Source organism: Homo sapiens, chromosome 2, assembly GCF_000001405.40.
Source record: "Homo sapiens chromosome 2, GRCh38.p14 Primary Assembly".
Taxonomy (NCBI): domain Eukaryota; kingdom Metazoa; phylum Chordata; class Mammalia; order Primates; family Hominidae; genus Homo; species Homo sapiens.
This window is the reverse complement of record NC_000002.12, coordinates 224,591,835-225,168,550: the sequence shown is the minus strand read 5'-3', so window position 1 is coordinate 225,168,550 and position 576,716 is coordinate 224,591,835. Positions and strand designations below refer to the sequence as shown.

Here is a 576,716-nt window from a genome sequence, read left to right as displayed (position 1 = left end):
GAAGCAGATCCTGAGACAAGAATTTGAATGCAAGTAGCTAAACTGAGAGGTGATCCCTGGAAATGCTATTAATAAAGTGGGAAAATGAGAGAGCCAGGAGAGGGAAGGCACCTTAAATTCTTGATCAACACTATGCTGAGCAACTGGAACTCAACAGTGCTGGACAACAGTGGTGCTGTCGACAGGGTATATGATCATACAGGGTAAGCCCAACTAAGGGATAAAGCGAGAGTTTCTAGCCACTAACTGTCCATCATTGTTGGTTGAAAGCTGCTTCCAGGAGTGTGGATCCTCCATTCCATTTGCCTTGCCGAGCACTCAGGTTGAGCATGCTCCTGCGTCAGGAAGAAAAATAGAAAAGTTATTCAGCAGAGAGCCAGAAATGATAACAATAAACAGCCTACAGCATATAGAAGAGAATGCCTAGGAAATACGAATGGAGCACCAAGATATGGTGTCTGCTCCAGTGAGACATGGGCAGTCCCTCACAATAAGTGGTAAAAGAGCTGCTTGTATCATAACCTTTAGTTGCCTGAAGTCAAATGCCTGCATAAGGCAAGGCTTTAGAAGTCAAAGTAGCTGTTGCAATGGATGTCACTTCTTATAAGTACACTGGAGAATTTGGAGAAAGAAAATGACAAGTTCAAGGTTTTAATTCCCAGTTCAAGTCACAGAGTAGAGGACCACAGTGGTTCTTTGACTTCTCTAACACATGCTTTTTTGAATCTACATCATGAGGTTTGGGAAAACTAAAATTTGACCCTGTAGGTGGTTGAGTTACAATGCAAACTGAATTCATAGCCTTTGTATGGTTCTTAATGTAAAGTTAAGGGATTGGCGGAAAAAGAGTGGGATGTAATAATTGGAATGAGCATACTTCAATGAATCTAGTAACCTTAGCCTCACCCTAGATTTTTCTGGGCTTCTCTTACCAACAAAAGCAGCTTCTTCTTCCCTCCTCTATGTGAAATTATCAGCCTCCACTTGCTTGAAGACCATATAATTACCATGCCTAGTGATTGCTTTGAAGGTTTATGCTGAACCCATACCACCTCTTATTGTTTCCAGACTCATGAGTATTCTTAAATTCTGGAAGATGCCAAGAGGCCCACCACAAAAATCTGACCTAAAACGATATACCATACATAGCAATTCAATGTCATGATTTTTCCAATTTATATTGATAGATACTTAGAGAATATGCATGAAAATGGATTCTGAAGGTATCAGACCTAGGAGAAGTGACTCTTTTGTTTTTTTTTTTTTTTTTGCTAGACTTAGCTGAATTTATTGTATGTGAACATTGAACAGAGATTATGGATATAGAGTGTTAGTTCAAAGTATTGTGAGTAGCTTTAAAAGTTTGCATGGTTGGTTGACTGAAATCTGATTCAACAGTGCACTAAATAAAAGTGAGATGCTAGAACTTCCTTGGTATGCTACATATCAAGCAATCTGAGCGATTAGGGAAATAAAAAGGCTGGGGCGGATTTCTCATGTCTTAGTGCTTCCCTATCTTTTATGTGTCCCAAGAGGATTCAGAGGGCACTCTCCTCACAAAGCCTTCAATAAATGCATTGGTAGAGAGGTCACTAGCATCCTGAAAGTTTCTATAGTGGCTGTTCCATGCACGCCAGAGATTAGAGTGGGAAATGCCACCATTAAAAAGGACCTCCTGGAATTCAACGGGGATGATGAAATCCCAGAGGGAGAAAAATAAAGTAGTATATTTTGCCTTTATAAGTCTTAGGTGTGCTAAGAAGAGTTAACTCTATAATTTAGTGCTTAAGTTTCAGAATATCAAATGTGCATTGTGGCAGAGCTAGCAGAGAAATGAATATCACCAAAGATCAGGTAGGCATCAGTATTGCCGGGAGTTGCGAAGCCAGAAAACCACTGAAAATACTTGAACCCACAGAGCTTTTTTGGCAATGGTTAATATTTCACAAAGTCACTAAGACTGAAGTTGATGTGAAGTCTACTAGAGAGTTATAGGTTATGCATAAGCAAAGGAATCTAAAGCTCATGGTTTTTGACTTAAATCGTCATAATAAAGAGTCATGCCTTTCACCAAATTCCCAGACCCTATATGGAGCCTCTTGAATGAAAAGGAAGATGAATTCCCTTGGATAATTATTTGCTTTACTGCCTAAAATATGTACTGGCAGTCTTCCTCCTACAGCCAAGAGGCAGAAAATGAAATGATGTGAAAATTCAGATGCCGCCTACTTGGTGAATTTTCCAGGGGTCCATTGGTCTGACACATGCCCAGACATCCCCACAAGGTGAAGAATAAGTTGCTGTACCTTGCAAAATCCACCACTAAGAAAGAGGCACAGTCTTTTGGTTTGTGAAGGGAATATAGAACTCCCTTGAGTATGCTGCTGCTTGAATTTACTCATGAGCAACCTATAAGCTTACAAGTTGTAAGTGGGGCTCATAGCTAGAGACAATTCTTCACCAGATCCATTCTCCGGAAAGCTGCTTTGACATTTGGTTCATACATTCCAGCAGATCCAATCCATGTTTGTGTTTGAAATCACCATGGCGCATAGAAGTGCTGTACAAAGACCCTTGGAGGTTGACATTTTAGACCTCCCTAAGAGAGCATCAACATCGCACTAGAAAATTTCAGAATATCAGAGACACATAAACTCTGGAACATTCAAGATAATTAGAAAGATTTTAAACTAGACCCCAACCTTCCAAACAGGGAGAGTATCACTGAGGGGAAAGAGTTAGGTGAGTCTATTTTTTTCTTCACAATGTTATAGGCCTCTAGATCTCAAATTGCAGTCCTTAGAGATTCAGAAAGGAGACAGGAGTGTACAGTAGTACAATAAAAAGAAAAACCTAAATATGCCATAGGAGACAAGTGTTTAAGTATTTTTTAAAGGGATATTGGTTGCTTCTACTTTTTTAGGTACATAGCAGATAATTTTCAGAGATCATTCCCCAAATCTGACAAAAAGAGTTTCCAATCTGAAATACTGTTTAAGCAAGAATAAAGAAAATGTAACAATATACTCCTAACTTAATAGTATATAATCATGTATATAAAACCATATACATATGCCCAACCAACCCCAACTTTTGTGTTTCTACAGCCCAAACCTTGAAAATCATATTCTCTCCAAAACTGAGAACAGATTCATTAGATTACAAACACAATTTCACAACTCTTGTCAGGGGAAAAGAAAAAGCCCTATTTATTCTAGATGACTCTCTAAAGAACTTAATTGGAATGCCTATGCTACTAGCTTTTCTCTTCTGATTCACCCAGATTTCTCCAATGACTAATGTTTCGATGATAGTTATTCTAAATAATGAGTTTAGTCACCATCTCACAAAGTTCTCATCAAGGAAAACAAGCCCTAATGATACAGTAACTGCATGATAATTGAACTCCAACTCGTGGCAATGCAAAATTGCTACAAGGCTTGGTTTTCATTGTTGTTTCTGTCACTCAAAGTGTAACTGTTCTAGGTTATGGGTGGAAACGGGAAGACAGTGCTGCATGAACAGGCACTGAGGATATAGCTTGCGGGAAAAGCACATGAATCGATACAGGTTCCCGATAGTAGCTGAATAGGAAGTCTCATAAATTAGAGAAAGACAGAAGCCACGGGTCCTGAGAAAGAAGCAGGCCAGAGGCATCCAGGGACCTTCCGCAATCTGCAGACTGTCAAGACTTAAAGAAAAACAGGAAGGCAGGGGCAGAAGGTTGCAGTGTCAAGCAACGGTAAGTAGCCAGTCAGCCAAACTGCTGAGAGCCCAGGGACAAAGCAGGCAAAAGTCAAAATTCTGCACAGCAGCAGCAGCAGCAGCAAGGGCAGAATCTGGTTCAGCGGCAGCCTGTCTCTGTTTCCCTCTCACCCTGGAGAGCCACTCCTGAGTGGACCCCACCTGCAGGCTGCAAGAGATGATAACAGAGAACAGCTGGCAGCATAACAAATGTGAGTGTGGGGAGCGGATACAATTCTCTGGCAAGGAATCATTTCCCTAAAATGCAGAGCTTCCTTGTAACGTTATCCTCAAGGTCCACATTCTTGGTCCATGCTACAAACAAGACCATATTATCATGAATACCTTTGTGCCCGCCTCCAAGAACTCAAAACCTCCTTGGAGGAAATCCAAGATGGGCCCAGTGCTCGTTTCTAGCCCTGCGGATTTCATGTTATGGTGTAGTTCCACCCTATAAATATGGAATTCTCAGTGAAACCATATGCGATCATATGGCAGTGTGTACATGACACAAAAGCTGTGTTTATCTGACACAAACAATGTGGGGAAAATGACGATCCTGTCTGCCACCTGGGTATATGAGTTCCAAGAAAAACGTGTATGTTTGGGATTACGTGAAGAATATCTGAATGATAGACTCCTTTTCACTTCAGTACATAACCTAGATGTAACCTTAAGCTAAGGCATGGAAATTCGTGTTTTGAAAGGAATTATTCTCAAAAGCCTCTAAATAATTAATCTGGCCAGGCGCGGCGGCTCACGCCTATAATCTCAGCACTTTGGGAGGCCAAGGTGGGCAGATCACCTGAGGTCAGGAGTTGGAGACCAGCCTGACCAACATGGAGAAACCCCATCTCTACTAAATATACAAAAAATTAGCCAGGCATGGTGGCACACACCTGTAATCCCAGCTACTCAGGAGGCTGAGGTAAGAGAATCGCTTGAACCTGGGATGCAGAGGTGGTGGTGAGCTGAGATTGTACCATTGCACTCCAGCCTGGGCGACAAGAGCAAAAGTCCATCTCAAATAATAATAATGATAATTAATCTACTATAATTGGGGTGGGAAAAAGCTTAATTCTATAGTGAGAGAAGAAGGGGTTTTAAATGCCTTCACCTGGCCTCAGGTTTCTTCTGCTCATCAACTTCTCATCAAATGGTATTGGTCATAATAGATGAATGCATGCTAAAAACATATCTTGCCTTGAACAGATTCTATTCGATCATCCTTCTAACCCAAGCTAGCTTAAAGAGATTTGGGAGAAGGAAGCGGGAAAGGGTGGTGAAACCTGGACAATCATGGATGTTAGTGAAAATGAAACCATCCCATGATGCCGCATCAAGAGTCTTCAGTCAGAGACAACGCACCTTTTGTGCTCATATAAGTCCAATGCTTTTATGTATTGAAATTGTTCCCACCTGTATACCCTTTAGACTGCAAACTTCATATCGGCACTTGTCACTGTCCCCAAAACAAGAACATTCTCTAAAACATCATTAAACTGATTACATTTGAATAGTCACCATCTTTGTAATGCACAGTCAAAACTATGGCTTTATCCCAATTTGTTTGCAGCTATCAAGACTACTGATGTTATTTCCAGAACAATTGCCAACAATGTTGTCAAGAAAGTATTGTCACCAAGAAAGTATTACAAAGTGTCCAGTCAGGGGCATGCCAACCCAAAAAGAAATTTCCCAGGATTGCCCCTGAGCACAAACCTTATCCTCAATATTGAACTTAATTCATACAGATTTCCATATGACAGCTGCTAAATCCTCACAAGAATGCTGTCATGGCCCAGGGTTTTAGCAAAGTTCTAATCACCTGACTTGAGTCTTCCTCACCTATGAGGTTTACAGTGTAGCTTTATCTATGGCAGGCAACCTTGTGTAACATAAGGGAAGTACTTAGAATATATGACTTTGAGGAGAAAACATCTAGAAAATTATTTTTCCTAAAATAATTCTATTTTCAGGTTGAGTATTTTCTTAAATTATACACAATACAGATAGGATGCTTCTCTGAGATACAGATTAGGTATTTTCCAAATAGCATCAGCAGGGAACCCAGTCAGTGGAAGGAAGGTTTTGCAGCCTTCAGTGGCCTCACATGCTATTTGGAAATCAGTAGAGCACTGATTGCCCGGTGTAGCTGTGGTTGCTATAGGGATGGACTCCTGAGAGTATTCCATCTGCTACAAGAGGGACACTTTGGAAACCCCTCACAGATCTTTAGAAGAAATGAAGCAAAGAAATACTCATCCGGTTGGGAAGGCCAGTTTGACTAAGTAGCTATTTCAATGGATTTCAAGCACATGCATACCACAAATCTTGGGTTGATGTAGAAAAATCTTAAATTTCAAAATTAGTTGAGAAAATAATCCAAATTTCAGTCACTTTAAACATGTGCATGTTATACAAGCACAACATGTTGCAACTCCTTCATGTTTAATTTAGCCAATGCGCTTTTATTTAAGTGTTTAATCCACATTTTCCAGAACAATTAATATTAGCTTATAAACAAAATTAAGGGCTCATTTAACAGCCTTATTTTTGGAAACACAACAAAAGCAGACTTGAATGATAGGTACATATGAAATGTGGGGGTCTCACCTATGCCAAAGTTCACTGTAACTATATTTTTACCATTATCCCTCATTACTAACCAGAAAGATTGAGAGATAAACTGGACATAGGTTAATGTTACTTTGAAACTCATACATCAGTCCAAACTTAAAAAATTAAATGAGATACAATGTGATGCATTTTGAAAAAGAAGAAAATTTTATGTTTCTTAACCAAAAAGAATACAAATCTCCTAAAGGTAAACTAGCCTGTTGGGTAATGATGTTTTGAAAATTAGAAAATATTTGAAGATAGGAGTGGGAGAGTTCACTATAGTGTGATTTTACAGACCTATTAAAATAAGATTTTGCCTACTTATTTGGTGGTGAAAGTTTAACAGCTGCTGACTAATGCAGTTCTCATTCTATATAAATTACATGATGTAGCTAAGGCACCAGAACCTGGTTTGGATAAGCTGGATTCTTGAAGAGTTTCCTAAGGAAAGGGTGTATCTGAGTGAAAAGCAACTTTTTAGAAGTTGTCGCTTGAGCAGTCTAACTATTCAAACGTGTGACTATACAGCACTTAAATGTTGTAGAGTCCTGTTACTCAAAACAGTTCCTCCATATGTCTGCCCTACCAAACCTGTCCCTAGCAAAATGATCCTGTGACTTAGGGATTGAAGAGGCATGTGGGAATGTGTGTCTACAGCCTAACATTTTTGTTAAATCAAAGAAAAGAAGAAATAGAAGAGAGATAAATTTCCATATAAAACTGATAGCCCAATCAGACAGCAGCTCACTAATCCCTGCACTTCCTCAGGGGGACCTGCGTCCTCTCTTTCTACTGCAGCTCACCTTGGGGGTTCCACCTTTGCCATTGCTTGCATGTCCACACCTTCCCCAGCTCCTGACTACCATCGAAGTTAGCCATCATCCTTCTCACTTTCTCATGGTCTTCTCATGTTATCTAATTTCTGCTAAGTTGCTAATGCTTAATAGTGATATGCCTATAGCATTTGTCCCCTATGATATATTTGAAGGTTTGACCAGAAGCCTTACCTTTTACGTGCTAATAACTAACAAATGATATATTCAAGGTATCATGCAGAAGAGATTGAAAGGAACTGTGGACCTAGGCAAGAGGGCAAGAAACATTTTCAGTCCCTCAAATGTTGCCACATGTAAGGTGATCTGTTGCACATCAATGCAGGATTAGATCTTTGCTTTCCTTTCATACAATGTATAATTAACATATTAAATGGTAATTTATAGACTGAGGTCATTTTAGAATCATTTAAGAAATATTTCCTATGCAGATTTAACTAAATATTTTATACTTTCCATTTTATATTTTTCATTCTCTGAAAATTCACAATCCACTTATGACTTAATGGAGTTTAACCTATTTAATGGGTAAGAACATCAGAAAGACAAGGCTTAAGATAAACAGAGACTGGTAAGAGATGGCCAAGTCATTGGTTTGACAGCTTTGCAGACATGGAAGGGAGAGATTAAAGAAAGAGGAAATAGGCTAACTAGGAAGCAAATGAAGAAACAGATTTTGTGAGATTTTATTTTGGACAGTTATATTTGCCCTCTTTAAAAGTTAAAAGAACAACAGCAAAACAACCTTAAAAGAGGCTTGACACACCAAAGCAGATTAAGCAGAAATTCAGCTGTCACCAGTTCCTAGAATCAGAGTTAAAGCTAGGTGACCAGCTGGATATAAAACCTTCCGCAGGGCTGGGTGCAGTGGTTCATGCTGATAATCTCAACACTTTGGGAGGCCCAGGTGGGAGGATCACTTGAGCCTAGGAGTTCATGACAAGCCTGGGCCAACATAGCAAAACCTCATCTCCATATATATGATGTATGTATATATATATATATATATAAATTAACCGGGCTTAGTGGCTTATGCCAGTAGTCCTAGATACTTGGGAAGGTGATGCAGCAAGATCACTTGAGTTCAAGAATTCAATGCTTCAGCGAGCTGAAATTGTACCACTACACTCTAGCCTGGGTGACGGAGATTCTGTCTCTGAAAAAATAAAATAAAATTGTAAAAGTCCAGCACCAGTAAAGTGAGCAAGAAAACAGTAACTAGGGATGAGGTAATCAAATGCCAAATCAGGAAGACTTTCAGGCCAATAGGTGAATTTTTACTTATTTTGTGTGTGTGTGTGGAGGGGTGGGGGGAAAATAGTTTTGAGCAGAGGAAAATCATGAACTGATTTACATTTTAAGGGAAATTTTTAAATTTAGCTAACATTATCTATCAGGTCCCCAAATACATTTATCTAATGAGTTATAGAAAAATGTTAATTAAAATAATTACTTTATTGAAACAGATATGAAATAGTTATGAATGTCACAATTTGCTTGTGTCACAATTTGCTCTTCAGAAAGAGTTCTGAAGAATTTTTTTTTAATCAGGTTGTCAACATAAATTATCAGCCAAACTCAGATCAGTTTAGGGTTTTTGATGTTGCCAGGGCCGAGCAAGGGGGAAGCTATGGATTATCTAGACTAATGCTTCCATTTCACAGAGGAGCAAACTGAGTCCTAGAGATGCTTGTTCGGTAACACGAGAGATAAAGGTAGAACTCAGACAGGCCTGTAAATCTCCTCATTCCTAACACATTTCCCTTTCCCAAGCATTGTCATACTTTGAATACCCCGAACACATAAGTTGGAAAACATAAAGTGGATACAAATTAACTTGAAAGCCAAACTAAATAATATTTTGAAGGAGATCCATCAAGCAGGACCTTAAAGAGTTCCATTAGAAGCCGGATGCGGTGGCTCACGCCTGTAATCCCAGCACTTTGGGAGGCCAAGGCGGGTGGATCACAAGGTCAAGAGTTCGAGACCAGCCTAGCCAACATGGTGAAACCCTGTCACTACTAAAAATACAAAAATTAGCCGGGCATGGTGGCGGACACCTGTAGTCCCAGCTACTCGGGAGGCTGAGGCAGGAGAATTGCTTGAACCTGGGAGGCGGAGGCTGCAGTGAGCTGAGATGGAACCACTGCACTCCAGCTTGGGCGACAGAGCAAGACTCTATCTCAAAAAAAAAAAAAAAAAAAAAGAAAGAAAGAAAAATAAAAAAGAGTTCTATTAGAATCCAGATATTTGTAGAGGATTTTTTATTTGTTTGTTTCAAATAGAATAAATCAATAGAAGCCTGGAAACCAAAACTTTGGCTTCAAAGCCTCTCTTGGCAACTTTGACTTATTAATTAATATCTGCCACCTTTATTTTTGAGCTGTCAATTAGAGAAAACATTCAAGAATCTGTGTGAAAAATAGCCAAAAGTGAAATGCATGAAAGCATTTTCCAAGCGTCATATCAAAACTAAAAGAAAAAAAAATTGAAGAAAAAAGACAATGGAGTATAGTATAGAAATTATTTTATTTATTAAAAAATAATAAAATTTATTTAGACAGCATGATTTTATTTATTTGTATTTAAAAGAAAAATACTGACTACATTGATAGGCAATATTTTAAAACCCTATTAAAGAAATAAATAAGCTAAAAACAGATGTTAACAAATCACCAACTATATCATAATAAATGAGCACAATTTTGTAAGGTTTTTTATAAGGCAAAATGTATATTACAAGTAAAGTATTGGTTGTCACAATAAATGGTCATGTCCTAATCTAAATGCATACTCAGCATTTCAGCACAGGACAGCCTAGAGAGCATCCAATTACAGAGATGAGCCAAAACTTCAAGTTTATGATCAATATTTTATTTGATATTTGTAATTAGATATGATGATTAATTTACTGACTACAAGAATGTTCACAACTGGTCTTACAAATATTTTAAAGCATATAATTTTCTCATAATGTGGATTTAAAGAAAGGTCATCTAGATTTGCAAGATTTCCAAGGTATATTAATCTTATAATGATACATGGAGTATACTTTTTCTGTTAATCTATTTTTTCTGTTGTTAATTATGAAAATGAAAATAGAATTAGAAATGTTTACACAATATTTAGCATGTTTCTAAATGTCAGGGGAAAGTTCATTGTTTGTATAATGATATGGTTTGGCTCTGTGTCCCCACCCAAATCTCATCTTGTAGCTCCCATGATTCCCATAGGTTGTGGGAGAGATCCATGGGAGATAATTGAATCATGGGAGTGGGTCTTCCCCATGCTGTTCTCGTGATAGTGAATAAGTTTCACAAGATCTGATGCTTTTAAAAATGAGAGTTTCCTGCACAAGCTCTCTCTTTGCCTGCCACTATTCACGTAAGATGTGACTTGCTCCTCCTTGCCTTCCACCATGATTGTGAGGCCTCTCCAGCCATGTGGAAATATAAATTCATTAAAACTCTCTCTTTTGTAAATTGCCCAGCCTTGGGTGTGTCTTTATCAGCAGCATGGAAATACGCTAATACATAGGCCAAGGACTTACTCAATTACAGCCTTCTGTTTCAAGGATGAAATGTTCAAGCATTTAAGGTTTTCCAGTAAAGACTGACATAACTAAAATTACATGGCATGAGCATTCAATAACTTTCAGTCTTATTGTTTTTATTAATTATTTTAATATGTATAGCCTACTGATGTGAAGAGAGAAAGGAAATTACTTACAGAGATTATGGCAAAGAAGAATGATATAATGTATTTTCTGTACCATCAGGATTTCAGTGTCGTTTATGGTCTCAACTGATAGTATTTGCATTAGTATTATTACTATTATTACACTGCTAGTATTATATTAAATAAACTTATATAACTCTTTACAGGTCTTTAAGCACTTTTGTGTATTGTATTAGTCAGGATTCTCTAGAGAAACAGAACCAAGAGGCTATACGTGGATCTACTTGAGATTTACTATGGTACTTGGCTCAGTACTATGGAGGCTGAGAATGTTCTACAACATGTTATCTGCAAGCTGGAGAACCAGGAAATCCAATGGTGTAATTTTGTCTAGTCTAAAGGCCTGAGAATGAAGGCAGCCTATGGTGTAAGTTCTGGCCCAAGTTCAAAAGCCTGTGAGCCAGGAGCACCAATGTCCAAAGGCAGGAGAAGATAAATTTCCCAGCTCAAACAGAAAGAGCAAATTTGCCTTTCTCCTTCTTTTTGTGCTATTTGGGTTAAGAAGGATTGGATGATAACAGCTCACATGGATATTGGCAGATCTTCTTTACTCAGTTGACTCATTCACATGCCAATTTCCAGAAAGACTGTCAGAGATACACTCAGAAGTAATGTTTCACCAGCTTTCTGGGCCTCTGGGCGTCCCTTAGGCCAGTCAAGTTGACAAATAAAATTAACCATCGCGTTCATATATAGTCTGTTATTTGATCCTTAAAACAGCACTTTGGAATAGACATTATTATCTTTTCACACATGAGGATACTGAAGTTGGGTGAGTAATTGGTATAATGAGGATTAAAATTGAGGTTCATAAAACTGCCATTTTTCTGATTGTTTAATGGGAGATTTGTGATGGCTGTAATAGATGGGGGAATGCAGATATATAATCCACAGCACTTACATTTAAATAATTCATAATGATAGCTGGATAGAATGCACTGGAAAGCCATTTGACAAATAAAGTATACTCAATTTATCAATTTAAAACTTTGGTTAATAAGTTATAACAAAGTCGTAGGATACAAGATTAATATATAAAAATTACTTTCCTATATGCCAACAATAAACAATTGGAATCTGAAATTTGAAACATAATACCAGGCCAGGCACAGTGGCTCACACCTGTAATCCCAACACTGGGAGGCCAAGGCAGGGGGATCACTTGAGCCCAGGAGTTTGAGACCAGCCTGGGCAACATAGTGAGACCCCATCTCTACAAATAATAATTTTAAAAAACCTAGCCGAGCTTGTTGATGCATACCTGTGGTCCCAGCTACTCAGGAGGCTGAGGTGGGAGGATCACTTGAGCCAGGGCAGTTGAGGCTGCAGTGAGTGGAGATCATATCACTGCATTTCAGCCTGGGTGAGAGAGCGAGATCCTGTCTAAAAAAAAATTATAATAAAACATAATACCATTTACAATGGCACCAAAAAATGAAATATCTAAGTATAAATTTAACCAAAAAATATAGAATTTATTTTAAACTCTAAACCTGACTAAAGAAATCAAAGGAAAGCTAAATAAATGGAGAGCCTGTTTGTGTTCGTGTATTGGATGACTCAATATTAGTAAGATGTCAAATCTTCTGAAATTGATGCATAGATTTAATGCAATTTTAATCAAAATCCCAGTAGACAATTTCATGTATACAAACAAAATGAGCCTAAAGTTTATATAAAAATGGGAAGGTCTAGAATAGCCAAAACAGTACTGAAAAAAAAAAAAAACCTTAGATGAAGGACACTATCTTTTTTACTATAAAGCTACAAAAATCATGAAAGCCTGGTATTAGTGAGAGAATGAATACATATATCAATGGAACAAAATACACAGTCCAGGAACAAACTCACAAATATAGTCAGCTAATCTTTCAGGAGGCAAAATAAATTCAATGGAGAAAACATAGTGTTTTCAATAAATAGTGCTGAAATAATTCAATGTCCATACAAAAAATAAATCCATAACAGATCTTCCATCTTTCACCAAAATTAACTCAAAATGGATCATAAACCTAAATATAAAGTGCAATATTATGAAACTTATAGAAAAAAAAACAAAAGGGAAAATCTCTGTGACCTTAAGTTTGGTCATGAGTTTTTAAATACAATATCAAAAATATAATTCAATGAAGAGAAAAATTGATAAATTAGACTTTATTCAAATAAAAAACTTCTGCTCTGTGAAAGGCCTTGTTAACAGAATGAAGTGTCCAAGTCACAGACTGGCAAAAATATTTGCAAAATCCATTAAATGATAAACAACTTGCATCCAAAATACATAAAGTAGATAAACTCAATAATAAGGAAACGAACAACACAATTAGATAGTGGACAGACATACGGAACAGACACCTCACAGAAAATATGCAGATAGAAAATAACCACATGAAAACATGCTCAAAATCAGATGTCATCAGAGAATAGCAAATCTAAAAACTACGTAACATGCATGCATATTGGGATGGCTAAAATTAAAAAGAAACTGGAAATATAAAATGCTGGCGAGATTGTGGAGCAACAGGAACTCTTCTATGTTGCTAGTGGGAATGCAAAATAGTACAGCCACTTTGACAGTTTTTCAGTGTTTTACGAAGGTAAATATAGTTTTAATATATGAACCAGCAATTAAATTCCTAGGTCTTTATCCAGTTGATATACAAACCTATGTTCACAGAAAAACCTGCACACAAATATTTATAGCAGCTTTATTAATAATCTCCTCAAAGTGGAAGTAACCAAGATGCCTTTCAGTTGCTGAGTGAAAAAACTATGGTACATCTATATCACACTATTATTCATCAATTAATAAAAGGAGGTATCAAGCCATAAATAGACATGGAGAAAACTTAAAGGCATACTGCTAAATGAAATAATTCGATATGAAAAGGCTACATATTATATGATTCCAACTCTATGACATTCCGGAAAACACAAAACTGTAGAGACAGCAAGATGATCAGGTTTTGCCAGGAGTACAAGGAGGCTGGGATAAATAGGTGAAGCACAGAGGACTTTTAGGACGGTAAAATTGTATATTATATACATTGGTATCGCCTGAAGAGTATTTAAGAAAAGAGTAATTAGAGTCTAAAGGAGTGAAGTCTTGGCACTGATCTGGTTCTACTCACTTAACAAATTTATTTCTGTTTATTAATTTATTTAAATTCCTTTGACAAATATTCATTGAGGGACAAATTCTTGATAGGCAGTGTATGAGGGCTGAGCAGTCAATGCTGAACAAGGTAGACCTAGTTTATGTCCTCATGGAGTCTCCAGATTTTCACAACTGTTCTAAGAGAAATATTTCTCTCTTAGATTTTAGGGTATCTGAAGTAGTACAAGAGACAGATTTTGGTGACCAGGAGTGTCCAGACCCCAGTACTCAGCCTGCACTAAGGGTGTATGTATGACATAAAAGACATGTTGTACTCTCACAACCTAGGACCCTAGGAAAGACAAAGAATAAAACCAACTTTAATATGTTGTAATGAGTAATATAACAATGGCCACTTACAAAGTTTTATGGAATTCACAGCAGATAAAATGCTTGAGGTTACTGGGGAAAGGTTGCAGAGAAGGTAAAACTTATGAAATATGCCAAGGGGAGAAGATAAGAAAGAGAATTTCAAGTAGGAAAAGGAGCAAAACTGATGAAATGCATAATGACCCATGCAAACAACCTACAGAAAATGTTTTACACAAAATTCTGTCATGACACATACATTACTGGTACACCTGCCTGAAGAAAAAGGGACTATTGTCCAGGCGCGGTGGCTCACGCCTGTAATCCCAGCACTTTGGGAGGCCGAAACGAGCGGATCACGAGGTCAGGAAATCGAGACAATCCTGGCTAACACGGTGAAACCTCGTCTCTACTAAAAAAAATACAAAAAAATTAGCCAGGCGTGGTGGCGGGTGCCTGTAGTCCCAGCTACTTGGGAGGCTGAGGCAGGAGAATGGCGTGAACCCGGGAGGCGGAGCTTGCAGTGAGCTGAGATCGCGCCACTGCACTCCAGCCTGGGCGACTGAGCGAGACTCCGTCTCAAAAAAAAAAAAGAAAAAGAAAAAGATAAAGGGACTATTTCTGCTGTGTCATTGGCTAATAGATGAACTACTGAAGAGAGAACACACATTGAATCGTGACATATCCACCTGATTGTTATTATACGTACTCTTTGGGGGTGGGGGATTGGGAGGTTACAATTGAACACAGAAAATATTTGAATGTATTCAGATTCTCAAAGCTGCACATACTATGCACCTTTGTACAAAATGAGGGTACATTGGATTTGTATAAATTCAGCAAGATCAATAATAAATAGCATGTTCAGATTACCTTTAAATAAGAGTCTTATAAGAAGGAAATTAATAGGAAAACAGCGAGAAAGTGTGGGACAAAGCAAGGTGTCCGTCAAGAAGATGTAAAGTTTTTTAATGGAAAGGTTACTATAGGTGGAATAAAGATAATTTATACATAATCAAAAGGGAACAAAATATATTTTAAAAACATTTTATGTGTCTTACAATCTAGTTTTAATAAATGAAAGACTATATAGAATATTATATTATTGAAAGATAGCATTTTTCCTCTTAATAAATCATTGTACAAGTGAATTAAAGTCACTTGGCAAGCTGGTAGTTGTGCCCACATTAAAAATCACTATTTTTCACAAAGAATGCAGACGAATTTGACCATAGAAAAAACATCATGACTCTAATCATCATGTAACCTTTCTACCTTTCTTTTTTTTTTTTTTTTTCTGAGAAGGAGTCTTGCTCTGTCGTCCAGGCTGGATGGAGTGCAGCGGCGCAATCTCGGCTCACTGCAAGCTCCGCCTCTCGGGTTCACGCCATTCTCCTGCCTCAGCCTCCCAGATAGCTGGGACTACAGGCGCCCGCCACCACGCCCGGCTAATTTTTGTATTTTCAGTAGAGACGGGGTTTCACTGTGTTAGCTAGGATGGTCTCAATCTCCTGACCTTGTGATCCTCCCACCTCGGCCTCCCAAAGCGCTGGGATTACAAGCGTTAGCCACCATGCGCGGCCACTTTTCTACCTTTCTAAAGCATGTTTTGCTTTGTGAGTCCCTTTCTAATGGCAATGATAGTTCATTTCTGTCCAGGAATTGTTTTCATTTTTTTGTTTGTTTTGCTTTTGTGGTTTTTTTGTTTTTGTTTTTGTTTTTTTTTGTTTGTTTTTTGCTTAACCCAGTTTGAGTTTCATTTCTGTCACTTGCAACTAAAATTATCCTGATTAAAACAAGAGTTTTCCTTGAAAATAGGACTTCAAAATAAATAGTAATATGGCAAGATATTAACAACTACTTATAAAATAATTATAGAAAAAAAATCAGGGCTAATTCTGTATAGCTATATAGGCATTAGGGCCAACATTTATTCTAATGGATAACTAATTATATTTAAATGTTTTGAATATCATCTCTAAATATAAACTTGAAGAAAAAGAAGCCAGAGAAGCAAGGTATATAAATGTGAGAAAGCTTTGTAAAATACAAAATGCTCTAGAAATATTAATTATTGATGATTTATATCAGATAATCCACTGGACTTTGTACTTTTTCTTTCATTGAAAGTTTGATAAGGAAATGCATTTCCAAGAGGGATCAAGTCTCACTTACAAAGTTCAACTTTTCCAATTCATCAACCAGATGAGTGGGTTCTCTGGTCATTGGTGTGAGTCCAAAAAAAAAAAAAAAAGGCTAATTAATGCAAGGCAGAAATAGTGATAGCTTGTAGCCAGAATAGTCTATTGAATTATTCTATGTACTCCTCTTTGAAACACATCCCAATAACTTGTTTATCACTATCTCACTTGTATCAAGGAAATTAACACTTCCCATGAAGTCAGACATTAACCCTATAATTTTTAATAAGCTGTTCATGAGGTCAATCTACTTTCTCTTTCTGGATTAAGTGCTCTACTAGCATATTTATTTCATTTTTATATTTTTAATCTAGAAAATATTACCAAATTTGCCTAATGATTTCTCTCTGTATATAATCTTTATGCATTCATACATGCATGTGTAATCTTTATAGTCTTAAACCGTAAGGTAAAACCACCTCCTATTTTTCCTCAACCTGACATATACACTATCTCATTACCTTGTCTAAAACTTTTATATTCTTCTTTATATTTCATTTATACCTTGTATTTACATATGAACATGTCCTTGTATTTTGCTTTTTGAGAGTCTTTTCATCACACTTAGTTTCTACTTCTATATTTCCATAATTTCTGACATATATTCTGCAATTCAACCTTCAAATTGATACATAGGTTTCAATAACTTATACAGGATAAACATAATGTAAAGCCTTCTTATAACATTGCTTGCTAACATAGTCTTCTCTTTCTAAAGTGCAGAGATCTAATCTGGTTCCCTAAGCTTTTATCCATGAAGACAAATGCCAACTTTAAGGAATTCAATGTACTTTCTTCTACAAACCGTGTACCATTCTAAAGATATTTCTAATATGTACCTGAATCCTTGGGGGTCCCTCTATTCAACTTGGAAGACTGACAATAATACCACCTGAGCCCTGTCTCATTAATGATCAATACTCAGCCGGATTTTCAAGCTTAAAGAAACTGAAAATCAAACCTATAGCCTCCAATATTGTGTCTATGACACCTGACACTAAAGATACCAAATAAATCCCTCATCACACATAAAGGCAAAATCAAATAAAATGAATAGAGGAGTTTTCAAAAAAAGTTTTTAAGTCAGAGCAACATAATGATCTCAAAAGGAGTTCAGATTATTATAAACACATGGAAGAAAGTTCATGGTGGGCTTTTGTATATGAATTTATATTTTGCCTACACATGCAAGCAGTGGAGTCGAGTTCTCTTTCCACTGCAGTTCATGCTGTTTCTCCCTGCAGAGACAGAAAGCAAAAATTGGACCGTGGGTGATTTATGTTTCCAGGCCTTCCAATCGAAGATGCCCCAAGCTACTTTTAAGTCAAACAGCAGAAAAACAAATGAGGTCTCTGATGTTTTGTCTATAGAATATTGAAACAATTCATTGAAAAAATGAAATACTTGCTCACATCAATTGTTCTGTATTGGAAAATATAGACAAGCACTTGCATAGGGACCTCTTTTACAGCACATATGTTTGTTTCCACTACGAAACTAACCTTTTCAAGGAAAAGGCCTATGTCTGATATTTATTTCTAATGTCTATATACCTAGCAGGGAGCCTGGTTTCTAGTAAGTGCTCTATAATTTTCTATTTGATAAATGGATGGATGAATGAATGAATGAATGAACAAGTGGGTAAAATGTTGCTGTCATGAATCTTATTGTTAAACTAAATACTGTTCATATTTTTCTACCTAGTCTCAGTCAATAATTTTTGTAACGTGACAGTCTGCACAGAGATCAACATGCTAATGAGTATGGGTAAACATTTTAAAGAGCTTCAGAATATAAATATCATGATGAAGAAAAAAATTAAACGCATCAAGCAGCAGAGTCTAGGGTATACAGCATATACAGCATATAGCTTTTTTACCTTAGTAATGAAGGAAAAGGGAGAGGAAAGTATAAAAGGCTCATCTTCAAACAAATCAAATATGAGATGCTTGCAAGGATCTATTTAAAAAGGAAATTGTCTTCTGTGACCTTTGCAAAGTCCATGAAAGATAATACACTCAAGTTATCACAAAGATTAAAGGTGTGTTTACTAAGAATTAAGACTAGTGGCAAAGCATAATTTTACTTTCAAACTTCGTTTTGTAAAGAGACCATTTCACTCTGACTTATGAAACATTGAATTATAGGATACTATACCTGTCTTTGACCAACACAGAGGTCACACAATGCAAAGGATAACACCATATAAATATGCCATATTTTAGAGACAAGAGAGTATTTAAAAGACAATCAGCAAATTCTGACCTTTTGAAATACCCATTCATTTTTTAACAGTTTCAAAGTACTGATGTACACTTCTGTTTTTATTCAGATAGAATCTTTTTAGTAATTAGGAGAGAAAAGAGCACTTCCTGCACCTTCCAATACTGACAGGCTTTGTCCTATAATTCTACATGTTAATACACATAGACACAGACAGACAGACAAACACACACACACACACACACACACACAAACTAGCAAGGATTAAAAAGTTTAAATTCTCTGAACTAAAAATTGCTAAACCAAACCTCCTTGAAAGGTAGATTACACTCGTTTTCTCACTTCATATGTCCTCCATAACTCATTCACTGAACAATATTTATTTCGAACCTAATCTATGCCAGGAATTGTTGTATGTGGTGGAAATTCAGCATTAAACATAACAGACAAAAATCCTTAGACATAAGTATTGTACATTCTAGTGCAGAGGAGTTAGACAATAAACATTGTGACTAAGTAAAGCATGTTGTACATCACTTCTTTGAATGAAAAAAAATGAATCATAGTAAGTAGATTGAAGTTCCGAGTGAGAGAGAACTTTTAATGAAATGGTTAGAAGGTGAGCAAAGGCTTGATGAAGGAAGGGATTTAGCCAAAAGGACAGCTGCTAGTAGAATGCTCTAAGCAGAGAGAAGAGCCAGGGTAAAGGCCTTAAAGTGGAATGTGTCTGCTGAGTTTGAGAACAAGAGGACACCAGTATGGCTAGAGGATCTGAGCAAGGGGAAGACTAAAAGGCGATGGGGTCAGAGGGGGAAGAGGGCCCCACAACATGTACAATTTTATAGGCTACTATAAGGACACTGGCTTTACAGGGTTTTGAGCAGAGGAATGATAGGATCTAACTTAAAACAAAATTTTCAACAATTTACATTGTCTGCTTTGTTAATGTTTCAGGTAGCATTTACTGCATTTCAAACCACCTAAATTTAGTGGCTTAAACCAATAAACATTTATTTAGGTCAATATTCTGAGGGTCAGCAACTTGGGCAGAGCTAGACTGAGCTAAATTGTTCCTCCGTTAAGTCTCCTTAGGTCCGTTCATGTGTCTGTGGTCAGCGGCTGGTTAGGTATGTGGTCTTACTTTTGGAGTTTAGATGGTTGTCGGACTGGAAGACGGAGGCTACTGGACCGTGTGTGTTCCATCATCCATTAGGCTAGACTGGAATTCTTCATCTTATTGGGATTCCAAAGGTTTTCAAGAACAGAAACAGGACAAGTCCAAATGCACACATACTTTTCACACCTCTACTCGTATCTTATCATTAATAGTTTATGTCTCATTGGCCAAAGCATGTTCATAGGCTTCACGTCTTGATAGAAGAGAAAGAATATTTGGCCATTTTTGGCAGTCCACTGAAGCTGATCTTAGACTACAGAGGAACAGGAATGAAAGCAGTGCAGGAATATGAGGGTTTTGCAATAATCCAGTGAGAGGTGAAGTCTTAGACAAAGACTGTAGCAGTAGGGCCTATAAGAAGTGTTTTTGTTTCCTAAATATATTTTGAAGTTTGAGCCAAAAAGATATTCTGGCGAATTGGAACTGTGGAATGGGATAAAAAGAGGAGTCAGAGATAAACACAAAATTTTGACCTGAGCAGCTAGATAGATGAAGTTGTTATTAATTGGTAATAGCAAGTTTTAAGGGAAGTTTTGAAGTTGACTTTGTGACCAGTTAAGTTGAAGATGTTCATTAAATAGCATAGGGAAAAGTTGAATTGAAGGGTATAATTTATACCAGCGTTCAGTGGTGAGCTCATCTGCAAATATAAATTTAGAAGTTGTCAAAAAACAGGTGAGACTAGATAAGAACATCAAAGGAATCACTATCCATAAATTAGAGTGAAGACCAAGGACTGAGCCATAGGACACTCTAAAATTAAGAGTTCTGGAAAGAGAAGAGATCAGCAAATGAGACTATAAAGGAGCTGTCAGTGTGATAGAAAGTAAGCCAGAAGTGTCTGTTGGTGTGGAATTTAAGTAAAGTTTTCAAGGATGACAGAGTGTTCAACTGTATGTCCAATGCTTTTGACAGGTCAAATAAAATGGGCACTTATAATTTCCTTTGGAGTTTTCAACATGGGTCAGATGGCCCATGACCTTGAAAGAGCAGTTTCAGCAGAGTGATGGATTCAAGAAAAAATGTTTTGACAAAGGAGCAAAGGCAATAAAATACAGAAAAGATAGTCATTTTAACAGATAGTGCTGAAACTACTGGATAGCTATATGCAAAAACAAACTAACAAAAACAGAATCTAGACACAAACCATATATCCTTCACAAAAATTAACTTAAAATGGATTATAGATCTAACTGTAAAACACGAAACTACAAAACTTCTAGAAGATAACATAGGAGATAATCTAGATGTCCTTAGATTTAGCAGTGACTTTTTAGTCACTGCTCTTACATTTAAGTCTTGGTTCCATTTCATGTTGATTTTGTTTATGGTATGATATAAGGGTTTAATTTCATTCTTCTGCATGTGGATGTCCAGTTTTTTCCCAATACCAGTTATTGAAGAGACTGTCCTGTCCCCACTTTGTGTTATTGGCACCATTGTTGAAAAACAGTTGGCTGTAAATGCATGAATTTATTTTTGGCTCTCTGTTCTATTGGTCTATGTGTCTGTATTTATGCCAGTACCATGCCATTTTGGTTACTGTCACTTTATGGTATATTATAAAGTCAGGTCGTGTGATGCCTCTAGCTTTGTTCTTTTTGCCTAAGATTGCTTTGACTTTTCAGAGTCTTTTGTGGACTCTGAAGTTTTAAGACTATTTGTTCTACTTCTGTGAAGAAAGTTATTAGTATTTTGATAGGGATTGTATTGAATTCACAAATCACTCTGGGTGGGATGGACATTTTAACAATGTTAATTCTTCCAAACCATGAATGTGGGATAGCTTTACACTTATTTACTTATTTAAGTCTTCTTCAACTTTTTTTTAATCACTGTTTCACAGATTTTTAGTGTAGAGATCTTTTTTATCCTTTTTTTTTTTTTTTTTTTGAGATGGAGTTTTGCTCTGTCACCCAGCCTGGACTGCAGTGGCATGATTTCGGCTCACTGCAACTTCCAACTCCCGGGTTCAAGCGATTCTCCTGTCTCAGCCTCCTGAGTAGCTAGGACTACTGGCACATGCCACCACGCCTGGCTAATTTTTGTATTTTTAGTAAAGATGGGGTTTTGCCATGTTGGCCAGGCTGGTCTCGAACTCCTGACCTCAGGTGATCCACCCACCTTAGCGTCTCAAAGTGCTGGGATTACAGGCATGAGCCACCGTGCCTGGCACTTGTTTAATTAAATTTACTCTCACGTATGTATCTTTTTTGTAGCTATCATAAACAAACTGTTTTCGTGATTCCTCCTTCAGATAGTTTGCTATGTATAGAAATGCTACTGATTTTCGTATCCTACAGTTCTACTGAATTTACTTATTACTTTGAATAGGTTTTTTTTGGTAGAGATGTTGGGGTTTTCTATATAAGATCATGTCAGATGCAAACCAGGATAATTTGACTACCTTCTTTCCAATTTGAATACCTTTATTTCTTTCTCTGGCCTAATTGCTCTGGCTAGGACTTCCAGTAATATGTTGTATTGAAGTGGCAAGAATGAACATCCTTGTCTTTTTCTGGATCTTAGAGAAAACGCTTTCCTTTTTTTCTGATATGATCTGTGGGTTTGTCCTACATGGCCCTTATTATGTTAAGATATATCTTTTATATGCCTAATTTGTTGAGAGTTTTCAGTGTGAAATAATGTTTGCTGTTGTCAAATTCTTTTCTACATCTATTGAAATAAACATGTGGTTTTTGTCCTTCATTCTGTTAATGTGATATACCCCATTATTGACTTGCATATATTGAGCCATCCTTCCATCCCTGGGATGAATCCCAGTTGATCGTGATGAATGATCTTCTTAAAGTGCTGTTAAGTTTAGTTTTCTATTATTTTGTTGAGGATATTTGCACCTAGGTTCATCAGGGATCTTGGCCTGTAGATTTTGGGTTTCGTTGTATCCAGTTTTGGCCTCACAAAATGAGTTAGGAAGTATTCATTCCTCTTTAGTTTTTTGGAAGAGTTTGAGAAGAATTTGTGTTAGTACTTCTTTAAAAGTTTGGTAGAATTCAGCTGTAAAGCCATCTGGTTCTGGGCTTTTCTTTTTGATGGGAAAACATTTATTACTAATTCAATTGCTTTATTTGTTATTTTTCTGTTCAGATAAGATATTCTAGTCTTTGTAATTCAACTTAGTAAGTTGTATGTGTCAAGGAAGTTATCCATTTCTTCTAGCTTATTAAATTTGTTGGTTTATAATAGTCTCATAATCTTTTGGATTTATGTGGTATCTGTTGTAATGGCTTGGTTGTCATTTATGATTTTATTTATTTGAATGTTTTTCTTAGTTTAGGTAAAGGTTTGTTCATTTTGTCTTTTCAAAAAATAAGTTCTTAATTTTGTTGATATTTTCTATCATTTTTCTAGTCTCTATTTTATTTATTTCTGCTCTAATCTTTATTATTTCCTTTCTTCTACCAATTTTGGGCTTCAGTTTGTTCTTGTTCATCTAGTTGCTTGAGGTGCAACATACTTTTTTGTTGAATTGTTCTTCTTCTTTAGTATAGACATTTATTGCTATAAACTTCCCTCTTAGAACTGCTTTTGTTGCATTCCATAAGTTTCAGTATGTTGTGTTTTCATGTTTATTTCTCCCAGTATATTTTTTAATTTCACTTTTAACTTATTCATTGACCCATTGGGTTGTTCTAGAGCATGTTACTTAACTTCCATATATTTGTAAATTTTCCAAAGCTTCTCCTGTTATTGATTTCTAGTTTTACACCTTGTAGTCAGAAAAGATATTTGACATGATCTCAATCTTCTTAAATTTGATAAGACCTGTTTGTGAGCTAACATATGATCTGGCCTAGAGAATGTCCCATATCCACTTAAGAAGAATGTGTATTCTGCAGCTGTTGGATGAAATGTTCTATAAATGTCAGTTAAGTCCATTTTGTCTACAGTATAGTTTAAGTCTGATGTTTCTTCATTGATTTTCTGTCTGCATGATCTGTCCATTACTAAAAGTGGGGTATTGAAGTCCCCTACTATTATTGTATTGCAAACAATATCTCCCTTCAGGTCAATTAATATCTGCTTTACATATTTAGGTGTTCCAGTGTCGAGTGCATATATATTTAAAATTGTCATATCCTCTAGCTAGGTTGACCCCTTTATCACTATATAATGACCTTGTCTGCCCTTTTTACAGTTTTTGACTTAAAGTCTATTTTCTTTAATATAAATATAGCTACTCCTGCTTTCTACTGGTTTCTATTTCATGAAAAATCTTTTTTCATCCCTTTACTTTTAGTCTATGTGTGTTCTTACAGGTGAAATGGGTCTCTTTTAGGCAGAATATAGTTGGGCATTGTTGATCTATTCATTCAACCATTCTGTGTCTTTTGATCAGAGAATTTAATCCACTTACTCTGAAAGTAATTATCGATAAGTAAAGATTTACTATGGCAATAGCGTTGCTTGTTTTCTAGTTGTTTTGTAGATCTCTTTTTCCTTTCTTTCTCTCTTGCTAACTTCCTTTGTAATTAAGTGATTTTTCTCTAGTGGTATGTTTTAATTCTCAGATTTTTATTTTTAGTGTGTCTACTATAGGTTTTTGCTTTGTGGTTACCATAAAGATTACAAAAGTTTATTTCACTCCCCCAACATTTTGAATTTTTGATGTTACAATTTACATAGTTTATATTTCATATCTCTTAATACATCATTGTAGTTATTACTATTTTAATAATTTTGCCTTTTAATCTTCAACTGACATAAGTGATTTGTATGCCACCATTACAGTATCAACGTTTTTCCCATTTGCCTGAAGAATATTCACCAGCAGCACTTGCAGCTTCAGCGTTTACCCTGATATAACTTTGCCATGATATATCTAGCTTTTATTATTATTTTTTCATTGCTCTAGTATATTGACTTTGAAAACAAAAGACATCATTTTATTTATAGCATTCTGTTTTTAGTACTGGTATTTCCATTTACAAAATATAGTAATTCTCAATTGCTAAAAATATCAAATCCTAGAAAATGTAGCATCCTACATGTGATGTTAACATCCTTCTTGAACAGTTGTTGGCCAAAGATTCATCTGATGAATCCGATTTTTCTGAAACAATTTTCTGAGACGATTCTGATGATTCAGACATTCTGATGTTAGTTCTGTTTAGAAATAACTCCAAGAACAGTTTTTATATTATATTTTCACACTGAAAATCAGTCAGATTTGCTTCAGCCTCAAAGAGTGTGTTTTATGTAAGATTAAATGATTGCTGGCGATGAGCTGCACTTTTTTTTCTGTACAGGAAAAGCATTAAGTATTCTGAATTTGATTGTGTACTTACTTTTACCGTGGAGTTATATACTTTCAGATGTTTTTGTGTTACTCATTAGTGTTCTCTTCTTTCAGCTTGAAGAACTCCCTATAGCATTTCTTGTAAAACTGTCACAATGATAATAAAATCACTTAGCTTTGTGTATCTGAGAAAGTTTTTTTGTTTGTTTTTGTTTTTGTTTTGTTTTGTTTTGTTTTGTTTTATTTTATTTTAAATTCTGGGTTATATGTGCAGGATGTGCAGGTTTGTTACATAGGTAAATGTGTGCCATGGTGGTTTGCTGCACCTATCAACCCATCACCTAGGTATTAAGTCCAGCATGCATTAGCTATTTGTCCTGATGTGCTCCCTTCTCCTGCCCACCCCCCAACACACACAACCCCACCGACAGGCCCCAGTGTGTGTAGTTCCCCTCCACGTGTCTGTATGTTCTCATTGTTCAGCTTCAACTTATAAATGAAAATATGTAGTGTTTGGTTTTCTTTTTTCTTTCTTTTTTTAAATTTTACTTTAAGTTCCAGGATACATGTGCAGAATGTGCAGGTTTGTTACATAGGTATATACGTGCATGGTGGTTTGCTGTACCTATCAACCTGTCATCTAGGATTTAAGCCCTGCAAGCATGAGGTATCCATCCTAATGCTCTCCCTCTCCTTGGCCCCCACTCCCCGAAAGGCCCCGGTGTGTGTTGTTCCCCACCCTGTCTGTGTCCATGAGTTCTCATTGTTCAACTACCACTTATGAGTGAGAATATGCGGTGTTTGGTTTTCTGTTCCTGTGTTAGTTTGCTGAGGATGATGGCTTCCAGCTTCCTCTATGTCCCTGCAAAGGACATGATCTCATTCTTTTTTTTATGACTGCATAGTATTCCATGGTGTATATGTACCACATTTTCTTTATCCACCTGACAAGGTCTAATATCCAGAATCTACAAGGAACTTAAACAAATTTACAGGAAACAAACAAACAACCCCATCAAAAAGTGGGCAAAGGATATGAACAGACACTTCTCAAATGAAGACATTTATGCAGGCAACAAACATATGAAAAAAACTCATCATCACTGATCATTAGAGAAATGCAAATCAAAGCCACAATGAGATACTATCTCATGCCAGTCAGAATGGCAATTATTAAAAAGTCAAGAAACATTAGATGCTGGTGAGGCTATGGCGAAATAAGAATGCTTTTACATTGTTGGTGGGACTATAAATTAGTTCAACCATCATGGAAGACAGTGCGGTGATTCCTCAAGGATCTAGAACCAGAAATACCACTTTACCTAGCAATTCCATTACTGGGTACATACCCAAGGGAAAATAAGCCATTCTACTATAAAGACACATGCACACACAGGTTTATTGCAGCATTATTTACTGGAATAAATACTGGATACTGGAATAGTATCTGGAATATTCCAGATACTGGAATAGTATCTGAAAAAGTTCTTATCTCTCCTTTCCTAAGGACAGCTTTTTGGGGTAACATGTTCTTGGTTGGCAGTTTTTTCCCCTTCAGCACTTTGACTATAACATCCCATTCTCTCCTGACTATAAGATTTCTGCTGAGAAATACGCCAGGTGTACTGGAACTCCCTTATATTTTATTTGCTTCTTTTTTCTTTCTGCTTTCAGGGTCCTCTCTTTGTCTTTGATTTTTGACAGTTTGATTATAATATTTCTTGCGGTAGTCTTATTTGGATTGAATGTGATTTGGACTAAGTGATAGTTAACCTTCCCGTACCTGGATATTTATATATTTCTTCAGGTTTGGAAAATGTTCTGCTCTTATTTCTTTCAATAAGTTTTCTACCCTTTTATTTTGCTATTATCCTTCTCAAACTCCTTTGACTCAGATATTTCCTCTTTTGATGCTGTTCCATAAATCCTGTAAGCTTTCTTCGTTCTTTGCTTTTTTTTTTCTCTCCTCTGACTGTATATTTTCAAGGTATTTTTCTTTGAGTTTACAGATTCTTTTTTCTTTTTGATTAATTCTTCTGTTGATGTTCTCTACTGCATTTTTCATTTCATTAATTGTATTTATCAGCCCTTGAATTTCTGGGTTTTCTTATTATTACTTCAATCCTAAATTTCTCATCCTAGCCATTTATTATTTTTTCTTGTGTTTAATTGTTTCTCTATATTTTATTGAAGTTTGATGAGCCACCTTAAAATAGTAATTTTGAATTATTTGCCAGGCTGTTCATACATCTGCATTTAATTAGAGTCAATCACTGGCACTTTCTTTTTTCCATTTGGTGATGTCATGTTTCCCTGATTATTTTTGATTCCTATGGACATACTTTCATGTCTGCACACTTGAAGTTGTTGGCACTTATTCCAGTCTTTGCATATTGGCTTTGTCTGGGAACACCCTTCAACAGTTAACCTGTTCAGAGATTCTGGCCATCTGGCATAATCTCTAAGTTCAGGACTGCTGTGGCTGATACAGTGCCAGGCTAGACTCTTGTAGCAATTGAGGCTGACATGGAGCTGGGGTGTGCCCAAAGGCCAAGCTAATTGAAGACCGTCTGCCACTAAGGACATTCCAGAGCCAAAGGTCATTGTAGTTAGCTGGTGGAATGTGGACTGGAGATCAAGTCTACCTCATAGGGCCTATAGTTTTCCACCTAGTGCTGGGGCTGGTCTGGAGGTTCAGTCTACATGTACCAGGCAAGATTCAGGGTCCATATGTGTCTGCTCAGTGCTGGGTTTTACTGCAGTGATCCCAGCACTATGGTCCAAATTAAACTCCCATCCTCACTTTTCTCCTTTCTTCTAATACTACTGTATCTCTCTCCATGCTGTGCTGCCTAGGGTTAGCAAAAGAGTGATAGAGGTAATGTAAAACTGTCATTCCTACTCTCCTCAATCAATGTCTTTTCAAATTATTGTGCTATAACCAGGTACTGTAATCTCTGACCTACTTTCTTTCATTCTTGCAAAAATATTTTTGCATGTGGATAGTTGTTGAAATTGATGTTTCTGCAGGGAACAATCACTGAAGAGTCCTATTCTACTATCTTGCTCTGCCTTCCAATATTATTGCAGTTTTAATTTATATTGTTTTAATGACACTTGATGAGAAACATCTTTCTATATCCTTATTTGTCATTTGTACATAGTCTTTAATAAGGTATCTATTTAAATTTTTTGACCAGTTTATTTACACTATTTTCTTCATATACGTGCTATGTCCCCAATATCATGATTAGATGAGTCCGGAAACAAGGAAAAATGCAGGAATGACCTCATTTACTTTTATTCCCAAACTGGGAAACATTTTTTCCTATATCCACAACTTTGGACTATATGGAAAGGTCCTGGTCCCCAAAGGAGCAGGGGGCACTCTTATCACGGGACACAGCAAGAGCACACTGAACAACAAGCTACTGTAGCCATGCATCACTTCTTTTTCATTGTGTCCCAGGGCTAGTAGGCAAGAAGAAGAGTCATCATCTTGGGAGAGCAATTGACCCTGATCAGCAGAAGGAGACAAAGCTGCTGTTACACAGTAGGGCAGGAAGAAATAAATGTGGAATAGAGGGGTTCCACCTGCTTGCCTGCAAATACTCAATTGCCCAGCTGTGGCTATAAGGACAAGAGCAGCAGCACCAGCCTTAGAAACATATGGTTCCAGGGTCTCGGAATTCTCAGGTAAACCATCAAGATGTGCAACGATGGTGGCTGAGGACAAAGGGAATGTATAGTGAGGAGAGACAAAATGAGTACCACTTGGAGACTTAAGATCAACTGTAGTTGGGGGAAAGGAGTTCTAGTTCATCCCACTAATTTCCTATAAAATGTTCTTCCCACTGGAATTCTGGAGAGCTGCTTCCATTCCATTTCTGAAAGGAAAATTGGATCTGTGCAGATAAGGCCTACACTGGCAACCATGGAGGGACATAGCTAGGATACCCCTTGAATAAACTATAACATTCCGCTACAGGAATGGAGTTAGCTGACAAACACCATTTTCAGAGCCTTCAAAGTTAACCTTAGTTTCAAGTTATTCCCAAGTAGTAACCAGACAATGACTGAGCATAGCCTGTATCCTGGGACCATTTCAGTCAAATGCAGGACCATCCAATAGAAAGCCATGTTGGGAGCAGGCCCCCCAAAATCTGGCCATAAACTGGCCCCAAAACTGGCCATAAACAAAATCTCTGCAGCACTGTAACATGTTCATAATGGCCCTAACGCCCACGCTGGAAGGTTGTAGGTTTATGGGAATGAGGGCAAGGAACACCTGGCCCGCCCAGGGTGGAAAACCGCTTAAATGCATTCTTAAGCCACAGACAATAGCATGAACGATCTGTGCCTTAAGGACATGCTCCTGCTGCAGTTAACTAGCCCAACCTATTCCTTTAATTTGGCCCATCCCTTCATTTCCCATAAGGGATACTTTTAGTTAATTTAATATCTATAGAAACAATGCTAATGACTGGTTTGCTGTTAATAAATATGTGGGCAAATCTCTGTTTGGGGATCTCAGCTCTGAAGGCTGTGAGACCCCTGATTTCCCACTTCACACCTCTATATTTCTGTGTGTGTGTCTTTAATTCCTCTAGCGCCACTGGGTTAGGGTCTCCCCGACTGAGGTGGTCTCGGCAAGGTCATTGTTCCAGGGTTTTCTTTTGTGTGAGCTGAGACTTTGTCAGAACTACTTCACCATCCTTGAGGCTCTCCTACCCAATTCTGCTTCCTCTTTTCTCTTTTCACATATATTAGATTTGCATTGCTTTCTGAAGGTTTTAGCTGTTCAGTTCTACTCCATTCTCCATTATGTTTTATAAATACTATTCTACAACAAACCTCTTGCCTTCTAGATCTGTCTCAGCTTCTGCTTCTACAAGAGACAAACTGAAAAATCAACCCATCAATAGAACACCCAAACATATATAATAATAATTAAAATGAATCATCTTTAATGTTTTGTTAACTTTTAGTCATAAAGATATCTTTACATTAAAAATAATTTCTTGTTGAAGGCCGAAAGAATGAGGGTTGTGATCAACTCAGTATACCACTGAAGACTATATGAGTAACAGCAAACAGTGTCTCATAAATGCAGAATGTTGGCAAACTGACAAACTGCATGTGCCATCCAGAAGGAGTTCTGAGGGCAGTCACGACCCAGACACAAGTGTTTCTTCTGATTAGGAACATCTGAAGCCTGTTAACAATAATGTGATCAATTAGGCAGCTGACCAATCATTACCTCCTTCTCCTTGTTCTTGTTACCCAATAAATAGGAAGAGCTGTAAAAGCTCAGGGGTTGCCTTTGCTCACTAGAAGCAGGGAGCCCTTTTCTTCTTCTCTTCTTCTTCTCTCCTTTTTCTCTTTCTTCTTCTCTCTTCTTCTTCCCTTGGCCCTTTCCTCACAACAGTTGCTTTTTTTTTTTGTTATTTCTACGCTCATCCCTTTGTTAAGTCTCATAATGATGGTCTCAAGTAGTAACAGTAGTAACTATCACAGTGACAGTCTCAAGTAGTAGCAGTACAAGTCTGCCACAATTTCTTTCTGTAAATATCTGTCAAAGTATAAGAATAAACCATAATATATTTAACTATGTTGTAGCTTGATTTATTATTTCTAAATATGTAGGCAACTAGTATATATGTATCCCTGTTGTACTATTGCTCCTTACCCCATAAATACGAGATGTGAATGGGATTAGGAGAGAGAAGGGGTGGCAATATTAACATTACATTACAAACAGAAAGAAAATGTTCGCCAAAGTCCGTTGTCATATTTTATAGATTGGTTTACCTTCTACCAGCCATACTCAATCCATGGAAGTACTCAGACAGTCACATCAGAAATAACCTTCTGTGAGATTTCAGGCAAAGAAAGATCTATACATGATTGAATCAGGGATGCCTATTCCTATTAATGAATCTGAACTTACTGGGAAATCACTTTGTGCCTTATACTACAGCAGGTGTTGTGAGCCTCCATAAAATGTATGAATCAGTACTTATACAAAAAAAAAGCTTAAAATCCGGCTGGAAAAAGAAGCTAAAGAAAAGTCACCCAATTAATGAATGATGAGAGAGAGAGTTGGGACTCCAGTACTGAGTGTCATTATACAAACAAATGTGAAAATTTATCTGTTGAATTAAAGTGACACCTGTGCATAAATCAGCATAATGCACCAATGTGATGATGTGCACACCGTCAGATGTGACACACACCCTCCGTCTCCTTGAGGAATATGGTGGTCAGCCCTGACAAGCTTTGGTAACCATCCAACAATGCCCTCTTTATTTCCAAATCCAATATATGGCCACACCCTTATCCTCAGGAGAAGTAGGATTCAGGCAGCATGCACGAAACCTGCCTTCACCCTGACATTAGTCTTCATATTCATCATCTCAGGAATGAAAATGGATTTGCCTCCAAATGATTCAAGCCCCCTATAGGAAAGGTTACTGGTAATGGCATCTTTTTGCTGACTGCAGTAGAACTATTTCCAGATGTGAGCACTTAGTTATCTCACAGTAAGTGAATTAAATTTGAAATCCCTTTTATTAAAGCAACCAAATAGCTTCAGTGTCCAGTCAGTACCAAGCCCTGTTTCTAGCAGCTCCTTTGCCAATGCCCCCCACCACCACTCTACAGGGAACATGAGCAGAAGACTCTTATCAGGAATCCCTGGCAGCCCTTTTGCCCAAGCTCCACTGGCTCCCTGTACAGCTTATAAACATTTCCCAAATATGCATCCAAATCTGAAATTATGTAACCATCTATTTTGGTTCACAAAATATCCAATGAATATTTCTCTGCTAACAAAGGGGGCACTGAATGATGCAAACTTTAAATGCTGCAAGTATACTATATATCACTGATCTTCTTTTCTTCATCTGTTGAATTCATAGGAGGGACAGAGACCACTGTAGGTGTTTTTTGAAGTGTTGGTTGCATTTTCTTTGAAGAACTCTCTCTTAAGTCCTGCTGCTGTGTATAATCATTCAGAGAAACGGTAAGGAGCAGAAAGGCTTTAGAGTTTTACTACACAAAATAGTTTACTATTTTTTTTAATTTTTAAATTATTATTATACTTAAAGTTTTAGGGTACATGTGCACAATGTGCAGGTTTGTTACATATGTATACATGTGCCATGTTGGTGTGCTGCACCCATTAACTCGTCATTTAACATTAGGTATATCTCCTAATGCTATCTCTCCCCTCTCCCACCACCCCACAACAGGCCCCAGATTGTGATGTTCCCCTTCCTGTGTCCATGTGTTCTCATTGTTCAATTCCCACCTATGAGTGAGAACATGCGGTGTTTGGTTTTTTGTCCTTGCGATAGTTTGCTGAGAATGATGGTTTCCAGTTTCATCCATGTCCCTACAAAGGACATGAACTCATCATTTTTATGGCTGCATAGTATTCCATGGTGTATATGTCCCACATTTTCTTAATCCAGTCTATCGTTGTTGGACATTTGGGTTGATTCCAAGTCTTTGCTATTGTGAATAGTGCCGCAATAAACATACGTGTGCATGTGTCTTTATAGCAGCATGATTTATGATCCTTTGGGTATATACCCAGTAATGGGATGGCTGGGTCAAATGGTATTTCTAGTTCTAGATCCCTGAGGAATCACCACACTGTCTTCCACAATGGTTGAACTAGTTTCCAGTCCCACCAACAGTGTAAAAGTGTTCCTATTTCTCCACATCCTCTCCAGCACCTGTTGTTTCCTGACTTTTTAATGATTGCCATTCTAACTGGTGTGAGATGGTATCTCACTGTGGTTTTGATTTGCATTTCTCTGATGGCCAGTGATGATGAGCATTTTTTCATGTGTTTTTTGGCTGCATAAATGTCTTCTTTTGAGAAGTGTCTGTTCATATCTTTCGACCACTTTTTGATAGGGTTGTTTGTTTTTTTCTTGTAAATTTGTTTGAGTTCATTGTAGATTCTGGATATTAGCCCTTTGTCAGATGAGTAGGTTGCAAAAATTTTCTCCCATTTTGTAGGTTGCCTGTTCACTCTGTATATTCCAATTAGCTGTAAGACTCCACACACTTTTGTGAAGTTCAGTCTTTTTGGCTAAAATCTAAAGCAAGCCAATGTGATATACTATAATGACTGTAGCTCCTGAACTCAGACAGAGGCTAGCTGTACAAATTTCAAACTTTCTAATCCATGTTTACCTATTGTAAATTGGCGCTGTTAACCCTAAACCAGGAGAATTATTGTTAAGTTTAATATATGATCTTAAAATGCCAACACAATGTCTAATATTAAATGGTGTTGCAATTAGAAATAATAATAACTGGTACATATTAAGTGATAGGCATCATGTTAAATGTTTTTCTCATTTCAACACATTTAACCTATTAAGAACTTTAGAATGTAGATACACCTATTATCTTAGGGTTGCCAGATTACATACAGGATGCCTTGTTAAATTTGAATTCAGATAAACTGTGAATTTTTTAGTATAATATATCCCAAATATTGCATGGTATATACTTTTATTTCTTAGAAGACCATTGTTTATCTGAAATGCAAATTTAACTGAGTGTTCTGTTTTTTATTTGCTAAATCTGGCAACCTTTATTATTTCCATTTACGATAACTAGACATGGAGTGCTGAAGAGACTTGCCCAGGGTCACAGAGCTAGCAAGCTGCTAAAAAGAGATTCAACTCCATGAGAGTATCTTCAGAACCAAGGCAATGAAACTTATACAGTATTACTATAATTTCCATTACTATACTATACTATAGTAAAAAAGTCAGGCTGCCCAGATTTTTCTGTACCTTTACTCGGGATGCCAAAAGTACAAGTCTCTGCCTCTTCCCAGTATGGGATTCCTGATATATGGGATTCCCTTCTGGGTAATGACACCAGTGAAAAAAACAGGAGAGATCAGCAAGTCAAAATTTCTGTAGCATATATTATATGTGCCAAATTGACCAAAGCCAATAGGATAAGCAGGAGGCCATTCATATAAGGAAACTCTCCTTGATCTGCTTTTCCAATATTCTACCACAGCCCCACGTTCATGGGGCCAAACACACCCAACACTATTATTGGCTAAGTTACTAAATAGTAGTGCTGATATGGTTTGGCTGTGTTCCCACCCAAATCTTATCTTAAAGTGTAGTTCCCATCATCCCCACGTGTTGTGGGAGAAACCTTATGGGAGGTAATTTAATCCTGGGGGTGATTACCCTTATGCTGTTCTCATGATAATGAGTGAGTTCTCATGAGATCTGATGGTTTTATAAGGGCTTTTCCCCTTCTGCTTGGCACTTATCCTTCCTGCTGCCCTATGAAGAAGGATGTGTTTGCTTCCCCTTCCACCATGATTGTAAGTTTCCTGAGGCTTACCCACCCATGCTGAACTGTGAGTCAATTAAATCTTTTTCCTTTATGAATTACCCAGTCTCAGGTGTGTCTTTATCAGCAGCATGAGAATGGATTAATACAAGTGCTGAGCCCCAAACAATTCTGTATATTTATCAATGAGCATTGAGTGGTCTGGAATATCCTTCTTCAGTTTGAAGAAATGCAGCAAGAGCCAAAAACATTTAGCAACTATTTTTAATTTGTGATACTGGGTTTCATACTAATCCTTGACAATGCTAATAACTATATAATAGATATATCTGGAATTCTTTCTCAGTAGCAAAATTGGGTCAACTGAGAGATGCAGTGTGTATTCTCTTGGTTCAATATTTCTGTTATATCTCAAATAAGCAATCATTGAGGAGGAGAAAAATTTTAAGAACAGTGTGTTGGTAAATGTGATACTTCCTACAACTGTTGAGGCTGTAGTAAATTGCTCCTTAGCCCTTCTTTTTGCATTTAACTTTGTTTGGTACAGCAGCCTGTCAGAGTAGCTCTTCCCACATTGCTACAAGCATCTTGTAGTTATAGACTCTCTCTATAATGAAGAAGGTGAGTCATTAACGTGGGTTGTTTCTTTGACCTTGGAAAAAATATGAAATCACTGGCATAAGGAAACAACATAAAAATTTCATCCACAGGAGGTCTGCTGGTTCTGCCAATTGTGATTAACTACAAACAGGCAGAAAGAGAGTAGAATATGCCAAGAAATATTCAAATCCCATTCTGTGACTTGTTCAGTCACAAAAGAGAAATGACCATTTGTTCTAGCCTCCTATGTTATATTTTCTTTTGCTAGAGGCAAAAACCACAAACTAAAGCCAACACAGATATTTCTGTCTCTCTTCTTTGCTCTTATAGATAATATTCATTAAGCAACTTTATCTAAAGAATTCGATGACATTGAGATAGTCCTTTAACCTCATGAAGAGCTTCATAGGCATTGAGTAGACTTTACTATGTTTGAGAAGCGAATTATGTGCCAAGACACACTGATTATTCATTTCCAGCCATTAGCAAGAAGTCCTTGACTGGGCATCCTAGGGTCTGAGCTCTTTTTCTACTCCTACCTGAGACTTTTTGCTTAATTTTGGACAAATCATTTACAAGAGTTTTTCTGGAGTGTATTTAGGCAGACACAACAGACATATCTTTTCTAATCATATGCATTGTAGGTGGAATCCTGTCCCACAAAAAGATGTCGTGAAGTCTTAACCCCTGATACCTGTGCATGAGAACTTATTTGGAAATAAGATCTTATTTGGAAATAATCAAGTCAAAATGAGGTCACATTGGATTAAAGTGGGCCCTAAATCCAACGACTGGTGTCCTTATTAGGAGAAAGATGCAGAGACACATGAGAAGAAAGACAGCCACGTGAAGACAGAGCCAGGAATTAGAGTTAGTCTACCAGAAGGCCTGAAATGCCAAGAATTGCCAGCAACCACCAGAAGCTAAAAGAGGTAAAGAAGCATTTTTCTTCCAAGGTCTTATGAGAGAGCTTGGCCCCACTGACACCTTGATTTCAAATTTTAGGCATCCAGAACCCTCAGAAAATACATTTAAGTCACCCACTTATGATAATTTCTTACATGAGCCCTAGGAAACTAAAATAATATACATACACATATATTAAATGTAGGTGAAATATAAATTTTTTAAATGTGGAGACGTCATTAAAAAGAAACTGTCTTCTAGTTTTACAATCTAACTGAGAGGCTAGGTTAACATTAGCTAAATTGCCAGCAAATGACTGTAAGGCAAAGCAGTGTGTGCCAGGTTTTATGAGACAAATTAGAGCCATAAACTATGAAATTCAATGTTTAAATAGAATAACTAGGTTAGTATATTGTAAACCCTAAAACTTTCAGTGATTCTTTGACATCTTTGAGCCTCACCAGGCCCTAAGGGCCTAACCGAGGGTTCCCCTGCTCTCGCCAGATACGTTCCTCACCTGCAAGACAGACTCCAGACAGCTAGTCCCCCTGTCCCCCAGACAAGCTCCACTAGATATGTTCCTCACCTGCAGGACAGACTCCAGACAGCTAGTTCCCCTGTCCCCCAGACAAGCTCCACTCTACCTGGGCCTCAACCTAAAAGGTCTCACTTCCCTGCCAGCCTACAAGCAAATCACATCCCCTCATGGGAATGGGGCAGGCAACAGGGGTACCTAATCCTCTTGGCCTTACAAAGTTTCCTCCCATGGCCTCTGGTATCCTTCTCCCTGTGGCTTTAGGTGTGTGTTGCTAATAACCTGCTGCCAATCTCATCTGTCCAGTGCTGGGTGCCCTCTGGCCAGCAATGAATGCCCAGAACCCCCAGGAGGGAAGCTCTCCTTTACCAGTGGGGTGAAGAGAAGAAAACAGTCAGTGAAGATCATTCACTAGGAAAACAAAAACCTCTAGGTTAGCTACCCTACAAGGTAAAAAATAGTAAATGGCAAATCGTGATGAAAATATGGGAAATAAAAGCATAAACGTGTGAGCAAAAGAAAGCATTAACAAGTTGAAAACTGAGGTGCTCAACCCATCATTGACATGAGCTCAAGGACCACCTCTACAACTAGGAGTGATAAGGGTGAAATAGCATTGCTGAGCCCGTTAATACCAACCGGAGATAGAAGGTGAAACAGAGCCCCGAGACCAACAGGATTATTTTCAAGTAAAATTTCCAAAATAAAGATTTAGTACCCAACCTAGCTCTGTCATCCAGAATTTGTGACTATCTTATATAACTGTAAAATATTATATAGTGTACATTTCCATTATGTATATCATATGTAATATAAATTATATATATATATATACATCCCATGTGTTGATTTTACAAGTTGGAAAACATATTATTTTTAAAATATTAATACAGTTACTCATGTATAAGATATATTATATACTAATATAATGCTATATACATGAATATGTATGTGTATGTGCATGTGTGTGTGTGCATGTATGTGTGTATAAGATGTATAGATAAAGATACATACATAGACATATATACCTAATGTACCTAAGCATAGAATCCAATCTGCTTGTGGGGATATTAATGACTGATGACAAATGAATTTCAACAAACATTTTGATGTGACAATACTAAACTCTGTGAAGGGTAAAGTGCAGTCTCCATTTAAGCACATTATCTCTTTAAATTTCCATCTATGACTCTAAGTGTCTAACATCACAGAGGTTACTCCACCTATTTTCACATCATCAAGTGAAGTAAACTTTTTAACACATTGGAAAAGTTATATCACTAGGTTTAAAGGAAGGAGAGACAATCCATAGATATTCAATCTATTTTTATTTCTATCTATTCAGTAAGGCAGCTTGTTTTTTTAAGTGCAATGGACACTCACGGCTAATTTGCACCATCAGCCTGATCAGTTGTAACCATATCTTCATAGAGATTATGGCCTAAACCTCATGGTATGTTCTAACCTTTTTTTATTCCTTATAATATCTCATACATTTTCCAATTGTCCCTACATTTTGGAGGCTACAATATTAATGGCATGCAAGGAGAGCCTTGATATTAATTTTTAATTGGTTTTAAAACCCAAGAAACTTTATATCTCCTTTATTTGCTGACATTTGCATAATGCCTTTCTTTTGTTCCTTTTATTCCCAGATAATTGAGTTAGCACATCTCTGTTAAACAAACAGTCTTTCAGAAAGACCCTTGGACCTAATTATAACCTTTGGTAAAATAAGGCTATGCATAACAAAGTAATGGAAAGTTTCTTTTCCCTTATCTAGAACATACATTTTAGAATTTTAGGTTTTGAAGCTTGGCATTGGAATAAATAAGCTTCATTGCACCCTATTTGGGAATTAAACAGATAAGAGATGAAGTGACAGTTGTCAGGTTGTGTCTGCTAACAAAGTTCACATAATTCTCCTACCTCACAGGGGTCATAGGTAGGAGAATGTTGGGGTGGGATGTGGGTGGATTTCACTGGAAAAACTTGTTCTACCTTTCTAAAATTCAAGTGGATCATACACACACATCCTGAAGTGACTAGCTATCTAAAAACACTCTAGTCCCTAAACCGGCAATGACTCTAATACTATTTTTATTACTTGATTAACCTCATTCTTAAAATTCTAAAGAGTATTTATAGTCAGGTAGCATGATGCCTCCAGCTTGGCACTTTTTGCTTAGGACTGTCTTGGCTATACAGGGTCTTCTTTGATTCCGTATGAAATTTAAAGTAGTTTTTTTTTTTCTAATTCTGTGAAGAATGTCAATGGTAGTTTGGTGGAAATAGCATTGAATCTACAAATTACTTTGGGCAGTATGGCCATTTTCACAATATTAATTATTCCTATCCGTGAGGATGGAATGTTTTTCCATTTGTTTGTGTCCTCTCTTATTTCCTTTAGCAGTGGTTACTAGTTCTCCTTGAAGAGGTCCTTCACATCTCTTGTTAGCTGTATTCCTAGGTATTTTATTCTCTTCATAGCAATTGTAAATGGGAGTTGATTCATGATTTGGCTCCCTGCTTGTCTACTGTTGGTGTAAAGGAATGCTTGTGATTTTTGCACATTGATTTTGTATCCTAAGACTTTGTTGAAGTTGCTTATCAGTTTAAGGAGTATTTGGGCTGAGATGATGGGGTTTTCTAACATAAAATCATGTCATCTGCAAACAGAGACAATTTGACTTCCTCTATTCCTATTTGAATACCCTTTATTTCTTTCTCTTGCCTGATTGCCCTGGCCAGAACTTCCAATACTATGTTGAATAGGAGTGGTGAGAGAACGCATCCTTGTCTTGTACCAGTTTCCAAAGGGAATGCTTCCAGCTTTTGCCCATTCAATATGATATTGGCTGTGGGTTTGTCATAAATAGCTCTTATTATTTTGAGATATGTTCCATCAATACCTAGTTTATTGAGTTTTTAACATGAAGGGATGTTGAATTTTATCAAAGGCCTTTTCTGCATCTATTGAGATAATCATGTGGTTTTTGTCTTTGGTTCTGTTTATATGATGGATTATGTTTATTGATTTGCATATATTGAACCAGCCTTGCATCCCAGGGATGAAACCGACTTGATCATGGTGGATAAGTTTTGGGATGTGCTGCTAGATTCCGTTTGCCAGTATTTTATTGAGGATTTGCTAATCGATATTCATCAGGGATATTGGCCTGAAGTTTCCTTTTTTTGTTGTGTCTCTTCCTGGTTTTGGTATCAGGATGATGCTGGCTTCATAAAATGAGTTAGGGAGGAGTTCCTTCTTTTCAATTGTTTGGAATAGTTTCACAAGGAATGGTACCAGCTCCTCTTTGTACCTCTGGTAGAATTCGGCTGTGAATCCGTCTGGTCCTGAGCTTTTTTTGGTTGGTAGGCTATTAATTACTGCCTCAATTTCAGAACTTGTTATTGGTCTATTCAAGGATTTGACTTCTTCCTGGTTTAGTCTTGGGAAGGTATATATGTCCAGGACTTTATCCAATTCTTCTAGATTTTCTAGTTTATTTGCCTAGAAGTGTTTATAGTATTCTCTGATGATAGTTTGTATTTCTGTGGGGTTAGTGGTGATATCCCCTTCATCATTTTTATTGTGTCTATTTGGTTTTTTTCTCTTTTTTTCTTTATTAGTCTAGCTAGCGGTCTATTTTGTTAATTTTTTCAAAGAAACAATTCCTGGATTCATTGATTTTTTGGAGGGTTTTTTTGTGTCTCCATCTCCTTCAGTTCTGCTCTGATCTTAGTTATTTCTTGTCTTCTGCTAGCTTTTGGATTAGTTTCCCTTGCCTTTCTAGCTCTTTTAATTGTGATGTTCGGGTGTCAATTTGGTATCTTTCTAGCTTTCTGATGTAGGAATTTAGTGCTATAAATTTTCCTCTTAACACTGTTTTAGCTGTGTCCCAGAGATTCTGGTACGCTGTCTCCTTGTTCTCATTGGTTTCAAAAAAACTTCTTGATTTCTGCCTTAATTTCATTATTTACCCAGGAGTCATTCAGGAACGGGTTGTTCAATTTTCATGTAATTGTGTGGTTTTGAGTGAGTTTCTTAATCCTGAATTCTAATTTGATTGCACTGTGGTCTGAGAGACTGTTTGTTATGATTTCAATTATTTCACATTTGCTGAGGAGTGTTTTACTGAGGGAGGCATCACACTACCTGACTTCAAACTATACTACAAGACTACAGTAATCAAAACACCATGGTACTGGTACCAAAACAAATATATAGACCCATGGAACAGAACCAAGACCTCAGAAATAACACCACTCATCTATAGCCATCTGATCTTTGACAAAAACAAGCAATAGGGAAAAGATCTCCTATTCCATAAATGATGCTGGGAAAACTGGCTAGACATATGCAGAAAACTGAAACTGGAACACTGGACCCCTTCCTTACACCTTATACAAAAATTAACTCAAGATGGATTAAAGACTTAAACATAAAACACAAAACCATAAAAACCCTAGAAGAAAACCTAGGCAATATCATTCAGGACATAGGCATGGGCAAAGACTTCAGGATAAAAATGCCAAAAACAATTGCAACAAAAGCCAAAATTGACAAATGGGATCTAATTAAACTAAAGAGCTTCAGCACAGCAAAAGAAATTATCATCAGAGTGAACAGGCAACCTACAACCTACAGTATGGGAGAAAATTTTTGCAATCTACTACCCATCTGACAAAGGTCTAATATCCAGAATCTACAAGGAACTTAAACAAATTTACAAGAAAAAACAAACAACCCCATCAAAAAGTTGGCAAAGAATATGAACGGACACTTCTCAAAAGAAGACATTTACACGACCAACAAACATATGAAAAAAGCTCAACATCACTGATCATTAGAGAAATGTAAATCAAAACCACGATGAGATACCATCTCATGCCAGTCAGAATAGCGATTATTAAAAGGTCAAGAAACAATAGATGCTGGTGAGGTTGTGGAGAAATAGGAACGCTTTTATATTGTTGGTGGGAATATAAATTAGTTCAACCATTGTGGAAAAGAGTATGGCAATTCCTCAATGGTCTAGAACCTGAAATACCATTTGACCCACAAACCCCATTACTGGGTATATACACAAAGGAATATAAATCATTCTACTATAAGGACACATGCACACGTATGTTTATTGCAGACCTATTTATAACAGCAAAGTCATGGAGCCAACCCAAATGCCCATCAACGATACACTGGATAAAGAAAATACGGTATATATACACCATGGAATACTATGCAGCCATTAAAAGGAATGAGATCATGTCCTTTGCAGAGATGGGCATGAAGCTAGAAGCCATCATCCTCAGTAAACTAACACAGGAACAGAAAATCAAACACCACATGTTCTCACTCATAACTAGGAGTTGAACAATGAGAATACATGGACACGGCGGGGGGCGAACATCACACACCAGGACCTGTTGTGGGATGGGGGACAAGACGAGGGAACTTAGAGGACAGGTCAATAAGTGCAGCAAACCACCATGGCACACGTATACCTATGTAACAAACCTACACTTCCTGCACATGTATGCTGGAACTTAGAGTAAAATTAAAAAAAAAAAAAAAAAAAGAGGCTGGGTGTGTTGGCTCACGACTATAATCCCAGAACTTTGGAAGGCTGAGGCAGGCAGATCACCTGAGGTCAGGAGTTCGAGACCAGCCTGGCCAATATGGCGAAACCCCGTCTCTACTAAAAGTACAAAAAATTTAGCTGGGCATGGTGGTGTGTGCCTGTAATCCCAGCTACTTGGGAGGCTGAGGCAGGAGAATCGCTTAAGCCCAGGAGCCAGAGGTTGCAGCGAGCTGAAATCATGCCACTGCACTCCAGCCTGAGCAACAGAGCAGGACTCCATCAAAAAAAAAAAAAAAAAAAAAAAAAAAAAAAGAGTGTTTATATACTTTTGGAATAAATCTAAGTCATCAGTAATCTAAGTGACAATGGTTGACATTGTCAGTTAGGTTTTTCCTCATTTTAGATTATCTTTTCTTTGTATTTTTTTTTGTTGATTTTCTCATTGAACATACCATATCCTTTACCTTCAGCATTTGTACTTTTTATGCAGTTTTGATTATTTTGTTTTGAAACTTTGCTCTTTTCTAGTATAAATTATTTTTACACATTTCTATATAGACCTATTATTCTTATTTTATTCCTCTACTTCTCAAAATATCATTTTCAAAATACTGCCAAATAAAGACGATCTCTTGCTGTTCGACTTTAATATGAGTAAATTTCTGTTTTAATTTTATTTTCATTTGTTTCTCTGCTTCCACTGTGCGCAGTTAATTTTTATAATTTATCGTTTCCTACAGATTCGTTTTATGTTTACAATACCTTAACTCACTGTCTGCTAATTTCATGCTATTTCTTCTCCTTTTTTCTATTAACAAAGATATTGAAACTACCTATTGCTATGCATTCTCCTAATTATCATTACTTTATCAGCATTTAGTCAGCTTCCATTCAAGTTAGTGTATTAATTCACTCTACTTATGAATTAAGAGTATGTAACTGAGAGTACTAAAAAAGCACCACAGAATCTCTACTTAAAACTGATATCAGCTATGGGTTTTGACACACTTAAAAAAAGAAAACTATAAAATTTTATTTATACAGGTGGAGGGAAAAGATATGCAAGATGGACTCTTTGAAAGTATAGTTTTTTTTTTTATCAAAATGTGATTTGTGATTTTTGTGTGCTTTTACAAACTATGTGGTCCAAAAAGAGACAAAGTCCTAACCTATAGGTTAACAGCCACAATATTTAAGATATGGAGTCTTTGCTCACATGAACAGTAGTGACCACACTTTTTCGGGCTTGCCATAATTAAAGACAAACGTGTTTCATACAATTCAAAATATGACTTTTTAAATGAAGCTGCTCTATCTTGTACCACTCACCACAATGATCATCCCATACAATAAATTAATGTGCTACATTACATCAGATTTTGCTTCATGCTCAGTTATAGTTTCTCCTATTTAATTACAAATTAAAGGCAATAATCAAACCTCACTCTAAACCACTGCCTGAGACTAATGAATTTCCCTATCTGTCACAAAGGAAAGCGACTCTAATTTATTTCCCCACCCCCAGGCCAGGTCAAGTGTTTTTCTTGTGCTTTCTCATAACACAGTGTCCTTTGCTTTCATAGCACTTAACATAATTGTAACTATTTTAAAGATCGATATAATTATCAGCTGAAGTCTTTCTTCCCTCCTGCCCATGCTAAGCTCCACAGTGAGCAAGGCCTAGTCTGTTTAATGCATGCCAAGAACATTGATAGTAGTTCAGTAAATATTTGTCAAATGAATGTGGAACGCACGGCAATGTTATATATCCAAACTATTACTAAGAAATTTTTATTACTGAACACTGCCAAAACTGACATTTTTGTGAATTAAACAATAAGCCTAAAACACTTCCCAGTTAACAATGAACACTCAACCTCAAATGCTGGAGAAAAAAGCACCCACCGTGTCTCATATATGAGCAATGTCCTTTGGGAGCCTTCGGGTAAGCGCTTAGAAGGAGATGAAGTGAATGAGAACATTGAAAGGGAGACAAATTTTGGCTTAGGAATCTGTTTTATCTCATCCCAGTGGCTGATACTGATGTTGTATAATTAAAGATATCAATGTTTCAAAGGGAAAGTAGTGTCATACCTTGAAGTAATCACTTTTTGAATGGTGATTTCATTATAGAATACAAGTCTATCTTACAGCTGGTCACTCTACAAAACCGTTCTGAGGGAGAGTTATTATTTCTTTTGTATGGTTTTGCAATGGGCCAAGCGGTATTCTTGATGCTTTTCTCTTGCTTTTATGTTATGTGTGTATGAAATCTCAATATAGATGCTTATATAGTTCACTCTACAAAGCACAGCTGTGAGATTATTGCTTACTATTACATTAAAGACAGAAGCACAATTGAGCGGCCTGGATACAGTGAATAACTAATGAGAGCTATGATTGAAATGCCTTTTTCCCTCTTCCACATTTCCAAATGCAGTTGCAAAAACAAGGCCATTTGCATATGCTATATGAGTGGAGTGTGATCCTAAGAGTTTGTATACATCACACCAAATCTGGGCTTTGCTATTGTTATCTTTGTTAGTCAAATTATAAGTTTATCTACTCTTATTGTTATTGATACTCTATTCTTCTATATAAGGTCTCCATCTTTAACTACAGTACTATTTTAAAAAAATCCTAAAAGGTAGACATCATTTTAAATATACACATACATAAACACTTTACTATTGAGTCAGCTCCTCCATTTACAGAATGTAATTGAGTATCATGTTCATATTGTAAGAAAAAGTAACGAGAAAGGAAGGAAAATAGAAGGAAGGAAGGAAGGGAGGAAGGAAAGGATAGAGGCAAGAAAGAGAGAGAGGAAAAAAACTGAGGAAAAGAAAGAAGGAAAAGAAAGGGAGGACGGGAGGAAATGAAGAAAGAGAAAGGAGGAAAGATGGGAGGAAGGGAGGGATGAGAAAAGAGAGAGAAAGAATAAAGGAATAAAGGAAACAAGGAAGAGAAGGAGGAAGAAAGAAGGAAGATACAAAGGACAGAAGGAAGGAAAGAAGAAGGATGGAAGGGGAGGAAAAAGAAGGAAAGAAGCGAGGGAGGGCAGGAGGGAGGGAGGGAGAGAGGAAGGAAGGAAGGAAGGAAGGAAGGAAGGGAGGGAGGGAGGGAGGGAGGGAGGGAGGGAGGGAGGGAGGGAGGGAGGAAAGGAGGAAAGGAGGAAGGAAGGGGAGGGAGGGAGGGAGAAATATTTTAATGCTCTTTAACATGCTAATTTAAAACTAAAGCCAGCCCTCTGCTGCAACCTGCTGACAGACTGGGGAACTACAAATGAGAAAATATTTAGTATTGGCAATAACAAATTTATTATAAATACTTCGTTTCTGAATCCTGCCGTCTTTATAATTTTATTTAAAATAATCTAATTAGAATATGCCTGAGACAAAGCATCCATGTTGGTTTACAATAAAAAAATTGACTAAATAACTGCAATAAAATGTATAAACGTTAATGCACTTCATTACGTAGGATATAGACGAATATTCCAAGTAAGAAGGTTATAACCTGGCTCCTAGCCAATTCCTCCATCCCCGCTTAGTTAACGGCACTTCAAAGAAGCGCATTTCCACACAGATAAAACCACGATGGGGATGGAGCACAGATGAAAATCGCTCTCTAAGGGAAGGCTGTCCTCCGCTTCCGCTTGACGATCCATATTTGACTGGAAGCTCTGAGACTATACCTATATGTTTAAAATAGCTAAAAGTAATGTAAAAAGGACAAAATGCTTTTAAAAAATGTGTTTTGTTGAGCTGTACATAGAAGCATGGATGAGGCTCTGGGGCAGAGTTTTCTGTGTTCTGGCAACTCTCCCTGGTGAATCCTTTCAGTCAAAACTCAAGAACCTACACACTGACCAGACATTGGTGAAGAAACCGTGGAATGTTAAATGTATGTTTAATAATACACAAAGCTTTTTTAATTGAGGGAGAATGGGTTCTTTCAGAGAAATATATATAATGTTGGTACGGTTTGGATCTGTGTCCCCACAAAATCTCAGGTCAAATCATAATCCCCACTGTTGGAGGCGGGGCCTGGTGGGAGGTGACTGGATCCTGAGGGCGGAGTTCTCATGAATGATTTAGCACCATCCTCTCTTGGTACTGTAGAGTGAGTGAGTCCTCGCGAGATCTGGTTGTTTCAAAGTGTGTATCACCTCTCTCTCTCTCTGGGTCCTTTTCCTGCCGTGTAAGACACCTGCTCCACCATGAGTAAAAGCTCCCTGAGGCCTCCCCAGAAGCAGATGCGGCCGTGCTTCCTGTACAACCTGTGGAACATTGTGCCAGTTAAATCTCTTTTCTTATAAATTACCCAGTCTCAGGCATTTCTTTATAGTAGTGGCAGGACAGACTAATACAAATTATATTATGTAATATTTTATAATACAGTGTTATATGTATTCTTTTAAGAGACTTTATGTTTTTGCTAGTAGGCTGGAGGGTGAGACTTTAGATCTTCTGGAACAGGATAAAAATAAGCATTGAAGAAGAAAAGCAAATCTCAGTTGGAAGGAGCCCCACAAAGATGAGGTGTTAGGCTCCTAGAGAAGAAAGGCTTCCAGGTAGTCCTATCTAGGGCTGTGGGAGCACGTGTTTAACACTGAGTTAAGTTTATTCTCTGAGTTGCAAGGCCCATGTGATATCTTTAATTTTCAATTCAGCTTTAATTTCTACATGTATTTTAAGTCTTGGTTTCCAGAACTTAGAAAACAAATCACTTAGAATAAAAATTTAGAAGAAAATGTTTGACATAATAGTTTGAGCAGTCTCCAAAATTACCCTTTTATTCTCTTAAAATGTAAAGCATGCAAGAACCCTATAAATGAAAGAGGGAGTTGTGAGCTAGAAGTTAGGTGCAATATGGCTCCATGACAAGTGGGGAAAAAGGAAGAGAGTCATCTTTGAGGTATGATAAAACAAAGACTCCTTTAGTGACAAAGGAGGAGTTCTTGGAGAGTTTGGAGACTAAAAATTCAACTGAGACTTTAAAATCCCCCTCTTAAGGAGAATTATAATAATAGTAATACAAATAATAATAATATCATTCAATGACTAAGTAATATGGCCATTTGTATGCAAAGCCTTAAAAATCCTCACCAAAATCCTATGAGATACCCTTATTATACCTATTTTACAGATGAAAAAATTAAGCCTTGGAAAGACAATTCTTATCCCATTACTCCAGCAACATTCCCTGTAGTAATACTTGGGCCATACTAGTTGGTTTCTTCCTACACACAGTGGAGTCATTCGGGACATTAGTATCTCAGGACCTTCAAAAAAAAAAAAAAGAGGGGAATGGGAAGTGTGTCCGTGTGTGTGCATGTGTGTGTGTGTGTGAGAGACAGAGAGAGAGAAATTTCTTCCAGTACTATTTGAAATAAGAAGGTGATCCATAAATGACCATAAAAATATAAACAACTTATGGCATATCAGTTGCAATGTTATACTGACTATAACTAAACTTAAGGAAATTATATAATCAATGGTAAAATAAATTAGAATAAAATGGTAAATAAAATTAACACTATTTTTAGACAACAATTAACAATTAGTGAAATATTGTCATTATATAAACATGGAAAACAAGAGGAGAGGAATGGACTGATGGTTTTTTCTCTTTCTCAAACTGATGTAATATATCATTATGCCTATATAATAAATAAGTATATGCATAGGCATCCGTTCAGATGCAGAAGCAGATGCCAAGACAGGATGAAATGCACAGAAATTTATTGAAAGAATGCCCAGAAAGGATGAAATTGAAGACCAGGGTAGGCAGGCAGAGGAAGGGGAAAGGAAGGAGGGTTGGTGGGAAGAGTCTCAGACTGCTGTGTTATTCTCCAAAAGTTTGAGTCATGCTAATGGAGAGTCTTGGAACCAAAGTCACCCATTAGAGTGCCTTGTGTTTGGCAGGAACAGGGCCGTATTATTGCTGGCATTATGCTTAGTCATTAGCAGGCAAACAGCCCCAGGGATTGTGGCTTCAGCATGAATATTGCAGATTTCACAGCACACCTGGAGCTCTCCCTCAACTGTGCCCCCCAGAAGATGGTCTGGGTCATGCACTTTCCTGGCTACTATGCTGCTGCTTCTAGTGTCATTTATTTTCTTTACATTTTAGATCTATTTCCACCATGATTATGCTCTGCCCCAATTCTTCTGGATTTATGTTTCTTTCTCCCACACTTAAATTATACAGAGTAAAAAACAGGCAATTAGTGTACTGTGTTGGTGATTTTCTATTCCCTCCCTTTTTTATCCTGTGAACTGGACTTATTAAAAATAAAAATATTCTATCTATAGAGATTTGGGAAAAGAACTGCTGAGTCTACTTGGAAAAAAAAAAAAAAAAAAGCAAAAGCAAAACCAGGCAATCAAATGGAAATAACCCCTGTCCAAAGCTTAGGCATCCCATAGGGTAGGGAGGAAACCATCAGTTTCTTATTATTCCCTAGCTCTCATAATGCCAGTTTACAGCAATCCTTTCTTTCACTCTTTTTTAGGTAAGGGGGAAATTTTGAGTTTTGTGTTCCTTGGATTCTGTAATAATCTCCTACCAGTAACAATGATTTCTGGAAAGTGACCTAGAAAGTACATTTCATATCACAAATTATTATTTCCTTAAATCTGATCAGGCTGCTCCTTCACACACACACCATTCCTCTTCTCCTCTCTGAATAGGGAATCATCTTTCACAGAGAGGGGGATCTGGCAAGCTTTTTAATATTAAAAAAACTTAAATACTTTCCATGTGTCTTAAAATACTCACCAGGGGAGGCAAAAATAATCATTCTCTCCTCTTTCTATTGTTATTCACTCAGGAGAAATATTTCCTGCTGAGAATAATCTTAACAGGTGATCAAAAACACGAGTGGTTTCTCTAAGTTGGATTGTACTGAATAGAGAATAGGAGATAGAGGCTCTGCAGTTCCAGACATTAGAAAACCAATCAAGAGAAACTAGCCAGGTTCTACGATCAAGGGAAGGGGCATGGGCCAAATTAGCCATACACCTGCCTGATCTGCAGACTTCTAAGTGTTTATAAACATATCTCAAAATATATAGCATGAGTCATAGGTCAATTTGTTGTTTCTCTCTTTCTTTTTTTACACTTTATTTCTTCTATCCCATTAGAAAACCTTCCCTCTTAATTAGGTAATCAGAACCTGCAAACAAAAGTTTAGTGGTTCACCCAGGCATAGTGGTTCACTACGCATTTTGGGAGGCCGAGGCAGTTGCAGATCACATGAGGCCAGGAGCTTCAGACTAGGCTGGCCAATATGGTGAAACCCCATCTCTACTAAAAAATACAAAAATTAGCTCAGCATGGTGGCATGCACCCGTAATCCTGGCTAATCAGGAGGCTGAGACATGAGAACCATTTGAACTCAGGAGGCAGAGGTTGCAGTAAGCTGAGATTGCGCCACTGCACTCCAGCCTGGGTGACAGGGCAAGACTCTGCCTCAGAAAAAAAAAAAAAAAAAGAAACCTGCAAAACACAAAAGTTTGGTGGCTCTAAAATAGCTTTGAGTATTTGAATTGAATTAAGCCTCTAAAATGAAGAAGGAATTTTTCACTGAAAACTATGTTCTCTTCCCTGTCTGAATAGGTACAGTAAATATACATATATACAGCTATATATATATGTATATATATTTTTATATACATATATTTATATATACATAAATATATATATTTTTATATACATATATTTATATATACAAATATATATATATTTTTATATACATATATTTATATATACATAAATATATATATATATATATGTCGCCCAGGCTGTAGTGCAGTGGTGTGATCTTGGCTCACTGCAAGCTCTGCCTCCCGGGTTCACACCATTCTCCTGCCTCAGCCTCCCAAGTAGCTGGTACTACAGGCGCCCGCTACCAAGCCCGGCTAATTTTTTGTATTTTTTAGTGGAGACGGGGTCTCACCATGTTAGCCAGGATGGTCTCAATCTCCTGACCTCGTGATCCACCCACCTCGGCCTCCCAAAGTGCTGGGATTACAGGCGTGAGCCACCATGCTCAGCCTAAGTAGAGTAACAATATTAAAAACAGCTAACATCATTGATGTGGGGAAATTTCTAAGCACTTCACATGTATAAGCTTATTTAATCTTCACAGAAACACTTTATCATAGGTACTATGATAGACTAAGACTTTACTCTGAACAGCTCCTCACCATACAGTCTGTCCTGTGAGCAGAACATGACCCCAAAGTGGGAGGATGAATGTTTCAATTTGTGAATAGCAGTGATTGGATTATGAGTCCATTTCTGGGTTTAACTTGATTCTGTAAAATATTGCTATTTTCTGTAGATCTGTTTGCAGGCAGTTTACTTATACCTATGTGCCATTGAGTCTTTCTCTAACAAGTGAAAACAAAATCACCCAGCATTAGAAAAGAGTCAAAGCCATTTGTGTTATGATTTCAGCTACTTAGACTTGCTATTTTAAAAAGTGATATGTATTCCCTGCATGCATCCTACACAGTATTCATGCTGTTCAAGATTACAAATTCAGAATGGAGATTTCCCACTTGAAATCACAGAAATGGATTTTACTTGTAATATTAGTGCCATGAAAAATAATTATGCTTCATCCAATGCTATAAATTTCTATCATGCTCCCTCTCCTTAATATGTAGTGAATTTCACTAGGACAAAATATGCTTTTATCACACAGTGCACTGTGACTACATGTCGATCCTGTCCGCAGTTGTCCACTTTCCTCAACCCTAACTCAAGATGAAGTCATATATTACTGACTGCCAAGGGTGCTCTCCAAATAAAGTGTGTGGCTTGGCACTCACAGCTAGTTGAAACTGATGCCAGTGCACTTCTTACAGAATATCAGGACTCACTAAACAATTGTTTTGGGGAAAAAAAATTTCACAGAGCCCTTCTTGCTCATATATGTAGTCTGCATTTGCCAAGGGTAAAAGCATTCTCTTCCAACTGATGATTTGGTGCACCACAAAAGGGAAATACCTGCTGGTATGCACAGGTGACTGTTGTCACCATTCCACTGCACACTGCCCAACAGGGCCATTTTCTCTCTAAGCATATTTGATATTTGTTGTTAACTTTGAAGGCAGTTGTATCAGCTTCCAGGCAATCATGTGACTTGTGCTTGGTTTTGCAAGGAGAAATGAAACCTTAAATGGTGTCACTTGACTTTTTGGCTTCTCTTTCTTAACAAAAATAAGTTAATTAGGTAATTATCATTTTTGGGCTTGATCTGGACAATTTTAATAGATTTGCCAGAGAGGTCACTATGCAGTTTTATGGAACTCATGCCACTGCTTGACCAAGTTCATACCAGAGAGAACAATGGTGATTAGAAGAAATGGAAGGAGTGTGCAAATCCTCCACATTTCAGTAGTTTGCTTTTTCTTTCTCAACTGCTTGTGCAAGGTCTTCACACTTGCATGTTCACTCGTCACAGCAGGCACACATTCACTGGGGTGCTCGTCACTCTGTATATCAGGGGTCCCTAAATCCCTGGCCATGGACTGGCATGGTACAGAAGGGGGTAAGCTGCAGGCCAGTGAACATTACTGCCTGAGCTCTGCCTCCTGTCAGATCAGCAGTGGCATTAGATTCTTGTAGGAGCAAGCAATAAAAGGTGGGTTTCAGAACTAAATGTTGAAAGAGTAGAAGCATTTTTGTTTACGTACTCCTGGAGAATATTTGGAATTAATTAAAGACTGGCCTCTGCAATTAGAAATAAAATAATCCTATACATGTTGGAAGGGAGGAGGCAAATTTCATTATCTGTAGCTGATATCATTGACTAACTAGAGCATTCAGATTAATACTCCAAGGATAAACTTGGCCCGAGCCATGCCTGACCTGAACAAAAGAATCCTCTTCTTTGCTCTTTGAGCGCTCTCTTTTCATCAACTTTTAGGCACTCATAGGAAGGCACTTTGAGAAACATGAAGAAATGGAATGGGTGAACGTTGTTATAGACCTACACAACCAGCTCTGAAGACAACAACTTTTGGGAAAGCTTCAGAGAGGCAAAGACGTTTAAGCAGATATTAATATGTTGGAGATTCTTGTTCTTGTTAGAGCAATGACCAAAGGGATAGCAAAAAAGATCGAATGGGAAAACGAACTAGGGATCTTTCTTGAATGTGAGGTTTTTCTAGTTTGTGTTGTCCCAAAAGTATACTCTAAGACAAAGATCAAGTGTAAGTATTTTATTTGGGAGGCACAGACACACTGTTAGATGAGTGGGGAAGTAAGACAAGGAAAGGAAGTCAGTCACTAATGGTGTGTTATCAAGCCAAATACTATAGTAGGTAGCCAGAGCTGACTCTCATGGGAAACTCTGGAAAACACACATTTCAGAATTATTCTACTGGAGGTATCAGGGATTGGAAGCATTTATACACGAGTCCCAAGTCTCCTTGGTTGAGGATATTGGTTGGAGGCCCGGGGGAATTCATTTCTCAGGATTTGTAGCTACTTCAAGTCCGGGCAGAGTGGCTTTCTATGGAATGAAGCTTTTAGGCTTGGAGAGGCAGACACCAGCTGCTGGGAGTTGACTAAAGCATGCCGAAATGGTTGAAATAATAGAGATAGGAGTACAGGAGTCAATAAGGATTAGTGGTGGATTGAACCAGGAGTGAGGGGACAAGACAATTCAAGGGTTACTCCCTGGCTACGCTTTCAACCACTGGGTTGATTATGCTGAGGTTGGGAGGAACTGTGGATGACCTACAACGTAACAAGGAAATATGATGGAATAACAGGGACGGAACTACACACATGTGAGACAGCCCCTAAGAAACTCATAGAAATATCTTGTTGGTATTGTGAAGGGTGAAGATTTCTCGAGATCATGTGTGGCCTCCAGTTTTCATGATTTGAATATTATCGAAAATATGACCTTATTTCTAGCCACTGAAGAGTGATACCCAAAAATATAATTTATATACTACAAGAGTGTTTGCAGCTTATAATCTCCAGGATTCTTTAAACAGAATAGAATACAGAAGCTAAACATAAACATCTATAAAATAAATGGCACCATTCAAGGTATTTGCAAAACTGTAATCAAGCTATATCACGATGGCCTTCATATTTTGTTAGCTCCTCAGCAATGAAATATTAAATTTGGCTAACCAGATGGCCTAATATAGAATTAAATTAAATGATTAAATTTAACCATTTCAATTGACATTCCATTGGGTTCACCACTCTAGAAGAGAGAATCTTGAGGGAAGTGAGGCTGCTGTTTTATAACTTTTCAAATGAGGCAATAAAGCCCATGGGGTTGTCAACTACATATGAAATATGAACTGCTCATAGGCAGCAGAACACAAAACAAAGCTTCCTTATAATAAAAAGAAAAATCACACCCTTGGCTTCCCAGTCATTATTATTACAGCAATTCAATTCACGTAGAAAAAAAATTTTAAAAGAAATTAACAGAAATTTCTAGCCATATGTTTATCATAACATTGAACCACTGTTTCTACTTATTTTCTCTTTTTCTTCTTTTCAGTATATCAGCTGACAGCTAAAATTGGCCTACAAACCCCCTCCCATTTGACTCCTCTCTGACCCAATTCAAGCTCCCCAGTGAGAGAAGCACAGAAGCAAAGCCAGCATTTGGCATTTGTTTACTTCTTTGTGTCTCAGCACAAATGATGATACCACTAGAAAGAGTCCAGGGAATAATATTTCTTTGTTATGGTGCAGCCCGCACACCTGCAGGGTCAGTGCATGCATTGTTTTGTGGTTTTCTCATATGCCAGACCAGATGAGAAAGCAATTCTTGTTATTGCTTTGTGATTCAGTATACCAACCCATTCTAATCCACACACATACACACACACACACACACACACACACACACACACACACAAATGCCAGTTGGAATGTGTGTGCAACTAAGTGCATACTTCAGAACTCTAGGCAACTATTAATTTTTGTGTTTTACATTTTATAGCAGATGTTAATTAGGAAAATTTTTAACTGAGTCAAAAAATGTTAATTGAATTATCATGGGATTACATCGGTAAGTGCTGATTTCACCATTATGCTATGTAAAGTTGCATCCATGAGTAAATTATTCAGAGAATTTTAATGAATTTTCCACTATTCCACAGGACTTTTTCTCCCTAGTTTCTCCTTGTGTAGTTGACCAAATAGAAAAATTTAAGCTGTAACAAGATTATCTGGAAATCTATTAAAAATTAGATAGAAAAGTTGTTAATTTACTCTTCTCATGGTGCATTATATATTTTGGGCATATACAATCTTAGGTGAGTACAAAATTTATTATCCAAAAAACTGAAATTTATATTCAAGCTCAGTAGACATGAAGCAATTATAGTTAATATTCTAAACACATTATAGTAAATAATTTAAGATCCAGCATTTGTATATTTCTGCAGATGATGACATAGTGTTCCATGAGGCCATCGTGATTGTAACACAGGGTATAGTGTAGGATTCCAGAGGGATTTCACAAGCAGAATTCTCCCAATCTTAGCAGGAGTCAAAAATTAAGTTTGGCTCACCTAACAGACTTGAGTCTTATCCACCCATAGATTCTGAACATTTCCTTTATGGGTTTGACTTCTATACTATAAATTGCTTGCTTCTCAGGGATACTGAGAATTAACAGTTGTCGTATTTTTGGCAGTTTGGGAGAGGCACCATGGTATACAGTCTCCTCAAATCTGGCATTCACTGCCAGCACTTATACTGAGCATTTCGTAAACAATGAAACATCTATTTCATTTGCACCACTGTTGGATAATCTCAGGCCTTAGGGACTTCTGGATCACAGATGTGACAGATATCAGATTTCAACAGCCTTTGAAACAAAAATGTTCCTGTACATGGGTAGAAATTCCAACCATGTATTTCTATAATTTCATACAAACATTTTGAAAACGAAGTCACAATTATTTTATTTTGTTAAGAACATTCAATGCCTGTGACATTGTATTTTACTGGGTGTTACTCTATCTTTTCACCATTCTACAGAAAAAAATCATGAGATACAGTTTAGTGTAGCAGCAGGGCACAGGCTTGGCATCAGACTGAGCAAAATTAGTTCTGGGCTGTCACATGTAAGAGGTTTATTAGGGGGAAAGATGCTCAGACTTTCCAAACTGTTAACAATTTTTCTTTATTAATCTGTTTTCCATGCATAACACTTATAAGAGGATGGTTAAATAATATGAAAGCATGTAGCATACTGAAAGCCTATAGTCCACAAAATGTAACGAGTGACATGAATCCAAAAGGAGAATGTGCATGTGTGCATGCGTGCACGTGTCCATGCTGACAGCTACCATTTCTGCATTCAGAGGAGAGAGAGGATTTCCCAGGGAACAGGCACTGTGGCTATCGAAAGCAGGGCCTGCAGCCGAACCTGGAATGCAGAAGTGAGAACAGAGATGGCTAAACTGCTCTGTAGGATGAAGTTTAAAGAAAAGGGGAAGAGTAACCTTTTGTACTCACGCTGTTTATTTAAAATCATTTGTAAAAATGATTTGGCGTCTTCCTGTGAGTGGGCTGGAGGGTCGGGAGTCCCAGGCACTGAAAGAGGCAAGTAGATGAAACAGAAAAGGAAGGCAGCTCTGAATGAGGGCCTGCCCCAGCGACCAGAAGGAGGCCCTTGGCCAAGTGGGTGGAGACAAAATAAATTAATGGTCTTTCTGTGATGAAGTTCAGCAGTGGATTTCAGAAACAATGGTGTCTGATATCTAATTTTACTGATTTTCCCATTCAATAGTATAATGCCTTGCCCCTTATCACCCTCTGGTAGTCAGTAAAGGCTAATCTTCCACTAGTTTCACAGTGTTCTTACATTAATGTAACCTTAGGGTTTAAAGAGAAGTAGTTATGACCATACGGGGACAGGGAAAGGAGTCCAGAGAAGACTAGATCACCAGGAAGATATAGCAATGAGATGGCCAGATGCTACCAGGGAGAACAAGAGCACCTGGGAATACAACCTTCAGCATGACAGGCCACAAACATGATGTGAAAGCAACCTCTGAAATTTTCCAACAATAGTTGAAAAGAAACTGAATTTCTTATGTTTATATCAGAGCGAGACATCATTTTTACATTAAAAAGAAAGATAATCCCCAATTTCAGGAAAACTTCAGGATATTCTAGTTAAAGAAAGCGTTAGTAAATTTAAATTTCAAAAAAATAGCTTGAGTTAGTTCAAAAGTAAAAAACTAAAATTAAGTTGATTTATAAGCCTCATTGGTGTTTATTTAAATATTATTTTTCAAAGGTTAATGATCTACAGTAGCCTAATTGTCCATCAACAGATGAATGGATACAGAAAATGTGGTACATATGCATAATAGAATATTCAACCATACAAAAGAATAAAATTCTCTCATTTGCAACAACATGGATGGAACTCAAGGACATTAAGTTAAGTAAAATAAGCCAGGCACACAGACAAGTTTTGTATGTTCTCACTGATATGTGGGAGCTAAAAATTAAAACAACTGAACTCATGTAGATACAGATTAGAATGATGGTTACCAGCGGCTGGGAAGGGTACCCAGGAACAGGGGGAAAGTGGGGATGGTTAATGGGTATAAAAATATAGTTAGATAGAATGAATAAGATTTGCTATTTGATAGCACAATGGGGCGACTGTAGTCAACTATAATTTATTGACTATTTAAAAATAACTAAGGGAGTGGAACTGGAGTGTTCTTAACACAAAGAAATGATAAATGCTTGAGGTAATGGATGGTATTATTCTAAATTCCCTATAGTGCTACACATTCACTTCTTTTTTTTTTCTTTTTTCTTTTTATTTATTTATTTATTTTTTTTTGAGATGGAGTCTCGCTTTATCACCCAGGCTGGAGTGCAGTGGCATGATCTCGGCTCACTGCAAACTCTGCCTCCCAGGTTCACGCTGTTCTCCTGCCTCAGCCTCCCAAGTAGCTGGGACTACAGGCGCCAGCCACCACACCCAGCTAATTTTTTGTATTTTTAGTGGAGATGGGGTTTCACCGTGTTAGCCAGGATGGTCTCGATCTCCTGACCTCGTGATCCACCCGCCTCGGCCTCCCAAAGTGCTGAGATTACAGGCATGAGACACCACGCCCAGCCACACATTCACTTCTAACTGGGATACCACTTTAATAAAGGTTTGATGTAAAAGTCTTTTCTCAATATTTAACAAGTTAGCACTGAATTTTTGCTGCAAACACACTTTTCACATTTAAAACTTGAGTCCTGGAATATGTCTTGGGGGTCTGTGGGTCATGGAGTCTGACTCTTTTCATTGAGAGTTCATCAGGGAGTTGTTGAAGCTGATACAGTTTGCAGAGATTCCGCACATGCAATATAACACCACCAGTAGAATGACCACGAATGTGCACGAGAAATGCTAGATAATAACTAATCAAACTTCCAAACTGAACAAGCTTTACATTATTTTTTTTGCATCTTCTACATTTCTTACCATGTAACAATCCACACAGTGGGTAAAATATCCAGCAAGTAAAAGAATAAAAGGTACTCTTCAATTTACTGGATATTTTGTACCTTTTTAGAAAGAAAACAAGGTGAGAAAAAAAAATGCCCCAAGGACACTCTAATACTAGCGTAGTAGAGCCTACCAATTACTCGAAATTCACTCTCTTTTTTATCCAGAAGTCGATGGTGCCATTAAAGACATCTTTCAAAAGATCCTCCACACTAACACTTTTCTCTGAACTAATCTTATTGCATATTAATATAGCAAGGAGAAATTTTCTTAGGAAAAAAACAAACAGTAGTCAGCAATGAAATTAGTTTTTGCACTGAAGTCAAATCATTATTTTGTCCAAAAAAAGTGATATTGTTCTTAATCTTTAATGTTTGTGTTTAAAACATGTTTTAAATTAGCTATTTTATTGAATTAAAATTATTTGAACATCAATTATTCAGATTGAATCATGCGAAGATCTAAAAATAATACATGTAAATCAATAAATACACCTAGAAAGAGACTTGGGCAGGACAAAGAAATTTGTGCTATAACTTTCCAGTGCTGGCCTTATTAGCAGTAACAGTTGCTACTTTCTTGCCTATTCACTTAGGAGATTTTTTTTTGTAATTTTATACATTTAAAGAAAACAGATGGGCGTCATGGAAGTAACTAAGCCTAAACAATTTCAATATTAATATTATTCAAGGATAAATATTTCTCCAAGAAAGTAAAAACGTCTTGGTAATGTGATACCATCAAGGAGGGTACTTCAGTGTTAAAGGTGATTTCTGCATGAAAACTTCAAGGAAATAATAAGGCATGCTACACTCACAAACTCTATTGTCAACAAAGTACTAAGTTTTCCTCCAAAGTTTGGGGCAGAAAGCAAAAGAAAAATAACAGTGTTGCAGTCACCCCTAAAGGTGAAATGCTTGGGTGTGGGGGTGTCACTGACCAAAGGGAATGTTTCTAGAATGTTCTAGAATAGAGGATGCTTCACATCTGACCCAGAGTTCCAGAGGACTACACTATGGAGATAAAAGAAGACCACTATTCAGGGCAGAAGTAAATATTACTGTGGTTTCATTAGCAGTAAAGGTCAGTGCACCAGCCTCCCCCCAATTCCAGCTATAAACTGAGAAGCAGATAAAAATCACACTATCAGGAGAAAAGGAGCCAACTATGTGTAACCTCCTTGATCTCTCAGACACAAGTCTGTATGGACTTTTCCTTGTTTAATGATAGTAAAATGAAAATAGGGCATGTTATGAAAATAGGGATCTGGGGGAAAATGCTGTAAAAAAAAAAAAAAAAGGAACAAAGGCACTGAACAATCCATTAAAAGTTGATCTCCTCCACAGAATACCACAAGAAATTGTCCTTACAAGAAAAAATATCCAAGGGATAGAAAAGAAAACAAGGGATAGGAAAGCACAATTAGATAGATGGAAAGGATAAAGAAATATTTCAAGAATACTAAAAACAAACTATAGGAATGGCAAACTAAATTGAAGCAAAATTGATGCTGTTTTAAATGTAATCAATATTGTAGAGACCAGACAAGCAATTTTCCTAGAACCAAGATGAAAGAGCAGAGGAAAACAATGATATGAGAAAAGAGAAGAGAAAATGTAGAGAAAGACTCAAGAGTCAATAAAAGATGACAGGCAGTAAGTTGAAAGAAAAAAGAGAAAATTTGAAAGGAAAAAATAAACATTTGTAGATGAAAGGGATCTCTGTATCTCATACAAAATTAATGGGAAAAAAATGAAGAAGAAAAGACAGAGAAAAATATGCTTAGTCATTTTACAACATGGAAACATTTCTGAGCTAGTTAATATCCTTTAAGGATAAATTCAAATTCTAAAATCATTCTGGCAACAGTGTTAGTTTGGACTTACCACCATTACCTCCTTCAAAAACAATTCTTATTTATTGTCAAATAATAACATTGTTTATTGTAAAAAACAACAATGTTGTCTTATTCACTGCCAAAAGACAATGAAATGACATTGGTTTAGGCCAGTGGTTCTCAAAAACTTTGGTCTCAGGATCCCTGCTGTAGTCTGAATGTTTATGTCCCCCTAAAATTCATATGTTGAAACCTAATCTCCAATGTGTATTTGGAGATGAGGCCTCTGAGAATTGATTAGGTCACGAGGGCAAAGCCCTAATGAATGGAATTAATGACCTTTTAAAAGAGAACCCAAAGAACGACCTTGCCCCTTCCACCATGTGAGGACACAGCAGGAAGGTGCCATCTATGAACCAGAAAGTGGTTCCAAACCTGACAAAGCCTTGACCTTGGACTTCTTAGACTCCAGAACTGTGAGATGAATTCTGTTGTTTATAGCAACCTAGCTTATGGTATTTTGTTATGGCACCCTAAACAAACCAAGACAATCCCACAAATTCTTTTTTTTTTCTTTTTTTCTTTTTTTTTTTTTTTTTTTTTTGAGACGGAGTCTCGCTCTGTCACCCAGGCTGGAGTGCAGTGGCGTGATCTCAGCTCAGTGCAAGCTCTGCCTCCCAGGTTCACGCCATTCTCCTGACTCAGCCTACCGAGTAGCTGGGACTACAGGCGCCCGCCACCACGCCCGGCTAATTTTTTGTATTTTTAGTAGAGACGAGGTTTCACCGTGAAAGCCAGGATAGTCTCGATCTCCTGACCTCGTGATCCGCCCGCCTCGGCTTCCTGACGTGCTGGGATTATAGGCGTGAGCCACCACGCCAGGCCCCCACAAATTCTTAAAAATGTTTGAGGTTTCCAAAAGCTTTTGTTTATTTGGATTTTTTCTATTAGTATTTACTATACCAGAAATAAAAATGATATATTTTTAAGAATATACCGACTAATTCATTTAAAAATAACAAAATAAACCCATCACATGTTAACATAAATAATCCATTCTTAGAAAATTTTTCCAAAACTTTAATGAGAATCATTTTACATATTTACTAATCTTTTAATGTCTGGTTTATAGAAGACAGCTGGATTCTCATATCTGCTTCTGTATTCAATCTGTTGCCAAATTACACATCACCTAGCCTCTGAAAAATTCCACTGTGTAAGCTGAAGAATGAGAGAGAAAAGGGCAAATATTTTCATAGAATAATTTGAAAATAGTTTTGAATTCATTGACTTTCTAAAAGGGTCTCAAGAACCTCTCATATTCTCACTTTGAGAATTCTGCCTTATGCTAAAGGGTTTTCATTAAATAAATAACAAAACTATGGAGGCAAGGTGAGTCAAGGATTGGTGGATTCACTGGCTTATTGCCATCATCAGGATCTTGCCATCTTTATCACTGTGCCATTCTTGGAGAGTATGTCTTTTCTTACTGGCTGGCTTCCTCATGAACCTAAATCTATCATAGTTTCAGACATCAACACTGGAGACTAGAGGCCAAAGAAAAGTTCCAGTTCATAAATAGTTTTCATAGCTATAAAACAATTCTAAGATGCCCCAGCCAACTTCCCTTATGTTCATTGGCCAAAAATACATGACATGTCATTCTTTGACTTGACCAATCAGCTGGATGAAATCACCATACTTGGGCTACATGCGCACACACACACACACACACACACACACACACACACACACATAGATATAGATCCTTAAATATGCATATGTCCTTTGAATGTGCATTTCTACTTTCAGGTATTTATCCTAATGAAATTATCAAATGTGTAGAAAAATAAATGCATTTTGATATTTTACACGGCATTTTTATATTAGTGGCATAATCTTTAAAATTTTATGGTCCAACCATAAGAAATTGGTTGAATTTTTTTTTGTGCTTTCACCAGTTGAATGCTTTGGAGCCATTAAAAGTGAGGATGTGGAATTACCCTTATTAGCATGGAAAGTTGCTCATAGCATATTGTTTTAAAAAAATGAAATTTACAAAATAGTATGAATCCACTTTTGTAAAACATATTCAAAAATGTGTGTAGACTATATATAGAAACAGTAATAGTGATCATTTATGGGTAGTCATATTCACTTTTCTGAATTATCCAATTCATTTATGAATGCATATGATTTTTTATAAACACATTATTTTATAATATAATTTAGTGAAGCTATTTTCATCTTGAAAAACAATGTAATGCAGAAAATTTTCTAGTTCACTAGCATCAGTTGAATACATTTTAAATACATCTTAAGAATTCCCTTTCTCAACGCAGGAAACACGTTTCAATCTTTAAAACATTATTATGCATACGCAAATGTTAGGTCATTTAATGTGACCAGTTTAATTCCATGTGATTTCATAGCAATACCAGTGGAAATCAAAATCATCAATCACATTTGAAAGTATCTCTAAACCACATTTTCATAAATTAATCTTAGTCCTATAAAAGATAAAACAATGCCCTAAATCTCTCTGTAATTGATTTGAAGGCATAGAAATCCCATTTACTTGAGATCAGAGGGTACCTGGGGACAGATAGTTGTTTGTGGAATTATGATTTCAATATCAAATACAATTTGCTCATTTGATAAGTACCTGCAACACTCTGTTTAAGAACTACTTTAATATATCTGATTAGAAATCAAAATAAATTTTAATCTTCATTTTACTATTGATTGTTCATGTCTAGTATTCCCTAACACTGCCTAGTGTTCACTCATTCATTCCATTAAATTACTGACTACCTAACATGCCCTGAGTATAAGGATGGGCCCTATAGGTGCAGAAATAAACCACAAAGTCCTGCTCAGAGAGATTCAAGAGATGGGACTGGTGAGGTGGCATTTTTAAAATCTGAAATGATAAGGAAGAAACAATGTAAATAGGAATTAATTTGTGGAGGGAGAGGCTGATGTTCAAGGCAATGTATGCCTGAGCAACGTATGCCTGAAAGGGTCTGCTTTCTCTGTAACGCAGGAAGCAGTGTCCTTGGCTGGGACTAGGCAAGGACGTGCCGGAGATGAGGGAGACAAGTGCCTGGAGACTTGAACAGAGGGATGAGGGTATGGAATATGCTTATGAGGAAAGTCAAGGAAGTGAGCCAGAAACTAGAAATCTGATTAGTAAGCTCACTTGAATTATCCATAATTTCAAAGCAACTCTGGGAATAGGTGATTATGACAGAACAGAAAGCATGCAAAATCAAAATAATACTTCTCTATAACAGCAGTCACTGTTTCCTATGTACTAACAAGAAAATGAATATGCATTTCAACTGGGACAGAGATTCACACTACCTACTAATAAAAAATAGAAATAAAAGTAGGAAGGGAAAAGGAGACTAAGAAGTACAGGAATTTGCAGAAACCTGTGGTACCAATCCTGTTCCTGAGAGTTCAATGCCATGAATAGTATCAACAATCATTAACATGCCATTGTAAGACTTTCTATCCTTCTACTTTGTATTTGTGCTCAGATCTTTATATATGTGTCAATAAGTTATGCTAGCACTTAAAAGAAAATCTTAATTTGAGAACAAACTATAATTATGTGATATATCATTAAATAAATTAGAAAGTAGTGGTTAAACTAAAATAAGCAGTGAAGACAGTAGACACAAACACTTGTAATTTTTTTTTTCCAAGACAAAGTCTCACTGTGTCACCCAGGATAGAGTGCAGTAGCGTGATCATGACTCACAGGAGCCTGACTTCCCTGGGCTCAGCCTCCCAAATAGCTGAAATTACAGGCGTGAGCCACCCCACCCAGGTACTTTTTGTATTTTTTATAGAGACAGGGTTTCACCATGTTTCCCAAGCTGGTCTCAAACTCCAGAGCTCAAGCAATCCACCCCACTCAGCCTCCCAAAATGCCAGGATTATAGGCGTGAGCCCCCACACCCAGCCAACACCTATAATTTAATCATACAATAGTCTGATATTTTACCAAGAATATAAATTTTACTTTAATGTATCCTGGTAATTATGAATAAGAATTTAAAATAGTACTGTGGTTCTACAGAAAAAGCTGATAACATTGAAGTTTTATTAAATTGTTTAAAAAGTAAGACATTTTAATCAAAATGCGAAATTTCAATCTTCTAAGCAGTTGTTTGCTTGAATGCAACTAATTCATGAAATAGAAATAGAGATAAATTTGGATTTCAGTGCTATATTTTCATAGAACCCAATATTTCCTACCAATTATTCCTAAGGAAACACCTAGACGTCATTCATTCTAGTGAATAAAGATAAGCAGCCTGAAGTGAAATGTTTTGAAATGTTTATATATCAGCAAGGAATGAACCATTGTGTAACAAAGGAAGTATCCATAATCTTTGGCCAGTGGGCAGGGGAAAGGTGATATTTTGGGGAAAGATCCATTCATTCACATAGTTGCTAAGTACAGTTAACCCATGTTCCAATGCCATGGAGGCTAAGAGTGCCAATCTCTGACACAGTCAAAAAGCATCCTATATAACTTTTGACTCCCTAAAAGCTTAACTATCAATAGCCTACTGTTGACCAGAAGCCATACCAATAACATAAACAGTAGACTAACACATATTTTATATGTTGTATGTATTATATACTGTTTTCTTACAATAAAGTAAGCTACAGAAAATATTATAAGGAAAATCATAAGGAAGAGAAAATACATCACATTTACTATTCATCAAGTGAAAGATCATCACAAACGTCTTCATCCTCATCATCTTCATGTTGAGGAGGCTGAATAGGAAGAGGAGGGGTTGGTCTTGTTGTCTCAAGGGTGATAAAGGCAGAAGAAAATTCACATATAATTGAACCCACACAGTATTATTCCAGGGTCAACTGTATATTTGTAAAATGAGTCATCAGAAACACAGCCTTAACAAAATTCTATTCTAATTTTACTAAGCATGCTAGACATTCCGTATAAAAATGAGCTCCTGCCACCTCAAAGTAGGGTGACCAAACATCCCAGTTCACCAGGGACTTAGTGGGTTTCCATGATGCAAGACTTCCAGGTTTAAAATCAAGACACTCTTGAGCCAACTGGGACCAGTTGGTCACCCTACCTAGAACTGACCGTCTACATCTGAAATGATTAAATCTCCAAAACTTCCAAAAGAAAGTATCATCATACTTGTGCTGAATCACCCAATAAGGCATCTGCAAATGAAAAGAATCCAGAGGTCATAAAAATTTATAAGAAATTATTTGGAGTGCAAAAAGAGCATTGAGATCCAGCATGGAAAAAACCTAGATCTTCTTTGGGCTTTCCCACACTACTTACAATTTAGAATGGATTTTCCTTTGACTTGCAGATGGCTGGATGTTACCATCATAATCAGGCCCTGTTCTTTAAACTCCTAATCAAGATGTAAAATGTGGAGTGAGAGTAAGAACACTTCCAATTATAGATGATGTTATAATTTTGTTTGAAATAATGGAAGATGGTTTCAATAGACCAAAACCATCAAGATGTACAATAAAAATATCTGAGGGCATTTCTTCCTCAAAATATCTTAACACAGCATTGCAATTGTTCTTTCCTCAATTTTTAAATGAATGACAGCATACAAGAAGAACACTTTGAGATAATAATGAACAATAAATGAATAATCAACACTTTTGTCCATATCGATATCTAATATAGTTAAGCCTTTCAAATTGAAGGTGAAGTGGAAGTTCTATTACTATCTGTCAGTATATTGCTATGAAAATTTAAGAAGAAAAATTAAAAAGAGGAAAGCCTTTTTCAATTTTATTCTCTTGGGAAATACATATATTAATTATAACTTAGATGATTAGAACTATTCATGGTCAGAATGCTTAAAGAAGCCCTTCTACAGACTTTTAAAAAATATTTAAGATTTTAAAGTTTCTTTGAAATGCTTTCCCCCAGTTGATAGCCACTAATTGGTAAATGTATAGACACTTTTACTTATCAAAGTCACTGTAAAAATGTTTGAATAAATATGAATTTGAATCTAGCTTGTTTGGGATCACTGTTCGCTCCATTACTTAAAAAATCTATTTATGCACAGATTCTGGATTCACAACAATAGTCTGACCTTTAAAATCCTTCTTTTTTGGATCCTTGTCTGCAGTAAGAACATTTTTCTCTTACTTAAAATTATCAAATATAGTTAAAGGTTAATTAGGTGGCAAAGCCAGATATGACTCAAGAAAATATATCTTGCAAAACTAGTGAGAATTCATTATAATAGCTTGCAAAAAGCCAGTAGTGTCAAAAACCCAAATAATAAACAACCTACTGAGTTGGAAAAAACACAGACGTTACTGTCAAAAAATCTGAATACTAGTCCTGACTCTGTCATAAATTAGTTGTGGTGTTTAAGGGAAAAATTCGAACCCCTCTGGGTTGCATTTTTAATTTCTGTATAATAATAAACTATGGGCAGGGCGCGGTGGCTCACATCTGTAATCCCAGCACTTTGGGAGGCCGAGGTGGGCAGATCACCTAAGGTCAGGAGTTCGAGACCAGCCTGACCAACATGGAGAAACCCAGTCTCTATTAAAACTACAAAATTAACTGGGCATGGTGGTGCATGCCTGTACTCCTAGCTACTCGGGAAGCTGAGCAGGAGAATCGCTTGAACCCGGGAGGCGGAGGTTGCAGTGAGCCGAGATCGTGCCATTGCACTCCAGCTTGGGCAACCAAAGCAAAACTCTGTCTCAAAAAAAAATAAAATAAATAAAATAATAATAAACTATGGGTTAATAAGTAAATTAGTATATTCATTGGTTTTTAATACATACCTTTTTGTATTATACTTTAAATTCTAGGGTACATGTGCACAACGTGCAGGTTTGTTACATATGTATACATGTGCCATGTTGGTGTGCTGCACCCATTAACTCATCATTTACATTAGGTATTTCTCCTAATGCTATCCCTCCCCACTACCCCCACCCCACGTCAGGCCCCGGTGTGTGATGTTCCCTGCCCTGTGTCCAGGTGATCTCATTGTTCAATTCCCACCTATGAGTGAGAACATGCAGTGTTTGGTTTTCTGTCCTTGTGATAGTTTGCTCAGAATGATGGTTTCCAGCTTCATCCATGTCCCTACAAAGGACATGAACTTATCCTTTTTTATGGCTGCATAGTAAACCAACCCAAATGTCCAACAATGATAGACTGGATTAAGAAAATACATACCATTTTTTAACGGAAAACTATAACATAATATATATAACTTCTCAATCTATTTATTCATCCAATTGTAATTGTGTGGAGAATTTCTAGAAAGATTATTACAAGATGTTGACCATAATTGATTCTAAGTAATGGATATTTGTGGGGTTTTTTTTCTTTTTTGTGTTTTTTTCCTTTCTTTTTGAATGTTTTTGTATCACTTGGATGTTCTACATTTGACTATGATTTTTTTCTTTTTCTCTAAAGCAACAAAATTCCTCCCAGTTTAAAAAGAAAAAAGATGTTTCCTCAACTGTAAAAAAAAATTTAATAAATTTTAAAAAAGTAATTCTGGTCAAAATAACACCTATAAGGCATGCAAAAAGTAACGCCAAAAGCTTGAAACGTAAAAGAAGTTACTTGCTTCTCTTCCATACTGGTTTACTCCTCAGTAGTTTACGACCACCACTTTCCTTCTCAGAGGCAACCACTTACAAATCTTCTAACATTATTATATTATTTACCTTCATTGCAGTCTGGTGAGTCATCAATTGTAAGCATCATCCTTAGTCATTTACTTAGCAGAGGAGTATTTTAGCTGATTCATCCCCTTCCTCCTCTTCCATCACCAAATATGTACCAATTTTTGGTTAAAATCCTGCCTGGGTTCACAGAATACAGAAAATTCCAAGAAATGGTCCCTCCCACACTAGCAGCAAGAAAAAGCTGCATAATCCACAGATCCTAAACCTTTCTGGAAGCCTATCTGAGAGCTGACATCTCAAGGCAACTGGATGAACTGAATGCTGAAATGTCCAAGCCCTTCTGGGGAGAGACAGATAGGACACAGGAACTGAGGAACTATCCTTCCTCAGACAGAGCAAGGCAGAAAAAGGGAGAAGCCAATGGAGAAAAGGAGAAAATATGCTCATACCAAGACTCTACTGTTATAAATAAAGTTTTGTTCCCATGGTAGGAAAAGTCAGAAATGCAAAAATATCTATTTCCTGTGGCTCAAATAACACGGAGTCTAATTCAGCAGGAGAAATAAGACAATCGCTCTGTCCTAACATGAGTCTTGTACCAAGTAATAAACAAGAACAGTGTACTGGTGGGAGAAGGCAGGAGTACAGAGAGGGACCCTCTCTATAGTACAGCTGTGTATGATCTGCTAAAAGGACATGGAAACATACTCCGATACTCCAGTGTTCATACTAAGCACAAGGTAGCTGCAGTCCATTACAAGAGGAATTTGAAATATGTGCATACTCAAAGTAGCTATAGTGACAAGAAAACCCAGGCACAGCTAAACAATAGACAAAACTGACAAACATGCTCATTTCCAGGAGTAACTATTATTTACTTCTGTCTGTAGGGTTCTTTTACACAGAATGTTTGGCATTCTCCAAAAATATGACACATACACACACAGCCATTGTCAAACAATAAAGATATAAAGACAACCAGAGAGCGAGATTTTGTATATATCATACTAATAATTTTAAAAACTACAGTAAAAAATGCTAAGGAGTTTAGTGAAAAAAAAAGATGGTGTACATGTATGAACAAATGGGGGAACTTACAAGAGAAACTGTAAGAAAATGACAAATGAAAATGCTAAAATGAAAGATAAGACATTAGAGATAAAAATTGCTTAGTTGGGCTTATCAGTAGACTGGATACAGCACAGGAAAGAATCAGTGAACTTGAAGACAAGAAACACACATACAAAAAGTCAAGAAAATAACAGGATCAAAGAGCTATGGAACAATGGTGCACAGTCTAATGTATGCATTATTGGAGTTCCAAAAGTCAAAGAGATAGAGAATTGAGTAGAAAAAGCATTTTAATGTATAATGACCAATAATGTTCCAAAATTAATGAAAGACAGTAGTCCCAGTTTTAAGAATCTTGGGAAAACCTAAGCAAGTCAAATACAAAATTAACATAACTAGATCCAGCACACTCACTTAAGTAAGAAATAATACTTCTTTTACATGGAATCTTCCAGATTACAGAGGAAGAGGGAACATTTCCTAACTAATTTTGTTAATCCAGGATTACCTCAATTCCAAAACCAGATTAAGAAATTACAAGAAAAGAAAACCACAGACTACTATGCTTCATGAAAATAAATACAAGTGTCCTCAATATTCTAAAAGCATTTAATATAATATGTATTGTCAATACACATTAATAAAATTCAACATCCATTCATGTTCAAAAGTCTCAGCTAAGTACGTATAGAAGTGAACGGCCTTAATCTGATAAATATATCTGCAAAACATTTACAGATAACATCATTTGTAATGGTAAAAGACTGCCATGTTTCCTCTAAGATTAGGAATGAAGTATGGAAGTTCATATTCACCACTCCTATTAAACATCATATTGAAAGTTATCGCACCAAAAATGAGGCAAGAAAGGAAGGAAAGAAAGAGGGAGGAAGGTAAGGAGAGAAAAAGAGAGATCGCCTACAGAAATAGTTGCTTAAACTAATAATTGACTCTAGAGAGGTTTGAGACATACAGACATCTACTGTATTTCTATATAGTAACAGTGAAGAACTGAGAATTGAAACTTTTTTAAAGTTACATTTGCAATGACACCAAAAACACAAAGTGAACTTAACAAAAATTATGCAGGATCTCTATGCTGACAACCACAAATGATGGAGGAAAGAAAAAAAGTCAAGTAATAGAGACTCAATACCATTGTCAGTTTTCCCCAAATTAATTATAGATTCAATGTAAACCCAATCAAAATTGTAAATCTTTTTTTGTAAATTCAGAAGCCTGATTCTAATTCTTTTTCTTGTGCTTTTTTTTTTTTTTAGATGGAGTGAGGTGGCACAGTGTCGGTTCACTGCAACCTCTGCCTCCCAGGTTCAAGCAATTCTCCTGCCTCAGCCTCCCAAGTAGCTGGGATTACAGGCGCGTGCCACCACGCCCGGCTAATTTTTGTTATTTTCACTAGAGACGGGGTTTCACCATGTTGGCCAGGATGGTCTCGGTCTCTTGACCTTGTGATCTGCCTGCCTCAGCCTCCCAAGGTGCTGGGATTACAGGCGTGAACCACCGCATCCAGCCTGATTCTAAATTTTTTATGAAATGGCAAAAAAAAAAAAAAAAAAACTAGAATGGCTAAAACATTTTTTTAAAGAACATCAGAAGACTCATCCTGTCAGACAGTGTGATGATAAAAGGCTAGGCGCAGAGATCCTTGGAGCAGAAGAAGGAATCCAGAAATAGAGTCTACGCATATAGAGCCAATTTATTTTGACAAAGAGGAAATTTAATGGAAGAATTTAATGAAAGAAGCATAGTCTTTCCAACAAGTAGTGTGGGTACAATTGGATATCCATATGCAGAAAATGAACAGGGACTTACATCTCATGCATTATAGAAAAGTAACTCAAAACGGATCATAGATCAAAATGTAAAACTTAAAACATACAAATGTGGAAAATATTTTTAATCATGGATTAGGCAAAGATTGCTTCAATATGATACCAAAAACCATGACTCATAAAGAAAACATTGATAAATTGGACTTTAGCATACTTAACCTCTGCTCTGAGAAAGACAGTTTAGAGAATAAAAAGACAAGCCATAAAACAAGAAAAGACAAATATGTAGTCTATATATATGTCTTATATATAAGACTACATGAAGTAGTCCCAAAATGTAATAAAAACAACCCAATTTTTAAAATGGACAAAAATTCAAATTACTTCACTAAAGAAAACACACAGATGGTAAATAAATGTGACCATGAAAACAGAGTCAACATCATTGATCATCAGGGAAATGCAAATTATAACCACGACGAAATATCACTACATGCTTACTGGAGTGGCAAGAAAGAAAAAAGAAAAACCATCAATAACAAGTCCTGGTGAGGAAAGAGAGCGCCAGCTCTCCTACATAACTGCTGCAAATGCAGATGGTACAGCCACTTTCAAAAATGGTTTGTCAATTTCTTATAAAGTTAAACATATAGCTACCATAAAATTCAATGCTCCTAAAATTTTACCTAAGGAAAGTAAAAACTCGTATTCACAGAAAAGCCTCTTTGGAGAAGTTTACAGTGGGTTTATTTATAATATTTTTCTTTTTACTGTTGCAACAAAAATGACTGCTTGCATCAAACCAAATACTTATATTTCATGCACTCCCTCCACTGGTTTCTATGCTTTCTCTTTATATAACAATTTCCTACACATCTGTAGTTCTCTTTAGGGCTCTTTTCTGTTGCTCTATGCATTGAATCTATTTCTACAGAAAAATTATCTTAATAGGACTTAAAAATAAATCTAGACTTCTAATTAAAAGTCCTTTTACTTTCTCTCCAGAATTCCTTTCCTTTTTGGGATCTTGAAACCTCAACGAGGATTTTTAAATCAATGTAGATCTGTAGAACTGCATATGTAAATATTTATAGCAGTTTTATTCATGATAGCCCCAAATTGGAAACAGCTGGTGAATGGATTAACAAACTGTGATACATATAAACAATTGAATACTATTCTGCAGTAAAATAGAACAAGCTATTTATACATAGCAAATGGAGGTAGCAATACTGCATACCTCATAAGATTACATGAGGATTAATTGAGTTAAATCAAGTAAATTCTTAAAATAGTCCTTGTCACATAATAAGTTCTTAGTATTATCAATTTTTTTCAGTTTAGAAATTGTCTTCTTTGTTTTATTTATTTCTTTAAATATCCAACTAAGTCTTGTCACACACTCCATCCATTCTGTAAAACATTTTCTCTTACTGTCACCTTCTACGATACACACTGACCACAATTATAGAGCTTTTTTCATTTGAGAAGACAAATAAACTTAATTATCTTCAGTTCTCCAACCCTTCATTACATAATTTTTTCATTTTCTGTTGATAATTAGTCTGATTTTTATAATGCTTCTATTTTACTTATTTACTCATATACTGTGAGCATATTTATCAATATCCTAGTTTCGTTGACAAATGAAGTATGTACTTATATTTCTTATTCTCTTTTCAGTTTGGGTGACTTCCAAGGGAGCAAGAGATTGGGCATCTGCATTTATTTACAAATGTTCTTGTTCAACTGTTGCATTAACTGAAAAAAAAGAAAGGGCATTAAAAATCACTCACTGCCGGGTGCGGTGGCCCACGCCTGTAATCCCAGCACTTTGGGAGGCCGATGCAGCTGAATCACAAGGTCAGGAGTTTGAGACCAGCCTGGCCAACATGGTGAAACCCCGTCTCTACTAAAAATACTAAAAAAAAAAAAAGTTGGGCATGGTGACGGGCGCCTGTAATCCCAGCTACTCAGGAGGCTAAGACAGAATTGCTTGAACCCAGGAGGCGGAGGTTGCAGTGAGGCGCAACCGCGCCACTGCACTCCAGCACCGGCGAGAGTGTGAGACTCCACCTCAAAAAAAAAAAAAAATCTTTCACAATTCTACCACTCCTACCACAACTCTTCTACACTTCAGAGTTCTCTTTTACTCTTTATCTGAGTACAGGAGACATTAATACATAGCAATAATGGTAGAGGTATAATTTTACTGTGTTTTTTTATAAGTAAATATTGCATCATAAATATACCCCGATTTTGAAAAGCCACTTAACAGATCAACAGGTTCCTCAATTGCATTTCTCAGACATGAATACACCCTACTCAAATCATTCTGATGATTAGAAAATGGGGTTTCTGACTGTGGCCCCAGGCTCTTTATTATACTATTTTATTACACAAAAAGATACATATATATTTTCAATTCCTTTTCAATCATTATTCTCTATTCTAGTCCCTTTTTTCCTGTCCTGAGATGCCACCCTGTTGTGACATCTCTAGATAGATAAACAGGATAGATAGATAGATAGATAGATAGATAGATAGATAGATAGATAGATAGATTAGATAGATAGATTGATAGATAGATAATAGATAGATACTTATCCAATTTGCTTTTTTCACTCAACAATGTTTTTGCAAGGAATTTTATGTGCAAATTTGTCCTCAGTAAACTATAGCATGTAACTGAGTGGATGAGTAAAAAATTCAGGTAACCACTCACTGTATGTTTATCTCCACCATTATGTTTTGCCAAGAAATCAGTGTATATAAAAACTTAGATTGTGTCCATAGAAGTACTATTTCTGATAGCAAAAGACTGGAAAAATATGAAAGAATAAGCCAAAACAAAACAAAGAAAAAGCCACTACTAAAGGGAAGGAAAGCCGTGTGCAGTGGCTCACGCCTGTAATCCCAACACTTTGGGAGGCTGAGGTGGGTGGATCACTTGAGAACAGGAGTTAGAGACCAGCCTGGCCAACATTGTGAAACTCCGTCTCTACCAAAAATACAAAAATTAGCTGGGTGTGGTGGCACATGCCTGTAATCCCAGCTACTCCCAAGGCTGAAGCACAAGAATCACTTGAACTCAGGGGGCAGAGGCTGCAGTGAGCTGACATAGTGCATGGCACCACTGCACTCTAGCCTGGGCGACAGAATGAGACTCTGTCTAAGCAAAAAAAAAAAGGAGGGTCGAGAAAGGGGTGGAAACATGCATGCTCCTCTGAATACATCTCCTTTCATAATTTGACAGGGTAACAATGTAAACATGTTTCATAATTTTTTTAAAAATTTAAATGTATGACAAATCAAATCAAACTATCTTAATATCAAAATGGTAGCATGAGTACACAAAGAAGAATTGTTTCAATTCTCTTCCTATCCTTCCTTTTCCTCCTACCATTCCCAGCTTCCAGTATCCTCTGTTCTACCTTTCACTTCTATGAGATCAACTATTTTATCTTCCACATATGAATGAGAACATGTGATATTTAACTTTCTGTACTTGGCTTATTTCACTTAACATAATGTCCTCCAGTTCCATTCATGTTGTCTCAAATGACAAGATTTCATTCTTTTTTGTGGCTGAGTAGTATTCCATGGTGTATATATACCACAGTTTTTGTATTCATTCATCTGTTGGACACCTAGTTTGATTCCGTATCTTGGCTATTGTTAATAGTGCTGCAATTACCATGGAGGTGCAGATATCTCTCTGATATAATGATTTTCTTCCTTTGGAAAAGTAGAACAGAAGATACTAGAGGCTGGGAAGTATAGGGGGAAGGGAGGGATAGGGAGAGATTTGCTAAAGGATACAGAATTCTGGTAAGATAGGCTCAATAAGTTCTAGTGTTCTATACCACTGTAGGATGACTGTAGTTAACAATAATATATAGTTTCAAATAGCTGAAAAGAGGATATTGAATGTTCCCAACACAAAGAAATGTCAAACGTTTGAGATGATGGGTAAGCTAATTACTCTGATCTGATCACCACACATTATATGTCTCAAAACATCACTATGTGTCCCATGAATATGTACAATTATTACTTGTAAATTTTTAAAAATAAAGCAACATTTTTTAAAAATAAAAAGAAGAATCGTTTCAAATTAAGCTGATGGACATATTTTGACTATTCACCCTTGTGGGATATATTCTGCGACAGAAGTAATTGCCAACAGATATTTCAATAGCTTTTGTTAGGAGTGATTTGGGTATGGTTATTTTGAAATTATTGTACATATTTTGCGGGATTAAGTAATTGATAAATTGTTTAGGCTGGGTTCCCTAGGAAACAAATTCTAAGGCAAAAAATTTCTGTAAACATTTTATTGGGGAGTGCAATTCTAGGGACTTGAGAATGAGGGAGGAAGGAAGTAAAGACAGACAGGAGGGAGAGCCAACACTATGTGAAAATGTATTGCAAAGCTGGTCCAAGCTTTAGGATACACTGAATTTTTGGTTTTACAGAGCATCTTTAAGAAAGTATCATGAAACTACTGAATCTTTGGATAGTGTGAGAGGAAGGGATAAGCATTTGTTCTTTATGTCTCATTGGCCAAAGTAATTCAGGGGAAGCTAATACTCCCTCACTTACACAGGGATTTGCAAATCCTGCAGGGTGCCTCAGCTGCAACAGGGAAGCCCTGGGACAGGAGGATGGAGAAACAAGCCCAGCAAGAGAGAAAACGTGGCCAGGATATAAACTACAAGTGAAATGAGAGTCAAGCAACCATCCTGTCCAATGATACCCTTGGTCTTGGGGCAGTGAAGGCAACATGATCCTGACTCATGCTGGACCATGGGAAAAGTTAAAGCAGTTCCTGAGGCTGCTCCACACAAAAATAAAGTCAAATGTGCACAGGTATGGTGGTTTATACACTGAATCTAGTACAATTACACTGATGTTGGTAGGCACTAGGGCTATTAGCAAAGAAGAAAAAAGATACTGGTGTAAAATTAAAGGTGTTGAGTGAACTCTTCTTGTTCACAGGTGGTATTGGAACTATCAATGTGCACTTAAGGCTTATTTTTGTTCTTCTAAAATATATGTGTTTCCTCTCTCTGTCGGCTAAAAAATCTGGAAGCAATGACAACCCAGTGACAATGAGCACTCCTTTTGCCCCAGATTTATTCTCTAGATGCCATTTCTGGAAAAGGAATCGGGGTTCTTTGAACTAGCAGTTGATCGCACGTATGGAATAGGAAATGTATAAGATGAGCTTGGTACAATTAATTGGAACAGAAAACATATGCACACCTTTGAAAACTATTGGTGTTATTTCAAAAGGAGATAAAAGCCAACTTGAAGGGGCTTCCTCTGACTAAAGATGGGACAGTTTGTGGATGTAGGAGAAAAATGATTGCAATAAAGTGGAACATATCAAATAACTAAAAATCCATGAATTAATAGTGATACACAGACAATTAAGGAGAAATAAAATCTTCATTGGTCATCTTTGCAGGCTGCCAGCATGCGATTTCATTCTGATGATTGGTGAGAAAGGAGAAAGGGGCAAGTGTTTACTCTGACCTCATTATTGAATTCCATTTCAACAACCAAGCAGTTAACAAAGAAAAGTTTTCCAGTATATAAGAATATCACCTGATAGGCCAGGTGTGGTGGGAGACCAAGGCGGGCAGATCATGAGGTCAGGAGATTGAGACCATCCTGGCTAACATGGTGAAACCCCGTCTCCACTAAAAATACAAAAAATTAGCCAGGCGTGGTGGCGGGCACCTGTAGTCCCAGCTACTCGGGAGGCTGAGGCAGGAGAATGGTGTGAACCCGGGAGGCAGAGCTTGCAGTAAGTTGAGATCGTGCCACTGCACTCCAGCCTGGACAACAGAGTGAGACTCCATCTCAAAAAAAAAAAATTCACCTGATAAATGCTGAAAAAATGATAGATTTAGAAAATCCACCATTTTTTAATCCTTAGTTAAATAATAGATCTAGACAATTACTGATATAATTTTTAGGGAGAAGTTTGAAGGAAATCTTCATAAGTGGAGCCATTTGCCAACACTAATCCTACTAAGAGTATTAACATACTCTCCAAATGTGCCTATTGCTTCCCTTGACATGATGCAACAGAAAGTACACAGAACAACCCAGAAAGTATTTTTCCTCCCCAAAATTTCTCCCGAATCTAATCAAGCTTCTAGATATAACTAACAGTTAAAACAGGATAAATAGCACCAGGAAAATGCAATCAGCCAAATTCATAATCTGGGACAAATAATATGGTTTCTTCAACAAATAAATATCCTCAATAAATAAGAGAGAAGGGAGAATTCTTCTTATAAACTAAAAGACACTTAAGAGACCTCTCAGGTAAATGTAGTATGAAGACCTTGATTAGACCTTAATTCAAATATACAACTATTAAATAATATTTTTGAGACATTTGGAGAAATTTGAGATGGATAATGTACTAGCAGATATTAAAATACTACTTTGTTAGGTGTGATAGTGATAGAAAACTTAGGTACTTTTTAAGGAGATCTCTGTAAATGAAACATAGTGATTTACTCATTATATGATATGACACTTGAAACTTGCCTTACATAACACCAAAACTGAAAAAAAAAAAAAAGTTAGGAAAGATGAAATAAGATTGGCAAAATGCTCTTAATTATTGCAATGGTGGCAACTCATTATTCCATCCTCTCTACTTTTGTGAAGGTTTGAACATTCCTGTAACAAAAGGTCAATGACACAATTTAAAATCAAGCATATGTATTGAGATTATTTTTATAATACAGAGTCTTCAAAGACTTTGAATATCTCTATAATCTGCGCAGTCATTATCTCAACATAGGAGGATGATTCACAATGAGTCCTAACCCTCCCGACCAAGAATGATTCCACAAGAATCTTGCATGAGTCTCCTCAAGAAACCACAAGACAATCCTGATGTCCACTGTCATCCTCATTGAGGTGTACATACAGATTCTGGTGTGTATGGTCCAGTCTTTTTCCAGGTTAGCTAATGCAAACCATCCTCACTGTCTCTTCAACAAAAAAAAAATGAGGCTGACACAGGAAGAACAAAAATCTGTGACCCACAACTGCACTTTTTAGGTTCTACTGTCAGTGGTCTTTTACACGAAGTTGTCGGTAACAGTTGAAAGGAAGAGAAGCTTGTATGGCTATTTCCTTTACATGCAACTGTAGTGTTAAATTTCACTGCCTGAGAAATGCCACTATGAATAGCAATACTGGACAAATAATGCTTTTTTAATTACTTGTTGATTCTATGAAAACATGTACAAGTGCAAAGTGATACTTGCATTTATGAACAGAGGTGAGCAAAGAGCAATATTCTTAAAAATATGTTTACCAAAGGAGTTGTAGTAGACTTCTAGCTTTGAGTCATGGTTTCATCAATCGTCCAGTTTGATGACAATGATGGTTCAGCCATGTAAGGGTTTTACCACGTAATACCACATGCATCTAGCCATTTAGTGGTAATCATCTGTCATCTGGTAATCAGCCGTAAGTGATCCCAGAGGAGAGGGAGATGAAGGTGGAAGAATTGCTTCCACTGAGTTTAAAATGAAATTCAGATAAATTGTTCATTTTGGTTCTCTTCACAGCATACATAAATCTACTATTCTAGCAGTAGTTAAAAATGCATGTATATTCTATATTTCACTAGACTTGAAAGACAAGGGTAAATTTCAATATCTTAAAACCTAGTTTCCAAACATACTCTTGGACAATGAAATCCTCATGTCTTTTGTTTCTCTGTAGTAGAAAAGGTTATAACCAAATCTTGACTAATTTTTCTAATGATGCATCAGTATCAGTTCCAAACATTTAATGCATAGTTTATAAAATAACTTTATACCAAAGCCTCCTTTTGTTGAAGGAGGTTTCATAATTGAGTAATCAGACCTCAAACATTCAAAGATTACGTTTATGTAAGATCTACGTATTTTATTATTGTTCTAACAATAATAGACTGTTTTTATCATTGTCCTAATAGTGAGAGACAAAAATATGAAAAATTCACTGTTTTGAGATGACATAACCCTATTGACCATTGGCAATCTCATAATTGCTGTCTTCGAGGCATTACAAATGAGAAATCAGGTTTGGAGTTACTGGATTTGGAAACTGGAAGAAGTCTTAGCAGGAAGGAGCCAGGCTTCAATAGGGAAAGTAGCATATTTATATTAGCAGTTCAGTAGAAAAAATTTCATATGTGAAACCATTTCTGTAGGTGTATAAAGGGCTGAACAGGAAAACAGAAGAGGGTAAGAAAACCCAGAATATGGCAGCTGCAGATAGCTGCTTTGCCCTTAAGTCCACAGGGACAGGGAAAGAGGATAATGTTGAATCCAGCAGCTGGCTGGTGGGGTTAGAACAACCAAGGTATATCAACAACAGCCCACAGAAGCCACGCTGAGTAGAAATAAAGGGGAGATACATGTTGGTTGCTCTCTCCTGATCTCCAGTTTTCTACCCGAATTCCCCATCTGCCAAATCTAACCAGAAGTTAGTTGGCTAAGAAGCTTGGAAAATGTAATTTTACAAGTCAGCCTCCTGCAATACAGAACAAAGTAAGAGAAGCACAGGAGAATAATATCAGGACAAAGAAGCAAGTAACCAGGAACAGGATGTCTAATACAACTTCGTCATTTATAAATTATTGAATGGAGAGCTGGCACTGTGACCAGCAAAAGGATCCCAATAATCATGGGTTAAATTGCGAACATTCTCTCAGCAAATATTTATTGTGCAGCTCTAATGTGCCACACAGTGTTCTAGGTACTGGGGACAGAGTAGTTACCAATAGAGATGAAGCTCCTGCCTCATAGAACTTATAATCAAATGAATTTTCCAAATTATTTGCATCAGCAAATCATTGCACTGATACAAACCAAAAACAATCTACCACAACTATCCATGAGCTTGTTCCACCAACTCATACTGGCCCTTTTCTTGGTATAAGAGTGAACACTCCAACCACAGTATCTACCTGGGTAAACCTTCTTTCTTCCAAATGCCCCTTCACATTCAGAAAAATATCTCTTGGCTATCACAGCCTTCTATGCGTATCCACTATAGCACTTATCTGAATGTGCTCATATAAATAATTAGGCATTTATTTGTGTAATGCAATCTCCCCCCAAGTATATAAGCTACAAACGGATAGAAACATACTGATATGGTTTGGCTGTGTCCCCACCAAAATCTCATCTTAAATTGTAGCTCCCGTAAATCCCACATGTGGGAGGAATGTGGTGGGAGATACTTGAATCATGGGGGTGGGTCTTTCCAGTGCTGTTCTTATGATGGTGAATAAGTCTTACGAAATCTGATGGTTTTATAAAGGGGTGTTCCCGTGCACATGCTCTCTTGTCTGCCTCCTTGTAAGACGTGTCTTGCTCTTCTTCCTTTGCCTTCTGCCGTGATTTTGAAGCTTTCCCAGCCATGTAGAACCATGAGTCCATTAAATCTTTTTTCCCTTATAAATTATCCAGCCTCGATATGTCTTTATTAGTATCATGAGAACAAACCAACACACATACCTTGTTTCTTTCACTATTGTATATAAAACTTCCACCAAAATATTTGGTAAAGTTAGGTATTCAAAAATAATCATTGACTGGTTGAATTTATATAAGCCAATCTTCTTCTAAACATATATTACCATTGTTACTATCCTTTCTGAAAATGGAGACTAGTATAGACAGCCTATATTAGTTCTCTCTAAAATGATTGAATAGTAGCTTCCTCGTTAATATAATAATGGAGAACGAGAAAAATAGACTTTTCAGAGAAATGTGCGACATAGTCTCAGCCTAATTATCAGCAATAATTATGGACCAAGTATAGAAGCGTTGGTGGGCTATATTAAAAGTTAAACAAAGATCTCAAATAACTTGGATTCAAATCCAGGCTATGGTGTTGGCTACGGGACGTAGAATGGGTTATTATATCTGAGTCTCATCTGTCTGAACTGTAAGTTGGAAACAATAATATCTGTACATACCTGTCAGAGTTACAGTGAGTATTAACTAAAATGTGTAAAACACCTAGTCAACATATAAGATCAATGACTATGGACTTGGACCGTATCTTGCTGGTTTACCAATCCTCAACTATTCCTGACATGATGTTAGTTCCGCAAATAAAGGAAGGAACAAATTAAATTGTAGAGTAAGGAATAGGTAGCTTTTTGGATAACTCAATCTGAACTTACATCCTTGGCATCAACCTCCAGAGGCACTGAAAATCCAGCTTAAAGAAACCTTAAAAATCTACAGTTTTCACTGATAACAGAGAGCTGTAGCAGAGGGATTAAGCAAAGCAATCTCAGCCATTGAAAGAGTAATGCTTCATAGGAAGCTCAAGTTTTCAAAGGGACTAAAAATTCAGTGTTGTTTTTCTGACACCTGAAGGGAAAAACAGTTAACACTTCTTCAGTGAAGCTGACCTGCAGTTGAAAGTTTTTATTTATTTTTATTTTATTTTATTTTATTTTATTTTATTTTATTTTATTTTTATTTTTTTGAGACGGAGTCTTGCTCTGTCGCCCAGGGTGGAGTGCAGTGTTGTGATGTCGGCTCACTGCAGGCTCTGCCTCCCGGGTTCACGCCATTCTCCTGCCTCAGCCTGGCGAGTAGCTGGGACTACAGGCGCCCGCCACCACGCCCGACTAATTTTTTGTATTTTTAATAGAGACGGGGTTTCACCGTGTTAGCCAGGATGGTCTCGATCTCCTGACCTCGTGGTCCACCCGCCTTGGCCTCCCAATGTGCTTGGATTACAGGCGTAAGCCACCGCACCCAGCCGAAAGTTTTTAATAATTATCAGGGATTTTTTTTCCCCAGAGAAAGGAGATAACCAAGGAAGTATCCTAATACATAACTACCTGCTTCCTGTTTAGCAGGCCTTTATGAATGAGAAAACCTGTAAAATGAAATTTCAATTGTATTTAAGAGAAAAAATTTCTCTTTGCAAAATGTAAGAGAAATTCCATGTAGGATTTCTAGGTAGCAGACTGAAAATTGTTTGTATCCCCTCTTACCTGAGACACCACTAAAATAACAGTAACGTTCAAGTTCTAAAATGAAAGAGCTAAGAAACCACTCACACAATGCCTCTCCTGCCAGAAAGAGAAAGGGAGAGAAAGACAGAGAGGATGAAAATCAGAAATGCAAGCTCATTTTCATTGACACTGGAAACATGCGTAACTCCAAACCACAACATACAAGGAAGCACTGACAAAGTCAGCTAAGGGAAAACCAGGATGTGGGAAGATGTCAAAAAAAGACAACTGTGCTGTCGATCTCAGACAAAGCTGACAGCAAAACTACCCAAACTGTCACCAACTATCCTTGGGTGGTGCATACTACAGCTTGGCTCACTTAGCAATCATGCCAACCCTGTCTCCTTTGTCATCCGCTAATGTCGGGGACAGAAAGCAAAGTACTTGAAGAATAAATATAAAACAATAAACAAAAGAGGATAGGAGTACCTGTTAACAAAGTCTGCAAGTCTGAAAGTACATGGAAGTGGCTGGTGGTTGAAGAGAGGAGACTTGCTAGTGGGGCCTGCAGCAGAGGTGTTTGCCGCTCTGCTCTGGGCATGAAGATAAAACTTAACAGAAAGCAGAGGGCGTGAGGAAGGGGTCTAAAACCTGGCTACTCACTGAAGTCTGCCTGCTGAACAGCTTTGCCTGTTCACCCACCTCCACTTCCCCCACACAACAAAGTCAGCCGGGCAGGGAACAGGGCTGGCACTGTTGGGCACCCCAGAGTAGCGTCCTCAGCTCCTATGTCCCTCTCCCACTCTGTCTCCTACAAAGCAAGGTATGGTTGTCAGAAAGCCCCACCTGTACTTACAAAGTTCAAAATCAGCCCACTGAGCATAGATCTAGACACATATACTAAAGCAAGACAGCCCAAACTGGCCACTGAGAAAATCAACCAATTCTTCATTTGTAAATAGAGAAGGACAAGCAATGATGGGCAGCAGATACAGGAGGAGAACCACAAACATGAAAGCAAAAGTCCAAGGGAAGTAAATAAACAATTGAGCCTAAGGGAAATAAATAAATCAGGGAAGACAAGTAGCTACTGAGGTAGCTGAAGTTTGTTTCTTTTAATGCAAAATTATAAATATATATATGGAACCAACACCCTACAGTACAAAAATTCATGTACAACTTTTGACTTTCCAAAAACATAACTACTAATAGCCTACAGTTGACCAGAAGCTTCACCAATAACATAAACTGTCAATTAACACATATGTGGTATGTCATATGTATTATATACCATATTCTTACAATAAAATAAGAGAAAAAACATTATTGAGAAAATCACAAGGAGGAGAAAATATACTTAGTGTTTATTAAGTGGAAGTGGATTATCATAAAGGTATCCTTCATCCTCAACACCTTCAAAGTTGAGAAGCCTAAGAAGGAAGAGGAAGAAGAGGGGTTGGCCTTGCCGTCTGAGGGCTGGCAAAGACAGAAGTAAATCTGTGTGTAAGTGGACCCATGCAGTTCAAACCTATGTTGTTCAAGGGTCAAATATATATGTGTGTATATATATATGTGTGTGTGTGTATATATATATGTGTGTGTGTATATATATGTGTGTATATGTATATGTGTGTGTGTACATATACATATACACACACACATACATACACATATGTATGTGGAAAATATATATAGCAAAATATATATGACATATATTTACATATATATTACTATACTTGATTTATGTACTTAATATATTTCAATATATTTGTGTATTATATAATTATACATGTACATATACTTAACATACAAATATATAAGTATATACTTATAAGTGTATGTATATCTTTATAAATATATATTTTACACATATATACACATATACTTAATTTTTTCATAAAAATTGAGGAACATAGACTCAGTAACCAGGCTGCCTAAGTTTAAATATCAGCTCAACACTTACTAAGTATATTTTAAATAATACAGTGATTTAAAATACTAAGCTCATACGTTGTTTCAAGGATTCCTGAGTTCCTCTGTCTATGCTTGTATGCCTCCACACCTTGAGCTCTACATAAGCTTGTCCTATGTTTATAACACCTATGACACCTTCCAGGACAGAAATAAAAGGGCAAAGGGCATGGAGTAAAAACAAGAGAACAACTAAGCAGCATAAAGGACTGTAGTTAAGGGTCCAGCCTCCAATTAATAAGATTACTCTGCTAGTTGTGAAATGTTTTTAATATCATTCACATATTCCCTGGTAGAAATGACAGAATTTGGAGACAGAAATGGGAGCAAAGTTGAAAGGAAGGGTAAGATATCTTAATTTTATGTGGTGAGGTGCCAAATGCCAATAGAACAAAATATCTAGGCTAAATATTTTATTTTAAAGTTAACACATAACCAATAGAAAGCCTGCAAATAACAAGAATGATTGGAAGTTGAGAGGGAGAAGGAAAGATGGGGTAGTGAGTGGTGAACCTTATCTTTCATACAGAGGAGTCAAGAGACCAAGAACTTATAGGGCAAATAAATTTAGTGTAATGTAAATAACCCACTAAGTGCACTAAAATAGGAGTGGTTAAAAGAGCCTGCCTCTGGCTAGTGGGGCGATGTGGGGAAGGATGGTGTATTAGTCCATTTTCTCACTGCTATAAAGGACTGCATGAGACTGGGTAATTTACTAAAGAAAGAGGTTTAAATGACTCCCAGTTCCACATGGCTGGGGAGGCCTCAGGAAACTTACAATCATGGGGGAAGGGGAAGCAAACACATCCTTCTTCACATGATGGCATGAAGAATTGCCAAACAAAAGGGGGAAAAGCCCCTTATAACACCATCAAATCTCGTGAGAACTCATGTTCTATCACCAGAACAGCAACATAGGGGTAACTGCCCCCATGACTTAATTACCTCCCACCAGGTCCCCCTCACAACTCGTGGGGATTATGGGAAATATAGTTCAAGATGACATCTGAGTGGGGACATAGCCAGACCATATCAGATGGGCTGGGAAATTATGGCTGTCACTATTAGCTCTGTTTTATTATTTCATTGTTTCTCCCTGTGTGTGTATTATTTTATGTGAAGTATTAAAACAAAGAAGCTGACACTTTAAACTTCTGATGACAGAGTACAGATCTTATTTTTCTTTTTCACCATAATTATTTTCTTTCTAATCTTGAGAACACATTTTTAAATGGCTGTTTTCCACTTTGCCTCCCAATGCTATTATTAAAATAATAAGCATTTCTATAGGTAAAGAATAAATCATTCAGGTGTTGAGACACTAAAATGAAGGGACTAAATCATCAGGGGAAAACTGGGGCTCTAATTTAGCTGCTGTGTATGCAAGAATACACAGACTTTAAAACCATATGAATTTTTAGAAATATTTATATTACAAAGTATTTTTATTGATCAGAAAAGTGGCTTTATGTTATTTTTAGTTGGTTTATTCATCTGTATTTAAGTGTAAATGAGAGTTTATAACTGACCAGATACAAATAAGAATATTCATAATCTACAAAATAACATGTTTATGTTGAAATAACACTTAGATGCCCCCTTCTACTTACCCATCAACTTTCTGAAAACTGATCTGTCTACTCTGCCTCCATTTCTTCCCCAGAAAGCCCCTCCTTAAGGGCTCTTCGATCTGAGTTTGGTGCATAAACATCACCCCCAAGGTTTTCAGTAAGCGTTTTCCTCCTTGGTTCCTTGCGCTCCTCAGTCTACCTTCCAGCACAGGACACAAGTGCCCAGCCCCTACCTCTGCATCCTTCTCCTCTTCATGCATCCAGCCCAATTCAGCTCTTTGGACAGAATGGCTCACAGGGCACATCCCCAGCTCTGTCCTATCCTGTGCTTCCAGAGCACTGCTGGCACACTCTACACATTCCCCACACCCTTCCCTGTACTCCCAACTAGACTATACATTCCTCAAAACCACTGATCAAACATTCAACTTTGCCTTCTTCTCAGGGGTGACTAGCACAGTGCTGGGTCAATCAGAGGCCCTTAAGATGTTACCTTTTGTTCTAAACTTTATGTTAGGCTCTCCAGGGACCTTCCAGCCAACCACGTTCTAGACCAGTCAGTATTATAGTCCTGAACAATCCACCAGACAAATGAAATAGCCTCTATTTGTATAAAATTGTTTTCTTCTACTACTTATTTTATTTCACTTCACTTTGTGTTTTTGTAACCTATTTTCAAAAATGTATTTGTGTGTATATATAATGTACATTAATTTTCTTTTTCAAAACATCAGATAAACCAATATGCAAATTCAAGTCCAAAACAACAAAATAGAAATTATTTATAGTATTTCAAACTTTTTTATTTGTAATCAGTGTCCTTATTGGCATTTCAAAAGTATCTGAATCGGTTTGCAAGAAAAGGCATGTATAATAAGGTTATTAAAAATAAAATTGGTTTTGAAAAGCCTTACATTTCAGATGAAATGCCTAATCTGTATTTTTTTGCAAAGGAAAGCTTTGAGTTCTTCCTTCTTTTACTTGGAAATAGTATGTTAAATTACCATGTTAGGAAAACCAGTCTTTTGGTGTTAAAATTATCTATCTATGTATCTCTAACTGGAGTATTGAAAAGTTTCAACTTGGGATTTGTCCATGATATGATTTCATTTTTTTTCCAGTAATTGCTCTCTAATTGTGCTAGATCCATCCTGCGTTTCCCACTGTGTACTTTAATGATACTTTGGTAAGATGCAGTAACTTTCCACTCAGTTTTGCTTATTTTGAAAGTCTCATTTGGGGCAATAAAGAATCAGTACTCTAACAGCTTGTGGGTGGGCCTGGTCAGTGAGTTTCTTGGGAAAGGGAGTGCTGCAAGTTGGAAGGAAGGGATTTATTTGACCCACTTCTCTCCCTTCCTTCTTCTAGGCTCTTGCTAGTCCTCAGTGTTGGGACAATGAGGAAGAAGTGGTGTATAAGGCAGGCCTTCCTCTGCTGCCTGCAGGGAACAATCCTCTTGTTAGTAAATTGATACTCTCCTCTGCCAAGGTCCTTCATGTTGATATCGGCATTGTTACATGTATGGGATTTCCAAGGAGTCCTGCATGGGCCTCTACTCTGCAAAATAGTTCTAGTCCTGGATCGGTCTTCCATCATTACCTCTTAGCCCCACTAAAAGATATCTACCAATGTCCCCTGGGTGGTGGGCTTTCCTTGCCCAGCAAGTGACCTCTTGCATGGGGTCCCAGAATAAAGACAGGTTCGGCTATCAGTTCAGCATCCACTTAACTTATAGTGAACTGATGTATTCCCTTATGGCATGCCAAACAGGGAAGTACGAGCTTGTTCTATTGCACTTCCCCCTAAATTCTACCTTGCCACCTCACTTATCTCTTTCTCTGCTCAGAAAACCCAAAAGAAAATAAAGTCTTCTAGTTAAGTAACTAATCAAGTCTTCTATTTAAGCAACTAGTACCTCCCATAGACCCGGCAGCTGGGCCCATATCCTAGATCCCATGCTTTCAAGAACCCTGCTCTTGCCCTGTTTTGAACCTACCCCTTCCCATCAGAGTAACAGTCTGTGAGATATGCCTACCCGGAGTCCCTGACACAGCCAACCTCTATCTTGAGCCCATACCCCTGAGAGAAGACAGCATCCAGTGTGCCTACACCCAGACCTCAAGGATGGTCAAAGAGGGCTGGGGGTGGGCTGGGAGAGAAGGATGTGGGAACTACGGAAGGGGCCTGAATTTTGTCAGTTCCAGATGGGGCTTCCACTTCAACTCTCAGCCTGGGTCTCCAAATGTTAATGACCAGCCCAAAACAGATTCTCAATTGAAGAATGATGTGTGCTATTACCCATCTTGCAGACATCCAAATCTCTTGGAGTACTATTCCCTTGCCTTAGAGGAGGAGAATCACTCCTTCCCTCTCCCCATGGGAAGTCACCACCACAAACCTCACTCTTCCTAACAGGACTGAAAGCCCTGTCCATTCTCATTCCATTTTTTTATATTGGAATTTGGAAAAGTGTTATGTGTGTAAGAAGGAAGTCAATAATGGAGTCAGTTTTAAATTGGTCCCTTTTAGTAAACCCTACAAATAAGTAGATGACCCGAACCAATTGCTGGTGGCTTACTGTGTCACTCTGAACTTGGAGTGTGGGAGTTCTTTGTGTCTTTTTTACTCAACACTCAGCATTTATGCTGCCTTGAAACAGTAGAAAGAAATCAACATGTTAATACATATGTATTTGTCATTTACCTATCTATATGAGAAGCTAAGAGAAAGAAATAATGTAGACATGAAGGCCAGGTACCAAGAAATATAATTATGTTACTTGGAGGTATTGGGGACAGAGAAAGAGCAAAGGGCAGATTGAAGAGACATCTTTAAAGAAGACTCCATAGGGCTTGTGGATTGTGGACTGTATGCATTAAGGAAAGGAGATTATCAGAGACATTTCTTAGGCAAGAGTCAAAACATGGCAGCTTCTGCCCTGCATCTGGTTCTTGGTCTAATTTGCAAGTTTGTTTGGTCTACCTAATATTTTAAAATACTTTTTAAATGAATTTTACCGACATTTAAAAAAATGATATTTCATATAGCAATCACTTTTTAAATTTTTGGCTTCTCTTTTATAATTGGAAGATCTGACAACCCTGAGCTGACATTCCCACACCCCATCTGTCAACTGGAGCTGAAGAGTGTCTGTCCCTCGATGGAGCAAATGTGTCTCCAGTTTGCCACAGTCCTCTCCCAGCTTATGTGACTCCTTTGCTCCTATCAACACCTGAACTTGCAATCCCTATTCTAATGTTCCTGTCCTAAGGAACACAAAGTTGGTGGCACCATCAGTGGAAATAGAAAAGATGCTGCTGCTTTGGAGAATTCAATTTTGTTCATGTTCAGTCTGAGGTAACAGGAGGACATCACTGACAAAATGCCCTGTGGCAGGAAATGCAAGGTCAAACTTTAGGAAAGTGTCTGCAAGAAGAGTTGCCCAAGCCAAAGACTGCTCATAGGGATTGCTGGCTCTGGTGGAAGCAAACACTTCATTCACTTATCCATTCACTTTAGTCATCTATTTGTTTGTTAACAAATATTTCAACAAATATACACCGGGAGTCTATTAGGTGTCAACACTGGGCTAGATGCTGGGAATTCTGGGGTAAGTAAAGTAGAAATGGCCTGTGCCCCAGAGGATACTATGGTATAGTTGGAGACATACACATTAGTCAAATGATCACATTATAAAATATAAAATGCATTTTGCAGCTGTTATGAAGGAGAGGTCAATGGTGCTCTGAGAAATTAGAGAAGTGAGGGTGTGGGGAGAGCTGGCCAGCCAGAGAAATCAAGGAAGTCTTCCTGAGGAAACAGTATTGGGACCAGGATATGCAAACGGAGTAGGATGCATCCTGGTAAAGACAAGAAGGAAGTGAGTTCCAGGCAGGGCAAACAGTTTGTGCAAGGCAAGTCCCAGACATTAAATGATACCCTGCGGTGGTGAGATGGGGGGAAGGGGGACAAAAGGAATCTAGCCAGGGCTGAGACTGAAGTGGTCCATGGGATCCAGGCTTGTAGGGTGCCGTAGGCTTTGTTAAAGTGTCTGTCTTTATTCCAAGTGCAATGGAAGTTCATTGGTGGTTTTTTAGTGGGCCGAGGGGAAGAAGACACATTATAAACATTATTAGGTTTATGTTTTCAAAATTTTACTCAGTTTGCACAGAAAATTTTACTCAGAGTGTACAGAAAAACTAATGAATGGGGGCAAACAAGAAAGAAAGTTAGAGCTGAAATCCAGGCAGCATGATCCAAAGTGGTGAGGCTCTACAGAAAGAGTTCAATCAGGCCAGGAGCAGTGGCTCACGCCTGTAATCCCAACATTTGGGGAGGCTGAGGCAGGTGGATTGCTTGAGGTCGGGAGTTCGAGACCAGCGTGGCCAACATGGTGAAACGCTGTTTCTACTAAAAATACAAAAATTAACCGGGCAGAGTGGCAGGTGCCTGTAATCCCAGCTACTCAGGAAGCTGAGGCAGGAGAATCCCTTGAACTAGGGAGGCGGAATTTGCAGTGAGCTGAGATTGTGCCACTGCACTCCAGCCTGGGCAACAGAGCAGGACTCTGTATGGAAAAAAAAAACAAAAAGGGCAAGGGGAGGAAGAAAGAAAGAAAAAGTTCAATCGAAGTATAAGAAGTAGCCATGTTAGTGGGATATGATGAGCAAATAATTAAATAGATAAGTCATGGAGAGGAGAGCCAAGCTTATGGAATAACATGAAAGAACAGACTATAGATATGAATGCAAATCAGGGGAGGTGGGTGATTTAAAGTTCAGGACATAATAAATTTCTCCAGAAACAGAACTGAGGTATGCATCTAAGCCGGCGGAAACCCCAAAGTAGGAGACCAACAGAAGGAATGCCTTTGGGAAATTGGAACTTGTCTGTAATACACAAATCATAATACTGGGCAATAGGTCCCACTTCAGCTAGGAATCTTCTTCCATGATTCTTACAGGAAAAAGAACCACATCCAAGATGTGACTATCCCAAAAAGCACAGAGCAACAACCTGTCATACCCGAGAGGCCCTGACAGCATCCACAACATCACCAAAGGTTCTAGGGCCATAAATAAAAAGGAGGTGCAGATACAGAGGCTTTGCAGAGAAGCACGATTATCATTCATAATTACACACTTTACATGCTTCAAACCATCAATGTATTACAGCAAGGAAATTACACGGCTGAATTAAGAATTCCTCCAGAGGAGAATGAAGGTAATGAAGTCTATGTTGAATAGAAACCCAAACCAATTAATTCTCCCAACACTGCTGCACAGATTAGAAATTCTACCAATGCAGTCTGAACCATCAAAATGAAATAACACTATAAATTTCTTTATTGGCACTATAACAAGTCAGTCATAGGACAAACAGGCTAGCTCAACATTTTGTGGCATGTCAGATAATAAATTTTATTTACATTTGCGTTCTGTTAATGAATGAAACAAACCACTGATAACCAGCTCTCCAATGACCACTCTAAAGTTTCATGATTCCTTTTCCCCCAATGTAAGTCAATCATAAAAGAGAAAAAGAATCTCTAAATTTTCGTAAAGGAGAATTTTTGCTTCTCTGCTGAGCTTGGGAGACCTCTCCTGCTTTGGTAGAACTATTTCCTCCCAACTTTTAGTTCACAAGTTTTTTGTGGACTCCACTACTGGGTAACCAGAAAAAAAGCCTATGCCCCAAGGGCCACACTACTCAGTACAATCCCTCCCAGTGATTGGCTCGGGGATGGCAATGTGACCCAGAATAGCCAGAGAAGGAATGAATACTTGGACTTCCATAGGAACTGTAAGAAAAAGACAGTTCAACTGGACTTCTGGTTGAAAGAGTGAGGTTAAGGAAGCTGTGGTCTTCTTGTGACTTCAAGGTCAGAACCCAGCTGCAAAAGGAGCAAGATGGAGAAAGGAGAGCTGAAAGACAGAGAGAAACATGATCCAAAACCAAATATGCTCCTGGATGTTTCAGTTACACAAGGCAATACATTTTCCTTTTTGCTCAATTCAATTTGAATTGACTTTTCTGTCACTTGTATGAGAAAATATCTTAATTGAAACAGTATCCAATACAGGTAAAGATGCCCAGAAGACATGATGCCCGTTTATCTCATTTACATAGTATCTATTATATGCTAGACATAGTCCTTGATCTTGGGGTCTTACAGCCCAGTGAGGGAAAAGGCTCATGCCCTGCAGAATAGACACCAACACAAGCCAATGTGGCGTAAATGCCAAATGAAACATGCCAGCAGTGTGGTGAGCACCAGGGGTACAGGAAAGTACAACCTGAGGAGCTAGTGGCTGTGATACACCGGCACCCTCCCCATCAGAGCTGTGAAGCCTACGAGCCCAACTGACGCCCTTACAATCCACATGATCTTGTGTTTGTTCTATTTGGGCATAAGTAGAACAGCTATTAACTGTATGTGCATTGGTGTATGCAACTGTGTATGCATACAAATCCCACAATATGACAAGTTAGGCTAAATACATCTCAGACTTCTAAAATTAATCCAAAGCAAAATAATAATAATAATAATAATAATAATAATAATAATAAAAGAAAGGAAAGAAAAAACAATATATAGTAAGGCCTTGGGCTTCATTTCTCTACTTCCTTAACTTACACTGAACTTTTAACTATTAAACTTGTGGAAGTGATTTTTTATAACTTTCTCTTCTGAAATAATCATAGATTCAGAGGAAATTGTCAAAAACAAAAAAATACAGAGAGGTCCCAAGTCCTTCTCTCAGCCTCCCAAAATTACAATATCCTGTACAGCTACAGTAGGATGTCAAAATCAGGAAATGGATGTCGGCACAATCCACAGAGCTAATTTCAAGTTTACCAGTATTACTTGTACTAGTGTATAGCATGTGGTCTGACGTGTTTGTGCGTGTGTGTGCATGCGCGTGTAGCTCTATGAAATTTTATCATCTATGTAGATACAAGACACAAAATTGTTTCATCACCACAAAATTCCCTAGTGCTCTATAGCAACACCCATTCTCATCCTTAATTCCTGGCAGCCACTAACCTCTTCTCAATCTGTATAGCTGTTCTCAATCTCCACAATTTTGTCATTTCAAGAGTGTCACACAAATGGAATCATAGAGCATGTGCCCTTTGAGACTGACTTTTTGTTCCCAGCATAACTCCATGAGATCCATCCAAGCTCCCACGTGCAACACTGGCTTATCCCCCACAATGACTGAGCAGTGTGCCATGGTACAGGTGCACCCCAGCCTATTAAAGCATTCACCCAGGGAAGGACACTTGTATTGCTTCCAGTTTGGGATTATTATGAATAAAGCTGCTATAAGAATTCATGTACATGTTCTTTGTGAAAATGAAGTTTTATTTCTTCAAGATAAATGCCCAAGAGGGCAACTGGCAAATGACTTTTAAAAGATTTAATCTTCAGTCACTTCACACATCCCAAAGAAACCTCACTATTCCCTGCCTCTGCATTCTTGGGCTTCCAAAGGCAATGCTGTTGCTGGTATCTTTAATTCCTACCAGATGCAACATCTAAATGTTGGCTGAGCTGAGTGGGAAAGCATATTTTTCTGATTTTGAACTCAGTAGATTCAACATTTTCTGAACCTGCTGCCTGGAAACAAGCAGCTGAGAGTAAAATGATCAGATCTCTTTCTCACACACAGGAGCTTTAGGTGTCAACTAGGCCCACTTTAGTGGCTGGAACCAGCCACCAAGCTGTGATTTCTGCTTCACAGGCTAGTAAATAGTTCATAAAATTGCAGGCAGTAAGGTAGTTATGAAATGTCTCTTATCCAAACCACATTCCAATATTTGAATTCCCAAAATAAAATATGGCAGGTACCTAGAAAACCTCAGTTCTTTCTTTGTCGGAGTGTAACATCTTCTCAAAATCATATTTGTGAGGAAAGGAGGCAAGTCACTGAGATGTGATTCAATTGTTGAATCATCAATGAATTTCCTCTAATGTATAGTGGTATCAAGTCTGTTTCTTGTTCCACTGAGAGACAAAAAGAATGTCATTTGTATCCTAGGAAAAACACATTCAACAGGCCAAAAGAAGAAGAAAAATGCATTTCTTGAAGTGCACACAGAGTTTCCAGTTACTTTATTAAATTAGGCAAAGATTTTCTCTCTCAATCCATGTTTTCCATGCTTGTATCTAAACTTAAACACATACACAGTGGGTCCCTGGATGAGAGCCTGGCAGTGAACTTTGTAGATTCAGACACATCTGCCCAAAGACCCAAATCAAGCCATGTACTACATGGAAAAGGAGAAAATGCTAATTCAGCCATTCATTCCATGAGTAATGATGGAACACTTATGATACACAGGCCCAGTGAAAAATGCATGTGATTCACAGTGGTGCACAGGACACATAAAACCTGTCCCATTGCAGATTAGACAGGGTTCCATGCAGCATATTCAGGTATATGGTAGCAGAAGCACAAAATGCTTTGAGAGCATGAAGAAGGGGCACAAACCTGAGTTGGGCAGTTGAGATGTCTTCCTGGAGGCCATGGAATATAAACTGGCCCCTGAGTAGGAAACAGCCAGGTGAAGTGAGGAAAATAGGACAAGGAGCAGAAACATTTCAGGCAGGGAGTGTAGAACACACTTCTCAAGAGAATGGTTTCCTTGACAACTGAGAGTCATCTGAAGTAGCTGTTGCACTGGGGGTGAGGAGGATTCTGAGCTGAAGGTGGAAAGAAATCAGGAACCAGAGCACAGCTGGTCTGTCAGGTTGAGGAGAGAGTTCCTTCTCCAACCTGAGCACAACTGACAGTCAAGAAAGATCGGTCTTCCTTCCTTCCCTTCTTCCTTCCTTCCTTCCTTTCTTCCTTCCTTCCTTCTTCCTTCCTTCCTTTCCTTTTCTTTCTTTTCTTTTTTCTTTCTTTCTTCCTTTCTTTTTCTTTCTTCCTTCTTCCCTTTTTTTCTTGTCCCTCTTTTTCTTTATTCCTTTTTTCTTTTTCCCTCCTTTTTCCTCTTTCTCTCTTTCCCCATTTTCCTTAAATCTAAATATCTTTAAATGTCAAGTATCTTTTGTGTTTTTATGAAAATAAGATATGCTAACTGAAAAAAATCCAAATGGGATAAAATCTTGTTAGATTATTTAGGTTAAAAAACGGAGTATTAAAGGATGGAAAAAAATAATCCATTGGGCAAATACTTTCAAGGGAAAGCCCCTTGGGACTCTGTACTAGTGCTGAACTCTGCATGAACTTCTGTGCCGCTATATCTACTTCCCTTCCCTGGCCTCTACATCACATCTTCCCATCCACCCTACCCTGGCGTCCACAGCACAGATCCCTCCACCACTCAGAATCAACAGCTCCTTTCGGTGCATTCCCAAAGCACTTCACACATTGCTGTGTTTTTGTCTTTCTGTGTCTGTCTTTACACGTAGGCTGAGCTCCTTAAAGGGAGATTATGTATGTATTAGTTCTGGACCTTCATTTAAGCATTCATTCATTCATTTATTCATTCATTCACTGAATAAATATTTACTGAGAGCCTACTATGTGCCCAGCAATGGTCTAGGTCAAGGGAATGTATCAATGAACAAAGCAGTCAATATTAACTGTCCTCCTGGGGTCTACATTATACCAAGCACACAGTTGGTTGCTAGAAACCTCAATGTGGTATCCTAGCTTCCAAGAAGAAAGCCAAGAGGGAATTGCAGTTGTCTGCCACTACTAAGAGCAGATTTTTTGAAGAAGTTTGTGTCTACAGACCAGTAGTGTGTTCTGTCTAGACAAAGACATTCTAAAAGCTGACTTGGGCTCTCTTGTAAGGAAATAATTCTAATACCTCCCCTTTCCTCTCAGCTCCTCCCTTGGTGGTCATCCACCCTGAAAAAGTGGTCATCCACTCTCCAAGGCACACATCCACTTTGCTGGATCCGGGGCTAAGTTAGAACGTGGTGCTATTGGCACTCGTTTCCCTCAGCTGTAAACCCTCCTCTCCAAAGAACCAACAGCTTAGGCTGCCACATAGGTTTTGAAAGCTGTATGACAGCTCCATCAAACTTTTTTGGGTTCTTTTGAGGAGCTGTTTTGCTAATGAGCAAATCTACCCCTCTGGAGGCCTGGAACAAATGGAACTTCACTGCCCGTGAATTTCAGGACTCCCATTCTGGTCCTCTGTTCAGTGCATGGGGCCAGCTACTGATGTCTCTTTTTAACCATATCATAACTTAATTTCAGAGGCTTCATTGTTGTTCTCTGTCACTTGACCTTGTGAAGGGTGCATGGAATCATCTCGATAAGTTTATCTAACTTTTAGGTTCTCCTGTGAGAGTTTGAGGGCTCATCTCTTCACTCTAGGCTCCTGGATCCTTATGCAGTTTCATCTGACCCCTCCCCAGACATCCATATGGAACTAGGAGGGCTGGCTTTGCTCAGACCTAAAGCAGTGATGCCCACGTTTCTCATCCTTACATAACAAAGGACGGCATCTGAAACATTCCTCTTCCAAATGACTCTCCTTTAAGGTGAATTGCCTTCTGGATCTCCAGACACTGAAGTAGCAAAATATTCGTTTTTTTCCTGTAAAGCTCGCATCACCAGGCATCCTACTACAATTCCCAAATTGCCTTAAGCCAATTGGCTAAATAGATATGATGATAAGAACCACCTGGGGAACTTTCAAGCCAATTCTGGAGGAGACCCTTCCCCTTTAGAATCTAGTTTACTAAGTCTGGATGGGACCAAAGAACCCAGACTTTCTAACAGCTCCCCAGGTGATTCTTATCACCATGCCAGTTTGGGGAACCCTGCCTTAACCAGAAGTTTCTGATGAGGATATTTATCAGAAGCACATGCAAGTTTAAAACATGTAAGAGAAGAGGAATTTTAGAACATGTTTCCCACTTTTTAAATTTTTGAAGTGACAGCACAGTAGAAAGTGCAGGAGATTTATATTTAGAAAAATATAAACCATTATCGCTCCAGTTTCTGCAACTTGCAGGTTGTATGCACCTTGACCAAATGTGAGCATTTCACACATATTTACTGGATCATACTCTTTGCCAATCGCCAGCCTCCATGAGTTCATGGTTCAGAAGGAGAGACAGAAAGTAAGCAACTGTTTCTGCAAAATGTTATAAATGCTGGAATGCAAGTATGTGATGGGTTTTAGGGTACTCACAGGGCAATTTACTCAGATTGTAACCAAGGATGGCTTCCAGGGGAAAAAAACAATAGCTCAGCTGGATCTCTGGAGCCTTCCATTGCGTAAAATGAGAATAAAAGCTTTTACTGCATAGGCTCATTGTGCAGGTTAAATACATTAACCTAACAGATTATTAACACCCAACAAGTGTTAAATGTCCTCCCCCATTTTTGTTGTTAAGGAATCCTAAAAACCATTAATGACAAGAAATACAGAGAGTATGACATAACTTCTCCAAGCATAATGAAGTATAAAACAATTATAAATAATGTACCTTAATCCTTTGTTCTAAATATAAAATGACATCTCCCCAGGTACTGTCTCCACCATTTGGTCTTTATTTAATCTATGTCAGTCTCCATCTCTGTGTTCTGGGTAATGCCTTACCCTACATCTAATACACAGTTGGATGGGATCAAGTACATTTTATTTAAATTAAATTGATGCACGCGCACACATACACACACACACACACACACACAAGGTCTCTATTTTGCAAGTCATTGATAATTATTAATCTAATCAAGAACCCAGTGAGAAGTTCATATTCCTTCCATGTAATTATCCTGAGTTTATAATCCATGGTCAAGGAAATCCGGAGATTTCTCTTGCTGGTATAATCAGTAGCTAATGAAGATATAATGTGAAAGCTTCCTGGTATCCTTTCTTTTAACAGAGATGCCAGGCCATTTTTCGAGTTAATGACTATTAAGAAAAATCACTTAAAGGAATTAAAAATTCCTATTCACCTCTGATAGGCATTCTATATTTCATACTTATAGCACTTAATATAGTAACAGATCATCTTGGAAATTTGCATCATGAAAAACAATAATAGATTTTAAAGTTGGAAAAAATCTCTCTCATCAAAAGAAGAAAAGTCAGTTTCTATCTATAATTAGGTGGTTGACTTGTCATTTTTAAGTACTTGAAGTAGCTGAAGATTTTAGGAAGTTGAGGATTCGGGGGTTTGCCTGGAATTTTGTGTGTTGTTTTTAGCTTCTATGTTGTGGCCATATTTGTAAGCTATTCCACTAGGGGCAAAAGAAACATGTTTTGTGATATTTTAAAGTGAAAATATTGCTGAGTTCATTCTAAAGTAAATTCACCTGGGATAAGTTTGCGCACAGTAGACTTGCAACAAACGCATTGAGTGTTAATGAGTATTGAACATTAGAGCAGATGGGGACCTACAGACTCTAATCTAGAGACTGTTAAGTATGACCGTTAAGGATATATATTTATCCAGGACATACACAAATTTACAGGACATATACATTTGTGTGTGTGTGTGTGTGTATGTGTGTGTGTGTGTGTGTATCCCATAAATTTTTTTAGTTTCTAAATTTAAATTTTGAATATTCTACATTCAAAAATCCAGATTTATAGCTTTTCTTGAAAAAAATGAGTACATTTGGCAACACAGGGCTTACATTCCTGCACCATCACATTTGACTAGGGCCAAGTGGCAGCAATACCCTTTAAAAAGGCATGTGATTCCATTGAACACTTTCTTCCTTCCCACACCTACTTTTCCTTTCTGCCCTGAAGGCAATCTGGGTTTGCAAAAACAGTCCTATTCTTACACCCTCATGTTACAGCTAAAGAAATTTCTCCAGGGAAAACAGAACAAATTAGTTCTAGTCCTGATAATGCTGCATAATAAACAGCCTCAAAAGCTGAACAGCATAAAACAATGAGCATTTGTGTTTCTCACATGTCCGGGGCTCAGCTGGGTTCAACTACTCTAGGCTGGGTTCCTCTGGGGTGGTTTGGCTCCTTGTCACTCATTCTCCTCCCAGCGCCAGCAGATTCTCATGGCAATGACAGAAATGGAAAAGGGCAAGGGGGACACAAAAGCCCTCCTAATGTCTAGGTCCATAACTAGCACATCATCACAACTGACTTTTCAAATGAGCAAAGCAAGTCACATGGCTGAACTAAAGTCAAGGGATGGGGAAATATATGCTGCCCCTTTGCTGGGAGGGACTTCAAAATCATAGTATAGAAGGGTATATGTGTACAGTTAAATAATTAAAGCCAGTAATCCAATCTACCACTAAGGAGGTATGCGATCACACATTGCACAGCTTCCATCAAGTCCAGGTTCACTCATTCACCTTTCATTTCTGCCCCAAAGTTATCTAATTTGGAGACAGCTTGTCTAATCTCACCATATGGACAAGGAAATGTGCCAAGCTAAACAGCATCAAAGCCCTAAAGAGAACCTCCTTCCTAGCCCCGTGTTCTTTCCTTCTCAGTTTGATGAAGTAGTGTTGTCTTACCTGTGTGAAATAAGACAATCCCTCATGGCTTTTGCCAGTGGAATTTCAGGTTTTGAAAGAGCTATATTAAAGCTTGAATAGCAATACAAAAATGGACTGCAAATCACTTATTAGGATGCATTTTCAGTTCTCAAAGCAATCTGTTCCTTAATAATTCTCAGAATTTAATTGCATCATATATAATACTATGGGAATATAGCACTAGAGACCTCGAATAGGGAAGTAAGAATGCTCCACAAATTAGGCAACATTATTTAGTCTAGGTTGGAAAATCTCAGCAGCCTTCCCATTACTTTCAGAATTGTTATTTTCTTTGGTCTCTGCTTCTAAGACTTGACAGTTTTATAAAACACTATACTCAAAAAGCTAATAAATCATTGATTACTAATTAATGGAGAAAGGATAAAAGAAGCTTAGCAAATGAATTTTAACATACTAATTTGGAATATCATGCATACATAACCATTGGGATTCCCTAATTCCTTACAAGGGAAGTTCCAGTCAAATGAATGGGAGCTCTTTTTTTTTTCTCTGGACCAAGAGTCCACACAAAACCCTGTCTCCTGTCTTAGACTGCAGAGCTGGTTAAGCAGCACACTAAAGGCAATCTGAAGGACCTTCCAGCTCTGTTTCCTAAGCCTACAGCCAGCCCCAAATACCCAGTTCCTAATGTCTTTTCAGGGCCCCGCTTTTGTGGTTTTAGCTTTTCAGAGCTACTGTTGTCACACAGGCAAAGTCTACCTCCCACAACACAAAATGAAGAAAGACAAATGTGGAAATTAGAAACTTCAAACATGCCAGCAGTTCAAAAGATCCAAAGTTCCCAAAGCCACCCCAGTCTAAAAATTCACAATATAAACCTTCCCCAACTACACACACACACACACACACACACACACACACACACACACACACAGAGGATTGAAATCCATTCTTTCCTTTGAACTATGATCCCTCCCTAGGCTTATTTTGTTTCTTGCAGAGAAGGAGGCTGTGGAGAAGAGAAGACAAATGGGAGTTTCTATGCCTCTCCTTTGCTTCTTCCAAGTTCAGAGTAAACGGTTTTTCTTTCTCTAAAACTTTTTCTATCTATAATATAAATATTCACTGACATCTTTGCTGGTTCAAGTCTTTCCACTTTAACAAACCAGTTGGGCCATGTTATGCTGCCCCCTTGGACCTTGCATCTTCATCTACTGTGAGCACTTTATGTTTATCATGACCCTTCCCCCAGGAGAGTGAAGTGAATGGGGGATACAGAGTTCATCTGAAAACTGGATAATTAAATTCCGTAAATAGTGTGTACGTCCATGAATCTCAACATATCCAGCAGGGATAGAAAATAGTATTTATAGATAAAGTACTTCGTTATGTAGTATGGATTTAATATCACTCAAAGCACACGACTATGCTAAAAGTTTAGATTTTCCTTTTGTAGCTGGAAGTGGGAGAGGACTTGAAGTTGAGACAGAAGAAGTCACTTTTTCGAAGTCACTTTTTCAAAATCACACAGTTAATAAGTAGCAGAGCTGCTATCGTGATTTGGGGTTGGGTGAGTGTATTAATCCGTTTTCATGCTGCAGATGAAGACATATCTGAGACTGGGCAATTTACAAAAGACAGAGGTTTAATTGGACTTTCAATTCCACATGGCTGGGGAAGCCTCACAGTAATGGTGGAATGCAAGGAGGAGCAAGTCACGTCTTACATGGATGGCAGCAGGCAGAGAGAGAGCTTGTGCAGGCAAACTCTTGTTTTTAAAGCCATCAGATCTCGTGAGACTCATTCACTATCACAAGAACGATACAGGAAAGACCTGCCCCATAATTCAATCATCAGCTCCCATCAGGTTCATCCCACAGCATGTGGGAATTGTGGAAGTTACAATTCAAGATGAGATTTGGGTGGGGACACAGCCAAACCATATCAGTGAGAAAGGTCACTTGGACCATTACAAGTCCCCTTTGTCTTTGATTAAGTACTATAATCATAAATCTTTTTAAGTCCCCCTTTCAATGCATGGAAATATACAGTTGTCTCTTAGTAACCACAGGGGATTTATTCCAGAACCCCCATGAATACCAAAATCCCCAGATGCTCAATTCTTATACTTATAAAAAAGTATAATATTTGCACATAACTTATACACATCCTCCCTTATATTTTAAATCATCTCTAGATTACTTATACAGTCCCCCAAAGTCTTAACTCATTTCAGCATTAACTTCAAAGTCCAAATCCAAAGTGTCATCTGACACAAGACAGGTGTCTTCTACCTATACGCCTGAAAAACCTGTACAATGGGGGTACAGGCTTTGGGTAAGTATTCCCATTCCAAATGGGAGAAATTAGACAAAACAAAGGGGCCACAGGCCCTAAGCAAGTCCAAAACCTGACTGGGCAGTCATTAAATCTTAAAGCTCCAAAATCTCCTTTGACTCTATGTCTCACATCCAGGGAATGCTGATGCAAGGGATGGGATCCCATGGCTTTGTGCAGCTTCACCCCTGTGGCTCTGCACGGTTCAGCTCCTTCAGCTGCTTTCATGGGCTGGCACTGAATGCCTGTGACTTTTCAAGGTGTACAGTGCAAGCTGTTGTTGGATCTACCATTCTTGGGTCTAGAGGACAGTGACCCTCTTCTCACAGCTCCACTGTGCAGTGACCCAGTCGGAACTCTGCATGGGGGCTGAATCCCACATTTCCCTTCCTCACTGCCCTAACAGAGGTTCTCCATAAGGGCTCTGCCCCTGCAGCAGACTTCTGCCTGGACATCCAGGCATTTCCATACATCCTCTGAAATCTAGGCAGGGGCTTCCAAAGGTCAACTCTTGTCTTCTGCACAGCTGCAGAACCAGCATCATGTGGAAGCCACTAAGGCTTGGGGCTTGCATACTCTGAAGCAATGGCATAAGCTGTACCTTGACCCATTTTAGCCACAGCTAGAGCTGCTGGGATACAGAGCCCCAAACCCAAAACCTGCACAGAGCAGGAAGGCCCTGGACCTGGCCAATGAAGCTATCTTTTCTTCTTAGGCCTCTGGGCCAGTGATGGAAGGGCTTGTCTGTCGTGAAGGTCTCTGACATGCCCTGGAGACATTTTCCCCATTGTCTTGGCTATTAACATTTGGCTCCTTGTTACTTATGCAAATTTCTGCAGCAAGCTGAAATTCCTCCCCGGAAAATGGGTTTCTCTTTTCTACCACATGGTCAGGCTGCAAATTCTCCAAACATTTATGCTCTGTTTCCCTTTTAAACATAAGTTCCAATTTCAAACCTTCTCTTTGTGAAAGCATATAATTGAATGCTTTCAGAATAAGCCAGGTGACCTCTTGAATGCTTTGCTGCTTAGAAATTTCTTCTGCCAGATACCCAAAATCATCTCTCTCAAGTTGATAGTTCCACAGATCTCCAGGACAGGGTCAAAATGCCACCAGTCTTTTTGCTAAAGCATAGCAAGAGTGACCTTTGCTCCAGTTCCCAATAAGTTCCTCATCTCCATCTGAGACCACCTCAACCTGGACTTCATTGTCCATATCACTATCAACATTCGGATCAAAGCCATTCAACAAGTCTCTAGGAAGTTTCAAAGTTTCCCACATCTTCCTGTCTTCTTCTAAGCCCTCCTAACTGTTTCAAGTTCTACCTGTTACCCAGTTCCAAAGTCACTTCCACATTTTCAGGTTATCTTTATAGCAGTGCCCCATGCCCCATACCAATTCTCTGTATTAGTCCATTTCGCACTACTATAAAGATAATACCTGAGACTGGGTAATTTATAAACAAAAGAGGTTTATTGACTCACAATTCCCCATGGCTGGGGAGACCTCAGGAAACTTACAATCATGGTGGAAGGTGAAGGGGAAGCAAGGCACATGTTACATAGCTGCAGGATTTGGGGGGAGAGCGTCAGACCCTTATTAAAGAACCAGATCTCATGATAACCCACTATCAGAAGAAGAGCAAGGGAGAAATCTAACCCCATGATACAATCACCTCCCACCAGGTCCCTCCTTCAACATGTGGGGATTACAATTTGAGATGAGATTTGGGTGGGGACACCAAGCCAAGCCATATAAGCATGCTAGAGCTAAATTCATACTAGTTTGTGAGAGACGATTGTATGCATCTATTGTCAAATTTGTTTTCAGTGTCCTCTCGGTACCTTAAATTTGAACATAAGAGGAAAATGATACATGGAAGATGATATATGGAAGGCAAAGGACAGAATCAGAAAGAGAAAGAGACTAGACTATTAACATATTTGAGTCATTAAGTTAAATCAAACCTGAAACCTGCTCTATATCTGGAACTTCATCTAGTTACTGAAACAATGACAAAAAATTCTACTTCATTATTTGAGTTGGATTTCCTGTCTTAAACTAAATACATCTCAACTGATAAATATCTTTTTGGGGAAAACATTAAAGATCTACTCAGCTTTTTTGATAAGTTCCAGACCATTATCTACCGTGTGTAACTTGTCCTACTAATTGGCTATTCCAGGATAATAATTTTATTCTAGTTCACAGCATTTACTGGAAACATTAGTTATACTTACAAAATTATAGAATGAAAGCTGTCCCCCAAAAAGACATAGTTATTTAGTATTGGAAAGTAATATAGCATTGATGTGCCATGGACACTTCAACATTTTTTTTTTTTCGTTCTTGATGCAACTATTTTAATACTCTCAAACAAAAGGATAAATAAGGTGCACTACTTCACAAAAGTACTGAATCTTCCCTGGTGAGGAGAAATACAGAGCTTGGCCTTGTCACAGCTTTATGGTAGGAGCCTATGAAAACTGTATATGTCAATTCCATTTTATAAATGACAACATGATTAGTGATTTTCACTGTGATTCATCTGCCGAGAAAAAGTGAACAGGCTTTTAAATTTCTTCCAAGTAAAGTCAAGCGGAAGAATTTCTTCCTAGGAAGTTCAATAAAACAAAATTAAATTCTGGAAAAAAATTAAAAATACATTATCTAATGAAAAATAAATAAAACCTAAGCATTTGGGCTACTCTCAAAGCTATACACATAATGCATGAAAGTAAAAGGATATATTGTGACAGGCTGAAAAATGCCCTCCCTCTCTGATATGGTTTGACTCTGTGTCCCCACCTAAATCTCATGTAGAATAGTAATCCCTAATGTTGGGGAAGAGACCTGGTAGGAGGTAACTGAATCATAAGAGAGGACTTGTGATATTCTTATGATAGTGAGTGGGTTCTCATGAGAGCTGGTTGTTTGAAAGTGTGTAGCACTTCCCACTTCACTCTCTCTCTCCTTCTCCACCATGTGAGGATGATGCTTGCTTCCCCTTTGCCTTCCACCATGATTGTAAGTTCCCTGAGGCCTCCCCAGCCATGCCTCCTGTACAGCCTGTGGATCTATGGGTCAATTAAACCTCTTTTCTTTATAAACTACCCAATCTCAGGTAGTTCTTTATAGCAATGTGAGAATGAACTAATACACTCTCTCAAAAGGTATCTCTGCCTTCGTCCCTGGAACTTGTGGATGCTGCCTTATTATCATGGGCTATTTGGGTTGCCCCTAAGTGACATCACGGGTGTTCTTTCAAGTATAGGCAGAGGGAGATTTCAGACAGAGAGGAGGAGAAAGTGATGTGAAGATGGAGCAGAAAAAGATTTGAAGATGCTACACTGCCAATCATGAACATGGATGAAGAGGCATGAAAAAAGACAAGCAAAACATGCAGCTCTAGACACTGGTAAGGGCCCTGCCAACACCTCAGTTTCAGCCCAGTGAAACTGACTGTGGACATCTGACTTTCCAAACTGAAAGAGAATAAATGGGTCTTGTCTTTATCTAGAACTAGAAACCACACTAAGTCTGTGGTACAACATCCACAGGAAATTAATACACATATAAAAACAAAAGTTTCAAATAACCTTTTTATGAAAGCATTCTTTCACCACAACTTACAGCACGTTACTCTTCAGGACCCCATCAAACGACTTGTACCTTACCAAAAAGAGGTCACTAACCCCATGATTGGACAAAGACACAAATCACTCATTCACAACAAATTTGGACTTGGTAATTTTTCTTGTTTCAAAATTAGAATATTAGTGAGTAATCTATTATAGAGGAGAATGTTTGGGATCTGTTGTTCTAAATGCCTGAAAATATTTCTTCATATAATTGCAATATCTGCTGCAACTGAATTTTGGGCACTAATGGGTCAGAAGCAACGGTTTCTCCAAAGCTATCATTCTGTGTATTCATCCCTGACCTGTGGTATTTGACAGTTAAATATAAAAACTATCAATTTTAGAGTGTTTTTAATTTTTACTTTTAAAGCACATTGTTAAATGTCTAAATCATACCATAAGTTACTTGTTTAATTTTCAAAGTCTGTGGTATAGTTATAATTCTTAAATGACTGAATCCTGAACATTAGGAGTGGAATTTTTCCATGTCTATTTTCGCAATTGAATGACAGCTTGTTTATATTCTACAAAGGTAGTGGAAAACTCTGATTTCTGACTCCCAAGAAACAAAATAAAAGATACAAGCCACTACCAATTCCATAGCGGACCAGTTTAAGTCCCACTCTGATACACTCTCCTAACACTTCATAATTCTCTGTGACAACATTTGCCAAAATTGTAAGTAATAATCAACTGTGTAACTCCTTCTACAGTGTCTTCCCCCCTCAACTAGAATGAGTCCCAGAAGAAGAGTGTATGGTATGTGGTTATCTTACTTACCTTCTATTTCCAGTGCCTAACATTGCCTGTCTCATAATAAATATATGTTATGTGAATGGATTCAATAAATATTTCATATCGTTTCTGCTTATTGAGTTCACTACATTATGTATCTATCAATATTATATCTTAATTATTACATAAATGATACTGAGAAATCTGTATTGTATGTTATATGCCCCATTTGAGAATATGCAAATCTTAATAATGCATTATTTAAAACACTTTATTTTTATTCCTTGAGAATTACAGGAGGAATAAAGTCAGAAATATTGAGACCAGGTATTAAAGACATTATCAACAAAGCATTATATGACAGAGATTACAGCATCAGCATGTAGCACTGTGAATATTAAGTTAACAATAAAAGTACCAGATGCTGGTTTTTTGTTCAAAGGACTTACAACCTTATTTAATCATAATAAATGAGAATGGTATGGCATTTTCTTCATATATATTAATAGAAGAATTTATTTTATCTGCCTTTAAGATACATAAAGTAAGCTCCCAAAGTAATATATTTTCAAATTGTTATAGTCAAACTCTGAAAATAACAATACGTATTCTATCAATACTCCATAGAGTAGATGATACATAAGGATACTGTGGGAGAAACAAAGAGGAATTACATTCCTGCTACAAAGACTTAAATTACTCAAGCTGATACGAGACTTAATATAAGGTTAACACAATGAGGGAGTTGTTCAGCCAATCAGCCCTAGCGGCACTGCCCACCCCAATTCAATAAGCAGTGTTTGTTGGAATGGTCAGTGAAGGCATCAAAGGAAAAGATGGCTTCATCTGCAATTTGAATGATGGCTGGAAATGACATAAGCATAGAGGAAATTCCAAGCCAGAGAGATGACATGAACCGAACTGCAGAAATAAGAAAAGATATCAAGCATATTGAAGATAATGAACGGACCTATCGGATCATATCTTAGTTAGGCTGTCCAGCAGGACCTATTGAGATAATAACTTCTACCCTGCTCTAGATGCTAACAGCATTTTTCTTTTTTTGCCTTTCCTTCATTGCCGGCCTTGAAGAAGAAACCCACTCATGCTACTGAGGGATGAGGCTGGAATTGCTCCACAACAAGGAAAAAAAGATACAATTGCACAAGCTCCTTTAAAAAGCCAAATTCTACAAGAGAAGTAAAACTTATGAGTTTTTAGTTGGTTTTCAATTGGTAATCAATTTGGTGACAACTGACATCATTATAATGTTGACATTTCTAATCAATAAGTGTTGTATATTTCTCTATGCATTTAGATCTCATTAAAAGTTTTGTATTTTTCCCCTTAGCTGACTCACTAAAATTTTCGATTTACTCATCACTTTTTATGCTATTTAAAATGGCATCTTTTAAACTTTTTCTTTCTGTTTCTATTTCTGCATATTATTATTGATTGACTTGTTATTTTATTACTGATTTTTATATAAGTATACAGCAAACTTGCTAATCTCTCATTAACTTTAGTATTTGGTAATTTAGTAATTAGTACATTCTTTTGACTCTTGTAACTAACTACTCAACCATATTCTCTGTGAATCACAATTTCTAGTCTTCTCTTGTAAGACCTATAGACACATTTGGTTTGGTTTGTTTTTTGCCATATTTTGCCACGTAGAATGCCAAGAAAAATACTGAATGAAACTTAGTAGTGACTGTGTAAAAATTTCTTTCTTTCTCCCAATATAATCCTGATTCACCATTAGGTTATATTTTTAATAGTTGTTTTGTTGGTAACTAGTTTGTTCAAATATAGACTCCCTTTTTTAGATACAGGAACTTCCATTTTTTTTGTTTGCAAGATATTTTATATCATGAAATCTATAATTTTATCAAATGTCTTTTTCAGCATCATTGAGTTGGTCATATGATTTTTTTCTCCTTTATCCTGTCACAAAAATCTATTCATTTTAACCCATCTATGCCTGAGTTTGCAATTTTTTGAATTTTTGCAATCAGACCTTGGCAATGACCTTGAGCAGTAGAGTATAAATAACTCCCAAATGCTTAACGTTCCAATAATGGAACACTAGGCATAAATGGGTCTAAACTGCTATATCAACTATGTGTTCATAACATAAAGACATCTTTGACTCAGGCTCTGTTTGCTAATATTTTGTAAATATTTTTAACCTATGTTCACAAGTTAGATTGAACTGTAATTTGTATTCGTTCATATTATCATTTTGGTGTATGCTCTCAAGGTTGTGCTAGCCTGATAAAATGAGCTGGAGTTTGTAGCTCCTTTTTGAATTCTTTAGAAGCTCATGTATAATTTTGCAATTACTTCTTCATTGAGTGTTAAATAGAACTGCCCAGAAAAGTCACTGGGCCTGAAATATTTTTTCAATAATGGATTTAGTCAATTTACCTGAGTGATTAGAGAACCCTTGTGATATTCTATTGCATATTAAGTCAGTTTTAAATCTAAATTTTTCCAGGAATTTTCCCATGTCATGTAAATTTTCTAGCTTTTGCCACAAGTTTGTTTCCTAATTTTTAAATTTATGCTGGTCATTAATGATTTTCTATTTATTATATCCTCTAATAATCTACTGTAGGATTTTATTATAACCCTGCTGTTGGTTATGTGTGCCTTCTCTTCTATTGTCTTGATCAGTCTCCCTAGGGGTTTACCATTTTTTTCTTGAAAAAGCCATTTTGCCTTTGTTAAGTCTCTCCATTGTATGTTTGTATCCTATTTCATTAATTTGTGCTGTCATTTTTATTATTGTCTACTTTCTACTTTCTTTGGGTTTATTTTGCTACTATTTTCTAATTTCTTATAAAGGGTATGTAGCTTGCTAATTGTTAGGGTTTTTAATTAATATAAGAATATAAGGATATAAATTTCCTTCAAAGTGCTGATTTAGACATGTCATGTGATTTTATATAAAGTATATATATTATAGATCAGCTCAACCTATTATCTAATTTCCATTATGATTTTTAATATATTTAAAAGTATATTTCTAAATTTCAAAACATATGGTAACTTTAAATTTATATCTTTGCCATTGATTTGTAGTATTTTTGTACGTGAAAAGGGAATAAATTTTACAGAATTACAATTTTCGGTATTATCTGTGTATTCCTTTTTCCCCAAGTACCTGTTAATTTTAATATATGTTCCATATTTTTTAAAAAGAATGCATAAAGTGAAATGAAAATATGACATCAAAATATGTGGGATGCAGTGAAACCAATGCTTAAGAGCAATTTATATTTAACAAATATATTAGAAAAGATTTTAAATTAATAATCTAAATTTCCACCTTAGAAAACTGCAAAAAAAAAAAAGAACAAATGAAGTCCAAATAAACTAGGAGAAAAGAAATTTTAAAAACAATTTAATTAAATAAATTAAATAAATTGAATTGAAAATAAAAAATTAACAGAGAAAATCAACAAAACCAAACCTGGTTCTTTGAAAAGATTGATAAAACCAGTAAGTCAGCCGAGGTGGGCAGATCACAAGGTCAGGAGTTGGAGACCAGCCTGGCCAATATGGTGAAACCCCATCTCTACTAAAAATACAATAGCCGGACGTGGTGGCGGGTGCCTGTAGTCCCAGCTACTTGGGAGGCTGAGGCAGAAGAATCGCTTGAACTCAGTAGGTGGAGGTTGCAGTGAGCTGAGATCACACCACTGCACTCCAGCCTGGGTGACAGAGCAAGACTCCCTCTCAATAAAATAAAAACAAAAACAAACAAATAAGATAATAACAAAACCTGTAAATCTTTAGCCAGGCTAACTAAGAAGAAAAGAGAAGATACAAATTACCAATATCGAAATGAAAAAGGAGATATCACTACAGGTCCCACGGACATCAAAAAGTAATAAAGCAATACTATTAACTCTAGGACCACAAATTTGACAATTGAGATGAAATGGACCAACTTCTTAAAAGACATAATCTACCAAAATTTATACCAGAAGAAATATGCAGTCTGAATAGGCTTATATTTTATATTATATATCTATATTAAAGAATTTCAATCAATAATTAATAACCTTCCAAAACTGAAAGTGCCAGGCCTAACTGTGCTTACTGGTGAATCCTGTCAAACATTTAAGAAATTGTACTGATTCTACGCAATTTTTTTTTTTGGAAGATAGAAGCAAAGAACACATCCTAACTCATTCTATGAGGCTAGCATTATCGTAATATCAAAACCAAACAAAGACATTACAAGAAAAGAATACTGCAGACCAATATCTCTCATGAACATAGGTGTAAAGCTTCTCAACAAAATATTAGCAAATCTAATCCAAATGTAAAAAAGAATTATATACCATGACCAAGTGGGATTTATTCCAGGGATTTTATCATCCCAAGGCTGGTTAAACATTTGAAGATCAATTAATGTAATCATAACTTCAGCAGGTTAAAGAGCAAAATCCACATGATCATATCAACAGATGCAGAGAAAGCATTTGAAAAAATCCAACACAGATTCATGATAAAAACTCTCAGCAAAAAAGGAATAGAGGAGAACTTCCTTGACTTGTTAGAATATCTACAAAAAAGTACAACTAGCATACTAGTGAGAAACTAGAAGCTATCCCTTTAAAATCAGGGTCAAGGCAAGGATGTCTCCTTTCACCATTCCTTTTTAACCTTGTACTGTAAGTCCTAACCAACGCAGTAAGACAAGAAGAGTAAATAAAAGGTATACAGATTGGGAAGGAAGAAATAGAATGTCTTTTTTCACAAATGACATAATCATCTATGTAGAAAATCCAAAAGAATTGATAAAAACAATCTCCTGGAAGCAATAAGTAATTATAGCAAGGTTACAGGATATTAGGTTAATTTACAGAAGCCAATCATTTTCCTATATACCAACAAGGAACAATTAGAATTTCACATTAAAAACATACTATCATTTACATTAGCACTCACAAAAATGAGATATTTAGATTTATATCTGGCAAAGTATGAATAAAATTTGTACAAGAAAAGCTACCAAATCCTGATGAAATAACTCAGATAATTAAATAAGTGAAGACATATTTTACATTCATGGATAGGAAGAGTCAATATTGGCGAGATGTCAGTTCTTCTCAATTTAATCTATAGATTCATCTCAACCCTAATGAAAGCCCCAACAAGTTACTTAATGAATATTGACAAACTAATTCTAAAGTTTATATGGGAAAGCAAAAGAAATAATCATAATAGCCAATGCAATATTGAAAGAGGGAAACAAAGTCAGAGGACTGATGCTACCTAACTTTAAGACTTACTATAAAGATGCAATAATGAAGACTGTATTGCATTGGTGAACAAATAAACAAATAATTCAACAGAACAAAAGAGACAGCCCAGAAATAGACCCACACAATATAGTCAACTGATTTTTGACAAAGGGGCAAAGGCAATTCAATGGAAAAAAGATAGCCTTTTAAAGAAATGGTGCTGAAACAGCTGAATATCCACATGCAAACAAAAATAAAATTCTAAACACAGGTGTTATACCTTTCACAAAAATTAAATCAAAATGTGTCATAGACCTAATTGCCAAGTGCAAACTATAAAACTTCTAGAAGATAACATCGGAGAAAATCTAGACGACTTTGAATTTGATGATAAGTTTTTAGATAAAATACCAAAAACATAATTCATGAAAGAAACAATTGATAAGTTGAACTTCTATCTCATTCCAACATGTGCTGCTATAACAGAATACCTGAAATTGAGTAATTTATAAAGAACAGAGATTTATTTCTTACAGTTCAGGAGGCTGGGGAGTCCAGGGTAGAAGGGACTGCATCTGGCAAAGCCCTTCTTGCTGCATTATCCCGTAGAGGAAGGTAGAAGGGCAAGACAGCATGCACAAGAGAGAAGAGGCCTAACTCATTATTTTATTGGTAACCCACTCTCAAGATTACTAACCCACTCCCACAACAACGGTATTAATCACCTCTTGAAAGTTCCATCTCTCATTTGGGATTGATTTTCCAACACATGGACTCTGGGGAACACAATCAAATCATAGCAACTTTTTAAAATTTTTAAAAAATTCTTCTATGAAAGACACTATCAAGAAAATGAGAATGAAAAGACAAGTTACATTCTAGGAGAAAAAATTGCAAAAGGCTATCTGATAAAGGTCTGTTATCCAAAATACACGAATAACTCATAAAGATCAACCATAAGTAAATGAACAACCTGATTTTAAAATGGGCAAAATATTTAACAAGAACAACACCAAATACTGGAAGAATGTGAAGTAAAAGGAATTCTCATTTATTGCTGTTGGGAATGTAAAATGGTTCAGCCACTTTGGAAGACAGTTTGGCAATTTCTTACAAAACTAAACATGTTTTACCATACATCCAGCAATCATGCTCCTTGATATTTACTGGATGTATTGCTGGATGAATGGTAGGAGTATACTCAATTTTGTAAGAAATTGTCAAACTATCTTCAATTGTTATTTACCAAATAAATTGAAAACTTACATACGAACAAAATCCTGCATGCAGATGTGTATGATAGCAGGTTTATTCTTAATTGCCAAAACTTGAACTAAGATGTCTTTGGTGAATGTAGGTAAATATATAAATTAAGCTGTGGTACATCTATACAATGCAATAATATTTTGTATTTGGCTCTAAAAAGAAATGAGCTATCAAGCCTAAACAGATATAAAAGAAGCTTAAATGTATTTCACTAAGTGAAAGAAGCCCGTCCTTAAGGGTGACCTTGCCTAGACTGGTTTCCTGACTGCCTAGCAGAGCTAGTGAGTCACTGTATGTGTTTGTAGATTGTATCATACTCTTTTATTTATCTCCTTGAAGGTAGAACTTATTTATACTAGAATGGATTAATTCAAGTACTATATACTAAACAAATTTTGCTGCATAAACAGATGATAAAATGCACTGTGCAGAATTACAATGGGAGAATGAGAGCTTTGGACAGACTCCCTCCTACCTAAATCCATTCTCTTGTTCATGTTGATCTCAGATTTTTCTATTTTTCACTTGTATTTATCCTGCTTAGAAGCAGGTTAACTTGTGTCTAACTTGGGTATCCAATCACTGGTCCTGCTTCCCTAGATTCACATCTGGCCCTTGTGGTAACTATGGTACATACATACCACTCCTCCTACCAGGAGATGGAGTCTTGGTCTGCGCTTGCCTCATAACTTGCTTTGACCAAAAGAATGTAGTGAATTACTTCTAGATCTAGACCTTCAGAGGCATGGAAGCTTCACCTTCTTGAAAACCAGCTACCATCTAAGGAATCTCAGATCAAACTACTGAGTGACAAAAGGCCATGTGGAAAGAGAGGCCATAAGGAAATGTACCAAGGCACCTCTGCAGACATGTGAGAGTGGCTTAGGTGTTCCAGCCTCAAAGAGCTCCTAGCTGAATGTAGTCACATGAGTGATCCCAGAAAACCATGGGAGTCAGAACTGCCCAGCTGATTCCAACCAAACCCAGAATCACCTTTGTTTTGCTTCACAGAGTTTTGGAGTGGTTTTTTATGTAATGATAGATATCTGAAATAGTAGTATAGCATTAGGTATTTGAAGCCAAGCAATTTAATACAAGAATGTATTTTTATAAAATCATTGGAATGGCAAGATGAACCCCCGCTCAGGGGCCCCTACTGGACTACTGAGTCCACCTCATAATAACTGTGTTTCAGATGTCAGGAAGTGTCTGTGGCTGCTACCACAGTCACTGCCTCAACTGCCTCTTAAACCTGATGGCTGGTGACAGCACACTGAATTTTTGAGTTTGGACTTCAAAACTGCCTCTAAACATTCACATCCCTTCCTGCCTTGCTTCCCAGCTGGAGGGTGGCTAGCACTTCAGTGTGCCTTCCAAATCCACACAAGTGCTTCTATTTGGCAGACCTGACACCATACTCAGAATCCTAGATTCAGGAGAGCTTGAGAAATGTAGGGTTTTAGCTTTCCAACCTCACTACCCTAGGTCAGAAGGGCAGTGGGATGGATGATGAGGGAAACCTAGTATCCATTATCACTGTCATCAGACCCTAAATTTATTCAGTATAACACATAGAAATGACTTGAGATTTGGAGCCTGACAAATACAATTTCTCATCTTGGTTCTCCTGCTTACTAGATATGACCTTGGTCAAACCACTTAGTATAAACCTCATTTCCTCACCTGTAAAAATAGAAATACTCATAGCTAATTTGGAGGGTTCTTCAAGAACTCAACTCACCTTTTATAAAGACATTTTGGTAAAATGTCTAGTACATGGTAGGTATTCAATGATTAATAGCAGTTATTATTAATGGAAGAGAGGACAAGTGGACAAAAAACTAAAATACACAGACAGTATCTTATTATGTAGGAGAGCATCTAACAGATGTACACTGCTGAGTCTCCTGGTAAAAAACTGCTTGGGCTATACTTGCATGTGAATGGATCTAGGAGAAAACACCTCCTAAGGGAGATGGTTTCAGATCTGAATCTTGAAATATGAGAAGTGCCAGGGGAAAAAAATGAGACAAAAGGAAATATCAGATATTGGTGTCCCTCCCTGGTCCCATTCATGACCTTGTAGGTAGGATGATGACTCCAGCAGTTCTGTGCTGTATTTCTAGAACACTGCTATTAGCCTTTAACTTTCCTCCCCTTCATGTTTCTGGCTTCATGGTATACTGGGTTAAGCCCTAAACTAGTACATCTTGGTAGCATTTCTACCTTTGCCACAAAACAGCTTTGTCACTAACTAGTTGATCTAAGATATAGCACTTAGCTTTCGAGTTTTTACTTCCTTTCCTATAAAATGGAACAATAAAAACAAAGCAAAGCAACAACAACAACAAAATGGCTTAATTTCTCTGCCACTTCCGGCTTTTTTTTTTTTTTTTTTTTTTTGAGACGGAGTCTCACTGTGTGGGCCAGGCTGGAGTGGAGTGCAGTGGCGCCATCTCGGCTCACTGCAACCTCTGCATCCTTGGTTCAAGTGATTCTCCTGCATCAGCTTCCCAAGTAGCTGGGATTAGAGGCGCCTGTTACCATACCCGGCTAATTTTTTTTGTATTTTTAGTAGAGATAAATGGGATTTCACCATATTGGCCAGGCTGATCTCAAACTCCTGACCTCCAGTGATTCCCCCACTTCAGCCTCCCAAAGTGCTGGGAGTACAGGCATGAGCCACCGGGCTGGGCCCACTTCCAGCTTTGACAATCTCTGAAATGCTTTGATTCACTCATAGGCAAGCATAGCCCCAGCAGTTTTCAAAATCAGACTTAGCATCATACATCAGGCACTCTACCCCAGCCCAAAATGTGAATTCAACAAGAGAATATACATCCAACAACTGAATTAAAGCCAATTAAGTAGATTCACACACTAACTACTAGGTTTGACTTTCACAGGTAAATGTCATCCAACTGATCAAAATTGGTTGGATAAATATTGAAGCAAAGGCCAGGCACAGTCGCTCACGCCTATAATCCCAACACTTTGGGAGGCTAAGGCAGGTGGATCACCTGAGGTCAGGAGTTCGAGACCAGCCTGGCTGATATGATGAAACCCCATCACTATGAAAAATACAAAAATTAGCAGGCGTGGTAGCAGGTGCCTGTAATCCCAGCTACTAGGGAGGCTGAGGGAGGAAAATAGCTTGAACCCAGAAGGCAGAGGTTGCAGTGAGCCAAGATTGTCCCATTGCACTCAAGCCTGGGTGACAAGAGTGAAACTCCATTTAAAAAAAAAAATATATATATATATACACACACACACACACACACACACATATAGAAGAAAACAAAAGCAGAAAAGGGTAGTGCCAACCTGATGTCTGTATGGAATACATATACGTGTGTGTGTGTGTGTGTGTGTGTGTCTGTGTGTATTTTTTTCTTTTTTTTTCTGAGACGAGTCTTGCTCGGTAACCCAGGCTGGAGTACAATGGCGTGATCTCGGCTCACTTCAGCCTCCTCCCCCTGAGTTCAAGTGATTCTCCTGCCTCAGCCCCTTGAGTAGCTGGAACTAAAGGTGTGTGCCACCACCGGACTAATTTTTGTATTTTTAGTAGAGACGACGTTTCATCATATTGGCCAGGATGGTCTCGAATATTTTATTGAGCCTTGGGACTCATACTCAGGTGCTTTTAAGTAGCTCCAGTCTAAGCATTTCTGTAACAGCAAACAGGCTGTGTGGTAGTGTTAGGAAGGCCTCTTGTTAATGTCAGCTTGGAGCTTTGTGCACATGATGACACTAATAGCACCTTTTTAAAAACTACAAAAAGTACTTTGACTTTATTATGAATTTTTAGACTAGTTGCATGATAATGACTCTCTCATTGCTTTTAAGATTTCAATAAAAATAGCTATTTTACTTCTTTTTGTCCCTCTAGCAAATCAACAAATAAGGAGAAAGGGGACAATATTCATGATTAGCTCAGAACAGAAACACATTTTCAAGCCTACACATGAGAAACTGCTAAAAGATAAAGCTACAAAAAACCCTAATCTAGTTGTATTAATAAATTCTAATGATCATGGGGGGAAGAACAAAAACCCACTGGCTTTTATTTGAATAGACATCCCCAAGACCAGTCAATCTGCCATTTTTGCTTTGGGCTTCAGAAATGCTGCACAGTTTGCATTGCTTTCCTTCCTCTGCCTTACACCCTTTCAAAAACTGAGCTCTGGGCAATGCTGTGATATTTCTATTTCACTTCTTTTTACCACAGCAAGAGCAAAGGCAAGCAGAGTCCATGCACAGGAAATGGGTTAGTGCAAATACAAGTATACACAAAAACCACATGACTGGAAGGGAGCTGTGACAACTGAAAGATATTTTTTAAGAGAAACATTTCCTGGAAAAAAAAATGGTTTCTTTAAATCAATTATACATGTACATAAACAAACCCAAAATATGTTTTCTCCAACTGTCTTCAGCTCACTTGATCAGGGTATGAAATTAATGTTTTGAAAAACTTCAGAAGCCTTATAAACTTTGTAGCATTCATCTAAAACTTTGGAAGTGTTAATGTATTTCTTTCTGAGACTATTAGGAAAAATGCTTCCTCTATCTCTTTTAAAAGATAAACAATCACATTTGATAAGTATACATTTGGTATAACGTTCTCTGAATATGTAAGGAAAACAGCAAAATAATGCTATGACTTCTAATTATTGAGCAACGTGCAATATTAAAAACAACAAATCATATATGCATATATATTTGATGAAATACTTGTATCCAAAAAATACAAATTAAATTTAAAAAACCAGTAAGAAAAAGACTGACAATACAATTTAAAATGGGCACAGAATTTGAGATTGAGATTTTCTGTTTTTTTTTTTTCACTTTAAGTTCTAGGGTACATGTGCACAACATGAAGGTTTGTTACATATGTATACATGTGCCATGTTGGTATGCTGCACCTGTTAACTCATCCTTTACATTAGGTATATCCCCTAATGCTATCCCTCCCCCATCTCCCCACCCCCCAGCAGGCCCCAGTGTGTGATGTTCTGTACCCTGTGTCCATGTGTTCTCATTGTTCAATTCCCACCCATGAGTGAGAACATGTGGTGTTTGGCTTTCTGTCCTTGCGATAGTTTGCTCAGAATGATGGTTTCCAGCTTCATCCATGTCCCTATAAAGGACATGAACTCATCCTTTTTTATGGCTGCATAGTATTCCATGGTGTATATGTGCCACATTTTCTTAATCCAGTCTATCATTGATGGACATTTGGGTTGGTTCCAAGTCTTTGCTATTTGGAATAGTGCCACAATAAACATACGTGTGCATGTGTCTTTATAGCAGCATGATTTATTCTGTTTTCTTTTAATTTGGCTTTTTGTATTAGACTTTCTTTTTTACTAATTTGCTCATTTTTTATATTTTTCTTGTCCGTTAGTAAGAGATCTTTATATAATAGAGATATTGGCTTTTCTTGTTTATTTGTATTACAAACATGTACTAAATTATGTCATTTATATACTGGCATTTTATTAATATTGCCATAATGAAGATTTAAGATTTTATGTATTTAAATAGTACTATATTTTCTTCTATAGCATCTGATATTCCTCTCTTGGTTAAGAAAATAGCTTATTAATGAAAAAAATAAACAGTACAAAGTCAAACTAATAAAACAACTACAAGTTCCTTGAGGAGACTACTACAGTAGATAATCCCTCTTGAGAACCCAATTAAGGAAAAAAGGAGGAAGTAAAAATATTCGAGATTAAGAATGAGAAAAGCGATTAGCCACTAATTGAGGAAGGATTTTAAAATCTAAAAACTTTCTGCACAGCAAAGGAAACAATCAACAGAGTGAAAACACAACCTACAGATTGGGAGAAAATGTTCTCAAACCAACAGAGGGCTAAATCCAGAATATACAAGGCATTCAAACATTTCTACAACAAAAAACAAATAATCTGACTTAAAACATGGGCAAATGATCTGAACAGACATTTCTCAAAAGAAGACATACGTATGGTCAAAAAATATATGAAAGAATACTTAACTCCACTAATTATCAGGGAAATGCAAATCAAAACCACGATGAGGTATCATCTCACTCCAATTAGTATGGTTATTATCAAAAAGACAAAAAAATAACAAATGCTGGCAAGGATGTGGAGAAAAGTGAACTCTTATACATTGTTGTTTAAGAATGTAAAGTAATAAAGCCCTGTGAAGAAGAGTATAAAAGCTCCTCAAAAACTACAAATAGAACTACCGTATGATCCAGCAATCCTACTACTAGGCATTTATCCAAAGGAAAGGAAATCATTATATGAAAAGCATTTGTACCCCCATGTTTATTGCAACACTGTTCACAATAGCCAAGATACGGAATCAACCCAGGTGTCTGACAACAGATGAATGGATAAAGAAAAAGTGCTATATATACACCATAGAATACTATTCGGCCATACAAAGAATAAAATCCTGTCATTCAAGGTAACATGGATGGAACTAGAAGATATTATGTTAACTGAAATAAGCCAGGAACAGAAAATTAAACCACTCATGTTCTCACTCATATGTGGTAGCTTAAAAGAGTTGATCTCATTAGAACAAAAAATGCTAGAGGCTAGGAAGGGTAGGGAGAAGGAGAGAAAGGGAGTCATTTGTTAAAGGATAGAAAATTACAGCTAGATAAAAGGAATAAGTTCTAGTGTTTCATAACACTGTAGAATGACTATAGTTAACAATAATGTTACTATACAGTTTCAAATAGCTAGAAAGAGAATATTGATTATTCTTAACACAAAGAAATGGCAAATGTTTGAGACAATGAATATGCTAATCACCCTGATCTGATCACAGTGCATTGTATAATTGTTATGTGCAAATTTAAAAAAAATAATTTTTTTAAAGTATGTATTTTAAAAGGCTTCAGATAAAAAGCAACAAATTAGGCTTGGCACGGTGGCTCACGCCTGTAATCCTAGCACTTTGGGAGGCTGAGGTGGGCAGATCACGAGGTCAGGAGTTTGAGACAAGCCTGGCCAATATGGCAAAACCGTGTCTCTACTAAAAATACAAAAATTAGCTGGGCATGATGGCGCGCACCTGTAATCTCAGCTACTCAGGAGGCTGAGGCAGGAGAATCGCTTGAACCTGGGAGGCGGAGGTTGCAGTGAGCCGAGTTCGCGTCAGTGCACTCCAGCCTGGGCAACAGAGCGAGACTCTATCTCAAAAAAACAACAACAACAAAAAATTAAATGTTAGCAAAAGATAACAAAACTTGGAATAACTGGCTTGGTCTCTTCGAAAAGTCAAAGTCATTATCAAAAATGGGAGGAGAATGGTTTCAAATTAAAGTCTTAAGAGACATGACAACCAAAGCAATGCATCTTCAAGATTAAATTTGAGATTGATCAAATCAGCTGAGAAAAAGTTATTTGGGGGACAATTGGAGAAATTCAAATATGACCTGGATGACAAAAAAAATGAAGGAATTGTTGTTGAATTCAATGTGTTAAATAATATTGCAGTTATGTAGGAGAATATTCTTACTTTTTGGAGATAAATGCTGAGCTATGTAGAGATGAAAGGTCATGATTTCTCCAATTTAAAATAGTTTAATATACCTGGAGGATTTATGAGTATTCATTGTGTTCTTTGTAATACTTTTTAGCCATGTTTAAAATATTTATAATAAAATTTTAAAGAATACATAACAGAAGGGAACACATATCATTCAGTGTTACATGCAATTCTAAGGCAAACATTTCTAAAATCTAGAAAAATGGGATGATATTATTAGTAAAATATAAATTATTAAGAAATAAAAGATGTGAAAAATCTTGAATAGACCAATTACCATACAAGGGATTTGAAAATGATTATAGATCTCCTATTAAAAAATGTACCAAAACCAGATGGTTCCACAGCTGGATTGTATCCAACCATTGGAGAACGAATAAGCCCAATGTTATTTAAATTGCTGTAGACCATGGAAAGAGGCAGAAAGCTCTCCAATTTAATTAAGGAAGCCAGAAAAATCTCCCTGGCAAAATGTCACATTAGTTCCAAAAATAAAAAAGGTAGACCAATGTCACTCATATGTGTAGATGCAAAATTCTCAATGAAATATTAGACAACAGATTTATTTTTATGTTGCTCTCTTTAAGAAACAAAAGAAATAATTATGATAGAACTTTTTTACATATCAAGTTCTATTTCTGTGAGACTAGTAGATATCAGGAGTAATCACCACACTGGAAAAATGGAGGAGAACATTAAAATGTCTGGAAAAATAAAGTAAGTACAAGGGTTTAATTATGCACGTAAGAAATAAAAATGTTCCCATCTAATATTTACTAATCTTTTCCTTCTTCATATGGAGCCAAAATCTGCCTCTGAGTAACTTTTACAGATGGAGGAAAAAAAGATCCTGGGACATTAATTCCCTTAGGCTAGACTACAAATAAAAGCCAAAGTAGGATAGAGAACCTAGAGACTGGTTGCCAGTTAAAAATAGTCATTCTTTTCTTTCAATCATGTACCTCTGTTTGCACTATGCCCCAAGGATTCTGGTGGACTAATAGTGATAGAATGCCACACTGCATGCGTATTGGCACGATATACAGCCTGGCAGTGTTTCAGATTCAAATCATATTACTTTAAGTGTAATTTTCTCCCAAGAAGTGATCTGTCTTCTAAACACAGTAAGAAATACATATCAGATTTAATACCTTTTTCCATAGACAACATGGAGGCACTCAGCTTTTTCAGATGGCTTCAGCTCCAGCAAGAACTCAAGAACTAATAGACCCCATTAATATCATACCTTTCAAACCATATTTTTCTTGTAGCTCTTTAATATTCTCTTGGTAAGGTTAGGAAAAATGTATCTTATGAAATAGTATTCAGCCAAAACACCACTGGATGTACATTCAATTGCTTATTTTTTTCTTAGTGTTAGGAATCAAGATGTGCTGTGGCAAAGTATTTTTCCAACAATTTGGTTTACAATTCTGATACTTTACTTATTGCTGAATATGACAAGCATTATACTTTCAATAAACAAAATTATTTTAATTTACCCACCCAATTACACTACTACATTATCAAGGCAAGTCACCTGCCTCTGTGGACCTCCATTTCTATTGTAAAAATAAGACAAATATACTTTTCCCTTAATAAAGGAAGGTTTCCTCAAAATTGACAAATGGGATCTAATTAAAGAGTTTCTGCACAACAAAAGAAACTATCATCAGAGTGAATAGGCAACCTACAGAATGGGAGAAAATTTTTGCAATCTATCCATCTGACAAAGGTCTAATATCCAGAATCTACAAGGAATTTAAACAAATTTACAAGAAAAAAAGAAACAACCCCATCAGAAAGTCGGTGACGGATATGAACAGACACTTCTCAAAACAAAACATTTATGTGGCCAACAAACATATGAAAAAAAGCTCATTCATCACTGGTCATTAGAGAAATGCAAATCAAAACCACAATGAGATACCATCTCACTCCAGTTAGAATAGCGATCGTTAAAATGTCAGGAAACAACAGATGCTGGAGAGGATGTGGAGAAATAGGAATGCTTTTACACTGTTGGGAGTGTAAATTAGTTCAACCATTGTGGAAGACAGTGTGGTGATTCCTCAAGGATCTAGAACAAGAAATTCCATTTGACCCAGCAATCCCATTGCTGGGTATATACCCAAAGGATTATAAATCATTCTACTGTAAAGACACATGCACACATATGTTTACTGCAGCACTATTTACAATAGCAAAGAACTAGAACCAACCCAAATGCCCATCAGTGATAGACTGGATAAAGAAAATGTGGCACATATACACCATGGAATACTGTGCCCCCATAAAAAAGAATGAGTTCATGTCATTTGCAGGGACATGGATGAAGCCGGAAACCATCATTCTCAGCAAACTAACACAGAAACAGAAAACCAAACACCACATATTCTCACTCATAAGTGGAAGTTGAACAATGAGAACACATGGACACAGGGAGAGGAAAATCACACAGAAAACCTGGAAGACAGGTTGATGGGTGCAGCAAACCAACATGGCACATGTATACCTATGTAACAAACCTGCACGTTCTGCACATGTATCCCAGAATTTAAAGTATAATAAATAATAATAATAATTAATAAAATAAAATAAAGGAAGGCTTCCTATAATATCAGAAAACCATTTTAACTTGGGCATTTGTATTCCTATTTCTGTATCTTTCTTTTTTATTAATTAGCAAAATTTCCCTCCTAATTTCCATGCTATCAAATTCTCTCCCAGCTTTCCCTTATGTACGGTGGGGGCAATATCACATGTCCCATGTGCATTTTAGAATGAATGATTGAGAATCAAATGAAATAATGAGTGTGCTTTGTAAATGGTGCAACACTAGACAAACTTGATATAGTTAAGCACTGGGACATGGTGATGCCCAGGCTGACACCCAGGGTACACTGGGCTTGGTATCACTTAGGAAGGGTGGCTCAATGCCATGGAATGGATGCAAGGAGTATTTGCCCCACCTCCTACAATCTCTGGGTATCAAGATCTAATTTAGTCATTTAGTGTGCAAATTTAGTTATTCGTCCAAGAGTCACACTCCTAGACTAATAACTAAATTTACACACTCTTATGTCTGTAGGTATTTTGGAAAATATAGTACAGTTTTCACATTTATACTTATTACTGCTATGAAAAAATTTCTGAAGTCTTTCCTTGCTGATAAGACATGGACACAGTCATGTAGAAGGATGACAGGAGAGGGCTATTGACAGTTGTGGTTTCTTAATTCTATAAAGCTTTGAATTGTACCAGGTCAAGTAATCAGTGCTTACTACATCTTATGAAAGTAAGTGATGCTTTAGTATGAATAAGAAGAGTATCAAATTTTAAAGAAGGAAGAAGGGAAGGAAGGGAGGAAGCAGTGAGGGAAGGAAAGAAAAGGACAAAGAGAGAAAGGAAGAAAGAAGAAGAGAGAAAAGGAGGTAAGTAAAGAGGGGAAGAGAAAGAGAAGGCTAGAAAATTCCATGTTATTGAGACCAATTTTTTCAATCTTATTTAAAAAGTCATAAAAATATGAAGTATAAAATGTTAACATGGGTCCATAGACGCTCCATCTCCAAAATCTTACTCTCACCCCCTACCCACTCACCCATGAGCACCAGTAATGTTTTTTAAGTCAGTTCCTCTGTATGAAATTGAGCTTTTTGGAGACAGAAACATTTTGCTCAGCTCTGTGCCCTCCTAGCATAGTGTGAGATCCTGTCCATAGTTGATATTCCATAAGTGTCTGTTGAGTGGGGTTATTTCTTCCTCAGTGAATGGCTTGTCTCGTGACAACTCAAATGAATTGGCAAATTCAAACACTGATAAAACTTGATTGCAGCCTCTGCATTCTATGTATTAGTACAATCTTGATTTGAGAACATTTAGCAAAATTTGCAACCACTGGTTTCTAAAATGTCTGTTCCATGCATTTGGGGAGCTCTTTTAATGATCCATCTACAATTTTAGACAGCGAGACATGGGATAGATGGGCTGAACAACCCCATTTTATAATATATTAAAATTCAAGTGAAATAATATATGTGAAACTATTATCCAAACTGTAGCACATTATGTTATAGTTACATATTGTTACACAATAGTGGGTTAATACTATAAGGATTACATTGTTATTGTTATTCTTGTTCATGAAATTCCATAGTCATTGATTTGGGTTAAGACATTGTCTCCAGAATGCTCATTAAATCCCCAGCCTTGGCTCCAAGATAATACCCATCCATCCTTCTTCTCGCAAAGGTTCATATGAGAATCAAATATATGAAAAGACATGGAAGTTTGTTTAATTCCTGAGTTATCTGCAAGTGTAGGAATAATAACAGGGTTCATATGAGAATCAAATATATGAAAAGACATGGAAGCTTGTTTAATTCCTGAGTTATCTGCAAGTGTAGGGATAATAACAGTTATTGAAGTCCATGTGCTAGTCACTTTTGAAGAAATTTACACTAATTTAAGTAACTCTCTCAGCAGCCCAGCCACACAACTACTATCTTGATTGCGTAGGTAAGAAACTGAGGCTTACGGAGTTGGGATTTGAACAAAGGTAATTGGACTTCAGAGCATGTATTTTAACCACTATTCTACAATATTACAAGCCCTTGAAGATTCTCTTATTAACTAGCTGTTCCAAGAAACTTAACATACTTCATGATATGTGCACAGATTTGCGTTTACCAAGCATCTGAGCCGAGTTTCTCCAGGGATCTGAGAGATGGGTGGCCAGCAGAGTCAAGGTCCCAAATCAGCAGACCTGAAGTTACATTTCTGTAGCAAAAAATAAGTGTATTTATGCTACAAGGGCAGGGGCAAGGGTCGACACTCAGCTCTCTCTCCTTGGTGCCCGAAGGAAGCTTAACTAAAACCTACATGATCATAAGGGCGGAGGAGAGTCTCTGAAGTATCATTATTGACATGCCCTGGGTGTGAGAGGTATGCTATCAACACTTAAACCTGCCTTCCTACTCGGTGTGACCCACGGAATTAACATCATACAGGGTATGGATTGGGCAAACAGGCATTTGTTCGTTAAACCCTCTCACACCAGTGCTCTGGGTGACCTCCTGAAGCTGGAAAAAGTACAATTAGGTGTATTAATTGTACGATTAACAAATTGTAAGTGACTTTCTGTTACTCGATATTGTTGGAGATTGGGTTGTGTGTGCTACTCAGTGTTTTGGATCAGCGAGTTGCCTTGTGCAGGGCACATTCTGATGTATTATCGATTACTATAGCCTTCCCTTTCAGCACACCTTTCTCTTCTCCTCTCTGACTTTCTCTGTGTCAGGCACACCCAGCTCTCTGACTGCACTAGCCCATCTGAGCCCTTTGTAAAGTCATCCATAAGCTGATATTTATTGAGTGCCTACGTGTGCCAGGCAGTGTTTTGAAACCAGAGACAAAGATTAGGTACCTCTTCTTGGGAAGCTCAAGTTAATTCAAATGTGCTTAATCGGTTCTCTCAGGGGAATATGCATTCAGAGACATCAAGTCTGGGTACACCTGGGAAAGGGTACGGTTGGAGGGAGCTGTTCCTACAGAGATCTTCATGTACCAACACAGAGGCAACCACCTACTTTGCTTACCCTGAAAGGTGGTGTTGCTCCCACACTGAGTACCAATATGAAAGCATACAATACAGGTACAGTTATTTGTTATGCAGGCTGTCTTGGAACTAGATGATGTTTCAAATGGCACTTCCCAAATCTGCCAGAGCCTCTTACCCTCTTACGCCTGTTATGATTTCTAGAATGTGCTGAAATGATCCCCAAACAGCATCTCTGGCTAATTGAATCCTGGCTAACAAAGAGCTGACTAAAGTGCATTTATCAATTGCTTAAGAATTCTTTATACCCAAATGTGACCTTGTGTTATAACTATCTATCATTGGCTTTAGAAAGTGGCAGGGTCATGGATCCATAAAAAGCTGTTAAGAAAAAACCAGACCACTTGGAAAGGCTGTCCCAGATCTCTCCAGACCAGTATCCAGGGGCCAGAACTTCTCTGCCCCCCATCCAGTCCAACACTGAATTGCAGAACCACCCTGGGTATGACCCAGGAAGAGACTTCTTAGAAGGCTTTCATCAGATACCTATCTAGAGGCAAAGTGCAGGCTAGATGGGTATGGGCAAGAGAAGAGCAGAGACAGCATAACTGTGAAATCCACCCCCGACCTGACCACCCTACATAGTAACCCTGCCAGTTGGTTCTTGCCTACTCATCCTAATGCCACCCAAAGTCTCTTACCCCCAGAACGCTGATTTATTGGTTTTGAGTTCGTGTTAGTAGCTTAAACTGTCTCCTTGATTTCTCTGTATTTGTTTATTTGTTCGCTTGGTTACTTGCTGTCTCCCACCCCTACCCCGAAAAAACCTATCAGCTCTACACAGCCTTAAAGTGTAGTTGCTAAGTTCCTCTCCGTATCCTCAGTTTCCAGAACAGTGTGAGCTGGCATATAGTAGGCGCTTAATAAATACTCATTGAAGGAGTGAATGAATGGGGAAGCTTATTCCAAGGCCCTGAACATGGACTTCTGGCAAGGGAGCCTTCCAAACGCTGGCTTGGGCGATGCTGCTGGGATCCCAGCCACCAGATCTTTAATAAGCCTCTGACCCCTTCCCGAGGGTGGAAGGGCGAACCGAGCTTGGCCCCCACCCACTAGCCGGACCCAGAAAATAGAAGTCTAAACGGCAAATGCATCCAGGGCTCCAACTCTCCCAGCAACCTCCAAATGAGGCTGACGGCCTTGGACAGGCGACGGCCTTGGACAGGCCCCGCCCGGAGCCCCTCGGCGGCCGCCCCCCGCCCTCCCCCGCAGCCTGCAGTTCCCCCGGGCGGCGTGGACAGCCCCGGCCGGCCAGCTGAGCCCGTGTGGGCGGCGCGGGCAGGAGCCGCCCCACACGCGTCCCGCGACGCCCGCTCCAGATGCGCCGCTGCAGGGCCCGGCCGCCAGCCGAGTTGGCCGCGCGCGCCCGGGGGAGCGCAGAGTTTGGAAAGTCTTCGAGAAGCTTCAGAGGAGGGAAGGGGGTGGGAAGAGTGGGGGTGCAAGAGAGAAAAACCCGCCTCTTGCGAGTTGAGCGAGGAAGAGGGGGGGGAAGGCTCCGAGTTCCGCTTCCTGAACGGCGGGTGGATAGAGAAGGTTGGCGCGGGGAAGACCGGCGGGAGGCGCGCCCCGGGCCCGCGGCGCGATTGGCGTGACCGGCGATGGCCGGTGAGCGGACCCGCAGGTTCACCCGGAGCCTGTTGAGACCTGGGCAGGCGGCCGAGCTCCGGCACAGCGCCGCGTCCGCCGCCGCGGTGGCAGTCAGCAGCCGGCAGCAGCAGCGGGTGAGTGCGGCGCGTCCTCCGCGCCTTCCCGCGCGCCCCAGGCGCCCGGGGGGAACGGAGCCCAGCTTCCCCAAAAGCTCGGCGGGCCCAGGTCCCCGCAGCTCACGGGTCCTCTCCTCCGCACTCCCTCCCCCGCCGCCTCTGCGGGCTCCCCCGGCGCCACCTCAGCGAGGCAGCGCCACCGACGCGTAAGGACCGGGGGCGCGTTTGTGCACGCGGGACGCTCAGAGGAGCAGCTGCGTGGGTAGCAGAAGCGCAGCGTGGGAGAGGATGTGCAGGGGCTTTAATGGGGCGCGAGGGGGCCGGAATGCACCGCCAGTCACACTGGTGCTAAGTGATACGAGTGCCAGAGACCCCGGGTGGGGTGGGGGGATCTACAGAACAGAACCCCTGAGTCCGGAGGTCTGCGCGTCCCTCTCACCCTCCAGTAAACAGACCAGTGCGCTGAGAGAGAGGGATGCAGTCCGTGGTCCTCGCCCTGGTTAGAGCTGGGGCCCCCCGACGTTAACTATCGCAGAAATAGATGTACTTGGAACAGCCCTCCCACCGCAGGGTAAAAACCCACAAACCACTTAATACTCCTCCAGAAAGGGCTGAGGAACACAGGCTGGAGGAGACGTGGGTCATTAGGTCTCCAGCGGTTTCTGATATTTTTCTAAGATGTTTCGCGGGGTTCTCCCACCAGCAATGCTTTACTGGTTACTTCCTTATTGAAACGGCTTCTAAGTGCTGGGTGATTTCCGCGGGAAGTCCCTGGGGCAGCAGCCAGCATCTGATGCTAGGATCCTATCCATACCAACCCAGATGTTCCTGCGTTGCAGTAGGTCCACACTGCCGGGGAGAGGTGGCAAGAGACAAATCAACTCTAGTGGAAACGGGAAGCGAGTGGGAACAACAGCCTCACAGCAAGACCGGGGCTCAGCAGCCGCGCTCTTGGCCTGCGTTTGGTGGACCGGAATCCGGGTTGTGTGTTTCATTTTCTTTTTTGCCAGAAAATATCATTAGGAACTAAACGGCTCTTTTTAAGAGTGTGAAAGTGTTACTCTTGCCAGTCACCAATGAGGAGGGCGCCAAAAGCTTCCCAGAGCCAGTTCCCACAGCCAGGACTATTCTCTAAAGCCAGAGGTCGGAAAGTTGAACAGAACGGAAGCAAATTGCCTGGCAGAGGGAAGAGGCATCGGGTGCCCAGGGGGTGTAGAGCGGGCGGGGGTGATTGGAGTGTGAAACGAATTGGTGGCCAGGGTGCCTTCTCTTGCACTTACACTAGCTGCAGTCCGCAGTTACCCAGAGGTGGTTCAACTGTTAGCTCACTCTGTGCCAGGGACAGCATGTGGTACTGCTATCAGCGTGCACATTTTCAGGACACCAAAGACAAACTGTTCAAAAGAACATTAGAAGAAAAGATTCAATTCGAGTAAAAGTAGAGATAAGAAAATCTCCACACAGTAGTAGAAAGTACTTTTTACTTTTGAATGATCATTCAGAATTGTGGTTTTGTCATTTTCTGCCATTCCCTTGACAAAAACTTTATTTTGCAATTGACTCATTGGACTGAATCTCACTGAGGATCTGATGGAAACACACAGCGTTCAATTGGAATAAACAGCTTAAACTGTTGTGTGTTTTTTTAAATGTAGATCCTCCTAGAATTTTTGTGGCACTAGAATTTCTATAAAGATTATGTATCCCAGATACCCTTCTACACCACACACACACACACACACACACACACACACACGCACTGCTTTCTCCAAAATTATGTCAGATTTGAAATCCTAGGGTATCTTGTCAAAATGAATAAGCTCGCTGTCTTTAAAAAGAGGTGGGGGAGGGGAGATTCAGTGGCAAAGGTGGTCCTGACTCCCCTTGCTTCGCTTCAGCACCTTGGCCAACACTCCTAAACTAGCTTTTGCCAAGACATTTCATGGGATCTTACACATCTAGGCAGGCAGTTTTGGCTGCTATTTTGGCAGCAAGAACGCATGTGCTTTGCATACTATCCCATCAGTTAACTCTTGAAGGGAAACAGGAAGGTGATGAGTTCTCTGAGCTGGCACCTGAACTCGGTGGGATTCTGTGGGTGTAGAGCATCCCTTCTGAACCTAAAACCGTGTCATTGGACTATGTGGTAGAGACTAATCTTAGCGTACATTGATGCAATCCCTTAAGACTCTTCATATCTGTTGCTTCAAGTTCTCAAAACATGGTTGTCAAGGGAGAAAAATGATAGGATGTTGGGGAAAATATTATGGATATCCGACTTCAGTACAGACTCATAGAACCGCGGGTGTGTATTGGAGCAAGCCATCCTCTATTGCAAGGTATTTGAAAGAGACTAGAAACTCCTGCTGAGAAAAAGTATCTTACTGCTAGATTTGTATATTCCCCTTTCTGAAATCCCTGTCTTGGGGACACAAATCCTCCAGGACATTGCCAAAAGATTGCCATAGGGTTTGAATTCTGCTCTCTCCAATAAGTTTAGGTAAGGTTGTCAGGTTAACAAGATAGTTTTCTTCCCTGAGAATGGGGTGTGTATACAGAGAGAGAGAGAGAGAGAGAGAGAGAAGACAGGAAGCCTTCAAAATGTGTTTGAATATGGAGAGGAGAGATCAAGGAGATGCTGAGTGAGGGTAATGACTGGGAAAGCCAAATTTTAAGGCAGTTGTTGAGGACAATACAGGTGTATGCCAAAGCAAATTTGATGTCAGTTTTTACCCAAAGCACTGTATGTAGTAGGCTTATGTACTTGCAGACTCCTAGACACGAACCACCTTATTCTTCACCCCTCCCAAGAACAGTAATGAACAAAAACATACATTTCAAAAGGAGAAATATTTGCTCCTTCATTATCCTAAAATTCCCCATAGAAAATAAATGAAAGACAACTCATTCGAAGATCAATTCAAAGGATCATGTCAAGTTCTCATAATTTCCTGAAATCTCATTCCTGATTGTTTCATAAAGCAAGCTTCTCTAGGGTAGAATTTCAGCCCGAAAATGATTAGAAACATTTGTCTCATATCAGAACTGGAGTGTTTTATTACATTGGTTGAATATACATACCATGTTGGCTTCAAAGTTGTAATGCCACTAATTAGAAATTCCTTTTTGATAAGAAGCTCATCTTTTAAAATGAATGAAGTGTATCTGTACCCTAGCATGAATTAGTTCATTTAGATAGCTTTCTATAATTCATTAAGATATACATTTAGGATTTGTGCACTTTTCTGCATATATATTGTATTTGAGAGCATTTCAAAAGAAAAGACTTTTTAAAAAAAGTATAGGTAAACTTTTTGCAAACACCCCATCAGATCTGTCACTTTGAGAGAAATGGAGTTTTATTTATGGAATGTTTTAGGTGGGTTAGTGCAATGGAAGGCTTCAGATAACCAGAAGGATGAGATCTACATAGAGTCAGATGATGGAAAGGAAGCATTTACTAGAGATCAAATAATCATTTGGTCAGTTTTAGCCCAAAGCCGTTCATCTATTTCCTAGACTGGAGCTTACCACTTTAGTTACATGCACTTTTAATGCCTTTATATTTACTCTATTATTAGACAAAAACTCCTTTGCAACTCCTTTTTAATTGTATCTAATTTTGTTATTAACTCATTTTAAAGAGAAAGCATCCTGCCGGAAGTGATTATACTTAACCAGGAGGTTTTCTCCCTTCCTACCCACCCAGAAAGTGTAAGGGGTAAAGAGGGGAAAGTATTTATTTCAGTAAATTCCATTTCCCTTCTTTGATGTTTCCTAACTCTTCAGACCTCCAATAATACCACTTTTGATATTTTAGAGAGCTTTGAGTAAGAAGCGGAACCTTTGACCAACCAAAGAGCTTTGATTGAGAAGTAATGAATATGTAAACATGTTTACGTGAGCGTGAGGAATTCCTAGAAGGAAGAATTTTCTCCCCTCTGAACTTGGTGGCATTCAAGAGTTGAGAGTAGGAGGGATTTTTTTTTTTTTAATTGAGTGGGGGATACTGGAATTTCCCAAAAGTCATATGCTAGATGCAGAAAGTGATAGCAAATGAAAGTGAAGCACTTGTTTTGCTGTCGCTATCCAGATTTAAAAGCAATATGCAATATAAGGGCCTGGTTGTTTAGCATTCACAGCACAGTCTTTTTATTTTGTTTGTGTTTTTTGCTTTGTTTTGTTGTTTGTTGTTCTGGACAGAGTCCTTTATGACAAGGGTGTTTATGGTTTAGCAGAAATCACACGGTTATGTTTTCATATGAGGAAAGTCCCTTGACCTCTTTGCCTGGAGAAGAAGTCAACACAAACTTAGTTTACAAGATCAAGTTTGAATGTTACTTGTGTGTCTGCCAATGTTTTTTATTTCTCAAGGGCATTGGAGAAATAACTTTGAAAATGAATAGTAACCACAAGTAGGTTCTAGAAAACTTCTAGAAGGATCAAAGGCTGAAAGAATGAGTCAACATGTATAGGTTTTGGCTTTTTCTCCACAACCAGATTCTCTAAGGCCTAGCATAGAAAAAGAAAGCAATAATGAATGCATTAAGGTAAATAATTTGTTAAGAATGTACGATGTGCCTGGCACAGTGTCAAGCATTCTATTTAATTCTCAGAGCAATCATTTGAGGAAGTTATTATTGTTGCAAAATACAGAGGAGGCCAGTGAGACTCATAGGGTTAAACATGTTTCCCTAAGTTAAGTAACTGATATGGGACATCCTCTGCATTTTGAATAGAAAACTGGAGGGGTTACCTTCCAGTTTTTTAGCTGCTTCTAAAAGCATCTTCAAATCGGTGGATATGAGTAGCTGACGTTGATTGGTGTTGCCTTTTGATCTATCCAAGATGCAGTTCTACCTAAGGATTAGGAAAACTGTTCTTCCCACTAGTGCTTCAGAGTACCTGTGAGAATTCACTCCAGTGTTCCCCTGAGGATAGTTGCAATAGCAGAGGCTGCTCCAGGTACCCTTAATTATAATAGATCTTCCCAAGGCAACTGGAATTTCAATAGTTAAGTCTTTAAAATATGAACTCACTCAGCCATCCCCATCCCACCTGTATTGCAAAGTCTTAAGAAAATTGTGAAAGAGCATGAGGTTAATCCTCCTGCAGTCTACTTCAAAACTGTCTGCTTCTCCATTCTCAATTGCTTACCCCACTCTCACATGTGCCTGAAATTCCTCAATGCATTGTGTGTCTGGGAGTATGTATTACCATTTAACTGAGTTGTGTTGGGATTCTTTTTTCACATTCTATCTTATTTGAAGGAGGGATCCTAAGTATCTTACAAAGATGCATGTGAGATGACAACAACAAAATATAGTAAGGGCAGTGAAAAGTAATATTAGCCAGAAAAAAAAAAACAGTATTAGGAAAGTTAGATGTAATCAGATGTAAGTCATTGGGACCAGTAAATAAAATACATCACTATTAAGTCCTATAGCTTTGTTAAAAATGCTTCTTGGTGACCAAGTCAAAGAGGAAAACACCATCAGCCATGAGATTTAAGAAGTCCATTAGATAAATGAAAACTTGCTCTAGACATATTCAGCATTAACTTATACTGAAACTTAAGAGACAAGATATTTTTTTCCTGGGGTTTTTACAAATAGTAGCATGGTGTGATAGAGTCTCGTCATTGAGAGTGTTGTCCAAGGACCAGCAACATTAGATCACATGGGAGCTAGCTAGAAATACAGAATCCAAGGGCTCACACCAGATAATGCATTTTAATAAGATCCCCTAGTGATTTGCACTAGGACACTAAAATTTGAGAAACATGAAAATAACCTACATCTTTAGCCACACTTTTGCAGTATCTTTTTAGATAAAGTCAATTGATGAGGGTCCAATACAATGTGGTTTATTCTGCAACTATTTGAAAGTTTTACTTAAAGCAGACATGAGGTTTAGACCACTTAGAAACGAAAATGGGATTTAGTTCATTGTTAAATGGCTTTAGGGAAATCTCTTACTTATTTGTGTTATATTCTCTCCTCCATCTACCATCTAGCCCCTTAATTGTAGTGTGAACTTAATTTTCCAGGTTAAGAAAAAATTCCATAACAGACTTAAATAATTGCTATCTAAATCAGCACAAGTTCTCACTCTAGGTTGTACGGTGAGACTTCATACCCTAAACATGTGTTTCAGAGTGAGGCGAATGTTGCTCCTCCTACAGAGAATTTTTAAATACAATTACTTCAACTAATGAAAGATGTGTTATGAACTAAACGTTTGTGTCCTTCCAAGATTAATATGTCGATGCCTTAACCCCCTATATGATGCGGTTAGGAGGTGAGGCCTTTGGGAGGTAATTAGGGGTAGATTCGGTCATGAGAGTGGACCTCTTATGATAAGATTAGTGGCTTTAAAAGAAGAAGAAGAGAGAGAGAGATCACCCTCTCTCTGTCATGTGAGGACACAACAAGAAGGCGGCCAACTACGAGCCAGAAAGAGAGCTTTCACCAGGAACCCAACCATGTTAGCACCATGATCTCAGACTTCAGCCTCCAGAACTGAGAAAAATAAATGTCTGTTGTTAAAGACACCCAGACTATGTTATGTTATTATGGCAGCCCGCACTGACTAATACAACACACAATTAACACTGATTCTTTGGTTATTATGGCAGCCCGCACTGACTAATACAACACACAATTAACACTGATTCAGTGTTATATATATATATATATATATATATATATATATATATATATATATAATATATATCATATCATATAAGATCTATATTGATATGATATTGAGTGAAACCCTTAGGGATTTAAAAAAAATGGTGATATCAGAAAATCCAACTGCTAGAATTAGAAAATCATGAAGATGTTTTTCTCTCTCACAGTCATTGACTCCTAGAAAAAGTGATACCTCTTGAATTCATGCTTGAATGCGGTAAGAATGGGCTTCCATAGAGTTAAAGATCTTGACTTCCCCATATGCTATAATGTGGTTCATGACCTCTTTGATGGGCTGTCCTTCACCATCATCCTGAGATACTCTTTCCTTGACTATCCATGTTGGAGTTCCATTATGCACTTGTAACAGTTTGGCCACATGGGATTCTAATGAATGGGAGTTGGTATTGGAAATGTCAGAGCCTGTGAGTCTGGAGAGCAGAATTTCAAACCTGGCTCTGTGACCCTTGATGAAGTCCCTTCTCTCTTTGAAGACTCAGTTTCCTGAACTGTGAAATTAGGGGATTAGGTGATTGGGCTCTTGAATTTCCCACTTCTTTGTCCCAGAGTTCTCACAACTTCTCCTTCTCATCCCTCAGATTCTCAGATGTCACCTTCTCAGGAAGGTCATCCTGGATTACCAAGTGGAGGGTGAGAGTTCATACCCTAAAGATGTGTTTCAGGGTGAGGTGAATGTTACTCCTCCTACCAGAGAATCTCCCACCAGGCTCCCCACCCTCAACACTCTCAATCTCATTACTAGGCTTAGTTGTCTTCATAGCTCTTACTACTATCTAAAGTGATCTTTTTATTGATTTCATTTCTTGTTTGTCTTCCAACCCTCTTGCCTTGTAATATAAGTGCTATTGAAAAGCGAGAACTTGTCTGTTTCACTACTTTTATAGTATATTTGCTATTGGGAAATAAGAGGGGTGGAGTCCCTCTTCTTAGTGCACATTAGTTGCTTAAGGAAAGTCAGAAGGGTGGGCCGAATGTACATTACTGAAAGGTTATAGTGGAATTATAACTTTTAAATGTCCAGGTTGTTAGCATCTGATAATGACAGCCCTTGTGTCATCCTCTTCATAGTCTACTTGTAAATCTTGGCAAGCATTGGAAATGCAATCCTGCAGAAAGGTATTGGGCATGTCCTGTGTGCCAAGTACTATACTTGTGCAATCTCTTCTAATCCTCATAGCAACCATATGGCAAAATGTTGGTATTCTCATTTTATAGATGAGGAAAGAGATGCTTAGAGATCAGGAACTTTCTTCAGATCAAATGACTCCTCAATAGTGAATCCAGAGTCACAATCACATAGTCTGACTCCACAGCCTGTTCCTCCTGACTACTCTATAACTGCCTCCCAGCTCCACCAGGCAGGAAGGACCTCATTACACATGCAGCTTGCATCCATCAGCGAAAGCAGTGAGAGAAAAGAAACCCTCAGAGTACTAGTTATAGGAAGAGTTTCTAAAAAAGAGTTTCTTGACAAAAGAAGAGCTGTGGCTACTTTTGCTCTGCTTCAGTCTTTCATTTATGACATCTCAGCAACCTGGGATATTGGGAGTGACACCAACTTTGGACACTGTTGCTCAGACATTTCCCAAAGACAGGACTGGCACAGAGTGAGTTAAGCTTTGCAAACAAAGGCTCCTTCAACTGTGAAAGGGGCATTATTTGATTCCTCTCCTTCTATAGAAATACATTTCTGGCAAGATAAGCATGAGGTTGGGGGGCGTGGTTGGGTTGCAACATTACATCTGTTACATTGTCTCTTGTAGTCTTGATTTTGGTGTTCTTGTTTACAAATAAGAAGGTTGATGGTTCTTTATTTTTCTCCCCGCCATTGAAGTGAGACTTGTTTGCTTCTTATCTTTCACAGCAGTGTTAGCAGGCTGGAAATAAATGCTTGTGTTTGCTGGACTCAAAATGTTGACCTACATTTAATGAGGTAGAAATAATAAAATTTAATGAATGTGACTGAATTAGTGGCAATACAGAAAAACACTTGCCTTTGAAAACGTTAATATTTTGCAGTTGGATTGAAGCGAAAATGTCTGCCTCAGAGATTAGAAGAATTAACAGTCGCAGCTGGGCACAGTGGCTCACACCTGTAATCCCAGCACTTTGGGAGACCGAGATGGGAGGATCACCTGAGGTCAGGAGTTCGAGACCAGCCTGACCAATATGGCGAAACCCCATCTCTACTAAAATTACAAAAATTAGCCGGGCGTGGTGGCATGCACCTGTAGTCCCAGCTGCTCGGGAGGCTGAGGCAGGAGAATTGCTTGAACCTGGGAGGCGGAGGTCGCAGTGAGCTGAGATCATGCCACTGCACTCCAGCCTGGATGACAGAGTGAGACTCTGTCAAAAAAAAAAATAATAGTACCAAATCATTAAAAGTTTCTTTATTTTGGGCAACTTAAATGTGAAAATACTGTATTTCTAATTCAATTTCAGCATACCTCCTCTGAGACATGTAGAATTTGGGAAGCTAGGCAGCTCTTTAATGTAAATTAAATACCAAAATGGCAGAGTTTAACAACAGGATCTGAAAATCTGAAAAGGGGTCTATTTGAAAAGATGACACCATTTAGGATTAACACAATGAGATTTTTCTTCATATAATTATCTTAGTAATTACCAATTTAAATGACTAATTGAGGCTGTCAAAATGACCAGTGACTCTTTGGCCTTTCAAATTAAACATTCTATAAAAAGAACCCAGACATGAACATTTGACTTGGCAAACAAGCAAACAAAAAACTTAACAAAATTTACTGTTCAATGAAATATGATAATTAAATTATTCTCAAATACTCATTGTTTGATTAGCTCTTAAATGTCCCTTTGTCACAGCTCTTTAGAATGACAAATGGAAATTGATTGTAGCTGAGTAATCTTCACAAAAATGAAAGTGATGTTAGAACTCAACTTTTTTGAAGATACTGCAAATGTGGAGAACTAATATTTAAAGACATTTATTTTTTGTTTTTTATGTTGTTTAAAAATTGGACACATTCAAAGGAAGTTTTATTCTGAAGTGAAAAAAATGTATTTTAAGTTTTCTTTGAAGCATATCTTTATGGTGGGCTATAAATTTGTCCTACATGAGAAACTACTAGTAATAAAGTTTGTTGGCATACCAACATGCAGAGATAAGATGCCTTCAGAACCTTTCTGAGTGCTAACAGGGAAAGTTCATTCATTAACTTCCATTTTTGAAGTCAGAAGCCATTATATGGCTTCTGTCCAATCAATTTGAAAAATGTATCTTTTTATCATTAGGAAGCAGTGGTTTCCAGGCAGTATAACCTTGGCCAAGTCTTTAAGCTTCTTTGAGTTTCAGTGTTCTTGTCTTTAAAACAAGAGAGTTGGACACCAAGACCTTCAAGAATGCTTTAGTCCTAAAAATCTGGGGAGATCTTATCCTTTTAAAGGGGTTTTCATAGAGAATTAAAATAAAACTTATTTTCATCTTAATAAGATGATTATTGATTAAGATATCTGATTTTAGCACCTGGAAGACTTGATCCCAATGATCTATGACCACATTTGTATTTCACCTGTGAAGATGGTAGCATAAAACGTGGTTATTTAAGAATGCAATGAAGGGAATGGCTGTTCACACATCCTGAGGACAGGGCTAGTGGAATGGAGACTGGCAAAAGACAGCCAGTGGTGGCAAAGGCTGGGCAAGTCAGGTTCTTCTGACCTTATCGAGCCTCAGAGGCAAGCATACAATCCCATTTCCTTCTTTCTTATCCTGAAGAGAAGGGTAAGCCCCATCTGCTTTAAGAAAGCATGCTTTCCAGTTCCCATGCTGAATGTTTGTAGTTGCAGTCTCTGGCTTAAGGTCTGTGCCAGGCCGTGTCAGCACCCACATGAGCAGAACATACATGAGCAGAAGTTTGAACTGTGCTACCAGATCCTATCCCCCTTGCCTTTGAAAAAGCAGCAGGAACCTCTCGTTTTCTAGTTCTGTGTCTGTCCCTGGCTTTTGTCTCTGCTTCTATCACCTCCTTCTCCCTGCTCACACCTGGGAAAGGTAATATGATCTGTCCTGGACCCAGTGTGATTTCAGAGGGTCTCAAGACTACAGATTCGTCCTTCGGCCCTGTGCCCACATTGTCCTCCTAGCAACTGATACCAAGGTATAGGCCATTTTATTCCACAGTTCGTCATCAACCTTAAATGCACAAGGCGGCATGGTGAGGACTTTATTTCACTCCACAGTGTAAGTCCATTTCTGAACAGATGTATCTTGGGAAGATCCCTGACCCATTAGGATAATACAGTATGGAAATGGGAGGCTGATGTGCTAGAGATAACCTTTCACCACTTCCCTGGCAGCCAGTCTGATCTCTGGTAGAGCTATCCACAGTCCAAATGATATTTGTCTCTGTTGCCAGTCCTGGAGGAGGAGGAAGAGGTGTGGTTTTGCCCTTACACTTCTGATACTCTGAGAGACCTTCAAGACCAAGACTGTGGTTATAGTCTCCATATTTCCAGGGCAGCAAGATGTTTGGCACATAGTAGGTGCTTACTAAATGCTTGCCAAATGGAAAAGAGAATGTCATACTTAGAGATGACAGGAGTATAGATTAGGCATGCAAAAGGAAATCCAAGGGCCTGGTTTGCAGTAAAGAAATTCTGAGGCACGTTCCAGAGGACAGATGTTGGCGACAAAGCACCAGCATATAATATTTGTACAATATTATACAAATTGTACAAATTGTATAATATTTACAACTTTATACAATACATTGTATAAAATTTTTATTGTTAAATATTTACAACACAAATATTATAGCAAATTGAATTGAAGTAAACTGAGCAGAATTTAATTCAAGATTCCCACAAAGGCTATTCAAAGATTAAAAAGAAACAAAACAAAATCTTGATTGGCATGCATTTATATTCTTAAATAAGATTCAGCTAAGCAGGTGTGATCACCAATCCAACACCAGCCCCTGTCCTCGTGGGCGCCTGGGTAGCACACGCAGGCCTCACTGCCTAGCCAGAGATGTTAGTGCCATTCTCACTGATGCTGTTAGCAGTCACAAGGTGGAGGCCACCCCGAGCAGGGTGCAGAAAAATGATTGATTAAAGTCCAAGGAGTGTGAGCCACAGGGTTTTGAAAGCAGTCTGTTTCCAGTCACATGATGGAGAGCGGTTTATGTTTTTTTAAAAAACCCTTACTAAATCACCAGAGTTGTGTGATTTTATCAGTTTATGTGAATGCTATTTTCGCCCTTAAAAATTCTCCTTTCGTTGAGGTTAGGATGTTAGAGAGTTTTCATGACACGGCTTTAGAGCATTGTAATGACTCTGCTCTGTTTTTTAAAGTTCTGGCATTCATGTAATGGTTTCCTTTCCTTTTACAGCTGTATTTTCTTTTTCTTTCTTTTTTTTTTTTTTTTTTAAAGACAGAGTCTCACTCTGTTGCCCAGGCTGGAGTGCAGTGGTGTGATCTCGGCTCACTGCAACTTCTGCCTCCTGGGCTCCAGTGATTCTTCTGCCTCAGCCTCCCAAGTAGCTGGGACTACAGGTGTGTGCCACCACACCTGGTTAATTTTTTTGTATTTTTAATATTGATGGGGTTTCGCCATGTTGACCAGGCTGGTCTCAAACTCCCGACCTCAAGTGATCCACCCGCCTCAGCCTCCCAAAGTGCTGGGATTACAGGTGTGAGCCACCTCTCCTGGCCTTACATCTGTATTTTCTAAGCTTTTGTGAGTTTTATTACAATAATAGTTCAAAATATAGAAAATAATGAAGAAAAAACTAGTAATCACCCACATTCCTACCACCTGCTGGTAACAACTTTTGCTATATTTATTTGAAGCATTTGTCTCTTCACAAAAACATGCTTTGACACACTTTTGAGCTAATGTTGAATATTTACATTTTTAATTTGTCTGAAGTGATTTAAGGTATATTCTGTCCTAAAAATTCTTTCTGCTGGCATTTCTGTATACCAACTCCACATGAAATATATATTGTTAATTAAAAAAGAAAAACTGTGCTACATTTCTTGAGATTGTACAGTCATAAACATTTAGACCTGAAAGAAAATCTAGTCTAAAATAGATAAAGAGGCCGGGCATGGTGGCTCATGCCTGTAATCCCAGCACTATGGGAGGCCGAGGCAGGTGGATTACTTGAGGCCAGGAGTTTGAGACCAGCCTGGCCAACATGACAAAACCCTGTCTCTACTAAAAATACAAAAGTTAGCCAACTGTGGTGGTACACACCTGAAACTCCAGCTACTCAGGAAGCTGAGGGAGGAAAATCATTTGAACCTGGGAGGCAGAGTTTGCAGTGAGCCGAGATTGTGCCACTGCACCCCAGCCTGGGCAACAGGGCAAGATTCCATCTCAAAATAAATAAATAAATAAATAAAATAAAATAGAAGGAAACTGAGTCACAAGGAGGTTTAAATGGATGTGGTCAGGGTCACAGAGCAATGCCACGGGAGGACTCAAACCCAGGGTATTTTCTCCTTCAGCCCAGTGCACCATCTGTAATACACGTAATTTCATATCATAAGATGGAAATCTAGAATATATTTCCATGGGGCTGTCCAGTAAAAGTGAATGAGCCTTAAACCCAATAGAGCACTACCTTTAAAGATGTTTAAATAGTACACATTCGCTTAACCTGGGCACACACGCCTGGTTTACTTCTTGAATATGTGATGTCTGTGACACCTGTTGTTTGCTGAGACTCTGTCCAGGTGTTTCAAAAATGTGACCTATGCTTGGCAGCCAGTTGAAAATGTGTTCCTCTAGTTCATGAGCACAGGGAAAGGCCCACTTGTGCCCCTGGGCCTGAGCTGTTTTCGTAAGCTGACATTATGCCAAAAGTCTAGTGATCAGAATTACTGCATGTGCTGTCTCAGTGCCCTCAATGATCAGAATTTGACTGGGTCTGGGCTGCTGTGACTTTGCAGAGATACAAAGGATCTTAATAGATTTCTGTTGCTGCAATAACAGACTATATAAACTTAGCGCTTAAACAGCATCTGTGTATTATCCTACCGTAGTGTAGGTGAGAAGTCTGGTGAGGGTCTCACCAGGCTAAAATCAAGGTATCAGCAAGGCTGTGACCCTTTGTGGAGCTCTAGAGGAAAATTTGTCTCATGCTTACTTGGGCTGTTGGCAGAATTCAGTTCCTTGAGACTGTAGGGCCGAGGTCCCCATTTTCTTGCTGGATACAAACTGAGGTCTATTGCCAGCTTCTAGAGGCCCCCACATTGCTTAAACCTGGCCTCCTTCCTTCATCTTCAAAGCCAGTGGTGATGGCTCAAGTTCTTCACATGTTGCGCCCCTCGGACCCACGCTTCTGCTTTCCTCTCCCACTGAAGGACTGGTGATTGGATTGGGCCACCTAGATAATCCAGGACAATCTCCCATCTGCAGGTCTTCCATCTTAATCATATTTGCAAAGTCCCCTTTTCCATGGAAATGAGTATATTTATAGGTTCTGTGGATTAGGGTGTGGACATCTTTGTGGGGCCTATTATAAAAATGCTCAGAAAGTGCATTAAAAGATTAAAAGGACTAACTCTTCCCGAGGCACTGCTTTCTGATCCTAAAACAAAGCGGAAGGAACTATCTTTTATAGAATACCAGAGACAGTTCTTAAATCTAACCCTCTGCTTATGTGGCTTTGATTAAGTTAATAGACCTTAGCTTTTATCCTTGTAAAATTAGTAGACACAAAATTCTTATGAGGATTGTGTTAGTCTGTTCTCCCACTGCTATAAAGAAATACCTGAGACTGGGTACTTTGTAAAGAAAAGAGGTTTAATTGGCTCACATACAGTTCCACAGGCTATACAGGAAGCATGGTGGCATCTGCTTCTGGGGAGACCTTGGGGAGCTTTTAATCATGGAGGAAGGCAAAGGGGAAGTGGGGCGTCTTACATGGCAGGAGCAGGAGAAGGAGAGAGAGGGAGGGGGCACTACACACTTTTAAACAACCATATCCCTGTGAGACTCACTATCATGACCACAGTACCAGGGCGGATGGTGTTAAACCATGAGAAACCGATCCCATGATGCAATCACTTCCCACGAGGCCCCACCTCCAACACTGGGGGTTACAATTTGATATGAGAATTGGGTGGGGACATAGATCCAAACCATCTCAAGGATCAAGTGATAACATGCTTCAGAGTTTTGAAGCTACATCCGTGTTCATTATTACAGTGGTCATCGGGCCAAGGAGAGTGCTGTCCAGTTGCCTCTGTGCTCCTGTGCCTGGGCGTGAACATCTCAGAATGATCTCACTGTGATTCAGTAGACCCTAGACTGTCACGAAAGGTGACTAGTGGGGCCTGGTCTGGGTGTGCAGGCGAGGTCTGTGTAGGGCTTTGTCTCTGACCAGGCCTCATCATTTTGTTTAGGTGAGAATACATTTCATCCATGACGGATCTCAGACCTACAAGGCTCTGTACTTCTTTCTCCATATATTCCCTAGTACTGTGTACTGAGGAGCCTGTGGGAAGAACCACGTGCTCTATGTACGGGGCCTGACAAGCTGACTATAAGTTGTGTATGGGGACTCAATCATCACTACTCTGAAAGATAGTCTGAACCATTTAACACAGGCATTTGATTCAAAAAGACATCTTTGATTCATCAATAAACAGAGATTCACTATATATCTGGTCACAGAAGAGTGGATCAAGTATTATTCAATATATTTTCAATCCATGGAACAATTTGAGGAAAAATGGGCTTTTAATGTTAGGATGTACAAGGGATCTAATCTTAGACCCCCTTCTCTCTGCCTTCCCCACAAAACCCCCCCTAGGTGATTTCACCCTTTCACACATCTCTGAGCTCTGCCCATTGATATCTCTGTCCTGAAGTTCCTCAATTACTTCAAACTCAACAGGATCCAGATCTAACACAGTTTCTTGCTTCATAAATCTGCTTTTCTTATTTCCTGAGTTGTATACCTCAGTGGATCCAGGAAATCTCAAACTAAAACCATGCTCAATTATTTCCACCCCTGGCCACTCCACATCAGTTCATGCTCCAAGTACTGGCAAGGCTACCTCCTAAATATTTCAGACAGCTCCCTGACCTTAGTGATTTATGTAAGTCACTCAGTATTTCTTCCCCAGACAGTGTTTTGCAATGTCCTTGTGGTTTCCTTCCAGCCTTCTCACTAGTTGTCTTCCTGTCTCTCCCCAGGCAACTATCCACCCTCCATTCTGCCTGCATCTTGTGAACACACAGCTTTGATCATGATATAGCCCTGCCAGAATGCTGCTAATGTTCTTGATTATTGCCCTCAGAGGATTACATCTCACTTGGTTTCAGCCTACCTTTCTGGCATCTAGCTTCACTTTCTAGTATTCTCTTTCCTCCAACCTTTGCCACACTTCAGCCACTCAAGCTTCTGGGCATTACCCAAGGATGCCACTCAGGCCCGTGCCACCAGCTACCCAGAGGACACTTCCTTTTTTCTCTTCTTGTTCGGCTCCTGCTTGCCTTTCAAGACCCAACTAATTTGCCCCTCTTCTGTTACCCTCTTCTGAGTCCACAGGCAGACTTAGTCTCTTCCTCTTCTGTATTTCCATAACACTTCTTGAATACCTTAATTAATTTTTATTGTAATTATTTAGTTATTATCTCATTGCTTCCAGACAGAGAGTTTTATAATAGCTTCATAAATGATTCTTGGTTAGATGGATGGATAGATGTATATGCATATGTATGGTTTTTAAAAAATGTTCTAACCATAACTTGTCAATTTTGAAAGGGTAATGCATTGCAAATATTGTAGTAAAAGGGGAGCAGTATGGCATTATCCTCCTTTTTTTTTAACTGAAGGGCTTTGAATATTACCTAGCCTTGGAAACAAGAGCCCAGGCATTTCGGTCCAATGCTTCTGAGAAAATGTAACAGGTTCAGGGACTTTTTAAAACTAACCATTTTAATTATTGCCTTTCATGAAATGTGATTGTGAGGAAAATTGCATTCTAGGCCCATGATTTCTTTATTTTTTAAAATGCACAACCTATCATTTCTCATTGGAATTTTTAGCTGTTGAACATTTCTACCATTTCTAAATATTTTTTTCTAGTTGTGGTGAGTCATATTAGATTGTGCATTAGATTTTTTCTGAATTATCCAGTTTGCTGAGGGAAATATGGAGACATATTAAAATGTCCCATTGCTAGCATGGAACACCTTGGATCTAGGAGTTTCGAACTCCAGTGTCCTCTTACTGCCTGGGTCAAAGGCCCAGGGACCACCTTCAAGTACCCCTTATGCAACATCTTCCTTTAAGCCACAGCCCTTTAATTTGGTCTTTCTCCTGCCTACAGGACTCCTTCACGATTCTTACTCAGAATTCTTCTCACTCGATATCTCCTCAAGAATCCTTCCCTGATCTCCACCAAAGCCCAGAGAGCTTGCATTGCACTGGGCACCTGCTTAATGTGGCAAATACTTGTTTTCTACTTTTTCTATAAATGAGTTCCTAGAACGTTTATTTACTCCTTAAAGAATACAAATAAAATTAATTTTATGAAATACACATGACCAATACCTTTGCAGACCTCCGTCAGCTTCTCCCTTTCCCAAGTTCATCCCTTCCCTGTGGTAACCATGAATCAAAATGTTTTTTTGATTTTTTTTTCTTTTTCTTTTTTTTCTTTTTGAAACAGAGTTTCATTGGTTGCTCACAGTGGAGCACAGTAGCGTGATCTCAGCTCATGCAACCTCCACCTCCCTGGTTAAAGCAATTCTTGTGCCTCAGCCTCCTGAGTAGCTGGGATTACAGGCATGTGCCACTATGCCCGGCTAAATTTTTTTTTTTTTGTATTTTTAGTAGAAATGGGGTTTTGCCATGTTGGCCAGGCTGGTCTCAAACTCCTGGCATCCGCCCACCTCGGCCTCCCAAAGTGCTGGGATTATAGGCATGAGCCACCATGCCTGGCCATGAATCAAAATGTGCTCAATGTTTGCCTGATTTTCTTTTCTTATTTTGAAAAGCATTCATATTTGTAAAACAATTGTAAAATACAGTACAAAGAATATCATATACCCTTCCTTCAGATCCCCCAAATGTTAACATTTTGCCATACTTAAAATTTAAAAATTATTCATTCTCTCTCTACACATACAAAGAATACTATTTCTTTTTAAACATCTGTGAATAAATTTTAGACATGATGCCCCTTTACTTCAAAATATATTTCCTAAAAGAAATTCTCTTACACAACTATAATATAATGACCAAGATCAAGAAATCAGTATTGATAAGATTATGTAATCCATAAATGTTACTAAGATTTTGACAATTAACCCACTATTGTTTTTTTCTGGTCCAGAATCCAAGGATTCCATTTCATTTAGATGTGCTATCTCTTAAGTTTTCTTTAATCAAGAATAGATTATCTGTCTTTCTTGACCTCGAAATGTTGAAAAATACAGGTCAGTTGCTTTGTAGAGTGGACCTCAGTTTACATCCTCATGGTTGGATTTAAGCTGTCGTATTTTTGGTGGGAATGTCACAGAAGAAATAGGGTGTCCTTAGTACATCGGATCAGGAGGGACATGTCAGTTTGTCCCGTTATTGGTCACTTAGTTAAGAAAGTGTCTGCAGATTGCTCCTCTGTAAAGTTACTAGGTTCCCTTCTGTAACTAGTGATTAACTTGTGGGAGATCTTCTGAGATTCCCCCGCTGCTTTTTATACCTTTGCTATTAATGTTAGCATCTAGTGATGATACTTTCTTGAAACAGTTATTACTGTGGATGGGCATTTAGGTTGTTTTCATATCATTTAGTTTTTGGTTTTTGCTGTTATCAATGATGCTTCTGAGAACAGCCTTTTCCCCATCTCTTGGTGTGCAGGTGCATGGACTTTTCTAGGGGAGCCCTGCTTCAACTTTAGAAATACTGCCAGCTTGTTGTGCAGAGACTATACCACTTTCCACTCTCATAAGCAGTATGAAAGATTTTCCTTTCTACCACATCCTTGACAGTAAACTTGTCAGACTTTTTGATTTTTGCCAGTTTGGTGGTATTATTGGTATTAAATCACTTTTCAAATTTGCATTTCCCTATAAGCAAAGAAAGTAGAGCATCGTTTTATATGTTTATTGGCCACTTTTTTTCCCCATCTGACAATTTTGTGTATACTTGGGAGATTTGCATTCATATTGCAAATGTGTCAAAAATGAATGAGAGAGTTATTAGAAGTTGTTTTGGGCTGGGCGCAGTGGCTCACACCTGTAATCCCAGCAATTTGGGAGGCCAAGATGGGCAGATCACCTGAAGTCAGGAGTTCAAGACCAGCCTGGCCAACATGGAGAAACCCCGTCTCCACTAAAAACACAAAAATCAGCCAGGCGTGGTGGTGGGCGCCTGTAATTCCAGCTACTCGGGAGGCTGAGGCAGGAGAATCGCTTGAACCTGGGAGGCAGAGGTTGCGGTGAGCCAAGATAGTGCCATTGCACTCCAGCCTGGACAACAAGAGCGAAACTCCGTCTCAAAAAAAAAAAAGTTGTCTTGTAGGAGGAAATTTGTTTAATTTATTTAAGTTGCATTTTAAAGTTTCATGAGCATCTCCTCCAAACTATGTTGGTAATTAGGAACAGTATCTTTCCATCATCAAATTTATGGGCTTCATTACTTACTACATAAATGTCCCATACAAAGTTCTCATAATGAGATTCACAACAATAAACACAAACAGATGTCTGCATTTAAGAAAATTCCATGTATACCAACTTTTACCCAAATCTAGGGACAAAAGAGCTATTTAGGCCACACAGTTTCCTGGCCCCAGGCATTTGTTGTGCATATGTTGTTTTGTTTAAATCAAACTGAGTTATACAGTGCATTCTATTTGACTTGTATTGAACACCCTGCCTGAAAGACAGATAGTAATTTCACAGTATCAGAATTTTTCCAGGGACAAATTCTGGTGGTAGTAGATAGTGTTTATGTTAGAAGGTTTTTGTTCTTGTTGACTTTAAGTTTAGATTAACAGTTAAGTTCTACATGTGTGTGAAAATGTGTGGTTAGGAGAGTGATGGAGAAGGAAGATTTGTTTTTACTGTCACAGAGTTGCTACGGGTAAGGTTTGTGACTTGGAGCCAGTTGTGGAGCCCGATTGTATTGATTTTGGCTGGCAAAACTAAACCTTCAGGGAATAGGTGAAAGGGCACCTGCGGAAGTGGAACAGGCAGCTCAGTTTGATCCAATAAGGGAAACTGGCACACAGTGGTTGAGTAACTTGCTCAAGATCACACAATTTTAAATGGTAGATGTAAGACAAGATTACACAATTTTAAATGGTAGGTCTAAGACAAGATTACACAGTTTTAAACGGTAGATCTAGGATTCCAGCTCCAGAGCCCACACTCTTACCTGCTATATTGTAAGCTACTGTGTGTTTGTGTGTGTATGTATGCATGAATATTAGAATATTGTGCATTTTAGGGCACAATGGGGAAAACACATAATTAAGAAAATTGAATATAATGTTATTGAATACAGAATCCAACTTGACTTATGTTCTTTTGCCACCTACTAAATAGAAAAGCAATTTCTCCAGAAGTCCATTATAAATAACTTATTGAAGTGAAAATATTTATCACCTTACAGAACAACTTAAATTCTTTAATGTATGGGTCCCATCTTAGTTATATGGTGAAATTTAAACTGCCAAGTGCCTCCCCAAAAAACTGTGCTGGCTTAATTACACTGATATGATGATTTACCTCTAGGCATTTTCTTAACAATACTGAAGAATGCCAACACTCAAATTGTTATGTCTTGGAGAAGAGACAGAGGAGAAATTAAAGGAGCAAACAGAACAACAACAACAAAAACCTGCGACTCTTCTAGCTTTTGTCCCAACTGCATTAGGATATCAAAGTACAAATCCAAAAGGGCTAAAAACCACTAATATGTGTGATCGTTACAGGAACCTGCTGCAAGTACTCAATGTACAAGGTTCCCCACAAAATAAAACAAAGCTCCAGCCTTGGAGGGGACAGGGTTTTCATGGACAAATCCTTGAATTTCTCTTTTTCCCACATTTCTCTCACTTCCTTAATGACATATTTTTAGCAAATAAAAATTAGGTTAAAATAAACACTAAGGGCAGTTTTGAAGGGGGACATAATCATAAATGGGCCTCCTGGGTGGGTAGAACCATAGACTGGGCTGTGGAGGCAGAGGTGACTGCTAAGCTTCAGTGAAAATGACAGAGTTGTCAACTGATTATTTTCCCACTGTTTAACCAACCGTCTGTTACCTGCCAGGTTCTCTGATGGACACCCAATATACTGGGTTCTGTTTGTTTTTTGTTTGTTTGTTATGTAATTGAACCGATTATTTACTGAAATGTCCTTGGGACATGGGCTCAATTTATTATATAATGCACATGGAAATGTGGTTTTGGATAAGGGAAACACACTGGTAAGTGACATACTGTTAAACAGGGCAGCGATGGTCCCTCTCACATTGGTTGTTCTGCAGGAGGCAAAGCTCTCCAGCTCCTCCTGCCTTTAGCAAACTCCCTTGATTGTTGTCAACTGGCCCCCAAAGTGTAGCTCCTGAAACCAAATGCTGATTTGTTATATCTTTGCAGATGTTCTCAAAACCAATGTATATAAACAATATCCTATGTCACATATGCACTCTATCACATTTATGAATTTTCTTTCACACAAATGCAAGAAGTAAGAGAGGGCATGTGTGTGTGTGTGTGAAACCCAACATCCTTGGGAATCTAAACCAGTTCCATTTTTCTTACTAAGAGGACATGCTCTAGTGTGTGTAGAAATTGGATTTCTGAAGGTGAAGATTGTTCTAACTGGTGGCAAGTGTTGTTTCATTCTTCTTGTGTTGAGTTGCTTGCAACGCATTTTTAGAAAATTGCATCATCTCATGATTGCCATTAAATTGACAAACTGTCCCTTAGAATCTTAAAATAGCTACCTCTATTCAGAGGGAAGAAATTTTTTAGAATACGTCATAGCAATCAATGTCACTTTTGTTCTCACAAATAATAATGTATGATTTTTTTAGAGAACAATCATAATACACAAAATATAGGGAAGAGTTGCTCTTCAAATATATGTTGCTAGGTTAAGTTTGGCAGAAAACAGACTCTTTGCTTCATGGTTAGCTCATTATTCCTCTACTGCTTCACCAGTGTGTTCACCACATTTTATGCTAGTCTTTGCTGTGACTCATCTATTCTGCTCTATAGACTATATTGACAGCAGATGAACATTAATATGTGTATTATTCTCCACAAAATGTCAAGGACATACAGTTATAATAGGTACGATGCCCTTTAGAAAATGTTATCTATATAACATTTATATATATATATACTTTAATATCAATTTCAAGACTATTCACTTATGAACCATTACTAATGTGAGTGTTCTAGATGGGAAAGAAAACTAACATTAAACTCTTGGCAGTTTCAAGTTATGAAAACTCATAGAGGAAAGTGTTCTGTCTACAAAGACAAATAGGTATATGTTGGGATGTATCTCTGACTCCAAGCTAGATTCATCAGGAATTAACACTCAGGAACAACATATAGATCACAAATATGTTTGCAATTTACACCCATGTATTAAGGGGTTCAGCTTGTTGGTTCAGCTTTGTCAATTGGTCACATAGCTTGACAGAAAGCATGGGAATTTGCCTTACTTCTACTTAAATTTTGGCGTCTGATTTTTAACTTAAGAATCATGAAATCAGTAGACCATGCTTTGTATAATGAGAACCGAACATTAAAAACTCCCAATCTTTTTGTTCACCCTCACATTCCAGTCTGATACCAAAGCCAGAGTGAAGGGCAGTGTTTGCAAAGGAGCTTCCAGTGAAGACGGAATAAACCCTCTGCTTCAGAATGAAAGATTTGCCATCAGAGAAATGAGGAGCAGACCACTGCATTTTAGAGAAAATAGTAGGCATTGAGCAGCGGGAACCAGATGGAAGCCAGGAAGGAGTAGATGCCAGGAGCACCAGAAATGGGTAGAAAGAAGAAAACCAGGCAGGAGCATAGGACACCAAAGTAGGGTTGGCTTGAGGATTTGTATCTTAGCCAGGAAAAAAAAAAAAAAAAGATTAAACCACACTCTCTTGAGCTTTGAAGTTGCCAATCCTCAAATTCACAGTTGTCTACTTTTTAGTTAACCATGAGAGTCTGTTTCAGATCTTGGAAACCCAGACCATGTATTTAGTTGGGGAGTGTGGTATTTCTCCATATCTGTTCAGGAAACGAACACATCATGTGGTCAGGGTGACAGCCTTTACTCATTCAAGATCCCACACAGGATAGCGGGGGTCCTGAAGATGTGGGGGGCTACGCACAGAGAACCTGAGGACCAAATGCTAGATGATTGGTCTCCACTGCGACCCAACCCATGAGGCTGTTTTCTGCCTTACACAATTGCTGAAGAGTTTGTAACAATTCAAAAATAAAGGTTTAGAAAATGTTCAGCCATTCAAAAAGATTGTTGCTAGTTGGTAACAGGGCTATATAGTTCTAGGCCTTTCCAAGATGTCATGTAAAAAAAATCTATATATGTATACATACACATATTATATATACACATATATACATATATACACATATATAACTATATACACATATATAACGATATACATATGTATATACACATATATAATGATATACATATGTATATACACATATATAACGATATACATATGTATATACACATACATATATGCATATATATCTGTATATATATTTACATGACATCTTAGGTGTATATATGTACATATACACATATGTGTATGTGTATATATATATATTTACATGAAATCTTGGAAAGGCCTAGGAACCTCTCCACCTTATATATTATATATATATAATATTACATATATATTATATATATATAATATTACATATATATTATATATATAATATTACATATATATTATATATATATAATATTACATATATATTATATATATATAATATTACATATATATTATATATATATAATATTACATATATATTATATATATATAATATTACATATATATTATATATATATGTTTACATGGTATCTTATAAAGGCCTAGAACCTCTCCACCTTTATCTGCAACTTGTTGCCTTCTGTGAAATCAACTGAATGTTCTGTCCTAGGAAGAGAGCAATAGTTAGGATGCGATGCACGTTACGCATATCACTCGGCCCCTATTTCAGTCCTGCAAGGAATGGCAGCTCATTCCATACCTACCCCTGGGTTAGCGTTTCTCCCTTCAAACTGTTAAGAAATAGAAAGGAACCATTTAGTCCCATAGTTGGTACAATACACAGAGTAGAATACAGGAGACTACAGACATGGTTGATAATAAAGCTTATTTTTAAAAAAGTTTCTTGATGTACTGTACTATAAAAATGTATGAATACTGCATTCGCAAAGTGAGTCGTCACATTGGTATAATATTCCTTAATGCCCTTTTTGTTATTGAAAATTCAGTCAAGCAGGAGTTGTGGGACACCTAGGGGGCCGTTCTGCCATTACTGTGAATTCATGTTTTTCCAGGAGAGTTACTGATTTGGAGAGGCAGGGAATGGGGGCTGGCAACCAGACAGTGGCCTCTGTTTCTCTGTTGGCAGGGATAATGAAGAACAGATGAAATTATAAATAGAATTATAGCCCAGACCAGGATTACTTGGATAACTCAGTCAACACAAGGTTTTGTTTGATTGAATTTTCTAGATGATTTCATCAATGATTAACCTAACTACGTTAGTGGAGATCTAAAAGGACAGCCAGCTTAAACATATTCAGCAAGGCCAGCATTTCCTTTTTGCTTTTTTTTTTTTTTTGGAACAGTAGGCATATCTTCAGTTATTGGCTTCTTTGGCTAGACAGTTCTATCCACATTTTTTTTTTGACAAAGCAGAAAAAATTACTAAGGGATTCAGTTAAAAAATCTACAAGAAAATGGGCAAGCTGGAGAAGGATGTATGTTGAAAAATTATCTTAGATGCTTTACCCAAATGGCATACCAGGTCAAACTGCTGAATCAACCAATCAATCAGTCAGTCTCTCTTGGTCTCTTTCAGGCTTGCTCTTGCTCTCTCTCTCTCTCTCTCTCTCTCAATCTCTGTCTGTCTCTTTCTCTCTTTGCCTTTCTCTAGTGTGTCAATTTTATTTCTATTTCTCTCCTTATAATGTGTAATTCTTTACATGAACAGTGGGATGTGCTCCTGCCTCTAAGCTGTCTTCAAAAATAAAAATTGGTGGGTTAATTCCATCCCTAGTTGATCTTTGGACTTACGCTGGTAATACATAACTTTGACCTGAAGCTGTACGAGATGACCTTCTTCACTCTTGCTATTTCCTAAAAATAAAAGTACTGAATAATAGATCAAATTAGATCAGATTAGGAAATCCTCTCAAAAGTTTTTTTTTTTTTTTGGTTTAATTTTATTCAGTTTCATCTTGAGTTTACAACACTTAAAAATATAAGAGGCTTGAGTTTACAACACTTAAAAATATAAGAGGCGGCCGGGCGCAGTGGCTCATGCCTGTAATCCCAGCACTTTGGGAGGCCAAAGCGGGTGGATCACCTGAGGTCAGGAGTTTGAGACCAGCCTGGCCAACATGGCGAAACCCCGTACCTACTAAAAATACAAAATACAAAATAAAAATTCAAAAATTAGCCAGGCATGGTGGTGCCCACCTATAGTCACAGCTACTCGGGAGGCCAAGGCAAGAGAATCGCTTGAACACGGGAGGCGGAGGTTGCAGTGAGCCGAAATTTCACCACTGCACTCCAGCCTGAGTGACAGAGTGAGACCCTGTCTCAAAAAAAAAATTATGTCTATATATATACACATATATCTATGTGCACATAGATATATGTATCTATGTATCTATGTGCACATAGATATATGTATCTATGTGCACATAGATATATGTATCTATGTGCACATAGATATATGTATCTATGTGCACATAGATATATGTATCTATGTGCATATAGATATATGTATCTATGTGCATATAGATATATACATATATATGTATACACATATATAAGAGGAATTGCTATTTGAGAAAGAATGTGCACATAGATAATATCACCTCCAGATTTTTAATAAGATACTTGCCTTCTTACTCATATAAGAACATCATAATATTTCCTTTTTGTCAAAAACTTTTAAACAAATACCAATTACAATACATTATTAAAAGTGACACTTGTTTTGAACATAAAATCTAAATTTTCTATATGATATAAAAGGTCAGATAAAAACAGAAACTTTTGACATCTAAGCCAACTGTTTTATTTGTCATTTCTCTTTACATATGTGATATGAATAAGGTCATTGTAAGACATTTACAAAGCAAATGAAATGCTAGTGACAAACCTGCTCACCAGACCTGTTAAAGCTACCTGACTCTAGATGAAGTGGCCATAATAGAGCAGCACATTAACAGAAATAGGAAATAGTACATAAACAATTTGTGAAGAATTTTAGCACATGCTATCCCATTTAGGCCTAGCAAAAACTCTGTGATGGGGGAAACTGAAGCTTAGAGAGTTTGAATGAAATTTCCAGCTAAAATGGTCTTATTTTAGCTGATTTTTTTAAAGGTAGTAACATTTTATTTTATTTAGTTGACATTTTGACATTCCCCCTCTAACTTTAATACCCTTACCAAATGTAAAGGTAAATACAATCTTTAAAAAGAAATTAGAAAGAAATACAATGCCTATAATCAGGACACACATCTCATGTACTAGAAATGAAACGGCAACACAAAGCCATAAGGAGCACTGAAGAAAGAAATAGCGCGTCTAGAAGCAGACTGGGGTATTGATTGCAATGGAGCTCCACTGCTCTTGAAAAGGCCTGAAAAAAGTTCTGCCCCATTCCCAAGAGCCTCGTTTCTAAAACACAGCCTCTCAGCCATGGCCGAGCTGCCTGCTGGCCTGGGTTTCAGGTATTTCCTATCAGTATGTGATGGGCCCGCCTGGTTGGTGGAGAGTGGGGAGGCACAGACTCCAACTCCAGATTAGTCTACAGTCTAAAACCCCAGAACATATGAGGAAAACATATGCTAAGGAAAGTACCCAGTCAGATCAACGTTCCAAAGATGAACTTGGTCCTGATTACATGGAAATAATAAAGCAATCTGGAAAAGGCTTCTTTAAAAGCATGGTAAAATCCTGCCATCTTAGAACGTAGTGCTCTCATAAAAGTTCAGTCACCTAAACTGCAAAGTTGCTTTATTCTAAGAGTAATGAAATTTATTTTGACTATCTTCCAGCTTCTGTGGAAAGAATACAAGGAAAAGTGTTTTTTATGTTTATACTTTCATGTATTGGCTATATTAGTAAGTTAAAAAAAAACAGACTGCTATTACAAACTTTGTAACATGCACTAAATTCACAAAATCTTAAATGACCATAAAGTGGTCACTTCCAAACTGCACCCCCATCCTCCTGTTCCCAGGAGCGAAAAGAATTTTATTCAGCCTTCAGATGAGAACAGGCAGATGATAGAGGTCAGTCACCAATTACATTATAACCACATTCAAATATTTGGGACCTCCCATAACATAGTTTATTTTAGATTTTTCAAGAGGTAAAGAATGAATTAGTGTCCATAAAAATATTAACAAAAAAGAACACAGAGATATTTTTAACGACCAATTAGAAATCATGCAAATGAAAATTAGATCCCCTGAAATTAAGGAATAACCTTCACACTGGACCTGGTTTATGAGAGAACTAATGTATTAAAAATGGTACTGAATTCACACAGAACAAAGTTCAGAGAAATTAGGAGATTAAAAGTAAGAAAAAGAAAAATATATAAATTTAGCCATATTAAAACTAAGCGGAGAAATAAATATTGAGCTTCTAAACTTGCAGAAGAGAAAAGCAAAGAATTTAAAACATATTATTCCAATCAAACACATATGGGGAAAAAAAAGACACAAATAAAAGGCATGATTAGTAGACATTTCAAACTAAAATTTTAGAGATTAATCTAATTATATCAATAATTAATCACAATAAATGTAAGATGACTAATCTCATCCAATACAAAGCAGTGGGTATTCTTATACTGATATTATCATATCTTAGTATATTATAGCACCTTTTATTTTAAATTCTCTATTTTTATAAGGAAATTTCCTTCTACTTCATTAGAACTTTTCAGCAACTAAGCTTTCTCTCAACACAGAAACACCCAAAATCCTATTTCAAAAATTTTTCATTGTCTCCAAAGGATATATAAAAAACCTTTTAGTTTACCATGGTACCCAGTAACTCTAGAAAACAGATGATATCATCAAAAATTCCCAGAGGCAAAATGTGGCTTTAAAAATCCACATTGATTTGGGGACTTTTGATTCAGCTAAAGGCATTTTGTTTCTGATGAGTTTTTAACCTGTATTTCTTAAAAAAAAAAACAAAAAAAAAAAAACAATATATTCAGACTTCTGGGGATTTTTTGAATACATTTTTGAATTTCTAAATCATGGCTGTGGTCTAAGTAGCAGTTTACTAAAGGACACAGGAAAGAGATAGAATAAAAATATGAAAGGCTCTTAAATGCTTGGAAAGCCCTATATTTCTTGAGTTACTTATCTACTTTTTGTCACTTACTATTGCCTCCTTCTCTCTCTGTCACTCACACACACACACACGCACACCCCAGAGCCCATGATGGATTTTCTGTGTCAATTCTATGACACTGCCAATAGCCTTGCAGAGCTGGTGGTTGAACTGAAGAGAACCAAAAGGAATTGTAAATACCTGTTTCAAAAACTGGCAGTAAGCACTGCACATGTAGGATGCCTTCACTCAAGCCTGTTCTTAAGTAAAGTCAAGTGCAGATAGAGTACATTGCCCCACACTGAGCACAGGAAGCCCTGAGAGGTTATTATCTAGGGAATGCGAGAATCTAGGTTGGTTGGTTGATTAACATGCCTCAGCTCTCCACTTCACTTTGGTTGGAGTGATCTGACCTACATCATTTCATTCACTTCAGAATCATGAACTTTCTGCTCATGATCTTAGCAGTTAAGAGAAACACCAGTTAATAAATGGGATTTAACTAAACTTGTGGAGCCATTTCTGAGACATAGTACTTTCGGATACTGTGAACCTTGACGTACATTTCACAGCTGCACACTTAACTATACAAGCACCAGTGGATGTACTTTTGAGTGATCAGGGACCTTTATAGTCAGGAGATTTTGATGATGCTTGTCATCCAATAGGTAAGTGATTACTTTCCTATAGGGTACTGAAAATTTTATATACTAACTGGCAGTAAAAGGGAATGTGGTTTGATTTTAACAAAGAAATGATTTGTGCAATCTCCCTGATGTGAACTAACTCAAAGGACTAATCAGGACTCACTGATTAATCTGACTCAAGATTAATCTGCAGACTAAAGTTCCAGGAAATATGAGGAAAATGAATACTAAGAAAAGTACCCAGTTAAATTAATGTTCAAAAGAGGAATTTGGTCCTGATTACAGGGAAATAACAAAGCACTCTGGAAAAGACTTCTTTAAAAGTATAGTAACACCCTGCCATCATAGCGAAGTGGTAATCTAATAGAAGCTCAATTATTTAATACATAAGCTAAAACTAAATGTTTTAATATGGAACTAAGGCTTATGAATATTAGCCTCTGTGGCATTAAACAACTAATAGGACCTTCCTGGGCTTTAATTTTCTTTTTTGTACAAATGGGAATAAAAATCATACCTATTTTATAGTTTTTGTAAAGATTAGTTTGTTTAAACAGCAAGTAATGTTTAGGATTGTATCTATTATACAACATAATTGTTAACCATTATTATTATTATGAGTTATGTGCATCAAATGAGATAAATGCTTTGCAACTTGTAAATGCCTTGCTAACTCTAGGGAGCTATATGTTAATAATCTCTTTTGGACTATCTGATGGAGAAGCCAATTTCTATTGGCACTACAATTTTTTAAAAGCTGGTTATAAAACTGAAAAAGCAAGCACTATACAAGTATATTAAAGAATTTGGGAATTGTCTTCATCCTATTTTGAAAGTAAAGTAGAGGCGGATGGAATTTAGTACAAAATTATTACTGAAATAAAATGAACTTGGAAGCATGCTCTGGATGATTGATGTATTGTCCCTAATTGACATGCATGCCTGCAAATGCTTTTTAAACCTCCTTATTTAACAAAGAGGTAATTCAGGGTACGTTCAGCTTTTGGTTCGTGTGAAAGGAGCATATGCGATTACTGTTCATTTCAGTCTGGTCCAGAGCAGAGGTTAAAACCTCTGAGCAAAGAGCCGTTAAGCTACCAACTCAGTGGAACTGATGGCAAGTCTAAGTGTCTGGGCCTCAAGTTTCCCTTAGCATAGCCAGAGGAAATATTTTCACCCTGCTTATGGATTTCAAATTCTGAATGAGTGGGGCCTCATTCTGAGAAATCTGGAGACATGATATGCATAATACTGAATTATTATTGATAATAATAATATTGGGCAAAGCCATTTTCAAGTCCTACTCTCTGCTGAATGAATTTAGAAGGCTTATTTTTCTTCTTCCCGACAGTACATGTGAGCTCGTTTTTAATTCAGTTGCGTATGTGCATTGAGCTTGCCCTGATGATGTTCTCGTTGGGGCATGTCCCACAGAGCAGCTCAGGTCGTTTTGACTCTGGGTACTTCGGCTTACGCTGTAGCTAAGGGCAGCTAGACCGTTCTTGCAGAGCCTAACATTTTGGGTGCCATTTTATAATGCCTGTGGCAATTTGCATATTGACGTGGCCTCCCTGCTGGAAGCCAGATGTCCCTGCAAGCCCCAACGTCTTCCTTTCATTCAACTGCACCCAACTCTGGACTTGACTTGGTTGATTTTCTTTGCTAAAGTTCAGAGTCTTTACTGTTTAAAAATCAGGATTAAATAGATGCATTTCAGTTTCGAAGGTATTATTTGCAGTAAAACTGCCAACATAAACATTTTATAAGAAAGCCATGTATGTCCTGAAGTCATAACTGCAGGCCTCTCTTTACCTTCACATTGGCTGGTGGCATTGATGTCAATATTCAACACTCTAAGAGTTAATTTAATTTGAATTTCATTTCTTCTTTAAAGTAACTTGATCTTGCAACCTCTTTTCTCTCTGGCTATGGAAAGAGTCACTTTAGGAAGCTGAAACTTCCAGCATGAATACTTCTAGCAGGTTTATTTGTGTGGCAAATATGTGCTTCTATCTCATTTTTTCTTTGTACCTGTGACTTATCTACCTACCTGAAAAGCCGTAAGTCCTTTCTGGCAACTACTGCGACATTGCCTCTTTTTCCTTTTTGTAATCATCTTCATTGGCGTGAAATCTTCTTTGAACTGATCATTTGGCAACACTTGCTTGCTGTGAAAGAACTTTGACTATATACATATGCTATGATAGATATCATATCAATATTTTCCATCACTACTTTTGCTTTGTCAGAAAACTCATGACTTGTTGTGAGTCAGAATGTGTCACAGCCAAGCTGTCTTCCAAACCTTGAAATATTTTACTATATTTTCCCTTCGAAGTATTTGACTCATCAGCTGAGAAGATATCAGGCCTTTTACCTACGTTTGGTTTGATTTAGAACCATGAAGATGATGGGATCAGTATGTCCTTGCTGTGCCGTTTAGCTTCTTAGCTGACCCATTTGATAGAGGCTGAATGCTTCCTTGGAAAAGTTTTGCAGGATTTATCTTGTTTCTCATTCTGCATTAGTTGATGTCTGTCTTTGAAAAAAAATTTTGATTTGCTTTTCTGTATTTCTTTTTCAACTTTTAATCTATATTCCCAACTCTAATTCATTCTGTAATAATGTTAACCCCCAAAATTGTATGAACTGTCTTATTTGAATCAAAAGATGAAGTGCCTGAACTGATCTTACGTTCCCTTTCCCAGTGTCCCTTCCCTTTCTCAAAGTCTGCTCTTCTAAAAGAAACTGATGTCAGCTAGGGTACCAGTGACTGATACCTTGGAGGCATTTTATCTAAGATACACACAAAGCAAATGCCTCTAAGGTATCAGTTTACCAGGCCAGGAGACAGAATTTTATATTTTCCTCTAGGTTGTCTAGGGGACAATATAAGATTCTGTCCCCTGGCCTGGCAAATTAATTGCATTCACCTCCCCAGTTCTTCATACTTCTCTCTATCCAGGCCCTTTGGGGGTGCCCTCCCACACTGAGTTTAGGCTTCTTGTTAAAATTTGCTTTGGCCCATGAGACACTAATAAACTAAACACAGCAAGGCTTAAAAGGTTCTTGACTGCCTCTTCTTCCTCTCTTGATCCTCTGCCATTGCCATAGGAAAATGCCTGGCTTGGTTGCTGGCAGATGAGATTTAAGGAAAAGAGCTGAATCTACCTGGTTATTCTAGCCAAGGCCCCACACACCCTCAGAACTGCCTAGTGGACCTGCAGCTGACTGCAGATGCATGAGTAAAGCCCCAGCCAATGCCAGAAGAACTGCCCAGACAACCTTTAGGCTCCTTAGCCACATGAAAAAATGGCTGCATTTTTTTCTATGCCCCTGAGTGTTTGGGGCAGTTTGTTACTCAGTTAACGGTTAACCAGTACAACTCTTAAAGAAATCTAATCCCTCAACTATGCAGGAGGGCAACACAAAGACTCTTGTTAGTCTCTCTGATCACATCCACATCAGCCTGCATGACTTGACCATATCATTAAATAAAGAGTAGGACTCCAGCGTACTATTGAGTCAAAATGAACATCTATAAACAAGTCTTTCCAGTGGCCAGTTTCAGTTCATTGCTTTGGAGAGTTTTCTCTTTGTAAGCAAACTCTGAATACAGTTTTCATGTTTTTGTTGTTGTTTTCTTTTTTCTTTCTTTTTTTTTTTTTGCCTTAGGGCTTGCCTTTGTCATTGTTCCCTTCAACTGCATTTCTGCATTTCTTCTCTGCAGACGACATTCTGCTAACCTTGCCAAGAGCCACCCAGGTGAAATGAGATTTGTAGGGAGACACTCAGGGAGATTAACAGATCTTTTTGCATGAAGAATAATTGCAAAAGTAATCTCTTATTTGATTGAAGCTAATAAGTGGACATAGTGGATATTATGGTCTTCTTTTTTGAAGTCTTACTAATTTAGAAATTCGGCTGAGTATTTTAATGTTCAGAGAGCTTCCCTTCTTAAGGTTTTACTGTTATAGAACTTAATATCACCTATTTTTTAATATTTTGATTCAGTGATTGATTTTCTTGGTAGGTAGAATATTACATCTTAGCGAAAAATTAAATACTCTTCTGTAGTTGGAAACTTTTTGTGAAGACATAAAATTTTAACCACTTAAACCTAATCTGTGACCCCCTTACTTAGGCGTCGACCCTGGTTTTTCAAGCATCTCTCCCTAGAGGGCGGTATAGCCTCACTTCATGATGTGGTCTTTCCAATGTTGGCTGCTGGCCCCATATCACCTGAGGCTGAAGTCCTTTAGATTACAAGATTGGAATATTTTTAGTAAATCTATCACCAGTAGAGCCTTCATCTTAACATGATAAATGTACAACTCACTGGACGTATTTGGCTTGAGATTTATGGCAAATCAGACACAGCTTATGAGAGGTGGAAACGGTGCTTGTTTAACATAACTGTGGCTGTTTGTTCAGGTCAATCCTAGTCTATCTTTGTGTCGACACATAGTAACCTGTGGGATATTATGGGCAGATAGTGGAGCATTGGATAGAGTACTAAGGACGATTCAGTGGACCTGTGCTCTCATTTTGGATATGTCATTACAGGTAGTACTTGCCCCACTTGGACTTTGGTTTCCTTATTTGTAAGATGAGACAGCCAGTCTCAATATTTTTTTCACAATCCCAGCAACTCTGTGATTTATGGTCTTTGGTACATAACAGTAGTTCTGTACAGTTTGGTAGAGGAAGTGATACCAGTGCTCCCAACTGCCAATTCAAAGGAAATGTAGGTAGTTACCCAGTGATATTTTGGTTAGCCTACAGAAGATATTTTAAATTCTGAGGAAAAGAAAATGCCAGCTGATCACTGAAACCCATAAATGCTAAATAAATAGTTTTTGTGTATCTTCTTAAAACATGAATATTCTTACAAAGTCAGCATAAAGTGTTGATATAAGACTGCCTCAGAAGAAAAAGTGTCCACTACTCACAATCTAGCACCATGCATAACAAAGAGTCTTCACTCAAGAAATGTTTGTGAATTCTCGGCAGGGCACAGTGACCCATGCCTGTAGTCCTAGCTACTCTGGAGGTTGAGGAGAGAGGATCAGTTGAGCCCAGGAATTTGAGTCCACCCTGGGCAACATAGCAAGACCTCATCTCTAAAGAAATAAAAAGTTTATGAATGAATGACAAGAAGACTAATCCCATGTTTGGTACAGCTTTTACTTCTAAAATACTCTTCAATATACTGAGTCAGGATTGATGCTCATGAACTTCCAGCCATGGCTTTAACTCTACTCCTTTGGGTGACATTTGAGCATATTGGATCTGCTATGCGTGGAAAGTCACTTTACTTTTATTTGCCCCCACTCCATTGAAAAAAAAAAATTAGATGATAGCAGCATTTCTTAAAGAACAGAATGCATATCCCTGATCATGCTCACAATTAGGCGTAATTCTTTTTTACATGACCATTTTTAAGTTTTCAAAAACAATTGTCAAGCCTGTTGTAGTCTTATCTTTCCAAAGCTAACCATCATTCTTCCGGACTTTTTTGTGGATGTTTTTTAATGTCTTCATTGCTCTCCTTGCAATCGGTCCTGCTTGTCTGTATCCTTCCTAATCTGTCTCCAAGAATTAAACACAATATTTCAAGTTTCATCACTGCCATGAAAACCAGGATCACCACCTTTTTTATTCTAAATACTATGTTTTCTTCTAATACAACTTAATATTAGATTCCTCATCAGGTTGGTTTATATTGATGCCCAAGTCTTTTTCACAAATGCACTGTTAAATCATGTCTTTCTTTTATATCCTTTTAACTTTTATGTAAATCAGGATCTTCTTTTAATCCTCCTTAAAGTACAACTTCTTAGACTTAACTTGCATGTGGGAATATTATGGGTTCTAGTTATGTCAACCTACTAAGTCTGCTTTAAACTTCAGTTTATTTACAACAATGTTGGCCTCATGGACTATTTACAGGTTTTATTTATGCATGCATCTAATTTAACAAAGTCAAGAGAGAGTTGTAATGCTTACTGCTAGAAACCACCTTCTGGGAGGTACAAAAACATCTCAGAGTTCTTATTATATACCTTCATAAAACTCATACAATCTTCTCATCTCAGGCCAGGGAAAAGGAAATAAGATTATCATGACTTAATTTGGTCTTAGTGATCTGCACTAGTACCTGCTAACCACCTTTTTCTTTCGTAAGAGCTGACAAATCATCCTGTTAATGTCCACTCTAGAAATTTACTAGAAGTAAACAGAAAGCAAGATGATGGATTGCAGAATCTATCTCACGTTCCTTTCATACATTTTGTGACACATTTATGCATTCTCAAACCTTCTAGCCTGTCTTCACACATCCTGAGAGCTCTTGACTGCAGTTAGGTGAGTTGGCTCAGCACACCTCAGTGTAATCTAATGGCTTGAAGTTCAAGTCCTCAGGACTGCTAGTACTGTCTTAAAACTGGGGATTTTATTTCCCCCTTTTCAAGGTTCACTTTACCCTTTGTATGCACAGGTCATTGACTTTGAGAGGACAGAAACAACATGAGAGATTAACTCTGATATCCATCAATGTTTCTCAACTCTAATCTGCATGTTTATTCCTTCCTTGCTCCTTTTATTTCTCCAAACATAGATTGAAACCATCAATACAAATAAGAGATGTACTCAAATAACTCATGTTAGACAGTGTGTGATAGGTGTAGTAGGAGGACTAGAACGGCTTAGAAGACAGAGACATTACCTTCATCACAGGACCTCAGCAAGTGTGCTCTTTGAACTGGTCTTTGAAAAATGAAGGATTTTGATTGGAAGCATTGAGAGGAACTCTAAGTGCAAAAAGTGGCAGGGGCTAAAACATAAATGGGAGGTATGTCGACATTTAAGAAATGGAGCAGAACTTATTAGGTTTACCTAGCAGATAAGAGCCTGATTAAAAGGGGCCTTTGTACGTTCCTCCTCATTTGGATCATTTGATGAACTTGAGGGAGATTTTGAAGCTTTTCAGCTAAAGCTGTGATATAAGTAAATGTGTAAGCTTAATCTAAAAAAGACAAGAATTGCAGTTAGGAAACCACTAGGGGATTTTATACTAACCCATGCCACTCAAACTAAGATGGCCATAAATGGAAGGTATGGAAACAGTCCATAAAGTAAAGGTGGGGAGAAGAATGAAGATGGTTTTCGTATTGGTCAAATATTTAAAATATATTTATAATGTGTTTGCTCTGCCTAGAAAATTACCTCACCTATCCATACTCACCCCTCCAAAAAATATTAATACCCATCTTCACTCTTTCCACTCTATTTCATGAGGCACCTAATAAAAACCTCCAAGATGTTTTTGTACACCCTAGAGGGTGGTCTTTGGCAGTGAGCATCAGCTCTCTCTTGACTTTGTTAAATTAGACACATGGATAATCTCTAAATTATTTTGGGTGGTTTCATACACAGCTTTAAATAACATTGGATCATATTGTGTGGAAGATTTTGTTTCAGTTATCTTTCAAACTTCAGATTACACTGAGGATAAAGTCTCAATTTAACATTAGTTTGTCCATAACGCTTGCCTAATATTTGCAATTCTTCCCCTTCACACAAAGACCGAGTGGGCTTGGGCTTAGAAACTTTGGTAGACAACAACATTGAACTAAAACTGAATGGCAACATTTATTTAATTTTGTCCTTGTATTATACCATTACTTTCAGTTATTCTGTTTTTTACAAGTGATACTGTTGTCCTGTTTACGTCAAAGAATACAGTTTTAGTTTAAAATGAAATTTTATGGAAAAAAGGTAGTCATTGATTAAAAGGATTTTGTTAAGTATATACTAACAGGTAATACTATGATTTGGCAAAAATCAAGATGGTGGGACATGAATAACTGACATTCAGTTAACACTGCTCTAGTATAAAATCCAATTAGAATTACAAAAACTGTACATATTTTGAAGATGGCTTTTCTCCTCTTCTGAATTCACCAATGATTGAAATCATGTCCTTACATTGCTGAGAGGTGGTTTGATGGCCCATGGAGAATAGAAAGTTGTTTGCCATTATCCATGTATATGGGATAACAGTGGTAATCTGCTGTACTTGAAGCATAAAATCACCATTTTGACTCCTAGAGATTTGTAGGGTTTTTGTGGCAGCTGTACTACTCTGATGGAAGTACAAATTCTATCTATCTCATGACAAAAAGGTTTTTTTCCAAAGAGAACATGAGGTCTCATTTCTCAGTTAACTTTCAAATTGCCTCTAATATATCTAATGACCTCTTTTCTAAAATTAGTTTCATGAAGGGGTTGATTGATTTTAGGCTCTTTATAGATTTAATTTAATGTTCATTCTCCATTGTATTATTGCCCAGCATGAGTCAAGACAATCATACTTATGATTAGAGAAATAAAGCAAGGCCTTTGGGGGCCAAGTATAGAACTACCTTATCCCTGAGCTGGGAGGCTGAGCCACACGTGGACTGAATTGCTGATGGACAAACTCTAATGGCTTTTTTAATGCAAAAAATGCATTCTGGAAGCAGGAAGCTGCTGGGAGAGCCTGCTCTGAAATTGCATCAGCACACTCTTCACATCCTTGGTTCTGTCTTAGGAAAACAAATGCTCTCTGAATTATTAAGCCGACATGTGGCTTCATGCCTAGAGCACAGGTGCTTGAGTCAGAAGGATGTCAATTCAAACACAGCTCCCCCATTTCTTAAGGCTAGCTCTGTGGCTCTGGGAAGTTATTTAACCTCTCTGAGCTTCCAGTTTCTCAACTTCAAAATAAGGATGCACTAGTTTCCTAGGGCCACCATAACAAATGAGCATAACTTAAGTGGCTTATGACAACAATAGATATTTATTCTTACAGGCCAGAAGTCCAAAATCAAGTCAGCAGGGCCACACTCCCTCTAAAAGTTCTAGGGGCAAATCCTGCCTTGCCTCCTCCAGTTTCTGGTGGCTCCAAGAATGCCTTGGCCTGTGGCCACACAACTCCAGTCTCTGCCTTCGTCTTCATATGTCTTTCCCACCTTTTCTTCCTTTTCTCTCTGTGTCTTTTCCTCTGCTATCTCATAAGAACACTTTTCATTGGATTTACGGCCAGCTTAAATAATCCAAGAGGATTTCATCTTGAAAGGCTTAACTCATCTGCAAAGAGCCTTTTTCCAAATAAGGTCACATTCATGAGTTCCAGTGATTGGGATATGGGCATATCTTTGGGGGAGCCACTTTGCAACCCACTGCAAGGAATGATCATGATACTTACATCACAGACAAAACGAAACGAGAAAATGCTGAGCACATACGACACAGTCAAGAAATGTTATCATCATTTTATGATAACTATCTCCTTAGTTTGTCATTATCATGTTTATTAACATTTTGATAGACCTAACTACATTTAACATAACAGTGAGCTCTATTATGATTGGACCTGTAGAGCAGATGTAAAACTCCAATTGCCACTGAACAAGTCACACAGAGAAAAGATGGCCTCTTTCCCCAAAGCAGCTTGGGAGTCACTGGCCTTATTTTATCAGTGTAAATGCACATTATGGACTTTAAAGAGACAATATTTCTTGTGGTTTAAGAGATAGGATGGCCATTAGGGATCAGGGATGCTAATGAAACATCAACAATGTTACCTTGTAAAATTTTGAACAAATACTACTATTAGATAAAACTTTTAATTTGAAACTAAAAGAAGTGAAGCGTATGTCTGTGTTTTAGATTTGCCTTTTTTGAACAAAAGGTTCATTCAGTCAAACATGAAGTCAACACACTCAGGAAAGTGTCAGGATTTCCAGATTGTGGGTCTTTCTTCTGATTCGAGTTGCATCAGCCACGGTTCTAAGGAGAATTCTACTCCCAAGATCAGCATTCTAGTGGAATCATAAAAGGTCCCACACCACCATCAGTGAACTTAGGATCTCCATGGGGATGTTTACCCAAAACTCAAACTGAAAAATGTAACCTTCCAGCCAGGCACGGTGGCTTACACCTGTAATCCCAGCACTTTGAGAAGCCGAGGCAGATGCATACTTGAGTCCAGGAGTTCAAGACCAGCCTGGGCAACATGGTGAAATCCTGCCTCTACTAAAAATACAAACATTAGCCAGGTGTGGTGGTACACACATAGTCCCAGCTACTCGGGAGGCTGAGGTGGGAGCATCACTTGAGCTCAGGAAGTCGAAGCTGCAGTGAGCTGAGATCATGCCACTGCACTCCAGCCTGGTGATAAAGTGAGACCCTGTCTCTAAAATAGAATAAAATAAAAATAAAAATGTAACCTTCAAATTCCTTCCCATTCTCAAATAGAGATGGAATTTGTCACTCTCAGAATTTACCCTGGTCATTTCTCGGTTCTTGCTGTCTGCCCCAAGACAGACCACACTGATGTGGTTCATACCAGTTCTGCAGTGTTGAGCGACCAACAACATTCTGTGGGTGACGAGATGCCACCTGCTGGCTTTTTTCTTTCTGCATATGTGGATGTTTACACCTGCCCGATCATGCAAGACAGACCACACTGATGTGGTTCATACCAATTCTGCAGTGTTGAGCATCCAACAACATTCCAGACTGTTTCTGGAAGCTGTGGGTGACGAGATGCCAGCTGCTGGCTTTTTTCTTTCTGCATATGTGGATGTTTACACCTGCCTGCCCATGCAACTAGCTCCTCGTGGCATGGCGTGGCCATTGTCTCACTATGATGAGGAGTCACTGAGACATTTTCTGTCTCCAAATATTCTCATCAGTTAACAGTTAAAGAGAGCTGAAGAGCTGACTAAATCTCAACTACTGAGGCCAAAGAAATGTATGACTTATCTATCAATAAAGGACCCTAAGAGGTGGAATCAGGCTTACATCTATGTAAACTCACTGAGAAAGCCGTGTTGTCATTGCTGTTCTTGGTCTGTGCCTGCTTTTATTCAGCATGCCACTTGGTAATGGAAACTTGAAGAAATGATACTACAAATAAGTGATATTGAGGATGACAGTCTGTTCATTTTTAAAGGGCAAAATGGCAAAAAGGATGCATTTGTCCTTTCAGACCTCTTCTCACAATGGACAGCAGGGGGCAGTGCTAATATAGGGAGAGTTTAGCATCAGGTAAACAAGTGGTATCGGCCTTCAAAAGTCAGATGCCTTCGTGAGCCACATAGCCTTTCACATTTGAAATACTCTAACTCACTTTTCCTCCCAAGTGTCATTTATTCATCCTTCACGGCCCAGGTCAAATAGCTTAGACTCTGAGAAGCCATATGGAATCCCCCTGACTGAATTACGCTCCCTCTCTCTTGGCTATGGGTTGCTTATGTGTGTCGCCTTACCATCTCCCCCCAGATTCACATGTTGAAATCCTAACTCCTTAGACGGTGGTATTAGGAGGTGGGGCCTTATGGAAGATGGTTAGGTCATGAGGGCAGAGCCCTCAGGAGTGGGATTAGTGCCCTTACGAAACAGGCTCAAGGGAGCTCATTTGCTCCTCCTACCATGTGAGGACAAACCAAGGAGATGCCATCTGTGAACCAGGAGGCAGGCCCTCACAGACACCACACCTGCCGACGCCTCGATCATGGACTTCCTGCCTCCAGAACTGTGTGAAATTAATTTTTGTTGTTTATAAACCACCCAGGTTATGGTATTTATTATAGCAGCCTGCATGGACTAAGACACTGCCCTTCCACAGTATTGCAAATAAAACTCTATTATAGAAAGTCTGTTGTATACTGGCCAGGCACAGTGGCTCATACCTGTAATCCCAGCACTTTGGGAGGCTGAGGCGGGTGGATCACAAGGTCAGGAGATCAAGACCATCCTGGCTAACATGGTAAAACCCCATCTCTACTAAATACACAAAAATTAGCCAGGCATGGTGGCGGGCACCTGTAGTCCCAGCTACTTGGGAGGCTGAGGCAGGAGAATGGCGTAAACCCGGGAGGCGGAGCTTGCAGTGAGCTGAGATCAAGCCACTGCACTCCAGCCTGGGTGGCAGAGCGAGACTCCGTCTCAAAAAAAAAAAAAAAAAAGGTCTGTTGTATATTGTTGTGTAGCTCTTTTCATTCATGACTTACCAAAGTCCCGAGCACCTACCTGCTAGTTCATCTATGTACTTACTGATAAATGCATATACCCTGAATGTGGCCAGACTACTGCTACTATTTCTACTATTAGTAGCTAACCAGTCACTTTAAAGTACTGATAAAATATCACTGCCCATAATAATGTTTGGCATCCCACTGTTGACACAAAACAGCACTAAGCCACTTCATAGTTTAACTCCAATTAACACATCATTAGCCAGATTAACACAATAGCTTCTAGTGATTAATTTTTTTTCTTTTTGAGATGGAGTCTCACTCTTGCCTAGGCTACAGTGCAGTGGCACGATCTCGGCTCACTGCAACCTCTGCGTCCTCAGTTCAAGCGATCCTCCTGCCTCAGCCTCCCGAGTAGCTGGGATTACAGGCGTAAGCCACCATGCTCAGCTAATTTTTGTATTTTTAGTACAGACGAGGTTTCACCAGGCCAGACTGGTCTCGAACTCCTGACTCCAAGTGATTCTCCTGTCTCAGGCTCCCAAAGTGCTGGGATTACAGGCATGAGCCACCCGGCCTGATTTTCTTTCTAGTAGTAGCCTATGACCTGTTTCGGGCAACCTTTCTCTGAGGGAAAGACACAGAAGCATGGCTGGCTCGTAGAGTCACTACTGTCAATCCCTTTTTCCCGCCCTACTGTTGGCGTAGACACCTTGGAGACATTGTGAACGTGTTGAAATTCTCCAGGCCTTCTCACAGGATTGGCACCAATTGCTTTCAATGAATTACGAACAGGAAATGCTCAAAACAATACAATTGTTTCTTCCTTTGCTAGAGAACTCAACTTTCACTCTTCCGCATGTGGAAAGCACAATTCCACGAATGACTGTAATAAATAGAATATGTGTTTATAGATACTAGGAGATCCCCAGCGGTTCTTTCCTTCTAGTTTTAGAATCTGGCCACATAGATCATTATAAACTGCAGCAATAAGACTGAAGTCAGTTTTCCATCATGTGTAAAACCAGTAATTGCATGTGTGTGTGTGTGTGTGTCTGTGTGTGTGTGTGTGTGTCTGTGTGTGTGTGTGACTTGAGTGATCCCAATGCTGCTTTATAAATGATAGAACATAGCCTTTGTGGCTTCGGAAGACTCATCATGAATCTTCCCTGGGCCAGCTATATTTTTGCATAGAAAGTGTATGAAATTGAAATTCACATCTCTTCCCTTTGGATATACTGTAATTTTCAAACTGAAGGTCATTTGCCAATTCAGCAGTTCCTGCTTCAGTGCCTTGTGACATCAGGCAGGATGCTGTCTGAAGAATGATCAGAGAGATCCTGTTGCACCACACATAATAAAGCTTTCAATCCATAGCTGAGCTTTTCCAAGCTCTTGGCATGCAATAAAATACATATTTACTGTTGCATACTGTCAGACTGCAACTCTCAGGTTGGAGACCTTGGAACCGCCGCTTCTTTGGGCTTAATTTTTCTTATCTGCAATTATGGGCATTCAACCAGACAACACTCATTTTAGACTAAAGAATCTACCAAAAAAAAAAAAAACACCATTATAGTGTTTATGGATATTTTCCCAAGAGGGAATCATATTATTTTTGAGATTTGCACCAAAATATAAGCTCCCAGAGGATAGGACTCTTTGTGTCTCTGTATTCACTGTTTTATCCCAAGGGCCTGGGATATTGTCTAGCACAGACTAGCAGTCAGTAAATTTTCATTAAATAGAGAAAATAAGGAAAGAGGGGAGAGAGGGAGGGAGGCAGGAAGGGAGGGAGGCAGGAAGGGAGGGAGGCAGGAAGGGAGGGAGGGAAGAAAGCTAGCATATTAATATCTTATTAAGTTGAGCTTCACTCGCTGGAATAACAGTGCTGAAGCAACTCTGAAGAAGATGTTTGCAAAAAGTTTAAACTATGAATGAGGTAGGGCATGATGGCCAAGTCAGGAGGATCTTTAAAGCCAGGAATGCAGCGTGGGCAACATAGCGAGACCCTTATTGAAAAAAAAAAAGAGAGAGAGACAGAGAAAGAGAGAGAGAAAGACAAAGAAAAACAATACTATAAATGATATCTTTTAGACAAAGTCTTACTCTGTCACCCAGGCTGAAGTGCAGTGGTGCCATCTCAGCTCACTGCAACCTCTGCCCCCTAGGTTCAAGAGATTCTCCTGCCTCAGCCTCCTGAGTAGCTGGGACTACAGGTGTATACCATCACACCCAGCTAACTTTTGTATTTTTAGTAGAGCCGAGGTTTCACCATATTGGCCAGGCTGGTCTCAAACTCCTGACCTCAAGTGATCCACCTGCTTGGGCCTCTCAAAGTGCTGGGATTACAGATGTGAGCCACCACACCCGGCTATAAATGAAATTTTAAGAGCAACACTTTCATAAGAGAAAACACTTCTAAGAATTTCAGCCATCCTTTTCCCATATAAAAATCACATGCAGAGAGCTGACTTGTGACTCTTTGATGGAGGCAGTTGGGTATAGTAAATGCTTGTTGTCAATCCCCCTGGGTTAAGAGTGAATGGGAAAAGAAGAAGGGAAGAAAGGGGGTGCTTAGATTATGTTTTCCAGGTGTTTGCCAGTGAGGGAAGGTGAAAGAATGCTTTAGCCAAAGAAATCTTAGGGTTGAAGAAAGTTGTATATGTGTGTGTTGTGGGGGAGTTATTTTATATATAGCAGAAGCTTTTATGCTGCTAAAGGGAAGGAACCAGGAGAGGGGAGAGGAATGATTGATGGAGCAAGACCCTGGAAGAGATGAGAGTACAGAGATTGTTTCCAGAGAAGGGAAACCTTCCCTTGCATCTGACACCAAGGAGAATGTAAGGGGGATGTAAGCAAATATTTAAAAAGAGCAAGAAGAATACAAATAATACCAAGGTGTTGAGCCAAGAAAACCCCGATGCTCCTGAATCATTTTGGTAATGTTCGTTTGCTCCTTGTTCATTTTTATGCAGCTGCTAATCCTGACTCACAGAGAAGCAGCAACAGAGGCAAAATATTAAGAAAATGTATTAAAAACTTACATTTGGCATATTTCTAATAGAGAATCCAAAATAGATTGCCACTTTCCAATTCATATTTATCTCACTCTTAGAATCCCAGGGCACCATGAGATTGAAAGTAATGAGAACTATAACCAGGAGGGTAGCACTAGAAATCGAAATACGGGCATGTGTTCCTGAGTCACTGAGAGCTCTGAGGGTACAGAACATCACAGCTTTTGGAACCTACATGAGGGAAAACAGACAAGAGCCAGCTGGAGCGACACATCTTTGTTTGCCAGAATGTTGTTTATATCTCCATGCCTACACGCCCACACCCTGCTTGGTCTTCTGGTAGCCCCCTGGGCTCTTTAAGGCTCTCTTCGAGCCACCAGTCTTCCCTCTGCGAGTCTGCCTTCAGGTCTAAAATCTTCTCTGTGGCTTTGAACCATATTGCGTGTTTGGTAGCGGCTCTCTTTCTGAATTCTATCCTGGTGCTTTCAAGCCTGTTAGTACATAGCCCTGGACTTCAATTTTGTGCTCACCATTCCTGCCTCACACACTGGGTGCTGCATGTACTCCTACATGGGCTGCTGTCTAACTCCTCTCCTCCCGCCCTCCATCAGCAGGTACATTTGAGCCGAGCTTGTTGCAGGTTGCACACGGATGGCAGTGAAGAGGAGGGCAGCAAAGATCACCCCAGTGTCTCAGGGAAAATGGTGCTGCTGTTAAAAAGAATAGGACAGCCGGGCGCGGTGGCTCTCGCCTGTAATCCCAGCACTTTGAGAGGCTGAGGTGGGCGGATCACCTGTGGTCAAGAGTTCGAGACCAGCCTGGCTAACATGGTGAAACCCCATCTCTACTAAAAATACAAAAATCAGCCGGGCATGGTGGCAGGCACCTGTAAGTCCAGCTACTCGGGAGGCTGAGGCAGGAGAATCACATGAACCCGGGAGGCAGAGGATGCAGTGAGCAAAGATTATGCCATTGCACTCCAGCCTGAGCAACAGAGTGAGACTCCGAAAGAAAGGAAGAAGGAAGGAAGGAAGGAAGGAAGGGAGGGAGGGAAGGGAGGGAGGGAGGGACAAACCCCAACCCCAAAGGCAGTGTTGAATTTGGTGGGAAGCAGATTATGAAGACAGAAACATGGAAATAAGCATATGGGGGTTACAGTAGATTTTGAAGTTAGAGGTGAGAATTTGGAGATGCCAAATGTAGGGCAAACAAAGATCTTGTGAAGTTACATGAATACTGAGGTAGAACTGTCTTGTCCTTTCCTTCTCCTGCCTCTAATCAGAAGTCAGTGTGGCTAGTGGAGCTTCTGATCCAATTGCTATTCCTCACTCCAGCTTCTCTGCAAGGCAGCAGCCAGACTCTAATCCTCTAATCTGGTCTGCCTGCTGCACCCCTATACATGCTAGATATTTGTCTCAATACCACCCCTGATGTCTGGGGCCTGCATCTCCTTTCACCCTGAAATTTAATCTGCCAACCTGCCTGCAGAGTCAAGTTCGAAAGCTGCTCAGTGCTTCTTCACTATGGGACCTCTTCACTATTAAGCCCTGGTCATATTGCTGATGCTTATTGACATTATTATGCCAAACACCTGGCTAAGTGATTTCACATGGATTTTCTTATTTGATTTTCGCAGTAGCCATAAGGGTTAGAAACCATTAACAAGGTAGCCGTGCATTCCATTCTGTCTGTGAATAGTCCCTATGTTTGCATAATTATTAATAGCACCCTCTCACTTTCAAAGGGTTCTAGTTTGGATGGTCAATTATATGGGCATCCTAACTGTCATTACACTTACTCTCCTTAGTTTACAGATGAAATGCAGAGAAGTTAAGTCTCTTCTCCATTGTTACACAGCTGATAAATGGCTGAGCCAGGACTTGAACACAAGTGGTCTAACCCATTGTGATTGAATTCATGTCTACAAGTCCCCTTGAAGTTTGGATGGATACCTGGCCTTTTAGGATTTGTTTCTTCTACTAATTCAGTTGTCATATTTTGTGTCATACCAGGCAGCTTATCCTCTTGCACCCCCAGCCGACTCCTAGTGATCACCAGGCCCCACTGTGCCTGATTAGAAACAGCAGATATAGGGTGACCTTTTATCACACAGTGTGATGAAGAGGAGAGAAACGAAGTACTTGCTTGAGTGGGTAGGAGACTTGAATGAGACTTTTATTGCATAAGCAATGGTTAGGCCAAGTAATGGCCTAGCCATTTATTTTGGATAACTTACTAGTTGACTCAAATTACCCCATAGTCAGTTCCAAGGAAGTTAATAACATCTATCATGTAACTAGCTAAAATGCTAAGAACAAAAATTCCATGTAGAAGTTTACCTAAAAAACCTGGGCTTTTGCAAAAATTGGAGTTTGGATATCCATAGTATCATTTTTACATTAAAACAAGTTCTTGGCCAAGAGTGTGAGCAATACACATTAAAAATTCTTCAAGCTGATATAATACCTTTTTCTCAAAGAAAACCAAAAAGTTAAAAATGCAGCTATCACTTTCCACATCCTGAAAACAAGGGAATGTACCGAGATTTGCACAATTAACCATGCTTTTTTAAAAGCATTCTCTCCAGCAATTGATGACTTACATTCTTGGCTCATTTGGACTGGGTGGCTCTCCATGGTTCTGTCTTGTGAGGAGGGAGTGGAAGCAAGTCCCTGTGGACACCTATGCTACGCAACATCCTTTCAATGCTAGAATAGTAAAAGTTACATTAAAATATCCAAATTTTTCAAGACCCAGAAACAACTACAAGAGGCCCTCCTGTGTATTATTGGCGTGAGATAGATAATAGGTGTTCAATAAGTGCTTGTTGAATTATATGTGTTGACATTAGATGATTTACTAAAGATGCTTCTTATACATATAATTTGTGTGTGGCAGTGGGTGTCTACAGTGAGACTGTCTTCAAGGCGGACTCCAACAACCTCTACCTCTTGATACTCATGCCCTGTGTAGTTCCTTCCCGCTCTGAATGGGACTAAACTATAGACCAACAGGATATTGCAGAAATAATAGTGTGTAACTTAGACTGGTCATAAACTTCAAACTCCAGTAACTTAGATTGTTCAGTGTGGCTTCCTCCTTATCGTCTTGGATTTCTGGCTCTAGAAGAAGCCAGCTGCCATGTCATGAGGACACCCAAGCAACCCTGTGGAGAAACCCACCTGCTGAGGAAGTCAGGTTTGTCACCTTCCCCTCCTGACTTGCCAGCCGTGTGTGTGAACCGTGGGAGGGCACCTGCAGCCTTCAGATGACCATGGGCCCAGTCAACATCTTGTGTGCAACCTCAGGAAACACTTGAGCCAGAACTACACATCTATGCCACTCCTGAATTCCTGACGCACAGAAACTGTGAGATAACAAAAGTTTATTTTTGTTTAAAGCCATTAAGTTTTGGAATACCGTGTTCTTCAACAATAGATAACAAACACAGATTTATTTTATGCATTGTGTGTGTAAGTGTGTGTGTGTAAAAATTTGCTTTGAACTAGAAAAAGAGCTACATAAAGTGAGTAGAAGAATAACATATTATATACCCTGAAACAGACCAGTCAGAGGAAGATCTTGTCTGTCGACACTGGATGTGTACCAGTGACCTCTTTCCAAGGAGCTCCCAACATATGTTAGCAATGATGATTAAGTGTCAGACCATACTAAGATAGAAGCTGCTAGAAAGAAGCAATCTTTGTTGTGACAATGTTTTAGTGAGTACTGCATCTCACATATTCAATGCCTGTGAGAGAAAGCAGAAGTAGAGACTTTCTGGTGGACAGTGTCTCCCACTTTTTGGAGAGGGTAATAGTAGCTGCCACTTGTTGACCTTGTAGTACTACTTCCTGGCACCATGCTAAACCTTTTATACATATTATCTCACTTAATTCTCACAGCAGTCTTCTGAGGGAAGTGTGAAGGTTGAGAGGAGTTAAGTAACTTGCTGAAGATTACCAAGCTAGTAAGAGACAGAACTGACTTTCAAATCCAGGCTGACTTTTTCTAGAATCTTCCTTAACCAGTACATATACTACCTCTGATGTCATATTAAACTTGATTTTGAAGCTTTATATCACCATTAGCTTCTATAGAGGTGGCCACAGCATAAGTTGATAGGCTACTCTTTTAAAAAATCTTATATATTAAATGAATTACAAAGCGATATAATATGTCACCATTTTTATTCATAGACATGTAGTGATAGGCTGTGTTTTAGAACCCAAAGCATGTTCATGGGATATGCCCTCTCTTCATCTCTATATTGGGTGGGGACAAGACCTTTATCAAGACTGCCTAAGATAATTTGTATTCCCTTCAGAAATGTAATAGGATCCTATCCTAACCACACATATTCTTAAAGACCCAAGAGTACATGCAGCTGACCAGGTTTAAGGGTTTTTCAAGGTAGAAACACTACCAGCATGGAGGCTTGGCTCCTACCCCCACATAACCCAGCAATCCTGGAGCCAATCTCCATTTGAACTGCAGCTTTGCCCTCTGTCAGCTTGGCCACATTGGGTAGGGGACAGAGTGGGCTTGGGGATGGAGGGAGGGGGATGCCTTCTACAGTCAGAATTCAGTTACGCTTGAAAATAAAACAGGATAACAATACTTTGCCTAAAAGATGAACATGAATATCCTGCATCCTGTCTTGCATTCTTCTCATCTGAAATGCTGGGAGCCCAGTGATTTCTCCCACTTTAGGAGGTTCTCTGTTCTCCCATGACTGCTAATGCCACCCTGCAATGGAAGGCACAGTTGACTCACTTCGTGAGCTGCTGTGGACTGTGGATGCTCCCAAGTTGAGCCCATAACCAGTAGAGCTTCTCTTTTCACTGGGTTTTCCCAATATATCAGGTGCTGTGTCAAGTGCTCCATTTGGATTATCTCATTTACTCCTCCTTATCCTATAAGAATCTGATACAGTACATGACTACCATTCCCATTTCTCCACTGCAGAAACAAAGAACAGAAGATCATTTGCCAAAAAGCCACAAATCCAGGAAATGGTAAATTCAGGTCTGTTGGACAGCAAAAAAAAAAAAAAAACTTCCAAAGAAAGACCATCTGAGTCTTCTTAGTATTCCTTCCATCAACCTGCACCACAGGGCAATGCCATCTACATATTAGAGCTAACTGGGGTGACTGTTCTGGGCTTGGTAGGACCTCCTTCCACTGCCTGATTTTCAGTTCTTTCCTCTTACACCTCATTTTTCAGTGCTCCTACCTCTTTTGTGACACTGTTGGTGATGTTTACTACAACCTTCAAAAGAAATATTTATAGGGGAATGTGGTATATCCCAGCAACAACTCCTATCTTCACCTCTACCTTAAAGTCCAGCCACTGGTCATTGGTGTTCTATCTGAATCTTTTTGTTAGATAAAGCTATAGAATCCTAGACCTAGAAGAACTCATGGCATCTATTCTAACCCTCTAATTTTATGGACAAGCAAACTTAGATCCAGAGAAAGAGATGACAAGACTTGTCTGCAGTCCTAATTAGTGTTAGAGCCCAAAGCCAATTCCCTGCTTTCCCCACCTCTTCACACAAGAAGGAAGGCTGCACATGTCCTCTTGGGAACTGCAGTTGTCAGTAGCACAAACTGGAGATAATAGGAACAAAAACTTTAAGAATCCACATCTTGCATTTGAGGTTGTAAAGAGAGGCTAAACATTATCTTATCAAGTTAATCTTCTGAATATTGCCACTTCTCCTATTCCTGCTGGACTTAAACTTTGGTTGTCCCTGTTTCCTTTCAAAACCCTGGAGCTGGGTGCTTTGCACCAACCCTAAAATGATACTTTGGGCGACTCCCCTGAGTCCTGGCAAATAATGTAAAATTGAGCTCAGGCTATCTTTTTATCTTTAAAATTGATTTGGAAAGAACATTGTAAATGACTTTAAAGACTGCCATTTTCATGTTTGGAAAGCAATTCGTGATTATTGTAAACTAGATTTAACTTGGAATGTTTAAGACGTGGGTGGTTAATTCCTGCCACAATTCAAAGGGAGAAAAATGAACACAGAAAATAAAATAGAACAAGTACAGAGAGTACAGTTAATAGTTCATTTATCCCGTGTCATCCAAAAATATTTTTCACATAGCTAACTCTTGAAGACAACATAATTTGCCCAATTTGATCACTTAACTTTTAAAAATTAAAAGCAGTTGCTGTTGGAGGTTTTATCTAGAATGTGTCACAGATTTCTCTCTCCTGAACCCAAGGCCACTTGGACATAATTTGGTTTTTCTTGATGCATTAGCGTCCTTGTTGTGAATATATTCCAGTAACAACTCCTCCTGTATTCACCCCCACCATAAAGTCCAAACATCAGTGATTGATGCATCAGTCATTTCCCTAATGCATCAGTTTCACCCATTGTACTGGGGTAGAACACTGTAATTTATATCCACCTTTCTAGTGTTTACCGCCCCGAACGGGGATTAGTCCCAGATACTGTGTATATTGATTTTTTTTATGTTTTCCATTTTCTCAGATTGTCTGTCATCTGTCCCTTCCTTTGGTGGGTGGCCCATACCTTTAAGTTAGCCTGACTCAGCCATGCACCCTGGACTCATGGGCTGGTGAAGAGAAGTCAAGGAAACTTTCTGTCCCACCTCTCCCTTGTCCTTGCCACTTCATTCCAGTGCCAAGGCTCTCTCTTCTGTTTGAGTTACTGTTTCCGCATGACTTTATTGTTTTTGAGCCTTGACTTGCAGGACTGTTATCTACCCACTTTGGTACTAACTTGGAATAACAATGATAATAACACAAATAGTTGTAATAATGATAATGGTGAAAGAATGATACCACCTACTATTTATGCCAGTGTTTTGTACTATGTGCCTTTGTTACAACAGTTATGTAGAAGGGTTCTTCTTACTCTTATTAGCCAATGGAGAAAATAAGTCTCAGAGAATTAATGTTCCAAGACAACAAAACTAGGATTCAAACACAGGTGGGTCTCTTCAATTCCAAAACTCATGCTCATTGCTCTGAATCACTTTCTAGGCTGCGTTATTTCACCCTCATTCCTTCCCTATGTATGCAGCCTCAGCTCCATCAGATGGCTGAGTCTTTGGTGGGCTGGCTTTATAGCTGGACCCACCACAACCCCTTGAAGAAGCTTTCAGCCCACCTGCCTTCACCGGGGACATCCTTCCAGTAGAAATTGGCTGGACCAGGGCAGGTCAGAATGATATTGCTTCTGGTCAAAAGTCACTGTGAGCTTAGTTCAGCAAGCTCTTTAGAATCCTGCATAAGGTAACGGTGTTAACCATGAGGATATAAAGACCTCTTCACTAAGCCACTCCCATTAGCTTCATAGAGGGAATCACGTGACATCCTTTTCTGGTTCTGGAGAAGTTGTTTCTGTCCCTTTTCAGGAATTGACTGTGATCAGAATAGTTGATGTTGCAAAAGTAGTGACCTTAGGGTAAGTGAGGTATTATTATATTATTTCAAATTTGTTTACTCATGAAAAACAACAGGGAAGGGGATTTAGAACTTGTGTCACATTACCATGGGAGCTAACTTCAAAGCACAGAGGAGACATATGCAACACCCATTCCCCCATCACTCAGGGAAGACTATGTGTCTCCGGGAAAAGAAGAGTAAGGAGATTTAAAAACAACAACAACAACAACAACTACAACAAAAACTACTTACTGGGGAAGTGGGGAGAAAACAAGCAGTGTTTAAAAGTCCTTAGATTTTCTCTTTTCCAGTAATAATTAGAATTTGTTGAATTCTTACCATGTGTTTGGTACTGGACCCAGCACTTTACGTGAATATTAGATGCTCATTAATATTCATTCATTGAACAGATGAGGAAACTGAGGCTTAAAATTTTTGCTGAAAGTCACAAAGTTAATAAACAGCTCAACAGGGATTTACATTTTGGCAAACTGCTTCCTGATGCCTAAGTGCCGCACTATACTACACTTTATTAAAAATAAGAAAGGTTTAGTATGAGCTGAGAAGAGTTCAATCAAACATAGATGCCTGAGAAAGGTAAGTTATTAATGGAACATTTAAATTATCCGTGCACTCTGCAGGAAGCTGACTTAGAGAGCAATGAAAGATAATTTTCCGATGCATCCAAATGTACCAACGAAAGAATTATCTGCTTTTGAGCTGCATCAATGCCAAAGGTAGAAAAATGAAAATAAAGGAAAGCTTGGCAGCAGCACCTGATTTTTAAAGCAAAAGAACAGTGTGCTTTTTTCCAAAGTGATTAATTGTACAACTCAATAAATGTCAGCACACGGGAAAGATGCCTGCAAAGAGGAGGCCACTATAATTAAGTGAAAATGAAGACAGAGAAACCGAAGGAAAAGGTCTCTAGAAATCACAGTTGTCGGGGGATAAAAAGAGATCAGGGGTTACTATCACAATAAACTTAAGTCCCAAGTCCCTGAGTAGAGGTAGCAGTAGGAGGGGCAGAGATGCAACTTGATAAAGGGTAACTAACTGGGTCCTAGGAAGAATGACTTCACTGGGTTGTGTTTTCCACTTTTCAGCTGAGAAGGCACTGATTAACTCCCTCCTAGCCATTTAATTGAGTTCAGACCTGGCGGGGGGCTTACCCATCTGGAAACAGACACGGAAGAAGATTCTCACTAATCTTGCCCTGGAAAATGACCAAATCCCATGACCTGGTTTTACTGACTGGGGGCAAAATCCCCTGCCACTTTCAATCTAAGGTGTTCTCCTCCTTTGGGTCACTTTTGTTTAGGAACAATTGCTGAGCCTCTGGAAAATTTACAAAAAAAGTCCAACATGATTAAGAGCTTGATGATGAAGATGATAATGATGACAATGATGCTGTGATTTTTATTATCTGTTGATTCATTCATTCCACTAATCATTTCTGAGCTGTCATGGAAAGGCAGTGCTACAGCTTAAATCAGCAGATGGAGGTTTCCTACCCTATGCCTTGGTCCCCATGTTTCTTCCCATCACATGACTCCACAGAGAATACTTGTGGTAGAGAAGGAAGATGAAACAAAGATTGCGAGGCAGTTGAGCTCCCACCAACTTGATGGTCACCCCTAGGTCCTCACACTAGCCCAGGAAGGAAAGTGGCTGGTTCCCTCTGCAGCAGCGACATGTTTGAGCTGTCAGCCAACTCTCCAGGATCAGCCTCCAATGAATTCAAGAGTGAGTGGCAGCTCTTCCAGCGTGGGCAACCAAGTCCACACTCACAGAGTGTCCTGGGGTAATGGCCTCATTTTCCTCTTTCTAATTGGACCCAAAGTAGCCTCTTTTCTGGGGGCATTTTGGTGTTCACCAACATTTTATGTCATGTAGGGGGAAGCAAGTAATGATAAAGGGAGCCCATTACGTTTCTGTATTCTAAATATATGCTTTGACAGCCAATTTAGGCAGTTAAGTCACTGCTGCCAGTGAACACTTCACACAGTAAACACAGCACCTTAAAAAAATTCGTTTATCAAATTCATTAAAGACTGGTTTCAATTCCTACCAAAATGCAATTTAAATCATCACCTTAAAACAATCTGCTCAATTGTTAGCTGGTTTCTGAAACTGTCATCCAAGAAAAAGTCACAGACTTTCCTGTGAGGGACAGACCAGCTCTCAAAGGGAATTTTCCAGGGTTGCCTCACTACCGCCTGCCACATGCCAGTTCTAATTCTGATTCTGCCACTTACTAGCTGTGATTCTCTGAGGGAATCACTTAATTTCTCTGTGCCTCAGTTTCCTCAACAGTAAAACAGGGATGATCACAGCACTGCCTCATAGAGGGAGGTGTACATGTATCCCGATGCATAAATATTCATTAGCACTGTGCCTGGCACATGGCGAGTGCTATAAGGGCTTGCTTTCTTAGGGGTATCATCATCATGATTATTATTCATTGAGCATGTACTCCAAGGTGGGTGCTGGATATATAGCAAACAAGGTAAGCACAATCCTGTGTCTTACAGAGAGGGAAGACAATTTAAAATCTAAATCAATCAGGATGTAATTACAGGGGTGTGTTAGAAAGGAAACCTACAGGGTACCGTGATAAGGACTGAGGTTCAGGGCTGTGAAGCAATGCCCGTTAGGGGAGGCTTTTCCAGGGCAGTATCACCTTTAAGCTGATCCTGGAAGCTGAGAGGGAAGAGACCAAGCCTCTGTTATCACCCTAGCAGAGGCAGCATCACGCTTGTTCACTGAATAATTATGGGCCAGGCTCTATGTTGGTCTTTGCAGTTAATCTCTTCCCACCAATATCCTGAAAGTGTAAAGGATGATCTCCATTTTACCGCAGATACTATTGAGGCTTAGAGAGGTTAGGTGACTCGTATGAGTCAGGCTGACTCTGAAGCTCGCTGTGAGCTTTTCTACTGTGCTCTGCTGGCCACCTCTTCCACCAGGCTGTCATTTGGACAAGCATCAAATTAGACTTGAACCAGGATGCTCAGTCCATATTGACTGTAGGTTCTGTCAGTCTCACTGTAAATTAACCCAAACTAAGAGAGGTCTACTTAGTTTGGGGAGCTAGAATACTCTGCCTTCTGGCCCTGGGATCAGGGAGAGAAGGAACATTTGAATCCTCTCCTTCACTTGGTCAGACTGACCTGTGGACAAGCTGTTAGGTTGACTGGTGCACCAACTGCAGTCTTCATTTCCAGATATGTAAGCCAGTCTGGCAGGCCAACTAGATATACACCCCATCCCCACTGGCCAAAGCCAAAATAGTGAGGGGTTCCACTGAGGTGCTGACACCTATGCTAGGTATTCTGGAAGTATTTGCCCTTCTTGGGGTATTTGGTGACAGGTGCTCTAGTGTTTTATCTGTGCTGAGAACAGGGTCCAAGGGCAGTTATCCAGTTACTTTCTCACATTCAGCCCCTACTTTCTAGAGCTTGGAGCCCCTTTTGGGCCCTGTTGTGAGCAATGGCTGCCATCTGCTGTATCCTCTTGCTGTGCCTGTAAATTGTTCCTAAATACTTCATTTTTAGTTATTAATCAATGTGATCAAATTCACTTTTCATTCTTCAGAGATGCTCAAAAATTCTCTTTGCTGAAAAAGTTTCCCACCTTTTCTCATTTTGTTGTAATCAATATATTGCCTTTATACTGCTTTGTTGTCATTTCACTTGGATTTGGGGAAAGAGATAGCTAAAAAAATGTACTCCACGCACCACCTTGAGCTAGAAGTCAGGGCCTCCAGACTCCAAATGCGGAAACCATGTTCTGCTGGCCAGAGGGCAGGCAGGTGCAGCAAAAAGATACTTCAAAGGTGACTCCTGAACATTTGTGTTTTGGAAGCAGGGAGGAAGGCGGGGGTTAATTCAACCTGGGGGAATTAAGAGCCTTTCTCCGAGGAGGTGATGATTCCCTTGAGGCTTCACTGTTAGAATATGGTTTTCCCAGGCAAGGTCCTTGTATTGGCCTGCTAGGGTACTAGGGCTGCTCTAGCAAAACACCACAGACTAGGTGGTTTAAACAATAGAAACTCATCTTCTCACAGCTTTAGAGGCTGGAAGTTGAAGATCAAGGTGCTCTTAGGGTTGTTTTCTGGTGAAGACTCTCTTCCTATCTTGCAAATAGCACCTTCTCACTGTGGCTTCATATGGCCTTTCCCTTGTGCACACATGAAGACAGAGAGAGAGAGAGAGAGAGCTGGTGTTTATTCCTCTTCTTATAAGGACATTAGTTCTAGAGGATGAAGGCCCCACCCTTATGACCTCATGAAACCTTATTACTTTCTTAGAAGCTCTATCTCAAAACAGAGTCACATTGGCGCTCAGGGTTCCAACATATGAATTTTGGGGGGACATAATTCTACCCTTAAACTCTTAGCCTTTCCATAAATTTATCTTTATAAATAAGTTCTGATCATGACCTTATTAGGATCCTGAAATGGACCCACCAGAAACTCACAGTGTGTGAAGCAATGAAACCAAGCTGCATAGCATCAGGGATATCCAAAAAGCCCTTGAGGCTGATTTTGTTAGGCTTCATTTCTCAATTTTTTATTTCTCAAATATTTTATCTAAGCTCATCTTTGTTTTTACAAGACAAGCATCTGTTAGCAGCAGTAGTTTTCCGTGTACTTGATGCCTTATAGAGGATAGCAGAAAACCTCTCCCCATCCAAGGTCAGCATTATGTGTCAGAAGACTCAGATGCACCAGGTCTTTTGGGGAGGAGAAGAATGTGGGCTTCACCTCCATCATGCCAAAGCACAGTCCAATTTGACACGGTCAAAACAGACGTAGGTATTTTGCAATAGATTAGATATATAGATTTAGACACACGGCTCTTACATAATTTAACAAAGCTGGGAAGGTCCAACACTTTCAATGGACATTATTTATTTAAATTAAATGTGTATTTCCTTGCCCATTGTAAAAAGGTCTTTGGACATATTATCCCAGTGGTGGATATATCAACATGTACAGCCAAATCATTCTTAGGCCAAAAGATTTTAGAAAAGTGCTCTGAAAACTAAATTCATTAGTCAAGATTTGTTGAAGAAGGATGGGCAGTCTACAGCTGGGTAGGTGGACCCCTGAGGCAGAGTCCAGTATCCTCCTAGGATTCAGTACGATTTTGGTGGTTTTTGTTAGTCCCTTCATTCGTTTTTCTCTTTTTTTTTTTCCTCCTTAACCTCCTTTTACTCTCTTGAAATGCCTTACTTTTTCTTCCTACATGTCTTTCTCCCTGGTCAATAAGATGTTAAAAACATCTCCCTCCATCCTTCCTTCCATTTCCTATGAGCATTAAGGCTACTACAGTCTACACAACACGGCTATCTCTGCTTTGAAACAAGAACATTTTTTATTGTACACAAATTTAAGATTTCATAAGTGCTGAATAAATTTTTATATATGAAATAACATACAATAATATGATATAATATAATATATAATTAATGACCCAGGATGAAATCTAGCTTCCAACACTTCTTTGGAAAATTTAGCCTTACGAATTGTTAGTGACATTATTTCCTAATCTAAGACAATTACTTTAAAAATCTTGTTTCTAGCATTTTAGGTTTAATAAATACCTTATTGAATCATAAGATAAGACCCTACTAGGGGAAGAAGGCAGACAAGAGAGTGAACAAGAATCTCCAAAGGTCATTTATTAGTAAGGCCGTGCACATTTGATGTTTGGAGGCCAAATTAATGATTCATCTTATTAATAGTTCAAATAAAAATAGCAGACACCTGCTGAAGAGTTTATACCTAATCTTAAAATATTTCCTGCTTATCAAAAATTAGCCAGGTGTGGTGGTGCACACCTATAGTCCTAGCCACTCAGGAGGCTGAGGCACGAGAATCACTTGAACCTGGGAGGCCGAGGTTGCAGTGAGCCAAGATCCTGCCACTGTACTCCAGCCTGGGCGATAGAGCGAAACTCAACCTCAAAAAAAAAAAAAAAAAAAGTTTCCTGTGTGTCATATGACAGAAACATGGCCTCTGGGTAGGTTTCTGTGTCTCCCACAACCCAACCCAATCTCTAGCTTAATTTGCTATGTAAAACATAGAGCTCAGAACCCAAACCCTTTCTTGCAACTTTCCTACATGTTTGGAATCTTTCATGAGAAAATGTTGGAGAACATACTCAACTCTTCTTTCCTGCGTTTCATCTTTTTTATTTCTTGTCCACTGGATAATGGTTGTGTGTATTGAATTCCAAAGAAACTAATCCTTGGACATTCCTTTAGCTTGATAACAGAGGCTAACAGAGAGAGGAGACAGAATGAGAGAGAGAATATTCAGAGCCTGTCAGCAGCCCGTCAATAATAGGGGTGAATTCCTCAGAGGCAGAGGGGATCGATAAAGGCGGGACTGTAATAGCTAGAAAGCATCTCATTTGTCTCCCTAAAGACTTTGGCATCTGCCAAAACATCTGATTCCAAAAGCCACCGCAGAGGTCAGCCAGATTTAGAGAGAGATGGTTAGAGAGGAGTTTAGGATGTGAAGTGCATCGTGCCTGCCAAGCCCATGGTGGATAGCGGAGGGATCTGTCTTCTCTCTCCAGTTTCTAACTGGGGCTGGTTTACTATTTAAGCGTTTCCAGCTAGCAGCTTGCTGCCTGCAAACTACGCAGCCATGAGCAGATGATCACAACCTACGGAAGTGATTGGAGAGAGATATGTCCTGGGGGATGGGAGTAAGTGGGTGGGGGTGGGCACTGCCATACAGGGAGCCCAGAGGAACTGTCCTATTTGAAAAGACACATTCACAAACAGAGGAGCCCACTCTGCCCTTTGTCTCAAGTGGACACCATTAGATATAGATATTCAATACACACAAGCCAGACAGGCTAAGTCGTAGCCTCTCTTCAGTAAATGCCCTAGTTGTTTAGAGTAAAAATGGTTTAGATTAGCACCCGGGCAGTCTGACAAATGTCCAGAGGGAGTTAGGGGACTTGCCAGCATCATTAGCATTTTTTTTCTTCTTTTTCCAGCAGCACTAAAATATGTTTGCTCAAAACAGAGGGAGATGAAAAACTACTGGCAGCCAGTACTTCTTAAAAGAAAAAGAAGCATGTTTTACTTCTCTGGGGTGAACATACCAATTAAAACGATGCTGTGTTGTGACAGATTACTGAGCAATTAATGCCTGTTTGAGCATCATGCTAGATGCTTCCGCGAAAGCAACCTCACTGAGGCTGGGGCGGCCACACGTTACAGCAAAACAATCCTTCCTCAAACTTCCTGCAGCACCCTTCACGCCGAGGAGCCCAGAAACCACAGAAAACATTTTTTTTTCTTTGAATCTCCAAGAGTTACACTGGAAGAATTAGCTTGGCAGAAAGATCTCAAGATTGAATTCTATTGGGGATTTCATACTTTCCTCATTTGTAAGCAAAATCTATTTTCCATGAGATATTTTTAGCGCAAGCAGCTCCAGCTGCCCTATTCCCTTTCACTATACCATTAGATGTTGAGGCCATTCCAGAAAGGACACGTGATTTCTAAGCATCTCTCTTTGGTTCTTTCCTAAGTGACTAGTCTCGCAGGAGTCAGGGAATACCAGACTCTTAACTACCAAAGACCTCAAAGTCCTTCCCAGAGCCTTGAATTCTTATTGATAGGATGTTAAAATGCTTTACAGCTGCTTTTTCTAAGAGGTCAGCTTGGCGGAGCTTGCTCAGTGACCTCAGTAATAGAGATATTTTCAGCCCTGCAAGCCGCGTATGTAAATATAAAATTGTATTAGGCTGCAGAACTGCATGTGTGGGAACAGAACAACCATACTATTGAGAGGAAATCACAGGGGAACACTGGTGTCTCTCACTCAGGGCTGGTTAATGCGTGCATACTTTGGTTAAATCATCTTGATCTAGTGAACTCTATGTTTCAGATAAGCCAGTTTCATTTCTGGAACTTATGAGCTATGAAAAGTAAAACCTCAATCACTTAGTGAGATGTCCAGCAAAATTTCCTTCAGGAAGTGTTTACGTTTATAAAAAAAAAAATCATTTTCACTCCTTACATGATACCTCAGGAAAAATTGTGAGTGTAAAGTCAGGTTTTCAGTTGTGTGATTTGAAAAAGTAATTTATTTGTGTGTCTGAATGGGAAAGACATATTTATTCAGACCTCTGAAAGGAGAATCGAAGAGCTTCATTGTAATGAACAGGAAACATGCTCTCGATGTGAATTGAGAAATACTTTCTGAGCGCAGTGCTCTAATATTCCTGAGTGTGTTCAGTTTCCGTGGATCAAATCTTTCCCATCTCTGCATCCAAGCTATTTGGCCATGATCAGATGATCAGAGCTCAAGGAAGTGATTGGAGAGTGAGCCGGCTGCAGCTGCAGTGTAGGCTGTTTTCAGGGACAAGGAGCCACTGTTTTGCAAACATAGCATCAACATAGAAGTTATTTTGTAGGCTCCAGGATGCAGCGATGGGCTGCACTGCCAGCATTGTTCTGCTTCAAGCTTTTCGTTCTGTGGTCCAGAGGAGCTGTCCACACATTTGTAGACGACGCCAAGAGGAACCATCCCACGAAATTTTGCCTCTGGAAAGTGACGATGAAATGAATAGACCCAGAACCCTCATCATAATGGTATGGTATCCGTGGTAAAGCAGCCTCAGTGGATTGAACTGTTATTATAGAGAGGTTACAATTTAGGGGTTTTGGTGTTTAGCGTTAGATAAAGGCATGTGTGACCTAGAGTTTACTACTCTGAAGTACTGTTTGGGGAAAATCTTTCGGAACTATTTCTATCATTCAAAGAGCATATTTTCTTCTTCTTGTATCTGTCATGAAACTGTACAGCTTCTCGGTCTACCAGAAATTCTCTTCTGCCTCATGGTTTGCATGTTGTTATTACCTTTTGTGCAGAAAATAAGAGAAAAATTTGGAGTTTGGTTTAAGTGAGTGGATTTTATTTTATAACTATAATTTGAAAGAAGAGCCCAAAATGGGCGTTTTTTAAAAATCACATGTAACCATTGAAGTTGTATAGATGCTGATAGTTGGATCTTTAACTTCAGGATATTTGGGGCTTTTCTTTCTGACTCTGCAAAGGAAATGCCTTTCCAGAATGCCTAACTTAGGCACAATATTAGAATAAAGAATTAAGAATTTTGTAGAATGCATAGTGTTTTCATTAGAAAGCTTTTTCTTGCCACTTGTCAAATTACATTTTTGTCTGTGCTTTAATTGTAATAAACAATGTTTTCCTTTTTTGTGCATCTGTTTGATCAGCAAGAATAAATTTGAGGGTAGAGTTCTTTCTTTCTTTAAGTTTAAAAAGAGATCTGCTTAGTCACTAAAATTAGAATAGATGGTATGGTAAAGTTTCCAAAATTGAGGAGACATTGAAGTCTAGGTGGCTTCAGCATAATCGACTTTTTTCTCTTAGATTTCAATGTTGAGATATCAAGGATGTAGTAAATAATGAATGAAAAATACCTGTTACTCTAAAAGTTCTTAAATGAAAGTCATTTGGCTTGGGCTATGCCTCTGAGTGACAGAATACTAAACTATAACATTACTTGCCTACTTCTTCAACAAATCAATATTTTATTTTCAAAAAGCAATATTATTCTTGAACTAGGGGGCTGTGATTATTTCTAAAAGGAAACAGTAAATAGGAATAATTTCATGTTTATTATTCCCATAAGTTTTCACAAATTAAATTTTAAAGGATTTGAAATAGGTTCAAATGTCAAAGAAATCTTTGTTTTCCAAGTTTAACTCTTGTTAATAACATTAACACACTCTTTAACTATGTGTAGTGCTCATGCTATACCAGTAAGTCTTATTTTTCTAATTTTGTTAGTCTATAAAATTTCACAGCTAGAAATTTGCAAAAAAAAACCTTATACCTCAAAATAACTGAGAAATTTTTAAAAACTATTCACCTAGTCATATTTTTCCAAGGATCCTTTTGATTTATATAATACCTTTATTGATATTAAATAAGGTGATAAGAATATACTAATGAGGAAAATAAAGGCTCAGAAAGGTTGAATATCTTAACATTACACAGCTGCTAAATACCAGTTCCCCGAATCACACTTAGAGCAATGATTCCAAAAGCCAGTGTATTTTCCAGTCTGTTCACACTTCTAAGGAAATAATGATAACCGATAAACTGAATTTATGTAAGAAGTCTGATGGAAATCTTGGACTACTCTGAGTAAAATGTGCTCATACAAAGTCATTGTGCATCTTGAAAATTTCTTCTGGGCCACTCCAAAATTCACACACTCGCTAATGGTTTATTGCCAGCCCACTATGGTCCAAGCACTGGTTCAGGCACTTGGAATCCGCCAATGAACAAACCCATCAAAAGTCCCTACCCCAAGTTGCAAAGTTTGAAGGTGATAGAACATTTTGCCAGTGTTGTTGTTATGGAAATGCTATACTACAATTGTGACACTTAGTCTACAAACTTTAGCCAATGAAAATATTTTCTGTTTTCCAAGATGGTGGTTTGAAAATTTATTGTATTTCAAAATCACCTAGGAGTTTTCATTCATGCAAATCCTTGAGCTCTTGACCCCAAAGACTCTGTTTGAGAAGGTGTGGAGTGGAGCTCAGGAACCTGCTCTTGTAGCAAGCACTCCCAGTTGATTCTGACGAAGGAGTACTTTGGATGACACTTTGAGAAACATGGCTCTGGAAGATGGTAATCTAAACTGTCCACCCCTTCTCCTCCTCCAGTGTGATGTTCTTATATTGGCTAATCGTCTTCTTACTCTGGCTCTAAACTTCTGAGCAAACTTTGATTTTTCTTTTTTATTCACTTTCCCACTGCCCATTAGTCACCAAGTATTGTATATTGATTTTTTTTTTTTATAAGATCACAGACTCTGGAGCCAGAACACCTAGGTTGGAATCCTGACTTCATCACTTATCAGCTGTGTGACCTTGGGCATGCTGTTTAACATCTCTGTGTCTCTTTTCCTCTCCTATAAAATGAGGATAGAAATTTTATCAAATTAGAGCAGTTGTATGGGTTTGATAAAGTAAGTGTTAAGTGCTTAGAAAAGTGCCGGGATGTAACGGTAAGACGTTCAATAGGGATGTGATCAGGGACATCCTAACTGAAAAGTGGCATTTGAGGAAAGACCCTAAGGAGTCAAGGGAATGACCCATGCCACTTTCAGCAGGGAAATGCCTTATGCAGAAGGACCCGCCAAGGCGAAAGGCCCTAATGTGGGAAGAAGCCTGGAGTGTTAGAAGAACAGAAAGGAGGCCAGTGTGTCCAGATGAGCCAAGGAGTGGGTCGTAGAAGGCAAGGTCAGGGAGGCAATGGGGTCAGATCATGTCAGGCACACAGCTATCAGGAAGACCTAGGCTTTTTCCAAGTGAGAAAGGAAGCCACTGGAAGAAGCAGGCCCAGAGGTTAAGAGCCTGGGCCATGGAGCCAGAATGTCAGGGTTTGAGTTGTATCTCTGCCACTCACTAGCTGTGTGATCTTGATGAATGACTTGTCCTCCTTGTGTCTTTGTGTCTTCATTGATAAAATGTAAAAAGTAACAGTACCTACCGGTGTAAGGTTATTGTGAGAATTCAGTATGTTAATAGGTGCAAATTGCTTAAAACACTGACTGGTAACTAGTGAGTGTTATATTAACTATAACCCCACTAACTGGGAGGTCCTGAAGCAGGGAAGTAACAGGATCTCTGGCCATAGAGGGTCAAGGGTCAAAGCAGGGAGACCATTAATTAGGAAGCGGTTGCAATGATCCCAAAGACCTGGATGGTAGTTGTTGAGGCTGTGAAAAGTAGTCAGATTCTGGATAGATTTCAAAAGTAGAACCAATAGAGTTTGCCTATGGATTGAATATAAAGTGTGGGAAAGGAAAAGGTGTCAGAGTTGACTGTGCTTGTTATGGCCTGAATATCCAGAAGAACCAAGTTGCCATTCAGATAAAGAACACAGAAGTGGAAAGTTTGGAGACAGAATCTAAGCTCACCCTAAGGATGCTGAGTTTGAAATCCCTGTTAGGTCTATAGATGGAGATGTCAAGTAGGAAGTTGCATATATGTCTGGAGTTTCAAGGAACTATATAAAGAGGAGTAAAGCCTAGCCCAATGTAAACATCAATAACCGATTGATAAATGATCTTTCTCTCTTCTAATCTCCTATAATATTTATAGTGTATAAATCCATTTGAAAGTTAATCACGCATTACCTTCTAACACATCTCTGCCTATTTACTTGAATGTATAATTGTTTATTTACTTGCTGATCACATATTTTTCTTATCTCACTGGTAGACAGGAAATTCCATCTACCAGAGCAATCGCTTCCTAATTAATGTTCTCCTTGCTTTGACCTTGACCCTCAAAGGCAGAAAGTAAGCCTACTTTTTTTTTTCCGAGACGGAGTCTTGCTCTATTGCCCAGGCTGGAGTGTGTTGGTGCAATCTCAGCTCACTGCAACCTCCGCTTCCAGGGTTCAAGCGATTCTTCTGCCTCAGCCTCCCAAGTAGCTGGGATTACAGGCACGTGCCACCACATCTGCTAATTTTTTGTATTTTTAATAGAGACGAGGTATCACCATGTGGGCCAGGCTGGTCTCGAACTCCTGACCTCGTGTTCCACTCGCCTCAGCCTCCCAAAGTGCTGGTATTACAGGCATGAGCCACCACACCTAGCCTCTAAGCTTCCTTCTTGCTCCATTAGTACCCAGCCCAAAGCCTTTTACATCGAAGCTAAATAGGGATCTGTTGATTATTTGATATTTTTAAGCAGTTGTCACTAATATGCAAAATTCAGTTGATAAAGATGCCCACTTAACTCTTAATTGAAATGTCCAAGAGTGAGTTAAGGATGAAGAAAGTTGCCAGGATAAATACAAGGCTTTGAATATTGATACCCTTCAGAAGGCTTTGGCATTCAAAACTTCATAATGGAAGTTGTATCAGAGTCTCATTCCTGTGGTCTAGGTTCTGAATCTTTGTGCAGAGATAAGATTTGGGCTGGCATAATTGTAGTCTAGCCTATATAGTCCAAAGTGGAGAGAAATTGCTAAATATCAAAATTAACTAATGTAGATTCTTATTTAAAAGAAACACATGAATCCTGACATCTGAGACCATTACAATGGCCTGTTACGATGCAGTCAAGTTTAACGGGGAAAAAATGAAGAAATTCCTTTAAAGCTTTAATTTTATCTCTCACTCAAAAAAACTTTTTGGTGGGAGAATTAACAGAAACTTTCATAATTTTTTTTTACTTCCTTTATAGCATATTTTCTTAAAGTTCTCAGACACTAATTCAATTTATGTAGATTTACTATTTTCTGGTTAATGTCTATTATTTCCTATGTCATTTACTCATCACCAACCCCAGAAGTTAGCTTCATTTTAAGTCTTTTTCTTTCCCCTTCCCCCGAAAGAGAATGTTTTTCTGTTCACACTTTGGAGTTTAGAGGTGGCACAAGAGGAGAAAGAAAAGCAAGTGTTGGTCAGGCTACTAGTCTCACTTTGGTTATATGACCAATACCCACACACCAGATTCACAGGTCTCAACTCAAAAGTGAAAAAAAACTTTAAAATCCATGAACATTCTGGGGTTTCTCTGAAATAGTAGAAACCATAACATTTAAATTTAGGACTGCCAAAGATCTAGCATATACAGCAAGCCAAATATGGCTTTGTCTTGAATTTTCGTCTAAGGCAGGAAATTAACAATAGCCTAAATTTGCGGTGAGTTGGGAAGGTGAAATCTCTTCTGTGAGTCAAGGATGTGTGCACTTATATGGCAAACATTTCTGAGTAAGGGAATTGCAGTTACTGCTCCAAGACCTCCCTGACAAGTCCTCTCTGTTGGTGCTTCAGAATTTGCTCGGTCCAGCACTCTGATTAACTATACAGTTTGTGGGTCAAAATCTGCCTGCAGCCATACAGTGCTTGAGCTAAGAATGATTTTCACAGTTTTAAATGTTACAAAACAAAACCAAAAACAAAAGAAGGAGGAAGAGGGTGGCATAGGGCAAAAGATACAGAGACCATATATGGCCCACCAAGCCTAAAGTATTCTGACCATTTACAGAAAATGCTTACTGACCCCTGTCTGGTGAATGACGTGGCCTCAACCACAAAGGAACCTTTTTTTTTTTTTTTTTAATTAACTTTGACCTCTACAGCGTATTTTCTGTTATCCCCGACAAGATACCAGGGAACTTGGTTTTTTCCCTGGGTACCTGTTGTTCACCTGAGGGTCTGAGAACTACTATGATTGAGAAACTCTAGATTTCAAGTCAGAGTCTCAAGTCTGTCACTTAATATTAATAAAAGCCCAGATAACCTAGACATGCTGACTCATTTCTCCTAGTTGGCTAAATGGGGACTATTATCTGTCCTGTCTGTTGGAAGCACCAGAATATTGACTTTTTAAATTATTATTATTTTACTTTAAGTTCTGGGATGCATGTGCAGAACGTGCAGGTTTGTTACACAGGTATACATGTGCCATGGTGGTTTGCTGCACCTATCAACCCATCATCTAGGTTTTAAGCCCTGCATGCATTAAGTGTTTTTCCTAATGCTCTCCCTCCCCTTTCCCCCCACCCCTCAACAGGCCCTGGTGTGTGATGTTCCCCTCCCTGTGTCCATGTGTTCTCATTGTTCAACTCCCACTTATGAGTGAGAACATGTGGTGTTTGGTTTTCTGTTCCTGTGACTTTCGTAGAATCACATTGTAAACTAATTCACATTATAAAGCGATGGAGTCTTGCAGGTCGGCAGGCTCACATGGCTTATAAGAAATCCACAGTATGCTGGTCAGAATTCATTGTATCCCCTGGGTAACTCACTCAGCAATATAGGGAGGTGATTTACATTAGGATTTCACTGTATTTGTTCCACACCCAAAAAAAGGTGGTACAGTGAACAAGAGAGGCCAGTGAGGGTGTTATCAAGCTTCTACTTGATTTGCTTTTTGACCTTCAGCAAATCCCCACATTCGGGTCCCCCACTTGTAGAAGACAATAATTCTTCTTTCCTGCTCAAGTACTTTGAGAACCTCATATAAGGAAGCAAGTTAAATGAAGGAAATGAATTATTTATGAAAACAGTAATTCCATATCTTTGGAACATACATTTGTTTAATTTGTGTCCTATGAATACAATCAGGACCAGAGAGGGACATACTATGGAAACTATGGAAACTACTCCAAAGGAAATAAATTGACTCTCTTCTTATCCCTATAGTAAATATTCTAACCTAACAAAGTTTTATTATCAAAGAATGTTAACATGTTTTGCCCAGTTTCATCTTTTTCAGTATATGTATGAAGAAGAAACAATTTCCAGAATCTCTAAATCCTGAGCTAATGTTTCTATTTCATTTCAGTGAGGTTGAATCTTGAATATATGAATATTATCAGATTCCCCTGGGAAAGAAAGCCTGTGTCATGGAGTATGAGTTTAAACAGTCTACCATAAATGGGTATAACATGGAGCTTTAAAGCACATAGAATCTTTGGAGGTATTTTCCCTTGTGAACTAATTTTGAGTTGCATCCCAAAGCCACAGAAAATGGACAAATGAATTGAATGGCTTCTCTCTGGGTATGAGAATTAATTGAATGTAATGAGAGCCTTAGTAATTAGCAACATAAATCTTCGAGGTAAAGGCTTACTAAACTCCAATTACGCCCTGTATCATCTTGTTCAGATAATCTTGCATCTTTTTAATTCTCCAAATTGTACCAAATTTAGAAATGATTAGAAGCAAAGAAAAAATACACAGTGTCTAAAAAGAAAAATCAAAACAGCTTAAAATCTAAAACCAACACAGTGATAAAGAAAATCGGAAAACCAAGTATCGGTGTGGTGATTGGGGGAGGTGATACATAGAAACTTATACCAAAAACAAAGCAAATTCAACTATATGTAGATAGAGCTATAGATAAATACATATCACACACACACGTATATATACTCATATATACGTGTGTGTATATGTTATATATAATATATATATATTATATATATAATATATATGATATATATAGAGAGAACATTATACCTTTAGTGGATGTACGTGTTTTGGGGGAAATCATACTGTGGAGATGAAAAACATCATATTACCAAGTAAAAACATGTAGTTTTATGGCTAGAAAAAGTATAGACTCCAACAAATTACTGCTAATAAAACGTCTGTTAATTTTTAAAACATAATCAAATATAGAAAAAAACTGGTATGCTTGTTTGGGGTTTTGTTTCTTTGCCTTCTAGAAGAGTAGTTTTTAGGATTTTCTCTAAACGCCAGGCTTCAATATAATAAAACTTTGTGAAAACTGAGTAATACAGTTGAGGATATAATGTGTCTTTTGGCAAACCAGATATAAATACAGTATTTTTGTCAGCCTTCAATAAGTTTCTTGTGGATAGCTGTTTTATTCTCAGATTTTATTTTCATGGAACTGATTTACTCTGATAGGGGCTAAAGCTTAGGGTTTTTGAAATTCATTTTTCCAAATCTATTTCATTCTGCTGGAACGTATTTTAGTTTTTAAGACCATGCCCAATACATTCAATTTGCATGCAGTGAGTTTGTCATGGTTAGATTGTCTAAACATCAGAAACTCAATAAACAACTGAGACAATTGCACCTTGCATTTGGTAGGCACAGATGACAATAGACTGCTGCTGCCCTGCACTTACAGTTTGGTGGCAGACACAGAGCTCAAACAAATGGAAAATTGTAATCATGATAAGTACTTCCCTGAGAATTGCATTCTACCTTACCTTAAAACTGCATCCTTTGGACATCGCACCTCCTCAAATCAGTCAGGGAAGGCCTCCCCTAAGGCAGTGGCAATGCAGCTGAGACCTGGAGAATAAATAGATGCTAAGAAGAAACAGAAAAACCTCTGTACCCAGAAACCACATGAGAAAATGCCACATGCCAGCCCTGATTTACATTGCATTGCCATGGGTGAGGAACCAGGGTGTGTGGGTCTGAGTCACTTGCCAAAGCACTTGCTGGCAGTGTGATCTCTGGGTCAGCTATTTAAATTCTGTATACCTTGGCTTCCCTGTCTGTAAAATGAGAGTCGTGAGGGTGCCTATCTGCCTTAGTTTCCTATTTCTGCTGTAATAAATGACCACGAACTTAGTTTTAAACAACACACATATTGTCTTACAGTTAAAACACGTGTATTACATTTCTGGAGATCAGAAATCTGAAACGGATCTCACTGGGCTAAAATTGGCAGAGCTGCATTCCTTTCTCGGGGTGCTAGGGGAGAATCTGTTTCCTTGCCTTTTCCAAGTTCTAGAGGCTGCCCACATTCCTTGGTTTGTGGTCCTGGTTCATCTTCAAAGCCAGAAGCATAGTGTCTTCCAGCGACTCTCCGACTCTGATCTCTGACTCTCCCACCTTCCTCTTTCACTCGTAAGGACCCCTGTGATTACATTGGCCCCACCTGGCTGATCCACGCTCCTCTCCCATCTCTAGGTTAGCTGATTCCCATCTACAGCCTGGATTACCCTCTGCTGTGTAAATGACATAGGCACAGGTTCTGGGGATTAGGACATGTACGTTGTTAAGGGGCTGTTGTTCTGCCTACCATACTATCTATCAGGGTTGTTTAAGGATTCACTGAGTGAATTCAAGTAAAGGGCCTGTAAGAGTGCCTGGCACTTGCTAAGAATTCACTAAGTTTTAGCTATTATTATTGTGTATATTGTCTTATTGAAACAAAGAAAAATTTACAAACTTAATTTACTTTAAAGAATTGTTATAGAAAAAAGAATCTGTTAAGCAGAAACTTACTTTGTGCTTCATAAAATGTGTAAAAATGGAAATTCAAAGTTAGCTTATTTATGAGAGCACTGAAATACTTATTGAATAGATTATTCACACAAATAGATTATTCAAAGAACATAAGTTTATTTGAGTTCTCTTCTGTGTTATCCACTAATTGCCAGTTTTCCGAAATTTAACTTTCAGTTTCTTCTGTTTTCCTTTCATCATTTATTAAAGGAATGTTGCAGCCTTTAATACAACTGAAATTAACCATTTAATTTCAACTTTGTCATTCTCAAATTGTGCCAAATTTAAAAATTATAAGGAACAAAAGCTTGAATGTTTAGGATTTAAAACCACCACAATCATAAAGAAAAGTCGAAAATCAGGTGAGAGAGAATGCATTTTAAGTTCAGTAGGTACAACTGAACTTACTAATTTAGAGATGGAGAATAGATTGTATCTCATTTGTAATTTTAAAGTTATCTCAGTGTTTTTAATTGTGAGTAGATTTTTTATTACAGATTTGTAATCATTAAGAAACTTAAGAATGCAAAATTACAGCATCTTGATTCTTCTACCAATAGGTACTCAATCAAAGGTTTGATGAATGAATGAATGCAAGCCATATCTTATGGGTCATAAAGGTAGAAAGTAGGAATCTGTTAGGTGGAAAGAATATGGATTCATTTGGTAGATTATCTGCATCCTTAATATTGGTCACTGGGTAATCAAGGGCCTTCTTTGCTTTCATACACTTTATGAGAACTGAGTAACCCACAGATTACCTTAAAATTCTGCTTTATGAATAATTGGAGGAAGTGAACATGGAAATAATGTCCAAAAATAATAGTTCTTTGCTGAGCACTTCCAATTCTGATAGTCACTTTGCTACAAACTTTGCACAGTATTCTTTATTTGTTGCCACAGTCCCTCTGAAGGATATTGTGATTTTTGTTCCAATATAGTTAAGGAAGAAATTAAAGCACACGGAGTAGCTCTGACCAATTGAAATATAACATAAGCCACATATGTAATTTTGAATTTTCTAGGGGCCATATTTGAAAAAGAAAAAAAGCATATTAAGTTAGTTTTAATAATATATTTTCTTTAAACCTATATATCCAAACTATTATTATGTTGGCATGTAATCAATATAAAAATTATTACAATACTTCATAGTTTTTTTCACGCCAAATCTTCAAAATGTGGTGTACATTTATACATATAACACATTTCAATTTGGATGCTAAATCTTTAATCACAAATATTTGTTCAGTATTCAGATTTCATAAAATTTATAGTTGAAAGAGTAAATTCATATTCCAAAGTTTCTCCAAAACTAGTTAAATGTTTTCCAGTTACTAGATAAAATAATCAATTCTTAAAGTTAAATCAAAGTTAAATAAAATTAAGTAAAATTAAAGATTTAGTTTCTTTGTCACACTAACCACCTTTCAAGGACTTCATAGCCACTTATGGCTAGTGGTGGCTGCATTGAACTATGAGGTGTAGCTATTACTGCATTTGTCCAAAGTCACCCATCCGGTGTGGCCCTAGGCAAATGTGTACCTGCCACCTTCCCTGCAAGCCCAGCCACACCCACCTCTTTCACTTCACACCCTGCTACAGTGCAACCGCGCCCATTCCTCCCATTCCACCCACCTCCTCTCCTCTCTTCACCTGCAATCTGGCCATGCCCACTTCTTTCACTCCACCCACCTCCCCTCCCCTCTTGCAACCCAACCACACCCTCTTCCCACTGCACCTTCCTGCCCTCCGTGTCTCTGTTGACTCAGGTCTGGGATCTCTTGCAGTGGCATTTTTCTGTTCAATATCCAATAATACAGTGGCATTATTCTGCTCAAATGGTACTTCTCTTTAAAAGTCAGGGTTTTTAATATAGATTATATAGAATAAAATGTTAGAAATTTGATATTATAGAATCCAGCTGCCTCACTGGAAGATGAAATCCAGGCCCAAACAGGTAAATTGACTTATCTGTAGCTTCTACAAAGTTGCTGGCAGAGCAAGGGTATTTGTTCAGGTCTCAAAATGATGAGACCCACATTCTTTTTAACTACATGGTATTTCCTCCTCTTAATCCAGAAATAATGAGCTATAGTTCCAAGGTATGTGCAGAATTTTAAGTGAAACTACATAGATGCTAGCTACAAAATACAAAGTAATGTCAATAGCATAGCAAATCCTATCCAGTTTCTGGTTATCTTAGAGGAATAAATCCATTTGGAGATGAAAGCCAATTCTGTCATAGGGATTCTTGCTCCAAACTAGTTTTTTGACTTTTCTTTAAGGATTAAATACAGAGATAATGAGTTCAAGTTAATCTGTAGAGTAAAGCTATGAGCAGAACAGATGCTGTGGAGATACAGAATGCAACTGTGGGGGCTCATGGGTCCCACGGCAGAGACAACAAAGAGAAAAAAAGGGAAAATCACTTTGTTGTAATCTCTTCGGATTGAAGGGTTTATAGAATTCTATTTTGGGAACAGACATCTATCTCTGTCATGTTGCAGAAGTCTGAATCCGGAAATGTCGTGCTAGAACAGAAACAGAATCATATAATGACAAAATCTGGGTATTGATATCAGGCTTGTTGTGCCTTTTGAGAACTGTAGGACTTCGGATAATTCCCTGAGTTCCCTGAGCCTCAGTGTCCTTATTTGCAGCATGGTGGGGATTCCTCACAAAGCTGTTGGTGATGATCTAAATGAAAACTGAGTAAAAACACTGATCACAGTGCCTGGATCACTGAGGGACTGCACCTCTTTTTAATCTGTAAAATGAGGAAAATACCTGCTGCCCACCTGCATCATAGAAATTTAAGTAATTACTTCTACAAGTAGAAACATACTGTTTATTAGATTGGATTAATTCTGGGGAGACGTTTTGACACACATGACTACCCTTCAGTTCTCCACTAATAAGGAAACTAGAATATTAAATAGAACACTCATCAGGTGAACAGAGTTGCTCAAAAAGACGACTCAGTGAAAAAGCCAGTGAACCCAATGATATTCCCCAAATGAAAGCCACTGGGGGAAATGAGTGAGCCAAAAGGCAGAGAAAGGGATCAAGGACAAGGAGAGATGTAGACAAGGAAGAGGCTCCTCGAGCAGGGAAAGAAATTAAGCATGAAACTAAAGTGGCCTGTGGTTGTTAAAGGGGACTGTTTAAAGGTTTGCTTTAAAACCGGCCTGCTTTTCTGTCACTCTAAAGGTGACACTTCAGTCTGTGTCATCCTCCACTCTGGTTTTTATTTCCTTAAAGATGTTGGTTCTTTCATAGTGGCCATCCTATTTTGTCTCATTTTTGCCCATGCTGTTGAAAAGAATGCTGATGGGTTTCAAGTTAAAGATTACATGCATCTATTTCTTCCTTTTAGCTCTGAAAATTGAGTGAAGCATAGCAAATCTGTGATTAATAGAACTGGGGTAGTATCACATCTTCAGGGGCTGGCATGATGGGCATCGGAGGCTTTTGTTTTGACCTCCAGGCAAATGAACCAGTGAACAGCCCTGGAGGACTCATTTGCAAAGAAGTGGGGAATAAAAAGTCTCATCACAAATTCGTCTTCTTTTTGCACAACTATAACAAAAAGAAATGATGAACCATATATGTGTTCATCACAAAACCGTAAGGACCTTTGGAATCACCCAAGTTCACCTACAGAAGCTTTTCAGATCTGTTCTTAGAAGATGTTCGCTACAGATGTGGTTAAGGTCATTAAAGAACACCAAGACGTTAGATGACTTTCTTAAGGGTGGAGATTGAAAGGAGAAACGTTAGGATTGTGGAGTGATATCATCACTGAGTGAGTTAAAAAGTAACCAGAGAAATCTGGTACCCCCATTTGAGAGGACTGCTGCTGCTTCACACAAGTGCACATTTTTAACACTTCCTTGGCAAAAGCCAGGAGCCTAATTTCAAACTGAGACCGCCAAAAAGTAGAAAAAAAATCACAGCTGAACAGCTTTGCCCTGGGGTTCCGCAGAAGACACTGTGCCTCTCTGCAGCCCTCCTTATTTCCTGGATTTGGCAAGCCCTACATTGAGTTCACCTTCCCAATCTTCTGCCTCTGTTTGGTTGAAGTGTAGGGGGTAGTTCTAAGTGTGTGTCTGTCTGTGGCTCTGTTTGAGTTACAGTCAGTTAAAGAGACGTTCACACCTTGTGTTGCCTTTAAACATTCAGCCCTATTCATATCCATAGATGCACTATAAATGTTTGCATGTGCACATACCATGTAGCTATGTAGCTGGATAAAGACTCGTTTATGATGTTACATCCATTAACCTGGTAACCAGATTTTTAAATTGACCTTGTATGTATGGAAAAATAATCTAGTATCTTAGTCAGTTAGGACTGAATCTGTCATTTTAGAATCTTGGGAAGGTAAAAGCAGTAAGGATTTGAAATTATTGTTATAGAATTCATAAATTTTAGCAGCTGTCTCATTTGATCGCTCACCTTCTAGCAGTAAATATCAAATTATCACCATTTTACACAGAATTCCAAATCCCAAATACTCAATACCAAGTGGATTAAAAGCAGCTATGTGCCAAAGGGCAGTCATTGAAGTGGGAAATTAGGGAGAGGGGCTGGGGAGGTTGCAGGAGATGAGAACTGTTGTGTGGGGTTGAGCTTCCTCAGGCCCCACACCTGCCCTGCCTGGGATTGTCTTTTTCCTTGATTCATATTTCCTGTGGTTTTATGAATCAAAAGTTTAAACTATTCTTAGTTCCGGGAGGTCATTTTCTGGCGCTCTTTTTAAAATACCACATGGGAATTATTTCGGTCAGCAAAAATACTGAACATACCATTTTCTGTTAGCTCTCTCCTTGCCATGTTTGTTTCACACATACTTGATTTCTCAGCAAGTGCTCCCTTTTACGATCATAATCATGGCTTAAATTTAACATTGTTTTTTTCTCCAAATGGTTATCTTACTCTATGTTCAAAAGTTTAGATTTAGAGGACTCAGTTCAAAATTCAGCTCGTGATTTCCATTTAGATGTTTTCCCAAAATACATAATGAATAAGTATCAGAAAACTGCAGTTGCAGAAGTATAAAAAATCAAGACAGAGTAAAGCCTCTCCATTTTTTCTTTTTATATATTTTTAAATTGTAAAAGAAGTATATACTATGAGAAAAATATAAATACTGCATACCAGTATAAAATAAAAATTGAAAACATTTGAGGTCATTTTTTTAAAACTTCTTCCCTATAGTCCCACACTCCTCTCAGATCCCTACAGAAAACCATTATTAACAACTACATATATGTGGTTTTTTTTTTTTACAATATGGATTTCCATGACTCTTAACATCTGACTCATTAAGAGAAGGTCTTTCTAATTAGAAAATTAAACATGATCATGGTGTAGTACACACAACACAGAGCCAGTTTGAGGCTTAATTTCCTGGTGCGATTTGGTAAGGAGGCCTATTGTACTGGCTATTATAACGTACTTCAGTCATAGTCACCAAGTAAAGTGGCAACTTCAGAAACCTGATTATAAAATCATACTTTGGGGTTGACCTACCCAATGCCAAGACATTGGGCAAAAACCTGAAATTTTACTTATTATGGAGATCATTAAGACATCTGAGGGTAAACATTTTAACACCAGATAAGACTAGAGGATAGGCCGGCTGGGCGCGGTGGCTCACGCCTGTAATCCCAGCACTTTGGGAGGCCGAGGTGGGCAGATCACAAGGTCAGGAGATAAAGACCATCCTGACTAACACGGTGAAACCCCGTCTCTACTGAAAATACAGAAAAATTAGCCGGACATGGTGGTGGGCCCCTGTAGTCCCAACTACTCGGGAGGCTGAGGCAGAAGAATGGCGTGAACCCGGGAGGTGGAGCTTGCAGTGAGCCGAGATCTCGCCACTGCACTCCAGCCTGGGCGACAGAGCGAGACTCCGTCTCAAAAAAAAAAAAAAAGACTAGAGGATAGGGTGAACTTTATCCATTTGGTCCTGATATTCCATGAACAATGGACAGTGTCGTTTCATGTACTCTTGTTTTAGCAGCTACAATGTTTTAAACTGAAGGGGTTTGCAAACATGTGTAATTCCCGCCTCCTTTATCCCTGATACCATGAAATGTGAGCCTCTACTTTTTTTTTTTTCATCTGAGTACCTGCTTCTAGATGAGCTATTTAACTTTATTACCATGAGCTCGCTGGTATGAAAGGTTTATTCATATTTGTTCACAGCCTCAATAAAATATAATTGGCCATAAAGCCAGCAAGTGTTGAGGTCTAGGTCCAAAGAAACTTAATATGTAGCCCATTACTCTCTTTGTCACACTTAGTATTTTTCAGCATCTTAAAATGAGAGTTATTCCCCTCTTTCTCAGGGATGCTGTGTGATAACAACTGAGGTTTAAAGGCTGTGTGATCAGTTTTATGATTCGCATATTGACAGTAGTAGTCTTACTGACTTCCAGAAGGAGGAAATAAAGACTTGAGATTTCTAGAAAATAGCGATAAAGCAAACATCTCCCTTTTGTTGACCTGAAAATTATATTCTGGGATTTACGCATGCATAAAAGAAGAAAGTCAGTCTTATATAAATCTTAACAGGCCATGAAGCATTTGGTGATGGTTATTTTGTATATTCAAAACAGCCTGTGTTGTATCATGCTAATGCAAAGAGGCCATTATTTTCAAATAAGGTTATCTCTCTATAGGGAGGATAAGACGACAATCAAGGGCCACGGGGGGTGGGGGGTGGGGCACCATCCAATTGTGCTTTCCTAGTTGCCGATATAATTTTTAAGTATCAAGAATATGCAGGCCCTTCAGAAAAGTCTTTCAAATCAAATTGGAGGGAATGAGAGGGCTAAGAGTGGATGGTGTATAGGCTGCACACTCTGTAATGTTTGCCAAATATCTGAAGGCGTCAGAGAGTCTGTTGTGCCCGCTTGCATGTTTATAGGAGAACGTTAATCAATTAGTTCCATTCTGCTATAGATAGTAAGTAATTACATTCACTGGAAGCCACAGCAATGTGATTAATAATACATTCCAATTTCCCAAAGTAGCATTTCTCCCAGAACTTAAACATGGCTCTTTGAAAAGTACATTTTTGTATATAAGAGACGTGGTTGAATTGAAATTTATTCCCCCAAAAATAATACTGTGAGAAGAAAAATACAGAGTTTTATATAATGCCTTCCGACTCTTCCTACATAAATGGGTAAAATTTAAGTTACTTTTTTTAAACAATTTTCAAATAAATTCTCAAGAAAGAGTATTTTAGGCTTAACCAGTATTTTATGCTATATGGAAGTTTTAGGGAAGCCAGTTAATTTCTTAATAATTATGGAGCACCTGCTATTTTCAAGTTCTGACACTAAGCTCTCTAAACGATAGAAAGGTAATTAAGCTACTATCTGTGTATTTAAGAAGATATCACAACAATAAGGCATTTGGCCTGTATTAAGTGAATACAATCTAAAGGGAAATAAGATAATTTCCACAAGAAAAGCAGAAAGAAAAGTGCCATGAGGTTTCAATAGAGGGATAAAGAAGACAAGAATCCACCCAAGAAGGATTGTATCATAGCCTATATACAGAATCATACTCAGAGATAAAGGCAGAAAAGTTAACTGCAGACCGTCTTGTGTAGGAACATTGACCTTGAAAGGGTGCCCAAGAATGCCTACTTGTTGGGCATTCAGTCAGAAAACGGGTACTTTTCCTACCTGCCAGGCTCTGCTCCCTCTCTGACACAACATGAAATCTGGGCACTTTTAGGATTATCACCAAACCTCCTTGAACTTTGCACACACTATGAAGTTAAAGCATTTCCCATCGAATAAGCTATTTGTTCAATACATCAAAAAGGCTGAATGATTATGTTTTTGGAAAAATGTGCCTCATGAGATACACAATGTAATTATTTTCTAAAATCAACCCTATTCATTGCTGATATTTTTGCAAACAATGGAAAAGTTGATTAATGAGAGTTCTTGACTTCTACCAAAAGAATTTCTTTTTTATTTGATATAGTGGTATTGACATAAACCATCAAAGAGAAGTATGTTTGCTGCGGACATCCATACTAGAAATAACTTGGTAGTTTAGTGGACAACACATTGTCCTATGTCTCTACCCGTAGCCATTGTGAATCATTCTCTCAGAAGAATGTCTTGTATCCTTGAAGTATGTGTTCTTATAGCCGGGCTGTTCTCCCCTTTTGAGGTTCAGTGGCCGAAGGGAGAAGAGAAAGAAAAAGAAGGAAAGGAGATCTGCATTTTTGAGGGCATGTTACCAAAAGGTGAAATTTAACATTAATTTGGTAATATTCAACACCAGTCATCACCTTTTCTTAGAAATATTCAAAGGCCACGCCAGGCATGGTGCCTTACACCTGTAGTCTCAGCATTTTGGAAGGCCAAGGTGGGCCGATGGGTTGAGCCCAGGAGTTCGAGGCTGCAGTGAGCTATAATGATGCCACTGAACTCCAGACTGGGTGATGGGGCGAGACCGTGTCTCTATTTAAAAAAAGAAAAAAGAAAGAAACGAAAAAAAAAAGAAGAAAGAAAGAACACATACTTAAAGGCCAGGACTTAAAGCTGTAGAAAAATCATTATTTTATTCCTGGGTCCATGGTTCCTGTGCCTCTTTAAGCCCTCAATAAGGAATTACTGATGAGTCAGGTCATATCTCTTTCAAAGAGGTTTGTTATTTTAAGATCAAGCTATATTAAAGAATCGTTTGCATTTAGAAAATGAACAACACATTAAAGTTTAACCAATCATCAAGTATCCCTTATTATTACAGCAGCTTATTATTTGTAGTTGTTCTAATTCACTTTGAATTCTATGACATATTTTTATTACATCCACTTAAATACAGTCATCTAAATTTCACCAAGGAAAACACATAAGACATCTCACCTGTGCTAACACCCTCCGCATCCTGTATTTTATTTCTCCTTTCAAACATAAAGTTTTAAATAGGTATTTCGAAAATATAACATGTAAGAAATGACTCTATTGTAAAAAAAAAAAAAAAAAAAGAATTTTAGACCAAATTGTGAAAACATGTGATTGTAGTTTAGCTTTCTTGTTCCAATAGTCAGTTGGACTGTACATCAAATTCTTCCCTTTGCAAGAAGAAGTCATGTAAAATGTAGATAATGAAGAAATAGATGAAGAACATCAATGAGAATGTGACATTGCATCCACCTTTTCTTAAATTGTGAAAGACAAGTAATTGAAAATTTTAACTTCGAGTAACTAACTTTCATGTTACAGTCCTTATATTTCTTTCATTCTTAATATAAAATTACTACTTGAAAACTGTTTACTTCCCCTTTAAAATAAATCTCTGTCACTTCTTAGAAGTTTTGCTTAGCATCACGTTCTCGTCATTTACATGAAGAGGTTTGAGCCATACCATTAATTGCCACACTGATTTCTCACATGAGCTGACTCTGCCTCAAAATGGTTTTTATTCTTTTAAATTAAAGAAGAAATTTGGTGCAATGTAATGATTACTATGGCTTAATCAATACAAGAAATATTCTCTTGTCCTGTACATTTAAGGAGAGGGCATTCTAGTTAGACAGAACAGAAACACAATTTTATTACTACCTTCAAAATTTTGGCACATGATTCACATTTGAGAAATCTTCACGAGTAAACTATTGATCTATTGCAGACCTGTATTAACTGCGAATATATCAGCAGTAGAAATCCTTAGGATTATTGTCTAATGTAGAGGCATCAGGCAAGGCTTAGATCAGAGTCTCAGTCACAATATTCTTCCCAAAAGACATGGTCTTAAACGTGAAACCCTTAAGGGTTCCAGACTCCATGCCAGCAGGCCACGAAGGGAATAAATGAAACAGGCTAGACAATGGCTCAAATCGGATTGGTGGGTAGCATAGCAAACTAGGGCAGGCATGGCCCATCCAGAGGGTTCAGCCACCACTCAGCTTGGACAACAGTTTCCAGGTCAAAAGGTGGGATCAGTATGGTCAGATCTCGAATTTTTCAAAAAAAACTAGTAACCAGGGTTTATATACAAAAATCTCCCAATTGTTAAATGCTGGCAACAAATTCATATACCTTAAAACATTTTTTGGCAGAAAAAAAATACAACTGTGGGACTAACTTGAATCCTAGGCTGCCTAATTGTTATTCTCTTTTAAATTTTCATTAGGGTTTCACTTTAATTCAGTATTCCAACTTCAAGGTACCAGTGAGAACTATAATGTCTGCAATCCATTATAATATACTTGGCTGATATGAGTGGAAAATGATTTTGCTGTTAATGTAAATGTAGGATTAAGGATTATATTTTTGACTTTGAGAAACATGCATTCTGGCTCCTAATTCAGAAAGATTTCCACAGGTATAATTGAATAGTCACAAGTCAGACTATCTTTTCTTGACTGTAAAACAGTACAAGCGGAATGTGGTAATAAATATCTGACACTTAATTTTCAGCAACATAATGCAAGTAGGAGATGTGAGTACTAATGCATCAAAAGCAACAAATCCTTTTAGAAATCTGTTTACAAAGCAGATCAGAGATATCATCGGTTATTGAAAAAAGTGGGTAGAGAGTGGACTCTCATGTTCCATATTTTCCCTTTAACTGAGTCATAAATTATCTTCCATGCTGACTACAGTGCTTATTTAGTGCTTACTATACAACCATGAAAATTTGTTCATGCCTCACTCTATTGTGCTGAGATTTCACAGAAACCCCGTGAACCCAATGCTACATACCTAATTATGTGTCAATTTTTGTCCAATCTCAGAAAATAACTGGAAGTATTTATTTAAGTTATGCATTCCCCTAACTGATAGGCACAAGTATCTTGGTCAAACTGCTATGAAAAAATGATTCCTGGTAGAGATGTGTGATTTGGCTGGGGTTCATTTCAGGGAAGGAACAGACCAAAATTGGGACAGATGCAGAGGTCTTGCCCTGAAGCCTGTCAGCCAGCCACCATGCTGTCAATTCTTTGTTTTAGCACCAGTGCAACCTGGCATCTGCCCTAGTTCAGATTTTCATGGCTCCTCAATAAACTCCTGCAATTCCTGTACCCCCTGGAGAAGATGTCACTGACATCTTCTTATGCTAAAAAATTTGAAATTCTATCTCACTAGTTTTCTCACTGAGACTCAGTTGCACAGATCATTTCCTAAATTGTGTGACACAGAATAAGATGTACCCTGTAAGAAAATGCTGCTATGTGGCCAGGCGTGGTGGCTCACACTTGTAATCCCAGCACTTTGGGAGGCCGAGGCAGGCAGATCACAAGGTGGAGACATCAAGACAATCCTGGCCAACATGGTGAAACCTTGTCTCTACTAAAAATACAAAAATTAGCTGGGCATGGTGGTGGGTGTCTGTAGTCCCAGCTACTCAGGAGGCTGAGGCAGGAGAATCGCTTGAACCCAGGAGGCGGAGGTTGCAGTGAGCCGAGATCGCACCACTGCACTCCAGCCTGGCAACAGAGCGAGGCTCCGTCTCAAAAAAAAAAATGAAGAAAGAAGGAAGGAAGGAAAGAAAGAGAAAGAAAGAAAGAAAAAGAAAGAAAGAAAGAAAGAAAGAAAGAAAGAAAGAAAGAAAGAAAGAAAGAAAGAGAAAGAAAGAAAGAAAATGCTGCTATGCAAAAATAAGCATGGGAAATATCACATACTACAGACTGGAGAGAGAGTTGTGTTGCACAATGGGAATTGGAGCTCTGAGGAATTCTGCAGTGAGAAGGTCAGTTTAGCTTTGTTCAACGCAGCATTTCTCAAGTTTAGTTGCCATTGTAAATCTCTTCTCTGTCATCCTGGCTAACATGTTGTGAAGCTCTAGAATACAGTTGGGGAAACACTGATATTGACAAGAGAGGATGCTACTCAAGGCTTCCGAGTTGGGAATAACTTGATCAGACCTGGCTTTCACAAGGAAGGTTGCTGCAACGAGGAGGATTACAAGAAAATATACAATCATTAGAATTTGGTGATGGGGGCCGGGCGCGGTGGCTCACGCCTGTAATCCCAGCACTTTGGGAGGCCGAGACAGGCGGATCACGAGGTCAGGAGATCGAGACCATCCTGGCTAACACGGTGAAACCCCGTCTCTACTAAAAATACAAAAATTAGCCGGGCGCGGTGGCGCGCGCCTGTAGTCCCAGCTACACGGGAGGCTGAGACAGGAGAATGGCGTGAACCCGGGAGGCGGAGCTTGCAGTGAGTCGAGATAGCGCCACTGCACTCCAGCCTGGGCGACAGAGCGAAACTCCATCTCAAAAAAAAAAAAAAAAAAAAAAAAAAAGAATTTGGTGATGCGTTCATTGTGCACATAAGGGATAAGGGAAGTTGAAAATGAGTACCAAGTTTCCAGTTTTATCACTTAGGTGGATGATTATGTTAGTAAAATCATGATAAAGTTGCATGGAAGGGTATTTAGAAGGAAAGGGAATGAGCATATAGTTGGTTTGCTTTTTGGCCCTTGAAAGGACATATGGAAGAAATGATAATGAAATTTTCATTTGTTAGACTTTTAGTACTTTCTGATGCAAATCTCTCATCACAGCACCTGCCAAACCAACTCCTCTAAGCTCTGTAAAGACAAATAAGTTATTTTATTCTTCTGGTTATCCTGAATACTTAGCACAATGTCTGTACCCATTTACAGTGTAAATAAACATATGGTTGCAAATAGTTATATGGTTACAAAAAGAAAATGACCTTAGCTAGGTCAAGGAAAATAAAGAGTGCAGGTAGGGGAATCCCCTCAGACTGGAGGAAGAGCTAAGCAAGAGGCCTCAGTAAGCACGGCGGGAGCAGGAGCCCAGGAACAATAGGAATAACAATAATAATTATAATAATGATAATAAATGTGCAGCATTCAAGACACTGTCTTTGGTATAAATCATGGCTGTTTTCTGCCTTTATATATCATTCCTCTCAAGGTTCAAGTTCAGAGAAGGAACAATCTGATTGGTGGAGGTGGGTCAGGTCACCTTGTTTGATGTGCTCTGGAAGGTGAGGGGATAGAGGAGGTGTTCCCCATAGGAAAATCAAGGTACAATTTCCACAACAAGGAGGACTGTATATGTCACACCCATATTGACTCTGCCTTTTTCTCCAGCAGATGAAAAGCTCAGGCTTTTATACAAAGACTCAGTCTTGGCAATGACTACTGAAGTCAACCCAAAGAGCAGAGGGGGACAAAACTGAACATCAGGCCTGTTGGAAAGGAAGGGTTTCCCAGTGTCGGCTTCCGTTTTGCAGCTGTATTCAAGGCGAAAGTAATGAGATGTTAAAAATACATAACTGAATATTCAGATTTTAGCAAGATATTATCAATAAATTAAGTGGGTGTGAAAACAGCCCCAAAATTATTTCCAGTGCTTTATTTACAAATCATGTCAAGGGCAATGTCATCTAGTGAGAAGGCACAGCTGTTTCCTTCTGAAGTAGAATCCAGCTGAGAGCAGGGAATGAGAGACAGTAGCATCTTTTTGGGTGCATCATCTGGACTAAATGTGGAGAAAGAGGAGCTCTGATTGAAAAATCATTTTTCTTGCCTAAGTGGTACTTGAGGTAAAAAAAAAAAAAAAAAGAAAATAATAAAGGCTTATTTTTTGGGGTCCGGTTGTAGGTTTACCTGGAAATGGCTGATACAAGTTGTTTTATTTAAAAACACACAAACATAGAAGTTTAGAGTTTTTTTAAAAAAAGCTTCAGAACAAGAAGTCCAGAAAGATTACTGTTTTTGCCTGAGGTCACTCAACCTATCAGCGATAGATGTTGAATACAGGCTTCCTGATGCCATCCAATGCTCTCCTCACTGTGAATGCAGTGAGATGCACTCTGCCTAAAAGAAAAAAAGAAATGGCTTATCATGGCAGTCTCCACTCTGTAGTTATGGGCAGTGAGAAAGAAGAAGTCAACACAAATTCAGAACTGGTTCCTGAAAATATGTTCCCTAATGCCAACCAAAGCAAGAAGGATGCCAATTTTAAATGCTGCCAAAGATCTTTTGATGCAGTCTAGGTAGCGGATCTCCTTCCCAATCTATGATACCCTTGCAAAAGAGAACAAAGTCAGATTAAATGTCTCTTTGTCAGTGTACTTTAATACCTTTCCGTGGCCTTGGAAATTTATTCAAAGGAAAAAGAGGAAGACGGGGAGAAAACAAAGTGCAATACTCTTTTCTGCTGTTCACAACATCAAATTGGTAATTATAATGTTGGTATTTGCCACATGCCAGTAGGAGATCCCGCACCGTTGAAACATAAAGAGGATACTGTTTATTGCTCTGGGAATTTACAGTCCCGCTTAGGCAGAAAAGTAACCATGAAAAGTTCTTTTTTTTTTTTAAACATATGATATTGGTTAAAACTTGGCTTTCTTAACTTCCTTGGAATTTGAGTCTTCTTTGTGGGATAAAGGGAGATGACAGAAATAGGATAATTGGAACCTTTTGTAGTTGTGCACAGAGGGGATTTAAAAATGAAATAGCCAGTGTTGCAAGACACAATGAGCACAAAGAGGTCAGTTGTGGAAGGAGTGAGTGTGCAGGGGAAGAGAGGCTGTTTAACCTAATTATCCTTATCCAAACCAAGGGGTCTTCTGGCTACTCCCTTCCTTTCTGAAGCATCCTATTCCTTTCACTGCCACTTTCGAGGTGCCCTTTTTGTGCCCGGAGCTGGTGCCCTTTTTGTGCCCGGAGCTCCTCCTCCTAATGCTCAATGCATGAGCAGCTAGGATCATCCTGCACTCATAAACCATACACTGTAGCAGCGCAGCTCAAGATGACCTCAACACAATTACTTTATAATCCAACTTACAACTGACATCCACTGAGCATTTTATTATATTCCACACATGGCGCTAAGCACTTCACCAATATTCTATTAATAAGCCTCACAACATCTAATAAAGTAGATACTGTGGTTATCTTTATTTTGCAGATAAGGAGACTCATTTCCAGAGAGGTTAGGGAAGTCACCCAGAGGTACCTGGCAAGTAAGTGTGAAGGCCAGCACAGTGGTCTTACCCACAGTGGCCAACACCACAGTCCCAATGACATGCTTTCATGCTTGAAACGTGTATCCTCATCCCCAATTCCTTGGGCCTTTGCCTAGGTGACCAGTTTGCCTCTTCTGAGATAATATTCTAAGTTATTGAAGATTATAATGGGTTTGTAGCTTTTCCAGGCAAGTGAAGCTGCATTTTAATAGAGACGTCCCAGAACAGAAACAGAAACCTAGGCTTATGCACTAATTTGAATAGTGGTGTTTTGAGACATGTAGAGAAGTGAAAGAGGGCACTGATTTGAAGGACAGTAGGTCTGAGGTTCTTCCAAGCAAGTCAGCTCGGCTTTCAAGAGGTACTAACTCTGGTCCAAAGAGAAATCTCCACCATCTGCCAGGAGATCCCTGGCTCTGGAAGCCATCATCAAGGAAATACTGGATTTGGTGGCTCACACCTGTAATCTCAGCTACCAGGAAGCTGAGGTGAGAGGATCTCTTGAAACCAGGAGTTCTAGACTAGATTGGGCAACATAGCAAGACCCCACCTCAAAAAAAATTAAAATGAAAAAAGGTGTGATGATACACATTTGTAATCCCAGCTACTCAGCAGGCTGAGGCAAGAGAGTCATTTGAGCCCAAGAGTTCAAGGTTGCAGTGAGCTATGATCACACCGCTGCACTTTAGCCTGGGTGGCAGAGTGAGACCCCATCTCCGAAAAACAAAGCCGGGGGGGGGCGGAAAGTAAAAACTAAATACTAGATTTAGACCTAGGGTTGGGGAGAGATTTTTCCCTGCCCTCCCCCAAGAAGTTTTGGCAACTTCTGAGGACCTCAGTGGCTGTCACAGATGGGCACAGCAGAGGGCGGGGAGTTTGCTACTGGTATCCATGGGTAGAGGCCAGCCAGGGATGCTACAAAACATCCTGCAATACAAGGGACACCCCCACACACAAACAACAAATGATCAGATCCAAGATGTCAATAGTGCTGAGTTTAAGAAACCCTGATTTAGACAATACCTGAGGGACATGACAAGCATGACCAGGTTTACAAATTCCAAGCACAGCCGTGGCCAGTGAAGAGGCTGGCTTTATTCCAGGGTTTTCTCCTCCATTTCCTAAACATGCGGTGTGATCCAGCTGGTTAGTTAATTCCACCTGACTGAGTATACATTAGGAAAAGAGAATATTTGATTTTATAAATGAGATCTCCGTGCAGTATAAAAATAGTTTGTGTTGGGAGGTAGTGCCACAGAGGGCACTATTATATGATTTTCTGCCTAAGAAAACTATTAGGTGAACCAGCTTCTGAGGCATTGTTTCTCAAAGTGTGGTCTGTGTAGTGTCTTTAACAGGCATCACTTCGATGCTCTTTTTTTTTTTTTTTTTTTTTTTTTCTGAGGTAGCGTCTCGCCCTGTTGCCCAGGCTGGAGCGCAGTGGTGCAATCTCGGCTCACTGCAACCTCCACCTCCGAGGTTCAAGTGATTCTCCTGCCTCAGGCTCCTGAGTACCTGGGATTACAGGTGCATGCCACCATGCCCAGCTCATTTTTGTATTTTTAGTAGAGACAGAGTTTCACCATGTTGGCCAATCTGGTCTCGAACTCCTGACTTCAAATGATCCACCCACCTTTGGCCTCCCAAAGTTCTGGGATTACAGGCATGAGCCACCGTGCCCGCCAATGGATGGTCTTTATAAAGCCAGATTACTAAACCCCCCAAATGAGAGCTACTGAGCTCCTGGTTAGGGTCAAGGAATCCACATTTTAAACAACTTATCCATGTGATTCTTACAAACACTGGAGAGTCTCTTCTCTTGGGGTTATAGTAGTAACTTTCAAAGTCCTACTATTGTCCAGGTCCCAAATCAAGTCTCAGTGCTTGTATGAAGAAATCCTGCTTCACCTTGGCCAACACAATGTTCTCCTTTGTTTTCAGATGCTGCAACCCATATTCTTCATTTGTCACTTCGTTTCTGCCTTTTGTGTTTTATGTGTACCATCATCTCCCCACATGGACTGTGTATAGTCTGTTCTAATTCTCTCTTATCATTGATTCCTGGCACTGGACAGACACGAACAATGTTTGACAGAGAGTCATTCTCATAAACTAGATTAAATACATATGGGTGCCCTTATGAGAGGTATCCAATTCTTGTTTCTCTGCTATTTCAGTTCTTCTTGTTTACCTAGTGAGGTGCAGAACACATACCCAGAGGTTAATTTGCCCTTTAATTGGGGACCTTAACTACTGGACTTCAAAATGTCAAGAATTTACTGCAGTGTGCACAACTAAATAAAGGAAATTCAACAATTAGTTATCTGCAAAACACAAAGTTCTTGATTGCAAACCCAAGACCCTACCATTATTCTCCAATTTCCACAATGCAAGGCATTAAACACTTAAATCAAAGTATTGTATTAGCTTTATCTCCTGGTGGAGGCCTTAAAAGACACAAATGCATTACGGTGCCATTAAATAAGTGGTTTGTGGAGTCGACTGGGTTACAGGGATTGTACCTAGGCTAACAATCTGATCCACTAGCAATAAATTGTTGGTCTAGATATCTGGTTGCCTTCACACTCAGCAATTGGCATTTACATGACAATTAGTTTCCTTCTCAAAATTGCTTAGGTAATAATGCTTTATTGCCTTCCATTTATAAAGACAAATCCTTCTGCAGTAAAAAGACAGCCACAAGAATAAAGCATATGTAATGGTGGTATTCCATAAATTGACCAATTTTTCCATTAGAGCTTTACAGATTTGAAAGACCTTAGTCTCCCCACAAAACTTACATACAATGTGCTTTTCAGGGTAATTATTAAACAGTGAGTGACATTCATATTGAAAGCAAGGTAATGAGTAGTTTGAATGGCTACAGGAGGGCAATTTTAGGTGCTTGTTTTATTTTAAAGGAAATAACATTGGTCTGTAGTTAATTTTGCCAGTAGTGGGAAGCTGGAGTAGGCTCCAAGCCAGCAAGCAGACAGGATACCTCTGTCTCTAGGGAAAATGCAATTGGAAAACAGTCCCTATAAGATAAAAAGATAACTGCATTGATTCAGATCTCCTCAGCCTCATCTTCTTGGAGGCTGTATTTGTGTGTCTTCACCTGATCATTTGTGGAAGAAATCTGCTTCAGCTCGGAATGCTTTTCATTTTCTTTAAAAGGTAGAGGAAAAATAGTATAATGAAAAATATATTGCTTTGGAGTTGATTACTTTTTAATAGGAAAAGAACACTGTATTCTAGGTGAGAATTAGCTGCATGCCTTTGTAAAGAGCAGTATCAATCCAGGCATATATATTTGTATGAAACATGTTTAGAAATGCTATGAGCTAGCTGTGGTATTTTTGTTGTTGTCATTGTCATTATTGTTATGCCCTGGCTTCTGAGGATGGAGGCAAGGGCATGTGAGTTAGAGTTTTGTCTCCATAAGAATAAATGTTTGTCCCTTAGAGATTTCCCATTTTCAACAGCAGAGCAGGCTGAAGCTGGAAATATTAAAATACACATGACTTCTCGAAGACAGTTGGATGCCTTTAGCAAAAAAAAATCAAAAACTTCAAAAAGGGTGATTAACTAAATGCCCAACAGGAAATTCAGAAAATAATAAACCCTAAAATCAATGTATTTTATTTTCTAAATATCACACTAAGATACTTATTGGTAAGATATATACATATCTCTGGACTATAATTTTTTTCTGGAAATGGATATCTCTGACCAGTGATGAAGTCCACTATTGAAAAAGTATAACTCCTTCACTGTTTGCTGTTAGATTCTAAGATGGGCTCTGTAAACTCTGTAAGAAATGAATTTCTTACCTACCCAAACCCCTCTCCCATCAAATTCTGATTTGATGAGAATTCTCTAAATGAGAATTTTCACCTTCTAACCTATTGAAATTCAGTACTGTGAACAAATATTACAACTTTATACCTGTCTGAAAGGCTATAATTGGAGTACTATGTTATTTTAATGCAATCAAGATAATTTTATGCCTATATACCTGTACAGACATACACAGCAAATGCACAACATCTACCCCACACACACAATAAGCATGCATCACACACACACACACACTCTGCACACACAGACTCCCACATGCACCACACACCCACAAACTGCAGTCTCTGTTATTGTTGGCTCATCTACATTCTCACTCATGTGCACAGCACCCTTTATTTTCCAAGAAATTTCTAAATACTGTATACGATTAGATTGGCACAAAGGTAGTTGTGGGTTTTGCCATCATTTTTAGTAGCGCCATTTTAAAAAACCACTATTTTAAAAATAATCGCAAAAACCGCAGTTACCTTTGCCCCAACCTATATTTCACAGACATTGTCCACTTTGAAAACTGTACGTTTAGAAATACGAGGTTTTGTCGTGTTCATTTAAACTCCCCCAGACAAGTCTACTCTCATTGGTAACTTGGAGCTGCTCAGTTGGGTTGACCTTTCTAGCAGGAAGCAGTGAGCCTGAGTACCACTAACTTTAAGAGCTCTTCTGCAGGGCTGAGGCTCAGGAGAGACCACAGTGAAGGAGGAAGTAGATACTTGCTGCTTTACTTCCTTTAAGCAGGGTGTACACTGGTTGAGCTGAGCCTGCAGATGCACCATGGACCAGTCTTGTTTTTCCTATGACAGAAAGGCTGTGCAGCAAACTAACCTGCAGGCAAATGGGGAAATCTACTGGAAATGGAAGAGAAAAAAATAAAATGAATTATCCAAGCATTCTGCGATAATGAAGAAGTAATCAATGGCAAATGCCAAAAAGCTCAACAGGTTAAAAAACTTGGAATAAAGATAAAATGTAATAAGGAAGTAATAACTGAAGTGGGAAGAAATGAATAGGAGGTGCCTTACCAATTGCTCAATTTAGGACTTGTGAATCCTGTCATCATGTACATGTGTCTAAATCTTAAGCACTATGTTTCTGTTACTCTAAATTCCTAATGGTACTTTTGGGGCCATTTTAATGGAATGGATTCAAATGCATTGTCAATGAAAGCCAGGTTTCTGCCCCCCGGTTGCTTAGATTCAGTGATGATGCCATTTCCGGATTGGATAGCCTATCTAACTGAAAATAGTTAGAATTGAGCATGTTAAAACATAACATAGGCCGGGCGCGGTGGCTCACGCCTGTAATCCCAGCACTTTGGGAGGCCGAGGCGGGCAGATCACGAGGTCAGGAGATCGAGACCATCCCGGCTAAAACGGTGAAACCCCGTCTCTACTAAAAATACAAAAAATTAGCCGGGCGTAGTGGCGGGCGCCTGTAGTCCCAGCTACTTGGGAGGCTGAGGCAGGAGAATGGCGTGAACCCGGGAGGCGGAGCTTGCAGTGAGCCGAGATCCCGCCACTGCACTCCAGCCTGGGCGACAGAGCAAGACTCCGTCTCAAAAAAAAAAAAAAAAAATAACATAATTGAGCATTTAAAAAGGACTTTCACATAGTATATTGACTTTGTTTGCTGCCTTTCCTCCACCATTATTTTTCTTCCTTTCTTCCAACTTTGTTGAGCTCTCCTGTGCCATTCGACTTCTCACCTTTATTTCGACTTCTCACCTGTATTTCACTGCCAGTATTTTCCAGTAAATGATCTAGAAGCCAATTTTCCATTTCCTCCCACTCATTTCTTAGTCCCATTGCAACCTGGATCTCAGTGGTCAGTGGAAACCACAACCAAAGGCCAAGTGTCTTTCTCATCTACACCTTCTTCTCAGTACATCCTTGATGTTAAAATTAAAACACACGCATACAAAATTCGAGAATAAGACGTAGTAGACTGTATTTTAAAGACGTCCCCTCCAGACTGCCTGATTATTCAAACATGAATTTTCGTACAGCTGTGAAGGGACTTTGCAGTCATAAATTAAGGTTGATCATCAGGTGGCCTTAAAGTAGAGAAATGATTCCAGATTGTCCTGGCCTGATCACATGAGGCCCTGAAAGCCAAGGCTTTTTTCCCTGGCTACAGCAGAGAGATACAGAAGAAGAGATATGTTAGGAAGATGAGGCAAAAGGAGAAGTTAGATTCAAAGTGTGAGTGATTCAGCTGGCTATTTCTGGTTTAGAAAGGGTCCTTGAGTCAGGGGATGTGGGTGGCCTCTGAAAGCTAAGAATAACCCCTGGCTGACAGACAGCAAAGAAATGGCCACCTCAGTCCTACAACTGTAAGGAATAAATTTTGCCAACAACCTTGCATGTGCCTGAAGACAGCTTCTCCCCTGGAGCCTCCAGAAAGAGATACCACCCTGTTGACACTTAGGTTTAAGTCTTGTGGTTCTCCAAGCAGAGAGTCAGCTGAGCCGCACTGAATGCAGATTTCTGACCCATGAAAACAGATCATAAATGGAGGTTGATGTAAGCCACTAAATGTGTGGCAGTTTGTTACAGTGGCAATAGAAAACTAATACAGATTGCCAGAACTTTTTCTTAGGTTTCTGACATTTTAGCATTCAAATTCCCATGTCTCTAAATCATGGTTAAGTGTCCCATCTTACTTAATTTCCAAACATCTAGCCTCTTCTCTACTGAAAATGGCAAACTTACTTTCTGACTGGACACCATGGGACCAGACTTTGAATTCTTATATAAGAATATGTGAGACTGTGCGTTTTGTATGTACATATATGCATGCATATATATGTATATACATAAATACATACTTACATAAGAAATGACAAATACCCATTATGTTCAATAATAATAGTTTATGTATATACACAGATAGGAATCTTAGCCATTATACATACACATATATATATTTTGTTCACAACTCCAGGGACTCACATATATTGTTTCACAGCAACCCTATAAGCTATAAACTAATTGCTCTATTCTTACATATAAAAGTTAGGCAGAGATAAGTCAAATACCTTGCTGGACGTTATCTAATAGACAGCTGAAGATTTAAGCACAAGTATGTCTAGATCCAAAACTGCAAGGTCCTTAGTTTTCAGCCTGTCTATCTCTCACACTGAATCTTTTTAGACATTGCCAGGCCCTACATCCATCTCTGTTCAGATGCCATGCAGCACCTTCCTTAACCTCACCTGTCCAGGACATTGAGGCTCTGTAATGGCTCCGTAATTTCCCCTTTTATCTCTATGCCTTCTCAGTATTTCCTGAATTGCCCTCCATCTACCATATGTAAAGGAACTTCAAGACTGTGTTCTTAATTCTGTTAATCTGTTCTCCAAAAATTCAGTTTACTTTTAGACTTTTAAATTTAGTTATTTTCATGACTTTCTGCTCCACGTCTCCAGTCCTAACTTTTTCTTAAGTTCTAGGCACACATATAACAGCTGGACTTTCCCTTTTGACAATCTTCTGGATGCAACATTCAACATGTCTAAATCAGCATTGCACATTAAATAAAGGGGGGAAACCCTCCCTTCTTACCACCCTTTTTCCCTCACTCATATTACCCATCTCCTTCATGGCCAGTCAGAAACCTGGCATCTTTGAACTTCCCTTCTGGCTAAGACGGTGGGCTCAGTAGCTGGACCCCCTGGACTTACATCCCAGCTCTGCTACTGACTTTGGGCCAATTGCTTAATTTCTCCAGAACCCAAATATTCCTCTGTAAAACTGGAGTGGTGATAACAATGATAACAATACTTACCTCACAGGGTTGTTGGATGATTTAAATAGGTTCCATAAAAAATTTAGACCAGCATCCAGCACATAGTACTTGCTCAGTAAATTTCAGCTCTCATTTTTTATTTAATTGCTAGATCTTTATAATTTCCCTGAAATGTATGGTTATGTTTCTGTTGCCTAATTTTCTGTATTCCACCACCCTATGTTAATATCTAGATTAATGCAAACCATCTCTGGGTCAAATTATCTGCAATCCAGCCTGCATGTAGCTACCGAATGAATCTTTCTAAAGCACTATTGTAATTATAATTCAAAAATCCTTTAGTGGTTCCTCATGATTTCAGGATACAGTGGAAACTTTTCCTTATCTTGGCATTCAAAGCCTTCCATGAACTAGCTCCTGACTTCTACCTTCAATTGATTCTATCTCTCCTCTCCTATTTAACCCTGGGCAGTAGACAGGCAGATTTCTAATTTTTTCTTAAATATTCTGCTTTGGCCTGCCTTTTTGCCTTTGTTGTAACTAATAGTTATGCATACTATGTACCAGGCAAGGCAATGTGTTGATATTTTTAAGATGTCATTTTATTTATCCTCACCACAAACCTATAAGGTAGTGACTATGCTATCCCTATTTTACAGATGAGAAAACTGAGGCCTGGAAAGGGTGAGTGATTGGCCAAAGGACACACAGTTAAGAAGTGATGGATCCAGGATTTGAATCCCAGATGATTCTGTAATTTTAACCATTCTACCTTGATGCCTCCCCTCTGCTACATTTCCTTTCCAGCAGGATGCTTTCCTCTGCATTCATCTCTTTGATTCCCACCTATTATTCAAAGCCTACCTTAGAGATATCTTTTCTATAAAGCTTCCCCAGACTCCTTCAAACTCTAATGAACTCCTCTGTAGGATACAAGCTTCTTAAAACTAGGAAAGGTGTTTTATTTTTCTCACAAAGTTCAGTGATGTCTTGAATACAGTACTTAATAAATTCTGATGATTTATTGGTCTTGGATTTCTTTTCTAATGAACTTGGAGGCATCTCCTTGTAACTAAGCCAACAAATCTCTGATTGCTCCTTATTACTGGTTCTTGCCCATTGTCCTAGCTAGGACTTTTGATTAACAATATGTTTCTAAAACTAAAGCAGAAAAGAAATGTGTTGGAATGGTGTGGAGTGTCTCATAGAATGGTTGAGAAACAGGCTTGGTCTAGAAACGAGGAGAAGAAAGCCTGTAGAGGGCCCAGCGGTGCCATCCCATGGAACACTCCATGCCATGCTTCTGGATTTTCCCCTCCTTTGCATCAACACAGACTCTGTCTATCTGACATCCCCATATGCTGCCGGGTGATGCCTCTTTTTGCCAATATTTCAGGAAGCTATGATTAGCAGCTGAGGAAATGGAGAAATGAGTCATTCTCATATTGCAGAAGTTGAAAAGTGGGAGGAACTCTAGGATAAAGAACTGTGGTGCCTAAAGAGGAATAGAGGACAAAATAGATGCAAATATTAGACAGACAGAAAGTCGCTTAACAGTTTCTCAAGATTATTCAATGCTTTGTTATAAGACAGTATGCTGATCTTCTAAAACTGTGATTCAGAAATTTAAGGCACCATTGTTGGATGGATCCACAGATGGTTTTCAGAAGTTTGTGACTCTTGACCATGCATGCACATTTTCTGAGTGCTTATATTTTTCTGATGAGTGGGTTCATAGCTTTTATCAGATTTTAAAATGAGCTCATGATCTAAAAAGGATTATAAAATACTATTTTTAGCCATCAACATATACACATAATCTAACCCCAGGAAATCAGGTGATCCAGAGTCAGACTCTCATCACACCATATAAGGAAAAAATAATAAATCTGAAGATTCTGCATGTACTATAACATACCTGTTCATCTGTCAGATGTCAAAGCGTTACTTTGAGGGTGAAATCTGTTTAGCACTAAAGACATATGGTGGAATTTCTAAATATCAAATGACCAGGGATCAATGGACTTCTGCTCAGTGGAATCCTTAGTTTGCCTAACTAAGCCAATTACAAAGTAATGATATAATTTATCTCCCCAGCTGTCATTTTATAGCATCATGCTATTTTTCTGATTGGTTTCAAAAGAAGGTCTTCTCAGTCTGCATGCTAAGACAGGAATAATCAGAATCCCTTTTTCCCTGTCTGGCACAAATCACTGCATGACAAAGTAGAGACAGGTGAATGGCTCAGGCCTGGGGTACATGTGTGCCTATCAACTAAATCTAATTATTACTGGGGAAAAGAGAACAGCCTAGTCCTGTGGCCTCCAAATATTTCTGCTTCACCTAGTAGAAAAAAACTGAACATACTCCTATATTGTATATCTGTTTATCAATTATATGGCTTTTATCAATAGCTAATATTTCAAAGCACAATATATATATGAGACAAGGTTCATTGTTAAGCATAATAAATGTAAATCCCTAATTTATTCTTTATTAAACATATATTTAACTAATATATACTGAAAGCCTTTTGAGTGCCGCGTGTTCTAATCACTGAGGACCCAGTGAATGAAATGAAATTGCATGCTCATGGAACATACAGCCTGGTAGAGGAAGAGACCCTGAGTAAAACAAATAAATAAACCGTACAGTTGTGTTACGTGTCAGTGACTGTGATGGAGAAAATCAAAACAGGAAAGAGCATCTGGGTGGGTTTGAGGGGAGAACTGCACTTTTAAATTAAATAGCCCCAGAGAAAGGGCTTGAAGATCTAAAGATGAGGGAACTAACTCTGTAGCTCTTTGTAACTATTTGACATACAGATTCAAGGAGTCCATGTCTGTGTGCATTCTATTAAATAATAGTCAAGCATAATTTCTTTATTTAGATAGCCAATATACAAAAAATTCTAATATCTTCTTCTTGTTCTCTAAACAATCACTTTGGGAACTCCCCTCGGAAGATCACTTATTTAGTCTACACTTAACAAGAGCAATTGCTTTAAACACAATTCTCAGACCTCAGCCATATTATTACAGTTGACTTTTGGAGTCTAACCAGAATTATAAAGTTTGGGTGGCTGTTTTGACAGCCGTGGAGCCCTGTTGTCAATTAACTGTTCAATTCAATCTTGATTTGGTTGCACGGGTGGTTTTACATCATATGGTTTATTTAGCTGTGAACAATTCTCTTAAACGTCCAAAGTCATTTTGTGTTGCTTTATTGCAGGTGAAGAGGGAGGATATATGCACAAAAGCAGTATCTGAACAGCTGGTAGTTAGTTACTCACAGGAAGTGGTAACTTGACAGCTTTCCTTTCCTTTCTGTTGAGTTACATTCATGTAGCATGAGCATTTCCCTTTTTACCAAGAAGAAAGATTTGTTCAGCCTGGTGACGCTTCAGAAGAGAAGAGTTTAACGACATTGATATTTTGAAATATTTTGTGACTCAAATTATAGCAATACGATGAGTTTTCGAGGGAAGGTTTTTAAACGGGAGCCCAGTGAATTTTGGAAGAAGAGACGAACTGTGAGGAGAGTAAACCAAGAAGAAATCCACAGATTTAGTTCTGTAGGTATCCAAATGTCAATGTTTTGCTTTCCATCTTTCCTTCAATCCTTTCTTTCAAAAATGATTAGCTCTACAGTGGTATTCTAGCAGAGGCTGCTGGGTGAAGTCTTATATGGAACAGAAGATTCCATTTGGGTCCTAAATATTCTCTTTTACTTCCATCATTATTTTTGAAGTCACGCTGTTCTCAAACCGCATGTAACTCTTGTAAAATATATTAATAGAGAATTTAATCATTAAAACATTACTATAATATTTGGAATTTAAGGTGATCTTAGTATTATGGTACAAATTAAAATTTCTGAAGAAGTTATTCTCTTTATTAAAGAAAAGCCTCTAATTGCCTAAGGACTCAGTTGATGACATGTATATGGTTGTATTTTTAAAAAATTGTCATTGCTCTATTTTATCATATGCCACTAATTATTTATTTTAAAATTCTTAGAAAGAGCAATCCAAAATATGAAAGAAAAAGTAAATAAGCATTTGATTAATAGAGCCAAGGAGGACTTTAAAAAGTGATACTTTTAAAGGTTTTAAAGGTTAAAAAGATTTGGTTTTGTTTTGCTGTTAAAAATATTTCTGCCTTATTGTTTGCAAACAAAATGAGAGCTTGAAAACCTGTACTTATTACAGAACTTTACAGATCTATAAACTGTAGAATGTATAGAACTTTACAGTTCTATAAACTACTGACAGTTGAATATCAGAGCTGATTGTTAGAGCACTTCAGTGACTTTCATGTAAAGTGAAGGGCCCACTTTGTATGTTAAATGGTTGCGGCAATATTCCTGGGTAGCTTATTTTAGAAGAATGTTCATTTCACATGGTGGATCTGGCTTTGCTTGCCTTTTTCGGAGCAGGGTTTCTCAACCTCAGCGCTATTGTCATTTGGGGTCTGAGAATTCTTTTCTGTGGGGGGCTATCCTGTACCGTGTAGGATGGTTAGCAAATTCCTGGCTTCTATCCATTTAATGCCAGTGGCAATCCCTCCCCAGTTGTGATGACCAAGAACATCTCCAAACATTGCTAAACGTCTCCGGGAGGGTGATCACTGATCACCCATATGAAAACCACAGTTCTAGGGGTGAAAGATCTTTTTGTTCATAGAAACATCTTTAATATAGAAACAGAGATGGCTTTTCAAAAATATTATATATATATATATGCACACACATGCATATATATAGGCTCTTTATAAATATGAATAAGTACGTTGCCTCTCAATGAATAGAGGCCCTCTTTATACTAACAATTAGTTGACGGTAACTTGATATGAATAGAGTTTATTAGAGGTCTGCTCAGAGGGTTGGTACTGTGTTGTTGTTTGTTCAGTTTCTATCTCAGGAGTGTGTGTCTGCCATTGGTGAATACATGCAGTTGAGCCCCTACCCTTGTTCACATTAAATGTAGCTCTAATCTTTCCACTGGGTATTTCATAACTGGAATATGCAGAGTCCTGGACCTGACCTCTTTCTCCCCATTGGTCAGAAATAAGAGCCTGGACCTAACCACTTCCTCCCCACTGGTCAGATATATCTTCCCTACTGACTCCAAAAGAGCCTTGTCAGCCTGTTAAGGAGAATAACTGTTTCAAAATATTGCCTGGTTTGAGATTATTTTTAACTTGAGTCTTGTCCCCAAAACATAATTTCCCTGCTGTATTTATCTCAATGGAATTTAGAAGTAGCATGGATTATGTCACCCTGAGAGTTATTTCTTGTGTCCACTAAAAGAGAAAATGCACAGAAGAACGTGTCTATCTTACCGAGACCACTCATACAGTGTTGGCAAGAGGACAGTCCCCAGAGTCTCACCATATAATGAAGCTAATCACTCTATGAATTATCTTAATTGAATTTGAATGTATTGCTACTGAGTACTATGGGAAGAGCGGCCAGTAAGGACGCGGTATTTTCCCACAGCATTCAGTTAGCAATGCATTCAAATTTAATTAAGATCATTCATACAGTGATTAGCTTTCTTCGACGACAGAAGGCACTGGGGATGTCCGTGCTACAGTTGCCTGCTTTTGGTCTGCCTAAGATAGGCATATCTACTTTCACAGGTTGTCTCTTGTATTGAGTACAGGATTGTTTGATCCATCCTTAAGTATTATCCTGAGATGTGCTTTTCATTTTGGAATCCAAGAAAGTGCAACGAGTAATTAGAGCACTAGGATTTGAAACAGATATCCTGAGGAAGTCGTTCTCCCTGCCGCTCTCACCTGCCATCTATATGACCTTGGGCAAGTTACTTAAATCACTCTGAACCTCAGTTTCCTCTTCTGTAAAATGCTTATAATAATACCTATCCTGCGTTAAGATTGCTTATTAGAATTCAGTTTGGTACTGTGCATTCTGAACAGTTACAAGTGTTGTGTTGTGTAACTTGAACAGTTACAAGTTACAAGTGTTGCCAAAGTTACAAGTGTTGTGTAGTGTTATTAAAACTAAGTAAAATATTTCCATTTCCAAGGACAAGGGAAAAGGGACACTGAAATTGTCTTTCTAGTGCCTTCAGCAGTCGAAGTCACTGGACTACAGGTCACGCTTTTCTCCTGGGAATCTTTTTTTGGTAACAGAACCACCTAGGAGACAGACTTCTGAACTGCATTAAGCTGAGTGCTTGGGGTCCCAGATCTTTCTATGTGTCAATACAGTTTATTTCAGAAATACCATGGTTTTTTTTCTACCCAGTCTAAGCAGAGTTTAGCTGAAACCCACTCACAGCCTCATTGTACCGTGCCCAGCACATTCATCTAAGCTTTCTAAAATCTAAACCGGCCGGGCATGATGGCTTATGCCTGTAATCCCAGCACTTTGGGAGGCCAAGGCAAGTGGATCACAAGGTCAGGAGATGGAGACCATCCTGACTAACACGGTGAAACCCCATCTCGACTAAAAATACAAAAAATTAGCCGGCCGTGGTGGCACGTGCCTGTAGTCCCAGCTACTCGGGAGGCTAAGGCAGAAGAATCACTTGAACCCAGGAAGCAGAGGTTGCAGTGAGCCGAGATCGTGCCACTGCACCCCAGCCTGGGAAACAGAGCAAGACTCTGACTCAAAAAAAAAAAAAAAAAAAAGAAAAGAAAAAAAAATCTTAAACCAACATCCCTAGACTGGCTTCAGAGCCTATTCATTTGAATAGTGATGAGGGAAGGAGCAATTCAGTTGACAAAATGCCCAACAAATAAAGATGAGACCTAAAGTTAAAGAAGAAAGCAATAACTTCTTTTAAATTTTTGGATATACTCATAAATTGTAGTGAAAGAAGAAAAAAGTGATCGTTGCAGATACTTATCATATCTGTTTTTGTGATGATTATGTAGATCTTGAACTCAAGTCATTTCTGAATCGAAAGAAAATTTAGAAATGGTTTAATTTTACAGTAATCTCAAATACCTATCCAGAGCTCTGTGACTTCCTAAGAATTATGCAACCCAGATTTTATACCCTCTTGACCCAGATGGACTAGTCTGTATATTCTGGGTTTTTTTCAAATGCTATTTGAAGCTGTATATTTTATGTAGAATTTTTAGTTGTTTTGAAAGTTTCCCTTATTAATCTAATTTTCAAGTGTATTGTCTGAGAAATGCCACTTATCACAAACAACATACAATTGAGAGACTGAAGTTGTGTTATGAAAAAAGCTTAAGGAAAAGTGAAATTGTCATGTTAGATCATCAAGTAGAACTTCTTCCCTTAATTTTTGAAATGTGTGTGGTGGTCTGCAGTTGATGGTTTTCTTTTTAACTGCCTTTCTATTTTTATTTTATTCTTTTTTTAACTAAAATTCTTCAGTATGATCTCTAGTGCAAAGGAAGTCAATAAAGAGATCATTTCCTTCCTAAATTATGTGTCCTAATTTAGAAAGATTAAAAACAGACTTAAGTTGAATTACTATATCAATCATCTGCACAGTCATAAAAATATATGAACATATTTAAATAAATGTGATTTGTTGTTTTTAAGTTGTTACTGGTTTATGGGTCATTAATCTGCAGGATTTCAAAATATTTGGAAAACTGGATACCCATGAAAATTCATCCTCTTATCTTTAAAGTACCTATTAGCACTTTAATAGGAAAATAAAAATGAAAACTATAAGTAGAGGATATAATCTGAATAGCTTTAACATATCTCTAATATACATTATTTTATATTGTGTTGTACTATTATTGTTCAAGTCAGTTTTTTCTTCTTGAATCTTCCATGCTAATGTGAGAAGCCTCCCTTACTGGTGATCTGTGCTTCGTTAGGTGCTATCTCTTTGTTTTGTACAACCATTCATAGGGCGTTGCTTATTTAGGCTGTTGTGAAACGAGCCAGTTAGCTGAAAGAAGCAATGGATGGGGTTCCAGGAGCCAGGATTTTGGTTCTAGGAACAATGAAACAAGGCTGAATCAGGGTTGAAACACAAAGGAAAGCAGGAATGAATGTTGGAAATGGACAGGTTGAAGAATGCAAAGAAGCAGGAGTAACCGGGGGATGTGAATTCAATCCAAGAAATGGAGATGTGAGATTTGAAACTTGGTCTGCCTAAGAATCCAGGTGAACACAGATCAGAGGACCTGGGTGTGAGCTGCAACACTGAACAGTTAGCTCATGTGTCAGGGAGCTGCAGAGAAGCTGCTTCCAAAATGGAAATGGGAGGGGTACCTGTAATTTAACTAAGAATGGTCTTCCTTTCCCTAGCAGCTGACTGCGAAGGGAGGGAGAAGAGTTAAACCAGAAGTGAGCCAAGCTTCTGAGCATGGGCTGGACCATTTGCTAGAGAAGAAGAGTAGCAACAGGGACAGGAAGGAGGGTCATGATCCCAGCAACCCTTTATTTCCTGGAAGGTGGCCGTGGTACAAAACTTTTTGATTGTAAAGATTCCCTCAATTGGTGGCAATTGTCATTGTGGATGTTGACATACACACTAATAACATTCATTATATGGTTCCTTAAATCTACCTTTTCATTTTCTTTCCCTCCTATAAACTTTTTTTTTTTTTTTTTGAGATGGAGGCTCAGTCTGTTGCCCAGGCTGGATTACAGTGATGAGATCTCAGCTCACTGCAACCTCTGCCTCCCGGGTTCAAGAGATTCTCCTGCCTCGGTCTCTCGAGTAGCTGGGATTGCAGGCGCATGCCACCACGCCTGGCTAATTTTTGTATTTTTAGTAGAGACGGGGTTTCACCATGTTGGCCAGGCTGGTCTCGCACTCCTGACCTCAGGTGATCCACCCACCTTGGCCTTCCAACGTTCTGGGATTACAGACGTGAGCTACCACACCCGGCCTGAGCCACCAGGCCCGGCCTGGTCCTCTTTCGCTACCACTTTGTTCCCCTGAGGTGCCTGGTGACCTTATTATACCAGCCCCAGCCTTCTCTTGCCGTTTGCTGCAGAAACTCAAAAGTGGAGCAGAAATAGTATGCCAAATCACAGCTCTATTCCAGAATCCTCCCAACAGGGAGTGAAGAAAAAGCATTTCTGTTTTCTGTTCTCTGTTTTGCAAGGCTATGTTCTTTGCTGGTAGAGTGGAGTGGAGTGGACTATAGGCTTCAAACTGAGCTGGGTTAGAATGTCAATTCTCCCATCAACTTGCAGCCAAGTTGTTGAAGTCTTCAAAATCCAAGCTTACTCATCTAAAAAAAAAAAAAAAGAGCAGTAATGTTCTTTTCCAGGGTTGATGTTGGTATTCAGTGAGAGAAGATATTAAATACTGATTATGGTCTTTGCCATTATGTATGATAGTGGTAGTAGAAAAATAATAACCATTATTGGCATTTACAGGGTAATTTATTTTAAAATGGTAGTGCATATTGTTACCATTATTATCAATTATTTGGTGTGACTGTTATTTCTACAAGAAAACACATATGAATTAGTTTTACTATAATAAATAAATACAGTAAATGTGACTTGTAAGATGAAAATGGGGGGAGGAAGAAAGGTGAAACCCCTATAATATACAACAGATGAGACATACCTAAATCATTGCTAGCTTAGGTGTGTCTGATCTGTTGTATATTGCAGGGGTTTGCCGGAACTTCCCACACAACCAGGCACCTCCTACAGAGAGCAAAATTATAGTATGTGACTATCGTCACTGAAGGTAAACGGGGTCTTAAACTCATTTTTTGGCTTCCAGATATTCTGCTGTCATAGGAGAGTGATGGGTTGAATGGGTAAGGCTTAATGGAAAATTAGAGATCAGGGCTGCACTGAATGTATTTCCCTGGAGAACCAGGAAGGTTCTTAAGCCCCCATTTTCAGGATGCTTGATACCTGGTGTACTTTTCACAGAATGAGACAATCTTGGGTTGCACTGGTAATTCAGGAGTTTACCAAACCTAAATTCCCACACCTCAAAGACAGAAGTCATTAGCTAAAAGAGGTCCTCCTTTAAGACCATTCAAATCCAAATAAACATAAAAATTGAGGAAATAGTAGTCCCTTATTCTAGGCACTATTCCTTGTATTATATCTCATTAGATTCCTATAGTTGCAAGCATTGGAAACCTACTCCAATGAACAAACACAGTCCAGAGAAGGGGACAGAAGGAAGAGTGGAGAGATGGGCTCAGAAAAGAACGAGGAATGGACTTAGAGAAGCTCAGAACAGTGGGAAATGGGTGGTTTTGATGATTCAAACTAATGGAAAGTCTTGTGGGAGTGTAGCCCCAGAAATGAAACAATTCCAATCCTTTCATCAACATTTGCATCCTTCCACTCAAGATTCAGAGTTCGGCAGGAAAGCGTTGAATGGGTCTTGCTGGGGTCACACACCCATGATGCCAGAAAATCAGGACGCTTTCATTAGTCAAATCCACCAAGGCTGCTTCTTATGGGAATGTGGAAAGAAGTAAGTCCCCAAAAGGAAATTAAAATGCTAGTACTAAAAGAAAGTAGGATGAGTGCCACATAGGCCAAAAGACAACAAATATCCACTATGCATATTCAACTTCAAGTAGCCACAGGTAGGAAAGGAAATAAAAGAATGGTCTGTCATTATGGGAAGACATATTGAAATTATAAAATGCCTATTGTTGACAAAACTATTTACATTTGTATGTGTGACATGTATGTGCGTGTACAACACTTGACCTGTGAGTGAATGTTTTTGTGATTATTAAAAATAATAAGATAGTATCTGAGGTTAAGCTGGTGACAGCTCTCATCACAGGCTTCATATAAATTAATCTAAAATTCTCCAGTTTACTCTAAGGCATTAATTTCCCTTGTGTCAGGCAGCCTTGTAATTGGGTTGTGATGTATTTTTAATGATATTTATTATCATTCAAGTGTTTCTAGAAAACTAAATGAGACATGTAATTTAGTTTGATTTAGATCTTCTTGGATATTTTCTACTTCTTTACAAATACAGAGAAGCAGCCACTTTTAAATTTTATTTTTATTTGCTATACAAAAATGTGTGAATTTTAACATGCTCATAAGAGATATACATGGTCAGATTTCTTTAAAAAGAAAATAAGACTTCAAAGATCCAAATTTAGTTTGAAAGTGCACCTTACATCACAAATCCTATAAAGCTCCTTTGTGTCCTTGCTTTCCCTAAAGAAATTAAGGGTTAACAAAATAGAAAATTCTGATTTTTCTAACGATAATGTGTGTGTTGAATGTAACAATACAGTCATCCCTTATATCTGCAAAACATTTTATGCTTTACCGACTTTCACCTGCTTTATGTCACTGAAATGGACTAAGACATTCAAAGAGTTACTGCTGATTGATTTCTTGTGAGATCTGTGTCCGTCTTTGTTACCAAGGGAGCCATTTCCAAATTCAGCTTAATCTGAGTTTGCCCAGCTGCACAGTTGTTAACTTTGATTTGGCTGGTGTTTTTCCATTCTCATGAAACTGTGTGGTTCAAGACAGACAGAAGGTTAAAGGGTTAGTGTAAGATGGCTTATTCTTTACTTAATCACTTCCTTTTTGGTAGGAAAAAGTAGCCTTGTTTTCAGAAGCTCAAACATTTGAGAGGTTCTCCAGGGGAACTCCCTCTGATGAAAGGCTAAATTAAATCTGTTACATGACCCAGGCTGACAGCTGCGGCCGTGCATCCAGCTGTATGGACTTTCTCCGATCTTCTCATTTGTTTTAAACACAAGTGGCGTGGAAGTTGGCTTCATTCCAATTACATTAAGGTCAAAGGGTCCTGGATTAAGTCAAGGTCTAAAGAATCCATGTGTCATTTAGATCTTCTATTTCTTCTAAGAAATCTAATCAGTTATCTTGATATAACACTGAAATTGGTTAACAGCTGTGTTGCTTCTCATTTGTTTTGGGGATTTCAAGATTGGAATTTTTGGAGGGTCTCTCAAAAGACCCCATGAATCGTCACTGTGAGTGATTTGCTTGTCCGTGTGTCAAGATGTGAAGAGAATTGAAAAAGAATTAGCATGTGGTGTTCTAATAGAGCCTACTCTATTGGTACCAAACTAAATACCTATTTTTTGTTAGTTTTTCTGTGTCATTAACTAGGATGAATAGTTTTGAAAACTAAAGAAGCCACTCAGATACAGGATTAATTCTGTTATGAATATTGAAAATAGAATAAAGGTTCAGATATATGGGAACAACAGTGCTGGCTGAGGAAGAGGGAGTTCCAAATGGCATCACAGGATCTACCGCATGTCACAGAAAGAACATACAACTTCTCAAAGGAAGTGGGGAACGCTCTTTTCATAATGTTTCTTGAAAAGACTAGGTTTTCTGAAAAAGAGAACCAAGAATAACTACTTCAGGTAGACAAAACTAGAGCAACCCCAATGGTGAATAACCAAGACATGGCTCCCTAATTACATTCAAAATGTAGATACCAGATATGCGGTCCTCAGTCACGAGGGATTTGCCACAGAGATGTTCTCTCTTCCTCTTTCCATCAGTCCTTTTCCTGATTAGCTCCCCAGTGCCGACAAGCTCACTTTGTATCTGTGTAGGTCAGAGCTGCAGAAAGATATTCAAAGTATCTGCAACATTGATTGTTCTTTAGATTTTTCTATTTGCAAAGCTAATGAGTTTAATATTAAACCAATCCTAAATTTAATCCTTCTCTTTTGATCTGCAAGTATAAATACATGAAAATATTTTCTAGGCCATTTCTCAAGGAAAACAAAGGTAGAATTTCAAAGTCACTTTCATTTGCTGATATGCTAATTAGGTAGATCGCTTTCCTTTTTCCTATGGGGGATAGAGTAGACTGACTTCACTCAGGAGATTCTGGAAGGAGAAGCTGTCCTTTTTTTATTTGAGTACTCTTCATTATGACTACCATTTTTGCCTCCAGTAGAATCATTAATTTTCAGAGTGTTATTTTAATAAAATTTAAATCATAAATATGAAAGCATATAGGACAGTTCCTGGTACATGAAGAATTCATTGTAGTTGGTTTGATTAGCTGATTGGCACATGTTTCTTGGGTAAAACATGTAGGGTAATTTTCAATCATCTTCAAATAAAAACAAATCTACATTTGTCTGATATTCAGTGGTTCACTTACCACTTTTCATACTTTATCTACTTGATCTTTGCAGCAACACTGCCCTTTTCCCATTTATCCCAATATCAGCTGTTGCAAATGACTTGTCAAAGTTACGTAGCTGGTAGGTAAGAAATCCTGAACTTCCAACTAGAGATTCTGATTTCTAATCCTTTGTGACAATGACCAATACACATGAGTATTTAAGTAAGTTACCAGATGTTGATGGTTCCCTACAGAGGTGAAAAATATTTTAGTTATTAAATTGCTAATTGCCCATCTCCTTTTTGCTGACATTAGCTTCTAGAACCACATATATAATCTGTAATTATTTTCCCTGGTCTCCTTTCCCCAGGGTTTTGTGTATCTTTTCTTAATTACTTGAAACTGTTAATGGTTGAACTTCTATGTGAAGTCTCACTGTGATTTTTCTAGGCTGCCTCTCTGGTGGATTTTCAGAGGGTAAACAATTTTAAAATCAAATAACTCCCCAGTGTTTCCATGAACATATGATAGTTTTGAGAAACCAAGTTCATTTTCTCACCACGAGGAAAGCAATACATGTTCATTGTAGAAATTTGGAGAATGCAGAAAAATCAAAATGGCAAAATCCTAAATATCATAACTGATAATATTAGGACCCATATCTCTAATGTTTTCTCTTTAAATTTATTAAATCTTGTGTGATTATTCTGTTGTATTATATTTATTACTACTTTATTGAACAATAAATACATAAACAATTTTGCTTTTTATTACAAACTTTAAAAAATTTAGTTTTAATGGATATGTGTTGTTTCTTAGGATGAATGTACCATAATTTCCTAATTATTTCTTACCCATGATGATTTACTGTTTCTCATTTTTAGCTAGTTGGTGCCCTTACTATCCCTTAGACATATGGGTATTCTGGGCTCAAACTCTAATGTCATAATAGCTATGAATCTAGAACCACTGTCAAGGTGACCTTAACCTCTTTCCTTCTGAGGTAGCGAGTGCCCTTTCTTTATCTTTCCTTTTGTACCAGTGCTTGCCATCTTGATCATGAACTCCAGCCACTTCGTGTTTTCCAAAAAGAAAAGCCAATTATATGCAAAATATTGTGAGTTCACTAACTTTGCTGAAGAATTGAAGTGTTTAGTAAATTTATGGCATGCACTGCACCATTATTTATGGCATGTACTAATAGTCATTCACGGATTTATGCCAACCCTTATCCTAGTTTCAATGTCCTTCCCAAAGCACATCACAGCATTAAGCCTATCTCCACCATACACAGTTCTCTGAAAGAGATACACTGTTTGGAACAGCAGCTCTGGAGTCTTCACTCATTGGGTATAATCTCCACTAGCCTACCTTTCTCCCTTATACCTTTGGATTAGGGTGACTATATTTTCTCCATCTTGTTACAAAGATAATATTGCAAAGACATCCTCGTATAAATCTTGGATTATATGTGTGCTTGTTTCTTTAAGATAGAATCCCGGAAAAGGAATTCTTGGATCTGGATGAAATAATATAAATTTATTTATTTAACAAATAGTTATTGAGTGCCTACTATTTGCTCTTTGTAGACATTAAATTTATAATACTGATGCTTTAAATCCCTGACTAGTGAACATTAAAAACCCATAGGCTTTATCTATTAACACTTGGATAATGAGGATTTTACGTGTGGGCTCTTCCAGGGGTTTAAAAAGTATTATCTCATTTAATCCTGTGAGGCAGCACTAACTAAACCATTTTACAGATGGAGAAATTAATGCATGGGGATTTTAATTACCACGGCTGAAGTTCCACAGCTCATATGTGGCAATGCCAAAACTGGAATCCCAGGAATTCTGGCACTAGAGTATATGTTAAACTCTCTGTTGCATCGTAACATAGAAAACCTATACTCACACTCTACTTTATACTTTGGATTTTTCCAAAATAAGGCTGGGTAGTCTAGCTTATGTTTCAGTTAGATTGTACTTCCATTCTGGAGGAATATGAAGGTTGGTAATTCAGCCATGTAATTTTTAGTGTTACATACTTCAAATGCTTATTTTCTTCAATGTCATTTCTTCATCCATTTGATCTTGAATTATAGTGATGAAAATAATTCAGATATTTGTAATGGAATACTTTGTTCTTGCTTGTTTCAAACCAATTGAGATGCCCTGGGTAGCCCAGACTATTACAAAGATGACAGTTTTACCACCCTGGGGCTTAGATAATCGTCTTGGCATTCAGTAGTGAAATCAGGTAGATGGGAAGCAAGCATTTGTTTTTGTGACAGGAGCCCATTCTTCTGCTGTGAAGTTGATTTGGAGGAGAGCTGTGGATTTGGGGAACTAGATCAAAGAAATCTCTTAATTCTCTGTAAGAAGAATAGGGCCTCTCACCACTGTGGTGCAACACCAACCCTAATGCATAATAACAGGTACTGGTGGGTGCCTTTTCCCATGCAGAGTGACTTTAGAACAGCTAATGAAATTCATTACTCATTTGAGAGAAAGAGAGAAAGAATAAAAAGCACTATAAAAATCCAAGCCAATTCAGAGTAATCTTGGCACATACCTTATCCCCGTTGGTGCATTTCCAAAAGAAACAAGCACATTAAATTCAAGAGGGACAACCCAACCCTTGTTAAAGCTGTAAATCAATGCTGCTCAGTCCCCAGTTTCACTCAATGTCTCTGCAAGGAGCAGTAGTGAGAAATTAACTGATCCCACCATCCTTGTATACATCTGTCTCTTTACATTTGAAGGGAGCAGGCAGCTCCCTTGCTGCGGACAGAACTACTGGTTATGTAGTCCGGATTCTCGCCATCACAGATGTGTAAAGCATCTGTGACAACTTTGGCCTAATCCCAGGCTCTAGACACTATGGAATATATCATTGCTATTTCTTTTTAAACTTTATGTCCACAAAATTATGATGCATTGGATATCTTGAATGTTACACAATGATCAACAAATTCACTGGAAAGATTGAATTTCACCAATCTATTCCTCCAGAGGCCAAAACTTAGTAAATTACATGAAGTAGATCTGCTGGATTTTGCAGTTCCATGTCAAAATAACCCCAGTGCAATATTCTAAACAGGAAAGGCCTAATAAATATCATTCATTAATTGATGTCATAGCCTGAAATGAATACCTAAAATTATGCCTTTAGATGCTTGCAGGCCATATGTTTTATTTGGGTATATCGAACCAAGGTTGCTGCAGCCACAGCACAGAGTACTAACCACTATACGATCACGGCGAACTACCAGGGACCATTATTTGGGTATATCAAGGCAAGTTAGGATTTAGTTTCTCTGTGGTTTTATTAATAACTTGTGACTTGGGAGCTCTGATTTGCCTATTGTACTAATTTAGGTGGGATTGATTTTAGGTAACATTGGGGTACCAGAAAAAGATCTTCTTTGAAAGATCTTCTTGTCTCCAACTCCTTAAATAATGCTGGATTTGGGGACTAATGGGTGATAAAATTTAAAAGATAGTGAGAACCCGATTATAGAAGTCCTCTCAAAACATCCATATGTCATTTGCCTTTAAACCTATAAATTACAATATACACTAAAACCACACTCTCATATCTCTACTCATTTTGGTGTGAGGAGGGAGAAGATAAAAGTGTTATTAGCCACATCATGGACTATTGCTGTAAATACCAAAGGGCATCATATACTTAAGCTGAAGAACTCTTAGAGACATAAACAATGAACCAAATCTAAGGCAGACGTAAGAGCTTCCTGAAAGGGTTTTACTGTACATTTTGTTTCGTTTGCTACATTTGATACCTACACACTCAATAGGGAGGAAAAACAGGTTTCAGAATAAGCCAACTGTTTCAGACTTGAAGGCCTGTGGGGGCAGTTGGTAATATAAAAGTAATATGCTGCAGGGTAAGATAAAGACTACTGAGGCCTACAGCTGAATTGGAGAGAAATACCATGACTTAAAGACATTCAAAGCCAATTAAAAAGAAAATAAATGTGGGTGGCAAACCAAACATCTGGAACGTGCATTTGCCTTTTGAGCTGTCAATCTAAATCTTTGGAATTAACCTTTGCCTGGGAAATAAGGAATTAGAACTTAAAATAAGTCTAAATAGAATAATATCAAAAGGCAATGATTCCAGAAAGTCTTTTTTTCCACTCCCCAAGTCATGCCATAGCATCTCTGAATTTTCTTCCTCAAAATACTCAATGTCTCACAGCTCTTTCATTAAATATGTTCGTCAACTGAATTTCTTTTCTCCAAACATTGTGTGGGGTATTTCTTTTTTACTAAACTAGCCATCTTTCTGGAAGGACCTTCTAGACAGAATATTCACCTGGCATTACCCTTAGTTTCCTTAAGCATTTGTGAAGTGAGCTGGGTTTTTTTTTCTAATGTAGAAAGTATATGATGACCCTTGCCTTTGGCCCACTATGTTCACATTTGTTTTATTTTTTATATTTGGAAAATTATCAAAATATATATTGACTGCTACTTTGAAAAGCCCATTAGCATTTATTAAAATGTCAATGAAAGTTCCTAGGGCCTTATCAGAAGAGATCTTCCAAAGAAAGCCTTAGGAGTCAAAGCTAACTCTGTGTACTTTGCAGAATGAGGAAGGGTGGCATGTGTGAGTGTGGGGAAGGAAGAGTTTGGTGGGGAAGTATCTGTTGATGTCACTTACGTGAAAAAGAAAAATAATAATTTTTTTCACTTATGGGATCACTTTAGCGTTCAAATTTTGTAGGAACCACTCAAGCTTCTAGGAGCCCCAAAATAACCCAGAGGACCACCGCTTTTCACTTAGGTTGCATAAATGCTTCATCAAAAGGGTTAGAGGATGCAGATTGTGTTTTTGGTTTTCTGTTTTGGATTTTGTTGTGTTTTGCGGCGAGGGAGGGTCCACTTTTCTCACCTTATGAGTTCTGTACAATTGGAACAAACACATCAACCCTATAATGAAACTGTCACATTTCTCCCTCTATTTTATTTTTATTTTTGGCACTATGAGGGGCTTCTTTGAGGGGAGCACATTCCCTCTTGGCTTCAGGAATCTAATGCAATGTGATTATCGGGCTATTTTTTCACTTATCCATTTTCATCACACTGCATCCATAATAGTCCTGTCGTTCAGTTCTATTAGAAAATGACCTAGCTTGTCTCTGTAGAGACAAAGAGGCTCAGAGCCAAGCAATTAATCCTGACACAGGATCCATGTGTTCGTGACAACCAAGAGTGCCTGTGATACTTTCATTGCTAACAAGGTGCCAACATTTTTAAATAGACCCAACAGAACTCATGAGGAAGTATCTAATTCAGAAGAAATGATGATAATCATCATAATACCGTAGCAAGTAAGCAGAAGGTCTTTCTTCATGTTGACAAAGATAAAATTTACATAAACATCTATTCTGTGGATGTGATAGGGCTGGGTATCATGAGCCTTGGGGACTCAATAAGAACAGCTTGAATTTCTGAGGGAGATATCAGGTATTTTAGGATTTTCTCATATTATTTCAAATCTGGAAATAATAGGTGTGTGGCTTTGCCCTAAATTCCTGGAGTCTCTGTGACTGCATTGGAAGGATTGTGCAGTGTTAAAGCCTCAATGATAACTAAGAGATGAAATCCAACCAGGCATAGAAAAGGGAGATGGTGTATGTCAGTGATTAATACCATATTTTCTTTTTCTACAGCAAGAAAAGCCTAGGCTTCTCGAGCCTTTGGATTATGAGACTGTCATTGAAGAACTTGAAAAGACCTACCGGAATGATCCTCTTCAAGATCTCTTGTTCTTCCCCAGTGATGACTTTTCAGTAAGTCTTCTCTTCTCAAGCCATTTAGATTCAGGAGGGCCCTACACATTGGGTCATTGTCTTTCCCTGTAGATTCAGAGAGTCCAGGCCTCCCTGTGGCCACCCTACATCTCAGTCTCTGCAGCAGGAGTTCACATCCTATAATAGAAAGTACCCCAGGGCCCCCTCAAGTTGAAAGATTGGAGGCTGAGTGAGTCAGTGGCCACTGGGGACTGGGAGGAGGCCCAGGACACTGCCCGGTTCCAGCTGGCACTCGTGTGCCTGCCAATGTCTGGGTTTCTAACCACTGCCTTACCTGGACTCACAGAGCACTTCCTCCCTCAGCCATTTCTAACTGAAAGCTTCCAAGCAACTGAAACCAACCAATGGCAAAGACAGGACTCCATTAGCACAAAAGATGCAGTTCTTAAAAATCACCCTTAATCTTGGTTTGTCTTTCATAAGGAGATACTGACACCTGGGGGCAAAGAAAGGTAGGCTAGAACATCTTCATGGAGAGATTGGCGGTCTCAGATAGTCCCCTTTAGGACAATGCACACTACCACACAGACAGCCTCTGAGGATAGTAGAGATAATGAATGAAAAGGAAATTCGCTTTGGAGACAAACACAAAGTTGTGGATGGTGAGCACCCACATGTTCCAAACATAAAATACTGTTACCTTGTGGTCTTAAATGTTTTTAAATTGTGATCTAATATCTAACTGTCAAACAGAGATCTCAATGGGCAGCTATTAAACTTTCCTGTCTCTTCCTAAAAGAAAGGTGGTCTCAGACATCACAAACTTCAACATCTTAAGGCAAATAAAAAGGCAGCTGAAGGGTATCCCTGTGAAACAGCCATTGTCCATGCAAACCTCTATCAGGGAGCATGGGTCTCAGTGCCCACACATTCCTCAAGCAGCCTCAAACTTCCATTTTCTCTCTTACTTTGAGGGCAGGTCTGGCTTCTGGCTTTTAAAGAGTTTTTTTTTTTTTCACCTTCCTCCATGGATTCATGAAAAAGAAGGTATATGGAAGTTAATGATTTTCTGTTTCAAGTGTGAAGAATCATGGAAAAAAGGAGACAGATTTGTAAACAGAAAGAAAGAAACTCTTCCAATGTTTTTCAAAATTTTAAACGGCTTCCACTTGAGTGCTGGCACATTTTGAGAGAGACTTATCTCGTGCAGAGATCTCATTTCCGTGGTTGGACTAGGCCACTGGAAGTTGAACTGCAAGCATAAAGTTAAACCGCATTTTTTTAAATTCCACATCCTCATTTTCATTTTTCAGACTGAAGATTAACCTGATGAACAGTCTTTTTCTTTCTTTCTTTCTTCTTTCTTTCTTTTTTTTTTTTTTTTTTTACCGAGTGTCACTCTGTCACCCAGGCTGAAGTGCAGTGCCATATTCTTGGCTCACTGCAACCTCCTCCACCTCCTGGGTTCAGGTGATTCTCCTGCCTCAGCCTCCCAAGTAGCTGGGATTACAGGTGCATGCCACCACACCCGGCTAATTTTTGTAATTTTAGTAGAGATGGGGTTTTGCCATGTTGGCCATGCTGGTCTTGAACTCATGACCTCAAGTGATCCACCCATCTCGGCCTCACAGAGTGCTGGGATTACAGGGGTGAGCCACCACGTCCAGCCTTGAACAGCCTCTTTATGTCAAACACCACCAAAAATCATGAATCCAGGAGCATCTTTTCTCCTAGTTATGTCCTTCAAAAATATGTCAAATGCTACTTCAAGGCCTCCCAGCTCAAAAAGAGAGTGGAGGATGCAGGTAGATGGGCTGTAAAGTTTTGGCATCTTCCCATGCTCATTTAAATTGAGGAGTGTCTCTGATTACTCCTTGATCTTTATCATTCTTGGCAGCGTAACAGACAATACAAGAATAACTCTTTGTTTTTCCAGTGTGAACATTCCAATAAATACACTGAACTATTTTATTCCATGGCTGCTTAAAACCCTTCTGTGGCTCCCCCACTGCCTTCAAAATGAAGTGCAATCACCTCGGCATGACCCAATGCCTGCTTCGAGATGTGGTCCTTGCCCATTTCTCAAAGCCATAGCCTACCCTCTCCCACCCCATCCCGGCCCATCATACACCGTCACCCTCATTCCCAACTGGGGTAAAAGATCAGCACAGTTCCAAACATACTATTCTATAACACACCCCAAACCATTTCCTTCCTTTATTCATTCAGCAAATACATGATGTATAATACTGAATACTGGGCATTATTTGATGAATGGAGACAGGAGTGATTAGACAGAAATCACCTGGGGTTCTAAGGGAGCTTACCTTTTGGTGGGTTTACTTATTAAAGATTTACTTATTCCAAACAAAAAGGTAAACCAATTAATTTACCAGATAATTCAGATAAAGACCAATTCTATGAGGAAAATAAAACTAGGCAGAATCTGATGATAGAATCTGAGTAGGGTAAGAGCTGTGTTGGTCTAGGTGACCAGGGACAAGCCTCTCTAAGAAGGCGACATTTAAGCTGAGTTCTGAGTTCTCAAGAAGGATCAGCCATGCTGGGGAAAGCATGTTTCAGGCTAAAGGGGTAGCTGGTGCAAAGGCCCTGAAGAGCTCCAAGATTGGAGATTGGTATGGCTGGACAGGATAAGGCGTTTGCATCTTATTCTAACTATAGGCAAGGGCAAGTCACAGGAGTGTTTCAAGAAGGAAAACAAATGACTGAGTGTGGATTCCTAAATATTAAAAGTTCATCTGGGCTCTGTGTGGAAAACACAAAACAAGGCCTAGACAAAGTGGGGAGTGTGATCCAAAGAATCATTTCCAATTAATCTCTGCCCAAGAGATTTTCAATGCTACCTAATCCTTACTATCAGCAAATGTCACATCCTCCAAATGGCTAAATTTTAATTTGCATTAAGCAACTGACAAACAAAAGGATAGTGTTAGATATTATCTCTACATAAAATTGCCTATTTTTGAATAATAGTGGAGATTGTTCCTCATTTTAACTGCTCTACAGAGTACAGCTTGGCAAACTGTCGCCCATGGGTGACCTGCTGCCTATTTTTTATGTCCCATGAGCTAAGAATGGTTTTTATGGTTGTTAAAATAGCTTAGGGAAAAAAAGATGATATTTCAAAACACATTAAAATTATCTGAAATTCAAATTCTGATACCCATAAAGAAAGTTTTATTGAACACGGACACCATTCCTTGACCTCTTGTCAGTGGCTGCTTTCATGATGTAAAGGCAGGGTTGCAACAGAGTTGCAGTAGAAGCAACAGAGACATTCAGCCGGAAAAGATTTATTCTTTGACGCTTTACAGAAAAAGTTGGCTGACATAGAGTACAACTGCATGCATTTTTGGTTTTTATCCTCACACTCTTTGTGGAATATAGGCGTGTCTGTAAATCTCTGATGTTACCTGCTTCACCCACAGCCTATGTCACATTTTAGGGACGTGGCGCACCAACAGGAAGTGTCCATGCAGTCAGCAAGCATGTCATTTCATCAGCTCTCCCTTCAGCAGTGGGTGAGGCTCCTCTGGGGTGTGTGGAGTCAATCTCCACGGAGTCAATGTGAAGTGGTCATAGAATGACCACCCCAATCCCAAGGCATTGAGGGATGGAAGGAGAGGGGCCGCTCCAAGCTTCCCACCCCCACCTCTAAATGTCTTTCATCCAGTTTCTGCCCTGCAGATTGGAGAATCCAGCTCACTTGTATGTTTCCACGTTACCAAGCACCCACACTTGCAGCACACATGATTCATTACTCGGTTTGTTTAATCAATATTTATTCAGCACCCACGAGCTGCTGAATATAGAACAGCACTTCCTAGACTAGTGAGACTGACAAGAAAAGCAAAAGCCCTGTGTTTAAGGAGCTCATGCCCTTTTATGGATGAAAAAGCAAGTTGATTTAGAATGCTTATGGTTAAGAAATACCGAGAATCAGAGACTTCGTCTGGTATCTGGTACACGAGAAAGATTACTTTTCACCAAGGCAGTATTCTTATATTGTGACTGTATATATTAAAAGTTTTTCTCTATTCACTCTGCTGTCCCAAGCCACAAATACCCTCATTTGCCTGGACCATACCTCCCCTCCAAGAAGTGGTTTTGTAACTGGTCCTCCTGCTTTCTTCTTTGCTCCGCTTTGATTCGTTCACACACAGTACTCAATGGAAGCTGTTAGGAACACAAATTAGATAACGCCATGCCTCTGGTTAAAACTTCTCAGTGGCTTCCCATTGCCTTAAGAGTCAAATCCAGCTCCTCCCATAACCCCTGTCATCTGGTTCCCCATGTTCTCTGAGCTCTCATCTAGCCTACTTTCCTCAGTCACTGCACAGACATCAAGCATTCTTTCTGTTCCCCCAACTTGCCAAGCTCATCCTCTCGGTAGGGCCTTTACACTCTCTGTATAGCTGGTTCCTATTTTTCAGTCACAACTCAGTTTAAATGTCACCTCTACAAAGAAGCATCCCTGACTTCCAAGCTACATTGCCCTCACACCCAGTTACTTTATAACATGACCCCACCTGCTTCTCTTGATAACACTTATCACCACTGGGAAATATCTTGGTTTGCTTTTTCACTCCTCTGTCACTTGTTTCTCACTGTTAGACAGTAGCCTCTAGCAGGACAGAGACTTCTTCTGTCTTGATTGTTGAAAGATTTTCAGCAGCTAAAGCAGAACTTGGCACAAAGCAGATGGAAAATAAATATTTATTTCATGAATTATCTTTCAGAAACATCTAGATTGCTATTTTATAACATAATGTTGATCCCTTGAGTACCTTGAGGAACCAAAAGGCTTTTCTGAAACAAAATTCTTGAGAACAAAGAGGATGAAGTAATTGGCTTTGCTTGATGGTAAGGAAAATACTTCCTGCTTTGGCACAACTCAACTCAACATATCACCTTAAAAAACAGCACTAAGAACACGTTTCCCTTTTTAAAGAGGCCCATTCCTTCTAACATAGTGCCTGGCTCATAGCTGATATCAGCAAAGCTTAGTTTCCTCCTTTTAACACTTTTTTTTAAAGAGATGGAGTCTCGCTCTGTTATCCAGGCTGGAGTGTAGTGGGAAGTCACTGCAGCCTCAAACTTGGCCTCTCAAAGTGCTGGGATTACAGGCGTGAGCCACTGCACCCAGCCCTCTAACACTTTAGTGTACTTCTTCACTTACTCATTCACTTCCTTTCTGTTACTAGACAAGGGACAAATCAGTTCATATCTGTACTTCAAGTACCCAACACAATGTCTGATTCATAGGCATTCAATAGATTATCAAACATTGAATTAAAATAGTTTTCTTCCAGGTTGAGGGCCTGACACAGAAGCACTTTCCTTTATTTTGGCACACCAGGTAGAAGCTAGTCCTCCTTGTATGTGGGTTCTGGGACTAAGCAGTATGAACTCCTGCACTACATGTGTCCTAATGATTCACTAAAATAAGCAGTATTGATGTATTTATTAAGCCATTCATTGCAAAAACTTGTACTGCTTCAATAATTGTATTTGCTACTTTTTTTCATCTTTCTTTTTCAAGCTGGTAGTAATAGAAACTTTAAAACAAAACAAAAAATAAAGAACTTAGTCACCAAAGTGTGTGACTCAGTAAAGTGGCAAAGAAAGTAAGAAAAGAAAGCAAGGGCTAAGAAAAATGGTTTCAAGGACACATTGAATCATATTGTCAAATGATTCAGTTTAAGAAAAGACTGATGCAAAATAGCAGAAAAAAAGTTGAGAAAGTCAGAAATGAGTTTCTTCCTGAGCAAAAGATGTAGAAAGCCTGAGATGGGATCATTTCTGGGAAGTACAAAACCATAAATAAGAAAGTTCTGATGTCTGAAAGCTGGTAAGACTGTACACTGTGTAGGAAGACCACCTATCAACTATACTTCAATTTTGTCCACACCAGTAAAACTCTATTTCAATTTACCTTCATGGACCACCTTTGGTGATCTAAGCTGTTTATATCCAGGACACCAATACGAATAAGAAGCAGACCTTACACTTGAACAGTTAGACTTTCAACACCGGGCAGTGCAATTTTCAAAGTCAAAAGTCTATGTCACATGACTACAGTCACCTAAGAGTCTCATTATCTTCTCAAATTCCATCTTCATATTAGTAGGTCAGAATTGTGTCCCAGGGTACTCAAAGGCATTCTGCACTTTTCACTGGCTATTAAAACTCAGAATAGTGGATATCATAATATACCAATGGCTTGTTCTTTTCATAGTATGTCTTTAGCAATGAAAAGCAAATGGTATATGGGGACTTCTAGACTCAACCACAAGGGTCATTCTAGGAAAGGAAGCAGAAAGATTTGAATATGTTTTAAACTGCAAATCAGTAAGGTCATGAGTTTTCTTTCTTTTTTTTTTTCTGAGACAAAGGTTAACATTTTATAAGAATCTCAACCTCTTTTAAATCTGTGGCTTTTGAGCCTGAAAAGCAGGCTTTTAAACGGCTCCTGGTGTTCATGTAAGAACATTGTAATTTCAATTTGAAAACTGAGTAATAGTCTTTGTCGAATTAGATTCTTTCTATGTTATAATATTCCTCTCATTTACAAGCTAATGAAGTTAAGATTTGGAAAGGCTGTTGTTCAAGGAAATAGAGCAACTGGAAGGACAAACACCTAACATAAGCACCTTGACTTTTACTATTAGTTTCTGTCTAAACAGCATGCTTTTGGCCGACGCTTCTTAGAAAAAAAAGGCACACAAGTTGGGGGAAATATTAACTTCCTGAATCCCACAGTGAGTGATGCCATTAGAAAATAAGTACTGTAGTGAAACAGTTCTGGTTGTTTATTTCATTTCAGTAAGAATGTGTGTGGAGACCCTGGTCTGTGTTTGATTGTGCTAAGAATGTATGTCCACACCAGACTTGGACACAAATGTTCATAGAAGCATTATTCATAATAGCCCCAAAATGAGAATAACCCAAATAATCTATCAACTGATGAATGGGTAAACAGAATGTGGTATATCCATAAAATGGAATGTCATTATTATTCAGCCATAAAAAGGAATGAAATGTTGATACATGCTGCAATTTAGATCAACCTTGAATATATTGTATTAAGTGAAAGAAGCCAGTCCCAAAAGACCATATAGTCCACGTATAGGAAATGTTCAAAATAGGCAAATCCATAGAGAGAGAAAGGAGATTAGTGGTTGCCATGGGCTGGGGAGATGGGAAAATGAGAAGAGAATGCTAGTGGATATGGGGTTTCTTTTGGGCATGATGAAAATGTTCTGTAATTAAATCGTGGTAATGGTTGCACAACTCTGTGAATATACCAAAAACCACTCAATTCTATACTTTTAAAGGATAAATTTTATGACAGATCAGTTATATCTCAATTAGATGGTTTTTTTAAAAAGCCATTCTATGTGTTAGGATAGAGGTGGTGCACGTGATCACAGGAAGGATACAAAGGAATCATGAAAGCATATATGTAGATACGAGCACTTTATTCTTTAAAAGGAATGAATGGAACATAGCAAAGGAGTAATAAGGAACATGGCAAAACTTATTTTACAGTTGTTATATTTTACCCCCAAAGCAGATGTAATGTGGCTTGCTTATAAACAATAAAACACACAGGTAAAATGACCGGCTGAATTCATCAGCAGCATAACCTTTCGGCCTAAAATATTCTATGGGTAAGCTGCAGACTTCATGTGTGCTACAGAGAGTAAATAACAGCATTCAGGGAAGAAAAATGTGTGTTGGATGAATTAGAAAGCTTTTGAAAAGGAGCTGGCACCTATACAAAACCTGAGATTTCTAAAGAATGAGGAAAGAAAAAGACTTTTGGAGAGGCAGAGGAGCATGGGCAAAGGCCCTGTGCAGGAATGAGGCTGGCCCTGAAGGAGAAATGCGGGCAGCCAGGTGGGATGGAGCCGGTGAGAGCTGGCAGTGCTGGGCCGCTCTTCAGTCCATTTCTCTTCCCTAGACCATGTCTGCAGGCCTCGCAGCAGGCAACCCTCTTCACTGGGCTTTCTTGGATGGTAAACTCAGACCACAGACCTCAGAGTCTTTGCCAGGGGGAGGTCCTGGTGCAGTAGGTGTCTTTATATTGTTGGAGCACCTCGTTTCTATTAATGCTCACATCTTCCCATATGTAGAATGTTTGGTCCTCACCTCTTTAGAGGAGATGAGACATGTTTTGGAGCCTGGAAAATAAGTCACAAAAAAGAAGTGAAATGACTGGCTCAGTAGTTTGTCAATCCAAGAGTAAAACACCTTGAAGTTCTTCTTATAGGATTCTATCACTACTATATACCTAAATACTACAACACTGTGTCTTCATGCTTAACTTGGCTGGAATGACTGCTATCAAGTAATAGACAACTGTTCATTATTTGTATATTTGCCATACAGTTCAACCCCAGCAAAACAAGAAGGGCCTTCCCTTTAAAGCACAAGTCAGGTACTAAAGTAATATTCTCATATATTTAAACAATAAGTAAAATAAAATCACAACAATACTCTTCTGAATGTGGTAAAAGATGTTTTTCAAGAAACTAATGTAATCTAAGGACATTCTCTAATAGAATAAAAGACAATATCGATGTCTGAGAAATTTAGGTTAAAATCACTTTTAAACACATGCTGAGGGTCATTAATCACAAAGTTTTAGTTAATAGTTCTTATTGTGAGGCTTATAACTCCCCAAGCTTAGACTGATTGATTACTTTAAACACCATCATTTTGTCCTCCTTTTTGAACAGGGGGAAGCTACAATACTGTCAGAGGAAGCTTTTCTCAGCCCCAAGATAGGATAAGCAGCCCTTTTTTAGACTTTTACAGTGACCTTTGGCCAATTGAGAGATAGTCCTGATGTGCTTGGAAGGAAGTCTTCTGTAGCCAGTATAGCCAGCAGATTGGTGGCTGTAACGAAACCTCCAAGACCATCCACTGCAGGCTACAAGAAACCAGAAAGTGACAGGGCTGCAAGGGAGGATGTCTGAATCTCATGGACCTGAAACTATAAACACAGGCCTGCATGCATCATTTCAGGACAGTTTTTATTTCCAAATGCCTGATCTCTGGACAATAGATAGGCTCCTTATGAAATCCTACCACCAAAGGAGAAGCTCAGCTGAGTTCCACTGCAGTTTCAGATCCCTTTTATGCTATTGAGCTATACTAATTGTTGACCAGAGTTTTATAAAAGAGAACAGGAAATCTCTTGTGGTCAAGACAATTTGTAGTGGTCTGAAAGCATCTGATTCTCAGAAAAGAAAAAATTCTTTGTAACCATATTAAAACCCTTACCAAATATGATTGTTTACAGTTTTCTTTGTATTCGATCAATTCATTTTTGCTTCAGTGGAGACACATTAAAGAGATCTAAAATGAGAAGAAGTGCCACAGTTTTTAAAGTGGAAACTTGTGGAGTCCTTGCACTTTTTTTTTTTTTTTTTTTTTTTTGAGATGGAGTTTTGCTCTTGCTGCCCGGGCTGGAGTACAGTGGCGCCATCTCGACTCACCGCAACCTCCGCCACCCGGGTTCAAGCGATTCTCCTGCCTCAGCCTCTCGAGTAGCTGGGATTGCAGGCATGTGCCACCATGCCCAGCTAATTTTTATTTTATTTTATTTTATTTTTATTTTTAGTAGAGACGGGGTTTCTTCGTGTTGGTCAGGCTGGTCTCACACTCCCAACCTCAGGTGATCCACCCGCCTCAGCCTCCCAAAGCGCTGGGATTATAGGCATGAGCCACAGCGCCTGGCTGTCCTTGCACTTTTTCAGACAAATGCTCCAGCATTATAATAAAATACAACTAAGATCAATAGCACGTTATGGGCATACATCATACATGTATTCTCTTTCCTATACCTTGTGTAACCTGCACAGGATATTAGATATGCAATAACTGCACATATTGTAAAATAATGTTTTAGATTTATCACATGGTTCCAAGAGCATAATTCAGCCTGTTGTCTTATTTAGTAAAAAGTCAACATCATTTTATAACAAGAGACCACCAGGCATTGTACACGTGATTAAGCAATTTTTGTAACTCGGCCTGAATTAATTCGCAGTCTCATAAATTGGATGTGAACATTACCTTATGTATTTGGGGGCCTATCTAACTATAGGACATTACTAATCTAGTAGCCATGTGATTACTGTTATGGGGAACCCAAGCCTACATTCCAGAAACTTACCAATAAAACAAGCAAACAAACAAAAAACTTCTTAAATTAGCTAAGTGTTCACGTTAGTATTATTATTTATTGAAATGGAGTTTTGCTGTTGTTGCCCAGCAACATTGCTGGAGTGCAATGGCATGATCTTGGTTCATTGCAACCTCCCCCTCCCAGGTTCGAGTGATTCTCCTGCCTCAGCCTCCTGAGTAGCTGGGATTACAGGTGCCCGCCACCATGCCCGGCTATTTTTTGTGTATATACATTATATATATATATATATATATATTTTTTTTTTTTTTTTTTTTTAATAGAGACGGTGTTTTCCCATGTTGGCCAGGCTGGTCTCAAACTCTTGACCTCAATTGGTCTGCCCACCTCAGCCTCCCAAAGGGCTGGGATTACAGGCATGAGCCACCGTGCCCAGCCCACTTTATTTTATTATGTCACAGAGCAGTGATCGTAGTGGGACAGTAAGTTTACTACATAGATGGAACAGGGAGTGGTTGTGTCACATGCAAAATATGATGGAGCCAATTTGGATCTTATTATTTATGTTTTACTTAATTATAAGCTTAATTCTGGGCCATGTTACTCTACTCTCCATCAGACTTAAAGTATTTTTTTAAAAAGTCAAGAAAGCAATGGAGACTCTAGTGGAAAATGGAAAAGAGGAATAGCTTGCATTTTTGTATAAAAATTTTATTAATAATGGCCATAATATAGAATTTTTTTTTAATTAGAAAGAAAAATGTCTAATGTTCCCAGTAGATTATAATATGTAATATTCCCTGGAAACCAAGCAACACCATATATCTGTAAATTATCCATCCGAATAGGAAACAAAGGCATCCCAGATCATTTAAATTCAGCAGTAATCCCCAAAGCTCAATTTAGGCATGGTTCTTAATATTCTACTCCAAAACTTCAATATAGTTTATTTACTATTTATCTTCTAACAGAGTGAATAGCATAAAATAAGCAACTTGAAGAAGGGAACTCTAAAGGAATTAAAAATGTAAAATGTAGGCCAGGCACAGTGGCTCATGCCTGTAATCCCAGCACTTTGAGAAGCCGAGACAGGCAGATCACTTGAGTCCAGGAGCTGGAGACCATCCTGGACAACATGGTGAGACCCTGTCTCTACAAAAAAAAAAAAAAAAAAGTGAAAATTAGCCAGGCATAGTGGTGCGCACCTGTAGTCTCAACTACTGGGGAGGCTGATCACTGGAGCCCCGGAGGTCGAGGCTGCTGTGAGCTGTGATTGTACCACTGCACTGCAACCTGGCCAACAGAATGAGACCCTGTCTCAACAACAACAGCAACAAAAAGTAAAATGTAAATAATAAGATCCAAATTGGCTCTATCTTACTTTGCATGCAAAGCAACGGCTCCCTGTTCCATCCGTGGCACTATGCTTGCTCCCTGCACCTATGCCTGGTTTGAATTGGTAGCCACAGCCTCTTCTGAGTATACAGCTGCAGTTAAATCCTGGAGCAAGTGCAGTGGCCCAGGGAGCTCAGTCCACAGCTGTGCTTTAGGGCGAGCATTCATTTTCATCATTGATGTCTCTAGATCCTAGTTTTCTCATTATTTTTCATCCTCTGATCTTATTAAATCTACATGGCATTCTTCCTCTTTCACAGGATACAAACCCCGTGCTTCCCGACATGCATGTGCACATGCACACACACTCACACCAACACATCACACCCATTCACACGTGGACAGACACACGCACACTCTACACACACACAACACTCACCACACACATTCACACCACACATACACACTGACACATCACATTCATTCACACATGTACACACATACACATGCAGACACACTCCACACACATTCACATACCAGACACACCACACACATTCACACCACACGTACACACTCACACCACACATACACACCATCCACACTCACACTGACACATCACACCCATTCACATGTGTACAGACCTACACATGCAGACACACTCTACACACATTCATATACCACACACACCACATACATTCACACCACCTATACAGACACACATCACACATACTCATACCACACATACACCACACACTCACACTGACACATCACACCCATTCACATGTGTACAGACATACACATGCAGACAAACCTACACACATTCACATACCACACACCCACATACATTCACACCACACATACACACCACACACCCTCATACCACACATACACATCACACACATACAAACCCACCACACACCACACATACACACACCACACATATACGTGCCACACATACACATAAACTCACCACACATACATACACACACTCCCCACACACACACACCACACATACACCACACAGACCACACATACACTCACCACACACACCCTGTGCGTATATACATCACACATACACATACACTTACCACAAACACACACACCACACATACACACACACACCACACACATTCACACCACACATACACACCACACATACCACACACACCATACACACATTCACACCACACATACATATACACACACTCACACACGCCACACACACACCACACATGCCCACATTCACACCACACATACACTCACACCACACATACACTACCACACTCACATTACACATACACATGCACTCAAATGCGACACACTCATGTATACACACTAACACACATACTCATTGCACATACACACTACACTCAATTGCACATGCTCACAGACCCAAACCACACTCATACTCACACCATATACACACCACACACACACCACAAGTACATACATACACACACCCCACATACACACGCACCACACACACTCATACCACATACACATACACACTCACCACACACACTCACACATATACACATTCGTCACACACTCTAACACTACACATACACGCACACCACACACACACACACCGCACCACAAACTCACCACACATGCTCACATAACACATACACACACCATACGAACACACGCACTCAAATGCAACACACTCTCATGCACACACACTCCACACACTCATTGCACAGACACACCCACCCAATTGCACATGCTCACACACACACACCCCACACACACTCATATATGCTCCCACACACTCTCATCCTCTTATGGAATACACATGTACACACAGTCAATAAATTCAACAAAGAATCATTTAGGTATCCAACTAGCACTGAGGTTATAAGTGAACAAAATAAAATGTCCTGCACTTACATCAGGAGTGAAGAAAGGAGAGATTTGGAGAAAATAAGAGTCCAGGATTGGAAGAGAAGGAATGATGGGAAGGACGCCGCCCTTGGTGGCAGAGCTGCCAGCAAGGTCTGTGAACTCGGAAGACAAAACTCCCTTGACCCCTCCCTACCCATCTTCTCCAATACTGAGGATGGGTTTGGAGATTCTTATCTGTTCCAACAGCTAATCTAGAGCAGTTTAAATGAATAGCTGTGATTTGGGGGATGTGCAATATACGAGATCTCAGCTGTTGGTACCATGGATGTCACAGACTCATCACCTGAGAATCCCTGTAACTACTGAGGTGCACAGACTAAAGGAAGCAGATGGCTGGAAGTGGAAACTTGCTGTTTTAGGGCATTTCATTCTCCTGTGCTTCATGGACTGAAGACATATAAGAGGCAATAATCTATGAAATTCTGTTTGTGATGTTTTGTTTTAAGAAGTACTTTATATATTAATTAACATATATTCATTTAAAAGAATATTGTTTATTTAGCATGGAAGTTGAAAAAGTTTTCTTATTTCAGCAAAAATAAAGACACCAAAAACACAACCTATTTTTTTCAAGGTTCAGATTTACTAAACACTCCTTCTTCCTTCCCACCCCTAACTACAACTACATGTGCACACACAGGCACACGCACACACGCACAGTTAGCTTCTAAAAGGGACTGTGTTTATCCTTTGATATTTGAGATTATTTACGATATTATTAAAATAATGCTGACTTTGTAAGTTTTCTTCTTCATTTCAAATTTATTTTAGCCTTAGCAGCAATAATAAAAAAGATTCCACTTTGGGAGGCCGAGGCGGGTGGATTACCTGAGGTCAGGAGTTCAGGACCAGCCTGGCCAACATGGTGAAACCCTGTCTCTACTAAAAAATACAAAAATTAGCTGGGGGTGGTGGTGGGCACCTGTAATCCCAGCTACTAGGGAGGCTGCAACAGGAGAATCGCTTGAACCTGGGAGGCGGAGGTTGCAGTGAGCCAAGATCACGCCATTGCACTCCAGCCTGGGCGACAGAGCAAGACTCCGTCTCAAAAAAAAAAAAAAAAAAAAAAGATTCCAATAGAAATCAGCTAAATTGAAAACATATAGATGCCTAAATTTTTGTTTTCTGCAAAGGGGGAACAGCTTAAAACTATGAGCTACACTAATAAAACAGTAACTGTTGTAAAAATACTAGTACTGGTAATCAAATAAATGTCCACATCTTCTCTCCTAGAGATTAAATTGGGAAGAACTACAGAAGTGTCTCTGTCTTCTGTTAACTTTAAATACTAAGATCTAAAAGACTTCCCTTTTGTGTGTTCAGTGTGCTGGTCTGCTCGACACTTCTAAGCCGGAGGACTCAATTTCTTTTCATTGTTCGTTTCAGGCAGCCACAGTTTCCTGGGATATCCGCACGTTGTACTCAACAGTACCTGAAGATGCAGAGCACAAGGCAGAAAATTTACTGGTTAAGGAGGTAAATGTGATGCTTCCAATGCTTTATTTTAAGGCTTTTGCTTTTTCCCAGGGGATTCTCAATGCAATTTACTATTATTATCTTCCTGTCATTTTCAATAGATAATTCCAAATATTCTAACTAGTGGATGTCTTTTTTTTTTTTTTTTTTTTTTGAGGGAGGGTGTCACTCTGTCACCCAGGCTGGAGTGTGGTGGCACCACCTCTGCTCACAGCAGCCTCCGCCTCCCAGGTTCAAGCAATTCTTGTGCCTCAGCTTCCCAAGTAGCTGGGATTACAGGCACACGCCATCACACCTGGCTAATTTTTGTATTTTTAGTAGAGACAGGGTTTCGCCATGTTGGCCAGGCTGCTCTCGAACTCTTGACCTCAAGTGATCCACCCACCTCAGCTTCCTGAAGTGCTGGGATTACAGGCATGAGCCACCGCGTCCGGCCATGCCAGGCTAATTTTTGTATTTTTAGTAGAGATGGGGTTTCACCATATTGGCTAGGCTGGTTTCAAACTCCTGACCTTAAGTGATCTGCCCACCTTGGCCTCCCAAAGTGCTGGGATTACAGGCATGAGCCACTGTGCCCAGCCAAATGGCCAGATCTCATGTGAACTCAGAGCTAGGGCTCATGTATCACCAAGGGGATGGCACAAGCCTTTCATGAGGGATCCACCCCCATGATCCAAACGCTTCCCACCAGGCCACACCTTCAACATTGGAGATTACATTTCATCATGAGATTTGGGTGGGAACGCATAGCCAAACTACATCAGGGACTGATAGAACATCTCTGGGTATAGCATTGACTTGCATTTTATTGGTGTATAAGAGGCCTACAAAACAGCTTCTTTCTCTTCTAACCAGACTCCAGGCAGCTTTAGAGCAGGAATTGAGCCAGTGCATAGCAGCTACTTAGCAGATGTTTACTGAATAAATAAATGATGCTTATCCTTTCCTTATAGAAAATATGGTGACAAAATTTAGCCCAGCACAGGTCAAACTGAAAGTAGTGGAATCTAAGTTCAGTCTTGAATCCTGAGAAAGTGGTGTGTCCCAACTAGGAATTCATTAAAGCTGCATACGATAGCAATATCTTTTCTCGGCTCTTAACATATTTATGTTACATAAGCTAGCCTTATTAATGTACATATTAATACAAATATGACTGTACATATTTTCTGTTGTACTGTTCAGTTCAGATCATTGTTTTATCGGTCTTTTTTTTCCCAATTCCATTATTTTGAATGTATTTCCCAAAGTTCACATTGCATTACAATACCTTTTAAGGAGATAGAAAAAAGAAAAAATGCAGACTCAGATAACATCAGGATATCTGAGAATACTGTTTTCACATTTACTGATAAAAATAGTGTGTGATATCAGTATGATAATATTTTGTTTAGAGTTGCCTTAGAGAAAGTCTTAGCATACAGTAGGGTGTCACTATTCTTTAAAAAAGTTGGCAAATAATTTTTTATACCAGACAATCAGACTTATTCAAACCAGGTCTGCAATAAATATGTGTTAACTTAGGCAGGATTTGACATTTTTATAACATTGACTTCCTAATGGGGAAGTTTAACCAGGTCTTGTGCATTCTTCAGAAATACATTGCATTTTCTTCATAAAGATCTTTAACTTTGTTGTAAAATTTATTCTAAGGTCCTTATAACTTTGTCACAAATCTGAGTGGAATTTTAAAACTCCATTTCTTTTTCTTACTGTTAATTACTTAATGAATTAATTCTTACTGTTAATTACTGATATTTTTCAAAAGCTGTTGATTTCCTAATATGAATAACTAGCTTGCTAAACTCTTATCCTAATAGTTCGTATTTAATTTCTTAGGTGTGTAGGCGTAAACAAGTAAAATTTTCTTCTTTTCTAATAAGTATATTGTTTCTTTGATTTTTATCTTATTCTATTATTTTATATCCCTAAAACAATATTGAATAATAATGCTAATACCAGGCAATATGTCTTTTTCTTGAATTTAGGGGGAGACCTTAGTATTCTTTCATCCTTTATGAAAGATGGTGTTTTATGTTCGTTTCTGGCGTTTCTTTATTGTGTTTTAAAAGGTGTCTCTCTATGAAATTTTAGAGTGTTTATAAAGACTGGCTGCCCTGTTATCACATGCATATGCGTCCTATTAATACAACAGCTTTTCTGTTTTAGTTAGCACTGTAATAAAATCAATGGGCTTTTGTCCTGTGGATCCCTACTTGTATTTCTGGTATAAACTTTCTACTTCAAGTTGTATTATTACCTTAATACCGAGTTGCCTTCTAATTGTTTTTACTTTATTTCAAATTTTGGAGTTTATATTATGAGTGAAATTTGGCTCTTGTTTTCTTTTTTCCTTTCCTTAGAGAGATGCTAGCTTTAAAAAATAAATTGGGGCACTCTACATCTTTTTCTGTGTTCTGGAATGAACAAATAAACCAGTGAAACAAAAAATACCTAAAACAAATTTAAGTGCATAGTATTATTTAAGAAATAGTAAAGATGGCACTTCAAAGTCTCTGGGGAAGAGTGGCCAATTCAACAAATACTACTCAACTATCCATTTTGGAAGAAAATAAAGTTGTGTCCATATCTCATATTACATACAAAAATAAATTCCAGATGAAAAAAAGAATCTAAGTTTTAAAAACAAAGGTTATAGGCCGGGTGAGGTGGCTCATGCCTGTAATCCCAGCACTTTGGGAGGCCAAGGCAGGCGGATCACGAGGTCAGGAGATCGAGACCATCTGGCTAACATGGTGAAACCCCGTCTCTACTAAAAATACAAAAAAAAACCAAAAAATTAGCCAGACGTGGTGGCGGGTGCCTGTAGTCCCAACTACTCAGCAGGGGGAGGCCAGAGAATGGTGTGAACCTGGGAGGCGGAGCTTGCAGTGATCTGAGATTGTGCCACTGCACTCCAGCCTGGGCAACAGAGGGAGACTCTGTCTCAAATAAATAAATAAATAAATAAATAAACAGACAAACAAACAAAATAAAAACAAAGGTTATAAAAATGTAGGAAAACATTTTTAAGTGGGAAGTTAGGGAAAACTGACAGATTTAACCAAATAAAAAATTAAAATTTGTATATGACAAATGTACAGTACCATACACAGAGTCAAAATAAAATATTTAATCAGAGAAATCATTTGTAACTCATTATGTCTTTTGCTGAACACACACACTCACACACACTCACATATAAATACATACATTCCTAGTATTCAAAATCCTACAAATTAATTTTTAAAAAGACAAATAACCGGAGAAAATATGAGCAAAAGATATGGCCAGGCTGCTTAAAAGAAGAAATGCAGTAGGCTAAGAGACATACAAGGTTGCTCAGCCTCACTAGTAGTCATGGAAATAGAAATTAAAAGAATAATTTTAGGGAAGAAAAAATTTAAGATAAATACCATTTAGCAATAATAACAATATAGTGAAAGAAACACGATCACATGATGTTTGAAATACTCACATCTGTAACTTTTGAAATGTAATTCATAAGACATATATGCTGCATTGGAAATTTTGAATTATCAATTAATAAGGGTGAGGCTAAAATTTTTTCACATTTATATTTTGTAATAATATAAAACAAATAAAAAATTATATCTATTTAAATAGCTTAGTTTTGATGCCCATGATTTTTTTTTCTTTCTTTTTTGGAGATGGAGTCTTTCCTCTGTCACCCAGGCTGGAGAGCACTGGCACGATCTCTGCTCACTGCAACCCCCACCTCCTGGGCTCAAGCGATTTTCCTGCTTTAGCCTCCCAAGTAGTTGGGATTGCAGGCGCCCACCACCATGCCTGGCTAACTTTTGTATTTTTAGTAGAGATGGGGTTTCACCATGTTGGCCACACTGGTCTCAAACTCCTGACCTCAAGTGATCCACCCACCTCAGCCTCCCAAAGTGCTGGGATTACAGGCGTGAGCCACCATGCCCGGCCTGATGCCCATAATATATTGTTAGGAGAAAAAAGCAAGTCACAGAATTGTAGTATGATATCACGAAAGATATAAAACCTATACATATATACACAAATATGTTTATATAAGGCTAGGAAAAGTATAAAAGAATGCACACATCAAACTCATAACATTGGCTACCTCACAAGTTTGGGACTCTAGTGGGAGGGGAGAGATTGATTTTCAACTTATATAATTCTCTTCTGTTGTGCTATTACACATAAATTTTGTAATTTAAAAGCTATTTTGGAAAAAATTAGTTAGAATATATTTTTAGTAGAGATGGGGGCAGCTGGGCATGGTGGCTCACTCCTGTAATCCCAGCACCTTGGGAAGCCGAGGCGGGTGGATCACCTGAGCTCAGGAGTTTGAGACCAGCCTGACCAACATGGTGAAACCCTGTCTCTACTAAAAATACAAAATTACCCGGGAGTAGTGGCACATGCGTGTAATCCCAGCTATTTGGGATGCTGAGGCAGGAGAATCACTTGAACCTAGAAGGCGGAGGTTGCAGTGATCTGAGATCGCGTCATTCCAGCCTGGGCAACAAGAGCAAAACTCCACTCAAAAAAAAAAAAAAATGTATTTTTAAATGCTGCCAGAATTGGAAGCAACTGAAGCCTGTTGCCTAAACTTGTCTGCAAAAGTTAAAAATCCAACATAATTCTTCAAGTCATTAGATAAATACCTAAAAGACTACTTCAGATTCTTTATTATTATTATTATTGTTTTAGTTTGCTGATGAAAATGGCATGTGGAGCACTCAAAATCTCATGCGTGTCTTGCTTTAGGATTCCATCTGTTGGGCTTGTCTTTCTGTCATAGAAGTCAATTACATTCAGCAAACATAGTCCATTATCAGTTGTTTTTAATCCAACTACAACGGATTTATAAATGTTTCTATCGTTTTAGGAACTTTTCATTTCATGGTCCTTTTGCTCTCTTTGGGGGTGTATACGGCATTTGTATATTTCCAGCTTTCAGCAGTTTCCAATTGCTCTCACATGAACAAATGTTCCTAGCTTGTGGCTCTGAGTCTCTAGAACCCAAGGCTTTCAGAGCCTTGGATTTGGCTGCCAGCCTCCTTCAGCTCCTGCCTATTAACACTGCCTCATTTTATTGCCAGGCATGCTTTCAAGATAGGGGCCAGTTAGCCTGAACTCTAAATTCTGGGACCATTCAGAACCTTCACCCCCAATCTCTAGATCCAACCAAGTTTCAAGTGTAGCTACTTTTCCAGGGGAAAGATAGCATGAAAAGCAGATAAGTGGATCCATACAACACAAGAGACTTCAAAGGACTATTCTAGGGTTCCCAGAGGCCTTCAGTTTTGCTTGTGCTTCAAGAGCTTCTACCTCACAACTTCAAATGTCCAGATAGATCTTTTCATCTATCCGTAGTTCTCTGAGAATGTCACCTTCAGCTGAGGACAAGTTGACAACAAAATTTGCCTTTATTTTATTATTGCTCCTTGGGGGAAATTTCTCACCTTCACTTTTGTTCCCACCTTAATTCCCTTTCAACTGCTTGTAGACTTCTTTTCTCTCTTGTACCTCAGCGTCTTACTTCTCTAAGAACTGCTCCAAGGAGAAACCAAGTAGAGTGCCTTTCGCCCTAGATCCCAAATATATGCTAAACTTTTATGTTGCAAAGCTCAGGACAGAACATTCAACTCTCTTGGGCAACATGAATGAATCTTCTTATCATATTTTTTCTCAACTGTATGGATCTAAAATAGAAAAAAAAAAGGGAGAGAGAAAGGAGGAAGACTGGGACAAAACTACCTTATTCCCTGCTAATTTTTCTGTGTCACTAGTACTGAAAACCCTGCAAAAACTCCCATAGTAGTCCTTGATTTTAAGGATAAAGATAAAGTGAAACCTGTGCTTCATAGGATGGGAAGAAGATAAGCCCTGCTTACAAATATCCCGTGATGATAATGGAACATGAATAGTCAGGCCTGGAGACAGCAGATAAGAAGAAAGAGGTCACCAAAGAGCTGAGCTAAGACTGGGAAATGGTCCCAGAGAATTACACTGCAAAAAGTCTTGACCCCAATTGCTAATAGCAGCTAACCTTTATTGACTGCTTACTTTGTGCCAGATACACTTCTAAGCCCTTTACTTGTAGCAATTACAAACATATGTTTGTTATTATCATCATTATCACCTTTTAATAACAAGGAAACTATGTCATAGAAATATTAAGAAACTTGCCCAGCCAGCATTAGACAACCAGGAATAGACAGATCCAACATCTGGACACATGCCACCAGCTCCGTCCCTGGGCTCCTAACTGCGATGCTAACTGCCAATAGGGTGTTTTGCTATAAAATTGCTATGTTCCTCTGGAAAGAAAACTTCTCTGAGTCTTCACCCTCACAGCCCCACTGTGGTTTCTGCTCAGGTGACTCTGATGCATACAGTCAGTGGGCCACACTTTCAGGAACATTGGCTGGATTTTTGAAACTAGATTATGCTAGCACTGAAATGAATTCATTGACGTTTGTAGAGCTTTGTAGAAACACTTGCTTGACCTACCACAAGTGTATTAAGCAACGTTATTGGTCCACCCTGTGCTACATTGCCCTGCGGCTCACTGTGGGGTGGCAAGGGCAAATACCATGGTTGCTAGGCAACAGATTGGCAAGAATCTAGTTTCAACACATCCAGCTCAGTAAAAAATTTGAGTTTTCTCTCACTGCTCTCTACTTTGACAATTCTCAGCTTCTCATGAAAGGCATTAGGCATTCTTTTCTTTTTTTTAATCTTCAATGACATCATATTTTAATGGAAGTTCACTAAAATGAACAGCTTCTTCCTTTTCTGTTTTATCTGTTATTAATTCTCCTCCCTATCTCTTAAATGTAAAATTAAACATTCCCCACACAAAAGCATAGGCTTATTTCACATCCATTAAAACACTGCATGTTAACATCAAGCTCTAGTTGAGTACACAGTTGCTTATACATTGTGTGTATGTGAAAACTTTTGAGAACTCTGTGAAATAGGTATTACTACCTCATTTTGCAGCCTAGAAAACAGGCTCTGAGTGAATAATGAACTCGCCCAAGTTCACACAGAGCCAGAATTAAGGCTTTGCTATCTTTGACATAATATTCCATGTTCTTACACATTTTATTGTCTCTGATCCTTTGATAAGTTCCTTTATACCACATGCTCACTAGCCTGACTGGATGAGGGTACTTCCACTCCTCACAAGGGAACGTATCCTTCATTTTGGCAAACTATTAACTTTTCTGCCTTAGTTTTTCCATCTTTAAATAGGGATATGAAAAATCCTAATGCTGTGATTCTGAAAATAAATATAGCAATAGTATGAAAACACTTGGAAAACAACTACTGGAGAGCATTGTCTTTATCTGAATCTGCTTAAGTGGCTTAAAATGAACATCCATAACCATAAAAAATATCTAAACACTTCCGTGATAAAACAAGCACCACTCCCACAAGGGGTTTGAGGAGGAGAGGGGGGCAATTAAAGTGATCTAGAAATAGGATGCAAACTTCCTAAGCAAAACTTCTATAACGAAGCTTTTATTTTAATATACACAAAGGGATCATATAAAGTTGGAAGAAAGCTCAGCATACTAATTAAAACCAAGCTCTTGGTTCAGTCTCTCTTAACAAAAGGAGATGAGGGAGCAAAGAATTGAGAACAATACAGTGGCTCAAGAGGGAACAAAGGTCTAGGGACCACTTCAGCTGAATGGCTGAGAGAAATACTGACAAAGTACTAAGGTAGCAAGTTACTCTGACAACAAAGCCCTCTCTGATTTCTGAAAACCAATGCTGCTGCGGGAGTAGAATAATGATAAGTGAGGAGACTTCATCCAAGTCTCATTTTGATCATGGCATAAAACTCTTGGGGACTTAGGAGGTATGATAACATTGAAAGAACAGAAGCAGGCTGGGTGCAATGGCTTATACCAGTAATCCCAGCACTTTGGGAAGCCAAGGCAAGAGGATCACTTGATCTCAGGAGTTCAAGACCAGCTTGGGCCATATAGTGAGACTCTATCTCTAAAAAAAACTTTTTAATTAGCTGGGCATGATGGTGTGCACCTGCAGTCCCAAATACTCAGGAGGCCGATGCAGGAGGATGGCTTGAGCTCAGGAATTTGAGACTGCATGACTGAGCCATGCGTATGCCACTGAGCTTCAGCCTGGGCAACAGAGTGAGACTCTGTCCGTAGAAAAATAAAAAAGAATAAAAGCAAATACTTATCTCTACAGCCACATCTACACATGTACACACACACACACACACACACACACACACACACACAAACGATGATGATTATGTACTGTCTTCATCCAAATAGTACTAGGCTACCGGGGCAAGGAAAAGTTCAGATTTTAAGCAAGGGGTTCAAACCAGAAATGAATTCTGGAAAGGAAAAAACAAAAATGAAAACAGGACCCAAGACTAAATGGTAAATACAAATATGATTTAAGGCGAAGTAAATGTTGTTGAAATCTCTAGCTGTCCATAAAAAATACACACACACACACACACATACACACACACACACACAACTCATTTAAATCAGGGCAGAAGCCAACTTTATGTAGGCACAGAACGTTCGGCAAGAGGCTAGGTCTGCACGATGTTCCTAAGTGTCTCACACACATAGAAACATACACACACACACACACACATTCAGAGTCTTTAATTAGCTAATATCCATCAAGACTGTCTTAGAAGGGGATATGAAATGAAACATTTCTAAAATGTATTTGACCATGTAGAAATTCTGTCCATTTTTCTCCAAGTATCTTTAAGAAACACCTTTGAGAAATGCTAATGTAAATGTGATCCAAGGAGATCACCAGAAACTAGAGGCACAATGTAGTTCAAGTAAAACAGAAATCAACAATTGGGTGAACCGGCATGTGCATTTCATTCAGGCTGATTCTAATGCAGAAAAAGAAAATATTAAACCCTCCAGGAGATCAGATAAATTAGTTGTTTTCTTTTCATGGCCAAACCTCTATTCTTTTTTTTTTTTTTTTTGAGGTGGAGTCTCGCTCTGTCGCCCAGGTTGGAGTGCAGTGGCGCAATCTCAGCTCTCTGCAAGCTCCGCCTCCCTGGTTCACACCATTCTCCTGCCTCAGCCTCCTGAGTAGCTGGGACTACAGGGGCCCGCCACCACACCCGGCTAATTTTTTTGTATTTTTAGTAGAGACAGGGTTTCACCATGTTAGCCAGGATGGTCTTGATCTCCTGACCTCGTGATCTGCCCGCCTCAGCCTCCCAAAGTGCTGAGATTACAGGCGTGAGCCACCGCGCCTGGCCCTCTATTCTTAATTCTTACTGTTAGCATCGAAAATGTCTACCTGTGTTCAGGGAGGTCATGCAATTCTAAGACACAATTCGGCACAAGCCCCAGTGATGGTAGTTCTATGTACTTACCCTCATACAGCAAATTATAAGTATAAATAATGTTACTCTCAGAGTTTGAAGTAATTAACAATGATCATAAATGTCAGTGTAATACTCTTTTAGCCCTTAAATTTCTCCCTTCATTCCCCTACCTAATTATCAGATTAGCCTTTCTCTTGTCCTAGGGGCAACTGTGAATCCGGTGGCATAAACGAGGTATATAAGACTCTGCTAATTGCAATTCAGTTAGGTGGAGCTAATTATCTTTACAAAGAGTGAAATTTACATAGAAATTTCTTGTCCCACTGATTTACTGTTACTACAGATCACATTGTGTTGAAATTATGTGATAAAGAGAATCAACCATTGGATGAAAGATTAGAGGAGGTTCATTATCCAACATGGGCTTAACCACTGGCTAAACACAGTCCCTGCCCTCAAGGTGCATACCATCAGGCAAGAAGTTACAGACCTCTGATTAGATTTCTACGACACACTCTGACAAGTACCCCCTGGAGTATACTACTTTAAGATAAACAAGGCCGGGTGCGGTGACTGACGCCTGTAATCCCAGCACTTTGGGAGGCCAAGGCGGGCGGATCACCAGGTCAGGAGATCAAGACCATCCTGGCTAATATGGTGAAACCCTGTCTCTACTAAAAATACAAAATAATTAGCTGGGCATGGTGGCAGGTGCCTGTAGTCCCAGCTACTCGGGAGGCTGAGGCAGGAGAATGGCGTGAATCCAGGAGGTGGAGCTTGCAGTGAGCTGAGATCACACTACTGCACTCCAGCACACTGCACTCCAGCCTGGGAGACAGAGTGAGATTCCATCTAAAAATAAATAAATAAATAAATGAAGATAAACAAGGTCAGGTTTGCCTGTCAGAAGAAACAACTAAAAGCATACCAGAGTATGGATTGGTCGGCTTGGGAAGGAATAAGATTGAAGAAAAATTGGACAGATAGAAGACTATTTGTTTTAATAGTCCAGATGCATGATTACAAAGAGCTGTACTAACAGATAGGAGACTATTTGTTTTAATAGTCCAGGTGCATGATTACAAAGAGCTGTGTGGCTATGCGATTGTGGTACTGGTAAAGACCTATTAAGGAGATAGCATTGACAGGAGTTGGGGACTGAAAATAAAGTAAAGAAGAGGAATGTGTTTATGATGACTCCCATAATTATGGCTTGGGCTATTACCTAGATGGTTGTGCCATTCATTTAAATAAGGTGCCCAGAAGAGAGTGAAGATTGCTGGAAGGATGAAGCAAAGAAGATAACCTTATTTGCCAACATGCAGAGAGAGATCCAAGAAGAAGATAAATACATAGGTCTGGAGCACAGGAAAGTGTGGGCAGTTACTCTAGATTTGAAAATTCAAGCTTTAAACCTGGAAGAGTATGCCCATGAACACCAGAGAATTGGGCTGGAACTGAGAAGGCAGGTCCCTGAGCCACACTCTCACTAAGGGGCAGGCAAAGAGGACCCTGTGTAAAGAATGGAGAAGGAGTGGGCAGAGAGGAAAGCGGGGAACAAGGAGATACCGATATCTCAGAATTAAGGAAGAAGGGTCAATAGCGAGAGAAAGTGCATCAATGGCATAAAATGCCAAAGAAGAATCAAGATGGGGGCTCACTGGATTTGGGTATTGGTGTCCCTTTACTTGCAAAGCATAAACCCACTTCAGGAATAAACCCAATAAAAATATTAGAATTCTTCAGGCAGAGTGCCCAAAGCATACCAAAGTTAAAAATAGTTCCATAGGCCGGGCGCGGTGGCTCACGCCTGTAATCCCAGCACTTTGGGAGGCCGAGGCGGGTGGATCATGAGGTCAGGAGATCGAGACCATCCTGGCTAACAAGGTGAAACCCCGTCTCTACTAAAAATACAAAAAAAATTAGCCGGGCGCGGTGGCGGGCGCCTGTAGTCCCAGCTACTCAGGAGGCTGAGGCAGGAGAATGGCGTGAACCCGGGAAGCGGAGCTTGCAGTGAGCCGAGATCGCGCCGCTGCAGTCCGCAGTCCGGCCTGGGCGATAGAGCGAGACTCCGTCTCAAAAAAAAAAAAAAAAAAAAAAAATAGTTCCATAGGCCGTTTATTGATCTTTAAATTGTGTACCAAAATACTGCTTAATGTATTGCAGAGCAAAATTCTGTAAACATGAAAAACAATAAGATCCAATGAGTATAATATTGAAAATGAAATCTCTTTGTCTTCCTCTTCTTCCCTTGCACATTTGGACTCAGACAAGTGGCATTTAATTAATTCAGGAGAAAATTATGAATATTCAAGATAAGACTTGCGTCCTAAACATAGTGAAGAAAATTACAGAGGAGGGGGAGTTGGCTATAATTTAAAAGTACTTCATGCTGCTCATTTTTAACTGAAAGAAATATATCTAACTAGAATGAAATTTATCTTGTCTCAAGAAAACATGGGGAATTTCTTTTTTTACTTTTATAGTTAAAATAATTCTATATGCTTTGTGTTTAATTTTGGACCACATATTATGTAAGCTGACAAAGAAACCATTCTTTTGACCAAAATGCCTTTGTTTAGTATGCTTCATACTAATTTTTGAATCTCATGTGTAGAATACTGTGCACTCACACTTGCCCATATATAAGAATGTCTCTTACTAGTTGATTTGGGAGAGTGGGTTGCATGTATAAATAAATTAAGTAAAAATGAATGCTGTTTTCTGATCCTGAAACACTGGGCAGCAAATGAATGACTCATATGTATTTAACTTTAGACCAGAGCACAGTTAGTGTGGAGTTTCTCATCCTAGAACTAACTCCTATAGTGTGACCTCAGGGCTATATGAACAATTGAAATTTCTACAGCATATTGAGAAAAAAATGAAACCACAAACGTTGCTTCAAAATTTTTAAAAGGTTACATTCTTTCTTAATAAAATTCATGTAGATAAAAATATTTGTATGTATGTTTTATTTTTATTTTGGTTTTGTTTTGGGGGTTTTGGATTTTTATTTTTTGAAAAATAAGGCTCTTCATTCACTAATGAAGGTCTTGCTGATGAAAATCTTGTTGGAAGTTAAGGAACTTTTTATTGGGTGTGTACTTTTTACAAAATAAATTTAAAGCCATGTTTATTTAATGACTTTAAAAATGTAATGGAAAAATTAAGATATTAAAATCTGTTGTCTTACATTTGGCCTAGATGTGTTCATATGTGGTGACTATATTCCTATCATGGCCAAAACAAAATGGATCGCCCCAATTTTTTTACACTAAATGTATAACACTAAAGGTAATAAATACACAAAAAATGATTAAGATAAATTCAAGTGCATGTATTATTTACTGAACTTAGGATAAAATATATCTGGAAAAACAGTTGAAAAATGAAAACAAAATGGTTACGTGTTTCACATTAAGAACTCTGAAGAAACTTATTTTCTATTCACTAAAATTTCTAGAATAATAGTCTTGTTTCCAAATATGAAAACCTCCTCCAACTCTAAATTGGCTTTCCCTTCTCCACAATAAAAATCCCCCTAAAATGTTTGGCAGTAAATCAGTAAAACACAAATGTACAAGTTAGAGGCTTTGGAGCATAAGAATAAAAAAGAACCCATTTTTAAGTTTGAACCTAAAATTTCAATTGCACTGAAAAATGACCCAGTTTTTATGCCTTACATGAGAGCAATGATTGGATCATAATAGTACCAAGGTGTTTTAGTACCATCCATCATTCATGTCCTGACAAATGACTTGTGAGATCTAGCTGGGAAATTACAGTGCATGTTCCCAGGTCAAAAAGTCTACTTTTATAATTTATTCAACTGCCTTAACACAGCACATTTTGAAAAGAGAAACCAAATATTTTGGTTCACTTTCAATTTACCATGAATAAAATACTGAATGAAAATTTAGGCTACTGTAGTTCAAAGCAACAAAATCGTCTTAAAATGATTTTCCCCTGGATTGGCCCTTGATATGACATTATATTTTACAAATGGGCATGCATGCTTATATATATTGTAACACCATCTTATATCAAGTAGTATTTTTTAAAAACCAGAATCAGTTAAATTAGATCTATTAAATTAGATCGTGCTGTGATTTCTGAAACTGAGACATTCTTATATTTACATTATTTATTTTGCCCAAATTCATTATTTGTACTTCTGCCTCAAGAGTGTGTGGTATAAGTTTTTTTGTTTGTTTGTTTGTTTTGTTTTGGTTTTTTGAGACGGAGTCTCGCTCTGTCGCCCAGGCTGGAGAGCAGTGGCGCAATCTCGGCTCACTGCAAGCTCCGCCTCCCGGGTTCACGCCGTTCTCCCGCCTCAGCCTCCCGAGTAGCTGGGACTACAGGCGCCTGCCACCACAACCGGCTAATTTTTTTTTTTGTATTTTTAGTAGAGACGGGGTTTCACTGTGTTAGCCAGGATGGTCTCGGTCTCCTGACCTCATGATCTGCCCGCGTTGGCCTCCCTAAGTGCTGGGATTACAAGCGTGAGCCACCGCGCCCAGCCAAGTTTTTAAATATTAACTGTTCAACTGGTTTGTATACTGCAGAAACTAATTATTACACTTTAAAAGAACACATGGTGTGATCTAGTTGAAGACCAAAAAAAAAAAAATGTTTTCAGTGCCTTTTCTCTTTTTCACTAAAATGTCAATGTGTTGGGTGACCCACACATCCTGGTTTGCAGGAACAGTCTCATGTTCTAAGGGTCAACCTTGCTAATAGTGCCTCTTTTCACTCTGAAATGTCTCAGTGTGAACAATAAATTATCTGGCCACTCTTTCAATGCATAATTTGCCTAAACTCAATTTCATGATGCTTCATTTTCAACATTTATACAATAGCCACAATTACTTCTCAACTTTATAAAGAACGGCATGAATACTAAAATTGCCACCATCGTTTTACAAATACAGAATTATTTCCAGTGGTGACTAAGGGCCAAAATGAACACCATTTATGCTTGCATTAATCTTTCTGGCAAGAACCTAGTCAGGTAATTAAATAAACCTCTATAGCCAGAAAGAAAAATAATTTTGCATCTGAAAAAAAAATGTTACTTGCTTATTACTATGTAGCCAGAATTCAATAATCAACCCTTTTACGAGATGAACAAATTGCATTGCCAAACCCAAATTGCTATTTGAGGTATGTAACATGATTTGAATTGATTCTAATGATTATCTGGAGCAGAGGAACAAGGAGAAAAATGAAATATTTTCTTTACAGCACCTTAGGGTGTTCTTTATAATAGCCCACTCATTTTTAAACATTTAGATTTTTAGAACTTTCAAAGTATCATTTGTTGTCATTTCCAGAAGAAAATGATACAGATGATCATTGATTTAACAAATAAATATTGAACGTCCACTATAAATAAAACCTCATACTGGAGTTGATATGTCCTTTTAAAAGGCTGTGTCTAGATGAGTGAAAACAAGAAGATAATTCCAGCTACTAGAATCCACTGTGTGAAACTAGGACCCCAAGGCTCTCCGTTCATGGTCAGACAAGGACTGGACCACATTATCACTCATGTGGAATCATGGAATCTACCTGGTGAAGTAGCAACATTTCTCTATGTCCTTCAGAATCACCTGTAGTACTTTTTACAATGTAGATTTCTTGGCACTCCCTCTAGAGATTCTGATTCCGTGGATCTCAAGTGAGACCCAGGAGCCTGAATTTTAATTATCCACTCCAAGGACCATGGACATATACGTTTTAGGAAACTCTATCCTCATGGCACAAAAGCCTTTGACCATGTTGACTTTGGCCTGCTTTTTGGTGTCTAAACACATACAGGCAGAGATGGCAAGCATAAAAGCTAACTAAGCAAACATAATAAATGAAAAAAGATGAGCCAGGACATCGCTGTTTGGAGTAATTAACCATCTCAGAAAGCTCTTGCTCAATATTCACAGCCTTTGCCTTTGAAGCTGACTGTGGCAGCCTCCAGTTGAAAGGGGATGAGGAGCTGGCATTTTGAAACAGGTGCCGTGGGCTGGGAAGTCAGTAGGGGAAAATTGGAGTCATTGTCTTACTGTACCAAGCAGAGTTGTAGCCTGTGACTTTGAATTTGCAACAGATCATTTCAGCTTAGATTTTGGACAAAGAGGAGCTGTAGTCATAATTATAATAGTTTTTAATGATCTCCTTAGAGTGACTGTGTGGGCTGGAACAAAGAATAGAGAATAATTTTCTATGCGTAACATTTCCAAAATGCCATAACTATGTAGGAGAAATGGTTATGTGTTTGTAAAATGCACTGGCTTTCTCAAAATCACAGAAATCACAGATTTAGAAGCATTCTTAGGAGTCATCTAGTCTAACTGTGATTCTCATCTACCCACCACCAGATATATAAAGCCTAGCAAATAAAATCAGAAGTAATTTCATTAAACAGAACCCTTTGATAATCAGACCTAATATATTTCTCAAATACTTCATTTTTAATAATCAAGGAATATAAATTGTTATTATTAACTGTTGTGAATGTGAATTATAGATTGAAACAAACTTGCTGAGAAAACTGATGTTGTTAAGCAAGTACTTATTGAGGGCTTACACTATGCTAGGCGCTTCACACAAATTATTTGATCCTAGCGAAGGTGGTATTACTTAGGCAGATAAAAGCATTTAGAGATATTAAGCTATTTGAGATCCCACAGCTATTAAATGGCAGAACCAAAATTCAAAACTAGGTCTGTCTGATTCTAAAACAGAAACAGAAATATTACACAAAACATCCAGAATGATGGTCCAAATGTGCGGTTCATTTTTAAGGTTTGCAACCATCAAACAATTTATAAATTAGCTGAATAGACTTTTAGAATCAGACAAATCCAGTTTGAAATTGTATTTCTACCACCTATGGGGCCTAGGTCAAAGATCTGAACCTCTGCTTGCCTCTCTAATCTATAAAATGGGAATAATAGTCTCAAAGAATGCTTGTTAAGACTGTATGCAAAGTGCTTAGTAGTACAGTATCTGACAAACATTTATAGCTTTAAAAAAAGAAAGTTTTGTGTTTTTTTTTTTACTAGTATCATACTAATATAAGAAAGTGCCACATTCATTTTTGTCAGTGAAATTCAAGACTAGCATATCTTAGATTCGGCTACACCTGTGGCATATTGTGAACATCATGCATAACATGCATGAGTGTACATGTTTATCATGGTCAAACATAGGTACCATCAATAGCAAGAAAGGGCAGTGAGTAAGTCATTGCATCTGTGTCCCATTGAAACCTCCAGATCAGAAAGTGTGGAGATAGAAATGATGCTGCAGAAATTTCTAATCCAGTCCAATATTGTGAATGCCCAAGAACTAAATCTGAGATCCAAACAAATAAAATGTCTCGACCAAGATCACATCAGGAGTCAGTCCTAGTCCCAGGACAAGAATAAAGCCTTCTATCCCCTAGTTCCCAAGGCTGTACCCTCTATTTTCATTTTGCTAACTTAGAATATACACTGGTTTGGCAATTTTCTATTTTTATCAAAGAATCCTTAAAATACTTTGAGCATTCTATCCTAAGAAAATAATCAAAATAGGGTGGTATAGGGGGAGAGTAGGAGGGCCATATGCATGACGATATACTCTGGGGCATTTTTTTTCTATAATATCCCAAAATTGGAAGTAGCCATAAAAACGACTCACTTTGTTCTCTCCTTTACATCTTTGCTCAAGTCTCACCTTTCTTGTGAGCTCCATGCTAACCAGCCTATATAAATTAATTCCCTTGTTCCAAATCTCCCAGCCCCTTTCCTTTGTTTTATTTTTCCCATGACACCACCATTTTCTAACATATAACACAATTTACTTAGTTTTTAGTTTATTGATCAGCTCTTCACAAGGAGGTCAATCCAAGAGGGCATGGAATTTTGTTTTTTGTTAACTGCTATATTCACACTACCCAGAGCAACTCCGGGTAACCTAGTAGGGCTCAATGTTTGTTCAATGAATTCATGGATGAATGATCTCCAAAATGAGGAGACTGGGCTAGGGAATTAGGGGATAATATTTTATTCTACTTAGTTAAAGTGGTTATAAAATTAGAAAGCAAGTGTAAAAATCTATAGAATATGTTATGAAGTAAATAAAAAACAATATTCATATTCAAATAAATACTTAGGGGGAACTACATTAAACTATGCAACAGAAAAAGGATTGAAAGGGAATGCAAAAAGGGAGTGGGTTTTATGCTCTTCTTTTTCCATTTTAAAATGGATTTTGTTTCATTTGAGAACCACAGCAAGGTAGAAAGAAAGAAAAGGAAAGGAAGAGAGAGGGGATGAGAAAGAATTATAACCATGAAAGTTCTGTCTCCTTGGCTTGGATACTGTTGACCTGTATGTTCCTTGTCTAAATCCCTGGCATCTTTATCCAAAATGAAGATAAAACATTTCAGCAAAGGAGCATATTAAGGCTCAATTATCAGCCCGGTGCGGTGGCTCACGCCTGTAATTCCAGCACTTTTGGAGGCCAAGGCAGGCGGATCACGAGGTCAGGAGATCGAGACCATCCTGGCTAACACGGTGAACCCCGTCTCTACTAAAAATACAAAAAATTAGCCCGGCGTGGTGGCGGGCACCTGTAGTCCTGGCTACTCCGGAGGCGGAGGCAGGAGAATGGTGTGAACCCGGCAGGAGGAGCTTGCAGTGAGCTGAGATCGCGCCACTGCACTCCAGCCTCGGCGACAGAGCGAGACTCCGTCTCAAAAAAAAGGCTCAATTTTCCTCTTATTTCCAGAAACACGTGCTTTGCAGAATTGGCTCAGGCATTGGCAAGTTGCTACAGCTCACCATACTGTTTTGCTCAAATTCCCCATCCATTCCAGTACTTCCAGATCCCCTGACTTCCCTTTTACTATTCTTCTCTACATTCGTCTGTCTTGCCACTGTTTCGTTTTTAAGTTCTCCTTTTGTCCTGCCTTCATAGCTGTCATCCTCCTATGCCCACCTCTGTCCCAGGGTCACTCCTTGTTTTGTCCTCAGTCCCCAGTTTGTGTATGGGCACCTCCCTGAACAAATAAAGCCGTGGTACTGAGAGAACTCCAGGCCAGAAAAATCCAGAACAGCCCCGTCCCCTCGCCCTGCGTTTTTCATGCATCTCGAGCCTCTTGCCTGGAACATGTGTTCTCCGTCCACCTTTCTATGATGTGCACTAGGCCACCCCCCTCCATCCTTTCTGCAAAGGCAGTGCTAACGCTTTCTTTGCTGCAGCAGTCCTGCACCTTACCTATTCCCTTCTTGCTTACAAAGACAATCACAGGTCTTTACTCCTCACAGTGCAATAGGTTTATTACTCTTCATTTTCCCCCTAATGCTAAAGAACAGGTGTTCATATAATCCCAATGATAGCTGCTTACTCCCCAGAATCATGTAATTTTAGAATAGAAAGGAGTCTCAAAAGCCATCAGGTGAAATCCCATTACAGATCTATGATCAGTACAGTGCTAGGTGCATGGTAGGTGTTTGGAAAATATTTCCATCCATAAATATTATATAATCCGTCATTACGTACCACTATATGATAACTATTTTGTGCCATTAATGTTTCTAAATCATTTTTGCTTATCAGTTATTCACATCTGTTTATAAAATCTATGAATAAACTGGAGATCATTATGTTAAGTGAAATAAGCCAGGCACAGAAAGAGAAACATCACATGTTCTTACTTACTTATGGGATCCAAAAATGAAAACAATTCAACCCACAGAGAAAGGGAGTAGAAGGGTGGTTACCGGAGGCTGGGGTGGAGGGGAGGTGGGGATGGCTAATGGGTACCAAAAAATAGCTAGAATGAATGAATAAGGCCTACTATTTGATAGCACAACTGGGTGGCTATAGTCAATAATAATTTAATTGTACATTTAAAAATAACTAAAAGAGTATAATTGGATGGTTCATAACACAAACGATAAATGCTTGAGGGGATGGACACCCCATTTTCCATGATGTGGTTATTACACATTACATGCCTGTATCAAACCATCTCATGTACCCTGTAAATATATACACCTGCAATGTACCCACAAAAATTAAAAATAAAATAAAACAAAATAGAACTATGAATAATCACAGAGAAAGACTGTGCCTTAGAAGGCATGAGATAAAACTGAAAAGCTAGTTTCAGGCTAACAGGAGCAATGATACAAAATGGAAAAGATTGGTTACTGAAGTAAGGACAAGAAGGAATGGGCTAAAATCATGACAAAAGGCTCTTATATAAATAATAACATCTTTTCCTACTAAGAACTCTTAGATCATGTCAGGGCTTGCCAAAGGAAGCTGAAAAATGATGGTTCTTGAGGTTAGCAGCATATCTGGTAGGATTCAGGGGCAATTAAACTAGTTTTTTGATAAAGTAAAATAGAATAAATATGTTAAATAGTTCCCCCTATTTAATGGAAGAATGGAATGGAAATGGTTAGATTTCCATGGGAAATTGAAAATGATTGGAAAGAGCAAGCTCCTTATCTACCTTTAAGTTGCTAGCTTTCACAGCACCCCAGAGGCACAAGACCTGTCTTCATGGTACTTTTTGCTTAGGCAGTTGATTATTTTTAATGATTTCTTTTTTCTTTTTTTTGTGAGACGAAGTCTCACTCTGTCACTCAAGCTGGAGTGCAGTGGCGTGATCTCGGCTCACTGCAACCTCCACCTCCTGGGTTCAACCTATTCTCATGTCTCAGCCTCCCGAGTAGGTGGGATTACAGGCACCCGCCACCAGGCCCGGCTAATTTTTGTATTTTTAGTAGAGATGGAGTTTTGGGGTTTTGCCATATTGGTCAGGTTGGCCTCGAACTCCTGATCTCAGGTGATCTACCCGCCTCAGACTCTCAAAGTGCTGGGATTACAGGCAAGCGCCACCGCGCCCAGCCTTTTAATGATAATTTTTATATTAATAATTGTCATTTTTCTTTCTTTCAGGCTTGTAAATTTTATAGTTCCCAGTGGCATGTGGTAAACTACAAATATGAACAATATTCTGGAGACATTCGACAGCTACCCCGGTAAGAACCTGTTATGAGCACTTATTGGTCTTTTCCAAATATAGATGACATCCTCTGTTCTAGTCCTGCCATTGTTCATGAATACACGTACATTAATCTTCTGTCAAGGCACATTTTCCAAAATGTATAAGTAAGAGTCAAGATAGGACATTTTGTTCAACATGTGTAGTTTGCATCATCACAGAGTTTGGATTCAGATATAAATATACTCTGATTTAATTTTTTAATGTAGTTTTGACGTTCATTTATCATTGTATTATTATTCTGTGAGCTGTTTTTTCAATAGCAGGCACAAGAAGATTAGAAAAGTACCATATGGCCAAATAGTTTTTCTGACAATATTCTGTATAGCATTCATATTTGTTACTTGTTTCATGTATTTTCATGCTGGGATATCAGAAGTCATGAAAATAAACAACTTCCACAAAAGACATATATATATATATATATATACACACACACGCACACACACACACACACAACCAAAAGGAAAATAAACACCTGATTTTTTCCTGACTCTCAGGAACATAAGCCTTTGGAGAAAGTAATTTTGTTCTGCTTCTGCTCAAAAGTCACCTCCACAGAAAAGCTCACCTGACTACCTGAACAAAAATAGAAATTAATTCAGTGTCTGTTTCCCCTTCTAAAGTAAAAATCCCCAAAGGGCAGGGACTTTTCCCTGCAGAATCCCCTGCAGGCCTGTAAGAAGAATGCCTGGCACATAGTAGGTGTGCAGTACTATAATTACTTATTGGACGAACAAACAGAGTAAATGGCAAATTTTAAAATATAATATTCCTGGATGGGTTTGGAGTTGCTCATATTTAAAGAACTTCCTTGAACTGGTTCTACCCAACTCACTGGTTCATCAAGCTAAGATTATGTAAATAATTCAGAAAAACACTTGAAACAATCAAAAGTTAAGTTTGTATTAACACTCTCCTCAAGTGAAGCACTGATATGATACACATTGGATCTAATTTTTAATAGACACATGGTACAGAATTGGGAACCACTTTGCTATATTTCCTGTGGCCCCAGAAGCACCTTTTCAAGACTTGTATACTTGGAAGCATTGCTCTCAATTTCCGAATGCGGAATTTGAAAGAGGGATTATGAACTAGATTTAAGAAGGTGACATTTGATCTTGGATATGAATCGGCAGTAGCTGCCAACACAGGCATCTTGGGAAAGGATTCTGGAGAAGCAGCAAGGCAAAGACCCTGAAGTGGTGGGAACCAGTATGGTCACTTGAGTCAGGAAGGCTAGAGCTTAAGGATGAAAGGGGCGTAATAAGATGAAACCAAGGACCTTAGGCAAGGGACCCTGTGTGCCCTGGAAAGGAGCTTGGATTTTACTTTCATTGCAACAAAAGCCTTTGGAAATTTCAACCAGGGGTGTGGCATGATCTGGTTTACCTCTTTGAAAGAACTCTTGGGCTACTCTATGGAGAATGGGACTGCAGGGGTGGCAATCGAAGAAAAAGACAGGAGGAGGCCATTTATTTTGGGGTTTCATTACCGTGAAGAGAAAAAAAGTATGTCCCTTCTAAACTGCAAATCTTTTTTCAAAACACTGAACAGTAACGTTTACCAGATCTTTGAGCATTCTTTTTGACTTGAATCCCTGCTGATAGACAAGCTCTTGCAACTTCATGTTGGGAAGGTTTACCACACCCTAAGCTTTCATGAGTAATTGTTACATTCAGAATGTCTGGGTGTTCATGACACAGTTTTTGTAGGCACAACTGAAAAGCAAAGCATCTTTTAACATCAGGACTTCCTCTTTCTGAAAATAGTTCTGAGAAGTGGTTACAACTCGGAAGTTGGGAGACTGCATCTCAAGTTGAGAGGATGGAGACAGCCGTATTTAGCCATCCTTTTAACTAAATGTGTTCCCACCATCTTTAGGTCCATTACACTCTTCAGTGGCTGTATCCCCAAACACTGTTCATCTTTCCTTATATTCATGATGCTGTAAAGAAAGAAAGCAAATTAGAGATTTCACATTCACAGTATTCTTCCTCTGTTAAAACAATGGAGAAAGCATCTCTAGAAAAAACCAATCCCGGACATTATTGCTTAATTGCAATTCTCATAGTTTGCAAGATTAATCTCATGAGAAGAAATAAAAAAAATTAACTGAAGTATTGTTGAGAATTTCCCTTACTTTAACTAAAGAAAGTGGAAGTTAATACCAAGAAAGGGAAGAATCAGACTGCCACAAAGTAAGAAACTTTATGTATTCAAACTGAAAATCAGAAGTTCAAAAATATAACCCTTTCAGATATACCCCAGAACAATGAAGATGAGCACTGAACAGCAGAATTATTCTTTAAAATGATTTTACAAAGCTAAGCATTCCCCTCTAAAGACTACATGTATTTAGGTCAGTAATGGAAACAGACAATTTACTTGGGTCTTCCGAGGCTAATAGAAGTAAATCATTTTCATACCTCCTGGATTAGAAGAATTCTCCTATGTCTGCTACCAATTTAAATTGCTTATTTCTTTTTATGAGTTGCTGAGACTGCAAAATGAAAATTTGCAATTATAGAAAAGCAAAAAAAAAGGTGAAATTTATTCTTTAAATTTAAATGTGTATTATTGACTCTTAAGATTTTCACTTTTTTTATTTTTAAGCGAGGGTCCATAGGAAGATACTGAAGAAATAGATGACTTCAGGCTAGAATGGAAAATGTAAGCCTTTACACACTAGGAATAGAAATCAGCACTAACTTGGAGATCCCAGAAGAAAAAAGCAGCATAAAAATATATGATGCCACTGATTTCATTAATCCACTGGGTAAAATACAGAGATGTGTGACATATTAAAATTTTTTACCATGGTCGATTTGATAGAAAGAAGATGTAAGGAAGAAAAATTCATAAGAGTATAAATTGTGACTAAAGATCAAATAAAGTGTGACCAGCTTAGCTGGGCTGAAATAGAACAGTTTTTGTTTTTTTTTTAATAAAAGAGCATTTTTTTGAGTGTCTACAGTGAGCCAGAATGTGCTGGGTGTCATACATGCATTATCTCATTTAATACTCATAACCCTATGGAATAGGAACTGTTATCCTCATTTTATAGCAGAAACTCGGAAACTGAGAGGGAATTTACCCCAAAACTTACAGCTGATAACTGATGGGGCACTCAGGCATCCCACACTGGGTAATCCAGGTCATTTGGTCAGAGAAAAGAGAAATGAGGCTGCCTATAGTTATCACCAATGTCGGATGCAAACACCAAAGGGTAAGGTCTGGGATGAGCCCTTTATCTTGGTATCCCCGAGGCTCTTAGAGACCACGCAATGGTCCTGGGGGAAGAATTTTAAAGTCAATAGCCACAGGTGCTGATCTTTTCATGACCTTTAAAAGAGAGAAGTCATTGCATAGTAGCCCCACAGACATGTGACTGAGCTTGAAGATTGCTCTTTAAAGGCAGGAGGCTGTGCCTTGTGGCTTATTAAAAACCGGATTGGGAAATAAGAATCTTCAGTAGCCCTCAAGCCTCAGCAATGATCCAAGCACTGTCTGCCTTCCCTGCCCAAGGGCATTGGACAGGCCTCCCTCCCGCAGCCCTCCCTCCTGCACTGTTTCCAGCCCCTACAGCCTTCCTTCCTGGATGCTCCACACTTGGCCCCTCCTCAGAACCTGTACTCTTGCAGCTCCCTCTGCCAGGGGATTTTCTCCTAGGTCATCACACAACCAGCTGCTTCTCCTCCTCAATTTAAATGTTACCTCTCGAGAGAGGCCATCCTTGAAGAGTCTTTCTACACGTGGCCTTTGCCATTTCCACAAGGATCACTCATCGCTCTTCTCCTCTTTCTCCTCTTCGATTTTTTTCTTTTCTTTTCTTTTCTTTCTTTCTTTTTTTTTTTTTTTTTTTTTTTTTGAGACAGGGTCTCACTTCGTCCCCAGGCTGGAGTGCAGTGACACAATCTCAGCTCACCGCAACCTCCACCTCTCGGGTTCAAAGGATCCTCCTGCCTTAGCCTCCCAATTAGGTGGGATTACAGGTGTAGGCCACCATGCCTGGCTAATTTTTTTGTGTTTTTAGTGGAGACAGGGTTTCACTATGTTGGCCAGGCTGGTCTTTAACTCCTGACCTCAAGCGATCCACCAGCCTCGGCCTCCCAAAGTGCTGGGATTACAGCCGTGAGCTGCTACACCCAGCCTTGATTTTCTTAACAACCATTTTCACTCAGAGAAATTATCTTATTTCTGCTTAATTCATGATTGACTCTCTCCTCCCCTAGAATGCAAGCTTCCTCAGTTCAGGAACTTATTTTCTGATATGTGGTTGACATTATTGCAGCTCTTCTGGGAGCCAGGTAATATCTGGAAACTGGAATGTTGAATGGCAAAGGAGAATGGCCCCCAAGAATTAAGACAGTTCTCAATAATGCACTTTGAATTTGATCAAGCAAACTCAGAATTAAGAAAAACCACCAGTGAAGTGGCACGCTTACATTCACTACAACCCTAGCCCCAGATCTGACTTAAATTGACAGTCTCTGGTCTGCATAATTTTTAAAAGTGAAGATTAAGATCAGCATGGATGTGGCTAGGGACTACTGGGGTTGACTGAGTTTTGCTATTGACTTCGTTGGTATTCTTTGTCTCATATCTTCTGAGTTTTGCTATTGACTTCATTGGTATTCTCTGTCTCATATCTTCTGAGTTATTTTTGAATCATTAATACTTAAAGTGGATGTTTAAATAAAGTTTTATTTTATTAAAGAAAGAGTATGGAAATGTCATAAGTTGTAATATAGCGTTAAATATGACATTTGGGAAATTCCTAAAAACGTTTCCAATCATTTGTCTGAAGCTCTCTTCTCTCTTTTCTAAATCATCTATTCTTCAAAAATATCAGGGAAAAATCACTGAGAAATTTTTACTCAACCTTTACTTTGAGAATAGTTTATATGTATCTGTTGTACAATTTTTTATTATCTTTACTATAAAAAAGAATCAGTTCAGAAGACATCACTTTTGGTCACTCTATGTATAATTTCAACACTTTCAAATTTTTCACACATCACTTTAAAAGTTTTCTGCAAATTTTAAACCTAGGAAAAAGTTAAAAGATTGGTGTACAATGAATCCCACTATTCCCATCACCTAGAATGTGTCTTTCATGTTTTGCTGTATTTGTTTTATTACACAACCTGTCCATCCATCCACCCATCCATCCATCCATCCATCCATCCATCATCCATCCTTCTAGACATCTATCAATTTGGTTTATTTTTTGGTCATTTTAAAGTGGAATTTAAAACATTGACACACTGCCTCTCTAGACTCTTCGGAATGCACGCCTTTAAATACAGCTATAGATGTCTGCAGTTCATTTTTTCTCTTTTGATATAAAATGTACATACAAGAAAACATGCAAATTGTAAGTGAACCATTTGATAACTTTTGACCACAGTACACGTGTGCAACTCAAACCTCTGTTGAGATAACAGAACAATGTTATCACCCCCAAAGAGTTAACTACCACCCCTCCCTGGTTAACCCTCACCTCTCCTTTTCTCTCCCCCAAGAGACAATCAGTGCTCTGATTTTCATAACCATGGAATCATACCATGTGTGTTCCTGTTTCTAGCTTTTCTTACTCAGCACAATGCTTCTGAGTGATATCCACGTTGTTGCACGTATCAGTAGCTTCTTTTCCTTTCTGAGTAACATTCCTGTGTGTGGATCTACTGTAGTTTGTTTAGACATCCTCCAGTGACAGACACTTCTGCGGCATTCTGAGCTGAGTTGGTCATAAGTCACTAAATCTATGGGCTTTTTTGTGAAATTTATAGTCTATCTCAGTCATTAGTTCCACTTCTCAACTGGGAGATTTGTGAAAAAAACTTTCACAAGCATTTAGCCTTTTACATTGAAATTCAAGAGAACCTTACTTTGTTTCATCACATTTTTGTTTTTACATCGTTACTAGTTTGAAAGGCTTTCTCTCCTCCTTGTTTATAAGTATCTTGCGGAAATTTACATTAATGCGACGCCTGGCCTGTATTGTGATCCACAGTTATTGAGAACAAATACCTACAAAATTATTCTTTTGGAAGGAAGGATAAGCCATGCTGGCCAAAGAGGACAGAATAGGAGGTTCAGAAACAAATACCATTGCATCAAGGTCAAATGAAACTGATGGGAAATGACTAGCACGGGGCCAAATGTTGACATTCCACTTTCAAGTTTGTCTTTGTTGCCTCTTCCTTGGTTTTCCCGATTCACTCTTTTTTCATTCACTTGGGATGTTTCCTCCGTTCTTTCTTTACTGCTGTGCCACCATTTTAAGAATCCTGGAACACTCATCTTCTGTTCTCTGCAGACAGGGTACCTGGAGCAATTGCTCTGAAATCAACCATTGGAACCTTCCTCTGAATCTCAGGCAACATGTCACCTCTCACAGGAGTGGGGGAGAGGGAAGGGTTGTATTTACAGGCTTTATTTTTGCCAATCAAATTAAAAGGTGAGAGAGACTGCTTCTTGTTCAGAGCATGTTAGATGGTATTAAGGAGAAAAGGAATATTTTTGGTGGGGTAGCAAGAATTTCCCAGTGATCCTAAAAGAACTCTGTCTTCTGCTACTTCCTCTGCCATCCCATAAAGTTGACCCTGACCAAAAGAGGCAGAACAAGTTAACATCAGTGCAGGCAGCAGTGATAGGCTTGACTATCTCTAAGACTCTACAAGAAGAAAGGATAACCTCCTTTGGAAGAGAGAAATGGCAGCAATCTTACTTAATGTGCTTATTAAAGATTCACCTTTCCTAAATGCAGGCTTCTAATACCATCTCTTGAAAGTGATTACAATGATAAATTTCCATGTTATGTCTATTTTATCACAATAAAAAACACTTCTTATCAGGAATGGAGAACATGGTTCTGATCTCAGGCTTTTCATAGTTTAACAGTGAGGCCAATGTTCCTTTTGTGCTCTAACTTTCCCTGCTGAAAATGAAGGGAGGGTAAGCATATTTTGAAGCCCTCACTTAACACCTATGTGAGTGCACAGAATAGCAATTTTATGCATACTTAAGTCTAAAGAGCTCTGATCATTCACCTTCCTATCTGGAGTACCATCAACATAGGAAATAATTTCTGATGTGAATACCAAATGCACTTCTGATCTTTCCTTTCTCAATAGTCAGATTCAGAGGTTGCTTTTACACAATATAAATAATCTTAAAACAAATACCGTTTTATTATCTCTGCATATTTAATTTTTTTAAGATTCCACATATAAATGAGATCCTACAATTTTTTTCTCCACGTCTGGCTTATTTCATTTAGCATAGTGTCCTCCAGGTCCATCCATATCATGGCAAATGGCAGAATCCCTACTTTTTAAGGCTGAATAATATTCCATTTTACACACACACACATTAATATATACATACACACATATGTAGTCACACACAAATATATTCACACATACATATTCACACACATACATACACACATATATATTCACACATACAAAAACATATATTCACACACATACATACACATATATATTCACACACACATACACACATATATTCACACACATACATACACATATTCACACCACATATACATACACACATATATATTCACACATATATACATGCACACACATATATTCACATAAATATATACACACATATATTCACACACATATACATACAAACACATATATATTCACACACGTATATACATACACACACAGACAAACACACATATACATTGAAACCTCCTAAGTGTCCATTGACAGAGGAATGAATAAAGAGAATGCTATACACACACATGTATTCACACACATATATACATACATGCATGTATATTCACACACATATATACATACACTCATATATATTCATATATACATGCACACACATATATATTCACACACATATACATACAATACATACAGACACACACATATGTATTCACACATGTATACACACGCACACGCACACACATATATGGAAACGTCCTAAGTGTCCATTGACAGAGGAATAGATAAGAGAATGCTAGACACACACACACACACACACACACACACACACACAGGCCTATATTAATATATTAAACATTCTCTTTATCCATTCCTCTTTCAATGGACACTTAGAATGTTTCCATATATTGGCTAGTATGAATAATGCCACAATGATGATGGGAGTGCAGATATCTTTATAAGCTGGCGACTTTATCTCCTTCAAATATATACCCAGAGGAGGAATTGCTGGGTCATATGCTAGTTCTATTTTTAATTTACTTAGAAACCTCCATACTGTTTCCCATAATGCTTGTAGCAATCTACATTCTCACCAACAGTTACCAGGGGTGAGAGGAAACAGGGAGAAGTCAATGAACTGATGCAAAGTAGCACATGTGCAGGATGAAGTCTAGAGAGCTAATGTACAACAAGAGGACTAAAGTTAGTGAAATCAGATTGCATTAGTGATTTTGCTTAAATCAGTAGATTTTACTGCTCTTATTACAAAAAAGTAACTATTGAGATGATAGTTATGTTAATTTGCTTCACTATAATACCATTTTACTATCTACATGTATCCCTCCCATACCACCATGTTGTAAACCTCAAGCATATCCAATAAAATTTACTTTAAAAAAGAAAAACATCCCATGAAATTTTTATACATGGGAGTTTATATAGTAAAGGGGGCCAAACAGCTAGACATCAAGAAATGCCCATACTTTGGATGGTATTGTCTGGTTTCCATTCAACCATTAGTTATGAGATAGAATCAAGCCAAAGAAAACTTATTTGTGGTTTATTTTCCATTTATAAAACCAGATGCACACTCTTGTTTCTCTGAGCTGGTCGGAGATGTTGCAACTTGAATAGGCATTTCTAGGATACCATGGAAATGCACAAAGTAAGTGTAATTGCTACCAGTCCCTTTGGTGCACATTTTTGAGGAGGCCATGGTTAGGGAGCAACACAGCCTAGTGGCCACAGTACAGACTGGTTCTCAGGGTCATGGTTCTTCAGGGCTGGGGCTCTTCCAGTGACTACTGTGTACCCTTGAGTATGTCACATACAGATGACACAGAAATGACAATGAAAATATCACTACTTATTAAGTAGTGATTCCACCTACAAATGTGGGGGAAGGAAAATAGAAACTCCCCAACCTTTCAAATTGTCCTGCTTGCCTACATCTAACTCAAAAAGATATGTGTAAGTTTATGTAATTAGAAGGCCAAACGCCAGTGGCTCATGCCTATAATTCCAGCACTTTGGGAGACTGAGGTGGGAGGATAGTTTGAGGCCAGGAGTTCAAGACCAGCCTGACCAACATCACAAAACCCCATCCCCACAAAAAATACAAAAATGGTGGTACATGCCTGTAATCCCAGGTACTACTTGGGGGGGTGTTGGGGGTGCTGCATGCAGCATGAGAATCGCTTCAACCCGGGAGGTGGAGGTTGCAGTGAGCCGAGATCATGCCACTGCACTTTAGCCTGAGCGACAGAGTGAGACTGTCTCAAATATATATATATAATTAGTAACTCCATGGTTTAAAATAGAGATTTATATACTGGAGATAAGATATCATGGCAGAGGAAAGTTAATACTTTCAAAGGAAATGAGACACTCAAAAGATTACATTATTTTACAGAAATTTGTAAGAACACCAGCACCATAGTTGTTATTGTTACCTGGGGAGCAACTTAAAATGAAAGCTGTCTCCAATGACAAATCAGAATCTTTTTTTTTTTTTAATATCAGAGCAGAATACAAACCAGAGAAGCTTCCTTCACATTCCTTTGAGATTGACCATGAAGATGCTGATAAGGATGAAGTAAGTAAATAGTTGAAAGTGAGATGTTTAAAACATGAGGATAATTAGTTTCTGTCTTGCACTGAAAGTTTCGAGTTCTGACCGGTTTGTTGTAAGCTGTAGTAGCTGTTGGTGGTAGGGCTTTTAGTCAAAATGAGTCACGTTTGTTTTGAAATTGAACATGCTTATTTAAGATGAGTCAAAGAGAGGAAGAGGAGTCTCTTTTTTAAATGCAGTGTCTAGGATCTAGGATCCACAAAAGATGGCTGTCATGCTACTATGCCTTTCCTACAGGATACCACTTCCCACTCGTCTTCCAAGGGGGGTGGAGGAGCGGGAGGAACTGGTGTTTTCAAGTCCGGCTGGCTCTACAAGGGGAATTTTAACAGCACCGTGAACAACACCGTTACTGTTCGGGTAAGGAGATATCAAGACTCATCTTTATCTCTGTCACCCTTCTTAACACTCCCTCCTCTGGTCACAGCACAGAAGAGAGCCATTTGCATTGAGTTTATGTTTCATATAATATTTTATTTATGAGGAAGTAGGATGCTCTTCTCTAGAAAAATGTCCTAGAAATATAGCACTCCTGAAGGAATTAGAATAATTCTAATTTCTATGAGTAATAGCACATTACAATTTGAATATCTCCTTATATCTTTTCCTTTATTTAGTCATTCAAAAAGCGCTACTTCCAGCTGACTCAGTTACCAGATAACTCCTACATTATGAACTTTTACAAAGATGAGAAAATATCCAAAGAACCCAAAGGATGCATCTTTTTGGATTCCTGTACAGGAGTGGTGCAGGTGAGTAGACATCCCTTTTCCTCCTTGGGATTTTTTTTTATTTGAAAAGTATATTTAACAAATATTCATGGAGTATCTGATATGAGCCAAGAGCTGCTCTAGATTCTAAGAATTCTGTGAAAAACAAGGCAGCCTGGATCTCTACTTTCACAAATCTTACTTTCCAGAGAGAAAGAAAAACAGGAATTAAGCAAAGACATGAATAAGCAGAATGGAATCAGCTGGTAAATTTTTCAATAAAGAAAATAAACAGAGAAACAAAAGGGAGACAGAAGAGTGGTGAGGTTGAAAAGGAATATTAATACTCAATAAGGGAGAAGAGCATTTTTGAAGAGAGATCATTTGATCTACAGACCAAAGAATGAGCAGAGGGCCAGGCGCAGGGGCTCACACCTGTAATCCCAACACTTTGGGAGGCCAAGGCGGGTGGATCACTTGAGGTCAGGAGTTGGAGACTAGCTAGGCCAACATGGTGAAACCCCATCTCTACTAAAAATACAAAAATTAGCCAGATGCGGTGGCACAGGCCTGTAATCCCAGCTACTGGGGAGGCTAAGGCAGGAGAATCACTTGAACCCAGGAGGCGGAGGTTGCAGTGAGCCGAGATCGTGCCACTGCACTCCAGACTGGGTGACAGAGAGAGACTCTGTCTCAAAAAACAAACAAACAACAAAAAAAGAATAAGCAAAGGCAGCAAGTTCAAAGGCCCTGCGGCAGGGGCAAGTCTCAGATATTCAAAGACAAGCAGATAATTAGCACCCATGTTTGCTGCCATGTAGAGAACCCCTGAGATAATGAAATTCAGTAAAATAATATGCAAATGACATGGTATTAACATACGCACTTCAAATATGTTATTTTATAATTAAGTAATAATGATAGAGTAAGTTGACAGTGTACATATGCAGCATCTTTCTTCTAAGAGGTGGCTGTCTTCAAAGACAAGGATTCCACTGATTCCAGAGAGTCTAATTTCAGAAGCAGACATAGTGCTTTTAACAAATAATGTTCTCTATAAGCTCTTGGTCTTCAAATTATTGTCCTTAGTATGAAATTCAGCACGGGCCACTGTGGCAAAGGGAAGCAGAATAATTCCATAGACCCCATTTGGACATTTGGCTTTCGAATCGCTGCTTCCTACTCTGATGAAATAACTGACCTTATTCCCTTTTATGTAATCATGGGAGCAATCAAAAGTGTTTTAGCAACCTTCCCTCAAATTTCACAATGGCACTGGCTCACTGAGGTCCAGGACTCTATTTCTGGTCACAGGCCAGTAGAGAAGTACTTTCTGTTACCCTCAAACCTCAGCATTCACCTAGCTTGTTACGAGCTGAAATTACATCACAGACCACTCCTGGAGGCCCTTGGATATGTGGATGCAAGTAGAGTTCTCTCCAGTCATTTAGTCCCGGCCTATTTCTGGATGGTTTATCTGTTAAAATCTGGAATTCTTCCAGGAAGTAATAAAGCTGAACTTTAAAAGGAAAAAATTAACTGTTTCTGAGCACTCTGCTGCAAGTGAAAGATAATTGCATTTTAACACAGATGCCAGCTTTCCATATGGAAAGGGCAATAATGACCTTAATGGAGGGTGGAGGCTATTTTCTACTGTTGGTCACAAAGGACACCTTTTGGCCTTAGAAACATGAAGTAAAACGTTAGCAGTAAAGATCAATAACTGCATTTTATAGACATTGAGCAGAAAATGTTAAATATTATCCTTTCCATTTGTACTTGAAAGCTTTCTCTAGCAAATGAGTCATCATTTTTTAAGAAGTACCATTGTAGTCTTTTGTTATATATTAAGTTTGCAGAAACCCAGGTTAATATGCAATATTTTTCTTCTTCAAAGAATCATAGAACTTATTGCTCTAATCTGACCTTCCTATGGAGGAACTGCTTCTCCATCATCTCTTACTTAGATTGTGTTTCAGTCTCTGCTTAAACATTGTCATGGAAAAAAAGGAGTATTGAAGGGAAAACACAAGCTTGGGATTCATGCAAGTCCGCATTCAAATCCTAGTTTTACCATTTACTACCCAAAGACTTTGAGTAAGTTACTTGACCAATTTGATCTCAGGTTCCTCATCTGTAAAACTAGAACAATGTGCTAATATGTGAAAAGAACTGGGAGATAGTGTATTTAGCCTTTCTCCCCTAATTCTTCCATTAATTTCAAAGGTCACAACCTAGGATATAGACATTCCATTATGGGAAAGTCTTCCTAGAAAACCTTGATTTACGTTCCGGATATTTTTTCCTAAGTGTGTTAATTTATCTATGTCTTTATTTATTCATTAACCTACTGATTCATTCAACAAACCCACTTAGTGCCTATGACATGCTAGAAACTACACCCAGGTGTGGGGAAGTCAATTCTTTATTGAAGTCAGAATCAGAGAGGGGCATCGCTACTTGCTCACTATCACACGATATCTCGAGAGCGATGATGGAGGTATGAATGGCAGAGACCATGGAATGCTCTGGGAACATGAAACAATGATGAACTCTTTCAGCTCAGGCTGTAAGTCTGTACAGAAAAAGCTGGGCCTGTCTATAATATTCCCCAAGGTAGATTTGGCATATGTATCTTTTAAAGAGTTCACCTCTATCCCTGCATTTATATTCCTCTTCATCAAGAAGCTTTATCCAGTATTCTCTACATCCTTTGTAGAGGCAGGGACCAGTTTCTTGGGATCACTCTGGGGAGACAAAACCTGGGTCACTTGTCACTTTGTGTGTGGGTCCCAGTTCTTACATATTTGCTTATAGTTCTTCCAGATGTGTAAGTTTTTACATCTGGAGAGAATTTGAGTGAAATAGTGCCAGTTTAACCATAGTTCTAGTAAGCTCTCAGGCATGAAATGTGCCTGAAGATGAATCATGTACACACAAAAGCACAGAGCAAATGAATAACTAGGATGAATCAGACCAGTTTTATGAAGAATCATTGCCAGGTTCCGTTGAATCAAACAAAAAAGAGGAACAACGTCTCTGCCTCAGAAAGTACTACTTAGCATCCAGCATTCTTAGGGAGTTCAAGTTCATTATAATCTTTAGTGAATATGCCATTTCAGTTTGATTCATTCAGACTTAATCCATATCATCGTTTTCCTTAGAATACTTTGGAATTCTTAGACGTATATTACAAGGGTGGCTCAAGTAGAGAGAAACTCCTTCCCAGCTTTCTCAGAGACTTTAGGTAATGTTTATGACTGACAATTTCCTGAATCTTGGCCAAAAAAAACACAAAACAAAACAAAGCCTAATCATGGTTTTCTATTTTTTCATAATATCATCAAAGAGTATTAGATATTTTTTATGGGCCTATGCTCCCAATCTGGAAAAGAACTTGGTTTTTGCTGCTTCAAGTTTTTTCTTCTGGGACTAAGAGATATTTAGGCCTGTGTTATCCTATCTTGTTCCTTCAGTTCATGTATTCATTCATTCATTCTCACATTCATTCATCTATCCATCCATTCATTCCAGGTTCTGCCACTGTAGAAGAGAATGAACAGCCCAAGAATCTCATCTGTTTTAGGTCCCTATCTCAGCAATGATAATAAGCTGATGTCACTTTAGACAGGCTTACATGGGTGTGGACAGTGTGGTGGACAAGGCTCATTTCCTTGAGTCTGCCACCATGTGGATATGGGTTCCAAGACAGTGGCTTCATGTGACTAACCAAAGGCTAGAAATGCAGATACCTCCTGTAGGTCAAGCAGCCCCCTGCATGCATGAAGAGAGGCCAGGTGTGAGAAACAGATGCAGCTTGGACTATGTAGACGTGGAGAATGCCTGCCTACAGAAAGCAAGTCATATTGGGAGCAGGGGAAAGAACATTACAAGGAAAACAAATCTAGAAGCCAAATATGACCCGTAAGCCTCGCATTAGCAACTCAAGTTCTGAAAATCTCACTTCCGAGAACAATAAGAACCAAAATTATACTTGTGGTTTTCTTCATCTAATATATTATTTGACAGCACTTGATGGAACATGAACTATGATTGTTCCATTTATTAAAATAAAATTCAGAGAGGTAGAGTGTCTTTCACAGGTCACAGAGCTAATGAATTGCAAAGTTTAACTTGAGGCAGAGGAATGTCCAAAATTACAGACAGATGCCCAAAGAAATGATGTATTATCATATGTAAAGTAGGCATACCCACATACATACATTTATTCTACCTACATAAGCTATGTGGGCAGAAAAAACACTACAAAGATATGTTCATGTGGAGCTTTAAGCAGTGAATTTTAGATATGGGATTCATTTCAGCAAATACTAGTATATATTGGAAAACTTGCAATGTGCAAACCATTGTGAAAAGAGCAAACTCTGAAAATAGGTGTGGCTCATGTCTTCAAAAAGCTTCCAGGATGTGGGAAGGATGCACAGAAAAAAAAACAAAACAAATATGGTACATGCAAAGAAAACAAGTAACACACTTCAAGCAATAAGTCCTGATAACATATGCAAGAATGAAATTACATTTATCACTGCATGATGCCATATCATATTACACACCTATTATATACATATATGTGTATATATATGTTACATATGTTGTCTTTCTGCTTATTTGCTTACTGACATTTCATTACACTAGAAGGTAAGTTCAATGAGGGAAAGCACTTTACTTGAATTTTTTCAGTTCTGTGTGACTGAAACATAGGAGGTACCCATTTAATTTTCACTGAATGAATGAACAAATAAACCTACAGAGAGTGGAGAGGATTTCATGGAAGGGAGCCATCGATACCAGAAACCTGGATTTGATGTTGTATGATTCCCTTAAGACTCTTCTTTTGTTCCTGCAAAATTCTATACAAGATACTAGCCACATAATAGGTATAATTAAATATTTGATTTGGGTAGCTTCCCTCTTTGATATTCAGTCCACCATTGGCTTGAGTGATTTTCTTGGAGTATCTACAGTTTGGAACTTTTTCAGATGAACATTGTGGAAGCAGAACAGTTTGCCACAACTCACTAAACATATCATGACAATAAGACATATTCACAGGTTCCTACTATTTATGAAGTCATGTAAATATACTATGGTAAGGTTGACTGAACAAAGTAGTTGCACTGGCTGCAAAGGACACTGATATATGAGAAATAGAGGAAAATTTGGGGGAGCAAAAACAAGAATATGATTACTTCTTGATTACCATTTTAATGACTTAACAATCATACTTCAAAATTATTAAAACTTCCTATTGAAATATCCCATTGATTTTCAATTTTTGCCCTTTTTGCTATTCTATATGACATTATCTTTGAGATTACAGACAGCAAGATCGAAAACCACTCAGACATCTTAATCTTTCCCAACATAAGCTTCTCTGGGCTGCAAATGGTTCTATTTCTCTTGAAATAGAAGAAGGTAATTTAGTTCTTGAGACATTTCAAATCGAATATTTATTTTAATTATAAATGTCCCTTTTTGAGAAACAAGATTGTAATACTTTGCTCAAATTTTTAAGAATATTTGTGATTATATTGTTGAAGCCGGCAATCATATTTAATTCATTTGAAGTACTGAATGCAGTTTAGACAATCAAATCAACTCGTTTATATTTTGTAATGTTTCATTTCAAAATTTTGTTAGTGTTCGGCATCTTCATTCGAAAGCAGGTTGCAACTCAATCCACCTTTAATTTGGACCCAATATAAGCATTTTAGGTTGCTTTTTATCTCCCTTTTAACATTATTTGCAGCATCAAATTCATCACTCAAATTCTTTCATTTGTTTGTTTTCAAGATAACACTGAGATTTGCTTGCATTTTTCTATAATCAAATACTTAAAAATGTCCTTGCAAAAGTTGTGCACCAAACTCTGGACATTTACAGTTCTTTTATGAGTGTCTATTTCTTTCTTTTTTAATTTTTTTTTTTATTTTGAGACAGAGACTCGCTCTGTCACCCAGGCTGGGAGTGCAGTGGTGCAATTTCGGCTCACTGCAACCTCTACCTCCTGGGTTCAAGTAACTTTCCTGCCTCAGCCTCCCAAATAGCTGGGAATACAGGCATGCACCACCATGCCCAGCTAATTTTTGTATTTTTAGTAGAGACAGGGTTTCACCATGTTGTCCAGGCTGGTCTTAAACTCCTGGCCTCAAGTGAGCTGCCCGCCTTGGCCTCCTAAAGCGCTGGGATTACAGGAGTGAGACACTACGCCCAGCCCTGAGTGTCTATTTCTATTCCTGTTGTTTTTTTGAAGGAAATTGTGCTGTGATAGAACACCTGTCTTTCCTTTTATACCTGCTCTGCAGCCATCTTGTCTTTGCCCTTAGACTGTCCATCAGTGAAGGTCGCAGGTGATTTTGTAGCCCTTCTTCGTCAGAACATCCCAGAGCTGTGTGTGAGGACACGTGGAGGACATCTACCCCAGTCCTCCTGGGGAGAGTGGGGCGTCTAGGAATTTGCCTTCGGAAGGAAGCTGCCTAGATGTTTGCTTTGCACACTGAAGTTTGAGGCCATGGGCTTTCTGAGTACCCTCCACTTTGTTTACACTGCAGTCAAAATGATTTTTTCAAAATGCAACTCTGACCTTTTACTTGTCCACATACTTCTATTCTATGTTCTCATAGAACCCAGTACCTCTTTTTCAAAACATTTGTACAAAATTTAAATATATTTGTTTTCTGATTTCACATTTGTCTGATTAATTGCTTAATGCCTGTCATTCCTATTCTGCAAGAGCAGGGACTGGCTATGTTTTTGTCCAACACAAAGTATGAACACAACAGATATCTCTTTGATAGTCAATTATATCGCTGCACTTAGCACTGAGGATACAAATTTAGGTTCTGCCCTTCTAAGACTTGTGGACTATAAAGAGCCAGGCCTGGGACTGCCATTATAAGGCAAAGAAATAAATAATACTTGATGGTAATACAAAAGTATGGACAGGAGCAAAGGGCTCATCCTTGGAAGTCTAGAAAGTGATGTTTGAGCTGTGAATTTCCACATGAGAACCATAGTTAGCATTTTAGCCAATTCTTTCTCCTTTGGTTCCTGAACTTTACTTTTTCTCAAGACTATGTGTTGCCCCACTATGTGTTCTTGAGCACTGAGAGAAACCACAACTCCCAGGCCACAGATGCCCCTTTGTTGTGCCGGGGCAATGTCAAGTAAGGAGACCAGCATCAGCTGAGCATCTTCTGTGTCCCTGGCTCTGTGCAATGCATAAGGCAGCTCAGTGGGTGGGATTAGGAGCACAGTTGTTAGAGTATATAGGGCTTATTTTCCCTTCTCTACCATTTGCTATCAATATAATCCCAAACACATTTTAATTAATCTCCCCAAAACTCAGTTTCACTACATGTGAAATGGAATAATGTGATTGGTCCCACAGGGTTGTTATGACATTTAAATTAAATAATGACCATAAAGTACAGAGCCAGTATTTAGTAATTGTTGTGTTTGCACTAGTAATCTTGTTGTTGTGATTGTTGAAAGAAACAGCTATCTGGGGACAGTCTGTGAGAGTATCCCAAAGAAAGAGAACATTGCCGGAGGGGTATTAGAAATTTTTGCTTGTCACCAAGAAATAGCAATCCTGTTCCCCAAAAGAATTTTATACCTTGTTATTTAGCCACAATCCCACACTATTGATCTCATTTTATGGCTCTTCTCTTATTTGTATTCTACTTAATAGAGTTGTCCTAAGTGTTAGGGTTTGCTCTATTACAATTATGAGTAAGCTACAGGTTTTAGAACATATTGATAAAAGCTGGACACCGGTATAGGAATTGCCTGGAGTAAATCAAAGATGAAGTATCTTCAGTAATCTTTCCAACAACCACCCCCTTAAATAACACTAGTTTGTGTCACTAGGGGAAAGTTTCCACTTTGAATGTATGTTCCAATCTCATACCAGGAATATATAAAATTGTAACAATTTGTTCTTGGGTTCCCCCGCTTTAAATGTCCTTCCCTGAACTTTCAATAGCCCATTTCTCCTTTCTACAGATTTCAAATCAGAGATCTTCTTTGGGGAAAGGCCTGCTTCTGACCACCCAATCTAAAGTACCTACTCATCACACTGGCTTATTTTAGTTCTCTGCACAATGGAGAACCTTTGTTTTTCAATTGTTTGTTCATTCCTTCAATTATTCATCCATTCACCTCTTCTCTACTAGAATGTCAACTTGGAATAGGAACCTATTCCAATAGAATAGGAACCTATTCCAATAGAATAGGAACCTATTCCAATAGAATAGGAACCTATTATGTTCCATTCATAAAATATGACTGGTTTTGAACCCACCACTATTGAATCCTTCAAGTGTCCGTACTATTACATGATATGGTGGTTAGGAAAACTGACCCAGTCCTCATGGAGGTAGCCTTAAGGGAGACATGTATTTGTCAAAACAAACAAAAATGGATAAGCAGATAATTTCAAATCATGGTAAGTGCTCTGGAGGACAAGAACTTTGTCCCTTTGTCCTAGACTGGAAAATTGAGGAAAGTTTCAATTGAGATCTGAAGAGTGGATACAAATCATATAAGTACATGGGGGCACACACCATGCTCACTATGCTTTTGAGCGCATGTGTGGTGGAGGGGGCCAGCCTGTCTCAGGCCTTCCTTGTGGCAGCAATAAGAACATGACAGGAACACATTCGGGAACTAGAAAAAGGCTTTGTGGGTTGGTCACAAAATGCAAAGTAGAGATGTCAAGCTAGAGAAGAATCTGGAGGTTGGTGAAGCCAGAGCCAGGAAAGGAATTGGGATGTCACTGCACATGGATGTCGTTTGAAGCCATTGGAATAGATGAGAAATAAAGGAGAGAAAGGAGTCTGAGGCATAGCCAGGATTCTCACTAGAGGTCATGAGAAGAAGGAACAGCTGGCAGAGGAGATCGAAAAAAGGCAGCCACACTCAGAATAGAGTGTGCTCGTGGCAACTGAAGGAAGGTGAGTTTCAGAAAGGAGGAAGTGGCCATTGTGTTAATTCTGCTGCAAGGACAAGGAAGATACGAAGAAAGAAATAGTCCTTAAGATAGTATGGCAACATAGGGCCTGTTAGTGACCTTGGTAAGAGCTGCCTCTGGGATGCGATAGGGTCAGACGCCCACCTGGAATGAATCACAGAATATAAGGTGAGAAAGTCAAGGCAGAAACTCAAAGAAACTCTTACAAGGAGTTAAGAATATACTCAAGCACATGCCCGTGATGAAATGTTCAAGCTAACGTGTCCATCCAATCAACAAAACCCTAAATAAGATATTTCTTAGTACAAAAAGCTTTGAAAGAAATCAAACAAAATGATCAGACCCATCTAAAATTTTGTCTTGTTCTGGAAAATTTTCTTTATGTTATCTATCTGTATGGAAAGACTTTTGGAACCTCAAGCCCACATAAATGATCTCTCTCTCGAAGGCTTATTTTTTGGTATTCTCTTTTTCTTTCTTTCTTTTTATACCACAGAATAACAGACTAAGAAAATATGCCTTTGAATTGAAAATGAATGATCTGACCTATTTTGTGCTGGCAGCTGAAACAGAGTCAGATATGGATGAATGGATCCACACCCTCAACCGCATTCTGCAAATCAGTCCTGAGGGGCCCCTCCAAGGGAGGAGGAGCACAGAGCTCACTGATCTGGGTCTGGGTGAGAGCATATGAAGCCGTCTTCCTTCCTTTGTCCAGTGTGACCTGTGTTTTTGGTTCACTAAAGCTGCTAGGCATTGTAGTTGCTGTCTGGTCTAGCTCATCCATCCTGGGGCTGTTTGTTCCAAGAATCACTAAATCACTCCTAAATCTTTACTGCACAGTAATGGCCACCACACATAAGTACAATTCAGAGTCAACTGGCAACGATCTGAGGCTTTCCCCCAGCAAATGATGTTGGGAATCATTTGTCACAGCATCCAAAATGTGCTCATGTCCAATGGGACATTACCTTATAGGGGGCATTTTGTGGTATTTTAGCCTTTCATTAAATTTAATTAATGAATCTTATGCTCTGTAAAGGCAAATATGAATTCCTTCCTTTTAGTGAAAAAGCATCTTTCATTTCTGCTTTTTGATCATACTGTGATCATCTTATATGTGAAAGTTTCAAAAATTATACATGGTGATAGAATTTTTATAAAATTAAATTTTTTTTCTCCCCATCCTAATTCCTTCATAAGGGTCTACTTCATTTTATGCAAAGAGAAGGGAACAAGAGAGAGGAAAGAAAAGGTGAAAAGGTTAGAAAAGCAAGTCTGTAGCTACATAGAAGGCAAGTTCAACACCAGCAAAGTCAGTCACTCCTCCCAAAACAAAACTATTTTCAGACATTTTGCATAGCACATGGTACATTAGAAACCAAAGCATCTTTAAGTTCCCCTAGTCTAAGTCTCAGGCTGTAGAGTGAAAGAGCCATGGAGTAATATGGAAAAAAACTATTGCTGATTTTGTTGATTTTAACACAACTACTGTATGCCATAGTAGGTGTTTTACACTTAGGATTTCCTTAATAATAACAACGATAGTATTAATGTTTACAGTGTCTTACAGAGTTTAAGTAGCTGAAGCAAGAAGGTGGATTCTAAATTGATAGCCTGAGAGCCAGAATTACCAAAAATACATACATATTTAAGAAAACTTTAGTATGCATTAATGAAGTAAGTCAAGACAACCCCAAGTATAAATGTAGTGTAAAAATCCAAAGTTCTTGTGGACACAAGATGGTATCATAGCAAGAATCCCAAAATGATCATCAGAGGGTCTGATTTCCAGGCCCAGATCACTCAACAATGTGGAGTTCAGGAGTCAGAACACAATGAAAGCTTAGGCTCACCAACGTCCCTCTTAGCTCTTAAGCCTAACTTAGTTTTGCATGTCACAGGCTAGAAGAATGTGTGACTCGTGAGTAATATTTAATAACCTGACTTGGTATATCTTTTTAAGATTCGCTGGATAATTCTGTAACTTGTGAATGCACGCCAGAGGAAACAGATTCTTCAGAGAACAACCTACACGCAGACTTTGCAAAGGTAATAAAGTTGGCATTGTACTTGCAAAACCAATTTGAATTATTTGTTAGTTATTGCTTTCATGGAAAAGACGTAAATGCTTTCTTTTAAGATTTAGACCAAGAAGCTAATTTGGAACTTCCCGTTAACCTATGTGTTTTCATTAACATACACATAGGGCTCAAAAAGGAAACATACTTTTACAAGATTTGCCAAGTGTTAATGGGTAATACTAAAATGGTGATAATACTAAGGGGCTGCTTCTTGGCCATGTGGATGTGTCAGGGGCTGTATCTGGATATTTAGATACCAAGGACTAACACAATTTTCTCTGTAGTACCTCACAGAAACAGAAGATACTGTAAAAACAACTCGAAACATGGAGAGGCTAAATCTGTTCTCTCTAGATCCAGACATAGATGTAAGTCAAAATTTTTTCTAAGCAGATATGAACTTGATCCATACAGTTGGGGATTATAATTTAGAATTTCTTTTTTATGTTGGATGTTTGGTGACTCATTCAAAACTTTTTTAGACCTTGAAACTTCAAAAAAAAGATCTCTTGGAACCTGAGTCTGTGATCAAACCATTTGAAGAAAAAGCTGCCAAGAGAATCATGATCATCTGTAAAGCCCTCAACTCAAATCTTCAGGGATGTGTTACGGAGAATGAAAATGATCCGATAACGAATGTAAGTTTCTCCTCTGTTACATCCTATACCATTAAGCCAACATTACACCACCCTAGTCAAAAATCTTTTCTATTCCTGCTAATTCCAGGCACTGATTTCTCACTCTCTAGTGTACCAGGGAATATTATTAACAGCCTTTTCCCACATTACACAAGTGTACAAGTTCTAAAGTGGAACACTTTATAATATACTGTATGAATAAAGCCTAATAAAATATTAATATACTATACTTTATCAATATACTGCCATAAAATTTTCCTTTTAACTTAAAGAAAAAGCATTAAAGGACTGTGTTTGGGGATTCTATGAAATCAGCACAGTGGTTTAGAGTTTCCTATGGCATTGTGTGTATCCTCTTAGTAGTACTCAAGATGGCTTTTTTTTTTTTTTTTTTTTTTTTTGAGATGGTCTTGCTCTGTTGCCCAGGCTGGAGTGCAGTTGCGCAGTCTCGGCTCACTGCAGCCTCAGCTCAGTGCAGCCGCAGCTTCCAGGGCTCAAGCGATCCTTCCACCTAAGCCTTCCAAGTAATGGACTACAGGCACGCACCACCATGGCCGCCTAGCTAATTTTTTTGTATTTCTTATACAGATGAGGTTTTGCCATGATGGCCAGACTGGTTTAGAACTCCTAGGCTCAAGCTACCTGCCTGCCTCAACCTCTCAAAGTGCTGGGATTACAGGCATGAGCTACCACACCTGGCCAGAGATGGCTTTTACAGGGACATTTTTATTTTACTATTTCTATGTTTATTTTCATGTGTATTAGAGAAAAATCAAAGCTAACAAACCCTGTGACTTCCCAGCCATTATTGCTGAGGACAAGACTAAACAGTGTATCAAGTAAAGTAATATTAGATGGATGTTAAATAAATACTAGTAGGATGGGACATGTAAATATCAGAAATGACAAAGGAGCTTCACTGATATTTGTGTGAGTTCTCTTGAAAACTTCGTCTTAGTACTTTAGCAGGCAGTCCCACTAGATTGTTAATGTATGTGTGGGAAGGGAACTTTTTATGAGCATAAACGTTATTAAATGTTGAATTATTTTTTAAAATCACTCATAATTCTATATCAATCTTGATTATGTTAATATCCTAATCAATATAAGGCACAGTTAATATTTTGGCATATCTTCTTTCATTCTTTTTTAATGCGTTCTGTTCAAATTTCTAATCCATCATCCCTCAATTGTCATCTTTCACCTCAAAGAGGAAAACTGATTTCCAGATCCTTGATAGGAGTCACATTGGCTTTCGAAGGCAGAAACCCCATTAAGTTTTCACTGTAAACTGGGTCCACACAGTCTCATGCCTTCATCCATTTATGATCCAGGGAAACTAGCCTTGCTAGTTGTGACAGTGAGTGGATGGCAGAAAGAATTAACCCTTTCAGAAGACTTTACTTGATACCTACTGACCTGTGTCTTTAGCACCTCAGTGATTTGCTTTGAGCCTCCTACCCCAGGTGTAGAGCAGGATAAGGTCCATGCTGTGGACCTCTGATTTAATGAGGAGACTCAAATGAGATGTGCCGTTCTGGGATCAGATTGCCTGGCTCTCCAACTCACAAGTTGTGCCACTCTGGGCAACTGGCCTACTGTCAGTCTTCACTCCTTTAAATGGAGATAATAACAATGCCTATTTCAAGTGATTGTTGTGGTTACACATGGTACCATATCAAAGGTACTCAGACATTGCTTGGTACAAAGTAAGCATTCGTTAAATACTTAACTGTCATCTAAATATGTGAGAAATTGCATTGAAATTTATCAAAACTGCATGCAAGTTATTGATATTTGTATTGATATATGTGAGATTCTTGTTGACAGGTAAGCTAAAATGGAAATGTGTCACCAATAAGAATCTTGTCAAAAAATGAAGCTGTTTTATATTCTATAACTTTGACTGTGTACTAGGTGTGAGTAGAAATGAAAGTAGTTGAAGTCAGGTTTATTCATTCTCCAAATATACTTATTCCAAGTGTCTACTGTGAGCCAAACTTGTCCTAAGAACTGGGAAAACAGGAAGTAACTAGATAAGCAAGGTCCCTAGTGTCTTGAAGATTAGATTCTTTTTGAAAACGGCAGAAAGTAAACAAGAAAACTCACAATTTAAGTGCACATTATGCAAAGTTCTTTAAAAGAAATAAATATGGAGAGATGTGTTCCAGAGGAATTCAGGAAAGGGTTACTTTAGACAGGATGGTCATGGAAGGCCCTCTCGGCAGAGGTGATTTTGAACAGAGACCTAAAGGTTGGGAAGGATAAAAAGGCAGGTCAGGGGAGAACATTCTAGGCAGAAGAAAGAGAAGTACAAATGCACCAAGACAGGTAAGCTTTAGCAAGTTCTAGGAACTGAAAAGAGTTAGGGAGGTGAAGGGTATACCAAGATGATGTAGAAGAAACAGAGATAAGATGATGTAGGGCCTTAAGCCATAGTAAAGAGTTTGAATTTATCCTAAGTGTGATTGGAAGCTATTCAATGGTTTAAAGCACTTTAAAAACAAGAGTTGTCCAAGAAGAAGAATTAGGAGGCTACTACCACCGTTTATTGCATGGCTTGAACAAGGGCTGGCAAGGGAGAAGGAGAGAAATGGGTGGATTGGACTGGTGTTTTGTAAATTGGGCTGATAAGCTTTCCTAATGTATTGGATATACTGGATAATGGAAAAAGAAATCTCAAGGGTGAGTACTGGTTTTTGTTTTGGACGGTTTTACACATTGTGATGCCATTTACTAAAATGGTAACACGGGAGGGAGATTTGCACAATACAGGTCAAAAATACCATTATGAACATGTTTCACTTGTTGGTACTATTAGATATCCAAAGAGAGATGTCTTAGGGACAGATTCAAATGCAAGTTTGGCGGCCAGGCACGGTGGCTCACACCTGTAATCCCAGCACTTTGGGAGGCCAAGGCAGGCAGATCACCTGAGGTCAGGAGTTCAAGACCAGCCTGTCCAACATGGCAAAACCTTGTCTCTACAAAAAATACAAAAATTAGCTGTACACAGTGGCACACGCCTGTAGTCCCAGCTACTTAGGAGGCTGAGGCAGAAGAATCGCCTGAACCCAGGAGGTGGAGGTTGCAGTAAGCCGAGATCATGCCACTGCACTCCAGCCTGGGTGACACAGTGAGACTCCGTCTCAAAAAAAAAAAAAAAAAAAAAAAAAAAAATGGAGTGGCCATGAATGGAAATACAAATTTGGAAGTCTAGTTCAGACAATGATGTTGGTTGGGGGGAGAGGGGCGGGATCTAAAAATATCTATGACCATAGAGAAGGGGCCAGGAACCAAATAAAATATCTGAAGAATGAATAGAGAAGTGACCAAAGAAGACTAAACAGGGATGGCTGTTGGGATAAAGATAAACCAAGGAATACTGTATCATGAAACCAAGAGCAAATGGGTAGCTATGGGATTGGTGCCAAGAAGCTGAGGAACATGAAGTGAAAGAGGAGTCCATCTGGTAGACATGGCAAAGTGGAGGATGTTGATGACTATGGCAAGAGCAGCTCCCATGGAATGCAAAGTGTTAGGAGTAATCTGATCATGCTTTCAGGCAGGATTTTAAAATAAAAACAAAACAAAAATCTAGAAACTTAGTCCTTGAAACCATTTGGAAATACCTGTATTAGTCTGTTCTCATGCTGCTAAGAAAGACATACCCAAGACTGTAATTTATAAAGGAAGGAGGTTTAATTGACTCACAGTTCAGCATGACTGGTGAGGCCTCAAGAAACTTACAATCATCATGGAAGGGGAATCAAACATGTCCTTCTTCACATGGCGGCAGCAAAGGGAAATGCCAAGCAAAAGGGGGAAAAGCCCCTTATAAAACCATCAGATATTATGAGAACTCACTCACTATCATGAGAACAGCATGAGGGTAACTGCCCCCATAATTCAATTACTTCCCACTGGGTCCCTCCTATGACATGTGAGGATTATGAGAACTACAATTTAAGATGAGATTTGGGTGGTGACACAGCCAAATCATATCATTACCTCAAATGGTAATGTCACTTAGTCACCTTGTTAAATAAAAATAGATGCTTTTTTTGACCCAGAACATATTTAAATGTAATTTAAAATGCAATTTAGAAACTGAAAATCAAAGATAGTGGGCTTTTCTTTCTACTGCCAGGGGCATATGACTCCTTCCACGTGAATTCCTTTCTTTGTACTAAGACCCATATTCAGAAGCCAAATGTTTGTATTTGGGCCAATCTCCCCAGGCAAGAGAACACAGCCAAGTACAGAGAACCAAGTTAGTGTGTCCTTTGGTATCTGTCAGGCCAAAGGGTTAAGTTGATTTGGAGTGTTTTGTACGTCAGTGTTGTTTTTCATTTTACAGTTGATACATATGTTGAAAAACTAGGAAATTACTTTAGAAAAATAATTTCATTGTGCCTATAAGCAATAACACAAAAAATAATGTCAGCCTCACCTTCACAGCAGTTTGTTATTTAATACCATTGTTTTTTAAAAATCAGTGTTTATTTATTCACTGACACTCTTTCATTAATGAATCTATTTTTAAACTCATTGTTCTTAATTCAATGAGCATGTTTTAAATTAATTGAAATATTTCTCCAAGCTGCTTAGGAGCCAACTACTGCATTTAATGAATGAGATTCTGAAGACTCCCTGAAATAACATCCTCATGATGAGAAAACAATGTTTGACAGCATGTAATTTTTTAGTCAGTAAATTGAAAACCAAATTCAAGTTGATGGTTTTGTAGTATAAAATATTTCTTTGAAAATAGAAATTGACTCCAAAAATCTGAACTAATAAAGCTACATCACAGTAGAACTACATTTAAAATTTTATCTTTGCGAGTTTTTTTCAGAAGAGTACAGAATTCTAAACACAAGAAACCTATGAATTAATTTGTTAGGCTTTGCAGATGCTTTGTTAAATCCTCACTGGAAAGCCAGTGATTTGACATTTATTTTGAAAAGGTGGATTGGAAGAAAGAAATGAATCACCACATGAGCTTTAATTTTTGATGGGTTATCAAAGTAGGTATTTATTTCCATTCACAAAGTAGAAATGAAAATCAAAATGCAACAATTCAGGAAAAAAGATGGGTTTTGCTTTGACCTTCAATGTGTTTTGAGTTCCCACTTTAGTTGTTTTTCTGTAATTTTTGCATTTTTCAACTCTTGGCAGACTACTACTACCACAAAACAAGAGTTTTTCTGTATTAATTTAAATTGGTATACTATAAACTTTTACTTTGTAATTGCTTTATATTTTAAAAAATAATTTATTGAATTTATCTTATATGCAAAAACTTTTTTCTAACAGTAAGGGAGCTGGCAAGTATTGCTAATATTAAGAAATTGGACTTGTCCCCCCCGTATAAACTAGTCACATTACTACATTTCAAAAGATAGGAGATACTGTTAAGCATTTAACAAAACCCACAGTGTGAGTGAGTCTGTGTAGTAATAAACTGGATCACAATAGGGTGTTTCACTATAATCTGTTTGCCCCTAGAATACTGGTAGAGATTGGCATCAACTCAAACTTAAGTAGCATTTTAAAACAGTAAAAATGCTAGTTTTTATAGGCGTATTCCAACTTTAATCACATAAATGTGTAACTACATATATGTGCATGTATGCAATATATGTATATATGTACATATATGTATGTAATTACATATGCATATATTAATTTGGTCTTTGTCTCTGTTGTATGTGACATTTTTCTAGTTGACCATTCTTTCCTTCTTGAATCTTTCTTTGCTTCTGTGATACTCTGGCAACATTTAAAATTTTTTCATTTGTTTTGTAAAATTTTTCCCTACTTCCCAATCCATTTTATAAGTTGTTTTCCCTACTCCCATCTCCATCCTTTGCATGTTGATACTTTCCAGAATCCTGTTCTGATTTTCTTCTATTTCATGGATTCAACAGGACCCCACACACAAAAAAAACCTCTCAGGCCCAGCTCTTCAGCCCAGTTTCCTTGACTTGGCTCAAAACACACATCCAACTGCCACTGGGATGTCCCGCAGATGACTTTCTATATCCCATTTGGAATTCATCTTTGTATCTTTATCCCCTATATCAGCCAATGGTATGACCATCCACTTCATTTCCTTTATCCTCAAACCTGGGAATTTTCTGTATTCATGCCCCTGTGAAACATTTTCTCCAATCAACCAAGACAAACACATGCAAAGAATATCCAAGCTCTTTGGTCATACTTCCTTAATGTTTCTCAAATGCCTCTCCCACAAACGCTTCCTACCAATTTTTCATTTTCCTCCACTCTGATCCCACTCTAATGTTCTTTTCCTGTGCTCTTTGATGTCTTATGTCTTTGCACATGTCACACACCCTACCTAGAAATCCCTTCTAACCAACTCTGTACCTAATTCCTACTTCTTTAAAACTTGACCAAGAAATGTCCCCTTCTTCTCATCTTCCATATCTTTCCCATTTTCACATCTTCCACTTCCTAGCCTGGGGGCAAGAGGTTAAGAGGAAAGCCACATAGAGGCATGGATTTGGGTGAGCACCCAAGAATTGATGGGGAGAGAAAGCCATGAAGAGGGACAGAAGCAGCCTGTCGTGGGTGTGTTGTGATACAGGTGCAGGGCAGCCCAGAGGAGGCAACTAGAAAAGATGGCTGATATGGTTGGGAGACTGGTTACTTTGAACCAATAAGTAACTGGTTGAACAAGTAAGTAAACAGATTCATGGTAATGAGATCCCGCATTCTCACTGTTGGAGGACCTACTTACCAATATTAAAAATGGAAAGGCTAGAATGAACCCTTGAGTGTTTGTATCGGAAGCAGAGGTATAAACATGAACTAACTGGTTTTTAATAAGTATTCATACACAGATAGAGATAAATAAATTTTGTGTGTGTGTGTGTGTGTGTGTGTGTGTGTGTATTTCTTAGCTCTGTATGATCGGAGGGCAGAGAAGCAATGATATCCCTGTGACAGTGAGCACAACAAGCACCCAGATCGTGGTTTGTAAATGTCACCCTCACTGTAAGGAACCAGGGCTCCTTGGAGAAATATCTGGAGCATGAGTAGTATAGGATAAGCCTGGAACATCCTATTTGATAAAGAAGTACTCAAAAAATGATGGAGACTTGCCAAAAATATACCCAGAAGTTACCTTGAATGAGTGCCTCTAGCCAAATCTGGGACAATTTCAGCATCACACTAACACTAATTATCGTAAGAGCAAAACCCATTGAGTAAAACAGTAATCCATGAGTCTATACTTGTATTAATAAATTAATTAATTAATATCAAAATAAGAGAGAAGGGAAAGCTCATCCGTATGATGGAATACTAGCTAATACGTGTAGAAAGAATGATGGAACTGAAAAATCACCATTGGTCGCCATCATGGTGGTAGTTGACTGCAATGGAAGTTATCAATGGAGATGAAGACTAGGGTGGGTTGTGTTTGGTGAGTAGCAAGACCTGGGGGTAATCTCAGAACATATTTCCACAAATACAAATCAATTGCCAAAGGGAAAATGGTGACCTTTATAATGGAGAAAACCAGCAGATAAGGCTAACATCACAGTTGCTGAAGGAGTTGACACTGTGTGCTCTAGACACAATGAAGTATGAAAATCAAGCATCAGTCTGAGATTTTACTGCCATAAAAGCATGACCTGAATCCTGTCACGAGGACACATACAACAGACCCAGATTGAATTTATGTCAGAATATATGTCCTGTACTCTTTAAAAGGCCAAAAACCTGAAAGAGAGAAAAAGACTGAGGAACAGTTTTGACTGAATTAAATTGAAGGGAAATAGCAGAAAAATACAATGAGTAGTCCTAGATGGGATTCTGGACCAGAAAGAAAAACAGAGGCATTATTGAGTCAACTGGCAGCATCGAAAGGGGCATGTGAGTTGCACAGTTTGGGCCAATATCACTTTCCTGACTTGGATGGCTGCACGGTGATTAGGCAGGTAAGTGTCCTCATTTCGGGAAAACACTCGCTGGAGTATTTAGGAGAGGAATAATATGGGAAACTTGCTCTCAAAGCATTCAGACTGGTTATAATAGGTGACTGTTAGAGAGAGAGAGAGTGTGTGTGTATGTGTGTAAGAGAGAGAGAGAGAGTGTGTGTGTGTGTGTGAGAGAGAGAGAGAGAGAGAGAAACAGGAGGTTAACAGTTGAATCTGGGCAAGGGGGATAATTAAGGTGGTTTTATGCACCTTTTACACAACCTTTCTCTCTATTCAAAATTATTTCAATATAAGAGAAAAAATAGTTAATATCTGTTTTAAAAATTCAACTAAGATATCAACTCCTCTTAGGAAACTTCCTGCCCTCTCTGCCAACAGACTCCCTCACAACCTGATGCTCACCTACCTACTTGCCACAGTGTTTTGTGTTTTAATATGTATCTGCGACACTAATGTATTAGGAGTGCCTTAGAACAGTGGCAAACACGTAATAAATGCTCAATAACTGTTAGCTATTATTATGATTCTATCAAGCTGTGATAAAAAACAGAGATGTGGTTGGCCTAGTGAAGTTCAACCACAGTGCAGTCTCGAAACTTCTAGGATTTCATTACAGATTTTCAAGGGCCTTGGAGACTTAGGTGGCATGTATTTTCTAAGACTGTAAGGGAAATAACTGGAAGGATTTGTAAGGCCCAACCATGCATGTAAATGCAACATAAGAAGAGAGTTCTTGGCAGGGAAACTAAAGAACCAATGAGATACAGTACTGGGATCTAAGGCACTTGCTGGAGGACAGGATTCCGGGTCACTGAGTCAAGGGGAGCTTGCCTGCTGCATGTATTTTATCTACTGCTTTGTTAAATGATGTACTAACGAGGCTGTCTCATGGATAATGATTTTATATCAAAAACATCTGTTCTTTCTTTTTCATGCAGATTGAGCCTTTTTTTGTGAGTGTGGCACTTTATGACCTCAGAGACAGCAGGAAGATTTCTGCTGATTTTCATGTGGATCTAAACCATGCTGCTGTCAGACAGATGCTCTTGGGGGCTTCTGTGGCTTTGGAAAATGGCAACATCGACACCATCACTCCAAGACAATCAGAAGAACCTCACATCAAGGGACTTCCAGAGGAATGGCTAAAATTTCCAAAGCAGGTGGCACTTTGTTTACTTGTGATGAGATGGAAAATGCTTGTACCATTATTCTTACCAATAGATCATATAAGATGAGCAATTTCCTGAATAAAAATTCCCTTAAAGCTGTCCTTTTTTAAAAAAATGGAATTTTGTAAATGTCTACAATGTGGTTTCTTCCATGCTTATTAGCTGCTTTCTTTGTACACAGGCTGTATTTTCTGTAAGCAATCCACATTCTGAAATTGTTTTGGTGGCCAAAATCGAAAAAGTCTTGATGGGAAACATTGCAAGTGGTGCCGAACCTTATATTAAGAACCCAGACTCCAACAAGGTAATGTATAATCTTATAAATAACTTCACTTCCTTTTTTTTTTTTAATAGAGTCTCTCCCTGTCACCCAGGCTGGAGTGCAGTGGCACAATCGCAGCTCACTGCAACCTCTGTCTCCTGGGTTCAAGTGATTCTCTTGCCTCAGCCTCCCCAGTAGCTGGGATTAGAGGTGCATGCCACCACGCCCAGCTAATTTTTTGTATTTTATAGTAGAGATGGGGTTTCACCATGTTGACCAGGCTGGTCTCGAACTCCTGACTTCAAGTGATCGGCCTGCCTTGGACTCCCAAAGTGCTGGGATTACAGGCATGAGCCACCATGCCCAGCCAACTTCATTTGCTTTTAAGACAGAAAGCCACACTTTCTTGCTGAATTATCAAATTTGTATGTCTTGAAATACTCACTTATTGGTGAAATGAATATCCACCAGAAATTTTTTTAAGCTTATCTTTTTGCTTTACTTTCTTTTGACCCAGTAATTTCTGACCTCTGAGAATCTAATGGTAGAAATAAATTCAAATGTGGATAAAGCTTTCACCCCAAGGATCAGAGTATTAATAATAATGAAACCTTAGGAATATTCTGAGTAAAAGCAAGTGAATGAGACATCAGCAATGCTGATGATGAACAAAGTGAGATAAATAATTGTAAATCAAATTATAATACCACTTAAGTGAAAAAGAGGAAAGAGAATGCTGTGCTTTGAATGGTGGAACTACAGGTAATATGTTTCTACTTTCTTCTTTTCTATTAGATTTTCTTTAATAATCAAATATTACTGTTTAATAGAAAATGAATATTAAGGCCGGGCGCAGTGGCTCACGCCTGTAATCCCAGCACTTTGGGAGGTTGAGGCAGGCGATCACGAGGTCAAGAGATGGAGACCATCCTGGCTAACATGGTGAAACCCCGTCTCTACTAAAAATACAAAAAATTAGCCAGGCGTGGTGGCGGGCGCCTGTAGTCCCAGCTACTCGGGAGGCTGAGGCAGGAGAATGGCGTGAACCCGGGAGGCGGAGCTTGCAGTGAGCCAAGATCCTGCCACTGCACTCCAGCCTGGGCGGGCGACAGAGCGAGACTCCGTCTAAAAAAAAAAGAAAAGAAAAGAAATATTAAAAGTCTATATTTTCCATGCCAAAGAAATATACTGAGGAAATAACTTACAAGAATTGAATCTTAGCATGTATGACAATTTAGGAAGGAGTTTAACATATTTATGAGAGTCCCATAATTCAGTGTTTGGCAAACTATGGTGTGCAGGCCAAATCCAGCCTACCTTCTGTTTTGATAAATAAAGTTTTATTGAAACACAGTCACATTCATTTATGGATTGTCTATGGCCATTTCCCTGCTACAGAAACAGAGTTGAAAACTTGTGACAGAGACTATATGGCCCATGAAACCCATTGTGTTTACTATATGACTCTTTACAGAACCAGTCTCCTGCCCTCTGCCATAACAAATAAAAGGGGATATAGAATGGACTGTAAATGTAAATGTACTAATACTTTCCATTCAAGATTTTAAAATCTTTTAAGTCAAAAAAAGGAAAAAAGTTGATATTCCAAGACATGGATTATTTTCTACATTTGAAATTTCCAAACTAAGAAGAAAGAAAGAAAAACATTATACAATAGTTTGAACACATAGGACACCATTTGGCTCTTTATAAGGTAATAGGGGCTAGTAAGACACAGTTACGCTGAGTTTCAGTATAAAATAATATGAAAAAGTATTTAGTATTATTTTATATGTACAGTTTATAAAGTGCTATTCTAAACAATATTTGTATTTATTTTTTCTTTAGTATGCACAAAAGATACTAAAATCCAACAGACAATTCTGCAGCAAATTGGGAAAATACCGTATGCCTTTTGCTTGGGCAGTAAGGTATGTTGACAGTTGCAGCCAACAGACTAGAAATACATTTAATGGTGGCATTGGAAGCTTCAGTTTTGAACGTTTTTGTGTTGCCTATTATTTTTAATGTGTCTACACCTAGAAAATCCTAATATGGTCATCTTCATAAACATCTTGAGCTTCTCTGAGACATACATTTCACAAGACAGTTTAGCAATACAGTTTATAATAGAGGGCCGTGACACATGTACCCTGCATGCATGACCAGATATGCTATGGGTTCTTGGTAGATATCAAATCAATGTCATAAATTGTTTATTATGTATATTTGACTTAACAAACCTTTGACATTATGTCAGTCCTGAGAGTCTGGTGTGCCTAAAATTCAGATAGATGCACTGTAATTTCTTATGCAGCTGTTTGTTTTCATTTATGCGTAGAGCTCAGGTCTATATATGGACGTCCAAATGAAACCATCAAACCAATCATTTAAACTCATTTTGATTTTGATACTGTTTAGCCCAGCCAAATTTATCAGTACCAGTTGCCTCTGAAAGAAAGTCTGAGTTCTGTGGACATAGATGGACACATCATTCACTTGGATGCATGACCTCTTCATGAAGAACCATAATTGCTTTTCAGAACTGTTTAATCATCAATTATGATTGTCCTCATCAATCTCTTTACATCTTTATTAGTGTAAGAATTTCTTAAGTGAGGAAGAGCCTGGCATAGACTCATAAGGCTAAAAGGTCATCAATGTACACACTGAATGAACTAAGAAAGGTTAGAGCTACCAGCCGGGCATGGTAGCTCACGCCTGTAATCCCAGCACTTTGGGAGGCCAAGACAGGCGGATCCCGAGGTCAGGAGTTCGAGACCAGCTTGGCCAACATGGTGAAGCTCTGTCTCTACTAAAAATACAAAAATTAGCCAGGTGTGGTGGCAAATAAGACAGCCCATCAAGTATTCATTTGAACTTTGCTGACATTATCTCAATGTATCCAACTTTAGCATCCAGAAGGAAGAGAGAACCTGTTAATTATGCCATTTTTAAGTCTCACAGTTCCCAGTGATGTATATTCAGAGTAAACTCACCAATATTTGTCATAATTTTGAGGTTGTTATTTAAAGTTGGAGATGAGTAGGTGTAGGAAGGAGAAATGTGGAAGTTTGGGCAGCAGTAAATCAAGATAGATTCATGCAGTCTCCAGGAATTCGTTTGCCCTAAGGCAGCGTCATAGCAAGGGAGGGAGAGTCCAGGCCTGGGAGTCTAATAAACGTTGCAGATCAGGCCACTACTTACTGTGACTTGGAACAAGTTTCTTCTCCATGTCTCTGGGTCCCCAGCTATAAATTGAAGCTGACAATACCTGTGTTATGAGCAGTATGTGCAATCTCAAGTGCACAAGCATTTGGCGTAAAATAGATCATGAATAGTACTTTATCCTCCCTTTTCTATCTCTTTCTATAGGAACAACTAATGCCAGGACATTCTGCATGAAAAAGATGGTATTTAGATTTGCAGAACCCTTTATAATGAATTTGTTTTTATTTCTCATAAGCTTTAAGACAAAGGTTAACTAATTATAATTCACTGATTAAACATTTTTGGTATTGTTAAGCATTCTCAGTTCCCTCCAGAAAACCTACTGGGGCAAGTAGAGGCAAGATGTCTGTTGTGAAATATTCCAGTATAACAAAATTACAATAGTGCACACATTTTTCACTTTAAGGATCCAACATTGCTCTGAGGTTTTAGAAACAGGCATTTTAGAACCAGACAGAGCTGAGCTCAAAATATCCTAACTCTGGCCAGGCATGGTGGGGCATGCCTATAATCCCAATACTTTAGGAGGCCAAGGTCTCCTGGAGGTTCACTTAAGGTCAGGAATTCTAGACCAGCCTGGGCAACATAGTGAGACCCAATCTCTAAAAACAACTTTTAAAAAATTAACCAAGGGTGGTAGCATACACCTGTAGTCCTAGCTACTCAGGAGGCTGAGATGGGAGTATCAGAATCATCAGAGATGAGCCCAGAAGCTGGAAGTTGCAATGAACTATGATAGCACCACTGCACTCCAGCCTGGGCAACAGAGTGAGACCCTGTCTCTAAAAAAAAGAAAAAAAAAACGCTCTATCCTTTATTAGCCAAGTGAGCTTGGGCAAGTTACTTATAACCTGACTTTATCTATTTTTTTAATCTACAAAAGAGGAAAATAAGAATATCTAATTTACTGTTATAAGGATTAAGGAGCACAGATATGTACCCAATAAAAGATTGTTATTTTTAGAAATTATTTTTTCTAATATTATTATTACTAAAAGTCACTTGCAGAGATCATATCTATCTCACCAAGTCCCCTTTTCTGATAAATTTGGGGCAGTGAAGAACAATATAAAGGAGAGAAGTCAAAGAATTACCCATTATTGAAAGAACCTGAGAAGTTAGGAGAAGTGACAATCCTGCTTTGAAGTTGTCTAGTTAAATATGCTGGAAGAAAGACAGATGAAGTCTCTAGGGAGGCTGACAGTATTACTGACTATTGAAATTATTCCTTGGATAGGAAAGCTAATGAAACCACAAGCTTAGACCATATTAATGCCCAATTAGTGGTCTGGTTGTAGGTTAGGAAACACCACCAACCTGTGTATATACATATGTGATTTACTTCCACATAAATTTCTCACAACTGAGAAAAATAGTTAGCAGCACAATTCTAAAGATACCATGTCAGACCACTTGGATTACCTAACCACAAAAAAGTATAAAAGATCCAGCCAAAGATTTTAATTTCTCTTTCACAATGTGGAAACTGCTTCAAATAAATGTGCACAGCATCAGAGGAAGGCCGGTTGTTGCCCATGTCTTTACCAGCTTCCTGACATACTTCAATACCTAATTGATACCCTGATTCTGAGGCTACTGCTCCTTCCTGTTACGCTTTCTAGATTGCAGTTTGTTTCGCAGTGTAGATTTCAGTGTGCCCTAAGACATGTTGGCCCTTACAATCAACTGTCATTAGAAGAGTAGAACTGACAATTTAGATTATGACCATATTTTTACCCACATTTAATCATCCCACCCACTGCAGTATGCACAGATGCTCATCACTGTGAACAACATTTTTTTCTGAAATTAATTTGGTATTCTTATATTTGGCACCAGCTGCAGTACCATTTTACAGTGAAAAGGTTATCCTTGGGGGAGGAATAGAGAACACATACAGATGACTACACAGGGTATTTTATACTCATTGACTCGGGAGAAAATTGACCCTTCCAAATGTGTCAGGTTGTGAATGGATCTCTTTCCATGCATATCAGCCCCAGAATCCTAGGTGCCAGCATCCTTGCCAGGACTCTTTTGTGATTTCCTTGACTACCTCATTTGATATTCTAAGTGGACCAGCACTCAACACTGAATTTTTTTAATTAAGCAAAATTAAAATAAACATTTCATTCTCGTATCTCTACAATTATGGAAGGTGCACAGTGCAGCTGTCATTTAAGATTCCCATACTGACAACGTCTTTAACAAATGGTCATCCAACTTCTGTTTGACTCTTTCCAGGGACAAAAACCCAAGTACATCCCACAGTGCTTCCTTCTGTCTGTCTCTTTAGAGGTCTAATTATTAAATAATCTATTTTTCAAAATAATCTTCAGCTATCTGAAAACCACTTTTATGTGTTTTCTTCCATAGCCACACACACACAAAAAATATGTCTGCTTCATTCTGCACATCATGGTTATTCATGCTGTTTGTGAATGAATCTATCGGGGACACCTAAGGTTCTTTTCCTTTGGGCAAGAAAACGAAAAGCTTACACAAAGGGTTTTCGAATGGCTGGGCCATATTTCATGATTCCTACAATCATACCCCAAAGATCATGGTGCTGAGATCCTCACAATATACTGATCATTGCTCAACTGTAGCAGTTGGAACTAGGCACAGCGTTCCAGCCATCACAAAACCATCTATGTAAATGAATCAGTTCTTTTTTCTCCTGCCAGATATATATATATACACATTTTTTTGAGACGGAGTCTCGCTCTGTCACCAGGCTGAAGTGCAGTGGCACAATCTCGGCTCACTGCAACCTTCGCCCCCCAGGTTCAAGCGATTCTCCTGCCTCAGCCTAACTAGTTGGGATTACAGGTGCATGCCACCATGCCCGGCTAATTTTTGTATTTTTAGTAGAGACGGGGTTTCACCATGTTAACCAGGCTGGTCTGAGTCTCCTGACCTCGTGATCCCCCCACCTCAGCCTTCCAAAGTGCCGGGATTACAGGCGTGAGCCACCGCGCCCAGCCACCAGTTATATATTTATTGAGCAACCACATGTTGTATGGCACTGTGAGCAAAACTTCTCCCATGGTGCTGTACTCTTCATTCTCTTTATGAAAAGTGTCCAATGTAAGTGAGCAATTTCCATGACAGAGTTGTGGATAAGGGCAAATCGAGTTCCACAATTCACATCTATCAATAAATGGAAGTCACTAATTAAAAAGCTATTGTTCAAGCTCAGTTTAACTTCCTTTCATATTGGGAATTGTATCATGTTAGTTTCAACATGTGATGCACTGAAACAAACGCCCTTTATAATATTTAAATAAAAATAATATTCATGTTTAATATTTTTATTCTGTCTCCCCAACGTTATTTGCCTTTTTACCTTCCCTCATTCACTACTTAACAGAGAAAAAATGAGGAGGCAAGTTGAAGGAGTCTAAAAATATCATTCTGATAAAATCTTGGCCTATTTTCTTTTGGTGTTCTATTTAACACTAAAGCTATTTAATCTGATATCCATTTAAATGGCCATTTCAGCCTGTGCAATGAATTCTTCAGTTAACTTAAAGAGTGATAAAACATTACATTAAAAGAAGTAAGAATTCAATATTTCTCTAACACTGAAGTAAAAAAAAAAAATTCTATTTTTTTTTGACCACACATTGTGTAATGAGATATGAGGAATTTCATGTAAAACTGACATCTAAGCATGGTACCTATGTGAAGCAAGTATTGCCTGACATTACTATATTATTTGGACAAAAGCTATTTATGTGTTTCAACTAAGCCTAACTTTTCTTGGTTCCAATGAAACAGACCAAGGAAGGAAATAAGTGGCTCAGATTCATAGTGTTCTCTTTCTTTAAAACAACAGTCTGACTCAGGTGCCTTCCGTATTATCTTTGTCTCTGTCCTAAAAGTTAGGACATGGGCACATTTAGCTCCATGAAAATGTGTCAAGAGTATGGCCTTCCACACTCACATATACAACCTTCTCCCTGTTCCACCACTCGTAAATCCTAGTAGTGCCACCCAAATTGAAGTGACTCTGTCCTGCCCAGGTTTAAGGTGTCTTGGAAACATAATTTAAAAGAGTAACTTGTGTTCCTATTCTTCTCCACTTCCCTGATACTCCAAGGTTTTGATACAAGTTATTAAATGTGAGACATCATAAAAAATATAGTTGTAATATGGAATGTTATCACTTCGGATACAGAGTTAAAAATAATAAATTAAAGATAACAAAAATAAACTGTATAAATGAAGCATTTGTAAAAGTTTTTGGTCTTTTTATTTTATAAGTTCTTAGAGTTTCTCTGATTATAAATGAGAAGTTTAATTAATATAGTCACGTTAAAAACACAACTTTATAAACAATATCCAACTACCAACCTGAATAAATATTTTCTTTTAGATCAGTATTTAAGGACAACCAGGGAAATGTGGACAGAGACTCAAGATTTTCACCATTGTTTAGACAAGAAAGTAGCAAGATTTCAACTGAGGACCTAGTTAAACTAGTATCAGATTATAGAAGGTATGTTTTTTTTATACTCTCGAAATTAACATAAATCAGCCATGTTGATTTTTTATCACTTCATAAATACCTGAGGATCTCATTCTCGAACACCCAAACCTCCAGAAAGCAGATATTTTTCAGGTGACTTCACATATGCCCAAATAGCACCACAAAAGTAAAAATTGCTAGAATTATATGGAAGGACTGTGAAATGTTAAACTATGTCAGTTATTTACTGCTGTGTAACAAACCACCTCAAAACTTAATGGTTTAAAATAACAACACTGCTATAGTAATTGTACTCCTGAGTCCACAATTTGAGCACATCTGAGTGAGAAGAGCTTATCTCTTCCACACATGGCATGGGCTGAGAGAGATCAGCTGGGGTCAGAGGATCCACTTCAGAGACTCCCCTTTAAAGTAATCAAACATCCTGGCCAAAATCCATACCATAGGCTTCCTAAGGCCCGGCCTTTCCTCTTTACTTTTTGCCAGTATGCTGAAGCATGAAAGGCTGTAATGCTGAGCAGAGGAGAATAGGCAGAAGGTTCTGGGGTGATCTGTTATAAACATAAAAAAAAAACTCTTACAAAACCCATGTTATCAGTGAATAGCAAGGAAAATTATTACTGTCTAATTTAAGGGGGCACCCTAGAATACACAATGCAACGCTGACATTAAATTATTCATGTCAGCCTCACACTTTATGGCCTTTATTCTCAGTGATGTGCTGACAAATGTTTCACAAGCAACTCTTTAAGGAAACAACGGACTTCTACTGATGGCCAGTGTCTATGGTGTAAACTCTCCTACCATTGCTGATTCCAACCTATCAATGAGGCTTCACTGAACATAGGGTTAGGAAGAGATGTGCACCCTAATAGAGCATTTCCACCATACACTTAGAGATGTACAGATAATCTTACCATGTAGTAAAATAATCAGAAAGTGGTGAATTTTGAATACTTATTACCTTTGTGTTTAATATAATTTCTTTAATGGTAAGTTTATGTAACTTAATTTTTATTAACGGCTGTGTTTAGCTGTCAAGCAAAATTCCTAAAAATTGAACATTCAGCTCTCACAAGCTGAGAAGAGCTGACTCTGACCCATCACTGTAATTATCCCACCTTTCAAAGTAGATTTCCTGAGAAGGATAACACTTGCGACTGTTACCAGCAGCTTCCACTTTACTCTAAAGGAAGATTGGCGAGAGGTTTTAATAGAGAGAGAGTGGGAGGGAAATGCAAGGACTTGAGCCGGGGAGTGCATGTGAGTGGGAGACAGGTGGGGAAGGGGTGTCCGCATACACTATAGGAGTGGGAGAGAGCAGAAGAAACAGGGCTCAGGGAAGGGTCCCTGTCCTCCTTGTTTGTTGGTGAAGAGGAAGAATATGGACCATCCACTTAGCGATTGTAGCAAAGACCAAGCTTGCTCTCAAAACTTCTTAAAATTCATTATGAGAGTGTGTTACTTAAGCCAGTTTAAATACTATTAGCTTTTGTTAATAAAAACTCTATAATTTACTCTTGTACTTTTTTGATTTTTGTGTTATCTGAAGTAGAAGGAAATAAATTTAAAATTTTTCAGAAAATCTGTCACTTGACCCCTCCCTGATTTGTATTTTTATTTGCAATATCACATGTATTTTAGTTTGCAAAATTAAACTAGCTAAATAAAATCATTCACAAGATTATTTGGGAGTCTGCTGTTTACCCTTAACAAAGCTCAGAATTATAGATGACTGCTTTTTCCTTGAAAATTGGAATAATACTCTGTGTGTGTGTGTGTGTGTGTGTGTGTGTGTGTGTGTCCTTGCTCATGCACTCTTACAGGGCCGACAGAATAAGCAAAATGCAGACCATTCCTGGAAGCCTGGATATTGCTGTTGACAACGTTCCCTTGGAGCATCCAAGTATGATGATGATGTCATGGTTTGGTTGCAGAGTTTTGAATATTGAATATTTAGTGGGTTTGTTTTGGTTGGTTGGTTGGTTGGTTGGTTGGTTGGTTGGTTGGTTGGCTAGTTGGTTGGTTACAAGGTTTTGGGTTTTTTTTTTCCCAAAAGTTGAAATATATGGAATTCATGATGCTACAGAAATGTGGAGCTTCTTTTTGCTTCACTAAGACAGATGATGAGTTTTGTAGGGCAAGAACTATATTCAGGGTAACCTAACACTTACTTACCTGGTATGCACCATGCACCTAACAAGGTATTAAATTATGTCATTTAATCCTCAAAACCCCGGAGGGTTTCAGAGGAGGAAAGTCAGATTTGGATAGATTAACAAACCAATAATCCATAATGGGACAATATATTCTCCCATTGAGGGAGTTCCTCTCACTCAAAATAGAGGCTAGTTCTGCCATATTGTGCTGCCAGAGGGTTACTCTGAACACTGCGTAGCCACTCAAGTGGCCATGCAATGATTATAACTGAAATGTTGTCAGACTCTGTTATTATACAGAGAACATATATTTTTTTCAGAATATGGTCAAAAGTATTGTCATTAAAATCTCAATTTTAGAAGGAGTTTTTTAAACTTTATTTATAAAAGAGTTTCAGAATTTAATTTTTAAGTGGTAAAATTGGTTTGTTTGGTTATTTCTGATTCTACCCTTTAGTGACTTTTTCAGCAATGTGAAAAAAAAAAAAGAATAAAGGCCTCCTATAATGAACTCTAAACAGGGAAAGGACTATTGCCATGGGATATTTGGATTGCCACTGCAGTATTAAGTTTTCCATCCTTGTAACTTTCTACAAGTCATTTTAATATGAAATGTAATGAGCATTCTAACTTAAGCCATGGTTCAAAATCATTTTTATATTGATTGGTGTGAAAAAGCAGAGGATAAACCAAGTCATTTCCTCTACCTGATATGGAAATGAAACACGACAAATGAGGCACTCAATATTCTCTTTGGAAGAATGGTAGAATCTTAGAGAAATTTGAACATATAATAAAAATATCATAATTGGTTTTTGAAAAAAGAAAACAGTAATCTGATTCTCAAGCATTCGTAGCTAATCATTTTGCTTTTTAGAACACAGTCAGATTCCAGGTGGGGTAAAGGGAGGTAGAAGGCCTTGGTCTTTCAGTACCACAACTTCAGGCTTCAAACTGTTTGGTGACAGAAGTTTTGATTTATAAATTCCTAATCACTATTTCTTAAGCTGTTCCTCCAAGGGTAGGTTTTAAAAGGTGGTAGAAACTGAAGAGAAAAATAAATAAACCGTATCTACTGATGAAGAGAGGGGCTTCAGGCCCATGCTGTGAAATCCATTCTGTAGAGAGATATTTAGAGAGATATTGCTATTAATCTATCTGGTACTATCAGTAATAGATCTATTGGACAAAGCTTTTTTCAGTCATGTATCAGAATATGCATTATTTTTATAGTGTTATAGCAAAGATTGGTGGATTATTTCTTATAATATCTGGCTACTATGTTCAGAGGTTCATTAGTTAAAATTTATTTTTATGGAAAGCTTAATACAAAAAGAAAATAGTTATAAATCCGTCTAAAAGATTTACTGTTTTTTTCTGAGACATCAGTTTTAATATTAAATACGTAGCTTGTTAATCTGCCATGCCCACCTCCTACAAATTTTTCATGCTAGCGTAAGCTAATATCAATTGGTGTACAAGCCAGGAGTTTCTATCTTGAGTGGGTTCATTTTAAAACATGTTAACTATTGTTCACTTTAAAAGAACCATATTAAATGACAAACTCTTATTTTCTGATTTTTTAAGATTGTGTAACATCGTCCTTTATCCCTGTCAAGCCTTTCAACATGATGGCTCAAACAGAACCCACAGTGGAGGTGGAAGAATTTGTTTACGATTCAACAAAGTATTGTCGGCCTTACAGAGTATATAAAAATCAAATTTATATTTACCCCAAACACCTCAAGTATGATAGCCAGAAATGCTTCAACAAGGTATGATATAAGTTCCAGAGATATCATCTTTTCTTTTCACCGTATTTAGACCATATAAGATAGTTCCTGAATGTGCAAATACAAATTACTATGGGGCAACACTCTGTCATAGAAAACCGTTTGGAGAAGATGTTTAGTAAGAGGCACTGATGAGTTTTATCTTAGAAGTGTTTAAGGATGCAGTTTCGTAGCATATTAATAATCTTTTCTAAATCAGTCTTAAATAATTTTGTTCGACTATTTTTTTTAGTTTCTTAAGATATTCTAAAAATAGCATGCCTGCCCCCTTTCAATATGAGCTTTTTACTTCCCTTTTAAGTACACTCTCCAGATCCTTCTGTTATTTCAAAAGATTATGGATAATGTCACAAGAAAATGTTGGGTATTTTACATTTTTTGGATTAATTAGAAGCTACTTATTTTAGGCACTTGGGTTTTTTATGTTATTTGATAGGAAATTACAATTTCCATTTTTTCTCTCCGTAATTTCAGGCACGGAATATAACTGTGTGCATTGAATTCAAAAATTCAGATGAAGAAAGTGCCAAGCCCCTGAAGGTGAGCCAAGTCAGCAAAGGGACCCAGCATAAAGTGGGAAGGCAGGTGCAGGGATTCTTTCCACCATTGCAGGGCTTTTTATGTGAGTGTGGTTGAAAGAGCAGTAATTTAATACATTTGTTTTAGATCTGAAACATACCTGATTTAACAGTCCTCATTAACTAGATCTATTAGAAATTCCTCTCTCATAGCTCTTTTAGCTTTTCACGACTTGGGAAAAAAGGAAACCATTCTCATGTGAAATAAATGCCAAGACTCCCCTGTGGAAAATGTTGCCTTTTTCAAAGATTAGCCTGCCTCTCGATTCGGCGTGCTTGATTTAAAACAGAACACCCCAGCCGGCCCTCGTATGGTCTACGCAGAACTGCCGCATACTGGCCCAATAGCTAATGTGGGGGACCCGTGGGATGCTCACATTATGGAAGGTGCACGTGGCCAAGTGCCTGAGGAACTGGAAAAATGGCTCTGGGAAGTCAGTCCCGGTTGCTGATCACATGATTTAGTAAGATCCATAAAACTATGAGGTTTGTAGGAACTGTGGTGTTTCACTCTACAAAGCTGCAACGGGATGGCATTTTTTAGAGTTCATATTTGATATATAGTATGTGGTTTTTATTTTAGGGATTTCAAACAACATAAAGTAACCCATAAAAAATGAGGGGGAAATTATTTGTAGTGGGCCTGCTGCCAATCTTACCAGCTTCGGCAAATCAAAGGAATGAGGTAGTAGAGGACAAAACTAATTTCTAACTAACCCCCACCATTCTCTGTGGTAGTCTCTTAAAGCACTCTGCCTGGTACAAATTGAGTCCTCTAATTTGTAGCATTATTCAGAAGAACAATAATCAATTTGAGTGATTGAATTAATCAAGCAATTAATTCAGGTAAATATAAAAAAGAGTCTTTTTTTTTTTTTTTAAAAAAAAAAAGAAGGTCTTGAGCCACTGTCAGCATCCACTGGCACCCAACTCCAAAATAGTGTTAGCATCAGGAGAGAAAAATTCAAGTGAAATATAATTGTCAGGCAAACAGAGGCAATGATCAGATGGCAAGCACGTTTGGCCTGTAGAGCAGTGTTTTTGTGAGGAAAATTCTAGAAAAGAATAACAATCACATGTGCGTCCCTTGCTTCACTGCATTCTAAAATACCACACAGAGATACAGCAAAGCTAACTGTCAGACTCCAGAAGAGGGGTCCTGAGCTTTGGACAAAGGGGGCTTATAAGTTATAAGGAAGTGCCATATCACAGCCCTGGCCTGATTTGGGGCTGGACAGAATAGTAGCATGCTGTGGTGGAGATGGTAACCAGCCCTATCCTGGAAGCTGGCGTATCAGGAGCTGGGGTCCATCCAAGCCTTGTGGTTGCACAAGACCTTAACTCTAGACCAGAGCTGGTTCCATGGGGCCTGTATCACTCCATTCTCACACTGCTATAAAGATACTACCCGAGACTGGGTAATTTATAAAGAAAAGAGATTTAATAGACTCACAGTTTCTGCATGGCTGAGGAGGCCTCAGCAAACTTACAGTCATGGTGGAAGGGAAAGAGGCATGTCTTACATGGTGGCAGGTGAGAGAGAGAGAGCATGTGTGAGTGCAGGAAAAACTGCCATTTATAAAACTATCAGATTGCTTGAGAATTCATTCACTGTCATGAGAACAGCATGGGGGAAGCGGCCCCAGGATCCAGTCACTTCCTCTCCTTGGCATGTCGGGATTATAATTCAAGATGAGATTCGGGTGGGGAGAAAAGCCTGACCATATCAAGGCCTGTTCAGGAAGCCATTCTAAAGGAATCAGTCTTAAACAAGTTAGCCCTTATTCCATGTAAATCAAGAGTCAGATTGGTCCAGGTGATACCCATAGGCTAGGGGAGGTCCGCAAACACTGACCGTTGTCCCAGGTCATTGTCTGAGTCATTGTTATTTTCCTGGGGTTGGTAACTGAAGAGTTATGGCCTTTTATTTTCACTCAGGGATAATTTCAGACCCTCATAATTGTTCAATTCATAACTTCTTCAACAGTGTATTTGGGATCCCAGCCCCAGCCGGTGAATAGGCTCTTGACACTGTCATGAGAAGGATTTCAAGGATGACTCAGAAAATAGTGAAAGTACAGAGATTTACTGCAAAGCAAAAAGAACACACTCAGGAAAGAAGAGTGTGGGTGTACTCAAGAGAGATAGTCATCTGCAAAAAGGTTTAGGGCTTCTACCTTTATGGGTTTCTTTATATTCATGAAGATTTCTAAAGAAACTTTAGAACTGCCCAGGTACTGGGGGGAGTGTGATTTAGTATGTCAATGAGCATATAATGAGGTCCTAGGAGAAACCTAGGTCAAATCCAGCACCATGCTGGGTACAGTTGGTCTTAACCAGCTTGGCCCGCATCTCATTTTTTAGGGTCTTATTGGCCACTGACTTTTGCAGCTATTTCAACAGTATCCTTTTTGCTAGGCATGTGAAACCTCTGCCTGGAATTTTCTGTTCTCCTGTGGCCACCCTGTATTATTCCTGTCCCACAGGTATTTGGCCCTGGCGTATTAACTATATGATGAATGAAAGCCATCAAATTATCTTCAGCAGCTTTCATTGTATAATAAATGCAGGGTAGTAGGCCAAAGAAGTTCAAGGTTAATTAGATGCCAGCTTAGCCTGGCAAGTTATCACAAAGTTTGCCATTGTCCCAGGGTTGGTACTGAAGAGTTATGGACTTTTTTTTCACCCAGGGATAATTTCAGACACTCATAATTGTTCAACTCATAACTTTTCAAACAGTGTATTTATGGAAAACCTGGAGGGCCCCTCTTCACCTCAGCCGCCTACACAGCAGTTCTGCACCACTCTCAGAATCCGGATTTCTCAGATGAGGTAAGAGCTAGCCCTCCACTGCCCCCAGCGGTTCCTAAGAAAGGTGGGTAAATGTTCAGATAACCGTGCAGTGAAAAACACTCTCTCTAGACCTCATCAGACTAAGGACATGCCTTGGCAGGTATGTACTTACCAATATTTCTAAACTATATTAATTGGCAGTTGTTCCAGGAGTACGTTGCAAATTCATGTATTTCAGGACAGGAGTGACCTTTTAAAAAAAATGGAATGCTGGCCGGGTATAGTGGCTCACGCCTGTAATCCCAGCACTTTGGGAGGCCAAGGCAGGCGGATCACAAGGTCAGGAGATCAAGACCATCCTGGCCAACATGGTGAAACCCCGTCTCTACTAAAAATACAAAAATTAGCTGGGCGTGGTGGCACGTGCCTGTAATCCCAGCTACTCGGGAGGCTGAGGCAGGAGACTCGCTTGAACCAGGGAGTCGGAGATTGTGGTAAGCTGAGATCATGCCACTCACTGCACTCCATCCTGGCAACAGAGCAAGACTCCATCTCAACTAAAAAAATTAAAATTTAAATTTAAAAAAAAGATGCTTTTAGTGCTGGGATATATCTTGTCTTCTTTTCTTTTTCAGTGAATAATTTTTTTTCTTTTATTTCACTGACTAGTGAAGAGATTGTGTTAAATAGCTTTACCAATGAATGGCAGCATTTCATGTCATAAGGAAGAGAACAGAGAACTAGAGCCTGAGCCAATTCCATGGCTTATAACATGCCTGAACTTAAGGGAGCTTGGATCCCGTCATCTCTAAACATGACAGGGAACAAGCCTTGCCCTGGCAGACTTCCAAGACTCCTGCTGTGTGCCAAGCCTCAAGCTAAATTCCATGCACACATCATCTCCCTTAATCCCCACAGTAATTCCAAGAAGTTGGCACTATTATTACCTCCCTATTTGATGGATGAGAAAACTGTGGCTCAGAGAAGTCAAGTAACTTTACCAAGGGCACATAATAAGTGAGAGAAATCAAACCAGACCATGTGACTCCACAGCCTGAAGCTTCACCATTCTGCTCTAACACATAGAAAGTCATTGGGCTCATGGTCAATTACTATATACATGTTAGCTTACGTTACAAACAACTTTAGACAAAGAAGTTTCAGTGAAAAAATTTAATTTCTAACCATAAAGTGAAGGTCTGACTAGTGCAGCCTGCTGATGGGATGCCTGAGATTCACAATATCACAGCTTTTGTAGACGTTTTCTATGGCTGCTTTCACACATTATCACCATTTAGCAGCTTAAAACAGTATGCAATTGTTATCTTGCTGTTTTGGTGGTACGAAGTCTGAAATGACTCACAGGGCTAAAATCGAGCTTGCAGCAGGGTGACGAACCTTCAGGAGGTTCTAGGGAAGGTTCCAGTTCATCTCCTTTTCCAGCTTCCAGAGGCTGCCCACATTTCTTGGCTTTTGAGCCTTCCCAACAATCCCATCACTCTGACCTCGGCTTCTGTATCATTTCTCTTATGACTCTGCCTTCCTCTTATAAGGACTTTTGTGATGACACTGTGCTCATTTGGAAAATCCAGGATAATCTCCCCATTTCATGGTCCTTAACTTAATCACATCTGCTAAGTCCTACTTACCAGGTAAGGTGGCATATTGGCAGGATTAGAACATTCAGGACATCTAGTGGGTGCTGTCTTTCTGTCTCCCACACTGTGCACATTAATCATTTAAAAACCAATTAAAGGAACATCAGTGAAACTACCTGCCTGACATTCTTTCACTCTTCCATATGCGTTTAGTGCTCTTTAATTTTTCCCCCACAAATTCAGGACAGAAAGTGAAAAACAGTTAAGCAAAAACCATGACCACATTACACAATATTTACTGCTATTGGTTGGCCAAAGGGTCAACTGGTTGACAAAGCCCATCTGGAAGATGCATTTTCTGTAGATATATGATTTTTAAAAAAATTAATATTCTTACTGTTGTTAACTGTTTTAATCTTTCTCATTCTCATGTGTTTCCTGGAAGCCTCATGAAAGCCATGAGCTTTTTCACATGAGAATATGGACAGTTCTGGGAACTACTCAGTTGCTGAGATTGAGCTGCCTGCAGCTTACCGGAGTTCCAATGCAAAGTGATCATCCCAAGATGTGGGTTCTTGTCCTGAAAGATCCTCTTTTACTGACCACACCACCTGCACAGTAACTCAGAGCCCCCTAACATGTGCAGCCCTGCTTCCTAACACTGTGCCATGCTACTTCACAAGGCTACTGGGGAAAATGAAATGATGGTGTACGTGGCAGGGCTTTGAAAACTCAAAAGCACAATAAAATGTAAACAGTTAGTTGAAAACAATTCTTTCCAGAAATAGGGAGTATGCCCTTCATTCAGTATATTGTTTACCTAGATCCATTTTTATTTTATTTGCATTCAGAAGCATTATTTGTATAGCTACGGCATGGTCAGTTCCCAAAATGTCTCATTAGTTCTCACAGTAACACAGATATGTTTGTTAGTTTTAAAAAAAGAGATCAATTCCATGCCGAAGCTGCATCATTTACTATACCATATTACTCAACAATGTGCATATGAATTGTCTGGGGATCCTGTGAAAGGGCAGATTGCAATTGAGTGTGTCTAGGTTAATGTCTGAGACTCCAGCCTAGGCAACAAAGTAAGACATCTGTCTCTACAACAAGAACAACAACAAAAATCAAAAAGTTAGCCAGAGGTCATGGCCAGCCACAGTGGCTCATGCCTGTAATCCCAGCACTTCGGGAGGCCGAGACGGGTGGATCACAAGGTCAAGAGATTGAGACCATCCTGGCCAACATGGTGAAACCCTATCTCTACAAAAAATACAAAAATTATCTAGGTGTGGTGGCGTGCTCCTGTAGTCCCAGCTACTCGGGAGGCTGAGGCAGGAGAATCACTTGAACCCAGGAAGCGGAGGTTGCAGTGAGCTATCGTGCCACTGCACTGTAGCCTGGTGACAGAGCAAGACTCCATCTCAAAAAAAAAAAAAAAAAAGCCAGAGGTCAAGGCTGCAGTGAGCTGTGTTCGTACCACTGCACTCTAGTCTGGGCAACAAATGCAAGACCCTGTCTCCAAAATGAAAAAAAAACTTCTGCATTTCTAATGAACTGCCAAGTGATGCTTATGCAACTGGTCCCCAGCCGCACTTTGGGAGGCACGGACTTACTGTTTATTCAATTCGTGTCCCTTAATGACAGTTCCTTGATGTGTGTCTTATCTATATTCTGCAGTTACATTTGTGTGTGTGTTTATGCATATGTATGTGCATGTATTTAGTCCATACCCTAGTAGCATGAATTATCTAATGAGAAACACTAAGTATTCTAAATTATCATCATCCATCACAATAAAAAAGTAAAAATATCAACATGTGAATACATCACTGCTAGCAGAAACAATATTTATTGAGCATTAAATGAGTGCATCCAGCACTATTAAACATGGACCTAGATTTCAGTTAAAGAATTTTTAGGCCTGGTTTGGTGGCTCATGCCTGTAATCCCAGCACTTTGGGAGGCCAAGGCGGGCGGATCACTTGAGGTCAGGAGTTTGAGACCAGCCTGGCCAACATGGTGAAACCCCGTCTCTACTAAAAATACAAAAATTAGCTTGGCATGATAGTGTGTGCCTGTAATCCCAGCTACTGGGGAGACTAAGGCAGGAGAATTGCTTGAACCCAGGAGGCAGAGGTTGCAGTGAGCCTAGATCGTGCCATTGCACTCCAGCGTAGGTGACAGAGTAAGACGCAGTCTCAAAAAAAAAAAAGATTGTTTAAAAAGCTATGCTTTGTCTTGCTCTGATATTGAGCAAATGATTTTAATCTCAGTCCAACTATGGTTTCTTTCGTTGCAGGTGAAAATTGAGCTACCAACACAACTCCATGAGAAACACCATATTTTGTTTTCTTTTTATCACGTCACCTGTGACATCAATGCAAAAGCTAATGCCAAAAAGAAGGAGGCTCTGGAAACGTCAGGTACTGCCAGGAAGAAATCTGAGGCAGAGTCACATGTCTTCTGTTTGAATTGGTTTGGAGAGTGTTTTCAAAGCCCTGATTTATTGAATTATTTTTCATGAAATTTAGTGTTCGTAAATAATAAATAGCATTATTGTGACTTCTTACCATGGAGGTTTGTACTCAGAATTTTTGTTGGTTATTCTTTTGCACAGTTGGATATGCTTGGCTTCCTCTGATGAAACACGATCAGATAGCTTCTCAAGAGTACAACATCCCAATAGCAACAAGTCTGCCTCCTAATTATTTAAGCTTTCAAGATTCTGCAAGTGGAAAGGTATTGAATAATGTGTAATTTAAGATTTTAAAAAAGCACACCAGCTTAATGGCATAAGATTATCTTCTTTCTCTGCTACTTAAGATCATAGTGGACATGTCCCTTGTAGCTATGAATCAAGTGTACCTATGCCACATCTCTTGTTTAGCTTATGGCCACTGGAAATGATATGTTAAAAATGATCCCGATGTCATATTGGTCTCATCTACCAATAGTGCTAAATGTATTTGCATCTTTTATTTTCCACCTGTAGCTGATATAAGATTAATGGATCAGAACAGCACATTAACATAAACTAAACAATCTATTTATTTTCTTTCTCTCGAATTGTCCCAGTGACAGTAAACAAACTTTATTTTGCAGCATGGTGGGAGTGACATTAAATGGGTTGATGGTGGCAAACCACTTTTCAAAGTGTCGACATTTGTTGTATCAACAGTAAATACTCAGGTGAGTATGTTGACCTGAAATACTAGCATCTTCTCTAACTCACAGCATCATGAGGTAATTCCCCTATTTACAGGATGAGACTAATCATTTCATGAAGTGTCAGAAAGGCAGGTGTTTGAATACTACAAAGGAAGAATGTTAAGGGCATAATTTGATGCCTCCCTCAAGACAGATAGAATGTCCTAATCCCTTAAGCCCAGACACCATAAAACTTCAGACCAAAATACCAGAAGTGTGTTTAATAGGATCACACTCCCCTTGGAGTATGGTTTGCTTCCACTGACCACACTCATGTGTTAAAAATGTTAAATGTTAAAAATAAAGGCCAGGCCCGGTGGCTCACTCCTGTAATCCCAGCACTTTGGGAGGCCGAGGCGGGCAGATTACCTGAGGTCGGGGGTTCAAGACCAGCCTGACCAACATGGAGAAACCCCATCTCTACTAAAAATACAAAATTAGTCAGGCATGGTGACGCATGCCTGTAATCCCAGCCACTTGGGAGGCTGAGGCAGGAGAATCTCTTGAACTCGGGAGGCAGAGGTTGCGTTGAGCTGAGATCGTGCCATTGCACTCCAGCCTGGGCAACAAAAGCGAAACTGCATCTCAAAAATAATAATAAAAAAATAAAGACAGACTTCAGATCTTTACCTGAAAACCAAGTCCAATCCCCAATGCCTTCCCAGGGCTCACCTAATTGGAAGGCCATGAGGTTGGCAGAACTGCATTTGAGAGCCACCCCACCTAATTTCTGGCTCCATTACCCTGGGCAAGTCACTTTACCTCTGATATCCTTATTTCCTCATCAAGAAATGATATCAACAGAGTCTCTGCTACCTAAGGTTGTAGCAAATGTGATCCAAAGGAGAAATATTTCAAAATGTGATCAAAATGAGAAATATTTCATGAAGTGCGAAAGTCTATACACGTATAATTATTACCATTGTTAAATTACCACAAACTCATTCCTTCCGTGGCAAGGCAGCTTATTTTACCACAATGTGAGTTTTCTGGCAACAGATATAAACTATACATTATTATAAGTACATAAAATATGTATTTCTCCTTTCTTAAGTTTAATGTGTATCTGCTTTTCATTTTTTGCTTCATGCTGCTTTATCTGTAAGCCATACTTGATCCATAAGAAAAATGAAATAATCCAGGCATCGTATATACATTGGACCAAAATTTCTCTCGGCAACCTCTGAGGCTTCAAGTCCAATTGACTTCTTATCCCTAGCCCTGCACCCACAATGATTTAAACCCATCTTTTCTCTGATGCCATCAGCCCTGGTCAAGTTCCACAAAACACTCAATCTCCACCAAACCCTATATTTTTGTATATCTCAGCAGCTCCTCAGTTTCTCTTTCTCATGCTTCCAGCTGCTTTCTCCAAATAGCTGAGGTCTCTGACTCACCACAACACACCCTCTCTCTACCTCGACTCTCACTACCCATGCACTGGCAGCATTTACCTCAGTTTTCAAACACCCAAGGCCCTCCAGCCAAACAATATCCACCTAGTTCCCGCAAGACCCAGTGATCCCTTTGACACTCAGCCCCTCCTCAGTGGAGAAGGGAAGCTCTCCCACTCTCCCTCCCTGGCTATTATGAACCATATCACAGGGGTGGACACTCCCCGCAATATGGGGAGTAATTGCACTCCCCTTTCCCCGCCACCCCCACCCGCACCGTGGCTATTACAAACCATATTGCAGGGGGTGGATACCCCCCTTCCCCTTGTTGGTCTGGTTGGTTCCTACCCATCCTTCAGATCTTAGCTCAGTTGTCACTTCCTCTAAGAAGCCTTCCCTGTTCCCTGACCCAACAGACAAAGCTGGGCCATCTTGTCACTCATCCAGATGGCACCTGCTTTGTGTTTGAAGTGCTCATCAAATGTGATTACATAGGTGTGTGTGGAAGTAGTGGTGTCGTGCTGGCCTCCCCGCCTTAATGGAAGGTACACAGAGGAAGGGGTTGGGCCTTCCTTGCCCTCTGCTCTGTCCTCCCTCAGTGCCTGCTAAGACCCTGGTATGCAGTCAGCTTTCCATAAATAATGAGCAAATAGACGAATCAATGAATTGATACTTAAAGGGAAAACAGTTGTCTCTAGTCAAAAAAGAGCTACACTTAGAAAAGAGAAAATAGGGCACACACACACACGCGCACACACACAGTGGCCTGAGGGAAATGAGGAAAACCCAAGCTACAAATGCCTTTCTGGAATCATAGAAAGCCAGGGAAACATTCAGAGTGTGTCCTCACACAAGTTCTTTATCTCACTGCCTGACTGTGTAGCTCCCACCCTCAGGGCAGAACTTAGAGAATTTTCCAGGTACCACCTTCTGGAAGTAAATTTCAAGTGTTATAGTCAGTTCTATCCTAAGATAATGAGTTGTGGACTTTCTAATCTGGGGCTAATTCAGGCATTCTAAGCCTAAAAATATGCCCTGTAGATATTAAAGAGTACGCATTGTCATGTGTGTCAAGGATGGTATAGAAGAAATTGGTAGAAGTCTATGGAAGAAGCAGGAGTGGGAAGATAAATGAAGAAAATTTTTCTAAACACAAAAAGCACAACCAAGGGAAGTAATTCTCCAGCCATTGTCATGTGGTTGAATAGAACAACAAAACCTCTTAGAATGAAATAGAAGAGAGAGTGGGCTTTGTAGTTCATGCAGAGCCTTCACTAGGCCAGAAATGTCCACATCAAAGCTTTGTTCCTCTGACTCCTTAATAAAGCATTTGCACTTCGAGGCATCAATCCTACAGAAATGCTTACCTCACATCACAGTGGTTTGTGTTTGTAACACGGTTTACGTGTCATCAGAAATAAATACTTTTTTTTTGCTGTTGTAGGATCCACATGTGAATGCATTTTTCCAAGAGTGCCAAAAAAGAGAGAAAGATATGTCTCAGTCACCTACCTCAAATTTCATCCGCTCTTGTAAGGTAACATGACATGCAAGCAGTTTCAGTGATCTCCAGGGTAAAAATGTGCAAAAGAGACTTTTACATTTTCCACCGATGGGCAAACTGGGAGATGATTATTACTCAAGATTTTTTAATACCTTATCAATTCAGAGAGTAAATGATTTTATTTCATAATTTCTGAATAGTTTCTGTTTCTTGACTTAAAAGACAAGCAAAAATCAGTTTTTTCCAAAATAAAAATAATTGAAAATCAGAATCAATTTATTCTAAATTAATTATTAAATCACGAGTCCTTGCAACATTACCATCATGCCTATATTCCATACTAATTGCAATAAAGAATAAAGCCAGATAAAGGTGGGCTACAGTGTTCATACTCAAGTTCTGAAAAAAATACCAGCAGAATATACTTTATTTTTTTCTAACGTATTCATTTTTTAATTAACAAAGAAAAATTATATACCTTTATTGTATACAGTATGATGTTTGGAAATATGTATACATTATGTAACAGCTTCATTGAGTTAATTACTGTATTTATTATATCACATACTTATAATTTTTAAGGTTATAACACTTAATATCCACTCTCTTAGAGATTTTTAAGAATATAACACATTTTTATTAACTATAGTGACCATGTTGTGCAATATTCCTCCTATCTATCTAGCTGAAATTTTGTATCCTTTGATCAACATCTCCCAGCACTCCCCTCCCTAGCCCCTGGTAACCACCATTCCACTCTCTACTTCTATGAATTCAACTTTTTTAGATCCCACATATAAATGAGATCATGCGGTATTTGTCTTTCTGTGCCTGGCTCATTTCACTTAGCATAATATACTCCGGGTTCCTCCATGTTGTTGCAAATGACCTAATTTCCTTCCTTTTTAAGGCTGTATAGTATTCCATTATGTTTATGTACCACATTTTCTTTACCCATTTCATCGGTTGATGGACACTTGGATTGATTCTGTATCTTGGCTGCAGTGAATAGTGCTGCAGTAAAGATGGGAATAGACATCTTCAGCATACTGATCTCATTTCCTTTGGATATACATCCAGTAGTGGGATTGCTAGATTATATGGTAGTGCTATTTTTAATTTTTTGAGGAACCTTCATATTGTTTTCCATAGTGGCTCTTCTGATTTACATTCTTACCAGCAATGTGCAAGTGTTCCTTCTCCTCCACACCCTCTCCAATAATTATTATCTTTCACCTTTTTTGACAACAGCCATTTTAACAGATATGAGGTGATGTCCCACTGTGGTTTTAATTTGCATTTCTCCAATGATTAATGACGTTGAACATTTTTTATATATCTGTTGGCCATTTGTACACCCTCTTTTGAGAAATGTCTATTTGGGTCCCTTGCCCATTTTTTCATTGGGTTATTTGTTTTCTTACTATTGAGTTGTTTGAGTTCCTTATATATTTTGGATATTAACCCTTTCTAAGATGTATGGTTTGCAAATATTTTCCTCCATTCAATGGAGTAAAGTTGTCTCTTTACTCCATTGAGTGTTTCCTTGGCTGTGCTGAAACCTTTTAGTTTGATATGCCATTTGTCTGTTTTCACTTTGCTGCCTGAGCTTTGAGGGTCATATCCAAAAAATCATTGCCCAGTCTAATGTCACGAAGTTTTTCTCCTTATGTTTTCTTCTCATAGATTTATAGTTTCAGGTCTTGAATGTAGGACATGCTTCAAATTTAATTGGTATCCTTTTTTTCTGCCAATTTACTACAGAACTTATTGAATGTGGAAAAGATTCATGCAATCATGAGTTTTCTGCCTATAATTTTGAATCAGCTCTTCAAAGTTCTGGTACAGAATGAGGAAGATGAAATAACTACAACTGTCACCAGGTATCCATAACACAACCTTAAGAGGAGAGACTTTATAATGTGTAGTTACATAAACTCTTAATTATAACTAAACAGTCATCTACTGTTGTGTGTTTACATTTCATTTGAACACATCTCAAATTTAAGCATTTTCCACTCTTGACTCCTTACCTTCTAATCTCTTATTATTAGTAGTAAAGTGTTAGACCTCTTTTTCTTTGATTTTTAAATTAAACTTTTTCTTTTGAGATCACGGTAGATTCATGTGCAATTGTAAAACATAATTCAGAGTTTCCCATGTGCCCTTTACCTGGTTTTCCCCACTGGCAACATCTTCCATACAGGTGTAGAATCATACAGTAGGTAAATGTTTGTAATTGGCTTTTTCATGTAACATAATTCTCTGGAGATTCATCCAGATCATTGCATCTATCAGTAGTTCACTCCTTTTCATTGCAGAGTAGTATTCCACGATGTGGATGCACCACATATGTTTAATTATTCACCTGTTGAAGGACATTTGGAGTGTCTCTAGTTTAGGGCTGTTATGAATAAAAGTGCTATGAACGGCTGGGCCCGGTGGCTCACGCCTGTCATCCCAGCACTTTGGGAGGCCGAGGCCGGTGGATCACAAGGACAGGAGATCGAGACCATCCTGCCTAACATGTAACAGTAGAGTTGGTGAAACCCCAACTCTACTAAAAAAAAAAAAAAAAAAATTACAAAAAATTAGCCGGGCGTGGTGGTGGGTGCCTGTAGTCCCAGCTACTCGGGAGGCTGAGGCAGGAGAATGGCATGAACCCAGGAGGCGGAGCTTGCAGTGAGCTGAGATTGCACCACTGCACTCCAGCCTGGGTGAAAGAGCAAGACTCCGTCTCAAAAAAAAAGAAGTGCTATGAACATTCATGTAGAGGTTTTGTGTAAACATAAGTCTTCGTTTCTCTTAAGTAAATGCCCAAAGTGTAATTGCTGGGGGGCAGGGTGGTTGCATGTTTGATATTTAAGAAAGTGCCTATTCTCCAGAGTGGCTGTATAATTTTGCATTCCCACAAGAACCTTTTTTTTAAGTATTAAATGCTTTAACTGTTCTCACTTTAAATTTGGCTATACTGAATTCTTCCAACATCTCTAATCTGGCCAATGCCTTCACAAATCACAATTTCTTCTTTATAGAGATAGTGCTTTGAATTAATTATTAAATTATATATTTGTGCTGTTCATTTTTTTAAAAAATTTAGTCATAGCATTCTGGAAAAAAATGTTACTTTTGGCATTGAAATGTTTCCAGTATCTTTCTAACTCACAGGCATATTACTGACCTCTTTCTGAATGAGGGTTTGTAGCCTAGTTTTTAAAGCAGAGCCTGAAATTCTGGACAATTTAAATATCTCTAATGGCTTCACAACCATCCAGTTCTGGACCTGCATCAAAAGTCCCCAGCTGTGCCTTCAACTCATGCTCTTTTCAGCATGTGAATGTGTCTCTGTGTTGGCAAGACTCCTAGATATTGCAGCTGATAGATCTGTTGAAATTCTGAGATATTCCTAAGCACTATAGCCATGGAGCAGCTGGTAGTGTTAATGTGAAAAAAGATCCACCTGTACATCATTGCTGCTAGAAACCCCAACCCAGCTAAGGGAAAAACAAAGCAAAACAAAACAACTGCATCTTAACCTAATTACTTTTTCCAAAAGCATATATAGTGCCTATAGGTTGGAAGGCAAGCCCTCTTCAAATGAAATATGATTATTAATTTGAAATTAAAAGTCTAAAATTTTAATTAGGCACTAAAAATAATCCCTTTTGCAAAAAGATAATGTCAAAAACGCACAGACCATAATTAGCACATTCAACTTGGACAAAAAGTCTCCATTGTGATATTACAACACTACTTACATCTTTGTGTTTCAAAGTTTCAAAGTTGGAAATGGCTAATCGATGGAAATGGCTCATTGATGCTATAGATATTAAATGCCCAGTATTGGATATGGGGCTGAGGAGGGCAAGGAAGGAGTCAGAGATTGGTTCATTCATTCACCCAGTAATTATTAAATACCCAATTTACAAAGCACTGTAATGACAAACTAAAGCGGGGTTTTTCTGCCCTCTCCAGAAAGGCCACTGAACAGCTTTGCTTTTGCAGGGTTCTGACCGACATTGTGGCCAAGTGCCATGAGGAGCAGCTGGATCATTCTGTCCAGTCATATATTAAGGTATGAAATGCCTCTTGGAAATTGCTCATATCCCCTTGTGCTGTGTGACTTGTCTCATTTCCTGTCTGCAGTAAGTGGGAAGTTTTCTCCCTTTAACTGAGTGGCGCCCACCACAGTAATATCAGGAATTTGCCTTAGCTACTTAGAATTCCATCTCTTTGCATTAATGGGCTAGGTGAATTTTTAAATGTATAAATAATGTGTACCTGTGCACATAAATAATTAAATGGGGAGAGAGAGGAAAGAAAAAGATAGAGGAGAAAACTAAAGTGCTGTCCTTTTGAAGTCAACATTACAAGTACATGAGATTCCTGTGTTAATTTAAGGAAGACTTTCCTGTTGGTTTGTTGAATGCTCTGTGTTTCCTCTGTAATGCTTTCTTAGCTCTTTCTATTGTTTCCTCAGGCATTATTTCATTTTCCCAGTTACTGTATATTTGTACCTGCTTCTGGTATGTTAAGTCCTTTATCTTCTGGCATGAACCACTTGCCCATTCCATCAGTGTGCACTGCTTCTTCCAGTGTCCTACGTCAAGTGTTCACTCAGAGACGCTTCTATTCTCATTTCCAGTTGGCCTGTGGATTAATGCCAGTGAACTTGTGATGATGTTTGCACTTTCATAGTTCCCACCTAAATGTCATCCTCTTGAATGAAAAGAAAGAACCCATCCAGAAATACAGAAGAGTATCTTAAATTACTTTATAATACATAGAGGACCTAAATCTCTTATTTTTTTTCCTATGCATAGATTAAATCTTTTTGAGACATAGCTTTTTCATCAAAAAACTGTATTCTCTTAATATGTATGCACAGACAGATACTCATATATTCAAGATGTCTAGAAACTTGTTAAAAAAAAAATCGGCCAAGCGTGGTGGCTCACGCCTGTAATCCAAGCACTTTGGGAGGCCGAGGCGGGCGGATCACGAGGTCAGGAGATTGAGACCATCCTGGCTAACACAGTGAAACCCTGTCTCTACTAAAAATACAAAAAATTAGCCAGGCGTGGTGGTGGGCGCCTGTAGTCCCAGCTACTTGGGAGGCTGAGGCTGCAGAATGGCGTGAACCCGGGAGGCAGAGCTTGCAGTGAGCCAAGATTGTGCCACTGCACTCCAGCCTGGGCAACAGAGCAAGACTCCATCTCAAAAAAAAAAAAAAAATTCCACACTCCCATAAAAGGAAGTAACCAGAAATTGCATTCTGGAGTGAACCCCTCTGAGATACCATCTGTAAGGAAATTTTTTTCATTACAGTTTTTATATCCATATGTTTTCTATCTGCCAGAAATGTTAGTTGTCTTCCCAAATGCCAAAGCATGAGTATGTGCCCTTTTTAAACATAGGCTATATGCCAAAAATAGTTATTTCACAATAATTTCTCTATTGTATAATTTTACCCAATAAGATCCACATCTCAACTGCAAAAAGCCAGTTCCACCTACACAAGCCTTTTTAGTTTGCTCCCTAAGATAGGGTCATAGCTTAGTTTTATAGAGTATCGATGAATTTACCATTCAACAGAATCACCTGGAGAACTTTCACCCTCTCAATGCTTCATTACCCGAATGTTTCATTTCAATCCTTAAAGGGACTGAGAAAGAGAAAAAAAGTTACTGATCCATCTTACACACAGGCATCTCCATTTCAACACATATTATTTTCCTCATGTCAGTGGGATCATTGAAAATTACATTAAGAACCCTCCGGTGTTGTGACTATTTTTGTGATTACCAAGGCTAGCTCTTTGTGAATACCTCAAATCTCAGACTTTCTACCGGTGACGCTCCTGGAGAGATGCATTAGAAATGCATCCTGGCGTGACCTTTATTTTTAACCAGGGTATCTGAAATACCCAACAAGACCATCTCACTTTATAATACAGGAGATTATCTACTTAGCTTGCTTTAAGTGATTCAAATCCAAAAATACACCTATGTGGAATTTTAGGCTGATAACAATTTTATAATAAATTTTAACATATCTAAAACAAATACCTCCTAATAAATGTAATCAACTCGCATTTTACTCGGGAAAGAACACTAAGCTGGCAAGTAAGAGACTAGATTCTAGTCAATTCTAGACTTAAGCAGTCAGCCTCTCTGAACCTCAGTTTTCTCCTGTGACATGAGATGAAATGACCAAAGGAACATTCAGTTCTATCATCCTGTGATTGGACTCTTGTTACAGTGCGTGCTTGAATGTCCTCCAAAGATGTGATATTCAATACAATTTGTATTTATTTAGAAGTTATCTAAACACCATTTCAAGTTCAGTGGTGCTAAATGCTGCTAACTCACTTCGTCTACAATATGCAAAATGCACACATACACCGTGTCTTTTTCAAAGATGCGTGTCTAAAGCCAGTCTAATTAAATGCCATGGTTAACAGTGATTTGTAGCACTGATGGGTTACAGTCAAAATTTTAAAATAAGAATATTTCAGTGCCAGTTTAAATGCCCTTCAGGCTAAATAACTGTGCATGGCATGAGCTCATTGATGATGACGTTACTCACATCTGAGGTATAACCCATGAGAGGGAAAAATTGTATTACTCTTGATTTTATCTAGTTTCATGCATCCATTAACTTCATCTTTCTCCTTTGAGATGAGCTTGGAGAAGTCAAATCCCACCATGACAAGTTAGGTGCCAATGTGCTACAAAGTTTAAAGAAACAGTTACAGATCCAAAAGCTAATGTGCCTCTACATTAAGCCATTCCTTCTCTTTCCTGCCTTCACTCTCAATTACGGTGAAATCCGAATTGTGAAAATTATGAAGAAATGTCCTTCCACGAGGCAAACCCAATTCATAAGTGAAATATTATAATTCAGTAATAAGCATTTTATATTTGAACTTTATGTATGTGCATAAATTGATACTGATATTCTTAAGAGATGAAGAAATACTGAAAACTAGCCATTATGTGCCCTCAGTGGTGCATGCCAAAACCAATTTTTTGAGGAAAAAAAATAAGTATGCAGCATTTGTTATCTTACTGATGGCCAATGTTCATGAACGCCTTGATAGTGTGTCTAAGCATGGGATCATAGACCCTGGGCTTGTGGGGAGCTCACGTACTGGCATCTGGAAGGCACTGGCTTCCCCACTTGGCTATTTGAGTGGGTGCTCTACCCTTTCAGGATGAAGAATTGCTACCATGCCACCTGTTACCAGTGGAGGAAGGAGAAGGGGAATGTGTCCTAAGTAGGTGGGTCAAAGCCCTCCATGTTTCCTTGAACGTGCTAAATGGCTCTCTGGCTCTTTCTCTTGATTTCTACAAAGAGTTTCAAGGAGAGCTTAGGTGAGCAAGGCCCTACTTCTGCAAAGCCCTAAATAGGAACAGGTGTGTACTGCTCTTATCATTGGGCCTGCATTTATCTCATGGCAAAATCTGGCATGAGCAGATAATTTAGAGACATAAGTTATTCACATGACATAGTTTTTGAAGCTTCATTTTTCAAAGTATTTAACTTTATTCACTTTTTGGATTTTCTTCAGTTCGTGTTCAAGACCAGGGCATGCAAGGAGAGGACTGTACATGAGGAACTGGCTAAAAATGTGACTGGTCTTTTGAAATCAAATGACTCAACAACAGTAAAGCATGTCCTAAAGGTAAGAATTTAAAGATGGTCCTTTAACTGTGAGTACTAGGCATGGGTCACGCTTACTCCTGGAAAATGATAGGAGTCATGGATTTTCATAGACTTTTTCTCTTGCAGTTTCCAGCATAAGGTTCATATTGAAACTTAGCATATAAAGATACTAAGCAAAAGAGATCTATATCGAGACAACATAGAAAAAAGTAGAGTGGGCCAGGTGCAGTGGCTCACCTCTGTAATCCCAGCATTTTAGGAGGCTGAGATGGGCAGATCACCTGAAGTCAGGAGTTCAAGACCAGCCTGGCCAACATGGTGAAACCCCATCTCTACTAAAAATACAAAAACAAAATTAGCCAGGAGTGGTGACAGATGCCTGTAATCCCAGCTACTCAGGAGGCAGAGGCAGGGGAATCGCTTGAACCCGGGAGGCAGAGGTTGCAGTGAGCCGAGATCATGCCATTGCACTCCAGCCTGGGCAACAAGACCAGAGAGAGAGAGAGAGAGAGATACATAGATAGATATTGTATGTTAGAAAAGAAGATGCATTAGAAAAATTGTAGAACAGGTAAGAATTGGGCATTGTGAGTGCTGAAGGTGCAGGGGAGATTTGAAGTTTTAAATAGAATGGTCAGGATATCTGATGGAGGAGGTAATTCTTGAGCAAAAAAAAAAAAAATTTGAAGGCGAAGAGGGTGCTGGCCATGGGGATGCTCAGAGGGAAAGACCTGTGTGAAGTCATCAGGCAGCAGCATGGCTGGTGTGTCTGCAGGAGACAGGGAGGACACTGTGGCAGGAGACAGGGAGGACACTGTGGCTGGAGCCAAGTGAGCAGAAAGAAAAAAAAAAGATGGACGATGAAGTCATGGAAGCCACTGGAGGCTTGGGAGTTAGCATAGGCCAGGCGTTCCCACTCAGAGCAGAACTGGGAGTTGTGTCGTTGGAGGGTTTTGCACAGAGGAGTAATGTTTTAAACCAAGCTGACCTTGGTTTAAAAGGATCCCTCTGATTGCTGTGTTGAGAATCGACTACAGTGGGATAAAAATGGAGACCACAACCACTTGAGGGGCTATCAGAGAAGCAGGATCCTCTGGGGAGAGTCACTGCTCAGTTAAAATATGGAGTGAAGGGAATGCTCGGAGAAGAATTGCATCTTCAAGAGATTGTGCTAACGATGGACCATGTGCTCTGGAAGGTGGGGTGGGTGGGTTTCAGGAGATTGGAAGCAGTGGAATGTGCAGATATATAAGGGAATATGTGGAGAGGGCAGTAGAGGAGTTGAGGCTTCATCTGTCATCAGACGTGAACAGGCAAAAGCTCAATTTCATTAGTGCTGGTGGTTTCAAGGAAAATAGTGGAGGCAGGCCAGAGTGCTAAGGGATGGAGAGGGGTAGGAGTCTGTTGAATTAAGAGACAAATGTTGGAACACTTGACACGATGGCTCAAAATATTTTGGACAAGATTAGGGAAAGAGGATTGCAGCAGTGTGCCTGGGATTCATTCATATTCCTAACAACATGTTTCACTTCTAATAGCCATTAGAATGCTATTGGAGTGCTAGAATAGTATTGGTAGCCATTTCCATTTCTTCTTACTAAGAAGTGACCACTTCATTAAGCCATAGCTGCCTTTGTAGAATATCAATCCCTTCTCTTTTTTATCTGAGTCAGTCTTCTGGAATTAGGACTGTCTTGTCAAAAGTTTATCGCAGCATTGTTTGTATGACTTAAAACAGGATATAATCCAAATGCCCATTGACAGTAGAGCAGATAAGTACATGGTGATTATATATGTCATGTGGTGACCATATGTGATCCCCCCAGCTACGTGCTTCAACATAAACGAACCACAGAACAGAATTTGTTGAATGAAAAAGGCAATCTCAGAAGAATACATAGAGGATAGTTCCATTCTTATGAAGTTCAGTGGCCAGATGAACTAAATATCCCTTCATTGTATAAGTATTCGTAGCAAAATTGTGAAGTAAAGCAAAGGAATGATTAGCACAAAATTTAAAACTGTTATCTGTGGTGGAAGGAGTAGGAAGCAGAGAGGATGCAAGGGGTGCGTTCTTGAAACTATACATATACAATATGACTTTTTGTAGCTGAGATAAGTGTCACCCTTAGGCCCAAGAAAGAAGGGTGCCCATCCTGGGATGAGCTTTGTTCTTCTCATACTGCACCTGTCCTCACAGGCCAAGGTTTAAGAGGAGCTAAGAGAACAAGCCCACCAGGAGCCCCTACCTCCCCTTCTAGACCTGTAAGGAACCCCAAGACCCTCTTGCTCAAGGTCCTATAGGTGGATTTCCAGGCCTGCTTCAATCTCTGTCCCAAGCCCTCCAGGACCTCCAGAGGACAGGTCTTGATGCCTGAGTGCAACCCTAGACCCCATTAAGGAGCTATTTGCGGCAGGGAGGAGGGCCAGGTTGTGGACAGCACTCAGATGTGCAGGCTGGACAGTTTCCAAAAGAGCTCAGGCGTACAAGGCCCTACCTCTGCAAAGCCCTAAGTAGGAACAGGTGTGTACTGCTCTTATCATTGGGCCTGCATTTATTTCATGACAAAATCTGGCATGAGCAGATAATTTTGAGATTGAGTTATTTAGGTGACATAAGTTTTGAAGCTTTGTTTTTTAAAGTATTTAACACATGCGCACCAGGCCCCTCAAGGGGCAGGACGGAGCCTTGGGCGAGAAGAAAAGGGGCAGGCCAGGCCCTGTGCCCCCCAGGACCTCACACCCTGGGGCAGCATTCCAAGGTGTTATGAAGTTTTGTTTCTCGAGGTAGGAGGATCAAACATATTTTATTTAACACATTTTCAGCTTGACTTCCAACTTCTAGATATCTAGACATATGACCTTCCATTTTCACCCTTACCTCTAACCTTTGAAATTTGAGGGGTGAGCTTGGTACAATAAAAAGTTTGTTTAGGTCAGGCTTGGTGGCTCTCAACTGTAATCCCAGGACTTTGGGAGGCTGAGGCGGGAGGATCACCTAAGCCCAGGAGTTCAAGACCAGCCTGGGCACCATGGTAAAACCCTGTCTCTACGAAAAAACACAAAAAGTTAGCTGGGCATGGTGACCACATCTGTAGTCGCAGCTGTCCGGGAGACTGAGGTGGGAGAATCACCTGAGCCGGAGAGTTCAAGACTGCAGTGAGCTGTGATTGCACCACTGCACTCCAGCCTGGCAACAGAGTGAGACTGTCTCAAAAAATAAATAAATAAATAAATAAATAAATAAAAGTTTGTTTAGTTTTGTTTAACTAGGTGAAACAACTAGAACATCCCTTGAATAAATATTTTGTAAAACAACTGCTTAGTCAGTCATGCCAAATAAACTTGTAACTTGTTTTAGTTTAAACATTTTTTGAGAGGATTGAGATAAAAATCATCCCACTATAATAGAGAATATTTTACTGCTCTAATTCATTTAGTTTCAAAGAATACATTTTAACATAACAATGTTATAGTATTACATATTGCAAAGAAAAAATTATCATTATTTTGCCATAGGATAATAAATGTCTCGTTGCCTTTTTTTTCCCAACAGCATTCCTGGTTCTTCTTTGCAATTATCCTAAAATCGATGGCACAGCACTTGATTGACACAAATAAAATCCAGGTAAGAACATAAGTAATATAATATTATAATATTTTTACAATATTATCCAACAATTACACTAATGATTATGCTGTCATGAGTTCCATTTTTATTTGCTTTATAAACCTTAGCAGTTTACAATAATTACTTTATAAGTAGAAGAAATGATTGTGTACACCAACCGGCACAGGCCCTTCAGAAGCAGATGCCAAGACAATATTGGAAGTGCAAAAGATGTATTGGAGGGAAATAACTATAAAGGATAAAAGGAACAGGAAAAAGAAATGGGAAAGTCTGATACCTGTAAATGAAAAGGGGGAAGGAAGGAGGATTGGCTAGGAAGAGTCTCACAGTGACAAGGTTTTAGCTGGGCTGATGGGAAGTCTGAGAGCAAAGAGTTGTCATTAGAGGAACCCTGCACTGGGAAGGCCATCGGCCTCCAGGACCTTTGCAAGCTAAGTCGTTGACTGGGAGCAGCCTGGGGGGAGGGTAGCCTTGGCATGAATGCTGGAGCATATTGCAAGATACAGCAACTCTTTATATTCTTCCCACTAGATTCTGTCTTGAAGGAACATTTGAGCGATGTGCATTCCTGGCTGCCACAGTCCAAGTTTGCATGACATATTGTACAAGTTCATGAATCTGCTTCCCTGCAGTTCCCATGGGCCTCCCCTCCTGAAAGGAAGCTTAGAAGAGGGACCCTGATGGAATTAATTACAGCCCCTTCCATGGCTTTTCAGGAGCCTATGTATTACTCATCATCTCCCATCCCAACTCTCCATTCTAGATCCCTCTCACTCTAACTAGCAGCTCCGAAGGTCTTGGTGACTCACCTGGTGATATGACCCAAACCCTCATTCTAGAGTGGTCTCAGCCTCTGGTCATCATACTCTACTCACACCAGAGTTGGTACCTATGGCCATTCACAGTTACAATGGAGTGAGGAAGACCAAGAAGCAGCCAGGTAGATCACCTGAGTTCCACACACATTTCTCTGAGCCCCCATTGTGGGTAAGGCCAAGGGAAGACCTCTGGCATTGCCCCTGCCCCACGTGGAGGGTAAATCATAACAATGCTGCATGAGGTGGGGTTGGTGGTGTACAGTTATATTATTTTGATTTACTCTTTTGGTGGGGAAGAAGCAGTGTCAGAAGCTCCCACCTGGCCTCCCCCACTAGGATACCTCCACAGACCAAGCACCCGTGCAAGCTTACTCCAAATGCCAGTTTTATTAATACAAATTATACATTTGGGACCAGTTACATGACTATTGGGGGGATCTTTGAACCCAGTGGATCTACTGTTAACAGAACTTTAGTCAGGACTCCACCTTTAATCCCTGTAAGTCCCCACTCTATCAGGGCAGACATGGTGATGCTTTTCATTTCTGGATATCAATGTCAACTCAGATTCTGTGTGCAACAGTCCTTGAACTATATGCCCTTCTTCTCAGTGTACAGTAGCCTGAGTAAATGGCTATAGGGCCCTTTGGAGAAGAATTGATAGACTCATTACAGTATGTATCTACTGCATTGTTGCAGTGGGGGCTTTCCTTTAGGGACCCCATCACCTCTTCAGTCAATGTGTACCAGATCTGAATTGTGACTCAGGTCCAGGAACAGACAAAGGAACCATGACTATTCATTGGAATGAACATCCCCATCTTCCAGTTGCCCATTCTTGCCTTCTTTGTTAATATGATGTACCACCATTGTTGGTTGCTCTCTGTTTTGTCCCTAGGAGTTCCAGTCATCATTAACCAGCTCTACAACTCCCTGAGAGTCGGTCCCTCTTGGCTTCCCCACCAGTCTTGTCATTTGTCATGATACTCACAGCCCCCTGGCTCCTGGAGATTAAGCACAGCACATGGCCTCTGTTGTTTTGGTGATCCCTGATCCCCATGGCTGCTCATGAGCCAAGACTGTGACTGCTCCTCCTGCCAACAGATGGGAAACACCCCTGACCTTCTTAATGATATTGGTCCCCAGCACCTTCTTAGTGGCCATGGTGCATGCTGTCTTCTGGGCCTGCCTGGGGAACTTGATACACTGGTGGATCTTCCAGTCTCAATTAATGTCCATTCCTGTATATCCACCTCCCTCCACCTCTTTATTTTTTCCTCTATCCTCTGCCAGGACAACCAGACATTTCGACTTTGCTTAAAGTAGGCCATCTCTAGATTCTCAGAGCAACCCTAGCAGTGAGTTGCTCATCCCGTGAGTCCTTATTTAATCCCATGTTCTGAAAAAGCACACCCATGTCAATGCATTCTAAGTTACCTGCCCTTACTTTCTGGCCCACATCCTCAATGTACAATTGCAGAGGTTCTGCCCTACCTCCTGGTGGTACATGATAGCTAATTTTTATAGCCTCTTTGGGTATATTCTCTTTCCTGCTTTATTAGGCCCAGCAAGCCCCCAGCTGGGTTAAGCTAGGATTTAACCTCCAGGTATTGCCCTGATCACCAGAAGGAGAGGCGGGACAACTCCTCAAGGGTTTGCCTGATTTCTAGCAGGGAGAGGCCTTTGCAATATCATCTTGCATGGGAGGAGTGCTGACACTTAATAGGGAGGAATTAAACTTCTGCTAGCACTAAGGCTTCAGGGAAGTGTGCAGAGCCACTTCCTCAGAGTCATCCATCCAGAGGTCCTCATCCATGCTTCTAGGCCCCAGGTCTATGTAACCATGGCCTTGATCTTAGTATGACAGAAATGGCTTGCTGGACCTTTAATCATCTGTGGAGTTCCATAACTCTTAACTCGCAAATCCTATTTTTGCTTTTCTGCTATTTCTGCTCTCCACTTCTGGAGATGAGAGCCTCCTACCTGGGAGGGAGAGAAAATCTAACACAAAGGTAAAAATGGTTCGTATCTCTCTGTTGTTAAGCTCTACTGGGGTCAGGAAACCTCACTGTTGCAATTCCTGCTCTGTCACTAACTTGTTAGCTGACGAAAACGACGCTTAACATCTCAGTGCCTGTTTTCTCATCTGTAAGAAGAGTGGATTGGACTAAAATTCTCTTCTAGTTCCTACCAGTATGCATCTGCTTGTATAGACAGGTCACAAAACACACCTGTGAGCAGCCTAAGAATAAATGAACTGATAATAGCCAGCATGATTGTGTCCAGCAGTTTATCTTCCCCGATTGAGGTTTGCTTTCCGTGACCCCTTTCAGTGGTAACCCTCACACCCTAGTTTTCTTTCAGGAGCCCTGCACCTTCCACTCTAACCATCTCTAATCATCACAGTGGGAAAAGACCTGATATCATCTTTTTTCTTTACTTTTTTTTTTTTTTTTTGAGACGGAGTTTCGCTCTGTCGCCCACACTGGAGTGCAGTGGCACGATCTCGGCTCACTGCAAGCTCCACCTCCTGGGTTGAAGTGGTTCTCCTGCCTCAGCCTCCCAAGCAGCTTGGATTACAGGTGCATGCCACCACACCCAGCTAATTTTTGCATTTTTAGTAGAGACGGGGTTTCACCATGTTGGCCAGACTGGTCTCCAACTCCTGACCTTAGGTGATCCACCCACCTCAGCCTCCCAAAGTGCTGGAATTACAGGCATGAGCCACCACGCATGGCCCATTTTTTTTTCCCCTTGATACACGGTCTCACTCCTGTTGCCCAGGCTGGAGTGCAGTGGCACAATCATAGCTCACTGCAGCCTCAACTTCCCCAACTTAGGTGATTCTCTCACCTCAGCATCCCTAGTAGCTGGGACTACAGGCATGGCCACCAAGCCCAGCTAATTTCATATAGATGATTGATAGATGATAGATAGATAGATAGATAGATAGATAGATAGATAGATAGATAGATAGATAATTATATATATTTAGTAAAGATGGGGTTTCGTCATGTTGCCCAGGCTGGTCTCGAACTCTTGGGCTCAAGTGATCTGCCCATCTCAGCCTCCCAAAGTACTGGGATTACAGGCGTGAGCCATTGTACCCAGCCCTGATATTATCATTTGACACCAAAGCATTCACAGTAAACTTTTCCCAAGCTATTTGTATTTTCTTTTTTTTTTCTTTTTAAATTGTGAAGTGAATGGTTTTCTCCACTATTAAAGGAATTTCCATCATCCAAGGAGTAAGTGTGGAAGATCTGAGGAAGTCAGGGGAGATATCTGGTTTAGTCCTCTAAAAGGTGCAATGTTGTTGGGCACTTGGCCAGCGTGAGTTCCAGTTTCCTGGGAATGGCTGGGTGTAGTTGCTCATGCCTGTAATCCCAGCACTTTGGGAGGCTGAGGTGGGCAGATCACCTGAGGTCAGGAGTTCAAGACTAGCCTGGCCAAAATGGCAAAACCCCATCTCTATTAAAAATACAAAAGTTAGCTGGATGTGGTGGCACACACCTGTAATCCCAGCTACTCAGGAGGCTGAGGCACGAGAATTGCTTAAACCCGGGAGGTGGAGTTTGCAGTGAGCTGAGATTGCACCACTGCACTCCAGCCTGGGCCACAGAGACTCTGTCTCAAACAAAACAAAACACAAACAAACTAAAACAATTTCCTGGGAACCACTGAATGTTTTCTCAACATTATTCTCTAGTAGCAAAAGGATCATTGAACCAGCTAAACCTTTTGTTTCCCATCATCCTCCTTGTTTCTAACAAAACTCCCAAAAGCCTACAGTTCTGCCCATGCATCCCAGGCCTGTTCCCCTTGACCTCGCCATGCTGTAGCTCAGATTCATCATGGTCCAGCTCTGCAGCTTGGGAAGTGTGCCACCATCTCACTCCCTTCATCTCCTGAGACAAAAAATTCACAATCTCCAGTGCAGGAATTCTTCCACCTCGAGTCTTTAGGATATACTTCGGGAAAACAGTTTTAAAAGTACTCATATATTTATTAGGCAGACATCTTTGGGTTCAGAGTGAGAGTAGGCCACAGGAGACTTTGAGAGGAAGGTGTAAAGAGGAAGGAACAAATGGAATATTAAAGCCCAAGGCATTCATGCATATGCATGTGGGGAAAATGTACGTATGATATGCTTAAGGAATTTTAGAGGACTAACAAAACGAAAATTGAAAATTAAAAGTGTGCTTTGATTCTTTAAAAGGTGACTGTTGCTTTTTGTAGGTGAATTGTTTACCTTTATTACCCAAGTTTTATGGAAGAGAATTTAAAAATGCTGTGTGTGATCAAATCAGTTAAGTTCATTAGTTGTTAATTTATTTGATTTCAACAATAAATTTTAAATATATAGAGAGTAACCATGAAATTTTCAAAAATATCCATGCAGTGATGTCCTGGTAAAGTGGCTTAAAAATAGAAGCCAGTCTGGCCAGGCGGGGTGGCTCAAGCCTGTAATCCCAGCACTTTGGGAAGCTGAGGCTGGTGGATCATGAGGTCAGGAGTTTAAGACCAGCCTGGCCAAGATGGTGAAACCCCATCTCTACTAAAAAATACAAAAATTAGCCAGGTGTGGTGGCAGGTGCCTGTAATCCCAGCTACTCAGGAGGCTGAAGCAGAGAATTGCTTGAACCCAGGAGGCGGAGGTTGCAGTGATCTGAGATCGTACCACTGCACTCCAGCCTGGACAACAGAGCGAAACTCCATCTCAAAAAAAAAAAAAAAAAAATAGAAGCCAGCCTAAACCAGCTCCAACATCCCGTTAAATTCCATTAAATATCTGTTTCATACAACTCCTGTAACTTCAGCCTTCATGATTTTTATCCTTGCAGCATGGAAGTCTGGGTGCTCACAATTTAGAAATACACAGTTCAGTGTAACTCTAAATTCCATGATTCTATCTATAGTGAAAATGTGTCTGGGTCTAATTTTTAAAGCCAGCTGGTAAAGATGAATGAATCTTATCAGAAGTAAGGCTGGGCACGGGGGCTCACACTTGTAATCCTAGCAGTTTGGGAGGCCAAGGCAAGCAGATCACTTGAGGTCAGGAGTTCAAGACCAACCTGGCCAACATGACGAAACCCTGTCACTACTAAAAATTAGCTGGGTATGGACTACAGGAGGGCGCCTGTAGTCCTAGCCACTTGGGAGGCTGAGGTGGGACAATTACTTAAACTGAGGAGGTAGAGGTTGCAGTGAGCTGAGATCACACCATTGCACTCCAATCTGGGTGACACAGAAAGACCCTGTCTCCAAAAAAAAAAAAAAAAAAAAAAAAGCAGAGTCTGAGATGGAAGAACTCGGCTGCCTCAAATGTTCCCCTCATATGCAGGAGTCCAAACAGGAGGGATGGATATCTGGACCTGAAATGGTCTTTTGAGATCCATAGAGCTTTATTCAGTGGATGTAATGTCATCTCACAGCCAAGCCCTTCTTTATCTTGACTTGTGAGGTCCCACTGGTGTCTCTTAACTGTGGCATATACTGGGACCAGGGAGTTAAAACTAGCTGGGACTCACCAAATGTCAGAGGACATTTCAAACCAATATCTGTATTCATTCAGTTATTCATTTATTAATTTCTTAGACTAGTTTATTGGGGGCATTCCTAGTTGTAAAAAAATCAAAATAATTTATTTTTAAATGAAATAGAGAACTACATGTCCAAAATATCTAGAATAATGTTCATTAACCATTAATAGTAGCTATTCCCTGAGAGGGAAGGAGGGAAAGTAAGATATGAGAGGCCACAGAGAAGGTTCACATTTTACTTTGTACATTGCTACATTGTTTCAATAGTTTGCAATTAATATTTGTTATGATTGACTTTTATTATAAAGTGAAAATTTTATTGACCAAAATTGAAGGAAACACTAAATATTAATGATGGAAATCATGACCTTGAAAGTAAAAGGCTTCTATTTTATTACTGCTTTCAAGTTTTCAAAAGGATTCTTTTTCTTTAATGACCTATAAAATAAAGTAAATATTTCAGTTGATACTTCCTCGGCTTAATATTTCACATGCCACATTAGAAAGATATAATCCGTTCTTTCCTTAGCTTCCCCGGCCTCAGAGATTTCCTGAATCTTACCAAAATGAATTGGACAATCTTGTCATGGTCCTATCCGACCATGTGATTTGGAAATACAAGGATGCACTTGAAGAAACAAGAAGGGCAAACCACAGCGTTGCCAGATTTCTCAAGGTACAGTTATATGAGATCGCAGTTCTATTCAAGGCCCCATGTTGGTGGATGCAAGATAGTCTAAACTTTCATCAGTTCACATCTTCATGTATGATGAAAAATCAAAACTAGCACTGTCAGATGAAAACTTTCATTTATACATCTTTATTGCTTGAAATACTTTTTAATTTTTTTTTTCAATTTGAAGTCTTATTGAATAAAGACTAAGGTTAGAAGGCCGGGCGCGATGGCTTATGCTTGTAATCCCAGCACTTTGGGAGGCCAAGGCGGGCAGATCATGAGGTCAAGAGATAGAGACCATCCTGGCCAACATGGTGAAACCCCGTGTCTACTAAAAATACAAAAATTAGCTGGGCGTGGTGGTGCGTGCCTGTAGTCCTAGCTATTTGGGAGGCTGAGGCAGGAGAATCACTTGAACCTGGGAGGCGGAGGTTGCAGTGAGCCGAGATCACACCACTGCACTCTAGCCTGGTGACAGAGAGAGACTGTCTCAAAAAAAAAAAAGACAGGAAGAAAGAAAAAAAAAACTAAGGTTAGAGAAAAGTATCCATTTGAGTGCAGTCAAATCATAGTATTTCTAAATATATTTTAAGAGAAAAAATGAAATTTTTAAAAAGGAAGCTGCACTACAGTAATATTATTCTCTTGGACATTTCTGCCTTTGAAAGTGATGTTATAATGGCTTTAGCTCTGACAGTGATACCAAATAGCCACTTTGGGAAACGCTTCAGGAATTTAGCATTTTTGTTTATTATCTCCAGGCTCTTTTTTTTCTTTATTTCTTTTTGAGACAGGATCTCACTCTGTCAACCCAAGCTGGAGCACACTGGCATGATCACAACTCACTGTAGCCTCAACCTCCCTGGGCTCAGGCGATCCTCCCACCTCAGCCTCCTGAGTAGGACACAGACACAAACCTGGCTAATTTTTGTATTTTTTGTAGAGACGGGGTTTTGCCACGTAGCCCAGGCTGGTTTCAAACTCCTGAGCTCAAGAGATTGGCCTCCCTAAGTGCTGGGATGACAGGTGTGAGCCACCAAGGTTGACCCACGCTGTTTTTTACATTATGGAAAGATCACACTGATCCCATGAAAGAAAAATTATCAAGTAAAGTATTGAGTAGCTACTTACTAAACTGGATATGTATGGAAATTAGTTATATTTCATTGGGTTACAACCATTTATATTGAGCTGAGAGGAAAGAAATGCAAAGTCGAAGAAAAAACTAAGATACATAATTACAGTATACCATTTAACAGATAATGCAAGCAATTAGAAAGATAATAGTTTTCTGTGCCTCCTTCTTTAGTCTAACTCTTGACTACTATAACCTTTATGAAGTCATTTGACTTGTTTCTTAATGGTAGTCACCAGAACATATGGGTGAGTGTGAGAATGTATAAATAAATGCTAATAATATACAGTTAAAAGCCTATAGAAGTGGAAAATGGGCCCAACTTGTCACTGGTGAGCTTTAATCCAGCCTAATTTCTTTTTTTTAATGTGTTAAAAACTATTTCAAATTATACACTGTATGTGTTCTTATCCTGAATTTATTTTTTTCTTCAAGGTTTTGTCTCTGATTTTTACTTTTTTCTTGCTTCCAGAAAGAGACAAGAATGATAAGTGTTAAAGGGGAAAAGTTTAAAGGGGGGAAAAGTTACTGTAGTTTTCTACCACATTTTAAGACCTATGGGAATAAAGTTTATTGCTATGCTAATAGTTTACTAGGAAACTTAGAAAGAATTATGTATAGTTCAGTTTGCAAATAAAATATATTGAAAGAAACATCTGAAATATTCTTCCCTAAACTGCAAAAAATGACGAATAAGCAAGTCTCTAAAAAAGGGAAAAGACCTCATAGTTACCCTCCTTATTACTAATTTGAAGTTTTAATGGCATTTATTTGACACATAATATTAAAAAAAATTGGAACACTTATTAGATGAATCATTTGAGCTAGGAGAGAAAAAAAAGAAAGGAAAAGAAAGTGATTTTTGAAAATGTAAAACTGAACGTAGTCATTTGGTGCAATTCCAATAAATTTGAGTTTTCAGATGCTCAACACAGCCCACTCCTAGTGCTGATGTCATAAATCTCTTATATTTCCAGCAAACAATAGTTATTTGCTCAATTGGGGCTTCAAATGACTGCTACCTCTTTTTGTTATTGAAGTCTACATTAGCAAATACTGTGAATTAGTCAACATTGGAATTTAACAATTAAAATATTATTGTAACTCCATGGGTTGCTCAAAATTGGTCTCCAAGAATCAAGAAGAACCTCTGGGAACCAGTGTGTGGGCATATAAAAATGTTCTACATTAAAAGGTAGCCTCCCTTACCCCACATTATGGGAAAGTAATATTTTTTCAGCAATTATGCCAAAAAGCTTGTACATTTCTCAACTATTCTCTCAGTGAAGTAAATAGGATTCAAATGATTGCAGCTTTTGTCATTTTTCTTTTTGCCACCCACCTGGGTCACAGCTCTACTTATCTGAACATACCTATTTAGACACTCTTTTTATGAAGCACAATACCAAGATGGTAGCAAAGGCTGATTCATTCTGATTTTTATTTTGCTGATTGGATAGCCGTATCTTTTAGCCCATTCGCCTGACTAACCACTGCTTTGTTTCAATGAGCTGTTGAAAACCATTTGGAAATCACCTAATATTAGAGAGAGACTTGGTTTAAACATCTGTGGTATTTCTCTCTAAATATCAGATAAGGATGGATAAGCAAGTCTCTAAAAAGTGAAAACCCTTCATATCTACTCTACTTGGCTTAAATAGCTTGTGCTTTTGGAATAAATGAATGTTTTCCATAGAGCTCTTGGTCCACTCTCCATAGCAAGATTTTATGTGTAGTCCTGTCTGTGAGTAAAATTGAGGAGAGACTCCAAGAAATGCAAAACCATTTTAATGGATCATCCTGGACACTTTCGACAAGAAAGAAGCACTCCACACCAGCTGTGGAATTTTCCCAAGCAGCATGTTTACTCACACCCACGTGGGTGAATAGAATGAGACTCACACACCAAGTAATGAGCTGCAGATCCACTATGGGAGGCACCTGCTCTAGTGCCTCCCCAGATCCTGCGTTGGGAACTATGGTCCCTTCCTCCTGCTCCACACTTTGCCTGTGCAGTCTTTGGCCGTGGTAGCTTGGTTACTGGTTACATGACCATCCGTCTTTTGGAGAGAGAGCAAGTGCTCCTCCAAGCCTACTTACTGTTTAAGACTCTCCTTGATACAGTAAAGAGAATTTGACCACAGAATAAGAAAGGTAGTAAGCAGCTCGCTGATAGAAATCTTACGATCTCCTTCCTTCAGCCTTCAAATGCAAGCTTCCTCAGCTGATAAGGAGAGGAGCTACTCTGTCAAAAGGGGCCAGTGAGATTTAAAAGGCTTTCCTGACTCGTCTCTACCACTCCTCATTATGACCCAGTGTGTACAGGAGAAGATTTACAACCCCATAAGTGTGAAATGGAATTATTAAAAGAAAATAATAAAATGTAACTAAGTGGTTAAAAAAGTAGACAACCGAAAGCTAAAGCTTTCTGTATAAAAAAGAAGGGGCTATAATATTTCATTGCAAAGCTCCAGTGACATTTTATAAAATCAATATAGATTTATAACTTTCTGATTGATATTTTTGTTTTATTCATTTATGCTTTCATTCTGTTTTTCCTTTCAATTTTTCTTGTTTTCTTCTGAATTTTTAAATGTACCTATTCTCTGTTAGTATATTGCCCTGTTTCATTTTCATTTTTAATATAAATTGTAGTTATTTTAGTTGCCATATGTGGATGACTGCTTAAACATCTTTAGAAGATTTTTTAAATACCTAATTATACAACACATTTAGTTTAGTGTTATTTTACTTCAATATATTTAATCATATTTTCTAAAATCTTTAATGATTCTTCAAGTAAAAGTGTTTAAATTTAGAATTTTATCTATTTTAGCGCTGCTTTACATTTATGGACCGAGGGTATGTGTTTAAGATGGTCAACAATTACATCAGCATGTTCTCCTCCGGTGACCTTAAGGTAAGAACCACGTACAGGAGTGATTGTTTTCTAAACTATGGCATTGTAAATAAATAAAGTAGTCTCTGTGGATACCTGCTTAAGTCCATTCTCTGTATCAGAAAGTGATTTCTATGCCAAGGAGAGGCAGCCTTTTAATGTTTCATCTGCTGAGTGTGCCTACCAAGTCCTTCCTTAATGGGGACAAAGGAGAGTGGAATGAAAGTGTTTACATTTCATTTCTATTTCCTGTGGGTGGTGAAGAGAATGGCTCTTTGCAGCTACAATTCCTACAGTCCAGTTTGCCCTAGACTGGCTTGGTTTCAGCACTGAAAGTCCTACTTCCCTGGAAACCTTTAAGTCCTGGGCAAAATGGGACAGTTGAATACCCTACCCAAATAGGGGTATACGCTGGGGAGATGTAAAGAGAACTCTAGAGCAGTGGTTCCTAGACCAGAGAGGTAGCATCACTTGGGAACTGAACTGCTGCTAATGGAGCCCAGAAATTTGTTTTAACAGGACCTCTAGGTGATTGTTTTGCACTCTCAGGTTTGAGAACCACTGAGCTATGGTTATGGCATATGCTGGAGGGAACTAAGACTGGAAATGGGCCAGATGATGAAAGCTGGATCAGTTAACTGTTCTTTGGGTTGAAAGCAACAGAAACTGACTCCAATTTGAGCAAAAGGGAATTGATTGGAAAGATAATTGGGAGTAAATAGCATTGATGAAGCAGCTGCAGAAGCAGGCTTTGAAAAGAGCAGGGGCTGGCAGGGCGCGGTGGCTCACGCCTGTAATCCCAGCACTTTGGGAGGCCGAGGTGGGCGGATCACGAGGTCAGGAAATCGAGACCATCCTGGCTAACACGGTGAAACCCTGTCTCTACTAAAAATACAAAAAAATTAGCCGGGCGTGGTTGCGGGCACCTGTAGCTCCAGCTACTCAGGATGCTGAGGCAGGAGAATGGGGTGAACCCGGGAGTCGAGCTTGCAGTGAGCCGAGATCGCGCCACTGCATTCCAACCTGGGCGACGGAGCAAGACTCCGTCTCAAAAAAAAAAAAAAAAAAGGCAGGGGCCAGGCCTTTTCAAGCACAAGGAATACAGTCATGCGTCACTTAACGACAGAGACACATACTGAGAAAAGCATTGTTAGGCAATTTCGTCACTGTGTGACTATCATAGAGTGTACTTACACAAACCCAGCTAGTATATATCCTACTCCATTACATAGCTCTGTTCTCATTGTATGGAACCACCATTGTATATATGGTCTGTCTTTCACCAAAACGTTACGTGGGGCCTGACAGTAATTGCAAATGAAGAACCATTTGGCCGAGGTGCTGCTGCATCTGCTTAAATGAATCAACTGAAGCCATTTTCTCCCCCCAACACTGCTTCAGATTCACCTTCCATAGAGGAAGTGTGTGAGCAACCTGCTTTGGGTCACATGCTTGCCTCTTAAGGAGAGAAGACAGGGCATATGAATTAATAATTCTCTGTTAACCTTTACCCACTGTGAAGGAGGCCAGTCCTCAAGGGGAAATTATCTAGGTATTTGAAAAGAACAATGGATTTAGACCAGCCAAAAATAAATCATGAGATTCTTACAGCCTTTCACGTCATGCTTAGTTGCTTAAACATTATTTTTGGGAGATGGGGTGCAGTGGAGATTTTGACCAGAGGAGTTACATGATTTTATGTCATCTGGTTTTGAAAATCCAATTCTCTCTCTCAATTTTTTTTGAAAGTATATTCTTCATTTGTGCTCCTGTCATGCATGAAATTTGCAGAATATCCATTTAATTGCAGCAGACCTAAATTATGTATTTTCAAAGACCAAACAGAATGTTCTCAATGTAAAATAGTTAACATATAATTTAATAATGCTCCTGTTCACTTTGATGTACAAAGGTTTAAGTCAAATATTATCCTTTTTGAAATGGCAGTATTTTAAATTATTAACTAAAGTTGCCACAAGATATAATTCTAAAATATCTGAGTAAATGGGATATATTTTATTTTGTGAGCTGAGATTAGTGAATATAATGATGATCATCGAACTTAGTCTTAAAACATGGTTACTTAGCATGCATGAGAGTAAAAATAGAGCAGTCAGGAACATGCTTATTTTTCCTACTGATGTGGCTGTTCTTGACTCCTGTGTTACTTTGACCGTGCCTGGACTCCATTTCTCTCCATCTAACTCAAACATTATTGCAAAGACAGACCTATTTGCAAGGGCAGGGAGGAAAGACGAATTAATTAATGTACTATGAGAACATGTGGCATACAGGGTTTCACTCTAATTTTACGTGATACACACCATTGTCTTCCTTAGCTCTGGATGGTAGGAGCTCATTGTAGAAGTCTGTTTCATTATCTGAGTGTAGTTTTTGAGAGAATTCTGTGCATGTGTTACAGCAGGAATTTTTTTCAGAATAAATGTGTCATGATTCATGCTAAAAGAAGCTAAAAAATATGACTCAGTAGGATCTTATCTCATAGAAGCTACATGTAGGTTACAAATGGGATTATTTCCTGAAGAGGCCTTGACCAGTCTCCAAAAGTAGGGAGCTTAACTGCAGTTCGGAGGGGACAAAATCCTTTCAACTTAATTACCTAGTGGTCCGACAAGTGTATGGTAACTACTTTTTCTTTTTAGGGATAAGATTCAAGTGCAGATTTTGTTTGTTTGTTTTTATTCAGTTTCTTGGTCTGTAAGTCATAGTCATTTAGTTTGCCTCTCTTTCAGACCTTGTGCCAGTATAAATTTGATTTTCTTCAAGAAGTATGTCAACATGAACACTTTATCCCTTTGTGTCTGCCCATAAGATCAGCAAACATTCCAGGTAATAAAATTCCCAGAATTTTCCTCAGTTCCTGCAAAGTGAATGCTTTTGTTTGTTCGTTTTACCTTTTGTTTATTATTATTTTCCTGTTTCTTCAGTCATAATTTTGTTTGAAGCTGTCACATGGGTATCAGACCCAGGTAATCAGAATTAAATTAAAATGCAAAAGAAGTTGTTGGCATGTGGTGATGAATATGGCTTCATATTCCTCAATTTTTGTCTGTTTCCCTTTTTATTAAAGAGAAGGCCAACAAAATTATAAACCCGATGATTGTTAATCAAATAATTTGAACCTAGAGGCACTTTACGGGCTCCAAAAGACAGCTTTCCTTTCATTTTGAGACATAAAATTATAGGGAGGAAAAGTACTATATATATAATTTATAAATATTATATATATAAATATATATGTATTATGGTAGAGAGTATTACCCATGTAGACATCAAAAACTAATCAAATATCAAGATGCAAATAAAATAATAAAATTATTTAGGAGCATGAAATACTTTATTACCAACCAATGAGTAAACTATTTATGAGGTACAGTTTTTTTCTTGCGGGGGAGGGGGTTGTTTTGTTTTTGAGGTAGAGTCTCACTCTGTCACCCAGGCTGGGAGTACAGTGGCATGATCTTGGCTCGCTGCAACCTCTGCCTCCCAGGTTTGAGGGATTCTCCCACCTCAGCCTGAGTAGCTGGGACTACAGGTGTGTGCCACCACACCTGGCTAATTTTGGTATTTTTAGTAGAGAAGAGGTTTCACCATGTTGGCCAGGCTGGTCTCCAACTCCTGACCTCAGGTGATCCGCCTACGTCGGCCTCTGAAAGTGCTGGGATTACAGGTGTGAGCCGCCACACCCAGCTGAGAGGCATATTTGCTTTGATATTCATGAACACAAACACTAAGATTGGTAAAGAGCCTCATTATACTTCCTTAACCTATTAGCTTACACTAGTATTCTGGAGGGAAAATTACATTATCAAGCCTATAAAAGTTTTGCCATTTTAATCTTAAATATAATCTATATAATATTATTCCAATTTTTTCTAATTTATGAAGCATATTTCATAGAAAATAGGGTAGAAATGGCATATTAGATAATAACACTTTAAGGTGTTTACGTTGTTCTGAATGTATTTTTGTTTTATAAATTACTGCCAAGTTATTATTGGTTAGCCAGGCTGATTGAGATATTCAAGAGGACCAAATCTTTATTTGGTCATTTTTATTTCAGTTGCTTACTGTCTTAGTCCATTGTCACACTGCTATAAAGAACTACCTAAGACTAGGTAATTTATGAAAAAAAGAGGTTGAATTGACTCACAGTGCCATATGGCTGGGGAGCCCTCAGGAAACTTACAATCAAGGCAGAAGGTGAAGGGGAAGTAAGGACCTTCTTCACATGGCGGCAGGAGAGAGAAAGGGAGAGAGCAGGAAGTGCCACACTTTAAAACCATCGGCTCTCAAGAGAACTCACTTACTGTCATGAGAACAGCACGGGGGAAACTGTCCCCATGATCAAATCACCTCCCACCAGGTACCTCCCCTAACGTGTGTGGATTACAATTCAAGATGAAATTTGGGTGGGGACACAGAGTCAAACTATATTACTTACTATTAGTCAGTAGCTCAGAGAAAAGCCTGACAGTCTCTTTGTAGATCTGATACTATAAATAATGAACATAAAAATATGTTTCATAGCAGGCAAAATTCTGATAGAAAAATAGATGCTCAAGTAGAAAGCTAACAATTAGAATAATTCTGCTCATGACCCTCTTTTTTAAGAAAACAAATAGGCTGAGGGTGGTGGCTCATGCCTGTAATCCCAGCACTTTGGGAGGTCAAGGCAGGCAGATCACCTGAGGTCAGGAGTTTGAGACCAGCCTAGCCAACATGGCAAAACCCCATCTCTACTAAAAATACAAAAATCAGCCAGGTGCAGTGGCGGGCACCTGTAATCCCAGCTACTTGGGAGACTGAGGCAGGAAAATCGCTTGAATCCAGGAGGCAGAGGTTGCAGTCAGCCAAGATTGTGCTACTGCACTCCAGCCTGAGCGACAGAGCCAGATTCTGTTTCAAAAAAAAAGGAAACAAATAACCTAAGACATTCTCCTTGAAAACTGGCAATACTGAAGACTCACATTTTTAAATAATATAGTTTAATTGTTCAGTATAAACTACACATAATGAATACATATGTATCTGAGTATGTATATGTATATATCTGAACTTTTTATTTATATTAAATTCAGATCCTTTGACACCTTCAGAATCGACTCAAGAGTTACATGCATCAGGTAAGTGATATTACCTTACCTAAGCATCAGTAACCACCTGTAATCCAATAATATTGACAACTATAAATTTCCAGTTTCTGGGTGCTAATAAATATTCACATATTTAATATCATATGATAAAAATATTCAAAAAGTTGACTGAATTGTTTGCTTGTCACAGATAGTTTAATGATTGCCTAATTTCAATTCTTTCGTATTTTATTCTCCAGAGGTTGGCAATATTTTTTAATTTCCCAAAGCATCTGAAATTTCCTTAATTTGTATCATAAATGAAATTCCCAGATATATATAATAACATGCTTGTTCAATGTAACTGACTTTATATGATGTATGTCTTTTGCTAAACCACAGCCTGGTTTGATCAATCTTGTTAAGACAGAGGATATTAGTATAAGTTTATTTTTATCTGAAATGGGTTAGTAACTTAAAATGGTCTAGGCAAACCTTTTCTGTAGTCATAGATGGAAATTTAAAAGTTGTGTTCTATTCCTGGATCCTCAATATTACTATGTCAGTGAGAAATGTATTTAGCCTGAAGCCCTGTGATTTTAGTCTCCTGAACTTCTGCATTCCTGAATTTCCACATTCAGTAGCTTCTTTATGGACTAAAAAAGTCAGTATGTTTAATTTGCTATTGGTCATTTATGAGCTGGAATATTCTAATAGTTAATTATATTAATCATACCTCCCTTACGGGTTGTCCTGCAGATCAAATGGGATAATGCACATAAAGTGCTTAGCCTAGTGCTAGCAGACAGCAGGTTGTATACACGGGTGCTAGTACTACTGTTTTCCCCCAGCCTTATTGAGGTAAAATTGACAAAAATTGGGCGCGGTGGATCATGCCTGTAATCTCAACACTTTGGGAGGCCGAGGCAGGCAGATCACTTGAGGCCAGGAGTTCGACATCACCCTGGCCAACATGGTGAAACCCCATCTCTACTAAAAATAGAAAAATCAGCTGGGCATGGTGGCACATGTCTGTAACCTCAGCTTCTCAGAAGGCTGAGGCACAATAATCGCTTGAACCCTGGAGGCAGAGGTTACAGTGAGCCAAGATCGTGCCACTGCACTCCAGCCTGGACAACACAGTGAGACTCTGTCTCAAAAAATAATAAAAATTTTGTATATTTAAGGTGGAAAACATGTTTTGATATATGTATGCGTTGTGAAATGATTACTACAATCAAGCTAACACCTCATATAGTTCTATTTTTTAAGTCTGTGCGATGAGAACAATTAAGGCCTACTCACTTAATAGATTTCAAATGTACATTCCAATCAATAGAAAAAGAGGGAATCCTCCCTAACTCATTTTATGAGGCCAGCATCATCCTGATACCAAAGCCTAGCAGAGACACAACCAAAAGAGAGAATTTTAGACCAATATCCTTGATGAACATTGATGCAAAAATCCTCAATAAAATACTGGCAAACCGAATCCAGCAGCACATCAAAAAGCTTATCCACCATGATCAAGTGGGCTTCATCCCTGGGATGCAAGGCTGGTTCAACATACGCAAATCAATAAGTGTAATCCAGCATATAAACAGAACCAAAGACAAAAACCACATGATTATCTCAAGAGATGCAGAAAAGGCCTTTGACAAAATTCAACAATGCTTCATGCTAAAAACTCTCAATAAATTAGGTATTGATGGGACGTATCTCAAAATAATAAGAGCTAACTATGACAAACCCACAGCCAATATCATACTGAATGGGCAAAAACTGGAAGCATTCCCTTTGAAAACTGGCACAAGACAGGGATGCCCTCCCTCACCACTCCTATTCAACATAGTGCTGGAAGTTCTGGCCAGGGCAATTAGGCAGGAGAAGGAAATAAAGGGTATTCAATTAGGAAAAGAGGAAGTCAAATTGTCCCTGTTTGCAGTTGACATGATTGTGTATCTAGAAAACCTCATTGTCTCAGCCCAAAATCTCCTCAATCTGATAAGCAACTTCAACAAAGTCTCAGGATACAAAATCAATGTACAAAAATCACAAGCATTCTTATACACCAAGAACAGACAAACAGAGAGCCAAATCATGAGTGAACTACCATTCACAATTACTTCAAAGAGAATAAAATACCTAGGAATCAAACTTACAAGGGATGTGAAGGATATCTTCAAGGAGAACTACAAACCACTGCTCAGTGAAATAAAAGAGGATACAAACAAATGGAAGAACATTCCATGCTCATGGGTAGGAAGAATCAATATTGTGAAAATGGCCATACTGCCCAAGGTAATTTATAGATTCAATGCCATCCCCATCAAGCTACCAATGACTTTCTTCACAGAATTGGAAAAAACTACTTTAAAGTTCATATGCAACCAAAAAAGAGCCCACATTGCCAAGTCAATCCTAAGCCAAAAGAACAAAGCCGGAGGCATCACGCTACCTGACTTCAAACTATACTACAAGGCTACAGTAACCAAAACAGCATGGTACTGGTACCAAAACAGAGATATAGATCAATGGAACAGAACAGAGCCCTCAGAAATAATGCCGCATATCTACAACCATCTGATCTTTGACAAACCTGAGAAAAACAAGCAATGGGGAAAGGATTCCCTATTTAATAAATGGTGCTGGGAAAACTGGCTAGCCATATATAGAAAGCTGAAACTGGATCCCTTCCTTACACCTTATACAAAAATCAATTCAAGATGGATTAAAGACTTACATGTTAGACCTGAAACCATAAAAACCCTAGAAGAAAACCTAGGCATTACCATTCAGGACATAGGCATGGGCAAGGACTTCATGTCTAAAACACCAAAAGCAATGGCAACAAAAGCCAAAATTGACAAATGGGATCTAATTAAACTAAAGAGCTTCTGCACAGCAAAAGAAACTACCATCAGAGTCAACAGGCAACCTACAAAATGGGAGAAAATTTTCACAACCTACTCATTTGACAAAGGGCTAATATCCAGAATCTACAATGAACTCAAACAAATTTACAAGAAAAAAACAAACAACCCCATCAAAAAGTGGGCAAAGCATATGAACAGACACTTCTCAAAAGAAGACATTTATGCAGCCAAAAAACACACGAAAAAATGCTCATCGTCACTGGCCATCAGAGAAATGCAGATCAAAACCACAATGAGATATCATCTCACACCAGCTAGAATGGCGATCATTAAAAAGTCAGGAAACAACAGGTGCTGGAGAGGATGTGGAGAAACAGGAACACTTTTACACTGTTGGTGGGAGTGTAAACTAGTTCAACCATTGTGGAAGTCAGTGTGGCGATTCCTCAGGGATCTCGAACTAGAAATACCATTTGACCCAGCCATCCCATTACTGGGTATATACCCAAAGGATTATAAATCATGCTGCTGTAAAGACACATGCACACGTATGTTTATTGCGGCACTATTCACAATAGCAAAGACTTGGAGCCAACCCAAATGTCCAACAATGATAGACTGGATTAAGAAAATGTGGCACATATACACCATGGAATACAATGCAGCCATAAAAAATGATGAGTTCACGTCCTTTGTAGGGACATGGATGAAACTGGAAACCATCATTCTCAGCAAACTATCGCAAGGACAAAAAACCAAACACTGCATGTTCTCACTCATAGGTGGAAATTGAACAATGAGAACACATGGACACAGGAAGGGGAACATCACACTCTGGGGACTGTTGTGGGGTGGGGGGAGGGGGGAGGGATAGCATTAGGAGATAAACCTAATGCTAAATGACGAGTTAATGGGTGCAGCACACCAACATGGCACATGTATACATATGTAACAAACCTGCACATTGTGCACATGTACCCTAAAACTTAAAGTATAATAATAATAAAATTTAAAAAAAGAAAAAAATAGATTTCAAATATACAATATTGTATTATTAACGATTCTTACTATGCTACGTATTTGACCTCCACAATTTATTCATCTTATAACTGAAAGTTTGTACCCTTTGACTAAAATCCACCTCCCATTTCTCCCATTCCCCAGCCCATGGCAGCCATCTTTCTACTCTGTGCTTCTATGAGGTTAACTTCTTTAATTTTTTTGCAGAAACTTAGAGGGGTACAAGTGTAATTTTGTTACATGCATAGATTGCATAGTGGTGAAGTTAAGGCTTTTAGGATATCCATCATCCAAATAATGTACATCGTACCTATCAAGTATTCTCTTATTGTCCACCAGAGTTTGATTTCTTTAGATTCCACATATTAACTGAGATCATGCAGTATTTGTCCTTCTGTGTTTGGCTTATTTCACTTAGCATAATGACTCTTAGGTTCACCTGTATTGTCACAAATGGTAGGATTTCTTTTTTTTTTTTTTTTTTTGAGGCTGAATAATACTCCATCGTATGTATATACCATTTTTAATCCATTCATCTATAGATGGTCACCTAGGTTTCCATAGCTTAGCTATTGTGAATAATGCTGCAATGTATCTCTTCAACATAATGATCTGAATTCTTTTGGATGTATACCCAGAAGTTGGATTGCTAGATCATATGGTAGCTCTATTTTTACTTTTTTGAGGACCTTCTATACTGTTTCCTATAATGACCGTATTCCACCAACAGTGTACAAGGATTCCCTTTTCTTTACACCAATACTTGTTCTCATTTGACTTTCTGATAATAGCCATCCTAAAAACTATGAGGTAATAGTGCATTGTGGTTTTGATTTGCATTTCCCTGATGATCCGTGATATTGAACACTTTTTCTATATCTTTTGGCCATTTGTATGTCTTCTTTCAAAAAATGTCTATTCAGATCCTTTGCCCATTTTTAAAACTTGGCGGGTTGTTTTTGTTTGTTTGTTTGTTGCTATTATGTTGTATGAGTTCCTTGTAGAGTTTGGATATCAGCCCCCTGTCAGGTATATGGTTTGCAAGCATTTTCTCCCAATCTGTAGTTTGCTTTTTCATTTTGTTGATTGCTTCCTTTGCTGTCCAGAAACTTTTAAATTTGATATAATCCTACTTGTTTATTTTTGCTTTTATTGACTGTGTTTTTGGGGTGATATTCATAAAATCATTGTGAATGCCACTGTCAAAGAGCTTTCTCCCTATGTTTTCTTGTACGTGCAAGTACTACTATTAATGGTTACATTTTAAAAACCCTTTGGACAATTTGAATAAATCCATTATTACTGGAAATTTTTAACATTCTTTTCTCTGTAATTCAGGCTCAAAATTTGGCAGGGCCTTTTCTCTATAATTCAGGCTCAAAATTTGGCAGTGTCTTTTCTCTATAATTCAGGCTCAAAATTTGGCAGTGTCTTTTCCCTATAATTCAGGCTCAAAATTTGGCAGTGCCATTTCTCTCTCCTTGCTCCCTCAAATACTTCAGTCAACTTTTCCTAGTGAGTTACTCTTGTCACTCAGTTTCTGCTACCCCAGCCCAGATATCACGTTGTCACTTGCCCCCTCCCTCCCCCATTGCTACAATGTCCTGTATTGTATCCCTCACCCCACATCTCCCCACAGTCTAATTCATTTACACCCTGCCACACCATATTAATAAGTCAGTAAAGCATGAGCCTTATCAGGGCACTGATCTCAAAGCTATCGGTGTGTTAACATTCCTTACAGAATTAAATACAAATGGAGAGGGACCTAGATGGCAGCTAAGGAAATTGTACTGTTCTCCATCATCTAGCCCCAGCCTCTCAAGCCTAATTCTCTCACCATTCCTCTTTTAGCCACTGTGCTTATTGACTCCCACATACTCGTGCTCCCCTCCATACCTGCTCCCTTCCACACCTGCGCTTTCAGAATTCTGTGCCATCGAAAATCCAATCGCTTCTCCCAGCCTCCTGTCCTTTCTCCATTGCCTCTGTCTGTTCCCACAAAGATCTGCACCTCCAAACTTCAAGTATCCTCAAAGACTCATCTTGATGGATTCCTACTTATAACATATCCTGATTCCTCCAAGCAGAAAATGTGTTTTTCCCCCTCTCAAATCCTGTAATCCTGTAAATATGCTGTTATTATGGAATTCAAAAGTTGATGTTGTGTGTTAGTTTGTACCTGTATTTGTGTTTGTCTACACAGAATAGTCCCCTTACTGAATGCTCCTTGAGGATACAACACACCTCATTTCTGTAGCAAGACTGTATTCCTGAATCCCTCCTAGTGGTGGAAGAAGTTGATGGTAGTTGTTTGGTATATCTGTCTCAATTATAAAGTGATCATTTGATTTTCAATAACATGAGTTATTTTCCTTCCTCACAAAGATATGCCTGAATATTCAGTCACAAATGAATTTTGTCGCAAACACTTCTTAATCGGAATTCTGCTCCGAGAAGTTGGCTTTGCCCTGCAGGAAGACCAAGATGTCAGACACTTAGCTTTAGCTGTCCTAAAAAATCTAATGGCTAAGCATTCATTTGATGATCGATACAGAGAGCCAGTAAGTGATCTTCCTTTCTCCCTTCCCTAAACACCATTTAATGGCTCACTGCATTAAATGCATATGAAACCGACAAGCCTATTGATTTTTACATGAATCATTTCTTTTGGCTACCTTTTCTCCTAGAGAAAGCAGGCCCAGATAGCAAGTTTATACATGCCCCTGTACGGCATGCTCCTGGACAATATGCCAAGGATTTATCTGAAGGACCTGTATCCTTTTACTGTCAATACATCTAATCAGGTACGTTTGCACAATATGTCACATTTCTATGTTAATAAAGAATTTGTCTTTTTTTAATTATTTTTTGCCCTGGATAACCATTTCTTCTCATCTGTGAACATACTAGGCATTGAACAACACTTTCTGCTATGTACTCACATCAATGTGTCATTTGTTCCAGATAGGTCCCTTTAGCCTCCACCTGATCCACCCTTCAGCATTTTGCTTTCATTTCTCTCTGTTCTCTGTATCAGCTTCCAATTCTTTCCAGCTTTTACAGGTTCCTCTGTTGCAATTATGACCCCTTCCTCAGTGGACACCTTCTCCTACCACTTTCTACATTCCCTACATCCCCCCCTGGTGTCAGAATAAATAGCCAAGTGCCTTATTTGTAGTCACAACCCAGGAGTGACTATAATCCTTCCTCCACTGAGGCACCACAGTGACTACGCACAATCCATTAAAGATCCGTTGCCTATGTTCAAATCTCAGATGAAATAACCCACTGCTGAATCCAGTATCTAAGGAAGGTATTACCATCTAGGAGTTAGGAGCTATGCCTATGGATTTTTTTTTTACCTTTTTCAAATCCCAGCAGTATCAGTGACTATCTGGGTGACTGGAAATAAGTTAGCCAACCTCCTTAAGACTCCATTTCCTTCATTATAAAATGGGATAAAATACCTAAATCACAGTGTCTTTATGAGGATTAAATTGTGTACTAGAAAACATTTATTTTAGAGCCTGGCAAGCAATAAATATTTAAAACATAGTTTTAGGCCAGGTATGGTGACTCACATCTCTAATCCCATCAACTTTGGGAGCCCAAGATGGGAGGATCCCTTGAGGCCAAGAGTTCAAGACCAACCTGGGCAACATAGCAAGACCCCACCTGTACAAATAAGAAATTTAAAAAATTAGCTGGGCATGGTGGCACATACCTGTAGTCCCAGCTACTCAGGAGGTTAAGGGCAGGAGGATCGCTTGAGCCAGGAGGTTGAGGCTGCAGTGAACTATAATCATGCCATTGCACTGTAGTCTGGGTAACAGTAAGACGCTGCCTGTTAGATAATGAAATAGAATAATTAAAATAAAATAAAATGTAGTTGCTAATAATAGTAATGTACATAAGATAACTCATGGTAATAATTATATCTATAATGTGATCCATGAATATATCAATAACCAATCCAGCCATGTAGTCTGTATATCTGTATCTAAAAGATTGTTTCTACAACATTGTAAAAAAGTCACATAAATCAAATTATAACTACGAGTATGGTTTTGGCTGTATTTGTTTTCACTGCCTACTTTAGCAGAAAACCTGTAAGGGGATATAAAAGAACAAATTAAATATCACTTAATTGGAAGTGTAACGAAGAAGGCATATGTGGGTTAACAATGTTGAAATGCCATGATTCCCATTAATCTTTACTATACTTTGAATACAGGGGTCTAGAGATGATCTAAGCACCAATGGAGGATTTCAAAGCCAGACAGCTATCAAACATGCAAACTCTGTGGATACATCATTTTCTAAAGATGTTTTAAATTCCATAGCAGGTACTTGAGATCTTCTGAGAACACTTATTTTTAACACTCATCCACCTTTACATTGTATATCATTGTGCTTTTTACTCAGTCCGTAATTTATTATGCATAATCTACGTGGCAAAGTATACTACATTTATACAACCAAAGAGTCTTTTTACATATTTCTTTGAATTCCATCCAGTGACTTCCTCTTCTACTTAGTGTTCAGTATTACTTGGCTTAAGGAGCAGCCTACTTGGATGTTATCAAATTACTTTATTCTGGAAACCGTCTTTAAGTTTTCATTGCAGACAGCCTTTTAAGATATAATGGCTTTTCAACTTCAAGTATTATTTTTAAGAACTGTTTTGGAAATGTCATTTCAGTTTCTCATAAACAGTCAAAAGTTGAAAGCCCCTTCCCAAAAGTATCTTTATGAACTTTTACTAAAGCATTTTTAAAACAAGAGCTGGCTTTAATGCCAATCCCAGACGCTGTTATGTTGGTCTTTGACAACACTGCTGCTACCTCAGTATCAACATCTTTTTGGTTCATCATGTGAACCTTTTGTGTGTGTGTGCCCATACATCTCATTCCCATACGTGTGCTGTGGCTTGTGTTTACAGCATTTTCATCAATAGCTATTTCTACAGTAAACCATGCTGACTCCAGAGCATCTTTAGCAAGTCTTGACTCCAATCCAAGTACCAATGAGAAGAGCAGTGAGAAGACGGACAACTGTGAAAAGGTATGACTTCCCTCTCAAACCTACTGATCATTACAAGGCAGAGGTCACTCACTCTCACTCAATCCTGATTGGTTCTTGAATTCCCAGATCCCAAGACCCTTGTCTTTGATTGGCTCAACTCTTCGATTTGACAAGTTAGATCAAGCAGAAACCAGGAGTCTCCTGATGTGTTTTCTTCACATTATGAAAACGATTTCGTACGGTAAAGAGAATTCTTTAATTTTTTTGAAAAAAGGAAAAAGAAAACCTTCAGATTCTCATACTACCTGGTGTTTCCTTTTAGAGACTCTGATTGCCTACTGGCAGAGAGCTCCCAGCCCAGAGGTGTCCGACTTCTTCAGCATCTTGGAGTAAGTTTTAGAGTTGATGACTTAACACTTTTTTCTGGAAATTTCTAAATAGTCCACTATACCATGTTTCATTTCAAGAACCCATATAGTAAGTTATCAATAATATATGAACTATTTAAAGAAAATTTAATATTTTTCTTTCAATATACTTAGATGAACAGTTTGTATAATAAAAGAATATGAATAATTAAAATGTGGTTTTTTTCTCCTTTCTAGCGTTTGTCTTCAAAATTTCAGATACCTAGGAAAACGCAACATAATAAGGTACTAATTTTAAATTCCAATAGGTTAATCTGGTCTTTTAAAAAGCATATGACATGTATTAATGTGTCAGGTTAGAGTTACAAATATATATTAGAAATCTTAAAATGCAAATAAGGATTGTTAGGTTGACGTCACATTAGACACAGTAAGTTTGAAGATTGCCTCATACGCATTGTAGATCTAGGAATAGTTCATGTTGTCTAGGGAGAAAAGCACAAAAACACAAATTTTTGAAAGAAAACCACATTTCATGTATCTTCAGAATGAATTTATCATTATATAGATATAACTTGGAAGATACCTATTTCAGAAAACATTTCCAGTAAACTAAAAAAAAAAAAAAACAAGTAATCTGGAATAACTTCGTACTGTCATCATTTTCTCATGAGACAACAACGTTTGAAGCACCTTCACTAAATCCCAATTTCTGATTTCCGAAAGAAAACAGGGTTTTATTTTTGATTAATTCACAGCATGTGAAATATTTCATTGTGCAGTAATCGTTTTGTCAGTTGCCATTCATTTTTATATGTAAATTACAAACACTGAGCTATGATTAAAACTTCCATTTTCATTGCAGAAAAATTGCTGCTGCATTTAAATTTGTGCAGTCCACCCAGAACAATGGAACTCTCAAAGGATCCAATCCTTCCTGCCAGACATCAGGTCTCTTGTCACAATGGTAATGTCACATTTGCTTGGTATTTAAAATTATATATAGCTGTGTGTGTGTGTCTGTATATGCACATGTCAGGGGTAGACACACACACACACACACACACACACACACACATATTTCTATTTATATATTCAAACCAAGTGCAGATTTCAAGTAACTATATGTCTACCTAAAGAAACTTCTTAGATACTTTACTGTCTGCCCTACTAGCTGGTAGAGACCAAAGAGATAAGGAGTACACCATATATGTGTGCACTTAGAGCACAATCCCTTGCATAGACTGAACATTAATGAGTATTTTCATTTAATGAAACCTGAGACATAGGCCCAATAAATGCCTCTTTTAATGCTAGCTAATCTTCCAGTGACAAACGGAAATGTGGAATCATGTCTCCCTAGGCTTTTCAGTAATTATAATTTTTTGCAATGTTCTTGAAGCTGAAATTGTTTTTTAAAGGGTCAAAGGCAATGAGGAAGCATGGATAGTCCCATAACCTCACTTTAGATTTCCTAGTCATTAGACTGGTTTGACTAGCAGATAGGACCTGGAGTCATCCTTCACCGGCCTAACCAATGGGAAACATTTGCCCTGAAATTCTACCTCGGAGCTCCTCTGGGTCTTGTAAATGAGAATTCTTTGCTAAAATTATCTCCACTTTGATTTATTCTTCCCAGAGGTATCATCATAATATATATTATGAATATTTTAGAAAGGGTTTTAGAAAGAAATATAAGAGTCGTACATAGCGAATAAATCATAGAATAAATTGTGCCTCCCTCCATGCCCTTTGAAATTGCCCCCTTGTGAGAAAGTAAATGAAAAAAAATGTAATGGACATTTTTTGCAAAAAATAATAGAGGACAGTAAAGAATTAGTTTCCATGTTTAATAATAATAGTGAGCCACCTGAGGTCACTGAAGTTTTGTAGATGTGTGGTGGGTTAGATTTCAGGCTGCTCCTGAGACATCTGGATGGGTCCTGGCCATTTCTGTCCCTCGCCTCCTAGAAACCAGGGCTTTTCCTCCACAAGTTCAGACTGTACTACACTCAAAACCTAGAAATAAGCCAATCCAAATGCCTAAAGCCTAGAGCCAAGGAATCACGCACTCCTTCTAGCTTCAGGAATGACCCAGGCTCCCCTGGCTATTGAAAGCCAAAGTCTCATCTCCTTGGCCTCCACCCATCCAGGTTTTCTGATTTAGCCAGAACCAAAACAGCCTTGAAAAGTGGGAGAAAGAGAAGACCACTGCCTCATTTTTAGGTAAAGGCCTAAAGGAGGAATTAGGAGATACTTCAGGGTATTTCCAAATGCTGCTTTCTTTCCATAAGTGTTGTTATAAATAGTTTTTATGACAGCACATATCCCAAGAATTATCAACCTATTTCCTTGGCCAAATGATAAAGTCAGCAGTAGGAAATATTCCTATTTCCACAGTAACACTGGCTCATTTTTCCCAGCTGGAAATGCTATGGGGTGTTGAATGAGTCATTGCAGGCCATTGTCATTGCCCTGGAAGCACAGAGGCACAGAGGTCCTTTAACTACCTACCTCCCACAACCATCACATGTCAGCCCCCTGTGGACATGACATCAGTGAAATGACAAATCAACAGGAATTTCCAGATACAAATACCTCGGAAAGCAAGAGTTGTTTTAGAACCTGATTTTACACTTATCTCTTCAAAAATAATTTGATGCATCTGAGCTGTACAATATTGTACTTTTTAATGTCCACCACTGTGCCTTCCTGATCAGCCAGTAGCCAACTTAACATTCACAGAATCCCATTATTTCATAAATAATAATGATATGCTTGAATAGATTTCACTCAATGACCTGTTATTCTACAGATTACCCTTGTGAACACTATTTTGGCTTAAATAAAATTTCTCCAAAAGTACTTTAAAAAGTCTCTCTCATCATGTCACCTATAATTAATATTTGTAATAAAAAGTTGCTTTCCAAACTAGTTTTTAATATTTGACTCAATCTAGAACATTTGAGAATGAACAAGTGTTATTTGGCTATAACATCCCCAAATAACTCTAACCACTTTTCTTTTTTTGTTTTCAGGATGCACTCCACTTCCAGTCATGAAGGCCATAAGCAGCACAGATCACAAACTTTACCTATAATTCGAGGCAAAAATGCACTTTCTAACCCCAAACTCTTACAGATGTTAGACAATACCATGACCAGTAAGTAAACTGAAATAATAGGAACAAGATGGTTACCAGTTTTTCTCTAGGTATGTGTAGGACATGAAATGCACTAAAACCACAGTTTTTAAGGTTTGCTGTACCTCTGGGAATATTTCTTAAGGGAAAGACTCACCAGGGAGTGGTTAAAAAAAAATGTAGTGCCCTATGGTGAAGAAAGGGGAGAGGCAAAACCCTCAATATCATATGTTTAGCATAGCTCCCTTGGAAACAAGTTACTTTCAGCATTGTGCAGGTTATGGGGGCTGCTGTCAAACAGATGATTACTGCTTCCTCTGTGGGGAGGGGATAAAGTTGCCCATGTCCCAGAAGCAGCAAGGGTGACCTCTTGAACTTAGAGATGCACACACTCCAGCTTGTGAATGAGGGTAAAATGGAGGCCAGCGTTTTGTAAGCATGTAACTTGAGGACTAAACTCTGACCTTTTCTCTTCTCTTGCCCAAATTCTTCAGGGGCCTGGAAAGTCACACCAGTCTCATCAGAGGGGTTTTAGTTAACCCTATATAACATGGCTTACTTTCCAACCTGACTCTGGCATAACATCACATGACAGATAAGGAAAGAAATCAAAATATTTTATCCCCAAATATGTTTTTTTTTTTTTTTTTTTTTGCCATGTCTTGAAACAGCCCTGCAGAGTTGTCTCTTGTGGGGAAAATTTTGCATTCTGTAAAGAATCCCCTTTCCCTCTTCAGGACCTTTTCTTGATCCAGGAGAGAATCAACTGAGAGTCTGGCACCTTTTTCAGTCTGATAAGAAACATTTACAATCTCTTCTCTCTGAAGTCTGCCATCTGGAGGCTTCATCTACATAATAAGAATGTTGGTCTCCACAATTGCCTTTCTTAACCCAGACATTTCCTTTCTATTGATTCCAGGTCTCTAGATAAACTCTTTCTACCAATCGCCAATCAGAAAATCTTTGAATACACCTATAACCTGGAAGTGCCCCTCTCCCCCACTTTCAGTTGTCCTGCCTTTCCAGACCAAACCAACGTACATCTTACACGTATTGATTGATGTCTTATGTGCCCCTAAAGCATATAAAACCTAGCTGTAGCCCAAACACCTTGGGCACATGTTCTCAGGGTTTCCTGAGGGCTGTGTCACAGGCCATTGTCACTCATATTTGGCTCACAATAAATCTCTTCAAATATTTTACAGAATTTGACTCTTTTCATTGACAGATTGTTAGCAATTATGGGCACATGGCCCACAGTTACTTGTTTGAAAGTATATGCCTTAACCGATAAAGACACTTTGTGACTTTCCGAGGGGACATAAAGACTGTCCACTGAGACTGTACATTTGGTCTATTAGCCCAGAAGTTTAGAACTTGAGACAGCCTGATTATGAAAGAAATATGACCCTGTCTTTGGCCAAATTAACGGAAAAGAACTCAGAAACAATGGAAACCCCGCAACTGATATATGGAAAGGGCACACACACTAAAGACTCTAGTACTTTTAATTCAGTCAATGAAGAAACTGAACAAACAAAAACACTTTGATTTAATAAATTATTAATCAAAATGCCAGCAAACTTTGAATATATTGTAATGAAAGGAAATCCTTTATAGGGTACAAAGCATTGTCTTAGACTTTTACGCATGTTTTATTTTGTATTTTATAGGCAACTCCAATGAAATAGACATCGTGCATCATGTAGACACTGAGGCCAATATAGCTACGGAGGTTTGCCTCACTATTCTGGACCTGTTATCCCTCTTCACACAGACTCATCAGGTGAATATGATGATAACATTTTCTGCAAAAAATGATGAAATATGAGGTAGAAAAACCATGTGAAGTCAAAAACATGGTTTTTTTTAATTATTTATGAAATCAATTAACCTTATATAAATCAACCTAAGTGTGAGTGGAAAACATGTTAAAGATGAGATTTTGATTTTATCACAGGTTGACTAATGTTTGTTTGATATGTACACGTGTGCATTTCACTATTGTCAAATAGTCTTTCTTCCTCATTTATCTTGCTTCACTCTCAGGCAAGCTGGGCTGAGTGATAGTGTGACTCTGTACTTTTTCAGTAGAAGAGGAAGAGATAAATGGGCCTATATATTAAATTTACAACTAGATCTAAAGAAAACTAATAATGTTGAGCATCTTTTTGTGTGCTTATTTGACATTCAGATATCTTTGATGAAATGATTATCACTACTTAGAATGGCTAAAGTTAAAAAGACTGACCATCCAAAGTTTTGGCAAGGGTGTGGAGAAACTAGAACTCCTATTTATTGACAGTGGGAATGCGAAATGGTAAAAACATGTTGGAGAACAGTATGGCAGTCTCTGAAAAAGTTAATCATACATCTGTCCTGTGACCAGCCATTCCAATACTGTAATAGGTATTTGCCCAGGAGAAGTGAAAACATATCTCCACATAAAACTTTATACACAAATATGCATGACAGCTTTATTTTAATAGCAAAAAAAGAAACTACAAACAACTCAAGTATACATCAACAGGTGAATAGATTTAAAAATCTGTGGTATATCCATACAATAGACTACTACTCAGCAGTTAAAAGAAATAAACTACTGATACATGCTGTAACATGGGTGAAACCCAAGAAACCAAATTTAAAAAGAGTATATACCGTATTACTCAGTGTATATTATTCCATTTATATGAAATTTTAGAAAATGCAAACTATAGGAACAAAAAGCAGATCAGTGGTTGCCTAGGGATGTGGAGGAAGGATGGGAGGAAGGAATTACAAAAAAAAGTATTTAAAAACTTTTGAGAGTGATAGATACGTTCATTATCTTGATTGTGGTGATGGTTTCATGGGTGTATGACAGTGTTAAACTTATTAAATTATACATATCACAGTTCAATTTATTGTATGTCAATTATACTTCAATAAAACTATTAAAAACATTTGCAGCTCTACCAAATGAGCTTAAACACCTAGGCTAGTACATTACGGATTGAGCCGGGGCAGGTGTGGTGGCTCATGCCTGTAATTCCAGCACTTTGGGAGGCCAAGGAGGGAGGATCACTTGAGCCCAGGAGTTCAAGACCAACCTGGGCAATATAGTGAAGCTTCATCTTTACAAAAAAATTTAAAAAATTAGTCAACTATGGTGGCACATGCCTGTAGTCCCAGCTATTCGGAAGGCTGAGGTGGGAGGATCACTGGAGCCCTGGAAGTGGAGGCTGCCGTGAGCTATGATGGTGCCACGACACTCCTGCTTAGGTGACAGAGTGAGACCTTGTCTCAAAAAAAAAAAAAAAGATTGAGCCAGGAAAACTTGGATTCTTTGAATAAAGTCTACACAGAACAGCATAATTATGCCAAGAAAGCCCTATTTCAGATGAAATGTCAGCATGGTGGTAGAGAAAGTAATGACTATATTGATTCTTATTGGGCCATGAAAATGTCACTCAAATCTCACAAATTTTAAGGATTTTACTAGTGCCTTCAAGAACCTGTGACCTCTCTCCCATTTCTCCCCGGCCCCACCCAACTCGCCATTGCATCAGCTACTTTTCTTTCTCAACCTTGAACTCATAAGCTCCTTTCCAAATCAAGGCCCTTTTACTAGCTGTTTCTCCCCCACAGGACAGTCCTCCCAGATCTCTCCAGGGCAGGCCCCTTTGAGCTCACATGCCAATTTTCCATTAGAGAGGTCTTTGCTGACTACCCTATGGAAGTAATCCTACCCCCAAAGCAACTACTTTCAATCACATCATCCTAGTCTATTTCCATTTGTCATGTTTTTTTCAATCACTGCTATGTAAGTTTCACAGTAAACATGAACTGTGTCTCCTTGTTCAATCCTTTATTTCTAGCACTCAAAATAGTGCCTTACCACATGACAGGTTCACAATAAATATTTTTTGATAGAATGAAAATTTTCTTTCACTTATCCTGAATAACATCTGCATTGAATTTCCAGAGACAACTCCAACAATGTGACTGTCAAAATTCATTGATGAAAAGGGTCTTTGATACCTACATGCTCTTTTTCCAAGTCAATCAGTCAGCCACAGCGCTGAAGCATGTGTTTGCCTCCTTGAGACTGTTTGTATGCAAGGTAAGGATCTCCAGGTTTCAATGAAGTTTAGGTAGGATGACAGTAAACCCATAGAATAGTAAACCTATAGGAATCCTTGCGTTTCTCAGTAGGGAGGGAAGAAGGATTGTTTTCTTCAATTTGGGTTTTATTAGACATTGATTCCTGGTCTCAAAATGAGTGCACAGCCTTGACAATCTGTCTGCTCAAATACCAGAAGATATTAGCATCTGGTGACAATTAGCATCTGGTCACCAATTCTTTGAGTTATCTGTGTTTGCGGCACCAAGTTAGGTAAAATGCACCCCTTGAACTTAAAGGGGTGCATATCAAGTTAAAGATTCCACATTAAAGTGGATACAGCCACCGCCTTTGAGGACGCTTGTAAATAACACCTGTGATCTTAACAATGTCAGGTGAATTGAGGTCATTTCAAAGCTCTCACTGTTATTTTGGATTGTCATCAGTTACTGATACAAAGGATACTTATACAATGTAGAGAATAATTCTATCTAGGAAAAAAGACAAATGCTAACATAGGCCTTAACAAATTCTATCCTCCTCACTTGCAAATGAAAAAAAAAAAATAGACCAAGTTAAAAAAAAAAAGGAGAGGGATTTTGTTTTAGGGAATTTTAAAATATGAGAATGAACAGAGCAAAATGAAGGCATGTTGCTCCCTTCACCCGTTCTTCCATTTCTGCAGTTTCCTTCAGCGTTCTTTCAAGGGCCTGCTGACCTCTGTGGATCATTCTGTTACGAAGTCCTAAAATGCTGTAACCACAGGTCACGGTCAACTCAGACAGAAGCCTCAGCCCTTCTGTACTTTTTCATGAGGAAGAATTTTGAATTTAACAAGCAGAAGTCAATTGTCCGGTCCCACTTACAAGTAAGTGCTGCCAATTTTCATTAATGCTGTTGTTAAAACCACTGATCTGTTTCAGCAGTGCTTAAAGCCTACTGTCCTCAGGGCAAGCCGTCACTAACTCCTCCACTAGCGTCCTCCTTAAAGACGCCCACAGCATTCAGTTCTGTTTAATAGTAGGGGCACAGCTGGGCAGAAATCAGCAGAGCCCTATCTCCACTTGTACTTTCCTTTCTTCTGCCAGGAAATAGAATCATATGGAGTAAACAACTCAGGAAACCATGGCTAGCTCCAACAGGTCAAACCCCGCCAAATTCCAAACGTAATTTTTTTTCTTCTAGGCATCCCAAGATTCCAAGATTCCTGCAGCCTCTCTTAGGTATTTAAGATTATAGGAAACACCCTAGATTTAATAATACGTTCTGGAGCTTTAATACATAAACACTTCTTTTATTGGACCTACAGGGAGAAACTAATAATACATTTACCCAGCCCAGTGGATTTCTTTAAGAAGACTATTTCTGGTCTTGTTTTTGAGAGTTCATTTTTTTTCTTTTCTAGCTCATCAAAGCTGTGAGCCAGTTAATAGCCGATGCTGGGATTGGAGGCTCTCGGTTTCAACATTCGCTTGCAATTACCAATAATTTCGCCAATGGAGATAAGCAAATGAAAGTAAGAAATGCTTTGTGGGCTTTTACTGCAGAATTTTTTTAAATCTGAAGTGGATTCTTTTTGTGAGATATCAAAATCATAAAAATAGATTGGGTACAGTGGTTCACGCCTGTATTCCCAACACTTTGAGAAGCCAAGGCAGGAGGATCGCTTGAGGCCAGGAGTTTGAGTTGAGGCTGCAGTGAGCTATGATGGCACCATTGCACTCCAGCATGGGTAACAGAGCAAGACCTTGTCTCTAAAATAATAATAATAATAATAATAATAATTGTTTATTTTGTTTATTGAGACTTTGAGCTTTGAGCACTCCTCAAAGTAAACTATCAAGTTTATTGTTTGAATCGTTAAGCAGCTCTTACACTTTAAGCATGTGATCTGTTAAGAGGCATTCCCAATATGTGTGGTTGAATGGCCTAGAACAAGAGGATTTACCATAAATATCCAGAAATACAATGACACTCCTAACTCTATTTGGGGGAAAATTCATCTTATCTTTTGTTTAGCACTTTCTGAAGACTTCTCCTGTAGTCATTATACTGAAAAGTCCAAGTCTAGAGCCAGGCTTCAGTCATGGCTGGACCCAGGGATTAAAATAATTTTCAGACCCATCCCTCTACTGCCTCGATCTTGCCTCTCTCACTGTCTGTCAGCTCAGCTTTCCTCTTTGTTTACTTCATTTCCAGACAGGCTATCCCCCTGGGCATGTTCTCAGAAATTCTGAGGACCTTGGTAGTATCTTATGAGTAGAAAATCACCTTGTTTGATAGTTCCAATTAAAGTCCCACAACTGAATCTCTTTGATCCAAGCTTAAATAATATGCTTATCCCTAAACCAATCACTGTAGCTTGGAGGATCAAAAAATAGAATTGGCCAGGCCAGTGTTATATGCCATCCATGGTCTCTAGGAGTAAAGTCAGACCTGTTCAAATCACATGAGCTAGAGTCAGGAAGGGGAATATATCTCAAAGACAATCAGGACGTTTCACCAGAAGAAGGTGTTCTTGAAGACAAAAGAATAGAGGCTCCTGAAATGTTTATCTTCAAATGTGTGTATCCACAGTCACAAAACATAGAATGCACATATATAGAATGCACTCATTTATAACTATATATAGAATGCTCCAAACTGTGATGCGTAGCCATAATTAATAGCATAACTTAAAGTCAGTTAACCTATAGATTCTAAACAGATAATGACCCAGGCTCTCTCTTTTCCAAAGAACAGCAATTTCCCAGCAGAGGTGAAGGACCTGACTAAGCGTATAAGGACTGTTTTGATGGCCACAGCTCAGATGAAGGAGCACGAGAAGGACCCCGAGATGCTGGTGGATCTCCAGTACAGCCTGGCAAACTCCTACGCAAGCACTCCTGAACTACGCAGGACCTGGCTGGAAAGTATGGCCAAGATTCATGCCAGAAACGGAGATTTATCTGAGGTGATTAGCCAAGGCTTGGTCATTTACCATCAGTATTGTCCTCTTTATCAGGAAAATTGGATTTTCATTTACAGCATGGACTAGAAAAGGATGCCATGTTTTTCAACTAATCTAGAAATGACTCAGTTATATATCATATACAATACATTTCCATATAGCATTCAAGGATACCTAACGCTAAGTAAATGATATCAAATAAAGGCCAGAGTCAGTGGGGGCAACTGCAGGTGTAGAAATTGTAATGCAACGCTGAATGCTAAAAACCTGAGGCTAAGGAGGGGTGTGGTAAGGGTGTCTGGGAATTGAGTCGTTAAATTAATGTTCTGTGTTTTAAAACTTCTTCTCTGCAACTAGAGTTGAATGGGGAAGCTTGCCACCATAGTGAGTTAACTCAGGCAGGGGGAATCAGTCCTCATTTACAGCTAGTTTGAACTGGCCATGGAAAAATGAATGATCCTTAGCACCATGTGAGGAGAGTCCACTGCACGAGGATTATAAGTCAACACTTAACTTTTTATGTCAGTTTCAATACTGGGTGGATCATAAGCAGCAATTCATAGCACCCAAGGTCTTCTTAGTACCAAATGGGAAGTTCTACGCTATTCTGGAACTATGTCCCTTTGGGGAAGAGATTAATTTGTCTAGGATAGTCCTAAACTCTGAAGCTCTTCTAAACACATGTGGTAATCAGGGACTCTGGAATGGAAACCAGAAGGCTGGCTTGGCAGCAATTTAGTGAGGACAAGAATGAGAAGCCCTTGGGCTGCTCTGAAAATGATGAAATTTCTCCATAAAACCTCAAAAGGAAAAAGCTGAAGTCATTTGGAATCTTTAGCAAGTCGAGTTTTAATATGTGTTCAGCAACGTTCAGGGCTTCATAAGAGACAGATTAAAATATAACATCAGCCATATAATCTAGTTTGTGGGGAGCACGGGTGTTACATTGTGTCACACTAGTCAATCAAGTACTCGTGAGGTGACCATTTTAAAGGCAACACAAATTCAGAGGGGCTATTCCAGGAGGTTAAAAAAAAACTTATTTAGAAGGCAGATATTTTTATTTCCACTTTATATCTAAATACTAGAGTTATAGTTTTAATTTTAAAAGGAGACTTATGATTTATTTTTAATCTAGGCTTAGACTTTAAGGGAGGAAGAGAATTCTATGGGAAAATTCTTTGGGCCAGCTCCTTCACCCATCTCCAAACTAACCAAGAACAAACAAACAAAAACCCAAATATTCATTTTATTCTTGATGGTGAATTTTTTTGGAAATACAATTGATCCTTGCTTTCAATTTGGTGATTACAAAGGATCCTTCTAACATATTCTGATATGGAATACTGACTCGCCTTGGAAGATTAGCCCTAATTATATTAAACTCCATCCCCTGAGCCTCTTTATTTTCTTTCTCATTACAGGCTGCCATGTGTTACATCCATATTGCTGCTCTCATTGCAGAGTATCTGAAAAGAAAGGGTAAGATGACCACATGAGGGAGGCAAAAAGCCTAGATATCAACACATTGAAGCCTAATAGAAATAATGTATTAATTTTACATTTTATTAATCTGTTATGTTTAAGTAATAATCGCTTTCACAGATACTTCTAATTATGCTGTACTTTAAACATTTTAAGTCTATCATGCCATTGACTTATTTATTCTATGTACAGCAAAGGCTAACTGGATGGTCAACTTCTTAGTTCAAAACGAGAATGCATCATTGGCTAACGATTTGTAGTCTCTAAAGCTTGTATTAACATAAACATGTAGCAATGTCCTAACCTCATCTTGCACTACCATAGGTTACTGGAAAGTGGAAAAGATTTGCACAGCATCCCTGCTCTCGGAGGATACCCACCCCTGTGATAGCAACTCATTACTAACAACTCCCAGTGGAGGAAGTGAGTGACCTAACTGCTCATTTATCCCAATGCAGAGGAAATCCACTTGCTGCTCAAATTCTACTTCAGTGAAACCTTCTTAAATATATTCTTAGAAGCAAAAACTGTCTCAGATCTACCCAACTTACTCTGCAAAAAACTTAAACTCCTGCCATTCAGAAATCCCATCCAAAATTTATAAAATTTAAATAACTGAAAAGTTGTCAGCAAATAGAACTGTATGTTCTCCAACATTCAAGTTTATGAGTTACAGCCATATTTAGCTACCAATCTGCATGCCAGTCTGCCATAGGGATGTTTATTCTGAAATTGGTAAATTGTTTGAAATTGCAAGAGGAATCTATTTTAATTTTTAAATGTAATAAAACTGTTTATTCCAAATAAAAGATAGGGCCAGGCGCGGTGGCTCACGCCTGTAATCCCAGCACTTGGGAGGCCAAGGTGAGCAGATCACTTGAAGTCAGAAGTCCGAGACCAGCCTGGCCAACATGGTGAAGCCTGGTCTCTACTAAAAATACAAAATTTAGCTGGGCATGGTGGCAGGCACCTGTTATCCCAGCTACTTGGGAGACTGAAGCAGGAGAATCACTTGAACCCAGGAGGCGGAGGTTGCAGTGAGCCAAGATAGCACCACTGTACACCAGCCTGGGCAACAGAGTGAGACTCCGTCTCCAAAAAAATAAAAAGAAAAATGAAGATATATACATATATATATTCTATATATGTAGGACTTTATAATCAGCATGTTCCATTTCATTTTTAAAAAGTATAAACTGACAATTTATAACATATGGCTTATGGTACAGATTTCCTTTAGAAATATTCCATCATTAATGTCTGATTTTTTGAAATTATAATAATGACTAAAGAGTTACTCTTTGCACAAAAAAGTGAGTGATATAGTTTACACATTAAATCTACATTCAATTGCAAAAATTTGTTTGAATCCAAATTTTATGAACTGTAGTCTCTTTGATAACACTGGTTTAACTTTCCAAATGCAGTGGAAAACTCCGTGTACAAACAACATTTTTAGATGTTGAAATACATTTTTAGATGTTGAAAATCAAAAGACTTAAACGAAATGTAAATGGACTTTACTTGCTATATTTCAGAAACATAATTCATCCCTTATTCATTTAAATATTTGTATGTTTTCTAAAAGGTCTCACTGGATTTTGCATATAAGACATTTGAACTGGCCAGGTGCCATGACTCACGCCTGTAATCCCAGCACTTTGGGAGACCAAGGCAGGTGGATCACAAGGTCAGGAGTTCAAGACCAGCCTGGCCAAGATGATGAAACCCCGTCTCTACTAAAAATACAAAAAAAAAAAAAAAATTAGCCGGGCGTGGTGGCAGGTGCCTATAAATCCCAGCTACTCAGGAGGCTGAGGCAGAGAATTGCTTGAACCCAGGAGGTGGAGGTTGCAGCGAGCTGAGATCACGCCACTGCACTCTAGCCTGGACAACAGAGCAAGACTCCATCTCAAAAAAAAAAAAAAGACTTTTGAACCAAATGACCAAAGCAAACTGAGAGACAGTGAGGTCACTTGTTTAAGGACCTTGGAGAAGAAGCCAGATGTGGCACCCTATGGCACCCATGGCTCATGTCCACCCAAAAATTCAGGAATCTTCTTGCTTAGTGTCACACTTCCTATGTAGCCTGATATTTATATGCATGTCATCAAACACATCATTGCCTTATTTAACATGCCCTTCCTCCTCATCTATTGCTTATCATAACCAGATGCCGTAACGTTCCATAAAGACTTTCAAATTCTAAGAACAAAATTGAAGAAAACCAGTAAAGGCAGGTGTTAGTTTGAGAACTTGTGGAAACTTAGATACCAAAAAGTTGTGTGAATCTTTAATATTCAAAATGCTTTAAATGCCCAATGTTAGACCTAAGGTGATATGAGAATATAATGTATGTCCATCAAGAAAAGGATATATTTGTTGAGTAAACTTTAAAATTAGGAAGGTGATCATCTATGATACATTAACATATATCTGATGATACATTAGCTGATGATATATGCTATGATATATTAGCATATTCTAATTAGCATATATCATCAGCATATATGGGAATGTCATTGGCATGTATTTGAAGCCCTTAATATACTTTTCTATTTTGATATTTTTGAGTCAAAGGAGTAAATTATCCCTTCCCTACAATGTTCACAATTGTATGAATATAGGTGAAGATAGGCGACCCCAGAAAGTACAGCTGCTTCAGTTGTACTAATAAGTAATCATCATCCTGCAAGAAGTATGTTGTGACTTCTCCTACAATTAACTATCATATAGTTTAATATATGTTTAATATTATTATAAAAAGTAGAAAAATAAAATTTATTTAGAAGCAAGGATTAGATTGCAATAATTATTATATTTATAATTTCTAGCATGTTTGGGGAGTGATCATTTAGTTACATAACCAATGAGCTGATTATTAAAAACAAAAACATGCCACAAAAGTATTAGCTATAACTTAAAAAGCACTTGCTACATAGAAGGCACCACACTAAGCCCTGTACCAGCAATGTCTCAGTTAGTTGCCAGTTACAAATCTGTGAGTTAGGTGCTATTATCACCTCCTGTTTATGGGTGAGAAAAACAAGAGAAGCTAAACAATCTGCCCCAAATGTCATGGTTAGCTTGTGTTGGAGCCAAAGTGCAGGGGCTGGTCTGTCACTCCGGCTAGTGCTCCTAGTCACTCACATTCCCCACAATTCAGATCTATCTCTCCTCTGGGAATGTTACCCATTATCAACTGTTTTCACATGTATCTGTAGAGACAGACCTTTTAAAATCTTGGTGCCTAAGATACTAAGAAAATTTGAAAAGGTTTCTACATAATGTAAAAGAGTGAAATATAGCAAGTATTGGCCAGGCGCAGTGGCTCACGCCTGTAATCCCAACACTTCAGGAGGCTGAGGCGGGCAGATCACCTGAGGTCAGTAGTTTAAGACCAGCCTAGCCAACATGGTGAAACCCCGTCTCTACTAAAAATACAAAAATTAGCTGGGCGTGGTGGCGGGCACCTGTAATGCCAGCTACTCAGGAGGCTGAGGCAGGAGAATCGCTTGAACCCGGGAGGCGGAGGTTGCAGTGAGCCGAGATGGCACCATTGCACTCCAGCCTGGGCAACAAGAGTGAAACTCCGTCTCAAAAAAAAAAAAAGCAAGTATTGGGCATTGTCTTGTCTTTTTGGGGGCCACTGTGGGAGAGATAGGGTCTCACTCCGTCACCCAGGCTGGAGTACAATGGCATGGTGATAGCTCACTCCAGCCCCAAACTCCTAGGCTCAAGCAATCCTCCTGTCTCAGCCTCCTAAGTAGCTGGGATTACAGGCACCCACACACCCACCTACAAGCATTGTCTTTATAATGTGCTGAGTGTACTGGGTATTTTCTCAAATATTAATGTTTTGAATCCTTTCAACATCCTTTGAGAGAGATATTAATGTCCCCAGTTTAACAAGAGAGGGACACAGTCTCCGAGATTAAACCAGAAGATTGGAACCGCAACATCTACCCACGAATCTTATGTTCTATCCATAATCCCATGCTATTTCTTTATAAAAAATGCCACCTGAAAATGATACAAAAATTATAAAAAGGGGAATATTGTTTGCCTGGCAGAGCGCATTTATCAATAGTCATAATCTAACCATCTTGTTGATTGTGTGAGCTTTGTAATACTACCACTTGGTAACATCATGAAGAAAGGCATTATCTAATCTAAGCAAAATTTGTCTCAAATAATAATGTTTTATTCTGCTTGGTCCTCCCAAGGCATGTTCTCTATGGGATGGCCAGCTTTTTTGAGCATTACACCAAACATTAAGGAAGAAGGAGCGATGAAAGAGGATTCTGGAATGCAAGATACACCATACAATGAGGTTAGACCAAAATTATCTCATGTACAGTAACGAAGGAAAGAGATGCATTGGCTTGTGACATTAAGCTAAATAAGGGGGAAACAAGCTTACAGCTATTTTATAATATAACTTAATTAGACAAAATGAAATGCAGGCTAAAATTAAGCCAAGATTAGTAGATACCAGATTTCAGCGAAAATTTAAACTAAGTCTTACTTCTCTAAGATGGACTCAAATGTATATTATCAGCTCTTCTATCAGATAAAATCTTGGCTTTTTGGTAAAGGTGATAAGGGATGCTAAATTTTGCGAACTGATCATAGCTTTCTTTCTAAAAGCATTAGCAAGTTTATTTACAAATGCAGGTGGACGTAAAAGTTCACTAGTTTCTTTAGAAAACCTTCTGTTATGGAAAATAACCAGAGTTATTTTTCATTAATTAAAAAAAGAAACTTTCTACTGAGAATTACTTAGCAATAGTTCTGGTGAAGAAAATAGAACTCCTCTCATTAAGTAAAATATTTTATAAGCTGATTTTTAGGTCAGTATTACATAAATGGAAAAAATTATACAGAAAGTAAATTTTCAGATGAATTTTAATACAATTTTACAAATGGTTCTACACCAATTTAGCATATATTGCAAATAAACGAAGTAAATATAATTACATATTTATGTTAACTACTTTAAATAATGTTTAAGAACCTTTTCTTAAAACAAATTGTTGAAAACATTCCAATAATATCATACATTTGCTTTAAAGCTTATATAACTTTATTCAGTTGAAAATTTATTAAACCACTAGTATATGAAAGGAATTGAGGTAAGGGCTGGGAAAAAAAATAAGGCATAATTCCTGCTCTCAAAGAATTTAGGATCTTGAGAAAGACAGAGTTCCTACAGGGTGGGGAATGGCCAGGCAAAAACAGATGCCCAGTGGCCAAATCTAGGTATCATATACAGTTGCAATCAGAAGGGGAACTTTTTTTTTTACATGGAAGTGTTGAAATGGTGATGAATGGAATGTAAATAAAAGCTCTTCATTTTTTTTTGTGCTGAGTCTTGATAGGACTTGAAGGTGTGAAATAAGGTTCTTATAGGTGCATCTATAACACAGATAAAAGTATGGAGGTCAGAGGGTATTCTAATAATGGAGTGGTATATGGTATGGCCAAGGTGCAAAGTCAGTGACAGAGCATTGAAAGAAGGGGTCACTGAGAGGGAGGTTGGTGCCTGATTGTGGAGCTTCTTGAAGGCCATGCTAGAGTTTGGACAGCAGTTTACATACTGGAGTTCCCACAAAGGTTTAAGGCACTGGAGATCTCATGATCAGATTTATGTTTTACAAAGAAAGATTACAGGAGAGCAGCAATTGGAGAGGGAAAACAGACTCGCTCAAAACTATAGCAGGGGTCAGGGAGTACGAAGTCAGTAGCAGTGGGAATGGGAAGAAGGAGACAGATCTGAAGGCATTTCACAGATTTAAATTAGCACTTTTGGGGCACGAATTAGGTAACGGCAGTGCGGGATAGGCAAGAATCCAAGATGACACCACGATCCCCTGCTGGGTTTTAAATGCCAGTAACAGAGGGAAAAGTTTGACAATGCAACAGCTTGGAAACCAAGTTTCAGGCATGAGCCACAACCCTAATCATGTAAAATCTTATTTTGATTGGGGGAATTGCAGAATATCCTGGTGGAGCAGCTATACATGTGTGTGGAGTTTCTCTGGAAGTCTGAGCGATATGAACTCATTGCTGATGTCAACAAGCCCATCATTGCTGTCTTTGAGAAACAACGAGACTTCAAAGTATGTATTCCAACCCCCTAGAAGTTAATTAAAATATCCTATGTTGAATTGGAAAATTACTTACAGTTTTCAAAATTAAAAACTCCCTTATTTGTATGACAGCATCATCTTCATGAAACTCTTTCACTTATGGTTTCAGAAATTGTCAGATCTCTACTACGACATTCATCGGTCATATCTGAAAGTGGCAGAGGTGGTGAATTCGGAGAAGCGGCTGTTTGGTCGCTACTATCGTGTGGCATTTTATGGGCAGGTAAGTTCACCAGAAATAACACGGCCCATAAATTCTGCTGAGCAGTTGAATGTTGTCTTTCATTCTTTATGAGACATCTGTGTGTACCAGTGAATGGAGAGGTGTGGGTGTGTCTGACTATACTTGAGTGTTTCTCTGGATGTGATGGTCTATATGTTTATCCATAGGAATGTACAAAGTTGGGAAACAAGTGAGCAAAGAAATCCATGGGTTGAGTTAACAGTGATTTCTAACTTCTTGAAGAAAGAGGGCATTTATTTTTCAACACTCTCTTCTTTCCAGCTCACCCTAAAATATCTAATTATAAGTTTACGCCATATATTAAAGTGAAATTAAATTGAATATGTTTTAAGAAATAACATTCCTAATATTCTAGGAAATAAGAGAATTCCTAGGGGCTCCACCATATCAAACCTTTGATTTTACTATCACACAATTTCTTTTCTCCTATTTTCGAACTACCACTGTTTCTAGACAAAATACCAGATGGTTATTTTGTTTCCTATATTGCAAGTCAATGTAATTTCAAAGTTGTTTTTCCCAGTTTGCTGCATAAGCAATGAAGAAGATGGAAAATATTACTTAGCCACAGTGTTGGCCTGAAAGTGAACATACTATATATTAATTATGAATGTCTCTGAGCAACATTTTCAATGGGCTAAACCCAGGCACCATTCATTTTCTTTTCAGGAAGGCTTATAACGCTATTATATTTCAGCAGACGTATTTTAGACTGTTGCTTGTGTGGATAGACATCCCATGCTTTTATTTTCGGAATGGCAGTGGCTCTCAGACCTCACACTTCCTCTGCCCCCAGCCCATCATCTCGCTCAGTAGCCCAGGCTGGAGTGCAGTGCAGTGGCGTGATCTCGGCTCACTGCAACCTCCGCCTCCTGGGTCCCGGTTCAAGCAATTCTCCTGCCTCAGCCTCCCGAGTAGCTGGGATTACAGGCAGGTGCCACCATGCCCAGCTAATTTTTGTATTTTTTAGTAGAGACAGGGTTTCATTATGTTGGCCAGGCTGGTCTTGAACTCCTGACCTCATGATCCACCCACCTTAGTCTTCCAAAATGCTGGGATTACAGGCGTGAGCCACCACACCCGGCCTCAGCTTCTTGTTCTTAAGGTTGCAGCTGAAGGAGTCAACTCCAGCATGTTCATTCTAGGTCAATCCCCATTGAAGTCGTTTGAAAAATACATATTTTCCTCTGCTCACCAAAGGCAGCTTAAAAACTAACCTCTGGGCTGGGCGCCATGGCTCACGCCTGTAATCCAGTACTTTGAGAGGCTGAGGCGGGCGGATCACGAGGTCAGGAGATCGAGACCATCCTGGCTAACATGGTGAAACCCCATCTCTACTAAAAATACAAAAAATTAGCCGGGTGTGGTGGCAGGCGTCTGTAGTCCCAGCTACTCAGGAGACTGAGGCAGGAGAATGGCGTGAACCCAGGAGGCAGAGCTTGCAGTGAGCCGAGATCGCGCCACTGCACTCTAGACTGGGTGACAGAGTGAGACTCCATCAAAGAAAGAAAAAGCTAACCTTTGAATTAATAAAGGCAGATACTTTCTACCTGGAAAAGATAAGTATCACCAAGTAGCCATTTATTATAAACAAATTAATCCAGCCGGGATTTTTCTCAGGACACAGGAATATCAGGATAGTGGAGACAGAGAAACGAATGGTCTGAAAAATGGGGATCTGCATAAACAATCTATACCAAAAAAAAAAGCAAATTTAGACATTTTTGGGGTCCATGGAAAAGAATCTGAACTATCTGAAGTGAGAACACACATTGGGAGAGAGAGAAGTGTGAGAACCTTCAGAAGAGGAAGAGAGAGAAGAGAAAATGGCATTTTGGAGCCATTTTGGAAGCCATGAAGAAAATATACAATTTGTGACATTGGTGAGACAGCAAGAAAAATGGCAGAAAATGCTATGAGTCGGGAAGGGGATGTGGGAGCAGAAGAATTGAAAGGGAAAAACAGAGTTTCAAGGGAGATGGCCACAGGCTAACTGAGCAGCACAGAAGTAGCACAAAAGATGTGCTTCTGGGTCACCAAGACATGACTCTATAAAGCCTCAGGCATTCCTTCCAATGAAAAAGTAAAAAACCCCGTTAATAACCTGATCATGAAAACAGGATTGCCTACCAGATGGTTTCTGCAACCAATATATGAGATATGGGCTCTAAAGCAGGTAGAAGTGAATCACGCTGCTTTTCAAATAGTTTTTAATGCAGATGTTTACTCTTTTCTTCTTTTGGTCTTGATTGTTCCAGGCTGTGGTAAGTTCTCACTCACTCTCGCTCTCCATTTGCATGCTCTAACACCCCTCACACTTCCCTCTGTATGGTTTTACTGAACCTTAACCTTTTTGTGCAAATCACCATTTGGTACAAAGGGAGAGATAATCCTGCTTTCATTCATTTTTGGAGTCATCCTGCATTTCTTTAACTAAGTTGTGTTTATGCCAGTTATCTGAATTACAAAAATGTATCCTTTGTTTTTCATACATGCTTTCTGCCTAAAGGTAGATGTAGTCTGAAAGCCTTACATACACAAACACACACAGAGATAAGTATGGGTACCACGTATCTTAAATATATGTAGCATAGACTTGGTATTGTAGATCGTCTACTTATTTCAGGCCACTATGAGTTGCAGCTTATTAAGGAGACCAGAATGGTCAGAATTTTGGAAGTTGGAGTGATGGTTATTGGTAAGCACCTCCCAAGATATTGAAAAAACTGTGTTTTTTCTGAAGGAGTGTCTTAGAGTGATGGGGGTCTATGGTGGTGAGCTCTAAGCATTCTCAGAGGTGATGGGACTAATTCCAAACATAAAAGATGAACCAGGGAATAAATCTTTACCCAATATGTCTGGGTAAGTCTCCAGAGATGGAGAAAGGAGCAAGGTAAGAAATTTGGAGAACAAGCCATGTCCAAAATAACCTGCCAGTACCCAGAGCTCTATGACAAAGGATTTTCTTCATATTATTTTGAGTCATATGAAATTGCCTATATTCAACCACTTTTTTATGTACAAAAATGGCAACTTTATATGGTTCAACCTAATTATTGTCAGTTAAGCTGGAAAGAGAAAGCATTTAATATCTACACATTGTCCATATTCAGCCCTACTTGTCTGACCAGTACATACTTTTTTGTAATTCTTTAAATTCCTTCCCACATTCATACCATACCAGCATTTTCTATGTTCATTTATAAATTTGGGATTATGGGCCCTTAACTCACCTACTAAAAGAATACTTGAAAACCCCTGTACTAAATAGACTGAGGGGGGGCAGTGGGGAAGTATTGGGGGGAGCCCTTGCAAATGACCTAACTTTATTCTTCTTTCAGACTCCTCAGTAAAGTGTGCTGATTTTACACCTGATTTTTTTTTTAATGCTGCAGTACTCTCACTTGTCTTTATAAAAAAATTCCAAGGCTGGGCGCGGTGGCTCACACCTGTAATCCCAGCACTTTGGGAGGCCGAGGTGGGCAGATCACAAGGTCAGGAGATGAAGACCATCCTGGCTAACACAGTGAAACCCTGTCTCTACTAAAAATACAAAAAATTAGTAGGACGTGGTGGCGAGCGCCTGTAATCCCAGCTACTCGGGAGGCTGAAGCAGGAGAATGGCGTGAACCCTGGAGGTGGAGCTTGCAGTGAGCCAAGATCGTGCCACTGCACTCCAGCCTGGGAGACAGAGTGAGACTCTGCCTCAAGAAAAAAAAAAAAAAAATTCCAGTCTGAGCTTAAAAGGCAAAGTGTTTTGTTAAATTCTCTGACTGAGAACCTGCCTAAGCACGACACTCCATAAGTTCAAACTCAGCCACCTTTGAACAAGGAGAACCAATGGAGGTCATCCTGATAAGCAGCAAATTAGAGCCTCATTCATCATTGCTCAGATGAGATTCAAATGCCTGTCTCAAGACACCACATGGAGAGTGAGAACTATGGGATTCAACAGGAGCAGACAGCACATATCACTTCACATTCCATGATAAATAAATACCAAGTAGACTTGAGCATTCCCCCGAACGTGTACAGAATGAAGGTTCCGAAGATTTAAGATAAAATCTTGACTACTTGATTAGCATAATCTCCATGGTCAGAAATGATTTCTTATTCATAATGGTGCTTTATGTCCCTGTAAAACTTACCTTTTAATATCCAAGTTGACGTGTCTTGCAATGATGTTAAAAAGATTATGGAAATATGATATGCAATAGGCTCTTTGCCTGCACAAAGGCCTTTGGGTACAATTTTTTAGTGTCCCACGCAGACCACTGCTCTCATTTTATAGTTTTGGCTGGGGTATTTAATACTAATTGTGTCTGTAATGAGCCAGACACTAGAAAACAAGTTTAAAACTGATCGTTCATAGCAGGAACTTTAAAAAAATGCAAGTCTTGCACAACATGAATTGTCTAATGCAACACCCGGCATCAGCATCAATATGGAAATTTGACATATAGCAGCCTATACAAAGTGTCCTCCAAAGTGTCCCTGAGGTATTGATTTCCATAGTAATGAAACAGCAGCAGTGAGCAAACATCGACTATAATCAATGAAGTCCTTAGGCCCTGGTATTTAACATGAAAGCAAGTGAATACCCATTACATAACTTAAAATATCAGATGCCCCTGGAATTAATTAAGTAAAAGACCTGGAAGAATTTTATTCTATCCACCAAAGGCCATAGATTCCATAATTTGCAGTCATGCCTATATGGGTGTACTTGCATCTCAGGATCTTAATAAAAAAGGAGTTTGGGGGAGGAGGGAAGGTGCAGGCGTAGTATGGAAAACCATCATCTCCACTTTGGGACATGATATAGCTCTCCACCTATAGGAAAGTCGCTGATCTAGGCCACATATCTATACTGTATAATTAAATGTCATAATTGAGTTCAGATTTATATGCTAAGAGAAGCTACATGAATGCAGAGAAATTCATTCATGTAGCTTCTCTTCTCTTAGCATTTAGCCTAGTATTGACATTTTCTGGCCTGTCTTTTGTATACTAGATTCCTCCTCAAATACATTCTTCTCTTTGTGAACTTTGAATGAGTCTAATAAAATACCAGGGGCCCTAATATTTGACAACACAGTGATGATCCAGGGACATTGCAAGATTCTGAAGTACCTGCAAAAGCATCTGAGGAGGAGTCAATGCTTTTAGTTGTCAGTTTATTGAAGTACATTTTTACCATAATGTATTGCCTTAAAGTTTCATAATCCATGCAGTCCTTGTTTAACTAGTGTGTGTTCTTTCTTGACCAGAGCAGAAGAAGGTGTTTACTGCATTGCAAAATGACATTTTAAAAATCAAACTAGCAAGGGAAGTGCAGAGATCACATTTCCCATTGCCTTGAAATGCAGTCAGCTTATAACCTTGGGGCTAAAGCAAAAGAGAAACTGACCCTGGTTTTCATAACTCTGTGTCCCTGTTTGTAAATCATTTATATCATAGACAGAGCTGAAATTGAAGCCTTCCTTCAGATAGTGTCTGTAGCTCAGTGGGCTTTGCTTTGATAGTTTCCCTGGGTATAAGGTAAGCATGCATTCCAAACATTTTCAGAGCTGCCATTTGTCTGGCTTCAAAACTCTTTACAGAAACCCCAGTGGACAGCAGAGTAAATGGTTTATTCTGCTCCTCCATCTCCTTCTTATTCATTTTACAAAACAGGTTTACATTTCCAAGCTCTTTAGAAAAAGGTTCCAATCACCAATTGATCACTTGCCAAAATATTGTAATGAGCTTCAACAGACCTTTTATAATAAGAAAAACTCAGTTGCCCAGGCAAGAGAAGCTGAAAGTATGTATTTTCGAGCACTGAAAACTGAGTTAAGCTGCATAAAAGCCAGAACTCAAATTGCTTTATAGATACAGAGATTTTTCATCATTGTTGTCATCACCACCAGCGTCATGATCATTACCATCCTCAACATAGCTAGCACTCACCAAAGGCCATCTGTTTACCAAGCGCGGTCCTTACAGCCTCCCAGTAAGTAGGTTGCTGAGTCTGAATTTTCCCATCCCACAGCCCAAGGAGGAGGGATGAAAGAAAGTCACAGGTTATGAGCAAGGCCGCAATACATTTTTTTTTTTTTTAGACAGAGTCTCACTGTGTCACCCAGGCTGGAGTGCAGTGGCTCGAACTTGGCTCACTGCAACCTCCGCCTCCTGGATTCAAGCGATTCTCCTGCCTCAGCCTCCTGAGTAGCTGGGACTACAGGCGTGTGTCACCATGCCCAGCTAATTTTTGTATTTTTAGAGAGACGGGGTTTCACTGTGTTGGCCAGGATGGTCTCGATCTCTTGTACTTTGTGATCCGCCCACCTCGGACTCCCAAAGTGCTGGGATTGCAGGCGTGAACCACCGCACCCAGCCGATGATGACAATTTTTACCTGCCTCCCACCACTCATTTTCTGCTCACTCTAGATTCGGAAATTTGTCAGGGGAAAAATTTTACAGTGAAAATGTGTCTTTGTACTAGTTTTCACACTATGGTGAAAAAGAAAAAATCTTTTCCTGAACCTTAGAGACATTTTTCTACTTGAAATTGAAGTTGCAAATGTTGCTTCAGCTTTAGCCCCATGAGGATTCGCCTGAAAGCTTCAGAAGCCTTATTTCTCTGATGTGTCAGTCTGTCAATTGTAGCCACTAACTCCTGACCTTGAATCAGACAAAACTCCACAAAGACAGCAACAGAAAAAAAACATAGCAGGCTGGAAGTCATGTGGGAGTGGAGTCAGACCTCACTACCCCTACAAAGTCTACAGGAATGACAGGAGCTGCTTTACATGCTTTCAACATCATATGACACTTTGTAGCAGTTTGGGGTCAAGGCATTTATAATTACTTGCATTTTGTCTTGAACATTTCTCGAAGAAATTGTTCAATAAAAACATCTTTATTTAAAGCCGTGGACTATTTTCCAGTTATGCCTGGTACACATACGCCTTTTTAAGATGTGTGCCCTTTAAGAACTCTTTCATTCATCTGCTTGTTCAACAAATAGAGTGACCTCCTCCTAAAGACCAGGCATTGTGCTAAACACTGGGCATGCAATGTTGAAGACACATTTCCCACCTTTAGAAAGCCCAAAGTCAATTAGGGAGATGTGCAAGGAAGCAGGTGATTACCTGATTGCCAAGAATTCTGCTATGGAGTAGACCTTGTTCATTGGCTTCTGCAAAGGTACAGCCACAGCCCACTTAGAATAAAAATTACCCTGTTAAAGATGATCCTATTTACATGTATGAAAGTGCTTTTGAAGTATAAAGCATCATACAGATGTGAGTTTAATCAATATTCTTATATTGTCTCACCATGAAAAAATAATAGCACTGGAACACTTTGCCTATGCTTTTTTTAACAATTAATATTTTTAAATAGTCAAAACTGATTTTTTAATATGGGTAAGTTTCCTTTTGACATCCAGTGTCTTCACCCAGACCTCAAAAGGCATTTCCTTATGGGTCAACTCTACAATTAGAAGAAACCAGATATAGCCTGTAATCCCAGCACTTTAGGAGGCCGAGGTGGGTGGATCATCTGAGGTCAAGAGTTTGAGACCAGCCTGGCCAACATGGCGAAACTCCACCTTAATTAAAAACACAAAAATTAGCCGGGCGTGGTGGTACACATCTGCAGTCCCAGCTACTTGGGAGGCCAAAGTAGGAGAATCGCTTGAACCCAGGAGGCAGAGGTTGCAGTGAGCCAAGGTCACACCTCTGCACTCCAGCCTGGGCAACAGAGCAAGACTCTGCCAAAAAAAAAAAAAGAAACCAGATATCCTTGGGTTCTTAACTCCGAACTTAATCTAGTATTCTGAGGCCACATGTATTCCACAGGAAATATGCTTCTGTGTCTCTTCAAAGAGAAGGAATTATAAAGATTGCTTCACTTAGTTATCTGCAGCTAATAGAATCTTCCCTTCCCCCTGCTTCAAACCAGACAAATAAATTAATAGAGGCTAAAACCTACTTGCTCTTGTGGAATAAAAATGATGATATGATTGCTATTTTTAATCCTATAATGTCTTCCTTTTCAAGAATGTAAAAGATCTCTTAGTAAGGTGAATTGCATGATTAAGTTACATATAGGTAAGTTTCAGGAGGTCCCTGAAGTCATGTTGATGTAAAGTTATTTTTTAAATAGCAGTACTTGGGAGCATAACACATGTAATTTCTGTTACGACAACTACATAAAGTGTTGTGGTTTTTCATCTAAGATTATGTGGGATGCACGTCAGCCCATTTAAATAGCTTTACATGCCATACACCATTTCTTATGTTAGTTTCAAAGACTTACAGGAGATCTTATTAAAAATGATACTGACTGCTCTTTGAATGCTGCCAAAAATTGCTCCATATTTCGTGTTCTACCCCAAGCTGCCACAAGAGGGCATTCTTCCCCCAAAATATATGCAAGTAGGTAGTACCATTGAGTTCTACAAATAGAGAAAATAATATTTGTAAGATATTTCATGAGTTTCTTTGGCCTGGCTAGGAAATATTTACATTAATGTCTGATTATAAGATGATACTTTATTTTCTCACTGTGTTTTCTTCTCCGATTTTGAATTTTATAGGGTGTTAACCAATGGATTAGATGACAACCAAAAACTGTATATGTTTTTTAAGTAAATGGCTTTTTGTTTTGCTTTTGATTTATGATTAGCATTGTCTAATAAAATTGGTGGTTCATTATGTTCCATAGGGCTTTTTTGAAGAAGAAGAAGGTAAAGAGTATATTTATAAAGAGCCTAAGCTGACAGGTCTGTCCGAGATTTCCCAAAGATTACTCAAGCTCTATGCAGATAAATTTGGAGCAGACAATGTGAAGATAATCCAGGATTCCAACAAGGTAGAGGAAAATCAGTATTCATGCAAGTGCTAAGAATTGACTGAGTTTTTTATTCTTTAACTACATTAAGTTTTCATTTTCTGCCTGACGATGCAAAGTAAACTACAAAAACGATTTTAGATGTTTTGCTTGTTTGCCTGTTGGTTGGTAATTTGAGGGGAGGAGGGTCAAAAACATTATATGTGTTTATTTGGGTAACTTTTAAAAAGAGCTTAGTAAATTCTCTACGTCTCCATTGGTTATTTGCATTTGAATAGCAATCAAAGCCTGAAAGTAATTGGGCTCAGTGGTGGAATTGGAGAAAACAGCAAGTTGAAAATATTTATTCAGTTAAGGAAGTCTTCCCAGGCGTATTAGTCAGGGTTCTCTAGAGGAACAGGACTAACAGAATAGATGTATATATGAAAGGGAGTTTATTAAGGAGTATTGACTCACACGATCACAGGGTGGAGTCCCACAATAGGCTGTCTGCAAGCTGAGGAGCAAGGAAACCAGTTTTGTGTCCCAAAACATCAAAAGTAGGGAAGTTGACAGTGCAGCCTTCAATCTGTGACTGAAGGCCCAAGAGCCCCTGGCAGATCACTCGTGTAAGTCCAAGAGTCCAAAAGCTGAAGAACTTGGAGTCTGATGTTAGAAGGCAGGAGGCATCCAGCACAGGAGAAAGATGGAGGCCAGGGTCTTAGCCAGTCTAATCCTTCCACATTCCTCTGCCTACTTTTATCCTAGCTGTACTGGCAGCTGATTTGATGGTGCCAACCCAGATTGAGGGCAGGTCTGCCTCTCCCAGTTCACTGACTCAAATGTTAATCTCCTTTAGCGACACCCTCACGGACACACCCAGGAACAATACTTTGCATCCTTCAATCCAATCAGGTTGACATTTAATATTAACCATCACACTACGCCATACTTTACATTACATTACATTACATTAACCTTTGAACATTCAGTTACCTTCCTCTTGGCTCCAGAAAGCAAATACTTACCTCTTCTTTTAGATTACTCAGCATCTTCTTACACACTGTCGTTCAGTTAGCCAACCTCTATCAAATGCCTGCTGAATGCCAAGCCCAGAACTGAGAGATGAGGCGCACAGGGTCTTTTCCTTCTGGAGCTCACAGTTCACATGGGGCTAAGAAGAGAAGGACCTGTGCAAACAGCCAATTAAATAGATTACAATAAAGTGTCACCAGAGAGTCAAAGTCCAAGTTGTACAAGGAAAGCTCAGGGCAGGGACCTTCCTTAACAGCTCATTCTTAGTTGGGCAGCATTACATAGAAGGGATGATGTTTGAGTTAGTTTTCTGGAAGCAAAGGGCATGCTGAGAAGCCCAGCACATGCAATGATGGGGAGGAATGAAAGAGGGAGATATGTTTAGAGAATGGCAGGTCTTTGAAACACAGTTTGGATAGAAGAGTGTGGCAGAAGATGCAGCTGGAAAAGGTGGTTTGTGCCCAATGGCATACAGTTCTATTGGGCTACAGAAGAGTTCTTTTTTTTTTTTTCTGTCCTCTTTTACAAGCTCAAGTTTGGAGGCATCTGGGCATGAAATCCTTGAGTCTGGGCAGAAATTTCTGTGAATGTGTTCATCATTCTCCTTCTTAGCTATAGTCACCTTCCCCAGGAAGGCAGGCAGCTGGAACTACTTTATTAGTGGCTCTCCTAGGTAGAAAGTATACACAGAGTTCCTGGGGCAGCGTGGGGGGATGAGAAAATGCCAAATTTGGTATCAGAACAACTTAAGAATTCATTCCACCATCCCACCACTTATCAGCTGATGATCTTAGAGAAATTAGCTGGTCACTCGAAACCTCTATTTTTGATGTAAAATGGTTACAATTATACCCGCCTTACAGTGTAATTAGTAGTAGCATTACAAAATAAATTCAGGAGGTCCCTCAAATCTCTGGGACTGGATAGGCAGTGGATGGGTAGACAGATGGAGAAAATTGGAAGAAGTTTTAAAATTCTTTGAGGTTTCATTAGAAAAGCTGAGAACTCCAGCTCTTCCAACTCCAAGGGAGAGCAAGTGCAATTTCCTGGATTTTCTTAGTACCCCCAGCCTGTCTTCCTTGCTATTTGTCAAACTCACTCACCAAAGCAGTTTGTTTAAAAAAAAAAAAAAATGCATGGGATGACTTGTTACAGATAAGAGAAGGAACCTGACCTTAAAACTATAAAATTTTGCAATCATGTAATAGGCTTATCAGCTAATCTGCTAAATTAAACAAGGAATCTCCCTCCTCGGCACAAGCCCAAAGCCAGTGGCCTCAGTCTAGATACATGGGTAAAATCATAGAGGGACCAAAAGATATTTTTTAAAAGTTTTCATTTGAATTACTCTCAAGAAGCTTGCATTCTAGGGCTGGGTGCAGTGGCCCTTGGCTCTAATCCCAGCACTTTGGGAGGCCAAGAGGACAGATCTCTTGAGGCCAGGAGTTTGAGACCAGCCTGGCCAACAGAGCATAACCCTCTCTCTACTAAAACTACAAAAATTAGCTAGGTGTGGTGGCACATGCCTGTAATCTCAGCTACTAGAGAAGCTGAGGCAGGAAAATCACTTGAACCCAGGAGGGGGAGGTTGCAGTGAGCCGAGATCGTGCCACTGCACTCCAGCCTAGGAGACAGAGCAAGACCCTGTCTCAAAAAATAATAATAATAATATAAATAAAATGAAAAATAAAAGAAGTTTGCATTCCAGACAAAGGCGATTGAACATTCATTACAGAGAAGAGAGAAAATAAAAGACTAAATAACATGCCACAGCCAGGCACATCTGGAAGAGCCTCACCTACTTGGTATGCTGGCTCTAATTCCACCCCTACAGACCTGGCTGCTCAGCTGCAGTCCAGCCTTTACTCTCTCTGTGATCCTGCCCAGCTCTGAAATGATGTGACTGCCCATTTTTCTCCAAGGGGAGAGGCACAGCCTCCTCTGGATGCAAGCTGAGGGAATGGGAGCTTCCCGCTTTCAGAGCGCTCCAGGGCACACCACTCACTTTGCCCATAATCTGTTAACACAGGTAAACCCCAAGGATTTGGACCCCAAATATGCCTACATCCAGGTGACCTATGTGACGCCGTTCTTTGAGGAAAAGGAAATCGAAGACCGGAAGACAGATTTCGAAATGCACCACAACATCAACCGCTTTGTCTTCGAGACACCCTTCACGCTGTCGGGCAAGAAGCACGGTGGGGTGGCGGAGCAGTGCAAGCGGCGGACGATCCTGACAAGTAGGTGCAGGTAGCCGGGCCACACATGTGGCACCTGTTCCAGCACAGGCCCCTTTATAGGGCTGGATCAGTAGGAATCAAGAGTTATTTCAGTCCTGCAGAGAAGTACCCAACATGTGCTAACTGGGAAATGTTTGCCAAGAAGAGATTTCCATCTCTTTATTCTCCATTAACAGAAGTCAACCAGAGGAGAAATTGTCAAAAGAGTTGCTTTGCATACCTATTCCCTTAAGGTTGTAAGTGTGAAGGGTGATGGGGTCAGTGCCTTGGGAAAGGCACAAGGCACTCTGAACTTTCCTCTCTGAGTCTACCTTCAATTGTTTCAGGGTTAACAGCTCTTATCGTGTGCTTTGGGGAAAGATTCTAAACCACTCTGGGATTCATATTCTTCATCTGTAAAACGAATGCAGATGTCGGTCTCCAATATCCCTCGATGTGCTCTCTAGATCTATGCTGTGAGCTAGTCATCCTTTCATTTCCTCAACACACTTTTAGTGAGGCCCTGCTAGGGGCTGGGCACTGTTCTGGGTACTGGTAATGCAAATGAAACATGATTCTTGCCCTCAAGGTGCTCACAGTCTGGTAGGAGAAAGAGCCAAGTAAGGCAAGAATTTCAGATGAGCGGAGCAGGAGAAATGAAACAAGAGCACCCAGTGGGGGCTCCTAAGGCTGGCTGCAGGGGAGGTGAGCAAGGGCATTCTGGAGGAAATGATCAGTAACCCGCTTTGAGAGCTGGGCCATCCTGGAATAGGCTACAGCCTATCAGTAGCACTGATGTCTAAACTGTGACAAGCGTCTGCCTTCAGTAAATGTATCCAAAACTTTTGAAATAAAAAAGCCACAACAAAGCTATATCAATATATACTACTTGGTATATATTTAGGCATTCTGTATTGTGGGTTAGTGTAGTTTTTATTTGAATTACAAGTTGCTGTGGAAGCTTTAATCTTTTCAGTGTTTAGAAATTCTAAAGGCTGGCCGGGTGCGGTGGCTCACGCCTGTAATCCCAGCACATGGGAGGCAGAGGCGGGCGGATCATGAGGTCAAGAGATCAAGACCATCCTGGCCAACATGGTGAAACCCCGTCTCTACTAAAAATACAAAAATTAGCTGAGCATGGTGGCGCACACCTGTAGTCCCAGCTACTCGAGAGGCTGAGGCAGGAGAATCACTTGAACCCAGAAGGCGGAGACTGCAGTGAGCCGAGATCGCGCCACTGCACTCCAGCCTGGCTACAGAGCGAGACTCATCTCAAAAAAAAAAAAAGATAGAAAGAAAAAAGAAAAAAATTCTAAAGGCCTAAAACAGCCCTGAGAATGAGGGCCTGTTAGCAGTGAAGGCAGAAGGGCACACAGGTCAAAGGAGCTTGGGCACAAGCTAAGAGGTATTAGAGAGGATGGCACCTAGCAGAAAAAGTAACTCCCATGCATGAAAAGCATGCAGAATGGAAGGTGCCATGTGCCGTGAAATGATACATGATCCTCTGGTCCTTCAGGGAAACCCTTGACTCTTCACTAATCCTCAACCTTGAAATCCCTTTGTATGGCTTTTGTACAGCGAGTCACCTGTTCCCCTACGTGAAGAAGAGAATACAAGTAATTAGCCAATCGAGCACAGAACTGAATCCAATTGAAGTGGCAATTGACGAGATGTCCAAGAAGGTTTCTGAGCTTAATCAGCTTTGCACAATGGAAGAAGTGGACATGATCAGACTGCAGCTCAAACTGCAAGGAAGTGTCAGCGTGAAGGTGAGTAAGCATTGCCCAGGGCTGAGATGCACATGGCCAATGAAACCAGGTGTAAAATGCCCTGAGAACTTTGTTTACAAAGAATATAAGAAACATTTTCCCTTTTGTGAGAATAGAACACCTTTATCTGGGTCTTTAAAATGGCTTCTAGTTGTCAATGTGCATTAATGTTACTCAACACCTGTAGATAGGCCTTTCTTAAGTTTAGCTGAAATAAAATGTATTCTTCCTCCACCTTGCTATCCCATCTTCTATGGATAACTGTGTTCTATATCTGTATACTAACAAATGAATTAACTAATGAAGAAACACCACATTCTTGTACATATCTGTCATTAAGAGCCTTAAAAAATTGTTTTGAAACAAATCCAAAAAAGAATGATTACTAGTTCATAAAAGGTGCATGCATGTTTATCTGTCTGGCAGAGTTGTGACAGGAAGCAGATGGCATGCTCAGTGAGTGATTGAGGAGGATAGAGTAAATAAACTGTTCCCAAAAGTGTGTGCAGCATTTGGGAAAGCCAGAAAGGGCTGGCACAGGGGCTGGCAGCACTCAGGCGGTGTGACCACCCTAGACCTGAAGATGCAAGGAGAGGAGGGTTAGTGGAAGCAGACAGGGGAGCTGAGAGGTCCATCTGATGACAGACAAGTAGACAGGAGTGACTTCAGCTAGCGATAGGGAGGCTTCTGCAAGGAGGACGCCCTGGGGCTTAGTACTCTGACCAGGGCCAGGCAGGTGAGGTGAGTAAGGCACTCACCTTGGGCACAAAATTAAAGGGAGCTCCAAGCAACTCAGGAATAAGGCATTAATTTTTATTTATTATATTAATAAATTGATGCTAAGTATTTGTAAGGAATAAAGTATTAAATTTTAAAATAAAGGAAGATCAGTAGTGGCACCCTGCACAGCTATATTGGACCCTAAAAGCCAAAGAAGTCCAGATGCAGTGGCTCATGCCTGTAATCCCAACACTTTGGGAGGCCGAGATGGATGGATCACTTGAAGTCAAGAGTTCGAGACCAGCCTGGCCAACAAGGTGAAACCCCACCTCTACTAAAAATACAAAAATTAGCCGGGCATGGTGGCACACGCCTGTAATCCCAGCTAGTTGGGAGGCTGAGGCAGGATAATTGCTTGAACCTGGGAGGTGGAGGTTGCAGTGAGCTGAGATCATGCCATTGCACTCCAGCATCAGTGACAGAGCAAGACTCCATCTCAAAAAATAAAAAAAAAAAAAAGCCAAAGAAAAAATTAATGCTACTGATCCTGACACTGACCACACTCTCCCGTTCCCTACCTCCCTTGTCTGTGTCCCCCATGGGCTGAGAAGGCCAGAAAGCAAGAGAGCCATTGTCCTATCCCATACAAGATGACTTCCCTAGGCACATAGCTGAGTGAAGGGAAGTGGAGATTTGATCTGGAGAAGCAAAAGATGGTACACCCAGTACCAGTGACTGCATCTGCCACACTGGCCATGCCTGCTGGTCACAGGCCCCTGAAGTCAGCTTCCTTCTTCTTTTACCTTTTTCCTTCCCAAGCCTGACAGCCACATTAAAGGCTTCTATGCACTAAGGGATATGAACTCCTGCACAAGTGAGGCCATCCATGGGCATGAGCATGAATTGAACCCAGCACTGTGCATTCATTCAGCAAATCTGATAAATGCCTCCTTGAGCCAGAATCTAAGCCAGACCATCAAATGGAACCCAGTGAAACACTGATTCTAGGGCAGTGCCCACACCACTACCACTGTGGATTATCCCTTCATAATAGTATGTGTTTATTTGAGTGTTAATAGAAAAGAAAAACTAGCACTTCAAACATTTGATTTCACAAATGTTAAATTTAAATAAATATATTGGAATTAATAGAAGTGAGTCTAGTTTTAAAAGCTGTTAAGAAAACAGCAGATTCCGTGGGTGGTTCATGCCTGTAATCCCAGCACTTCGGGAGGCCAAGACAGATGGATTGCTTGAGGCCAAGAGTTCCAGACTAGCCGGGACAATGTAGTGAGACCGCCCCCCTTCCCCCGTCTCTACAAAAACTTTCTTTAAAAAATTAGCCAGGCATGGTAGTAAACACCTGTGGTCCCAGCTACTTGAGAGGCTGAGGCGAGAGGATTACTTGAGCCCAATAGTTTGAAGCTGCAGTGATCATGCCACTGCACTCTAGCCTGGGCAACAGAGTGAGACCCTGTCTCTAACAAAGAAAAAAAGAAAGAAAAAAATAGTAGTTCAAGCAACGTACAGATATGACAAAAAAAAAAAATGTGAAGGGGTTGGCAAAGGACTGAAATTTGGGAAGTTTGTTAGTGAAAGGTGGAGCTCAGACTCATGCTCTATTGACAAGTTGGAGGACAGCAGCTAAGTCAGGTATACAAATGAGTGGACTAGAAGGCAGGGTGTGAGATGGGGGTACCACACCATTGGTGCACAGTTGCTCCTCTTCCAGCGGTGGAAAAGACTCCATGCAGAAGGTAGATCATCCTTCACCAATTTTCTTCTCAACAGGTTAATGCTGGGCCAATGGCCTATGCACGAGCTTTTCTTGAAGAAACCAATGCAAAGAAGTACCCTGACAACCAAGTAAAGCTTTTGAAGGAGATCTTCAGGTAAGCTTCTCGCTGTTGGGATGTTCTTCCTTGAACTTCCTGAGACAGGGAGTCCTCAATCCCCCAAGAATCCATCACACCAAAACTCACTGAGGTGGCAGAGTCCATCAGCAGCCTGACTCTGAACTCACAGTCACTGAGCTCAATGCCACTTCCGAGGGCTGGTTTTTAATTTGTTTAATGCTGTCGCTAAAGGCAATTTGCAGATGCATGTGGGCAGGCCCTTGACGTGAATGAGCGCCTCATCAAAGAGGACCAGCTGGAGTACCAGGAAGAACTGAGGTCCCACTACAAGGACATGCTCAGCGAACTCTCCACAGTCATGAATGAGCAGGTGAGCGCTCCTTGGTGCACACGCGCTATCAGTGGACAGAAAGTCCCTTTCGCTCCCAATGCCAGAAGGACAGGAAAGAGGCCCTTTTCTTGCTGCAGAAATCACTGCATCAGCACCATGTTGCTGATCTGTTCTCTCTCCCGTGCACACCACCTCGTGCCCCAAAGCAGAGATCAGGCTGGGGGAAACTCTGTAGAAAAAGATTATGAGAACCTAGATACTTTCCACAGTCCAAATGAACCCTGGGTTTTCTAGACTATGTGAGTCCCATTAAATGCTGAGGAACACTGGGTGGCATTCCCATGAGGGTTTGCTGCCACCCTCCGCCATCCCTAGTTGAGGACCTCACAACCCTGAGGCCATGATGTGGAGTCCACAGTTGAGGGGGTCTCTACACTATACTCACGATGAACCCTAAGACTAGTCATGGCTGTTTACCACCAAGACTGCCTTTACGGAGGCTGGGCCTCCTGCAGATGTGCAGAATTCAGATAAAACTCAACCACCCACCCCACAAGCAAGTCATCCGTGACGTCTGGGATGTGTACAGCATGTTCTGCAAGGCTGCACACAAAATGTGGGCATTCAGTCATCTCAGTACTTTTTGGGTGGCTAAAAATCAACTGGTTGAAAGCCAAGTGTTGCTTCCTGGCCTACTTCCTAGAATCCATACCCCCACACTCTACCTGGACATCTCATCACCCGTGCTCCCCTCCAGGAGTTAGATGTGTTCTCTACAGAAAAACTGAGGAGCAGAACTTGAATTAGTCTCCCAGTAGTGCTTCATACATGGTAGCCACCCACTGAATATGCATTTCCTTTGTTTTCCTTAAATGGCCTGGCACTGTTAATACGACTCACAAACCATGAAGTGTGTTGTATGAATCTGTTTTTTCTAATTGCATTTCCCATCTTGCTTCTTTTCGGTTTTTCCATCTTCTTCCATCCTGATTTTTAACTCTCCATTGTAGCTAGAGAAAGAAATGGTTGACCGAGTTATATTGGAGAAAATGAATTGCCGTAGATAGGATTCCTCGTGGAGGTAGTATTGGTTTAGGCTATTTGAGGGGTGACAGGAATTAAGTACTCAGGAGAGATGACTTGATAGAATGGGGAAAATCATAAATCTGGGAGTGAAATAAAAAGAACAAATGATGGATCTGAAAGTTCGGGAAGGTGGTGAAGGAATGCTTGTCTCCAACTGTAAATCACATCTGACCTAGAAACTTTGGACAAAAATGCTTTTCTCTTTTTTCCTGGCAGCTCTGTCGAGGTCCGTGTTTATACAGCTTCTGTTCCTCTGTGTCTAGTATTTCCCTCAGTACTGTAAGCAAAAGTGGTATGTTTTTCTTTCTTTATGTCTACTCTGTCCTCTGTGGCCTTCTGGTGTACCCCTCTCTTCCTAGCCATTCAGTCTCTCTAGTCACCTCCCTAGTAGCTAGTGCTCTCTAAGTTTTTATTTAATTAGAACAACTCCATTTCCATTTCAAGGTAGGTCAATGGGGGGAAAAGCCTCATGATTTAAACTGAAGTTAACAACACAGCTTTTAAAATGAAAACTCATACTCCAACTTCTAAAGTATATTTGAGCTGATTTGTTTCCAAAACAAAGATATGCTGTACCTAAAACTGCTAAAACAAAAATATAAAGACAAGGACTAGGTGATTAAGGGGAGAGAAAAATCATCTCTTTTCCAGGAAACCTTTGCTAAAAGAAGCAAAACTTGACTCTATGCCTCATGGAAACTGACACAAAGAAAAGAAACTGATGGATTGCACAGGCCTTGTTATAGAAATAGATCTATAAAAAGATCTGTCCACAGGAAATATACACCTTCTCCTGGTTCTGAACTTCAATGGGGATTTGTCACCTAGGTCTCCATCTATAGGAATACCTTCACATACCTATCTATTCATGCACATATTCTGAAAACAGGTACATACAAAATTACAACAAAGGAAAAAAATTCTATTGAACACTTAAAAATAGAAACAGGCCAGGCACGGTGGCTCATGCTGTAATCCCAACAATTTGGGAGGCTGAGGCTGGTGGATCACCTGAGGTCAGGAGTGTGAGACCAGCTTGGCCAACATGGTGAAACCCCGTCACTACTAAAAATACAAAAAAAAATTAGCCTGTGTGGTGGCACACTCCTACAATCCCAGCTACTCGGGAGGCTGAAGCAGGAGAATCGCTTGAACTCAGGAGGCAGAGGTTGCAGTAAACCAAGATCACACCACTGCACTCCAGCCTGGGAGACAAGAGCAAAACTGTGTCTTAAAAAAAAAAAAAGAAACAATTAGAATGGATAGCTACACATCAAAATATAAAAAGGAAATAGAAAAATAGAATTAATTATGTGTAAGCAAACCCAGATTTGGCTGCTGTCTGCTCAATAGCCGAACACTAGAAGTGAGAGTTGATGGGAGGAAAAGCAGGTTTATTCAGAGAGCCAGCAAACATGAAGATGGTGATCCAGCATCCTAAAGTACCATCTTAACTCAGTACACATTGTAGGCTCTTTTTATGTTAAGGGCAGGGAGAAAAGAAGGGGGTTGAAATCAAGAAGTGTCTGATGACCACAGATATCTGGGCATGAGCAAAGGTCTGAGGAGGTTGCAAACTTCTTTGTCCTGGTCAGGTCACAATGCTCCTATAAATCTTTAAAAAAACATAGTCTTTAAAAAAACATAGAAGTTGTCTACATACTTCTTTAATCCCAGGGTTAGTTTTAAAAACTACATGAGGCCGGGTGCAGTGGCTCACACCTGTAATCCTAGCACTTTGGGAGGCCGAGGTGGGCAGATTGCCTGAGGTCAGGAGTTCGAGACCAGCCTGGCCAACATGGTGAAGTCCCATCTCTACTAAAAATACAAAAATTAGCTGGCTGTAATGGCAGGTGCCTGTAATCCCAGCTATTTGGGAGGCTGAGGCAGGAGAGTTGCTTGAATCCAGGAGGCGGAGGTTGCAGTGAGCTGATATCATGCCACTGCACTCCAACCTGGGTGACAAAGTGAGATTCCGTCTAAAAAAAAAACTACATGATTGCTGTTTTTTCAGATTATATCAGTGCTCCAAAGTGATCCCAGCCTACATTCAGGAATGGGTAAAGGCCCCATGATTAAAACTAAAAAATGTAGTTATGTTCGTCCTTCTGCTGTTTCAGCTACATATGCAATTCACTCCAAAAGTGTCTAGAAAAGTATTAGCTAGAGGAGTATTTTGAAGACATCTAGTTAATGAAGGAACCTTCAGTATAAGGAACGAGACAAGACAAGATAAAGTGGATGCTACTGTGTAAAATGGAGATGTTGAGGTAAAGTAGTTTGAGTTGTCACTGACCAGCAGGCAATAATTGCTTTTATAGGTGCCAAAATTCCATACTGTTTATAATAAATAGCAAAAAACATAAAAGCCTTCTTTGAAGCCAAAGTAATGCATATAAGCATTCAGTTTAAGCATCAGTATAAGATGCCCATTTGGAGTCTGTTTCAACATTCAGTAAGAATAACAGCATAGTGAAGTCAACTGTGATGATGGGTATCCAATACAAAATGCAGAGAAAGGAATGGACCCAATCTGGTGTGATACCAAGCATAGGTATACTGCACCTGGAGTCTACTCTTTGAACACATCATCAGCCAGATTATTCAGAGCTTTGTGATATTGATCATAAGGAGAATTTATTGGTAGTATAGGATGCTCTCAGCTGAGTGCTCTTTGGGGCACTTACAGAAGTAGCGATTCTATCTTGGAAGAGTAGAGATGAAGGTCATGGCACAGTGGGATAATGTGTGAAGTTAGTGGGAAAATCTTCACAATTCTTTGTACAGAAATCTCTTCTGTACAAAAATATATTTTAAAAGTGTCTGGAGTTTCTGTTGTTATTATGCTTACACGTCATTGTTTGAATCAATCTGATAAAGTATTTTTTAGGCACACTAACATTATTTTCAAGATTAAAATCAGGTCAAGACTTTTTTACTATATTTCCTTTTATGCAAACATTTAAATAAAATTTCTAATGTTTCCCTTTTTTGGCAGATGCTGACAATATAAATTATAAACTTTTAGAATAGAATAAAATCCTGGAATTACTCAGATATATTTGTAAGTTTCATCCAAACATTTATAAATTTATGTCAGATAGCAGAAGAGGATTGTGAAAATATTTTAACTTTCACCAAAAGTTAAAGCTAGCACGTGGTCTTGGGGGAAAATTCTTTAGATCCACTTTAATATGTGTCTTTTTATAATTTGAATAAATTACCCTGTGGGGAATGAAAACCTCTATTCTGGGTTTTAATTTTGTGTTTGGGATATTAACATTAACCTCTGCATTCTGTTGTGTTGTGTTTTTCCCTGTTTTAAGATTACGGGCAGGGACGACCTGTCAAAGCGCGGAGTGGACCAAACCTGCACTCGAGTAATTAGCAAAGCAACTCCGGCCCTACCCACGGTCTCCATCTCATCTAGTGCTGAAGTCTGAGGGCTCTGCAGCATCAGACCCACCTCTAAGAGAACTTTCTGAATTTGCAGCTAATCTCGGGGAAGAGAAAGATAGGTTTAATTTATTTGAAGTTTTCATGGTGTTAATATTTTTGTTTACCTCGCTAGCTTCAGAATTTTGCCAACCTCTGAATTTGCACATTTTGTATAATTTTTTTTTCTTTGAGCAGTGTTGATCAAGCCAGGTTGAATATTTGCCATGAAATTCCAGTGAATGTGTAGCTCAAATGCAAACCCTAAGTTTGCTGTCAGTTATTGTATGGTCAGTACCCCAGTCCTAGTACACATATTTTAAAGGTTAAAGTGAATGTTTTTGTAACATTTAAGCATATTTCAGATGTAAATAAAAGATTGTAAAATATACGGTTTTTACCAAATTTAAAAGATCCTTTTTAGTTAATACTATGACAGTACTAAAAATATATGAATAACATTTCAGATACCATTATATTAAAATATTTGTGTATGTGTACAAAAGCGTTGATAAATACTAATCTTTAAAGTTTGTGGAGTTCCTTTATTTGTAATATATGTGCTCTTAAAAGCAATGGGATGTGAAATTATGAAAGTATTTTATTGTTCATAGAAATAAAAAACACAGTTACTTTGCATTTGGTTTCCTGTTGAAGAGTGGGTGAGTTACTGAGAAAAATGGTTCATTGAATATCTTCTGAATGCAAATCTATACTCAATACTTAGGATGCCTTGCCAAGAAACCAACAAAGGACTCAAATCTCAGCTAAGAAGTTCCTCCAAAGATGAACTGGGTAGATCAGAGGTTTCCAAATGTAGGAGAGACTTAGAATGACTTGGGGAAAATCTAATGAATCCGAATCTTGAGGTCTGTGGAGGTTCTCAGAGAGATCACAAATGTTCCATTTCTCTGCTCTAATCTTGTGGTAGGATTGCAGTTTCCTGCCTCTTTTGAAGGCAAGCATGACCATGTGACTTGCTATAACCACTGAAATGTAGGCAGAAGTAACATGTGTTACTTTCAGGCAGAGGCTTCAAAGCCAGTAAGTAGTTCTTCCCAGCCTCTTCCCCTGATGTACTTATCTTTGATGTACCTGAAGCCCTGATTTACTTACCTTTGACATATTGTTTCAGCCTCAGTACCCAGGAAACTACAATGAGCAAGACACACACACACACACTCCCTGCTAACGCTATTGGTCATATAGTCTTGAGTGAGAAATACCATTTTGCTGTGTTACGATTCAGGATTGTTTGCTACCACCATGTTATGAGCTTATCAGAGCAATGACCGATAGGTGCTGACCTACGTTTGGGAACCACTGACATTTTCCACTCTCTGGCCCACTTCCCTCCCCTAGTGAATACTGGCTGCCATGGACCCGAACTGAGCTGCTTCTAGGTGCAGAAGGCAAGCTAGAGAATCTAATTTCATACTCACCTTCAGCAGCCATTCCAAAGCCCCAGACATAAAAAAGGAGACTTCAGCTGAGCTCATCTTTCTGCTATGCAAGGCCATTGGCCATGTCAGTACATGATGGTGAGGAGGGAGGTAAGGGGTTGGAATACGTATTTACATTTTGAGTACACAGAAGGGATAGAAAGATATTTTGGGTGAGAACTCGGATCCCTCAAGACACTTTTTTTTTTTTTGAGACAGAGTCTCACTCTGTTGCCCAGGCTGGAGTGCAGTGCGCGATCTCGGCTCCCTGCAGCCTCCACCTCCCGGGTTCAAGTGATTCTCCTGTCTCAGCCTCCCGAGTAGCTGGGATTACTGGCACGCACCACCATGCCTGGCTAATTTTTGTATTTTTAGTAGAGACGGGGTTTCACCATGTTGGCCAGGATGGTCTCGATCTCCTGACCTCGTGATCTGCCTGCCTCAGCCTCCCAAAGTGCTGGGATTACAGGCATGAGCCACCACGCCTGGCCTCAAGACACATTTAACTATTCTTTTCTCAAATAGAGCTCACTTCTTTATAGAAAAGATTGCCCTTTGATGAGCTCTGGCCCAAAGCATTATTCCCAGCTTCATTCTGCCTCCAGTTCTCTTGGTTCCTGACTGTCTGGGTCAGCATCTCAGGTCTTTTCTTTTAATTTCCCCATGTGTAGCTTTAGGCCACCTTAGACATTACTATTCCAGGCACCCAGGAAGATGCTGCCTCCAATATCATCTCCCACCTAACTTCCACCTGTAGGCTCAAGTCCTCTTGCCCATGCCAATCCACCCATCTCCCATGCCCCCAGGACACGGTTGGCAATGGGTTACCTCCAAATCTGAAAATAAATCTTCCAAAAAAACTCTAAGGAAGTAATTGAAAATAATAGATCTTTGTGCTTGTGTTAGGTGCCAAATATTCTATTTTTGCATCACAAACCACAATATCTTTGATCATGTCACCGTTTTGCCCCTGACACTGTTCATAGAACAAGAAGTTTAAATACAGCTTCTCTAAAGAGAATCACCTAAGACCACTCTGCCTTAACAGCGTTGAAACTCACCCTGCACAATCCCAACACCTTTTATTTCTTCCTTTCTCTAGACCAGACACATCAGACTGGCTGCTCAGAGATGGAATCCAGCATACGTATTTTATCTGCCAAACACGTAGTCTTTATTTTATTTCAATTAGGTGTCAACAGTTAAATATTACGAGACTTTGTATAGATTTCCAGCTTTCTGATATCTGTTGAATGCTCAGGCCATTTAGCAGTATTGGAATCGCACTCCCCCATCACAACAACAAGTGAAAATTGAGACACTGTTGCTCCATTTACATGTGTTTTCCAGCTTGCAGCAATAGGCACCAAGCCCTAATCAGCTTCTATCGGGCAGCCCCTGTTATTTATATTTCCTGCCTAGATCCCATAGGCATGTGTAGGCCCCAGTTCAAACAAACTTTTATTATCTATCTCACTGTAGTAATCACTCATGGACAGAAGACCACTTGCTTCAGAATCAGACAAAACACCTGTTCAAGTGCATACTTCTCTGTGCCATAAGAACTTCTGAAATAGAACCCCCTGGAGTGGAGTCCAGTACCCAAGCCCACATGATTCTTAGACATACTGGGTATAAAAACTCCACTGGATCCTCCGCTAATTAGCTACCCTTAAAAAAATGACTGTACGGATGATAAGGCCTTGTAAAACAGTGACCTCATTTCGAATTGCCAAGAAACCAAATTCTTATTTTACATTCTTTTTCATCTTTGTATAAAGTTAAATTAATACTCCTCAAAACAAGCTCAATAAAAAATGGTAGTAACTCTTCAAGTTCCACAGATGGAAAGGATGAAAATAAGACAAATGGCATTTTCCTCTATAATTTACCCTGGAAAAGATCCAACACAGAATATGTGGATCTAATACTTGGGATGTCAGCCCTGGCTCTGTCCCCTCATTCATTCATCATCCCACTCAGTAGCTACTTCTTTTTTCATTCTCATTTCAAAGTGCAAAATGCCCAGACTATAAAAAATTAACATAATCCCCTATTTTTGGTGACAATTACCTTATAAATGAGTGTCCATTATCCAAACCTCACATAGTACATCTGTATTCCTGTGTTAACACTCACTTAGAAACCAGTACAAATGGTCCAAACACCATGTTTCCTTCCTAATGACAGCTTTCTGCGGGATGTAGTCACAGGGAGATGGAGAGAACATTGCTGGGAAGGCTTGGCTTTTAGAACCCTGAATGTTGGTCTCTCTGCAGAAGAGGTCCACTATGTTTGCAGGTGGATGATTTATCATCTTATATTAGTCAAACCCCAGAAAGCCAAAAATACATATATTATAGGATTTCAGTACTCCCATGAGCAGTTAAGAAAATAATAAATATTTGAGAACAAATGTGACAAAATGATACTAAATCAAAGTTATTATTTGCTCATATTACAAGTGGCCCCCATATCCTCCACCCCTACACTTATAGCAGCGAAAAACTATATACCATATATTAAATGTTATATGTTAATATATTTTGTTGAGAAAATGACGAAGTGCAGGCATGACTGGCCTTCAAGATTCTCTGCAGGGAGCCCCTTGCCTTCCTCCTAATTTCACACCCCGTCTGCTTGCCTATGCGTAACCTTCACTAGAGCCGCAATGTTCTGCTCACTTTAAAAAAAAAAGAACAAAAACAAAAAAAAACAAACAAAAAAAACAGTCCGGGCGCGGTGGCTCACGCCTGTAATCCCAGCACTTTGGGAGGCGGAGGCAGGCAGATCACGAGGTCAGGAGATAGAGACCATCCTGGCTAACAAGGTGAAACCCCGTCTCTACTAAAATTACAAAAAATTAGCCAGGCGTCGTGGCGGGCACTTGTAATCCCAGCTACTCGGGAGGCTGAAGCAGGAGAATGGCGTGAACCCGGGAGGCGGAGTTTGCAGTGAGCCGAGATCTCACCACTGCACTCCAGCCTGGGCGACAGAGCGGGACTCTGTCTCCAAAAAAAAAAAAAAAAGTTCCTGTCCCTTTCTCCCTTTACTCCAACCACGCAAATCTAACCCATACACATCAGGACCCAGCTCATATGTACAGTGGATGCAGTGAAATCATACCTAGATCCTCCCTCAGGACTGAGGTCCCCGTTTTCCCAGCTACTTGGACTCCCAGTGGCTCTTAACTGAGTCCCTCTTGCTCCAGGTCACATCGCCAGCCCAGCAGAAGCTCACTTCAATGACTGGTTGAGGATGAGAAGCACAAAGGCGCTCATTGCCCCGACTCTAAAGGCCATCCTGGTTCCCCAGCTCCTACTAAAAGGCCTCTTGCAACTGCTTCACAGTTCAACTCCTCCCTCTAAGCAAATTCCCAAGAAGCATTGGGAATTGCTTTGTAAACGTCTTGCATATAAATCTCCACCTCAGAGTCTGTCTTTTGAGGAGTGGGCTAAGTCAGTAGGTTTTCCTGAGGCTTTGCTTGTGTTCCTAGCATGTCTGGATTTTCCATCCTCTGCCCATGACTGGCAAGTGTTGCCTGCATCACCCATCTCCCTCTTCTCCTCAGTTATGCCATCAGTTATCATGTCATTATCTGTGTTTTCTTCCAATCCTGTCATGGCGTCCCTGAAGGCAGATTGTGTCTTCATCTTTGTAATCTTGGCAGTTCAACCTATTGACCTGCCCTTCAGAGTTTTGGAGTCAAATTCTCAAAGTTCTGTTGGATGGAGTCATTCCAGAGAAAATGCTAGGGCAGGGAATGGGGAGCGGAGGAAGATGGACTGGGGGCCCAGACTTCATTGTAGGAATGAGTGTCCTTGAATCTCTTTTATAAGGGAGTATTTTGACAGTATCAGAGTTTACTGGATTTTGGCTTCTTTTGAGTTCTCAGCCTGAGCAGGGTTTTGCCACTGAAGTATTTGATACTGGATATGTTTACCTGCAGGAGCAAACTTAGGCAAAATTGTTATCAACATGATCTTTTTATTTGGAAGTTTCCCAAGTCCTCTTTGCTCCAAGCTCCATTAGATTCTTGTCCTCTCCTGTCACCTGCTACCTACTCTTACCTTGTCACAGTCCTTTCTCAGCCTACACCCAGGCCCACCTTGGTTAAACAGAACCCCCTCCCCTTCTCACTCCATGCCTTTTTTGTTTCCAAAGGAACTCCAATTCAAATGTCAACTCCAATCAAAAGGAAATTGTTTCCTCAAATACTGGGTTGAGAAGGAATATGTGAGGCCACCTCCACTCCTGGGAGGTTTGAGCATCTCATGAGGTACTGGGCACTGGCTTTAGGAATGGCAGCCCATTTTCCGTGTCTTTGCCACTCCTGTGAACCCCACTCAAGGCTAACACTAATTCAGCTCAAATTAGAATGCAAATGGCTGATTACAGGGAAAAGAGCTATGGTTTCCTGAGAGAAATTAATACCTTCAAAGTACAATCTTTAACCAAAGAGAATGAATTTCTGATTTGGGGGATATTAAGTTTTCAGATATTCTACCACAGAACTTCTTCTCCACCCATACCCTCTCTTCACCATCTCACTGCAAGAGCAATCATCTCCTGTATCTAGGCCTAAAGCCAGCCCTAAACATATTCACTTAAATCTAGGTGGCATAGTAAGTTACGAAGAACCATACCTGATAATGGTCTGAAGGCTCAAATCAGTATGTCCTTGGGTCAATCACTTAAACTCTTTAAACCTCATCTCTAAGAGGGGAGTATAATAGCTACTGAATGAGTTGTTAGAAAAAAAGGCAGGAGGACATGTGGGTACTTTGTAGAGTGGTATATACATACGTCATATGATAGTCCTGAATTGACAAGTTCCAATCAGCCATCCAAAGCTACTCATTCTATCTTCTTACATCATTACAAAGCAACTGACATCAATGAGACCTGATGCACAGACAATATTCAAGGTCTGAGAGCTACTGAGAGAGCTGCATGTGAGTAATACTAATAAAAGAAGTTTTAAAATGTAAGAAAGTTTATGTAGGATCACGACTTTTTAAGCAGATGGAGAGAAGTGTAAGGAATGACAAGAGCTGGCATCTGAGAACCAGTCCTCTGCACATCCACTGACCCATGTCCTGAGCCTTCACTAGAAGATCCAGGGACTACTTAAAGAACACAGCCCCATCCTGACCAGGAGGTCATCTGCCTGAGATGGAGCATGACAAAAATTAATCAGGTTTTAAAAGGCCAATCTGGAAGGGGCTTCAAGATAACTAGAAGCATCTGGTATTCACCTCCTCCACAAAGAAGAATCAAAATAGTGAGTAGATAATCACACTTTGAATACACAATTTAAGACAGAACAGCAGAATTCAGCAGAGAAGTGACAGCAAACATGGAAGACAAAGGACAAGGAAGTGAGGCAGCCTACTCTACCATCTAGAAGCCTGGAGAAGCTCCCTAATGTGGGCAAACAGTAAGTGAGAGACCCCCAGTGGGTCCACATTCCCACCACAGACTTCTGCAATCCTAGCCACAGGAGAGCCGCTTGACACTCAAAGGCCCTCAGGCTAACATAGGAGATACGTGGATATTGCTTGATAGCACTGATCCAGAGACGGAGCTCACACTGGGTCCCACACACCCCTAGTTCTAAGCAGCTACAGCACATCACCATTCTGGAAACCCAGCCCTCACCAGAAGGCATTCTGCTTTGGGTCCCAACAGACCCTGTATCTCTAGACCCCTTTGGCCCCATTGACATCTCCCACCTGCTACTGCTGCTACAACTGACTGCAAACTGGCAAGAGCCACTGGGAGCAAGCACCACCCCTGCAATTCCCCACCCAGCAGAGGAACTACCATGCATTTCCATGCACCTTGAGGTCAGGCTTTCCTGCCCACAGTCACTACTGCTCCCAGTTGCCACCATCAGGGCCAAACTTCTGCCTAGACATCCAGGCATTTCCACACATCCTCTGAAATCTATGCAGAAGTTCCCAAACCTCAGTTCTTGACTTTGGTGCACTGGCAGGCTCAACACCACATGGAAGCTGTCAAGGCTTGAGGCTTGCACCCTCTGAAGCCATGGCCTGAGCTGTAACTTGACCCCTTTTAGTCATGCCTGGAGCAGCTGGGATGCACAGCACCAAGTCTAGACTGCACGCAACACATGGACTCTGGGCCTAGCCCACAAAACCATTTTTTCCTCCTAGGCCTCCAGGCCTGTGATAGGAGGGGCTACCATGAAGACCTCTGACATGTCCTGGAGACATTTTCCCCGTGGTCTTGGTGACAATGTTCGGCTCCTCATTACTTATGCAAATTTCTGCAACTGGCTCAAATTTCTCCTCAGAAAATGGGATTTTCTTTTCTATTACATTGTCAAGCTGCAAATTTTCCAAACTTTTATGCTCTATTTCCCTTTTAAAACCGAATGCCTTTAACAACACCCAAGTCACCTCTTGAATGCTTTGCAGCTTAGAAAATTCTTCTGCCAGATATCCTAAAACATCTCTCTCAAGTTCAAAGTTCCACAAATCTTTAGGGTAAGAGCAAAATGCCACCAGTCTCTTTGCTAAAACATAACAAGAGTCACCTTTGCTCCAGTTCCCAATAAGTTTTTCATCTCCATCTGAGACTACCTCAGCCTGGACCTTATTGTTCACATCACTATCAGCATTTTTGTCAAAGCCATTCAACAAGTCTCTAGGAAGTTCCAAACTTTCCCACATTTTCCTGTCTTCTTCTGAGTCCTCCAAACTATTCCAACCTCTGCCTGTCACCCAGTTCCAAAGTTGCTTCCACATGTTCAGGTATCTTTTCAGCAGTGCCCCACTCTACTGGTACCAATTTACTGTATTAGTCCATTTTCATGCTGCTAATAAAGACATACCTGAGACTGGGAAATTTACAAAAGAAAGAGGTTTATTGGACTCACAGTTTGACGTGGCTGGGGAGGCCTCACAATCATGGCAGAAGGTGAAAGGCACATCTCACATGGCGGCAGACAAGAGAAGAGAGAGCATGTGTAGGCAAACTCCCATTTTTGAAACCATCAGAACTCGTGAGACTCATTCACTACCACAAGAACAAACAGCATGGGAAAGACTCACCCCCATAATTCAAACACCTCTCACTGGGTTCCTCCCAGGATATGTGGGATTTGTGGCAGTTACAATTCAAGATGAGATTTGGTGGGGACATAAGCAAACCATATCAGCATGTAACAAAATATCACTTGCACCCCATAAATATATATAAATATTATGTATCAATTTTAAAAATTTAAAAAGAGTTGATTAACCTGTGGGCAAACAAGAGGATCCGCTATGAATATGGGGCAGATAAACAGGTTTGGGCTCAGAATATGGGTGATTATAATGTTCCAGGTAAATTGTGGAGATGAGGAATGTCAGCCAAAAAAAAAAAAATCTCATAAAAGTTCTAAACGCCCTTGTCTTCCCCTTACCCCTTGTTATTATTGTAATAGGCTGCATGTGGTGGGGGATGGGATATATGAGAAGATTAACTTGATGGAGAGATCATAAGTCACAAGACTCAAGAGAGACACTACAATGAGCACACAGGGTTGATCTTAGAGCAATAAGTAGTGAGAGAGAGATCAAAACTTTCCCATATGGCTCAATCACCATTATTTCACCAAATAATTTACACTGTTAGCTTCTCCAAGTCTTTTGGAGAAGGTAATGGTGATTGAGCCTGAATAATTAAGTAAGGTTTATAAAGAATAGCTTTAAATGACAATAACATGAAGGATTCTCCAGAGGACTCTGTTTGCAGTTTTCTTTTTTTTTTTTTTTTTTTTTTGAGACAGAGTCTCACTCCAGGCTGGAGTGCAATGGCACAATCTTGGCTCACTGCAACCTCCACTTCCCGGGTTCAAGCAATTCTCCTGCCTCAGCCTCCTGAGTAGCTGGGACTACAGGTGCAAGCCACCATGCCCAGCTAATTTTTGTATTTTTAGTAGAGATGGGGTTTCACCATCTTGGCCAGACTGGTCTCGAACTCCTGACCTCAGGTGATCCACCCACCTTGGCCTCCCAAAGTACTGGAATTACAGGCGTGAGCCACCACGCCTGGCCAATATTAATATACTAACTATAACAACATTGTTTCTTGGATATATATATACATACATATATATATATACACACATACATATATATATATACACACACATACATATATATATATATACACACACATACATATATATATATATATATATATATATATTTTTTTTTTTTTTTTTTTTTTTTTTTTTTTTTGAGACGGAGTCTTGCTCTGTCGCCCAGGCTGGAGTGCAGTGGCGCGATCTCAACTCACTGCAAGCTCCGCCTCCTGGGTTCACACCATTCTTCTGCCTCAGCCTCCAGAGTAGCTGGGACTACAGGTGCCCACCACCACGCCCAGCCAATTTCTTTTTGCATTTTTAGTAGAGACGGGGTTTCACCATGTTAGGCAAGATGGCTACGATCTCCTGACCTCGTGATCTGCCCACCTCGGCCTCCCAAAGTGCTGGGATTACAGGCGTGAGCCACCACGCCTGGCCTTCTTGGATATATTTCTAATTCATAAAGGGTATTTTTTAGGCTGATGACTTTTCTTTTTTTTGTTTTGTTTTGTTTTGTTTCTTTGTTTTGTTTTTGTTTTTGAGATGGAGTCTCTCTCTGTCACCCAGGCTGGAGTACAGTGGCACAATCTGGGTTCACTGCAACCTCCACCTCCCGGTTTCAAGTGATTCTCCTGCCTCAGCCTCCCGAGTAGCTGGGACTACAGATGCATGCCACCACGCGCAGCTAATTTTTTGTATTTTTAGTAGAGACAGGGTTTTACAGTGTTAGCCAGGATGGTCTCGATCTCCTGACCTTGTGATCCGCCCACCTTGGCCTCCCAAAGTGCTGGGATTACAAGGCATGAGCCACTGCGCCCTGCCAACTTTTCTTGAATGTCATCAAAAGTAGTGCAACTATAACTACTAAACCTATGGTGGGTAAGGTGTTGGTGGTGGTGGTGGTGGTGGTGCTGTTGTTGTTGTTGTTATAAATAAGACAGTGGTACTTGTAGGATTTTTTATTGAACAGAGTGGCCCATGGACTGAGAAAGTAAGTTTGTTTAATAACACTTGCATGGAAATTAGTGAGTTCCCTTGGATTTTAAGGAACCTGTCTTCTGCAATGTGACTTTTCCCTTTAGAAGAGTGATTTTTTAAAGAAATAAGAATAACAAAGTTGTATAATTTAAATCTAAAAAATGATAAATTTTTACTTTTTAACAAGAGTAATCTGAACTGAAAATTTAGCCCAAAAGGCTCTGGGTGGTTCTATGGAAACATTTCCAAGGAGCAACCCCCAAGCCCAGGGAATAGGGCTTTCACTGCCTCCCTTCAAAAACACTCCTTTAAAATCCTGCAGTCAAATAGGCCCATCACGTTCTACTGAGTGGTTTCAAATTTGCGTGTCTTTCTTCTTCTGAATAGTTGAGCAAAAAGACATCAACTCCTTTAGGTTTATTGAACTGACTCTTCCTGAGTTAAAGAATTTATGGTGTGTATGACCCCTTACTTTGCTGTTAACATTTAGAAGAGCTGAAAATAGAAGTCCTCACCAGAAAGAAACTGTTTTCGTTAGGACTTTAAGCCCAAGAGTTGCAGATAATGATGCAAAACAATCATTACTCTTTTCCTCAAGGGGCCTAGGTTCACATGTTATGTTATGTTATTTATAGAGACTACTGGGAAAAGTTGAGAATGAAAAAATAACAGCTCTTTCCAAACCAGTGTTCACTGGCTTCTATAGCATAACTTGGGCATATAACTGTGCTAACAGAGTCTAATTCTTTTGCCCATTTTCCTTTCCTATCTCACTATTGCTCCTGCTTGGAATGAGTCAGAATCCCAAGAGGGGATGGGTAGGTACCACACCCCAGTAATGGGGATTTCCTAACATCATACATTTGGCAAGAACGAAAGGGTTGTCTTAAAAAATGCATGAAACACAAATGAATTCTAGCCCAGCAAAGTCAGCCAACAATTCCCTGACTCCAGGGCAAGTCACTGGCCCTGGAGGATCTGAAGTTTCCCATTTACAGAAGCTCCCACATGTTGAGACATCTGTTTGTTTCTGATGGATAACATGGCAACATTATTTTATACCTTATTTGGCCTTATTCATATGTACAGCATTAAAAGTTATATTTTCAAATCAAATTGTCAAAAAAATAACAACAGGATGCCTTAAATTTGAATAATAGTTTTCAACATGGCTTTGAGTTACTACTGATTTTTCCACTCTCCTCAAGTGCAGCTTTCCTACTCTATTCAACATAAACTGATAATGACTTTGGTAAAAATGCAGGGCCCATGGAGGACTGTGTAGCTGAGAGGTGAAGCCAGATGGACTTCCTGGGTTGAGTGGGGACTTGGAGAACTTTTCTGTCTAGCCAAAGGATTATAAACACCAATCAGTGCTCTGTGTCTAGCTAAAGGTTTGTAAATGCACCAGTCAGCACTCTGTAAAAATGGACCAATCAGCACTCTGTAAAATGGACCAATCAGCAGGACATGGCAGGGCCAAATAAGGGAATAAAAGCTGGCCACCCCAGCCAGCAGCAGCAACCCGCTTGGGTTCCCTTCCACACTGTGGAAGCTTTGTTCTTTCACTCTTCACAATAAATCTTGCTGCAGCTCACTCTTTGGGTCCACACTACCTTTATGAGCTGTAACATTCACCACGATGGTCTGTAGCTTCACTCCTGAAGTCAGCGACACCACGAACCCACCGGGAGGAACGAACAACTCTGGATGCGTCATCTTTAAGAGCTATAACACTCACTGCAAAAGTCTGCGGCTTCACTCCTGAAGTCAGTAAGACCACAAACCCACCAGAAGAAAGAAACTCCGGACACATCTGAATATCTGAAGGAACAAACTCCAGACACACCATCTTTAAGAACTGCAACACTCACCGTGAGGGTCCACGGCTTCATTCTTGAAGTCAGCGAGACCAAGAACCCACCAGAAGGAACCGATTCTGGACACATAGCTACAATTCAGTTGCATCTTCTGGAGGCCACAGAAATAATTCATGGCTGGAATAATAGATAATCATCCCACCCTTTCATCCTAGAAATGGCCTTGAGTGCAGTGCTCATGTTGGGTGAGAACCTTACATTATCTTCTAAGCAGTTTCATCTTTTGAATGGAATTCACAACTTCTTGGGTTTCCTGTTCACCATATCAAATGATATTCCCTCTGAGGTGTAACTTTTAGCATATTCTCTTTTCTAAAATTAGCAAATAGTATTTTCCTTATCAGAATAACCCACTGATATTTTCTGTACTAGGATACCTTGACATTTGAATACACAATTAATATCAGATCTGAAAGACTTCCTACTGCCAAGGGTAGGTGACCAACACCTTCTCCTGGTCTCACACAGCTAAGATGTTATATGGCACAAGGGTAATGAAAAGAGTAATCTATGAAGGAGACAGAAAAGAAATAATTGAATCCAAGCAAGTAACTCATGAGAGGCAAAGATTGTGTCTTGTTTGTGTCTGTCAGAGGCCTAGCAAAGTGCCTAGCACAGAGAAGATTTCAATTAACACTTTCCAAACACATAGGTGAATGAATGAATAAATGAATCAAAAAGAAATCATCAAGGTTAGAGTTCCTTGAGCAATTTCATACTGACTAGTGACTCTTTTTGGTTTCCCTACTCATACTGTTGAAGGTGGAACGTTCTAAATTAGAATGACATAGCAGTGTGGAGCACCACTCTGGCTGTGGAGCAGGGTTGCACAGATGGAGGACTCCAGCTCCGTTGCTAATTGCCTGTGTGGCCCTAAGTGAGTCTCCTCAGCGAGCTTCAGTTTCATTATCTGTAAAATGGTAATAATAAATACACAAATTTTGAAATTGCCCCAATTTTTCCATAGAACTAATGGTTTTTTCAGTAAATATAAAAATTGACCCTCTTGGTCTTAAAGCTGAAAGTTACATCTGTCTTCTCTGAGTTCCCTTCTCAGAAAACAGATTCACAGGCCTCCCAGATAGTATCAAGGAACTGAAACTTACCAGAACTGAAACATGCAGACAATGAGACCCCTCATCCGTCATAATTCCCTAACTGACCACCTGCTTCCTACTGACCAATCCTCTTCCTTACCCCTCCCTAATTCCTGTTTTCCCACACATAGTTACATTCCTTCCCTCACTATATAAACACCTAATTTAAGTCGGTTGGGGAGCCCAATTTGAAACCTACCCACCATCTCCCAGCTGATGTCAACTGCATTAAAAAGCCTTTCTTCCCTGGCAATACTCATTGTCTCAAGGACTGGCTTTCTGTATAGTGAGCAACAGGACCTTGGTTGAACCCCTGGTATTTGGCAACAGTTTCACCAGGTTATTAAGAGGATTAAATGAAATAAAAAACACAAAGTCCTTAGCATAAAGCCATACAACAGTAAGCATTCAATATTTGTGAGATCACTCATAATTGAGATATAATTATGAAGATGGTACCAAACAGAGCCCAGGTGAGAAGCTCAGGGTTATGACTTTAAATTGTTTTTCTAATTATGTTTATTAAAAGAACTATACGGGCCGGGCGCGGTGGCTCACGCCTGTAATCCCAGCACTTTGGGAGGCCGAAATGGGCAGATCACGAGGTCAGATCAAGACCATCCTGGCTAACATGGTGAAACCCCATCTCTACTAAAAATACAAAAAATTACCCGGGCATTGTGGCACGCACCTGTAGTCCCAGCTACTTGGGAGGCTGAGGCAGGATAATTGCTTGAACCTGGGAGGCGGAGGTTGCAGTGAGCCAAGATCATGCCACTGCACTGCAGCCTGGGCAACAGAGCAAGACTCTGTCTCAAAAACAATAATAATAATAATAATAATAATAATAATGATACAAATAAATGAATAATAATGAATGCATAAACTAGGAAATGGGTAACTCATGTTGTCTCCTTACGTGGCCTCCAATGAACAACCTAGTGCCAGCTGGTAAACCTGGGGTCGTTTTCTTATCTGCCAGATTTCTCAGGGCGGAAACACATCTACTAAGAGACTAGCAGAGTGCACACTGCATTGTGGGCACTTGGGAAGTGTTCAAAGCACAGAAACATTACTCATTATCTGTAAACGTCCCTAAGGAAAGATGCTAGCTACTATTTTTTGCCTTGGATAAGCCCTCTGAGATTGTCCATAAAAGATTAAAGTAGAATTTCTGACAAAGAAAATGAACACAAAAAAGACATTGCTCTGTGGTAGGCAGACCTATGTAAACCCAGCCACAAAGGCCAAGGAAGTTAAGAGGCCAAAGAAAGAGGCTGACAAATCCAGTTTCTCAGAAAGAAACATTTAATAGTGACTTACAAATAAAAGCCATAGTTTCCGGTGGTGATGAGGCAAGATGGTGGATCCTGGCACCATTATCCCCCAGACCCAGGGCTTCTATATGATAGGGTAGGAATGTGTAGGACAATTGAAGTCAAAGAAAGGCACGAATGTCATGTGACTCTCACTAAGGGCAGTATTTATGGTCAAAGTTGTTTTGACCTAAGGACAGATTTACTCTAAGCATATGCTCTTATACAAGGAACAGTAGATAAAATAGAAATCTTAGAGGCATTCCCAGAACTGGGGTTAATCAGAAGTCAACATGGTGACTAGCATCCAAGATGGAGTTGCTTTAGTCTCCACAGGCATGCTTTCTCAGGTCCAGCTGGATAAGACAGTCATTTGTGTAAAGATGTTTCCTTTTTTTAGTCCATGACGTCAAAAATAATTTAAGATTTGACTTCTCTGCTAGAAGGTCAACTTGATCTTTCTTAGTGACAAAAAAATTGGGAAGATGTAAGGTTTTGTGGTATTTTAAAATTCCTAGAAGATATGTAAAAACAAGAAAATGTATAATCCTGACCTGCCACTTGCATTAAAAGCTGAGATTGAATCCTTTGAGCTGGAGAGTAAATTTAAAAATAAATAAATGAAATAATGTTGATATTGGAGACTGATTGAATGGATTAATGTTCTCAGCAATCATATGCTGTAATTAACACCCCCAAAACAGCTCAAAGATGGAATTTATAGCTTTTCAGAGCAATGCTGTGAAATAACTAAGTAGAAATACATATATGTATACATGTATTACTCTGAAAGAAATATAAGACAAAATTCAAATGGAGACGATTAGGACATGGGGGAGCAAGCAGAAAGGAAACCTAAAGTAAACTATTCATTTAGTCCAGGCGCGGTGGCTCATGCCTGTAATCCCAGCAGTTTGGGAGGCCAAGGTGGGCAGATCACTTGAAGTCAGGAGTTTGAGACCAGCCTGGCCAATATGATGAAACCCTGTCTCTACTAAAAATACAAAAATTAGCCAGGCATGGTGGCTCATGCCTGTAGTCCCAGTTACTTGGGAGGCTGAGGCAGGAGAATGGCTTGACCCGGAAGGCGGAGGTTGCAGTGAGCCCAGATCACGCCATTGCATTGCACTCCAGCCTGGGCAACAGAGTGAGACTCTGTCTCAAAAAAAACAAAAACAAAAACAAACAAACAAAAAAACTATTCATTTACTAGTTTATTCCAAAGACCAACCCATGCACATCCACATGCAGGGATAGTATGACAATTTTGACTAGAGAGCAAGACTTTATGCCATCACAATGAGTGTAAAATAGAAGAAATGAATACAAAAATGACAGACTGCTCCAACCTAGTTACATTGTACTTGTTGGATTTTAGATTAAACAAATTGGAGTAAATAACTTGATGCCATATAGTGTTGCACGTACTTGCAGAAGAATGGCAGAACTTCCAGCCAAAAGGCTTTTTACCACACTCCAGACACTCCAGGATAACTTGGGAATCATCTCTGAGGACTCCATAAGCTGCATGGAATCTATTACACTTTGACAGAAGGTTGGTCTAGGTTGTGCCCTCTGGTGGTACTTTAGGAAATTTTGAGGGATTGGGGGAAAGAAGAATGGAGAGAGAGAGGAAAGGTAAAAAAGAGAAGGGCAGAGTATAGGGTAGAAGTAGGGGATGGATTCCTTGAGTGCCCACCATTTACACCATGCCAAGCAATTTTACCTAAATGGTCTCATTAATCCTCTCAACTCCACTGTGAATAGGTATCCTTAGCCTCATTTCATGGCTCAGGAAATGGAGGTCCAGGGAAGTGAAGAAATTGGTTCAATATCACAGTATAATAAGTGACAGAACAAGGTTATTCTCAGTTCTCTCTGCCTGCCCACTGCTGTTCTGCAACTTACCAGATGCCTGCACTTGGTTGACCCTAAACCAGATTCCTCAACAGGTCAACAGCAACCCACCTGCAGTGACCATTTCACCATCACCCACTATGTCATCAGGTACCCTTCCTGAGGGCATTCCCCATCCTGCAAAGGACATCCCTGATTCCACATGAGGTTAAGGAGACGCTGCTGCCTACCCGTTTCACTCTAAGCAAATTCACATAATGATGTTTTTCACCCTAAATGCCAAAACCCAGAGTTTTTTACAATGAAAAATCTCTTCTGAGTAAACTTGAAGTCTACTCTGGAAGGTAAATTTGTCACTGGAGGGCTGATAATGAACTTAAAGTTACTATACTGGACATAGATGTTTTAAAAGATACTTCATTCAAGCCAAGTCTGCTAAAGCCTATCGAAAAACATTTTGACTTATTTTATTTGAAAAGAAAATTTGTGTTCCCTTTCAATGGTATGCCTTTCTATAAACGGAATTGCTCACATTTTCCTCTATTCCAAGAACCGCATACAGTAAACCTTGAGAAAAAATATTTTTCTCCGACTTCCTTTTTCTTAGAAATCTATTGTCCATTTTGATTTTCATTCTCAGTGCATAGCTACTTACATTTTGTTTTCCAATTCTCTTCTGGGATGTGTTCACATTCATTTTGGTAGCCATTTTAGTTTGTCTCCTGTTGATCTTTGATTTTATGTTTATTTCCATCAGACATACTTCATTCTTACTTACTTCTGAAATTGGCATTTATGCCAGAGATGGCTAGCTGCCTTCCCAATATCTGTTTTGCTCTTCTTTTCCAGTAACGCAACCATGATTTTATTCAAGGGATGAAACTGCTGAGACAAAAGACTGTATTTCTCATCCAACCTTGCTGTGTCTATGTGATTAAAGTCTGATCAATGACATATAAGTGGAAATGTCAGGTGACACTTCTAGAAATGCTCCTTGACAGAGCGCCAGACAGCTGGCCCAGGCCCTTTTTGTTCTTCCTCACTTCATTCCTCCTGCCAGGCGCGTGAGCCTGAGCCCTGCTAGCCATCTTGGACCAGAGGAAAGATTGTCAGTCACACATTACAAGTGGCAGAACAGACAGGATACCAGGTCCAAGATAACAGTGGAGTGCTATGCCAGTCTTACACTGCCTATTTCTGGAGAGAAAAAAAGGAAACTTAAGAACTCATCTCGTTTAAGCCTGTGTTGCTTCTAATGTTGTTACTAGTATCTTTACACAATTGTTAATAAATGCAATCTTCCTGGACTCCCCTGAGGATATGGAGTTCCTTTCTGGAAACTACAGATAGACGAAAGATACTTAATTTTCATCTAATACTTCGAGATATGACCAGGTGAAATGTTCTAAGGTATTAAAAGTCTGATTAAAGACAAATCCTATGACAGTAAATTTAACTTTGAATCAAACTTCTATAATACCACAGTACTACAAAAACTGGCAAATAAAATTTCAATACAGCAACTTAAACACCATATTTTTTAAAATATTCATTGTCTCAAGGGCTGATGATGATCTATATACTGAAAAATATTAAATACTGGGTCATGGCTATGGACCTTGGGTTGCAAGAACTAGCTTAGGAAAAACAAAGTATTGGTTTACCTAACAAAAAAGTGCAATAATAGACCCACTTTCCAACATGGCTGGATCTTCAGGAATCTGTCTCTCTTCAGCTCTCAGCTGTGATTTTCTTTTTATTGGTTTTATTCTGAGGCAGGCTCTTTCTATATGGCTGCAAAGTCAACCACTAACTGGTCCAAGACTATAGTTTACCAGCTTAAAAAAACAGTGGAAAGGCCAGGTGTGGTGGCTCACGCCTGTAATCCCAGCACTTTTGGAGGCTGAGGCAGGCGGATCACCTGAGGTCAAGAGTTTGAGACCAGCCTGGCCAACATGGTGAAACCCCGTCTCTACTAAAAATACAAAAATTAGCCGGGCATGGTGGCAAATGCCTGTAATCCCAGCTACTCAGGAGGCTAAGGCAAGAGAATTCCTTGAACCCATGAGGCAGAGGTTGCAGTGGGCCAAGATCACACCACTGCATTCCAGCCTGGGGGACAAGAGTGAGACTTTGTCTCAAAAGAAAAAAAAAATAAACAGTGGAAAGAAGGCACTTTTTCCCAGATGTAATATACTAGATTATCATTCAGCAAGTATTCATTATCTCCCCCTCAACTTTCATGAGAGCCTTTGATGTCAATATTGGTCACACGATTTGCTTTGGCCAACGGAATATTAGTCGATGTGACATGAGTTTGGCTGAAATAGGCTTGCACAGTGGGACACGGTCTTTTACACTTTGCTTTCATCGTTAGAGGACTATGCTTTGAGTTGAGTAGCTACTGGCCCAGGGAGGATGAAGGACACATGGAGCAAAATTGGAGCCAAGCCCAGCCCATCTTACCATGTGTAAAAAATAAATAAATAGTTTTCAACTGAGATTTGGAACGGTTTCTCACACAGCTTATGTGAGGCAACAGCTGATTGATGCAGGTGAAATTCCACCAAAATTGTTTAATCTCATTAGCTCAGGTCAGTAGTTCTTAAGGATGATCATCGGCATTGCCTGGGAACTTGTTAAAAGTGATCAGGTCTCACCCCAGACCTACAGAACTATACACTCTGAAGTAAGGGACCAACGATTTTTGTTTTAACACGTGGTCCAAGTGATTCTGATTTCCTATCAAGTTTGACACCCACTGACTTAGGTTATATGCCCATCCTTAAACCAATCTCAGTGCCTAAGGATTCAGGCCTGGAGCTGTAGGATGGCTCAGTGGCACCAGAATTACCTGAACTAGGGAACAGAGTCTAAGAGTGGACATTTCCGACAAGTCCATAGGTGATGCTGATGCTCCTGTTCTAGGGACCACCCATTTGAGAACCTCTGTTGTAGGCTATGGGTGTGGCAGGAATAATTCCCTATTGGAAAATCAGCATCTGTTAATAAAAGAAGAAAGAAACAAAAGAAGAAGGATGCTGGCCAGGGAGCAAATGTCAATCACGACTCCATTCTCATTAAAATAAAAACATTCTGACAACCACAAATATTCTCCAACAATTCTGTAGGGACAGGGGAATCTGGAGTGAAAAGAGAAATCTCATCTGTCATTCAGTTTGTGAAATTAATTGAGACATAAACTGATTTTTTTTGTCTCTTCAATTTTGCCAAAATTCAAAACAGAGCTCAGGAATCAAATAAAAGACAGCAGTTTTTGCTAGAGAGAGCCATGTATCATTTTCCAATGTGATATGAATTGTCACATAAATCTTTCTTAGTACAATTCACTGAAGATAAATATAGTGCTTAAGGAGATAATGTCTATATATCAAACAATTGAGTCATTTTGATCCATACTAGTGAAATCAAGACAGCAGCCTATAGTTTTGAATGATCCAAGATAAAAAATAGAATCACAGCCCCTGACTATTGCTGTTATTTTTAATCTGTTCTTAGAATCCAGAAATCAAAGAATTTTAGAACTCAAAGGACCTTAGAAATCATCTAGCCCAGGTATTGCAAACCACCAGACAATGGACCACATTTCACCCTCAAAAGGTTGTTTTATTTGCCCTGTACAGGAGTGTTTTTATGTTAATTAATATTTTTGCCATATTTTAAATTTTTCAACTTTTTTAATGAGTTTGAAGATCTGGTGCAACACATTATAGGCAAAAGTCTATATTCCACATGAAAAAATGCTCATCATCACCGGCCATCAGAGAAATGCAAATCAAAACCACAATGAGATACCATCTCACACCAGTTAGAATGGCGATCATTAAAAAGTCAGGAAACAACAGGTGCTGGAGAGGATGTGGAGAAATAGGAACACTTTTACACTGTTGGTGGGAGTGTAAACTAGTTCAACCATTGTGGAAGTCAGTGTGGCGATTCCTCAGGGATCTCGAACTAGAAATACCATTTGACCCAGCCATCCCATTACTGGGTATATACCCAAAGGATTATAAATCATGCTGCTATAAAGACACATGCACATGTATGTTTACTGCGGCACTATTCACAATAGCAAAGACTTGGAACCAACCCAAATGTCCAACAACGATAGACTGGATTAAGAAAATGTGGCACATATACACCATGGAATACTATGCATCCATAAAAAAATGATGAGTTCATGTCCTTTGTAGGGACATGGATGAAACTGGAAACCATCATTCTCAGCAAACTATTGCAAGGACAAAAAACCAAACACCGCATGTTCTCACTCACAGGTGGGGATTGAACAATGAGAACACATGGACACAGGAAGGGGAACATCACACACCGGGGACTGTTGTGGGGTGGGGGGAAGAGGGAGGGATAACATTAGGAGATATACCTAAGGCTAAATGACGAGTTAATGGGTGCAGCACACCAACATGGCACATGTATACATATGTAACAAACCTGCACATTGTGCACATGTACCCTAAAACTTAAAGTATAATAATAAAATTTTTTTTAAAAAAAGTCTATATTCCCTCACAGCATGTTAAGTGGGAGGTGAATGCTACCACCCTCCTCCATTTTTTTTTTTTTTTAGACGGATTCTAGCTCTGTCACCAGGCTGGTGCGATCTGGGCTCACTGCAACCTCTGCTTCATGGGTTCAAGCGATTCTCCTGCCTCAGCCTTCCGAGTAGCTGGGACTACAGGTGCACGCCACCAAGCCCAGCTAATTTTTATATTTTTAGTAGAGACAGGGTTTCACCATGTTGGCCAGAATGGTCTCAATCTCTTGAGCTTGTGATCTGCCCTTCTCGGCCTCCCAAAGTGCTGGGATTACAGGCATGAACCATTTGAAGGAGCTCTTACTCCTACTCTTCAGTTTGATGAGGACACTGCAGCACTGTGATTTTACAACCAGATCTCTTCACTTGTCTCCAGGGCCTGCTGTGGTTCCGTAGGCATTTAGGTTGGCTGCCTCTCATCTAGACCAACTCCCCTGTTTGACCACTGAGAATACTGAGGTCCATGGTGATGACCAACTTTAATTTACATCATCTCTCAGGGGCAGACCGAGTTTGCATTGCCAGTTTTTCCCATTTTTAGAATATAGTTTCTGTAACAGACAAATTTTTTACCATAAATAAGAGAATTGCAAAGTTTACCTTTTAAATTCTACTCATTTGGAGCTGGGCACAGTGGCTCACACTTGTAATCCCAGCACTTTGGAGGCCGAGGTGGGGGGATCACCTGAGGCCAGGAGTTCGAGACCAGCCTGGCCAACATGGTGAAACCCCATCTCTACTAAAAATACAAAAATTAGCCAGGCATGGTGGCGCACACCTGTAGTCCCAGCTACATGGGAGGCTGAGACAGAACTGCTTGAACCTGGGAGGCAGAGGTTGAGATGAGCTGAGATCACACCACTGCACTCCAGCCTAGGTGACAGAGCAAGACTCTGCTCAAAAAAAAACAAAAAAAAAGTCTGCTCATTCAGCCACGCTCAGTGGCTCACACCTATAATCCTAGCACTTTGGGAGGCCAAGACAGAAGGATTGCTTGAAACCAGGAGTTTGAGACTAGCCTGGGCAACATAGCGAGATCTTGTCTCTACTAAAAATTTTAAAAATTAGCCAAGTATGGTGGCGCGTGTGTGTAGTCCTAGCTACTTGGGAGGCTGAGGTGGAAGAATTGCTTGAGCCGGGGAGCTCAAGGTTGCAGTGAGCTATGATTGTACCACTGCACTCCAGACCGGGTAACGGAGCATGACCATGTCTCAAAAGTAAGTAAGTAAATAAATAAAGAAATCCTGCTCAGTCATACTGAGGTAGGTGATAAAATCAGTATATAGCTTATTTCAGAAATCCAAAGAAGAACAAATCCATGAACAATGTAAGAATGATAGACCACAAGTTTAATGTGAAATGAATCTTATTTGGATTAGGTACCTTAGATAGTTTTAATTCCTTTGGCTAGAAAGTGATGGGTTTTTTCTGTTTAAAAGTGATTTATTCTACCTTATACCCATTAGAATGGTTACTATCAAAAAACACAGAAAATGACAAGTGTTTGAGAGGATGTAGAAAAATTGTGATCTTTGTGCTCTATTAGTGAAAATATAAAATGGTGCAGCCACTGTTACCAAGACACCAGGGTTTAGGTCCTGCTGCTCACTGCACAGAAAGCCAATAACTGAGACAATGAGTGTTTCCAAGAAAAAAGGCATTAATCAGGTGATGCTGCCAAGGAGATCAGCCTCAAATCCATCTCCCTAACCAACTGAAATTAGGGGTTTATACAGCATGGAAGAAATGTAACCACATGTGGGAAAACAGGAATTAGGGAGGGGTAAGCAAGAGAAGTTGGTCAACAGGAAGCAGGTGATGAATTAGGCAATCATGATGGGTGAGGAGTCTGGTGTCTTATTATCCAGATGCAGTGATCTGGTAAATTTCAGTTCCTTGGTACTATCTGGGAGGCCTGATGGTTGGTTTTTTTTTTTTTTTTTTTTTTTTTTTTGAGACAGAGTCTGGCACTGTCACCCAGGCTGGAGTGCAGTGGCGTGATATCTCGGCTCACTGCAAGCTCCGCCTCCGGAGTTCACGCCATTCTCCTGTCTCAGCCTCCTGAGTAGCTGGGATTACAGGCGCCTGCCGCCACGCCCAGCTAATTTTTTGTATTTTTAGTAAACACGGGGTTTTACCATGTTAGCCAGAATGGTCTTGATCTCCTGACCTCATGATCTGCCCATCTTGGCCTCCCAAAGTACTGGGATTACAGTCGTGAGCCACCCCACCCGGCCGATGGTTGGTTTCTTAAGAAAGGTACTCAGGTAAGACAAATGTAACTTTTTCAAGTTTTAAAACTGAGAGAGTCAATTTCTATGTTTATTCAAAAGAAATGAAAAATATTAGTTCTATGGGACAATTGGGTTGGTTTCACCATTATAAAAAACAGTATGGCAGTTGCTCAACAAAAAGTAAAAAGAAAATTACCATACAATCCAGCAATTCTACTTCTGGGTATATATCCAAAAGAATTGAAAGCAGGATCACAGAGACATTATTTGTACAGTCATTTTCATAGCAACACCATTCCCAATAGCCGAGATAGAAACAACCTAAATTTGCCTGTCCATTAACAGATGAACAGAATTCTACAATGTGGTGTGTGTGTGTGTGTGAGTGTGTGTGTATGGAATATTATTCAGCCTTCAAAAGGAAGGAAATTTTGACATATGCCACAACCTAAATAAACCTTGAGTGCATTATGTTAAGTGAAATAAGTCAGACACAAAAAGATAAATACTGTATGGTTCCATTCCTATGAGTTATTTTAAATAGTCAAATTTGTAGAAAAAGAAAGAAGCATGGTAATTGCTGGGGGCTGGGGGAGGGATAAATGAGGAGTTATTGTTTATTGAACATAGAGTTTCACTTTTGCAAGATGAAATAGTTCTGGAGATCATTTGCACAACAATGTAAATATGTTTAACACTACTGAATTGCATGCTTTAAAATGGTTAAGATGGTAAATTTAATGTTATATCCTTTTTATCATAATAAAAAATAATTTTTAAAAAGAATTTCTTAGTTAAGTCTACTAGAATTTTTTTAAATCTGGTGTAATTATTTCACAGGTCAGAATGTGGAATCCAAAGACGAAATAGAAAGCAGATATGTCTCATCCTGCTGAGGCTAACTGAACATTCTGTATACCTCTGGGAGAGATCTTCTATGTACATGAACATAGGTAAGCAAGTTCAAAAACAAAGTCAGACTTTAAAAAGATTTTATTGAAATGACAAATTATGGAATGTTGTCTAGAGCTGGAACTAATAAATTTTTATATTAGATTTCACCTCACTCCAAAAACTACAGTAAAAATGTTTGTATTTAGGCTGGGCGTGGTGGCTTAAGCCTGTAATCCCAGCACTTTGGGAGGCCGAGGCAGGAGAATGGCATGAACCCGGGAGGCGGAGCTGCAGTGAGCTGTGATCACACCACTGCACTCCAATCTGGGTGACAGAGCGAGCCTCCATCTCAGGGAAAAAAAAAAAAAAAAAAAAAAAAGTTTGTATTTAATATGTTTCAAACTTACTCTAAAAACATAATGTGTAAAAAATTGAGAAATTCCATTGCTATAATTAAGAAAATTCAGATATGTGGAGAATAGAAAATATACTTTATAATATTTAACCCATCCTTATATTTGGGATAAATAATCTAGTTTTTAGATTTTAATAATTTTCTCAATATAGATTAATCACCTCTATTCACTAATCCTAGAGATCGTTGTTCCTGAAATTAACAGCAAGGACAATATTGGTAGCTCACAATGTAATAGTTGCGTATCCACTGGGTCATCAATCACTGACAAAACGTGAGATCAGTGTCAATGTCCCAGAAGGCAGTTCTAATGCAAACTACCCTCTGAAGATTTTATCATTGTTGACCTATATTTATCTATTGAATAAGGGATCTGTAAGCCACCAGCATGCATATCATTTTGTCTGAACAGCTTTCCACACTGTCTCCTCATCTCTAAAGACTGTCAAGGAAAGCACCACACTCCCAGGTGCCCCAAAAGCAACTCAATGGGCTGGCTTTGGTTCACTGGAGACGTTTCATTCAGCTCCTCTCTGTCAATGTTTCTTACAGACAGTCTATAACCATTGTGCTCCTGGTTCTATATAGAAGAGTGTCTATAAGAGACATTGACAGAGAGGAGCTGAATGAATGATTCTATTCAGCTGTAAACAGTGATGTCCAGGCCTATGGAATGGAAACTGGAATCTGCCCAGGAAACAGATTAGTCTAGTACTCTAAGGCTAGGCCATCCTTGAAATGCCAATTAAAAATTTGGGAGAAAAATGATGAAGAAGTCACAGTTATTACCTGTGTCTTGAAGCTTAGTTGCACCAACAAACATTATCACTAGGCAACAATACTCTCATGAATTCTCTGAGTGATGAGGAAGGGGCATAAGGAGAGAGGAAATAAAGCAATGAGACTAGTCTTTGCTCTTAAGAAGTTTGTATCTTAGTCAAGGAGATAAATGCTATTTACGTGATTCCAGAAAATGCATGACAGTCTATAATCAACTATTAAAATTTGTGATTACTTATACTTTTATTAAAAGAATTCAGAGGATGGCTGTGCATGATGGCTTCTGCCTGTAAATTTCAGCTCTTTGGGAGGCTAAGGTGTGGGAATCACTTGAGACTAGGAGTTTGAGACCAACCTGGACAACATAGTGAGACCTTGTCTCTAATAAATAAATAAATAAATAAAATTTTAATTAGCCAGGTGTGGTGGTGATGCATCCCTATCGTCCTAGCTACTTGGTAAACTGAAGCAAGAGGGTCACTTAAACCCAGGAGGTTGAGGCTACAGTGAGTTATGATGGGGCCACTGCACTACAGCCTGGACAACAGTGCAAGACCCTGTCTCTAGAAAAAGAAAAAGAATTCGGAGGAGGAAAAGACCAAGGTGATGTAGGTGTCAAGAAGGGTTTCATGAACTTGATATGGTTCCCATTTGATAGAAAGGTAGAACTTGATATACAAAAATAATTTGAGAATGAACCACCCATATGCTCCTGCCTAGGTTCTACAATAAACAGTTTCCATATTTGCTTTATCACACATTATGCTAAGTGACACAAAAGACCACGTGCTTTATGATTCTACTTATATGAGATATCAAAACAGGAAAATCCATAGAGATAAAAGTAGATTAATGGTTGCAGGTGTTGGGTGGGGGCAGGCATGAGGAGTGACTGTGGAAGGGTAAGGAGTTTCTTTTGGGGGCGATGAAAATATTTTGGAATTAGATTGCAGTGATGGTAGCATGACCTTGTAAATGACAAGATCTTGAACAAATCTGAGATCGGACGCAAAAGGTCAGTGGCCAATCTTTGTCCAGGGGAGAACACTACCCTTAATGTCTTAACCCTTGTATGGAAAACCTGTTGTAACAGTTAACCTTTTTTTTTTTTTCAGACAGAGTCTCACTCTGTTGCCCAGGTTGGAGTGCGATGACACGATCTTGGCTCACTGAATCCTCCACCTCCTGGATTCAAGCAATTCTCCTGCCTTAGCCTCCTGAGTAGCTGGGACTACAGGCGTGTTCCGCCACACCCAGCTAATTGTTGTATTTTTAGTAGAGACGAGGCTTCACCATATTGACCAGGCTGGTCTCAAACTCCTGACCTCAGGTGATCCACCTGTCTCAGCCTCCCAAAGTGCTGGGATTATAGGTGTAAGCCACCACGCCCAGCCTGTAACAGTTAACTTTATATGCCAACTTGACTACACCATAGGGTTCCCAAATTAAACATTATTTTTGAATGTGTCACTGAGGTTTTTTCCAGATGAGATTGGCATTTGAATTGGTGGGCTGAGTAAAGCAGATGGCCTTCTCAAATGTGTGTGGGCATCATCCAATCGAGGGACTGAATAGAAAAAAATGGCAAAGGAAGGGGGAATTTGTCCTTTGCTTTCTTCCTGTCTGCATGAACTGGGACATCAGTCTTTGCCTGTTCTTGGACTTGAGACAAAGCAGAGACCCTCTGAGAGGCCTGTGGGCACCCCATACGATGAAAATAAAAGAAAATATTTGGTTCCTTCAGGGGAAATTCCAGGCACCTAGCTAGCCCTGAGAAGTAAATGAGCAACTCAAAAAGTAAGAAGGAATGGTAGCTTAAAACAATAGCCAAGGAAGTTAGAGTTAAAGGATGTTTGGTGTTCCCTATAGAAACTAAAGACAACATCTTAACCTATGTGCCTGAGCTGTTTTCAGAAACCTGGATCCCCATCAAATAAACATGCTGGCATGTAGACCTCAGATAAGGGAAAACTGAGGAATGAACTCTGCAGTTCTTTATTGTAAAGTTCTTCCTGAGGGGTCTGGAGGAAATCATGCCCATGAGCCAGAGCTAACATTCTTTTCTGCTAACCCCACATTTTTAAACAGAGATTCTCTTCCTTCACTAATTGCAAATCAGAAAGTCTTTGAATATACCTATGACCTATAATCCCCTGCCTTAAGATATCCAACCTTTTGGGGCCAAATCGATGTGTAATCTCCATGTATTGATTTACAATTTTTACTATAACTTCAACTTTCCTAAAATTTACCCCCACCTTTAAATAACACTCACAAGCCATCAGAGGGGTCATGTCTCAAGCGTAAGCTGCCCAATTCTTCATGCTTGGGCCCCTCCTTTCTCCCTCTGCAAACTTTCATATAGATGTTTGGCCTATGGCACAGGGTGAGCAGATCCCAGTTTGGTCTGGTAACAGAGATTTACACCATTGTGCCCCTGGTTCTTAGGCCTTTGGACTAATCTAGGTCTTCAGTCTGCAAAAGGTAGATCACAGGTGCATTAGTCCATTCTCACACTGCTATAAAGAGCCACCTGAGACTGGGTAATTTATGAAGGAAAGAGGTTTAATTGACTCAAAGTTCCTCAGGCTGTACCAGTAGCATGGGTAGAAGGCCTCAAGAAACTTACAATCACAGCAGAAGAGAAAGGGGAAGCAAGCACATCTTACCATGGCAGAGCAGGAGAGAGAGAGTGAAGAGGGAAGTGCAACACACTTTTAAACCATGAGATCTCAAGAAAACTCACTTACCAACATGAGAACAGCAAGAGGGAGATCCATCCCCATGATCCAATCACCTCCCGCCAGGCCCCACCTCCAATTCAACATGAAATTTGACAGGACACAAATCTAAACCTTACGATTCTGCCCCTGGCCCCTCCCAAATCTCACGTCCTTCTCACATTTGAAAATCAATCATGCTTTCCCAACAATTCCCCAAAGTCTTAACTCATTCCAGCATTAAATCGAAAGTCCAAATCCAAAGTCTCATCTGAGACAAGGCAAGTCCCTTCCACTTATGAGCCTGTAAAATCAAAAACAAGTTATTTCCAAGATAATATAGACATACAGGCATCAGGTAAATGCTTCCACTCCAAAAGGGAGAAACTGTCCAAAACAAAGGGGCTAGAGGCCCCATGCAAGTCCAAAACCCAGCAGGACAGTCATTAAATCTTAAAGCTCCAAAATGATCTCCTTTGACTCCATGTCTCACATCCACAGCATACTGATGCAAGGGGTGGGCTCCAAAGGCGTTGGGCAGCTCCACCCCTGTGGCTCTGTAGGGTATGTACAGCTCTTGTGGCTGCTTTCATGGGCTGGCATTGAGTGCTTGTGGCTTTTCTAGGTGCACAGTGCAAGCTCTCAGTGGATCTACCATTCCGGGGTCTGGAGGATAGTAGCCTTCGTGTCACAACTCCACTAAGCAATGCCCTAGTGGGGACTCTGTGTGGGGGCTCCGACCCCACATTTCCCATCTGCACTTCCCTAGTAGAGGTTCTCCATGAGGGCTCTGCCTCGCAGCAGACTTCTGCCTGGACATCCAGGCATTCCCATACATCCTCTGAAATCCAGGCAGAGGCTCCCAAAGCTCAACTCTTGCCTTCTGTGCACCCACAGGCCCAAGGCCATGTGGAAGCCTCTGAGGCTTAGGGCTTGCACCCTCTGAAGCAACAGCCTGAGCTGTATGCCCTCCCCTTTTAGCCACAGCTGGAACTGGAGCAGCTTAGACACAGGGCACCATATCCCAAGGCTGCACAGAGCAGCTGGGCCCTCAGCCTGACACAGAAAACCATTTTTTCCTCCTAGGCCTCTGGACCTGTAATGGGAAGGGTTGCTGTGAAGGTCTCTGAAATGCCCTGGTCTCTGATATTTTCCTTATTGTATTGGCTATTAACATTTGGCTCTTGCCGGGCATGGTGGCTCACACCTGTAATCCCAGCACTTTGGGAGGCCGAGGCAGGCGGATCACGAGGTCAGGAGATCAAGACCATCCTGGTTAACATGGTGAAACCCTGTCTCTACTAAAAATACAAAAAAATTAGCCGGGTTTGGTGGCGGGCGCCTGTAGTCCCAGCTACTCAGGAGGCTGAGGCAGGAGAATGGCGTGAACCCAGGAGGCGAAGGTTGCAGTGAGCCAAGATTGCGCCACTGCACTCCAGCCTGGGTGACAGAGCGAGACTCCATCTCAAAAAAAAAAAAAAAAATTGGCTCCTCTTTACTTATGCAAATTTCTGCAGCAGGCTTGAATTTCTCCCCAGAAAATGGGTTTTTCTTTTCTACCACATGGCCAGGCTGCAAATTTTCCAAACTTTTATGCTCTGCTTCCCTTTTAAATATAAGTTCCAGTTTCAGATAATCTCTTTGTTCACATGTATAAGCATACACTTTTAGAAACAGTCAGGTTAGCTCTTGAATGCTTTGCTGCTTAGAAATTTCTTCTGCTAAATACCCTAACTCATCTCAAAGTTCCACAGATTTCCAGGGCAGGGGAAAAATGCCTCCAGTTTCTTTGCTAAAGGATAGCAAGGATGACCTTTATTCCAGTTCCCAATAAGTTCTTCATCTCCATCTGAGACCACCTCAGGCTAAACATCATTGTCCATATCACTATCAGCATTTTGGTCAAACCATTCAACAAGTCTCTATGAAGTTCCAAACCTTCCCACATCCTCCTTTCTTCTTCTGACCCCTTCAAACTGTTCCAACCTCTGCCCATGACCAGTTCCAAAGTCACCTACACATTTTCAGGTATCTTTATAGCAGAACCCCACTCTCCTGGTATCAACTTTCTGTATGAGTTCATTCTCACACTGCTATAAAGAACTACCTGAGACTGGGTAATTCATGAAGAAAAAAGGTTTAATTAACTCACAGTTCTGCAGGCTGTACAGGATAGCTTCTTTCTTTCAGGAAGCATGGCTAGAAGGCCTCATGAAACTTACAATCATGGCATAAGGTAAAGGGGAAGCAAGCATGTCTTACTGTGGCAGAGCAAGAGAGAGACAGTGAAAGGGGAAGTGCCACGTACTTTTAAACCATGAGATCTCATGAGAACTCATTCACTATCACAGGAACAGCAAGGGGAAATCTGCCCCCATGATTCAATCACCTCCCAATATCTGTATGTATATATACATACAGTATATATACACAAACACACACACACACACACACACACATATATGTATATATACATACAGAGAGAGATTTATTATGAGGAGTTGCTTTACATAATTATGGAGGCTGAGAAGTCCTGTTGATATGTTTAGAACTTGTGTCCCTACCCAAATCCCATATTGAACTGGAGGAGGTGCCTGGTGGGGGGTGATTGAATCACGGGGGCAGATTTCCCCTTGCTGTTCTTGTGGTAGTGAATGAGTATATATATGTATATATGTGTGTGTGTATGTGTGTGTGTGTGTGTGTTTGTGTGTGTGTATCTACAGCTCCTGTAGGTTCTCTCTTTATATATATATATGTGTGGGTATGCATACATAAATATATATATATGTATATGTATATAAACATGTGTGTATGTTTATACATCTCTTGTTCGTCCTCCATATATATATATATACACACACACACGTGCATGCACACACACACACACACACACATCCTTTTGTTCTGTTTCTTTGGATAAACCTAAGTAATAACCTATAAACACACAATAGTCACATAAACCTAAGAACAGATAGAAAATGTAGTGTGTGATTTTGTGAAATATATATGTGGTCTTTGACCTTGTTTCCTGGCATACAATTCCTAAAATTCTTAGATTCTCTAAATTGACGTATTTTTGTTGCTAATGATAGACTGATGGCTGGAGCCCTAAGGTAGCTTCAAGATGGGGGTTGGTCAACAGAAAAACCAAAGCAGGATTAGAGAGTTAGGGTTTTCAACGTGCCCCCCCTTGAATTCTGGGAAGGGGAGAGAGGCTGAAAGTTAAGTTGATCACCAATGGCAATGATTTAATCAATCATGCCCATGTAATGAGGGATCCCTAAAAGCACAAAAAGACTGGGTTCAAGGAGCTTCTGGATAGCCCAACACCTGGAGGTTCTTGGAGAGTGGCATGCCTGGGAAGGGCATGGAAGCTTCGTGCCCCTTCCTTCATACCTTACCCTATGCATCTCTTCACCTGTATCCTTTGTAACATCCTTTATAATAAACCAGTAAACCAAAGTAAGTGTTTCCCTGAGTTCTATGAGGTGCTCTAGCAAATTAATTGAATCCCAGAAGGTGATCATGGGAACCCCAATTTATAGCTGGTCAGTCAGAAGCACAGGTAAAACAACCAAGGGCCTGCAGTTGGTATTGAAACTTGGGGAACAGTCTTCAAGACTGAGCCCTCAACCTATAGGACCTGATGCTATCTCCAAGTAAATAGTGCCATCCAGCTGGTGTCCACTACAGAACCAGTTGCTTGCTTAGTGTGTGGGAGAAAAAAACCCACGCATTTGGTCACAGAAGCCTTCTGTATTGATTGTTATTTGAGTGAGTGAATAGAAAAAAAAAAGCATAGTTTTGAGTTTTTTCCACTCAGAAGAGTGATAGAAAAAAATAATAGAAGCATATTTCCAATAATGTATAACAGAGCTATTCTTGATGGTTAGAAAACAACATGTTTATTATCTTTTTTCAAAAAAAAGGTTGGTATCTGTGATCGATTTGCATTTACAATTATAGCTATATGTTTCCCAATACTTATTTGCCCTCTGCTTTTTTTTTTTTTTTTGAGATGGAGTCTCGCTCTGTCACACAGGATGGAGTGCAGTGGCGAGATCTAGGCTCACTGCAACCTTTGCCTCCTGGGTTCAAGTGATTCTCCTGCCTCAGCCTCCCGAGTAGCTGGGATTACAGGTGCCTGCCACCACATCTGGCTAATTTTTGTATTTTTAGTAGAGACGGGGTTTCACCATGTTGGCCAGGCTGGTCTCAAACTCCTGACCTCAAGTAATCCACCCACCTTGGCCTCCCAAAGTGTTAGGATTACAGACATGAATGCCCTCTGCATTAAAGAAAAAAAGGTAATAAATAATAGCCTAGCAAGATTTCTAGTTTCTGTGTCACATCATCACTGTCCAATATCTCTAAACCATTGCTTTTAGATGTAAAAAGGCAAGGCATAGAAAAGATATGAGATACACAAAAGAAGCAGGATTTTAATATCAAAATGCTGTATGCTAAGAAAATCTGTTAGGAAGAATAGAGGACCCAAAAACTCAATTCCAAAAACATAATTTGATTAACTACTTAGATCAAAATAGTCGGAAAAAAATGGTAATGGCTATACAAACACAGAAACTCTAATTTTAAAAAATTTATTAGGCCGGACACAGTGACTCATGCCTGTAATCGCAGCACTTTGGGAGGCTGAGGCGGGTGGATCACGAGGTGAGGAGATCGAGACCATCCTGGGTAACATGGTGAAACCCCGTCTCTACTCAAAATACAAAAAGTTAGCCGAGTGTGGTGGTGGGTGCCTGTAGTCCCAGCTACTTGGGAGGCTGAGGCAGGAGAATGGTGTGAACCCGGGAGGCAGAGCTTGCAGTGAGCCAAGGTCACGCCACTGCACTCCAGCCTGGGCGACAGAGTGAGACTCTGCCTTAAAAAAAAAAAAATTATTCATATCCCTTCATTCCGCTGATCCTTTTTTAAGACCACCTTCTGATACACTGCTATTCTCTATGTGGCAGCATACCAAAAATCACAGATGGTGGCCAGGTCTTTAAACAAGAATAACGTATTTTCCTGTTTGAATCACAAAACCTTAGAGCTAGAGATGACCTCAACACTTCCATTAGGCAGATGAATGGCTATCTAAAAAAAAAAAAAGAAGAAAAAAAAAAAAGAAAACCAGATGGCCATTTTCTTAATTTATAAGCATTTCCAGAGACCAAGAATTTTAATTGAACCCAAACGAGAATAAACTGTAAAATATTTGATGGAAAAAAATTTTAGCAAAATCGCAAATGCAAATGAAGTCTGTATATTTTGTTTGTTAACTTTAACCTATATGTTTTTATACTCACTAACCAAGTTCAATATAAAAACCAGTGAACTAAATCTAATATAAATCTCATGAAAAGGGAAAACCAAAGGTGAATCAAAATTCAACCCATTTTCATCAGGTTGTCATTATGGCTAGTTCAGGAAAAGAACTCAGCTCTCCATCAATTTGTGTAATGGCCCCACGGTCAGATGACTCCTTTGCCCTGTGAAACCATTTCCATAGGCTGGCTTGTTTCTGCCACAGCATGAATTATTGCTCTGAATAAGAGCTCCCATCTCCATTCATCATGGCAGAGGAGTTGAGAGTGGAAAGAGGCATGGGAACCCTATTTCAGGACCTCCAACCCAGCTAGACTGCATGCAACACATGCCAATGACTTCACAGAGATTTAATCCAGAGTCAAATAGTCTCATCATTTGCATTATTCATACTTAAAGAAGTCCCAGACATAGGCTCATTTATAATGACACCAGCCATTTGTTGAACAACTAAATGAGTAGGCATTTTAGTGCTCATTCTATTGGCAGAGTACCTTCTATGTATTTTTTAAATATATTCAGAGAAAACTGCTATTCATTTCTTCCTTTACCAAACACACCCTAATAGCATAAGGAATAAAGAATGCTGTTTGTTCTACTATAATGGCAGTAGTCAAAATACCACAGTTCATTTGGAACAGTCTCTAGTATAAACCAGTAAGAGAACAAAAAGTAATAGTTTGTCTCTTCTCTTTGAAATAAGATTTATCCACCACCCCAGAAGTTCAATCACAAACTTTAGTTAGACAATTGATCATCAGATAAATCCAAGGATGTCTTGCCATTTAAAATAATCAGACATGTTTAAATAATATTTCTTAAAAATAAAATGTTTTTCTCCACCACAAACAATGCAGTCACCCAGAAAGCAGGACTTTTGCAGACAGATCGTAACAAGATCATTGTTGTCAAGCTGGGGATTGAAAATTATTTTACCAAAAGACCATGGATAGGAAGAATTCCTTAAATGACATTGCAATATTTAATGAATTTTAAAAATATTTTCTCATAAATCACCTGGTCTCCTCACCAGGATTTATTACCAGTTACTTATTATCACTTAATCCATTCTTCACTGAATAGCCCAAAGGATCTTTTTAAGGCTTAAAAACTTAAAATAAAAGCCAAATTTCACCATGTGGTCTGCAAGGCCTTTTATAAGCTGGCTGAATTTTTTGTGGGACTCTCAAGTTCTACTCCTTTGTGACATAGAGAGGTCTCCCTGATATTCTTCCTAAAGAAGATTGTCCTTGGTGGTTTCTTTCTAATACTAATCACGAACAAACCACAATCTATGTTTTGATTATTTTATGTATTTACTTTGTCGTTTCCAGTGCCCAGGATAGTGCATTAGATAGATAGATGCTTAAAAAGTATTTGCTGAATATATACATGAATGAACAAACAAATAAATGAATGCATTTTTTCAACCTCTCAAATAGTGTCTCTCTCTCTTTTGTGCTCTCTATCTCTCTCTCTCCCTCTCTCACCCCACCCCGAACATACACAGGTGTCAGGCTTGTAGTAAAGGAACTTTTCCAAACTATTGTATCACTGAGTTAAGAACTTCAAATATGTTGTTTGATTCATGCTAAGTAAGCTCTTAGGTATCCCATCAGCCTGGATTTTAAAACACTGGATAACTAGGGATAAATGATACCTTCCCTTCACCCTTGGAAAGAGAGAACAGGCTCGGCAGTAGCAGAAAAGCATGGGTAATGTTTACTGGAGATTTGTGATGCACCTAGATTGAGTCCCTTTATTTGACCAGCCAATGGGGGAGAAAATCTGAGACTGAAAGCAGAACTTCTAGAGAATGGGCATTTCAGAGGTCAGGCCTGGAAGTAGCATAGTTACTTCTGCCCACATTCCATTGGACAGAATTTAGTCACATGGTCCCAACTATCTGCAGGTAGTGTAGTTTATCCACAAGCCAGGAAGAAAAATAAAACAAATTTGGTAAATGCATTAAATAAATTCACTTCAAATATTAAATTTTCTTCTGAAGATGGTTATAGTGGATCTCAGAGATTTTCCATTCATTTTTAATTATTTTAATTTCCTTATTAATACATGGCTGTTTTTAAATTTCTATTAGTTCGGTGCAAAAGTAATTTTGGTTTTTGCGATTACTTTCAGTGACATATTTGGTCAGTCTCTTAGGGATGGAAATAAGAGATCTCTCCTCTTGCATATATTAACTATCTTCAGAAAATGTGACCCATACATTTCTGCCACCTTATTTTTAATTTCTAGAGGCTCCTTATTTCTCTAAAGGTTCTCTTTTTATGTGCATTCTGTTTTTGTTTCATTAACACTAATCTTCACATAGTTTCCAGGAATACTAATTATAGTTACTTGTTTGAATTTTCTTCTTACATTATCTCTGTTTCCTACAAGTACTTTTTTCTGTTTGTTTTGGCCTTTGTCTGTTATGTTAGATGATTTCCTCAATTTGTTAATGATTTACTACCCATCCATACTCAAAGTGAGGCACTACTAGTTGACATTAAACTAAGTGAATGTGCAAATGTGTATACACGTATGTATGCAAGAAATAGAACACCTTTCTATTACTGGGCTTCATTGTTGAGTGACCAGACCAGAGTGGGCATTAACTTAGGGAGCTATCCACTGACAGTATCTATAGATCTTTCTTATTGGGCTGGTCAGTGTCCCAGAAATCAGAGAGAATCACTAAGGATTATAAACCTAGGCCGGGCGCGGTGGCTCACGCCTGTAGTCCCAGCACTTTGGGAGGCTGAGGCGGGCAGATCACGAGGTCAGGAGATCGAGACCGTCCTGGCTAACATGGTGAAACCCCATCTCTACTAAAAATACAAAAGTTAGCCAGGCATTGTGGTGGGCACTTGTAGTCCCAGCTACTTCAGAGGCTGAGGCAGGAGAATGGCGCGAACCCGGGAGGCGGAGCAGTAAGCCAAGATCGCACCACTGCACTCCAGCCTGGGTGACAGAGCGAGACTCCATCTGAAAAAAAAAAAAGAGGATTATAAACCTGTTTGGCCAAAACTGGTTCTAGCATTTTCATCATTAGCAGGAAGAGCATCACTTCATCACTTAATCCTGTTTTCAGTATAGGATTCACACTTTCAACTTGGTGTTCCCAGTTCAGAGTCCCTTTGCTTCATCCCCTCCGGAAAATAAATCTCCTGTTTTATATTAATGCTCAGGTAGTTGATTGTCTATGTGGGGTGAAGAGGGCATCTAGAGATCTAACTGCTTCAACCAATTCTCCTTGTTTTGGACCTTCCCATATCTGCACATTGATCATCACCTGATGTTTCCAAAATCTCAGGTTCTGCATGATGAATTAGCTATTTCAAGGACACTATCCAGGCTTTCAATCTTGCTTCCTATGTGTGCTTTCCATGAGCTGCCAAGTGAGTTACCACTTTTGTGTCTAATTTCTAGCTTCAAAAATTTATTGCCATTGTGTCTTCTTTGTTCTTCTGGAGCCATGCTTCCTTTTTCCTTCTCTGTAGTGGGGTTTTGAGAGGGAATGGAAATAAAGCATATGTTCAGTCTGCTATATTGAACTAGAAGGACTGGCACAAGATTTCCTTTTCTTCCATTGTCATTTTGTGTATACTAATGCTGCTATTGCAGCCAACATTTAGCAAAATTATAGTACCCCACACAAAAACCCCAATCCAAGTACCTCTATGAAACTAATCCATTCATAATAAGGGTAATGTTTATATGTTTACATCTATTCCTTTTTGGTTATTTTATATTTTCTGTTTATCAGCAAGTATTTTGTTTGTGGTGGTATCAATTTTTATCTCTAGTGGTTCAGAAGACATGCATTCTATTTCTCTTTTTCTAGTACTATCCTTTACATTTTTAACAGACTTATCTAAATCTGTATTCTTCTATAATTATATTAAATGAATCAATATCTATACATTTCCTTAGCAAATAAAGGAAATTTATCACTTTATCACTTTACTATTTCAACAGTATTTTATATTATAAGCTATGGAAATTTAGCTCCAGAAAAGTTACTATAAATTTTCTTCTATATTATATATCAAAGATTAATAAGATAATTCTACCCTTTAAAGGCTCATTTACCTATCAGTTTCTTATATCTTAGGCCTTATGCTTTCTCTGATTCAATTTTCACTTGCTACAATATATCCTTAAGAAATCTTTCCAAAGCTTGTGAGTGATAAGCTTTCTGAGTTCTAACAGTCCTAAACAAAATCAACAAACCGTAAGCTACACCAAGGAAAAAAGAAGCCCACATTTTAAAAATCAGCGATGAAAAAGGAAACATTACAACTGGTATCACAGAAGTACAAATAATCATTAGAAATACTATGAGCAACTATGCTCCAACAAATTGGAAAACCTACAGGAAGTAGATACATTTCTAGGCAAATACAACCTACCAAGATTGAACCATGAAGAAACTGAAAACCTAAACATAACAATAGCAAGTAAAGGGAAGCAGTAATAACAATAACGATAACAAGTAAAGGGAAGCAGTAATAAAGAATCTCAATCAAAGAAAAGACCTGATGGATTCCCTGTTGAATTCTACCAAACACTTATAAAAGAACTAATACCAATTCTACTCAAATGATTTCAAAATATCAAAGAGGCAGGAATACTTTCAAATTCATTCTATGAGGCCAGCATTACCCTTATACCAAAACCAAGCAAAGACGCAAAAAAAAGAAAACTACAGACCAATATCCTTGATGAACATAGATGCAAAAATCCTAAATGAAATACTAGCAAACAGAATTCAATAATGCTTTTGTATTAAGCCATTCCTGCATTGCTATAAAGAAATATTGGAGGCTGCGTAATTTATAAATAAATGATATTTAATTGGCTGACAGTTCTGCAGGCTGTGCAAACATGGTGCTGGCATCTGCTCAGCTCCTGGGGAGGCCTCAGGGAGCTTTAACTCAAGGCAGAAGGTGATGTGGAAGCAGGTGTTTCACATGGTGGGAACAGGAGCAATGGGAGAGAGAAAGTGGTGGAGGAGATGCCACAAACCTTTAAATGACAAGATCTCACAAGAACTCACTATTGCAAAGACAGTATGAAACCATGAGGGATCCACCCCCATGATCCAAACACCTCCCACCAGGCCCCATCTTTAGCATTAGGGATTACAATTCAACATGAGATTTGTTCAGGGACAGATATACAAAATATATCAACACTAAAAAGATCATTTACCATGATTAAGTGAGATTCATCCCAGAGATGCAAGGATGGTTCAACATATGCAAATCAATAAACATGATACATCACATTAACAGATTCAAAGACAAAACCCACATGATCTTTTCAATAGATGCTGAAAAAGCATTCAATAAAATTCAACATCCTTTCACGATAAAAAACCCTCAACAAATTGGGTATGTAAGGAGCATAGCTCAGCATGATGAAAGCCATGTATGACAAACCCACAGCTAACATACTGAATGGGGAAAAATTGAAAGCCTTCCACTAAAATCTGGAACAAGACAAGGATGACCTCTATCACCACTTTTATCTTTTATTCAAAACAGTATTAAAGTCCTAACAAGAGCAATTAGGCAAGAGAAGTTTTTTTTTTAAAAAAGGCATCTAAGTTGGCAAGGAAAAAGTCAAATTATCTTTGTTTGCAGATGACATGATCTTATGTTTCAAAAATCCTAATAGCTCTACCAAAAAACTCTTACAACTGATAATAAATTCAGTAAAATTGCAGGATACAAAATTAACATACAAAATTCAGTAGCATTTATATATGCCAATAGTGATCAACCTGAAAAAGAAATCAATCCCATCTACAATAGCTACAATGAAAATAAAATACCTAGAAATCAATTTAACCAAGAAGTGAAATATCTCTACAAGGAAAACTACAAAACACTGATGAATGAAATGGAAATGGACGCAAAAAATGGACAGATATTCCATGCCCACTGGTTGGAAGAATCAATATTGTTAAAATGTCCATACTACCCAAAGCAATCTACAGATTCAGTGCAATCCCTATCAAAATACCAATGACATTCCCCACCGAAATAAGAAAAACAATTGCAAAATTTGTATAAAATTACAGAAGACCTCGAATAGCTTAAAGCAATCTCAATCTTGAGCAAAAAGAACAAAACTGGAGGCATCACACTACCTGATCTCATATTATACTACAAGGCTATAGTAGACAAAACAGCATGATATTGGCATCAAAACAGACACATAGACCAATGGAACAGCACAGAAAACCGAGAAATAAATTCACACACTTAGAGACAACCCATTTTCAACAAAGATGCCAGGAACATGCATTGGGGAAAAGACAGCCTCTATAATAAATGGCATTGGGGAAACTGGATAACCATACGCAGAAGAGTAACACTACATCCCCATCTTTCACCATATACAAAAATCAAATTAAAATGGATTAAAGACTTAAATGTAAGGCCTGAAACCATGAAATGACTAGAAGAAAACACTGGGAAACACTTCAGAACAGTGGTTTGGGCAAAGTTTTCTGGGCAAGACCTCAAAAGCACAGGCAACAAAAGCCAAAATAGGTAAATAGGATTACATCAAGCTAAAAATGAAGAGACAACCTACAGAATGGGAAAAATATTTGCAAATTATCCATCCAAAAAGAGATTAATAACCAGCATATACAGGGAAAGCAAACACCTCAGTAGCAAATAAATAAATAATCTAATTTAAAAATGGGCAAAAGACCTGAATAGACATTTCCCAGAAGATGACATACAAATGGCCAGCAGGTATACAAGGGAAATGTGAATTAACCACAATGAGATACTCTCTCACCCCACTTAGAATGGCTATTAAAAAAAAAAAAGCTAGCAAGGATGCAGAGAAAGGGGAACACTGGTCCACTGCTAGTGGAAATGTAAAGTAGTAGAGCCATCACAGAAAACATACAGAGGTTTCTCAAAGCACTAAAAATAGAACTACTGGCCAGGTGTGGTGGTTCACACCTGTAATCCCAGCACTTTGGGAGGCTGAGGCAGATGGATTACCTGAGGTCAGGAGTTCGAGACCAGCCTGGCCAACATGATGAAACTCCGTCTCTACTAAAAATACAAAAAATTAGCCAGGTGTGGTGGCACACACCTGTAATCCCAGCACTTTGGGAGGCCGAGGCGGGCAGATCACGAGGTCAGGAGATCGAGACCATCTGGCTAACACAGTGAAACCCTATCACTGCTAAAAATACAAAAAATTAGCCAGGCATGGTGGCAGTCGCCTGTAGTCCCAGCTACTCGGGAGGCTGAGGCAGGAAAATGGCGTGAACCCAGGAGGCGGAGCTTGCAGTGAGCCAAGATCGTGCCACTTCACTCCAGCCTAGGCGACAGAGCAAGACTCTGTCTCAAAAAAAAAGGAAAAGAAAAAAAGAAAGGTGATTATTATATTGAGGAGAAACCTGCACTCCCTTGTTTATTGCAGCACTATTCACAACAGCCAAAATATGGAATCAACCTAAATGCCTATCAACAGACAAATGGATTTTAAAAAAATGTCCTGTCATTTGCAGCAGCATGGATAGAGCTGGAAGTCATTATGTTAAGTGAAATTTGGCAGGCTCAGAAAGACAAGGAGCACATGTTCTCACTCATATGCAGGAGCTAAAAAACTAGATCTCATGAAAGTAAAGAGTACAATGATGGTAACCAGAGGCTGAAAAGGGAAGGTGAAAGGAAAGGATAGACAGAAGTTCGTTAACGGGTATAAAAATAGTTTGATAGAGGGAATATATTCTAGTGTTTGATATTATAGTTAGTAATTTACTGTATATTTCAAAATAGCTGGAAGAGAAGAATTGTAATATTCCCAACGCAAAGAAAAGATAAATGTCAGAGGTGATAGATATCCCAATTAACCTGATTTGCTCATTATACATTGTATATGTGTATCAAAATATCACATGCACCCCCAAAATATGTACAATTCTGATATATCAGTAAAGAATACACCAAAAAAAACTTATAAAAAGTGAATATCTCATATAAAATCTGAATTCCCAGCTTCTTTTGGAAAGCCTTGTGAAAGCTGCTGAAGCCAAGATGGAGTCACTTATGTCAGACCCAGACCAAAGCAGGGCCAAGAGGTCATGAGGGAGGGGACCTCATGCATGTATGTTTAAGATTGGAACTATTTTAAAGACTCTCTGAAGGTCCTTATTCACACATGGCTATGATAAGAACTATTTCAAGAACTCTCTGACACCACAAAAAATTCTAGATAAGATGCTTCTATGAAGACGTCTTTCCAACAATGATCAGCATTGCCAATGAGTAATCAACAGCTCCTGCAGTGAGCCTCTGTGACTAATGAAGTTAGTTTCAGGACAGCTTGTGTGAACTTCTGCTTTTTGCCTTTAAAAATTTCCCCTTATCCTAACCTCTTTGGATATGCCTATGATCCGCCATAGCATGCATATCCTAAATTATGATCCCCTGCTCATTCTGGAACAAATTCATTTATTTTGAGAGCCACTCTGTCTGTTGTTACTTGAGGTTGACAGTCAAAAGAACTGGAAACACTGCAATTACAATCCTTTATGGCAGCAAATGGCTGGAGCTGAGTAGTTGCCAACCTCTGCATCTCTAGTCATTTATTTTACCTGACTCACTCTGTAAGACATTTATTTATGATTTTTGCAATGTCTATATTTTATGATTAAGATGTAATAATGAGTTAATGACAGAGCAGAAGTTAGGACCTGGGATCTTCACCCTGTCCATTATATCAGTTCAAATTGTTTGCACACATGCCAGTCAAGGGGGCTTTGAAATTCCTATTCTCATTGGAAACTCCCCACAGGCCAGTGGCAGCTTATCAAATGGTAGATGTTCCTTCCCATACCTGTCTCCAAGGAAGTCCCTGCATTCACACGAACCTAACCAAGCCATGATCATCTCACGTCTCGCTGCACAAGGAGGCAGCTAATCTCTTTCATGTGAGTTGACCCAGGGCATTCCGTAAACATCCCTCTCACAGACTCATCAGCATTTCATGTATGTCATGACCATCAAAAACTTTTCATCTCTTTCCTTTCCACACAACTACTCTGATACTGTGTGATACTCAAATGTCAAAACAACAGCAAAATGGCAGACTGTCAAATCTGCTGCTGAGTCTGGGCTCATAGAAACACCAGCTGCTTCTGGTCACCTGGGAAATCACTGTGACAATAGCTGCATATCAAGTTCAAGGTCAAAGTAAATTCTTGGCAAATGCTGCAAAAGTAGAATTTCTCGGTAGCTGTTTAAATAATTTATAACAGCAGGATGTATGTCTGCTTGAAAAGTAAGACATAAGATTTCATGTAAGTGACATTTTCCTATTATGTCACAGAGGGTAAGGCAATTGGATATCTCTGCACAGAAGGAAATATGATCAAGTGCTGATGATCCAGTCAAAATCCCTTCTTTTTATTCTGACCTTGCTCATCCTTTGTCATCGACTAAAATGGAAGGTTCTGACAGGTAAGGAAGCCACATATCACCCCTCCATACCATATCCCAGCAAGATGATGTTATGTCTAGAAAAGGCAAATGTTGTGGTCTTTGTTTGAGCCGGGTGGAAGGAAGGTATTTGCCAGGTTTCCAGTGTCTGAAAAGCAGACAGCCTAATGTGGCTAATCTTTTTTTCTAAAATGTTGCCCTCAGACCTGAGAAGAGCCAAAGGCCTACTCAATTCCCACAGCGCTGACTCATGCTGGAGGCTGGGGGCTGGAGGTATGGTGTTTACTAGCTGAGGCAGGAGATGAGGAAATTAGCTATGTAGATGCCTAGGGAAACCTTGGCTTATTCCACTACATAAGACATCCATATGCTTTACAATATATACATGTTTGTGTGTGTATATATATGTATGCATCTATATAAAAAACCAGCCAGGCGTGGTGGCTCATGCTTGTAATCCTAGCACTTCGGGAGGCTGAGGCAGGTGGATCACTTGAGGCCAGGAGTTCGAGACCAGCCTGGCCAACATGGTGAAACCCCATCTCTACAAAAAATACAAAAATTAGCTGGATGTTGTGGCGGGTGCCTACAATCCCAGCTACTCGGGAGGCTGAGGTTTGAAAATTGCTTGAACCTGGGAGGCACAGGTCGCAGTGAGCCGAGATCACGCCACTGCACTCCAGCCTGGGTGACAGAGTGAGACTCTGACTCAAAAAAAAAAAAAACTTGGTTCTTGCATTCGTATAAAAATTTACTAATTCTAAACAGCTTTCACTATATATCAAAATTTCAAATTTTTATGACAACTGTTACAGACTACAACAACTTTGATAAGAAAATTCCAGTTTTCACTAGTCATCTGACTTCAAAAGTCCACCAAAAATTCCAAAAAAATGTAATATCACTTCATTTTATTAAATTTCTTTCATATTATTTATTCTATTTTCATCACTTTTTTTTATTATAGAAGCCATTCACATAATTACAGAATTTTTTTTTTTTTAGACGGAGTCTCGCTCTGTCGCCAGGCTGGAGTGCAGTGGCACGATCTTGGCTCACTGCAAGCTCCGCCTCCCGGGCTCACACCATTCTCCTGCCTCAGCCTCCCGAGTTGCTGGGACTACAGGTGCCCGCCACCATGCCCAGCTAATTTTTTGTATTTTTAGTAGAGACGGGGTTTCACCACGTTGGCCAGGATGGTCTCAATCTCGACCTCGTGTTCCGCCCCCGCAGCCTCCCAAAGCGCTGGGATTACAGGCTTGAGCCACTGGGCCCAGCCAATTACAGAATTTTTTAAAATTCAGATAACATACACGGGTAACTAAAAATCATCAAAAATCTTACCACACAAACTTAGAAACTGTTTTTCCTTTGGGATATTTCTTTCCATTTTTAACATAGTTTAGATAATGTTTTATATACAGCAGGTGTATTGGTCCATTCTCACGTTGCTATAAATAACTATGTAAGACTGGGTAATTTTTTTTTTTTTTGACATGGAGTCTCGCTCTTGTTGCCCAGGCTGGAGTGCAATGGTATGATATCGGCTCACCACAAACTCCACCTCCCGGGTTCATGCGATTCTCCTGCCTCAGCCTCCCAAGTAGCTGGGATTACAGGCATACACCAACGCGCCGGGCTAATTTTGTATTTTTAGTAGAGACAAGGTTTCTCAATTTATAAAGAAAAGAGGTTTAATTGACTCAGAGTTCCACAGGCTGTACAGGAGGCATGGCTGGGGAGACCTCAGTAAACTTATAATCATGGCAAAATGGTGAAGGGGAAGCAAGCATATTTTCACATGATGGCAGCAGAGAGAGGGAGAAGGGGGAAATGCTATACACTTTTAAATAACCGGATCTCATGAGAACTCACTCATGAGACAGCACTAGGGGAATGGTGCTAAACCATTAGAAACCACCCCCATGATCAAAACACCTCCCACCAGGCCCCATCTCCAACACTCAGAATCACAATTCATCATGAGATTTGGGTGGGGACACAGAGTCAAACCATATCAGTTGGGTATACTAATTTTTCCACACAACATTTTCAGGTTCAGAGTATTATTCTGTTTTATGGCTATACCATATTCTATTTATTCATCTTCCTCTTTTGGGCAGTTAGGTTATTTCCAGCATTTTGCTATCAATGTGCAGCATGCATCATTTTATAAGAATCTTTACATGCAATTACTTTCTTAGGTAGAGTCTAGAAGGTGGAATTTAAAGGCTAGTTAAGCACTTGTTAAATATCCTTGATACTTATTGTTAAATTGCTTATCTGAAAGATTTGTCAGTTATTAATAGTATTTGCATTAACTTTTTTTATTTTCAAAATCTTTGCTAACTTCTTCGACCCCTCAACATAAATTTCAGTAATTTAATTTGCAAAATTACTGATGAAGTTGAGCTTTTTTCCTCATGTTTTGCCATTTGCTGTTCTTCTAGGAAATGTCTGTAACTTTGTCCTGCCTGCAAATTCTCCAATATTTGCTGTTTTTATCATCGTAACTTCATTTTATATTGGAAAATTGAATAAAGCAAGTCCCCAATAATTACTCTTCATTTTCACATACTTCATAACAATTGTTTCCAGATGACCTTTAAAACGATTTCATCAATTTCTTTTTTTAAAAGTCCCATTGAGATTTTTATTAGAAATTCAACTAAGATGGCCTGGTGCAGTGTCTCACCCCTGTAATCCCAGCACTTTGGGAGGCCAAGGTGGGTGGATCATTAGGTCAGGAGTTCAAGACCAGCCTGACCAACATGGTGAAACCCCATCTCTACTAAAAATACAAAAATTAGCTGGGCGTGGTGGCACGCATCTGTAATCCCAGCTACTCAGGAGGCTGAGGCAGGAGAATCGCTTGAACCCGGGAGGCAGAGGTTGCAGTGAGCCAAGATCATGCCACTACACTCCAGCCTGCGTGACAGGGCAAGACTCCATCTCAAAAAAACAAAAAAAAGTAAGGAAAAGAAATTCAATTAAGACTTCTTTTAAAATAGTCAGTCTTCTTAACAGGAAAATAGTTTCCATTTTCCTAAGTTTTCTTTTATATCTCAGCAAAATGTTAGTTTTTTTTTTTTTAATTATAAACCTTACAAACAAAAAAATTCCTGGGCATTTTATATGCAGAGACCTATTGTCAGTGGAATATTTTTCATTTTTTTTCTACTGGTCATTGATAGTACTTTGAAAAACTATTGATTTTTAAGTGCCTATTTTGTAACATAGGAGTAGATTACAAAATAAAATTTTGGACTTTTTTCATTTGTGGGTTTTGTTTTGCTTTGTTTTGTTTTGTTTTTGACACAGGGGCTTGCTCTGTTACCCAGGTTGGGAGTACAGTGGCACAATCTCGGCAGCCTTGACCTCCCTGGCTCAAGCGATCCTCCCACCTCAGCCTCCCGAGTAGCTAGGACCACAGGCACGTGTCACCATGACTGGCTAATTTTTGTATTTTGTATTTTTCGTAGTGACAGGGTTTCACCATGTTGCCCGAGCCAGTCTTGAATTCCTGAGCTCAAGAAATCCACTCACCTCGGCCTCCCAAATTTCTGGGACTACAGGTGTGGGCCACTGCACCCACCCAGATTTATTTTCTTGGGCTTTCTAGATATATAATCAAATTGTCTATACATAATGATATAATCTTGTCATTTCCAATAACAGTACAAGTTATTTTCACATTCCGCTTTGTTGCTGAATGCAATTTTAAGAAGCAAATACAATTTCAACACTGAGTTCAATTTCAAGAATGAATTTTACGGCCCATTTTTGTGGAATGTACCACAAAATACTTTATGGAAGCTGAGGCAGTTTGTCCTATTCTAGTCAGATGCATTCAGGAGAATGCCTTTAGACCTGGATATCCTAGTTCAAGAAACCTATCAACAAATTGAAACATGTTCAAAAGAGAGTCCAAGATGCACTCCAGGCCCTGGAACACACATTAGATTAAAACAACAGCTAAAAATATTGAGGCTGTTTTTTCTAGAGTGTAGAAACTCACTGGAACATGATGGAACAATAATTTTTATTAAAGCAAAGATTAGACATATTGCATAATGTCTCCAAAGAGAAGAGCTAAGAACGAGCTGAACGGAGACCAATTTTTGGTCAATGGAAATAATTTTAGTTAAAAAGCAACACAAATAAATGATAAATGCTTGAGGTGGTGGATACACCAGTTACCCTGATTTGCTCATTATACATTGTGTGCTTTATCAAAATATCACATGGGGGCCAGGCACGGTGGCTCACGCCTGTAATCCCAGCACTTTGGGAGGCTGAGGCGGGCGGATCACGAGGTCAGGAGATCCAGACCATCCTGGCTAACACAGTGAAACCCTGTCTGTACTAAAAATACAAAAAAAATAGCCAGGCGTGGTGGCCGGCGCCTGTAGTCCCAGCTACTCAGGAGGCTGAGGCAGGAGAATGGCGTGAACCCGGGAGGCGGGGCTTGCAGTGAGCCGAGATCGCACCACTGCACTCCAGCCTGGGCGACAGAGCGAGACTCCGTCTCAAAAAAAAGAAAAAAATCACATGTACCCCAAAAATGTGTACAACTGTTATGCATCAATAATAATTAAAAATAAAAATAATTTAAAGAATATCTGATGAGGTGGGCACAATTCTAAGGGGCACAGTACAGATAATTATTGAGTATGTAAACTCCTGAGTCACATTGCCTGCATTTAGTATCCCTGACCTAGGCCAAGTGTCTTCAACTTTCTATGCCCATTTCCTTTGCTGTAAAATGGGGATGATAATACTGCCTATCTCGTTTATGAGTAAATTTTCTCAAAAAGAAAATCGCAGGAAGGAAACTCTCCTACAAAAGAAATACTCACATATAGGGTCAATGATCCATTGCAGAGATACTGTGGAACAGATCTGAACATCCAGTAGGTGGTGAGATTGGATGACCTTTCCAGTCCCATTTTGCTCCATAGTCCATATTTCTACAAGCTACTTCTACAGCCTCTGGAGTGGCACATGTTTACTGAAATTCATTTAAATACAAATATAAATAGTATATGAAAATGCTCTCATCATTTTTATATACTGACTTTTTAGTGAACATAAAATTCAAACATATAAAATAAATTTGTATGAATAAAAAAGGAGTAATACTTTCTTCAATCATTCCTTCCATCTAAACAGCCTTGGATCAATCAACACATATGTATTAGGATGGGCAAATACACACACATACACACATACACGGGCACACGCAAAGAAAACAAAAATGAATGTGAAAGAAAATCTATCCCCATAAAAAGTTTTCTAATTATTTTCACCGTATTGCAAAAGATCATTTATGTTTAAACATTAATTGAATTTCCAAACAGATATTGCTATCAGGGCATATGCTATTTAAGATTTGTACTTTTCATTCCCCCACAAAGAAACCTCTTCAGGAAATAGGTAACAAAAGCTGTTATTGTCACATGTCTCTCTCATTCAAGATTAATGTTTAGCCTGTATCTTCTTACATTCCCAAAATACCCCTGGCAGCCTTTGCCCAGGCAAACATCCTAGAAGTAAATAATGGCAAAATGTTTCTAAGATAGAAATTTACTGAGGAGTGATAATATCTGTCCTTCCTTGGCCTATCTTGAGGGATTTAGGTATTAATTACCAACGTCATATTTAAATAATATCCCTGCAGTTCATATGACCCCTTGTGATTAATGTTACCCTTCCTTAGTAAGTGTCAAAATTAATAATTTACCAAAAAATGCAGAACTATGGCACATTAGACAGAGAAGACATGGCATAATTCTTCTATGTCCATTTTGATGCACTTGTGGCAGCTGGTGATCCTGAGATACATTTGATCCCAGAAGTGGCAATAGAGAAAAGACTGAGTGGCTGTTGTGATGGTAAGTTCATGATGGAAACAAGAAACTGTTCTTCACTGGAAATTTGTGGAGTGTTCTCTTCTCCTCCCACACAAAGCAATATTCTAGAACTGTGGATTGACATGAAATGAAAGATAGAAAGAAAATCTCTGTTTTGAAAAACAAAACCCAGAATGAATACTTCATGGAAGATCTTTTACCTCCCTTGACAGCCTAACCCCCCAGGTGCTGAAAGATGGCGCAGAGAAGAGTGACAGCTATTGTTTGGAAAGGTTTATGAGCAGGATCAGCCAGACCCACTGAGTAGATTGTGTTTTGGGCTCATGAGGAAAAGTCCACCTGTCTCTCCCAAAGAAGCCAACTAGAGCAACATGAGAAGAGACAATGGAAGCTGATATCCAGCTCATGAGACTTATCCAGGAAATGCGGGCAGAGATCCACAAACTGGAGAAAGAGAATCAAGCCCTCCGGATGAAACTCACTGCAAGTAGTCAGAGAGCCTCAGGCTCAGGGAGAGAATCAGGAGACGAAAGGGAGGAGGAAGCGCCAGGACAATCTCCAGCAACCCTTCAGGGTGCCGTTTCCACTGATGCAGCACCAGCAGTGCAGGAACACCAAGGTACCCAAACATTCTGAGCTCTTGTGGGCTGTGCCCATTTTGCAAATATCGTGAAATAGTTAAGTGTATTGTGCTGATCAGATAACTGTATAGTTTGGTAATAACGGTGGTGGGTTTCATCCCTTTCCTCCTAGTAGATTACCTGTGAATCCCTAGACAAAAATGGCTTTAGCATCTTCAAGCAACACATTATAGCAACACTAAAATTACTTCCATATTTGCTGGGAAAGATAAGAGAGACAGGTTTGTGGAAATCAGTCACACTAGGAACAATGTGGTCTTTTTCCTCTTTAACTTCAGCCATTTAAATGCTGCATAATAGCACATTGAATGTGTGTATGTCAAATGGCACGCACACTTATAAGGCTGGAACAGTACTGCACACCAGATAAGGGAATGGATGTCAAAGTCAACAAATATGGTTGCCAATTGACCACTTCAGCCACTTGACTCTAAGCCAGTGATTAGACCTCTTTAATCTTTGTTTTCTTCATCTGGAAGTGTTATAGTACCTATCTCACAAGGTTGTGAGGATTAACTACAGTAATATGAACTAAATGCTTAGTATTGCACCTGGCCAAGGCACAACAAATGGCAGATACTATTTCCTATCCATGTTTTACTAATAACTTTATTGTCCTGTATGAATGAATACTGCACATAATTCAGCCTGCTATGCAGATTGAAGACTTCAAGATACAGAGTCGATGTTTGATATATTCTAAAAATCAAATCTCTCACATTTTATGAGAAATATTTTGACTGTGAAGATTACACATGGGGTCAGAAATCAGCAGAGTGAGAAATATACTCTACATTAAAATTGTCAATACCTGCCTACACACACCATATTGAAAGAAAATAATTCATATACATAATTAAATACTCAAAACTCTTAAAATCATCTGTCAAAAGCTTCAGGCACTGCCAATTAGAAGCACTTTGGGAAGCCAAGGTGGATGGGTGATGAGGTCAAGAGATTGAGACCTTCCTGGCCAACATGGTGAAACCCTGTCTCTACTAAAAATACAAAAATTAGTCAGGCGTGGTGGCGCACACCTGTAATCTCAGCTACTGGGGAGGCTGAGGCAGGAGAATCACTTGAACCTGGGAGGCGGAGGTTGTAGTGAGCTGAGATCTTGCCACTGCACTCCAGCCTGGCAACAGAGTGAGACTCCATCTCAAAAAGAAAAAAAGGAAAAAAAAAGAAGCTCTGAACAGGTTGACAATGGAACAGGTCATATTTGCCGGTTGGTTCTCGCAGTTAGAGATGTGTCTCTCTAATGAGACCCTATATTTGAAAGCTGAAAACAGATTCCAATCCAGGTCTTTTTCCTTTTTCATAAGTACAACTCTGGATTGAGTAACTGTCTACTGGTTATTTAATAAAACTGTGAAAGAGTAACCTATAGGAGGTTAGACATTCTCTTGCTGGAAAAAAAAAAGGATGTGGACATTTATAATATTTGCTTAGTTGAGGGTTTCTCAACCTCTGTATTACTGACATTTGAGACTGAATAATTACTGTGGAGGTCATCTCGAGCATGGTAGGGTGTTTAGCAGCTTCCCTGGCCTCTAACCACTAGATGCTGGAGTACTCACACTTCCCCTTCCAGTTATGACCATCAATAATGTCTCCAGGCATTGCCAAATGTTGCCTTGGGAACAAAATCGCACCCCATCCACCATTGAAAACCACCGCCTTGCTCCAAAAATAAACAATACTTCAAGTCTATTCTCTGTGGGACTTATCCTAACAGAAAAGTAAGTTGCATCTTAGAACTAACTGTCCTATTTTAAAACATGTATTAACACAGTTCAAAGAACAGAGTATTGCCCTTTAAATTCTCAGGGTCTAAACATCATCAAGCTTAGAGGAGGTTAGAACATATTCATAAGAGTTAAACGCATAATTGATATCATACTTCTTCAGCATATGGGTGGTAATTTCCAATAAGAATGTTAGCATTAACTTTGAAAAGGATTGGTGAGGCCAAGCATGGTGGCTCATGCCTGTAATCCCAGCGCTTTGGGAGGCGAAGGCAGGAGGATCACTTAAGGACAGGAGTTCGAGATTGGCCTAGGCATCATAGTGAGACCGCCATCTCTACAAAGAAAAGAAAAGAATAGAAAAGAAAAGAAAAGAAAAGGATTAGCCAGGAAAAAATTAGCCAGGCATGATGGCATACATCTATAGACTGAGCTACTTGAGAGCTTGAGAGGCTGAGATGGGAGGATTCCTTTGAGGCTGCAGTGAGCTAAGGGTGCACCACTGTACTCCAGCCTGGGTGACAAGAGTGACCTTGTCTCAAAAAAAAAAAAAAAAATACTGGTGAAAAATATTTGATAAAATTGTAGGAAACCTTGCTTATTGCACAAATAAAACACAGAAAGAAATGTGATTTAGATTTGCACTTGGGAGTCCTGTTGAGTTACTTTAAATGATGTTTATCTGTTTCTTAAATGTTATGTGCTATTATAATAGCAAGTAATGTAAGTAGGAAGAACATTGTCCTGAGCATGAAGACACCTGGATTGAATTCCTAGTTGTTCAACACTGGGCAGGTCACATAAACTTTCTGATCTTAGCATCCTCATGTAAAAATAAGTGGATTGGGCTAAATGTCTTCCAAGTCCTATTCCAACTGCAAAATCCTGTGATTCTATGAATACAGAGTGATGTAGAGCTTTTTATGATCACTCTCTTCATCTGTAAAATGGAGGTAATGATGGAATCTACCTCACAGGGCTGTTGAGAGGAGTAAAGATAGTGTAAGTAAGATTCAATGTAAATTACTAAGTAATAGTTGTCATAATATCATTGGACATGTCAGAAAAATATTATTATTTGACTTGAGCATAAGTTTTTATCAGTAGTTTTAATAGTAATTGCCAACATCAATTGAAATTCATACTTACAATTAATTGAATCATAGAAATCTGTTACTAGAAAGGAACGTTAGAGGCCAGGCACAGTGGCTCACTCCTGAAATCTCAGCACTTTGGGAGGCCAAGGTGGGTGGATCACGAGGTCAGGAGATCGAGACCATCCTGGCTAACATGGTGAAACCCCGTCTCTACTAAAAATACAAAAATTAGCTGGGCGTGGTGGCACGTGCCTGTAGTCCTAGCTACTCGGGAGGTTGAGGCAGGAGAACCGCTTGAACCCGGGAGGCGGAAGTTGCAGTGAGCTGAGATTGCACCACTGCACTCTGGCCTGGGCAACAGTGCAAGACTCCATCAAAAAGGAAGGAGGGAAGGAAGGAAGGAAGGAAGGGAGGGAGGGAAGAGATCATCCAGTAGAAATTTCCTTATTTGCAGTTGAAAATATAAGCCTCATAGAGATTATCTTACCCAACTTCTCCAATCCTTTTTTGGAAACAAAAATACATAAACCTATTCTTTCAGAAAGAATAATGTGAAATCAGAAATATGAGTCTCACTTTAAGAAAGGGAATAATTAAAGAGGACCTGGAAGTGGATCACTTAGAGCTAAAAGTTCCTCCGTGTGTTCCTTGGTATGTGTGGTGAGATAAAGTGAGGCTCTCTGTGAATGGAGAACCCTACTTCCCCTGAAGTCACCCGAGGACGCAGAGCTACGCTACAGCCCAGACACAGCTGTGTGGTGATAAAATATACTGAGAATGCAGAGTGCCTGCTCGGAATGAATCCTTGCTGGGTAAATGCTCATGGAAACATCTGTAATAGTGCACAAATATTTGGTAGATATGAAATCTAGCCAGTGCTTTCAGAGATGTTTCCCGGCCCCTCTTGCCCTGTGGAACCTTGAAGCAATTTGCCGCTGTAAAGATAAAAGAAACAACCCTTTACAGCATTGCTGGACCTCTGATTCTCTGCTCACATCCTTTGCTGGCAAATAAACTGCATTTGGCTGTGATCTTTGAAAATGTTCTAATGAGCCTGTGATGCTGTGTTGAATATCTTTTTTGTTAATAAGAAACTGAAGGACACAGACCCTTTGTGACCCATGGAGATGAACAATAAGCCTATATGCTAATCACTCCCAAATTAACTGTAGGTCCCAAGTAAAAACAAACGTAATTTTGCTATCATCAGCATAATTTCCTGTTGTGTTTTCCTACGATTCAGTATCAAGGGATTGTTTTATAATCCTTCTAAACAAAAACGTTTATGTTTGTAAGTAGTCACAGATCTGTTTTTAGATAATTATGGAAGTTACATATCATGACCAAGGGGAGCATTTAAAGATAATTTATGAATAATATTTGTAGTTAATCACTTCAAACAGATTTGAACTTAAACTCTCCCTAGACCTCTCCTACAATTCAGTCTTCTGTTCTACAAAAAGCCGAAACAGCCTCCACCTTTTGAAATAACCATAATGATTTTCTGTCTGCTTTTTCCAGAAGCAGTCAGCAAACATAAATAAAAAATAATTGTGCTTCTGGCACTCTCAAAGCCTACCCATAATGCAGTGGTTTTTTTACGCTTTCATGCTCGTTCATGGCAAAGCTGCAGTAAGAAAGAATGAAGATTCCACAATCACTCATAAAGTGCTCCAGAAAATGAAAACCAACCCATGAGATCAGTGTTGTAAGCCACATGGACAACACTGGACATGCAAGTAGATGTTGGATAATCACCAGACCTCCAAGTAGAGGTTAAATGACCAGCTCCAGATCACAGAGTTAATGCAGTGTAAGAGCTGGCGTTCAGACATACCAAGAGCCTCTAAAATAAAGCCCTTTTAATCAACATGTTTTCATTATTAAAAAAAAAAAAAAAAACAGGGAAGATTTGATTTACCTCAAGGAAAGAGTTTATTGGGAGACTCTATGAATAGAAACTGAATTGGAAGTCCCTGGAAACTAAAGCCACAAATCTCTCCATCTCTTTCAGGGGCTCTCCAATTTCCCACACCATGCATCTTTGCTCTTTGCCATGTGTCTCCTTTGCGTTTGTCTCTCACTCAATAGACATCCTCTTAACGACTGTCCCAACTAAGGCCAAGACATGCAATCATAGGCCAGTTAGCAACAACCTGTTAAATTCCTGTGGCCATTCAGGTGATCAGACACTGTGGATAAGCCTGTTCTTCTAGAATCAGGAGTAAGAAGGCCATCAAGAATTGGCATGTCTGGGAGATTCATGTTCTCCCAATTTTAAGGTCTATTTTTATTATCTATGTATGTCAAGCCCCTGTTCTAATGCTGTATTCTCAGAAAGGTCTTCCCTGGCCACACAATTGAAATAGCCTCCGAACACCTTCCTGCATCTGTCTCTATCCCCTTGTCCTCATCAGCCTTATTTGCCTTCCTAGAATGTATTACTATGTGAATTCTATCATCTATTGTTTACTGTCTGTCTTCCACATAAGAAGGTGAACTCTGGAATTTTATGTTGTTCTCTACCACATTCCCATCTTTTAAAAAAGATCCTGGCATATGGTTGGCACTCAATTAATATTTGTAAAATAAATCAATGAATGCTTTTTGTTTATTTGATTGTTTGAGACGAAGTTTCCCTCTTGTCACCCAGGCTGGAGTGCAGTGGCATGATCTTGGCTCACTGCAACCTCTGCCTCCCGGATTCAAGCAATTCTCCTGCCTCAACCTCCTGAGTAGCTGGGACTACAGGTGCCCGCCACCACGCCTGGCTAATTTCTGTATTTTTAGTAGATACAGGGTTTCATATTGGCCAGGATGGTCACCATCGCCTGACCTTGTGATCCACCCACCTTGGCCTCCCAAAGTGCTGGGATTACAGGTGTGAGCCACCGCGCCAGGCCAAATGGATATCTTTTATGCCAAAAAAGTAATGAGAAACAATAGTTCTGTCTAGTTAGTTTCAATAAAATTCTATCATTTTTCATTTGTGAGTGTCATTAGGGTAGAATTTTTTTAAGTTGGATTTTGTGTCTTTTGTACAGGCAATGTCATGATTGTTAGACGCTATTCCATTTCATCATCAGTTTGCTCATCTGCTGTAAATGATCCCTGGAAATCTGGGAAAAGTCACCCAAAGAGCGGAATTCTAGAAGGTCAGAGAACACTGAAGTCATTGGCATGTTCTCCAATTAAGAAGCAAGACATGGAAGAAAAGGTGTTTGCCACAGATTCTCTCACCAGCAATAGGACCAGCCAAAGAGCTTCTCCTGAGCATGTTTGTGGTTGCAGGTAATGTAAAATACACTTCAAGCTGGTGAATAGGCCCATACTGAGATGGTTACTGAGACTTTCCCCTGGATAAATGAAGTCTTATCTAGTGGAGGAAACAAAACCAAATAGCATATAAATAATTTCCATATTACCTATGTCAATTTTGGGAATTTAAAGTAACAAATTTATTTGAGGTTAAATGGCACCCTCTAATAGATGCCTCTAACAACTGGACAACTTAGTACTCATTTATTCATTAAGCATTAGTGATCATATTCTAAGCCAGGCACTGGTGATACAAGATTCAGCAAAAGTAAGCCATTACATTCAAAACTCTCATTAAGTGACAAAGGCACACAAGTAAACTATCTACTGCAATAAAGTGCATCTCAGGGAGTAGGCACAGTTACTTTAAGAGCTGAATGCAGAACACCTCTCAGAGAACAGCTGTTCTGGTGGAGGCAGGTGCCTTAGTGGGCGTTAGGGGAAATTGTTTTAAAAAATTATTTAGGCATAACTCATAAGGGCCAAGAGACAAAGAGAAAACCAATTTGCTCTCCAAAATATGTGAATTGGTATTTAGAGAGCTGGAACAGCCTGAGAATGGGAGGGATGTGAGACAACAGTCAAGAAAGCACTTTGGGATGCCGAGGCGGGCTGGATCACTTGAGGTCAGGAGTTCAAGGCCAGCCTGGCCAACATAGCAAAACCCTGTCTCTACTAAAAATACAAAAATTAGCCAGGCATGGTGGCCTGCGCCTGTAGCCTCAGCTACTTGGGAGTCTGAGGCAGGAGAATCACTTGAACCTGGGAGGCAGAGGTTGCAGTGAGCCGAGATAGTACCACTGCACTCCAGCCTGGGGGACAGAGTGAGACTCCATCTCAAAAAAAAAAAAAAAAAAAAGACAAAAGAAAGGAAAAGAAAGAAAAGAAAAAGAAAAAGAAGCCAGGGTCTGTTAGAGGAAACTTGGCCAGTGGCTCCTGAAGTGGTAGAGTCAAGTCCTCTAACATCAAGCCTAATTTATCTGCACAACTGTGCAGGAGCATGCACTGCCCCCTCTCTCCCACACTCTGCATCCCTACCTTCCAACTCCCAATGAGGCCCTAACTCTTCAGCAAGATCTCTACTTGTCTTTGTCTTGTGTGAGTAGAAGGAGGAAAATCAAGAGGAGGGGACCTGGGTCTCATGATTATTAGCTTATCACGGGAAAGAGAAAATGCAAAAAATATGATTGTTGAGAGACCCAGAGCACCATCGAACTCAGCAGTGGCAGGAAAGCAAATCAAGAGATAACCATAAGCAAGAGGCCTGTAGGAATTCTCATAAATATTGGAAAGGGCACTGGACTTCCCACAGGATGTGGGATACAAAGGTTGAATCAGCTTTATTTGGATTTCCAAAGACAGGATGAAAATTGTGTTTCCCTTGCAGAAGGTTCTATCATAGGAGCAGGGAGATTAACTGGAGTCACCAAGGACTACTAGATTTAGCCAAAGAAAAATGGAAAGGTCATCCCAGGTAGAACGAAACAGACATGAGGATAGAAGAAGCCATGCCACTGAGAGAAACTAAAAGTAGTAAAATAAATGAGGATGGAGAAGTGAGAAGGATTCATCATTAAAGGCCACTCGTGGAATGCTAAGGAATATATGCTTTATCGTGAAATTATTGGAAAGCCAGAATAAATGTCTTATGAAAACTTCCAAAATATTCTGTAAATATTTTCCAAAATATTTCTGTAAATATTCAGAAATTAATGTTACATGCACCAATAGATTCAAAAAGTTTTATCATATTTGCTTCAGATGCTTTTATATGTAAAAGAAATAAAATGTGGCTAGGTGCGGTGGCTCAAGCCTGTAATTCCAGCACTTTTGGAGGCTGAGGTGGGCAAATCCCTTGAGCCCAGGAGTTCGAGACCAGCCTGGGCAACATAGTGAGACCTTGCCTCTAAGAAGGAAGGAAGGAAGGAAGGAAGAAAGGAAGGAAGGGAGGGAGGGAGGGAGGGAGGGAGGGAAGAAGGGAGGGAGGGAGGTAAAGAGAAGAAAAGAAAAGAAGAAAGGAAGGAAGAAAGAAAAGGAAGGAAGGAAGGAGAGAAAGAAAGAAAGTTACCAATAAAGAAAGTCTTATATAACTTTTCCTTTGTCCTCCCAGGGGCAAATGTCATCATGAGTTTAGTTTTTATTTTTTCAGTCTAGGTTTTTATACTTTTATTACATTCATTCATTCAATAAATATATCCTGAGGGTGTGCTGCATGTTGGGCAGGATTCTCTGCCTTGCAGATACAGCAGGAAACCGAATTGTCAAAAACCCCTGCCCATGTGGAGCTTATTTCTTTGCAACATGATAATCAGTAAACATGCAAATATATGAAGTGTATATTATGTTAGACGGTGTTAAGTACCAAAGCAAAAAATAAAGTGAATAAAGAAGGGTTAGAGGAGCATAATGAAATGTTTGATACCATGGCCAAAGAATGCCTTTCCATCTGAATAAAGAAGGGAGAGAGAGAGTGAGTCCTGATCAAGGCTAAAGAGAGAACTCTCTAGGCATTGAGAAGAGCAAATGCAGAAGCCCTGGGTAGGAGCATTACCAGTGTGTTCAAGGATAGGCCAGGAGCCTGGTGTGACAAGTGAGCAAGCTGGTGTGCAGAAGGACAGGTAGGCAGAGAGCCAAGGGTGGCCTTCTACCCGATTCCAGTGACTCTGGATTTATTGTAAATAAATTTGTGTGGATAACATGTTCTTTTCATTTTGTAAAAAGTTCTTGGGTTGGAAACCCTATTGTGAAAAATTTTAAGAGAACAATATCGAAAACAAGGAGACCAGACTGAAGGCTATAAAATAATCTAGGCAAGAGGGGATCATTTCTTTGCCAAGCGTGCTAACAGTGGACATGATTTCTAGATGTGCATCAAAGGTGGAGCCAACAAGATTTATTTATAGATCAAATGTGGGATATGGAAACAAGAAATGAATACTCAATCATTGGGTTCCATTGGTCATGTGTCTTCAAAGAAGGAAAACAGAAGAATGGCAGAGATATGTCCTTTTCCTTAAAAAAAAAAGTGCGCGTGTGTGTATATATATATATATATACACACAGACACACATACATATATATATATCCAGTTCTATAGCAGCACTAAATGTTTATCATAAAAAAAGTTACAGCCAGGTGTCGGTCGCGGTGGCTCATGCCTGTAATCCCAGCACTTTGGGAGGCTGAGGTGGGCAGATAACCTGAGGTCAGGAGTTCGAGACCAGCCTGACCAACATGGTGAAACCCCATCTCTACTAAAATACAAAAATTAGCCAGGCGTGGTGGTGGGCACCTGTATTCTCAGCTACTTGGGAGGCTGAGGCAGGAGAATCGCTTGAACCTGGGAGGCACAGTTTGCAGTGAACCGAGATCACGCCATTGCACTCCAGCCTGGCAACACAGCGAGACTCTGTCTCAAAAAAAAAAAAAAAAAAAAGTTACAGCCAGGCACAGTGGCTCATACCTGTAATCCCAGCACTCTGGGAGGCCAAGGTGAACAGATCACCTGAGGCCAAGAGTTCAAGACCAGCCTGACCAATATGGTGAAACCCCATCTCTACTAAAAATACAAAACTTAGCCAGGTGTGGCGGTGTATGCCTGTAGTCCCAGCTACTTGGGAGGCTGAGACAGAGAATTGCTTGAACCTGGGAGGCGGAGGTTGCAGTGAGCCGACATTGGGCCACTGCACTCCAGCCTGGGTGACAGAGTGAGACTCTGTCTCAAAAAAAAAAAAAAAAAAAAAAAAAAAAAAAAAAGTTACAAAATATAGAGGCAATATACAAAGTAAAAATGTTTAAAAACAAAACTCTTCATAATCCCACTACCTGAATAACTACCATTGAGATGGATAGCTTGTGTTCACATATGTTGAAATTATACAGTGTATATATCATAATGTTTTACTTTTTGCACTTAAACCATTCTCACAGACATACAATGCTGAGAATTATAGTACTATTAGTTTTTCCATTTCAATTTATATTATTTTCTATGATAGTATGGGAACCTAACCAACATTTATGAGGTATTATTTTTCTAAAGTAAAATGTTTTCCAACTTCCAAGCTGCCAACTAATGAACTATTTAGAATACAACCCATTTCTAATGTAAAAGTTAATTTGAAAGATTGAGCCAATTGCAAGGTTGTATTAAAGGAAGAAAGCCAGTATTGGCTTAAAATCAACAACTGGATTGGCATGAAATCCACTAGAACTATTGAGTAGGAATTGAGCATTTTTTTTATTGTAGTCCTTTTTAAATGTGTCTTTTATATTCTCAGGAATTAACTAGTAAAGTAAAATGTCATTATATTATTCCTCTGATTATTTGGGAAATTAATTTCCTCACTAATAGCTTTCAAAGCATTTTACAAATATTTATCAAGAACCAATTTGTTTGCACTGACTTTTGAATCATATCAGACATCATAACCAATTTGCTTGTGAACTTTTCCATTATTATACCACGAAAATATTTTACAAAATAATGCCAATGTCAATATTTCTAAGAATCAAAGCTTTCCAGAAACTAAAAACAGGATTTTAATTTTTTCTTAATTTTGACAGAGAAATTCAATCTTTTCTTCCTGTGTTTTAGAAAAACAAATTTCAGTTGACAAGCTTAGGGACAAGGGCCCATATAAACAGTTAAAATTAGAAATGCTATGTTATTCAGTTTACTGATAGGGTAAACCAGATTCATTACAATAAATATATTCTCTCCTTTTCCAAATCCAGAAAGAAGTTTAAGGAGGCAGCTTCCAGAATCAGATGGCCAAAATTCCACCTCCATCATCATTTACAAACAATGTGGCCTTGGAGAAAGTTACTAGATTGTCCTGTGTCACAGTTTACTCTTCTGTAAAAAGGGAATCTTAAAGGCAGATACCTCATAGTTTTTGTGAAGAGTAAATGAGGTGGTTGAGTGACCGCTCACCAAGTGGCAGTGGTTGTTATTATTTTATTGATTCCAGTGCTTGGAAGCACTGGCCTGCCTACCTCCCAAAAGAGGGTGCAGCTGGCCTGGCTGGGAATGGTGGCTCATGCCTGAAATCCCAGCATTTCGGGAGGTCAAGGCAGGCAGATCACTTGAAGTCAAGAGTTCAAGACGAGCCTGGCCAACATGGCGAAAACTCGTCTCTACTAAAAACACAAAAATTAGCCAGCATGGTGACGTGCACCTGTAATCCCAGCTACTGGGGAGGCTGAGGCAGAAGAATAGCTTGAACCTGGGAAGAGGAGGTTGCACTGAGCTGAGATCATGCCACTGCATTCCAGCCTGGGCGACAGAATGAGACTCTGTCTCAAAAAAAAAAAAAGAAAAAAAAAAAAAAAAGAAAAGAAAAGAAAAAAAAAAGGTGCAGCTGTGTTTTCTGAGACGCAGGCCACCAAATGTCATTCAGTGAAATTACAGCCTTATCTACCCTCTTTGTTCCCACAAAAGAGAACAAAAATGAAGAAAAGGCAGTCATTTTAAACACTGTTTAGATTTATTCCTAAGAGCAGTTTCTCCTGGTTAATGTCTAAATTCTATGTAATATTTTAGAGGTAAAAGGAGAAGTAGGCAAAATGAAAAGATATAATCCCTCAGATAGCATGGGGCTATTGCTCTTACCCCCTTTACTCTTCAGGCATGATGTGTATTCAGTTAATTCACAGTCAAAAGGAGCAGATTTATCTGGACTATAAAATAATTGCCTCAAGTTTCTGCTTCATTTCATGAGCTGAAGATTTGACGCAAGAGACTTTTGCCTAAGAATGAGATATTCTTCCACTTTGAACATCAAACTAATAATCATTCCTCAGCCATATAGTCTCTCCCTCAGTAGTTTTAAGTTTTTGTTTTATCCACACTATTCCTTGGGTTTAATGAAAAGGTCATTCCAATATATATCCTTACATCATTGTTGAACAACTTAACAAAAAATATCATGATATATTTTTAAGTGAACTTTTAACACTGTAGGTAGTATCTGGTGATTGGGGGGAAAAATCATCAATGTTCTATATAAAGTCTCACTAAAAAGTCTTTTTCTTCCCTTTATTTTGCTTCCTGTAGGGACAAGACAAAGGCAGTCAGTTTCCTGTTACCCATGGACATGTCTTCATATTCCAAAAATTCAAGTTCTTTGAAACACTCACCAAATCAGGCCACAAACCAGCTAAGTATCATTGCAGAATAGGATATGTGAAGTGATTAAATGTAAGAAACAGTTGATTCTCAAGAGATGGCAGCACCAAGGTCTAGCTGGGTCAGTGTCTTTCCCTATAAAGAAGTCTGGCAAGATGTCCAGTAAGACACACAAAATATTTGGTATTGGGTCCATAGACCTGTTTGGCCAAGGAGTGGAAGCAATTATTTTTTGTCATTGCTGAGCACTAATGACTGGTATGTGTGCAGTGGCTATTGTAGACTATATGACATGTGAGTAATTAAATGTGATTATATGCTAAGTGTCAGTGTCTGTACTATGCCATCAAGAAATGCTTCTGTTCACTTTCCAGATGAAGCTAGAACAAGCCTAGAAAAAAAGTTCTGGTTTTGATTAGTGGCATAAAAGCAACTATCCTTTGTTTTCTGTGACATAAGTGTGATTCTCCTTTTAGTTCACTGTGTGTTGATATTTCACTGACACTAGCTCATTTGTTCTTTAAGAGCCTGTGTCACAGGCGTGTGAGCTCAAACACAGCAACATCCATAGTTTACATTGTGGACTCAGAGCAATTGTGAGCTGACTAAGGGCAAGCACACTAAACCTGATTGGAAGGAGAGAAAAAATGGTTCTGCTCATCACTACTCAAGGAATGGAAGTTCTCACAACTCCCCCAATTCCTGAACTTCTAGTTAACAGAATAGCTCCTCTTCCTGTTTATAGCAATTGAGTTTCTGATACAAATACCCTTCTTAAACAAAGATCGTATTGTATTAGAATATCCAGATTATTAAAATGCAGATTCCTGGGCCTCACCCCAGACCTATTAGATTGATTGGGGGAGCTGGGGAAGGCAGAAAGAAGAAGTGAAATTCACGTTTTAAATGAGCTTTCCAAGGTGACTCCCGCCATACAGCTGTGCTTGTGATCTACTGTTGTAAATACCAAGAAACATGGTCCAGGACCCTCTGATCCTGCACCAAGTAGAAGCAGTGAAGCAAAGAAAGGATAGGAATGGTTCATACCATTTCTAAGAATAAATTGTAATAGTCACAGGCTTCTAGAAAAGACAGAAATAAAGCAACCAACACCCTGTGGTAAAAGTCATGTAATAAAATTAAATGCTTCTTTTATTTATGGCATTCATTGAATATTAACAAGATTCCTAACATTATAACAGATATACAATAGGGCAAGGTTACAACTGGAGGGGAAAGATGCAAACTGGATGTGAAAATACACTCCTCTGGGAATAAAGACCCACACTGAGTAGATAATTAAGCTATTACCCATGAGATAGTTGGCATTTTTAGTTTATGCACAATTATATTCTTTGCATATCTATAAAATTGGGAATTTCACCTTAACCTCAGTTAAAAAGAAACATTCCCCAAACAGTAAAACTTTTTTAAAGCAATACATGACAACTATGCAAGTTGTAATGTCGTAACTGGCCAAGCTAATATGACAAATATCCCCAACACTAAGCTCAATGAGTATGTAACTGACATTTGATCCATGTTCGATGAGCTGAACAGTTACATGAATCTATCAGTTTCCAGTAAAAAAAACCACCACACTATAAAATGTTAAGCTTTAAAATTAAATCATTTAACATAGGATTAAAGAAATAGGCCAGGTGCGGTGGCTCACGCCTGTAATCCCAGAACTTTGGGAGACCGAGGCAGGTGGATCATGAGGTCAGGAGATCAAGACCATCCTGGCTAACACGGTGAAACCCCGTCTCTACTAAAAACACAAAAAATTAGCCAGGCGTGGTGGCGTGCGCCTGTAGTCCCAGCTACTCAGGAGGCTGAGGCAGGAGAATGGCATGAACCCGGGAGGCGGAGCTTGCAGTGAGCTGAGATCACGCCACTGCACTCCAGCCTGGGTGACACAGCAAGACTCTGTCTCAAAAAAAAAAAAAAAAGAAAGAAAAAGAAACAACGCTCTATCTCTGTTCCCCGGCTGGATATAGTGCTTAATAATAAGCCCTTGGAGCATATTTTTAAACATAATGAATTACAAAGAACATGAAATGCATCTTGGTCATGCTCTGATCAACTAGTTATGTTTGTCTTCTTCTACGCCCAAAACTTCCACTGGTATGTATGAAACTAAGTCAGGAACTCAAATGCCTAGCAGTGACAGGAAAGTAACAACAATGAGTGAAGATTCTGGAGAGCAGACATGTATATGCTCCATCTAAGAAGAGCCACTGTTACCCACCTTCATAGTGCCATATGGCAAAGCAGACATAGTATTGCCATATGGCCTATTTTTCAAGATACATTAATATCTGGGTTTTTATGCAAAATTTCCTGATTCATAAATATTGGCAATGTGCTCAGTTTTTTAAACACTGTGAAAACCAAACACAATGTATCTAGGGGCCAGATCTAGCCCCTAGCACAAGGGTCCCCAACATTTTTGGCACCAGGGACCAGTTTCATGGAAGACAATTTTTCTATGGATGGCGGAGACAGGCAGAGGGGTTGGTTTGGGGATGAAATTGTTCCATCTCAGATCATCAGACATTAGATTCTCATAAGGAGCATGCAGCCTAGATCCCTTACATTTGCACTTCCAGTGGTCCTATGAGAATCTAATGCTGCTGCTGATCTGACAGGAGGCGGAGCTTAGGCAGTAATGTTCACTCACCTGCTGCTCACCTCCTGCTGTGCAGTCAGGTTCCTAAAAGGCCACGGACCAGTACCAGTCAGTGGCCTAGAGGTTGGGGACCCCTGCCCTAAGATACCAGATTTTGATCTCTGACTTAAACGCAATTTCCTAAACATAGAGATCCAGAACAAGAAAGGGGATGTGGAAAGTTACACTTTGGAAAATGAAAAAGGGAAGAGGAAGTCTGAGGATGGGAAAAGAGAATAAGAGGGTCGTATAAGAAGTGACATCTACGTGGATAAAAAGGCTAAAGTTCCACATCTTCACGAAAATGTAGCCTAACCCAGAGTCAAGACATATTTGCCACAGAACTAAAACATAATGTTAGAAAGTATGAGCATATTTTGTTTTAAAACTTTTTTCAAAATATATTTTTGTCTACTTTATGGTTTTCACTTGTACAGTTATCTTGCAAGGAAAACAATACATAAACAAAAACAATCACTCTGGCAGATTTTTCTTCTTCTTCTTTTTTTTTTTTTTTTTGAGACAGTCTCACGCTATCACCCAGACTGGAGTGCAGTGGCACAATCTCAGCTCACTGCAACCTCCGCCTCCCAGGTTCAAGTGATTCTCCTGCCTCAGCCTCCCAAGTAGCTGGGGTTACAGGTGCCCACTACCACACCCAGCTAATTTTTGTATTTTTAGTGGGGTTTTGCCATGTTGGCCAGGCTAGTTTAGAACTCCTGACCTCAGGTGAACCACCGACCTCGGCCTCCCAAAGTGCTGGGATTACCGGCATGAGCCACCATGCCCAGCTGATTTTTCTTCCTTTTGATGGGGAAAGGAGATTCCAAAATCAAAAAATCATAAAATATTCCTGCAAAATTCTAGTTCCAGGCCATAATTTCATAGACTAAGAATAGCTCACGGTGGTTGTGCCACTAACTTGACATGGTTAGTTTGTAGCACAGCCAAAACTGGAGCTTATATTTCCTGATTCCTTCTGTAAGAGTTCCATGCTGTCCCCTAAATGTATGACACTAAGTGAGTTATCAAATTTAAATGTTTGTAATTTGAGGCATTCTCAAAAGTGAAGATGATCTCAATGTTCTCAGTGTTTGGGGTGGTTGTATTCGTTTGTTTTCACATTGCTATAAAGAAATACCTGACTATGTAATTTATAAAGGAAAGAGGTTTAATTGACTCACAGTTCCACATGGCTGGGGAGGCCTCAGGCAACCTACAATCATGGCAGAAGGTGAAGGGGAAGCAAAGACCTTCTTCACATGGCGGCAGGAGAGAAAAGTGAAGGAGGAACTTCCAAACACTTATAAAACCATCAGCTCTCAAGAGAACTCACTCACTATCATGAGAACAACAGAGGGGAAACTGCCCCCATGATCCAATCACTGCCCTCCTTCAACTAGTGGGAATTACAGGTCCCTCCCTTGACACGTGGGGATTATAATTCGAGATGAGATTCGGGTGGGGACACAGAGCCAAACCATATCAGGGGTATTTAAAGATCAAATAAGATCATGAAGGTCAATATGTTGCATAAAGCACTAAATAAATGCAAGATACTGTTATTTTGTTCCATTCAAAACATAGACTCCCAACATATGCCTAATTTAAGTCAAGGTGTTAAACTGATAAAATTTAGATATGAAATTTCTAGCTGTTGTTTTTTTCTAGCTTTTGATTTTCTCTAGGTTGAACTGAAGAGTGATCAGCTAATAGTTGGACAGCAAGACACTTCCCTAGTGCTGGGTCAAGAGCTTCACCTGTAAAGAAGAGTAAGATAGAAAAGAAAAAGACAAAGAAGAAGGGGGAGGAAGACTCCATGATGAACTCTTGATGGTCAAAAACACTACCAATAATGGTACAAATTAATAATCCTGTGGGAGATGAAAACTAGGGGTTAGCAAATACATCCAACTATTTATTGTCAAGTACAACACTGTCTGCCACCGCTATCTGCTTTCATAAATATGGCCTCCAGCAAATTTCCTTGAACAAATGAGCATACTGATACAAAGGAAGCCTAAACAATGTGTTCAGGACTAACTGGCAAGCTCTGGCAATTTTTCTAGCACCCCAGTTCTGTCTGTTCTCATTGCCTTGAGCTACAGCTGCTCTCTACAGTTAGAACCTACAATAAACTTAACCAGAGACAGCTGTGTACAGGGAAAATGTGAAACATAATGGAGTTCATTTTATTTCTAGGTCCAAATTCTAGTTTATCCTCTAGAAAATAAATCTTTGTAACCTCTAAGAATCCTGGAAGGCACAAACATTGAGCTTGATAGTTTTAGCCACCAAAATTAAAGGCAAAATACAGTAGTACCTGCTGATTATGGAAAACACCATTCACAGAACTTAAAGGACAATAAAACCATCTGGGGAAGAAAAGGTATGTTATTCCAGTCAACAATCTTCAATCATATTCCTTTCTCAAGAGACTTGAGTTCTGCCACCTGCTGCAATACTTAATTTTTAAATATCAATGCAGGAGAATGTTCATTTAATCAAGCTATGTTTTTAAAAGCATATTAACAGCATTTGGAATGACCTGGATGAGATTAGAGACTATTATTCTAAGTGAAGTAACTCAGGAATGGAAATCCAAACATCATATGTTCTCACTGATATGTGGGAGCTAAGCTATGAGGACACAAAGGCATAAGAATGATAAAATAGACTTTAGGGACTTGGGGGGAAGAGTGGGAGGAGGCAAGGGACAAAAGACAACAAATATGGTGCAGTGTACACTGCTCGGGTGATGGGTGCACCAGGATGTCACAAATCTCCACTAAAGAGCTTACTCATGTAACCAAATACCACCTGTACCCCAATAACTTATGGAAAAATAAAATTTTTCAAAAAGCATATATAGTTGGAGAATATGCTTTTTCATACAAGAATGAATAAAAGACCTGTTTTGGCTTTTTTTATTGTTTCTATCTTTAACATTAGTGCTGCCAGACAGTCAAAATATTTCATGACTACAATCATCTGCTAACAATTCCTTTTCTAAAAAGTGACACAAGAAAGACTGAGTTAATCCAATCTCATACATACACATTTAATAGTTTGGCATGATTAAAACTACCTTAAAAATTGAACTGGAAACCCCATTCACCCTCAACTCAGAGAAAGATTAAACTTGTTCCCATCTGGGTTTTCCTAAAAGGTAATTCTCTGTGGAAGTCAGATTTTCAGTCAGGAAATAGCAGCTCTTTCTTCCTTTTTCTTTCACTAGAATATCTCCTCTTTCAGTCACTTCAGAATTCTTATACTGGGTATGTTTCTATCTAAGAACCAATGAAAAGTCTGTACCTAACAATGCTAAATTCATCCTGTCATTTGCTCAATGCCCTTTTGGGAAAACCACGTACACATTCACTTTTGTTAAGAGCATCCCAAGAAACAGAGCAACCCTCTTCTTTAAGGAACACAGTTATCACTCATGGTTTCACTCATTCATGAAGATTGTCCCCAGTTCTACTCAGAATTAATTCTCAAGCCCACACACTTCTTTCTTCCTCTTCTTCCCTGGCCTTGAGGAGTTTTAATTTATACACAGTTACCTCCAACCAGGAACTCACTGCTGATGGAAAGATGACGGAACAACCAAGACTTGCTAAGAAGGAGAAAACTTCACTCTCCAAAATATCCAGAAGACCCTTTGATTTTGAAGCACATTTTGTCCAACAAATCCAGTTATTTAATATAAAAGAGCATTCAGCATTGCAGAGTAGGAAGGTGAGTAAATAACCCAGAAGCAGATAAGTCTTTGGTTCAGTTGTTACACCATTTAATATACTAGAAAGTGTAATTTGCTCAATGGCTCATGGTCACATGTAACAGTTAAATGGGCACACAAGAAGTAAACGAATCACTCCCTTCTTAATTACATCATCTTATCTACTATGTGGATGATATTACACTGTCCACCCAAACTGTGACCCTTTTCATCTCTGCCATGACCTTTAGTTATAGGCCTGACTGGATTAATTATGTGAGAACTTGTCACTACATCATCACACATAGAATCTTCTTTTTCTCTTTTTTTTTCTTTTTTTTTTTTTTTTTGAGACGGAGTCTCGCTCTATCGCCCAGGCTGGAGTGCAGTGGCACGATCTCGGCTCACTGCAAGCTCTGCTTCCTGGGTTCACACCATTCTCCTGCCTCAGCCTCCTGAGTAACTGGGACTACAGGCTCCTGCCACTACGCCCAGCTAATTTTTTGTATTTTTTTTTTTTTTTTTTTTTAGTAGAGACAGGGTTTCACTGTGTTAGCCAGATGGTCTCCATCTCCTGACCTCGTGGTCCACCCACCTCGGCCGCCCAAAGTGCTGGGATTACAGGCATGAGCCACCGTGCTCGGCCCTTTTTCTGTTAGAACAGGAACTCCCCTCATATCAAATCTGCTCTCTGAAACCAACTAATTCAAGTGTTCCTCCCAAATACTTGCTCCTTCCCTTCCACAAGTGCTTTACACTTTTAGAGCTGCATTGATGATTAGTCCAAATCCCAAGAATTTAGCATTTAAAGAACCTCTTCAAGAAACTCTTCTAAGAAAAACTAGCTCTCTGAACACTGGAGCTCCATGACCAGAAAGTACCTCAACCCTCCCAGCTTTCTCTTCTCAATCTCTGAAACTTCACATAAAGCTGCGGTTCTCAATCTTGGCTGCAAAATAAAACAAATTGGGGAGAACTAAAAAAATCCCACTGCCCAGGCTGTAACCAAGACAACTTACATCAGCATCCCTTGGGGTGGAGCTTGGCATCAGTGTCCTTTAAAGTTCCCCTTCACCCACTATGATGCCAATGTACACGCAGGCTGAGAATCACTCTTGTAAAGCTGAGGGGTTACTAACATCAGCCCTGCTTGTTATCCATCTTAAAGCAGGAAGTGCATAGGCCTTGAAATCAGACGGTCCTGGGCTCTAACACCTACACACCCATGTGACCTTAAGCAACATGACCTGGCCTCTTTAAGTCTCGCCCTCTCATCTGTTAAGAGGAGATATACTGACATTCTCTGACATAAAAATTTAATGAGGTAAATGATGCAAAGCACTTACTATGATATACTTAGTTCCCAGTAAGCACTCAAGAAATAGTAGTAATAGTCCAGGCGTGGTGGTTCACGCCTGTAATCCCAGCACTTTGGGAGGCCAAGGCGGGCAGATCACGAGGTCAGGAGATTGAGACCATCCTGGCTAACACGGTGAAACCCTGTCTCTACTAAAAATACAAAAAATTAGCCAGGTATGGTAGCACACACCTATAGTCCCAGCTACTCGGGAGGCTGAGGCAGGAGAATCGCTTGAACCTGGGAGGCAGAGGTTGCAGTGAGCCAGGATCGCACCATTGCACTCCAGCCTGGGCGACAGAGCGAGACTCCGTCCCAAAAAAAAAAAAGGAAAAAGAAAAGAAATAGTAGTAGTAGTAGTAGTAGTAGTAGTAGTAGTAGCAGTAGTAGTAATAGTAATAGTAGCAGTAGTAGTAATAGTATTAGTAGTAGTAATAGTAGTAGTAGTAGTAGAAGCAGTAGTATTAACATTGTATATAAGACATGGTTTTTGCCTTCAAAGAAAATTAAAGTGGGCGTTCATTTTGATCCCACATCCTGCAAGGGAGTTAGTGGCAGAACTTGTCCCAGAAACCCCATGTCCTGACTCATGGTCCGATGCCCTTCCCGTGGCATCACACTTCGGCCCTCAGTGAATTCAGCCCTCGTGTTACTGTTCAGTGGCTGCAGAAGATGTATGCAGTACATGAGAATGAACATGGCCCCAAAGTTCCTTCCCATAAGAAATATTGTTATAAATTTATGCTGTAAATATAACACTTAAGAATTTATTTTTGTGTTTGTTTGTTTGAAGACTGGAGCAACTTCAAAAGGTTTCAATTAACTCCAAGCCATTTCTCATCAGTTGCATTCCTACTGCAAAGGACCTCCCCAAGACAGCAGTGTCAATTATAGAGCCACTGAACTGCAGTGGAAATCTTGGTAGAGTAGCAACCACCCTTGTGAAGATTTCCAACCCAATCCCTACACATGCTCCCCCATGCTGGCGAACCATGGCATCATTTTGCTGCTGCCAGGGCCCAGAGCAAAACTGTGTAATTAACTGAATAAGCTGATAAATTGAACAGGTTAATGAAATCTATATTAGAGAACAAAAATTACTCTGAGAAAGTATTGCTTATTGGCAAATAAGTATATTTGGTCATTTTAGAAGGAGGTTTGCATTCAGAGCTTTCCAAAGAAGATTACAGGCCTTTAAAGCAACGGGTATTTTCATAACTACTCACTGATAAGTACTTGGACTGAATTTTGCTTGGAATCCTATGACTCTTTATGCAAGATTCTTTATTAACTGTGTCTTCAAATACTCAATATACCTCTTCTCAAAAAACACTCCAGTTAGATTACCCTGTATGCCAACTCTTATCTTTATCAAACGTGACAAGAATAGTCAGAGATTCAAAGGTCACTTGCCTGTTCAACATTATGTCTCAACATCTATACAACCCTTTGCAATGTCTCCTTTAGTTATCCTGATTTGCAGTTCAATATAAAGAATGGAGGACACACGGGACAAAATATATTCTACTGTTATGATAAAGTGTTACTTATTACTGTAAATAAACACAACGCCCATTCCCCCTTCCTGACTGGTGACACGTGAGATGTGATGCTTGGAACCAGGCAGCAATCATGTCACCATGAGGAAATTAGTCTGAAAACAAAAGCAAAAACCACACTGAGGATGTCAAAGAGAAAACTGTTAAAGAACCTGGGATTTTAAATATGTCATTGAGCTGCTGAATTCACTAACCCATAAAAACATCCTACCTCCTACCATCACTCTGATGTTCTCTGGGAAATCTTCATCAGTTTTCTGTTGTTGTTACAACAAATCACCACAAACTTAGTGGCATAAAGCCATACATATGTGTTATCTTACAGTTCTGGAGGCCAGATGTCCTGAAATCAAGGTGTCTTCAGGGCTGTGTTGCTTCTGGAAGCTTCAGGAGAGAATCTGTTTCCTTGCCCTTGCCAGCTTCTAAAGGCTGCCTGCGGTCCTTGGCTCATGGCTCCTACCTCTATCTTTAAGCCAGCAACATAACATCTTCAAATCTCAATCTCTATCTCTCTCTCTCTCACACACACACACACACACACACACATACACACACAAACACACACACACACACACACACACGCTTCCATCATTACATCTTCTCTGACTCTGACTCCTTTATCTCCCTCTTTGACTTACAAGGATCTTTGTGATTGCATCAGGCCCACTCAGATCACCCAGGATAGTCTTCCCATCTCAAGAGCCTTAGCTTGATCACATTTGTAAAATTCTCTTGCCTTGGAAGGTGACATAGACACAGGTTTCAGGGATTAGGACATGGACACCTTTGAGTGGGGAAGGGGGATCAATATTCAGCCTTCCAGAGATATCGAGGCAGGGTGGATTTCTTCAGATTGTATCGTGACAGAGAGCAAATATTGATGTCTCTTCCATGTGAATGAAAATTGTTCCTGGTCTTCATCATGACAGAGATACAGTCTTTTGTAATTGGGCTGCAAAGAAATGCATTTGCCAAATCCATGACCACTTATCAGAAACTTGAGGTCAAATTATTTAATAATTTGTTCCGGCAAAAATACCTTATCTTACTTTCTGTCATTTATAGCTATCCTCCAGGATCCCTTGACTTTCTTTGGGGTCTATGTTGGTGAACTGAATGGAGACATGATGGGGACCACCAGCTCCATATCCATTGTATCCTTAAGGGTGGCTCTAATCTCTCTGTGCCTCCTAGGATGAAATGTTATTTTTACTTACGATCTTGTCCAGGGATTGAGAGAGAGTTTCAGAGGCTCCTACTTGAATAGGATAGATATAACTCAGATCAAGGAGCCAGTATGAGGGCACAGTTGAAGGAAAGAAGACAGGAATGTGTGGGTGATATTAGACTTCTCCCTGTAAAGAGAAAAATAAAATGTAGAATCTTTGTGAGAAAAGAGTGTTTATAGTAAATACAGAAGTCTCACATGTGAAAAGAAATAATCTCAATAGAGCTATTTTTTAATACTAGAAAAGACAGCTCATGTCTAAAAAAATAGAACATCAATAATTCCAGAAGAAAAAACAATAAGCAAGTTTAAAGTTTATCATAACAAAGAAAACTGCAGCTACTTTACTTGAGGTAAGTTTAAAGTTTATCAGAGCAGAAAAAGCCACAGCTACTTTACCTAAATGCAACTATGGGGAAGAAAAGGGGGAAAAAACATGCAAGTGTAAGGGTATAGGAAGAAGGAAAATTACCTGACTTTTTCTGTACTTTTATTTACCCTACTTTTATTTTCACAGGACTCAAATCATGTATTTAAAAAGACTCACACATTCGGTACCCATCATAGTATAACAGCTAAGATGATTAGCATGCTCGGTTCCAGCGTCCAGTCATATTGCACCACAGAAAGCTCTATAGTGGATCAATTGCTGCTGTGCAGTCCCTAATATTTGGTCTTTATTGAAGTTTATTGATAAAGCTGGCGCACTCTTTATTTTTTTTATTTTTTATTTCCACAGGTTTTTGGGGAACAGGTGGTGTTTGGTTACATGAGTAACTTCTTTAATGGTGATTTCTGAATTTTGGTACACCTATCACCCAAGAAGTATACACTGAATCCAATTTGTAGTTTTTTATCCCTCACCTGCTTCCCACCCTTTCCTCCTGAGTCCCCAAAGTCCATTATATCATTCTTATGCCTTTGCATCCTCACAGCTTAGCTCCCACTTATAAGTGGGAACATATGATGTTTGGTTTTCCATTCCTGAGTTACTTCACTTAGAATAATAGTCTCAAATCCCATCTAGGTTGCTGCAAATGCCATTAATTCATTCATTTTCATGGCTGAGTAGTATTCTATTATATATAATAATTATATATAATATATATATATATATATATGTATGTATGTATATGTGCCACAGTTTCTTTATCCACTCATTGATTGATGGGCATTTGGGCTGGTTCCACATTTTTGCAATTGCAAATTTGTTCTTCGTTATTATCCAGATTATATAAAGCACTTGGATTGTTATTGTCTAAAGTGAAAGAATTACCTTGAATCTCTCCTGTTTATGAATGGTAGCACGCTCTGATTTCATTCAGCACTGTGGTCTGTGCCAGTGTTTAGCACTTATTTACTGCCAGGTGGCAGGAATCATTTTTATATCATTATTATTGCTTTGAATCTTCTACCCCAGTTAGCCCAGTGTCTTGCATATAGAAGTGTTGAATAAATAGTTTTCAGTTGGCAAGTTAACAACTTGTAATCTAGGAGTATTTTACAATCTATGTGTCCCTCAAGTGACTCATAGACAATGTTGATAGAGAAACACGCATAGTTTTGCTTCTATCATAAACAAAAAACATTGGGCCGTTTTTAAATTACATTTCACCTTTCTGAGCACACTCTAACCTGAGTGAATTGTATGAGAGTGTGTAAGGGGATACACAGAGTGAGTAAACATGTGTGAGGTTGAATTTAGATGTGAGAGAACATTAATGACTGAAAATCACTCAGGGCAGGCCTCAAGGTCAGTGCCCCTAGTCAAGATCAGATACTTCGTAAGATTTCACAACTCCTCTTTTCATACCCATCACAGTATATTGTGTCGCTCATTTCCATGTCTTCCTCCCAAAGCCATCTAGGTTGATGGGATGTCTGGTCATTTTTCTACTCCTAAAACCTTATTCAGGGTATTTGCTCAATACATGTTAAATAAATGAGTGAATACATGTTAAACAAATGAGTGAATTAATGGTTGAAATAGTGGTGGGGATGCAGAGTAGTCACTTGATTTGGAATAAGAAACCATTGTAAGAACTCTAAGTGAGTGTTATAGTGAATGTAAAACTTTGAAACTGGACAGACCAAGCTCTTCATGTAACGTCAGATTTGAGGAAAGTGCCTTGATTTCTCTGAGGCTGTTTCCTCCTCTGTTAAATAAATATTGAAGAAAAAAAGGGCTGTTTCAGATATAAAATAGGTATACAAAGAACAAAGGGCACTGGCCAGATTGAAGGTGATTTCCCACACATGTTTGTTGCCATTATTCTTTAGACAATCTGGGCGTTTTTTAAGTTGAAGACTATTGTTAGAAATGTGTGAAAGGTTTACTTGGAACACACACACACACACACACACACACACACACACAGAAAAAAAGCCAAATCACTTCTCTATGTAATATTTATAGGGTAATCTTTTTTTGTCTTTTTTAGGTTTGTTTTTTTTGAGATGGAGACTTGCTCTGTCGCCCAGGCTGGAGTGCAGTGATGCAATCTCGGCTCACTGCAACCTCCACCTCCCAGGTTCAAGTAATCCTGCCTCAGCCTCCTGAGTAGCTGGGACGATAGGCTCATGCCACCACACAGCTAATTTTTGTATTTTGAGTGGAGATGGGGTTTCACCATGTTGGCTAGGGTGATCTCAAATTCCTGACCTCAAGTCATCTGCCAGCCTTGGCCTCCCAAAGTGTGGGAATTATAGACATGAGCCACTATGCTTGGCCTACATAATATTTATATATACAGGGTTTTAGGAGGTGGGAGTAATTTTTTTTTTTTTTTGACAGAGTCTCGCTCTGTCGCCCAGGCTGGAGTGCAGTGGCGCAATCTCGGCTCACTGCAAGATCCACCTCCTGGGTTCACGCCATTCTCCTGCTTCAGCCTCCTGCGTAGCTGGGACTACAGGCACCTGCCACCATGCCTGGCTAATTTTTTGTATTTTTAGTAGAGATGACGTTTCACCATGTTAGCCAGGATGGTCTCGATCTCTTGACCTCGTGATCCGCCCTCCTCAGCCTCCCAAAGTGCTGGGATTACAGGCATGAGCCACTGTGCCCGGTGGCTTAAAGGTCTTTTAAGGCCAGTGTGCCTGATCCCCTTGTAAATACTGTTAAAAATATCCTGAAAGGAAACTGGGCTTAGTCTCTATATGCTTGAATTTTCTGGCTTTGAGAAAATCTTAAAAGAGAAACAATCTCAAAAATGTATTGTTCTCATTTTAAATATTCAAACAGTTTTTCCGGACAATGTTATCTTTTTTCATCAAAATATCAGCTTTAGTCATAAAAAGTCATGATTGGCAGATTCAATTTAAAAGGCAAAATTTTAACTCCAGGTACCCACCTCCAGGAGAATGGCTAGAGACAGAAGCTATTCTATCAAAGCTGGATATTGGACTTGACCCCAGTGATAGATTCAGAGCCTTTAATTCAGTAGCCATCACCACAGCGGGGACAACTTCCCTTCCCTCCAGTCATCCACAACAAAAGGCCCTATGATTATAATGGGCCCAGAGAAACCTCTGCCAATACCAGAAAAATTCCCCACACCCTTTAACCCTGTAATTACAGGTCTAGGAATTTATCCTGAGGCGGCAATCAGAGCTATGCAAAAGCAAAAAAAAAAAAAAATGTACACAGATACTCATTGTGGTGTTATTTTACAAGAGCAAAAATGTAGCCTTCCTGCCCAAAAATTTGGGGGTATGATTTTATAGTTTTTGGAGAATATTTCATGAATATGTGGAAATACATGGAAATGTTCACATGACATATTAAACTGAAATGGTACAAAGTAAAGCATGTAACACTATTTTGTTATTTTAAAAAACACAACTAATGTCTATGAGTATATATGCACAAAGGATAAAAAGATCAAATCCCCAAAGTGCTCATCTCTGAAAGGTAGAATTATGAGTAAATTATTTTCTTCTTCACCCTTTTCTTTATCTCCCAGATTTTCCACAGTGAACTTTTATAATCAGTGGGGAATGTTACTGATTTCACAGAAAAACAACCCAGAGCTTCTGATGTGCTGACAGAGTAAGCCAGTGGCATCATCTTCATGCGTGAATAGCTACAGAGGTCACACACTCCAGGGACTCTCAGTTTTGGCTGGGTTGCTTCTCTCCAGACTCTAGCATCAACCTTCTCTCAGTAAAAAAAAAAAAAAAAAAAAAAAAATGGACACACACACACACACACACATATTGTCTTTATCTCAGTAAAAAAAATTATATACGTATATATGATACATTATGTTATATATGTTATATATGTGTATATATACGATATTATAATATATATATATATATATATATATATATATATATATATATATATATATATATATATATAATGTTATTGGCCAGGCATCATGGCTCACGCCTGTAATCCCAACACTTTGGGAGGCCAAGGTGGGCAGATCACTTGAGGCCAGGAGTTGGAGACCAGCCTGGGCAACATGGCGAAACCCCATCTCTACCAAAAATACAAAAAATTAGCCAGGCAGGTGGTGCACGCTTGTAGTCCAAGCTACTCAGGAGGCTGAGGTGGGAGGATGGCTTGAACCTGGGATGCAGAAGCTCCAGTGAGCCAGGATCCCCTCACTGCACTCCAGCCTGGGCCAGCCTGGGTGACAGAACAAGACTCCATCTCAAAAACAAAAACAAACAAACAAACAAAATGTGTATATATAGTGTTATCATATACATATAATATAAATTAAAATATTGGTAATTAACAAACCTCTGAATTTCAGATATAGAGGAAATTACTTCAGGATGTCTGCCTCACTCTGGACAGGTGACAAAAGAATTCAGTTCCGTGTTCATCATGTCAGTAAACAGAGCTTTGCTTCCCATAAGTGTTCCTTTAGCTACACTGTATATAACAACTTTTCAAAAATTCAGTGTCACACGGAGACACCGTGATTTGACTATCCTCTAGTTAAAAGATTTCTCTATAGTATGACACTACCACTTAGTTGGAACCTTGACTTGCAATGATAGAGTTCTAAGTTATCTGAGAAACAATTTTTTTTAATTTATGGTTATCACTAAAATATATATGAGGTTGACAATATAGAATTTGTTATTACTATGTTTATTTATATATATATACATATATATATACACAAATATATATATACGAATATATATATATATATATATTTTTTTTTTTTTTTTGAGAAGGGTCTCATTCTGTTGCCCAGGCTGAAATGCAGTGGCGTGATCACAGCTCACTGCAGCCTCGACCTCCCGGGCTCATTTGAGCCCCATGCCTCAGCTTCTCGAGTAGCTGGGACCACAGGTACACGCCACCATGCCCAACTAGTATTTGTATTTTTTGTAGAGAGCGAATTTCACCATGTTGCCCAGGCTTAAGTGATCCATCCACCTCAGTGCCCCCAAAGTGCTGGGGTTACAGGTGTGAGTCACCACACTGGCCTATGTTAATTTCTAATAGATTTCACATATTGTTATTATTGCCATCTTCTCTCCTCAGATCAACTCATATTTATTAAATAGAAGACAGCAGAATGAACAGAATTCCAGGTCATGGCAATCCCTCCACCTGGCTGGGCCTCAAATTTCCCATCTGTGAAAGAGGGATGTGGACTGCTACAACTGAGGGACTTCTCATCACTGACATTCTATAAGTCTATAACTGTTGCTACAAACTTGTTATCTATTTTAGCAGAAAAGACAGATATAAGAGTAAATATGAAGCTGTATGTCTAGAACCTAAAAGAGATCAGGATGGGCTCGCACGAAACTTGGCTATGAACCTACAAAAATCCCCTTAGAAGATCAGTGGGAACTCTCAACAGGTTTCTATGTTGGTTTAATGGATTTAACATCGGGAATTTCTCAGGGATGTCAGTGGAAGTGAGGGATGATGTTCCACAGACAGCTGGTTCTCGTTATTAACTGTGGTTATGTTCTATAAAGCCACTGTGAACAATGAATTAGTGAATACTGAACCATCACCTTGAGGGAAACACAGGGTTAGGATCCTGTGAGCCTCTGGTATCCATTTCATCAACTGATCCATAGAGAAGCTTGTTGTATGTGTGCTTCTGCTTAAAAACACTTTATTTAATATATATTGGGATTCATTAACATTAAACTCACTGACAACAACATTATAACTCATGTCTGAAAGAAGCTTATCAAACACTTGTATTTTCTCTGGCAGGTATGTCACAGCCCTCTTGCACTTAGAAACACTAGACAGCCCTTCATCCCTATGGCTGTGGACATTTTAAAGGGCAAAATCACCAACAAAAAGAAGAAAAATTCAAAAAAAAAATGTGGTACTAAGACGGTGAGAACAATACTTGTTTGCAACAAGAGAGCTGAAACAAAATTGCCAAAAGAGTAGATTTTGTGTTTTCATGACAAAAAAAAAAGTATACAAGGCAATACATATATTAATTAGCTTGATTTAGCCATTCTACAATGAATACATATATCAAAACACCATGTGGTGCTTTGTGTATAAATATACACATTTTGTATCTGTTAATTTTTAAAAGTTTTTGTTTGTTTGTTTGTTTTTGAGATGGAGTCCCACTCTGCTTCCCAGGCTGGAGTGCAATGGCACAATCTCGGCTCACTACAACCTCCGCTTACTGGGTTCAAGTGATTCTCCTGCCTCAGCCTCCTGAGTAGCTGGGATTACAGGTGCCCACCACCATGACAGGCTAATTTTTGTATTTTTAGCAGGGACAGGGTTTCACCATGTTGGCCAGGATGGTCTCAAACACCTGATCTCAGGTGATCCACCCACCTCGGCCTCCCAAAGTGCTGGGATTACAGATGTGAGCCACTGTGCCTGGCCAATTTTTAAAAGTTATAAAAAGAAAAACTATGCTGGGTGACAGAGGAAGACTCCATCTCAAAAAAAAAAAGAAAAAGAAAAAGAAAAGAAAACCCATCCATCGAAAACTAAAAATCATTGTCATCAATGGTTTTCATAAACCTAAATAAGTGGATTTGTAAACAAAAAAAGTAAAAGAAGAATGCAGAAGGCAGAGCATCAGTTTTAGGAAGACTCAAATTTTTCACCATGCTGCATGCGTCCACAAATGACTACGAAAGTGCAACAAGTATTGATTTTGGGGGTTCAAATAAATGTTAGTGAGTAGGTGAATTCACAACTACAAAATCCATGAATAATAAGGATCAACTGCATTTGTCATCTCATCATCAACAGAAACATAAATGACAAGGATGATGGGAGGCTGGGGACTAGAGTATTTATGAACTTTAAAATTTTTGAAAAGTAGATGCAGAGTGATCATTCAATATATGTTGTCTCTTCAGTATCTCCAGGAATTGGCACTTGTCATTTCTTTCTTTTTTTTTTTTTTTGATATGGAGTCTCACTCTGTCGCCCAGGCTGGAGTGCAATGGCGCGATCTCAGCTCACAGCAACCTCTGCCTCCTAGGTTCAAGCGATTCTCCTGCCTCAGCCTCTGGAGTAGCTGGGATTACAGGCACCCACCATCATGCCCAGCTAGTTTTTGTATTTTGAGTAGAGACGGGGTTTCACCACATTAGCCAAGCTGGTCTCGAACTCCTGACCTCAGATGATCCACCCAACTCAGCCTCACAAAGTGCTGGGATTACAGGCGTGAGCCACCGCGCCCAGCCGGCACTTGTTATTTCTAATAGGATCCCTGTACTGTCTAACTCCGAAGGTCACTATATTTATTTTATATGATGCTGTGAAATAATTCGACAAAATCCCAGCCCCAAAGCATTTTTTTTCTCTTCTTCCTTTGGTCTCTTTCACATCTGTCCTTCAATTTTTTCCCCAAATAATTATTAACATAGTAATAGTGCTAAGTTAAGTTTCATAACATCAGCTTTTGATGCTGACAGGTTAATGGAACAGAGTTGAATATGTACTTGAAGTGGCAGATTAAAGTCCAAAGCACAGAGTCCCAGCCACTGTCTCAGCTAGCTCTTTGCTCTTCTCCAAGCACCTGGTAATAAGCCTTGTACAATATGGTGCCACAAAACACACCCTTTTCATCAATAATCATGAGAGAAGGGAGCCCACTACAGAACATTTTTAAGTCCTTCCACAAAGATTTTGTACATCTGGGTCAAAGCTTTGCAAAATTATTCTGCAATATTACAACCACTTGAAAGAACCTTGGCACTTTTTACTAAATATAAACCTATCTATGACCAAGCAATTCTATGCCTAGTACATCTCCAAGAGAAGTAAGTGCATGTGTCCATAAAAAGCCTTGCGTAAGAATGTTCAAAGAGCATTATTAGTAATAGACAAAGCTAGAAACAAAGAAATAGAGCAAACAAATAAATTGTGATATATCCATACAATGGAATACCACATAGCAATAAAAATGATGTTGATAGATGAATTTCAAAAACATTATGTGAAAAGAAAGAAGCCAGATACAAAAGAGCATACGGTATGATTCTATTTATAAGAAGATCAGGTAGAGGAGAGACTAATCTATGAAGACAGAAGTCAGAATAATGGATACCTCTAATGGGTGATATTGACTGGGAAAAGGCATAAGAGAACTTTCTAGGGTGGTTAAAATGTTTTACATGATATAAATCTGATTGCATTGCTATAAAGGAATACCTAAGACTGGGTAATGAATTTAAAAAACAGGTTTATTTTGGCTTATGTTTCCACAGGCTGTACAAGCATGGCACCAACATCTCTTTGGTTTCTGGTGAGAGCCTCAGGAAGTTTCCACTCATAGCGGAAGGCAAAAGGAGAGCCAGGGTACGACATGGAGAGGGAAGAAGCAAAAGAGCAAGGAGGAAGTGCCAGGCGCCTTTAAACAACCAGCTCTCGTGTGAACTCAGGGTGAGAACTAACTCATTACTGTGAGGAGGGTACCGAGCCATTCATGAGGGATCTGTCCCTCTCACCCAAAAAATTTATTTTGCTGTTGTATTGGGTTTCTATTGCTGCCATAACAAATCACCACAAACTTAGTAGCTTAAAACAATACAAATTTACTATCTTACTGTTCTGTAAGGCCAAAAATCCAACAAAGGTTTCCCTTGGCAAAAATCAAGGTTTTGGCAGGGTTGCGTTCCTTTCTAAAGACGGGGAGCTTTGGGAGGCTGAGGTGGGCTGACGGCTTGAGTCCAGTAGTTCAAGACCAACCTGGGCAACATAGCAAAACTCCTTAGCTACGAAAAAATACAAAAAATTAGCTGGGTATGGTGGTGTGAGTCTGTGGTCCCAGCTACCCGGGAGACTGAGGTGGGAGTATCGCCTGAGCCTGGGAGGCAAAGGTTGCAGTGAGCCAAGATTGTGCCACTACACTCCAACCTGGGAAACAGACCAAGATTCTGTCTCAAAATAAATAAATAAATAAAGAGTAGCTGGGTGTGGTGGCTCACACCTGTAATCCCAGCACTTTGGGAGGCCAAGGCAGGTGGATCACCTGAGGTCAGGAGTTCAAGACCAGCCTGGCCAACATGGTGAAACCCTGTCTCTACTAAAAATAAAAAAAATTAGCTGGGTGTGGTGGCAGATGTCTGTAATCCCAGCTACTTGGGAGGCTGAGGCACAAGAATGGCTTGAACCCAGGAGGTTGCAATGAGCCAAGATGGTGCCACTGCACTCCAGCCTGGGGTGACAGAGTGAGACTCTGTCTCAAGAAATAAAATAAAATAAATAAAGACTGTGGAGAATTCATTGTCTTGCTTTTTCCTGCTTCTAGAAGTCATCCACATTCCTTAACTCACAGCCTCCTTCCTCTATCTTCAAAGTCAGTAATGGGTGGAGGTCTTACATTACATAATTCTGATCTCCCTTTTGCCTCTCTCTCCTGCTTTTAAGAACCTTTGTGATTACACTGAGTCCACACAAATAATCCAGAATAATCTCCCTATCTCAAGGAGATTTAAGCAAATCTTCAAATTTCCTTTTGTCATATAAAGTAGCATATTCATAGGTTTCAGGAATTCAGATGTGGAAATCTTTGGTAGTACATTATTCTGCCTAGCACAGTGCTTAAGATATATGCATTTTACTCTGTGTAAATTATACCTCAACAAAAAAATAAAGTTTTTCAAAGAGAAAAGAAAAATACCAGGCAGAAATCTTCATAAAAACCCTCAGAATGTCAAGCTTGATGAAGTAATTCATCAAAACAGAAGCCAAACAGAATTCAAACTATTAAAAGTTAATTCATAGCTCACTCAGTAGTCTAACATAAAAAACCAGTCCCTTTAGGAGTAAATCAACTTCCCCAACTTATGTTTTGATTCAGTTGAAGGACATATGCAAAATCTACGTAAAGTGTAATTCAATACGTAAAAATGTTATGATGCCTAAGAACCAATTAATCTGTGATTGTCTCATGTCCCTTCTCATATCTCGTCCCAGAGACTGTTAACTGTTATTTGATAATATGGATCATTTAATTTGTACCTCACTTTGACTTTTAATTGGATAAATGAGCCAAGACATAAATCATTATCTCAATCTTGAAGGTTTTTATATTGATATTTCAGCCAAAAATTGCAATTGAATTGAAAAGTTCATTAGATTTAAATGTTTTTAAAATGCAAAAATATTAGATGGTGGTAAAATAAATGAAAATAGATGCAAAAAATGGTGTCAACCTTATTTTTAATGGTAGTTTAGCTATTGCTTTGTTCACATTAAAATATATTCACAACAGATACTTACTATGTATAATAGATTAGTCGTATTTGCCTAATAAGAAAATAAATACTCCACCATATGGTCTCAGTTACATTTGCACTATTTTGCCAACGTGTATTATCACATTCCCTTGAGGAGAAATAACTCTGTGGATTAAGCTCAGAAAATAATATAAAATGAAAAATTATGCCTCTAGCCCTATTTCAGAGTAATCCTGCTTGCCTGCATGTGCACCTGCTGTCCTGCTAGAGATCTCAGCCATCTGGGTTGTAGCATACCCCTGGGGCTGGATATTGTGCCAAATATCTTTCACTAGAGGCAATATTGCTTCTTTGATGACTATAAGCCATGCTAAACCAGAACATAGGAGTTTTCCAGCTAAGGACACTATCCATGTACACTGTTTGCCAGGCAACTTCTCACCACATTTGAGCAACAGAAATGCATTTTGGTCTTAGAAATTTGGGTAGGAAGGGACTTTTAAGGGCAGGAAATTTAACCCCAGGAAATAAAAATTCAAACACCAATATTGATAGGCAATTCTCAGATAGGAAAAGTCAATGTCTCAATTCATTTAAGCTGTTATAACAAAGTGCCATAAACTGGGTAGCTTACAAACAACAGAATTTATTTCTCTCCATTCTGGAGGCTGGAAAGTCCAAGATCCAGGCACATTCAATGTCTGGTGAGGGCCCATCTCTGGCTCATAGATGGTACTTCTTGCTGTGGCCTCACATGGCAGAAGAGGCCAAGGTCTCTCTGAGGTCTCTTTAAGGGCACAATAAGGGCACAATTCTATTCATGAGGACTCCATTCTTATGCCCTAGTCACCTCCTAAAGGCCCCACTCTATAGTTTGAATGTCCCCTCCCAAACTCATGTTGAAATTTAATTACTATCTTAACAGTATTATGAGGTGAGACCTTTAAGAGGTAATTAGGCCATGAGGGTCTATTTTCATGAATGGATTAATGCCATTATTAGGGTATGGCTTTGTTGTCATGGGAGTGGGTTCCTTATAAAAGAATGAGTTTGGCCCCTTTTGTCTCTCTCTCTCTCTCTCTCTCTCTCTCGCTGTCTTGGATCTTACACCTTCTACCGTGGGATGATGCAGCAAGAAGACCCTTGCTGGAGACCAAGCCCTGGATCTTGGAATTCCCAGCCTTGAAAACGGTAAGAAATTAATTGCTGTTCATTATAAATTACCCAGTCACAGGTATTCTCTTGTAGCAGCAGAAATGGACTACCTCCTTATATCCCACCCCTAATACCATCACTTTGGGGGTTAGGATTTCAATATATGAATTTAGAGGGGGCCAGACATGGTGGCTCATGCCTGTAATCCCAGCACTTTGGGAGGCCGAGGCGGGTGGATCACCTGAGGTCAGGAGTTCAAGACCAGCCTGGCCAACATGGGGAAACCTTGTCTCTACTGAAAATACAAAAATTCGCTGGGTGTGGTGGTGGGCAGTCCCAGCTACTCGGTAGGCTGAGGCAGGAGAATCACTTGAACCCAGGAGGTGGAGGTTATAGTGAGCCTGGATTGTGCCATTGCACTCCAGCACTCCAGCCTGGGCAACAAGAGCGAGACTCTGTCTTAAAAAAATAATAATAATTTAGAGGGAGACACAAACATTCTGATCACAGCAATCACTTTCCCAAAGTCATACTGACACTAAGTAACACAGACAGGGTTTGAATTCAGGCAGTCTGACTCCTGTGGAACTAGCCACTATTTGATGCTGCCTCCCAAGCCACAAAAATCATGGCCATACATGTATCCATCTTAAAATAATTCTTCCTCCATTCTCCACACATTGGTCTGGACAAGGAGGAGAGAGCACAGGGCTCTCTGGGCTTGATGATATCTGCTATAGAAGATCTAATTGCAGACTGACTCTAGGTTGGAGGATCCTCAATAATTGCATGTGTCCCCGAGAATTTCCAGGCCAGTGAGGAAGCTCTAGAGGCATCTCAAGTTCACTTTGATTCAAAAAATAAAAACAAAATCCCGGGAAATACAAACAAAATTCCACTGAAGTGGACCACTAAGTTTCCCCAAGATGAATCCACTCAGCAAAACATGCCAGATTTTGAACACATTGGAAGAACCTACACTTTTGGGACTAGACAGATTTTAAGAAGGATTCAATGAGAGGACTCAGGTGTGTTATCCTCCACAGCTTCTCTTGCTTTCCAAACTGAGGGGCCATATACAGATAGCTAAAAGTACCAAGAATACTCAAAACTGCTGATACAATAGAAACATAGCTTTTGAAAGCCCAAATGTATGTTACAGCCTTATTTATTTATTTATTTATTTATTGATTCATTCATTCATTTTTGAGACAGAATCTTGCTCTGTCACCCAGGCTGGAGTGCAACAGCGCGATCTCGGCTCACTGCAACCTCTGCCTCCCAGGTTCAAGCAATTATCCCACCTCAGCCTCCTGAGTAGCTGGGATTACACGCACCCGCCATCATGCCCGGCTAATTTCTGTATTTTTGTAGAGACGGGGTTTCACCATGTTGGCCAGACTGGTCTTGAACTCCCGACCTCAGGTGATCCACCCTCCTCAGCCTCCCAAAGTGCTGGGATTACAGGAGTGAGCCACCACGCCTGGCCTACAGCCTTATTTTAACAGCAATTTGCCTGTACTAGAGCCAGACATTCAGGGACATACGGTGGTCACCTATCCTTTTCAGAAAGGCCATTTCATTTATTCAGGAAATCTTTTTTTTTTTTTTTTTCAAGGCAGGATCTTGCTCTGCCACGCAAGCTGGTGTGCTGTGGAGTTACCATAGCTAACTGCAGCCTCAACCTCCTAGGCTCAAGAGATCCACCCACCTCAGCCTCTCAAGTAGCTGGGACTACAGGTGTGCACCATCACACCCAGCTAATTTTTAAATTTTTTTGTAGAGAAGGCGTCTCACTTTGTTGCCCAAGCTGGTCTTGAACTCCTGGGCTCAAGTGATCCTCCCACCTTGGCCTTCCAAAATGCTAGAATTACACACGTGAGTCACTGTGCCTGGCCCCAGGAAATCTTAATTTAGCACTCACTATGGGTGAAGTGCTGCAGCCACACAGGGATTACTGCAGTGAACTGGACAGACTGGTCCCTGACTGGCTGGATTTTAGAGTATAGCTGGGGACACAGACAAAGAGATTTCCTAACGAAGCAAGAGATTTAAAAACAAACAGAAACAAACAAACAAAAAACACATAAATACTGGGCACGGTGACTCATGCCTGCAATCCCAGCACTTTGGGAGGCCAAGGTGGGTGGATCCCTTGAGGCCAGGAATTTGAGACCAGCCTGGGCAACATGGTGAAACCCCATCTCTACTAAAAATACAAAAACGTTAGCCAGGTGTTTTAGCACATGCCTGTAATCCCAGCTACTCAGGAGGCTGAAGCACGAGAATTGCTTGAGGCCCGAGAATCACTTGAACCTGGAAGGCAGAGTTTGCAATGAGCCAAGATTGTGCCACTGCACTCCATCCTGGGTGACAGAGTGAGACTCTGTCTATAAACACACACACACACACACACACACACACACACAAATACTACTGTAATAAGTTTTGAGGAAAAAAATCCATTAAGTGCTAAATGGAGAAAAATTAGGTCCAGTTTTAGGAAAGGTTGAAGGGTGAGATGGAGGCAATTTTCAAAGAACCGAGAGTAAAGTCTACAGGGAAATGGAAGAATAATTTACATTCCAGGTGCAAGTAGTCATCCCATCCCCAAACCCACAGAAGCTATTTTCCTACTACCAGGGCCCCTTGATCTTTCACGAGGGAGAATAAATAGTAGGCAAAATCACCCCAGAATAAGATTTTAGCTTACCTTTTTAAGATCTCAGACCAGAACCTTCATCTACACATCTTGACCTCATAAGAAAGTTCAATATAGGGTGAAGAACTGAACCTTCCCAATACCAAGGCTGTAGCCCCAACCCTGTCCCTTCTCAGGGCGTGCCCTGGTTAACTGTGCCTCTGTTCACTTAACAAGGCTGGGTCTCTATAAACTGCAGGCGTTGGATTATAAAGTCCCTTTCATCACTCATGCAGCTAGTGATTAACTGACAATTGCAAGCTTGTGCAACCCCTTAATCTTTTTTATTGCATCACGTAAGCCATGCTATATTATATAGTTTCTCTTTCATATTATTGGCTTTTAAGAGCTTACCCCTGTGGTTTCTGCAAATGGATAAAAGACAGAGCCACTCCAAATGGTTCCTCACTTCCCAAACATCACAAGTAAACAAGTGATCTTTCCATAAATGTCTTACCTTGCAATTGCCCATTACAATTTGTCCTTGGTAGAGAGTTAACCTCTCATTTTCCCACATTATTAATTCCATGTGGCATTTTTTTCCAGTTCTGTTCATGCATTCTCGAGATGCCTCCTTCAAAATTTCATTTTTACCTCATTTTCATTTATTTTCCAGGCTGACTGTACCACCTGTCACTGGCAAATCCAGGGAAGTTTATTCCAAGCTCAGCCCTATAGTACACTGCACGGGCACAGTGGTTTCTCCTCAGCATTTAGAGGCAATTTCCACTAGGTTGTTCTAATTCCCACTGAATGACCCATGTGTTCCAAATTAGGATACACTTTCTTTTTTTTTTTTTTTTTTTTTTTTTTTTTTTTTTTTTGAGACGGAGTCTGGTTCTGTCTCCCAGGCTGGAGTGCAGTGGCACAATCTCGGCTCACTGCAAGCTCCGCCTCCGGGGTTCACGCCATTCTCCTGCCTCAGCCTCCCGAGTAGCTGGGACTACAGGCGCCCGCCACCATGCCCGGCTCATTTTTTGTATTTTTCTTTTTTAGTAGAGATGGGGTTTCACCATGTTAGCCAGGATGGTCTCGACCTCGTGACCTCGTGATCCACCTGCCTCGGCCTCCCAAAGTGCTGGGATTACAGGCGTGAGCCACCGCGCGCAGACAGGACACACTTTTGTCCTAAAAAAAGGAAAATTTTGGCCCGGGCGTGGTGGCTCACGCCTGTAATCCCATCACTTGGGAGGCCACGAGGTCAGCAGATCGAGACCATCCTGTCTAACATTGTGAAACCCCATCTCTACTAAAAATACAAAAAATTAGCTGGGCGTGGTGATGGGCGCCTGTAGTACCAGCTACTCCGGAGGCTGAGGCAGGAGAATGATGGGAACCCAGGAGGCGGAGCCTGCAGTGAGCCGAGATCGTGCCACTCACTCCAGCCTGGGTGGCAAAGCCAGACGCCGTCTCAAAAAAAAAAAAAAAAGGCAAATTTTATCTTTCCATTTATAGTAAGTCAAAAACAGACAAAACTCGGCTACAGTTTTAGAAGTCGGGAGAGTGATTACCTGTGAGCAGGAGGGAGGGGCAGTGACTAGGAGGGGCATGGGGTGGGCTGCTGGCCTCTATAACGTTCTACTGCTTGACCAGAGCAGTGCTCATGGATTTGTCCACTTTGATAAGTCATCAATCTGTCCACTCTTGATTTTTACACCTTCTTTTTTTTTTTTTTCTTTTTTGAAACAGAGTCTCGCTCCATCACCCAGGCTGGAGTGAAGTGGCGCCATCTCGGCTCACTGCAACCTCTGCCTCCTGGGCTCAAGAGATTCTCGTGCCTCAGCCTCCCAAGCAGCTGGGATTACAAACATACGCCACCACGCCTGGCTAATTTTTGTAATTTTTAGTAGAGATGGGGTTTCACCATGTTGGCCAGGATGGGCTCCAACTCCTGGGCTCAAGCGATCTGCCTGCCTCAGCCTCCCAAAGGGCTGGGATTACAGGCGTAAGCCACCGCGCCCAGCCTTTTACACTTTCTTTTATACGTGTTGTCTTTTCATTTAAAAAATATCCATTAAAAAGTCAAAACTGTTCCCTACACTTTATTTAGTAATACAACCAACATAGGTAATTTAGTGGTTAAGAGTGTGGCCTCTGGAGTGAGACTTCCTGGAGCCTAACTCAGTTTCTCCTTTTTATTGCTTTTCTCTTCTGTAAACATAGAGAACATAGCTTTTCTCTTCTGTAAAATGGTAATGACAGTAATACCTACCTCAGAAGGTTGTTCTGAGGATTGAAAGAGTTACTGTCTATTAAGCCATTAAACAATGCTAGGCTCATTGAGGGCAGCGTTTAAATATTCTTTCTCATATAAAGAGGAATGAAACTTTAGTTGTACTCCTAAAGTCTGGAATCATTACCAGACTTCAATCCTGCCTCTGCTACTCCCTAGCTATGTTACCTGTGATGAGTGTCTTGACCTCTTTGTTCCACAGTTTAGCTACCTGTAAAATAGGGGAACTACCTGAATTTGAGGGCAGGTAGAGGTTATAACACGCATAGGACTTAATAGGCCACAGACTATGAAAAAAATTGGGCTTTTGTTCCCCTCAAAGTATAGTGGGAAGCCTTTCAAATGATTTTTTAAAAAATCTTTTGTTTTATATTTTCAAAGATTTTTTTTTTTTTGCTACTATATAGAAAGGAATGAGAAAAAGTAAGTCTGAAGGCAGGTAGACCAGGTAGGAAGGAGTCTAGGTAAGAGGCGAAGGTAGATTTGAACACAGAATTGACAATACCTGCTGATAGCTAGATGGGCATCACAAGGACTCTTAGGTTTCTGGCTTTAACAAGTCTTCATACAAGCTTTTCCCTCTGCTGGGAACTCTCCTCCTCCACTTTTCAGGTAGCTAGTTAATATGGTTTAGCTGTGTCCCCACCCAAATCTCATCTTGAACTATAGTTCCCATAATCTCCACGTGTCATGGGAGGGACCCAGTGGGAGGTAATCGAATCATGGGGGCCGTTACATCCATGCTATTCTCATGATGGTGAGTGAGTTCTTATGAGATCTAATTATTTTATAAGGGGCTTACCCTCTGCCTTCTCCTTGCTCTCCATTCACTCTGCACTTCTCCTTGCTGCCATCATGTGAAGAAGGATATGTTTGTTTCCCCTTCTGCCATGATCGTAAGTTTCCTGAGTCCTCCCCAGCCATGCCGAACTGTGAGTCAATTAAACCTCTTTCCTTTATAAATTATCCAGTCTCAGGGGATGTTCTTATCAGCAGTGTGAGAATGGACTAATACACTAATTTATTCCTACCTTTTAGATCTCAGCTTAAATGCCACTTTATCAGGCAAGCTGGCCCCAAGCAACCTATATGAAGTGAGTACCTCCCACCATTTTTCTTATTTACTTTGTAACTCTTTTCCTAATTCATAATCGTTTGATCTGCTCACCTGTTTTTCTCTGCCTTCACCAGTAGTACCTAAGCCCCAAGAGAGCAGGCACCGTGTCCATCCTGTTCTCCACTCTTTCCCTATTTCCTGGGACCTAAGAGCTCTCAACAAATACTAGATGGATGAAGGATGCATGATTTCCAAACAAGATGATTGTTATTATCTAACAAGAGGGAGGATTAACCCAGTATTTGGCCTATTCTTTTTAATATACTTTGACTTATTAATAGGAAAAGTTATATTATGCTGTGAGTAAATTTGTTCATTCTTATTTTATGTCAATTTTATAATCTTTTCAAACATGCATTCATTAAAAATACTAAACAAAACAAAGTTCTATGTTCTCTTGAGACTTATATTCTTTTTTTTTTTTTTTCTCAGAAATAGGGTCTTACTCTGTTGCCCAGGCTGGAGTGCAGAGGTGTGATCATAGCTCACTGCAGCATCCAACTCCTGGACTTAAGCAATACTCCTACCTCAGCCTCCCAAGTAGCTGGGACTACAGGTACACAACACCACACCTGGCTAATTTTGAGAGGGATGGTAGAACTTGGATGTCACCATGTTGCCCAGGCTGGCCTCAAACTCCTAGCCTCAAGTGATCCTTCCACTTCAGCCTCCCAAGGCATTGAAATTACAGATGTGAGCCACCGAGCTCAGCCCTGAAACTTATATTCTATTGATGAGTCAGACAATGGATATCAGACAAAATAAAGAAGTAAAGTATAGAGCACATTAAAAAGCGATAGGTGGGCTGGGCATGGTGGCTCATGCCTGTAATCCCAGCATTTTGGGAGGGCAAGGCAGGACAATCGCTTGAGGCCAAGAGTTTGAGACCAGGCTGGGCAACATGGTGAGACCCCGTCTCTACAAAAAAATTTAAAAATTCAATAAAAATTGTTAAGTGATAAGAGCTGTGGAAAAAGAAGGAACAGAGTAGGTGTAGTTCATTGCTACATTGGTAGCCCCCAAGGATCCTTACCTAATGGTGTTCATGCCTTTCTGTAGTTTGTCCCTTCCATGTCACCTCAAGCCTTGGTGATATGACTTGCTTTATCCAATGGGAAATTATCAAGCATGATGCAAACAGAGTTTGATAAGTGCTTGGACACTGGGACTTGACCGCTTGGAAAGCTCCTCCTTGGAAGCTATCTACCATGCTACAAAGAAGGCTGGGCTAGACTTGAATCATGAGATACCACGTGGAAAGGGGCCCTGGAGGAGGAGAGCAGCACATCTTGGACACTGCAGGCCCAGCTGAGATCTCGGATTAATACAGTTACAATCAGACCACAAAGCTGGGCCAGCCCTTTTCCCTGTTCTTTCATCTTTTTGGAATATTATTTAGTCTTTAAAAGGAAGGAAGCATGTTGTTACATGCTACAACACAAATGAACCTTGAACACACTATGCTAAGTGAAATAAGCTACTCACAAAAGAACACATACTCTATGATTCCAGCTCTATGAGGTATCTAAAGTAGTCAAATTCACAGACATAGAAAGGAGAGTGTTGGTTACCAGGGGCTAGGAGGAGAAGGCAAAGGGGAGTTATTGTTTAACAAGTAGAGAGTTTTAATTCTCCAGGAAGAAAATGTTCTGGAGATCTGTTTCACAATAATGTAAATATACTTACGACTACTGAAATATGCACTTAAAAACGGTTAAGACAGTACATTTTACGATATGTGTTTTTTCCTACATTTTTTATTTTTTATTTTTTATTATTATTATTATTATTTTGAGACAGAGTCTCACTCTGTTGCCCAGGCTGGAGTGCAGTGGCACGATCTCGGCTCACTGCAACCTCCACCTCCTGGGTTCAAGTGATTCTCCTGCCTCAGCCTCCCTAGTAGCTGTGATTACAGGTGCCCGCCACCACACTCAGCTAATTTTTTGTATTTTTAGTAAAGACAGGGTTTCGCCATGTTGGCCAGGCTGGTCTCGAACTCCTGACCTCAGGTGATCCACCCGTCTCTGCCTCCCAAAGTGCTGGGATTACAGGTGTGAGCCACTGCTCCCAGCCTACTACATTTAAAAAAAAAAAAAAAAAGTGTGGCAGTTACCTATTGCTGCATAACAAACCATCCCAAAGCATGTGGCTTAAAATAGCAGTCATGTATTATTTCTCACAGTGCTGAGACAGCTGTATGGTTCTCCTGAGGTTTTGCCTGGTCCCGTTCATGCTGTATGCTCGGCTGAAAAGCTGGCTGGGCTAGAAGATCCTAGATGACCTCACACACATCTCTGGTGGCGAGCATGGCTGCTTGCTAGGCCACCACTTTACTTTTTTCTATGGCCTCTCCCTCTCCAAAAGAGTAGAACTACTTTCCTACAGAGCAGTCTTAGAACAGTGTTCCAAGAACGTAAGGATTCAGGGTCAAGGCCTCTGGAGGTTTAGGCATCAGAACTCACACAACATCACTTCCATTATATTTTATTGGCATAAAGCAAGTCTCAAGGCCCAACTAGAATCAAGGGAGGATGACATGGGCTCCACCCCTTGATAGGAGAAACTATAACATCTTGAGGCAGGGTTTTATAATTTACCAAAGCCCTCTGCTTTGTTACAATCAAAAATTATTTTCAAACACTATCAGTTTGCTGAAGGGAAATTAACTGTACACTACCTGGTACAATTGTCAACAATTCCAAGTTTGAGTAAAAGTAGCCTACAAATTTTGGATAATAGTGAAAAATTACGAGATCATGCTAGGTTTGGGGATGAAACTTACTATGAACATCACAGGAACTTGCAATGATTTCTAGGAAACTTAGTATAAATCTGAGAAAACTGCCTCATTTTAATAATGGGGATACTCATACCTTGATTATCGAAAAATCCTTGAAGAGTTTTCTGATAAAATTCACCATTACCATTAAAGCTATTTATAATTATCTATCTTTGCAAAAATGATTTTTTCTAAGAACGTCATTGGCAGGGCTGGGCGCATGGGCTCATGCCTGTAATCCCAGCACTTTGGGAGGCCGAGGCGGGTGGATCACCTGAGGTCAGGAGTTGGAGACCAGCCTGACCAACATGGTGAAACCCTGTCTCTACTAAAAATACAAAAATTAGCAGGGCATGGTGACGCATGCCTGTAATCCCAGCTACTTGGGAGACTGAGGCAGGAGAATCGCTTGAACCTGAGAAGCAGAGGTTGCAGTGAGCCGAGATCGTGCCACTGCACTCCAGTCTAGGCAACAGAGTGAGACTCTGTCTCAAAAAAAAAAAAAAAAAAAAAAAGAACGTCATTGGTGATGTGTGATGAATCTCTCCTATTCTAATAAGTGAACTCTTCATTACTTACAAAAAATACACAAAGACTCTAGATAATAATACCATGTTTATTTTTATGAGTAAGCCTAAATCCTTTCCTTTAGAAAATGAATACAAACAGCTGCCTGCCATGAAGTTCCTTTCAAAAGCATAATGCTATTTGGTTGGGCTTTGCCAGGTTATATTTATTTTGCCTTTGAAAAGGAAGAGCTCTCCATATGTTCATAAAGCTCATACTCCTGGCTGTTTTTAAGCTATCCTGTTGGAATAATCCTGTGGGATGTCCCTGATCCCAAATCAGTACAAACATTGTATCATCTCTGATTATGGGTTTCTCAAATATATAGTAGAAATAAGAATATATTAAAAACAATTACCAATAATTTATTTGAATTCAAACCTCTTGAAAAACTGACTACACCATGAATTCAATTTTATCAATTATTGGATTTACTCTAAATGTATGAAGAAAGGAAGAGATTGGGAAAAGTATCTCTAATCTTGCACATTTATCTAATGGGGAGGGGTGTCTGATCTGAATCAGTACTCCTCAAATTTTAGTACATGTAAGAATTACCTGGGAAACTTTTTAAAAATACAGATTCTGGGCCCCACCACCAGAGATTGTAATTCAGTAGGTCTTGGATGGAGCCTGAAAATTTTATGTCTAACAATCTGTAAGGTGATGCTGATGCTGCTCATCCCTGGACCACATAATAAGACTGTCTTAATCTACATTAGATACAAAAAGAGTTTGCATAAGAGAGTACACCTTTTCTCTTTTACCCTTGTTAAAAGATAATATGCAGGCATTACACAACATATCCTTCAAAAGCAATAACCTGTGAGTCCCCCTTTTATTTGCTCTATGAAGTAGCTTAAATGGTTATTGCTGAAACTAGATTCTATTGAGATTTGGACTTTTTATTTGTTTGTTCCAAGTAAATCTTTCACACAACTCTAGCAATGGTCTTTGGTGTTTGGTGAAGAATAATGCTACCTATCGTATCATCATTGTGGTAGACCGTTTAAAAGCCAGAAATTCCACCCATCTGACGTTGCATCCTTTGCAGTGTGACTTTGCTGATTCTCCCATCCAGAATTAGAGTCTATTCGTCAACCTTCCTGAATCTGAGCTGGGTTTGTAACTTGCTTTAATCAATAGAATGTGCTGGAAGTGATGTGATGCAAGTCTCAGCCCCTCAGTCTCAAGAGACTTTGCAGCTTCCACATTTGTCTTTTGGAAAACTGTCCTGGAATAGCCAAGTGAGAGAGGTGGTCTAGCCTAGTGAAGGATGCCAGACCATGAAGGAGAACTGAGGCACCTCAGCCAGCACCAACTGCCCAGATGTGTGAGGGAGGCCATCCTGGAGTTCAAGCCCCGGGGACCTCCAGCTGAAGGCCATTGCATGAATGCACCTAAGCAAACCCAGTGAAGAACCTGCCAAGTCAATCCTTAGAAACATGAGAAATAATAAGTCATTGTTTTTAAGCCACTACATTTTGGGTGCTTTGTTCAGTAGCAATAATTAAGTTATACAGCCATGCTGTATGTTTCAATTAATCTTGATAAGGAAGGACTCTGAGTTCTATAACAGAACAGAAGTAATAATGTGATAGTACCTCACAGTCAGCAGCGCCTGCAATAATACAGCAGAGCTCACATCATTGAGTAATGGTGCAATACATTGGCCCATCCTTACTCTTCCCTACTAAGAGGAAGTGGGTTAATTCCTAATTTTTAAAAACTTGTAAAAAGTTGTATAAAAATTGTATACATATATAATTTATATCACCTTTATATATATTTATATATAAATATAACCATTATATATATTTTGATATATTTATATGTAAATATATATTTTGATATATTTATGTGTAAACATATATTTTGATGTATTTATAGGTAAACATACATTTTGATATATTTATATGTAAACATATATTTTGATATATTTATATGTAAACATATAATATATTTTGATATATTTATATGTAAATATATATTTTATATTATATATTTACATATATTTTATATATTTACATATAAATATATAATATATTTTAACATATTTATATATAAATCTTTATATATGTTATATATTTATATATTTAAATAATATATTTTTATATATTTATATATTTAAATAATATATTTTTATATATTTATATATAATATATTTTTATATATTATATATTTTATATAAATATATAATGGTGATATAAATTATATATAAATTATATTTATATATATAGTGGTGATATAAATTATATATATGTATACACCATTAATTATTCTCCATCTGAAGGAGTCAACAACAATGACATAATCAAGAAAATGAGCCCTCTGCATTATCAGGTTCTCCTTACACTTGGAAAATATGAGCAAAGCTTGCATAGAAGTACAATGCATGATCATGTAAGAGAAGAAGATGATTCAACAGAGAGGAGGATGCTAGGAATTGCCCCACCACACAGGCAGAGCATTAGTTGTGGTAGAAACAAAGCAAAGCTTTCCAGAATAAAACCACTGATAACTCAGCGTTTATTTTTCAAGAGAAATGGGTAGGAATTACATTGAAGTAATATCTTCCTCCATAGTCTGTTAATTAGATGATCTGAATAAAGATACTTCATAATATTCCCTTGCATTTCTAAAATGTTTATAAGTTTTAACTTTCATTTTCAAAAGATTTAATTTGATTATGGGAGATAAGATACGGTATATTTTATTATCATCACTGGGGGAAAAAAATAGCAAAATTTGAAGTCCAGACAAAAATTTGCCCAAATTCTAACTGATGAACACATAAATATTTCTCATTTAGTGCTAGAATCACCTCAATTTCAGCAGACCATAGTGAGGGGGTTGAGGGACTCTAATTCAGAAGCAAAATGAGTGTTAACAGTTTTCATTTAGAGTTGTTTCTTTTTTAGAATTCAGTCTCTTGCCACCTTTCCCCAGTTTCATATTCAGCGGGTCTGAGTTGAATCCCTGAACCTGCTTTTTTTTTCTTTTTTTTTTTTTTTCCCTGAGATGAAGTCTCGCTCTGTTGCCCATACTGGAATGCAGTGGTGTGATCCCGGCCCACTGCAACCTCTGCCTCGTGGGTTCAAGCAATTCTTCTGCTTCAGTTTCCCTTGCAGCTGGGATTACAGGCATGTGCCACCACGCCGGGCTAATTTTTGTATTCTTAGTAGAGACAGGGTTTCACCATGTTGACCAGGCTGGTCTCGAACTACTGACTTCAGGTGATCCACCCATCTCGGCCTCCCAAAGCGCTGGGATTACATGCAAGAGCCACCGCACCCGGCCTGAATCTGCATTTTTAATAAGCATCCCGGGTGATTTTTATGCAAGAGGTCCTTGGATCAGTTTTGGAAAACGATGCAGGGGTTTAAAACACAATGTTTGGAGTAACCTGAGTCCAGCCCCAGCTCTGTCCTGGCTGCTTGACGTCAGACAAGTTTATCTTTATGAGCCTCAGAATCTTCACTTATAAAATGAGGACCATAATTACTTTGTTCAGGCTGACATAACAAAGTACCACAAACTAAATTTATTATCTCACAATTCTAGAACTACAAGTCTGAGATCAAGAGGTTGCCAGGGTTGGTTCTTGCTGGGGGCTGTGAGGGAGAATCTGTTCCATGCCTCTCTCCGAGCTTTGGGTGGTTTGCTAGCAGTCTTTGACACTCCTTGGTTTGTAGATTTCTGCCTTCATCTTCACATGGTGTTCTCCCCATGAGACTGTCCGTGTCCAAATTCCCCCTTTTGTAAGGACAACAATCATGTTGGATTAGAGGCCTACCCTACTTTAGTATGACCTCATCTTAACTGATTACTATTATGTCTTAACAATGACATCTTAACTAGTTTTATTCCATTGTCTCCTGAAACACTGGGAGTGTGAGCCTCCTTTCTACCTTTACTATAGGTTATGACATATAATTATCATTTAAACAAGAGAAATGGCCCTTTCAAAATGGTTCTTGTATACTAGAAAGATAAATGATCTGTGTTTTCTTTATTTTACAAAATATAAGAAATATAGCAATTAGGAAAACCTTACCAATGCACTCAGGGTCTGAAAGCTGTGGGAAACAAAGCAATCACCTTGGTGCTTTCTCTGCTTTTAGAAAGAAACTTATTTTTTAAAATCCTGCTTTTAATTATATTACTTAGGCCCCAGGGTACTGAGTCTTTTCTAATTGTTTGCCTTTTGTATAAGGGTTTTTCCATTGTTTCAAGGTTTTATTTACTTACGTATAATTCAACTAATAGAATTGTTGACTCTCTTAGAAGTTAAGGTAGTTTGCCGGGTGCAGTGGCTCATGCCTATAATCCCAGCACTTTGGGAGGCGAAGGTGGGTGAATTACCTGAGGTCAAGAGTTCCAGACCAGCCTGGCGAGACCCCATCTCTACTAAAAATACAAAAATTAGCCACGCATGGTGGCTTATGCCTGTAATCCCAACTACTCAGAAGGCTGAGGCACAAGAATTGCTTGAACCCGGGAGGCGGAGGCTGCAGTGAGCCAATATTGTGCCACTGCACTACAGCCTGGGTGACAGAGTGAGTCCATCTAAAAAAAAAAAAAGAAATTAAGGTAGTTTAAAGGGTTTATTGTTTAACTTAATGATTAAATTCCCCATGTTGTCCCAAAATATGGCACTTCTTACAAAGAAAAGAGACACCATTAAAAAGTAAGTAGAATTGCGTAAGAGCAATTTTCAGAGTAACTATCTATTCTCATTATCCCCCAGCAAATTAGCCACTTCACAGATTATTTGCTGAAAACGTAAACTCTTATCAAAGACAGGATGTGAAAGCTAAGGTATTTGCATTACCATTAACCCTCTAGTGACTCTGCAACTCTGAAAGCTCTCAAAATATGTCATTTCTTGGCTGGCTGATCACCCAAATATGACAAAGACAGGTGTTATGGTTAATTTTATGTATCAACTTGACTGGCCATGGGGTGCCCAGATTAGACATTGTTTTTGAGTGTATCTGGGAGGGTATTTCCAGATGCAATTAGCATTTGAATCAGTGGACTCATTGAAGTAGACTGCTCTTCCCATGTATATGGGCATCATCTGATCAATTGAGAGCCTAAATAAAAGAAAAAGTGGAGAAAGGAGAAATTTGCCCTGCTCTGCTGAGCTCGGACACCTCATTTCAGCTTCTTGGCCCTCAGAACGTGATTTACATAATTATTTCTCCTGTTTTCCGTCCTTCTGACTGAATTGTACCACTGGCTTTCCTGGGTCTCCAATTTACAGATGGCAGATTGTGGGACTTCTCAGGCTCCATAATTGCATGAACCAATTTCTCATGAACCAATGCCTAGGTGACAGAGCGAGACTCTGTCTCACAAAAAAAATAAATAAATAAAAATGTATATATATATATCCATATGTATATTACTGGTGCTCTTTCTCCGGAGAACTCTGACTAATGCAGTTAAGGAACTATATATGCATCTAACTATGCATGCATATGTAATGCATGCAAGTTTTCTATAAAGTTGTAGAAATTTCTAGTTAGGGTCATCAGCATATGATCAGAGTCTGACCTTTTGTAAAACTCGAAGAAATATTCTCCAAACTCCTTCAAAATTACATTGCGGTCAATATATGGTAAGATAAAGAAAACTGGGTATGCTTTACACTTCAGCAATGTCTTCCTTTTTTTCTTTTTTTTTTTTTGAGACGAAGTCTCAATCTGTCACCTAGGCTAGAGTGCAGTGGCACGATCTCGGGTCACTGCAACCTCCACCTCCTGGGTTTCAGTGACTCTCCTACCTCAGCCTCCTGAGTAGCTGGGATTAAAGGCACCTGCCACTACGCCCGGCTACTTTTTGTATTTTTAGTAGAGACGGAGTTTCACCATGTTAACCAGCATGGTCTCCATCTCCTGACCTCGTGATCCGCCCGCCTCAGTCTCCCAAAGTGTTGGGATTACAAGCGTGAGCCATCGTGCCTGCCCCTAGTAATGTCTTTCTACATATTCCTTTAGTTAAATCACCTGTGAAAGGTAACATAACATTACCTTGCCTTTGTAAAATCCTTTATAATTTTTAGAATTCATTTGAGGGATTGAATTTGATCCTGTGAAGTAAGGTAAGGCACATTTTATTGTCCCCACTTTTAAAGGCAGACTCTAAAGCCCATTAGATTTTGCAGTCTTGTAGGAGATAACTACTGTTTTGGCCTGGCCAACATCCAGCCACCCTCTAGAAGTCAGTGCCTGGTCTTTCAAGGAACTAACCCTTTCCCAACACTTAGGTTACAGGATTAGATGAGTCGACCTCATACCCACAAACCTCCTGTCTCTAAAGAGAAGCATGTGATTCAAATTAGCCAATAGGTGCATCCCATTTCCCTGGCCACATTGACTGATTCAGGGTGGGGCACATGACCCATGATGTTTCAAAAAGAATTGAATCTGGTCCTTTTATTATAACTGTTGTGAAAGATGAGCTTTTCCTGAAGATGCTAACCTTGCATGATGCCTTCTTTGTCACCACAAGAGAGAACTTGCCCAAAAATGAAGCCAACATGAAGAGAAACAGAATCGGGAATTGAGAGGGACATATTATTGGTGACGTTGGGCCCCATATTATTGGTGAAGCTGTGCCTGCAACACTACTGCTTGACTTTCTAGATAAGTGGGCAATATGTATTTCTCTTTTCTGGAGAAAAGAGAAATATGTATTCTTTTTCGTCCAGTTTAAGTACAATTTCTGTTACTTGATACTAAAATAGTCCTTACTGAATACAGTTAAAAATTCTAGGCCAGGCACAGTGGCTCATGCCTATAACCACAGCAGTTTGGGAGGGCAAGGCAAAAGTATCCTGAGCACCTAATTGGAAACTGCAATAAGCAGACACAAAAGAACATCAAGATTTGGTGGCATCTGCTCAGCCTTTAAGTTAGCATGGACATACCAATGTGTGTCGGAGGATTACTTGAGCCCAGGAGTTCAAGACCACACACACACAGTGTTTCTCAGAGGGGATATTCTGGATCAAATGAGGTTAAGTGATGGTTTAGGCTTTCTAAAATCCATCTCGGTGAAGCAAATATAATGGTTTCTCACCTTGTCTTTGAGACGGTGTGGGTCTCACTCCAGGTAGGAAAGGATAAGCAAGCTTGGTGAGGCTTTTCTGATTGCTGGAAATCAAGTCTCCATTACCTGGGAACCACAGAAACAGTACTGCCTTTGGTCTCAAGCAACAAGGGCTGCAAAACTGAACCTCACACATTAGAGGAACCCACTCTGGCCTTCATCTGGCTACTGGCTCTCCCCACAGACCAAGGAGTCTACAAGCCCAGTGGACATACTCCCCTGGATCCCACATTTTCTTCTTCTGAACCATGATCCACATATACAGAACCTCAGAATCTTCTGCCCAAAGAGTCCCACGCCTGATTCCAGAGCCTAAGCTCTTCCCAGGCTCCTCATACTGAGACCAGAGTGGCCAAAAAGCAGTTATGTATGTGAGATGTGGGGAGAACCATTGCAGAAGGTTTCTTGCAGAGCAAGATGGAGCTCAGATGGGAAAAGGAAAGTCACAGATGCATAGAGGCAGGGACGTCCAAGGATTCCAATAATTCTAAAACTGAAACCAGGGCTGCATGCAGTGGCTCATGCCTGTAATCCCAGCACTTTGAGAGGCCAAGGTGGGAGGATTACTTGAGCCCAGGAGTTCAAGACCAGCCTGGGCAACATAGTGAGACACAACTCTATAAAAAAAACTTTTAAATATTTTTTTTAATTAGCCAAGAGTGGTGGCATGCTTCTGTATTCCCAGCTACTCAGGAGGCTGAGGTAGGAGGATCACTTGAGCCCATGAGATGGAGGCAGCAGGGAGCCATGATCATGATGCCACTGCACTCCAACCTGGGTGACAGAGAGACACCCTTTCTCAAAAACAAATAAATACATTAAATTAAATTGAAACAAGCCTTCTAATCATTGTGAAGATGAGGACACAATATGTCTTATATAACAGTTTGGTGCCTTGATTTATAACTTTTACATATTTGCACATATGGCACAATGGCCTCCATTTGGACTCCTGCCCCAGACCTCACAGTATTCAGAGCAGGCCCACAGAGGAAGCAACAATTAAAGGTCCAGAGAAAGGAAAAGAGGACTCTGTTCTGGAAAACAGCTCCCTCTATTATGGTTTGGGTGTGTCCCCATTCAAATCTCAACTTGAATTGTATCTCCCAGAATTCCCATGTGTTGTGGGAGGGACCTGGGGGAGGTAATTGAATCATGGGGGCCAGCCTTTCCCATGATATTCTCATGATAATGAATAAGTCTCAAGAGATCTGATGGGTTTATCAGGGGTTTCCACTTTTGCTTCTTCCTCATTTTCTCTTGCCACCACCATGTAAGAAGTGTCTTTTGCCTCCTGCCATGATTCTGAGGCCTCCCAGCCATGTGGAACTGTAAGTCCAATTAAACCTCTTTTTCTTCCCAGTCTCAGGTATGTCTTTTATCAGCAGTATGAAAACGGACTAATACAGTAAATTAGTACCAGGAGCAGGGTGTTGCTGAAAAGACATGCAAAAAATGTGAAAGCAACTTTGGAACTGGGTAACAGGCAGAGGTTGGCGCAGTTTGGAGGGCTCAGAAGAAAACAGGAAAATGTGGGAAAGTTTGGAACTTCCCAGAGATTTGTTGAATGGCTTTGACAAAAATGCTAATAGTGATATGAACAATAAGGTCCAGGCTGAGGTGGTCTCAGATGGAGATAAGGAACTTGTTGGCAACTGAAGCAAAAGTGACTCTTGTTACATTTTAGCAAAGAGACTGGCAGCATTTTGCCCCTGCCCTAGAGATCTGTGGAACTTTGAACTTGAGAGACATGATTTAGGTATCTGGCAGAAGAAATTTCTAAGCAGAAAAGCATTCAAGAGGTGAGTTGGGTACTATTAAAAGCATTCCATTTTAAGAGGGAAACAGATCATAAAAGTTTGGAAACTTGCAGCCTGATGATGCAGTTAAAAGAACAATCCATTTTTTGAGGGGAAATTCAAGCCAGCTGCAGAAATTTGCATAAGTAGCAAGGAGTCTAATGTTAATCCCCAAGACCATGGGAAAAATGTCTCCAGGGTATGTGAGAGACCTTCACAGCAGCCCCTACCATCACAGGCCCAGAGGCCCAGGAGGAAAAAGTGGTTTTGTGGGCCAGGCCCAGGGTCCTCATGCTGTATGCAGCCTAGGGACTTGGTGCCCCATGTCCCAGCCACTCCAGCCATGGCTGAAAGGGGCCAATGTACAGTTCGGGCTGTAGCTTCAGAGGATGGAAGCCCCAAGCCTTGGCAGCTTCCATGTGGTTAAGTCTGCAGGTGCACAGAAGTCAAGAATTGAGGTTTGGGAACCTCCACCTAGATTTCAGAAGATGTATGGAAATGCCTGGATGCCCAGGCAAAAGTTTGCTGCAGGGGCAGGGCCCTCATGAAGAACCTCTTCTAGGGCAGTACAGAAGGGAAATGTGGGGTCAGAGCCCCCACACAGAGTCCCTACTGGGGCACTGCCTAGTGGAGCTTTGAGAAGAGGGCCATCATCTTCCAAACCCCAGAATGGTAGATCCACCAACAGCTTGCTCCATGCACCTGGAAAAGCCACAGGCACTCAATGCCGGCCCATGAAAAAAAATTTTTTTTTTTTTTTTGTTAAAGACAGGGTCTTGATTTCTTCCCCAGGCTGGTCTCCATCTCCTAGCTTCAAATAATCTCCTCACCTCAGCCTCCCAAAGTCCTGAGATTACAGGTATAAGCCACCATGCCCACCTGTAATTTCTTTTTGTTGTGGAGTAATGTTTCATTGTATGATATTTATACAGCTGTAAGTTTTTGTGGCTACAATTTGTGCTGGCTAGAGTTTGTGCCTGTTGTAGAAAAGGACAGTCCTGGTAGGTGGGAGGGAGAAGCCAGGAGGGAGGCAGTACCCTGCAAAGCCACAGGGGCAGAGCTGCCCAAGACCATGAGAACCCACATTTTGCATCAGCGTGAACTGGATGTAAGACCTGGAGTCAAAGGAGATCATTTTTGGAATTGGACTTCCCCACTGGATTTTGGACTTGCATAAGCCCTGTCACTACTTCGTTTTGGCCAATTTCTCCCATTTGGAATGGCTGTATTTACCCAACGCTTGTGCCCCTATTGTATCTAGGAAGTAACTAGCTTGCTTTTGATTTTACAGGCTCGTAGGTGGAAGGGACTTGCCTTGTCTCAGATGAGACTTTGGACTGTGGACTTTCGGGTTAATGCTGAAATGAGTTAAGATTTTGGCAGACTGTTGGTAAGGCATGATTGGTTTTGAAATGTGAGGACATGAGATTTGGAGGGGCCAGGTGTGGAATGATATGGTTTGGCTGTGTCCCCATTCAAATCTCAACTTGAATTGTAGCTCCCAGAATTCCCACATGTTGTGGGAGGAACCCAGTGGAAGGTAATTGAATCATGGGGGCTGGTCTTTCCCATGCTATTCTCATGATAATGAGTAAGTCTGGTGATAACCAATGGGTTTATCAAGGGTTTCCACTTTTGCTTCTTCCTCATTTTCTCTTGCTGCCGCCATGTAAGAAGTGCCTTTCACGGCCAAGCACGGTGGCTCATGCCTGTAATCCCAGTACTTTGGGAGGCTGAGGCGGGCAGATAACGAGGTCAAGAGATTGAGACCATCCTGGCCAACATGCTGAAACCCCAACTCTACTAAAAATACAAAAATTAGCCAGGCATAGTCACAGGCACCTATAATCCCAGCTACTTGGGAGGCTGAGGCAGGAGAATCGCTTGAACCCAGGAGGCACAGGTTGCAGTGAGCCAAGATCACACCACTGCACTCCAACCTGGTGACAGAATGAGACTCCGTCTCAAAAAACAAACAAAGAAGTGCCTTTCGCCTCCTGTTATGATTCTGAGGCCTCCATAGCCATGTGGAACTGTAAGTCCAATTAAACCTCTTCTCCTTCCCAGTCTCAGGTATGTCTTTATCAGCAGCATGAAAACAGACTAATACACCCTCTTTCTAGGATGGGCTTATCTAGACATTCCACCTACCAGGACTGTCCTTTTCTACAACAGGGACAAACTCTACCCAGCACAAACTGTAGCCACAAAAACTTACAGCTATATAAATACCATACTCTGAAGTATTATTCCGCAATAAAAATAAATGTTGGGTGGGCATGGTGGCTCATACCTATAATCTCAGCACTTTGGAAGGCTGAAACGAGGAGACTATTTGAAGCTAGGAGTTGGAGACTAGCCTAGGCAAGAAATCAAGACCCTGTCACTACAAAAAAAAAAAAAAAAAAAATTTCATTAGCCAGGCATGGTGGCATGCGCCTGTCGTCCAGCTGCTTGAGAGGCTGAGAAGGACTGCTCGAGCACAGGAGTTGGAGGCTCCAGTGAGCTATGATCTTACCATGGCACTCCAGCCTGAACAACAGAGTGAGACCCTGTCTCAAAAAAGAAGGGGGGGTTGGGGGACCGGGCGTGGTGGTTCACGCCTCTAATCCCAGCACTTTGAGGGGCCAAGGCGGGTGGATCACGAGGTCAGGAGATCGAGACCATCCTGGCTAACACAGTGAAACCCCATCTCTACTAAAAATACAAAAAATTAGTCGGGCATGGTGGCACGCACCTGTAATCCCAGCTACTCAGGAGGCTGAGGCAGGAGAATCGCGTGAACCTGGAGGCAGAGGTTGCAGTGAGCTGAGATTGCACCACTGCACTCCAGCCTGGGCGACAGAGCGATACTCTGTCTCAAAAAAAAAAAAAAAGGAAAGAAGAAATGATATAATGATTATACTGATACATGCTACAGTGTAGATGAACCTCGAAAACATTATGCTAAGTGAAAGAGGCTACATATCGTATGATTCTGTTACCAATGGAAGGTGTCCAGGATCTTGGCATCTTGAACAAAGAATTGACAAAACGTACAAACAAAGCAAGGACAGAATGAAGCAACAAAAGCAGAGATTTATTGAAAATGAAAGTGCACTCCACAGGGTGGAAGTGGTCCGAGCATAGGGGCTCAAGAGCCTCGTTACAGAATTTTCTGGGGTTTAAATAGCCTCTGGAGGGTTCCAATGGAGTATGTGCTATGTAAATGAAGACACTAAAGAGAAGTTACAAAGTCACTCAGTGTATGCCCTATGTAAATGAAGAGGATATTTCCTTTCATCACTGAAGTGTTTCTGTTTGATTTAGTTCTAGGGAGTCCTTAGGTTCCCGGCCTCCAGCCCCTATTCTCCTGCCTCAATTCCATGTATGTAAAATGTCCGGAATAGGCGAACCCACAGGGACAGAAAGTTGACTAGTGGTTGCCTGGGGCTGGGGGAAGGAGGTGGGAGGTGGGCAGAGAAGGACACATAGGGGAATGATAGCTGTCTTAATCAGTTCAGGCTACCATAACAAAATACCACATACTAGGTAACTTAAATGAAAGAAATTTATTTTCTCATAATTAAAGACGCTGGAAGTCTAAGATCAAGGTACCAATAGTGCCTGTATCTGGTGGAGGCTTTCTTCTATGGTGAGAGAAGAGAAAACAAGCAAGTTCTCTGGGGTCTCTTATTATAAGGGCCCTAATCCTATCATGAGGGTCCCAATCTCCTGACTTCATCTAAACCTATTATCTTCCAAAGGCCCCACCTCCAAATACCATTACATTGGAGATTAGGGCTTCAGCATATAAATTATGGGGAGAGGGATATAGAATTCAGTCCATAGCAACAACTCAAGGGCACAGGGCTTTCTTAGGGAGAAAAAAATGTTTCAAAACTTATTATGGTGATAGTTGCACAACTCTATGAATATACAAAACCCATTGAATTGCACACTTTACATGGAGGAGTTGTATGGTTATATGAATTATATCTCCATAAGGATATTAAGGCCTTCAAGCTGAGAATGGTTTTTTTACATTGTTTTTGTTGAGGTGAAATTCACATAACTTCAAACTCACATAATGCATTTTAAAACAAATAATGCCATGTTTGAATAGAACAATTCCATTCAGCACATTCACAATGTTGGGTAACCTTCACATCTGTCTAGTTGCAAAACATTCACACACAAACACACATTGGCCTTTGTTGTTATAAGAAACCCAAATTAGAAAAATGCTCAAATGCAATAAACTGTCATGCAGCCCCATAAATTGGCCTCTGCTTGTTGTCTGAATCCTGAGGAAGTAAAAATAAGTAAAGGACTAAGCTCCATGAGGGTGGCAAAATGTCTGCCTTGCCCACTGCTGTAACTAGGGCACCGCATATGTCCCCCTGGGTAATGCTCTGTGGAATGAATTAATAAATATGACTAATACAAAATTTATGCTCCAGAGAACTTATCATTATATACTCCTTACTTCTGACAAAAGAAATTAGCCCTTCCTTTAGCCCAAGAGCCCACAAATGATGACCCTGCAGCCAAGTTCATCCTCTAGCCTGTTTTTTTAAGGCTTTTGAGCTAAGAATGTTCTTTAAGGTATTTGTTTGTTTTCCTTGAGGTGAAATTCAGAAAACTGAAATTGAACCATTTTATATTGAAATTCATGGCCGGGCGCTGTGGCTCACGCCTGTAATCCCAGCACTTTGGGAGGCTGAGGCGGGCGGATCACGACGTCAGGAGATCGAGACCATCCTTGCTAACAAAGTGAAACCCCGTCTCTACTAAAAATACAAAAAAAATTAGCCGGGCGTGGTGGTGGGCACCTGTAGTCCCAGCTACTCAGGAGGCTGAGGCAGGAGAATGGCGTGAACCCCGGGAGGTGGAGCTTGCAGTGAGCCGAGGTAGCGCCACTGCAGTCCAGCCTGGGTGAAAGAGCAAGACTCCGTCTCAAAATAAATAAATAAATAAATAAATTGAAATTCACATAACAGAAATTCATATCACAGAAACTGAAACATTTTAAATTTAACAATGCCATGTTTAAGTGAAATAATTTCATTTAGTACATTTACAATGTTGTGCAACCTCACCTATCCAGTTCCAAAACATTTCATCACCCCAAAAAGAGTAATCATGCCCATTAAACAGTCGCTCCTTTCCTCCTCCCCTAGCTCCTGGCAACCGCCAATCTGCTGTCTCCACGGACTTGCCTATTCTGGATATATCATATAAATTGAAACACACAATATGCCACCTTTTGTGTATGGTATCTTTCACTTAGCATGCTTTTGAAGCTCATCCAAGTTTTAAAGGGTTGTAAAAAACAACAACAACAACAACAACAAAAATATGTGACAGATACCTTCCGTAGCCAGCAAAGCCTAAAATATTGCTATCTGGCCTTTTAATGAAAAAATCTGCCAAGTTAGCCTGAACCCTTACCTGGCCCAAGGTTATCCAGAACAGTTTAGTTGATGCTAACATGTGTATGTGGACACACTCATACGTGTCCAAACTGAGATCATTTGCCCTCGCTCAATGGCCAAACACCAAAACACGGGCTTGTGCAGCAAGAAAGGTTTGTTATGACTATACTGACAAAGTGATAAGAGGAAATGCTCAAATCTGTCTCCGAGAGCTGAGGGCTGGGTTGAGTTTTATAAGCATGAGGTAATGAGGTGTGATCTAATTGGATCTTGCAATGAGGTGATGCCCACAGGCATGATCTGATGGATCCAGCCATGGGGTGATGCTGGAGTCTGGTCTCATTGGATCCCGGACCCTGCCATGTAGTGTCCTTCCCCCCCCCCCCCCCCCCGCCCCAAGACAGGGTCTCCTTCTGTAGCCCAGGCTGCAGTGCAGTGGCACAATTATGTCTCACTGCAGCCTTGACCTTCTGGGCTCAGGTGATCCTCCCGCCTTAGCCCCCTGAATAGCTGGGACTACAGGCACACACCACCATACCTGGCTTATTTTTGTATTTTTAGTAGAGATGGGGTTTCACGGTGTTGCCCAAACTGGTCTTGAACTCCTGGGGTCAAGCAATGCACCTGCCTCAACCTACCATAGTGCTGGTGTGTCCACAATTGGCGGGTTCATGGTCTCACTGACTTCAAGAATAAAGCCGCACACCCTCTCGGTGGGTGTTACAGTTCTTAAAGAAGGTGTGTCCAGAGTTTGTTCCTTCTCATATTCAGACACATTCGGAGTTTGTTCTTTCTGGTGGATTCATGGTCTCCCTGGCTTCACGAGTGAAGCTGCAGACCTTCACGATGAGTGTTACAGCTCTTAAGGCTGCGCGTCTAGAGCTGTTCATTCCTCCCGTCTGGAGTTAGTCATTCCTCCCTGTGGGTTCATGGCCTTGCTGGCCTCAGGAGTGAAGCTGCAGACCTTCACGGTGAATGTTACAGCTCATAAAGGTAGTGCGGATCTAAAGAGTGAGCAGGACCAACATTTATTGCAAAGAGCAAAACAACAAATCTTCCACAGTGTTGAAGGGGACCCAAGCCGGCTGCTGCTGCTGGCTCTGGCAGCCTGCTTTTATTCCCTTATCTGACCCCACCCACATCCTGCTGATTGGCCCATTTTACAGAAAGCTGATTGGTCCATTTTGCAGAGAGCTTATTGGTCCGTTTTGACAGGGTGCTGATTGGTGCATTTACAATCACTGAACTAGACACAGAGTGCTGATTGGTGTATTTACAATCCTCCAGCTAGAGGTAAAAGTTCTCCAAGTCCCCACTAGATTAGCTAGACACAGAGCACTGATTGGTGCATTTACAAACCTTGAGCTAGACACAGGGTGCTGATTGGTGCATTTACAAACCTTGAGCTAGACACAGAGTGCTGATTGGTGTGTTTACAAACCTTGAGCTAGACACAGAGTGCTTATTGGTGCATTTACAATCCTTTAGCTAGACATATAAGTTCTCCAAGTCTTGGCCCGACGCAGTGGCTCACGCCTGTAATCCCAGCACTTTGGGAGGCCAAGGCTAGCGGATCACGAGGTCAGGAGATGGAGACCATCCTGGATAACAAGGTGAAACCCCATCTCTACTAAAAATACAAAAAAAATTAGCCAGGCGGCGCAGTGGCGGGCACCTGTAGTCCCAGCTACTCAGAAGGCTGAGACAGAAGAATGGCATGAACCGGGGAGGCGGAGCTTGCAGTGAGCATAGATAGTGCCACTGCACTCCAGCCTGGGTGAAAAAGTGAGACTTCGTCTCAGAAAAAAAAAAAAGGTTCTCCAAGTCCCCACCAGATGAGCTAGATACAGAGTGCTGATTGGTGCACCCATGAACCCCGAGCTAGACACAGAGTGCTGACTGGTGCATATACAATCCTCCAGCTAGACATAAAAGTTCTCTAAGTCCCCACCTGACTCAGGAGCCCAGCTGGCTTCACCTAGTGGATCCGTGCCAGGGCTGGGGGCGGAGTTGCTCACCAGTCCCACGCTCTGCACCTGCACTCCTCAGCCCTTGGGCAGTCTATGGGACCGGGCGCCACGGAGCAGGGGGCTGGCGTCTGTTGGGGAGGCTCAGGCCGTGCAGGAGCCCATGACTGGGGTGGGGGGTGGGGCTTGGGCATGGTGGGCTGAAGGTCCCCAGCCCTGCCCCTCCGGAGGCGGCTGAGGCCAGGCGAGAATTCGAGCACCGCGCAGGCCGGCCGGCAGTGCTGGGGGACCCAGCGCCCCCTCCACAGCTGCTGGCCACAGTGCTAAGCCCCTCACTGCCTGGGGCCAGCGGCACTGGCCGGCAGCTCTGAGTGCAGGGCCCGCTGAGCCCGTGCACACCCGGAACTCGCGCTGGCCCATGAGCACCACGTGCAGCCCCAGTTCCCGCCTGCGCCTCTCCCTCCACACCTCCCTGCAAGCAGAGGGTGCCAGCTCCGGCCACGGCCAGCCCAGAGAGGGGCTCCCACCATGCAGCAGCGGGCTGAAGGGCTCCTGAAGCATGGCCAGAGCGGATGCCAAGGCCGAGGAGGTGCTGAGAGCGAGCAAGGGCTGCTAGCACGTTGTCACCTCTCACTGGGATTACAGGCATGAGCCACAGCACCTGGCCCTCACCTCTCTCAAGGCATAACATTTAAAGATTGGCTGGATCATTGATTTTTCAAAAAACTTTTCTGACCTCAACATATGTTCCCACCACTGAAATAATGTTTAAGAGATTTTTTCACCTTCTTTAAACTTATGTTACAGAGCCTGGGAATTATTTTACTACCAATTTATAAACCTCCGAAAATATGAGAGCTGGTGAAACTACTAACAGATTTCTAGAGCTTCTCTGACCATGTCAAAGACCATTTTCCTCTCTCTTGCCCAAGAACACATCCTTTCCGCCTGAGTTAAAAGCCACCTTTCAAGCATCATATTCTACTTCAGAAAGAGCCAGATATAGCCATGGGAGTTGGGATAAGGAAAGAAACTCATATGACTTCTTTTTTTTTTTTCTCTCTCTCTCTCTCTCTCTTTTGAGATGGAGTTTCACTCTTGTCACCCAGGCTGGAGTGCAATGGCTCAATCTTGGCTCACTGCAACCTCTGCCTCCCGGGTTCAAACGGTTCTCCTGCCTCAACCTCCTGAGTAGCTGGGACTACAGGTGTGTGCCACCACACCCAGCTAATTTTTTGTATTTTTAGTAGACATGGAGTTTCACCATGTTGGCCAGGCTGGGCTCGAACTCCTGACCTCAGGTGATCCACCCACCTTGGCCTCCCAAAGTGCTGGGATTACAGGCGTGAGCCACCATGCCGACCTGAAATCCATATGACTTCTTTCAAAAAGCTTTCTGCTAAATAAATCTGGTCTGAATGGAGGGAGACAAGTAGGCATGGTTGATCTCTGTGAGAAGTGAAGAGAGGAAAGACATTGCAGGGGTAACAAGTAGATACCAAATTAGAGCTCTTCAAGCTCAAGGCTGTTAGTTTGCTCTTGTGAGTGTCCTTTAGTTTTTTTTTAATTAAAAAGATTTTTTTAAATCACAGACAAGGACTCATTCTGTCACACAGACTGGAGTGCAATGGCACCATCACAGTTCACTGCATCCTTAATCTCCAGGGCTCAAGTGATCCTCCTAATTCAGCTTCTGGAGTAGCTGGGACTACAAGTGTGAGCCACCATGCCCTGCTAACCTTCGTTTTGTTTTTTTAAGAGACAGGGTCTTACCATGCTGCCCAGGCTAGTCTCAAACTCCTGGCCTCAAGCAATCCCCCTGGGTGGCCTCCCTAGTGCTGGGATTACAAACGTGGGACACTGCACCTATCTGTGAATGTCTTTTAAAATCAGATCCACAAGAAAATAATTTTCCAGCCAAATTTTGGCAGAATACAAACCTCGGGGAAAAATGCAACTTGATGACCACTGGGTTCAACGCCAGCAACAGGAAAATCACACTGCATCAAACTATGGGTCTGACTATAGTCTGCCCTGTGAGACCAAGGTCTTTGCAACATTAAGTATCCCGGATTTAGACAAATGCTGCTATCCATTATGGTAGAGTATTACTTTAATCATAAGAATGTACTTAGTTTTTATTGATTTCAGAACCTTATGGTTCCTCCAAAGGTGGACCTTATAAAATAAAGTAAAAGATAAAAAGTTTGGAGGATGCACATTTATGACATTATGCAGTTTTACCTTAAGCCATTGTTTGGTTGGCCAGTAAATTTCACACTGAGATTAGTTTAGTTAGTCTTAGAGAAAATATAATGTGCAGTATGATACAAGATGGGTAGTGTGTGTGTGTCTGTGTGTGTGTGTGTGTGTGCATGTGTGTTTGCTTCTTAGGCTCTATTATCACAAAATGTATCCCAGCCCTTTCATAAGTATTAAATGCATAAACTAAATCTATAACTATTATCCTTTCTTTTTTAAAAGTAACTACATCGGCTGGGCGCAATGGCTCATGCCTGTAATCCCAGCACTTCGGGAGGCTGAGGCGGGCGGATCACAAGGTCAGGAGATCAAAACCATCCTGGCTAACACGGTGAAACCCATCTCTACTAAAAACACAAAAAAAATTAGCCAAGCGTGGTGGCGGGCACCTGTAGTCCCAGCTACTCGGGAGGCTGAGGCAGGAGAATGGCATGAACCCGGGAGGCGGAGCTTGCAGTGAGCCCAGATCGCACCACTGCACTTGAGCCTGGGTGACAGTGCGAGACTCCGTCTCAAAAAAAAAAAAACAAACAACAACAACAAAAAACTACATCAAACATAACTCATCATATTGTGTATAATTTCAAATGCTTACTAAAAGCTACATGAATTTATCACCAAAAAGATAATATATACAAATTTCAGGTTAATAATCATTTCATCCAACATTCTTTAATATCAACAGAGACAATTCCAGGATATTGTTGAATGATACTGTCCTTCATTTACATGGCCTATTAAGGAACGTAAAGGAGAAAAAATATTTGACAACATGCTATTAATCAAATCTTGTTCCCTAAAAGTATATGCAGGTCTAAATCCTTGATGTAAAAAATACTTATCTATGCATCTTGTTAAATTCAAGTCAGTGGTCCACCATTTCTTTGCTTAGCCAAAGAAGAGACTCTTTTCCTCCTGGTTATGTATATCTGTGTCCTGAGTTTTAAGTGCCACATTTTTCACGTCAGTTTCACATCCTGCCTTTAGGCTCTCAGACTTGTACTTCACGGATGCTGTAACTCTTGTTTACTGATTTTACTTCACGGATGCTGTAACTCTTGTTTACTGATTTTATGCCTTACTCCTAGAATTTGTGATCTTGTAAGACTTGCCAGCTAAGATCCAATCAGCTTTCAGCTCACTTTCTGTCAGGAACCAAAAACCATTCAGAAATATGTTATCTTGGCCAGGCGAGGTGGCTCATGCCTATAATCCCAGCACTTTGGGAGGCTGAGGCAGGTGGATGACTTGAGGTCAGGAGTTCAAGACCAGCCTGACCAACATGGTGAAACCCCATCTCTACTAAAAATACAAAATTAGCTGGGCGTGGTGGCACACACCTATAATCCCAGCTACTTGGGAGGCTGAGGCAGGAGAATTGCTTGAACCTAGGAGGCGGAGGTTGCAGTGAGCCGGATCGCGCCATTGCACTCCAGCCTGGGCAACAAGAGCGAAACTCCATCTCAAAAAAAAAAAGAAAAGAAATATGCTATCTTAAAAGAAGGGTGATTTTTTCTCCTCTTGAATGCAGTTTTCTAAACATGATGATGGTAAACAGTAGAAAATTAAGTGACAGCGACTACAAAGCTCCATTACTTAACTATTACCAAGTATCTGCATAGATAAAAAGATTCAATAAGTGAAACATTTGCTTTCCATCTTGTTTACAAGATATAAATCACATTTCCCTGAAAATTAGCTTCCAGTACTGAAAAATTGTTAATATTGAAGTGAATGCATTAGAATTTCAGTGATCCAAGTGAACTAATACAAATATCTTCAGTGAATGCCATTTTCATAATGAAGTAAATTCTGAATAAAAATATCCTGCTTAAATTTAGATGCCAGTTTTAACCCTGTTCAGGCATTCAGAAATATGTTTTATTAATTACTACTATAATTACATTTTCAAAAATATTTCTCCTGTCTTTTATCCAAGTTCCCAGAACTTGGGCCTTGCCTTTCTTACCCTTAACTACATGCATTTCTCTAACTGACTTCAGGACTTTCATAAACAGACAGTATAAGAAGAGTTCAAGCAAAATTTTGTGGAACTAGCATTTCAATACACTCTGTCCAGTCTTGATGAATTAATCAAACTATGGTAAAGTTAAAGCAATCAGTCTTGCAGCCGTGATGGGAGTAAACAAATAGAAATACCCCCAACTGCTGATTAATTATTGCTTCTTTCGTTTATTGCTCCTGAATCTCCTGCTTATGAAAAAGGTTGACAAATTAAAGATTTGCTGCTGTATTTAGTGTGATGGGGAAGCCTGAGAAGGAACGTAAGCTGGATTGTCAAATTACCTGAATTATACTAATTATTTCCAAGTGATAAAGTCCCTTCCCCTCTGCAAAACTTTAAATTCATCTCTCAAATGAAGAGTTTCGTTCAGCTCCAAAATCCTCATGAAGGGGAACCTCATCTGCCCAAATCTAGTCCATTTTGCAGGTATACACTCCTTATTTTGACCTCTAGAGGGCGATCCTTCCTAATCTTAGCAGGATCTGATTCTACAGGAATGAGTTGAGACTAACCAAATCCCAAACTAGAAAGTAATCTCTTTGGAAAACCACCAGGAGGGAAAATTATCACTACTGCTTCCAAGTTCCCTGTGACATACCAATCACCTGGTCTCCGTTTTCCATACTATGCCTTTTTCTTTTTCATTCCTTCATCCATAAAACGAAAGTGTCAAGAAAAACTAGGTCTCTCAAAGCCCCTTCCAAGTGTGTAAATTGTATCATCGTCTTCCTTGGGTGACTTTGTTTCTTGGTACCAAAATAGCAAATGCTGTTTGCTGTATATCAAAATATTAACTCAATAGGTATCCGGTCTCTAGCTTACTCTTCCTGAGTTTTGTTTTGCTTAATTTTGCTTTTAAGAACAGAGGTAATATAGAAGCGTTTTACTACATGCAATCAAAAAAAAAAAAAGATCATTAGTGATGTCTCAGGGCAGGTGAGCCCCAAAGCTGGGGCTCAGCCTGGGAAGGTTTTTTGGTTTTGCTCAGGAAAGAATTCAAGAGTGAGCTGGTGATAGAAGAAAATGGCTTTATTGAGGCAGCAGTGCTAACAACTCAGTGACCGCTTCTGCAGAGCAGGGCTACCCGCTAGGCAGTTACGTTCAGAGGAGCAGCTCAGAGGCAGCTCTGCGTATATATTTATACCCAATTTTAATTATATGCAAATTAAGGGGCATATTATTCATAAATTTCTAGAAAAGAAGTGATAACTTCCAGGTCATTGCCATGGAAAGGGGTGGTAACTTCCACGTGTTGTCATGGCAGTGGTAAACTGTCATGGCATTGGTGGGCATGTCTTATGGAGAGAGGCTTATGTTGATTCTTCCATGTTTAACTAGTCTTTAATCTGGTCCAGAGTCAAGTCCTGCCTCTTATATGTGAGACATGTGCCACATAACAAATTATAAAGGTGACCATATCTACATAATTATAGACTCATACATTACATAATAAATAATTTACAAATAAAAATTTCCTTTGTAAATTTTTTTTTTGACACAGGGTCTCACTCTGTCACCCAGGTCTCACACTATCATCACAGCTCACTGCAGCCTCCAGTTCCTGGGCTCAAGGGATCCTCCCACATCAGCCTCCCAAGTAGCTGAGACCACAGATGCACGCCACCACACCCAGCTAATTTTTAAATTTTGGGTAGAGACGGGGTTTTGCCATGTTGCACAGGCTGATCTTAAACTCCTTGAGCTCAAGAAATCCACCTGCCTTGGCCTCCCAAAGTGCTGGGATTTTACAGGCTTGAACCATCACACCCAGCCTCCTTTATAAATTAAATTAAATTCATTATGAATTAAAGTTTCCAAAGTGCCAAACCATTTTCCAAGGGTCACCTTATTTTAAATTGGCAGAAACAGAATTTAATCTCACAGTTTCAAAATGTTTATCTGAGATTTGCTTGCTAATCCATCCCCATCCTATAATTCCACCATGAAGCTCCCTGCAAAACAAGAACTATCATCTACTAAGCCCTTTCTTTGTACCAGGCACTGTGTTAGGCACTTGACCTGAATTATATCACTTAATCCTTACAATTCAAAGATGTGTTATTATCCACTTTACAAATGAGGAACCTGAGGCTCAGGGACATTAAGTGACTTGCTCAACATCACTCAGTTAGTAGATTTAACTAGAGATCAAGTCACTTCCATCTAACACAAAGTGAATCCATTTTCTTGTCCACTGCTATCTTGCCGCTCTGCAAAGACTGCCCCCAAAGCGTCTCCAAATCTGTAAACTTTTAAGTATAGTAAGTTCTTACTTAACCTCGTCAATAGATTCTTGGAAACTACAACTTTAAGCGAAATGATGAACTGCAGGTCTTCAAATAACATCATTTTGTTATAACATTAATGAGAACAAAATGGTTTTGTTATACCTCATTTTGCTTAAAGTTGCAGTTTTCAAGAACCTATTGACGACACCAAGTGCGGACTTTCTATAGTCCGTTCTCATCCACTACAGTCCTCCACTCTACCAACTGAGCTATCAAAGGCATCACTTGTACTCCTTCCTTCACTTGTACACCTTTCTTTCAAAGGCAGTGAGGATAATTCAAAGGAATCTCAGGAAAAACAAGAAATCAATTTTCTCAATTACTCCCCCCCTGACAATACTGACTCGTGGTTTAGAAAAATTCTAGATCCTGATTTCAGACTGCACAATACATCACAAATTCTAGGGCTAAATTGCCTAGCTTGAAGTTTGACTCCTCCCTTACTAGCTAAATTACTTTCAATTATTTACATCCTCTGGGCCTCAGTTTCCTCATTCGGAAATTGGTTAATAAAATACATTTCACAGATGAGGCTTAAATAGCTATCTGTAAAGTACTTACAACAACATCTGGTAAGTGCTCAGTAAATACCAACCCTTCCTATTTTTGTCTGAAACAAAAGAGAGAAAGAGGTTTAATAATGGGAACTATGAAAGAGGATCACCAACTTGGGAAAAAAAACGTAAGGATGTCTACTTCAATTAAGTGTAACAATTAAGACTTTTTAAAGACCCTGTGTAGGCCGGGTGTAGTGGTTCACACCTGTAATTCCAGCACTTTCGGAGGCCGAGGCGGGCAGATCACTTGAGGCCAGGAGTTCAAGACCAGCCTGGCCAACATGACGAAACCCCACCTCTACTAAAAAAAAGAAACAAACAAAACAGAAATTAGCAGGGTGTGGTGGTGCACACCTGTAATCCCAGTTACTGGGGAGGCTGAGGCATGAGAATTGTTTGAACCTGGGAGGTGGAGTTTGCAGTGAGCTGAAATCACGCCACTGCACTCCAGCCTGGGTGACAGAGCAAGATACTGTGTTAAAAAAAAAAAAGAAAAAAAAAAAGACTGGACGCGGTGGCTCACGCCTGTAATCCCAGCACTTTGGGAGGCCGAGGCGGATGGATCACGGGGTCAGGAGATCGAGACCATCCTGGCTAGCGTGGCGAAACCCTGTCTCTACTAAAAAAAAAATACAACAAAAATTAACTGGGCGTGGTGGCGAGTGCCAGTAGTCCCAGCTACTGGGAAGGCTGAGGCAGGAGAATGGCTTGAACCCAGGAGGCAGAGCTTGCAGTGAGCCAAGATTGCGCCACTACATTCCAGCTGGGCAACAGAGCAAGACTCCATCTCAAAAAAAAAAAAAAAAACCGTGTAAATATTTCAGTTTGGATTTGGTTTCTGTTGGGTTCTTTTGGGTAATATGACTTCCCTGGCTACATAATGAGACTTTATAGGAAAGCGGGAATACCTACCTTAATAGTTTGTGTACAGATTTCATTTAAAAGCCAGGCCCCACACTCCTGCCCCTTTTCAGTAAAATCGAAATGCCTGAGTGCGGTGACTCATTTCTGTAATCCCAGCACTTTGGGGGCTGAGGTGGGAAGATCATTTGAGCCCAGGGATTCGAGACCAGCCTGAGCAACACAGGGGAACCCCGTATCCACAAAAGAAAAAATATTTTAATTAGCTGGGGGTGGTGGCATGTGTCTGTGGTCCCAGCTACTTGGGAGGCTGAGGTGGGAGGATAGCTTGAGCCCAGGATGCGGAGGCTGCAGTGACAGCACCACTATAGCACCAATGTACTCCGGCCTGGGTGACAGAGCATGACAGTCTCAAAAAAAAAAAAATGCAAAACCTAAAACCCTCAATCTTGCTTCTTTTCTATTAGATGCTTCATGAAATTCAGCATTTTATCTCAATACGAAATTCAGCATTTTATCTCAATATCCCAAACTTTTCAGCTATTTTATGTTATCCTCTGTCCTTAACAGCTCAGACTATACTTCAGGGTAGAACTCCCCTTTAGGAAATAATGGCCCGCATCTTCAATTGAGAGGTATCTCAACTGAGTAAACATTGTACTTGACAGATAACTTAGCCACAGTACACTCTACTGCATGAAAGCCTCAGCTTCTGTTTACCTGTCTTTGAACTTGTTTTATATTTAAAGCATCTGTTAGTAAAGCAAGATGTCAAAGGAGATCAACTCTACCACACACTGGGAGCAATGAGTGGAGAAGACACAATTGGTGGGTCCACTTGGAAGGATCAAGGACCCTAGGTTTTGCTCTTCAAGTTTTTCCTCTTCGTATGATTTTTGCTCTGCATGTCATCAGCACATTCATCTTTTGGGGGCCTTCCACGTGCTTAAAGCTGCATGCGAAAATGATTTTCTTGTTATCGGAGGAGGTAGGTTGCTTCCTACATATATAATTGGTTTGATTAATTCAGCTAAGAGTTCATGAAGAGACAGCAATTTGCTGTAATCAGTCACACATATGCACACCTTTAACCTTTTAATTTACGTGCATATGCATGGCTGCCTTTAATTTACGCCCTAGTTTCATTTCTAAAGTTACATGCAGATGAATTTTTTTCTTTCAAACTATTGCATATTTCGAACTATTTTGACCTTGTCTCTGTTGATATGTTGGGGCTGATCATTGTTGGGGGTCTTCCTGTACATTGTAGGATATTCTGAAACATCCCCAGTCTCTACCACTAGATGCCAGTAGCAAACGCTACCCTCAGTTGTGACAACCAAAAATGTCTCCAAACATTGCGAATGTCCCCTGGTGGTGGTAAAATTGCCCCCGTTAAGAACCACTCATCAACTGCTATTGTCCTATAACTTTTAAATAACAAATGTTTGATTCTCATTTTGAATATTAGTAATACATATTTAGCCTTCATTTTCCCCCCTGATTTTGTACCTTGCTTGTCTCTGCCCATGGATAGAAGACCATTATATAAGTATAGTAAAGTCTTAATTTGAGATTGTTGAGTTATGAAAACGATAACCAAATAGCTGTGTGATAATGCAAGTCATTAAAAGTGAAACTGAGCTATTGCATTGTATGTGCACCTGTTCCATAGTTCACTTTAGTGTGCTGAATTATATTACCTGACTCTGCTAGAGTCTTTCCACTTACACTCCCTCCAGAATGCCTGCATCAGGTAAGGCCCATAGAAGCCTCAAGACAAAAGCAAGTCATTGCCTAATTATGGATGATGCCATCGTTATGCACAGCAGGTGCAATTCAGGTCCCGGGAAGCCATAGGAATTGAACAATACTGCCTCTGTGTAACCTGATTGCCAAGGAAGTAAAAACAACCTGTATTCAAAATACAGATATCTGTGGCATTGGGGCCAGCCCTAGATTAGCTTGTCAAGTATGCCCAGGTCACCTTCGGTCACGGGCTTCATCTTTTCAGCATCCTTCTTGCTCCCAAGTCCAGTCTTTCTCCTGCCCCAGAGCAGCTTCTGAGGATCCACCCACCTGAGCCTGTCACTCCAGTGGTTCCTGGTGCTCTAACCATTCTCCCATGTATATTGACCTTTCTGGATCCTATTTCTGGCTGGTCTCACAAACTAATCTGCAGTAGTCTAGATCAGCATTTCTAAACTGGTGGTCTGTGGGTCAAGGCCACTCCCCTGAAACATACATTTCTTTAGCCAACAAGGTGTTTCTAAACTCTTTGGTTAAACTGCTAACATTAATAAACCCAGAAATCTCATCTATTAATAAAAATTTCAGATTTCCAGCTTCTCTGAAAGAATCTGCAAGTGATACTGCTGGTATTGAAATAGTTGGCCATAGCCTATTTTAACAGATCTGATTCTGATTGTGGACCCTTCATCGCAGAGCTTGCACCCTCATTTATTTGTGTGACCTGTCTCGCCCCTGTAGCCATCTGAGTGTGTGATCCTCTCATTTAGATCCCAGAGATTAGATTTGTGTGATAATGTTGTAATTATTTCTGGAACACAAAATCAGCAAGGATAATGGAGGATGTAATAAAATTTAACACAATAACTTTTTTTTCTTTTAGACTGAATCTCACTCGCTCTGTCACCAGACTGGAGTGTAGTGGCGCGATCTTTGCTCACTGCAACCTCCGCGTCCCGGGTTCAAGTGATTATTGTGCCTCAGCCTCCCAAGTAGCTGGGACTACAGGCGTGCGCCACCACGCCCGGGTAATTTTTGTATTTTTAGTAGAGAAGGGGTTTCATCATGTTGGCCAGGATGGTCTCGAACTCCTGACCTTGTGATCTGCCTGCCTCCGCCTCCCAAGGTGCTGGGATTACAGCTGTGAGCCACCACGCCCAGCCCCACAATAACTAACTTTTTAATGCTGTTAAAGTACTTTTCATGGACGTAATTATTTAAATAATAGACATTCATCAAGGGCCTCTTTTATCAACAGCTTTTTTTTTTTTTTGAGATGGAGTCTCGCTCTGTCACCCAAGCTGGAGTGCAGTGGCGTGTACTTGGCTCACTGCAAACTCCACCTCCTGGGTTCACACCATTCTCCTGCCTCAGCCTCCCAAGTAGCTGGGACTACAGGCGCCTGCCACCAAGCCTGGCTAAATTTTTTTTTTTTTTTTTTTGGTATTGTTAGTAGAGATGGGGTTGCACCGTGTTAGCCGGGATTGTCTTGATCTCCTGACCTCATGATCTGCCCGCCTCAGCCTCCCAAAGTGCTGGGATTACAGGCGTAAGCCACTGCGCCCGGCCTCAACAGGTATTTTTTAAGTGCTATAATCAAATACCAGTCACAGTTTAAAGCATTTCCCATAAAATATTTCATCCAATTCTCACAGCAACCATAACAAGAAGGTACCATTATTATTCTCTTATTGGGAATAAGGAAACTGAGGCACAGAGAGGGTAAGAAACTTGTTCCCATGTCCCACCACCCAAAATTCCAGATGGAAAGGAATTGAAAGGCCTGACTCCACACTCGAAGCCAAGCTTACCTGGGCTGTTTACTGCCTCTGAAATTAAGTCAATTCTCATAAAAACTCTAAGAAGCCATAATTATTACTACTCTGCCTTTCAGATGAGGGAATTAGAGCTCAGAGAATTAAGAAACTCTCCTGAAAGTACTTGTCAAAGCACTGCAGATGAGAAGCTTTTTACAGTTGACACCAGCTTCCCACAGAGTCAGCCCAAAGCCGCTAGGCTGGGGTTTCGGTACCACCAATCACCAATGGCTGCAGCATCCCTTCCCCAAAGACCCTAAACCAAAGGAGACATGCGTAGGGGTCTGCTCTGCTCTAGCCCCCAAACCTTGTTCAGGATCAGCACAGGCAGCCAGGATGGCATTTTTTGTTTGTTTGTTTTTTGAGACAGAATCTTGCTGTCGCCCAGGCTGCAGTGCAGTAGTGCCATCTTGGCTCACTGCAACCTCTGCTTCCAGGGTTCAAGTGATTCTCGTGCCTCAGCCTCCCGAGTAGCTGAGATTACAGATGTGCACCACCATGCCTGGCTAATCTTTGTATTTTTAGTAGAGATGGTGTTTCACCATGTTGGCCAGGCTGGTCTCGAACTCCTAACCTCAGGTGATCCGACAGCCTCGGCCTCCCAAAGCGCTGGAATTACTGGTGTCAGCCACCACGCCCGGCCTAGGATGGCATTTTCTATTCACCAAGCCAAGAAGTCACACCACCTGAAGGCAAGACCCATTGTCCAGGGCCCATGCCAAGCCAAATGAACTTGCCATGCCCTGGGAGGCTGCTCCTGTTCTACTGAGGTGCAGAAGAAGCAGAAGTGGGAGCCACGAGTAGAGTAGGAAAATGGGACAGTTGGAGGATAATTGAAGCAAAACTTACAAAGTAGTCCAACACATGTATCCATAAAGGAAAAATCCTAGAGGATTCAAGAAGTAATCAACCTCTCTTCTCTAATACCAACAAATCTATAGCCCAGTCTTGTTTCTCACTGATAATAGCATATACAGGACTGAGTGCATCTTGTACAATACAAGACACTGCTCCCTTTTAAAACACACAATGGAACATTAAGAGCGCCCTGGATTTCCCATCAACAAATGCTCAGCCAAAAGCCTGAAGTCATCCTTTATTCCTTCTGTTCTTTCACTCCTGTGTTTTATCCATCTGATAGATCCTATCAGCTCCTCTCCAAAATTTATCCCAAATCCATCCTCTTCTCTCCAGCTCAGCTGCTAGAAGCATTGGCCAAACCACAGTCACCTCTCACCAGGAGTATCGCATTAGCCCTCTCACTCATTCTTTTGCATGCTCCCTTGCCACCTTAACCTCTCCAGTCTCCTTTTCAAACAGCCAAATGAATACTCCCTGTAAAATATAAATCAAATCACATGGTTCCAATGTTCAAAACCCTCCTGTCACATTTACAATAAAGTTCAAATTTCTTGCCATGTCCTAGAAGACCCAATTTCCTTCTTCATCTTTACTCCACAAATGCTCTCGTTTGTCAAGCACCAGGAACCCTGACCTTCTTCCTGCTCCTCAAACCACACCAAGTTCATTTCACTTGCATACACTCTGCCTCCAACTCTGTTTTCCTGCATGTTTCTATTGCTGTTTTCTCTCTTCCCTCCTATTTCTTTTCTGATGTCTCCTCCTTAAAGGTTCATTCCCAGTCACAATTTCTAAGGTAGCCCTTCTTCATTGTCTCCCCTGCCTCATCCCTGATGACTCTGCCATCTCACACTGCCCTGTTCCTTTTTGTTTCCTTCACACTGAGAACTGTCTGAAATTCTCTAGTATACATATTTGCTTGCTGGTTTCTTGTTAGCCTTCTGCTAGAATGTAATCTCCATGAGAACACAGATGTTGTTCAGAGCTATGACCTCAGAACCTAGAACCAGGCCTGGAACAGAATAGTTGCTCAATAAATATTTGCTAAATGAAAGAATGAAATTATAAACTTACCATCATATTCCTAGCTTTAGGGAAGATTTAAAAAAACCAGTAAGAAAACAATGCTCAGTATATATTTTTTGAATGAAGTGATAAACTCACTATCATATTCCTAGCTTTAGGAAGATAAGAGTAAGAAAACAAAAGGAAATTAGAAAGTGTGGAAAGAAAACTTGTCATTTTATTTAAAGCGCCTACAAGGAGCTCAGCACAGTGCCTCAAATTAAGCCCCCAACAAACAGTACCTGTGTTTGTTGATACTACATGCCCACTGATTTACACGCACAATTGCATTTAATAATCTCATGGATCCTGTGAAATGGACACTAGTGGTCCCATTTTACAGAAAAGGAAGCTGAGGCTGAGAGTTTAAGTAACATGGGCCAAACAGCTAGAAAGTAACAGAACTGACCCCAAAGCCAGAGTTATTTTTCCTCCCACTGCTCTGTGGCTTTGACTGCTGTCTCTGAGATTCACTGACATGACGTTCCATCCTTGCACATTCTCCTACAAAAAAGTGGAGCTAAAAAGAACTTGTCCCCAGGGCCAGGCATGGGGCTAGCCAACATGGAGAAACTGCATCTCTACTAAAAATTAAAAAATTAGCCGGGCATGGTGGCGGGCACCTATAGTCCCAGCTACTCGGGAGGCTGAGGCAGGAGAATTGCATGAACCCGGGAGGCAGAGGCTGCAGTGAGCCGAGATCATGCCACTGCACTCCAGCCTGGGCGACAGAGAAAGACTCTGTCTCAAAAAAAAAAAAAAAAAAAGAACTTGCCCTCTATATCCTAGGCATGTGACCAAGGCAAGAAGATAACGCTAAAAAATTGTTTCAGCATCTTTGACAACAAAGTGACTCTTGATTACCTGGAATGCCGGAACGAATTGTGTCCACACTGATATAGTGAAGTCCAACAATGGAAGGCCTGTTGATGGATGTGTCCATTCCTGCTCATATCTGTATAAGATAACTTCTATATTTGCTGGTCTAGTCAGCCAATGACCTAGGATCCTAGGTTTCCCCATCAATTATGATGTGTTGGAAAAAGACCGTGATGTGGTCATACATAATGATTATAAACAAATTCACAAATTGGCTTTCCCATGTGAAGAACCATTATCAATAATCAATTTATTAAGGAATTTATTTTTTTAATTAAAAAAATAACACACTGGGAATGTAAAATGATATGACCCCTCTGAAAAACAGCTGGGCAGTTTCTTAAAAAAGACTACACATGCTCTTACGACATATCCTAGCAATTGCATTTATCCCAGATAAATAAAAACGTAAAGCCACACAAACTTGTACATGGTTATACACAGCAACTTGATTTGAAATAGCCAAAATACTATGACACATCCGCCCAGTGGAATACTACCCAGCAATAAAAAGAAATGAACTTTGGATACACGCAATAACTTGGAAGGATTGCAAAGGCTTATGCTAAGTGAGAAAAGCCCAATCTCAAAAGAGCACATACCATATGATTCCATTTATTTAACTATCTCAAAATGACAAGTTTATACAAATGGAAAATAGACCTGTGGTTGCCAGAGTTTAGGGGTTGGGAGAGGGGCAGGTAGCAAGAGGGATGGTGTGGGGAGGTAAGAAGAGGGCAGTCTTCCTGGTGATAGAATAGCCCCGTATCTTGACAGAGGTGGTTGTTACATGAGTGTGCACATGTGATAAAATGGCATTAAACTAGACACATACATTTTGCCAGTGTCAGTTTCTCAGCTTTGAGATTATACTGTAGTTATACAAAATATAACCATTGGGAGAACCTGAGTGACTTGTACAAGAGAACTCTCAGTACTATCGTTACAACTGCATGTGAATTTATACTTTCAAAACAAAAATTTCTGTAAAAGAATACCATGTTTAAGTCACTTTGGACAGCTAGGAAACAGCTGGTATAAAGATGATCACTTACCCTCTAATTAAAATACTAAAATTTATATGTATCATAAGGATTTATGATGTATCTCTTCACAAATGACCTGAATTAAGGTTGCCCTAAAGGACTGGCTTACAACATTCCTCATTTTTCACAGGTTATCACCCAGAGTTAACCAGTTAGGCAAGGGTTAGTACAACATGGTTCAGCAAGTACTCAGTCCACAGCAGTAGCTCCAAATATTGGCTGAGTGGATGCATGAATATAAAAATGTTAAGAGTAGATATATAAGAATGTAAGAATGGCCGGGTGCCATGGCTCACGCCTGTAATCCCAGCACTTTGGGAGGCCGAGGCAGGGGGATCACCTGAGGTCAGGAGTTCAAGACCAGCCTAGCCAACATGCTGAAACCCCGTCTCTACTACAAATACAAAAATTGGCCGGGTGCGGTGAGCACTTTGGGAGGCTGAGGCGGGTGGATCACCAGGTTAGGAGATTGAGACCATCCTGGCTAACACAATGAAACCCCGTCTCTACTCAAAATACAAAAAAATTAGCTGGGTGTGGTGGCGGCTGCCTGTAGTCCCAGCTACTCGGGAGGCTGAGGCAGGAGAATGGCATGAACCCGGGAGGCAGAGCTTGCAGTGAGATGAGATCATGCCACTGCACTCCAGCCTGGGTGACAGAGCAAGACTCTGTCTCAAACAAACAAACAAACAAAATACAAAAATTAGCTGGGCAGTAGTGGCGCGTGCTTGTAACCCCGGCTACTCTGGAGGCTGAGGCAGGAGAATCGCTCCAGCCTGGGAGGTGGAGGTTGCGGTGATCCATGATCTCACCACTGAACTCCAGTCTGGGTGACAGAGTGAGATCCTGACTTAAAAAAAAAAAAAAGATTGAGATGGGGGGAAGAAGGTGTTTCTCACTTAGTGATATAGTGCTTTATGTACATACAGAAAACACTTCTCTTCCTCCAAAACCAGATATTGTATTAACAGTAGAAACAATTGAGATGAACTAAGTTTTTAAGGTAGTCCCAGGAAACTTTTTTTTTTTTTTGAGATGTTGTCTCGCTCTCTCGCCAGGCTGGAGTGCAGTCGCACAATCTCAGCTCACTGCAACCTCCCCCTCCAGGGTTCAAGTGATTCTCCTGCCTCAGCCTCCTGAGTAGCTGAGACTTCAGGTGCCTACCACCACGCCCAGCTAATTTTTGTATTTTTAGTAGAGACAGGGTTTCATCATGTTGGCCAGGATAGTCTCGATCTCCTTACCTTGTGATCCCCCCACCTCAGCCTCCCAAAGTGCTGGGATTACAGGTGTGAGCCACAGTGTCCGGCCTGGCCCAGGAAACTTCTTTGAGTTCCAAGTCAATCCAAAATCACACTTTTATATACATAGGTGTAATGGTAACCAAGCTTTGAAGGTCCTTCCGAGTTTCATCACAGTTCTGGAAGCAACAATTGAAAATACTGATGGCTATGTTTATTCTAGGACGGTAAAAAAAGGTATCTGCTTAACTCTGTACTTTTCCCTACTTAACCTAAATAAGCGCAGCCTCAATGTCTATGGACTTGCTTCTGTGGTTTAGTCTGGGGAGGCAAGGTCAACGCCTACAGGAGCTGGGCACGTAATGGAAACACATTAGTCAAATAAGAGATAGTGAGACTTAACAATGCCCAGAAAAAGCATGTCTCAGCTGAAGTCATTCAAATCCAAATACTGTAAAAAGAAAAAACACACATCGTGTGGGCTCAACCAAACATTGTTAGTTGCCAATCTGGACCCCTGGTTAGACCATCAGGGCCTAGACTGGTACCATCACCGTTCACCTCTTGCAGGTGCACAGTAGCTGAGGCGGAGGCCAGGCTTGTTTGTTTTCTTTAGAATCAGAATGAGGAGGCAGCCAAAATGAGGAAGTGCTGAAGTTTATTGCTATGAAAGACTAAGGGCTCCTCCCAAAGACACCCACTTGTTGAAGTGTTTACGTTGTAAAGCGTTTGACAGGGACAGGATATCGCCAATGCAAAGAAAGAGACTACAACCCTAAAAAACAGCAGCAAGAGGCTGGGCACATTCAGGTCTGAAAGGCTGCTACAAAACATTTATTAATATCCTGTTTCCTCCTACTCACAGTAATCCAATCAATGCTGATAATTTGTAACATTTATATTGTCCTGGGTAAATTGTGAAGAAAGTAGGGAGAAAAACTTGCAATCAGCAGGAAGTAGTTCCTAACTGGTGCCAGTTGCTTTCTGTTGAGTTTCTATTGAGCCCTGTAGTGCTAAATCCCAATATAATCTTAAAATCTGGAAGAAATGCCTGCAAACCACCAGCCCACGAGTCCATCCCCCCATCTCCAAGCAAAATAATTCTAAATCGATTAATGCAAGCTGAAAATCTGGAACATTCCATTGTGTGAAATTCAGAAGCTCATTTGATTCAGGATCCAAATTGTTCATTAAAAAAATGTAGCACTTATGTGTATTTACTGCTAAATGTTATTTAAATGGTTGACATCTGGTCTATTATAAAATCCTATGTAATTTGAGTCCTGATTATATTATTGGATCTTCCCCTTCACCTTCCAGATAGGATGTTCTTTAAAATGCCTTCCTTTTTTTTAATTAATTAATTATTTATTTATTTAAGACAGAGTCTCGCTCTGTCGCCCAGGCTGGAGTGCAGTGGCGCGATCTCGGCTCACTGCAAGCTCCACCTCTCGGGTTCACGCCATTCTCCTGCCTCAGCCACCCCAGTAGCTGGGACTACAGGCGCCCACCACCACGCCCAGCTAATTTTTTGTATTTTGAGTAGAGACGGGGTTTCACCATGTTAGCCAGGATGGTCTGAATCTCCTGATCTCATGATACGCCTGCCTCGGCCTCCCAAAGTGCTGGGATTACAGGGGTGAGCCACCGCACCTGGCCAAAATGCCTTCTTTTTGAATTTCAAGGAAACCAGGGATTATTTGAACTTTTTTTTTTTTTTTAACTACAGGGCAAATCAGACTTGGCACTTTTCCAGGTACTCATTTATTAATTTATTTTTTCAATGACATTTATTGAATAATTACCATGTACCAGCCACCATGATAGATATGAGAAATAAAAGAATGAGTAAAACATGGTACCTACCTTCAGCAAAATCCTGCAGAAGGAAACAGTAGGGGTGGGCATTACCGATTGCTAATCTAGAAGGCATCCCTCCCTTAGGCCTACCAGAGCTCTGGTTGAAGGGTAAATCCCTGTCTCTTGTTCGTCATTGGGCAGGTGAAAATTCTTGCCTAGTCATGAGAAGTGTACTGCAGGTTTCCCCCATCCTCTAGGTAAGGGTCCCCTAAATCAGAACCGTCAGCTTCTGGAAGCTTTTATTTGTCTGCTTCTGGATGATGTCATTCACAGATTATACATCTGGAACTGGCGTATCCATTCACCACGGGCCTGAGGATGGAGCTGACCCATGGAGAAGCACAGAGTGAGCTGGAAGAGGCACAGGGAAACGGAGCCAGAGTCAAAGATGAACATAACTGAAAATCTGTCCTACGTCTGGGCTTCTGGTCATGGGGGCCAATGGATTTCTTTATTATTTAAGGCAGTGGTCCCAATCTTTTTGGCACCAGGGACCAGTTTCATGGAAGACAATTTTTCCAAGGACAGAGGGATGGAGAGGGTGAGATGGATTCGGGATGAAACTGTTCCACATCAGATCATCAGGCATTAGATTCTCATGAGGAGCACACAATCTACATCCCTCACATGCGCAGTTCACAATATGCTTCTCACTTCTATGGGAATCTAATGTTGCAGCTGATATGACAGGAGGCGGAGCTCACTGGTAATGCTCGCTCACCCGCCACTCACCTCCTGCTGTGTGGCCCGTTTCCTAACAGGCCACGGATTGGTACTGTTCCATGGCCTGGGGGTTGGGGACCCCTTATTTAAGGTAATTTGACTTGGGTTTCCTTGTACTTGCAGACAAAATGAGCTGATATGCCTATACCAACAGCTCTTCCCATAAGAAGATCCATGGTTGGCACCAACTTTTTCTCCAAGACGATAGTGACATGCAATGCCACAGACATTCCATGGCATGTGCAGGAACTGTGCTTTTGTTTCTCAGTGAAGACACTAGGTGCTTTTGGACACTTTCTCCTCTCTCTTTGCCCTTGTATTTGCAGTGTCCCTTCCCCATTCCCACCTAGTTTAGCTTAAACTACCATATGTGAAATGTCAAGTAGGCATGGGAAAGTTTCTCCAAGTATGAGTGTTTCTGTAAGTCAATTTTCAGTCACAAAACATTTTTTTTTAGTAGAAGTATCTTTTTTTTTTTTTTTTGAGATGGAGTCTTGCTCTGTCGCCCGGGCTAGAGTGCAGTGGCCCGATCTCGGCTCACTGCAAGCTCTGCCTCCTGGGTTCACGCCATTCCCCTGCCTCAGCCTCCTGAGTAGCTGGGACTACAGGCACCCGCCACCACGCCTGGCTAATTTTTTGTATTTTTAGTAGAGAGGGGGTTTCACCGTGTTAGCCAGGATGGTCTTGATCTCCTGACCTTGTGATCCGCCCACTTCAGCCTCCCAAAGTGCTGGGATTACAGGTGTGAGCCACAGTGCCTGGCCCAAAATTAAAAATATTTTAAAGCCTTTCTGAAATGTTTAACTAAAATGCATTAATTTAAGGATAAAACCTTGTAACATTTATTATTTCCTTTCAAAAAATACTTTAATATCAACTTTTTTTTTTTTTTTTTGAGACGGAATCTTGCTCCCGTTGTTCAGGGTGGAGTGCAGTGGCTCAATCTCGTCTCATTGCAACCTCCACCTCCTGGGTTCAAGTGATTCTCCTTCCTCAGCCCCCAGAATAGCTGGGATTACAGGCATGCGTCACCACGCCCAGCTAATTTTTGTATTTTTAGTAGAGATGGGGTTTTGTTATGTTGGCCAGGCTGGGCTCGAACTCCTGACCTTAGGTGATCCACCTGCCTCAGCCTCCCAAAGTGCTGGGATTACAGGCATGAGCCACCTTGCCTTGCCAACTTTTTAAAATTTTTTTTTTCTTGAGACGGAGTCTTGCTCTGTCCCCAGGCTGGAGTGCAGTGGCATGATCTTGGCTCACTACAAGCTCCGCCTCCTGGGTTCACACCATTCTCCTGCTTCAGCCTCCTGAGTAGCTGGGACTACAGGCGCCTACCACCACGCCCGGCTAATTTTTTGTATTTTTAGTAGAGACGGGGTTTCACCGTGTTAGCCAGGATGGTCTTGATCTCATGACCTCGTGATCCACCCGCCTCGGCCTCCCAAAGTGCTGGGATTACAGGTGTGAGCCACTGCGCCTGGCTGCCAACTTTTTTTCTTTTTTTTTCTTTTTCAGCTGGAGTCTCAATCTGTCGCCCAGGCTGGAGTCCAGTGGTGTGATCTCTGCTCACTGCAACCTCTGCCTCCCAGGTTTAAACGATTCTCCTGCCTCAGTCTCCCAAGTAGCTGGGATTATAGGCATGTGCCACAAAGCCTGGCTAGTTTTTCCATCTTTAGTAGAGACGAGGTTTCGCCATGTTGGCCAGGCTGGTCTCAAACTCCTGACCTCAAGTGATCCGCCCTCCTCGGCCTCCCAAAGTGCTGGGATTACAGGTGTGAGCCACCATGCCCAGCCCAATATCAACTTTTAATGTAAGTAAAAATTTACTCATTCTTTGCAGTCTCTGTTACTGACTAAAGCAAATGATGATAATTCTATTTTGAGTATTTTAAAATTTTTTCTCTTATATTTCTGAGTAGAGATTGCCATTTTCAAAGAACCACTACTTGTTCCTCTAGCTACTGGTGATGGGGCACATGATCTGCTGAGTATTTTCAAGTATGCTTCTGGGACTTCCATTATATTCATAGATTAACTATAGAAAATAGACAACATTTTCGCTATGATAATACCACCTTATTTTTCTGTGTTACTTTTTTGTTTACAGTGCTTCTTTGTATACATATCACATTTTATTTTTCATTTATCTGTGAGGTACTCTTCATTATACTGATATTTTAAAAGTGAATAACGAGGCCAAGCGGGGTGGCTCACACCTGTAATCCTAGCACTTTGGGAGGCCAAGGCAGGCGGATTGCCTGAGTTAAGGAGTTGGAGACCAGCCTGGGCAACATGGCAAAACCCTGTCTCTACTAAAAATACAAAAAAATTAGCCAGGTATGGTGGCTTGGCACACGCCTGTAATCCTAGCTACTTGCGAGGCTGAGGCAGGAGAATCACTTGAACCCAGGAGGCAGAGGTTGCAGTGAGCTGAGATTGTGCCACTGCACTCCACCCTGGGTGACAAAGTGAGACTCTACCTCAAAAAAAAAAGTAAATAAATGAATAAAATGAAAAGAGAATAATGAGCATGAAAATTCACAATTAGTTAATTAAAAAGTGGAACTTGAACTCAGGTTTTTGAATGGCTAGTTTAGTTCCTTTAAAAATGATATTCAGCTGGGCACGGTGGCTCATGCCTGTAATCCCAACACTTTGGGAGGCCAAGGCAGGCGGATCACGAGGTCAGGAGATCGAGACCATCCTGGCACTAACACGGTGAAACCCTATCTCTACTAAAAACACAAAAAATTAGCCAGGTGTGTTGGCACGTGCCTGTACTCCCAGCTACGCAGGAGGCTGAGACAGGAGAACTGCTTGAACCCGGGAGGCAGAGGTTGTAGTGAGCAGAGATCACGCCACTGCACTCCAACCTGGGCCACAGAGCAAGACTCTATCTCAAAAAGAAAAAGATATTCTTCTCCATGCACTGATACATGGTCATCTGAAGAACATCCCTGACACCGTCCCCTGGGAGGAATTCATCTGAGCGATATCAAAGTGGCACAGACTCTGCTACTTATTAACTTTGGTTGTCATGATTTTAGACTATGATGAAACGATTGCTTCTATTTTAATAGGATAATAGCAAATACTTAAAGAACAATTCCCACATAACTTCTCTTTGTCCCACGTTGCTTCTTAAAACTTTAAATGTATTAGGTTGATGCGAAAGTAATTGCGGTTTTTGCAATTACGTGGCAATAATTTTTTCACCAACCTAATAACTGAGTCTCAAACACCCTAGGCCTCCCATTTCTACACAAACAGGAGTAACTATATGGTGCCTGCAAGGAGCAACATCCATCTTCCCTAGAAGTTCTTAAACACATCAACTGGGGCCAGTGAAATGCCTCTTGTCTGGACTTCCTCTCCTCCAACAAGATCAAAAGAAAGCTTGAAATATCTCTCCTTCTCCACCCTCCAGCCTGCAAAGTCTCACCACCACTGCCATGAATCCCCCAGGATGAATCTCAAGTCCCATAATCTTGTGTGTGTCAATCACCCTAATAAGACCCAGATTCTCAGGTCATCTGGAATCTTCCTCACTCGAACCCCCATAGAGCTCTGCACAGCCCCTGTCTGGCCCTATGTTCTACTCCTCTACGGCTCTTAGAACCTTTTCCACACTGCCCTCTGCAATTCATGATCCATCCTTTATAAAATCCCTGTACCCTCAGGCTGGGTGCAGTGGCTCACGCCTGTAATCCCAGCACTTTGGGAGGCCGAGTCGGGCAGATCATGAGGTCAGGAGTTCAAGACCAGCCTAGCCAATATGGTGAAACCCCGTCTATACTAAAAAATACAAAAAATTAGCCAGTCATGGTGATGTGCACCTGTAGTCCAAGCTACTCGGGAGGCTGAGGAAGGAGAATCACTTGAACCCAGGAGGCAGAGGTTGCAGTGAGCTGAGATCGTGCCATTGCACTCCAGCCCGGGCAATAGTGCTAAACTCCGTCTCAAAAATAATAATCATAATCATAATCATAATCCCTGTACCCTCAAACTATCTCTAAATACCCCCCTTTACCTTTCTATCTCTCTCTCTTCTTTTTTTTTTTTTTGAGACAGAGTCTTGCTCTGTCGCCAGGCAGCAGTGCAGTGGCGCAATCTCAGCTCACTATAACCTCCGCCTCCCAGATTCAAGCGATTCTCCTGCCTCAGCCTCCCGAGTAGCTGGGACTACAGACACGCACCACAGACCCGGCTAATTTTTGTATTTTTGGTAGAGAAGGGGTTTCACCATGTTGGCCAGGGTGGTCTTGATCTCCTGATCTCGTGATCCACCCACCTCAGCCTCCCAAAGTGCTGAGATTACAGGCATGAGCCACTGCGCCCAGCCTCCTCCCTTTCTATCTCTAAATACACCCCCCCACACACACACCGCTTTTTTTTTCTAGCTCTAACTATAACCTGGCTCTCCCCTGAGGACACTGTTTCCCCTGCAGCCTCTCATCCAATCATCTTTTTTCTCCTATAGCCCTTGTATCACTTGGATGTCTAATCAGCATCTCAAAGCTAACATGTCCAAATGGAATCCTGATCTTCCCCCACAAAATGCCTCCACCACAGAATTCCTTATTTTATAGACGGCAGCTCCATCCTTTCCAGTTGCTCAGGTCGAAAGCCTTGGAGTCAGGCCGGGCGCGGTGGCTCGTGCCTGTAATCCCAGCACTTTGAGAGGCTGAGGCATGCGGATCACTTGAGGTCAGGAGTTTGAGACAAGCCTGGCCAACACGGTGAAACCTCGTCTCTACTAAAAATACAATTAGCCAGGCATGGTGGCGCATGCCTGTAGTCCCAGCTACTAGGGAGGCTGAGGCAGGAGAATCACTTGAACCCGGGAGGTGGAGGTTGCAGTGAGCCGAGATTTCGAGATTGTGCCACTGCACTCCAGCCTGGGTTGACAGAGTGAAACTCTGTCTCAAAACAAAATAAAGCAAAAACTTGGAGTGGTGCTTGGTTCCCTTTTCTTTCACACTCCACATTGAATCTGTAAGGAAATTCTGTTGGCTCTACTTTTCGGATATATCCAGACTCCAAGTTCTTCTCACTACCCCCACTCCTCCCTGCACAGTAATCCATATGATTCCCTGCCTGGATTACCGCAATGGCATCTCTAAATCTCCCTGCTTCCACCTGAGTCTGTTCTACCTTCCCGGAGTGTATTCTCAACCCAGCAGCCTGAGTAATCCTTTGAATTCATAAATCAGATTATGTCGTCACTCTGCAGGAAAATTTCCAAAGACTCCCTGTTTAAACAACAGTAGTACAAGCCACTTACAATGGCCCATCAGGCTCTACATGATCTGGGCCGCTGGACCCTCGGATCTCTTACTCTCACTGGCTACTCTGTTCTAGCCACTCTGTACTCCCTGATCCTCCCTAGAGGAATTGGCAAGCACTGTCTGCCTTAGGGCATTTGAGCTGACCATTTCCTCTCTTGAAACAGACTTTTCCCAGGTACCTCCCACCCCAGTTCTCCCAATCCCTGCACCCTGCTGTTTGTTTTCTCTTACCTCTGATCTGTTTTAACATAGATATAATTTTCTTATGCACTACACTTTTGTCCCTACCATCCATGAGAGTGTAATGTCAGAGGCTTGGCTCTTTCCTTATCTTATTCACTAAGGTGTCCCAATGTCTCTCTAGAGCCTAGTGACTAACTCCTAATCACCTCCCACAAACCTGCCTTACCACAGATTCCCCTGTCTCACTGGATGGCAACTCCATACATCTAGTGGCCCAGGTCAAAAACATTGGAGGCATTCTTGGCCCTTTTCTCTGTTACACCACATCCAATCAGTCAGGAAATGTTATTGGCTCCACCTTTAAAATAATTGCTCAGTAATTTTATGTTGAAGGATTGATTGATCCTTGCGAAGTTGGCTAATAACATGGCCCAATCTCAATATCACTAATCCTTTTACATATCCCACACATTGACGCCCCATTGATTACGTGTGTATGCACTGGTAGTCTTCTCAACATTAATATTGAATCTACATTTGCTGAGCTTGACTTCTACTTTGAATTTATAGACTTCATTAACTTCCTAAGTGCTGGGACTGTGTGCAAGATACTTTATATGTCTTATAGGTCCAGTTTAGTTCTTCTAGCTATGAGGGCTTTGTAAGTGTTAGTTAATGGTAATGCAGATAGTGACTTCACAATCAGCAGTCAGTCAGAACTCAGAGTTCTTGAGATCCTGAGTCCATCCAAATGAACAAATCTTTTTTTTTTTTTAATATAGGGTCTTGCTTCGTCACCCAGGCTGGAGTGCAGTGGCACAATCAGGACTTACTGCAGCCTCAGCCTCCCAGGGCAAGTGATCCTCTTACCTCAGCCTCCAGCGTAGCTAAGACTAGGCTACAGGTGCATGCCACCACACCCAGCTAATTTCTGTATTTTTTTATAGAGATAGATTTTCACCGTGTTGCCCAGGCTGGTCCCAAACTCCTGGGCTCAAGCTATCTGCCTGGCCTTGGCCTCCCTAAGTGCTGGGATTACAGATGTGAGCCACGGAGCCTGGCTAAAATCAGCAAATGTTTAGCTGGGCACGGTGGCTCATGCCTGTAATCCTAGTACTTTGGAAGGCCAAGGCAGGCGGATCACCTGAGGTCAGAAGTTTGAGACCAGCCTGGCCAACATGGTGAAAACCTGTCTCTACTAAAAATACAAAAAATTAGCTGGGCATGGTGGCACATGCCTGTAATCCCAGCTACTCCAGAGGCTGAGGCAGGAGAATCGGTTGAACCCAGGAGGCGGAGGTTGCAGTGAGCCAAGATAGCACCACTGAACTCCAGTCCGGGCGACAGAGCAAGATTCCGTCTCAAAAAACAAACAAACAAACAAACAAAAAAACAACAAAAAACCAAATCTTTACTGCATGACTATACCAGGAATTCTACTGGATGCTGGAGATTAACAAAATGTGTTTTAAATCACATCATCTGATAGAGTACATATATTTAAACAAATAATCTCAATAAAGTGTGCTAAATAGAATATGAGTATTGATACAAGGTGAAAGTAATTAACTCAGGGTAAGTCAGAGTTCACCAGGAACACGATGTGGGGAAAGATATTCCAAGCAAGGAAAATTGAACAAGACTTTTTTGTTTGTTGTTAGGCTTCTGTCCTTTATTATTAGTGTTCCTGCTTTTGGCTATAAGAATAAGAGAGTAGGTAGCGGGGGGTGGGGATTCAATTCATGAATCAGAATGCATACATTGGGTAAGTATTTGGATTAAAACGTTTCCAAGGTCTCCTGCAAAATTTTTATATATGATGATTCAAATATCAAAAAAGGACTGTATTAATTTAGTCAAGTTTTGACTCAGGATGCTTTTGGCAAGGTTTGCATGAATAATCCTATTTCATGTGCCTGATGCCAAAACTGAAATATTAATAGACTGTGTTAAGATTTAAATCTAGTCATAAACATGTCTCTAAGATGCATGATAATTAGGAGAAAAAAATAATCTGAAGCAGTTTCTTTCTGTGAACCATTAGAACTGCGAACAGCTACAATCTGTCTGCGTTTTCCTTGAAAGTAAAATCACAAAACTACAAAGAATAGAAGTGCCTATTCCTATACAACAGCCTGGGTATAATTCTGTTTTAACTCTGTTTTAGGAAATTTTGACCACTTGTTATGGCAACATTTTCTTCTGGATCTGTAACTTACTCTAGACACTGCTTCTCTAATGAGCATGGGTAAATATATTCACATCTTTACAAAACTGAAAATAAGCAACAAATTTCACCTTTCCCAGAAAATTCTGTGCTTCTTTTGACATTTTTAAGCTATTTTTTAAAAAACAGGACTGGATTAGAGTGCTGACTCTAGCACAAACTAAGCAATTATCTCTGAGAGCCTGTTTCCCTAGAGGCAAAATGGAAATAGGATTTGTCTTATCTCACAAAGTGTTTGTGAGGCCCAATGAGACAAGCAACCTTAAAGGACATCATAAATACTAAAACAGCATGTGTGAACAAAAACTTGTACACTAATTTCACAGCAGCATTATTCATAATAGTCAAAAAATGGAGGTTGAGCGCTGTGGGTCATACCTGTAATCTCAACACTTCGACAGACCACGGCAGGAAGGTTGCTTGAGGCCATGAGTTCGGGACCCTGTCTCTACACAAAATTAAAAAGTTAAAATTAAAAAATTATCTAGGTATGGTGGTGTGGTCTGTAGTCCTAGCTACTCGGGAGGCGAAGGTGGGAGGATGGCTTGAGCCCAGGAGTTCAAGGCTACTGCACTCCAGCCTGGGTGACAGAGCAAGACCTTATCTCTATTACAAAAAAAATAAAAAGTAGAAATAACTTAAATGTCCATCAGTTGATGAATGGATAAAGAAAATGTGTCATACCCATGCAATGGAATATTAATCAGCCATGAAAAGGCATAAAGTACTGATACCTCTTAACAACATGGATGAACTTTGAACACATTTTGCTAAGTAAAAGGAGCTAGACACAAAAAGCCATATTTATATTATTCCACTTATATGAAATGTCCAGCGTAGGTAAATTCATAGCTGCAGAAAGTAAATTAGTGGTTGGCGGGGGCTGGGGGCTGATGGATATGGGAGTGATGAAAACATTTTTGATATTAGAGATGATGGCCGTACAACTCTATGAATATTTTACAAACCACTGATCTGTGCGCTTTAAAAGGATAAATTTATGGTATGTAAATTATATCTAAGTTTTTTAAATTATTCAAATACAATATCAAATATTTAATTGTTATTGTCATTTAGGATTCTCTTGATTTCCAGGTGAAGAAGAGTCCTTCTCTCAGAATATGATACAGTTCTTTTTTTTTCCTTAAAACTTCTCTCTAGGCAGCTGGGCACGGTGGCTCACACCTGTAATCCCAACACTTTGGGAGGCCGAGGCGGGCGGATCACTTGAGGTCAGGAGTTTGAGACCAGCCTGGCCAACATGGTGAAACCCTGTCTCTACTAAAAATACAAAAAAATTAGCTGGACGTGGCGGTGTGCACCTGTAATCCCAGCTACTGGGGAGGCTGAGGCAGGAGAATCTCTTGAACCCGGTAGGCAGAGGCTGCAGTGAGCCAAGATCACACCACTGCACTCCAGCCTGAGCCACAGAGTGAGACTCCACCTGAAAACAAACAAACAAAGAAACAAACAAACAACAACAAAAAAAAACTTCTTTCTAATGTACTTAAAGCTGCCCCACCAGGCTTCTGGACAATAACTGAGGAAGCAATTTGTACTTAAAAGAAAGCAGGGGTAAGAGGCACGGATAGAGTTTATAAACATGACTACATATAATAAGATCTCCTTCCTCTGTCAGATGAACATCATGAAGAAGTAGAATTTCCTTGTATTAATACAATGACTTCAGGGACTAGATGTGTGGTCATATCACTTTTTACTCAAAGTTGCACTTACTATTTATTTTGAGCCAATTTCACCTCGGGAAAAACGTGTGTGTGTGTGTCTGTGTGTGTATCACTGTGTGTGTGTGTGGGTCTGTGTGCCTTCGTTGGGGGGTGGATGGGTGTGTGTGTCTGTGTTGGGGGTATGTATGTGTGGGTGGGTATGTGTGTCTGTGTGGGGGGTGTATGTGTGTGTGTGTGAGTGTGTGTCCGTGTGTGGGGGATGGGTTTATGTGTCTGTGTTGGGGGATGGATGTATGTGTGTGTCTGTGTGTGTTGGGGGTATGTATGTCTGTGTAAGTGTTGTGTCTGTGTGTGTGTGTGTGTGCTTGCATATAAGGGAAAAATGTGGAGACAGAACACAATTTGGCCACTGCTCCTGTCTCCATACCACTAAAGGTCATCAGATTCTCACCATATCACATGTTTTAGAAGAGTTTTCCCTTCATTTCTAGACATTCTGAATAACTGGTTTAAAAAATAATCTGTCAGCAGAAGATAAAGGATCAAACTGTGTTATATTAAAATTTTCACTAAATTACATAATGTGATCATCCCTAATGTAACACAATATTTATTTCCTAGTTACAAACTATTTTCAAACAATAGGGAACATAATTTTATTTGGTTTGGTCATTTTGTAGGTATTATACAAAGAAGAAATACAGATCAGATCAAAAAATACTTCTGGTAACATGAGAACATGAGTTTCAAAGAGAATTAATTTATTGTGCTGACTATTATACTTTTTCACCCACAAGAATAGCATGGAGCAGTAGATGAATTTAAAAAGAAATTTTAAATGATTTCTTGAAGAGTTTAAGTATGGGTATAAAAGTGAAAACTGGTTAAAGAGCAGCATACAAGGCCGGGCGCGGTGGCTCACGCCTATAATTCCAGCATTTTGGGAGGCCGAGGCAGGCAGATCATGAGGTCAGGAGTTCAAAATCAGCCTGGCCAACACGGTGAAACCCCATCTCTATTAAAAATACAAAAATTGACCGGGCGCAGTGGCTTACGCCTGTAATCCCAGCACTTTGGGAGACCAAGGCAGGTGGATCACCTGAAGTCAGAAGTTCAAGACCAGGCTGGTCAACATGGTGAAACCCCGTCTCTACTAAATATACAAAAATTAGCCGGCCATGGTGGTGGGTGCCTGTAATCCCAGTTACTCAGGAGGCTGAGGCAGGAGAATCACTTGAACCCGGGAGGCAGAGGTTGCAGTGAGTCGAGATCGCGCCATTGTGCTCCAGCCTGGGCAACAAGAGCAAAACTTCGTCTCAAAAAAAAAAAAAAAAAATTAGCTGGGCATGGTGGTGCATTCCTGTAATCCCAGCTACTCGGGAGGCTGGGGCAGGAGAATTGCTTGAACCGGGACCCGGGAGGTGGAGGTTGCAGTAAGCCGAGATCGCACCACTGCACTCCAGCCTAGGCTAGAGAGAGAGACTCCGTCTCAAAAAAAAAAGAAAAAAAGCAGCATACAGAAAATGCTCCCATTTCTGTTGTCTTCAGTGTGTAAACATGGAAAGAAGGGGATGTGGATGGCTGTTAATGGCAGCCGTCTCAAAAAGGGTGGCGGGTGGGTGGTCTTGACTTCTTTATGTGTATGTGTATTTTCTGACTTCCCTGTAATAAAGAAGTAAAAAAAGATGGAGTCTTATTATAAAAGTTGATCGCAAATAAAAACACTGTCATTGTTTTAATTCACTTTACAAAAAGATGCACCCCTGCCCCCAACCCAAGTAAGTCTAGCTTCACCATGATTTTAGGAAAGCTGATATAAAACAGCAAGGCGTGGTGGCTCATGCCTGTAATCCCAGCACTTTGGGAGGCCGGCGTGGGCAGATCACAAGGTCAGGAGTTTGAGACCAGCCTGGCCTACATGGTGAAACCCTGTCCCTATTAAAAAAAAATAAATATATACAAAAATTAGCCAGCCATGGTGGCATGCGCCTGTAATCCCAGCTACTAGGGAGGCTGAGGCAGGAGAATTGCTTGAACCTGGGAGGCAGAGGTTGCAGTGAGCCAGGATTGCGCCACTGCACTCCAGCCTGGGCAACAGACAAGACTCCATCTCAAAAAAAAAAAAATATTCAGAGTAAAACAAGGACAATTTGATCAGATTAAGCAAGATACATACAAAACGAGCTCCTTCAAAAGATAGACATTTGTCGAGTCATTTATACCATTTGACTAGATTTTTCGTTTTTCAGCTTTTTGGTAGTCATTAAGGACAGCCTAAATTTTTTTTTTTTTTTTTTTTTTTTTTGAGACGGAGTCTTGCTCTTTCGCTCAGGTTGGAGTGCAGTGGTGCGATCTCGGCTCACTGCAAGCTCTGCCTCCTGGGTTCACGCCATTCTCCTGCCTCAGCCTCCCGAGTAGCTGGGACTACAGGCGCCTGCCACCACGCCCGGCTAATTTTTTGTATTTTTAGTAGAGACGGGGTTTCACCATGTTAGCCAGGATGGTCTCGATCTCCTGACCTCGTGATCCACCTGCCTCGGCCTCCTAAAGTGCTGGGATTACAGGTGTGAGCCACTGCGCCCGGCCGACTCAGTCTAAATTTAAGATGCACTTAGGGAAATGCTTTTTTATCACATTACAATGAGATTTTAAGAATAATTTGTAATTAGGACATTATATGCAAACAGCAAATGACGTTAAGTTTATTCTTAAGTAGGTAGACTATTACTATTTACACAGTTATTCGCTTTAGTAAAATATTTTTGTAGAAAACACAAAAGTAGGCCAGGGGCGGTGGTTCACGCCTGTAATCCCAGCACTTTAGGAGGCCAAGGCAGGCGGATCACGAGGTCAGGAGATCGAGACCATCCTGGCTAAACTAAAAATACAAAAAAATTAGCCAGGCCTGGTGGTGGGCGCCTGTAGTCCCAGCTACTCGGGAGGCTGAGGCAGGAGAATGGCGTGAACCCGGGAGGCAGAGCTTGCAGTGAGCCGAGAGTGCACCACTGCACTCCAGCCTGGGCAACAGAGCAAGACTCCGTCTCAAAAAAAAAAAAAAAGAAAACACAAAAGTAAATTTGTCTATAGTATGTACAAATGTAGTAATTTCATTTGATTCTTACATATTCATTAAACATAAAGAAGACCAACCATCCAATACACTTAGACTTATCTCTTCCCTGACACCACCTGGTTGCCCAAAATTGATCTTTCAAAATATTAGGACATGTCTCACCCATAACATAAATTCCCGTTTATTTAGCATCAGATAAAGAAAAACTCAAATAACCAGAAATTTTTAGCAGATAAACTGCCACTACACAAAACTGATATCAAGAATTTATTCAGGAACTTATCCTACTTACATATTCACACAAGTACATAAATTTATATTTACAATTGTGTTAATTGAAGCATTGCTGCAAATAGCAAGTAACTGGACACAGCCAATATGTCCATCAATTCTCAGCTAGTTATGTTAAATTAGGGTAGATCCAAATGATAGACTATTATGCGTTCATTAAAAAAACTCAGGGAGATCACCAATATATGTTAAGTGAAAAATATAAGGTATAAAGCAATAGTTATTATAGGATCTATATGTGTAAAACAGTAATATACATACAGATACATATATGCATTAAAAATATCTGGCAGGACACTTAAGAAAATATAATTACTGGCCAGCCACGGTGGCTCACACCTGTAATCCCAGCACTTTGGGAGGCCAAGGCAGGCAGATCACCTGAGGTCAGGAGTTTGAGACCAGCCGGGCCAACATGGTGAAACCCCATCTCTACTAAAAATACAAAAAATTAGCCAGGCGTGATGGTGGGCGCCTGTAATCCCAGCTATCGGGAGGCTGAGGCAAGAGAATCACTTGAATCTGGGAGGCAGAGGTTCCAGTGAGCTGAGATGGCACCACTGCATTCCAGCTTGGGTGACAAGAGCGAGACTCCATGTCAAAAAAAAAAAAAAGAAAAAGAAAATATAATTCCTTCTGAAAAGTAGGGCTGGTACTGCAATAGTCTTGTCCAAGAAAAGAAAAAAAAAAAAGAGACAGTAGGGTTGGAAGTCAGGGTTAAGATCAAATGTTGTGTTTTAGTTTATTTCTTTCAATTCTGTTCAAGTTATATATTTACGCATTTTTAAATTATACTTTAAGTTCTAGGGTACATGTGCACAATGTGCAGGTTTGTTACATATGTATACATGTGCCATGTTGGTGTGCTGCACCCATTAACTCATCATTTACATTAGGTATATCTCCTAATGCTATCCCTCCCCCTCCCCCCACCCCATGACAGGCCCTGCTGTGTGATGTTCCCCTTCCTGTGTCCAAGTGCTCTCATTGTTCAATTCCCACCTATGAGTAAGAACATGCGGTGTTTGGTTTTTTGTCCTTGCAATAGTTTGCTGAGAATGATGGTTTCCAGTTTCATCCATGTCCCTACAAAGGACATGAACTCATCCTTTTTTATGACTGCATAGTATTACATGGTGTATAAGTGCCACATTTTCTTAATCCAGTCTATCATTGATGGACATTTGGGTTGGTTCCAAGTCTTTGCTATTGTGAATAGTGCCACAATAAACATACGTGTGCAGTGTCTTTAAAGTAGCATGATTTATAATCCTTTGGGTATATACCCAGTAATGGGTGGCTGGGTCAAATGGTATATCTAGTTCTAGATGCTTGAGGAGTTGCCACACTGTCTTCCACAATGGTTAAACTAGTTTACAGTCCCACCAACAGTGTAAAAGTGTTCCTATTTCCCCACATCCTCTCCAGCACCTATTATTTCCTGACTTTTTAATGATCGCCATTCTAACTGGTGTGAGATGGTATCTCATCGTGGTTTTGATTTGCATTTCTCTGACGGCCAGTGATGATGAGCATTTTTTCATGTGTCTGTTGGCTGCATAAACGTCTTCTTTTGAGAAGTGTCTGTTCATATCCTTTGCCCACTTTTTGATGGGGTTGTTTTTTTCTTGTAAATTTGTTTGAGTTCTTTGTAGAGTCTGGATATTAGCCCTTTGTCAGATGAGTAGATTGCAAAAATTTTCTCCCATTCTGTAGGTTGCCTGTTCACTCTGACGGTAGTTTCTTTTGCTGTGCAGAAGCTCTTTAGTTTAATTAGATCCCATTTGTCAATTTGGCTTCTGTTGCAATTGCTTTTGGTGTTTTAGACATGAAGTCCTTGCCCGTGCCTATGTCCTGAATGGTATTGCCTAGGTTTTCTTCTAGGGTTTTTATGGTTTTAGGTCTAACATTTAAGTCTTTAATCCATCTTGAATTAATTTTTGTATAAGGTGTAAGGAAGGGATCCAAGGAAGGGATTCAAGGCTGGTTCAACATACGCAAATCAATAAACATAATCCAGCATATAAACAGAACCAACTACAAAAACCACATGATTATCTCAATAGATGCAGAAAAGGCCTTTGACAAAATTCAACAACCCTTCATGCTAAAAACTCTCAATAAATTAGGTATTGATGGTACGTACCTCAAAATAATAAGAGCTATTTATGACAAACCCACAGCCAATATCATACTGAATGGGCAAAAACTGGAAGCATTCCCTCTGAAAACTGGCACAAGACAGGGATGCCCTCTCTCACCACTCCTATTCAACATAGTGTTGGAAGTTCTGGCCAGGGCAATTAGGCAGGAGAAAGAAATAAAGGATATTCAATTAGGAAAAAAGGAAGTCAAATTGTCCCTGTTTGCAGATGACATGATTGTATATTCAGAAAACCCCATTGTCTCAGCCCAAAATCTCCTTAAGCTGATAAGCAACTTCAGCAAAGTCTCAGGATACAAAATCAATGTGCAAAAATCACAAGCATTCTTATACACCAAGAACAGACAAACAGAGAGCCAAATCATGAGTGAACTCCCATTCACAATTGCTTCAAAGAGAATAAAATACCTAGGAATCCAACTTACAAGGGATGTGAAGGACCTCTTCAAGGAGAACTACAAACCACTGCTCAACGAAATAAAAGAGGACACAAACAAATGGAAGAACATTCCATGCTCATGGATAGGAAGAATCAATATTGTGAAAATGGCCATACTGCCCAAGGTAATTTATAGATTCAATGCCATCCCCATCAAGCTACCAATGACTTTCTTCACAGAATGGAAAAAAATACTGTAAAGTTCATATGGAACCAAAAAAGAGCCCACATTGCCAAGTCAATCCTAAACGAAAAGAACAAAGCTGGAGGCATCACACTACCTGACTTCAAACTATCCTACAAGGCTACAGTAACCAAAACAGCATGGTACCGGTACCAACACAGAGATATAGACCAATGGAACAGAACAGAGCCTTCAGAAATAATACATCTACAACCATCTGATCTTTGATAAACCTGACAAAAACAAGAAATGGGGAAAGGATTCCCTATTTAATAAATGGTGCTGGGAAAACTGGCTAGCCATATGTAGAAAGCTGAAACTGGATCCCTTCCTTACGCATTTTTAATACTAAGATTTTTAGAAAGTGCCACACACTTTGTAAAAATTTAGTCTAATTTTCTACAACTGTTACATATGATAAATTTTAACATTAAATTTTATTTATAATGATGTCTTAGAAGGATTGCAAGTTACTTAAGTGTTTTCTAAATCATTAAAGAAAAGGTAAATTAAGTTCAGTATGGTTTTATGTCAAGCTTTTTTTATGTTGTATTTCTTTTTTTATTTTTATTATTATTATTTTTTTGAGACAGAGTTTCATTCTTGTTGCCCAGGCTGGAGTGCAGTGGCACGATCTCAGCTCATTGCAACCTCCGCCTCCCTGGTTCAAGTGATTCTCCTGCCTCAGCCTCCTAACTGGGATTACAGGCATGTACCACCACGCCGGGCTAATTTTGTATTTTTTAGTAGAGATAGGGTTTTTCCATGTTGGTCAGGCTGGTCTCAAACTCCCGATCTCAGGTGATCCTCCTGCCTCAGCCTCCCAAAGTGCTAGGTTTTATGTTGTATTTCTACAGAAATTTATTATATATAACATATATATTGTTATATACAGACATATACAATACATAAAGAGTTAGTTACCAATTCTTATGTGTATATCAATTAACCAGAACACTTCCTTCCCAAACATTTTGAATAAATATACATATTCAAAATTAGAAGGTTAATGTGGTTTTATTTGAAAAGCATATTTAATTATACAGTATTTTGCTGATATTTATTTGTATCATTACTTTTTAGTAATGTTATCTCATCTCTGCCTGCATTATGTTTTATGTCTGTTCTCCGCAATTGCATTGCAAATCTTTAAGGTAAGGCACTTGCCTCACAAGTACTACAGCACCTAGTATATATCAGGCACTCAGGATTTGCTGAATGTGTGAACTGATTAATAACAAAACTGTTACCATGTATTTGAGAGTATATATATTCCTTTTTTTTTTCTTTTTTTTTTTTTTGAGATGGAGTCTCACTCTGTCACCCAGGCTGGAGTGCAGTGGCGCGATCTCGGCTCACTGCAAGCTCCGCCTTCGGGGTTCACACCACTCTCCTGCCTCAACCTCCTGAGTAGCTGGTACTACAGGCGCCCGCCACCATGACTGGCTAATTTTTTTGTATTTTTAGTAGAGAGGGGATTTCACCATGTTAGCCAGGATGGTCTCGATCTCCTGACCTTGTGATCTGCCCGCCTCAGCCTCCCAAAGTGCTGGGATTACAGACATGAGCCACCACGCCTGGCTGAGAGTATATATATTCCTGATGCAGATCCACTGAGAGTAAGAAAAATTTGGGGACTTTAAAAATTCAGAACTCTCAATTTTACACCATGTGATATTTAATTTTATATGGCAATTTGACTGGGCCACAAGGTGCCCAGATATTTGGTCAAACATTTTTCTGAGTGTGTCAGTGGAGGAGTTTCTGGGCAACATAAACATTTAAGCAGGTATACTGAATAAAGCAGATTGCCCTCTCTAATGTGAGTAGGCCTCATTCAATCAGTAGAAGGTCTAAATATTAAATAGAATGAAAAGGCTGACCCTCCCCCAGGAAAGAGAGAATTCCTCCTGCTTGTCTCTGAACTGTCACATTTTATTTTGTATGTGTTTATTATATTTTATTGAGGTGAAGTCTCGCTTTGTCACCCAAGCTGGAGTGCAGTGGCGTGATCTCGGCTCATTGCAACTTCCGTCTCCTGGGTTCAGGCAATTCTCCTGCCTCAGTCTCTCTGAGTAGCTGGGATTACAGGTGCCAGCCACCATGCTTGGCTAATTTTTGTATTTTTAGTAGAGACAGGATTTCACCATGTTGGCCAGGCTGATCTTGAACTCCTGATTTCAAGTGATCTGCCTGCCTTGGCCTCCCAAAGTGCTGAGATTACAGGTGTGAGCCACCGCACCTGGCCATGTTTATTTTTGAGAGAGTCTTTCTCTGTCTCCAGGATGGAGTACAGTGGCACAATCACAACTCACTGCAGCCTTGGCCTCCCAGCAACACACCACCTTTCATCCATGTCTCTTAAACGTTCTGCTTTCCTTGGCTATTCTTCTCATTGTGTTCACTATCTTCTATACAGTTCCAAGACAACAGTCATTGTGTTTTTCTCAATAAAAGTGAATTGTTATGTAACCCATAGGGTAGACTTTTTCTCTCTGTCTTTCTGAGAGCCATTGCTCACAGAGTGATTCTTCTGGCCCCCAGTGGCCCATGTTGAGGGTTCCATGTAACCAGAGAGGAAATAGAGAACTGTGTCTCTGCCTCTTACGGACACTGCCTCTCAGACATTTGGCTAAAAGCACTCATGCATGGTACTGCTTGAAGAGTGAAGCCAAAGCTTGCCTCAAGTGAGCCTCTCATCTCAGCCTCCTGAGTAGCTGGGACCAAAGATCCATGGCATCATACCTGGTTAATTTTTCATTTTTTGTAGAGATAGGGTCTTACTATGTTGCCCAGGCTGGTCTCAAACTCCTGGGCACAGGCAATCCTCCTGCCTCAAGCTCTCAAAGTGCTGGGATTATAGACATGAGCCACTACACCCATCCTGAACTGTCACATTTTACAGATAAAAGTCACAGGCCAGGCACGGTGGCTCACGCCTGTAATCCCAGCACTTTGGGAGGCTGAGGCGGGTGGATCACCTGAGGTCAGGAGTTTGAGACCAGCCTGAACAACATGGTGAAACCCCGTCTCTACTAAAAATACAAAAATTAGCTGGGCATGGTGGCAGGTGCCTGTAATCCCAGCTACTCGGGAGGCTGAGGCAGGAGAATCACTTGAACCCAGGAGGCGGAGGTTGCAGTGAGCCAAAATCGCGCCATTGCACTCCAGCCTGGGCTACAAGAGCAAGACTCTGTCTTAAAACAAAACAAAACAAGTCACAGGAATAGTCCAGATTTAAGTACGGTCATGTGCCCCACAACAGTGTTTCAGTCAATGATGGACTGCCTATACCATAGTCCCATAAGATTATAACAACATGTTTTTACTGCATCTTTTCAATGTTTAGATCCACAAATACTAGTGGGGCATGGTAGCATGTTTATGTAGTCCCAGCTACTCTGGAGGCTGAGGCAGGAGGATCACCTGAACCCAGGAGCTCAAGGTTGCAGTGAGCTATGATGGGGCCACTGCACTCCAGCCTGGGCAACAGAATGAGACCCCTGTCTCAAAAAAAATAATAAGGAATTTATTTCATCTTTTATGAGAAAAACCAAAGCCATCTGAAAATACCTGGGAAACAGGTGATTTTTGAGGAGGAGATCATGAGATGAACCTAAACTTTCAGAAAAAACAATTTGATGATAAAGTCTAAAGGGAGCATATGCAGACAGTGTTTACATATGCAAATAAACGGAGAGTGAACATTTTTAAAAATCACAGTACTTTTCTATTGCATATTGGCCTCATTTGACACGTGCAACATCTCCATTCAGTGATAGTAATTATTTTATAGATGAGAAATGTGAGACTTAGAGGCTTCAGTAATTTTAGAAGCCAAGACTCAATGCCACGGCAACACACCACATTTCATCCATGTCTCTTACATGTTCTGCTTTCCTTGGCTATTCTTCTCATTGTGTTCACTATCTTCTATACAGTTCCAAGACAACAGTCGTGCTTTTCTCAATAAAAGTGAATTGTTATGTAACCCATAGGGTAGACTTTTTCTCTCCATCTCTCCGAGAGATATCCATTGCTTGCAGAGTGATTCTTCTGGCCCCCAGTGGCCCATGGTGAGGGTTCTATGTAACCAGAGAGGACATAGATAGCTGTGTCTCTGCCTCTTCGGACACTGCCTCTCAGACCTTTGGCTAAAGCACCCATGCATGGTACTGCTTGAAGAGTGAAGCCAAAGCTTGCAAACAAAACCAAAGACATGCAAGCAATCACTGGTATGGAGGGTATGTTTTTTAATTTGAATCTGAAGGCCTTTAGGTGATACACACTTGACTGCCTCTGACATTTGAAATATTTCTGTGGCCTCTGAAGGCATCTGAATTTGCAGCTCCAGAAGCAGGTCTTTACCTCTGGGGCTCTCGGTTTATTCCCAAGCTGCACTGAACAGAGGGAGTAGGGAGATGAGGGGAGAATCAAACACTGCACCCCTCATCTTGCTGTTCAGTTATCTTAAACTTCACTGCGGCTAGGATTCCATGTGTCACTTCCTGGGGGAAGGGAACAGCCTCATGAGGACAAATCTCCAGCTTTCGGAGGGAGCTCTGCCTGCATCTCTCTTGTTTCCCGTCTCTTCCCTCTCTCCTTTCAACCCTTTCCCCTTTACTGTCCCATTCCCTAATTTTTTCCCAGGACTTTCACCCCTCCCTAAAGAAATCATCAAGTAAATTCAATTCCACAATCCCAGGCATGGAATGCCAACAGCAATAACAATAGTTAACATGGATGGGGTTTATACTACATGCCAGGCGCTATGTGCTTTAGCGTTTTATATGATGCTCAAGGGAATTATTATTATTATCATTATTTTGAGACAGAGTCTCGCTCTGTCAGCCAGGCTGGAGTGCAGTGGCGTGAGCTCGGCTCACTGCAACCTCCGCCTCCTGGGTTCAAGTAATTCTCCTGCCTCAGCCTCTTGAGTAGCTAGGACTACAGGCACGTGCCACCAAGCCTGGCTAATTTTTTGTATTTTTAGTAGAGACGGGGTTTCACCATGTTAGTCAGGATGGTCTCGATCTCCTGACCTTGCGATCTGCCTGCCTTGGCCTCCCAAAGTGCTGAGATTACAGGCATGAGCCACCTTGCCCAGCTGGGAATTATTAATTATATTTTATGTTTGAAGAAGCTGAAGCTCCAAATAAAAAGGATGACATTCCTGGTGCCATAAGATTCCGATCCCGACTTCCTGTCCTGGGCTTTCAGCCACCATATCAACTCTTCTTTCTCCCCCAGCCATCCAGAGCCATCATCTGCTCTGAAGAAGAGACACTGGATTCTGATTCAGGCTGTGAAGGCCTGCCCAGGGAGGGAAGGATTAGGGACGGGGAGAAGCAGAGGAGAGGAGGTGAGAGTCTTTCTCCCAGGCTGCAATCCCTCCACCTACCCTGCCCAACACCTCCGCTGCAAAACCAAACATATCCTGCAACACAAAGACTCATCTCCTTCCGAAATTTCATGTGGGGGTCTAGAATACGAACAGAAATTCATATTCTTCCCATTAACATAACTTTGACTTTATTTCTTACGAACGAGTATCCTCACCTTATTAGGTCTAGAAAACATTGCCCTGACTTTTTCCCAGATCACGTCACGAAGTATCCCATAACACAAGGCCCAAATCATCTTTCCCGAGAAGGGAGATGGGGAAAGAAAGGGAGAATGGAGAAAAGAGTCTCTGTGTTTCCTTTCATGGTATAAATGTATGATACATTTTGATTAAACTTTGATGCCTTTTTAATGTCGTCTTTAGAACTCTACATGAAACAGGGAAAATAGCCCCCAGAAAATGAATCCTGATGTACAGTCCTAGGAATCCAGGAATACCCAGAAATATCAAATGTGTGGGGATGGGCCGGGCGCGGTGGCTCATGTCTGTAATCACAGCACTTTGGGAGGCTGAGGCGGCCAGATTGCTTGAGGTCAGGAGTTCAAGACCAGTCTGGTCAACATGGTGAAACCCTGTTTCTACTAAAAATACAAAAATTAGCTGGGCATGGTGGCATGCTCCTGTAGTTGCAGCTACTTGGGAGGCTGAGGCAGGAGAATTGCTTTAACCTGGGAGATGGAGGTTGCAGTGAGCTGAGATTGTGCCACTGCACTCCAGCCTGGGTGACAGAGTGAGACTTCGTCTCAAAACAAACAAACAAAAACAGAAACAAATGTACAGGAATGGATGGCTCCATCTACAAGAGGCTGGCTTCTGTTCATGGAGACAGGGCCTGTGTAAGCCTGCTAAGTGACCCAGCCTCCCGCTCCCTGGAAATCATCCATGCGATGGTAACCACAGTGGCTTATAAAAGTTAAATAAAATAATAAGAAAAATAAGCAAGGCATACATGCATTCATACATTTATAATGTATTCAGGGCAAAAAAATCCATTCAAAGCTAATTGCTAAGCAAATTAACAGACTAACTGAATTGTCTGGAAATGTTTGTTTAGTTATGGGTAACATAATGCAGTATGTTAAATACAAACTATTGTTGACCCTAGAGGAACTTTTATTTAAGAAGGCGGAGAAATTATGCCTTAAAGCATTCATTTTGTAAGTGCTTTGCCATCTGTTTGGGTGAAAGACCATATAAAGGCCGGTAATTACCATTATCACTAATTATCTGTCACTAGAAATCTTTTTCAGTTTACCATTAGCATTAAACTTAAAGCAAGAAGCAGGCTTATTTAATCCTAGAGTAGATTTGTATTCTCTATAGAGACATGCAGTTTACAAAACACTTTGATATTCTAATGTGAACTTTAAGGCCCAAGATATAGTATCCAAGTCAGCTGTACCTCTGTACATGAAACTGCCTGTCCAGTCTTTGGAACCATAAGGCTATATAATGTGGAATCTGTTAGCTTCTAGGTAAAAGGCCAATTACCAGACAGACTCTCATAACTGTTAGAGATTAACAGATATTTCTAGAGGAGACTCTGCTCCTGGCATAGAGGTCACAATCGTTTACAACTCAAGATTCAGTGATTCTGGGCCATGAAAGAAAAAGATTATACGTGTTTAACAGAAGGCGAATAAAACACTCATTCGCTTACCTTATACCATTCACACAAATGCTTAAAACAGTAGTGGGCCCATAGAAGAAGCCTTATAAACACTGCTGTTGTTGTTGTCATTGTTATTTGTAGTTGTTGTGGAATGGCTTTTGGCTTCTTGGCTTGGATTTTTAATTAGGTCATTTGTAGAGATCTACTAGCTTTATTTTAAAAGTGCTGAGATAACAGATTATCTATTTTTTTTTTTTTGTACTAACTTACTAGGTAGACTCTTATTCTAGTTGCCTTCTTTCAACATTGTTTCAATTTGTGGCTTGATTTCTCTTTCAATGCCCTGTAAAATGAAATTAATCTGCTACTTGACTTGATCCTAGGGTTTACCCAAGAACCAAAGAATATTTTCCAGAAAAACTTGGCAGTTTCCCTCCATGGTGTATCCTCAGACATTAGAGACACCCTAAAAAATCTAAATGCCTGTCTGGCATTTAAATGCCCTTGACAATATGATAGCAGACTGTATCTCCAGCCTCATTACCTTATTGTCCTCTATGTAAATCTTGGGCTACAATAAATCCCAACTATGTAATGATCCTTGAACATCAGTCTAATTAATCTAGAAAATTTACTGAATATGTATATATATAAAATATCTTTGTTTCATGCCTTTGTTGGTACCACTTCCTCTTACAGAAGTTAATTTCTTCCATATTTCATATTCCACCCATTAAGGCCGTATAAGAAATGTATTTGCCCAAACTGCCTTCCCTGGAAAATGCCATCCTTCACCTCAGCTCCCCAGAGCTGCTAAAGGAACAGGCAGAGGTGACCATGTGTTGATCATGTGTTCCCTCTCCTACTTTCAGCTGAATTAATCATGTTGGGTGCAGAGCTGACCCAAACTCGACCAATCAGATTCTTCTCCTGGGAATCTGGAGATTAATAGAGTCAGTTCAACATAGAAAGCTCTGTGAAAGCTCATCTGGGTCTGTTCATGGGTCAACACTATGTCAAACCAAAGTCATAGGCAAGACAAAACTATGGATGATCAGAGACCAAGAGTAAGCAAAGAAAGAAAGTTTGCCAAACAGAAGAGAGCATACTTGCAAAACGATGCATAGAAGAAGGATCATGCAGCCGTGTAAAGAAAAAGCAATGATGATCCTCAGCAGCTCTTCAATTTGCAGCTCCATTCCCAGCTGTGTCTCATTTACGTGAGTGTACTATATCCTAAAAATAAACCTCTCTTTCAGATGGAACTAATTTGAGTGGATTTCCATCCCTTACAACCATTGAATTTTGCCTTTAAAAAAATACCCCTGCTCAGATGACAATTCTTTCATTACACTTTTCTGAATCGTCCCAGCTCGGATGATTCTTGCCTTGCTCTGCTATCTTGTCATGTTCTGCCTGCTTGTGTGTTCTCACTGCCTTCTGTTCACTGCCTCCCCACCTAGAGGCTTAACCCCCCATCCTAAGCCCCGGGATAGATGTTTTACTCTCCAAGGACATTGGAGAAGGCCTAGTTCAATCACCTAGCACCACTCTGATCAAAGTTAAAACAGATAGATTAGTTCGTTCCTATGACAAAACTCCCACCTCTACCCTTGCTTTGATAATTTGGTATGTGAGATCCTCCTAAATTGATCCTACCTTGACCTGACCAGTTATTTTCTGAAACCCCATTTCTAAGGCCGGGGACTCTGGTGGGCCTCCCTAACCTCGGGAAGCTGCTGGTGTTAGAGCAGTGGTTCTCAACCTGGAGTGATTCTGCCCCCCAGGGCACATTTCCACAAAGTCTTTTATCACAACTTGAAGGTGAGGGGTGCTACCGACATCTAGTGGGTAGAGACCAGAGATGCTGGTAAACATTGTACAATGCACAGAGCAGCCCCCAACAACAGAATTATCCAGCCCCAAAAGTCAATAATGCAGAAGTTGAGAAGCCCCATTTTAAAGTACTGGGCAAATGACTTTGAGCAAGTGCTTTAACAATTTTATGTTTCAGAATCTCCCTCCATAAAAATACAGATATATTTCCTGTAAGGATATCATAGGACTGAACACAGTGCCTTTGGAACTTTAAGTATTCTGTCATAATTATTTTTGCACAATGAAAATAAACGTGTTAAATGCTTACGCTATTAATAACCCTTTCCTTATACTAGCTATACATTGAGGTTGGAAAAACTCTTGGGAAAGATGAAGTCCATGTTTACTAATCCAACCTTTCAGAATTCTAAAGGCTTTGGTCATATACTCCTCTTGATTTCTTAAAAATAACATTATTAAAATAAATTATTTGTATTGGGGTAAAATATACATAATATTAAATGTACTATTTTAATGATTTTTAGTATACAGTTCAGTGGTATTAAGTATATTTATATTGTTGAGTAAACATCACTCCCATCCATCTCCAGAACTCTTTTCATCTTACAAAACTGAAACCCTACACCCATTAAAGAGCAATCCCCCATTTCCCCACTTCCTAATCCTGGCAACCACTATTCTACTTTCTGTCACTGTGATCTTGACTATGCTAAGTGCCTCAAATAAATGGAATCATACAGTATTAGTCTTTTTTCGATTGGCTTATTTCCTTTTGCAAAAATTTTTAAATTTTTATATTTTTTGAGACAGAGTTTCATTCTTGTCTCCCAAGCTAGAGTGCAATGGCATGATCTCAGCTCACTGCAACCTCCGCCTCCTGGGTTCAAGTGATTCTCCTGCCTCAGCCTCCTTAGTAACTGGGACTACAGGCACCCGCCACCACGCCCTGCTAATTTTTGTATTTTTTGCAGAGACGGGGTTTCACCATGATGGCCAGGCTGGTCTCAAACTCCTAACCTCAGGTGATCCGCCCACCTCGGCCTCCCAAAGTGTTGGGATTACAGGTGTGAGCCACTGCACCCAGCCTGGCTTCTTTCCTTTAGCATAATGTTCTCAAAGTTCATCTGTGTTGCAGCATGTGTCAGGAGTTCATTCCTTTTTACAGCTAAATAATACTCCACAAATAAGTAAATATGTACATTTTGCTTATTCACTGATCCACAATGGACATTCAGGGTGTATCTACATTTTAGCTATTGTGAATAATGCTTCTGTGAACATGGGTGTACAAATATCTCTTCAAGATCCTGCTTTCAATTCCTTTGGGTATATACCCAGAAGTGGAATTGCTGGTCATATAGTAATTCCATTTTTAAGAAACTGTCATACTATTTTTTACAGTGGCTATACCATTTTACAATCCCACCAACAGTGCACAAGGGTTCCAATTTGTCCACATCCTTTCCAACAATTGTTATTTTCTGTTTCGTTTGTTATCTGTTTTTTATGGTAGCTGTCCTAATAGGTGTGAGGTAGTACCTCACTGCGGTTTTAACTTGCATTTCCCTGAAGATTAATGTTGAGCATCTTTTCATATGCTTATTGGCCATTTGTATGTCTTTTTTGGAGAACTGTCTATTCAAGTCCTTTGCCCATTTTTGAATTGGCTTGTTTGGTTTTTGTTGTTGTTGAGTTTTAGAAGTTCCCTATATATTCTAGATATTAATCTTTTATCAGATACATGATTTGCAAGCATTTTCTCCATTCCGTGGGTTACCTTTTACTCTGTTTAGCGTCTTTTGATGCACAAAATGTTTAAATTTTCATCAAGTCCAGTTTGTCTGTTTTTCCTTTTGTTGCCTGTGCTTTTGGTGTTATATCCAATAAATCATCACCAAATTGAATGTTGTGAAGATTTTGTCCAACGTTTTCTTGTAAGAGTTTTATAGTTCATTCATATTCTCCTCTCAATTTATTTTTAGAGCTTTATTTTTCCAGATAAAGTCTTCAGCCTGGCCGGGCACGGTGGCTCACGCCTGTAATCCCAGCACTCTGGGAGGCCGAGGCAGGCAAATCATGAGGTCAAGAGATAGAGACCATCCTGGCCAAGATGGTGAAACCCTGTCTCTACTAAAAATACAAAAATTAGCTGGGTGTGGTGGCGCACACCTGTAGTCCCCGCTACTCAGGAGGCTGAGGCAGGAGAATGGCTTGAACCCAGGAGGTGGAGGTTGCAGTGCGCCGAGATTGTGCCACTGCACTCCAGCCTGGCGACAGAGTGAGACTCCATCTCAAAAACAAAAAAAAGAAAAAAAAAGTCTTCAGCCTAAACATGTGCTGGGTAAAATACACACAGATAAATTACTCACTGACAAAACCCAAAGGTAGTTAGTGTGTGCATGCACTCACACGTTTTAGAGTATCACTTGCCACTAGAAATAGAAAAAGCTTTTAACAGCAGTACAGAAATAATGCTTCTATGAACATGAGTATACAAATATATCTCTCTATATAAATAATCTATATATAAAATATATGTGTATATCTACACACATACACACACACACACATGATAGAATAGGCTAAACTGCTAAGCAAACCAAAAAAAAAATATATAGCAGTTCAAATCAAAAAAGTTGATTTCTTGCTTAACATCCAAAATGAATACATCCAACTGACAGCAGACTTTCCTCAACGTGATGCTTCAGAGACCCATGCTCCTTCCTTCTTGTGTTTTTTTTTTTTGAGACGGAGTCTCACTTTGTCCCCCAGGCTGGAGTGCAGTGGCGCAATCTCGGCTCACTCCAAGCTCCACCTTCCGGGTTCACACCATTCTCCTCCCTCAGCCTCCCAAGTAGCTGGGACTACAGGCTTCTGCCACCACGCCCAGCTAATTTTTTGTATTTTTAGTAGACAAGGTTTCACCATGTTAGCCAGGATGGTCTCAATCTCCTGACCTGGTGATCCACCACCTCAGCCTCCTAAAGTGCTGGGATTACAGGCGTGAGCCACTGGGCCCGGCTCATATCTGCTTCTTAACCACCTTGTTTTTGGAAGTAACACACACAGCTTCTACTCTTAGGTCTGGCACTAACTAGTCACCTGGTCATTCCTAGATGCAAGGCAGCTGGGAAACAGCTCCTGCTAGCGCAGCTGCCTTCCAGTAACTGTTCTGTGTCTGCACTGTCCAACAGGGTAGCTATTATGTGGCTACTGGGCACTTGGAATTTGGCTCGTCCAAACTGAGGTGCACTGTAAGTGTAAAACGCACACCAGAATTTAGTGACTTAGTATAAAAATAAGACTGTAAACATCTCAATAATTTTTATATTGATTACATATTGAAACAGCAATATTATATATATATATATGGGGTTAAATATATTATTAAAATTGATTTCACTTGTTTTAAAAATATTCTTAATGTAGCTATTACAAAATTTTAAATTACACATGTGGCTTGCATTCTATTTCTATTGGATACTGTTATAGAAATTAGGTTTCTCTGTTACACAGATTATCTATCTTATAGAATCAGGATAGAACATACATCTGGGCCACTCACAGAACTACAAGGAGGAACTGGAAAGATCTCTGAAATCAAAATGTGTACTCTCTTTTTCCTTTTTCCTCCCTCTCTCACTGATCTTTGTCTGACTACCTGCTGGCTTTGCCCTTTTTTCCTCTCTCTGCCTCTATGTGTGTCTCCGTCTCTTCCTGTCTCTTTCATCTCTGTTCCAATCCACTGTGTCCAGGAGGATGGGGTCATGTGGCTTGCTGCCCATTCACCAAAAGTAATGGGAACAGGTTCTCAGGAAGAAGGCACAGCTAGGTCAGACAAACTGACATGTTTGCTTAGCATATAAAATGTGTAAACACGATGTGGGCTTGGCAGCTGTCAACATTCCCCAGTTTTTACACTTAACAAACTATATTTGCTTTGAGGCCTTTTGTAAGTATTCTGTGTTGAATAGGTGACAAATTTAATCTGAGAGTATATTATTCAATTCGTGTCATCACTAAAGAAAACATGTAACTAATCTTTCTTTGTGGGGCTTGTACCAGTGCCCAGAAATAGTCAGCATCACTGACAAGCCTCAAATTTCCAAAAGTGTACCTTGAACTCAATGCCTATTCATATAATAACAGATTTCACCCATAAGACCAGGCTCACCATATGCATCAATTATATGAAGCTATAAAGTTAATAAATGGGTGACATACCCCCAAATAGAACTTTCTTATAGGTCTGGAGCTTTTAAATTTAGTTCCTGAGGGTCTTTTGGGCAGTCTCAATAAAGGGATGACCTTCCATAAATGAGCTGATGAAGAGCAAAGAGATATAATTCAATCAATTATTATTGAATTATTTTATAACCACATCATTTTCTGTAGTTTAAGAAATGTATCCAAGTGGTCCCTGTTAGAACATATATATGTGACCTAGAGATATTATTAGATTACCAGATGCTTTTATATCTTCAGCAAGTATTTTTGTGCCAGACATTATCCTAAATCCATTCTCATCATTAACAATTTATCAGACATAGATTTTTTTTTGGATATTATCTTTCCCGAGGAAAAAAATGGGGCCCATAAAAAAAGGAATAAAGAGCAGTAACTTTTGCTGAAAGATAGGATTTGGTTCACTTTAGAATATGCCCATGAAAAATGAGCTTTAGTGGGATGCGGCAGAGGAACCCCAAATAGCTCGGATGTGGACTAGGACCCTGGGCATTTGGGAGGGAAGGGAGGTAGGAGATAATGCAGAAAGAGGAGGCAGTGGTGCCCACCAAAACACTTTTTGCCTACTTTGTCATTCTGATGGAACTTGAGCTTTGACAATGATTCTCTTCTTTGCTGCTCCATTTCACAGCCCTGCTTTGGGGCTATGGTCTTCAAAGTCGGTAGGAGTCTTCTAAGTTCCTGAGGGTCTTTTGGGCTGGTCTCAATAAATGGATGACCTTCCATAAATGAGCTGATGAAGAGCAAAGAGATATAATTCAATCAATTATTATTGGATTATTTTATAACCACATATATGCACTAAAAGACTATTTAAAACATTTGAAAACATTAAAACACCTCTTAGCATCCATAAATCTGTAGTATGATTTGAACTTATTTTTAAAACTTGGGTTTAGCATTTAGCTGAATTTCACTAATTTCTCCTCCCTGATAGCCTGAATATTCTGCTTAAGATAACAATATTTGGTTCATATTATCTCTAGCAATATATATTTCTTTCATATATATTAATATATTTTATTAAGCTGGTATTGAGCAGGAAGGAAAATGGCTAGGAAAATTCAAGAAATAAAAATAGCATCACAGTGTATATGGATTAAATTTATAGGAAACTTTATTATACCTTTTACTTAGAAAAAATTTTTAGGTCAATAAGACATCAAAAGTTTTTTAAAAGTTGACTAATAGATTAAAAGAAAGCTTATAGGTTTTTACAGCTCTTTGTGGTTCATAATAAAAATTAAACACCATTTAATAGAGTTCGAATTTAAGATGTTTAAAGTGGAAAAAATACAGTAACTTTTTTTTAGAAAAAAAGCATTTTACTAAAATTTTCATTGCAAAAAATTATGACTAATGCAGAAAATTATGACTAATTTTATTTTGGCCTAAACACTGATAAAATATTTATAGAAAAATTATAATTTTCTTAACTTTTAAAATATTCACATATATATTGTGTTAAGATATCCTTAGACAAAAAAATAATACCTATATGAGCAACTGCAAAAATGAAAGAAGGGTTTGGGGAAATTTCTTTAGCCAATTTACTTAATATAAGGACTTGGATAATATGTAAAAGTGACTGGGATCTTTAAATAAGAGGTCAAGAGTTAAGACAGGGTAAGCTGGCCGGGCATGGTGGCTCACGCCTGTAATCCCACCACTTTGGGAGGCCGAGGCGGGTAGATCACAAGGTCAGGAGATCGAGACCATCCTGGCTACCACAGTGAAACCCCGTCTCTACTAAAAATACAAAAAATTAGCTGGTCGTGGTGGCACACGCCTGTAATCCCAGCTACTTGGGAGGCTGAGGAAGGAGAATCCCTTGAATCTGGGAGGTGGAGATTGCAGTGAGTAGAGATAGAGCCACTGCACTCCAGCCTGGGCAACAGAGCAAGACTCCATCTCAAAAAAGGAAAGAAAAGACAGAGTAAGCCAAGCAGACTGTTGGCTTACTAAAACAAAAGGGAGAATAAAAAGGAATGTTACTAAGGTAGGAAACAGGCAAATCTATAGACCTCTGAGGAGCTGGTTTCCATAAATATGGGCCTCTTTCCCAGTAAACTGTCATTTCCTATATGCGCTGTTTAGCTTAATAGTAGAATTTTACTGTAATCAAAAGTTAAGTAGGCTTACTAAAATTCTTGAGTGTTTTGTTTTGGCGAATTCCATAGTTACTATGATGCCAATTCGCAGGAGTCTGACATAAATGATACATAATGCTAAAAAATTGAGTTTAAAATACACTTCTATTTTATATTCTATTCCCATAATAGAGGAACAGAAAATTGAGTCTAATGCTGCTATGATACTGACACTTCAAAAAAGATTTAATTAGTTTCTCTGACAAAGCAGTAAATCTTTAAATTAAAGAGTTCAGGAGTGCTGAGCCCCATAAATTCTCTAAGGAAATTTAAATAGGAATAAGTTTTAAACACATCCTTCTGGTGCCTCCCATGAGGCAGCCAGTGTTGCCCCTTGACAAATGTCAAACATAAATATACCTCGAATTTAGAAGACTCAATCACAGGCATGTAGTATTAATAAAACAAAATTTCATGATGTTAAGGAAATAAAAGTCAATCTCCAAAATGCTGGAGAATGAGACAGAAAAAATGTCAATAAATACAAAAGGTCACGTTCTTCTATAACAATAAACAACATTTCATAAGTCCTGATGAAATAGTATGGCTTATTTTAAGTGTTTTACATGGACTGAATTTTTAATCTTCATCAACCCTATGTGGTTGATGCTATTATTCCCATTGTACAGATGAGGAAACGGGGGCATAAATAGATTGAGTAACTTCATAGACTATACTGCTGGAGGGTATCTATAGCAAAAGCTATGGCTGTGCCAACTACATTCCCTTGGGCCTTATTAATGTAAAGCACACCCGAATCTCACATCTACCTGCCAGGGCCTGTGGCAGTCTATTTTGTATTGGGCAAGGCAGACCAAAAAATCCAGAACTAGAATCAGAACCTACCCTCTTCCAGGATCCCTCAACCAAGGACTTATGTGATTTAGTGTATAATATCCTGCTCCCTCACCCCTCAAGCAGGAAAGTCGGAGGCACATATTCTGTATTGGCTACCAAGAGTTCCCAAATAAGATTAAATTCTAGCAGTCATAACTCACTTGAAAATTCATCATTTATTGTCTGCCTTCCCTCTCCTTTCCGACTTCCTCCGTTCCTATCAGTGATTCCTAAGATCACCTTCCAAATAAACTAGTTTCACTCATATCCGTGTCTCAGGGTCTGTTTCTGGGAACCCAAACTAAAAGGGACCACTATTCAGGATTAGAACCCAAAGAGCCTGGCTGCAGAATCTCTAAGATTAATCATTACAATATACCGCCCACTCTCAAGAAGTTGACACATATTTTGTAAAAATTGTCTCAAGTCATGATAGAAGGAAAAATCATTCCCCATTTTACATCCCAACTTCCTGTCAAGAATTGTGAAGGGCCTGAGATTTTGTTTTTTGCCAGCTAACAAGTTAGCCTGCCACAGAGTATGAATCGTTAGAAGATCGTTAGAAGACACGAGACTCCTGGGGCAGACACAAGAGGCTTTATTACTCATAGCAAGAGAAGTAGACAGAGTATTGAGAGGTGACAACGTGCTGGCAGTCCTCACAGCCCTCGCTCACTCTTGGCGCCTCCTCTGCCTGGGCTCCCACTTTGGCGGCACTTGAGGAGTCCTTCAGCCCACCGCTGCACCCTGGGAGCCCCTTTCTGGGCTGGCCAAGGTCGGAGCCGGCTCCCTCAGCTTGCAGGGAGGTGTGGAGGGAGAGGCGCGAGCGGGAACTGGGGCTGCGCGCCGCGCTTGCGGGCCAGCTGGAGTTCCGAGTGGGTGTGGGCTTGGCGGTCCCTGTACTCGGAGCAGCCGGCGGGCCCTGCCGGCCCCAGGCAATGAGGGACTTAGCACCCGGGCCAACGGCTGCGGAGGGTGTACTGGGTCCCCCAGCAGTGCCGGCCGACCGGCGCTGCGCTCGGTTTCTCACCGGGCCTTACCTGCCTTCCCGCGTGGCAGGGCTCGGGTCCTGCAGCCCGCCATGCCTGAGCCTCCCACCCCCTCCGTGGGCTCCTGTGTGGCCGGAGCCTCCTCTACGAGCGCCACCCCCTGCTCCAGGGCGCCCAGTCCCATGGACCACCCATGGGCTGAGGAGTGCGGGCGCACAGCGCGGGACTGGCAGGCAGCTCCATCTGCAGCCCTGGTGCGGAATCCACTGGGTGAAGCCAGGTGGGCTTCTGAATCTGGTGGGGACGTGGAGAACCTTTATGTCTAGTTCAGGGATTGTAAATACACCAATCAGCACCCTGTTTCTAACTCAGGGTTTGTGAATGCACCAATGGACACTCTGTATCTAGCTACTCTGGTGGGGCCTTGGAGAACCTTTATGTCTAGCTCAGGGATTGTAAATACACCAATCGGCACTCTGTATCTGGCTCAAGGTTTGTAAACACACCAATCAGCACCCTGTGTCTAGCTCAGGGTTTGTGAATGCACCAATCGACACTCTGTATCTAGCTTCTCTGTTGGGGCTTTGGAGAACCTTTGTGTGGACACTCTGTATCTAGCTAATCTGGTGGGGACCTGGAGAACGTTTGTGTCTAGCTCAGGGATTATAAATGCACCAATCAGCGCCCTGTCAAAACAGACCACTCTGGCTCTACCAATCAGCAGGATGTGGGTGGGGCCAGATAAGAGAATACAAGCAGGCTGCCCAAGCTAGCAGTGGCAACCCGCTGGGGTCCCCTTACCCACTGTGGAAGCTTTGTTTTTTCGTTCTTTGCAATAAATCTTGCTACTGCTCACTCTTTGGGTCCACACTGCTTTTATGAGCTGTAACACTCACCGCGAAGGTCTGCAGCTTCACTGCTGAAGCCGGCGAGACCACGAGCCCACCAGGAGGAAGGAACAACTCCAGACGCGCTGCCTTAATAGCTGTAATACTCACCGCTGAGGTCTGCAGCTTCACTCCTGAGCCAGCGAGACCACAAACCCACCAGAAGGAAGAAACTCCGAACACATCTGAACATCAGAAGGAACAAACTCTGGACACGCCGCCTTTAAGAACTGTAACACTCACTGCGAGGGTCCGCGGCTTCATTCTTGAAGTCAGTGAGATCAAGAACTCACCAATTACGGACACAGTATCAGCCTTTTCACCAGTACCCCAAGGCCCAATTCCCACAGGGCAACAGGGACAAGCCCAGATAGACAGCTACACATAAAATTGATTGTGTAATAGTAGAGAAACCCTAAAGTTAGGGAACCCTAATCTTTTATACTGAATAGTAAGCATGCCTGCTGTTTGCTCCACAAAGAGACATCATCTCTTTCAAGGCTGTTCTATAAAAATCCTTGAAAAAATAGTCTGTAATAAAGGAAATCAGTGCCTCACTTGCAAGATGTGCAGATATGCAAGAGATCAATGGAAAATTATCTTCCAGCACTTCCATATTCTGAAATCAAGAAAGATGTTTATAGTTTCATCATACGCTAAAAACATATAATTATGCCTGATAGAAAATGGCAAAAACAAAGGGTAAATTTTTAAAAATGTTGATCACATTGTTCTTTTCTGTCTTTGCTTTTTTGTTTTCAAAGCATAAATACATTTTGATTTGATACCCATAATAATCCTGTCAGGTTAGTATTTTATAGCTGATGGAAAACTGACTCAGAAGATAAGGTGTTTCACTGACACTCATCTAGTGAGTGATGGGGCTGAAACTTAAACCCAATACTTCTAACACCAAAGCTGCCAGACACTTGACTAATTGTACTGGAATCAATGGACAATTGCCTAGAACTTAAAACCTAAGATGAGATTGAGTGGCTCTCTTAGTTTCTTCAATGCTGCCACACATCCGCATCAGGATTTCAAAAATAATACTGAAGGCAAATCGGGGGAAAAAGGGATAGGTTGTAAGTGGAGGAAAGGACATAAATGTCTTTTTTATTTTTTAATGTTCAACTCTCCTTTCCTCTGTTCCTGTTTTTTTAAGGTGGTTTGCACCATGGAAATCAGAAAAAAAAAAAAAAAAAAAAAGCCCAGAAAAGCTGTGGGTTTAGAATTGAGCTGTGAAACAATTTCCAGAATTATCAGAATTACAGCATTTTCACCCAAATGGCTGCAATATATATGTATTAAATATTTCAGAATTTCATGCCTTTTTCCCATCAGGGAAATCTGCGCAATTTCAGTTCATTCAAAAGCTCAAGCTAAATGTTACACTTTTGGACATACTGTTTGTAGCATTAGGGTGCCCCTGTTTATGACATATATGATGCCTGAAAGAAAAGTATATAGATCAAATTCTACTATATCAAATTAGAATTAAAGTGCATTATGGAAATTTTTTACTTAAAGGAATCCTATAGTGAATCCATTTTGTCAAAAACAGCTGTACTTAGTGTGACACACGGTGACTAGTGGGAAAGCCTTAACCAGAGTCGAAACTCTGAGATTCTAGTGCTGCTGAACATTTGTGTCATTTGTGACAAGAGGTAGGGACATTGAATTAGATAATCTCTAAAGGTTTCCAGTTCAGTTTTCCCTTTCCTGGAGTGCAGTGGCTAACAGCATTGGCTATAGACCCAGACAGATACAGTTTCTGTATCTGCTGCTTATTGGATGTGTACTCTCTGAATGTTATATAACCTTCTTATGCTTGTTTCCTAACTTGTAAAATAAGGATAATTCCCCATACTTCAAAAGACATTTGTATTAAATTAGATAACATTTATTTATTTATTTATTTTTATTTATTTTTTTGAGACGGAGTCTCACTGTGTCGCCCAGGCTGGAGTGCAGTGGCGTGATCTTGGCTCACTGTAACCTCCGCCTTCTAGGTTCATGCCATTCTCCTGCCTCAGCCTCCCGAGTAGCTGGGACTACAGGCACCCGCCACCAAGCCTGGCTAATTTTTTGTATTTTTAGTAGAGATGGGGTTTCACCGTGTTAGCCAGGATGGTCTCCATCTCCTGACCTCGTGATCCGCCCACCTTGGCCTCCTAAAGTGCTGGGATTACAGGCATGAGCCATGGCACCTGGCCTAAATTAGATCACATTTATTAAGCGCTTTGTGCAGTTCTTGGCACTTACTGGGCACTGATAAATTGCAACCAAAGTCGTTATTAATTCTATGTTTTCATAATCAAGTTCACTTAATGTGAGATTTTCTATCATACAAGCATTTTCTGGACTCTTTTAAATAATGTCTGACTACTAGTAATTTAATCCATGCATTCATGTTTTTCTCAACATTTTATTGAAAATTTCCAAACATATTGTAAGGTTGAAGGAACTGTGCAGTGGTATTATCATCTATTTTTCTACCCATCCCTATATCCATCCAAAATCCTTATTATTTTGATGCACTTCAAATCAAGTTGAAAACATCAGTATACATCATTCCCAAACATGTCAGCCTGCATATTGTTAAACAGAGTTTAGAATAAAGAGTTGCCTATGGTTCTTTTTCTTCCTTTTGAGCTAAAATTTCACATATAATAAAAGTATGTATTTATTTTTACATTTTAAGGTGATTCAGATATTCAGAATTGAATCACCAGTTATGTTTGCTGTAACACAATGCATCAGAATGGCTTTAAAATTTGGTGTTAAAGGAAAACCTCACCTTACAGGCCAGCTGAAACACACCAAGTTTCTCTTTAGTTGGTTGATTTATTTGGGTACATGCAACTTGACGCACAGTATACCCATATCCAAAAAACAATAAACTGCAATAAAAGAAGTTGTACTGCGGTTACTTAAAAAAAATTCTCTTAACCATAGCTGGGACATTTAGATAAATATAAATTTTCTGGTGAACTGAGAAAATTTTTTCGCTTCAAAACTTGTTGAAACTTTAGCTCCTTTCTCTAACATAGAGAGAACACTTAGCAAAACGAAATCTTTTCTCGAAGACGGTGGTCATGAGTAAAGATCATAGTAACAGACAGAAATAGAGAAGTTGCAGATGGCATGGAAATTGACTGACTTTGTGGGACCCCATACCCACCGCAAACCAAGCACGAGGGTGTTTGTTTTATTGGCTACTTTATTTGTTGGTTTTGCATATTGTGTTTTTTTGGTTTTATGTGTTTATTTTGATGGCATTTATTTCACCAGAGCAGAGACAACAAAGCCTGATTCTTAGGTCCTGGTTACTTAAGGTTTTTCTATATACTGTAGAAAATTCACTCTGAACACACTGGGAGCTTTTTCAAAGCAAGGGGACAATTCAGCAGGGCAGTCAGGAACATGGGTCAGGAATGCAGCCACGCACACTTCCCCCTGGAGTTCTGCCACCTGCTAGCTTTACAACCTCAGGCAAACCTCTTCACCTTGCTAAGGTATGAGTTTTTTGGGTTTTTTTTTTGTTTGTTTTTTTTGAGACGGAGTCTCGCTCTGTTGCCAGGCTGGAGTACAGTGGCCTGATCTTGGCTCACTGCAACCTCCGCCTCCCGGGTTCAACTGATTCTCCCGCCTCAGCCTCCCGAGTAGCTGGGATTACACGCACGTCCCACCACACCCAGCTTAGTTTTGTATTTTTAGTAGAGATGGGGTTTCACCATGTTGGCTAGGATGGTCTCGATCTCTTGACCTCGTGATCCACCCACCTCGGCCTCCCAAAGTGCTGGGATTGCCGGCATAAGCCACCGCGCCCGGCCAGTATGAGTTATTATTACATTTTCAGTCTATTACTGAAAACTGCAACATGGTAGTTTATCAAGTTCTTAAGCATAGATTCCCCATTTTTCAGTCATGCAGCAACATCCGCTTAATGCCTCCTAAGTGCAGAACACTCAGGATGACAACAAAAAAATATTTATTTTAACGTTCCAACTTTTAGGAGCTTCATCCCATTATCTTGCATAATTGGAATAAAGTATTTGAAATAGACTATTCAACAGAAAGATGACATAGTTGTGAAACATCTGACTCTAGAATTGGACAAACCTGAAATTAGACAAAAGGGTTTGAATTCCTCTCTCATGACTAACTTATGTGGTGACCTTAAGCAAGTGACTTAACCTGTCTCTGATATGACAAGTTACTTAATCTCTTGAAGATATGACTTTCTTACCTGTAAAATGAGGAAAACAACAAAACACAAGCAGATATTTACGAAGTGCTTATTATTTGCAAGGTGCTGAGTGAAGCACACTCAACATTCCCTAGCTCATTTAATTCTCACGACCATTTCGTGAGGTAGGTACTTTTACTGTCCCCTCCTTTATGTTTTTAAAAAGGAGCACCCAAGGGCATTTGGCTAGTTAGTTGACCCCAGTGCTCTTTGTCACAATACTATTATAATAATAGTCACACAGGACTGTGTGAGCATGAAACAAGCAATGCAGTCATGACACAGGCACACAGGTGGTGTTTTATCAGTGGTAGCCCTCCATTCCGTTGGGAAAGTATACCCCCGTGAAAATACCAGAAATTGTACCTTAGATATTTCCTTACTTTAGGAAGTTAGGCCAGGCGCGGTTGCTTATGCCTGTAATCCCAGCACTTTGGGAGGCCAAGGTGGGCAGACCACTTGAGGTCAGGAGTTCAAGACCAGCCTGGCCAACATGGTGAAACCCCATCTCTACTAAAAATACAAAAATTAGCTGGGTGTGGTGGTGCATACCTGTGATCCCAGCTACTCGGGAGGCTGAGGCAGGAGAATCGGTTCAATGTGGGAGGCAGAGGTTGCAGTGAGCCAAGATTGTACCACTGCACTGCATCCTGAGCGACACAGCGAGACTCCATCTCAAGAAAAAAAAAAAAGAAAAAGGCCAAGCGTGATGGTTCATGCCTGTAATCCCAGCACTTTGGGAGGCCTAGGCAGGCAGATCATGAGGTCAGGAGATCGAGACCATCTTGGCTAACACAGTGAAACCCTGTCTCTACTAAAAAATACAAAAAATTAGCCAGGTGTGGTGGCACACACCTGTAATCCCAGCTACTTGGGAGGCTGAGGCAGGAGAATCACTTGAACCCGGGAGGCAGAGGTTGCAGTGAGCCGAGAATGCACCACTGCACTCCAGCCTGGGTGACAGAGCGCAACTCCGTCTCAAAAAAAAAAAAAAAAAAAAGGAGGTTAGTAAATGATCCCCCCAAAAGAAGCAATAAATTATGAATAGATCTGACGTAAAATACTAACTTCTATTCCCAAAGGGAAGTTTCCTTGTTATGCCAGCTGTTCACATCTTAGGGAGACACATGCACTTTTGCTACCAAATAGTAAAGACAGGGTCAAGCGCTTGAGGGGTTCCACAATGACTGATAAAACATTTTTGCATCAGTCAAGTATAAACATTTCTGCACTAAACATCCCAATACCAAATTCTCACATACCCCCTCACCCTTCTTAGGAGGGTCCAAAATGAACCCAAGATCACACTTTATTCTTTGGCAATGTCTTGATTAATTTGTAATGTAAGGTGCCAGTTTCTTATCAACAAGCAGGAAATGAAGAACCAAATCCCAGCGTCCTTCTCAGGAGCCAGACTACAAGAAGAGGAGCGCCCAGAGGGCCAAATGGGCCCCTCTCCTGAGAGTCTTATATTTATGGTTTCTTCCCCATATATTGGCTCAAGTAGGACACATACTTGAATCTCTCTCTCACATTATTTTCTCATGTGTTTTATATAGATGTGTCTGCCTTACTAGAAATTTTGGCAAAATGATAAAGCAGTTTCTTTTTCTTTTCTTGAGATAGGGTTTCACTCTATCGTCCAGGCTGATGTGCAGTGGTGCTATCATAGCTCACTGCAGCCTCGACCTCCTGGGCTCAGGTGATCCTCCCACCTCAGCTTCCTGAGTAGCTGGGACTATAAGCACACACCACCACATCTGGCTAACTTGAAAAAAAAATTTTTTTTGTAGGCTGGGTGCAGTGGCTCACACCTGTAATCCAAGCACTTTGGGAGGCCGAGGCCGGAGGATCACCCGAGGTCAGGAGTTCGAGACCAGCCTGGCCAACATGGTAAAACCCCGTCTCTACTAAAAATACCCTGACTCTACTTGGGAGGCTGAGGCGAGAGAATGGCTTGAACCTGGGAGGTGGAGGTTGTAGTGAGCCAAGATGGCACCACTGCACTACAGCCTGGGCAACAGAGCAAGACACCATCTAAAAAAAAAATAACAATTTCTTTTTCTTTGGTAGAGATGAGGCTTCACCATGTAGCCCAGGCTGGTCCCATAGTTATCTATTGAGTCTACCTGAGCATGAAGCTAATTTGGTTTCTGTGATTTTGTGCATTTGGTTTGCTTTATTTTTGGAGGAGAGAGTTTTGGAGGGTAAAGGGCCTCTTCCTCCCCAAGTTGCACTGTGTGGGCAACCACCTTGTTCTCATTTGCCTGTGGCTAGTTTATAGATCACATAAAAGCAGGTAACAGTGAATAAGGCTTCTCTAAGAGCTTCTGAAAGAGCAGCCCAGAACCCCTGACAGGAGAGTGCAGGTGTCTGTGAAAATGTGCACACCCACGGTAACTTTTGGAACAAGCCTCACCTTTCCGTAGGGCCCTGCCTATGATGTACTTTTCTTTGCTCTCATCATCTGAGAACTGTTGTGGATGAGAACTATTCTTCAGTGCAGTTTGAGGCCTGAGATCATGCACCTTCATTAGCCATACACTATTATACACACACACACACTCACACCTCCTGGACATTTCCCTTCAAACTCATTAATCTCCATGTAAATCTCTTCAGAAAGAGATAAACAAACAGGCTCTGTACTAATAAGTGGTAGTGGTTGACTCCCAAGATCTATTCCACCTCTATGACTAGTATTAACTATGCCCATCCCCCTTGGCACTGAATGGATTAAAACAGGAATGTAACCTAGTCTTGGCTAATGAGCCATGAGAGAGAGTCTCCTGCCTCTGGGAACAGTTTCCTACCCATAGTACAGATCCATAAGAAGGAGACAGTCTCTCTTCTTCCTCTGGTCTGGACTTTGTTGTATCTGTGATACCTATAATGACTGTAGCCACCTTGCCACCAGTCAAGTAGGAGCCCAGGGCCAAGAAAACTATCACAACGTTGGGCTGGAGCCCTGCGATGTAGCATGCCTGGAATCCATCCTGCCTCTGGACTTCGTGCTATATGACATAATATATTTGATTACGCCAATTGGAGTTAGGTTTTCTGTTACTTGCAGTGGAAAGCAATTTAGCTGATTCAGATGCTGTCTGTTTTGTTGCTATAACAGAATACCTGAGAGTGGGCAATTTATAAAGAAACAAGGTTTATTTAGCTCACAGTTCTGCAGGCTGGAAAGTACAAGAAGCATGGTGCTAGCATCTGCTTGGCCATGAGCTAGGTCAAAACATGATGAGGGTCAAAGGGGAAGTGAACATGTGTGCAAAGAGATCAAAGAGGAGGAGGAACCTCACTTTATAAAACCTCCTTTCAGAGGAATTTTTTTTTTTTTTTGAGACAGCGTCTCACTCTGTCACCCAAGCCGGAGTGCAGTGGCAGGATCATGGCTCACTGCAGCTTGACTTCTCAGACTCAGGTGATTCTCCCACCTCAGACTCTCAAGTAGCTCAGACTACAAGCACATATCACCATACCCAGGTAATTGTGTGTGTGCGTGTATTTTTAGCAAAGGCGGGTATTCGCCATGTTGCCCAGGCTGGTCTCAAACTCCTGAGCTCAAGAGATCCGCCTGCCTTGGTCTCCCAAATTGCTGGGATTACAGGCATGAGCCACTGCACTTAGCCAGGGAATCTATTCCTGGAGCAGTCCAGTCTTGTGAGAGAGAGAACTCACTACAGCAAGAATGGCACCAAGTCATTCATGGGGATCCGCCCCCCATGATTCAAACACCTCCTACGAGGCTCCACCTCCAACACTGCCACATTGGGGATCAAATTTCAACATGAGTTTTGATGGAAACGAAAAAACCATATCCAAACCATAGCAGATGCACTATAATTTTCATGGGCAAACTTAATTGTTAGCAGTCATCTAATGTCATATATTTCTCCAATTACTCATCTACTCTACTGCTTTGAGTAAATAATTATAATTACTAATATTCTGTGGGTTCAAAGGTATTAGTTGTTGATATGGAGGAGAGTCTGCTGACTTGTTTTAAAAAGCAATATTTCATGCCTGTAATCCCAGCACTTTGGGAGGTCGAGGCGGGCAGATCACCTGAGGTCAGGAGTTCGAGACTAGCCTGGTGAAACCTTGTCTCTACTAAAAATACAAAAATTAGCCAGGCACGGTGGCGGGCGCCTGTAATCCCAGTTTACTTGGGAGGCTGAGGCAGGAGAATCACTTGAACCACAGAGGCAGAGGTTGCAGTGAGCCGAGATCACGCCACTGCACTCCAGCCTGGGCAATAGAGTGAGACTGTCTCAAAAAATAAAAATAAATTAAAAAAAAAAAAGCAATATTGCTTGTATTCAACTAATTTGTAATCCTTCCCTATCCCTCCCACCGTCACTCATTAGCATGTAGCACTGGTTAGCGTAACATTGGAAGTAGCCATGAAAATTCATCAAAAACCAATGATGAATGAGTTGATCAAACTACAGCCACATGGACCATTCCAATTACCTCTAGATGCCTGGACATAATTATGGGAAGAACTGCCTTCTTATCAATAGACATAAAAAGTACTTCAGCCTGTAATCCTAGCACTTTGGGAGGCCTAGGTGGGAGGGTAGTTTGAGCCTAGGAGTTTGAGACCAGCCTGGGCAACAAGCAAGACCTCATTTATACAAAAAATAAAAAAAGCCAGGCGTGGTGGCATGTACCTGTGGTCCCAGCTACTCTGGAGGCTGAGGTGGAAGGATTGCTTGAGCCCAGGAGTTCAAAGCTGCAGTGAGCTGTGATTGCACCACTGCATCGGGAGACAGAGTGAGACTCCATTTCAAATAAAAAAAAAAAAAGGACTTTGGAAAATATAGTATCATAGTTTTGATCAAATTATTAAGGGTGATTTAATTTGCCATGTAGTTATGATTAACATGAGTCCCTTAACTTTTCTGTTTTTGTAATGAGTGAGGTAAGGTCCAGCATTGTTGCCCTTTTGGACATGATAAATGTGTCATCTCAGTGGGGAAAGGAATGCAGGCGAACAAATGATGATGAATTGGACCACATGTATGTAGTTAACAAATCCAAAGTTTATGATGCTTATGTTTTAGAAAGAACATAGTATAAGAAAGCTCATGAGAAGTGATAGTATACATTACTTTGTGCGTTTATTTTGAGCCCATTGTTACATCTTAAAGTCATTATAACAGATTTAAAGTTTTCATCCTAGATGTGTAGTGAACCAAATCTTAATCTAAATACTGAGAGGGTGTCAATAATTTAAAGCCTGTTGAAGATTTTGAACTGGTTTAAAATTCAAAGTTGAGTTCCCATCGCTGTTTCTTCTTTTCCATTGTTTCTGGGAACCTTGCTGCTCTTGACTATCCCTGGAAGGACAGATAACCTGGGAATTTCCTTCATAGATAAGAGACAGCTAGTGGAAAGGTCTAGTGAAATGAACATTGCAGGGAAGATGAATGCTGATTGGAAAGTGATATGCTTGAGACAGGATGAAAGTATAGGTACAAGATATACGTGAAAGAGAGGTCACTGTGTAAGAAATAATGGAAGTGGGCATCAGGGAAGAGACAGAGACACAGGATGTGGTAGTAGTTGCATAAATGCAGAAACCAGGCCAGGCACAGTGGCTCATGCCTGTTATCCTAGCACTTTGGGAGGCCAAGCAGGCGGGTAAATTGCCTGAGCTCAGGAGTATGAGACCAGCCTAGGCAACATGGCAAAACCCCATCTTTGGTCGGGGGTGGTGGCTCATGCCTGTAATCCCAGCACTTTGGGAGGCCGAGGCAGGCGGATCACGAGGTCAGGAGAGCTAGACCATCCTGGCTAACACGGTGAAACCCCGTCTCTACTAAAAATACAAAAAATTAGCTGGGCGTGGTGGCGGGCGCCTGTAGTCCCAGCTACTTGGGAGGCCAAGGCAGGAGAATGGCATGAACCCGGGAGGCGGAACTTGCAGTGAGCTGAGATCACGCCACTGCACTCCAGCCTGGGCGACAGAGTGAGACTCCATCTCAAAAACAAACAAACAAAAAACAAACAAAAAAACCATCTTTACTAAAAATACAAAAAATTTGCTGTGCGTGGTGGCCCGCGCCTGCAGTCCCAACTATTCAGGAGGCTGAGGCATGAGAATTGCTTGGATCCAGAAGGTGGAGGTTAGAGTGAGCTGAGATCGCACCGCTGCACTCCAGCCTGGGAGACAGAGCAAGACTGTGTCCAAAAAAAAAAAAAAAAAAAGGCAGAAACTAGTAAACACGCTTGTGACGCTTGTGTCATTTACCAAACCTAGACTGAAAAAACAAAGATGAGATTAGAAATTAACCATAAAACAACTTCTAATATTGAGTTCAAAGTATGTGCGGGGTGTTGTGCTAAATACTTTATCTACATTATTTCACTTAATTCTCAAACTAGTCTTAGAGGTTGGTACTATTATTAGCCTAATTTTACTATTGAGAATAATTGGGGCTCATTTAATACACCGCAGAATGCGGATTAGAACACAGATAGTCTGACTCCAGAACTGGCACTTTTAACTATGATGCTCTATTGTTTTACACTTTAATATATGAGTTAACATGGCAATGCACAGAGCCACTGCTAATCTATGTGGTGGCTTTGTGCAAATCAGAAAAAAACAAAAGGCCCTGCCCACCTCCAGAACAAATGCAGCTCCACAGCTCCAAAGCTTAGAGTGGAGGTGGCATCTCTGACCAAGCAAACAGGTGCTCCGTCCTCCAGGTGATAATGGCCCTTGCAGGGCACAGGCCTTGGATACTAGTCTCCATTTGCCTCCTCAGCTAGACACCTCCCTACAGTGCACAGACTCTATAACTCTATGAGGGGCTTTACCATAATTTATATTAATATATGTTTTTTACCGTTACCACTCTAAGGGCTTGTTTACAAGCTCTCTACACGAACATCCCTTGTTAGCCTCTCCAGATCTAA

The 576,716-nt window shown here is 39.6% G+C and overlaps 2 protein-coding genes, 4 long non-coding RNA genes and 1 other non-coding gene across 32 annotated transcripts, besides 12 other annotated features; 4 read left to right on the top strand and 3 right to left on the bottom strand.

Moving 5' to 3' along the window:
- Window positions 63,929-65,128: an enhancer, noted in NCBI's record as "CDK7 strongly-dependent group 2 enhancer chr2:225968140-225969339 (GRCh37/hg19 assembly coordinates)". NCBI's record gives its function as "activates an origin of replication core promoter dependent on BRD2, BRD4, P300/CBP, MED14 and CDK7 cofactors, with strong dependence on CDK7, by STARR-seq in HCT116 cells {active_cell/tissue: HCT116}" and the evidence as "EXISTENCE:reporter gene assay evidence [ECO:0000049][PMID:35650434]".
- Window positions 66,893-68,092: an enhancer, noted in NCBI's record as "P300/CBP strongly-dependent group 1 enhancer chr2:225965176-225966375 (GRCh37/hg19 assembly coordinates)". NCBI's record gives its function as "activates an origin of replication core promoter dependent on BRD2, BRD4, P300/CBP, MED14 and CDK7 cofactors, with strong dependence on P300/CBP, by STARR-seq in HCT116 cells {active_cell/tissue: HCT116}" and the evidence as "EXISTENCE:reporter gene assay evidence [ECO:0000049][PMID:35650434]".
- Window positions 125,687-126,056: a silencer, noted in NCBI's record as "silent region_12386". NCBI's record gives its function as "represses an Ori minimal core promoter by ATAC-STARR-seq in GM12878 lymphoblastoid cells {active_cell/tissue: GM12878}" and the evidence as "EXISTENCE:reporter gene assay evidence [ECO:0000049][PMID:35858748]".
- Window positions 126,083-403,461, top strand: DOCK10 (dedicator of cytokinesis 10). Of its 24 annotated transcripts, none has more exons than XM_047444921.1 (57): window positions 126,083-126,299; window positions 236,883-237,002; window positions 251,767-251,856; window positions 272,174-272,256; window positions 282,020-282,092; window positions 282,366-282,488; window positions 282,746-282,880; window positions 292,330-292,513; window positions 293,800-293,885; window positions 294,202-294,285; window positions 294,400-294,555; window positions 303,464-303,685; window positions 303,876-303,998; window positions 305,805-305,887; window positions 311,569-311,691; window positions 313,509-313,588; window positions 315,429-315,616; window positions 316,109-316,174; window positions 318,952-319,044; window positions 322,909-323,032; window positions 323,227-323,348; window positions 323,712-323,798; window positions 326,655-326,747; window positions 328,479-328,597; window positions 330,720-330,789; window positions 334,288-334,401; window positions 337,939-338,010; window positions 344,904-345,050; window positions 349,022-349,105; window positions 351,838-351,934; window positions 354,187-354,231; window positions 360,465-360,640; window positions 360,767-360,883; window positions 362,314-362,425; window positions 363,049-363,143; window positions 363,231-363,345; window positions 363,427-363,493; window positions 363,710-363,757; window positions 364,338-364,439; window positions 366,511-366,635; window positions 368,288-368,400; window positions 370,582-370,719; window positions 371,405-371,587; window positions 372,125-372,235; window positions 373,457-373,672; window positions 375,094-375,151; window positions 375,479-375,577; window positions 379,381-379,487; window positions 381,154-381,276; window positions 381,416-381,529; window positions 390,267-390,413; window positions 393,436-393,646; window positions 395,204-395,394; window positions 397,906-398,006; window positions 398,202-398,340; window positions 399,604-399,679; window positions 402,714-403,461. In XM_047444921.1, the coding sequence occupies exons 1-57, from the start codon at window positions 126,177-126,179 to the stop codon at window positions 402,773-402,775; spliced, it is 6,555 nt and encodes a 2,184-aa protein (XP_047300877.1). In that variant the 5' UTR covers window positions 126,083-126,176; the 3' UTR covers window positions 402,776-403,461. The 24 variants fall into 24 exon arrangements, with proteins under 24 accessions (XP_047300877.1, XP_047300874.1, XP_047300885.1 ...); XM_047444918.1 differs by having other exon boundaries at window positions 363,022-363,143; XM_017004447.2 differs by lacking the exon at window positions 126,083-126,299 and adding an exon at window positions 186,124-186,344.
- Window positions 126,247-126,486: a silencer, noted in NCBI's record as "silent region_12385". NCBI's record gives its function as "represses an Ori minimal core promoter by ATAC-STARR-seq in GM12878 lymphoblastoid cells {active_cell/tissue: GM12878}" and the evidence as "EXISTENCE:reporter gene assay evidence [ECO:0000049][PMID:35858748]".
- Window positions 127,037-127,376: an enhancer, noted in NCBI's record as "active region_17191". NCBI's record gives its function as "activates an Ori minimal core promoter by ATAC-STARR-seq in GM12878 lymphoblastoid cells {active_cell/tissue: GM12878}" and the evidence as "EXISTENCE:reporter gene assay evidence [ECO:0000049][PMID:35858748]".
- MIR4439 (microRNA 4439) lies at window positions 158,011-158,090 on the top strand. Its single transcript, NR_039641.1, has one exon. It is a non-coding gene; the product is annotated as a microRNA 4439 (primary transcript).
- Window positions 210,414-210,803: an enhancer, noted in NCBI's record as "active region_17190". NCBI's record gives its function as "activates an Ori minimal core promoter by ATAC-STARR-seq in GM12878 lymphoblastoid cells {active_cell/tissue: GM12878}" and the evidence as "EXISTENCE:reporter gene assay evidence [ECO:0000049][PMID:35858748]".
- Window positions 215,030-215,079: a silencer, noted in NCBI's record as "silent region_12384". NCBI's record gives its function as "represses an Ori minimal core promoter by ATAC-STARR-seq in GM12878 lymphoblastoid cells {active_cell/tissue: GM12878}" and the evidence as "EXISTENCE:reporter gene assay evidence [ECO:0000049][PMID:35858748]".
- Window positions 224,440-224,569: an enhancer, noted in NCBI's record as "active region_17189". NCBI's record gives its function as "activates an Ori minimal core promoter by ATAC-STARR-seq in GM12878 lymphoblastoid cells {active_cell/tissue: GM12878}" and the evidence as "EXISTENCE:reporter gene assay evidence [ECO:0000049][PMID:35858748]".
- On the bottom strand, window positions 227,267-232,068 carry LOC124906121 (uncharacterized). Of its 3 annotated transcripts, none has more exons than XR_007088106.1 (3): window positions 232,033-232,068; window positions 230,535-230,661; window positions 227,267-227,336 (listed from the first exon to the last, which is right to left on the bottom strand). It is a non-coding gene; the product is annotated as an uncharacterized LOC124906121 (long non-coding RNA). The 3 variants fall into 3 exon arrangements; XR_007088105.1 differs by lacking the exon at window positions 232,033-232,068 and adding an exon at window positions 231,215-231,287; XR_007088107.1 differs by lacking the exons at window positions 227,267-227,336; window positions 232,033-232,068 and adding exons at window positions 229,486-229,572; window positions 231,215-231,287.
- Window positions 233,132-234,108: an enhancer, noted in NCBI's record as "OCT4-NANOG hESC enhancer chr2:225799160-225800136 (GRCh37/hg19 assembly coordinates)". NCBI's record gives its function as "activates a minimal SCP1, AML or CMV promoter by ChIP-STARR-seq in naive H9 embryonic stem cells {active_cell/tissue: H9 hESC(naive)}" and the evidence as "EXISTENCE:reporter gene assay evidence [ECO:0000049][PMID:30033119]".
- Window positions 275,315-275,941: an enhancer, noted in NCBI's record as "NANOG hESC enhancer chr2:225757327-225757953 (GRCh37/hg19 assembly coordinates)". NCBI's record gives its function as "activates a minimal SCP1, AML or CMV promoter by ChIP-STARR-seq in naive H9 embryonic stem cells {active_cell/tissue: H9 hESC(naive)}" and the evidence as "EXISTENCE:reporter gene assay evidence [ECO:0000049][PMID:30033119]".
- Window positions 282,329-282,378: an enhancer, noted in NCBI's record as "active region_17188". NCBI's record gives its function as "activates an Ori minimal core promoter by ATAC-STARR-seq in GM12878 lymphoblastoid cells {active_cell/tissue: GM12878}" and the evidence as "EXISTENCE:reporter gene assay evidence [ECO:0000049][PMID:35858748]".
- Window positions 389,839-389,938: an enhancer, noted in NCBI's record as "active region_17187". NCBI's record gives its function as "activates an Ori minimal core promoter by ATAC-STARR-seq in GM12878 lymphoblastoid cells {active_cell/tissue: GM12878}" and the evidence as "EXISTENCE:reporter gene assay evidence [ECO:0000049][PMID:35858748]".
- On the top strand, window positions 426,109-429,859 carry LOC105373911 (uncharacterized). Its single transcript, XR_923957.2, has 3 exons — window positions 426,109-426,336; window positions 427,144-427,256; window positions 429,508-429,859. It is a non-coding gene; the product is annotated as an uncharacterized LOC105373911 (long non-coding RNA).
- A 20,928-nt stretch (window positions 429,860-450,787) lies between these two features.
- LOC105373910 (uncharacterized) lies at window positions 450,788-489,955 on the bottom strand. Its single transcript, XR_923956.2, has 3 exons — window positions 489,805-489,955; window positions 475,261-475,398; window positions 450,788-450,939 (listed from the first exon to the last, which is right to left on the bottom strand). It is a non-coding gene; the product is annotated as an uncharacterized LOC105373910 (long non-coding RNA).
- On the top strand, window positions 452,186-464,787 carry CCDC195 (coiled-coil domain containing 195). Its single transcript, NM_001395236.1, has 3 exons — window positions 452,186-452,420; window positions 458,332-458,578; window positions 464,664-464,787. The coding sequence occupies exons 1-3, from the start codon at window positions 452,186-452,188 to the stop codon at window positions 464,785-464,787; spliced, it is 606 nt and encodes a 201-aa protein (NP_001382165.1).
- A 13,638-nt stretch (window positions 489,956-503,593) lies between the features above and the next one.
- Window positions 503,594-564,740, bottom strand: LOC105373909 (uncharacterized). The gene is made up of 3 exons (XR_923955.1): window positions 564,693-564,740; window positions 561,233-561,398; window positions 503,594-503,676 (listed from the first exon to the last, which is right to left on the bottom strand). It is a non-coding gene; the product is annotated as an uncharacterized LOC105373909 (long non-coding RNA).
- Window positions 564,741-576,716: the final 11,976 nt, after the last annotated feature.

Bases quoted from the DNA above. Each gene is read 5' to 3' on its own strand.
- DOCK10 (XM_006712617.5), top strand. From the start codon at position 186,183: ATGGGCTGCACTGCCAGCATTGTTCTGCTTCAAGCTTTTCGTTCTGTG. The intron at 303,686-303,875 runs GTGGCACTTTGT...CTTTGTACACAG, and splicing joins GGCTAAAATTTCCAAAGCAG to GCTGTATTTTCTGTAAGCAA. The intron at 398,007-398,201 runs GTAAGCTTCTCG...CTGTCGCTAAAG, and splicing joins CTTTTGAAGGAGATCTTCAG to GCAATTTGCAGATGCATGTG.
- CCDC195 (NM_001395236.1), top strand. From the start codon at position 452,186: ATGGAAGCTGATATCCAGCTCATGAGACTTATCCAGGAAATGCGGGCA. The intron at 452,421-458,331 runs GTACCCAAACAT...TCTTTTGTACAG, and splicing joins AGCAGTGCAGGAACACCAAG to GCAATGTCATGATTGTTAGA. The intron at 458,579-464,663 runs GTAATGTAAAAT...TGCTTCCTGTAG, and splicing joins GAGCATGTTTGTGGTTGCAG to GGACAAGACAAAGGCAGTCA.